The 486,376-nt window shown below is 39.4% G+C and overlaps 1 protein-coding gene, 3 long non-coding RNA genes and 3 pseudogenes across 24 annotated transcripts, besides 18 other annotated features; 4 read left to right on the forward strand and 3 right to left on the reverse strand.

Annotated features, from left to right (window-relative positions):
* Nucleotides 3,739-26,830, reverse strand: FSIP2LP (fibrous sheath interacting protein 2 like, pseudogene; annotated as a pseudogene).
* Nucleotides 51,936-54,443, forward strand: DENND10P1 (DENND10 pseudogene 1; annotated as a pseudogene). The gene has a single exon (NR_027141.2). The product of NR_027141.2 is annotated as a DENND10 pseudogene 1 (transcript).
* Nucleotides 74,038-74,647: an enhancer, noted in NCBI's record as "NANOG-H3K27ac-H3K4me1 hESC enhancer chrX:129651017-129651626 (GRCh37/hg19 assembly coordinates)". NCBI's record gives its function as "activates a minimal SCP1, AML or CMV promoter by ChIP-STARR-seq in primed H9 embryonic stem cells {active_cell/tissue: H9 hESC(primed)}" and the evidence as "EXISTENCE:reporter gene assay evidence [ECO:0000049][PMID:30033119]".
* Nucleotides 84,299-87,097, reverse strand: LOC105373336 (uncharacterized). Its single transcript, XR_938584.2, has 3 exons — nucleotides 86,983-87,097; nucleotides 85,144-85,259; nucleotides 84,299-84,888 (listed from the first exon to the last, which is right to left on the reverse strand). It is a non-coding gene; the product is annotated as an uncharacterized LOC105373336 (long non-coding RNA).
* Nucleotides 109,550-109,599: an enhancer, noted in NCBI's record as "active region_29942". NCBI's record gives its function as "activates an Ori minimal core promoter by ATAC-STARR-seq in GM12878 lymphoblastoid cells {active_cell/tissue: GM12878}" and the evidence as "EXISTENCE:reporter gene assay evidence [ECO:0000049][PMID:35858748]".
* Nucleotides 129,701-130,301: an enhancer, noted in NCBI's record as "H3K4me1 hESC enhancer chrX:129706680-129707280 (GRCh37/hg19 assembly coordinates)". NCBI's record gives its function as "activates a minimal SCP1, AML or CMV promoter by ChIP-STARR-seq in naive and primed H9 embryonic stem cells {active_cell/tissue: H9 hESC(naive and primed)}" and the evidence as "EXISTENCE:reporter gene assay evidence [ECO:0000049][PMID:30033119]".
* Nucleotides 130,302-130,902: an enhancer, noted in NCBI's record as "H3K4me1 hESC enhancer chrX:129707281-129707881 (GRCh37/hg19 assembly coordinates)". NCBI's record gives its function as "activates a minimal SCP1, AML or CMV promoter by ChIP-STARR-seq in primed H9 embryonic stem cells {active_cell/tissue: H9 hESC(primed)}" and the evidence as "EXISTENCE:reporter gene assay evidence [ECO:0000049][PMID:30033119]".
* Nucleotides 151,496-151,640: an enhancer, noted in NCBI's record as "145 bp enhancer 234 fragment used in the MPRA reporter construct; PK_construct_4149". NCBI's record gives its function as "activates an SV40 promoter by MPRA in K562 cells {active_cell/tissue: K562}" and the evidence as "EXISTENCE:reporter gene assay evidence [ECO:0000049][PMID:23512712]".
* Nucleotides 151,560-151,577: a transcriptional cis regulatory region, noted in NCBI's record as "GATA motif; enhancer activity is reduced when this motif is scrambled". NCBI's record gives its function as "necessary for full MPRA enhancer 234 activity {active_cell/tissue: K562}" and the evidence as "EXISTENCE:site-directed mutagenesis evidence [ECO:0005528][PMID:23512712]".
* Nucleotides 159,017-159,106: an enhancer, noted in NCBI's record as "active region_29943". NCBI's record gives its function as "activates an Ori minimal core promoter by ATAC-STARR-seq in GM12878 lymphoblastoid cells {active_cell/tissue: GM12878}" and the evidence as "EXISTENCE:reporter gene assay evidence [ECO:0000049][PMID:35858748]".
* Nucleotides 179,320-460,204, reverse strand: ENOX2 (ecto-NOX disulfide-thiol exchanger 2). 20 transcript variants are annotated; one of them, NM_001382516.1, is made up of 18 exons: nucleotides 460,044-460,204; nucleotides 458,679-458,726; nucleotides 443,078-443,205; nucleotides 366,166-366,256; nucleotides 340,542-340,685; nucleotides 266,238-266,326; nucleotides 260,115-260,249; nucleotides 245,858-246,013; nucleotides 236,537-236,743; nucleotides 226,960-227,193; nucleotides 224,525-224,737; nucleotides 222,638-222,744; nucleotides 213,576-213,690; nucleotides 194,224-194,405; nucleotides 191,979-192,086; nucleotides 188,463-188,571; nucleotides 184,953-185,038; nucleotides 179,320-182,440 (listed from the first exon to the last, which is right to left on the reverse strand). In NM_001382516.1, the coding sequence occupies exons 6-18, from the start codon at nucleotides 266,284-266,286 to the stop codon at nucleotides 182,309-182,311; spliced, it is 1,833 nt and encodes a 610-aa protein (NP_001369445.1). In that variant the 5' UTR covers nucleotides 266,287-266,326; nucleotides 340,542-340,685; nucleotides 366,166-366,256; nucleotides 443,078-443,205; nucleotides 458,679-458,726; nucleotides 460,044-460,204; the 3' UTR covers nucleotides 179,320-182,308. The 20 variants fall into 20 exon arrangements, with proteins under 20 accessions (NP_001369445.1, XP_047297724.1, XP_047297723.1 ...); XM_047441768.1 differs by lacking the exons at nucleotides 366,166-366,256; nucleotides 443,078-443,205 and adding an exon at nucleotides 341,367-341,425 and having other exon boundaries at nucleotides 194,224-194,399; XM_047441767.1 differs by lacking the exons at nucleotides 366,166-366,256; nucleotides 443,078-443,205 and adding an exon at nucleotides 341,367-341,425.
* Nucleotides 202,596-203,521, forward strand: SPRING1P2 (SPRING1 pseudogene 2; annotated as a pseudogene).
* Nucleotides 270,048-270,549: an enhancer, noted in NCBI's record as "NANOG hESC enhancer chrX:129847027-129847528 (GRCh37/hg19 assembly coordinates)". NCBI's record gives its function as "activates a minimal SCP1, AML or CMV promoter by ChIP-STARR-seq in naive H9 embryonic stem cells {active_cell/tissue: H9 hESC(naive)}" and the evidence as "EXISTENCE:reporter gene assay evidence [ECO:0000049][PMID:30033119]".
* Nucleotides 271,170-271,464: a silencer, noted in NCBI's record as "tiled region #3134; HepG2 Repressive DNase matched - State 8:EnhW". NCBI's record gives its function as "represses a minimal TATA promoter and a strong SV40 promoter by Sharpr-MPRA in HepG2 cells {active_cell/tissue: HepG2}" and the evidence as "EXISTENCE:reporter gene assay evidence [ECO:0000049][PMID:27701403]".
* Nucleotides 276,032-276,533: an enhancer, noted in NCBI's record as "H3K4me1 hESC enhancer chrX:129853011-129853512 (GRCh37/hg19 assembly coordinates)". NCBI's record gives its function as "activates a minimal SCP1, AML or CMV promoter by ChIP-STARR-seq in naive H9 embryonic stem cells {active_cell/tissue: H9 hESC(naive)}" and the evidence as "EXISTENCE:reporter gene assay evidence [ECO:0000049][PMID:30033119]".
* Nucleotides 295,443-296,197: an enhancer, noted in NCBI's record as "OCT4-NANOG hESC enhancer chrX:129872422-129873176 (GRCh37/hg19 assembly coordinates)". NCBI's record gives its function as "activates a minimal SCP1, AML or CMV promoter by ChIP-STARR-seq in naive and primed H9 embryonic stem cells {active_cell/tissue: H9 hESC(naive and primed)}" and the evidence as "EXISTENCE:reporter gene assay evidence [ECO:0000049][PMID:30033119]".
* Nucleotides 333,315-333,364: an enhancer, noted in NCBI's record as "active region_29944". NCBI's record gives its function as "activates an Ori minimal core promoter by ATAC-STARR-seq in GM12878 lymphoblastoid cells {active_cell/tissue: GM12878}" and the evidence as "EXISTENCE:reporter gene assay evidence [ECO:0000049][PMID:35858748]".
* Nucleotides 359,631-363,393, forward strand: ENOX2-AS1 (ENOX2 antisense RNA 1). The gene is made up of 3 exons (NR_135655.1): nucleotides 359,631-359,884; nucleotides 360,264-360,335; nucleotides 362,792-363,393. It is a non-coding gene; the product is annotated as an ENOX2 antisense RNA 1 (long non-coding RNA).
* LOC124905217 (uncharacterized) lies at nucleotides 384,873-393,218 on the forward strand. Its single transcript, XR_007068334.1, has 2 exons — nucleotides 384,873-385,104; nucleotides 392,845-393,218. It is a non-coding gene; the product is annotated as an uncharacterized LOC124905217 (long non-coding RNA).
* Nucleotides 405,880-405,989: an enhancer, noted in NCBI's record as "active region_29945". NCBI's record gives its function as "activates an Ori minimal core promoter by ATAC-STARR-seq in GM12878 lymphoblastoid cells {active_cell/tissue: GM12878}" and the evidence as "EXISTENCE:reporter gene assay evidence [ECO:0000049][PMID:35858748]".
* Nucleotides 459,570-460,089: an enhancer, noted in NCBI's record as "H3K27ac hESC enhancer chrX:130036549-130037068 (GRCh37/hg19 assembly coordinates)". NCBI's record gives its function as "activates a minimal SCP1, AML or CMV promoter by ChIP-STARR-seq in primed H9 embryonic stem cells {active_cell/tissue: H9 hESC(primed)}" and the evidence as "EXISTENCE:reporter gene assay evidence [ECO:0000049][PMID:30033119]".
* Nucleotides 459,570-460,609: a biological region, named in NCBI's record as "H3K27ac hESC enhancers GRCh37_chrX:130036549-130037068 and GRCh37_chrX:130037069-130037588".
* Nucleotides 459,950-460,219: an enhancer, noted in NCBI's record as "active region_29946". NCBI's record gives its function as "activates an Ori minimal core promoter by ATAC-STARR-seq in GM12878 lymphoblastoid cells {active_cell/tissue: GM12878}" and the evidence as "EXISTENCE:reporter gene assay evidence [ECO:0000049][PMID:35858748]".
* Nucleotides 460,090-460,609: an enhancer, noted in NCBI's record as "H3K27ac hESC enhancer chrX:130037069-130037588 (GRCh37/hg19 assembly coordinates)". NCBI's record gives its function as "activates a minimal SCP1, AML or CMV promoter by ChIP-STARR-seq in primed H9 embryonic stem cells {active_cell/tissue: H9 hESC(primed)}" and the evidence as "EXISTENCE:reporter gene assay evidence [ECO:0000049][PMID:30033119]".
* Nucleotides 460,230-460,419: an enhancer, noted in NCBI's record as "active region_29947". NCBI's record gives its function as "activates an Ori minimal core promoter by ATAC-STARR-seq in GM12878 lymphoblastoid cells {active_cell/tissue: GM12878}" and the evidence as "EXISTENCE:reporter gene assay evidence [ECO:0000049][PMID:35858748]".

Here is a 486,376-nt window from a genome sequence, read left to right on the forward strand (position 1 = left end):
AAATGTCACTTTCCATTTTGCAATGTTAAAGACAGCTCAAGGAGAAGACAGTTATAAGTAAATAAATGTCTTTTCCCATTTCTGTAGCCTTTGATGATGCCACAGAGCCTTTACATTAATTTGAGTTACCAATCCTAGATCTCAACATCTCATTATAACACTGTAAACCAGATTTTTAGATAAATGTTGCCCTAAAGGAATGCCTTTTGTGAAAAAGAAAATAAAAGAGGAACTTCTGTAAGAAATGGAAACAATCAATTTTGATTATGTGTCTGGTGGAGGGGAACAATGGTTCAAAAAATAAAAAATCATTCTATATGGCTTTGGAATTTGTCACTGTATGGGCCTTTAATATTCATGTATTTAGGCTGGGTGCGGTGGGTCATGCCTGTAATCCCAGCATTTTGGGAGGCCGAGGTGGGCGGATCATGAGGTCAAGAGATCGAGACCATCCTGGCCAACATGGTGAAACTCCATCTCTACTAAAAATACAAAAATTAGCTGGGCGTGGTGGCACACACCTGTAGTCCCAGCTACTTGGGAGACTGAGGCAGGAGAATCGCTTGAACCCAAGAGGCGGAGGCTGCAGTGAGCTGAGATCATGCCACTGCACTCCAGCCTGGCGACAGAGCGAGACTCCGTCAAAATAATAATAATAATAATAACAATAATAAATTTTCTGTGTTGGGATGTTTTGGTATCTTAAAATAGCAAATGAGGCCCTGCAAGTGGATTTCCTGACTGAGGAGTAGTCCAGGAGTTGTCTGGGTTTCCTAAACTCATTTATTGTTCTTTCTACAATTCCCAGCCCTATGCTGGGGATGGATGGCCTTGCTATCCAGATCGCTGCACAGTCTGTCTTGGCTGGGCTGCCTATGTCTAGCTTTCCTTAAGACAGCTTTTGCTCCCATTTAGAGTGGCAGGGATAGTTGTTTTGGATTAAATATCAACTTCCAATGTTCTCTGGGCTATAAAGAGATGGTTAAAGTGCTGATAAAGGATGAAAGTGAAGAGAACAGGCAACCAAGAATAAGAACTGTGACAGATATGTCTGCAAATGATTAAGCATTGACTTGGGGGTAATGTTTTACAGTTTAGTCACACAGGTCATGTGCCCAAGGAACTACTCATATATAAATGAAGACTACCATGTAAATGCTAATCTAATTTTGAAAACCCAGAGAGAAAAGGACATTTTTGAGCTGGAAAGGATCTTCATCTGGTCCAAGAAACTAAAGATCAAGGAGATTACATTAATGTCCCAGCCCATTACAATCTCAGTATTCGGGACTAAAAATTAGTACCCATCAATGTATTTACTGGCTCTGAGACTTAGTTAAATCGGCTGGAAAATAATGCTAAGGAAAACATGCTCCTAGGCAGTTTTTAAGCCACAAGCTATATCCCTAGTGTGAAAGCTCACCATCAGTGCAAGAGACTCATTTATACCAAGGGGCTTTGGTATTAAATGAGAACGTGGGGCTGGATCACTATAGCTCCATCTCTGGACAAACTCCTACATAGTAAAAGTGAAATAGGAAGAGTGATATCTAAAGAGCTTGCAGTCTAATGTTTGTTGATAAATGTTGCTAAGTAAAAACAATACTACTGTGGAGTCTTAAGTTTGAGGATATAAATGACCAGTAGAGCTGGTTGAGCTGATGCTCTAACTGACCCTTGTGCACCTATATAGCACAATGATAATGCATATCCATAAAAAAAGAACTATGGGAATTGTAAAAGATTGCATTTCTTCTGAGTTGATAAATGAGGACTATAATTCCAGTCACTCTGGTTTGCTGTCAAGGGTATTTCCCTGTTCTCTTTCTTCAAGAAATGGCAGTTCACTCTGACTGGCTAATAAAAGCTAGCTTGACACATTTACACTGAGCCACAGGGCTGATGGGGTAAGTGCCAGGAAAGCAGAGGATTGTATTGGATGAATCAAGAGCATCCAATTCTACTGAGCTGAGCAGGAGCAAATTGACCATATTTGACAAATGCATTCAGTAGACCTACCTGAGGAAGAAAGTCACAGGAGGACAGCAAGGTCTCACTAGCCACTCGCTTCTTTTCAACACTGCCTTATGCATTTACTTCTAACAGTTTCACATTCAGTCATCCTGTCTTATCCAATAAGTTTGTCCTTCTTCCTCCTTTCTGCAGCAGAGGAGTCTAAGTGACTCCTCCCACTTATTGATGCTCTTCTCAGTGCTTCTATGCTGTGTCCAGTTCTAGCTAAACACTCCATCTGCATTTTCTCAGTAGGCTGAGTTTTTATAGAAATAACTCCTAGGTGTTCTGCAGCAATGTCTGGATCAATATTGATTGGTAGTTTCCTACAGTAAAGAATCATTTTAATTGGGTGTTTCTCTTCAGTTAAATCCTAATCTAACTTTTTTTTTTTTTCTGTAGCTCAGGCTGTATTTTAACAGCATGCTCCCACACCTTTTCTTTCTTTCTTTCTTTCTTTTTCTTTCTTTCTTTCTTCCTTCCTTCCATCCTTCCTTCCTTCCTTCCTTCCTTCCTTTCTTTCTTTCTTTTTTGAGATGGAGTCTCGCTCTGTCTCCCAGGCTGGAGTGCAGTGGCGCAATCTCGGCTCACTGCAAGCTCCACCTCCCGGGTTCACGCCATTCTCCTGCCTCAGCCTCCCGAGTAGCTGGGACTACAGGCACCCGCCACCACGCCTGGCTAATTTTTTGAATTTTTAGTAGAGACGGGGTTTCACCATGTTAGCCAGGATGGTCTCGATCTCCTGACCTCATGATCCACCCACCGCGGCCTCCCAAAGTGCTGGGATTACAGGCGTGAGCCACCGCACCCGACCCTCACACACCTTTTCAACACTTCGACCAATGTCCATATCACCAAAGAGATCAGTACATGAATCTTTTGAGTGAATTGCTTCTACTGGACAATTTAAAACTTTACTAATAATCAAAGAAGACACCTTATAAGGGAAGAAGTTGTTTGTACGTTTAATATTATAATAAAGTTGTTCCTGTGTTCCAAATTGTTGTAGTACATGATTATAAGCAGAATCAATAACCTGAGAAATAATTTCTGTACTTTCTGGACTTGAAAAACCATTCTTCAGGATTAGCAGCTATAACACTAATGTTTTCTCTGGAAATTTCAGATGTCATGGATTTTCTTAATTGAGATGCGATTTTATTTAACTCAGGCTTTGATAAGTTTTAGCATCTTTGCTTGAGGCCCTTGGCAACTTAATTAGTCTAGCCAAGAACAAGGCCAATATTTTATCGAAAATCATGGCATTAAACACAGCATCTTTTCTGGGTGAAGTCTTTTTCTTTGACTTAAGGACATCAATAATCTTAACCATGTTTTCCAGAATTTTGACAGTTTCCATAACTAATTCTGAATTTGATGCTTCTTCCTCCACTTGAGGGTAAAATTGAGTTTCCTTTACCATTCAAAATTGAGAATTTTTTTTTTTGAGACCAGAGTCTTGCTCTGTCACCCAGGCTGGAGTGCAGTGGCACTATCTTGGCTCACTGCAACCTCTACCACCTGGGTTCAAGTGATTCTCTTGCCTCGGTCTCCTGGGTAGCTGGGACTACAGGCGTGTGCCACCATGCACACCTAATTTTTGTATCTGTAGTAGAGATGGGGTTTCATCATATTGGCCAGGCTGGTTTTGAACTCCTGGCCTCAAGCAATCCACCCACCTTGGCCTCCCAAAGTGCTGGGATTACAGGTGTGAGCCACCGCACCCAGCAAGGACATTGTTCTTACGCATTAAATCTTTCTACACTGAAATATTACCCAGAGTGCTTTAAAACACTGTTATAAGCAGAATAACTACTTTTTCAATAGTTGCACTGTCTGCTAAAGACAGGGTGAGTGACTCTTTGCCCTGTGGTACGACTTTAATCTGACTTTTAGACATATATTTTTGAAGTAAATGTACGATTTTTAAGGTTAGTTTTTGCATTTCAGCATTTAGAGACTTGTTTTGTTTTTTATCAATTTTGGAAACATAGATAAAAGCGTTGGTAAAAAAAGTATAGCAATATCTTCTATTATGTTAAAAGGCAGTTTGTAAGCACGTGATGGCTGACTATGGGGGACCCCCGTGGTTTAGACATGTTTAAGCATATTTTCAACAACACTGTCAACTTCTGTACACTTATATGAAGTTAGCTCTCCAGAAAAATAGGTCAGCAGCTGATTGCCAGCCACTTCCTGTACAACTAAACTGATTTCTGAAAGTATTCTGCAGCCACTGGTGACAAAATTTTTTATGCTTTCATGAAATCCAAATTGTCGCTGATTATTTTAAATAGTCTGAACCACTAAATGAATAATTTCATCATCATTAGGATGTAAGGATTGTACATCCTGTATAATCAATCATATATTCATCTTTGGAGACCACTGTCATAATTGAATTTACTTCATTTGAAGGTAATCCAGTTCTGTATACAAATTATCTTCAGATATTTCTGTTGCAGTGTTGGCTACTGTCGAGAATTTTATTATTATTATTATTATTATACTGTAAGTTTTAGGGTACATGTGCACAAGGTGCAGGTTTGTTACATATGTATACATGTGCCGTGTTGGTGTGCTGCACCCATTAACTCGTCATTTAGCATTAGGTATATCTCCTAATGCTATCCCTCCCCCATCCCCCCACCCCACAACAGTCCCCAGAGTGTGATGTTCCCCTTCCTGTGTCCATGTATTCTCATTGTTCAATTCCCACCTATGAGTGAGAACATGCAGTATTTGGTTTTTTGTCCTTGTGATAGTTTGCTGAGAATGATGGTTTCCAGCTTCATCCATGTCCCTACAAAGGACATGAACTCACCATTTTTAATGGCTGCATAGTATTCCATGGTGTATATGTGCCACATTTTCTTAATCCAGTCTATCATTGTTGGACATTTGGGTTGGTTCCAAGTCTTTGCTATTGTGAATAGTGCTGCAATAAACATACGTGTGCATGTGTCTTTATAGCAGCGTGATTTATAATCCTTTGGGTATATACCCAGTAATGGGATGGCTGGGTCAAATGGTATTTCTAGTTCTAGATCCCTGAGGCATCGCCACACTGACTTCCACAATGGTTGAACTAGTTTACAGTCCCACCAACAGTGTAAAAGTGTTCCTATTTCTCCACATCCTCTCCAGCACCTGTTGTTTCCTGACTTTTTAATGATCGCCATTCTAACTGGCGTGAGATGGTATCTCATTGTGGTTTTGATTTGCATTTCTCTGATGGCCAGTGATAATGAGCACTTTTTCATGTGTTTTTTCATTGTGTAACTGTCTTCTTTTGAGAAGTGTCTGTTCATATCCTTCACCCACTTTTTGATGGGGTTGTTTTTTTCTTGTAAATTTGTTTGAGTTCATTGTAGATTCTGGATATTAGCCCTTTGTCAGAGGAGTAAGTTGCAAAAATTTTCTCCCATTCTGTAGGTTGCCTGTTCACTCCGATGGTGGTTTCTTTTGCTGTGCAGAAGCTCTTTAGTTAAATTAGATCCCATTTGTCAATTTTGGCTTTTGTTGCCATTGCTTTTGGTGTTTTAGACATGAAGTCCTTGCCCATGCCTATGTCCTGAATGGTAATGCCTAGGTTTTCTTCTAGGGTTTTTATGGTTTTAGGTCTAACATGTAAGTGTTTAATCCATCATGAATTAATTTTTGTATAAGGTGTAAGGGAGGGATCCAGTTTCAGCTTTCTACATATGGCTAGCCAGTTTTCCCAGCACCACTTATTAAATAGGGAATCCTTTCCCTATTGCTTGTTTTTCTCAGGTTTGTCAAAGATCAGATAGTTGTAGATATGCAGCATTATTTCTGAGGGCTCTATTGTGTTCCATTGGTTTATATGTCTGTTTTGGTACCAGTACCATGCTGTTTTGGTTACTGCAGCCTTGTAATATAGTTTGGAGTCAGGTAGTGTGATGCTGCCAGCTTTGTTCTTTTGGCTTAGGATTGACTTGGCAATGCAGGCTCTTTTTTGGTTCCATATGAACTTTAAAGTAGTTTTTTCCAATTCTGTGAAGAAAGTCATTGGTAGCTTGATGGGGATGGCATTGAATCTATAAATTACCTTGGGCAGTATGGCCATTTTCACGATATTGATTCTTCCTACCCATGAGCATGGAATGTTCTTCCATTTGTTTGTATCCTCTTTTATTTCATTGAGCAGTGGTTTGTAGTTCTCCTTGAAGAGGTCCTTCACATCCCTTGTGAGTTGGATTCTTAGGTATTTTATTCTCTTTGAAGCAATTGTGAATGGGAATTCACTCATGATTTGGCTCTCTGTTTGTCTGTTATTGGTGTATAAGAATGCTTGTGATTTTTGCACATTGATTTTGTATCCTGAAACTTTGCTGAAGTTGCTCATCAGCTTAAGGAGATTTTGGGCTGAGACGATGGGTTTTTCTAGATATACAATCATGTCATCTGCAAACAGGGACAATTTGACTTCCTCTTTTCCTAATTGAATGCCCTTTATTTCCTTCTCCTGCGTAATTGCCCTGGCCAGAACTTCCAACACTATGTTGAATAGGAGTGGTGAGAGAGGGCATCCCTGTCTGTGCCAGTTTTCAAAGGGAATGCTTCCAGTTTTTGTCCATTCGGAATAATGTTGGCTGTGGGTTTGTCATAGATAGCTCTTATTATTTTGAGATACGTCCCATCAATACCTAATTTATTGAGAGTTTTTAGCATGAAGGGTTGTTGAATTTTGTCAAAGGCCTTTTCTGCATCTATTGAGATAATCATGTGGTTTTTGTCTTTGGTCCTGTTTATATGCTGGATTACATTTATTGATTTTCGTATGTTGAACCAGCCTTGCATCCCAGGGATGAAGCCCACTTGATCATGGTGGGTAAGCTTTTTGATGTGTTGCTGGATTCGGTTTGCCAGTATTTTATTGAGGATTTTTGCATCAATGTTCATCAAGGATATTGGTCTAAAATTCTCTTTTTTGGTTGTGTCTCTGCCCGGCTTTGGTATCAGAATGATGCTGGCCTCATAAAATGAGTTAGGGAGGATTCCCTCTTTTTCTATTGATTGGAATAGTTTCAGAAGGAATGGTACCAGCTCCTCCTTGTACCTCTGGTAGAATTTGGCTGTGAATCCATCTGGTCTTGGACTTTTTTTGGTTGGTAAGCTATTAATTATTGCCTCAATTTCAGATCCTGTTATTGGTCTATTCAGAGATTCAACTTCTTCCTGGTTTAGTCTTGGGAGAGTGTATGTGTCGAGGAATTTATCCATTTCTTCTAGATTTTCTAGTTTATTTGCATAGAGGTGTTTGTAGTATTCTCTGATGGTAGTTTGTATTTCTGTGGGATAGGTGGTGATATCGCCTTTGTCGTTTTTTATTACATCTATTTGATTCTTCTCTCGTTTCTTCTTTATTAGTCTTGTTAGTGGTCTATCAATTTTGCTGATCTTTTCAAAAAACCAGCTCCTGGATTCATTGATTTTTTGAAGGGTTTTTTGTGTCTCTATTTCCTTCAGTTCTGCTCTGATCTTAGTTATTTCTTGCCTTCTGCTAGCTTTTGAATGTGTTTGCTCTTGCTTTTCTAGTTCTTTTAATTGTGATGTTAGGGTGTCAATTTTAGGTCTTTCCTGCTTTCTCTTGTGGGCATTTAGTGCTATAAATTTCCCTCTACACACTGCTTTGAATGTGTCCCAGAGATTCTGGTATGTTGTGTCTTTGTTCTCATTGATTTCAAAGAACATCTTCATTTCTGCCTTCATTTCGTTATGAACCCAGTAGTCATTCAGGAGCAGGTTGTTCAGTTTCCATGTAGTTGAGCAGTTTTGAGTGAGTTTCTTAATCCTGAGTTCTAGTTTGATTGCACTGTGGTCTGAGAGACACTTTGTTATAATTTCTATTCTTTTACATTTGCTGAGGAGTGTTTTACTTCCAACTATGTGGTCAGTTTTGGAATAGGTGTGGTGTGGTGCTGAAAAGAATGTATATTCTGTTGATTTGGGGTGGAGAGTTCTGTAGATGTCTGTTAGGTCTGCTTGGTGCAGAGCTGAGTTCAATTCCTGGATATCCTTGTTAACTTTCTGTCTCATTGATCTGTCTAATGTTGACAGTGAGGTGTTAAAGTCTCCCATTATTAATGTGTGGGAGTCTAAGTCTCTTTGTAGGTTACTAAGGACTTGCTTTATGAATCTGGGTGCTCCTGTATTGGGTGCATATATATTTAGGATAGTTAGTTCTTCTTGTTGAATTGATCCCTTTACCATTATGTAATGGCCTTCTTTGTCTCTTTTGATCTTTGTTGGTTTAAAGTCTGTTTTATCCGAGACTAGGATTGCAACCCCTGCCTTTTTTTGTTTTCCATTTGCTTGGTAGATCTTCTTCCATCCCTTTATTTTGAGCCTATGTGTGTCTCTGCATGTGAGATGGGTTTCCTGAATACAGCACACTGATGGGTCTTGACTCTTTATCCAATTTGCCAGTCTGTGCCTTTTAATTGGAGCATTTAGCCCATTTACATTTAAGGTTAGTATTGTTATGTGTGAATTTGATCCTGTCATTATGATGTTAGCTGGTTATTTTGCTCGTTAGTTGATGCAGTTTCTTCCTAGCCTTGATGGTCTTTACAATTTGGCATGTTTTTGCAGTGGCTGGTACCGGTTGTTCCTTTCCATGTTTAGTGCTTCCTTCAGGAGCTCTTTTAGGGCAGGCCTGGTGGTGACAAAATCTCTCAGCATTTGCTTCTCTGTAAAGTATTTTATTTCTCCTTCACTTATGAAGCTTAGTTTTGCTGGATATGAAATTCTGGGTTGAAAATTCTTTTCTTTAAGAATGTTGAATATTGGCCCCCACTCTCTTCTGACTTGTAGAGTTTCTGCCAAGAGATCCGCTGTTAGTCTGATGAGCTTCCCTTTGTGGGTAACCCGACCTTTCTCTCTGGCTGCCCTTAACATTTTTTCCTTCATTTCAACTTTGGTGAATCTGACAATTATGTGTCTTGGAGTTGCTCTTCTCGAGGAGTATGTTTGTGGTGTTCTCTGTATTTCCTGAATCTGAATGTTGGCCTGCCTTGGTAGATTGGGGAAGTTCTCCTGGATAATATCCTGCAGAGTGTTTTCCAACTTGGTTCCATTCTCCCCGTCACTTTCAGGTACACCAATCAGACGTAGATTTGGTCTTTTCACATAGTCCCATATTTCTTGGAGGGTTTGTTCATTTCTTTTTATTCTTTTTTCTCTAAACTTCTCTTCACGCTTCATTTCATTCGTTTCGTCTTCCATCGCTGATACCCTTTCTTCCAGTTGATCACATCGGTTACTGAGGCTTGTGCATTCGTCATGTAGTTCTTGTGCCTTGGTTTTCAGCTCCATCAGGTCCTTTAAGGACTTCTCTGCATTGGTTATTCTAGTTATCCATTCATCTAATTTTTTTTCAAAGTTTTTAACTTCTTTGCCATTGGTTTGATCTTCCTCCTTTAGCTCGGAGTAGTTTGATCTTCTGAAGACTTCCTCTCTCAGCTCGTCAAAGTCATTCTCCATCCAGCTTTGTTCCGTTGCTGGTGAGAAGCTGTGTTCCTTTGGAGGAGGAGAGGCGCTCTGATTTTTAGAGTTTCTGGTTTTTCTGCTGTTTTTCCCCCATCTTTGTGGTTTTATTTACCTTTGGTCTTTGATGATGGTGACGTACAGATGGGGTTTTGGTGTGGGTGTCCTTTCTGTTTGTTAGTTTTCTTTCTAACAGTCAGGACCCTCAGCTGCAGGTCTGTTGGAGTTTACTGGAGGTCCACTCGAGACCCTGTTTGCCTGGGTATCAGCAGCAGTGGCTGCAGAACAGCGGATATTGGTGAACTGCAAATTCTGCTGCCTGATTGTTCCTCTGGAAGTTTTGTCTCAGAGGAGTACCTGGTCGTGTGAGGTGTCAGTCTGCCCCTACTGGGGGGTGCCTCCCAGTTAGGCTACTCGGGAGTCAGGGACCCACTTGAGGAGGCAGTCTGCCCATTCTCAGATCTCAAGCTGCGTGCTGGGAGAACCACTACTCTCTTCAAAGCTGTCAGACAGGGACATTTAAGACTGCAGAGGTTATTGCTGTCTTTTGTTTGTCTGTGCCCTGCCCCCAGAGGTGGAGCCTACAGAGGCAGGCAGGCCTCCTTGAGCTGTGGTGGGCTCCACCCAGTTCGAGCTTCCCTACCACTTTGTTTGCCTACTCAAGCCTGAGCAATGGTGGGCACCCCTCCCCCAGCCTCGCTGCCACCTTGCAGCTTGATCTCAGACTGCTGTGCTACCAATGAGCGAGGCTCCGTGGACGTAGGACCCTCTGAGCCATGTGCGGGATATAATCTCCTGGTGTGCCATTTGTTAAGCCCGTTGGAAGAGCACAGTATTAGGGTGGGAGTGACCTGATTTTCCAGGTGCCGTCTGTCACCCCTTTCTTTGAGTAGGAAAGGGAATTCCCTGACCCCTTGTGTTTCCCGGGTGAGGCGATGCCTCGCCCTGCTTTGGCTCACGCACGGTGCACTGCACCCACTGTCCTGCACCCACTTTCCGGCACTCCCCAGTGAGATGAACCTGGTACCTCAGTTGGAAATGCAGAAATCACCCGTCTTCTGTGTCGCTCATGCTGGGAGCTGTAGACTGGAGCTGTTCCTATTCGGCCATCTTGGCTCCACCCACCGAGAAAATTTTTGATAGAAGAGAAGAAATTATACTCTAAAAATTCACAAGGCAGCATTGTAGTATATGGCCATGATGCCTGACATTTTTTGCAGGCTGTTTGGGGCACCTTTTCGACCTTTTAAATGAACTCCCAAGATTCTAGAGGCAAACATACTGAAGCTGGAACCTCACCACAAAGTAACAAGGTTAGCTGATGCTGAAAAACTTCTCCTATTACTGCATTAACTAGCCTTGTGCTAAATTTTCACTGTTACTGTTATGTCCTTACAAATGGAGTCTTGCCATCTATATTCCTGCAAAATATTGCATACAGATGAGCAAAAAATCATATTGATCAACATTTTATCAATTGATTGTGTGTTAGCCATTAAAAGTACCTCATCTGAAGGAGGTGTTTTAGTTGCAGGTGGCATTCTATGCATGGATGGTATTTTGTCTATAATTATCATTTTTTATCTTGGATGGTGCTTTATCCACAGATAGTTCTTTCTGCCTGAGAGGTACTTTATGAACTGATGTAACTTTATCTGCAGGTGGGAAGGGCTGATTTCCCTGATCTGGGTTTAACACTTTAATTTGAGCATCTGAAAACTCCTTTAACACGGAATCAATCGGTTTCATAGCTGCCTCATAGATCTCATCTTGATTTATGTCACTGGTTACATTTCAACATGCATCATCTGTGTCTGGTGAGGAAGAAAAATCAATTTGTTAATTATTTCAGAGATAACTTCTTCTAAGAAATTGGCTGACAAAATCCCAGGGTTATTTTCTGGTGGGTTTTGAGAACTGTCTGGTTTACTAGGTTTACTTTTAATCTCTTTATCTTTACTTTTCTCATTCTCTTCCTCAGTTGCAGGAACATTTTGGTTAGCTCAATTTGTTGAAGCAGGCTGCGCAGAATCCTTACCATCCACCTGAGTTACATCTGCTGCATTATCTTCTAGGGTCTTTGGGATTTTGAATCACCTATTTGTCCTTAAAAAGAAGATATTTCTAAATATTGCTGTAAATGCTTTCAGTGACATTTTGGACATGTTCAGAATGTGAGATTTGTTTATCATCTGTAACTCTTTAAGCTGGAGAATCTCTCTTCTTCTCTTGGATCTATTTTTCACCTTGATTTTCAGAGATGGTAGTTTAAGAGGTATGTTCCCTTTTTCTAATGAACTTTCTCTTTTTTATCACTCTTCCTTTTTATCATCTATTTTAATATCTAGTTCCAGTCCAACGTTCTTGTGTTTTGTGTCATTGGTACTCGGTGAAAAATGCTGGTATACCTTCTCATCTAGACCTTTTTCTAGCTGAATTGTCTTTCTTCTTGATTTCATCCTTTGTAAGTGCTATATTCAAATCTGGAAAAGTTGTTGAAATAACTTTTGATACATTTCCACTATCTTCTCTAATTGAACTTCCCCCTTTCTTTTCCTCCTCTTTCTTTTTATCCACCACACCTCCAGCTAACCCTAATGCTAGGGTACTTTGCCGTTCATAATGCTAGTTATATCGGTACATATTGGCTCATGAATGGTGCCTTTTTTCATTGATGTCTCCTTCTTTTTGAAACCTTCCTTTTAATTAAATACTCATCTACCTATTTCCAAAGTGTCCTTTTTGTTTTTCAGGCCTGATGTAGATGACTGAACAAATTGGATTCCTGATATGGTTTGGATATGTGTCCCTGCCCAAATTTCATATCGAATTGTAATCCCCAGTGTTGGAGATGGGGCCCGGTGGGAGGTGATTGGATCATAGGGGCGGAGTTCTCATGATTGGTTTAGCACCATCCCTTTGGTGCTCTTCTCGTGATAGAGTTCTTGTGAGATCTGGTTGTTTAAAAGTGTGTAGCACCCCCCTCCCCCTGCCCCCTTTGCTCCTGCTCCTGCCATATAAGATGCCTGCTCCTGCTTTGCCTTCCGCCTGAAGGAATGAATAAAAGCTCCCTGAGGCCTCCCCAGAAGCATATGCTGGCACAATGCTGCCTGCACGGCCTGCAGAACCATGGGCCAATTAAATCTCTTTTCTTTATAAATTACCCAGTCTCACATACTTCTTTATAACAGTGTGAGAATGAACTAATACAGTTCCCCTTTAAACTTCCATTTATCTTTTTAAAGGTTTTAAATGGCAGGTGTTGAATTCTTTGGATAATGTTATCCACATCTAGAAATGAAAAGAAGGTGGAAGACCAGTCTCCTGAAAAAAGCAGTTGAATTTTGAAAGCAGAGATCACCTTTTTGGCTAAAGTAGCAATAAACTCTATAACAATGTTACTTCTGTCATTTCCCCCAATATTGTTAGATCCATATATTTCTACGACTTCATCATACACGGAATCAGATACTTTATCAACTGTCTGTTTATCCATTGGTGGAAAAGAAAACATTTCTTCAGCATTTATTAGAATTTTAATTTCACTTTTCCTAAATTATCCCAATCGGGTCATTTGTAAAATTTATAGCATTTCCATGAGGTTTTATTCCAATATTTCTTTGTCCTTAGGATTTTCAGCAATACTTTGGAGAGTATAAAACTTGCAAACAAGGTCAATTATAACGTCGTCCAGAAATGTAGCAGAATACACAGAAGACTGTGGTAGGGACAGTGCTTTTTCATTAGCAGGATTCAAGAATTCAATGACATGGTCATTTTCAGGTGAGTCACTGGAAGATGCTTCTTCATCACATAAAAATGTCTGCACATGGTGATCTATAATTTCCTTCATAATAAAACCAGCTATTCTCCCAAGGAACGAGCCTTCCTTTTTGCATGTATTGTTCTGTGCTTCAGCTTGGAATTTAATTTTTTTCATAATATTGTTAAGTATGGAATCAACGAAGTTCTCAATTGCCCCCAGTTGCATGCTTTCTGTGTGCTCCTCTGCAGGGACAAATCTAATCTCACGTTCAGAAATTTCTAATTTCACCAGTCAGTTCTGAAACTGCATCAACAAACTCATAATTTGGCAGCACCTCTCCCTCTTTTAGTCCAGTTTCAGTCTCAGATAAAGGGAATATACATGCTGGAAGCACATAAATCATGTCTTCTAAAAGAGAATGAAGCAAAACAGAGATGCATGAAGGCAAGAGATGGCTATCATCATTGATGATGTTGAGTACATTTCTGATGATAGTCTCATCTTGGAGAGTGGAGTAAGAAGACATTAATAATTTTCCTGAAACTAATGACTCTACCTGATAATCATAAATTTCTTCTTATAGCAAACAATATATTTTTCATCCAAAACCAATGACATCATTTTGTATAGCCCTATATATATGAATCTGAGACATAATCATTTAATATTTTTCAAAAATTAGGTTGATGACTTTTTTGGACTATTTCTTTATATTCTTCTGAAAAATACAGATTTTTGTCCTACTTATCTGCAAGTAAAATTCGTGATGTGGTGAACTCCAGCATAGTTGATTTTACTAATGTTGTAACAATATCAGTAATGTTGGCTTTTGCTTTATGTGGATTTTGGCCACATAAAGATATTATGTGAGAATACATAAAAGATTTTGCATAAAAGCCCAGAAATTACTTCCTCCAAAAAGATAGCTGAATTCACGATGAAGGACAATTCTCTTTGTTTAGGATCTCTTGCTCTTTGATTATGAGTTTGATCAACAGTATGAAGAAAAAGTTTTATCTCCAGATAAAAATGACTGAATATGATGGTTAAATATTTCTTTTATTATATAACTTGCTATTTTTGTAATAGGTATATTACTTATGCCAGATAAAAATGACTGAATATGATGGTTAAATATTTCTTTTATTATATAACTTGTTATTTTTGTAACAGGTATATTATGTGTTTTTACCTTTTGTAAGAGACTCGTATAGATTTGAATGAGAAATATCACTATAAATGGCATCAACCATAGCCTGAACATCATTTTCTGAAATCACATTTTGTTTTTCATTTCCATATTTAATAATGCATATTGCATGTTTAGAAATTATTGACATGATTTCATCAATCAATCTCATGACTTACTGAAGTCTCATCATGAAAGTTCTGGGTCTTCTGTACTGAAGTCCAATAAACTTATCTGAGATAAAACTTGAGTGACTATTTTTTCTGAACGTGTCATGATAATACGGTGGTATATATTGTACACGTCTATCTTCAGAGTATTTATTTACTAATATCATAATGAATTCTCTTTACCAAATCATCAGCATTGAGTTTTGAATATGATTTTTTTTTAAGACAGGGTCTTCTGTCGCCCTGGCTGGAGTGCAATGGTGCCTTCTCGACTCACCACAGCCTCTGCCTCCTGGACTCAAGCAATCCTCCCACCTCAGCCTCCCAGACTAGCTGGGACCACAGATGTGCACCGCCATGTCTGGCTAATTTTTGTATTTGTAGTAGAGACAGGTTTTTCGCCATGTTGCCGAGGCTGATCTCGAACTCCTGGCCTCAAGCAATCCACCCGCCTTGGCCTCCCAAAGTGCTAGGATCGCAGGCGTGAGCCACGGCACCCAGCCTTGAATATTATTTAAAAGGCAGCTTTGGTATGACATCTGGATGAATTTGGAAATCAGAAACTTCAGCCAGGATAATTTTAGCTACCCTCTCAGCCAATGTCTTTGTGTCATTGAGAAAATCTTTATCAGGTAGTTGTTCCTGTTCATATCCTTGTAAAACTTTGTTATTTACCACATCAGAAATTTTGACAATTACATATCTACTGGGGGAAAACACAATTGTCCCTTAGTATTTTCTAGGATGCTAACTTGGACTTTTGAAAATTCTTCTGTTGTCAAATATATTATTACTTCAGCTGTCTCCAAAAGTTCTTTTTTCTGAATCTCTTACTGATTTTGTTTGTGCAATGCTTAACACTCTATGGAATATTTTGCTTAAAACTCCAGAGATCATGTCTTCCAAGAAGTCTGAGAAGTAAACACCAGTAGAAAAACTGTGGCCTTCTTGCATCATCAAAATATGTATATTATGAAGGAAGTAACAAATTTCCATATACAAATGGATAAAGATGTTGACAGATATTTCTAATGATAAAATCTGCCATTCTGTCAATAGAAACATTGTTACTGCTTGTGATAGCACGTTCAGCTGCTTCCTGAGACCCAGAGTTTTGCAAAATATTTCTAAATACTGAATTAACGAGATGCTGAGCATCATCCTCTGAATAAACAGAGTTGGTTTTTCTTCATCTTTTGAAACTCTAATTCCATGTTGGAAACTTTTCATCTTAATATCACTAATTAGTTTTGGAGAGATTTCATTGAAATTTATTCCTGATCTGGAGTTTCACTGCATGGAAGCAAGCTAGATGCAGAAGAAAATATTCTGGATAACAGTACTTTGATTGTGTCTTCTAAAAATGTGTATGGCAATAAGGTGTTATACAGAGATAAATGCTGCCTTGACTTCGTAGATTTACTAATGGCACTAAAGATATTCTTAATAATATTTTCTGTTGTTAAAGTGGCATAGGAAGCTGACAAATCCCCAGAAAACAGTTGATGAAAAAGATAAACACAAATAGCTGCCACAATTAAATTGGTAATATCTTCTGCAAAAAATATCACTGTCTTTTTGGTAATATCTTCTGCAAAAATATCACTGTATTTTTGGTAACATCTTCTGCAAAAATATCACTGTCTTTGAGTTCTTTACTATCAACCTCAAGGGCCAGCCCATGCTGTTTCAGAACATTCTTATAAGCTGTATTGACAAGTTCACCCACAGTGTCTGTATCTACAGTGGGAAAGGATTGCTCTTGGTAATCACAAGGGATGCAAATTTTAGCTTTGTTGAAATTGTTATTTATTGAATTTACTATTTTTGGATCATTTTATCCAGTTCATGCTCAGTGTTATAGCTCAGGTTGAAGACCTTTGATAAAAGCCTTACAACAATTTTTCCTACAAATGTATGAGGGTAAAAACCTATAGCCAGTGGTGATGGGGTTTTCTGGGGTCTGTGTGACTCTGTGACTTCACTGAGAACCTCCTTAACCATATTGGATATTTCATCCAATGGAGTCTTTGGACAAGGTAAGCCCTCGCCACACAAAAAGGATTGAATGATTTTCAATAATCTTGACTAATAAGACTGGCTGTCCAGTCAATCATAATTTGGCTTTGGCCTGCTGTAACTTTTCTGTATTGACACAAGAGAGTCAGACATCTGAAAAATATTATCATAAACAGATTCCACTATATTTTGGAGGTCTTTTTCTATACATAGATACTAACGACCATATTTAGTGAGCCAAATCTTATGCTTTGAAAATGGCTAACATAACTTTACTTATTATACAGGTGGATTTCTCATTAAAATCTGAAGTCATTAAATAGTTCCTTCCCAAGCATGAAGTCTTGCTGTATAGAGAAAGAGTGGAGATAATAGCCTCCTGATGACATCTTCTAAAAATGAGTGTGATAACATGGTAATGTAGCATGTTGAATGTTGAACTTGGTAAATAAGTTATTTCAGGTTATTCTGAAGTTTCTGCAGTATATTTTCAGCTTTGAGAGAGTAATATGAATTAGGCATGAGCCTTTCTTCAAAACACAATGGGAGTTGCTAGTCTCAAATCTCTATCAGTATGCCATTAGTTATCTGCTCTGCTACTGGGGTGATAGTGTGTGCCAGATGATTACCACAAGTCACTTGCAATTTATATTCCCGTAAAGCATCGTTATAAACTGAGTCAACAATCTTACGAGCACTTTTTTTTTTTTGAGAACAAGTCTTACTCTGTCACCCTGGCTAGAGTGCAGTGAGTGGCACGATCTCAGCTCACTGCAACCTCCACCTCCCAAGTTCAAACGATTCTCCTGCCTCAGCCTCCCGAGTAGCTGGGACTATAGGCACACACCACCATGCTCAGCCAATTTTTGTATTTTTAGTAGAGATGGGGTTTCACCATGTTGGCCAGGCTGTAGACTAGTTGGAAACATATCCTTTCTTCAACACCCTATAAAACAGTGACTTGAGCATTATTAAACTCATTTACCATGGGGTAAACACCTAATATACTCACCTCATTGAACTGGGCCTCAGTGATATTTATATTTTTTTTTGCCCAAAATGAGGTATAGAGATTAAGAAAAATGCCTACAATTATTTCCTCCAAAAATGTGGCAGAGTAAACTCCTGGGTTCATGCCTTCTAGATGTTGCATGCTATGAATGGCTGCTATATTTATTGCTTTTCTCCTGGTCTTCAAAGAGGAGGTAGACAAGAGGGTTTTCTTGGAAGTTGCTTACCAAATAGGCTTCTATTTGGAACAGATAGCTCAGATACTATCCAGTGCCCCCTTCAAAGGCTTGCTGTCATAACTCATGAAACTTATAGAGCCTTTTCCTTATCTTGATTATTTTAATTCTGGCCTTTTTGCTTTTAGGAAATTAGAAAGTCTCCTTCTTTTCCTATATGCAAAGAATGCAAAGGATGGACATCTTAGAGGTTGCTGTACGTGGTGTGATTGTTTTTCCATTAAGGATTTTACAAAACTATGGGAATAAAACTAATCATATATTCTTGATCGATTCCCTCCAGATTTTCCAAAAGTTCTTGTATTAGGTCATTTTTGCATTGCTGTAAAGAAATACCTGAGGCTGAGTAATTTACAAATAAAAGAGCTTTAGTTGGCTCATGGTTCGGCAGACAGTACAAGAATGGTGTCAGCATCTGCTTCTGGGGAGGGCCTCAGAATGCTTACAATCATGATGGAAGGCAAAGGGGGAAAAGGCACTTACACGGGGAGAGCATGAACAAGAGAGAAGGGGAGGTGCCATACACTTTTAACAGATCTTGTGAGAACTCCTTCACTAACCTGAGGACAATTCTAAGCTATTCATGAGTGATCCTCCCCCATGATCTAAACACCTCCCACCAGGCCCCACCTCCAAAATTGGTTCATTGTTTTCCTGTAATAACCAAATCCTTCTTCCTCTGTATTTTGAAGTACGTTGAACAGTTGACATTCTGCTGACATTTCATCAGAAAGAGGGTTATTTGTAAGAGAGTTGTTTGTTGCGCATTCTCATAAAAGCATTCTAATAAGTTTCTTGCACACAAATTTCAGATGAAAAACTGATTTGGGGGAAAGCCCTAGATTATTTCTAGGTATGCAATGACTTTTCTGATTACTTGGAGATGGGAATATTTTCATTGCTATTTTACCAGAATCCATATCCCAATTTGGCCATTCATCTGGCAAAACCAAATCTAAAACAATATTTACATTTTTATTGACTACTTTAGATTCACAGTTTTTAGGCTACCAACCAGAGTGCCTAAATTACATGCTAGAGAATTTAGTTTATTTTTCTGCATGAGTTTATCAATTTGGGCAGTAGGAGCTGATTTCCAGTCTCTGGAGCCTGCTTGTCTTTTCATAGTTTTGCTTTTGTTGCAATTGGCCAAATTAGGGCTTCTAGGCAAAGAAAATGATTTGTTTCTTCCATTGCCATAAGGCTGATGATTTATTCCTATTTCTTTGTACAGAACATGGATGACTCCTATTAAGAGTTCCCGAAAGAGATCATCAAAGTCACAGTCACAGCCACTCTTGGGCAGTAAATATATTTTGTTTTTACAGAAACCATTTGTTGGGTAATGTCTGCTTTTAAAATGTCACTATTAAACAGGATTCAAATAATGATTTCAGAAATGCTTAAAGCAAGTTCTCTGATAGAAATTGACTGACTCTCCAACACTTTGTAATAAACTAAAATAACCTTGTTAAAAGCTGAATCTTGACTTTCCAGTGCTTTTTGTTTTGACCCACTGTCTTCGGTGCAATCAGACATTCTGGAAATTATATAGGAAATAAACAATTCAGTGAGATGTTCATAGAATCAGATAAGGGAAAAATTGATGTTTATGCTTTGTAGAGGCTGTTTTGATTCATATTTTTTCCTTAACAGTGTGGAAACAATAGATACTTTTTCATTATGAGGACCTTAAAACAGAAAACATTGCTATTTTTTAACATGCATTCAGGAAAAATGTTGATCATTCAAAATACTGACAACATTTTGTATATGAATTTCACCTTGGGTGCACCTCACTCAAGAAATAGGAAAACCTAGTTGAGAAAGGAACTGGGTTTTCTTCATGTCTCTATTTCCTATCTATGGAATCCCACTTCAGCAAGGAAGTTAAGAAGGTAGCCCAGCAGAACTCAAATCTCTAAGTGCCGGTTTCTTCCCTGAATAGCTATGTTGCTTTAAGAAGCTGGAAATCCTAGGGCAGAGAAATAATTTCTAGTTTTAGTGTTGCAGTGCCCTAGTACGATTCTAGTGATCTCTAAAGGCCTCATATAATTCTTGAAAAAATTTTCACCTATTCAGATAATTATACTATTTAGTATATATTAAATTGAACTGAATGAAATTGCTGATGTTCAACAGTTTTTGACATACAAAATGGCTATTTCTTATGGTTCACTCCAATACATGTATGTAAGCATTCATAGAAAGGGAGTGCAAATAGAGTCTTTGTAAGCATGGACTTAAAGTATAACCACATCAAACCAATCTGGTTCAACTTTTATGTATAAAAATGTGAGTTGTTTTTCAGTTATCATGGACCCCCCCACCCCCGGTTGAAGGTCACATAACCTGAGCGTGCCCAGATGAACCACCTGTGCAACCACAGGGGGAACTGAAGTACTTGGACAGAAGAGTGGGGACAGAATTAGAAGTGAACACCACATGGCAGGATCCAGGATCCAACCAGATTGAGCTATGGCATCACCCCATGGCAGGATCCAGTCAGATCACACCTCCCAGCTCCAACACATTGCAAGATCCGATCATATCAGCTTCAACACATTGCAAGATCCGATCATATCGCACCTCATTACCCTATGCTTATAACCCCTCCATCCCCACCCTCAGCCCCCAGCTTGGGGAGACAGATTTGCGCATTTCTTACTACCTCCTTGCCAGTCGACTCAGAATAAAGCTGCTTTTTATTTTTTTCTTAAAAGCCAGGGCCAATGTATTGACCTCTATGTATATTGGGCAACAAGCCCATTTATTACTAGGTAACAAAAGTATTATAGCTAAAAAGAATTTGTCAGACACCAGAACATGAGCAGAACAAGAAATTTAATGCCACTGTTCTTATAAACTGTCAATAATAAAGCTAACAACTTAACTATATACTTCAAAAAGAAATTGAATCATTACTTTGCCATCAATTACCTATACATGAGGTCTGACTATGATGTAAGAAGTCTTGTAAAGAACCTAAAAAACCCTCTTGTAACTTCTTTTTTGAAATTGCCTTTAGAGCAGTTGTATGTACCACACAAGGAAACTGATCTCATCATTTCATATTCACACCTCATACCCAACCTAAATCTTCTGCTTTAAACTATGCCTATTTAGGGCATGTTGGCTCACGCCTGTAATCCTAGCACTTTGGAAGGCCGAGGCAGGTGGATCACCTGAGGTCAGGAGTTTGAGACCAGCCTGACCAATATGGTGAAAACCTGGCTCTACTAAAAATACAAAAATTAGCTAGGAATGGTGGCGGGTGCCTGTAATCCCAGCTACTTGGGAGGCTGAGGCAGGAGAATTGCTTGAACCTGGGAGGCAGAGGTTGCAGTGAGCCGAGATGACACCACTGCACTCCAGCCTGGGCGACAGAGCAAGACTCTGTCTCAAATGTATATATATACCTATTTAATCTTATCTGTGGAAAAGGAAAACTGAACAACATCTCTCCAAATAAAAATTATGTAAATGCAACACATTTTATTCTTTAGGATGCTGACCAGTTGAAACACACAAAACTATTATAGATAAACAGCCACTCCAAATACAAGGCTGTTTTCAGAGAAGCAGAAAATACAGCTTCTTGAGGGGAGGGTAAAAACAAAATTCTTAAAATTATCATTGATTTTTCTTCTAAAGTTTTGCCAACTTTTTATAAATCATCTTTCACTTACCTCTGGTTTCAAAGTTCTTGAAATTTGTGACCGTAGATGTAGTAACATATCTTGCTACTAGATGGATTTTATTTGGTTCCAGTTCCTGTTCCATAAAAGCAACGACTTGAACCTCTTCAAAAGTTGCAATTTTTTTTTCTAACCTCGGGTACCTGTTTTTCCACTTTTTCAATAAAGTGAAATCTCCACTTGCTTCAAGTTTGGGTTTTCTTTTTTTCTGGCTTTATAGGTGATTATTTTTCCAAATATTTTAAGCATGTTTTTTGTTCTTCAGACATCACAGACAAAACCTTTTCCTTTGATACCAAAAAAGTCTTCCTTGTCTCCATACTTTCATTAATGGGTGTGGCTGAACCTGGAAGACCATAACTCAGCAACATAGTATTGATGATATTTTCTGCAGCTAAACATATTTTGAGTGGACGAATGTTTGTCTGTATTTGGTTTGAGTGAAGCACTCTTTGATTTTCACCTCCTTCCATTTCTCTGAAGGACATGGTGTGCTCTAATGCTGATTGTGCAGAGACACCGGATATCTGAGATAGTTTTTGCAAAAGACTGACTTTAGGGAGATGGCTGTTTCTTCTTATAGCTGGATCAAAATGCATGATGTCTTAGACATCACTTCTACAATATGATGGTTTAAGCTCTAATTCAAGCCTTTCCATTGCACCAGTGGTTTTAGTTGTATCTCTTGCAGAATATCTGACATATGAAGGTAGATTTGAGGAAGCCCTGTCTTTTCTTTTCATATCTTCCTCTGAATAAAACACCAAGCCAGTGATTTGTAGAGGATCATCCTTGCTGATAACTCCTTTTAACTTTGAAGTGGGCATTTCTATTTTGTTTGTGAATTCAGCCCAATTAACAGTGTAAGCGTTTTCATTTCCTTGAGGCAGATTTTCCTTTGGATAGTTTTTGATCAATGACTCATAGAAACGAGTACACTGCTCTATAAAAGTTCTGATGATCTGATTTGTTACAGTGTTTTTTTCAAATGCACTAATTGAAGATGGTTACACTTGGCATTTTCCTTTGTCTATCTTGTTCTTAATTATACCAATCATGTAATAGCAGTATTAGTAAGCAATTCTGAATGGAATGAATGAAACTATTGAAGGGCATCCTGTATGTTTTCCTGGGAAATTACGGTATTTGATTTAGATTCATCAGGAAACTTATGCAGTGGTTGTAATTTGGGGAATATTTTTTCATTGATGATTTTTGTTGGACAGCAAAAAGTTTTCAATAGGCATTTTCACAATTTCAGAGAAAGCATCTGTAGTAACATGCTTAAATTGTACGTCTGCAAATGACTCTAAGGTGTTTAGAACTCCCTGGAAGATCTTTTCAGTGATTTGGTGGCTGGAGTGCAAAAAAAAATGTCTTTTAATGTTGTTTTATAGATTGATACATTGGTGATGTTGTTTGTTCTTACCAGAGCTTGTCTTTTGCTTGAGTTTCTTCACTATCTGTTATGAACAGCAAAGTCAAGAAGCATAACTCTAATTTTTCAAACAACATTTCAACAATTTCTTGGCCAACTATGCCAATCTGTGTTTAGAAATCCTCAGCTCTAGTAGAAGCTCTTTTAAAATTATGGTGGGTCGGGCATGGTGGCTCATGCCTGTAATCCTAACACTCTGGGAGGCCAAGGTGGAAAGATCACTTGAGCCCAGGAGTTTCAGACCAGCCTGGACAACACAGTGAGACTCTATCTCTAAAACAAATTTTTAAAAATAAAATAAAATAAGATAAAATAAAATAAAATAAAATAAAATAAAATAAAATAAAATTATGGTATCTGTTTTTACAAGCCTCAAGAGGTAACAAAGTTAAAAGTGAAAGACTGCTCTAATTTTTTTGCTTTTAATAAAATTTCATTCAAAACAGTCTCAGCTACCATCAATAGCTTACATTTTTCACTTCCCTTGTCACTTGATTCTGTTTACCATTTATCAAATATTTGTTGAAAAGTATCTTCTTTAGGAAAAATTTTCTCCAGCTGCAAAGAGACATCCTCCAAAGAAAAACGTGCTTCTGGATTTGCAAGATAGGTTGCACTTAATTTCTTCTGTGAAAGTTTGAGGTTATCTGGATGTGAGCCATTTATTGTGTGAGTCAAATTGTTCTTGCTTACATTTAATCCTTGCAAAACTATATCAACTTCACTTTGCTGTCACAAGTTGATCAGAAGGTAAAGCTTTTACATTTACTATTGTTCTACTTTGTGTCACCATTCGAAATTCATTCACAGTTGTTTCCAGAATATTACGTACTCCATCATTGGCATACATTTTTAGTTCCACAGGGGGAAGTTTTGTTTTCACTAAGGGGTTTTTGGCATCCTCTGTTGACAGCAGGTATTGCAGCCCAATGGCTGTCTAGGACCAGCTGCCTTTTGGAGTCTTCTCTTCAGGACCTACCTTGGTTTTGCTTTTGGCCTTAACACTACTAGGCCCTAGCTGTGTTTTTCTCCCCCCAAATTAGAGCAAATAAATAGCTTTTGATTTTGTTTCAATTTTTAAAATCTAAAACCTGGTCTAGGGCTACCCTTAGGACCAGCTTTAGAATGCATGGCCTCAGAGATCACATTTCATCAGACTGACCTTTAGGGAATGAACTCACTTCTAGATTCAGCAAAGCAAAATTTGTGATCTTTTGGAGAACACTTTGAACCAATTCCCCCACTTGTAATGGAGAAAATTGCAATAATGTGGTTTCCAATGAAGTGATACTTCTAATGCCTGTGAAAGAATAAGTTGGCAGCATCATATGTTCAGGGGGAAGACTTTTTTTCCTGCTTATTTAAATCCCCTAAAGCATGACAAATTCATTGGTAATTCATCACTGCCAGATGCTTCTAATTCTCTCCTGGTCTCATTATTTTCATATAAGGATGTCACAACTATCGAGTACATTTTTCCAAAATTACTTTTGATTGTGTCACTTGCGACACTGCTTATATACAACTGCAAGAAGTGTGGGTGTGTGTGTGTGTGCTGTAGTTTTAATGTTAGAATCAGATGTTTTAATTTTAGAATCAGATGTCAAGTGGGAGGGTTCATTAAAAGGAAGCCAATAGTCTATGTGTTCCATTACCCTTTGATACACCTTCTTTAAAATTTCCTTAACTGCACTTAAGAAAGCAGGTGGTTATTTTTTTTTTCCTGTCTAGATTATCCATTTCTAAGTATTTCCTCTAAAACCCTTCTCAGGTTTTCTCTTCTGATATAATTTGGTTTTGATATGGGTATTTTGATAAGAAAGTTCAGTATTGTCTTCTTTCTTTGACCCAGTAATATTTCATTTTGTACAACCAGTTGTGTGAAGAGACTAGGGTTCTGTTTTGAGTAAAAAGTACTTTCCTTTAAAGATATTTTATCATTCAGACTCTTCAAGATATTGTTTACAGTTTCACTTGCAATGATGTTTTCTTGGAATGAAGTGTTGTTTGATATAAATACATCTTTTGGATTTCTAGTTTCTACGTCATTTTAATAAGCATCAAGACAGTCCTTGCAATGACGTCAGCATATTCCTTAAGACTAGCTTGTAATATATGAGTTGTGGGCCCATGTTTTTCTCTGTAATTATGGATTAAATGTGTAATCCGGGGCCTCTTGACAGAATGTTTTTACCTGTAGATATTTTCAGGCTATTCAAATCTGATGACATTTGGTTTGATTCAAGAAATACGCTGTCATCTTGTTTACAATTTGTTTACAATTTCTGGGCTAACAAATAATTTTTCCCTAGTCTTAAAATCAAGAGTAAGTAGCAAATCTATTCTTTCTGTGGCAAAAGATTTTAACCTATTCAAAACAGCTTTAGTAATAAAGTTAGTTAGCACTTTCTGCACATGGGTCAGGAGCAGATTGTCTGGTGTCTTGTTTCTTAAGCATAGTTGTCTGATTATCATCAGAGTAAGCTGATTTCAGCTGTATATCTGTTCCTTTTCTCAGAAATAGAAAGCTCTCCCTTTTCTTATCATTTATTGAGTTCATAACAGGAGGTTGTTGACACTCTGCTTTGGGAAATGCATCAGACAACATCACGGACGATCTTGCAGAAATAGAATCATTTGCATTTATGCCAAGCATGACAGCAGAACTAAGATTTTGAGGAATGATGTTTACCATATGATTGGAAATCATAGCAACGCATGACTTAGGAACTAAAAGTGTTGAAATAGACACATTTGCATACTCAGGAATCATTCCAGAATTTGTTCCTAAGCATGTTATATTTAAGACTAAATGCAGCAAGTGGGAAATTATTCTTGTCCAGTGTTTTCTCACAAATGTCACTTCAGATACCCACAATGGTATCTAGTATTTGGAACTGGGGTTTTGTTTTTTCCTTTCTTAAGACAGGGTCTTGCTCTGTCACCCAGGCTGGAGTGCAGTGGCATGATCACAGCTATCTGCAGCCTTGAACTCCTGGGCTCAAGTTGAACTCCTGCTTCAACTTCCTCAGTAACTAGGACTACAGGCTTACATCATCATGCCTGTCTAATTTAAAAAACTTTTTGTAGAGATGGGGTCTTGCTATGTTGCTCAGGCCAGTCTTGAACTCCTGACCTCAAGCAATCCTCCTGCCTCAGCCTCCCAAATTGTTGGGATTATAGGCATAAGCCACTGTTCCTGGCCTGATGTTTTTTTCGATAATCACTTTGAAAAGCGTTTCCACAACATCTTTTAGCCAACCTAGATCAATTTCTCTGTCAGATATGTTTTTTTCATACTTGCCTTTAGCAAATACAACATCTAACACTGTAAATCTGACTTGTAATACTTTCTGACACCACAACATTATGGGTTAAGAATTTACAATTTTTCATTCTATACAATGCAAATATAAAAAAGTTGTTCATATATAAAAATTAATTTTTGTATACTGACCTTGTATTCTGCAACCTTGTTAAACTCATGTATTAATTCCAATAGCTTTTTGTAGATTTCTTAATATTTTCTTCACACATAATCACATTATTGCAAATAAAAACATGCTTTTTTCTTTCTTTCCAAAAAAAAGAAGGAACTTTTTATTTCTTTATCTAACTTAAGTTTGATTCATTGTAAAATCTGTCTAGCCACTTGTGTCACATATATATTTAATTTAGAGACAGTCAATTGACATATTGAGGCGGACTTTCCTGACTTATTATGATCCACTGAACAACAGAAAAATTGATCGCCAGAATACGAATCTTTGGTTGATAACCATGATTGACTTAAAGCAGTTGTATACTGTTGTAAAGGTAAAGTCATTGGAACTGTGACATTGATATGAGGAAAAAGGAGACATTTTACTTTGGAAGCAGTAAACATTTCAAAATGTGCTAATATTGACTGTATAATATCTTCAACTAGATTTCCTTTGGTTAGTTTATCACTATTGAATCTGGCCTGAAGCATACGTGGATTTCTGTCCAGCAGGGTGGAATAAACAGAGGCTTTTCCTCCACTGGTGTATTCAGGAAAAGAGATATTTGCTGGAATGGTGATAGTGTTACACTTATTTTCATTTGCATTATGTCTGTCACAGCAGTGGAATACGGTTTTTGAAATATGGTTCTAACAACATTATTTGCAACAATGATTACATCTGCTTCAAGCACTAAAGAATCCATTGTTTTATTCCAGGGATTGAACAGATGTCTGAGCAACTGGCTCACTTCCAGCATGCGGAATGTCATATAAATGGGACTGGAGGAGAGGAAGAACATTTAACTGATCAATAAAATCATTCTTAAGATTTCCATTCAAAATATTTCTTATAATGGACACAATTGGGGACTTTTTGGCTCTTTGAGTTCTACTTTAATTTTTTTCAGTGTTCTTTTCAATTCCTCTTGCTCAAGAGACTCTGATTTAGTTTCTTCTTTTGGAGGTCTTTTCTCTCCAGCACTTTCTTTCTCTGTATCTGCAGAATCTTCTAGATATGACTCTGGTCCAGCTCCTCCAGGAAGAAAATTTCTGTAGGCTGGCCTTTATCTGTAATTTTCAATGTCTCTGTTTTCTGCTTCAGTTTCATTAAACGTATGTGGAGGCATTCCATCCCAAATTAAAATGACTAGCTTCTTAAGCATTTGTTTCTCTTGTAGTGGGTCGTGTACACATTTCCAAATCTGGCAAGCTCACATTTAATTTGGTTTGAATAGCCTTCAAAATTGCACTTGATACCTTCTTTGTATGAATGTGTAAAGTGGACTGCAATAGTTCTTGATGTGCGTTAGCTCAAATGTTGGAACTTTCACTTTCCCCGTCTGTCTTGTTGCTCTTTTTATTTCCATTGATTATAGTACCCACAGTTATAAAATTTCTTTTGGCAAGCCCTTCCAATTTAGCAAAAACCATTTCAATGATATATGAAGTCACAACTTTTCATTTATTTGGATACTTTTATTTTGTGCTCCCTCTTTCCCTGTTTCAGGGGCAGTAGTTTTCCCCTTATTGGTAGTTGTCTCTTGACTGCCTTGCTGGATCCCCCTGGACACCATGCTGGAGATTATATCAGAGCATCTGCTCATTTCCTCAATAAGTGAAGCAAATGATAAGCTGTCAGGGTCAATATACTCCAAGATAGCTTTAAATTCTGAACTTGTGAAACTGCTATCCACCTCAGCACTACACAATCGTGTAATGATATATTCTAGAATTGTATGAGAAATGAGCTGAATATCAGGCTGCAATGCAGTGATTGTTCTTAAATTCTCATCGATCCACTCTCTGGTTCACTATCAGATGGGGAGAATGTGAATGATCTTCTACGAGCTCCGATTACATGTCATATAAAGTATCTCCAGTTCTATCTAATACTTGTAATTTGGCACATTTGTGAACTTCCTTTTGCCTAGGAGGGCACTGAAAATGAGAAAATGTTTGTTGATCAATGTCAACAATTCCATATGAAAATATAGGCCTCAGCTTCTGTGAAGGGAGTGGAACATTGCTTTTATCTGTCTTTCCACTTAACACTTCACAAATACAATTTACTAATGAACTTTCAATAATGTCATTGTTTAGCTTTGTGACAACAGCCTAATTCCTTTCCGGTTTTATCAAAAACTACTGTATCTATATACTTCTTGGGAGGACCCTTCTCCCTAAGATTTAGATTCTTCTCATTGTATTTCAGTTCCTTCTTGATAGCATCCAGACAATTTTTCCCACTTTAGTTGTGTATACACTAAGTTGAGATTTAAACAAAGATTCCTTGCCAGGTGCAGGCTTCAAACTAGCAGCATGGCTTTCTGGTTTGAAGCATTTTTGCAATTTTGAACAAATACGTGACTTTGGCATCTTAAAAATTTTATGAGTGTTTTCTTTTTCTTATAAATTTGTTTAAGACCCTTGTAGACTCTGGATATTAGACCTTTGCCAGATGCATAGTTTGCAAAAAATTTATCCCATTCTACAGGTTGTCTGTTTACTCGGTTGATAGTTTCTTTTGCTGTGCAAGAAGCTCTTTAGTTTAATTAGATTCCATTTGTCCATTTTTGCTTTTGTTGCAAAAAAAACTGACTTGTAATACTTTCCGACACCACAACCCTATAAAAAAGTGGACAAAGGATATGAACACTTTTCAAAAGAAGACATACATGTGGCCAATAATCATATGAAGAAAGCTCAGTATCACTGATCATTAGAGAAATGCAAATCAAACCCACGAGGAGATACTATCTCACATCAGTCAGAATGGCTATTATGAAGTCAAAAAATAACAGATGCTGGTGAGGTTGTGGAGAAAAAGGAATGCTTATACACTGTTGGTGGGAGTGTCGACTAGTTCAACCATTATGGAAGATAGTGTGGCGATTCCTCAAAGACCTAAAGACAGAAATACCACTTGACCAAGCAATCCCATTACTAGGTATACACCCGAAGGAATATACATTTTATTTCTGTCATTTTATTATATTTTATTTTATGTCATTTTATTATAAAGACATATGCACACATATGTTCACTGAAGCACTGTTCACAAGAGCAAAGACACGGAATCAACCTAAATGCCCATCAGTGATAGACTGGTTAAAGAAAATGTAGTACATATACACCATGGAATATTATGCAGCCATAAAAAGGAATACTATCATGTCCTTTGCAAGGACATGGTTGGAGCTGGAGGCCATTATCCTTAGCAAACTAACACAGGAACAGAAAACCAAATACCACATATTCTCACTGATAAGTGGGAGCTAAATGATGAGAACACATGGGCACAAAGAGGGGAACAGACACGGGCCTGCATGAGGGTGGAGGGAGGAGGGAGAGGATCAGGAAAAATAACTAATGAATACTAGGCTTAATACTTGGATGATGAAATAATCTGTACAACAAACCCCCATGACACAAGTTTACATATGTAACAAGCCTGCACATGTACCCCTGAACTTAATATAAAAGTTAAAAAATAAAAATGGAATTACATTTTCAAAAATTCTATGAGTAATTTTATCATTAATATGAACTAAAGGCTCACTTTCTTCAGACTAACCAGGGATGTTTTTTAGGGTCTATACTAAGCACAGCTAAAAATTTCATCTTGTTTTTACTCTCTAATCATATTTCTAATAGCTCTTTATTTGGTACACCAGTATTATCTAGAGAAGTTTGGTGTACTAATGGAGAAAATGAAATGTTTGGTGGTGTTAATGATGTGACTAGAAGCCATGTGTAATATTTTTAATACACCATCTGCTATTCCTGAGCTACTGCATGGATTTCTGATGCAGAGAACATCTGGTTCATACATTCTTAATGTGACAGACCTCATGGTTTTTCTAAGGTAAGAAGTAAAGCTTCTTGACCATTTTTATTGACTGAATGGCCATGGGACACAGAAGATATGTCTTTGAGCACTTCTGCTAAAATAGTTGTAATTATGTTTTTGGATGCATTTTGTATTTGATGTTTTGCATCATGGCTAAAAACCCAAATGTCTTTGTTCAAATAGGACTTGTCCATGAAAAGGTTTTTAGTTATTAAAAGCTGGGAGGTCAGTCTTTAACCCCCAATCACAAAATGCTACTTTGTCTTGACAAGCAGGCTTTGTAGTTGAGTTGGCGTTTCTTTTGCATTTAAGACCAGTATTTCCCCTTGTTGACCAGTGATCAGGAACCTGTTCTTGTAATTTTGCTTTTTCATCCTTGATAGGTGAAATCAGTAGATTTTCCACAACTTTGTTTATTCTTCATTATTGTCTTTGGAATAAAAGACCATGCCAGGGACATTAACAAGTTGATGGTCCCCTAGATACGTTGCTCGTATTCAGGGGACCATGAACTACTCTAGTGCCAGAGAGTCTGTTCTCTTTTTCAGTGCCAAAAAGACTGCTCGTTCTGGAGCATCTACTCTCTTGGACATTGTTTTCATTGGTTTCTGATGTAAGTGAGTCAAGATATTGACAAGCAGCTGAAACATGATCACTGTTTCTTTAGTTGCAGTAAGGCTTTGATTATTAACTCTGATTTACATATAACCTAGTATAGTGTCGATTGCTTCCTCTGTATAATGAACCAGAGAGAACTGGGACAAAATATTTGACACTAAATTTTGTATTTCTTCTTTGGCAATCAAATTGGCTGTATCAGGTTCAGTGCTAGATTTTCTTTTGCTGGCTCTTTGAAGGAACGTACCTGTTGGATCTTTCATATGTTGCTGATAAGCAGGTTCCCATGTGAATTCAAGATGAGCAAGTTCATTTTGCTTAGAAAATGCAAGAGTCATCAGCTTTTTTACAATCATGTAAACCATATCCTCTGCAATATCACTCATGTTCTCCAAAGTATATGTCAGTGAAGCTTTTAAAGGATTTTCTTTTGGGGAAATGAAATGTTCTCCTCTAGCTGATTTAAAGTGTACTGACACATTTTATTGTGAAAATACCTCAATACATTTTTTTCTGTGAACTTCAGACCAGCTTCTCAAGTATGTTTTCCACAATGTCAGCAGCCGCTGAAGAGATATCAACATTGCAGAGCAAGTCTTCTTTGTCAGTTTGGTCAACCCAAACTTCAGCTGTAACAGAGGAAAGAGTGGGTTTGGCCTGAGTTAAATCAGACAACACTTCTAGAAAAATGCCATCTAAAGTCAACTCAGTTTTCTCTTTTAGGTAACACTTAAAGTTAACAAAAGCATTCTTTAACTCCTGCATCTCATTTATGGCTTTTGCTTTTCCACCAGAAATCAGTGGGTTTTTTTTTTTTTTTTTTTTTTTAGACGGAGTTTTTTGCTCTTGCCGCCCAGGCTGGAGTGCAATGGCGTGATCTCGACTCACTGCAACCTCCGCCTCCCAGGTTCAAGCGATTCTCCTGCCTCAGCCTCCCGAGTAGCTGGGATTACAGGCGCCTGCCACCACGCCCGGCTAATTTTTGTATTTTAGTAGAAACGGGGTTTCACCACGTTGGCCAGGCTGGTCTCGAACTCCTGACCTCAGGTTATCCACCCGCCTCGGCCTCCCAAAGTGCTGGGATTACAGGTGTGAGCCACTGCGCCTGGTGAAGTCAGTGGGCATTTTAAGCCATCCGTTTTAGTGGTAGCATCCCTAGATTTCTTTGTGCCTGTTTCCATCGATGTGATAAGGTGACTATCGAATTTACAGATTTTGAGCCGGAGGTATTTATAGATCTTATTATGTTTAATTTCAGAGGTTATAGGTTGTCCTTTCCTGTGATGAATTTTTTCCACAACTGTTGTTTCTTTGTGGGCAGAAGGTGGCATTAAAAGTGTGACTGGTCGCCCCATTGACCTGTCAGGTGTCTTTATATAGGACACTGAAATGTCTTAATTGTTTCAATATAAACATTTCACTGCATGTGATACAACAACCTGAACTATCTGAAAAGAGAGTGGAGTCAGCAGACATTGGGTATGTACTATTTTACAACATTTCTTCATATTTTGTGATTGCTGGGTATAATATACTGGTCACTGCTGCCACAATTCATGTCATTGTATTATGAATTATACTTTTCAGTTCTTCAGAAGTTACCTGGAAAGGAGGTGAGCAGGGATACAAAGAAAACCAAATGTAAATTTACTCTATTCTAGGGATGGGGGCTGGCCTTTAATTCCATATATCAAATTACAGTTAGTCATGGTATATAGAAAGGGATCTCTTTAGAACATCAGATTAATTTCAAATTGGTTTATTCTCTAAGTCTGTGATCTATTTTTTGAATATGATTCTCTTTGATTCAAAGGCACTTGAAAGTTTTATTTTTAGCATTTACTACTGGGGATCAATGACTTTCTGGAAGAAAAAAAAATAGCCAAGTGAGTGTCTAGGCTCATACAAAACCAGTGCTTTGGCAAGAAGTAAAAATTGTGTTTATGATCCAGGAAATATTTATTAAAAATATGAACTAGATTACTTCTAACAAACTGTATTAGGCTATTTTTGCATTGCTATAAAGAAATACCTGAAGCTGGGTAATTTACAAAGAAAAGTGGTTTAATTGGCTCACAGTTCTGCAGGCTGTACAAGCATGGCACCAACATCTGCTCAGCTTCTGGTGAGGCTTCAAGAAGTTTACTATCATGGTGGAAGGTGAAGGGGGAAGCTGGCATATCACATGGTGAGAACGGGAGCAAAAGAGGGAGTGGGGGAGGTCCAAAACTTTTAAACAACCAGATCTTGCATGAACTAACTGAGCAAGAACTCACTCATCACAAAGGGATGCTACTAAACCATTCATGAGAAATCCACCCCCATGATCCAGTCACTTCCCACCAGGCCCCACCTCCAACATCAGGAATCATGTTTCACCATGAGATTTGGAAGGGACAAACATCCATAAACATCCAAACCATATCACAATCTATTTCATGAAGCAAATTTGTAGTCAAAATATTTAGGTGCTTTTGTGGAGATAGCATCCTTCTGCTTAGGCATCTGTTTAGGTAGGATATGAGGGCAAAAAATAAGGTCCCCTAGTGGCAGATGTCAGCCCGTGACTCTGCTGTCTTCCTCCTTCAAATGACTGTTTATATATGCAAGCAACTACAGCTAATTGTTGGGAATTAATTGATGGGTGACAATTAGCACTAATGATTTAGGGAGGATCAACAGCTTTGGGTCCAATAAAATATTATCAGTCTAAACTTTCTTGGATAGAAAGGCAGAAGACAGATCATGAAGACAAAAAACACATTAATTTAGGTAGAAAAAGAAGGGCTGAGTTGGAATTGGGACTCAAAGAGCCAGGAAGGCTAAGCAGCAGAGGGAAGTTGGGGTCCATTTTTTTCTGAGCTGAAATATAAACTCGGTGACCAAACTTGATGACCATTTCCTCAGTGATTAATTGTACTGTCACAGCTTATACTGGCCCAGGGGTAGATGCAAAGTGCATCTGTAGAACTCTGTGTTCTCTGAAAGGGCAGTATGTGCGAATTGACCCCCAAATGCCAAGGAGCTGAGAAACCAAAGAAAGAGGCAGAAAAATCCAGTTTGTCGATTTGGGGTGATTTATTAAGGGAACTTACAGACAGAATCGTGGTCTTGAGTGGTCACAAGACAAGTAGATCTCCACACCACAATCCCCCAGACCCAGGGCTTATATCTTGGAAAAAAAGCATACGTTCTCTGGAATGAATGTGTAAGTGGTATGAGCATCCCAGCCAATGATTTCTGCAACAAGAGTTGTTTTGGAGGAAACCTACAATGAATAGGTGTTCCTACATAAAGGGTAATATATCAACTAGACATTTTGGGGGCGTTCTTGGACTCTTGGGGTTAGTCAGAAGTTACACAGCAGGTTAGCATTTAAAATAAAGTCACTCCAAAAATAAGCAAGGGGGAAAGGATTCCCTATTTAATAAATGGTGCTGGGAAAACTGTCTAGCCATATGTAGAAAGCTGAAACTGGATCCCTTCCTTACACCTTATACAAAAATTAATTCAAGATGGATTAAAGACTTAAACGTTAGACCTAAAACCATAAAAACCCTAGAAGAAAACCTAGGCATTACCATTCAGGACATAGGCATGGGCAAGGACTTCATGTCTAAAACACCAAAAGCAATGGCAACAAAAGACAAAATTGACAAATGGGATCTAATTAAACTAAAGAGCTTCTGTACAGCAAAAGAAACTACCATCGGGGTGAACAGGCAACCTACAAAATGGGAGAAAATTTTTGCAACCTACTCATCTGACAAAGGGCTAATATCCAGAATCTACAATGAACTCAAACAAATTTACAAGAAAAAAACAAACAACCCCATCAAAAAGTGGGCAAAGGACATGAACAGGCATTTCTCAAAAGAAGACATTTATGCAGCCAAAAAACACATGAAAAAATGCTCATCATCACTGGCCATCAGAGAAATGCAAATCAAAACCACAATGAGTTACCATCTCACACCAGTTAGAATGGCAATCACTAAAAAGTCAGGAAACAACAGGTGCTGGAGAGGATGTGGAGAAATAGGAACGCTTTTACACTGTTGGTGGGACTGTAAACTAGTTCAACCATTGTGGAAGTCAGTGTGGCAATTCCTCAGGGATCTAGAACTAGAAATACCATTTGACCCAGCCATCCCATTACTGGGTATATACCCAAAGGACTATAAATCATGCTGCTATAAAGACACATGCACACGTATATTTATTGCGGCATTATTCACAATAGCAAAGACTTGGAACCAACCCAAATGTCCAACAACGATAGACTGGATTAAGAAAATGTGGCACATATACACCATGGAATACTATGCAGCCATAAAAAATGATGAGTTCATGTCCTTTGTAGGGACATGGATGAAATTGGAAATCATCATTCTCAGTAAACTATCACAAGGACAAAAAACCAAACACCGCATATTCTCACTCATAGGTGGGAATTGAACAATGAGATCACGTGGACACAGGAAGGGGAACATCACACTCTGGGGACTGTTGTGGGGTGAGGGGAGGGGGGAGGGATAGCACTGGGAGATATACCTAATGCTAGATGACAAGTTAGTGGGTGCAGTGCACCAGCGTGGCACATGTATACATATGTAACTAACCTGCACAATGTGCACATGTACCCTAAAACTTAAAGTATAATAATAAAAGAAAAAAAAAAGGAAAATGTGGCACATATACGCCATGGAATACTATGCAGCCATAAAAAAGGATGAGTTCATGTCCTTTGCAGGGACATGGATGAAGCTGCACACCATCATTCTCAGCAAACTAACACAGGAACAGAAAACCAAACACCGCATGTTCTCACTTGTTAAGTGGGAGTTGAACAATGAGAGCACATGGACACAGGGAGAGGAACATCACACGCTGGGGCCTGCTGGGGGTTGGGGGTGCTAAGGGAGGGATAGCATTAAGAGAAATACCTAATGTAGGTGATGGGTTGGTGAGTGCAGCAAACCACCACGGCACATGTATACCCATGTAACAAACCTGCACGTCCTGCACATGTATCCCAGAACTTAAAGTATAATAATAATAAAAAAGGAAATATAAAAAAGAAAAAGAATTGTCATCAATCTTGAAAAATAAAACAAAATAAAATAAAGTCACTCTGTCCACACACTCTCTACTGGTTTATGTCCTTTTACTCATTGCAGATATATTTTGGTAATATAAAAATCCCTTTGCGTATCATAAAATAGTATGTTTTTAAGTTGTTACTCTCAAAACAGCCAGAACAAGAGTCTTTACCTTCCACAGGAACTGTACTTCTCAAGGCTGTAGATACAAGTCAGTGGCAGCAAAGGCTGGATGCCTAGCATTTGAGCACTAGGAGAATGATAGGATCCCTATAATGTGGTTGTTGCCTCCCCCACAATTATCTCCAAAGTTAGCTCTGAGATTGTTCAGGTTTAGGCCAACATTCAAAGAAAATTTATCACCTTGCTGCGTGTAACATACTCTCTTTTGACCCATTAGAGGGTTGAGGGCCAACCCAGGGAAGACTTATTTTATTCCACTCTAATTCCCAAATGCCTTAATTCATATTTTGTTGCATGACATAAAATTTACCATTTTACCATTTTAAAGCATACTTCAGCAGCATTATGTACGTTGACAATGTCATGCTACCATTGCTACTGTCTAGTTCTTTCACAGCCTTTTTTTTTTTTTAACCACAGATAAGAAAGCGGCAATAAGTTTGAAAAACATACTTTGGGATGACAGCATATGGTTGAAAACACTTGTTTTACATAAATATGTCCTAAATCAAACACCTCTAAGAATAACATGTAAACATTAACGGGGAAGATACTTACCTTCTGTGTCTAAATTGGCCTAAATCCAATCCATTCCAATAGATATGAGCTGATAATTTCAATATGTATTATTTCCTTATGACCACAGATCATGTACAACAGACCTACATTCTTATGCTTAGGATAGCATTCCTAATCTTAATACATAAAATAGGGACATTCTTAAAGTTTTTAATGAAGTGAAATGTGAGAAATAGAATAGGATTTTTCAGCTTACTTTCACTATACCACTAGACCAAGAAATATCTTTTTGGTGCCAATTTTGTGCTTGTTGCACAGTCTATGAATTGAACAGACATATGTGTGAGTATGCCACTTCCCTGAACCTCTCTTTGTTCATGTTTGATCCATCCAGCCCCAGAGTTGTGGTTCATCAAATTCACCTTCTTATTTTTGCTTGGTCCACGTTACAGCTCTCAGGTGGCCAGGTCATTTCTTTTGGTGGTGTGGCCAACTTAATAGTCTTCTTACTCCCAGGAAAATAAAGAGACACATCCAAGGCACCCTGGCTCACCCACCTCAGGGGCAGGACGCTCAGCCCTGAGCCAGGTCTGCTGTGGTCTGCAAAGGGATTTCCCTTAATGACTTCCCATTATGGAGTAGGTTTGTGATATTCAATGCTTTTCCTGTTCTGTCTGGACCTCCTAAGGCTCCCCAAACTACCCCTCTGAGCCCCCTTGCCCAAAGGGCCAATACTCTTTTTAACAATAACTTTGGACCCCTGTAAAACCTGAGATTAACTGAGATTGAAAGTCATGGAAGAGAAACAGGCAAAGAGGGAGACTGACTAATGTCAACAGATGATGGCTGGCTTTCTGATTCACAGATTTTTTTTCTCTTATAACATATTTGAAAAAAAACTTAATATATTGTTTTCAATGAATACTTTTTCCTGACAGGGATTTTGATGAACAGATTTCTATGGACATGTTGCTCTACATGGAGACCTGCTTTAGTATCATTATCCAGAAATATTCATTAAAATCTACTTATGAGGTGGGGAGTGGTGGCTCACGCCTGTAATCCCAAAACTTTGGGAGGCCGAGGTGGCTGGATCGCTTGAGGCCAGGCATTTGAGACCAGCCTGGCCAACATGATGAAACCCTGTCTCTAATAAAAATACAAAAAATTAGCCAGGTGTGATGGCTTGCGCCTATAGTCCCAGCTACTTGGGAGGCTGAGGGAAAAGAATCGCTTGAACCCGGAAGGCAGAGGTTGCAGTGAGCCGAGATCACACCACTGCACTCCAGCCCGGGTGACAGAGTGAAACGCCATCTCAAAAAAAAAAAAAAAAAAAAACCGCTTATGGTACTAGATGGCATACAAACATGTTAGAAAGTGTTAGAGTAGGAAGAGATTAATAACATGCAGACTAATGAACAAATATTGAGCAAACATATATATATATATATATATATATATATATTAAATAATTCATTCAACAAATCAATGCCATTGAGTGTTACTATGTGCCAGACACTGTATGGTCATTCCAATATAACATAGGAAGTCCTATAATAAAGGGGTATATATAATGCTTCAGGAGCAGTGACAGAGGGTGTCTACACAGATTGTGAGGAAGGTTCTCTGGAAGAGGTGACACGAACTGAATGAATCTTAAAGGATAACACGTTTTAAAGAGGGACACTCAAGTTGTAGCCAAATGAAATAGTAAGGGCAAAGACCCTGAGGTGTAAATAACATGATATGTTTAGGGAATTGAATGTCGTTCAGTATCTCTGGAGCACAGAATACATGTAGAATGGTCTAGAGATTAGGCAGGTGAGGTAGGCAGTGGACCCAGATTTTAAGATGTATTTTGTGCCTCACTGGGAGTCCCTGGAGGATTTGAAACAAAGCAGTGACAGCAAGGAATAAGGACCTAGTACGATATGTTAATAACTATTTTACAAGTAGGTTTTGAAGAATGCCAACAAATAATAATTTTCTTTTTCTGTCTGAAAATCTATCTGCAGCTCAGAGAATTGTTTCTTCTCATGATTCATCAAATAAGTCAGTGTCTAATTTGGATTAGAACATAGAATAGAATATTGTGATACCTAGAAAAGGGCTATATCTAATTTGGTATTTAATATGATCAGAAAATCACAATTTTAATTCATCATTATTGAATAATCATCTGTAGATTCTTTCCCACTGTGGGTCAGAGAGAGGAGACTAGGAGTTTTGAGGAGGTAGGTAGAAAGTGAATGATCAGAAACCTCTGATCAAGCAGGGCAAGCAGAAAAGACTCGCCCAGCCACTCCACTCTTCTTACAACCCCATGCTCTTCCCAGCTCACTACAAAATAAATGTGGCTAAGTCTAAGTTGGATCAAGAGTGTAATATTAGAATCTGGGAGAATGTTCCAAAAATTATTAGCCCTAAATTATAAAATCAATCTCTCTTGACTTTTCAGACATCAAAACTGCCATCAAAATCACTGTCAAGAAAAATTATGTATGATGAAATTCACTGAAAAAGTAACATATTAAGTTCTTTTCTAATGTTAAAAGAGAAAAATCTGTGACATTAGTCAGTCTCCCTCTTTGCCTGTTTCTCTTCCTTCACTTTCAATCTCAGTTAACTTTGGGTTTAACAGGGGTCCAAAGTTACTGTTAAAAGAGAGTATTGGCCCTTTGGGCAAGGTGACCCAGAAGGGTTGGTTGGGGAGACTTAGGAGGTCTAGCCAAAACAGGACAAGCATTGAATACCACAATAAGAATGCTCTGAATAATGGAAAGTAGTATTACAAATTAGAGCCAGTTCAAAATCAAGGTGAATTGGTATTTATTTTTCTCCCAATAAATATAAAGTGTATTGTGAGTAACCAATAAATTCCAATGATCTGTTTTAAAAGCTTTACTTAAATTCTATATAACTTTTTGAGTTTCTTTGTGTACGTTTTTACGTGTGTTTGGTTTTGAAAAGGAAGGAGCTGGAATTAGTAGTATGCAAGCCTGAGAAATCAAGTGTGAAGATAATACTGTTGTGGTGGTTTTAGAGTATGTCCACAAATTCTTGGATACTTCTCCCTGCAAGGGTGGAGGTTAATTCTCTTCCTCTTGAGTGTGGGCTGTACCTAGTGACTTGCTTCTAATGAATAGCATATGGTGGAAACAGTTGTGTGTAACTTCAGAGATAAGATCATAAGATCTACTGTGACTTCAACCCCTCTCTCTTGGAACACTTGCTCTGGGAGAAGCCAGCTGCCATAATCATGCGGCTACTCCAGAAGCCCTATAGAGTGGCCCATATGGTGTGGAACTAAGACCTCTTGCTAACAGCCAGCAAGGAATTGAGACCTTCTGCCAATAGCCCTGTGAGTGAGCGAGCTTGGAAGTGAATCCTCTAGTCCCAGTCAAGCCTTCAGGTAACTGCAGGAGGCCAGGATGATACCTTGACTGCAACCTCCTAAGACACCCCAGGTCAGAACCATCTAGCTAAGCTGCTCCTATATTCCGGACCAAGAAGCTGTGAGGTCATTTTTTTTTTAAACTGCCAAGTTTTAGGGTAATTTGTTACTCAGTAATAAATATCTAATGGAACTTCTGAAAAAAACATACCTCCATGGTTTTTAGCAATTGGAGAATTAAATATCCTGAAGAACCTAAATGTGTAATACCTACTAGAAATACAATGGGAATATAATACAAATACAATTATGGTGGAGAATGTCAATGCACCTCGTTGATGGCTGGACACATCTAGTAGACAGTAAGAAAAGATAGTCTAGTAGACAGATCAGTAAAGACAGGTTAATTGAATAGTATAATCCATAAATATAACTTAATATTCATTTAGACTTTTATATACTTTAAATAGAGAATATACATTTTTTGTATGTCCGTGAAACACTTTCAAATATCAATCACATATTTAGCCACCAAGAAAACATTAACAACTTCGGTATGCTAGAGATTTCCAGGCTACATTCTCTGAAACTAATAAAAATAATGTGATGCAAAATAATAATTTCTCGGTAATAAAGAAACATACTATGGACAACTCTCAGATCAAAAAAGAAATTAAAAGGGGAAAGTATAATCTACCTGAAAAATTACACCTTATATTAAGATCTATGGGAAATAACAAAAGCTGTTTCCATGGGTATTGATATAAAGTGTTCTTTTCATTGTTTCTCTCATGAGTCTCAGACCAGTTTCTCCAACTGCCTGTTTGGCTATTCCACTTAGATGTCCTATTGGATGCCCACAGGCACCTTAAACTCATACTAATATTCAAAGCTGAACTAAATATTTTTCTTCCAAAAGTGTTCCCCTTGCTGTATTGCCTATCTACTGAATGGCACCACTCTTCACTATCCACTTAGTTGCCCAGTCTAGGAATCTGGGTGTTGTCTTCAACTCCTTCATTGCCTATATTCAATTGGACACCAAACCTCAGCCATTCGACCTCCTTAGTTTAAGTCAGATCTGGGCCCAGTTCTCTATCCTCATTGCCAATGCCTTTGTTCAGGAGTCATTTCTCACTTTGACTATTGTAATACCCTTTTTAATTGTAGTAAGAAGCGTGGTATTACGGTTAGGATTGGTTGAGTGAGACCGACATGGGTTAAAACTCTGGCTTTGCCACATGCTGTGTGACTTTGGGCAAGACAATTTACCACCCTGAGACTTCGTTTGCTTATATATAGAATGATAGATAAAAATAGTAGTGACTTCACTAAATTATTGGGAGAGTTAAGTGAGAGAATATAAAGGGTTTACATGGTATCTGGTACACAGTAAGTGTTCAATAAATGCTGTTATTATTATTATTGTTTCTTTCCTCCAATTTCTTTACTTCTAATTCCATTTTACCTCTTCTGAAAAGGCAAATTCTGACCATATTATTTCCCATGCTGCTTTTTTTGTTTGTTTGTTTTGACTGAGTCTTGCTCTATCACCCAGGCTGGAGTGCAGTGGCGCAATCTTGGCTCACTGCAACCTCCGCCTCCTGGGTTCAAGCGATTCTCGTGCCTCAGCTTCCCAAGTAGCTGGGATTACAGGCGCCTACCACCGTGCCCCACTAAATTTTGTATTTTTATAGAGACGGGGTTTCACCATGTTAGCCAGGCTGGTCTCGAACTCCTGATCCACTTGCTTCAGCCTCCCAAAGTGCTGAGATTACAAGCGTGAGCCACCACGCCCGGCCTGCTGATATTTTCCAGTACTTGCTCTTGATTAACAGGATAAAAGGTAAATGCTTGTCATGGCCTACCAGAATTTTAATGACCAGTCCTTATCTACCAGTCAAGCTTCATCTTCTGCAATTCTCTAACTTGAACTTTTAGGTAAAACAATTCTAAAACAATTTGTATTTCCACAAACACATGCTTTAATGTCTATATCTTGGTAAATATATTCCCTTTTCCTGGAAGGTTCTCTCTACCACCTTCCATTTGTTTGCCTAGAAAATTCTTTTTCATCCTTCATGTCTCAGCTCAATTGTGGCTTCTTCTGTAAAAGCTTCCTTGTGCTTCCACTAGATTTTGTACATATCTCCAGTATGCACTTATCATATTGGGTTGTAATTATTGACATGACTGTTCCCCACTAAACTGTAAAATTCCAGGGTAGGGACCATGGCTTTTCTGCTTTGTATGTTAAATAATTGGCACAGTGCCTGTCATGTAGCAGATGCTCAACAAACGTTAGTTGAGTGAATGAATTAAGGGGTTGCCAGATGTGCTTAATAATTGTTGCTAATATTTACCTGGTTCATAGCTGAAGCTTGGTTTCTTGGGCCTTTTTACACTTAAATCAGCATGTCTCACCTATATATACCATAAGAAAAATAAAAACAATAAAACAAAAGTTCCCCAAGGAGTTTTTAAATAATGTGAACACTGGGTATTTTTCACATTTAAAATATAAAACTTTAAGAAAGTGATTTAAGAACTTATTTCAAAAGCTCATTTATAATAAATATCCATGTTTTATTTGGTTTATATGACATATGCTATTTGTAGAACTGAATTTGTAGAACTCAAAGGTTCATAGAATTCATTGGTATTCTAAAATTAACTAACTGTGGAATCACCCTGATAAGCATGGAAGGTAATCAACTGAACAGCTAAAAAGAATATGTGTGGCTTTTAAACAAAGCTAAGTATAGGAGAGACATTTTTAGAGAACTGGAAGGCAGACAGCAGGTTAAAATGTGACTCTTTGGCTTGGCCAAGAACTCTGCTTGCTTTGGTGATTGTACAGGTAGATAAATGCAACAAAGTCGACTTTATTTTTTTCCACATCTGAGAGCTGGACACAAGCCACCAGAAGTACATTTCCTAACACTGATAGGATGGGTGAAACAAGTTGGAAAATAGTATTGTATTCTATTGTAATAAAGGTGTTTATGCTGTTTCTCAAAATAATGAGAGATATTTGTGACCATTTGATGTACTTATTTTGCCCAACATATTTCAAAGTCTCCTTTAAAAACTGGTGGTCTAAATTTGTTTATTGATATTTTTTGGTAAAAATATGTAATATTAGGCTTGCCATCCATGTTAAAATAAGGGGACACTTTTTCCTGGCTCTGTATTGAGACCAGTGAAAAAATTAACTCCTGATTTGCAACTACTAAACTATCTCAAAGTAGTTAAGTTTCTTCCTTTAGATACTGAACATACTGATTATCCATGTTGACTTAGTAGCACAATGCCTTGCACATAGCAGATATTTCATAAATATTTGTTTATACAGAGAAGCATATTATGGCAGACATGCTACCTTTTAGCCATTACACATAAGCAAGTCTGTCACTTAGTATGCAATTAACACAGGATATGCCAATGACATTTTCTACTTTAGTTATCTAAAACTCTTTTGGGAAGACTTCAGTAAATTACCTGCTTGATGACGTCTCTCTCAAACCATGTTACCTTTTTAGAACAGCAAAATCAGTTAATACAGTGCTAACAGAGCCAACAATGTGGATTTGATTCCTATAATAATCAGTTGGTATCCCACAGAGACAATCTATGCTGTGACAAGGGGCTGCGCCATGAATATCTGCTGCTAACTTTACAGCATTAGATGACTAAGGACTGGTAACCAAGGGGACAGAATGAGACAATATGGCTGTCTCTGCACAACCCATCAGCACTAGAAGACAAGTGATTCACAAAAACCCAATTTGATGCTTCATCTTCAGAGCACTAGTATGTATCTTGAAGTTCAAGTAGCTCACCAGTTAGCCTATAACCTAAGGGCTATTAAGTGGGAACACTCAAGTTGCTTCAGGTAATTACTATTAAGAATGAAGGCAAATATAACATTCAAATTTGAGATTTGTCTAACAAATCTCAGGCCCACCATCTTTCTTTTTCTAACTGACAAATTGTTACTGGTATTCCCTACATTTACAGCTTGGTGACATTAACATAACTGATAGCCACCAGTGTCAGTAGACTAAAGTAGCACAGGGCTATTACTGGGGTTTGCATTTCAATTTTTGTAAAACCTTACTTTAGGATGGTTAATTTCAGGGAATAAGGCTGTTCTAAATTGACATTTAATGAACGAAGTTGTTGTACACCAATCTTGATCATAATTTCATACTTCATTTGTTCTATCTACATCTGGTACAAAAGAAATGTTACTTGCCTCTTGTCTCAGAATATCTGGTAAAGATTGTCTGGGGACATTTGTTGTTTTAGCAGAAACAACTGAAGCATGAAGTGAGGCACTTTTTATTCCTGGGGAAAAGAAGAGGTACTATTAAATTGAGAAAATGATATAGTTCTCCTTCCTGGGCTGCCATAATGTCTGGAATTACCATAGTCAAGGATACATTTATTCCGGTTAAGGCAGTAGCTCCAAGGATAAGATGACTTGATGAGGTTTTTAAATTTCCCCTGCCTACAAACTTCTAGTGGCTTGCCACTTACCTCAGGGACAAGTCTGAACTCCCTAACTTCTTGCTGTAACTTCCTTTGCTAGCTTTATCTCCCTCCCAATGAGAATGAAATATTTTGTACTTTATTCAGTAGCCAACAGCTACCACTGAGGACTTTTGAGTAGAGGGATTATATGCCCCAAACTGTATTTTGGAAAGGTTACATTCACAGCAAAATGTAGAGCAGGTTAAAAGGAAGAAAAAGAACATATAATGGAGTACTATTCAGTCATAAAAAGAATGAGATTCAGTCATTTGCAGTAACATGGATGGGACTGAGGGTCATTATGTTAAGTGAAATAAGCCAGGTACAGAAAGACAAACATCACATGTTCTCACATATTTGTGGGATATAAAAATCAAAACAATTTAACTCATGGACATAGAGAGTAGAAGGATGGGTGACCATTTACAAGAGGCTGGGAAGGGTAGTGGGGGTGGCTAGAGCGGAGGTGGGGATGTTTAATGGGTACAAAAAATAGAATGAATAAATAGGCCTAGTATTTGACAGCACAAATGGGTGATTATAGTCAATAATAACTTAATTGTACATTTTAAAATAACTTAGAGTGTAATTGGATTGTTTGTAACTCAAGTATAAATGCCTGAGAGGATGGATACCCCATTGTCCATGATGTGCTTATTTCACATTGCATGCCTGTATCACAACATCTAATGTACCCCATAAATATATATGCCAACTATGTACCCACAAAAATTAAAAAACAAAAAATAAAATGAAAAGGAAAAGGAAACATTTTACTGAAAAAAAGGAATAAGAAGACATTGGAGGCAAATTATGGTAATCATTAAGGGCAGGGATAACATGAATGGAAAGGAAAGGTAAATTACACAGAATGTGGCAACTTTAAGATGTAGAATATGAGCAATGGGAAAAAGCGAAAGATGAGCCAAGTTTTGTGCCTGGATAAAAAAGGAGGAAGTAAGAACAGGTTTTGGGGTGACTGGAAGATGATGAATTTTGTTTTGTGCATATTAGATTTAAAGTGCTCAATGACTACCCAGATGGTGATGTCCTAGTGTGCCTGGTGGCCGTGGGTATGTGTAGAATATGCATGGGAATCTTCTGTAGGGACTAGCAGAGACTTAGCTAACCTCTAGTTCAGCCTTGCGGAGATGGGAAGCAGGATGTATTTTCATGTCTGAGGAGAAGGATGGCAGTAGAAGGTAGGGACCTTTTTGGGGAGAATTTTCTGCACTGGGACTCCCAAATCATACTATGTTATGAACTTACTCTGCCTATCAGTAAGGGCAGCCATTGCAGGAACTCTAACTTCTCCACACTTTGCAAATCCCAAATGACCTATTCAGCTAAAAAACACCCCAGTATGTAAGATAATAACATTCATAATCATGAATATTTTTAAAATCTTCCTTTACTAAAAATAAGCACAGATTTTATAATCAGGAAAATAACCAGCTGTATGACAAAACTATTTAATTGAAAAACTACAGAAAAATTATGAATATTATTTATTTTCTTACCTCCTTCATTTGAAGGACATGACAGTTTAGTCATTTCTTTATCTTTCTATATGGCTTAGTATTCCAGAGAAAAGCATTAATTAGTAATTAAGCTTCTATTATTATTTTTTCACCCTGCATGTGGTATCTGATAATTAAGCTTCTAAAAGAGACTTTTGCCTACTCTACAGGCATCAAATTAATATAATATCTTCCCCTCATCCCCTACCTCTCTCCCAAGCACTGGTCTCAATGCTAATACATATTATCAACCACTTGCTGGACATCTCTCACAGACACCTAAACTTAACTAGCTCATTATGTACCCATGGACTCACATCTTTCCAAATTCACTTCCCTTCCTGCAGTTCATATTTTAGTTAAAGATGTGGTGATTCACCCAGTGCTCCATTCTAAAAGTTCAGATTTGCCCCGTTTATTTCAGTAAGGCCACTCCAATTCAATCTAATGCTTATTGGGTGCACTGCTTAGACCTGAAAAAATATATTTAATTCCTGACCTCAAGAAGCTTATCATCCAGTAAAACAGTCAGACAAATATGATACAGTAGAATGAGTTCTGAGACAGAGGTAAGCCTAAGCACCATGGAAGCACAGAGAAAAGACACCCTACTTTGTGAAAAACCTATATACAAAAACTGAATAATATAATAATAATAATAATAATAATCATCATCATCATCATCCTCATCATTGATATGGTTTGGCTGTGTCCCCACTCAAATCTCACCTTGGATTGTAATAATCCCCACGTGTCAAGGTGGAGATAATTGAATCATTGGGGCAGTTTTCCCCATACTGTTCTTGTGGTAGTGAATAAGTCTCTTGAGATCTGATGGTTTTATAAATGGGAGTTCCCCTGCACAAGCTCTCTTGCCTGCCGCCATGTGAGACACGCCTTTGTTTCTCCTTTGCCTTCTGCCATGATTGTCAGACCTCTGCAGCCACGTGGAACTGTGAGTCCATTAAACCTCTTTCCTTTATAAATTACCCAGTCTCAGGTATGTCTTTATTAGCAGTGTGAGATCAGACTAATACAATCATCATCAATCTCCCTCTCAGACTCCACACATCTATTAAGTCACCAACTCCAGACATAGTCTAACTCCAAAATATCTTGAATCTATATCTTCCCTTTCACCCTCATGCTGCTGCCTGTTTGGGCCCTTATCATTTTTATCTGAACTATCCCAGTTCAGATAAACTGGGATAGTTCCAAACTATCTTGTCTCCAAACTATCTTGTCTCTAATCTCTTTTCTCTACCATCTATCTCAAACACTGCAACTGGATTATCTTTTTAGAAATTCAAATAATTCTTATGTCATATGCCTACTCAGAAACCTTCAATGGTTCCCTGCTACTGAGAGGATATAGTCATACTTCAGCAAGGTGTACAAGGCTCTGACTTCAACTCACCTTTTCAGTCTCATCTCCTGCACTTCTCTGGCTATGCTGGCTCACACCTCCATGCTTTCAATGTACGCTTTTCACTTGTATCTGCAACATTGGCTCACTATATCCTCACAACTACTCACCTGGAAAATTCCCACTCACATTTCAGGACCTAATTTAATTAAATCCTCCTTTAATAAAGCCTTCTTCAACCTCTCTAGGCAGGACTAGGCTTTAAATCTTCTACACTTTCACTACATTTTGCATCAATCAAAACTCCCATTTTATTATAAGAACTTTTGTTTATGTAAGTCTGACCCTTAGAAGGTGATTATGTCTTTTCCATCTGTATATTCTGTGTCACCCACTTTTTCCTTTTTCCTTCTTTCTCACTTAGTACAGGACCTAGCTCACAGTAGGTTCTCAACAAATGTTAACTTTCATCATCATCATCATCATCACCATAATCATCATCATCATCATCAAATGTTTAAGTTACTTTCTGCTAAATTGCGTGGTACATTTAGCATGAAGCTTACTCAGCACCTTCTTTACCAGGGAGAGGGGTGTGACCTGTGTCTTAACACAATGATCTCTAGCTAGTCAGCACCAAGCCAGTGAATGGGATATCCTATAGAAATAAGTTAACTAGACAAACTAATGATCAATACAAACATTTGAAACACAATTTCTTCTTTTTGTTCTGTCGTGTTACTCTATACATTCCATCAAGGATGTAATTGCTTCTTCACTTTTTGATAGCAATCTTGGTACCATTTTGAGAATGATGAACTGGCCCTAAAAGTAAGTAAAAGGGAAATCATATCATTTTTAAACAACTTTGTTAAATTATGATTGAAGTACAAAACTGTACATGTTTAAAATGTACAATTTGTTCAGTTTTGACATATATATATACATACATACCCATGAAACAATCACTACAATCAAGATAGTGAACATACTGATCACCCACAAAAGTTTCCTTTGCCCTCTTATAGTTCATCCCCCTCTGTACTGTCCCGCAGGCAATCACCAATCTTGCTGTCACTATAAATTAGTTCGCACTTTCTAGAAGTTTGTATGAAGGGAATCAAACAAGATGTACTATTTTTTGTCTGTACTGTTTTCTTTCATTTAACATAATTATTTTGTGATTCATTAATATTGTTGCCTGTATGAGTAATTCATTCCTTTTTATTACTGCATAGTATTCCCTGGTATATATGTATCACAGTTTACCCATTTACCCATTGAAGGGCATTTAGGTTGTTTCCAGTTTTCAGCTATGATGAATAATGCTGCTATGAACATTGGTGTTTGATTCTTTATGTGGATGTATAATTTCACTTCTATTGGGCACATACCTAGGAGTGTAATGACTGAATTGTGTGGTAGATGCAAGTGTAACTTCATTTGCCCAACTATTTTCCACAGTGGTTGTGCCATGTTTACATCCCCATCAGCTGTGTAAGAGAGTTCTAGGTCCTCTTGGTCTTTGCAAATGCTTGGTATGAACAAGTATATTCTAGCCATTTTACTGAATGTGTAGTGGTATCTCACAGTAGTTTAATTTGTAGTTCCCTGATGAGTAATAATGTTGAACAGCTTTTCATGTGTTTATTTGCCATCTATACGTTTTCTTCAGTGAAATGCCTGTTTGCCCCTTTTTATGAGATTGTCCTGCCTTTTGCCAACTTTATAACATTGTTGCAAAAATATTATATGTATTTTATATTCTACATCTTTTTACAATGAGAATGTATTCTAGATGTAGGTCAGGAGGCCCATATTTTTCCTGTGCTTACCTTTGGGGCCTGACAGATGTGAAATAACCATTGTGCAACAGGGCTATTATTTCAAAAATTTTATATCATTTCTAATTCTTGACTCCTTCGGTACTCTTTATCCTAGTCTTCCATAGGCATCTACTGGTTTGGTAGTGGAGGTAGGGGAGGTAGAGTAGAGAAGTCTACTCAATAATTTGTAACAGGAGGAATTCCATGATACACACCAAGGTAATATTCAGCACCTCTCATCCCAAAATAGGATGACACAACAAGACAGTTCCCTTGTAAGCCATGATTGTCTCAAGAATTTCCCTAAATTTTTTCCCTGTTTTGTGTAGCAACAACCTGGAATGCTTAGCTACTAGAGATAGCCTTGCCACCATTAAAGGTTATCTGGGGTCAGGAAGAAGGGGTATATGACCTAGGAGAAAGGTACCAAAGAAAGATCACTCCTTTAGAAGCTCAGAGATAGTAAGAAGATGGAAGAGTAGTGTCAGAGAGAGGCTGGAGAGCAAAGAAATCAGATGTGGCTTCACATTTGCCTTATTCTGGGCCTTGGTTGCTTTAGATAATTGAAGTTAACATGGAGAGCAAACAAGGGGAACTATAGCTCCACTCTCCATTTAAGACTCTAGGAAGATAGATCTTAGGTTCCCCCAGTCCTTGCTTCCACCTTTTCCTCACCTGGGCCATGGCCCAGCAACTTGGCAGTATAGTGCAGTCAGGCCCAGCAAGGTTCTCTCTGAGGTTTTGGTTTCTTAAGCCACTCTTGGTTCCCATGTGGTATAGTCATGGTCCAGAAGGGGCTGAAAGTCTAGCTGGGGAGCTGGCCAGGGGGAGTCACTATGGTGGAAGTGAGAGGACTCTACCCTGAGTGTTATAGAGAAGCCAACCAGAATTGGGGTGGGGGATAGACAAGAAAGCCAGAGGGCTCTACTAAGCCCAGGGAGACCAGAGCATGAGTCAGTACACTAGTGGCAGACTTAAATTTTGAATGCCAGTAGGCTAAGCGCTATCTGAGTGGAGACAGAAACATCTGTTTGGAGACCCAAGGAGGCAGAGGACATTTCGTCTAAGCACCCTGACTTTGTTCTGCCTTTATGAGGTCATGGAGGCCAGTGCTTCTCAAACTTGAACATGCATACCCACACTGGGATCTTGTTAAAATGCAGATTCTGATTCCGTAGGGCTGGGGTGAGGCCTGATAATCTGCATTTCTAATAAGCACCTAGATGATGCCCATGTGGCTGACGCTTAGAGGAGTAAGAACATAAGTCAAACCTCTTACCTCAGGCACATGGACGCCATCTTTGGAAAAGAAGCAGTAAGATGGGGAAGCTTCCTGAAAGTCTGAGCCATTTTGGGGGCTCCACAAAGGCAGAATCTAAAGGAGTATGTTAGGAAAATCAATGACTGAGCTAGAAAGCAAAACAAAGGAAGACACTTCAATTCAACAAATAGTGCCAGCCCTACATGTGTTCAGGAAGCCTACTAAAGAAGCGGGTTGAAACATTAAATGACAGCTACTACTCAGGTGGGGTTTTCTAAAAGGAAGAGGGGAACAAGAGTGGGCAATACTGGGGGCACACTCCACTGCTGCAGAAAAATATGTGGCAGAATAAAATATTTCTGCTGCCAGTGAAGTGACATAAATTACTTTTGGGCCCGAAAGGTCCCAAGTCAAAGGAAGGGCAGGGTTTTGAGCAAGACCCATGTCTTGGTCCTCACTAGGTCCCTAGTGCTGTGGTTCCATTCAGCAATCTGCAAGGATAGTTCTCCAGGTGGAACAAGTGAGATGCAGGTAAAAAACTTCCGTAGGAGGTGGAACTGCTGAGAAAGGGGTGGCAGCAGCAGTAGCAGCAGCTAGTGATGCACAGGCTGAAAAAAATACCTCAGAATCTTGTTGGGAATGGGGAAGTACAGAGGAGAGATCAGAAGCAGGGGCTGTGGAAAACTCAGGGCTCTGATCATGCTTGGAGAGTTGTCAACTGCAAAATGTGGGCTGCCCTGCTCATGGGAGTGTGGAGGCAGTGACACCAACTGAGTAGTTAGGGCATCTAATGCAGATGGCAATAGAAGCTGTAGCACTGTTGGTGAGAATTACTCAAAATCCATCATTTGATAGACGAGAATAGAGGATTTATCTGCATGATAAGCAGGTCATTACCAAATCCAGTCTTTCCACAAATTACTCATTTCTAATGATAACATTTCAATTAAATTTTTGTCCTTGGTGTGGTTTCTGACCCATGGGAGTGTCACTCATTTTCTTTCTCTTTGAGGGAGTTGCTTAAAGAAACATAATGAAACATTTATTTTTAATAGTGGGGATGACAAAAGTATCCCAGATAGATTCTATTCATCCTTCCATGCCCAATAAGAGGAGAGCCATATGCCGATCTACATATGGGGTTGTGGCGGAGGAAATGGGAGATGACAGGCAGTGGTTCTCGATGGGAGGTAATTTTGTCCTCCAGGGGACATTTGAAAATGTCTGGAGACATTTTTGATTGTCACAAATGATGGGTGTTGTGTTTCTGGCATGGGTAGAGGGATGCTACTAAACATCCTACCGTGCACAGGATGGCCCTCCACAATGGATTCTGTGGCCCCAAATGTTAATAGTGCCAAAGTTGAGAGACCCTGGGGTAGAGACGTGTGATGGGAAGGAAAGAAAATTACCTTTAGAGCTGCGCGCCGCGGCGGCGGAAGATGGCTGCGGCCGAGTTGGCGGACACTCAGCTGATGCTTGGAGTCGGGCTGATCGAAAAGGACACAAATGGAGAAGTTCTGTGGGTGTGGTGTTATCCTTCCACGACAGCCACATTAAGGAACCTGCTGCTGAGAAAATGCTGCCTTACAGATGAAAACAAACTTCTCCATCCCTTTGTCTTTGGTCAGTACAGAAGAACATGGTTTTATATCACAATAATTGAAGTTCCAGATTCTTCCATTTTGAAAAAGGTGACTCATTTTTCTATTGTCCTGACCGCCAAAGATTTTAACCCAGAGAAGTATGCTGCCTTCACTAGGATATTGTGTAGAATGTACCTGAAACATGGGAGCCCAGTTAAAATGATGGAGAGTTATATTGCAGTTCTCACAAAGGGGATATGCCAGAGTGAAGAAAACGGCTCTTTCCTTAGTAAGGATTTTGATGCCCGAAAGGCCTACCCGGCTGGCTCCATCAAAGACATTGTATCTCAGTTTGGAATGGAAACTGTTATCTTACACACAGCACTGATGCTAAAGAAAAGAATTGTGGTGTATCACCCCAAGATAGAAGCGGTCCAGGAGTTCACCAGGACTCTGCCTGCCCTGGTGTGGCACCGACAGGACTGGACCATCCTTCACTCTTACGTGCACCTCAACGCCGATGAGCTGGAAGCCCTGCAGATGTGCACAGGTTACGTCGCTGGATTTGTAGACTTGGAGGTGAGCAACAGACCAGACCTCTATGATGTGTTTGTGAATCTGGCAGAGAGTGAGATTACCATTGCTCCCCTTGCAAAAGAGGCCATGGCAATGGGCAAACTGCACAAAGAAATGGGTCAGCTAATTGTTCAGTCTGCAGAAGATCCAGAGAAATCAGAGAGCCAGGTTATACAGGATATTGCTCTAAAAACAAGAGAAATCTTTACCAACCTAGCACCGTTTTCAGAAGTTTCGGCTGATGGAGAAAAGAGAGTCCTTAATTTGGAGGCGCTAAAGCAAAAACGATTTCCACCAGCAACAGAAAACTTCCTTTATCATCTAGCAGCAGCCGAACAAATGCTGAAAATCTGACTGTGTGACAGAACGTATCACTGATGACTGATAGAAAGCCCTCTTTCACTCTGATTACCCACTCACTACATGAAGTCCTGAAAATAACAGAGAAACTGTTATATCTTTTTAATGATTTATTTGCAAGTATTGAGATTTGACCTGAAAAACAATGAAACACATGAACACACTTCCGATTTTCTCCTCGCTGATTAGCTTCCTGCCTGCTGTCAGTGCTGGACGAAGTGCTATAACTACTTTATGTAACATTACAGAACAGCTAGAGGTCCTGGGGTAAGAGGAAAAAAGCACATCACGACAAATGTGAAAGCCTTCATTATTACACGTTCCAGTTTGTCTCGCTGTGTAGGCATAAGCTAATGGTTTATTTTCAGAAAGCTGCCTGAAACGTTGCTTTGTATTCTTCTAGGAAGAACTTTAATTTCTCCTGAGGAACTCTACTTTCTGAGCCAAACTGCTAATTTTCTGCGGAACTGTCTAGAAGATCATTCAAGAGACCCTGCAGTTGCACTTTCTCGTAAAAGTTAAAAAAAAAAAAAAAAAAAAGGTTTTTCCCGGCCTTTGAACATTTTGCCTATGAGAGTTTTGCATATATTTTATACTTGAGTAGACAACTTTAATAATCCATATTTATACTATCGCAGAAGTAAGCATTTGGCAAACGTTCAGCCATTAGCACTCATTTAACCCTGTTAGCAATATTCTTTTGAAAAAAGTGCCAGTCCTTATGTGATAAACTAAGAAGCCCATTGAATATAAAAGTGTGTAGGACTGAAACAGTGACCTTATATTATTGCTAAGGGAATATGAGATTAACTTCCTACAGGGGCCAAAACCAGAGAAAGGCTTCCAGCAACTTCAGTGAAAGTAGTTTGGCCACATGTCAAGCCAATTGTTTGTATTATTTATGTACCTTTTTCATAACTGGAATTGCCAAATAAGCATGGAGGTCTAAATGATGTACTTGTTAGTGTATTCATTCATATTGATTGTAAAGGATTATTTTTCACTCAGTACTGATGTCCTTGGAAATCTTACCTGGAAACATGTTTGCAAAAAACATTATTGGATCTTTCATCTTTTTCTTGGTATTACATATTTGTTCAATAAAAATTAAACACCCTCCCTTTTTTTTGAGTGAGGGCAGGGAGTACCTGAAATAAGACAATGTTTACTAAGGCAAATAATTGAAAATTAAATCTGCACTTTATGGAAATGAGAAATATTAACATCTTTTTTCTCATTTTTTTGTATTACTGTATTAGCTAATGATCAAAGTTGTTAAAATTATAAATTTATGATGCAGAAATAAAATTGAAATATTTTGATATTCAAAAAAAAAAAAAAGAAAATTACCTTTATACTATCTTGTCTAATTAAAGCTACTTTGGCTCTAACTAGCCAGAATTGTCTTCTGGGAGAAGGGAACAACTACTTTCTGTTCCATGAGAACACGGCCTGCCTCTGTGTGGGAGGCAGACCAGCATAATAACTGTGCTGGAGATCCTCCAAGCTAGCGGCAATGACAATTCTTGGTTGTTCCTCACAGCTTGACAGAGGCAACCATATAACCATATACATAGACCTCATCTGGGAAAAAGGTGATTACAGCTCCTGTTTTTAACCATTTAGATTGACAAAAGGATTCCTAACTGCATGTGTGCTAATTGGGTTTTCATTAGAGTTTTAAGATGTGTGTCCCTTGTGTCTGCATGGTAGAAGATGACAGCCTTGTTATAGTGGATATGAGTCAGTTGCATATGTGAAATTGATATCCTCACTCTTCTGTCACCTCTATAATATAGTGAACTTAAATTCACTTATATTTTCTTTTTCAAAAAGGGTTTGAGGTGGTCCCGGTATAAGATGCCTACCTGATACTTTCTTTCTGCTAGAAGTGGGTGTTAACAGTTGAAGGTTAAGAGCCGTATGGCTGCTTACATGATCTTTTATGGAGGAGGCGGAACATTATAGCCTCATTATTTCACTGAACTGAACTACAAGCTTGTCTTATTGACTCCTCTTTTATAAAATTTTAATTCCTTCTTCCCTATCATATTGTCTATTCTTATCAGCACCTTCAGCATCTTTTTTTTTTTTTTTGAGACAGAGTCTCGTCTGTCACACAGGCTGGAGTGAGTGCAGTTGCACAATCTTGGCTCACTGCAGCCTCTGCCTCCAGGGCTCAAGCAATTCTTCTGTCTCAGCCTCCTGAATAGCTGGTACTACAGGCACATCACTGTGCCCGGCTAATTTTTATATATTTCTTTTGTAAAGATGGGGTTTCACCATGTGTCCCAGGCTGGTCTCGAACTCCTGACCTCAAGTGATCTGCCTGGCCCAGCATCTGAAAGTGCTGGGATTACAGGCATGAGCCACTGCGACAGCCAACCAGCACCTCTTTTTAAAACATTCTCTTACACATATCCTTCCTCATTTAATTTTTTAAAATTTTCTGCTCTTTTTCTCTTTCTCTATCCTTTTCCCTCCCTCTTTCTTCCTTCTTCCCTCTTTCTTTTGCTTTATTTTTCCATCTTTTGCTCTATATTTTCTTTATTGATTCCTCCTTTCAGAACTTATTTTTTCTTTCTTTTCTTTCTCTCTTGTTTTCATTATTTCTTGCAGTGGCGTTTCTTATGGACTCTTCTTTGTTAAACATCTTTCTCTCTCTCTCTCTTCCACTCTTTCCTTCTCTCTCTTTCTCTTTAATGCACTATCATTTTTGTAATTTTTTTTACTCTCCCCTTTTCACCATCCCCTCTCAAATTTATTTTATCATTGACTTCTCCTTTCAAAACTTTTCCTTTTCTCTTTTGTGTAAATTCTTCCTACAGGCTTCTTGCATTTAAGATTTTTCTTTTGTATTCTATTTCTATCTTTCTTTCCTTTTCTTTTTCTTTTTCTCTTTTTTAATGCACTTTGTTTTTACTGGCCCCTTTCTGCTTGTGAAACTTTCTCTTATTTTTTTCTTCTTGATTTTACTTTCTTATTAACTAGTTCTTTTTAAACATTTCTTTATTTCTTACTCTTTCCTCCCTTCATTCTTTCCTTCATTCCTTCCCTTATTCCCTTTGTTTTTCTTGCTCCCTTTTATTTATTTCTATTTCTCCTCCGTTCCTGTCTGCATGCATGCCCACCTTTCTTCCTTCCCTCCTCCCTTCCTTCTGCCTTCTTTCCTCCCTTTTGCCTTTATTCCTTCCTCCCTTCCTACCCTCTCCTACATTCCCTCTTTCTTTCACTCCAGTTACTGAGTCCTTTAAAAATGTTTTTCATTTCCTCTCTTTCTCTTCTTATCTCTTTATTTTTTAAGTACCAATTTTTTTTTAAGACAGCGTCTCCCTCTGTTGCCCAGGCTGGTGTGCAGTGGCACGATCTTGCTCACTGCAACCTCCACCTCCTGGGTTTAAGCGACTCTCCTGCCTCAGCCTCCCGAGTAGCTGGGACTACAGGTGCGTGCCACCATGCCCAGCTAATTTTTTTTTTTTTTTTTTTGTATTTTTAGTAGAGACTGCGTTTTACCATGTTAGCCAGGATGGTCTGGATCTCCTCACCTCGTGATCCGCCTGCCTCGGCCTCCCAAAGTGCTGGGATTACAGGCATGAGCCACTGTGCCCGGCCTAAGTACCGACTTTTTAATGGAGTTCTTTTTAAAATCAGTTTGTTCGTATTCTCCCTCTCTGCCCGTCTTACAACTTTTTCCCTCCCTTCCTATCTAGCTGTCATCCATCTGTCTATCTTATTTTATTGTCACATTTTAACTGACTTCTTCCTTATAGATTGGTCTTTCCCTGCTGTCCACAGTTGTACTTTTCTTACTAGCTTCTCTTTTTCAAACCTCTCCGTGTCTCTCACTTCTTCTCTTTTTTAAAATTTTATGTAGTCTTTCCTACAGATTCATTAATGTAAACTTATTTTTCTTTCCACTCCTTCCTCCCTTTTTATCTTGCCCCTTCCTTCTTTCTTTTCTTCCTTCTTTTATTACATTTTTCTGCCTTTTCTCATTCCATTTAAGTCCCTCTCCATTTCTCTATTCTTACTCTGCCTACATTCCTTCATTTCAGCTTTCCTCCCTCTTTCCCTCCCTCCCCTGCTTCCTTCCTTCCTTCCATTCGTTTACTGGTTCCTGTTTTTAAACATTTTTCTTTTCATCTATATCTTGTTCTAATCCTCTCTCTTCGTATCTTTTTTTTTTTTTTTTTTTTTGAAACGGAGTTTTGCTCTTGTTGCCCAGGCTGGAGTGCAGTGGCGTGATCTCTATCTCGGCACACTGCAACCTCTGCTTCCCAGGTTCAAGTGGTTCTCCTGCCTCAGCTTCCCAAGTAGCTGGGATTACAGGCACGTGCCACCATGCCTGGCTAATTTTTGTATTTTCAGTAGAAACAGGGTTTCACCATGTTGGCCAGGCTGGTCTCGAACTTCTGACCTCAGGTGATCCACCCACCTCAGCCTCCCAAAGTGCTGGGATTACGGTCATGAATCTTTGTATCTTTTTATACAGTCTTTTATATTGACTTACACCTTTAAAGTTCTATCTGTCTATCTACCTATCTGCTTACCTAGGTACTCACCTAGTTAGCTATCAATCATTATTTTACTATTTTTTAAAAAGTGACTTCTACCTTTTACATCTACTCCCCTTCAACACAATTGTACTTGATTTCTTATTGGCTTCTCCCTCTTACTCTCATATTCCTTCTCTTAACTCTTTTCCCTATTGACTCATCATTTACACTCTTCTTTCTTTCTTACTTTCCATCCTCCTTCCTTCTTTCTTTTTGTTCCACTTTTACACTTTTACTACTACCTCCTCTTTTATATATTTATTTTGAGACAGGGTCTTTCTCTGTCACCCAGGCTGGAGTGCAGTGGCGTGATCACAGCTCACTGCAGCCTCGACCTCTTGGGCTCAAGCGATCCTCCACCTCAGCCTCCCGAGTAGCTGGGACTACAGACATGTGCCACTTCGCCCAGATAACTTTTTTTTTATGTTTTGTAAAGACAGGGTCTCACTATGCTGCCCAGGCTGGTCTTGAACTCCTGGGCTCAAGTGATCCTCCTGCCTCGGCCTCCCAAAGTAGGATTACAGGCGTGAGCCACTGCATCTGGCCTGTACCTCCTCTTTTTAAACATATTTCTTTTCTTCCCTCTCTCTTTTGGGCTACTCTCTCATTTTGTCAGTTTAATATGGTCTTTTCTTTTACTGGCTTTTGCCTTTTAAGATCTGATCTGTCTATCTGTTTATCTATCTATTTATCTATTCCCCTAATCTGTCTATCTTCCTGCCTTATGCCTGCTATCCTTCCTGTCTACCTGTCGCCCATTAATCTATCTTTATTTTATGCTTTCAACTGACTTCTTTTTAGATCTCTCTCCTGTCATCCAATTCCTCCCTTTCTTCTTTCCTCCTTTCTTCCTTCCTATACTTTTAAACTTTCTGTCTTTTCTTGTTCCATTTCTTTCACGAATTCATCTCTGTATTTCGTTCTCTGCCTGCATGCCTACATGATATCCCTTCCTTCCTTCTTTCCATTTCTCTATCCAAACTCCCACTCTCCTGTCTTCCTTCATTCATTTTCCCTTCATCCTTCGTTCTTTTTCCTCCCTTCTTCCATCTGTCTTCTCCCTCTCATTCCTTCTTCTCATTCCTCTTTTATTCTCAACTGGTTCCTCTTTTAAAACTTTTTTACTTTCTCCCTCCTCGCTTTCTTTCTAATTCTATCTTTTTCATACATTCTTTTTTACTGGCTGCTGCTTTTTAAGTTCTGTCTATCTATCTATCTATCATCTGTCTATCTATTCAACCATGTATTTACTTATGTATCATCCTACCTACATATCTATCTATTTAGCTATTATATTTCTGTCTTTATGTTGATTTTCCTATCTCCACCTTTAAAATCTGTTCCTTACCACACAATTGTATATGATTTCCTTATTGGCTTCTCCCTTTCACTCCCATATTTTCTTTATTCCTTTAACTCTTTTCCCTGCTGACTCATCATTTATAAACTTCCTTCCTTCCTTCCTTCCCTCCCTCCCTCCTTCCTTCGGTCCTCCTTTTGTTTCTCCATCCATACTCCCTGACATTTCTCCCTCCTATCTTCACTCATTTCTCCCTCCTCCTTCTCACTTTTTTCTTCCTTCCCTCCCTTTTACTTTCTTTCTTCTATCATTCCTTCCTTCCTCCCACTGTTCTTTTATGCTCTTTCGATTGGCTCCTCTTTTTAAACAGTCTCCCCTTTCTTTCACTCTCATTCTATCCTTTTTATACATTCTTTTTACTCGCTTCTGCTTTTTATGTTTCATCTCTCTCTCTCTCTCTCATCCATCTACCTACCTGCCAGCCCATCAACCTACATATTATAGCTATCAATCATCTACTTTCTTTCTTTACATTTGTGTTTTATTTTCCTGTCTCCAAATTTAAAATTTGCTTCCCCCAAAGAATTGTACTTGGTTTTCTTATTGGCTCCTCTGTCTCATTCTTACATTCTTTCTTCCTTTAACTGTGTTTGCTGCTAACTCATCTTCTATAAATGTCCTATTTTTCCATTTATTTTTTAGGATCAGGGTCTTTCTCTGTCACCCAAGCTGGACTGCAGTGGCACTATCATAGCTCACCGCAGCCCCAAACTTCTGGGTTCAAGTGATCCTCTCGCCTCAGCATCCCAAAACACCGGGATAATGTTTTTTTTTTTTTTTTTTTAATATATATTTTTTAGAGACAGGGTCTTGCTATGTTGCCCAGACTGGTCTTGAACTCCTGGCCTCAAGCGATCCTCCTGCTTCCACCCTTCATAAACTTTTTTCCTTGTTCTTAAGCTTGTTCTTTTCTTCCTTCCTCTCTCCCTCCCCCTCCCTCTTTCTCTCTTTTGCTCTCTATTTTATTCTTAGTATATCTTTTTTATCTTTTATTTCTTAATTCCTTTTTATTTTGTGACAATATGGTTCTCTACCTAGATCTACTTTATTCTTTATATATTTTTTGTATTATGTTTTCTTTCTTGTCTCCTTTAATAAATTATTTCATTCTTTTTCTCTCTTGCTTTCATTATTTACTGTTGTGGCATTTCTTACTGATCCTTGTTTGTTAAATGTCTTTCTTCCCTCCTTTCTCTCTCTATCATTTTTGTAGTCTTTTCTTACTTGCTCTTCTTTTTTACATCTCTTAAATTTATTTTATTATTGGCCTTTCCTTTTAAAACTTTTCTTTTTCTGTTTCTTTTTTGTGTAAAGTCTTCTTACAGGTTACTTGTTTTTAAACTTTTCTTGTTCTCTGTCTTTATTTCTGTCTCTCTTTCTTTTCCTTTCTCTTTTCATTTTTATTTATTTATTTATTTATTTATTTATTTATTTTGAGACGGAGTCTCGCACTGTGGCCCACGCTGGAGTGCAGTGGCGTGATCTCGGCTCACTGCAAGCTCCGCCTCCCAGGTTCATGCCATTCTCCTGCCTCAGCCTCCCGAGTAGCTGGGACTACAGGCGCCCGCCACCACGCCCCGCTAATGTTTTTTTGTATTTTCAGTAGAGACGGAGTTTCATCGTGTTGGCCAGGATGGTCTCGATCTCCTGACCTCGTGATCCGCCTGCCTCGGCCTCCCAAAGTGCTGGGATTACAGGCGTGAGCCACCGCGCCCGGCCGCTTTCTCTTTTTATCTTTTTTTTTTTTTTGTATAGTTTATTCTTATTGGCTGCTTCCTACTTGTGTAATGCTCTCCCTTTCTTTCTGTTTCTCCCTCCTTCCTTCCTTCCTTCTTTTTTCTTTCTTCTTTTTCTTTCATTCTCATATTCTTTATTTTAAAAAATTCTTTAAAAACATCTCTTTGCTTCTTCATTTTTACCCCTTTCTACATTCATTTTTCCCTTCTTTATTTCTTATTTCCTTTCTCTGTGTTTTTGTCTTGCTCCCTTTCTTTATTTCTTTTTGTTTCTCCTCTGCTTGCCTTTGTTCTTTTGCCTTCTTCCCTTCTTTATGCCATTATTCCTTCCTCTCTTCCTGTCCTCTCCTATATTCCCTCTTTCTTTCACTCTCTATTTACTGGCTCCTTTCAAAAACATTTTTCATTTCCTCTTTTCCTTTCTAACTTTCTATCTTTTATGCACTGACTTTTTTTTATTACTGGGTTCTCCTTTAGAAAATCTCCCGCTGTCCCGTCCCTCCCTCCCTCCCTTCCTTCCTTCCTTCCTTCCCTTCCTTCCTTCCCTTCCTTCCTTCCCTTCTTCCCTCCCTTCCTTCCTTCACTTCCTTCCTTCCCTTCTTCCCTCCCTTCCTTCCTTCCTTCCCTTCCTTCCTTCCCTTTCTTCCCTTCTTCCCTCCCTTCCTTCCTTCCCTTCCTTCCTTCCCTTCTTCCCTCCCTTCCTTCCTTCCTTCCCTTCCTTCCTTCCCTTCCTTCTCTTCTTCCCTCCCTTCCTTCCTTCCTTCCCTTCCTTCCTTACCTTCTTCCCTCCCTCCTTCCCTTCCTGCCTTCCTTCCTTCTTTCCCTTCTTCCTTCCCTTCCTTCCCTTCCTTCCTTACCTTCTTCCCTCCCTCCTTCCCTTCCTGCCTTCCTTCCTTCTTTCCCTTCTTCCTTCCCTTCCTTCCCTTCCTTCCTTACCTTCTTCCCTCCCTCCTTCCCTTCCTGCCTTCCTTCCTTCCTTCCCTTCTTCCTTCCTTTCCTTCCTTCTTTACTTCCTTCCATCTTCCTTTGTCTTTATACCTCCCCCTTCCTATCTAGTTGTCATCCATCTATCTATCTTATTTTACTGTAATATTTTAACTGACTTCTTTCTTAAAGATTTGTCTTTCCTTGCTATCCACAATTCTATGTAATCTTATAGCTCCTTCTTTTCAAGCCCCTCTGCCTCTCATTCTTTTTTTTTAAGTTTTGCTCTTTCCTACAGACTCATGACTTACAACTTCTCTTTCTTTCCATCCCCTCCTTCTTTTCTGTCTTGCCCCCTCCCTTCCTTCTTTTCTTCCTTTCTTGATCACCTTTTCCTATGTCTTTTCTCACTGTATTTCACGCTTTCTCTGTCTTTGTCTATTCTTACCCTACCTGCATGTCTTCCTTTCTTTTTTTCTTTTTCTTTTTTGATATAGAGTCTCACTCTGTCGCCCAGGCTGGAGTGAACTGGTGCGATCTCAGCTCATTGCAACCCTCCGCCTCCCAGGTTCAAGTGATTTTCTTGTCACGACCTCTCGAGTAGCTGGGATTATAGGCATGCACCACCACGCCTGGCTAATTTTTGTATATTTGGTAGAGACGGGGTTTTGCCATGTTGACCAGGCTGGTCTCGAACTCCTGACCTTAAGTGCTGGGATGACAGGTGTGAGCCACTGGGCCCAACACATGTCTTTCTTTCTTCCTTCCTCCCTATTGCCCTTCATCCTTCTTTTCTAACCTACCTACTTCCTTTCTTTCTTCTTTGCTTTCTCCCTTTCTCACTGCCTCCCTCCCTCCCTGTTTCCTCCTTCCACTATTTCTTTTTTAACTATTCCTGTTTTTAAACATTTTTCTTTCCATCTCTCTTTTGTTCTAACCCTCTCTCTTTATATCTATTCCATACAGATTTTTTGTTTTGTTTTGTTTTTTGTTTTTTTTTTTCAAGACCGAGTCTTGTTCTGTCACTCAGGCTGGAGTGCAGTGGTGCGATCTTGGCTCACTGCAAACTCCGCCTCCTGGGTTCAAGTGATTCTCCTGCCTCAGCCTCCCAAGTAGCTGGGATTACATGCGCCCACCACCACGCCCAGATAATTTTTGTATTTTTAGTAGAGACGGGGTTTCACCATGTTGGCCAGGCTGGTCTCGAACTCCTGACCTCAAGTGATCTGCCCGCCTCGGCCTCCCAAAGTGCTGGGATTACAGGCGTGAGCCACCATGCCTGGCCTCATACAGTCTCTTATATTGGCACATGCCTTTTAAAGTCAAAGTGAAAGTTTGGAACAGAGACAGTTAAAGAAATTGAGTGAGAAAAGACAGAAAATTTATAGAGGCAGGCACGAAAGAAGGAGGAAAAAAGGGAAAAACTGGAGGGAGCAAGCAGGAGATGTTAAAAGAAGAAGCTAGACCAGGCACGCTGGCTCACGCCTGTAATCCTAGCACTGTCTAGGATTGTGTCTATCTGTCTTTCTGTTTATCTACTTACTAAAGTCCTTACCTAGCTATCTATCCATCTTTATTTTACTGTTTTTTAAAAAGTGACTTCTACTTTTTAAATCTCCTCCCTTTCACACAGTTGTACTTGATTTTCTTATTGGCTCCTCCCTTTCACTCCATATTTGGTTTCTCCTCTTTAACTCCTTTCCCTATTGACTCACCATTTGTAAATTTCTTTTCTTCTTTCTTATTTTTATTCTATCTTCCTTTCTTCCTCCCTTCTTTCCTCCCTCCCTTCAAGTCTCAATTTACACTTTTTCTAGTGCCTCCTCTTTTAAAACCTATTTATTTCCTTCCCTCTCCTTTTTTTTGTGGGGGGGGGTGCTACTGTCTCTTTTTATTAATTTCATATGTTTTTTTTTTGTTTTGCTGGCTTCCACCATTAAGACCAAATCTATCTATCTATCTATCTATCTATCTATCTATCTATCTATCTATCTATGTATCTATCTATCATCTCTCTATCTATCTATCTGGTCCATCTGCCTACCTGTTTTCCTGCCTTATGTCTGCCATCCTTTGTATCTGTCTTTCTTTATTTCAGTCTACTTTCAACTAGCTGCTGCTGCTTTTTTTTTTTTTAGACAGGGTCTCACTGTGTTGCCCAGGCTGGAGTGCGGTGGTGCAAACAAAGTGCTAAGATTACAGGCGTGAGCCAGTGTGCCTGGCCTAGCCTCTTCTTTTAACATCTCTTGCTTGCTGCCTCCAGTTCTTCCCTTCTTTTTCCTCCTTCTTTCATGCCTGCCTCTATAACTTTTCTGACTTTTCTCACTCAATTTCTTTAACTTTCTCTTTTCCAAACTTTCTCTTTTTGTTTTCTGCCCCCATGCCTAACTGCCTTCTTTCCTTTCTCCATACTTCTCTCCCTTTCTCCCTTTCTCCTGCCCCATTCATCCTTACTTCCTGCTCACTTGCCTGCCCGCCTTCCTTCCTTCCTTCCATCCTTCTTTTGTTGCCCCATCCATACTGTTTTCTCTCCCCTCACTCTTTCTTTCTCATTTTTTCATACCTTCTTTTTTAAACTAGTTTCTGCCTTCTCTCTGTCTCTCACTCACACATCTATCTACTTACTTGCCAACCTACGTACTGTCTAGCTATCTATTCAGCTATCAATCTTCTATTTTTCTGTCTCTATTTTTCTGTGTTTTTTTTTTGGACTCCACCTTTCATCATCTGTTTGCCATTGCAAAATTGTACTTGGTTAATTTCTTATGGGCTCCCCTCTCTCACTCTAATATTCCCTTTCTTTTAAAAAAAATCTGTTTTCCCTACTGACTCATCGGTTATAAATGTCTTCCCTCCTTCCTAAGTTCCTCTCTTCCCCTTTCTCCCTTTCTCTCTCACTTTACTTCACTCTTTCCATCTTTTTGCACTAATTTTTGTATTGGCTCATTTCAGAACTTATTTCATTCTCTTTCTGTCTTGCATTTATTATTTTTTGCAGTGGCATTTCTTATTGACTCTTCCTTGTTAAACATCTAAGTTTTTCTCTCTTCATCGCTTTCTTTCCTTCTCTTTTTCATATTCTTTCTTAATTGCTCCCCCCACTGTTTTTTACATATTTATCTCTATAGCTCTCTTGAATATCTTTTATTGTTGGCACCTTCTTTTACATTTTTCCTTTTTCTCCTTCTCTTCTTTGTAAAGTCTTCTTATAGGTTTCTCATTTTAAAACTCTTCTCTCTTTTTTGTTCTGTCAATATCTGTCTCTCTTTCCTTTTCTACTTCTTTATATCTTTTTTTCTTATATTTTTTGGTATACTTTATTCTTCTGGCTCCTTTTGTAACAATAGAGGGAGGCTTAGCATGACTGACTCCATTTTTGCATCTGACTCCCTGTGGTAATTTCCTTTAGGTTAAAAGCTTCTGCTCAGCTCTGCATGTATGCCTGCTAATTGTAGGAGGAATTTAGCTTATAGTTCTATGTCACGGCATGTTAGAAGATAGTACAACAGGCCAGGTGCAGTGGCTCACGCCTGTAATCCCAGCACTTTGGGAGGCCAAGGAGGGCCTGTGCCAGGCCTCACTCTCTCTTTACTTTGCTTGCCTGCATGCCTGCCTGCCTTACTTCCTTCCTCCCTTCCTCCAATAGGTCTTTTTTTTATTTGTTTTTATAGGCTTCTTTTAAAACTGTTTTCTCTACTTCTCCATCTCTTTCTCTCTCCTTCCTTTTTTTTGTCCTGTCTTTTTTACTGGATTTTCTTTTTTAATGTCATCTTACTTGCCTACTCTCTCTTTGTCTCTTTATCTCTGTCTCTCTCTCTTCCCAACCTTCTTTACTTATTCCATGGTTTCTTTCTATATTTTCTTGTACTGCCTTTTTTTTTATTGGCTCTTCCTTTTAAAAGTCTGTTCATATTTTCTATCTATACATCTATCATTTAACATTACTGTCTTCTTTTTAAGTCTCTCTTTTTCCTTACTGAGCTATTCTTATTGATTTACCCCTTTAATCTTCCATTTTCTTTGTGCTTTCTCTCCTTTTCTATTTCCCCTCTTTTTATTTCACTTTTTCTTATTCATTTTTTTTGTTTTAGTTCTATATATTTTCTTGTACTGGCTTTCTTACTGCTTCCTTCTTATTTTATTTTTCTCCGATTTTCTTCTTCCTCCCATATCCTTTTCTTTTATTCAGTCTGTCTTCATCATACTGCCTCTTCTTACTGCTTTCTCCTTTTGAAAGTGTATTCTGGCCGGACGCAGTGGCCCATGCCTGTAATCCCAGCACTTTGGGAGGCCGAGGTGGGCAGATCACCTGAGCTCAGGAGTTTGAGACCACCCTGGCCAACATGGTGAAACCCCTTCTCTACTAAAAACACACAACAAATTAGCTGGGCGTGGTTGCATGTGCCTGTAGTCCCAGCTACTTGGGAGGCTGAGGCAGGAGAATCGCTTGAACCCAGGAAGTGGAGGTTGCAGTGAGCTGAGATTGCACCACTGCACTCCAGCCTGGGTAACAGAGTGAGACTCCATCTAAAAAAAACCAAAAAAGTGTATTCTACCTACCTATCTTTGTTTTCTTTTACTGACTTCTAATTTTTAAAAATGACTTTTCATTTTTAATCTGTCACCCCCTGCCAAATGTACTTGATTTTCTAACTGGCTTTTCTTCAAATTTTTCTCTCACTTTCACGTTCTATCGTTTTCATTTTATTTTTTCCTACTGACTTATCTTTTAAAACTTCTTTCTGTTCTATCTCCTGCTCTCCCCCATTCCTCTCTACCTCACCTCCCCCTTTCTTGTTCCTGTGCCTTTTTTTCTGTATGTCTTTTTCTTGCTCCCTTTCTTTCATTTTCTTCCTCCTCCCCCACCCTCTTTCAGTCTCTCATTTGTTTCTTTCTCTTTGTTCTCCCTCCATTCCTTCATCCAGAGTGTGTGCTTGTGTTTTCCTACTGGCTGCTTCTGTTCCATTTTCTTTCTTTTTCTCTCTATTCTCTTTCTCTCCCTCTCTCCATTTCATTCTTTGTTTCTGCACTGTCTTCTCTTACCACTTCCTCCTTTTCAACCTTTTTGTTCTTACTTTTTCTCTGTTTCTTGCTTTGTGTATTTTTAAATGTCTTTTCCTTTATATTCCTTTACAACCTTTTTCTCTTTGTCTCACTAACTCTCTCTCTCTCTCTCTCTCTCTCGAGAGAGAGAGAGAGAGAGAGGAGAAAAAGAGAGAGGAGAAAAATAAGACAAAAAAGAGAGGAGAAAAGGAAGACAAAAACCCTCTTGCCAGCATCCTTTTCAATCCTTGCCAGAAAAACATCCTTGCCAGAAAAACTCATGTACAGAGGGTTTCTCTCTCTATCTCTCTGCATACAGACACGTGTGTGTGTATGTGTGTGTGTGTGTGTGCATGTACACTCTACACCTGGAGATGTAACTAAGAAGTGCCTTACATAGTACCTGGCTCTAGGAACATGAACTCTTAGGACTTACCTTTGCAAGGGCCTTGTGACCTCACTGTATAAGCAGAGGGGGTTTTTATAAAGACAACAATATTTAATATACAGGGATGCATCTTCTATGTAGCCACTTTTTAATTGTCTCTCTCTCTCACCTTCTGTTTCATCTTGTCGTTTGTTTTCAAATGCACTTTCCTCTGGTCTTCATCTTACAGGTCATTTTTAAAACATTGTTTGTAAAAATAGGTAATTGTTTTTCTCTAGAAGTGCTTGTTTCTAAAATATTTTTAAAAATAGGCTGAATGTGGCGGCTCATGCCTATTATTCCACGACTTTGGGAGGCCTAGGCAGGAGGATCACTCAAGCCCAGGAGTTCAAGACTAGCCTGGGCAACATAATGAGAAACCATCTCTACCAAAAACAACAACAAAAAAATATCTAGGTATGGTGGTGTGCACTTGTAGTCCCAGCTACTTGGGAAGCCGAGGTGGGAGGATCACTTGAGCCCAGGAGGTTGAGGCTACAGTGAGCTATGATTGTGCCACTGTACTCCAGTTTGGGTGACAGAGTGAGAGCCCGTCTCTAGAAAAAAATACAATAAAATAAGTAATACATAAATATATATTTAATATATTTTAAAAGTTTAGTATCAACTTGCCACTGGCAAAGCAAAATAGAGATTTCAAATGTGATGGTATATTTGAAGTGAACCCTCAATTCCTATCTTGACATTTCTAAAGTCACAATGAGTACAAAGCTAGAAAGATAGGGGTAAATATCCTTTTGTGGTCTAGCATGAAGAAGAATATATTTTAATAACTAAATCCAATTTCACTTACTGGCCACTTTCTGGAGACAAGTCTCATTTCAGGCCAGCCCTTGAAGTATAGGTTCAGGCCAGAATGGGTCTATCAGTAGCCTTCTTCATGAGTTTAGGCCATTTCAGACAATTCACATTTAAAAATAGCAAAAATGGCCAAAGCATTTCCTCAAACAGCCCAAGTCATTGGTAAAAGCCCACTCTACTACCTTCCAGCCAGTTTGTCCTCAGGTTTTCTGGTGTCATTCTTCAGCTCTTGCTTCTCTATTTACGACTTAATTTTTGTCAGACACAACAGGACTTTTTTGCCTTCCATTCATAAGGAACACAATGTTACAGTAGTCAGCATGGATTCTCTTTCATAATAATTATTTTTAGTATCTACTACCAATAAGGAAATTTGAGCAAATCAATGGCCTAATAGAAATCAGGTCAATCATAATGAAAATCTTGCATTGGCTTTAAATGGGCTTATTTTACTGTGTTTTATTGGGAAAGTGTTGGTAGATGCAATGGAATGGCAGTAGGAAAACTTATTTTGTTATTAGACACTTAATTCAAACCTAAGCTGGCTCCAAAAGTGGATTGGAAAGGATGCTGGCAAAAGGATTTTGTCTTCTGGACTCGGGGTGTATGGTGTGTGATCTCATGTTCTTACATGTATTTTGACAGGGAAACCAGACAGATAGTAGCCTTGTGTGAATTTGGGGCAGTGAGAATACAGGCATGATTTTTTTCACTAGAGCTAAATTCTAAAACTTTAAAGAGCAGATGAGATGTAACTATACTGTAAGGGATACATAATTTGTGGTATCAGTCTCATTATTTTAAGTAAAAGCTTGGGCCAGGCGCAGTGGCTCTTGCCTGTAATCCCAGTACTTTGGGAGGCTGAGGTGGGTGGATTACCTGAGGTCGGGAGTTTGAGACCAGACTGACCAACATGGAGAAACCCCATCTCTACTAAAAATACAAAATTAGCCGGGCATGGTAGCACATGCCTGTAATCCCAGCTACTAGGGAGGCTGAGGCAGGAGAATTGCTTGAACCTGGGAGGTGGAGGTTGCGGTGAGCCGAGATCATGCCATTGCACTCCAGCCCAGGCAACAAGAGCAAAACTCTGTCTCAAAAAAAAAAGCTTGTATATTATCACAGTGATAAAATATTAAGAGGACTTATTTTTTAGACCTGAAATAACTTCAGGTAATATGATAAGACTGCTAAAAATGTTTATAAATAAAACAGGCAGACAGTTTTTCCCTTAATATTTAAAATCCAGTGTTACTCACCTCTTCAATTTGTCTACAGAGATCAAGATTTCTTCTTATGTGGTCCTGTATTGGGGGAACCTGCCCCCAATATTTCAACATAGGTTCTTTCTATTTTCCATAAGTGTTGGCCGGCTGAGAAATAAAGAGAAAGAGTACAAAGAGAGGAATTTTACAGCTGGGCTGCCAGGGGTGACATCACATATTGGTAGGACTGTGATGCCCACCTGAGCCTCAAACCAGCAAGTCTTTTATTAAGGGCTTCAAAAGGGGAGCGGGTATAAGAATAGGGGGTAGATCACATGCTTCAAAGGGCAAAAAGGAGAACTACTGATAAGGGTCCAACAAAGATAACAAGGCAAAAGGCAAAAGGCAAAAGCGGAACTACTGATAAGGGTCTATGTTCACCGGTGCACATATTGTCTTGATAAACATCTTAAACAACAGAAAACAGGGATGGAGAGCAGAGAACTTGTCTGACCACAAATTTACCAGGGCAGAGTTTTTCCCCACCCTAATAAGCCTGAGGGTACTGCAGGAGACCAGGGTGTATCTCAGTCCTTATCTCAACTGCATAAGACAGACCCTCCCAGAGCAGCCGTTTATAGACCTCCCCCCAGGAATGCATTCCTTTCCCAGGGTATTAATATTAATATTCCTTGCTAGGAAAAGAATTTAGCGATATCTCTCCTACTTGCATGTCTGTTTATAGGCTCTCTGCAAGAAGAAAAATATGGCTCTTTTTGCCCAACCCCACAGGCAGTCAGACCTTATGGTTGTCTTCCCTTTTTCCCTAATTCTGTTCTTTTTCAAGGTGCACTGATTTCATATTGTTCAAACACAGATTTTACAATCAATTTGTACAGTTAACACAATTATCACAGTGGTCCTGAGGTGATGTACATTCTCAATTTATGAAGAGAACAGGATTAAAGATTAAAGTAAAGACAGGCATAAGAAATTATAAAAGTATTATTTGGGAACTGATAAATGTCCATGAAATGTTCACAATTCATGTTCCTCTGCCACGGCTCCAGCTGGTCCCTCTGTTCGGGGTCCCTGACTTCCCGCAACAGTCTTCATATCGTCTTTTTTTTTCTTTCATCTTGAGTACACTCTGCTTTCCTGCTGTGTCCAATTTCATATAATCATATATCAATATCTACATAAAAGTGCAAATATTGGCTGGGCACTGTGTCCCATGCCTGTAATCCTAGCATTTTTGGAGGCTGAGGTTGGGGGATCACTTGAGCCGAGGAGTTTGGGACCAGCCTGGGCAACATGGTGAGACCTGTCTCTACTAAAAATACCAAAAATTAGCCAGGTATGGTGGCATGTGACTATAGTCCCAGCTACTGGGAAGTTGAGGCTGGAGGATCACCTGAGCTCGGGAAGTTGATGCTGCAGTGAACTGAGAGCATCCCACTGCACTCCAGCCTGGGTGATTGGAGTGAAACCCTGTCCCAAAAAAAGGAAAAGAAAAAATAAGTGCACAATAAGTGAAGGTAAACTGGGTGTTACCCTTACAATGGCATTGCCTGCTTTGATATTCCCAAATTACCTGCTTCATTGTTTTTTTATTTCTTGAGCTACAGAAAATTTAAAGTTATTCAAGCCTGATCCACTAACTCATCATGCTGCACTCATTTTTACCTTTGTTGTAGAATTTTACCTTTGTTGTCTTTGTTGTAGAATTGTCTATTATTATGGCTAGGACAATGGCAAATGTGATACAGAGTGATTGAAAACATTTTACATAGAAATTATTCATAACTCAGTAGTTTGGGGAACATGAGTTTCTAAAGATGATTGGAATTAACTGAAGGACTGACTTTAAAAAAACCCAGCAGATTTGAATTTCCTTGAAAAAATAAGTGGAGGTCTTATATATGAGGTCTATAGACTATCAGCCTGGGATTCTGGTGGATCAGTTTGTATTCTGGCATATTGTGATGAATCTATGGAATATAAGAACCAGGGGATGGAGAACTGGCCCTTACCCCGATAAAGGAGAAAGAGAAAGAATTATAACTCATCCTTTCATTTCCCGAGGCATGGGCTTGACTTCTGAGTGGTATCATTGAATATGTGTGGGTAGTAGCTGAATGAACATACATAGTTGGTTGGGGAATGACACCTGTTTACATTAGCATCAAATAAAGTTATAGCAACTTTCCTGTTTTGACCTTGCAGTAATTTCCTTAAACTTAAGTTTGAAACATATGCTAAAGGCACCTTCTCTCTCCCTCTGCTATTGTAGACTGGGTTTCACAAGATCAGGGATTTGTATTTTGGATTTCTTCTTCAAACATCAGTTTTGCTTATCTCTTGGGTTTCTAGTGGCTCCAACTTCTTAGGTAGAAACTCTCCTCCCTATTCTTGGTACCAAGGTTCCCAATTTCTGTACTTCTTGGTCTGGCTTCCTTTCTCTGCATGTTGAAAACTACAGGGAGCCAGGCATGGTGGCCAACGCCTGTAATCCCAGCACTTTGGGAGGCCAAGGTGGGCGGGTCAGTTGAGGTCAGGAGTTCAGGATCAGCTTGGCTAACATGGCAAAACCCTGTCTCTACTAAAAATACAAAAATTAGGTGGGTGTGGTGGCATGTGACTGTAATCCCAGCTACTCAGGAGGCTGAGGCAGGAGAATCGCGTGAAACTGGGAGGCAGAGGTTGCAGTGAGCTGAGATCAAACCACTGCACTCCAACCTGGGTGACAGAGTGAGACTCTGTCTAAAAAACAAACAAACAAACAAAACAAACAAACAAAACACACACAAAAAAAAACTGTAGGGAGGTTAGGGAGGTTAAACAGTGTCTAGTACTTTTGTTCGTCCTATTTTTAATTATTTCTAGTATTGATACAACTTTTTGGGATCCACAATGTCCACAAGAATTAGGCATTAGCTTTCATTATACCTATGTTTTATGAAAAACTATTGGTCCAGACCTGTTTGTGTACCTTCCTGTAATAGCCATTCTTGAAATTGGGCAGTAGCCTAACTGTCACAGGCTCTCTTTGTTTTACATAATTTATTTACCTTTTCAATCATTTTCTGAAACATAAAAAGGAGTAAAGCCTTTATATTTGCCAGACATAAACCTGTCCTTTGATCTGTCTTATGTTTCAGGCTTAGTAAACATCCTATGCTTTGCAAATGGCTAATTCTGTTAGCCTACATTTAAGTCTAGTGTGGCTCCATTTCAGACAGGTGAATTTTTTTTCTCTAGAAATGAAAGACAAATGTCTCATTTTATCTTTTACAGATCTTTTATAGAGGTCTTAGCCTTTTGATTTGTTACCTTAATAAATACTTCTAGGTCAAAATATTATAAGAACATATTCTGCGTAGGACCAAACCTTACATAAAACTTTTCTTACAGGCCCCAAATAAACAAATTTAAGTATTTAACTTACTTGTTCTCTTATACAGTTTCTTTCAAAGTCTAATTTTAAACTAGTCACATACTGCCTGTATTTACTCAACTCCTTCAAGGGACATATAACCTACAAAAACAAAAACCAACAATATAAATACAAGGTTGTAACAATGATAACACTTTACAGAGGAGAGGGTGAAAAGAATATTCATTTTAATAAAAATTTGGGATAAGGTCTAATAACAACATATTTTGGTGACAATTTTGAAGTCAGCATCTTTATACAATTGCTGTCTCACCAAGAAATTTCTATCCAAACATTGTTTTATTAGTATGGTTCATATCATAATCAGGAATTTACTATTCCCAATCAAATTGTTATTAAAACACGTATATAATAATGATGCTTAACTCCCCAAAGAATTTATTCTATCAATCTGTATTTTGCTAGTTTCTCATTTTATCTCCAGTTTTCTCAAAGTGTATGAGAAATATTCTTTGACAGGTAGACGGTGATATTACCACTTTTGGAGCCAGAGGAAAAGCACTACAATACAACTGGGTGAAAATAAATAAATAAATAAATAAATAAATAAATAAATAAATAAGTGTGTGTGTATCTTTGCATACTCAAATCATTGGTAATATCTGTTGCTATTAAAATGGAAATAAAGGTCAAGTAGGAATGAGTTTTATTTAGACAAAACAGCTACCTGATTTCCCTTGGCCCCAGTACTGAGTTATTCATTGAGTCTTTTATTGGGAGTCCTCTACTGCTCAATTGAAAGTTGACACAGGCTCCCAGTGAGGTAAAGGGAAGCACCTAGGTCTTGGCTGGTTAACAGGAGGTATGCTTCAATGCACTTTATTATTGCTAGTGATGTAGCCACCCTTCTTTAATGGCCTCAGAATATCTTTTCACTGATAGTTTGTTTTTAAATGTGCATCATGTAGACTTTTATAAACCTGGTTTCCTAAATTTGGCAGTAAGGATCAGTCAGGTTAAAATCCTAAGAAGGTTAAAAAAGCCACAAACAAGTAGATTCAAAAGCATTACAAATGTAAAAATAAACGAAGCCACACTTTTAAACATCAATTTATTTAAATGATTAGGCTGTTCACTGAAAATAAAACTTGCAAGCAGAATGGGAAGTGAGAGAATACAGACAATGGGCTGATTTGGGTAAACCTAACTGCTTTCTCTCTCTCTCCTCTCCCAGGCCTGTCTTTAGGCTGGAAGTGTCCTGTGGAATCCCTATCTGTGAACCCTATATTCAGTCTTCCTGTAGCCTCAACCTCAGTCCAATTCCTGAACACAGAGGTTGGGATTGACTGTTGTGAAGGAGAGGAGGAGAGTGCATGTCAAGTTTCAGTAGCTGGATGGACGAAGGCACGGAAGTAGGAATCAGCAGGGTATGTGTGGGTAGGCAGAAAAGACCCCAACCTGTCAGTGAAGACTCTTGGGTTGGAGATAAGGTTGGATGGGGCGGCTGAGGCATATCATGGGGCTTTCTGTCATTAAAATGAGGTTTAAGAATTTAAACACTTCAACTCATTTAACTTGGTATGTAAAACTGAAGTTAACACAAAGCAAAATCATAGCAAAATGTTTCCCATTTAACAGCAAACTGAAAAGGGTAAAGAAAATCACTTAAGGGAGGAGCCAAGATGGCCGAATAGGAACAGCTCCGGTCTACAGCTCCCAGCGTGAGCGACGCAGAAGACGGGTGATTTCTGCATTTCCATCTGAGGTACCGGGTTCATCTCACTAGGGAGTGCCAGACAGTGGGCGCAGGCCAGTGTGTGTGCGCACCATGCGCGAGCCGAAGCAGGGCGAGGCATTGCCTCAGCTGGGAAGCGCAAGGGGTCAGGGAGTTCACTTTCCAAGTCAAAGAAAGGGGTGACGGACGCACCTGGAAAATCGGGTCACTCCCACCCGAATATTGCGCTTTTCAGACCGGCTTAAGAAACGGCGCACCACGAGACTATATCCCACACCTGGCTCAGAGGGTCCTACGCCCACGGAACCTCGCTGATTGCTAGCACAGCAGTCTGAGATCAAACTGCAAGGCGGCAAGGAGGCTGGGGGAGGGGCGCCCGCCATTGCCCAGGCTTGCTTAGGTAAACAAAGCAGCCGGGAAGCTCGAACTGGGTGGAGCCCACCACAGCTCAAGGAGGCCTGCCTGCCTCTGTAGGCTCCACCTCTGGGGGCAGGGCACAGACAAACAAAAAGACAGCAGTAACCTCTGCAGACTTAAGTGTCCCTGTCTGACAGCTTTGAAGAGAGCAGTGGTTCTCCCAGCACGCAGCTGGAGATCTGAGAACGGGCAGACTGCCTCCTCAAGTGGGTCCCTGACCCCTGACCCCCGAGCAGCCTAACTGGGAGGCACCCCCCAGCAGGGGCACACTGACACCTCACACGGCAGGGTATTCCAACAGACCTGCAGCTGAGGGTCCTGTCTGTTAGAAGGAAAACTAACAACCAGAAAGGACATCTACACCGAAAACCCATCTGTACATCACCATCATCAAAGACCAAAAGTAGATAAAACCACAAAGATGGGGAAAAAACAGAACAGAAAAACTGGAAACTCTAAAACGCAGAGCGCCTCTCCTCCTCCAAAGGAACGCAGTTCCTCACCAGCAACAGAACAAAGCTGGATGGAGAATGATTTTGATGAGCTGAGAGAAGAAGGCTTCAGACGATCAAATTACTCTGAGCTACGGGAGGACATTCAAACCAAAGGCAAAGAAGTTGAAAACTTTGAAAAAAATTTAGAAGAATGTATAACTAGAATAACCAATACAGAGAAGTGCTTAAAGGAGCTGATGGAGCTGAAAACCAAGGCTCGAGAACTACGTGAAGAATGCAGAAGCCTCAGGAGCCAATGCGATCAACTGGAAGAAAGGGTATCAGCAATGGAAGATGAAATGAATGAAATGAAGCGAGAAGGGAAGTTTAGAGAAAAAAGAATAAAAAGAAATGAGCAAAGCCTCCAAGAAATATGGGACTATGTGAAAAGACCAAATCTACGTCTGATTGGTGTACCTGAAAGTGATGTGGAGAATGGAACCAAGTTGGAAAACACTCTGCAGGATATTATCCAGGAGAACTTCCCCAATCTAGCAAGGCAGGCCAACGTTCAGATTCAGGAAATACAGAGAACGCCACAAAGATACTCCTCGAGAAGAGCAACTCCAAGACACATAATTGTCAGATTCACCAAAGTTGAAATGAAGGAAAAAATGTTAAGGGCAGCCAGAGAGAAAGGTCGGGTTACCCTCAAAGGAAAGCCCATCAGACTAACAGCGGATCTCTCGGCAGAAACCCTACAAGCCAGAAGAGAGTGGGGGCCAATATTCAACATTCTTAAAGAAAAGAATTTTCAACCCAGAATTTCCTATCCAGCCAAACTAAGCTTCATAAGTGAAGGAGAAATAAAATACTTTATAGACAAGCAAATGCTGAGAGATTTTGTCACCACCAGGCCTGCCCTAAAAGAGCTCCTGAAGGAAGCACTAAACATGGAAAGGAACAACCGGTACCAGCCGCTGCAAAATCATGCCAAAATGTAAAGACCATCGAGACTAGGAAGAAACTGCATCAACTAATGAGCAAAATCACCAGCTAACATCATAATGACAGGATCAAATTCACACATAACAATATTAACTTTAAATATAAATGGACTAAATTCTGCAATTAAAAGACACAGACTGGCAAGTTGGATAAAGAGTCAAGACCCATCAGTGTGCTGTATTCAGGAAACCCATCTCACGTGCAGAGACACACATAGGCTCAAAATAAAAGGATGGAGGAAGATCTACCAAGCCAATGGAAAACAAAAAAAGGCAGGGGTTGCAATCCTAGTCTCTGATAAAACAGACTTTAAACCAACAAAGATCAAAAGAGACAAAGAAGGCCATTACATAATGGTAAAGGGATCAATTCAACAAGAGGAGCTAACTATCCTAAATATTTATGCACCCAATACAGGAGCACCCAGATTCATAAAGCAAGTCCTGAGTGACCTACAAAGAGACTTAGACTCCCACACATTAATAATGGGAGACTTTAACACCCCACTGTCAACATTAGACAGATCAATGAGACAGAAAGTCAACAAGGATACCCAGGAATTGAACTCAGCTCTGCACCAAGCAGACCTAATAGACATCTACAGAACTCTCCACCCCAAATCAACAGAATATACATTTTTTTCAGCACCACACCACACCTATTCCAAAATTGACCACATAGTTGGAAGTAAAGCTCTCCTCAGCAAATGTAAAAGAACAGAAATTATAACAAACTATCTCTCAGACCACAGTGCAATCAAACTAGAACTCAGGATTAAGAATCTCACTCAAAGCCGCTCAACTACATGGAAACTGAACAACCTGCTCCTGAATGACTACTGGGTACATAACGAAATGAAGGCAGAAATAAAGATGTTCTTTGAAACCAACGAGAACAAAGACACCACATACCAGAATCTCTGGGACACATTCAAAGCAGTGTGTAGAGGGAAATTTATAGCACTAAATGCCTACAAGAGAAAGCAGGAAAGATCCAAAATTGACACCCTAACATCACAATTAAAAGAACTAGAAAAGCAAGAGCAAACACATTCAAAAGCTAGCAGAAGGCAAGAAATAACTAAAATCAGAGCAGAACTGAAGGAAATAGAGACACAAAAAACCCTTCAAAAAATCAATGAATCCAGGAGCTGGTTTTTTGAAAGGATCAACAAAATTGATAGACCGCTAGCAAGACTAATAAAGAAAAAAAGAGAGAAGAATCAAATAGACACAATAAAAAATGATAAAGGGGATATCACCACCGATCCCACAGAAATACAAACTACCATCAGAGAATACTACAAACACCTCTACGCAAATAAACTAGAAAATCTAGAAGAAATGGATACATTCCTCGACACATACACTCTCCCAAGACTAAACCAGGAAGAAGTTGAATCTCTGAATAGACCAATAACAGGCTCTGAAATTGTGGCAATAATCAATAGTTTACCAACCAAAAAGAGTCCAGGACCAGATGGATTCACAGCCGAATTCTACCAGAGGTACAAGGAGGAACTGGTACCATTCCTTCTGAAACTATTCCAATCAATAGAAAAAGAGGGAATCCTCCCTAACTCATTTTATGAGGCCAGCATCATTCTGATACCAAAGCCGGGCAGAGACACAACCAAAAAAGAGAATTTTAGACCAATATCCTTGATGAACATTGATGCAAAAATCCTCAATAAAATACTGGCAAACCGAATCCAGCAGCACATCAAAAAGCTTATCCACCATGATCAAGTGGGCTTCATCCCTGGGATGCAAGGCTGGTTCAATATACGCAAATCAATAAATGTAATCCAGCATATAAACAGAGCCAAAGACAAAAACTACATGATTATCTCAATAGATGCAGAAAAAGCCTTTGACAAAATTCAACAACCCTTCATGCTAAAAACTCTCAATAAATAAGGTATTGATGGGACGTATTTCAAAATAATAAGAGCTATCTATGACAAACCCACAGCCAATATCATACTGAATGGGAAAAAACTGGAAGCATTCCCTTTGAAAACTGGCACAAGACAGGGATGCCCTCTCTCACCGCTCCTATTCAACATAGTGTTGGAAGTTCTGGCCAGGGCAATCAGGCAGGAGAAGGAAATAAAGGGTATTCAATTAGGAAAAGAGGAAGTCAAATTGTCCCTGTTTGCAGACGACATGATTGTTTATCTAGAAAACCCCATCATCTCAGCCCAAAATCTCCTTAAGCTGATAAGCAACTTCAGCAAAGTCTCAGGATACAAAATCAATGTACAAAAATCACAAGCATTCTCATACACCAACAACAGACAAACAGAGAGCCAAATCATGAGTGAACTCCCATTCACAATTGCTTCAAAGAGAATAAAATACCTAGGAATCCAACTTACAAGGGATGTGAAGGACCTCTTCAAGGAGAACTATAAACCACTGCTCAAGGAAATAAAAGAGGACACAAACAAATGGAAGAACATTCCATGCTCATGGGTAGGAAGAATCAATATCGTGAAAATGGCCATACTGCCCAAGGTAATTTACAGATTCAATGCCATCCCCATCAAGCTACCAATGACTTTCTTCACAGAATTGGAAAAAACTACTTTAAAGTTCATATGGAACCAAAAAAGAGCCCTCATCGCCAAGTCAATCCTAAGCCAAAAGAACAAAGCTGGAGGCATCACACTACCTGACTTCAAACTATACTACAAGGCTACAGTAACCAAAACAGCATGGTACTGGTACCAAAACAGAGATATAGATCAATGGAACAGAACAGAGCCCTCAGAAATAATGCCACATATCTACAACTATCTGATCTTTGACAAACCTGAGAAAAACAAGCAATGGGGAAAGGATTCCCTATTTAATAAATGGTGCTGGGAAAACTGGCTAGCCATATGTAGAAAGCTGAAACTGGATCCCTTCTTTACACCTTATACAAAAATCAATTCAAGATGGATTCAAGATTTAAACGTTAGACCTAAAACCATAAAAACCCTAGAAGAAAACCTAGGCATTACCATCCAGGACAAAGGCGTGGGCAAGGACTTCATGTCCAAAACACCAAAAGCAATGGCAACAAAAGCCAAAATTGACAAATGGGATCTAATTAAACTAAAGAGCTTCTGCACAGCAAAAGAAACTACCAGCAGAGTGAACAGGCAACCTACAACATGGGAGAAAATTTTCGCAACCTACTCATCTGACAAAGGGCTAATATCCAGAATCTACAATGAACTCAAACAAATTTACAAGAAAAAAACAAACAACCCCATCAAAAAGTGGGCGAAGGACATGAACAGACACTTCTCAAAAGAAGACATTTATGCTGCCAAAAAACACATGAAGAAATGCTCATCATCACTGGCCATCAGAGAAATGCAAATCAAAACCACTATGAGATATCATCTCACACCAGTTAGAATGGCAATCATTAAAAAGTCAGGAAACAACAGGTGCTGGAGAGGATGTGGAGAAATAGGAACACTTTTACACTGTTGGTGGGACTGTAAACTAGTTCAACCATTGTGGAAGTCAGTGTGGCGATTCCTCAGGGATCTAGAACTAGAAATACCATTTGACCCAGCCATCCCATTACTGGGTATATACCCAAAGGACTATAAATCATGCTGCTATAAAGACACATGCACACGTATGTTTATTGCGGCACTATTCACAATAGCAAAGACTTGGAACCAACCCAAATGTCCAACAATGATAGACTGGATTAAGAAAATGTGGCACATATACACCATGGAATACTATGCAGCCATAAAAAATGATGAGTTCATGTCCTTTGTAGGGACATGGATGAAATTGGAAACCATCATTCTCAGTAAACTATCGCAAGAACAAAAAACCAAACACCGCATATTCTCACTCATAGGTGGGAATTGAACAATGAGATCACTTGGACACAGGAAGGGGAATATCACACTCTGGGGACTGTGGTGGGGTCGGGGGAGGGGGGAGGGATAGCATTGGGAGATATACCTAATGCTAGATGACGAGTTAGTGGGTGCAGCGCACCAGCATGGCACATGTATACATATGTAACTAACCTGCACAATGTGCACATGTACCCTAAAACTTAGAGTATAATTAAAAAAAAAAAAAAAAAAAAGAAAATCACTTAAGCACTATTAAAACTTCGTTTACCTTCTCACTTAGAACTGTAGTATAGAATACATTATCGCTTCCTGGGATAACAGGCAGCTTGACCCCAAGACACAGATCCAAAAGATGATATGCTCTGACCTCTGGAATGGGGTTTTCCTGCGAGCTCTGTCAGATGCAATTGGAAGTTTGTATTTTCTTCTGTATATTGGTGCAAAAGTAATTGAAAGTAATGGCAAAACCGCAATTACTTTTGCACCAACCTAATAGAAATTATTCATTTAGTTTAGACCAAACGTATTATTACTTCCTATTAAATAGGCTAATACCTCCAAATAAACCAAAGAACCATGCATTCGGGGTTGAAGGAACCCGCCAGGCCGGCTGACAACTTGGATGTCCTCGTTTTTCTGGGTTACCAGTTCTACCTCTCGACCCCTGCCAGTGGTGGCCAGTGGCCGCCAAAGCCACCGGCTGCCCAGAGCTAAGGGGCTGAAAGCTGAGCAGTCAAGAACCCGCCTCGTTCCCTCCCACTCGCGGAGATCTCCCTACTCGGTCTGTCCGCCTTCCGGAGACCCTCATTTGGGGCCACGAGTAGGAAGACGGACCGGCCTCCACTCACGGTGCGGCACTGCTTCTTGCCTGCATTCAGGCTGCTGGCGGCCGCCTTAGTGGCGGCGGCTTCGGCAGCCTTATAGCAGTTGCCGAGGTACAGCTCCAGAGCCAGCCTTCAGTCCCCAGGGGGCCAGACGCTGGGGTAGCAGGCGGTCCTCGTTTCTCCTCATTCACACCCTTCACGCTTTAGGTCCTGATCAGGTGTGGGCTGCCAAGATCGTGGTGGCCAGAGTAGAACGTCCTCTAGGCCACGCCCCTCACAATGCTGCCTTCTAGGCTGGAGAGCTGACGTCCTCAAGGGGCGTCACCCTCGGAGGTGGGGTGGGCAGCGGGTGAGTGGGGAGTGGTGACCGCTAAGCCTCACCAGACGCACAGGCACACGAGACTTCAGCCCCTTAGAGTCGAAATTTAATATCTCTTTGAAACCAATACCCCTCATTTAAACTAAACCAAAATATATCAAGCTTTGTCCATGGTAGCTGTGATCGTACTGATTTCTGTTCAACAAACTTCGATGAGTAATTGTGTAGTTTTTATTAGGGCCATAGGACTGACTTTTACATCTATCTCCTTTATAGACACTGTGACCCTCCTTCCCCTAGGCATACCACCCCCAGTCCCATGTAGAACACTTGGTTTCTTCAAGGGCTCAATACATTTCTCCTTGTCTTTCTCTTCTCTGTCTTGGGCTCATTATCTCTCTCGCCCTCCTCTTCCTCTTTCTCTCTTTCTTCTACTTATTTGTTTCTACCTTCTCATTCAGTCAGCCAACATTTATTGAGTGCCCACTCTATGCCAGACTCTGCTGGTTCCTGACAGTGAGTACACTGATAAAACAGTGAGTAAAACATAGTGTCTGCTGCCAAGAAGCTCAGTAGAATGAAAATATATGAAGGACTGAGACTGTACCTAGTTCATGCTCTGTCTCCACGTTATCTATCATCTATCTATCTATCTATCTATCTATCTATCTATCTATCTATCTATCTATGTATCTATCTATCTATCATCTATCTATCTATGACACATTATAGTTAAACTTCTGAAAACTAATGACAAAGACAAAAATTCTTGAAAGCAGTCAGAGATAAAAGAAACATTATTTACAGGAGAACACCAATTTGAATGTGAATTTGAAACGATGGAGGCCCGAAGGAAGAGGTGCAGCATTTTTTAAGTGCTTTAGCATTTTCTTTTAAGAAACAAATTGTCAACTGTGAATTCTATACCTAATGAAAATATCTTTCATCAATGAAGAAGAAATAGAGACATTCTGAGATGAAGGAAAACTAAAAATGTGTTGCTAACAAACCTATCTTAAGGAATGGCTAAAAGAAGTTATCTACGCAGAAAGGAAATGATAACAGAAGTAGGCTTAGAACTTCAGAAGGGAAAAAAAACCCATAAGAATGGATAAAAATAGGGATAAATATAATAGACTATTCTATTTTTCTTGAGTTTCTTAAATCATATTTGATGGTTGAAGCAAAAAGTATAAGAGCATCTGATGTGGTGGTGAATACATGTAAAGGAAATATTTAAGACAATTATATTTTATTTTTCCCTTTCAAATTGTATTTTAGGTTTGGGGGCATATGTGTAGGTTTGTTACATGTGCAAATTGTGCATTGATGGGGTTTGGTGTGCAAATAATTTTGTTACCCAGGTAGAGAGCATAGTACATGATAGGTAGTTTTTTGACCCTAACCTTCCTCTCATTCTCCACCCTCAAGTAGGCCTCAGTATCTATTTTTTCCCTCTTCTAAAACAATTACATTTTAGAAGTGGGAAGTGCAAAGGGACATAAATGGAAATAAGGCTTCTACACTTTATTCAAAGTGGTAAAATATTAATACCAGTAGGTTGTGGTAAACTATATATATATTTTGTAATTCCTAGAGCAACTATTAAGAAAACTATACGAAGTGATATATTCAAAACATTATAAATAAATCAAGATAAACTTCTAACAATGTTCAAGTAGCCCACAGGAAGGCAAGAAAAGGGAAATAGAGGAATGAGAAACAGGGGAAATAACAGAAAACAAATAAAATGGCAGATTTAAGCTCTAACATACCAGTAATTACTTCTCTAAGCGTAAATGGTCTAAACTCAGTAATGAAAACAGATTGGCAGAACCAATTAAAAAATACATGATCCAACTACATGCTATCTACAAATACTATACACTGCAAATACAATGATACATGTAAGTAGGCTGAAAATAAAAGGATGGGAAAAGATACTCAAAGCACATTTGCATTTGCAAAAGTAGGAGTGGCCATAATAATATCAGATAAAGTAGACTTTAATTGCTAGAGACAAAGAGAAACATTACTTAATGAAACAAAGATCGGCTGGGTGCGGTGGCTCATGCCTGTAATCCCAGCACTTTGGGAGGCTGAGGCGGGCGAATCACAAGGTCAGGAGATCGATATCATCCTGGCTAACATGGTGAAACTCCGTCTCTACTAAAAAATACAAAAAATTAGCCGGGCCTGGTGGTGGGCACCTGTAGTCCCAGCTACTCAGGAGGCTGAGGCAGGAGAATGGCGTGAACCTGGGAGGCGGAGCTTGCAGTGAGCCGAGATCGCGCCACTGCACTCCAGCCTGGGTGACCCAGCAAGACTCCGTCTCAAAAAAAAAAAAAAAAAAGAAAGAAAGAAAGAAAGAAAGAAAGATCAAACCACCAATCCACCAGGAAATCAATGGACATGCACCAAATAATAGAGACTCAAAATACATGAAGCAAAAAAACAATAGAGATAACAAAAGAAATAGACAAAGTCACAATTATAATGTGGGACTTCCTAAATGCCTATCAACAGGAGACTGGACAAATAAAGTTTATGCTTCGCTCATGCCCATATAGCAGTTTAAGTTGAAAGACTTGGAGCTACGTATATTAACAACATGTATTTCAAATCATAATCTTGAGCAAAACCTACCAAGAGTTGATATAACTGTGGAATGACCTAACTTATTTGAATCATGTTAATGGATAATTATTTATGTAGTAGTAGCATAAAATCCTGCATGAAAAAGAGGAAAATAAATACAGTATAGTAGTATCTCTAGGGAGAAAGGGAGGCAAATGAAATTATGAAGGGATATGAAGGACGCTTTCACTTCATCTTTCATATTGTATTTCTTAAAACCAAGTCTGGCTCTTCTTTTATCTCTTCCTGTTTCCTGTTCTTTTCTTTCCCTTCTCATTACTTCTAGAACAATTCAAGAGGTGGGTTGGAGCAAGATAGGTGTCCAAATAGAGGTGTAGCTCTAGATGTTGGTGCTTAACTGGGGTAAGGAGGGGAACCACAGATGAAGGCAGCCTGAAGTGGAGGCAGAGCCTGAAGAAAGTGAAAAAGTTGTTCCTTGTGGGGGTTGGTTTGGTGTAAAGAATCAGAAGCCAGGAGGAGAAAGGAAGCCATCCATGTTTAAGGGGAGCTAAGTGAGGGATGTCAGAGCCCAAGCAGATCAATGAAGGTGTTTACATCAAAGATGGTCTGGCATGGGATTCAGAGCATGAGTAGAGTGAGGGGGCTATCAATGTATGGGACAGCATAGGATGTCAGAGTCTGTGCTAGTTACCCAGGGCTGCCATGACAAAGTACCGCAAACTGGGTAGCTTAAAACAACAGAAATGTACTGTCTCACTGTCTTGGAGGCTAGATGTCTTAAACAAGAGTGGGCAGAACCTTGCTTTTTCTCTGAAACCTGTAGGGGAGTCCTTCTTTGCCTCTTCGTAGTTTCTGGTGGTTTGCCAGCAATCTTTGGTATTCCTTGGCTTGCAATTGCATAACCCCAATCTCTGCCTTCATTGTCAGATGGAATTCTTCTGGTGTGTCTTGGTCTTCTCCTGGCTGCCGGCTTAAAAAGACACAAGTTATATTGAATCAGGGACCCATCTTGGTCCAGTATGACCTCATTTTAACTTAACTAATTACATTTGCAATGACCTTATTTTTAAATGAGATGACATTCTGAGATACTGGGGGTGCGAACTTCAACATTTCCTTTTCTGGAGGGCACAGCTCAACACATCACAATCTGTTCTTTGCCCCGCCTCCCCAAATTAATGTTCTTCCCACCTGCAAAATACATTCACCCCATTTTAATACTCACAAAAGTCTTAACGCATTCCAGCATCAACGTTATGTTCAAAATCTCATCTAATTCAGGGATGGGTAAAGTTTGGGCCATGGTCCATCCTGAGGTAAAATTCCCCTCCAGCTGTAAATCTGTAAAACCCAGAAAACAAGTTATCTGCTTTCAAAATACAATGGTGGGACAGGCATAGGATAAACATTTCCATTCCAAAATGGAGACTGGGCTAGGCATGGTGGCTCATGCCTGTAAACCCAGCACTTTGGGAGGCTGAGGCAGGTGGATCAAGTGGAACTCCTGAGGTCTGGTGTTCGAGACCAGCCTGGCCAACATGGTGAAACCCCGTCACTACTAAAAATACAAAAATTAGGCACGCATGGTGGCGGGCGCTTGTAGTCCCAGCTACTCAGGAGGCTGAGACAGGAGAATCACTTGAACCTGGGAGGCAGAGGTTGCAGTGAGCTAAGATCACGTCACTGCACTCCATCCTGGGCAACAGAGTGAGACTCGATCTCGGAAAAAAAAAAAGAGACTGGACGGTAAAAAGGTCTAAGGCAGTTTGCAACACAGCAGGTAAAATTCCATTAGGTTTTAAGGCTTCAGAATAATTTTCTGTGGCTTTGTCCAATGGACTCACCTCTTCATCCTTAGGTGGCTGCCCCAATGTCTGTAAAGAAGAGGCTACCTTGCCCCTGGTTCCTCATCCTTATATGGCAATCCTGTCCCCTGAACCCTGGGTAGAGGTCCCGCCCACTCAGGCCTTGGCAGTCACCTGGTTCTCTGGAACCCAGGAGATGTCTCTGCCCTCTGGAAATGAGGAGGCAAACTGACGCTCTCATCCCAGAGCAGTGGTCCCACCCTTTGAAGAAAGAGGGGGATGCTACCCTATGGAACTCAGGGGCCCACCTTACCATCTATAACCAAAGATTCCGCTTATCCCATTGGTCCTGGCTGGTGACCCTGACCCCTCAAACCTGGGCAGGAGCCCCATCTTCTGCAAACATAGAAGATAGCCTTATCCTCTGGAAATGAGAAGGCAGCCTGGTCCACAGGGTCCTGGTTGGTGGCCCTGTCCCCTCATTCCTGAGTGGTGGTGACTCAGGCCCCTGGGTCTGAGGCAGTGGCTCCACACTCTGGAACCCTGGAGGTGGCTCTGCCCCTCAGAATTGGATAGCAGCCCCGCCCTCTCAGCCCTGGGCAGTGGCCCTGCTGGGCAGGAACCCTGGAGGTAGCTCCACTTCCTGGATCCTGGGCAGTGGACCTGCCATCTGTAAACCCAGAGATGGCTCTGTACCTTCAGCCTTGGAAGGCAGCCCTGCCGTCTCAGCCCTGGGCAGTAGCCCCGCACTCAGGAACCTTGCAGGTGGCTCCACCCCCTCAGCCTTGGATGGCAGCCCCACCCTCTGGAGTCTTAAAGGTGGCTCTGCCCTTTCAGCCCTTGGCAGTGGCCTAATTCTCAGGATCCTTGGAGGTGGTTCTGCCCATCAGCCCTGGGAAATAGCTCCGCTCCATCAGTCTTGGATGGAAACCCGGCTCTCTCAGCTATGGGCAGCAGCCCGACCAGCTGGAATCCTGGGGATGACCTCACTCCCTCAGCCTTGGATGGCAGCCCCACCCCTTCAGCCCAGGGCAATAGCCCTGCCCCCAAGAATTCTGGAGGTGGTTCTGCCCCCTCAGGCATAGGAAGTGGCTCTGTCCCCTGGAGCCTTGGAGGTGGCTCTGCCCTCTCTGCCTTGGATGGAAACCCGCCCTCTCAGGCCTGGCAGTGGCCTCACCCCCTCAGCCCTGGATGGCAGCACCACCGTCTCAGCCCTGGGCAGTGGCCTCGCCTATTGGAATCATAGAGGTGGCTCCTACCCCTCAGGACTGTGCCGCGGCTCTATCCTCTGGTACTCTGGTAGTGACCTCACCCCCTCAGGCTTGGATGGCAGCCCCATCCTCTCAGTTTTCAGCAGGGGCCATGGACTCTAGAATCCTGGTGGTGACTCCACTCCCTCAGCTTTGGATGGCAGCACCAATCCCTCAGCCCTGGGCAGTGGGCCCACCGTCTGGAACCCTGATGACAATATCAGTTCCGCAGCCATGGGTGGCAGCCCCACCCTCTCAGAACTAGGCAGTGGTCCCGCCATCTGGAACCATGGTGATGACCCCACCCCCTCAGCCGTGGGTGGCAACACAGCCCCCTCAGCCCTGGGAAGTGGTCCCACCTTCTGGAATCTTGGTGATGACCCAACCCCCTCAGCCTTGGGTGGGAGCACCGCCCTCTCAGCCCTGGGCAGTGTCCCACAGTCTGGAACCCTGGTGATGACCCCACCCCCTCAGCCTTGGGTGGCAGCACCACCCCCACAGCCTTGGGAAGTGGTCCCACCATCTGGAAACCTGGTGATGACCACACCCCCTCAGCCTTGGGTGGCAGCACCACCCCCACAGCCTGGGAAGTGGTCCCACCATCTGGAAACGTGGTGATGACCACACCCACTCAGCCTTGGGTGGCAGCAGTGCCCCCTCAGCAGTGGGCAGTGGTCCCGCTATCTGGAACCCTGTTGATGACCCCACTCCCTCAGCCTTGGGTGGCAGAACCGCCCCCTCAGCCCTGGCCAGTGGGACCACCCTCTGGAATCCTGTTGATGACCCCACCCCCTCAGCCTTGGGTGGCAGCACAGCCCCCTCAGCCCTGGACAGTGGTCCCACCATCTGGAATCCTGGTGATAAACCCACCTCCTCAGCCATGGGGGGCAAAACCGCCCCCTCAGCCCTGGCCAATGTTCCCACTATCTGGAACCCTTTTGATGACCCTATCCCCTCAGCCTTGGGTGGCAGCACCACCCCCTCAGCCCTGGGCAGTGGTCCCACCCTCTGGAACCCTGGTGATGACCACACCCCCTCAGCCTTGGGTGACAGCACCACCCCTTTAGCCCTAGGCAGTGGACCCGTGCTCTGGAACCCTACTGGTGACCTCCCCTCAGCCTTGGGTGGCAGTTCTGCCTTTGCAGCCTTGGGCAGTGGCCCTGTGCTCTAGAACTCTAGTGATGACCTCACCCCCTCAACCTTGGATGGCAACACTGCCCTGGGCAGTGGGCCTACCATCTGGAACCCTGCTGGTGACCTCACCCCTTCAGCCTTGGATGGCAGCACTGCCCTTTCAGCCCTGGGCAGTGGGCCCACCATCTGGAGCCCTGGTGGTGATCTCATTGCAGCAGCTGTGGGTGGCCACATCACCCTCTCAGCCTTGGGCAGTGGCCCTGTGCTCTAGAATCCTGGTGATGACCTTGCCCCCTCAGCCTTGGATGGCAGCCCTGCACTCTCAGCCCTGGTTAGTGCCTCCACCCTTGGCAACCCTGGAGGTGACCCTATTCCCTTACCCTTGGATGGCAGTCCCACCCTCTCAGCCCTGCCAGCAAACTTACTCTCTAGAACCCTACTGGTGATTCTCTCTTTCAGCCTTGGATGGCAACACCCCCCACCCCCGCTTCTCAGCCCTGGGCAGCAGCACCACCTCTGGAATCTTGGTAGTGTCTCCACCCACTGGAACCCTGCCATTATCCCGACACCCTCAGGACTAGGCAGTGGTCCTGGGATCCCTGGTGGTAGACCTGTCCCCTTTGGCCCTGGGGAGAGGTCCCACCCCCTCAGGCCTGGGCAGTGGCCCTGTTCTCTAGAATATAGCAGGTCCAAATGGCTCAGTTATCTGCATGTATCGCTTTCCCAGTCATTCTTCCTTCATTTTGTCCTTTTCAGTTTCTTTTAGTCCAGGCTGGTTGTGTTTCTGAGGTATAAAATTCTAAAAAAATTTTGTTGGCTTCCCCTGCAATTCATGGAGGTCCAAGCCAACAGAAAAGAGGGTACTTTATAGATCTTTACTGTATAACTGCATCTCAATTCCTGGCTTCTGCTAGATGGTTGATTGGATCCATAAGTCACAATTATGGATATCTGTAAGTCATAATATCTTTATCAATGGTTGTTCTGCCATACTTTTAGTCTTCTCTCCAGAACACAGCTTGTTTCTTTCTTTCTTTATTTAGAGATGGTGTCTTGCTCTGTCACCCAGGCTGGAGTGTGGTGGCATTATCATGGCTTCCTGCAGCCTTGACCTCCCTGGACTTAGATAATCCTCCTACCTCAGCCTCCTGAGTAGCTGGGACTACAGGCACACACCACCATACCTGGCTAGTTTTTGTATTTTCTTGTAGAGATAGGGTTTTGCCATGTTACTCAGGCTGGTCTTAAACTCCTGCACTCAAGTGATCTGCCCACTTTGGCCTCCCAAAGTACTAGGATTACAGGTGTGAGCCACCATGCCCAGCCAGAACACAGGTTATTTACTTTTTTGCAATATGGTTAGGTTGAGAATATTACAAATCTTCAAGTTCTGGTTCCTTTATGCTTAACAATTTGCTCCTTAATTTATCTATTTCCTTTCTCATCTTACTCTAAGAATCAAGGCAGAAACAGGATGCATGTTACACACTTTCCTTGGAAATTTCCTTCTTTAAATAAACAAGCTCATCTCTTACAAGTTCTACTTCCTTCCCAACAGTAGAAGACAATTCAGCCGAATCCTTTGACATTTTATAATGAAGATCACCTTTCTTCCAATGCCCAATACCAGGAAGCTCACCAAAAGTACCTTTAACATTTACATTTCAAGCAATGTTCACTTTAAGGCAATCTAGGCTGCTTCTGTAATGAGCCTCAAAATGTTTCCAGCCTCTGCCCATTACCCAATTACAAAGCTAGTTTCATAATTGTAGGTATTTGTTACAGCAAGGATCCCATTTCCCAATACCAAAATCTCTATTAGTTTTCTAGGGCTGCCAAAATAAACTACCACAAACTGGGTGCTTAAAACAATAGAAATTTATTGTCTCACAGTTCTGGAGGGTAGAAATCTAAAATCAAGGTGTTGATAGTGTGGAGTCCTAACTAGGGAAAAAATAGTTGGGATGGTGGGACTGAGAGAAAAAAAAAGAAAAGTTATGTCTGCCTTTTTTTTCTTTTTGTTTCTTTTTTCTTTTTTTTTTTTTTGAGATGGAGTCTTGTTCTCTTGTCCAGGCTGGCATGATCTCGACTCACTGCAACCTCTGCCTTCCGGGTTCAAGCAATTCTCCTGTCTCAACCTCCCAAGTAGCTGTGACTACAGGTGCATGTCACCACGCCCAGCTGATTTTTGTATTTTAGTAGAGATGGGATTTCACCATATTGATCAGGCTGGTCTCGAACTCCTCACCTCAGGTTATCCACTTGCCTCGGCCTCCCAAAGTACTGGGATTACAGACATGAGCCACCGCACCCAGGCTATGTCCGCCTTTCTTCATAGTCCAGGACACACAGCCCGCTTGCACAAATAACTCACAATCTTCCTGTGTCCAGCTATTACCAGACCCCCAGGTAACAGAAAAATGCAAGTTAGTTTCCAGTACTGATAACCTTGGCATTATCAGTACTGCACAAAGCCCTCATCAGGACACAGCACAAGTATCATACTATAAAATCCCCAGCAAGCCTTTGTCTATGGCAGTCAGCTCCTCTCTTGCTAACTTGCCCATTGCAGTCTTGCATTGTGTTTTTGTACTTTAGTAAGTCATCTTTTCTTTACTTACAACTATCTTGGTTAATTCTTATCTGCATGCCACCGGCCCCAGATAGTCGCTGCTCACCTGCAACATTTTGGTGGCCTGTACAGGAACTCCTCTCTCTGTGCAGGAGCTTTCTCTCTCCTTACAGGGAACCCTCTCCCCTCTCAATTTTTCTTTCCCAACTCGGGACCCTTGGTGGACAGCATCTAAGCGTGGAGACAACTGTAGGTCTCTGGCTGGGGCTACACTCCAGCGGGACTGAAAGGTGTCTGTGTGGGAAGCATCTGAGCGCCATGCTCATTTGGGTGAGTGAGGGACCTGAGTTAGTTTTCTCTGTTCAGTGTCGCAGCAGCCAGCTTCTAGTATCCCTCTGGCAATTGATGGTAACTGGCTAGGGCCACTCTCCAGTGTTGCCTGAAGGCCAGAGAGTGAACAGGGCTGGCTGCCTTGCCTGGAAGGAAGACTGTCTCTCTTACCTTTTTTAGTCTAAAGTCCCTAATTCCTGTGTGTGACTTAGCTGACAGCAGAAGTTCATTCAGAGTGAATTCACACATGTTTTGGGTGACTCAGACCATGTTTCTTACTCTGAATTCTCTGGTGGAGTCAGCCAGCCATCCTGTTCTGAACGTTGCTCAACCAGGTGATCTCCGCCTCAGAGAGGCGAGTCTCCCTTACCTGCCCCTCTCCTGGGCCAGCACCAAATGGAGTTCTTCCTTTACCCTTTTTCCTCGTACCTGGGCTGCTCACCCAGCGTAAGTGAGTACCTGGACTGGCCATCCAGTGTAAGACCCCCGAGTGGCTGAGAGGTCTTTTGTAATAGCTGGGACGCCCCTTTAGAAAGTGCACCTGAGTCCCTCAGCAGACATGAGTGGGACCTTTTTTTTATCTTGGCGGGATGCCCCAAGAGAAAGCGTGGTTCAATTAGCCCCAAATGGCTCATTTTCCAGTCCCACTATGGGACAAACTCCGTCAATTCCTTCAGACTCACCTCTAGGCTGCATTCTAAAACATTGGGATAAATTTCACCCTCAAACTCTCAAAAAGAAACATCTAATTTTTTCGTGTGATACAGCATGGCCCCTATGCAAGAAATTCTCAAATTAGCCTCCTCAGTATTTTATAACCAAGAACAGCAGAAGGACAGGTCTAAGGAGAGAGAAAAATGCAGGGACAAAAAGGCTGCTTTACAAGCCCCAGCCCCCTCCAGGTTGTCCTAAGGACACTCCTCCAGATAACTGCCATCAGTGCAGAAGGCCAGGCCACTAAAAGGCAAAGTGCCCCAATGGGATAAATGGGAAAACCCCTGCATGGCTTGTCCCCTCTGCCACAAACTCGGCCAGTAGAAACAGGACTGCCCTGAGAACCAAAGCCTCCCCTGCCCCCCAGGACAGTATCCCAACCCCTGATGGCTTTAAGCTGAAGGGGCTCTCTGCTCCAGCTGAAAATAGCTCAACTTAACTGGTGACTTGCAGAGGTGGGAGGAATTTGTCCTACACTGTGTAAATCTGGGGTGCTAAGGCTCTCCTTGATGGGAAATAAACAAGGGTGGGAGGGGTGCTGGCCTCACACCATACAGTGGCTGGAAGGCTCACAAGTCCTTCTGTAAAGATTAACCTTTCTCTTTCCATTCCTTTCATTTTTTCTCTTTTTCTGTTCAATCCAAATGTCCAGCCTCAAAAGGAAAAGGCAGTTTCTAACATCCTAACCCTTGATTTTGTTATTCTCTTAAAAACCCCAGCTGATTACATATTATGGCCCATTTTTGTGCACATTTTAAATTGATGGGCAAATTACAAGAAAAATTCAGAGCTCAAATGGTTAACCTGTACTAAGAGTTAAGTCAAGTCTTCTAAAGCTATCTGTCTTCCTCTCTTTTTTTCTGCCTGCTTTAAATCTGCCATTACTAAGCTGCTGGTGCTAAGACTCATTATTTATGGTCTAACTGGAATGTAAACACTGGAAACTCATTTAAAGTTAAAAGAAAAAGGGTAAAACAAGTTTTATTAAACCAAACAACCTAGAATTTTTAACCTCCCTTAAAGTTGATAGAAATAAGTCCAGCACCTCTCTTACACCTTATTCTTAAAGCTGACTCTTTATTCTATTCTACTGCAAGCTCTCAGTAGTGATCCAACTGCCTCTCTTGAGCAGCTTCGCCCTCTTGATATTAATACTTTTATAAGGAAGGTAGCATATGATTGCTATTTGGAGGGGGATCTCCAAGACTACTGCCCAGATGAAATTTCTTTATATTTGTCCTGGTAATGTTATTTACCCACACACCATAACATCAATATCCTAAGGTAGTAGGTATTTTTTTTAACATTTTGTTTTCTTATACTCTTTACAGCCCTTCTTCTTTCCTGTCTCCCTGAGTTTCCCACATATTGTTATTTTCCTTAAATGTGGCTCTGTTTTTATTCTGTCATGGCTAACTATTGTCTCAATGGCTTCACCCAGGCACCCACTCTAGCCAGTAATATATCAAGTTGCCAACATAACACAGTACTGACTACTGAATATGCCCACGCAGGCAGGCACTTGAGAATGGTATTACACTCCTAGCAGTCCCACTATCTATAGATAACACACAAGCCCAATGATCTGGATTTGACCACACTATTTACATGCACATCAAAAACACAGGTTTAGGAGGGGGACCTAGGCCAACCAATCCCTCGTGACAATCATCCACTGCAACTGAACGGATTGGGAAGGCACCAGAGAATGGCCTGTAAGGCTCGCCTCTGCGTTAAAAACTCCAAGTAGTCTGGCCCTTTCCTAGGGGCTTTAACACAAGCCCAGTGAAATTCCACCCTCAACTATAGTCAAACACACCAGGAATGGGAGCCATACGATGCCTGTGATGAGTTCACTGTGTGCCCCCACAGATTTTCTCTATGGTGGGGAAAAGACAAAGTTAAGGCCAGCAACCTTTATAGTGATTCCTTTATGCCTATAAAGAGTTCAGCTAACAGGATGGAATATATAGGAATAGGGGTCAAAACTGGACAACTTCTTAACCTCACCAACATATCTACATCTTTTCCTCGATTTTCCCTTATCCCATTTATATTTACAAATCTTATCTCTCAGGCTCCACATCCACATAACACAACAGGTCAAACATTTCCCCCCTTATGCATGAATGACTACTTTTTGGGTCATTGTCCATCCACGTTTGATCCCTGGGGACCATGGGATCCCTGGATTTATGCAAATTATACTGGAATCCAAACTAACCACACCTGTGCCTGGTTACGAGCTCCCTCCTCAGGAGTTTAACAGAAACTGGGTTCTTCTTTTCATGTGGACCCAACCTGTTTCTAGCCTTGCTTATTCAGTGGAAAGGCACGTGCACTATAGTTGCAGCCATACCTGGATTGCATATAAATATATATGTAATTTATATAAATATATTTGTGTGTATGTGTATATATATATACATATATATATAACTCCTCAGACTTCATAACCTCTAGCCAAGTTCCAAATTTAGGATCCTTCCGAAATCAGGCCCTACAAAGGCCATTCGAAAAAAACAGAAACGTGACTTAATCAACCTCCCATCATCTGGCATCCTCACCACTGAGAATCCGTGGCAGGCAGGAATGGTCTAGGACATTCTGTAGCCTGTGCAATCTTTTGGTTTGCAGGTATACCCATGCTTAAGTGTAGCATTCATAATCTCACCATCCTAGTCCGACAATCTTGAGAAGCTACAGTAACAGCCATTGAGGGCCAACAACGGGCCCTAGATTCATTGGCAGGGGTTGTCTTGCAGGATCAAGGTGCTTTGGATGTGCTTACCACTGAGGCAGGAGGCACTTGCACACTGTTAAATGAAACTTGTTGCTTTACATCAATACCTCAGGTAAAGTAGAAGAAAGTTTGGAAAAGATAAAAGAAAACATCAGGACAACAGAGGGCCTTCAAAAAGGAGTTCCTCAAGATTCCTCTTTTGCACAACTGTTTTAGAGATCCTACGGTTGGGTTGGGCCACGGGTTACCCCACTTCCCCTGCCTATAATAATGCTCATATTAGTTTGTTTATTTACAGCATGTATCGTTAATGTTATATATCTCATTTTGTGTCTTCTAGAATATAAAAATTTCAAACCAAAATGTTACTGCATCAAGGATGTCAGCCACTAAGAGAACTCTACAACACTCCTTTGGACACAGCAGGACAAAATTTTAGGCTGCAAATGCTGTTCAGCCGTGGTCCCACAGCCACCCTGCCCAATTTAATTCCCAACTCAGGGACTCAGGTCCTCATAACCTCCTGACAGACTAACAATCCTAGGTAGGGCCAACTCTATGCCCCTGGTCAGCAATAAGCAGTTGGAAGATGAGACCTTCACCCACACACCAAAGATTTGTCATTGTTGCTCTGTCACAGGGGGAATGTGGAATCCTGTTTAGGGAAAAAAAGTCAGGATGGCAGCACCAAGAGGAAGCAAAAAGAAAAAGCAGATAAGCTATATGTCTGCCTTTCTTCATACTCCAAGAGACACGGCCCTCCTGAGCAAATAACTCACAATCTTCCTGTGTCCAGCTATCACCAGACCCTCAGCTAATAGAAAAGTGCAGATTGGCTCACTGCAACCTTGGGGTTTTCAGTACTGCACAAAGCCCTCTTCAGCACACAGCACAAGCACCATGCTATAAAATCCCCAGCAAGCCTTCATCTCCTGGTAGTCAGCTCCTCTCTTGCTAACTTGCCCATTCATTGCACTCTTGCTATGTGTCTTCATCCTTTAATAAATCTGCTTTTCTTTACCTACAACCGTCTAGGTAAATTCTTCTTACCTGCGTACCACTGGCCCCAAATAGTCACTGCTCACCATGGCAAGTAGGGCCATGCTTCTTCTGAAACCTATGAGGGAGTCCTTCCTTGCCCGTTTCTAGCTTCTGGGGGTTTGTCAGCAATCCTTGGTATTCTTTGGCTTTCAACTGCGTAACTTCAATCTCTGCCTTAGTCATTGTGTGGAATTATTTTTACATGGCCCTGTGTGTCTCTGTTTTCATGTGGCCATCTTCTTATAAGGACACCATTTGAAACTGTGATATCTTCTGAGGTACTTGGGGTTAGGATTTCAACATATGTTTTTAGAAGACCCAGAACAAAGCCTAAACAAAGTGAGGAGGGTCTCCTTGTACGTGGGCAGCCCAGGATGAGAAATCAGAGCTGCAGCGGGGTTGGGAGAGGGCATCCACACATGTGGGTGGCGTGGTGCAGGTGTGTTATATCCTGGGCAATGTGAGCAAGGCATCTATGTAGGGGAAAGCCTGGGTAGGGGGGTCTGAGCCCAAGCAGGATGAGGAGAGCATCTGTGAAAAGTGCTCTGGGTTTTTGAGCCTGAACAGGGTGAGCAAGGTTGTGGTCTACATGGGGATGGGAAGTGGGGAGCCCCTATGGCTTATCAGAGCCTTAGTGGGGGTGAGGAAGGCATCCACGCAGGAAGGACAACCTAGCTTGGGGTGCTGGAGTCCACCTAATGGGAGGAGGGTGACTATGTGTGCGGATAGCCTGGTATGGGTTATTAGAGCTATCATAGGACGTTGTTGAAACAACTGGTAGAACTTAAGTGAAATCTGAAAACTCTGATGGATGAATTGTGGTTATGTAGGAAAATGTCCTAGCGCCCGTTAAATACTAAAGTATTTGAGGACTATGGGACATCAAATTGGCAACTAGAAAAAAAACTCTTTGAATTGTACCTGTAACTTTTCTGTAAGTTTTAAAATACAAAATTATTAAAAACTCTGAAGCAAATATGGCAAAATGGTATAATTCCAGAGGCCTGGGTTGTATGTCCACAGGTGCTTATTATGCTATCACTTCCAGTTTTCTATCTGATTGCAACATTACAAAATAAAAATACTTCAAAATTAAAGGTTACGCATGTTTATTATTAAAAAAAAAAGGTAAATCACTCATGAGTTTATTGCCCAAAGACACTATTAACGCTGGATATATTTTCTTTATGTCGAAAAAAGATAATTCTCAAGGTAAACAGATTTTGATGGTATAAGATTTTGAAGGGGGGATAATTTTCTTAAAGCTAAAATTAGATAGATCATTTTCCTTTTTTCACTTTTAGAGGAAATGTTAAAAATGCTCACGTTAGTCTTCTCGCCGCAGGCGCCTGTTCACGTGTAAGGCATTGCTGAAATCACTAGAGGGCGCGCTCCTGTCAAAGCCCATACAAAGTTCTGAGAATGCTGTAACATGTTTTGAAACCTTAAAATAAATTCAGCTGGGTGCGGCGGCTCACGCCTGTACTCAATCCCAGCATTTTGGGAGGCTGAGGCAGGAGGATCGCTTGAGCCCAGGAGTTCGAGATCAGCCAAGGCAACATAGCGAGACCCTGTCTCTATAAAAAATAAAAGAAATGAGCCAGGCTTGGTGGTACATGCCTGTGGTCCCAGCTGAGAGGCTGCAGTGAACTGTTATCATGCCACTGCACTCCAGTCTAGGTGACAGAGCGAGACCTTGTCTCAAAAAAAACTTCAAAAAAGCTTTCATCCATCTTTTAAAATATCAGCATTTTATCCAGGTCTTTTTTTTTTTAAATCTATCTTACATCGGCTTACTTTTAAAATCAGAAGATGTGGACTCTATTGTCTACATCATGACTGTTAAAATATTGGATTTTTCATTTATACCTAATTTTAAATTTTTGCCCTATGTAGTAGCATGAATCCTCTTGATGTTCCGTAGGTTCTTCCTACAATTTTCTCACACTTCTGCGAGGCAGAATTGTCACAATTACCCTGCCAGTGGTCCTGTCCTAGATATATCACCCTTTCTTTGGAGTTGTGAGACCTGTTTTTATTTTTATAAATTAGAAATAATCTGCTTCTTTCTAAGTTTGATGGTTTTCTTTTCTTCTTCTTCTTCTTTTTTTGACAGAGTCTCCCTCAGTCACCCAGGCTAGAGTGTAGTGGCATGGTCTCGGCTCACTGCCTCCTCCTCCCGAGTTCAAGCGATTCTCCCGCCTCAGCCTCCTGAGTAGCTGGCATTACAGGCACCCACCACCACGCCCAGCTAATTTTTGTATTTTTAGTAGACACAGGGTTTCACCATGTTGGCCAGGCTGGTCTTGAACTCCTGACCTCAGTGATCCGCCCACCTCGACCTTCCAAATTGCTGGGATTGTAGGCATAAGCCACTGTGCCCAGCCAAGTTTGATGGTTTTCTAAAAAAAAAAAAAAAAAGGTAATGGATAGTTTCCTTGCTTGAAAGCAAAATCAGTCCTCATATTGGGGTGTAGCGGGGGGAGTGTCAGGAGCTGGGTTTGTGTGAGAAGGTGTTTGGTGGTGGTAGTACTTGTTGGGGAACTTTGGCCATGAAGCAAGCCCATTGCCAGACCCAAGATTGTGCCACTGCCCTGTTGTTATGATGACTACATCGTTGGGATACAGAGAGTGTCAGAGGTGAAAGACACCTGAAAGAAAAATGTCATGTTCTATCTGTGTTTGGTGAAATCCTAGGGTTCCACAAATGTTTCATCTGAATTTCCCTAAGAAGTTCTTGAGCCCAAACTTGTACTACAGGAAAATGTGTCCATTCAAATGCCAGGCTAGTTTATTTTTTTAGTAGGCCTCAAAATACTTTTGGTGTTTTGGTACTCAGTTTTAAACTTCTTTTAAATTTTATCGATTAATAATAATAATAGCTGATACCTATTGAGTGCTAACTATGTGGCAAGCACCTTGCATGCTCCATCTGATTTAATAGTGTGGTTCACAACGTTATTTTCCCATTTTATAGATGAGGGAACTGAGGCCCAGAAATCGTAAGTGATTTGATCACTTAATTTAGACCTATTGGACTCCAAGTCTTGTTTGCTTAGCCATTAAACACTTTGGCCTTCTCATATAGATAGTTCACAACACTGTGCTTCCCCCAACCCCTCAATTCGGACCTGTGGGCTTCTTTGTATGTGAAGTTGCATAATCAAGTAAGCTGGTCACCCTCAAAGCTAGGCAAGCCTCAGAGACTTTGCACTTGTCACAACAGAGAACACAGTGCAAAGACCTGATGGAAGCATGTCTGGAGGAGCAGAAAAGTAGGCCAATGTCACTGAAGTAGAGTGAGTGAGGGGGAGAGTAATAGAAGAATGGACTGGATTAGGAACAGAGGACCAGCTTTTATAGGGACTTACAGGTCTTTGTAAGGCTTTTACTCGGAATGAAATGTGGAGCCATTGCAGGGTTTTGAACAGATGAGAGACATGAGCTGACTTAGAGGTTTAACAGGATCATTCCAGCTGCTGTGTTGAAACTAGACAGTGGGTGGTCAAGGGTAGAAACAAGGAAACAAGTTGGGAGGTATATTATTTTCCCTTAGGAAACCCTAACAAAGTACCACAAACTAGGTGGCTTAAAATAACAGAAGCTGATTGTCTCAAAAATCTGGAAGCTAGAAATCTGAAACCAAGGTGTCATTGGGGCCATGGTTTCTCTGCGACTGCGTGGAATCCCTCTTTGCCTCTTCCTAGCTTCTGTCAGTGGCCATTGATCCTTGCCATTCCTTGGCTTTCGGCTGCAGCACTCCAATCTCTGCTTCTGTCATTGTATGGCTTTTTCCATGTGTGTCTCTGCCTTCACATGGCCATCTCCCTTCTGTGTCTCCCTCCTCTTCTTATAAGGACACCAGTCATATTGGATTAAGGGCCCACCCTACTCCAGTATGGCCTCATCTTAACTTATCTAATTACATCTGCAATGACACTATTTCCAAATAAGATTACATTCTAAGGTACTGGAGGTTAGCATCACGACATATATTTTTGGCGGGGACAGACTGTAACCCATAGCAGGAAGCTATTTCAGTAATCTGGGCAAGAGATAAGGGGAGCTTGAACCAGGATGGCAGCAATAGTGGTAGTGAGAAGTGATCTGGTAATGAATATATGTGGAAGGTAGACCCAAAAGCCTTTGCTGATGAAATGGGAGTTGGCCCAAGAGAAAGAGAAGCAAAGATGACTCCAAGGTGTTTCAGCTTGAGGAACTGAAAGGATGAAGTTAGCAACAAGTGTGATGGTAAATGCAGAAAGACAGCAGATTTAGGAGAAAATCATGGTTTGGTTTTGGACAAATTAAATTTGAGATGCCTGTTAGTCATTCAAGAGGCAATGTTCAGTAGGAAGTTAGTTATATGAGCCTGGAATTCAAGAAGGAGTTCAGAGCTAGAGACTCAAATTTGGGAGTGGTTTCTAAGGAGAATGAGAGCCCACTTGTGATTTTAGGCATAAAGCTTAACACGAAGCTTACTCCAGCCAGGATCAGTTACTGGGATGCAGATGTAGACAAGACGAAAAGTTGGACTTAACCTTTGTTCCAGTTTTTCTAGGTAGGTGTGATGATGGGAGAGGGAATTGGGGAGCTGAGGATGGATGCCAAGGAGTGATGATAATAACGGACCGTAGAATCTAAGTGAAATAAACATGTAAGTGAAGATATGAGGGGGTGATAGAGGGTAAAAAGATGATTAACAGTGGGAGGGTTGTTAGAGTGGAGATATTAGAGGGAATTAGGAAGAGAGAGAAAAGAGTGGGGTGATTAAAATTGAGATTTTTTTCAGCAGAACATTGACTAAAAAGAAATTTTTTAAAAATAAAATTGAGATGTTGAAGGTCCTGCAGTAGTTTATGACGAGATCTAGGAAATAAGCCTGGATGTGGGTGACCAAGGATGGAAAGAGAGAACAAGATCTTTGGAGTGGAGGAGGTCAAGCAGCTGAGAGACCAGAGTGCTATATGGATTATTCACAATGTAGACAATGAATGTAGGTCTGCACAGACACATGCATGTATGTATGCAGACTCCACATAGATATTGAAATCACCAAGAAAGATGACAGGGGCAGTTGTGAAAAGACAGTGAACCACAAGCTCAAATCATCAATGAATAAGGGAGAGTGAACAGGAAGAGGGGAGATGATAACAACAAGGAGGTGTAGCAGGTAACACACTCTGAAACTTAGTCTTACAGCAAAGTGATTGAAAGAAGCTGGGGCAGGCAGTTTGGGGAAGGTCTACACACAGGAAGTGGTAAGGGGGAGCAAAGAGGACACCTGTTCCACCTCTGGGTCCAGTGGTACATAAAGTATGAGAAAAAAAATAGTCACCACTTGAGAGCGCTGTACAGGAAGCAATGTCTTCAGAGGGGAGCCGAGTTTTTGATAAACCCAAAAGTTCAAGGAAAATTTTGGAGAAGCTGAGAATGTAGGGAATTTTGCAGAGAGAAAGGTCAAAGGGTTTGGGAGGGTTGGGAAGGGGTGGTCGATTGAGTGAGATGAGGAGGTGCAGGAATTCATTTCCATGTGAGTGATCATGGATGATCTAGATGGTTTGAACTTTTGTGATGACTGAAGTAAATAGGCATTTAGAGCACGATGAAACCTGATGATCTCTTGGCTGGGGAACAGATGGTTAGTTTTAAATGTAGCCTCTCCTTGGGACTGGTGTGTCCTGTAGTGCAGTGTGGTCTATAATGGGAATGATGGGGTGAGGTGGAGTTGTGGTCTCACTCTCACTAGGAGCAGGTGGAACACTGGGCTCCCTTTTTTTTTTTTTTTTTACTTTTTGTGGAGAATGGGGTCTCGCTATATTGCCCAGGCAGGTCTCAAACTCCTGGACTCAAGCTATCTTCCCACCTCTGCCTCTCTAAGAGCTGGGATTATAGGTGTGAGCCACCGCGCCTGGCCCTTTGATGTTCTTAAGAGAGGCGTCAAGTCCAGAGGAGGCTTGATCTTACCAGGAGAGATTGTAACTCTCAGGGTCTCTCTTTTAATCCTATTGGGTCACTGTAATACTTCTCTTATTTCTTTTATTTTCATAGTCTGCTCATTACTTTAACATAGTACAATGATGTTTGTTTTTGTAAAACTGATACATGATCACTATGAAATATTCAAGTAATGGAGAAAACTATAATGAAACTTAAAAAATCCTCCCCAAATACCCTCATTAACACTTGGTTAACATCATCTCAGACTTCTCTATGGATTTTTACACTTGTAACTATTTTACATGGTCTTGTGTTTCCTTTAAATAATATGAGTTATTGTTGTAAACAGTTTGAGTACTATAGATTTATTCTAATCCTCTCACTTTACAAATGAGGACATTGAGTTCTAGAGAAAGGAAAGTACCTGTCCAAAGACACTCATCCCGTCAGTTAGGCCCAGGTCTCTTTTTTGTTTTTTTTTTTCTTTTTCTTGAGTTGGAGTCTCGCTCTGTCGCCCAGGCTGGAGTGCAGTGGCATAATCTTTGGCTCACTGCAACCTCCACCTCCCGGGTTCAAGCAATTCTCCTGCCTCAGCCTTTTGAGTAGCTGGGATTACAGGCACCCGGCACCACACCCGGCTTATTTTTGTATTTTTGGTAGAGACGGGGTTTCACCATGTTGGCCAGGCTGGCCTTTTGGCCAGGCTGGTCTCAAACTCCTGATCTCGTGATCTGCCTGCTCAGGCTCCCAAAGTGCTGGGATTACAGGCGAGAGCCATGCTCCCAGCCAGGCCCAGGTCTCTTTACTTTCCAGTTCAGTGGGTCTCTTTAAGCCGTGCTCCTCTCTTCTTCTCTTACCTTCTACATAGCATGGTCCCTGATATTTCAACTCATAGATTTCTGCATTCAGAGATCTCACTTTGCCTTTGGTTTTGAACACTTATTCATCTAGTCATTCAACAAACCTTTATTGGACATCTGCTATATGCCAGGCAAAAATGTTAGGCACTAGAGGTGTGGTGATGAGCAAAACAGACATGATCTCTCACCTCATGAAGCTTACATTCTACAGAATGCACAGAAAGTTTGTGCTTTACTTCCTAACTTTATCCATTCAGGCCAAGGCGCATATAACTATGCACTTGTTTATAACCCCAAGTCATTCGATGGTGATGGGAAAAGAAAAGAAAAATCGTTAGACTTAAAGTCATATCACTAGCACATGGGAGTACCAAATGAATACTTGATAGTCATAGATACTAACAAAATCCATGAGGTCTAGAATACTTTTCTGTAACTATAGTTTCAAGCATTAATTTAAAAGTTTAATTTAAAAATGCCATAGTGTTACGTATAACAAAAATGCCCAAAACACAACATTTAAAATTTTAAAATATATATGATCTATAAGGATGCAAAAGTCCTTCTCTCTAATTGTACCTTCCAGAGGTAGCACTTCTAAACCCTCTGATGTGTGTCCTCATCAACTTTTCTCTATGCTTACATAGATTTTATTTTTTAATAATAACAGGATTGCGTAATTGTTGCCAAATTCAAACAATGCAGACAGACTTACACTGTATTAAAAGTGAAAATTTCTCATATACTCACCCCCAATCTCAGTCCTCATGGGTGACTATTAACATATTGATGCATATTTGATGTGAATATTTTCAAATCTTTTTCTATGTATTTACATAGAAACACATGCATGAACACACACACATACACACACACACACACACACACAAGCAAACAGGGCTGTTTACATTTTTTGTTTTAAGGCAGCAGTAGTCAGAAATTTAAAGTTCAGAAGTCGAGGGCACATTCCTGTGTTTTTCATTTTCGACAAGTAGAACAATGCAGCCATATGCCGGTCCCTCTCTGGAGTTAGTACCCAATGCTTGGAATGTGAGCAGATGCTGAAGGCTATTAATGAAGTCCTTGAAGGGAGGCCCATTCATGTATGTTGTAGACACAAGGCCAAAGTTGAATGTGGTGGCCAACTGAGCAGCTGGTAAGGGACTAGGAAAGCGAGGAATGCACCAATGCTGGTTGCGAGTTGATGGACCATGGGAACCACATCATCTGGAGGAGTGTCCTGCCATTGCTGTCATTTAGGAAATGGAAGCAACACTTGGAGTCCTGAAGGCTTTTAACCTCAGTTGTTACATTAGTGTGTTGCAAATGTGATAGAGAAAAAAAATCTGGGAAAAATGATCTGATATGGTCTAAATGAAACTAGTTTTTATCATGCCTAAAATTGGAAAACTCCAAGACTTTCTTTTTTTCTTTTTGATTTCTTGGATACAAAGAACAAGACACAGTAATGTGTGTTTGATTAATGCCAACTCCCTGAACTCCTTAATGTCAACTAGCTACTCTTCATTACCAAACACCACATGTGCTCTTCTTTCAGTTTAGGCATACCAGCGCAGCTGCAGAAGACACAGTGGTGATCTCTATCACACCAACAATCAGATATTTGTCATAATAGCCTCCTAATCATATCGCATATGAAGCCTCAATGAAGTCTTTATAACCAGACATGAAATAATTAACCTTTTCTAATTTAAAAGACCTAATAGGGAATGGTCTCTGTGACAGGTGTAAAATTCCATTCCTTCTAGAAAATTACTCACCTAGCAGATGCTCCTTCTGACTGAAAGAGAAATTTCATTGCAAAAAGAATGTTCACCTTTTATTATGAATATTGCACAATGCATTAAGACAATGGCTTTCCATGTAGCAGTGCATAACCTTGATCTTCTGACCACTAATGTTCATTGTATAATACAGATAACAAATATTCACCTGTCTCCATTCTTCATCAGTGAATTGCAAGGACACTTGGATTCTAATGCTGAGGGTCCCTGGAAGTCTGAGAATGCATCATAGTCTTAGGCTTTTTCAAAAGTGTAAATAGGTTAGTGTGCTAAAGACTTGCATTGAAAATAGAGATTGCTCAGAAAAAAAAGAATTGTATTTCCACTGCCAAAGAGAAGAATCAAGATCAAGAGGAAGAAACTATTTTTATACCACAGTGCAAAGATAAGAAACCTTCAACCTATTATTTGGATGTGGCCCTGGGCTTAACTTGGTACAACTTGAAGCAATTTTCTGAAGTATGTACCCTTCTCCCCCTACACTGAGCCAGATACATATACAGACAATTTTGTTGAGTCCAACATGAATGTGGTGCGAACTCAACAGAGATCTCTGGGTGTTAAAAGGCAGGCCCCATGCCCCGAGATGGCCTTTGAGAGGGAGAGATGCTTTGCACAGAGTCCTAATTTTCCCAGGGAGAAGTTGGGTGGGTGATATCAACGACAGCAGTGATAGAGACTGCATCACCCTTGGGCTGAGTGTGGTTAAGTTTGGGAAGAAGTCAGAGAAAGTGTGGGGTTGCTGACCTTGGGTGTGCCCAGCTTTCTGAGTGCTAACTGGGAGGTGGCATGAAGATGGCAAAGCTGGAAGTGGAGAAGGAGCAAAGGCTTCTGCCAACAGTGTCTGATGTATGGTGAGGCGGACCATGCTGGTTGTGCTTTGTATTTCTTTTCTCTTTCTTCTGTGTTTCTCTCCTCCTTCCTCTGGCTTGATTTTATTCTCTCTCCTTCTTTTTCCTGGGGTATGAGTGACAAGGATGGACTTTTGAGAGGCTCTGAACTTGAAATTTCAGCAAAGAGAAGGACCTGTGGTTTGTGTAAGCATCTCTCTGTTGTCCAGATACAGAACCCCCAAAACATCGAGAGTGGCTTCTCTTCCTCTTTTCTCTGCCTCCCATCCAATCCAAGATCTCTCAATATGCACTATTTGTGTTATCTTCTTTGAAAGGTCCCTCTTTCTCTGAGTCTTCTCTTTCCCTTAGTTCCTTTCTCCATTATTTAGACAAAAATGAGAGTAAACTATTCTTTATTCACTTTCGTTTGTTGAACAGAGTTTTGCCTTTTATTTTAAAAGCAGTTGAGCAGGATTTTTATATTTCTTGCCCATAAAACCTAAACCTTGTTAACATTTTTCAAGTTAGTTTTAGTCCACTTAGGGATAGTTGCTCTCAAGAGATAAAAGATTACCCATACCTATCCCTTTTGTGGGCTTTGTATTTCACAGATCTATTGAAAAATACCATTTATAATAAAAGCTAGCAATTATTGAGCTTACTCTGTGGTAGGAACTTAATCTGCATGATCTTATGTAATAGTGGTAGCCGCCCCACGGGGCTGTGTGATGACTGAGTGAGCCCATGTATATAAAGTGCTTAGTGCAGTGCCTGACAGATAGCAAGCTGTCAATAAGTGTGCTATTAATACTGTTATTAGTACTACTACGATGAAGTTACTGGAATAAGCCACAGCCAGTGGCCTTGGAAAAACAAAGTTAAGGGTCTAATCAACCAAGACTCACTAGACAGAGCAAAGTAGCTGGTAATAGGATAGTAAATGTTCCTGGGATATGGCAGAGGAACAATGGTCTGGAAGCAACAGAAGGAGTAAGGAATAGGCTGATAACTGTCCCCACTGCCATCTCCGGGGATAAGGTGAAGCTACTTTAGGAGATGGTCTCCCTTTTTTTTTTCCATTATGAGAGGTTATTTTTAATTCTATTAAATTCCAATGTTTATTCAGAAAACCTGGTAGAGATTGAATTGCTATATGTACTTTCTTAGTTTTCTTCTTCATATCATATTTTGACCATTTATCTTCTACACCTGGCTGACCTGCATGTTCCTTGTAGTGTAACTTCTACTTGGTGTTTGTGCTTTGCTTTGTTTTCAAATTTAAATTGTGAGATACATTTTCTAAGAAATAGCCCTGATATTGAAATGGCTTCTGTGGAATAGGTTTGACAGATGTAAGTCTTTGATTCTTTGGCTTTGGTTTTTGTGCCTGTTACAGTTTTACACACATTCATTCAGAGGAAGACATTACCATCAATGTGTTGTTTCTTTTTTCAAATTCCAGTATGTTTTCAAAGACCCGTATTTCACTAAGCAGTGTACTTGTTGAAACTGATGTGAGTGACTTTATGTTTCCACACGTGATAGAGCATCAGATACTGGAGTTTGCCAGGGGTAGAATGGTTGGATTCAGGAATGTTTAGCTGACTCATTGCAGGAAGTTACCCTGTAATCCCAGCTACTCGGGAGGCTGAGATGAGAGAATCACTTGAGCACAGGAGGTTACAGTGAGCTATGATCACGCCACTCCACTCCAGCCTGGATGACAGAGCGAGACCTGCTAATGAAAGAATTATGTTCCAAAAGCCAGCTAAGCATTTTCTTTAAATGAGAAGAGTCTGTGTTTCATGGCAGCTTGAAAGAGGGGGAAACATGAAGAGGAAATAAATGAAGACTATCTCGGTTTATTAAGGACACTGCAAAGGATTCTGATGAACACCAGGTGGAGAGGATGCACAGGGCAACGCTGTGGGGAGGGGCGTGGGATGGTCTCTAGCAAGATTGGCTATAGTAGCGAATTAAGAGCACATCTAGATTTGGATTTCAGTGCTAGCTGTGCCATTCATAAGCTGTATGACCTTGGATAAATCGCTTAACTATTCAGAGTTCTAGTTTCCTCACCTGTAAAACGGGAGTGCTAATATTAATGGAACCTAGCTCAGATGGTTGTGTGGTAGCATATGTGAGATAATAATATGCATGAAGTAAGCTTAGCATGCCTTCTACCTAATAAATGAATGCTGCTGCTATTGTCATTATCATTCCAATCACCCTGCAGAGAGGGTATGTTTGTCTTCATTTTACAGTTGAGAAAACTGGGGCTACAGGAATCAATAACTTTTCCAAGGTATAGTTAATAGGCACAAGGCTAGAATTTGACCAGAGATGTCTCTGCCCCAAAGCCTGTGATCTTTCTACTGCTCTGTGATGCCTCTGGAAACAGTGTTCTTATTCCAGAAATGAGAAGCACAAGGTCAGCTCTCACTTAAAATAGTAACAAAAACAAATCCTAATATGTTCCTTAGCCTGTGAGGTACACTGGCTGCTCATTTCACTTGCTTTCAACTACAGGGAAAAAGAGCTGTTTGTCACCTGTGGTTTGATGGAGCTATTTTTTTTTTCTCCTCTAAAGCTAGCTTCCCCTTTTCACTAAATTAGTGTCATTTCCATGAAACAAAGGTGTTTCCGATGTTTCAGCCTTTTCATTTCTCTCTAAGCATCCACTTCTTGAAGGTTTTTATTTTCAGGTAGATTTACTGCTGCCCCAAACACAAGGACCTCAAGTCTAAGCATTTTCTGGAGCCTTGATATCTTTGGGAGAATTGTTACTGCTGAGCTCCGATTGTACAGGAAATTTTGGACATCAAATTTTCAGGAGACCTGTATGCTTCTCTCATCCCCTACATGATACCACACTCACAACCTTGGCTTCAATTTTTTGGCATGTGGCTTTGCTGGTTCTGGCATCTGATACTCTCTGTAGCTTCAGTGTTGCTTCTTTTTTTGAAATAGCATGCTCTTTTAGGTGTTGCTCTCGCATACCTTGTTTAGTACTGGTGGCATATGGTGTTCCTACAGTCTTACCATTCTTACCCAACAGAGGAGTCAAAAGGGGAACATTTATCTGGCTGAGCTTGGGGAGAGCAAGGACTCAGTAGGTTTAATGTCTCAGGAAAATGACTGGAATCATGAGTAGAAATCATTATAAATTGCACAGTCTGAATTTATTTGACAGAAAATTATTGAATGTTCATGATGAAGAAAGCATTGTGCTAAATACTCCAGGAATACAAAGACATGGCATCTGTCCTTCCAGAGCATATGAGTTAATAAAGGGCAAAAACAGTATTCAAAGTATTTGTGGAGTTTGAAGTTCCATGAGGAGATTATACCCTCCTCCCAAAACCAAAAATTCTGTAGGGATCCACTGTCTATAGGACCAGGGAAAGCTTCACAAAGGAAGTAATATCTGATCTGTCTCTGGCATGAAATAGGTGCCCAAGAAATATTCATTGAATTGGGTTTAGACCTGTGAAATATGAGAAAGGGCCTTGTAAGTGGAGGGAATGGTGTGAGCAATACTGCAGAAGCGAGAATTGTCAGAATGTATACTGGGAACAGAAAGTATTTTAGGCCAGATTAAAAAGTATATATCAGGGAGGGATTGGGGAGGGTGGTGGCAGTGAGGCCCAGATGGAGGATCATGACCTGGAAAGCCAGGATAAGGAGTTTGTCCTTAGTTTAGCCGACATTAGGGAGCCACTGAAGATTTTTGATGGTAAGAATGATAAATTTATTTCCTAAGATAGCTCTGATGGCAGAACAGGTGGCCAATGCTTTTTTAAACAAACAAACAAACAAACAAACAGTAGTTGAGGAGAGGTCAGGAGAGGGAACATGAAGAAAAAAGTCACACTAGTTGGTGATCAGGATGCATTGAAGACCACCCTAAAGAATCCATTTGGTAGAAGGGTGGAGTTAGAGGCCAGATTTCAAAGATTTAAAGGAATGAGTGTGGTAGTGGAGGGAAGGAAAGCAAGCTTCAGCAACTTGAGAACCCAGAGGCCTGAAGGAAAAGCTTGTGGAGTCTAGAGCATCACTGAAGTCAGAGAGGAAGGGGCCTGCAGAGGGAGGCACTAGAAATGAGGGAGGGACTGGCCAATTCATATAAAGAGATGACAGAGGAGGAGGCTGAGAGGGGAATTAGTGGAAGGGTTTTTCTTAGAAAGGAGGATTTTTTTTTTTTCAGAGATAGGACTGAAGGAAGAGAGACTAAAGGAAATGTATTAAGGAAGAGAATGAGCCACGAGAAAAGGAAAGAGTAGCAAAATCTTATTTGGGTCTACATATAGAGCCTTGCTGTCTTGGCAGAATGCTCAATGCTCAGAACACCCTTCTGAAAGCTTGCCCGCCATCCGGGCTTCCTCCACAAGATTCAAGGTCTCATTGATTCTCTTCAGCTTCAGTCAGAGACAATCTGACAGCTGCAGTTGGCTCAGCCCTTCTTGCAGCAAGCTGACACCATTTCTGGTGGGCTTCAAAGGCAGTATAAATGGTTCTCCCTTAAGAGCAGGTTACACTCGGCACCTAGGCAGCCTCATTACACAACTAATTAAACCTCTATCACTTGAAAGGAATCAATGGCAGTTCAAGATCTGCTTGAGTAGACTTTGCATTTCCGTGTTCACACATAGCAGTCCTACAGTCAAGGAGTTCCCAACCACTGCAAGGGGAAGATGTAAACAAGACCTTAGAAATAGATTGTTTCATTTCCTATAAGGGGGTGTCCCAGAAGATCTTACTCATTAGACAGTAGGCAAGACCCCTTTAACCTTTTGAAATAGAAGGGAGTTTCGGGCAGCTCTTTAAACGGTGGGAAGCTCAAGCTTTCTGCTCTGGTGCATCCATCTGGACAAAGGCATGTCAACTTCTCAGAGTCTGTCCTTCCTGGCAGTTCCAAAGGGAGGTCCCCGGGTGTTGAGTGCAGTAAGCTAGAGCCTGGGTTTTCCCCTACAGAAAGGCTCCAGCCCTGTTGTAAATACAACTTTCAGAAACTAATTTAACTGGTTCCACTTAAATGAACTGGGAAATGACCCAATAGAAGGGGACAGAGGGACTTGTGCCAGTTCTACCATCGCAACAGGAGCAGCCACACCAGACCTTTTACTTTCAGCAGGAGAATGTTGACTTTCTGAATGCAACACACTTTTCCATCTACTTACTGTGTTATTTAAATAAATTGCTTTGCTCTTGAGGGACCTTATACTCTTTGGCTCAGTGAGAAGCTGGTAGATTGGAGTCAGAAGGGGCTGTCAATGTGGAATCTAATAGAGTTTCAGTGTGGGAATATTAGGGGTCAGAAGCAACCTTACATTAGTTATCACATCTTGTCATTAGATGACATGGATATTATTATAAAGAGGAAATCTACAGGGAGCGTGGAGATGAAAGCCATAAATTGGCTAGAAGAAGTAGGAGATTTCAATGTGAAAGCAAGTGCTTCAAGATGTGGACTGCCTGTGGACTGCCAAACTGCCCTATGGACTGCCCAGGCTCCCTGCTCTACTCTCATCTCATATCACTTTTTACTCCTTGAAATACTGTCAAGTTTGGATTATTCACTGTCCTCAGATGACAAGGGTTCAGCGCCAACAGACTAATTTTCACGCCGGCCTAAACAGACTTAATTAGGGAAGCTGTTCTGTGGCCAAAAATCACCCAGTGCATTCCAAAGCCAGATCTAACAGGCTTGTGGATTTTCAATTGTTTGTCATCATCTGTACTACTGCTTTCCTTCTTTCATGTAGGACAAGGCACACAGGAACTTACTGTTATCCTGGCTTTGCCACTGACCAGCTGTGTGACCTTGGCTAACTAACTTAACTTCTCTGAACCTCAGTGCCTCTTATGTAAGCCGGAGATAATAATGGTACTGACCGGGCATGGTGGCTCACGCCTGTGATCCCAGCACTTTGGGAGGCTGAGGCGGGTAGATCACCTGAGGTCAGGAGCTCGAGACAAGCCTGGCTAACATGGAGAAACCCCATCTCTACTAAAAATACAAAAATTGGCCAGGCATGGTGGATTAGAAGTCCCAGCTTTCGGGAGGCTGTGGCAGAAGAATCGCTTGAACCCAGGAGGTAGAGGTTGCAGTGAGCCGAGATCGTGCCATTGCACTCCAGGCTGGGTGACAAAAACGAGACTCCGTCTCAAAAAAAAAAAAAAAAAAAAAGTACTTACCACTGAGGACTGTTGTGCATGTTCAATGAAGTAATGCCTTTGGGAGTGGTTAGCACAATGCCTAGCACACAGAAAGCACTAAGTGATTATAGTTGTCTAACGATAACAATAACAGCTGCTGAAGGCAAACATGTGCCCGGTGTGGTGGCTTGCACCTGTATTCCCATCTACTTGAGAGCCTGAGGCAGAGGATCCCTTGAGGCCAGTGGTTCAAGACCAACCTGGCACCATAGTGATACCAGTGTGGGCAATATAGCGGTACCTCATCTCTACAAAATTTTTAAAAAATAATAAAAAATAATAAAGCAAATATGTAATGAATTGGATGTGTGTGTTTTTGAGGGGTGATTCGTTTCATTTGCCCTGATTAAGGGTGCTTTGAAAAGAAAAGAATAAATGTGAGGACAGAGGAGTAAGTAAAGACATATATATCCCACATGTCTATTTTCTTTGCACCTGAGGGTTTCATAATTGAGATTTTAAACTAAGTTAGAGTGAGAAGTGTAAAATAATCTACCCTCGCTGAAGTCCTCAAAACTTAAGACTGTAAAGAACTTCTGTGTTTAGTCACTCATAACTTACAACATCACTATTACTATTGGTAAAAATATATATTTTTCAATATAGAAAGTGCTGGTACCCAGGGGCCTCTACTGGGTGTTAGCTAAGGTATGCAGCATCTCACTTCTCTTTGATCCATTACTTTTTTAATGGGCACATTAGAAAAATTGGCACCTGGGTAACCTGAAAAATGCAGTCTTTGGGGCCCCTATCCTCAGGAGATTCAAGCTCAGGAGGATTAGAATGCAGTCCAGGAATCATGGGCACCATGGATGATTGAGACACCAAGGGTCCAAGAGTCAGACTTGGAAAACTGTGGGTTAGTGGGAGCCAGCCTCGCCCTACCCCCATGCACCCCTGGCCATCCCATGCTGCCCAAATCATTCTGTGGTCTGAGATCCCCTCATATCCTTTAGTTGGCATGGCTTTAGAGCATCAGTACACCTCGACTCATCTCCTGCAGAATAGCAAGGAGTCCTTAAGCAAGGTTTTCCCTCTCCTCCTGACATGAGCCCCCTTAGCACCCTGCATCATTACCGTAATTGCTTCCCAACTTCTGATTAGATAAAAACATGATGGCAGCAATCATGTTTCATCTTTAACTTGTAATTGGATGCAATATGATGATTATGGATCCTGATCAAAGGGCATTTCCATGGGATAATAAGTCCTCACAACAGCAATCTCCTTGGGATGTTTTTGCTTTTGCCTTATGGCTGCATGTCCTGTCCCCATTTCCCTTCCCCCAAAAGGAGAGCATGACTTCAGCATCTGCTGATGATTTTGCCTCAATTTTTCTCATCACACACACACACACGCAATCTCATTTGGTGCATCTGTTGTTAATTAGCTGTCTCTCATGGCTAGTCCTTGGGCTCGCTCCTTCCTCCAACAATCCCTCTAAACCTCAAGATCACGTAAAATGAAATGGAAAAAAAAAAGATCTGTGAATCATTTCTGTAGAAGACTAATTTTTATCTTCCTCCACCAGTATGTAGCATCTCTTTTCCTTCCTTTTGTCCTTCCAATGGTCTCTTTTCTGCATTAACAGAATCAGGTCTATAGGTCTCTCCCTCCTTCTCCCCCCTCTCCCTTTTTCTTTCCTTCTCTCCCTCTCCTTCCCTTAACATCTCTAAATGTAAACTTGTTAGCAAGGTAGAGTGTAAAGAGCCCAGGCTCAGAAGTCGGGTAGTACCAGCTGCCATTTACTGGCTGTGTGAACCTGGGCAAATTATCTTAACTCTCTGAGCCTAAGGCTTTTTGTCTGTGAGATGGGAATCACTGTGCATATGGTATTTTTGTACTTTGCAGTACGTTGTTTGGAGGAATAAATTATACATATCGAAGTGTTAGGCTCAGAGTGAGCACTTGATAAATGCTGGTTATTGTTTTAATACATACCTACTATATAGGTTGTTTGTTTTGTTTTGTTTTAGTGTGTTTTAACGAGATAATGTCTGTAAATAGCTTAGAACAGAGCCTAGGTAGTTGCACAACAATTAACTGCTCCCTTACCATTTGCTTTTTTTGTTTTTTTTTTTTGAAAAAATGGGATCCAGAATGGGAAGAAGAACAAACACCATTGGATTCAAAACCCAATATTTAAGGACTCCTCATAAGCAGGCCATTATGCATTAATGTAGTCACATTGTCAAATGTCTCCATGTCTCCAGTGCACCTGACCTTATCAGTGCAATGACAACACTGTGTGTACCACTCTAGAGCTTGGTGATTGTTGACACAAAAGTTACTTTTGGAAATCATTATCTACCCTACACTTCTTTCTTTTCTTATCCTTGCCTCTATTTACCTTGTATAACCCTCCTGGTGGCATTCAAGACTGGAGAAGATGCTAAGCCAAGTGGTATATCCCTATGCCATCCACCATGTACTTTATTGAATTTGATTTTTGGCTTAATTTTCTGTAATTGAAAAAATCATGGAATATCAGAGTTTAGAGGACATTTAGAGACCGTAAGTTCAAGCCACTCATTTTACAGTTTAGGGAACTGAGACTCAAGATGTCAACTAATTTGTTTAGCACCAGGTAGGGGATTGATGACATAGCTAGGGCTAGAGGCCAAGTCCCTGACATCTACTCAAGTGCTTATCCCTCTGCAGCACACTATTTAGTAGATTCTTTTATTTATTGAGCTGTAAGTTACAAACAGTTCTGTTCCTTTTATCTATTGCAAAAGCTCCCATTTTATTTATTTTTATTTTTTCTGACTCTGCCACTGTTACAGGTTGAACTGTGTCCCTCAAAAATGGTATGTTGAAGTCCTAACCCCCAGTACCTCAAATGTGACCTTATTTGGAAATAGGGTCATTACAGAGGTAATCAGGTTAAAATGAGATCATTATAGTGAAGCTTCATCCAGTATGACTGATGACTTATAAAAAGGGGAAATTTGGATCTAGAGACAGACACAGAAGGAAGATGATGCAAAGACACACAGGGAGAAGACAGTCATGTGACTGGAGTGATTTATCTATAAGCCAAGGAATGCAAAGTAATGCCAAGGATTGCCATCAAATACCAGAAGCTAGAAGAGACAAGAAAGATTCCCCCCAAACCTTCCCCCAAGAACCACTGGCCCCGCAGACACCTTGATCTTGGACTTCCAGCTTCCAGAACTGTGAGACAATACATTTCTTTTGTTTTAAGCCACCTGGTTTGTGGCACTTTGTTACAGTAACCCTAGGAAACTAATATACCACCATGGATAGTTTTGTTATCCCCAAGAGGTACATATTAAGGCCAGAGAGAGAAATTTGTCAAGAGAACATGTATCCAGCACACAAGAATTGTTTGCCTTAAATTATATTATGTTTGTACTTGGGAACCAAGTCAAATGTCGGTGGTATCAGTGTTAATTGTTGTCTATGCCATCTGTACTGGTCAGGGTTCTCCAGAGTAATAGAACCAACAGGAATATATATATATATATATATATATATATATATATATATATATATACACACACACATATATACATATATATATACACATATATACATATATATACATATATATACACACACATATATATGTACATATATATACATATATACATATATATACATATATATACATATATATATACATATATATAATATCATATATTATATTCGTATTAGGCCATATGAAATATGACCTAAACTCACTGAGCCTCATATATATATATATATATATATATATATATGATTTTTTTTTTGCCAAGCATCAAAGCCAAGAAATTCATACTAACGACTACCTTCTTCTCCATCCTGGCACTGGTACAGTCACTAAGAACTGTCAATACACATGCAGTGTTAATCTACGCTGGTAATACTCAGACCAGATTTCATGATAGATGCTTGACAGATTTCATGATAGATTTCTCTCTCTCTCTCTCTCTGTGTGTATATATATATATATATATATATATATATATATATATATGCACATATTCCTATATATATTCCTATATATATATATTCCTATATATATGTACATATCATGGAGGCTGATAAGTCTCACAGTTTGCTGTCTGCAAGATGGAGGCCCAGTAAAGCTGGTAGTGTAATTCAGTCCAAATCTGAAAGCCTGAGAACCAGGGGAGCTGATGGCTGAGGGCAGGAGAAGATGAATGTCCCAGCTCAAGGACATGAAGAGTGAGTTCACCGTTCCTTTACTTTTTTGGTTCTATTTGGGCCCTCAGCGAATTGGATGATGCCCTCTTGCATTGGTGAGGGTGGTCTTTATGAAGATCAAATGCTCATCTCTTCCAAAAACATCATCACAGACACACCCAGAAATACTGTTTTATCAGCCATCTTGGTATCCCTTAGCCCAGTCAAGTTGACACATAAAATTAACCATACACCTTCTACTGAAACTGTAAGATCATTTTATTGTCGTTTCGTTGCTTGTGCTTATTCTGAGACTTGGAAAATTTTTGAGGAACATGCTTTGGTTTATGGCTGCATAGGGTAGATGTGCTGGCCAGTGGTGTTCTTCTAGGCATAGTTATAGTTTTTGAGGACTGTTATAAGTCCCCTACTTGTGTGGCGCTCTCCAGGTATGCCTTTGTTCCCTCATATTTCTTTCAAGCTTATGCATCTGGGCCTGGCTAACATAAGGTCCTTTATATTAATATTGTTGCCTTGCTGATACAGCTGTCACTGTAATCTCACAGGACAGTGATAGGATCCAGGGCTGATTTTTTTTTTTTTTTTGCCAGCATCAGAGCCAAGAAATCATACTAACAACAACCCTCTTCTCCACCCTGGCACTGGTACGGTTACTAAGAATTGTCATTACACATGCAGTGTAATCTACACTGGTAATACTAAGAGCAGATTTCATGATAGATGCTTGGGAAGTTTCATAAACAGGGATCATTGTTTTTAATCCTCTTGATGGTGTTTTCCCAGAGCTGTGTTTGGAATGCTACTGAAAGTTAGATGGCTAACAGCATGCTATGAAGACTGCATTGAGATCAAGGAGAAGAAACAAGGGTTAGTTATCTGGCTATGACTGAAGCAATCAACGGTGAATATTGGTGGAACTTTACGAACGGACATTGCTAATGGGCACCGTGGTGCTGAATGAATACAACATGAGCTTTGGCAACACCCAGATGTAGGTTTGAATGTGTGACTTTAGAAATGTGACCTAAATTCACTGAGCCTCAGATTTTAAACCTATGAAAAATTCCAAACATTTTAAAGTTAAAAAAGAATAAGATAGCAAGCATAAATGCACTCACTATGAAGTTTCAAGGTATATTGCAAGATGTATTACAAATACAGCCGTAGCCTCATGTGTATCCTTCTCCAAGCACATTGCTCTCTCTGCCCCTACCCTGCCACTCTCCCCAGTCCCACCACATATACTCAAACAATTAATGATGAAAACTCAAAAAGACCCAGACACATAGAAACTAAATTACTTCTGAAATGGCAAGGGTTGGTAGAGACTCTCCTTGCAAGGTTAATTAATATATCTGACAAAGAAACAGCAAAAGGGCTTGTTTAGGGAAGTCATGGATGGTATTTCTACTTTTAAAATATAAATTAGAATTTTCTAGGAAAATATTAGATTTCTAGTAGGCTACATAGTTTTCTGAACAAGACCAGGTTAGTTCATCACTGTAATGAGGGCTCAGTACAGATTGGCTGTATGTGGGTGTGATGGTTAATTTTACATATCAGCTTGGCTGAGTCATGGTGCTCAGATATTTGGTTAAATATCATTCTGAATATTTCTGTGAAGGTGTTTTTTGTTTTTTGTTTGTTTTTTTGAGAAGGAATCTTGCTCTGTAGTGCCCAGGCTGGAGTGCAGTGGTGCAATCTTGGCTCACTGTAACCTCTGCCTCCTGGGTTCAAGTGATTCTCCCACCTCAGTCTCCCGAGTAGCTGGGATTACAGGTGCCCACCACCACGGCCGGCTAATTTTTTGAATTTTTAGTAGAGACAGGGTTTCACCATACTGGCCAGGCTGGTCTCGAACTCCGGACCTCAACCGCCTCGGCCTCCCCAGGTGCTGGGATTATAGGCATGAGCCACCACGCCCAGCCCTGTGAAGGTGTTTTTGGGTGACACTAAGATTTAAATCAGTAGACTTTGAGTAAAGCAGATTATCCTCCTTTATGTGGGTGCGCCTCATCCAATTAGTTGAAGGCCTTAAAGGAACAAAGACTGATCATCCCTGAACAACAAAGAATTCTATCTCCAGACTGCCTTTGGACTTGAAATGCAACATCAACTCTTCCTTGGGTCTCTAGCCTGCTGGCCTGCCTTGAAGATTCTGAACTTACCAATCCTCCATAATCACATGTGAGCCAATTCCTTGCAATCTCTCTCTCTCTCTCTCTCCCCCCGCCCCCCCCGTCTCTCGCTCTCTCTCTCTCTCTCCCCGCCCCCCACCCCTCTCTCCCTTTCTTTCTCTGTGTGTATATTTGTATACACATCCTGTTGGTTCTGTTTTGGAATGCTGACTAATACAGTGGTTAATCTTTTGCTTTCCAAAGGGGGAAATGGTGAATACTCTCTGCTCATTTTATTGGTGCCTATGCTTCCAATATATTTGTACAGCTGTACATGCTTTACACCTTATGTTACTCCGCAGTGCAAAAGCTCTCCATGGCTGCCTCTGTCCACCAGGCTAAGTAAAAATGCCTTGGTCTGGCATTCCAAGCTGTCCACAGTTTTTCTGTCCTCTCTGTCCTTATACTCTTATGCTCTGAATAAATTGTATGAAACACCTCTGCATGTGACTTTTCTTAAACTGGAACAGTATTCCCTCTGCTTTCTACATTTCCTAAGCCCAACTGCACACAAATCCTACTGTGTTTTGGGTCATTTTCTAGAAGCTGAAAATTTGTGGGGAACAAGACAGATATGGTCCCTTTTCTCATAGATTTTACACACTGGTGAGAAAGACAAAGAACAAACAAATAAATAAGCAAATATAATAATTCCAGACAATGATTAGGATTATGAAGAAACTGAAATACAGTAATACATAGAGTGGCAGAGAGTGCTACCCTAGATTAGTGTCCAGAGGTGCCTTCACTGTGGGGGTGGTATTGGAGCAGCTGTGGCCTCTGCCCTCATAGATCTCACAACCTAATTGAGGACACAGAAACATATACAGAAGCTGTAATGTGGGAGCTTGAGTGTTATCATATGTGATTACAGAGAAGAGCTACTTAACATGGGCTGGGGTGGGACAGAGAAGGCATCCTGGAGGAAGTGACATTTAGGCTGGGATCTAAAGCATAATTAGGAGTTAGGTAAAAAAATAGTGGGGGAGGGGAAGACATTTCAGGCAGAAGGAGTAGTTTGTATAATGAATAACCAGAGATGAGGAAGAGCCTGGCCTTTGGGAAAACTACAAAGAGTTCTGCAGGTTGAAACTTAGACATGAGCATAGGAAGGTGAATGATGAAGCTGGAGAATTAGGCGGGGCCAGATTATCAAAGGCTTTGTAGGTCCTGCTACTACAGTTTCAGGTGCTGAGACAGGTTTTATTATTATTATTATTATTGTTTTCTTTCTGTGTGTAAGCAAGCTGAGGCCTGTGGAGGGTAAATAATCTGCACATGGTTTCATAGCTAGTAAGCAGCAGAGCTGGGATTCAAACCCAGGTTTGTTTGATTCTACTATACCACGTCACCTTGTAAGAATTCAATTTGATTATAATTATTCAATTCTTCATACAGAACCTTGAGTAGTCTGGTTTGGCTGGAACATATGGCATATACATATATATTTTCTAGGAAAATATTAGATTTCTAGTAGGCTACGTAGCTTTCTGAACAAGACCAGGTTAGTTCATCATTATAATGAGTGCTCAGTACACATTGGCTGTATGTGGGTGTGATGGTTAATTTTACATATCAGCTTGGCTGAGTCATGGTGCTCAGATATTTGGTTAAATATCATTTAACAGGAATGGGACAGGAAACTGAAAATGTTCAGTGAGGCCAGATTATTGGGGGGAGGGGTAGTTAAATGCATGTCTGAGAAATCTACACTTAAGTATCTTGATTTTACAGATAAGAAAACTAATGCTCAAAGAAACTAAGAAAGTTGCCCATGGTTGCAAATTTAGTAAGTGGTGGAACTGGAATTCAACTGAGGTTTAACTGGTGCCAGAGTCCAAGACTGTGCCAAATCCTCAAAACTGTCTTTCTACCTTACCTTCGACCGCTTCCTCTCCACTGACTCTATCTACTCAGGCATCCAAAAAAACTCCACATATATTGAGCACGTACTGCATGCCACAAACTGTACAAATTGTTCTGCATTCAATAGCTCATTATAAAATGCATTTGCTCTCATTTTATACATGAAGAAACTATGTCTCAGGTAAATTAACTTGTCTAAGGTTGCACTGCAAATACATCATGTGAATGTTTATATAATGGTAATAGTTGAAGCTCCAGTAGTAGATGTGGTCACTGAGGAAGATAATGAGGGGTAGGGTAAGAAAGAGGAGAGGAGAGCAAAAGGAAAATGAGACGGAAGTTGTCTTGGTCAGCCAGGGCTGCCATAACCAAATACCATAGACTATGGGGCTTAAACAACATGAATTTGTTTTTCACAGTTCTGGAGGCTGGGAAGTCCAAGATCAAGGTGCTAGTCAATTGCTCCCTAGTGAGGGTGCTCTGTCTGGATTGCAGACAGCCACCTTCTTGCTGTGTCCTCATATGAAAGAGAGAAAGCGAACTCTGATCTCTCTTCTTCTTCTTAGAAGGACGTTAATTCCATCATGAGGGCTCCATCCTCATGATCTTATCGAAAGCTAATTACCTCCCAAAGGTCTCACCTCCTAGTACCATCACATTGGGAGTTAGGGCTTCAACATATGAATTTGGGAGATGGTGGTGGAGGACACAGTTCAGTCTATAGCAGAAAGGAAGGGAAGGGAAGGGAAGGAAAGGGAAGCGGGTGGGGGGAGGGGACTAACTGAGAACAGAACTTGGGAGAATGCCCACGTAAGGAGAGAGAACGAGGCAAAGGGGCCAGTGGAGACAGAAAGAATGATCAGAGGAGTGCAATGCCCTGGAGGATGTGACAGGGAAGAAGCTTCCAGGGTGAAGGGGCAGCACCAAGTGTGTTCATTGCCACTGAGTCACTGCTGTAGACAGGGTCACATGGAAGTGCCTAGATGTTGGATTTGGTTACCTGGGACGTTTTAGAGTAGTTGCAACTGGCAGAATGGTGAGGGCTGAGGACAGACAGTAGAGGACTAAAGCTGAGAGAACAGAGCACAGGTGGATGCAACGGTTTCGTAGAGACTGGACAGAGAGGACAGGGGAGATCTCTGTTTGGTTGAAGAAAACTAATTTGGGATGGGGGATACTAAGTAATTCTGAATGATTGACAGGAAGGGGGTAGTACAGAAGAGACTGAGGGCTCCAGGAAGCCAGTGAGTAGAAGTGGTGAATAATTAATGGAGTGAGCAGCTGGGGAGCTGAGAGGAGGCAGGGCTGAAAGCAGAGTCAGAGAGTCTGGCTTTGGGCAGAAGGATGTGTGTAGTGCAATGGACACAATGCAGGATTCAGTGAATTACAGACTTGGTTCTTGGTTCTACTACTTACTATGACCTTGTTCAAGCCACTTAATCTCTGTCAGCTTCATTCTCCATACCTGGCAAATGGGGGTAATGAGAGGAGCTATATCTTAGGGTAGTTATGAGAATCCACTGAGCTAGTGGACAGGAACGCACCCAGCACAGGGCATGGCATCTAGTGGGTGCTTGATAAAGGGACAATAAATAAAAATGCAGAGATATTGGGAGGCGTGAGACTGAGTTAACACATATGAACTGGGCTCATAGTTCAACAGGCAGCCTAGATTGCCTGGATTGGGTCCCATAGTGCTCTGGTCTTTCTTCTTTTTTAAATAAGGACTCAAATCCCATCATGGTGGTACCATCCTTCTCACCTCATCTAAACCTAATTACCTCCAAAAGGCTGCACCTCCTAGTACCATCACATTAAAGGTTAGGTCTTCAACATATGAATTTTGGTTGGGGGCACAATTCAGTCTACAGTGGAAGATGTGTTAGTGCTGCTCACCACTTTTTTTTTTTTTTGACAGAGTCTTGCTCTGTCGCCCAGGCTGAAGTGCAGTGGTACAAACACGGCTTACTGCTGTTTCAATCTCCTGGGCTGAAGTGAATCCTCCCACCTTAGCCTGCTGAGTAGCCGGGATTATAGACATGTGCCACCATTCTCAGTTAATTTTTTAAAAAGTTTTTTAGAGACAGGGTCTTTCTATGTTGCCCAGGCTGGTCTCAAACTCCTGGGCTCAAGCAATCTTCCCACCTCGACCTCCTAAGGTGCTAGGATTACAGGTGTGAGCCACTGTGCCCAGTCTCACCAATATTGATGATCCCTTTCCTCCTGGGCTCAGAATAGGACTAAACTTTTCTCCTTTCTTGAAGTTAGATGTGGCCACGTGACTTTCCTTGGCAAATAAAGTATGAAAAATGCTTCTAGGTGGAAACGTTATTGGTTGTGAACTCTCCAGTGCTCTTTTCCTCTGACTTATCAAATAGGGAGAACTTACTGATAATGGAGGTGCAATGCAGAGCCACCAAGTGGAGAAGGACAGTTGCCCTTGACAGTCAACTAGACCTGCAGTGGACTGTGTGGGAAAGAGACAAGCTCCTTCTCTTTTAACCCACTGAGATCTTGAAATTGTTTGTTATTGCAACATAACCTGGCCTATCTTGATTTATATGCCCCCAAAAGTGAAAGCAAAGTGTCCCCTAATTCAATACTTGGTAATGTCTTTGAGGATACGTATGAAAAGTGAACATAAAGTTAATGTGACTGGTTTTTAACAACTTGCCAGAATTTATAATCTCTCAAATTAATGTTCTTGTCTTCAAAGTAGTCACTGTGGGATTATATAATAATTTAAATGATGTACAAAACAGTTATGAAATTCCTTTTACAACCCAACCTCAAAATTGATTAACTTAGTCATTTGCTATATGCCTGGCACTGGGGATACAGAGATGAAAAGCTGTGTTCTCTCCCCTTCAAGAGCTCACAGTGTTGTAGCAGGAAATATGTAAGTGATCTAAAGTGTCTTAATGTATGGTAGGGCCATAGGTGAGGAAAGAGGTCAGTTCTACCACAGAGATTCACAAAAGGCTCTATAGAGAAGGAGTGACTAAGCGTTCACTAGTCAGATAGATTGGGGTGGAGGGGACAGATAGATTGGGGTAGAGGGACCAACAGGAGCAAAAGCGTGGAGGGTTGAAGTAGTCTGGCCCATTTGGATAGGTGCAAATGCTTCTGTGTGTCTCCAGCCTAGTATAAGAAGGGGCCGCTGGAAGACATGAAGATAGAGAAGCAGGGAGGGGTAGATCATGGAGGGCCTGCTATGCCACACTGAGGAGTTTGTAGTTTAATCTATAAGAGAGGGAGAACAAATGATGGGTTTTAAGCAAGGGAGCCACATGACTTTTTTTTCTTTTGGATGGGAATAGAAAAATACATTTACTATTGCAACAGGAAAATATTGCTATGTACAGTCTCACTACCTTCTAAGAACGGTGAATTCCAATCACTAGTTAGTCCATTATTGATGGGTTGAGTGTGATTGATGCAAATTTGGAGCTGCCTGAATAGAATCAACTGCTCTGCATAAAAGAGGGAGGGGGAGATAAATTAGTTCATGGCTGGGGAAAGGAAAGCAGAAAAGGAAAGGGAGAGAGAGTGACAGAGAAACTCAAGACAAAGGTGTCTAATGGAGATTTTGTATCAATGCGGTTGCTGTTTGGTTTTCTATATAAACCCTCATTTCTCTACAGAATTGCCAGCTAAATCTGCCCTGCTTACCTGTGCTTTGTGGAGAGGATTTGCTATTTAGGGATCCAGCTAAGTGCTGATTGTTACTTCAAGGTTAGCGTGGGGCAAAATAAACAGAAGTCACACCTGGAGACAATCAACATCTAGGCTATATAGTCTAGACTCTGGCTTGCCCTTGTGACTTGTTTTGGCCAATGAGACAACAGCAAACTTGATGCCGGCAGAGGCCTGGAAAAGCACTTTCTTGCTTGCTTGCACCTGTCTACTTTCCCCCTTGCTCCTCTGCCTTCACCATAAGAGCATGCATGGACTAGACTTTTGAATAATGAGAAACATGTGGCCCAGTGACCCCAGTTGCTTCAGCTGACAGCCAACTGCCAGGTGTGTGAAGTGAGCTCAGCTGAGACCAGAACTATCCAGCCAGGCCCAACCAAGATCAGAAGAACTGCTCAGCTGATCTGGAGGCTCATGATAACAAATGAGTGGTTATTGATTTTTTGCCACTGAGTTTCGGGGTGATTTGTCACACAGGATTGTTGTAACACTGGGTAGTTGATACACATGTCATAAAAGTAACCCACACATGCCTCTGCCATAGTCAGAATAGTGAGGAATCAGGAAGCTGCCACTTCAACCGTTGGCTCCAAATTCCAGTTTCTAGATTCATAGGAGTTGAAAGCAGAACACAGGCCGTCCATTGTGCTAGCAAAGATTGTAGCATAGGCAGTGTGGTCCTGGGGCCAGCGGTTCAAAACCTTCTTCTGCAGAAGAAAAAAAAGAGAGAGAGAGAGGCACCGGTGTTTGTTTAGCTGGAAATCAGTGATGGCTTTCAAATACCTCAACGTGTCTTACTCTTCTGAAAATGTTACCTTGACTCCTGTGGTTTTTAAGTACGAGTCTCTTTGCTTCCTTAATGGTCTCTATACTGCTTTCATGTTTTGTCCTATTTTTGCATTATGTTTAAGCTTAACACACCTTCCATGTTATGTGGAGGTAGATCTGAATCCCAAATCAGAGTATCATGAAAATACTGAATTGTAAAGCTGAAAGAGACCTTTGCACATCACTAGGAGTAAGGACATCAGTACAGCCCACTCGTAGAGGTGGGACTTTGTCCTTAGGTCCTCCCAAACATTCTCTCATGCTTAACTTTCCAATGTTTTTTGTGTGTGGGGGTGTGAGGTGAGGAAAGGTTTGGGAAGCTACCTAAAGCACCATGCTCTAGTGTCAGATTCAGATTCTAGGGATCCAGTTCTCAAACACCACATCTAGGTGTGATATGGTTTGGATTTGTGTCCCTGCTCAAATCTCATGTCGAATTTTAAGCTCCAATATTGGAAAAGGGGCCTGGTGGGAGGTGATTGGCTCATGCAGTAGGTTTCCCCCTTGGTGTTCTCATGATAGTAACTGAGTTCTCATGAGATCTTGTTGTTTAAAAGTGTGTAGCACCTCCCACTTTGCTCTCTTCCTCCTGCCCCAGCCACATAAGATATGCCTGCTTCCCTTTCGCCTTCTGCCATGATTGAAAGTTTCTTGAGAAATCCCCGGTCATGCTACCTCTACAGCTGTGGAACAGTGAGCAAATTAAAACTCTTTTTTTTTTTATCATATATAACCCAGTCTCAGGTATTTCTTTTTTTTTTAATTATTATTATACTTTAAGTTTTAGGGTACATGTGCACAATGTGCAGGTTAGTTACATATGTCTACATGTGCCATGCTGGTGTGCTGCACCCACTAACTCATCATCTAGCATTAGGTATATCGCCTAATGCTATCCCTCCCCCCTCCCCCCACCCCACAGCAGTCCCCAGAGTGTGATGTTCCCCTTCCTGTGTCCATGTGTTCTCATTGTTCAATTCCCACCTATGAGTGAGAATATGCGGTGTTTGGTTTTTTGTTCTTGCAATAGTTTACTGAGAATGATGGTTTCCAATTTCATCCATGTCCCTACAAAGGACATGAACTCATCATTTTTTATGGCTGCATAGTATTCTATGGTGTATATGTGCCACATTTTCTTAATCCAGTCTATCGTTGTTGGACATTTGGGTTGGTTCCAAGTCTTTGCTATTGTGAATAGTGCCACAATAAACATACATGTGCATGTGTCTTTATAGCAGCATGATTTATAGTCCTTTGGGTATATACCCAGTAATGGGATGGCTGGGTCAAATGGTATTTCTAGTTCTAGATCCCTGAGGAATCGCCACACTGACTTCCACAAGGGTTTAACTAGTTTACAGTCCCACCAACAGTGTAAAAGTGTTCCTATTTTTCCACATCCTCTCCAGCACCTGTTGTTTCCTGACTTTTTAATGATTGCCATTCTAACTGGTGTGAGATGGTATCTCATTGTGGTTTTGATTTGCATTTCTCTGATGGTCAGTGATGATGAGCTTTTTTTCATGTGTTTTTTGGCTGCATAAATGTCTTCTTTTGAGAAGTGTCTGTTCATGTCCTTCACCCACTTTTTGATGGGGTTGTTTGTTTTTTTCTTGTAAATTTGTTTGAGTTCATTGTAGATTCTGGATATTAGCCCTTTGTCAGATGAGTAGGTTGTGAAAATTTTCTCCCATTTTGTAGGTTGCCTGCTCACTCTGATGGTGGTTTCTTTTGCTGTGCAGAAGCTCTTTAGTTAAATTAGATCCCATTTGTCAATTTTGGCTTTTGTTGCCATTGCTTTTGGTGTTTTAGACATGAAGTCCTTGCCCATGCCTATGTCCTCAATGGTAATGCCTAGGTTTTCTTCTAGGGTTTTTATGGTTTTAGGTCTAACGTTTAAGTCTTTAATCCATCTTGAATTAATTTTTGTATAAGGTGTAAGGAAGGGATCCAGTTTCAGCTTTCTACATATGGCTAGTCAGTTTTCCCAGCACCATTTCTTAAATAGGGAATCCTTTCCCTATTGCTTGTTTTTCTCAGGTTTGTCAAAGATCAGATAGTTGTAGATATGCGGCGTTATTTCTGAGGGCTCTGTTCTGTTCCATTGATCTATATCTCTGTTTTGGTACCAGTACCATGCTGTTTTGGTTACTGCAGCCTTGTAGTATAGTTTGAAGTCAGGTAGTGTGATGCCTCTGGCTTTGTTCTTTTGGCCTAGGATTGACTTGGTGATGCAGGCTCTTTTTTGGTTCCATATGAACTTTAAAGTAGTTTTTTCCAATTCTGTGAAGAAAGTCATTGGTAGCTTGATGGGGATGGCATTGAATCTGTAAATTACCTTGGGCAGTATGGCCATTTTCACGATATTGATTCTTCCTACCCATGAGCATGGAATATTCTTCCATTTGTTTGTATCCTCTTTTATTTCCTTGAGCAGTGGTTTGTAGTTCTCCTTGAAGAGGTCCTTCACATCCCTTGTAAGTTGGATTCCTAGGTATTTTATTCTCTTTGAAGCAATTGTGAATGGGAATTCACTCATGATTTGGCTCTCTGTTTGTCTGTTATTGGTGTATAAGAATGCTTGTGGTTTTTGTACATTGATTTTGTATCCTGAGACTTTGCTGAAGTTGCTTATCAGCTTAAGGAGATTTTGGGCTGAGACAATGGGGTTTTCTAGATATACAATCATGTCATCTGCAAACAGGGACAATTTGACTTCCTCTTTTCCTAATTGAATACCCTTTATTTCCTTCTCCTGCCTAATTGCCCTGGCCAGAACTTCCAACACTATGTTGAATAGGAGTAGTGAGAGAGGGCATCCCTGTCTTGTGCCAGTTTGCAAAGGGAATGCTTCCAGTTTTTGCCCATTCAGTATGATATTGGCTGTGGGTTTGTCAAAGATAGCTCTTATTATTTTGGAATATGTCCCATCAATACCTAATTTATTGAGAGTTTTTAGCATGAAGCGTTGTTGAATTTTGTCAAAGGCCTTTTCTGCATCTATTGAGATAATCATGTGGTTTTTGTCTTTGGTTCTGTTTATATGCTGGATTACATTTATTGATTTGCATATATTGAACCAGCCTTGCATCCCAGGGATGAAGCCCACTTGATCATGGTGGATAAGCTTTTTGATGTGCTGCTGGATTCGGTTTGCCAGTATTTTATTGAGGATTTTTGCATCAATGTTCATCAAGGATATTGGTCTAAAATTCTCTTTTTTGGTTGTGTCTCTGCCAGGCTTTGGTATCAGGATGATGCTGGCCTCATAAAATGAGTTAGGGAGGATTCCCTCTTTTTCTATTGATTGGAATAGTTTCAGAAGGAATGGTGCCAGTTCCTCCTTGTACCTCTGGTAGAATTCGGCTGTGAATCCATCTGGTCTTGGACTCTTTTTGGTTGGTAAGCTATTGATTATTGCCACAATTTCAGATCCTGTTATTGGTCTATTCAGAGATTCAACTTCTTCCTGGTTTAGTCTTGGGAGAGTGTAAGTGTCGAGGAATTTATCCATTTCTTCTAGATTTTCTAGTTTATTTGCGTAGAGGTGTTTGTAGTATTCTCTGATGGTAGTTTGTATTTCTGTGGGATCAGTGGTGATATCCCCTTTATCATTTTTTATTGCATCTATTTGATTCTTCTCTCTTTTTTTCTTTATTAGTCTTGCTAGCAGTCTATCAATTTTGTTGATCCTTTCAAAAAACCAGTTCCTGGATTCATTGATTTTTTTGAAGGGTTTTCTGTGTCTCTATTTCCTTCAGTTCTGCTCTGATTTTAGTTATTTCTTGCCTTCTGCTAGCTTTTGAATGTGTTTGCTCTTGCTTTTCTAGTTCTTTTAATTGTGATGTTAGGGTGTCCATTTTGGATCTTTCCTGCTTTCTCTTGTGGGTATTTAGTGCTATAAAATTCCCTCTACACACTGCTTTGAATGCGTCCCAGAGATTCTGGTATGTTGTGTCTTTGTTCTCATTGGTTTCAAAGAACATCTTTATTTCTGCCTTCGTTTCATTATGTACCCAGTAGTCATTCAGGAGCAGGTTGTTCAGTTTCCATATAGTTGAGGGGTTTTGAGTGAGATTCTTAATCCTGAGTTCTAGTTTGATTGCACTGTGGTCTGAGAGATAGTTTGTTATAATTTCTGTTCTTTTACATTTGCTGAGGAGAGCTTTACTTCCCAGTATGTGGTCAATTTTGGAATAGGTGTGGTGTGGTGCTGAAAAAAATGTATATTCTGTTGATTTGGGGTGGAGAGTTCTGTAGATGTCTATTAGGTCCGCTAGGTGCAGAGCTGAGTTCAATTCCTGGATATCCTTGTTAACTTTCTGTCTCATTGATCTGTCTAATGTTGACAGTGGGGTGTTAAAGTCTCCCATTATTAATGTGTGGGAGTCTAAGTCTCTTTGTAGGTCACTCAGGACTTGCTTTATGAATCTGGGTGCTCCTGTATTGGGTGCATATATATTTAGGATAGTTAGCTCTTCTTGTTGAATTTATCCCTTTACCATTATGTAATGGCCTTCTTTGTCTCTTTTGATCTTTGTTGGTTTAAAGTCTGTTTTATCTGAGACTAGGATTGCAACCCCTGCCTTTTTTTGTTTTCCATTGGCTTGGTAGATCTTCCTCCATCCTTTTATTTTGAGCCTATGTGTGTCTCTGCACGTGAGATGGGTTTCCTGAATACAGCACACTGAAGGGTCTTGACTCTTTATCCAATTTGCCAGTCTGTGTCTTTTAATTGGAGCTTTTAGTCCATTTACATTTAAAGTTAATATTGTTATGTGTGAATTTGATCCTGTCATTGTGTTAGCTGGTTATTTTGCACGTTAGTTGATGCAGTTTCTTCCTAGTCTCGATGGTCTTTACATTTTGGCATGATTTTGCAGCGGCTGGTACCGGTTGTTCCTTTCCATGTTTAGTGCTTCCTTCAGGAGCTCTTTTAGGGCAGGCCTGGTGGTGACAAAATCTCTCAGCATTTGCTTGTCTGTAAAGTATTTTATTTCTCCTTCACTTATGAAGCTTAGTTTGGCTGGATATGAAATTCTGGGTTGAAAATTCTTTTCTTTAAGAATGTTGAATATTGGCCCCCACTCTCTTCTGGCTTGTAGAGTTTCTGCCAAGAGATCCGCTGTTAGTCTGATGGGCTTCCCTTTGAGGGTGATCCAACCTTTCTCTCTGGCTGCCCTTAACATTTTTTCCTTCATTTCAACTTTGGTGAATCTGACAATTATGTGTCTTGGAGTTGCTCTTCTCAAGGAGGATCTTTGTGGCGTTCTCTGTATTTCCTGAATCTGAATGTTGGCCTGCCTTGCTAGATTGGGGAAGTTCTCCTGGATAATATCCTGCAGAGTGTTTTCCAACTTGGTTCCATTCTCCACATCACTTTCAGGTACACCAATCAGACGTAGATTTGGTCTTTTCACATAGTCCCATATTTCTTGGAGGCTTTGCTCGTTTCTTTTTATTCTTTTTTCTCTAAACTTCCCTTCTCGCTTCATTTCATTCATTTCATCTTCCATCGCTGATACCCTTTCTTCCAGTTGATCGCATTGGCTCCTGAGGCTTCTGCATTCTTCACGTAGTTCTCGAGGCTTGGTTTTCAGCTCCATCAGCTCCTTTAAGCACTTCTCTGTCTTGGTTAATCTAGTTATACATTCTTCTAAATGTTTTTCAAAGTTTTCAACTTCTTTGCCTTTGGTTTGAGTGTCCTCCCATAGCTTGGAGTAATTTGATCGTCTGAAGCCTTCTTCTCTCAGCTCGTTAAAGTCATTCTCCGTCCAGCTTTGTTCCGTTGCTGGTGAGGAACTGCATTCCTTTGGAGGAGGAGAGGTGCCCTGCTTTTTAGAGTTTCCAGTTTTTCTGCTCTGTTTTTTCCCCATCTTTGTGGTTTTATCTACTTTTGGTCTTTGATGATGGTGATGTACAGATGGGTTTTTGGTGTGGATGTCCTTTCTGTTTGTTAGTTTTCCTTCTAACAGACAGGACCCTCAGCTGCAGGTCTGTTGGAGTACCCGGCCATGTGAGGTGTCAGTCTGCCCCTGCTGGAGGGTGCCTCCCAGTTAGGCTGCTCAGGGATCAGGGGTCAGGGACCCACTTGAGGAGGCAATCTGCCTGTTCTCAGATCTCCAGCTGTGTTCTGGGAGAACCTCTGCTCTCTTCAAAGCTGTCAGACAGGGACATTTAAGTCTGCAGAGGTTACTGCTGTCTTTTTGTTTGTCTGTGCCCTGCCCCCAGAGGTGGAGCCTACAGAGGCAGGGAGGCCTCCTTGAGCTGTGGTGGGCTCCACCCAGTTCGAACTTCCTGGCTACTTTGTTTACCTAAGCGAGCCTGGGCAATGGCGGGCGCCCCTCCCCCAGCCTCGCTGCCGCCTTGCAGTTTGATCTCAGACTGCTGTGCTAGCAATCAGTGAGACTCCGTGGGCGTAGGACCCTCCGAGCCAGGTGCGGGACATAATCTCCTGGTGTGCCGTTTTTTAAGCCCCTCGGAAAAGCGCAATATTCGGGTGGGAGTGACCCGATTTTCCAGGTGCCGTCTGTCACCCCTTTCTTTGACTAGGAAAGGGAACTCCCTGACCCCTTGCGTTTCCGGAGTGAGGCAATGCCTCGCCCTGCTTCGGCTCGTGCATGGTGCGCGCACCCACTGACCTGCGCCCACTGTCTGGCACTCCCTAGTGAGATGAACCCGGTACCTCAGATGGAAATGCAGAAATCACCCATCTTCTGCGTCGCTCACACTGGGAGCTGTAGACCGGAGCTGTTCCTATTCAGCCATCTTGGCTCCTCCCTCCCAGGTATTTCTTTATAGCAGTGTGAGAACGGACTAATACAAGGTGAATGCTTGGAGCAACCAATCCCAAATGTCCAAATTCAATATCAGTTCAGTTCCTCTAGTTATGACTAGTGTATCTCCTTAAACTTCACAAAAGATATTTGTTTTCTTACCTTTTGTATTTTACAGAATTTATTCAGGGTTCCTTTCTTGTACTCTACTTAAGTATGGACAAAACGTTCTTGAAATTTCAGGCAGAATGGTAATTTACATAAGAATGTCCTGATTTGTAGGAAATGCATGCTAAAGTATTTAGAGGTAAACTCATGATTCCTGCAATTTACTTTTAAAAAGTTCAGCAAAAATAAAATATATACATCTATTATTTATCTATGTAAGGCAAATATGGAAAAATGTTAACAATTGTTGATCTAAGTAGAGGGTATGTGGGTTTGCATTGTATAATTCTTCGAACTTTCTTGCTTAAAAAATTAAAAAAAATATCCTATAAAGAAACTTCTGGCCTAGATGGCCCCACCAGAGTTTTACCACGCAGTCAAATAACCTAATTATATATGCAGAGTAACTAATGTTTCAAGTAATTTTTGAACACAACACTCTGACTATAGATATTTAGTGAGATAAATTCTAAGGACAAGGAACCAGAAAGACATCTTAACTTTCCTCATTGTTTATTGTTAATAGTATTTTATTTTGAAATCATTTTATGCATATCATAGGATAAAGCAAATAACTATATTAATGTTTTTAGGAACCGATATTTTCACTATAAGAGAAAATAGTTAGAAATATGTTATGTTGATGGGAGATACCTAGAGGTTCTTGAGATTCTGTTTGTTTCCAGGTGAGCATGTAAGAATCACTGGCCTTGATACTGCAGGCTGAGAACTCTGGCAGCAACTTCCATGACTTTTGCTCACCAAGCTCTTCCAACAGATATGTAGGTCTCTGTTTCCTTGTATTAAAACCTTTCATACTTGGAATACATAGAGTGGCTCCTGTTTTCCTGACCAAACTCTGATTAATAGAGAAGGCCTATTTTAGTTGTGGTTCATCCCTACCCTAACTTAGAGCCCTTTAGAGGCTCGACTTCATGTGGATTGGGTTTGCTGTAGGACTCCTTACCTTGAGTGGGACCTGGGCCTTGACTTCTCTGCACCTTGCCCCTTGAGGCCGTAGAACTGATGCTTAAAGTATTCAGTACCAGCAAATATTCACAGAGTAAAAGTAGTTCCTCAGTCCATTTGGGCTGCTATAACAAAGTGCCATAGACTGGGTGGATTAAACAACAGAAATTTCTTTCTCACAGTCCTGGAGCTTGGAAGTCTGCGATCAGGGTGCCAGCACGATCATTTCTGGTGAGTGCCCTCTGCCAAGTTGAATACTATTGACTTCTCCTTGTATCCTCATATGGCAGAGAGCAGAGAGAGCTCTCTAGGATCCCTTTTATAGGGCACCACTCCCATTCATGAGGGCTCTACCCTCATGACCTAATTGCCTCCTAAATGCCCCACCTCCTAATGCCATCACATTCAGGGTTAGGATTTCAACATATGAATTTTGGGGTGAGGGACATACACATTCACTTCATAACAAGTGGCTTTGGTGTACTGATATTCAGCTTACTTCTCTGGGAAATTTGACCTGGCAGTTCCCACATTATCTTTTTTTTTTTTTTTTTTGAGGCAGAGTCTCCCTCTGTCAACCAGGCTGGAGTGCAGTGGCACGATCTCGGCTCACAGCAACCTCTGCCTCCCAGGTTCAAGAGATTCTCCCGTCTCTTTTAATCATGTAAATATTTTAAAGGGAGGGAATGTTTCTGTGTTTTATGGAGCATTTTTTGTTATTTTTGGCAGGAGGGTTCATCCGAATAACCTAGCCTGTCACTAAAGGAAATGGAAGCCCTCAGAAGCTCTTGAAGCTTAATCCAAGGAGGTTCTACAGGGCTATGCTAATGAAAAGAATTTTGTGCACCCTGGCAAATCAGTGGAAGGGATCTATTACATTTAAGGCAACAGGCGTTTTCAGAGCCTCTCCATTTAAAGCATTTATGCAGCTCTCTCATTCATGATATTATCCTTCCTCATAATAATGGCTTTAAAAATTCAGTACAATAAGGTTTCAATTCTTTGCACTTACAAATTTAACTCATTCATAGACCCCCCGAAACCCATCAGTGGGTCCTAGGTTAAGAAGTTGTCACTTAGAAAAATATCTAGGCCACTCAACTCTGGAAACCAGTAAGCCCACAGAAACGGAGCTGAAAGAAATGGGCAGATGTGTTTTATACACCTGTTGGCCACTAGGAACGCTGCAGCCCAGCAAGCCGAAATGCTCCTGTTCATACAGTTTCAGATTGAGCTAAGTTGCCTTCTTCCCGCTGCATCTACACTTGAGAAACACAAAGTATATTGATGTGGCACTAGCCTAAAATAACTGTTTCCTGTTGAATTTACTTTCTTGGATCTTAAAGATGAGAAGAACAGAGTGTGAAATTGAGCTTGTTCACATGAACAGTTCCTGGAGTTCCAAGCTGATTGGAAGTTAATTCTTCAGCCAGAGAACTCTCTCTTCGCATCTTTCCTATCCCTTTTGACAAGAAAGCAAGTGGAAATTCACAAATCTTATTGTCAGAATGAAGACTCCCCCTTTAAGTTTTTTCTCCTGCATCTTGAATCTCCATGGATTATAATCTTAAGAAAACAGGGGCTCCAAATACAACTTGGGTATTCTTCCCTCTAATATTGTAACAGAAGGAGTTCAGGAGAGAATGCAAGGAAGTTTTATTGATGTGATCTCACATGAGTATTTTCAAAGGATGATTTGGGCGAGGGTCCAAAAACTGAGATGAGATGATCCTTCTAGGTTGAAGGGATACTATTTTTCAAGTCACTTTTTAATGTAAATTCCATCGCTTACTCTTTTTGCATGACACGTTCATTGTAGAAGAGTTAGAAAATACTGCCAAGTAAAAAGAAATAAGACGTGGTTAATAGCAACCAGCATTTATTGAGCACTTACCATGGGCCAGACACTGTATTACATCTCATTTAATTCTCAAACCAGTCTGATGACTTTAGTACTCATTATGTCCATTTCACAGGTGTAGAGAATGGGGTCCAAGGTCCCACAGTTAAGAGGTGGTGGAGTTGAGATGTGAATATAGGCAGTCTGAGTCTGGAGCCCAGTCGCTTACCACTGTGCTTTTATATTTTTATTCCAAGTGCTGTTACTTAGAGAAGCAACTGATTACAGAGGAATCAGAGTCAAGGATCTGAATTTCAGGTTTGGCTTAGACATTAATTAGCTGTTAGAACCTAGGCACCTTGTTTAATCTCTTCCTGTGACACTTTCAAAGGCTCTCAGTTGCCATTAGCATAAAATCAAAGTTTCTTAGTCTGGCATTCAAAATCCCTATTCAGTTCTGGTTTGTCTACTGTTCCTGAATATCAAATCCACTTGAACTTTGCTTGCTTTTACTCTACTAATGCTTTAGGGTTGATTTGTTATATCCTGAGTTACCCCTAAGCAAGCCATCCCCTCCACCCATGTCTTAGCCCTGATTAAGCTTATTCATTATTCATGAAAAAAACATTGAGTGCCTACCACATTCCAGGTAGTGTGCTAGACACTAGGACCATAACAATAAATAAGGTGGTCAACATCCCAGGTCTCAAGCATGTTACAGGTTAGAGAAAGGAAGGAAGGCTAAATGAAATAAACAAAACAAAACAATTAGGACTGCAAGTTATGATTAAGTGCCATGAAGGAAAAAATAAGACAGGAACCTACTTTAGATGGGATGATCTGGAAAGGTCTTTCAGAAGAGGTGACATTTAAACAGAGCTATAAAGAATGAGAAAGAGCCAGCATTGTTACAATTGGGAGAAGAGCATGTGAAAGAAGAAACAGCAAATGCAAAGCCCTGAGGGAAACACAAGCTTGGTTTTTTATTACGGACCAAACAGAAGGCCAGTGTGGCTATAGAGCAGAGTGAGCAAGCACCAGAGTGAAAAAAAAGTGAGGCTAAAGAGTTAGGCAGGACTAGTTCATGCAAGGCATCATAGGCCAAGGCAAGCAGTTCTTGGTTTTGTTTATTAATAAAATTAAAAGCCATCGAAAGCTTTCAAACAGAGGAATAGTATAATCTGCTTTGCTTTTTGAAACAACAATTCCTTCAGTTCACATGTAGAAGGTGGTTTTGGGAGAGTTGGAGTGGTGGCGTAAGAAGACATCTTACCAAAACTGACTTAAGAAGGAACAAAAAACCCTGCATTTTCTTACAAGCATTAAATATACTGAATTTGCTATTAAAAACCTTCCTGCAAAGAAAAACTCCAAGTCCAGATGGCTTCACCAGTGCGTTCTACCAAATATTCAAGAGTGATAGCCAGGTATGGTGGTGCACACCTGTAATCCCAGCTACTCTGGCAGTTGAGGCACGAGAATAGCTTGAACCCAGGAGGCAGAGGTGGCAGTGAGCCGAGATCATGCCACTGCACTTTAGCCCGGGTGACAGAGCAATACTCTGTCTCAAAAAAAAAAAAAAAAAAAAAAGAAAAGAAAAAAAAGAAAGAAAAAAAGAATGAAATAATTCCAAACTTATACAAATTTATCCAGAGAATAAGAAAAGGGGACATTTCTAGCTAATTTTATGAAGCTAACCTTGATAAAATCTGAAAAAGAAACTATGAAAAAAATTATAGGCCAATTTCATTCATGAACATTAATGCAAAAATCCTAAACAAAATATTAGCAAATTGAAACTAGCAATGTTTAAAAATATAATAACCAAATTGGGTTCATATTAAGAATGCAAAGTTGCTTTAACACACACACACAAAATAAATGGATGTAATTCTGCCACCTTAACAAATTCAAGGAGAAAAATCTGATGTAATCTCAATAGATGGAAGATGATAATTGTCCCTTAAGTCAATCTATAATTTTAATATAATTAAGACTTATTATAAAACTGTAGTAATTAAGACAGGGTAGTATTTTCATAGGAAGAGACAAATAATCCAATGTAATAGAATACAGCACAGAGAGATACATACTGTACATGCTTTGACACTTCATATACAACTGAAATGGCATGAGAAGCATGCATTTTTGATTAATAATGCAGTAAAAACTGAGTATAGGACAAAAATGAAAATTGACCCCTACAACACACCATATATAAAAATCAACTTTAGGAAGATAAAGGACCAAAATGTGAAAAAGCAAAACTTTTAGAACATGGGAGGCTACCTTTGTATCCTCAGGATAAAGAAGAGTTTATAAAAGAAGGAAAAAGTAGCAGAACCAAAGGAAAACATTGATACATTCAACTGCATTAAAATTAAGTACTTCTGTTTATCAAGATACATCACAAAAGAGTGAAAGGACTGGCCACAAGGGGAGAGAAAATTTTGCAGCATCTATGAGCCAATAAATGACTCATATCCAGAATATACAAATAACTTCTGAAAATCAACAAGAAAAAGACAGACAACCTAACAGAAAAATTAGCAAAAGACTTAAATAGACAGTTGATAAAAGGGGAAATTCAAACAGCCAGTAAACATGAAAAGGTACTCAACTTGATTGGAAAATGCAAATGAAAACCGTAATGAGAAACCATTACACACCCATTTGATAGGCAAAAATTGAAGCCTTTCAGGAGTGGAAGTTCAGGGTGTGGCTGATTAAGGAGTTAGGCAAATCCACTCCCTAAAAAGCAAATATAAAGCTAGGCTAAATCATACAAGCGACCATTTTGGCACTTTAGAAACTAACCTAAGGTGTACATGAATCTGAGAAGAACTTATGCTTGAAAAACTGCTTGACTTTGGGTAAGAACATTGAAAATCTGTGGCCTAGGGATGCTCCTATCTCATATCAGTTCCAGTGTGGAGGAGGTTCTGTCAGATCTTGAGTTGGCAGCTTTTCTGCCAAGGTCAAGGGGCAGGACCCATTCTATTTTGAGAAAAGGGCAGTGCCCATGCTTAGCATCACTGTCAATGGAACTGATTTCTAGGAGGCTGGCCAGTGGGAGAAGGCCAGTGGATTGGTCCTATTAGTCTGAGGTCGTGGTTGTAGTTGGGGTAAATGTATTTCTTGTTTTAAAATTTAAATTGTAATCTTAGATTCAGGGGGCACATGTGCAGGTTTGTTACATGAGTATATTGCATGTAATGATCCAATCGCCCAAGTAGTGAACATAGTACCTAATAGGTAGTTTTCCAACCATTACCTCATTCCCTACCTCCCCACTTTTGGAATCCCCAGTATTTACTGTTCCCATCTTTGTGTCTGTGTGTGTGTGGCCAATGTTTAGCTCCCACTTATAAGTGAGAACATGTGGTATTTGGTTTTCTGTTTCTATGTTAATTCGCTTAGGATAGTGGCCTCCAGCTGCATCCATGTTGCTGCAAAGGATATGATTTTTTTCTTTTTGTTGCTGTGTAGTATTCCATGGTGTATATATACCACATTATCTTTATCCAATCCACCATTGATGGGCACCTGGGTTGAGTCCATATCTTTGCTATTGAGAATAGGGGGCAAACATATTTATAGCTGAGCCCGCTCACTTGCACAGCAGAGATCTCAGGAGGCCCCAAGCTAGTCACCCACTATTGACCAACCTTGAGGCTTATAGGCAAAAGTGCCTGGCATAAAGTAAAACCAGAGACAGATCTGAAAACAGTCTGACTTTGAATGCCATCTTCTATCAAGGCACCGATCCACAGGTGATACTGGCATGAGGTGTTTGAGCACCTCTGATTACCAAGCTAAACAAATATAGAGACAACCACTAGGAAGCCAGGCTTAAAAATAAAACAAAAAATAAAAACAAGAGTATCGAAACATAACTGAGCAGAGGCATCAGTGGCCACATACTTGCACCATGCAAGGGTAAAAGATTTAGCCTAAGCAAATTACCAACCAAAGAAATAAATAAATAAGCAAAACAACAATAGAAACCTTTAGGAAAAAACTATCAGAATACAGAGTGGCTACAACATTGATCAAAAATGGCCAATTGTCAAGAAGAAAACATTACAAGACATGAAAATAAATAGGAAAATGTGACCCATACCCAGGAAAATATACATCAGTGGAAACTATATCTGAGTGTCCCTAATGGTTGGATTTAGGAGACAAAGAATTCAAAGCATCTGTTATAAATATGTATAACGAACTAAAAGAAGACATGTTGAAATAATTAAATGCAAGTATGACATCAATGAATCAACAAACAGTCTCAATATGGAGTTAGAAATGATTTTTTAAAGGTAATTCTGAAGCTGAAATGTATAATAACAGAAGTGAAAAGTTCACTACAGGCGCTTGAGCAGATTCTGGATGGCAGAAGAAACAATCAGTGGAGTTGAAGATAAATAATTTTTTTTTGTTTTTTTTGAGATGGAGTTTTGCTCTTGTCCCCCAGGCTGGAATGCAATGGTGCAATCTTGGCTCACCGCAAACTCTGCCTCCTGGGTTCAAGCAATTCTCCTGCCTCAGCCTCCTGAGTAGCTGGGATTACAGGCGTGCACCACCATGCCCGGCTAATTGTGTATTTTTAGTAGAGACGGGGTTTCTCCATGTTAGTCAGACTAGTCTCAAACTCCCGATCTCAGGTGATCCACCCGCCTTGGCCTCCCAAATTGCTGGGATTACAGGCATGAGCCACCATGCCGGCCGAAGATAAGTAATTTCAATAGAAATTATGCAATACAAACAAGAGAGAAATAAAGACAGAAGAAAAAAAAAACAGAGCCTCAGAGACCTATGGTATAACATTAAGCCTATAAATAATATACATTATGATGGGTGTAGAGAGAGACAGGGGCAGGAAAACAGAAGAAAGGGAAAGAGGCAAAAAAAAAAGCCTTGAAGAAATAATGTCCAAAAACTTCCCAGAGAGTTGATGGAAAATATCAGTCTATAAATCTAAGAACCTCAACAAACCCCAAGTGGGATAAATACAAAGAAATCCATACCTAGTCACATCACAGTCAAACTGTTCAAAAATGAAGAAAAAACCGTGAAGGCAACAAGAGAAAAAAAAAATCTTGTTATGTACAGGGGAGCATAAATACAATTATCAACTTTCTCATCAGAAGTAATAGAGGCCAGGAGTCAAGGGGATGATATGTTCAAAGTGTTGAAGGGAAAAAGCTGTCCAATAAGAATTTTATTTCTTATAAAAGTATCCTTTGAAAATGAAGGTGAAATAAAGACATTTCCAGATAAACAAAGACTAAGATAATTTGTTGTTAGCAGACCTGGCTTATAAGCAATCCTTAAGGACTTAAGGAAGTTCTTCAGGTTGAAAGGAAGTGACAATAGCAGACAATTTGACTCCATAGGGAGAAATAAAGTATGGCACAAATGGTAAATATGTAGGGTATTATGAAAGATTCTATAAATATATATCTTTTTTCATTTCTCCTCTTTTTTTAAGCAACATAAAATTGTATGAAGTAACAATTATAATATTGCATTGGCGGGCTTCAAATATACAGAGATGTAATATATATTACAAAGAAATAAATAAATAAAGCAAGAAAGAATAAATGAGACTATTTATTTTCATGTCTTGTAATTTTTTCTTCCTGACTACTGGCCATTTTCGATCAATTTTGTAGCCACTCTGTATTCTGATAGTTTTCTCCTAAAGGTTTCTGTTGTTGTTTTGCTTATTTATTTATTTCTTTGGTTGGTAATTTGCTTAGGCTAAATCTTTTACCCTTGCATGGTGCAAGTATGTGGACACTGATGCCTCTGCTCAGTTATGTTTCAATACTCTTGTTTTTATTTTTAAGCCTGGCTTCCTAGTGGTTGTCTCTATATTTGTATAGCTTGGTGGTTGGAGGTGCTCAAATACCTCATTGCCGGTATCATCTGTGGATCCGTGCCTTGATAGAAGATGGCATTCAAAGTCAGACTGTTTTCAGATCTACCTCTGGTTTTACTTCATGCTTTTGCCTATAGACCTCAGGGTTGGCCAATAGTGGGTGACTAGCTTGGGGCCTCCTGAGATCTCTGCTGTGCAAGTGAGGAGGCTCAGCTATAAATACATTTGCCCCCTATTGTCAATAGCAAAGATATGGAATCAACCCAGGTGCCTATCAATGGTGGACTGGATAAAGAAAATGTGGTACATAGATATCATGTGAATAGTCTAAATAACCTAAACAAAAAATAGAGATTGTCAGATTGGATTAAAAAAATAAATAAGATCCAGCTGCTTACAAGAGACACACTTTAGATTCAAAGACACAACAGGTCAAAAGCAAAATAATGGTAAAAGATATACCATGAAAACAGTAACTATAAGAGAGCCGGAGTGGGTATATTAAAATTAGACAATCTAGAGTTTAAGAGAAGAAATAATATTCTAGGAAAAAGATAAACATTTCATAAGGATAAAAGAGTCAATACGTAAGGAAGATTTAATAGTTATAAATGTATATGCACCTAAAAACAGAAACTCAGGATAAATAGACAATTTGACAATTGTAGTTGGAGATTTTAATACTCTCAATCATTGATATAACAGTTAAACAGAAAATTAACAATGACATAGAAGACTTGAACAATGGCATATCAACCAACGAATATTTATATAATATTACACCCAACAGTTACAGAATAAATATTCTTTTCAAGTACACATGGAACATTGTCCATGATAAAACATATGTTAGGCCATAAAACAAGTCTTAGTACATTACTGAAATCATACAAAGTATCTTCTGTGATTACAACATAATTAAATGAGAAATCAACAAAAGAAAGAAATCTTGGAAATCTCCGAATATTTGAAAATTGAACAACATACTTCTAAGTCACCCACTGGTAAAAGAAGAAATCACAATAAAAATTGGAAAATATTTTGAGTGGAACGGAAATGAAGACATAATATACCAAAACTTATGGGATGCAGCTAAAGCAGTGCTTTGTAGGAAAATTATGACTTTAAATTACTATACTAGAAAATGTTATAAAAGAGTCAAATCAATAATCTGAATTTATACAATGAGAATCTAGAAAAAGAGTAGCAAACTAAATCCAAGGCAAGCAGAAGGAAATAATGATTAGAGTGGAAATCAAGGAAAGGGAAAACAGAAAAATAATAGAGAAAAATCAATAAAACCAAAAGTTGATCTTTGAAAAGACCAACAAAATCGACAAATCTTTAGCTAAACTAACAAAATAAAAGAGAAAAGACAGAACTTACCAAAGTCAGGAACGAAAGAGAGCACCACTATTGACTCTACAGAAATTGAAAGGACTATAAGAGGGTATGTTAGTTTCCTAAGACTACTATAACGTATTATTAAAGACTGCGTGGCTTCAAACAACAGAAATGTATTCTCTCACAGTTCTGGAGGCTAGGAAGTCAAAAATCAAAGTGTTGGCAAAGCCACACTCTTTCCAAAAACTCTAGGAGAGAATCTTTCCTTGCCTTTTCCAGCTCCTGGGGGTTGCTAGCAAGCCTGGGCATTCCTTGGCTTATGGCAGCATAACTGCAACCTCTGTCTTCACGTGGCCTTCTCCACTGTGTGTGTCTCCTCTGTGTCATCACGTGGACTTCTTAGGACAACAGTCACTGGATTTAGAATGACCTCATCTTAACTAATTATATCTGCAAACATGCTATTTCCAAATAAGATCACATTCTGAGATTATGGGTAGACACAGATATTTGGGGGACAGTATTCAGTCTAGTACAGGGAATATTATAAACAACATGATGTCAACAAGTTAGACAACTTAGATGAACTGAACAAATTTCTAGAAAGACAAATTAATGAAACAGATTCAGGAAGAAATAAAAAATGTGAATAGACCTGTAAGAAGTAGGCTGGGAGCAGTGGTTCATGCCTGTAATCCCAGCACTTTGGGAGGCCAAGGTGGGCGGATCACTTGAGGTTAGGAGTTCGAGACCAGCCTGGCCAACATGGCGAAACCCCATCTCTACTAAAAATACAAAAATTAGCCGGGTGTGGTGGTGGGCACCTGTAATCCCAGCTACTCTGAAGACTGAGGCAGGAGAATCTCTTGAACCCGGGAGGTGGAGGTTGCTGTGAGCCGAGATCATACCACTGCACTCAGCCTGGGCAAGAGTGAGACTCTGTCTCAAAACAAAACAAACCTATAACAAGAAAATGAAATGTTAGGTAGGTGCAAAAGAAATTGCAGTTTTTGCCATCACTTTAAATGGCAAAACCACAATTACTTTTGCACCAACCTAATAGTAATTTAAAAATTCCAAAGGGAAAAATTCATGTCTAAATGGCTCCACTGGTGAGTTTTATCTAATATTTAAAGAGGAAATAATACCACTTATTCACAAACACTTTCAGAAATAAAGGAAAAGGGGTCACTTCCCACCTTATTCTATGAGGCCAGTATCACCTGATACCAATGTCTGAAAAAGGTATCTCAATGAAAGAAAACTACAAACCAATATCCCTCATGAAAACAGATGCAAATATCCTTAACAAAATATTAGTGTGGAAGGCAGAACTCTAACATGATCCTCCAAGATTCCTGGCCCTTGGTGTACATACATATTTTATCAGTTATTTAATAAAGCACTAATCTAGGCATTGTTGTGAAGGGATTTTGCAGATGTAATGAAGGTTCTAAATCAGTTGACTGAAAAGGAATTTATTCAGGTTGGCCTGGCTAAATAACACGAGCCCTTCAAAAGCAAAGAGATTCCTCTGGCTGGTCTCAGAAGGGCAAGTCAGAGATTCGAAGCATGACAAGGATTTGACATGCTGTTGCTGCTTAAAAAAGCAGAGAGCAGGGAATACCAGCAGTCTCTAGGAGCTGAGAGCAACCCCCAAAAGTTAGCCAGCAAGGAAATTAGTACCTCGGTCCTACAATAATAGGGCACTCAATTCTTCCAATAAAAACTTGGAAGCAGATATTTTCCCAGAGCCTGCAGGTGAGACTCAGTCTGGCTGGCACTTTGATTTCAGCCTTGTGATATCCTTAGCAGAGATCCCAGTCATGACATGCTTGACTTCTGACTTACAGAACTGTGAGCTAATAAATGGGTGTTGTTTTAGGCTGCTGACTTTGTGGTAATTTGTTACTCAGCACTAGAAAACTAATACAATTAGCAAACCAAATTCAGCAACATATAAAAATGATTGTGCACCATGACACAAATGAGATTTATTCTAGTGATGTTAGATTGGTTTAACATCTGAAAATCAATTAGTGTAATATACTATATTAATAGAATAAAAGACAAAAAACCCCACAATCATCTCAAGATAGGCAGAAAAAGAATTTGATGAAAGCTAGTGCCCATTCATGATGCAACAAACCAGGAATAGAAGGGAACTTTCTTAACCTGATGAAGAGTGTTTACCAAAAATATCCACAGTTAATGGTGAAAACAATGCTTTCCCCTAAGTTCAGAAGTGAACTGCAATGGCAAATCTCATACATTGCCAATGAGAATGTAAATTGGTACAGATACATAAGAAATAGTTCATCACTATCTGATAGAAGATAGAAGATTCTTATGACCCAGCAGTTCAACTACTAGGTGTGTCTCCTAGAATATCTTTTATATATGTTCATAGCTACATTGTCATAGCCCCAAACTGGAAAAATGCAAATGTCCATCAAGAGTAGAATGAATAAATCAATTATGATATCTTTGTACAATAAAATCCAATATAGCAATGGAAGTGAACACTAAATTTACACCTACCAACATAGATGAATCTCACAAATACATTGTGTAAAATAAGTAAGTAACCAAAGAATATATAATTCCATTTCTGGAACTTTAGGCCTAACTAAACTATATTGCTTAAGGATGTCTACATAGATAGTAAAGTTACAAGGAAAAGCAAGGGATTTATTCTACAAAATTTAGGGTAGTGATTACTTCTAGGAAGAGAGAAATAATGTGATGAAGGGGTAACATAACATGAAGGTGCTTTTAAAGGACTGGTAGTGCTTATCTGGGTTAATGGATGTTCACTTTGTAATCATTCTTTAAATTGTGCATATGTTTTATATAATTTTCTACATGTATGATATATATCCCTATTAAAAGTTTAAAAAATAATAGAAAAAAGATGTAATTAGGTGGTAGAATGAAAGGAACTAGTAATGATTGTTGTAGGGTGTTAGGAAAAGAGAAGAATCTGGGATAGTTTCCAGGCTCTTGGAGTAAGGTTGTGACAGTGGAGATGGAGAGAAGTGGCTGGACTGAATTATATTTAGTAGACAAAAATGGCAGGATTTGATGATGGATTTGATGTGAAAAGTTAATCCATGGGGAGGAATCAAGGATAATATCTAGGTTTCTGATCTGGATAGTAAAATTGGTGGAGGTTATTCAGTGAAGTAAGGAACAGTGTAAGAAGAAGAGATTAGGTGGGGAAGCCTGTGAGACATCCAAAAAGCAATGCAACATAGGCTTTTGCTTACATAAGCCTACAGAACTCAGTGGAGAGGTCAAAATTACTTTTTACCAACATTGGCAAATATAGCTAACATTTATTGAATGCCTATCATGTACCAGGCATTTCACACACAGCATCTCTTTAAGCTTTTTGACAACTCTGTGAGGCCAGTACTATTATTATCTCTCCTTTATCAAGGAGCCTTAGAGAGGTTAAGTAATTTTTCTGAAGTCACATGATTGGAAAGAGTAGAGCTGGGATTAGAACCTCAAGAATCTGACTCTTGAGCCCATGGTCTTTTGAAACCCTGGGCCAAAGAAATTCAGTCACAGAATGCTGATTAAAGCATATAGGACTAATGACACATGGCTTTTGTGGCACCCAGTGCATGGGTCTGCGTTAGTATGGAAATGTTCCTCTGTAGTTAGTTCAGGGCTTTGATACCAGCCAATCCCATTAGGTTTCTCATCTTTTATCTTCTTTGGCATCTCCCCAAATGCTAACCTCTCTGGTCATTCTATCTTAAGCCTCATCTCTGGTCATTCTTAGACCACCGTGCGCTCCCTTCACACCAACTCAACCCTGAATTCGCTCACCTACTTTCTTCTCTACCAACTATTTCCATGGTGCCTTCTGAGGCCCTTAGACTGGATCCTGGCTCTCTCCCAAGTTAAGGACTTGCTGTGATCCTCTGAGTACTTGCTGCCCATTCTTCTATGACCCTGAACTACAGGATGAGAGTAAGGTCAGAATTATACTTGATTTCAAGTGCCATTTCCAAATGACCTTTCCTCTTTAAGGCACATGCCGTTTAAATACACTACCTTCTATTCTTTCTTACTGCTATCATTTTGTAACCTCACTTTTATTTGGTGAAGAATTTGTCACCGAGATCGTGATCTTCATATCCATCCAAGTGCCATCATTTTGGATGATCCATCCAACTTCCTGGTCTTTCCCTTCTCTACTCATCTTTAACTCCACCTCCACTCCACCTCAGTCATTCCCCACAAGACCACACTTCAGAATTTGTCATATTCCATCCCTGATATCTAATCCTCTGAGACTCCTCTATCCACAGTTTTTTACTTTCTAAAGCCTCTCACTCTTATGTCCATACATATCCATTTCCTGATCTAATAGAAACCACTTAGTTTTTCTCCTAATTTACTTTGTTTTCCTCTGTAGTACAGACCTCATGGTTCATCACATCAGCCCTTGAATCTTGCTTTTATTCTTACACCTGCCTGCTCACCATGTGAAATCCAACTCCAAACCAATTCAGACATCCAACTCTTTTGTTCCTCTTCCTGGGCTGCTGAGCACTGCTGGAAAAAAAATCACACAATTGTTCAGATTTGGGTCAGTGCAAATTCATAGTTTCTAACCTTAGTGGGACCCTTGGTACTTCGTGCTAAGTGGCTGCCCAGCTGTCCTACTCTTCATCGTTTGTCAGCATTTTTCCCCTTCTCTTCAGGGGCTATTTTCAAACCTTCCAGTCTTCTCGAGCCCTTTACTCCACCACTTTCCTCCTTAATTTCAGAATATAACCTTGATTCTTACTACACATGATAAATAGAAGCCACCAAATGGGAACTTCCTCAATTCCTTGCTACTAAACCTAGTAATCTATTTACATCTACACATATTGAACTTGTTTCCCTCCTATTGTCAGAGACGAGTCCCTCCGACTTTGCTTTGGATCCCATCAGAGCCATTGCTTTACCCTCCCCACCAGTATTTTAGGGAACTTACCCAATATATTATCATTTCTAACTCCTATGCATTAAATCATCTCCCCTCCATTGAACGCTTGTTTAACAAGTTCAGAGATATCCCATCTTAAACAACAAACAACCAAAACCAAAATGAAATAAAACTTACTTAACCCTGAATATCTCTCTTTACTTTTCATCCCAGCTTCTCCAGAGGAAGACCTACATTCACCATATTCACTTTCTCACCTCCCACTTTCTCTTTAATTCATCATCACTAGCCTTCTGCTCTCCCCACCCCCACTCCTCATCACTTTTCTGAGTTCAAGTCAAGGGTTCCAATGAGTACCTTTTTGTCAAGCTCAGTGGACTCTCTGCATTCCCACCTGACTCAATCTCTTTTGGCAATTAATGACTACCATTCCTTTTTTGAAATTATCTTTACATTTCATTTCAATGGTGGCATTCTTTCTTGTTTTTCTTCCTATCTCTCTGATTATTCCTCAGTATCCTTTGCAAGTTTTTTTTCAGCCCACTCCTTAAACACTATTCTCCCTAGGATTTCTCTTATTTTTTATACTCTCAACTTTAAGTTCATTTAAACCATTGACTTCAATTACCACCCTGTAGCTGAAGGTACCCAAATCCACGTCTGCAGCCCCAGCCTTTCTGATGAGCTCTAGACCTGCATATTCAACTAACTAGTAGACATCTCTCCCCAAACATAACATGTCCAAAACCATAGTCGTAATTTCAAGCCACCACCCCAACATTCTCCTTCTGTTTTTCCTGTCTCCATGGATGACATTTTATTATATCTTCAAGTTGCTCAACCCAGAAATCAAAGTCTCATTCTATTGTTTTCTCTTTCATTCACTACCCACATTTAAATGTTTAACCAAATTCAGTAGATTCTGCCTGCTTGTCACATCTCATATTCATCTGACCTTTCCCTTCCTACTGTCACTGCCTTAGTTCAGTTCTTGTTCTCTCTCCCCTGAAATAGCCTCTGCCCTGGCCTCCCTACTTCCATTTGCATCCCTCAAATCCATCACACCTATAGTAGACAGATAACCTGATTGTATCCGTTCCCTGCTCACAACCATTTAGGATAAAGTCTGAACAATTTAGTATGATCTGAAAGAACTTCCACAATCTGGTGCCTAATTCATTTATTCATTTCTTGCTTCTCTAGAACCTTATCCTCTAGCAATGTGAAGTTACTGGAAGTTTCTTGAACACACCATGCTCTCTCAATCCTCCATACCTTTGTGCACACATTCCTTCTGCCTGAATTTCCTGCCTTCTGCCCACACAGAGTCCACTCAGATGTCACCTTCCCTTTGTTGCCTTCCTAGAGTCCCCCAAGCTGTCACAGGCACACCTTCCCTTTTGCATCCATTGCTTGTTTTATGGACCTCCATTACAGCAGTTAGCATATTTTCCCCCAATTGTTTTTTGTTTTTGTTTTTGTTTTCACATCAGAGGTCAACAAACTTGTGGCTTTCAGGCCACGTCCTGCCTTCAGGAGTTTTGTTTGGCTTGGATAGTGGAGTTTATTATGTGAAGGATATAAGGACTAAGCTCATGTTTCCTTCTGGTAACAGTCATTTAGAGCTAAGTAGCAGTCGCCTCCTTTTGACTGCACTTGCACTCCCCAGGTCATCTTAGCCCTGCCTCTCATTTCAACTTATTTGCCTCACAAGTTTGGATCCTTCGAGTACTTTGGTTTCTTGCTCCTTGTTTACAGGTACATCTTAAACCTGCTGTTTTGGGATCACTGACTACTGTGATCTGCATGAAAGTGGGGAACATGATTTGTTTCCTGTTGTATTTATCCTGGTTCTCAGAATCACCTGCTACGCAGTAGACAGTGTTTGTTTGATGAATGAATGTTCTCTCTATCTGGAACACTGTGTTAGTTTGGATTATTGATTCTAATACTCCACTCATCCCTGTGTCTTTCCCTTTGCCATGAGACTCTGCAGTTTTTTGTTTTGTTTTGTTTTTGGAGACAGAGTCTCACTCTGTCCCCCAGGCTGGAGTGCAGTGGTGCAATCTTGGCTCACTACAACCTCCACCTACTGGGTTCAAGCAACTCTCATGCCTCAGCCTCCTGAGTTGCTTGCTCCCGAGAAGCAAGAAATGAAGGCACACACCACCTCACCCGGCTAGTTTTTTGTATTGTTTAAGTAGAGATGAGGTTACAACATGTGGGCCAGGCTGGTCTCAAACTCCTGGCCTCAAGTGATCTGCTTGCCTCAGCCTCCCAAAGTGCTAGGATTACAGGCATGAGCCACCGCACCTGGCCAGACTCTGCAGTTTTTTTCTACCCTTTGACTTCAGACTTCACCATTTGACTTGCTTTGGCCAATAGGACATTCATAGATATGACGTAAGCAATGACTTATGTGATCAGGCTAGTGCTTCTGCCATTGCATGAAAAGAACCTACTCTGGGTAGCCCATGGGTCCAAGGAGGATGAGAGAAATGTGGAAAAGACCTGTCTCCATAGCCACCATTTGGAGCCAAACCCAGATGAGGTCAGCTGATCTCTGGGTGACACTCAGACATATGAGAAGTAAGTGTTTGTTGTTTTAAGCCACAAATTATAGGATGGTTTGTTAAGCAGCAATAACTAACTGACACATATGCCCAATCTTCACTTCCCAAGCTTTCAAAATACGGCCCATCCTCAGTTCATTTCAATAACTGCCGCCTAATATTCAGTTATGTCATTGTCCTCCAAATTTTTATAGCACATTATTATTATTGTTATTTTTAATTTTACTTTAAGTTCTGGGATACATGTTTAGAATGTGCAGGTTTGTTACATAGGCATACATGTGCCATGGTGGTTTGCTGCAACTATCAACCTGTCATCTAGGTTTTAAGCCCCACATGCATTACGTATTTGTCCTAATGCTTTCCCTCCCCTTGCCCCCACCCCGACAGGCCCTAGTGTGTGATGTTCCCCTCCCTGTGTCCCTGTTTTCTCATTGTTCAACTCCCACTTATGAATGAGAACATGCAGTGTTTGATTTTCTGTTCCTGTATAGCACATTATTTTTAAAAAGCAGAGTTCTTATGATATAATTCACACACCACACAATTCACCCATTTAAAGTATACAATTCAGTGGCTTTTAGTATATTCTCAGAGATGTGCATCCATCACCGTGATTGATTATTGACCATTTTCACACCTTCCTCCACTCATTAAAAACCTCACATCTCTTAGCCATCACTCCCAAACCCCACTCCATCCCTAGCAATAGACATCCACAAATTTGTCATTGTGGGTTTGCCTATTGTGGACATTCCATATGAATGGAATCATGCAGTATGTGGCCTTTTGCATCTGGCTTCTTTCACAAGATCTGTTCATGTTGTCCATGTATCAGTACTTCACTTCTTTTTATTGCCAAATAATATTCTGTTATGGATATGCCACATTTTATTTATCTATTCATCAGTTTATGGACATCTGGGTTGTTTTCACTTCTTTGTTATTATGAATAATGCTGATATAAGCATTTATGTACAAGTTGTTTGCATGAATAATACTTCAGTTCTATTGGGTATATATCAAGGGGTGGAATTGCTAAGTCATATGATAACTCTGTTTCGCTTTGTGAGGAACTGCTATACTCTTTCCCACAGTGGTTGCACCATTTTACATTCTCACCAACAGTGTATGGGGGTTCCAGTGTCTCCACATTCTTGCTAACACTTGTTATTATCTAGCCATCCTACTGAGTGTAAATGGTGTCTCCTTGTTTTGATTTGCATTTCCCTAATGACTAATGTTGCTGAGTATCTTTTCATTGGCTTATAGGCCATTATTCATTTCTTCTTTGTAGAAATGTCTATTCAAATCCTTTGCACATTTTTAAATTGTGTTATTCGTTTTTATTTTTGTGGTTTTTTTTTTTTAGACTGAGTAACATTTTCTTCATCACTCATGTGGCATTTAATAGTTACTGTCTGGTGTTGATAGTATTTTTTTTTCATGTGTGGACAACTTATTTTCCCATCTAGACAGGGAACTCTTTGAGCACAGGGACTGTCTCATATCTATTGTTTTCCTTACTGCAGCTGGTGATAAAAATATCACCACTCCCCAGAGCTACCACTTATTGAACCCTTGATATATTCTAGGTACAGTGCCAAACACCTTACATATATTATCTTCTCATTTGATAATCATAGCAATTCTGTGAGGTTGTTATAATCTCCATTCTACAGATTAGGCAATTGAGTCAGGCAGAGGTTGAGACATCTGCTCAAGGTCACATAGCAAGTGGCATAGAGGGGACTCAAAAGCAGGTAAGTCCGACTCCTAACTTGCTTTTTTTGTTTTATTTATTTTTGTTTTTGTTTTTGTTTTTTTTGAGACAGAGTCTCGCTCTGTTGCCCAGGCCGGAGTGCAGTGGCGCCATCTCGGCTCACTGCAAGCTCCGCCTCCTGGGTTCACGCCATTCTGTTGCCTCAGCTTCCCCAGTAGCTGGGACTACAGGCGCCCGCCACCACACCTGGCCAATTTTTTTGTATTTTTAGTAGAGACAGGGTTTCACTGTGTTACTCAGGATGGTCTTGATCTCCTGACCTCGTGATCCGCCCTTCTCGGCCTCCCAAAGTGCTGGGATTACAGGTGTGAGCCACCACGCCCGGCCCTAAACTTGATCTTTTAACCACTAAAGCCATTGCTTCATTATGTACTGTATGCTAGTATGATGTGTGTCTCCTATGCATATAGTGGGCTCACAATAAGTACTTTTGATTAATTAGCCTGTAAAATGCAGATAATAAATTCTACCTTTATCTCATAAAGTAAGTCCCACAAAAGTGCTTGGAAAATACCCAATGTTCAATAAATATGACACATTTTTTGGAATATTTGTTTATGGATTGTGCAAATGACTGAAAATGTATGGTGGTAATGCTGACATTCACAAGTTGACTGTCGCATAATGCTATCATCAAGTGTCATAATGGAAAAGTTCCAGCCTTTCCTAAGGACTACATTTTCTCTGAGACACTAAAATCTGGAGTTGAAGAATTCTCCAGAGGCTAACCTCCATGTAGACCTTTCATGCCACCTTGCTGAAAAGATATTCGTCTACAATTCTCAGCGGCTTTCTTCCCCACTCCTGAAGCTTCTATCGACAACATCCCTCTCATCTCTTTCTCTCCCTTTCTGTGGATGCAGCTCGGCCTACCCGACATCTAACCATGCTAATAGCCTCTCAGTTGCTATGGGGGTTCTTTGGAATAAGTCAAGCTGTTGGAAGCTTTGTCTGGGCAAAGTGTGTAGCTGACATCTAAAGGAACTATTCCCTGAGGTCGGGCACTCATCCCAACAGAAAAGGAAGAGCTGCCAAACCTGGAGGCAGTGCGCAGTGTCGTGTTTTCAAAGCTTGCTGAATTTCGAATAGCAAATCTGACCATGCATACAAAGAAAGGTGATTTAATATTCTGACTACTTCTTCCCTCCCCTAATACCATCTGCAGCAGAGACACAGTAGCCCTCCTCCTTTTTATTAAAACCAAGACTATTGTCTCACTAAAGTAAAAGATCCTCATGTCTGGTCCCAGAATTCTGTGTGTTCCCTACCCAAGGCAAGAATGGACCCAAGGTGCAGACCACTTAGCAAGCACGTTTATATTCAGGGAAGTGTGCAGAGACAGAAGAAGGCTGCAAGTGAATCTGCTAGGGGTAGATAAGAGCTGCAGGTCACCAGCACCACATGTGACCTGCTTGTGATATAAGCCACGTGCTTTATGCTGTAATTCTTGTTTTACAAGGCAATAAAGCAGGGGATGCGGGGCGGGGGTGGGGGGACAAAAAGTGCTTTTCAGTGAGAGTGTATTTTGGTCACGTCGTCCGCCCTTTTCTTTTCTCTTCATAAATCCGGCATGACTGGTTTAGTCAATTGGAAGTTTTGTGTATTGTTTGGCTTATGTATGCACAGTGCCTAGGCTCTGTCTCATTATGCTGATGTTAGCACAAATTACTGCATGTGAGGCTCCGTCACCTAGAGAGGGACACAGGAAAGGCAACATGTCACAGAAAAAAGAAAATTAAGTTAGGTGTTTACCCTTGCTCTCCACCTCACTAAAATAGTATAAACTTTGATGACTGATTGTCTTAACATCACATTTAGTGTTTTTAAAAGATGTTTTCTGTGTTTAACAGCACAGTCTCTTGAGTCAGAAAATTTTAAGTTCATATCCCAGCTTTGCCACTTGCTAGCTGTTTGGCCTTGGGTGATTATTTAGCCTCTCTAGGCTCTGCTTTCCTTATCTGTAAAATGGTAGTTTGATTCCTAAAACGATGCTATTAACTGCTAACCATATTGCTTCATTATGCCCTATGCAAGAGGATACTGGAGTTTTTGGTTAAGATTAAATCAGATACTGCATGAAAAACATTTGATACAGTGCTTGGCACATAGTATTTTGTAAATGCTTTCATTGCTTTTTCTGGGGTTACCAATACCTGGAGAAAGTATATGGACTGTGCCGAATAAGAGTAGGCGAAGGCATTCTGAATGGAGGGAGAAATTTGGGGAGAGGTGGGGAGCAGTGTAGTCTCATGGTAAATACCATGAACATTGACAGCTTCACCTATTACCAGCTCTGTGACCTTGGGCTAGTCACAACCTCAGTATTGAGCCTCAGTTTCCTCATAAGTAAAATGGAGCTAATAATAACACGGTTGTCATGAGGATTAAATGACATATAAAACACTGAGCACGGGCTGGGCACAGTGGCTCGCGCCTGTAATCCTAGCACTCTGGAAGGCCAAGGTGAGTAGATCACCTGAGGTCAGGAGTTTGAGAACAGGCTGGCCAACATGGTGAAACCCCGTCTCTACTAAAAATACAAAAAATTAGCTGGGTGTGGTGACGGGTGCTTGTAATCCCAGCTACTCGGGAGGCTGAGGCAGGAGAATCACTTGAACCTGGGAGGCAGAGGTTGCAGTGAGCTGAGATCATGCCATTGCACTCCAGCCTGGGCAACAAGAGTGAAACTCTGTCTTGAAAAAATAATAAATAAATAAATTAATTAATTAATTAATAAAACACTGAGCACAGTGTTTGACAGAGGAAATGCTTAATAAATATGAACTGCTGTTATTTAAAATTATTTTTCCCTTTGTAGTTTGACACCCCAAGTTAGGAGCACAACAGCTAGGTGGATGCCAAGATATTGAGTTGTAGAGCATGCATAAGGCCGCTGCCGAGTTCAAAGAGCCTGGAGAGGAAGAGGCCAAACTGTAAGATTCATCTGCCCCAAGCTCATCAGGGCCCACATTCAGCATGTTGTCTAGGACATCAAAATAACTTTTGATGGGTCCTGGACCCATGACCCATGCATGCCATTTTGGACAGCATTTCGCAGGTCTGAGCCTATTTATAAACACTGTTTATTCATGAATTTTAGCCACTTGGAAAGCCTCCTGAATCACATGGGACCAAACCCAAGGCCTTTGTAGCAAGGGGCAGAAACTTAGCCATTTTTCTTGATCTACCAAGCCAGACTTTTTGCAAAGAGTTTTGAATATTTTGGAGAATCCGATGAAGGCCAGGGCCTCTTTCCCAAAAGAATGCACATAAGCCCTAACCCCCTACTTCCCTACACAATTTAGTACACAGTTTTGGAGTTTTGGAGAGTTCAAAGTCTTCATAAAGTCTGCTATGGATCCCATAGGGGTTCATGGACCTCAGGATAAGAATCCCTGGATTAGTGGAGGAGGACCTTTTTAAAAATTATAATTATGGGATTTTGGCCATACAGCCCATCACTCCTGGCTTCAGGGCAGATGAACAGTAAATTCATAGACTGAAATATTTCAATTTAAGTATGGTTTGCTTTTTTCTTTTCCAGAAAGAAATACATGAGGATTCACCAAAGAAGTTTGGTTTCAAGAGTCAAAATAAAAAGGCTAGTTTACACAAAGTGGGTTGTGGGATGCTTGTCTAAATTCTTTGATTTGGTCTTATCTGTGGCATCCTGGCATGAAACTGCCCAAGGGAGACTTAATCAAATCCTGGGAGATTGGCTTATAGAAATATATGTTTTTAATACTTACCTGATATACAGGGATGAAAATTCTAGTTAACAATCCCTCTCTAAACATACACACCTTCTTCTTCACTAAAGAAAATAAAAGTCCTAATATGAAGTGTTGCAGATGTTCTGACAGCTCTAGTATTTTGGCACATAAATGGATCTGTGAAAAGCATATTTCTTTTTTGTTATTAAATCAGAATTTCAATGTGTCCTACTTGCTACTGCTGAATGGTGCATTTGCCATACAGATGTTGATGCATAATCAATGAACTTTTTTAAAATGCCAGTGTTCCCCATAGCAGAATCATCATTCATTGAGTAGGGAGGGAGGCAGAGCTGAGCCAAGAGAAACTGATTCTTTCTTGAAGAATCATGCTGATTCTCTGGGGTCCACTGTACACTGGTCTTCAGAGTTTGAGAAAACTTGTGTCAGGGGTCCCCTATATAAAAGATCAACAGAACATGGACCATAACTAAAAGATGTTTTACTGGTCTCATGTTTTGCTAGCCTCTGTGTGTTTCGTCACATGATCAGCTTGTAAAGTCCTTAAAATGAACTAATAAAACATTTAAGTGTAGGTAGTTATGTAGAGCCCCCAAAAGGAGGGAAGCTGAGGAGGTTATGGCCCCTTCCATAACCACAATTATGGGAGAGGAGAGGAGATAGCAACTATGGAGAGGAGATGAGACAAAGCTGAGGTTTTGTAGCCTACAGCAAAGAAAGGAGCATGGAGAATGGCCTGGAATTGAGAAGGGACCCTTATAGTCTTTCATTCAGCCTGGAGATAAACATCATACATGAAATTGTCCAAGAGAGAAGGAACCCACCAGAATTCTGTGTGGATTTTCTTCTCAGATCCCAAATACTCCCAAAGGCTGCAAATAGAAACAAAGGTGATTTGATAGATGAGACAGCTTAAAAATTTTCTGACTACAAAACACCCATTGCTGGATAGAATATTTCATTTTCAAATGCATAGTTGAGTATACAATTAAGAAAGAGAAATTCCCAAAAGTCAGAGTCCCCCCAAAAGACTGAGAGCTGAGTGGAAAGCACATGGGTTAAATGTGAGGCTTTTCTGGCATGGGAGAATGTTAGTTTCAGTAATCCAAGGGCCTGAGTTTTATAGAAGTTTATGTAAGTATAGGAGATTAATCCATTGACTTACATGAGATGATGTAGATGCTGGCATGGATGCAGTGAACAGAGAACACTTCTACACTGCTGGTGGGAATGTAAGCTAGTACAGCCGTTATAGAAAACAGTGTGGAGATTCCTTAAAGAACTAAAAGTAGAACTACCATTTGATCCAGTGGTCCTACTACTGGGTATCTACCCAGAGGAAAAGAAGTCATTATTCAAAAAAGATACTTGCATATGCATGTTTATAGCAGCACAATTCACAATTGCAAAATCGTGCAACCAACCCAAATGCCCACCAAAATGGGTGCATCAAAATCTCACAAATCACCACTAGAGAACTTACTCATGTAACCAAATACCACCCGCACCCCAATAATTTATGGGAAAAAATAACAAACTAAAACAAAAACAGAATTGAGGCCCCCGCATTAAACTAGAGCCCTCAAAAGGATATACCCTTGTAGCTCCTTGGAGAAATGGCCGAGTACAGGTCTGGGGCAAGGGAATAAATATTGTGTTAATATTTATTCCCTCTTTGGAATATTTTATTGTGTTAAGAAGAGATTATGTGCACAAAGACTAGGGGAATATAGCAAAAGAACATAAGAACTGACTCAAATGGGCTCCCATTGGTCAATCTGAGGCCAAGTTTAGCATTATTTACAAAGAGGAAAAGATATTGTTACAATGCAGAGGTCTGGAGGACTACCTTAACCAAGTGGTCAAATTATCATCATCGACAATGGAACAAACATATATGTGTCTTTAGATGTGAAATAATGGGAAAAACACAAAGACTTCAAACCCGCTAATATAAATATGTTCAAAGAACAAAAGTAAATCATGTTTAAAGAAGTAAGGTACAACGGCAATTTCTCATCAAAGAGATCTGGGGCTGTTGGGAGTGCGATCCCAGGAGTGCTCTTCTTAGCTGTCTGTTTCCTGGATTCTCTCTGTCAATCTTGTGACTGATCTGCCTTCTTGCTCACTGCTACATTTGACCCCTGAACAACACAAGTTTGAATTGCACAAGTCTACTTATACACAGAATTTTTTCAACAAGTATATTGGAAAGTTTTTGGAGATTGGTGACAATTTGGAAAACTTGTAGATGAACTGCATAGCCTAGAAATATTGAGAAAATTAAGACAAAGTTAGGTATGTAATGAATATACAAAAGATATGTAAATATGGTTTATGTGTCAATCGACTATTTTTGTTTTCAGGAAGACTTCCAGTCAACAATAGGCTACTAGTAGTTAAGGTTTTGGGGAGTCAAAAGTTGTAGATGTATTTTTGACTGTGCAGGAGTTGGTGCCTATAATCCCTGCATGGTTCAAGGGTCAGCTGTATTAGTCTCATGAAGCTACCAGCATTTTTTTTTTTTTTTTGAGACGGAGTCTCGCTCTGTCACCCAGGCTGGAGTGCAGTGGTGTGATTTCAGCTCACCGCAACCTCCGCCTCCTGGGTTCAAGCAATTCTCCTGTCTCAGCCTCCCGGGTAGCTGGGACTATAGGTGCGCACCACCACACTAGGATAATTTTTGTATTTTTAGTAGAGGTTTCACTATGTTGGCCAGGCTGGTCTCGAAAACCTGACCTCAGGTGATTTGCCCGCCTCAGCCTCCCAAAGTGCTTCTGCCAGCCTTTCTTAATTGCTTGCCACCAAGATCTCCTTTTTTTTTCCTTTGGCACTATTTCTGGTTTCTTTTTTTCCTTTTTAGTTGACACATAATACTTGTACATATTTATAAGATACAGAGTGATATTTTGATACATGTATATAACGTATAACTGTAACCACCCAATGGGTTCACTTTGCCAGCTGCCTAGACAGAGCCAATTTATCAAGACAGGGGAATTGTAATGGAGGGAGAGTAATTCACGCAGAGCTGGCTGTGCAGAAGATGGGAGTTTTATTATTACTCAAATTAGTCTCCCTGAGCATTTGGGGATCAGAGTTTTTAAACATAATTTGGCGGGTAGAGGCTTGGGAAGTGGGGAGTGCTGATTGGTCAGGTTGGAGATGGAATCATAGGGGGGTAAAGTGAGTTTTTCTTGCTGTTTTCTGTTCCTGGGTGGGATGGCAGACCTGGTTGAGCCAGAATACGGGTCTAGGTGGTGTTAGCTGTTCCATCCAGTGCAAGGTCTGCAAAATATCTCAAGCACTGATCCTAGGTTTTACAATAGTGATATTATCCTCAGGAGCAATTTGGGGAGGTTCAGACTCTTGGAGCCAGAGGCTGCATGATCCCTAAACTGTAATTTCTAATCTTGTAGCTAATTTGTTAGTCCTGTAAAGGCAGACTGTTCCCCAGGAAAGAAGGGGGTCTTTTCAGGAAAGAGCTGTTATCAATTTTGTTTCAGAGTGAAATTATGTACTGAATTCCTTCCCAAAGTTGGTTCGGAATGAACAAGGACAACTTAAAGGCTAGAAGCAAGATGCAGTCAGTTAGGTCTGATTTCCTTCACTGTCATAATTTCCTCAGTTATAATTTTGCAAAGCCAGTTTTATGATGATCAAATCAGGGTAATTTTCACATCTGTCACCTCAAACATTTATCTTTTCTTTGCTGTGAACATTGAAAATCCATTGTTTTTGGCAAGGCCTTAGGCATGATCTTCCCATGTTCTCTTTTAAATAAAGTCCATCATTTCAGGCAGAGCTGTGGAGCTCTCCATCCTTATGGCCTGACTCTCCTCCTGGGCAGTACTTCTGCACCACTGTATTGGAGCTGAGGTCAGGGGCAGTGGATTGCTTCTTCTGGAGTGGCACTCCTGCTTTACCAGTGGGCACTGGGGATGGTGGTAGACCCTGGTTTTCTCAGCTTGCCTATCCCATATTAGAACCTCTATCCTCTGAATGAGCTGGGGTGGAGCCAATTGGGTACCACTCCTCTAGGCCTATCATCCCTCAGGGAGAGCCCTTGCACTACCAGTGGGAGCTGAATGGGGAAAGGGAAGTTCCTGTCCTCTCAGACTTGCTTACCAGGGATAGAACTTTTGTAATATAGGGCTGGGGAAGATGAGGGACACCAGCAGCCTGCTCCTCTCAGGTTAAAACTGTAGCCCTGGACTAGTTGTGGGGAAGGGGAACACCTGTCTTCACATCTACATGTGCCAGAGTTGAGATTTCATCGCACAGATCTTGTTGGGTGGAGCGTGGGAGCAGGTAGTAGCTCAAATACCACAAACTCTCACTGTACTGGTTAAGATTTAGTAGATTTTCTTGGATAAATGTTTCTTCATTTGCTGTATGTTCTTGGGGCAATTTCCAGAAATTCTACATGGTTTATAAAAATAATTTTCAGCACTTAAATTGTTGTTTTACTGCAGAAACACTTCGTTGAACTCCTCACACCACCATTCCAGAAGTCCTGCCTGTCCATGGGCCATTTCTTATATATAAGGAAGAATGATTCAGTGGATACAACCAAGAACTCAGAGGGTGGAGCCAAGAGCTAAGAAGAATCATTCCCAGAGATCAGGACTGGGCCGTGATGAAAGAACTAGTGATGGATTTCAGAATTGCTATGGAATGCTATGTGTTTCCTTGTTCCCCTCCTTTGTGAACTGAAGTGTCTACTGTGATTATTAAGTTTCTAACTCACCATTGTATGTTGGGTATGTGGGGGCATATAATTTGTTTCTTTATTTCATAGGTCCTGAGATCTAGAGGCTCTGTACTCAAGGAGCTTCACTTGAGGAGCCTCATCTCCACCTAGACCTGATTTAGCTGATGAAATCCTGGTCCTCAGATCTAATCCTGATGTTAAAATAGGCTGAGACTTCTGGGGGCCTTGGGGGAAGGTGAATGTCTTTTGCATGTGTGAGAAATGTAAATAATTTATGGCTAGAGAGGAGAGTGTGGTAGACTTAAAATGGCTGCAAATTCCTTGTGGCTCCTCCCATTGAATCTGGACTGGCTTTAGTCACTGCTTGACTAACAGAATACAGTATATGTGATGTTGTAGAATTTTAGTCACAAGATCACAAAAAACCTTGATCTTCTGCCAGGGACTTTTTGAATGCACCTGCCATGCTGTGAGGAAGTCCAGGTAACCACATGGAGAACCACACAGAGACAGAATTTGAGATCCCCAGCTGGCAGCCCTAGTGGAGCTCCTAGCTGACACCCAACACCAATTTGCCAGTAATGAAGATAATTCATTCTGGAAGTGGATACTCAGTTCCAGTGGAGGCATCGGGTGACGCTGTGTAGCGCAGAAATGAGCCATCCCCACCCAAATTGCAGACTTATGAGTAAAAATAAATTACTGTTTTGAGCTACTGTTTTAGAGTGGTTTGTTATGCAGCATAAATAACCATAACGTTCCTTAACCTAGCAACTCCACATCTATATGTCTACCTTAAATAAACTCTTGTGAATAAAAAATATGAATGAGGATGTTTATGTGGCACTTTATATAAAAGTAACGAAGTTGTAACAATGTGCTATCCCTCAGTTGGGGAATGGATAAATAGACTGTGGCTTATTCATACAGTAGTTAAAATAAATGAGCTAGCTCCATCTGTATCAATATATATAATCTAAAAATATTGTTAAATGATAGCAATTTGTAAGGTACATGCAGTAGATTCCATTTACATACATTCAAAAATATACAAAATGATGTATGCATTATTTATGGCCATACATTTTTATGGTAAATGTATAAAACCAAAGAGCTGATTAATAAACATCAAATTCAGGAACATGGTTCTCTCTGGGGAGGAGAGAAGGAGGGAGAAAGGATAAAAGTGGGGCTTTGGCTGTAGTAGTAATGTTTCACCTCTTTTGTTCTTTCTTTTTATAGAGCTCTGTAAGACAAAGTGTTTACATCTGTTTTATCTTAGTGGTAGGCACAAAGGTGTCTGCTATATTATTTTCTGTAATTTGTATGCTTAGATTAGTCATATTTTAAATTTTTTAAAATTCTTAAAATATTTTAAAAATTTTTAAATATTTTAAAATATTTTAAAAATTTTTAAATATTTTAAAATTTTTAATTTTAATTTTTGCACTCATTAATCACTACAATATACAGCGTGTCGTCAAATAACATCCCTTCTTTATAACACTGATGAAAAAATCTAATTCTGGCTGGGGCCACTGTGTGTGTGGAGTTTGCATGTTCTCCCAGAGTCTGTGTGGGTTTTCTCCATGTCCTCCTGTCTCCTCCCACAGCCCAAAGCTGTGCACGTTAGGTTCATTGGTGTGTCTGTATGATCCCAGTGTGAATGAGTGTGGCTGTGTGTGTGTATGCCCTGTGATGGGTTGGCATCCTGTCCAGGGCTGGTTCCTACCTGGCGTCCTGAGCTGCTGGGAGAGGCTCCAGTCACCACAACCCTGAACTGGAATAAACCGGTAAATAATTCTCTTACTTATTAATATTTCTTAAATGTATGTATAGCTCACATTTATTTCCATGTTTACTATTAGATGTGTTTTGGGTCTTTATTTAGAAGTTTGGTGATTTTTTTGACCACAAATATGCCATAACTCTTGTTTATATCAATTAACTTGTAGGAAACCATTGAGGACTTTGAGTTCTTACTGTACTACCTCAATTTTTTTGGTCATAATCAACAGTAAATATTTTATTTTATTTTATTTTATTTTATTTTATTATTTTATTTTTGAGATGGAGTCTCACTCTGTCACCCAGGCTGGAGTGCAGTGGCATGATCTCAGCTCACTGCAACCTCTGCCTCCCAGGTTCAAGAGATTCTCCTGCCTCAGCTTCCCAAGTAGCTGGGATTACAGGCACACACCACTATGCCTGGCTAATTTTTGTATTTTTAGTAGAGATGAGGTTTCACCCTGTTGGCCAGCTGGTCTCGAACTCCTGATCTCAGGTGATCCATCCACCTCAGCCTCCCAAAGTGCTGGGATTACAGGTGTGAGCCACCACACCTGGCCAACAGTAAAGATTTTAAAATCAACGTTACTAAAATATTATTTTAGTAACGTTATTTTTTTGTCTAGGTTAGCTTTTTGTCTGGCTTCTTTTGTTCAGCATTAAGCTTTTGGAATTCATATATGCTAATAAGTATATCAGTAGTATGTCCCTTTGTATTGCTGAATAGTATTTCATCGTATGGATACAACTCGATTTTTAAATTTACCTCCTGTTGGACATACAGGTTGTTTCCTGTTTTGGCCATTATAAATAAAGCTACTATGAACATTCATGTACAAGTCTTTTTGTGGACATAGGTTTCCATTTCTTTTGAGTAAATAGCCAGGAGTGGAATTTCTGAGACATATGGTAAGTGTATGTTTAACTTTGCCAGATGCTACCAAACTGTTTTCCAAAGTGCTTATACTATTTTACATTTCAGCAGCAATGTATGAGAGTTTGAGTTGATCTGCATGCTCACCAACACATGGTATTATCACTCTTTTTAATGGTAGCCATTCGAGTGAGTGAGTAGTGGTATCTCACTGTGGTATAATTTGCATTTTGCTAGTGACTCATAATATTGAGAATCTTTTCACATGTCTATTGGTCATTCCTATGTGTTATTTTATGAAATGTTTGTTTAAATTATTATCCATTTAAAAATATTAAGTAGTTTGCCTTCTTATTATTGAGTTGCAAGAGTTCTTTATGTGTTCTGGATAGAAGTCCTGTGTCAGGTATTTGGGTTGTGAATATCATTTTGAATTAATTTTTGCGTATGGAGTGAGGTAAGGGTGGAGGTTCATTTTATGTGACATGGATAGTCAATTGTTCCAGCACTTAGCTGGACTGTGCCTGGAATCTGCTCTATTTTGGGCTTCCTATTATGTGAAATAAATGTTATTAATTTATGCCAAGAATATCTGCATATATTAATTCCTATGACCACCTCCCAGTTTTTCATCTAACATTTCTGCTCAGAGCAACAGGAGAAGGCATAGGGGAATTACCTAAGTGTGTAAGGCTCTGCAACTACACACACACACACACACACACACACACACACACATACACACACACACGGGGAGTGAGGGAGAGAGAAAGACACACACACCCCGCACAGAGATTGATTTTCTCATTCTTGTTTAGCCAAGTGCAATGACATACGTCATCATCATAGTTCACAGCAACCAGTGACAAAATTAGTTTAAATCAAAAATTAAATCCCAAACACATCTTTCTCACTTCCTTTAGCTCTGGCTCATTTTACCCTGCTGACTCTAGTTCCTTTTCTAATTCTGTAATGTAAGCCTTTATTGTCTCCTGCTGGGTGCACCATAACCACCTTCCTGGCCTTTCCTCTCCTAAATCAATCCTGCCAGACTACTTTTTTTTTTCCAGTGCTGTTTTCCCTAAATTGTTCCTAAGCTCAGACCTCCACAATGTCTTGTTCTGTAACCTCATCAGGTTCAGACTATTCTGCCTGGCTCTCAAGACCCCACTGCTTCTATCTTCCCAATAGGCTGGCATCCTCACTTTTCCATAGACAGCCTGTATTCATTCCTGCCCCTGTGCTTTTCGTTCATGCCATTCTCCTCTACAAAGCCTTCTGTGAACTCTGTAGCCTCATCACCTTTTTAAATTGTGAATTCCTGCTGCATAATCCAGTCAGCCTCTGTCTTTTCTTATATTCACTCTTATTGAATGTGTACATCTTGTCTCCCCAACCGGGATAGTGGCTATGTGAGTGTAAGGATTCTACCTCATATTCTTCTCTCCCCTGCAATGCTGAGCACATAAATGCTTTTCTGGATTATTTTAGTGTTGTTTTTTTTTTTTTTCACTCGCTGATTAGAGTGAATGTCAATTTGAAGTAAAAAGAAATAACACTTTTTACTTTTAGAGTTCCCTTTCCATCTCTGCGGTTGGCTTTGGTAGCTTTGTGCTCCTGGAAGGAGGAAAGATTTCTATGGGAGGAACACTATGGCAACTCCACCCCCAACTTCTTGATTATCTCCACAGGTTTGGAGGCGGATGGGAGGCCAATATTCTCTAATTCCAGGCCAGAAGTGAATGAGGAAGCAAGAGACAGATGGCTGGAGAGGAGTATTCTCTTTCTTAGACATCAGGAAAAGCCAAGCAACTGACCCCTGATTTAACCGTTGTTTGCCCCAGCAAAGACGAGGGCCACTCTCTCCAAAGGAGATGCAGGCACTGCTGTTTCCTAGCTTTAACCAAGGGAAGGGAGAAACTTAATTGGGAAAATATTTTTAGAAATGAGTATTTTAAAATTGCACATAGGAAATACGCAAGGAGAAAAGTATGCAAGAAAATGCACTCTTACTTTCCATTTTCTATCCCATTGCCAATAAAAGAGGCCCTCCCTGCACTCTCACCTTGCACTTGAGCCATGAAGGACAAGATTCTGCAGGTGGCCCCCAGTACCTCCCTATAGAGCTGGGGAGAGAGTGGTGTTAATTCCTCACACGTGGCCCCATGCACATACATACACACACAATCAGTCTCCTTGGCTTTGTCTTTCCTTATCCTTTTTCAAAAAAAATTCCAGTCTGATATCATCAGTGATTTGATGTGTTCTGTCCATGTCTCAGAAGGACTGACCCTTGGGTTTCATCCTTGCTGGCGAGGAATTTTAGCTGTTCAATAGCGTAACAGCTGTGCCTGGGGACCATGAATCACTCATGATTTTCAGTAATCTTTATAACAAACTTCCAATGGCGTTAAATTCAGTTTTTACATGTATGAAGTCTCACTCTGTGAAGAAAAAAAAGGCTGTAAATACAATGCTTTCAAATGAAAGTAGTGATTAGTAATTGACTGTCATCAACTTTGTTTTGCTCTATGGATTACTTCAGCTAGAATTTCTGGTGCTGCAGAAAACTAGTTGAGAAAATAACAACCCTTTATGAGCGATTTCAGGTTTTCTTACCATTTTGCAATCTTCTGCTTTAATTTGTTTTCCATTAGTACATGCTCAAGTGTAGCTTAAAGAAAGAGCACTAAGCTGGAAGTGGGAGACTGAAAGTGTTCCAGCTCTGCCATCGTCTCACTCTGTGACTATGGGCAGGTCATTTTCCTTCTCTGCCTCAGTTTCCTGATCTGTAAAAGGAGGGGATTAAACAGGATAGCCTTGAAGGGTCCCTCCAGCTTTGACGTTTTGCCATTGCAATCAAATATGCCATTTTGATGGATTTTTTTTAAAACAAAAGATGGAATTTGTAACACTGGCATTAGCTGTTTTTTGTTCTTCTTCTTTCTTTTCTCTCAATAATAAGCCTTAGAGGTGGGATTTCAAAATTAGAATTTCCTACAAGCTGCAGCCATAATGATAGAACCATCACAGGAGTACTATTAGAGTTAATATTCTTATCTGTATATATCTAGAGAAGCAAATAACGTTTGAAAATCTTTTCGCTGTTTCTCTCTGGGTTCTTTATTCAAAGGTGTTTATGTAACTAATGTGTCTTAGTGGTAAGAAAAGTGGAAATGCCATGAGTGAAAGAAAATAAAGCCCCCTCATTTTATCTTTGTCCCAGTCTGTCTTTGTGATTGTTTCTCGGCTAACCACCTGTGTTTTACTGCTCAGGGAGCTCAGCATATATCGCTGGCACTCATTCACTGCTAATAGCAGCTGCTAATAGCCTTCCATCTCCTGTCAGGGCTGTCACAGTTGATTTTTTTTTTTTTAACATATCTATGAGTTCCATCAGGTTTAACAGCTGAAAATCCAGCTCATTAAGAAGCGCCCTAAGTATTTCAGAGTGAGCTAGTTTTCCAGCGCCAGGCTTGAGTACAGAATCTGGTGAAAGGGAGTCTAGATATGGATCAAATAAGAACCCGGAGCTTTATGCCCAGAAATTTGGGAGGAGAAAGGGAGTTAAACAGTAAATAGGATACCTTAAGGGATGGGATGTGTGTTTAGTTTGTCAAAAATACCTGATGACCTCATGTACTCCTTCAAAGTCCACGCAGGTACTTTAATATACTGCCATGTGTATAAAAGCAGCTCCAGAACGGTGAGAGGTTTGTTAACATTCATCTCTTCATTCATTTTTGCAGGTAACACTCTGGGCTCTGTTGCTCTTTATGCAGATCGGACAAAGAAAACTCTTAAAATGGTTTCCTGCTATATTTGCCTGCTCTGTTTCAGTCTCTTCTGCAATTCCCTACTCACCTCTCCAAGTTTGTTAATATTGTGGTGCCCCAAGGCTTAGTCCTTGAACTTCATTTCTTCTCTAGCTACACCTATGCCTTTTGTGATTTCATCTAGTATTATGTATTCAAATATCATCGATATGCTAACAACTCTCAAACCTATGTCTCCAGCATGGACCTCTCCTCTAAACTCCAGGATTATATATTTAACTGCCTACTTGCCATTTGCACTTGAATTGGTAGTCGATGTCTCAAACTTAACATGTTAAGAAACTGAAGTATTTCTCAAATCTGTTCATCTTATAGTGTTCCCCATCTCAGGTAGTGGATCCCCCTCCTTCCAATTGCTCAGGCTGAGAACTTTGAAGTTGTTCTTAACTACTCTGTCTCTCTTACACCTCACAACCAATCCATCAGGAAATTCTGTTGGCTCCATGTTAAAAATATATCCTGCATTTGACAACTATTGTCCTCTACTGCTATCGCCCCAAAGCCACGATCATCTCTCCCTTGGATTATTGCAATATCCTCCTCACTGGTGTTCTTGTTTCCTCCTCTGCCCCCTGTAACACTGTATTCTCTTTTTTTCTTTATTTTATTTTTTTATTATTATTTTTGAGACGGAGTCTCACTCTGTCGCCCAGGCTGGAGTGCAATGGCATGATCTCAGCTCACTGCAACTTCTGCCTCCTGCATTCAAGCGATTCTCCTGCCTTAGCCTCCCAAGTATCTGGGACTACAGGGGCCTGCCACCATGCCTGGCTAATTTTTTGTATATTTAGTAGAGATGGGGTTTCGCCATGTTGGACAAGCTGGTCTCAAACTCCTGGCCTCAAACCATCCATCTGCCTCGGCCTCCCAAAGTGCTGGGATTACAGGCATGAGCCACCATGCCCAGCCAACACTGTATTCTCAATGCAGCTTTCACAGTAATGGAATTATTTTAATGGGTAGGCATGTTACTTCTCTGCTCAGAGCCCCACCCCCTGCCCCACAAGTCTCATTTAACTTTGAGTATAAGCCAAAGGTCTTCAGGGTCCATAAGGCCTGATATAATCTGCTTCCTCCCTTCAGTTAACTCTCTGATTTTAGTTTTTAATAATGTCCCCCTCACTCTGCTCCAGCAACCCTGGCCTCCTTTATGTTCCTCAGACACACCAGGCACATTCTTGTCTCAGAGCCTCTGTGTTTGCTCTTCCCAGTGCAGGAATGCCCTTCCCCTGTTACCACGGCTCATTCTCTCATCTTCTTTAGGTCTAGTCCCTGCCTTAGAGTTTACATAGCAATTATCACAATCTACATATATATTAATTCTATGTTAGTATATATAATTATAATTGGTATATATAATTACATATTAGTATATATACTACATAAAATATATAATTATATATACTAATTATAATTATAATATATAAATATATAATTCATATTACTATATAATTATAATTAGTATATATAATTATATATTTTATGTAGTATATATACTAATATGTAATTATATATAATTATAATATATACTAATATATAATTCATATTATTATGTAATATGAATTATATATTAGTATATATTACATATCCTATGTATAATATATAACTATATATTAGTATATTATATATACTATATGTAATGTATAATTATATATTAGTATTATATATACTATATATACTATATAATATATATTAGTATTATATATTACTAATATATATAATATATTACTAATATACATAATTGTATGTTAGTATTATATGTACTATATACTATATAATTATATATAATTTATATAATTAATATATGTTATATATGATATATTTTAATGTATACTATATATGACTTAATATGTTATATATAATATATAATTAATAGATGTTATCTATATATTGCTGTAGTTTGAATGTATGCATCTTTCCAAAATGTGTATGTTGGAAACTAAGACCCAGTGTGATATTATTAAGAGGTGGGAACTTTCAGAGGTGATTACGTCATGAAGGTTCCACATTCATGAATGGAACTAGCTAGGCTAGGCACTTTTGCCCTTCTGCCTTCTGCTTTGTGAGGACACAGCATTTGTCTTCTCTAGAGGATGCAGCAACGACGTGCCATCTTGGAAGTGGAGACCAGACCCTTACCAGATAACAAAACTGCCAGAGCCTTGATCTTGGACTTCTAGCTTCCAGGACTGTGAGAAGTAAATTTCGGTTTTTTGTAGATTACTGGTGTCAGGTATTTTGTTATAGCAGCAAGAATGGACTAAGATATATATACATATACACATATATATACTTGTACATATAAGCATGTGTGTGTGTGTTTATTTATTGTCTTCCTTCACTAGAATGCTTAGTCCATATGACAAGTAGTAGAAAAGTTATTTGTGTGTGTTTTGTTCACTGCTGTATTCCCAGCGGCCAGAGCCAAGGTAGGCACATAGTAGGTGCTCAATTTGTTGAGTGAGTAAATGAATGAAGGCATTATCCAAGACTGGGTGACCATTGTTTGAGACCCAGGCCTCAATGAGACAATATGAAGAGGAAAGGTCATTGGGACTTGTCGTAATGTAGAATTATTACTTGTAGAAATGTATGGTCTCTAGGTGGCCCACCCCACCTAAAGACCATACATTTCCAAGTATCTGCTTGGATCGAATAATGGAATTACAACACTCATGTTTTTGGTAGTCAACTTATAATAAATATAAAAAATATATAAAACTTGTAATAATGGAGGAGCTTGAAGTATAAGCACTCAGTATGAACCTGGTTGGGTGGGTTTATACTAAGCAGGTTTGGAGAGATGAGTTACTGTGACAGTTAATTTTATGTATCAACTTGACTGGGTCACGTGGTGCCTAGACATTTGGTTAAACATTATTTCTGAGTGTGTCTGTGAGGGTGTTTCTGGATGAGATTAGCATTTAAATTAAATTAGTAGACTGAGTAAAGCAGATGGCCCTCCCCAGTGTGAGCGAGCATCATTCAATCCATTGAGGGCCTGAATGGAACAAAAAGGTGGAGGAGAATGCATTATATTAGCTCTCTGTCTCTGCCTGACTGCTTGAGATGGGATACTGGTCTTCTTTTGCCCTCAGACCAGAACTTACACCACTGGTTCTCTTGGTTCTCAGACCTTCAGACTTGGACTGGAACTATACCACAGGCTTTCCTAGGTCTCCATCTAATCAACTGCAGATCATGAGACTTCTCAACCTCCATAATCATGTGAACAAATTCCTTATTTTTAAAACATGTGTATCATCTCCTATTGATTCTGCTTCTCTGGAGAACTCTAATACACTTTATATTTATTCTTATAATGGATGTGTAGTCCCCCATACTCCCCACCTTCATCAATACTCTTTCATAACCAATGGAAGAAGTTATGGAAGAAATTACCAAGTGTGGGAGGCTAGGCCTGCAATTCTTGGTAGTTTTAAAAAAAATTATACATTTTCACTCCTGTTTACCTGAGAATAATGACACAGCAAACAGTGGCAAACAGCTTAAATTTATATTATCTAATATTTCTTCTTTCTTTCAGCTCTGCTGCACTGTCTATTGGTAATCACATTCTTATCTTTGAAATGTTCTCTTACCCTTTTCTTTTTGGACACTAAGTTGTACTGGATAAATATAACTATGTTATACTTCTGAGACCCCTTTTCCATTTACTTTTTTTTTTTTTTTGTAGACTGTCTCTCAAATCTCTCTTTTCCTCCTTAGTCCTATTTCCATTACTCTGGTCCAAGCCCTGATCATCTTATGCCTGGCAAACTTTAATAGCCTTCTGTTTGACTCCCTGGCTTCCAGCTGTTTTTCTCCATGCTGCTTCTTGGCATTCTAATTATCCGGCATTTTGGCAGATGTCTTAGTCTGTTCGGGCTGCTATAATGAAATACCACTGACCGGGCATCTTATAAACAACAGAAATTTATTTCTCACAGGTCTGGAGGCTGGGAAGTCCAAAATCAAGGTGCTGGCAGATTTGGTGTCTGGCGGGGCTCAATTTCTGGTTCATAGATGGTGTCTTCTAGCTGTTGTCCTCACATCAAGAGGGAGCAAGTCAGCTCTCTTGGGCCATTCCTCCTAGATAGCACCTTTTAGCTGTGTCCTTACATGGTAAATGAGGCTAACTAGCTCTTTGTGTTCTTTTTTATAAGGCACTAATCCCAATCGTGAGGGCTTTGATCTCATGATTTAATCTCCCAAAGGCCTCACCTTATAATACCATCACCTTGGGGGTTAGAGTTTCAACATATGCATTTTCAAGGGGACACAAGGATTCAGACCATAGCAGCAAGACTGTGGTTTTAGAATTTGGGGGCTTAAGCAAGCATCAGATACTGCATACGATGGGAGATTGGGAAAGGAGGAAAGAATGCTCATCAGCCTTCAGACTCAACTAGTCTAGAGATCACTACCAGCCCTCAGGTGTGCAGTCTTGTTGAAATATTCTGGGCAGAGGAAGGGGTGGGTGTCTTATACCCAGATTGTGACTTACCTAGGGCTGGGACCAGAAAAAACAAGTACACCAGCATGCAGGCCTCATGGAGACTCCCTATAATTAGAAGGGTCATTGTTTCTAATGCCTGGGCTACAATTTTTATCAAGGTTCTGGACAAGAGAGAAGCCTCTGCTTATTAGCAGAATCTTCATGGAGAATCCTTATACTTTCCCTGTGCTTGCCTTTCTTTGTTGGTGGCATGAGGAGGGATATAGAGAGAGGAGGGTGTGGCAATTATTGTTCTAGTTGACTGGCACTTTCCTTCTCAATTTTCTACCTCTCCTCCCCTACCCCTGCCCAGCCACTTTGGTTTCTCTTGGGCACTGCTCTGCGTCCTAGTCCACTTACATAGTTTTCCCAGGAGCGTCCATTTTGTTACACGACACTAGCCTCATGGCTACCTGGTCTGGACACTTGAATCAAGTTGGTCAATGAGTTCCTTCCTCAGAGTTTCTGTATTTGAGGTCAGAGTATACTTCAGTTCTCTCTCTGTGTGTAGTTGGCTTTGTTAAAATGTGAAGCTCTGGAGTTGTTGGTGATGGCAGCAAGAAGAAAGAATGAAGTTATAATTCAGATAGCAATAGTGACAAGAGACATGCAGAGGCCTGGCTCATTCTGTGGCACCAGTGTAGTTGTTTCTGAGGCCCAGGGAGATTCCTGGCTTTTGATTCCCTAAAGCAGTAATGATGATACTTCATGTTGACATCATGCTTCAAGCACTTTAAATAACTTATTTAAGTCTCATAATAATCCTGTGAGGAAGATAGTATTATCATTTCCATTTTACACATGAAAAAACTGAGGCAGAGGGAGGCTGAGTAGCTTGCTCAAGGTCACAGAGTCAGGACTTGTACCCTTGTAGTTAGATTTCATTCTCTTCACATTATACCTCCAATCTTTGTAGCAATTATCTAAATCACCCTTGCCTAAGCCAGTTCAAGGACCCTGCTACCACCATCCCTAGGCAAGAGACAGGGTCCTAATAGATGGAATTACTTTTTGTATGCCCAACTTTAGAAGTTTAATTCTCTCTGGCTCTTTCTCCTTTGTTGCCTCCTTTCTTCTCCTTTTCACTTGCCCCTTCCTTTCTTCTTTTCTTCATTTCTTCTCCCGAGCTCACGCTCTCCCTTTTTGAAATTTGTCAATCATTCTCCCTATTTTCTTGATTATTCTTAACAACATGCAATGGTATTGTCATTTTCCATATTAAAAACTGCTCTCTTGACTCCATTTCCCCCTTCAGTTTCAGCCCCATTTCTATGCTCCTCTGTACAACCAAATTCTTTAAAAGGGTTATGCATATTCAGCTTGCAATTCTTCTGCTTTTATACTCTCCTAAACTTACTTGTCAGGCGTGTGCCCTCCACCACTCTACTGAAACTGCAAGTTTACAAGTGACCTCCACATTGCTAAATCCAGAGGTCATTTCTCACTTCTTACATTAATTGCCTTTTCAGCAGCATTTGACACCTTCACTCCATCCTTGTTCACTTCCTCACTTGGCTTCTAGGATGCTACACTCTCATGGTCCTTTTCAGTGTCACTTGTTGGTTTTTCTTATATCCCTGGCCTTTTAATCTTGGCGTTCTCCTGGCCTCAGTCCTTGGACCTTGGTCATCTCCTTGGTAATCTCATTTAGTTTCACGACTTTAAATACCGTCTGAAAGCTGATGATTTCCAACTGTATATTTGCAACTTGGACCTCTTTTCTAACCTTCAGATTCCTTTATTCAACTGCCTACTTGGCATTTCCACCTGAAAGAGATTCAGCATCTCAAACTTAACATCTCCAAATCTGATCTTCCTTCTCAAATCTGCTCCTTCTGTAGTCTTCCCCATCTTGGTAAGTTCCACTGGTTTGTGCCAAGAAGCTTCATTCTTCATTCCACTCTTTCTCTTACAGCCTGTATTCAATTCATTCACATGTTCAAAATACATCTAAAATCATACCATTTCTCATAACTTCCAATGCTACCACCGTGGTCCAAAGTCACTTTTATTTCTTTTCTTTTCTTTTTTCTTTTTCTTTTCTTTCTTTTTTTTTTTGAGAAGGAGTCTCGCTCTGTCGCCCAGGCTGGAGTGCGGTGGCGGGATCTCGGCTCACTGCAAGCTCCGCCTCCCGGGTTCGCGCCATTCTCCTGCCTCAGCCTCCCGAGTAGCTGGGACTACAGGCGCCCGCCAACACGCCCGGCTAATTTTTTGGATTTTTTAGTAGAGACGGGGTTTCACCGTGTTAGCCAGGATGGTCTCGATCTCCTGACCTTGTGATCCGCCCACCTCGGCCTCCCAAAGTGCTGGGATTACAGGCGTGAGCCACTGCGCCCGGCCACCTTTATTTCTTAACTAGATTATTGCAATGGCCTCCAACGGGTCTCCCTATTTCCTCCCTTACCGTTTACAGTTTACTTTCCACTCAGCATCCAGAGTGATCCTTTGAAAATGCTAGATATATCATGTCTCTTCTCTGCTCAAAACCCTACGATGGCCCCAGTTTTCACGCAGAATAAACCCTAGAGTCCTTACAGTGGCCTATATGGTCCTATTGGATCTGGGCTCCTGTTACCTTTCTGAATTCATCTTCTCCTATGTTACCGTTTTCCCCCCTATACTCCAAGTGTACTGTACTCCTTGCTGTTTTTGAATACATTAGGTAAGTTCCTGCTTCAAGACCTTAGCATTTGCATTTCCCTCTGCCTAGAACACTTCCCTTCCGGATATATATGTAATCCATTCTCTTACCTTTAAAAAATCTTTGCCCAAATGATGTTTCCTCAGGTGTTCAAATATCACCCTATTTAAAATTCAATATGGCCCACCAATATTCTCTATCCTCTTTCCCATTTTTATCTTTTTCCTTAGCACTTAGTACCTTCTCATATATTATATAATTTATTTACTTTGTTTATTGTTAGTCTACTTGTGCTATGGATTGAATTGTGCCCCCTCCCATTTATATGTTGAAGCCCTAACCCCCAAAGTGATGGTATTTGGAGATGGGGCCTTTGAAAGGTAAATAGGGGGAGATGAGGTCATAAGGATGGGCCCTCATGATGGGATTAGTGCTCTTATAAGAAGAGATATTAGAGAGCTTTCTCTTTCTCTCCCCCAACTTCTCTCTTTCTCTTCAATGTAAGACTGTAAAAAAGTGGCCATCTGCAAACCAGGAAGAGAGCCCTCACCAGGAAACCAAATCAGTCAGCAATTTGATCTTGGACTCTTCAGCCTCCAGAACTGAGAAATAAACTTCTGTTGTTTGAGCTACCTAGTCTATGGCATTTTGTTATGGCTGCCCAAGCTGATGGAAACAGCCCCCTACCCCATCCCTAGAGCATAAGCTCAAGGACAAGAAGCTTTGTCTGATTGCTTACTGTTGTATCATCAATGCCTAGAATAGTTGTCTAGCATGTAGTGGGTGCTCCGTAAATATTTGCTAAGTAAATGCATGGATGAATGAATCAGATATGGTCCTTGCAGAGAGGATGACATGTACATGAGCACACTATGAGGTGGACAGTGGTTAAGTCACATGATGAAGGTACAGATAAAGGGTTCTGAGGGCTCGAAGAAACGGAGAGGTCATTCAGAGATGGAGAGGGAGTGAGGGGAATCCAGGAGGGCTTGATGGAGAAGGTAGCATTTGAGTTAGACCTTGAAGGAAGGGTAGGTTTTAGACTTGTGAATGTATGGGGAGGCACAGGGAGTTCAGTCTGGCTGAAGTAGTGTATTTGAAGAGTAGTAGAAGTGGAAAATACAATTAGAATGAAGTCTGGAGCAAAATCGTAAAAGGCCCTGAATGCCAGGGTAAGGAGATTTGTCTTTAGGTGTGGTATGAAGTGGAGCGGATATGAAGGTTATAGAATTGTCAGTAAAACTTTGAGTCATCAATCAATGATAGTTTCTGATTTAACTTTTGGTTCTTTACTCAATTAATTGTCTCTTACCTAACTCCAAGTTCTTTAGGAGCTTGATGATATGGTTCCTAACCATAATAGACAAGAAGCAAACAAGAAGAAAGAGGAGAGATTGGATATGAAAACAGATATACTTCCAGGGAGAAAGGGAAAATAGCTCGATGGCTTCTTGGCTTGAAGGATGAAGATGGAACCCTCAACTTCAGGCTTAATACCTCTGTGACTGTGCAATCTAATAACTAAAGTTATCAGTGGCAGCATGGATCCATAATGCAGAGGAGAAGTCAGGACAGGTCTGGAACCTTTTAACAACATGGGAAAGGATGTAAAGTATCTCAGAAATGTTTACAATTTTTTTTAATTTAAAATGATTTTTAAAAGATTGGTACTGGAAGGGGAACGTTTCAACTATCTGGTAAGCTCACTTATATTAAATACTATAAACAAGGCATGATTGTAATACTGGTTTTACCAAGTGCTGCATGCACTGCTCTGTGTGTGTGTGTGTGTGTGTGTGTGTGTGTGTGTGTGTGTCTGTGTGTGTGTGTGTGTGAGAGAGAGAGAGAGAGAGAGAGAGAGAAAGACAGAGAGAAGGCTGTATTAAGTGAAAAACACTGAATTCAGCATTCCAGGTTTTTCTCTCCTGAACTGGTTCAAATGGGTAGAATATGTTTCATTAGTGTATTAAAACTCATCCACACCCTTGATTCTTTGAGTTCCTCTTCATACTCCTCAAGAATAATGTCTCAGATTCATCTGTACATCCCCTATTGTCTGGCAGAATGTCTTAAGACAGATTAAGCACTTGAACCACATATGAATTGAAATATTGAATTTCACATCTTGAGGCCCAGCCACATGAAACAGACTGTTTTACTGGTGTGGGCACAAAACTTACTTTCTTAAAAGGGGATAAGATGATGCTTTATGTTTTTCTTTCTTTCTTTCTTTCTTTCTTTCTTTCTTTCTTTCTTTCTTTCTTTCTTTCTTTCTTTCTTTCTTTCTTTCTTTCTTCTTTCTTTTTTTAACTCTGCTTGGAATTTCTTGCCTTTTTATGATACCAACCACCCATTGGGCAGATGTCTTCAGGGACGTCAACAACGCCTAGTTCCTTTCCTGTGCTAGAACTGATGGTTTGGAGCCTAACATCTCGTAAGCAGTGTTTGGCTCATTTTTTCCTAAATGCAGTACTTTATACTTGCTCATATTGAAGCTCATCTGTCACTCCTTCACATGGAAATGCAAACTTGAAGGCATATCCTGTCATTTATGCATTGACTTAGAATTTCAAAATGTGCAAAGAATTAGTATGCCAATCATTTATAAATCTTATTGTTTAAAATATATTTTATTATAATAAGTGATTCTATAGAGCTTACCATGTGATGGGCATTATTCTAAGTAATTTATAAATATTAACGCTTTTAATGAAGTTACTCCTGGTACCACTTTGGGAACTCTCACTTTACCTTTCATCAGTCTTCCTGCTATTGGTGCTTCTTTACATAGAGACTTCAGGTAGAATTTAGTGTGTGAATTTGGATGGAAAAGTTAAATTCATATTTTTACTAACCTCTAACTGAAAATTGGCATTTTCTTTCCTTATAAATGTAGGCTACAATCTACAGAGATGTTAGCAGTACCTGTGCCTTTTTCATCAGCATCACAGATATTATCATATCACATGATATTGCGGATTTCTTGAGCTGTTTATGCTCATCACTACTTCGGAACTGAAGTGGTTATTAGGCTTGTTGCTGTTTCATATTGCTATTTCAGGTGTTAAAGGAGCATATATGTTACTATATCACAAACATGTTTTAAAAATATTTTGAGAAGTATACTATTTCAATATCCAGATGGTCCCCAACTTACAATGGTTTGACTTACATTTTTCAACTTTATAATGGTGTGAATGCAATGTATGTTCAGTAAAAATTGTATTTTGAGTACTCATACAGGTTTCTGTTTGGTGCTGTTTTTCTGTTTCAGTACAGAAACAGATTCCATTTTTCACTTTTCAGTATGGTATTCAACACATTACATGAGATATTCGACACTTTATTATAAAATAGGCTTTGTGTTAATTTTTTGCCCAAATGTAGGCTAAAGTGTTCTGAGCATGTTTAAGGTAGGCTAGGCTAAGCTATGATGTTTGGCAGGTTAGGTGTATTAAATGCATTTTTGACTTATGACATTTTCAACTTACGATAGTTTTATTGGGATGTAACCACATAGTAAGTCAAGGAGCATTTGTAGTTGGTTTCCTTTGTATTTTATTTTATTCATTTAAAAAATGTTATTCTGATAAGGAGTTCATGTGCTTCACCAGACTTACAAAGGGGTTCATGGCACCAAAAAATATTCAGAACCCCTACTTTATATTCCCTCAGCTATAACAGGCAGAGGCTGGAGCTGAAGTGGGGTAGAGATAGGGAGAACTCAGGAATCTTACATTCTCATCCCAGCTCCATCATCCACTTAGCTGTGCGACCTAGGGTATAGCTCTTCATCTTTTGAGACTTGTTTTCCTTAGCTGCAATAATGGTGAGGAAGTCATCTGCCCCTGCTAGTTCACAATGTGTTGTGAAGATCAAATGACATAATGCTTGTGCACGGAGTTGCTTTGAAAACAGCTTAAAGCATCATATAAGGTATTTATTGAGGAATAGTAACAAGTTAAGGTTTCAGAGGTCCGATGCCACAGAGGACTATTCATATTCAAACAGACTTGGAGTGAATGCAGTTCGGTAGAACACCCTTTAATGTGTCTTGTATACCATTTCCACCCAAGATCTGATGTCATCTCCATAGGGCTCTATAGCCTTGAATGTGCATACCTGTTTGTATAATCAATTCTTTTCTTTCCTTCTGTTGCCCCAATAATTAATTGCTTTAGTATGCCTTTGAGGTCATCCTCCCAGATAGAAAACTTAAGCAAGCTTAGAACTTCAAAGCTTACTGTCAAACTGAAAAACTGGGTTGATGTTATGAATCTTGGGAAATGGTAGAGGAGATAGGACCTCCTTGGCCTTCTTGTTAATGGGATGTGGTCTATCTTGTAATGGGAGTGGGTAGAATTGGAAGGATACTTAGACTGTATCAGAAGACAGTAGAAGGAAGTTTCCCCACTGTGTTTGGCTTGGGCCAAGCACTACCTAACTCTAATGGAGCATTGTTCAGTAAAATCTCCTGAATTTCTCTGAGCCAGCAGGTCTCCTTCTTTTAAGTTATTGTGTGGCCCATTACTATGAAGGTAGCTCTGGTTTCATTAAAGCATTGTTGATATGACTATTGGTTGGATAATGATTATAGCTATTTATTGAGCACTTACTTTGCCAGGCATAGTACTGGGCACTTTACATTGATCAACACCTCATAAATGAAACTTCAAGGGAAATATACGATTTTCACTTTAAAGATTTAAAAAAGGCTCAGAGAAGTGACAGTGTTATAAAGTGACTTGGGGCACCATGACTGTGTCATTTAGCAGGCTCCCCTACCAGAATATAAGCTCTTGGGGGAAGGGGACATGTTGTGTTCACCTTTGAATTTCCAGGACTAAGACTTGCACATATCAGGTGCTCTATAATGGCACATGAATGAACAATATGGGGTTTATAATAATATTACCAATTAGGTTGATATGAAGATTAAATAAAATATTGGAGCAGTGGAAAGTTTTAAGCTTGTGATTGGAGAGACCAAGATTCAAATTTCATTTCTGCCTCTTAAAAACTTAAGCAAGTGGCCGGGCACGGTGGCTCACGCCTGTAATCCCAGCACTTTGGGAGGCCGAGGTAGGCGGATCACGAGGTCAGGAGATCGAGACCATCCTGGCTAACATGGTGAAACCCTGTCTCTACTAAAAATACAAAAAAAAAAAAAAAATTAGCTGGGCATGGTGGTGGGTGCCTGTAGTCTCAGCTACTCAGGAGACTGAGGCTGGAGAATGGCGTGAACCCAGGAGGCGGAGCTTGCAGTGAGCTGAGATCACGCCACTGCACTACAGCCGGGGTGACAGCAAGACTCCGTCTCAAAAAAAAAAAAAAAATTAAGCAAGTTACTTCACATCTCCAAGTCTCAGCTGAAATGGAGGCTAATACATTTACTTTTCGCATTGTAGTAAACATTAAATATATATATGTGTGTATATACATATACGTGTGTGTATATATATGTATATACATGCATGCATATATCCTGGTAAGTAGGAATCACTAAATAATGTTAGCTTTTATCATTATTAGTGCATATGAATGTAGTTTATTTTTATTTTTTATTTTTTTGAGACAGAGTCTCACTCTGTCACCCAGGCTGGAGTGCAGTGGCATGATCTTGGCTGACTGCAACCTCCGCCTTCCAAGTTCATGCGATTCTCCTGCCTCAGCCTCCCGTGTAGCCAGGATTACAGGTGTGCACCACCATGCCCGGCTACTTTTTATATTTTTTTAGTAGAGACAGGGTTTCACCATGTTGGCCAGGCTGGTCTCTAACTCTTGTCCTCAGGAGATCTGCCCACCTTGGCCTCCCAAAGTGCTGGGATTACAGGCGTGAACCACTGCGCCCAGCCTGAATGTAGTTTAAAATGCTACACAAATACTAATGTAACAAACCTTTACTAAACACCTACAGCGTACCAGGTTCTGGGGATATGGCAGTAAACAAGAAAAACGAGAACCATACTCTCATGCAACTTATACTCTGGAGGTAGGGTGGGGGCATAGATAGTAATAGCTCAGGTGTCAAGAGCACGAGGTCATTACCACCTTATCCACACAATTCATGGGTAGTCAGCACTGAATATTTTCACAATTAGCTTTTATGGCTTTGGCTAAAGGGTGAAAGACTTAAGTTCAGTGTGTCGCAGCTACCCTTCTAGCTTTTTGAAGGCAGGGGACAGCCATACTCCTTTTGTGTCCCATTGTGCCTGATAGTGTTTGGGACAGAGTAAATGTTTAGAATATGTATAAACAGCTGAATTTCGTCTCTTGAAGTCCAGCAACATGATGTGGTCCCACAATTCTATGTATGAATACAAAAACTTTTTTTTTTTTTTTTTTTTGCAGACAGACTCTCACTCACTCTGTCGCCCAGATTGGAGTGTAGTGGAGTGATCTCGGCTTACTGCAACCTCTGCCTCAAGCGATTCTCCTGCCTCAGCCTCCCAAGTAGCTTGGATTACAGGTGCCTGCCACCACGCCTGACTAATTTTTGTATTTTTAGTAGAGACGGGGCGGGGGGGGCGGGTCTCACTATGTTGGCCAGGCTGGTCTCGAACTCCTGACCTCAAGTGATCTGCCTGCCTCGGCCTCCCAAAGCGCTGGGATCACAGGCGTGAACCACTGCTCCTGGCCCACAGAAACATTTTTTAAAATGTGAGTAAGGTCATGAACTTTGGTTGAATCACAATCATACCTCTTATTGAGAACTCACTATGGGCCAAGCACTGGTTGAGCAATTTGCAGACGCTATCTTGTTCACTCTTTCCTGCCATTCTGTGAGGTAGGTACTATTTCTTCTTAATTTTGCCTGTAAGGAAATTGAAGCTCTTGTTGTGTCCATGTGACTCGCCTGAAGACACACAGACAGAGACTTTGGGCATCATGACTACCTAATAGGTGCTCAGCAGATGGTAGCAACTGTGGTAGAAAATGAAGCCATATCTACATGATGTACCATCTAAGACAGCTGAGAATCCCAAGGGCTCACACAGTTCTACTGGGCGAGTTAAAACTTCTCACACATTTATGCTATCTTTTCAAATAATACAGTTTATTCTGCCTTATATGAAAAGCATACATTTTGGGGCCAAAATTAAAAAAAAACTCTATATAACTTGAATGCAGATGTGTCTTTAATTTTCTATGAAAAATAACCTTCATTTGCATTGAAGACATTTAACAAGCAACTTGGTAATAATAAAGTCAGAATTAGAGATGTCACAGGACTAGGGAAGGAGATAAAAAAATCATTTGTAAAACAAAAGAAACCTTCCATTCATTATTATATTGAAGAAACGCTAACTACTGTATCTCATAAACATAACAAAACAGCAATATTTCAAAATTCTGGAGGAACAACAGAACCATAAATAGCACTGAGACTTTGTAGGAAAAAGCAGCTTCATTAATAGATTTCTATGATGGATGAAAAGGTTTGTGAGAGATGGTATGTGCCACAATTTGATTGTGTAATATAATGTATATTCATATGTATATATCTATGCTTATCTATATATAGATATATATGAGAGAGATCTATTTATTTTAAGGAATTGGCTCTTGCAATTATGGGGGCTGGCAAGTTAGAGATTTGTAGGGCAGGCCGGCAGGCTGGAAGTTCTGGCAGGAGTTGGATGTTGCAGTTTTGAGTCCAAAGGCAGTCTCGAAGCAGAATTCCCTCCTCAGGGGACTTCAGTCTTTTCTCTTAAGGCCTTCAGCTGATCAGATGAGGTCCACCCACATTATAATGGGTAATCTGTTTTACTCAAAGTCTACTGGCTTAAATGTTAATCACATTTAAAATATACCTTCACAGCAATATCTAGACTGGTGTTTGACCAAGCAACTGGGCACTATAGCCTAGCCAAGTTGCCACACAAAATTAACCATAAAAACTAGTATATTCAAGCAAACTGGGAGGAGTATACCTATACTAAACTGGCAGGAGTAACAGAAACAGACAATCTGCAATGTAAGTTGATTAAGTGAAGGAGAGTAAGGTATTTAGGTGTGGCAGCTGTTGCTTTAAAAATTTTTTTTAATGTATTAATATCATGGTAAGGAGTTTGATTTTTTTTCTTTTATTTTTTAAGTAAGTTCCGGGGTACATGTGCAGGATGTGCAGGTTTGTTACATAGGTGAACGTGTGCCATGGTGGTTTTGCTGCACCTCAACCCATCACCTAGGTATTAAACCCCGCATGCATTAGCTCTTTTTCCTACTGCTCTCCCCTAAAAATTAATTTAGTTTATTTAAACAAGAAATAACTGTAAATGGAAAGTTTCCCTTGATTTCATAGATATTATTAAAATTAGGTATTCCAAGAGCCCGAGACTGATGAATCAAAGCCTTCCGTAGCATTGATGAGAGATGCATCAGTGAGCAAGCTAGTGTAAAATTAACCTGAGCTTCCTGCTGGTGCCACAGCAGGGTGCTTCAGGGGGAAGCCAGTTTTCAGCACGAATGGGCTGCTGTGGAACCCTGTTTCCAGTTGTCAAGACAGACTTGGCATCTTTTTCCAACATTCTAGTAACCCAAAGGAAGGAACTGAGATAACTACTAATGGATTACTTAGAGCGTAAGTCATTAAAAACAGGACACAAAACTGAGGTATAAAAAGGAATATTTATCTTTTAAAAATACAACTTTGAACACTACTGGCATCTCATTTACAAAGTATTTTTGTGAAATACTCTCCATTGGCTTTGCTTGCTCAGTACATTCTTTTATCTTCAATTGAGACTCAAGGGAGGGTATGCTTGCATTATTATAAATACCACAACCACCACCACACACAATAAAGACCATCTCTGCCTCAGGACATTCGCCCCAAACCTCCATCCTCTCTGTTTACTTTCCACCAAGCAGAAGTTTCTGAATGGTCCACTCACATGCTGCCATTGCGATTTGCCGATGGGCACTACCAAGGTGTCTCTGGCAATTCGCACTCCAGGTGGAGCTGACCTATTTGTAGAAAGCCTCACAAACCCTAGCTCATTATTTATTCATTGATTCATTACTATTAATACTTATATCAAGTCTTTGCAAACATTCAGCATGAAGTAAACATAGTATTTACAGCAGTACTCGGTTTGCAATTCAACACACTGACAACAGAAGCAAAGGGACCAACAGACTGTAAGAAGGCCAGAGGGGAAAGAATATTAATATAAATCCCTTCTGCCACTGTGTGCGTGCGTGTGTGTGTTTGTGCGTGTGTGCCCACACATGAGCATATTTTAATTCACAGAAAACTGAACATGCCCTCCTTTAAAAGCAGACTATTTACAAGTGATTCTGAATAGCATGAACACATGCCAGTCATACTGGATACTTGCTTTCTGTAAACACATCTAGATGTACTTTTTACAATTCTGAAACAGATCTTTAATGTGATATGTTAGAGAAAATAACTTTGGAACATTTGTCAACTTTTGGTTCATAGTAATTTTGCAAAAAGCCACAAACCATGCTTTGTCGTTTAAAAGGTGAACCTGGTCAGGCACCTTCTAGAAGACACTGATGTGTTATTTATTTACTGGTCTACTGGGGATTGGAAAGACAATGGCAGTTACACAGAGGACTTAGTGCTGCTCTCATGCCTTTCACCAGTAACAACATTAATGTAAAGAGAAGTTTAGAAACACAAATCACATACAAATCATCAAAACATTTCAGTTAACAGTGTTTAAAAAAATACCAAGGTCTACAACAGTAGTACAGACACTGAAAACACTCCAAATACTGTTTAGCATCAGGACTTTTGCAATATTTAAAGACAACCAATTGACAGAAAGGGGAGGAAGTTACAGCACTTGTGGTTTGAGGCAATTTCTCTTTAGGGCCTGTAGTTCGAGGTGCTGTCCTAGGATCCTTATTTTAACTCAAAAGATTTTCCAGGAATGAACTGACAAATTCAAAGGAACTTCCACTTGAAAACCATTAAAAATATAAATCACTTTCTATGCTTGTCCAACACATATTTATCTTCAGGATCCCAAGTTGTTAGGCAAAGAGATTTAGGTCAGCTTCAAGCCCTCGAAGCCACAGAATTTCCATCTCTTTTCCAGGCTGGCTCCAACTCCAGTCATTTCCTGCTTGAAGGTATGCTGGAGTCTACCCATGAGACACTCCACATCGCTGGTGCAGATCTGTGGGACAGAGAGAACATCTCCATTCAAAACCAGTTCTATTTTCCTAATCTTCTTTCCCAGTGTTGCCTACTTTAGAATGCTGATGTGTCTGTGTGTGTGCTGCAGGGGCGTTTAACCTCCTCCTGCTCCTTGCGCATTTGTGTGTGTTGGCAGAGTGGCTTCCAGCCAGCAGCGTTCCTCTGCTGTGACCATCAGACAGGGTCTGCTGAGTTGCTATTGGAAAGAGCTGGGGTCAGTCATGTGGAAACGCCTGGGTTTGTAAGAAGCTGAATGATGGCTGCTCAGTTCTAGTGATGCTGCGTGCAGGTCCACTGAAGCTGCTGAGCCTTTTGGGAGGGGAGGAAGGTAGAAATGGCTGCCACCAGAGCAGAATCCCTCACAAATGCGTTAGTTCATAATGGAGAAGTAACAGGAAGGGGGAAATCGCTGTGTTCATACTTCTCTGCATCCCCATCTCTCTCTCTCTCTCTCTTTCACACACACACACACACACACACACACCCCTCAATACGAAAACAAAAACAAATCTGTGGACTCCTTTAGGACTTGTTTTAGGTGGTCATCTTCACATTAGTAGAGTTAGTAAGTTACCCTCCTCACTATGAGCCTTGGCACCAGGGCTTGGGTAAAGAGCACCAGGGGATCCTGAAAGACACCCAGAGTTGGTGTCACAGTGAATATCCCTGGAGCTGGAGGGAGCCCCGATTCTGTTGGTATCACCTCAGGCTCTCTTTGGGAGACCCTGGCACTACTCCGGCAGGAAGTTGCTAAGGCGGAGCTAGGCCTAGGCTAGGAGGGCAGTTATGCCTTCTTCCCAGTGCTGGCAGTAGACTGTATCCAGTCAAGTGAATGAAGCACATTCCAGGGTATCATATAGAGTTGAATCCCCATTTCAGAAAACATAGATAATGTGTATAGATATATACATTTAATATAGGTACAGCACACTTGCAGGAAAGGGTCTGAAATATGTGCCCAACTGTTAACAGTGGTTATCCTTGAGCAGTGGGATTGTGCGTGGTAACTTGCACTTTACTAGATTTCTACACTGCTTACATTTTTAAGATAATGTGCATGTATTATTTTTGTAAATTAAAAAATAAGCAGATGGTTTTTACTGACACATAGTTCAATTTAATACCATTGCAATGGACTACTTGGTCCTAGTATTCACATTCCATCCTCCCCTTCACTGCCAAATGGGCTATTTAATTGCAGAATAGCATCACTTCCCAGAGGGAAATGAGGGGGCAGTGCTAGCTAGAATGAAAGCAAATGCCATTGAAGAGGATGTATCACCACAGCTGGGATGTGGTTAGAACAATAAGATTCCCAAGTGGGCCACTGTCTTTGTTAAGAGAACATATGCTTAAATGACTTAACATTTTGGACAGCACCTATATTCAATGGCACTTCTCAAAAGGCCCAGATCCTATGAAATAGGCAGTACAATTTATGGGCACATTTCACTGAATGCTGCTTCTGAAAAAAAAAATGTATCCTGAGCTGATTCATTCTGAGGAGTCAAGAGTCCCCTCCTGCATCTTAGAGGCATCCTTGATTTCCTAGGGAATTAGCACTTACCCCTGCTCCAGATGCCCTAGGAGTTCCCCCAAAGGATAGCATCCAGAGAAGGAAATGGACCATGAGATCATCTGTGAGCAAATATTCAGTCTGTGTTACAGAGGCTCTCAGCTCATTGCTCCATCTTTTTTTTTTGGCACCTGCCTCCCTTGTTTTGTAATAGATAATAGCAGGGGTGATGGTGGGAGAGGTGGATGGAATAAGACTTCCCATTTTGAAAATGAACATTGGATAATGGCTAAAAACCAGGGACAAAAGTTTGATGGGGCCGGGTACGGTGGCTCATGCCTGTAATCCCAGCACTTTGGGAGGCCGAGGCAGGCGGCTTGCTTGAGTCCAGGAGTTCAAGGCCAGCCTGGGCAACACGGCAAAACCCTGTTTCTATAAAAAATACAAAAATTAGCCAGGCATGGTGGCATGCATCTGTAGTCCCAGCTACTCAGGAGGCTGAGGTGGGAGGATTACTTGAGCCCAGGAGGTTGAGGCTACAGTGAGCTGTGATCTCACAAATGCACTCCAGCCTGGGCAACAGAGTGAGACCCTGTCTCAAAAAAAAAAGTTTGGTGGGTAAGAAAGCTGATATGGGTTGGTTTGCAGCTTACAGGTAAATTAAGAGAGGAAAAGTCTTCTAAGATATATGTTGGAAAAAGGATGGTCAACTTATTCAAGTTTGCCTGAGACTGCCCTGGTTTTAACATCGAAAATCTCAAGTCCCAGGAAACACTTCAGTCTCCAGCAAACCAGGACACATGGGTCATCCCACTTGCAAAGGGGAAGCTCTGCACTGAATCACAGTGAGAGAGCAGGTGAGGGAAACTTCCTGAAAGCAGTAACTAATGACCTATTTATGCTTGAGGAGAGTCAGGTCACCTGTTAACAAAAAATCCCACATCCCCTTGCATCCCCATTTTAGGCCCCCATATACCTTATTATCAAGACGGTGCAAGTAGGAACAGATGTATTCAATGCTTGCTCCAAATGGGTGAACATGAAGGAATGTGGAGATAATCCCTACAGAGACAAGAGCATGGAGGTTATACTTGAGCCTTGTATTTCTCGAGGTTCCACATGACAGTGAATAGCAAGAGCTGACTCATATGTACAACAGAAATATACTGGACACTATTCTAAGTTTACACGTATTTTACTCATTTAATCTTTATAATAATCCCATGAGGTGTGTATTGTCATCCCCAGTTCACAGCTGAGGACACAGATGCACTAAAAGTGTAAGCAACTTGTCCAAGGTCACACAGCTGGTAAGTGGCAGGGCTGGTATTTGAACCCAGACAGTCACATACTGCCTCTTACTGTGCTATATCACATGTAGAAAAGCTGGCATTTGAGGAGTCACTTTCATTACTTGTGATGGCTAAACACTGTCTGAATTCAAGGATTTTACAATGAATTTACACTGTGCTGGGCTTTTGCAGTTCCTTCACAGTCTTTAAATTAGACTTTAGCCTCTTAGGTGTTAATAATGCCTTGCTGTTGTGGTAAAAGTAAAAATCATGTACTTTCCTGATTAACCTTGTGCCTCTCACAAGAAAGTCTGCTGATTGTATTTGGGTATTATTTTGTGAACAGCTCTGTAAAGAAAAGTCAAACATTTCATTCACGGCTAACTCAAGTGGTCACTAGCATTCCATGCTTAGAGCCTTGAATCTCTTTGTGTAACAGAATTCTTATAGCAGTTTACAGCCTCCAGGAATGCCCCTGATTTCCACTTAGCCTAACTCTGGGGTGGCTGGCAGCTTCACATGCTGCCTTCATTGTTCTGGCCATTAGGTTAATTGTTTAATACTTCTTTCTCTGGGAACAGGTGGAAAATAAATTTTTCAAAAGTATAATATTTCTTTCTTTCAATTTTTTTTTTTTTGCGTTCACCTCCTTTCATAAGATCTTAAGTGCATCAAATAGACCCAGAATTGAGTTTGTTGAAAATTGTCAGGAAATAAAAGCAAAATTTGATTTGGTTTCTAAACTACAACTTGTCTGTCCCTTTAAGAGGCTGACAAAGACTAGCACAGGTTTAAATTGTAGTTTGAAGTTCAATCAAAGGGGTAAGTTGGGGAAGGGTTCCAGAAGGAACTGAGGGCAGGGCTCAAAATCTGTTCCAAAGGGATGCTATTACTTAGAACATTACTTTATTCTTAAACGACTAGATAAATTGAATTTCTAAACACTGATTCTGGCTGAGAAACTTAAATTCTGAAGAAGACATTCCATGTTTGAAGAAATTCTAGACGTCTTGGCCAAGAAAGGCTGTCAAATGCCAAGAAATAACTCCAGAGGTTTAAAAACATTAAGCGATTTTGTGGGTTCACACCCAAAAAGCTGATTGAAAAAATAGATTTTCCTTTCTCTCTGCCAGCCCAAGACTACCTTCTTGAAAAAACAAAACAAGAAAGACTTATTTTAAGAATCTTTTTTTCTAGGACTATCCATTCACAGAGGCTTCCTTGTATCCCCAGCATTTCTCTGACAGGTCTCCCTGTTGCCATGCCAATTTGTTAAGAACTTGGAGTTGGAAGACGTTAATAAGTTGTAATAAGTTGTCACTTTTCTTGAAGATTCAATGGCAGGTCCCCCTGTGCATCTTTATTAACATATCAAAGTGTTAAATCTGAGGATAATATCCATTACCAAAGGAGGCAGAGATATCTTAAAAATATGCAGAAGCCAGTCAGTGTGGAGGGCTTTTGAGACTAGAGTGGGGCTACTGTATAGCTCAGCTTCCTAGATGGCAGCTGGGATTATCTGCTGTGGCCTAAGACCAGTCACTCTTAAATGATTAGCCCCTCTTAAATATTTTAGAGCCTCAATCTGCCACTGTTCTCCAAATGGAATATAAAGTTAGCCAGCATTTGTGAATGGTGCTGTGAAGTGTAATATGTTTTCTACTTACTGAGGGCTTACTATGGGCCAGGCACTATGCTAAGTGATTTAGGTGAGTTATCGTATTAAATACTCACAACTGCCCTTTCGGGTCGGTAATATCATTATGCCCATTTTGCAGATGGAGGAACTGAAGCTCAGAGAAGAAATGGTGGGGTCAAGATGGGAAGCCAGGTCTGTCTGATTCTTTAACCATTTGTGCCATCTTGCCTCTCTGAATGAATTTTTACAGACAGCAATGCTAGCATGGACCTCATCAAAGCCCACTAGTGTCCAAAACACCAGTTTCCTGAGTCATCTGTCACTGTGATATAATAAAAAAATTAACATGTGGTCTTTGTCCGTGGTCCCCGGGGCGCACAGCTCCTAAAACCTTTGGAATTTCTGGAGTGATAAGAGTTAAGATGAGTGGTAGCTGGGGGCCCCTTATAACTTTAGAATTGGGGCTGGCCATCAGAAAGACTTAGGCATGATTAGAGGGAGGAGAGAGTGGCTGGAGATTGAGCTAATCACCAATAGCCAGTGATTTCATCAGTCATGCCTATATAATGAAGCCTCCATAAGAACTTTGAAATGATGGGGTTCAGAGAGGTTTCTGGTTGGCAAATACATCAAGATGCGCACCCAAAAATGTATAGAAACTCTGCATACCCCTTCCCAGTACCTTGCTCTATACACCTCTTCCATTGTATCCTTTATGCTAAATCAGTAAGAGTAAGTAAGGCACTTTCCTGAGTTCTGTGAGCCATTCTAGCAAATTATCAAACCTGGGGTGGGTATTGTGGAAACCCCTGACTTTGTAGCCAAATCAGACAGAAGTAGAGGAAACTTGGATACTGTATATTTGAGACTGGCATCTATACAGAGGGCAGTCTTCCAGGACTGAGCCCTTAAACTCATGGAGTCTAATGTTAAACTCTAACTTTGGGTAGTGAGTGTGAGAACAGAATTCAACTGTAGGACACCCACTTGGTATTGAAGAGTTGGAGATGTGGTGTTGGAAAAGACACCACGTATCTGGTGTCTGGAGGTTAAAACAAACAAACAAACAAACAAACAAACAAACAATCCCTTGTCATTTGGTGTCAGAAGTGTTGTAAAAATAGCTTAGCCAGTAACCTGGAAAAACTTGAGAGGCCTATAGTTGCTCCAGAGGCTCTCTGGAAAAGCTCTCTGCCAAATACGGTCTGCGCTAGCCCCCTGAGTGGACATGAGAGGGCTTATCTATCCTTGCACAGATATTTAAAAAAAATCTACAGTGTGTTTCTCCAGCTGACCCCTCTTAGCTTAGTGCTTGTACTGACATGCTTGACTGCTTGACATGGCAGTGGCTACAAGGAGTGTGAGGGAGGCTGGCAGCTGCTGTTAAATTTGGAAATTTGTACTTGTTCTTAACCTATCATCTTCAGAACTCTGAGTTCTTGCGCTGCCATGCTTCATAAATGCTTGGCATGTGCTTATTAATCTTAGGTAAAGCCCTCCTCTCCTCCATTGTACCCAGGCATTGTACGTGGCATGTGTGCATTAGCTTCCTTACCCACTAGCAGTGCTTCACGTTCAGATTTGATAGGACTGCTGTTCATGGTCTTCTCAAGAGGGTATTCGCTATCCTGGTTTGAGGCACACAGCCTAGAAGCACAGCTTTCCTGTGGACACAACATGCTTCTAGGTCAGTTCACTTTATTTGGCAATAGAGTTGGTTTCAATTAACTACACAACAGGTAACTTAACACAGGACCATAAAAACAATACCATTCAATTTGGATTACTGAATGGGAGAGAAAATAGCATAAATTACAAAAGCATCACAGATATTCCAAAGTTTATTTATAGGGCTCCAAAACACAGAAACATTTAAACATTTACCTTCACCAGTTTTTTTTTTTTTTTTTCTGCCTTCATCTTGACTTTATACAAGCAATCTGGGCAACTAGACCCAACATTTATGGTATACTAACAAGATGCTAGGCACTGTTAGGTAAGTATTATCTCCATTCTACAGATGAGGAAAGTGAGGCTCAGGTAAATTGGCTAAGATCACACTGCAAGGAAGTGGAGCCAGGATTTCATCCCACTGTTAAAAGGACCATTGTTTTTTTAAAAAAGTTTAAGGTCCACACTCTGTTAATGGTAAGTCCCATCTCAATGGACAATCTACGTTGGCTACACTGCCAATCCACTGATAGTGAATCAACTGTTGGTTTTTGAACTAAAAATTAGAGCTTATATTCCACTGACAGTTAATCAACTGTTGGTTTTTGAAATAAAAATTAGAGCTTTCATTTACTAGTCTTTCTCTCTCTCTGATGAGGACATTATCAGTTAGAATATTCCTGACTTTACAGCAAGAAATGACCATGACAAAAAATAGCATTAGTAATGGCCTTCTTTGTTGTGGAAAGTTCTTCTCTTTCAGAATGTAGCAGGAAGGGGCGGGGGGGGGGGGTGGTCCTAAGAGAAACTCAGGTGAAATCCATGACCAGCAGTCAAACTGAAAAATACCTCCAGACCTTTCATGGCTCTTTCTTTCTCTCTTTGGGTACGGAGAATATCTTTTCTGTTATTATAAATGTGAAGGCAAAGCTTTCAGAAGAAGGAATAAAAGAAATCACTGCTTCTTTTACTGCTGAAAAGAAAATGCTGCTGAAATGCTCCTTGGGGGGCAGATCATGGCTGACTCAGATGCATTTTCACTTCTTCTCTTTCCACAAACCCTTAGAAGGGACAGGATTCCTTCTGTTTTCTTCAAAGATGTCTTCAAAGCTTCCAGGATGCTGTCTCTGAATGAAATGAATGGTCTATGCTGCAAGACATGTTGTTGTGTGAATTTACAGGCTTCCTGGCTGTAGTCAGAGGGGAACCCTTTCTTGATGACCTACTCAATCTTTGGCCTTTAGAATCCAATCCAGGCAGTAACCATTATGCCAAGTTTGATTTAAACTACTAGCTCACTTCTAAGCCATGGGCTTCACATCTGCTTCTGACCCCCTTAAAACATTAAATGATACGGTAAGCCGTTTCTTAAGTGTGAGAGTTTAACAGATTGGGGTTGATTTAAGATGTGAAAATATTCTGGGAAGTTTTAGCCATCTTGAATAGAACTGCAGCCTTCCTTAAACCTGACTTCAATTTTATTATAGCTGGCATTTAAAAAATTAGAAGGTACATTGAAAGGATGCTTATCACCTTGAATTTTACTAGCAGATTTAAAGAGCTTAGTTCTTTCCGCACTAAGACAGACATAAGTCACACTGTTATACTGCAAAACACTGACAATAACTCACCCTGTAGCTTACTGTCAAGAAACCCAAACAAAAGCAAATAAAAAAAGAGATCCCTCCTCACCAAAACTTATTGCTTTCCTTTCAACCTGAAATTATTTTTGCAGTCTAATGTGATGGTACTTTGCTTCCTAACCTAATTGTGTCAGGTTGAAATATTTGGTCACAAATCAGCTTCCCAGAGAAGATCAGTTTATAATGAACTGTCATGAATTTCTCTAAAAGAAGCTTTGCTTAAAATAACAAGAAAAAAACATATTTTGACTCACTGTTTTTTGGATTATCAGTTGGATCTTTTCCCCTGTCCTCATCAGCCAACACTTCATGGTCTATTCAGTTTCCAAATGGGAAACACTTGCCCTTAGGCACAATATGGCAAGTTTCTTCTATGCCATTTGACCTCTTACTTCTTTAAATGAAATACTTTACAAAGCAGAAAGCTACTTACACAAAAAAATGTCCTTAGGTCAAATTGTGATGTCAATCCTGAAGAGTAATTCTAAGCATAATGTCATGAGCATAACCCCATGTCTGTCTACAGTCTTCTGGATACATAATCCATTTTATGCAGGAAGCAAAACAGAGCTATGTGGCAGCTCTGGGACACTTTAGAAGCCCCGATGGCATGAGGAAAGTCCTGATAAGTAAAGCAGCTTTGGCTCTTTTCAATTAAATGCTTGATAAATGAATTTCTCTGGGATTATGCTTGTTTCTTTAATAGTGCCCACAAAACTGGAAAGTGAGTTGGTTTTATGAAGTGGAAGAATTAAAAGCACGTTGCAAATGGCCTCTAGAAGAAAACACTTTCAATCATTTGTTTCAACTACACCAAGGTTGCCAGTTCTTAATGACACTCTAGGGGAAGGCACTGTGCTGGTAAACACACTCAGGGCCTGTATGCACTGCATCTTCCTGAGCTGAGAACAGAAGATAAAGAGAATATGCTCTTGAGGAACTGTATCACTGTTGATTTCTGACCCTCGGTCCAAGCTCCTAATCTTCTCTTCCTTTAGAGAATTAAAACAAGGAAGTTTTGGTGAATGGGCTTCCCTTTTCAGAGGATAACATCAGCTGAGTATTGATGCATCAAGGAAATTGGAGAGGTTGACTTTACACACCTTGAATAGAATGGGCACCTGATTCATGGTTGTGATACATGATTCTATCCAGATATTAGACTCTCTGGTCCTCATTGGTGGTTCTTATTGCTGAGAGCTCTCAATTGATAAAGTCCCATCTTGGCTTCTAGCTTTAGAATACTGTGTCTCATTTTTTTTCCCCAAGGTTTCTCTCTTCTTGGTATTGGCTATTCCTCTCATCTGCAGCTGCTCATTATTACACTAAATTGACTAGCTGCAAAGAAATGCCAATGTGCTAGCTGCACTTGTGTTTCTTCCTTTAATGAAATGCTCAATTAAAGGTGCTTTGTGTCACATGAGTTTTCTATGTTGCTATTTGCTTGACAAGATGAAGCAGGGAAGAGGTGTGCACTCTGGTCGTCTCCAAGAGAGAAGACTGAGGAGTTTTAGGGATGAACCGACTTCTTATTCATTGAAAGGTGTACACTCCAGAACCCTTAGAAATGCCAAGGACTCACACCTAAAAGCAAAGCCCTTAGTATAAGAATTACCCCCGAGAGGGGCTTTTAATTCCCAATCGGCCAAAAATGTTTGGCCCCATTGATTTCTAGGGCATAACTTCCAGGGCATTTTCACTGTCACTGAAAAGTAGGTAAAGGGGCAAGGAAAAAGGTTCACTTAGGGTGCATGTACCTTTTCTTTAAGATTTTCCAACATTTTTTCCACCTGTAACTTGTCATCTTTGAGTTTTTCAAGTTCAGCTTCTTTCTTTTTGTATTCCTCTTGGACTTTGAGTAGATGCTACAAGAAAAGACCAAAGACAATCAATTTATGAATTACGGAGCCACACTTCATTTAAAATCTCTGGCTGAAATCAGATATCAGGTGGGCCTGCCTCACTTTCCTCCAGCACACACGACCATTTTTCCATAAAGAGATTGGGCAAATCAAGATATTTTCACTTTACGTTATTTTGTCTGCCTCTTACGAAATTCCTTTGAACTTGTTAATATTTTAGAAAGGTCCTGAGAAACTAATTGATCCAGTCACTTAACTTCTTCCCTATTCTGGCCAGGGGTCAGAGTAGGATGCAGTTAATACTGTGTGGGCAATGTTTTGATTGCTGCATATAAGTAAATGTAATGTTGTAAAGCATTCTTGCAAATAGCCATTTGCCAAGCCAAGTTCAATTTCTGTGAGGATAGTAGTAAATAATCCAAATTTTACATGTTAGTTTCCATATAAGTAGGCAGGAAGCTATATTTAGCATTATTAATAATTTCAACAAATAATATTTATTGAGTGCCTAATATGTACTAAGCATTGTGCTAAAGGTGTTACATGCACGGTCTCATTTAAACCTCACAATGACCCTATGTTACTATTATCCCTAAGGCTAGGAGAGGTTAAGTGGCTTCCCTAACGCCATTCAGATAGTCAGTGGCAGAGCTGGGATTTAAAACCAGGTTGGGTCAACCCCAGAGTTCATGTCCTTACATGCCTTATTATACTATACGTCTTTTGAGATAAGATGTGAGAAATTTTATCATTGTTTACAAGGCATTTTTTTCAATACAAAATAATCAAAATGAGTGAAATTATTTTTTAAGACGTAGAGACCTAATTCTCACTGAGGTCTTTGAAGTGATGAAATGAAATAAAATTTCATGATTTTCGAATTGCATTTAAGTAGCAGAACTATCCTTATGTGAAATGGTTTGAAAATCAAAGAGGGGAAAAACAGCAACAACAAAAATGTTTCCAAAGTCTTGCTTTTCAGAGGCTTGCAAAAGACCACTGGAAGGGTTAAAAAGCATGATACAATGTACATTGTCAAAGTTCTTTGAAGTGTAGGTGAGGAGGTGCATTTTTTCATAGAAAGATCTCTGATATAATTTACATGTTCTAATTAAACTCCATGGTGACGGTAAAAGGAAGGTGAGCATTACTTCACACATTTTGTTAACAGAAAAGGTGAAATATTAATGTCATATTACTTGTCGTATAGGAAGACAATAGTGGCAGAAAGAATAACATAGGGTTCCTAGTGCCAGAATAGACTGCTGTTCATGATTTGTAATTTCCAACCAGCAATTAGCTTTGCCCTAGACAATTTCAAGGCATACAGTTAAAAACTATTGCACAATTTAAGATGTAAGGACAATGGCTGGTAGTCTAGCATGACAGAAGACAATAGTGGCCTTACTCAGAGGCACTACTCCTTTACTATAGTGAAAGCAGCTGTTGATATCTTTTAAACTGTAGGATCACTGTGGTGATGGTTACGTAAAACTCCTAGATGTTGAACATCTGCTACACTATGTTGTCTGTGAATGCAATCGCAGTTGGGTGCATTTATTTACTTTGCTTTTTACACTTTGAATTATGCACAGGTAAACTCATTCACATAAGTGACTGTTAATACAAAACAAAATAAAAACAAGTTGGTATTATGTGCTCAAAGCATTGACACTTAAAAACCTATAATGTACCTATTTCTACTGAAATCAAGGGTCGATTCCTGCCATTCCTTTTAAAAGGCTGTATTTCTTGGTATTCTATCAACTAGATACTTGTTCATCAGCTCTTTTTCATATCTAAATAATTGAGGTTCTTTGTAAAGACCCTGAGGCCCTGTCTAGATCCCTAAGTACCTTCTGAAGCATAAAGAAAAGATTAGATTATGTTCAGTGTAGTCTAATGTTAAATATTTTTCACTGAATGCTCATTCTTTGAAAGTTGGCAATCCATTGCTATCTCTGTATTAATTGGAATATTTAATTAAACACAACAATAACTCCTTCCTCAGCCATGCCAGATAATATTACATCAAGAAGAATAATAGGTTTGATATTCAATTTGATTGCAGGGGACCCTTTTATAGGTGAGAAGCTGATGCTATTCTACCCAGAAGCTCAGAAAACCAAAATGCCTTTACCTGTTGCATTCCTTGCAGGGCTTGTTGCAGGAGTTTCAGCTGCTGTTCTTTGTTAGGGTCATCTTCTCTGTGGACTTTGCCTTGTTCTTGCTTGAGCAGTTCTACTTCATTCCGGTAGGCATCGAGCTGCCAACGGAGGCTGTCATTTTCTTCCTTCAGAGCTTCTGCCTGTGATACTAAGGCTAACAATCAATATAAAATATGAAACCATATATCCAGATTCATTTGTGATTCATCTGGATATCACAAAAAGGTTGGTTCTTCCTCTTGATGAAGAACTTCAGGTTTGAGTTGGCCATCTCAGCAAGAGATAGATACAAAAGCACACAGGCCTGTTTTTATAAATGAACTAGGATTCCAACACACAAAAGTTTACATCATGTTCCTCATTCTCCACCTCAAATATAACTAAGATATTTCGAGGTAGCATCAATTTTTTTTATTTGAAATGTAGGAAATAACAGCCCTATAATAATAATATAGGACCAATTCCCTTGAACTGACAACTGCCTACACAATCATGTTGCTGACAGATGTTTTTAAGGAATGCAGCATTGAGAAACTTAACCTCGGAATTTCCTGCTGCTCTGTAGCTTTGTATAAAGAGTCAGATTCTAACTTCAGTTACACTCATTTTATTTTTACTGAAAATGTAAGGGGGAATAATGAAGAATCAAAAGTAGTGCCAGAGGTTAGCAGGCTGGAAAGCAAATGCTGAGGGACATGGTTATGGGAGGCACACAAATATGGGGGCCCGGAAAAAGAAATACAAGGCACAGATGGAGTTGTGTTAGTGAATATGCAATCGCATTTCAAGATTTCTTTCTTTCCTTCCTTCCTTTTTTTTTTTTCTTTTTTTTGACAGAGTTTCACTCTGTCGCCTAGGCTGGAGTGCAGTGGTAGGATCTTGGCTCACTGCAACCTCCGCCTCCTGGGTTCAAGCAATTCTCCCGCCTCAGCCTCCTGAGTAGCCGGGACTACAGGCGGCCACACCATGCCCGGCTAATTTTTGTATTTTCAGTAGAGGCGGGGTTTTGCCATATTGGCCAGGCTGGTCTCGAACTCCTGACCTTGTGATCCGCCTGCCTCAGCCTCCCAAAATGCTGAGATTACAGGCGTGAGCCACCACGCCTGGCCCAAGATTTCTTAATATGCACGTTTTCATGTACTTCTTTTAAAATAACTGTTAAACAACAATTTGAAACACACACACACACACACACACACACACACACACACACACGAATATAGCATTGACTCGTCTCACAGAGGAAAAGTAAATGTAAAAACTAAGACATAAGATTTCCAGTTTCCAGTCTGGCATGTAAGGACCTTTAGAAGCTGCCACTCTGTCTTAATAACAAGTAAAAAGCTGAACAATGTGAAAAATCAACAACTCTTTTTATATTTGTTAGAGAAGTGAGGTTACAGGGCAAACAGCTGCCCCCAAAACAAAACTGGAGATACAGACAGGTGAATACAGAGAATCACAATTTACTGGACCAAAGACCCATGAGCAGAAACTTCCATGGGACCCAGTCCTTGGGTAGGAAAACCTGAGGTGTAATTAACAAATTGCTGGAGGCTCAGTGTGGACAAGTCTGTGAAATTAGCTGGGCGTGGTGTTGTGTGCCTGTAATCCCAGCTACTCAGGAGGCTGAGGCAGGAGAATCGCTTGAACCTGGGAGGTGGAGGTTGCAGTGAGCTGAGATCACGCCACTACACTCCAGCCTGAGTGACAGAGTGAGACTCAGTCTTGGAAAAAACAAACAAACAAACAAACAAAACTCCAGGAAGACCCAGTCATTGGAGAGCTCCCACACATTTGTAAGTTTTAGCTCCAGGAGATATACCAGTTCCTTACAGTGAATATCAGAGAAAAATCTCCTCATGTTTCTGGCAGGGGAAGGGGAAAAGGAACAATTTTGAAATTGCAGACCATCCTGGTCTTCTTCACAAGGCCTGCCCTCGGGAAAATCTATTTTACCAGAGCCTCACCTGCTGGGGTTTTAGAAGAACCTAACAGACCTGGGGGAAGATAAATGTCCAACTCCAGCCCCCTCAGCCATCCTGTCCCACCAAAGGTGTGTGTGTGTGTGGGTGGGGGGTGATGGTGGTGGGAGTGGGATAAAACTGAGAAGCACTGGTGAAGTTCACAGTTCAGAGACACAGGTTCACCAAAAGACTGAGACCTAATCATAGAACTAGAGAATGCTTTCCCTTCCTCTACACCTTACCACAATATTACTAAAGGGCTACTTATGAGAATTTCTTTCACCTAGTACATCATGTCCAGATTTTAATGAAAAATTACAAGGCATACTAAACAGTAGAAAACACAGTTTTAAGAGATACAGCAAACACCAGAACCAGACTCAGATATGGAAGAGATGTTGGAATTATCAGACTGGGATTTTTTTTTAAAAAACTATGATTAATATGCAATGGTCTTTAAAGAAAAAATTAGACAACATACAAGAACAGATGGATAATAAGAGCATAAAGAAGAAATTCAAAGAAAGAATAAAATTAAATATTAGAGATCAAAAACACTAATAGAAATGAAGAATGCCTTTGATGGGGAAATTATTAGACTGGACATAACTAAGGAAATAATCCCTGAGCTTGAGGATATGACAATAGAAACTTCCAAAACTGAAAACCTGTCTTAGTCCGTTTTAACTGCTATAACCAAATACCACAAACTGGGTAGCTTATGAACAACAGTAATTTATTTCTCACAATTCTGGAAGCTCAGAGGTCCAAGATCAAGGTGCCAGTATCTTCAGTGTCTAGTGAGGGCCTATTTCCTAGTTCATAGATGGTAACTTCTACCTGTGTCCTCACATTAGGAAGGGACAAGCGGCTCTTTGGGGTCTCTTTTTATAAGTGTACTAATCCCATTCATGAAGGCTCTGCCCTTATGACCTAATCACCCCCAAGGGCCTCACCCCCTAATAGCACATTGCTGATTAAGTTTCAACATGAATTTTGGAGGATACATACATTCAGACCATAGCAAAAACAAAAAGAAAAAAACAACAGATGCTGGCGAGGTTGTGGAGAAAAAGGAACGCTTTTACACTGTTGGTGGGAGTGTAAATTACTTCAACAACTGTGGAAGACAGTGTGGTGAATCCTCAAAGACCTAGATCCAGCAATCCCATTACTGGGTATATACCCAAAGGAATATAAATCATTGTATTATAAAGACACATGCATGAGTATGTTCACTGCAGCACTATTCACAATAGCAAAGACATGGAATCAACCCAAATGCCCCTCAATGATAGACTGGATAAAGAAAATGTGGTACATATACACCACAGAATACTATGCAGCTATTTAAAGGAATGAGGACATGTCCTTTGCAGGGACATGGATGGAGCTGGAAGTCATTATCCTTAGCAAACTAACACAGGAACAGAAAACCAAATACTACATGTTCTCACTTATAAGTGGGAGCTGAATGATGAGAACACATGGACACATGGGAGGGAACAACACACGCTGGGGCTTGTTGGAGGGTAGGGACTGGGAGGAGGGAGAGCATCAGGAAAAACAGCTAATGCACACTGGGCTTACTACCTAGGTGATGGGGTGATCTGTGCAGCAAACCACAATGGCACGCATTTAGCTATGTGACAAACCTGCAGATCCTGCACATATACCCCTGAACTTTAAATAAAAGTTGAAAATAAAAAAAATACTGAAAAAAGTACATAACAGAATATCCAAGAACTGTAGGACCACTACAAAAGTTGGAAACATGTGTAATGGGAATACCTGGAAGGAGAAGAAAGAAAGAAACAGAAGCAATATTTGAAGCAATAATGACTGAGAATTTCTCCGAAATTAATGTCAGACACCAAACCATAGATCCAGGAAGTTCAGAGAACACGAGACAGGATAAATGCCAAAAACCCCTTCAGCCTACGCATATCATATTCAAACTTAAGAAAATCAAAGAAAAAATCTTGAAAGAAACCACAAGGGAAACAAACACCTTACCTATAGAGGAGCACAAATAAACATTATATCCGACTTCTTTTCAGAAATTGTGCAAATAAAAAGTGGAATAAAATATTTACGGAGTTAAGAGAAAAAAAATCAACAACCTAGAATTCTGCACCCTGTGAAATCTGGATCTACATAAAGAAAGGAAGAGCATCAAAGAATGAAAAAGTGAATGTAAAATAAAAACTTTTGGCTGGGCGCAGTGGCTCATGCCTGTAATCCCAGCACTTTGGGAGGCTGAGGTGGGCAGATCATGAGGTCAGGAGTTCGAGACCAGCCTGGCCAACATGGTGAAACCCCGTCTCTACTAAAAATACAAAAATTAGCTGGGCGTTGTGGCAGGTGCCTGTAATCCCAGCTACTCAGGAGGCTGAGGCAGGATAATCGTTTGAATCTGGGAGGTGGAGGTTGCAGTGAGCTGAGATTGTGCCATTGCACTCCATCCTGGGCAACAAGAGTGAAACTCCATCTCCAAAAAAAAAAAAAAAAAAAAAAAGAGAGAATTATGCTAAATCTACTCTTCCTGTGCTTTAGAAACGGAACAACAAAGTCTGGGTGACAGCACATCTGTTTACAGTATGGTTTACCAAATATCTTAGGCCCACTGTTGAGACCTACTACTCAGAAAAGAATATTCCTTTCAAAATATTACTGCTGTTGACAATGCACCTAGTCACCCAAGAATATTGATGGAGAAGTACAAGGAGACAAATGTTGTCTTCACACCTATTAACACAACATCCATACCGTAGCCTGTGGATCAAGAAGTCATTCTGACTTTCAAGTCTTATTATTTTAAAAAATCATTTCATAAGGCTATAGTTGCCATAGATAGTGGTTCCTCTGATGGATCTGTGTAAAGTAGATTGGAAACCTTCTGGAAAGGATTCATGATGCCATTAAGAATGTTCATGATTCTGGGGAGGAGGTCAAAGTATCAACATTAACAGGAGTTTGGGAGTTGACTTCAATTCTCACTGATGAATTTCAGGAGTTCAAGACTTCAGTGGAGGAAGTAATGGCAGATGTGGAGGGAATAGCAAGACATCTAGAATTAGAAGTGGAGCCTAAAGATATGGATTGAATTGCTGGAGCCTCCTGATAAAAGTTTAATGAACAAGGAGTTGCTTCCTATGGATGAGCAAAGAAAATGGTTTCTTGAGATGGAATCTATTCCTGATGAAGATGCTGTGAACATTGTTGAAATGACAAAAAAGGATTTAGAATATTTCATAAATTCAGTTGATAAAGCAGTTATGGGGTTTGAGAGGACTGACTTCGATTTTGAAAAAAGTTCTACTGTGGGTAAAATGCTATCAAACAGCATTACATACTACAGATAAATCTTTAATGAAAAGAAGAGTCAATTGATATAGTATACATTATTGTCTTACTTGAAGAAATTGCCACAGTCACATCAACCTTCAGCAACCTCCAACCTGATCAGTCAGAAGCCATCCACATAAAGGCAAAATTCTCCCCCAGCAAAAAAGATTACAACTTGCTGAAGGCTCAGATGATAGTTAACACATTTTTTTTAGCAATACAGTCTTTTAAAATTAAGGTATGTAAATTGTTTTTTAGGCATTTGCTTAAAAGACTACAGTATAATGTAGACTTAACTTTTATATGAACTGGGAAACCAAATAATTCATATAGAGTGCTTTATTGCAATATTAGCTTTATTGCAGCGGTCTGAAATGGAACCTGTAATATCTGTGAGGTGAGGTGAGGTATTCCTGTATGCATTTATGTATGCTTATGGACAAGTTAAATAAATGACAGCAATGATACAAGAAATGGAAGGGGAGAATCAGGAGCATTTTGCTATTATAAGATACTTGCAGTACCCATGAAATGGTATAGTGTTATTTGAAAGTGGGGTTGAATTAATTGTAAATGTATATAATCTAGGGAAACCATTAAAAAATGTGAAAAAAAGTATAAATGATATGATAAAGGAGAAAAATGTGGAATAATATAATATGTTCAATTAAAAATACAAAAGGCAGAACAATGGAGAAGACAAAAGAAACAAAAAACAAGGGTAACCAAAAGAAAACAGCAACAAACATGGTAGATATTTATCCAACTATATCAATAATCAGTTAAAAAATTATTGATCTAAGTATGCCAATTAAAAGACAGATGTCAGTGTGGATTAAAAAATAAGACCCAACCATAGGTTGCCTACAAGAAATCTGCTTTAAATATAAGGGTGCATATAGATAAAAAGGAAAAAGATGGAGAAAGATATACCATTTTAACACTAATTAAAAGAAAGTGGAAGTGGCTATATTAATTTCAGACAGAGCTGATTTCAGAGCAATGAAATTTATCAGGGAGTAAGAGGAGCATTGCATACTATTGAAGGGGTTAATACTCCAAGAAGACATACCAATACTGTTTGTGAGCCTAATAACAGAGCATTAGAATACACAAGTGAATAACTGATACGACTGCAAGGAGAAATACATGAATCTACTATTACAGTTGGAGAGTTTAGCTCCCTTCTATCAGAAATGGACAGATCCAGCAAACAGAAATCAGTAATGACACAGTTGAACTCAACACCACCATCAAACCACTGTATATAATTACCATGTATAGACTATTTCATCTAATAAAAGCAGATTACACATTCTTCTCAAGCTCACATGGAAGTTTAACCAAGAGAGACCACATTATGGGCCATAAAGCACACCTTAAAAAGTAAAAGAAGAGAAATTTTACAATGTATGTTCTCAGATCACAGTGGAACTAAATTAGAAATCAGTAACAGAAAGATAGCTGGAAATTCCCCAAATACATGGAACTTGAATAGTATACTTATAAGTAACACATAGATTAAAAAAGAAATCTCAAGAAAAATTTACAAGTATTTTAAAATAAATGAAAATGAAAATACAAATTATTAAAATTTGTGAAATGCAGTGAAAGCAGTACTTACGTGGGCAATTTATAGCATTTAATCCATCTATTAGACATAAAGAAAGTTCTAACACTAATAATCTAAGCTTTTACCTTAGGAAACTAAAACAAGAAGAACAAATTAAACAAATCCAAAGTAAGCAGACATTTTGTCAGTTTCTTACAAAACTAAACATACTCTTACCATACCATCCAGCAATCATGCTCCTTAGCATTTATCCAAATGAACTAAAAACTTGTGTCCACACAAAAATCTGCACATGGATGTTTACAGCAGCTTTATTCATAATTGCTAAAAGTTGGAAGCAATCAAGATGTCCTTCAGTAAGTGAATGGATAAATAAACTATGGTACATCCAGACAATGGAATATTATTCAGTGCTAAAAAGAAATGAGCCATCAAGCCATGAAAAGACATGAAAGAAAATTAAATGCATATTACTAAGTGAAAAAAGCCAATCTGAAAAGGCTACATACTATAGGATTACAACTATATAATATTCTGGAAAAGACAAAACTTTTTACTGGAGATAGTAAAAAGATTAGTCATTGCCAGTGATTAGTGAGGAGGAAGGGATGAAAAGGTGGACCACAGAGGATTTTAGGGCAGTGAAACTATTCTGTATGATATTACAGTGATGGATACATACCATTTTAAATTTTTCAAAACCCAAAGAACATGCAAGACCAAGAATGAACCCTAATGTAAACTATAAACTTTAGGTAATGATGATATGTTAATGTAGGTTCATCAATAGTAACAAATTATAATCAATTGTAACAAAATGTACCATTTTGGTGAAGGATGTTGATAGTGGGGGATACTGTGCTTTTATAGGGACAGAGATTATACGGAAACTCTCAACTTTCCGTACAATTTTGCTGTGAATGTAAACTGCTCTAAAAAAGAAACTTATTAATTTAAAAAATGAAGGAAACTTAGGTTATATGTAATTATTTATGGTTTAGGTCACATTTTTCAAGTTCAAAAATCATAAAGCCTATTTCAAAATATTTAATCAGAAGATTTCATTCACTCAACAAACATTCATTTAGTACCTTTAGAATGAAAGGTAGAATGAAGTGGAAAGCAAAAAATTGTGTAAGGGTAGACATAAATTAGATAAAAAGGCAAGGCTTTTATTTTGAGCCGTCTCCTCAACCTTATTTTTAATGAGAACCAAATAATTATGGTGGGTTTTCCATAGGTATTAAAGAGGTCAATAACACTAGTTTCAATGTAGTCCAGGAAATACAATTTAGAAAATCAAGTTTCAGGCTTATGACTATGGTTTAAAAAATATGATCCCACTAGTTTCTATTGTTTACATGCCAAATTAATGGAAACATTTGTAGTTTATACCTTTTTTGATTACTAACAGAACACAAAACCCAGAAAAAGAGACATTTTTAAAATGGATCAAAGCAGACTGGGCCGCAGGCCATGGGGCCCGCGCCCGCCTGGAGGGATGGGGCTGCCCAGCACCTAAGGGCTGGGCCTGCTGCGTTTCATGCCCCAGCAGCCGCGCCCCACATCCACGCTGGGATGGTGAACCTAGCAGCCATGGTGTGGCGCCGGCTTCTGCGGAAGAGGTGGGTTCTCGTCCTGGTCTTTGGGCTGTCGCTTGTCTACTTCCTCAGCACCACCTCCAGGCAGGAGGAGAGGGCAGTGAGAGAGAGGAATCCCCTGCAGGTTCAAGACCATGATCAGCCCATCCCGTGGAAAGTGTAGTTTAACTTGGGCAATAGCAGTCGTCCCAGCAATCAGTGCCACAACTCCATTCAAGGGAAACACCTCATCACGGATGAACTCAGCTACGTTTGTGAGAGGAAGGATTTGCTGGTGAATGGCTGCTGTAACGTCAACGTCCCTAGCACAAAGCAGTACTGCTGCGATGGCTGCTGGCCAAATGGCTGCTGAGTACTGTGTCTCCTGCTGCCTGCAGCCCAGCAAGCAACTTCTCCTGGAGCACTTCCTCAATCAAGCAGCTGTGGCATTCCAGAACCTCTCCATGGCAGTCAAAGATCACTTGGAATTGTGCCTGGTCAAATGCAGGACCTCATCCCAGAGACTGCAGCATGAGAACACCTACTGGGACCCCATAGCAAAGTACTCCTACTGAGAAAGCCTGCCAGAGCTCTTCCCTGCATGACAGGCCAGTGGACTTACTCCAGCCTGGGTGAGGAGGCCCCACTGAAGAACTCCCCTCCTGGGGCCCAGCTTCAGCACTCAGGCCAGGCCGTGGGAAGAAGACAAAGGCAGCGTTAGGAAACCTTGGCTTTGACCACTTCTTGTGTTGTCATCTTTGGCTTCATTCACGACCTGGGCTTACCAGATAGAACTCTTCTGTAAAGCAGCTTGGACCCTCCAGCTGGTCCCATTTGGGAAAGATGAAACCGCAGGCCAGGCTCATGGCAGTGTTGGCGTTCTTGCATGACTCCACCCTGAGACCTGCACAGGGACCTGTGACTTGTGTTCGTTGGGGACTGGTGTCACTTCTAGGTTTGATCCAGGGCTTTTCACTGTAAAATTATTTATTGGATTCCTTTGGAGTAGTGGGAAAATTATAATGTTTTATGTAGGAAAATGCCTTGCCCTTCTAGTTGAATATGTTCAAGGAAATTATTTTTGTTGTTGTTCTGTGTTTTCAAGTTTCACGAGTTAAGTCATCCCTTCACCCAGATAAAATGTTTTGTCTTTTAGGACATGGATGTTCTCTCTAGGCAGTTATTTTTGTTTGTATTTCGACAGTATCAAGCGTAGGCCCTGAACATAACCTGTTAGCCATATCCTGATGTCTAAAATTATCTAAAAACTCAGACACTCTTCCATTCTAATCTAACTGCAAGATTTCTAGCAGTGGGCACTGTGTGTCCTCCCTCAGTTTCTTTTCTAGTGACAGTTGAATGTGCTCATATACCCTATGGAGAGCACTGTTTTAGTAGAAATCTAACTTCTCATCCTGGAGAAATTTTCTTTTGCCACTTAAAATTAACTGTGGGCTGCTAAGCCAGGGTACAATGGGAGCCTCAGGAAGATCAGAGGCAACTTCTTCTGTTCTGTCAATAGAAACCCAATGTTGAGGCAATTCCTAAACAGAGATGTACCTAACAGCTTGCTGTATGTGTTCATTCTTTATTGCTTTCAGCTTTGGGGGCGCAATAGGTATAAATGTTTAGTTTCCCTATTATTTGCAAGGAAGAAGAAGAAACCCAACTTATTAGAGTGCTGCAAGAGAAGAGTCTTACTCCTACCCTGAGTGGGAGATGAGAATGGTCATTATGGCTTAGAGAATGCTGCATGTGTAGGTTGCTGGTGTGCCCTGAATCCACGTGCATAAAGCACTCCCCATTTTTCTACTGTAATGCAGATTCTCTGATTCAAGGTCTAGCATATTTGATCCTAAGATCAAGACATCATTCCCTTTGAATAGTACTGCTCTTTGATTTCAGTAGTCACATTAACACAACTCTCCTATATTCCTTCACTAACCTCAGGATTGAGCAAGGTCTTTTTTATTTATTTTTTTTTGTTGAAATTATTGACCTGGGAGCAGGGTGCTAGTTCTATGGTCAGAATTCAATATTTTTTTTTTCAGTGGAGCTTTTTCTTTGGGCATATTTGTCTTCCAATACATTTCTGCAATATTTCCTTAACTTCCTACTACTACCTCTTATACTCATCTCCCAAAATAATTTGCCTCCCTTAAATAAGTTTTCTTAGATGGTAAGTTGTCAGGCAATTTTAAAAATATTAGATCTCAAGAAATCTATTCCATTTGCATTAAACATTTCAGATTCTGTGTGTTTGCAGCAGGACTAAATCAAACTCTGACGTGAAAAAATAAAAATAAAAAAATGGATCAAATTTACAATCTGTATATTAAATGTATAAGAAAGTTAAAAGGCAATTTGACAAAGATATGAATTTTCTTGATTACCTATAGGGAAGAACTTTGGGTAGGAGAAAGTAAAAGAAAAGTGATAGAAATTAAACTGGCTGGGTGCAGTGGCTCACACCTGTAATCCCAGCACTTTGGGAGGCCTGAGGTTGGGAGTTTGAGACCAGCCTGACCAACATAGAGAAACCTGTCTCTACTAAAAATACAAAATTAGCCGGGTATGGTGGTGCATGCCTGTAATCCCAGCTACTCGGGAGGCTGAGGCAGGAGAATCCCTTGAACCCAGGAGGCAGAGGTTGTGGTGAGCTGAGATGGCACCATTGCACTCCAGCCTGGGCAACAAGAGCGAAACTCCGTCTCCAAAAAAAAAAAGAAGGAATTAAACAATTAAAATTATTAGCTATAAATGGTGAAAGAAGGTTTTATCTAAAGGAATTTCAAAGAGAAGACTCATCCTCTACATAATGAATGGAAAGAACTTGTGCATTACCAAGATGAAATATTGCTGTGGTTTGGTTATGATTTATTTTTCTTCAGCAAAATGCATATTGAAATTTTATCCCTAATGTGGTGGTGTTGGGCCTAGTGGGAGGTGTTTGGGTCATAAGGGTGGATCCCTCATGAATAGATTAATGCCCTCCCTGGGAAGGGGGGTGCATTCTCACTCTATTAGTTGTTAAAAAGAGCCTGGCCGGGCTTGGTGGCTCATGCTTGTGATCCCAGCACTTTGGGAGGCCGAGGCTGGTGGGTCACGAGGTCAGGAGATTGAGACCATTCTGGCCAACATGAAACCCCGTCTCTACTAAAAATACAAAAATTAGCTGGGTGTGGTGGCATGTGCCTGTAATCCCAGCTACTCGGGAGGCTGAGGCAGGAGAATCACTTGAACCAGGGAGTCAGAGGTTGCAGTGAGCCAAGATCGCGCCACAGCACACCAGCCTGGTGACAGTGGGAGACTCCATATCAAAAAAAAAAAAAAAAAAAAAAAAAAAAAAAAAAGCCTGACACCTCCCCTCTCCTCTTGCTTCCTCTCTCACCATATGATCTCTGCCTACACTGGCTCCCCTTCACCTTCTGCCATGAGTGGAAGCAGCTTGAGGCTCTTACCAGATGCAAATACTCAATCTTGAATTTTCCAGCCTTCGGAATTGTAAGTCAAATAAACCTTTTTTCTTTATAAATTACTTAGTCTTAGGTATTCCTTTATAGCAACATAAAATGGACTAAGACAAGTATATACAAAAAAAAAAAAAATCCACATTAGCGTGAAAACATTCTGTACTCCTAAAAGGAAGCTGCCTTTAGAGAGGTGCTGGGTTTAATTCAACTCCTTGAACATGGGGGTTTTCCTAAAACTAGTATGTACTGATGTAGGCTGCTGTGGTCAGATGGTCTATCCAAAGCAGAAAGTGGCAACGTAATATGAAGGGTTCTGGTTAGAAGTATCTTCTACTAGTGTTGTTGAGGTGTTCTTAGCATCCACATTTGTTTTCTGCGGATGGCCATGCAATGATCCTGATACAGCAGTTTTAAAACTTGCATTTTAGTTTTAAAGACTTATAAAAAGATCTTTGGCATGACATATTCATTTTATGATTGGTTTTATTATTAATTTTAATTCTTGTTGTTATGCAGATTTTGTGTCTCTTGGATTCCAAGCACTCCAAATAATATCTATCCTTGCCATCTCTTCCAGTGGCTGGGATACTTTTCATCAGACAAGCACTAACAACCACAACATCAAAAGAAGATACTATGAGTGAAGATGATTTTTATATACAAAACTCTATAGAAAAAGGCATATTAACTATCTGCCAAACAGAGGAAGAAATATTTGGTTTGCTTGCAGGGTGAGTACCAAGGACAGCATCTTGAGCTGGAGTTTGGCTGAATAGTACACAGGTTACTCTGTAAATCAAGTGACTCCTACAGATTAACAATTATTAATTTCTGTTTTGGTTTGCATGTTTGTCCTCTGGCAGTCCACATGGCTCAATACAAAATAGTGATATTTCATTTTCCTCCTTTTATTTCTTCTTGTACTGCAGGCCAGTAATTATGCTCATGTTCTACATGTCACACGGAGATACATGGAAGAGAAAAGGGCAGAGATCTAGGAGAATGATTAGAGGCGTATTCTCCAGTTTAAATGTAAAAATATTTTCCCTCTGAGAAAATGAGGAGGAGAGACTGTTTTTGTCCTGGGGGAAAGGGCATGCTGATGAGCAGTGATGGATACCTGCAGCAAAGTGGGAGCAGATAATAATCTTCTCAGTTTGGACCTGTCACCAAGTGAAAGAATGTGATCACCTGTAATGCTACTGAGGGGACCTTACCTACAAAATATATTTCCCACTCTCTGAAATGAGGGGTTTTTGTCATTTTAATGAGGACACCAAGTCTTTCCTTTCACAGACTTAATATTAATTGGGCCCATTTCTGAAGCTGAAGTTCTTTGTACATTGCCAGAACATTGAAAAGTTCAATATTACCTTTTAATAATATGTTTGAGTAGGTGAATCCATCAGTCCTGATACTAAAGAGCATAGTACAGTGAATGTATTCATATCCTGCCATCATTAGTTCTTGGCTTCTCCTTTTTGGCTATTTCCTATGTGGGGAAAATGTTTCTCTTTATGACAATTGTTCCTCAGATCTGAAGGCTGCCAGTTCATCATGGCAATATGAAAGTATGAAGGCAGCTGTGAACTCCTCTTTTTAGCGGAGCCACTAACAGCAAAATCCCAGACATGTTTCTGTACAACAAAAGATCAAAAATGATTTTGTGCCATTAAAAAATTAGTGCCTGAGTCTCTTCAATGGTACAAAGAAAACAAGAAAAAAAAATTAGTAGAAGTAAATTCAGGGAGTCAGCCACCCTTTTAAAGCTTAATTACAGGAGATGCTAAAAATGTTACAAAATTATGGAAGGAAGAATGGGTAACATTTCTCTCAAGGCTAATAAGAAAGTTTGAGCTGAGGTGATTCACAAAGGGAAAAAGCTAAAAAGAACAAAGAGTGGGAAGAAAGAGCAGGAAATGATATGAATAAGACCTATTGGGGTGGCTGCAGGTCAGCTCAGGCAAAAAATCTCAAGTGGGTTTCCTGACCTCACAATGCCTTGCTTTCCCTTGCCTCTACAGGTTATTGTCACCATTCCAACCAGGCTTCTGTCAGCATGGATGCACCTGGAACCTCATTGTTACCCCTCTTACATCTCTAAATTCCCATCTCAAACACAGAATCCTCATCTACCATTTTCCTCACTGCCTCTCATCACCCCAAGACTGCTCTCTTTCCTTGCTGGGATCTTTAATCTCACGGAGTGGCCAAGTTCACTAAGCTAGTTCATTAGCTGCTTTCTGGCTGAATAGATCCCAGTGCAACCTCCTCAGTGCCTTGTATTGCTTCAGCTTCCTGAAAACCTCTGGCCAGGCTTACCATGCCAATCCCCAACTCACAGTCACTTGACTCCACTCTCTCTTATCCTGGGCCACAGAGAACTCTTATAGGAAGTTGCAGAGCTAGGCAGCTACATCAATACACACTCATGTTGGCCCTTGCTGATGGGTCTCTCACCTCTCACTGATTTCTTCCTTCCATACTGCCCATAGCATTTATTCCAAATCGGTTCCCTTCTCCTCGTGGTCTCATTTCCAAATCATTTTTGTGATGAATAAACAATCTCTTAGTATATGGAGAAGCCTGGGCTACCTATATTCTTTCAGCTTCCCCTCTCTTGTCTCAGAGAAAGAGGGCTCTCTCCTCTCTAAAGTAAACGCTACTTGAATATGGATCCCTTCCCTTTCTTCTTTCAAAGATTCCACTTCCATAGTATTCTTTTATTTTCTAGCATCTTCAATCTCATACTCTCCATTGCCTCCTTCCTTTTTATTGAACAACAACAACAACAACAAAAACCCTTAACTTTATCGATTCTAGTTGCCATTTATAATATCCATATTTCCTTTTGCTTAGTACCCAACTTCTTGATCTATGGTCTTTGTTTACTTTATTTTACTAATGTCATGTATTCTGGCCCCTACCTCTATCACTCTACTAAAATAGCTCTTGCCCAGCATTGTTTCTCTCAATTCCGATTTTCTTTGTAACATCTGTTAATGTCAATGACTACTTACTTCTATAAAAACTTTTCTTGGTTTCCACAACCCAATTCGTTTCTAGTTTTCTTCCAGCCTCTCAGAACTGCTTTTTTCTAACTCCTCTGCAAACTCCTCTTTCTTTCCTTCTCCCTTATTGTGGATAGTCCCCCAAATTCTGTATCCAACCTTTTGCTCTTCTTTCACTTGTCTTTCATATTCATTTAATAATTTTCTCAGGGCTTCAGCCGATACCTCTACACTACCATCTACTATTCCTTCTAGTTTCTTCAACTCTAATTTGAATACAAACCCCTTCTGCCCATTTCTCAATGATCTACTATCTGCAGTTCATCTCATCATATTCCGCAAATCAGTCCCATCCATCAGTCCATTTCTGTCAGTTCTACTGTTATGGTTTGAATTGTGTCCTCTCAAAAAAGATATGTTGAAGCTCTCAGAATCTGGCTTATTTGGAAACAGGTTCTTTACGAGGTAGTCAAATTACAATGAGGTCATTATGATGGGTCCTAACTTGATATGATTGGTATCCTTATTGACAGAGGAAATTTGGACATAGAAACAGGCATGCACACAGGGAGAACACCATGTAAACATGAAGACAGAGATTGGGATGATGCATCTACCAGACAAGGAACATCAAAGATTGCTGGAAAATGACCAGAAACTAGGAGACAGGAATGCAATAGATTCTCCCTCACAAGGAACTAACCCTACTGAAATCTTGATCTCAGACTTCTAGCTTCCAGAACTGTGAGACAATACATTTCCGTCATTTAAGCCACCCACTTTGTGGTACTTTGTTATGACATCTCTAGTGAACCAATACAATCAACAGGTCTCCAGTCTCTCAGACTAGAAAACACAGACTCATTCCTGGCTTTTTCCTTTTCTTAATCATCTGTATCCAATCTGGCACTAAAGACTTAGGTATATTCCTCGAAAATGACTCCTAGCATCTTTAATCTCATTCAATCCATTGCCTCCTTTTCTTCTACCATTTTTGTCTCAGTTCCTCTTGCCTTCACTCCGGTCCCACCCTTCAGCATTTTACATCTCACTTCCTGTAAAAGTATCTGGTTAGACTCTCTTAATTGAAGATTATCTTTTAAAATGTATAATTCATGTTGCTTTCATCATATTAGCGCCACAGACAAGATGTGCTTATAGTGGCATATTGCTTACTATGCGAAATCTAAGGTTGGCATACATAGCCCTCCATAATTTGGACCCATCTACTCTACTCAGTCTTTTGTCCCCTATATACATCATGCTTATTTCCCACTTTGAGCCCCGACCCTTTTACTCCCTCCCTTCCCCCCACCATCAAGATGCTTTCTTATCTTCCTATCATCTAAATCTGTTCATCTTTCAAGGCCCTGATCAATTTTTCACTGACTGTGACAACTCTGGCCCACACCTGATATCTCTTGCCCTGCTGCATTCTAATCAGTACCTTCCATGTTAGCAGCAAGTGGTATTTCTAAAATTTTGTGTGGATTTACACATATTTATATCTCTATCTCCATCAGCTTATAGGACATAGTGCTTGTTAATTAATTGGCCAAACTCTTGAAGTGGAAATAATGGAAAATAAGAGGTGGGGAAGGAAGAAGGAGATTAGATTAATATTAAGGGAACAGAAAACTTTGGCCAGAACAATGAAGGAGAATTAGTCTAAGTCCATGTTTTCCAAATGTGCTTCCTGGACCACCAGCATCGAAATCATTTAGGATGGCTGATAAAATGCAGATTCCTCAGCCCTATTACAGACCTATTGGATCAGATTCTGCAGCTTAGACATCTGAATTTGTAAAGGTAACCCAAATGATTCTTCAGTATACCAAGTCTGAGAACCACTAGTCTAAGTAAACAGAGCAGAAGATGGGTGCTGAAAGGGAAGAGCTTTTCTTATGTTTACTGGGTACAGTACTTTCCATCATGGCTAACAAGATAATGAAATAATTTTACACTATCATGATTTGCTTTGATGTGATTGTCCCTCTTCAATAGATTGCTTTGTGTACATCAGTCCTTTCTTCCATGGCAAGAGTATTTAAAGTACTGCATCACAAATATGGGCTGGCTAATATAGAGTCTCTCAAATAACAGAAATTTTGTGGCACTCCAAGGAAAGATAACTGAGACTTCTAGGCTGGTTTTACTTTCTTCAGGAAGTAAAATCTAACCAGAAACATACCATAGGTTCCTACAATTCAAGTTTGGTAGCATGGACAGAGGGAAAAAAAAAAAACAACAACAACAACTCTGAGATCTCGTTGCTTAAGCTTTTAATTGGAACCAAATGATAGCTAAAACATGTAGCCACTTTAGATAAAAACTGAAGACCTTTTCACTGGCTCACAATGAGCGGGATTTCTGCAGTTGAGTACTACAGAAGTGAGATAACAGAATTAGATACAATCGAGGGGAAGAAAAATGCACAGAAGTCCTTGAATTAAAATGAATTGAAACCTTCTGGGAGAAAAGCTATTTGGTAAGCTCCATTAAGTCTATTGTAGATAGCTTTATTTGCCAAAGCAGCATCCTGGCATGTGGAACAGGAAAGAAAATAGCTATAAGATGATCTGTCAGGGAGTTTCCAGTCTCTAAACGAATAAGATTCTGTGCAGTAGCCAATACAGCTTTTAACTCAAAAGAGACACAGAAGCAAAATGCAATTATATAACTCTAGTAAGTGCATTCAATCTGAGTCTCCCATATACCCCTCTCCTCCTCCAATAACTCCACAAACTCAGCAATTTATCAAGTGGATGCTTAAACTTATGGCAGCATTTATTTCATGGTAACACTGACTAAATACTGTGTACAATACTGTAGATACTGAGGTGTAAACAATCATACAAGTGAAAGATTAATCAGCTATAAAACATCCTAGCTAAGCACTTAAATAATTTGAATAGTTCAATTCTTATTCAACTCTGTGTTTATTTTGGCTATAAGTTTACAGTATTTATTTGCAGTAATTAGTTGACTATCCTGAAAATGCTAGCTAACCACTGATTACAAAGGGTTTATTCAATATAGATAGCAGTTTGTATGTTTAGGGTTCAAACATATGGCAAAAATAGAAAAAATTCAGATGTAATAGCTAATAAATATCTTTTTCAAAGTCTGACTTGATGTTTTTCTTTCCTTCAGAGTTTCTGTTCATGGAGTGAAAATTCTAAGACCACTCAAGTGGCTATAGAGCTGCTGACTTCACTATACAAGCACTGGAACCAGGAAATTCAGATTTGAATTACAATCTCTCTCTCTCTGTCTCTTTTACACACACACACGCACACACACGTACACACACACAGCAGGAACAGTATACAACTATATCTCCAATCTCTAGTATAGTGCTTAGCATGTAATAGTTATTAAATAAATGAACTCATTTAACCATCACAAAATCCCTGTTAGATGTTTTTTTGTTTGTTTGTTTTGAGGCAGAGTTTTGGTCTTGTTGCCCAGGCTGGAGTGCAATGGTGCGACCTCTGCTCACTGCAATGTCTGCCTCCCAGGTTCAAGGGATTCTTCTGCCTCAGCCTCCCGAGTAGCTGGGATAACAGGCATGCACTACCACACCCAGCTAATTTTTTGTATTTTTAGTAGCGATGGGGTTTCGCCATTTTGGTCAGGCTGGTCTCGAACTCCTGACCTCAGGTGATCCCCACCCACCTCGGCCTCCCAAAGTGCTGAGATTACAGGCGTGAGCCACAGCGCCTGGCTGTTAAATGGTTTTTATAATGTACTCCTTACAAGTGTGGAAGCTGAGGCTCAGTGGGGAAGAAGTCCCTCCTAGGTCAAGAAGGACAGAGTTCGGACTAGAACTCAGGTGTTTCAACTTTAGGTCCAGTGGCTTTTCCACTGTACCTTCCTGTAATCTGACTCCTAAGATTGTCTGGAATGGTTTGCCTAAAAAGAGTAGTCTTCTGGATATTTTATTATCTGCAATGGTAATTCTCCCATCCAAGATAGTTTATTATGAAATTGAAGAGGAGGGTATTATCTGTTGTTCAAAAAGTTTGCCCTATGGGTCCCACTAAGGACCTGTAACACGGCCTCTGTCTCAGAGTGAGGTTCTGACTATACTAGGTTACAGCTGCTTAAATGCCCAGCGCTTTTTGGAAAAGAAAGTCCACTTTTAATTAGGCACTTCAATGCAAGGTATGGATAAGTGAAAACCACAGAAAATCCTGTAGCCACAGAGCTGATAATCAGCCAGTATGTACACATATGGCCTTGCCACTTATTTCTAGCTGGTATCCAGGCTGATAGGTTGATGGCCATACCTTACTGGGTATTAAAAGTTTGAAAATATCATGTCTGCAAGTACATGTTTATTAAATAAAGAAAACAGAATTATCTTTACCTGATTCCTCAGTTTCTTTTGTTTCTGTCATTTCTTCTATTTCATCATCAGACATTTCCATTTCTTCTTCTCGCCTGATTCCCATTAATTCATCATTATGAATGTTGCGAATTTCCTAAGGTTAAAAAGTATGCTTTTTAGGTGGGAATTCCTTGAAAATGTTGAGGAAATGAATGGAGTTAAGGATAAGATAAAGCAGCATTTTTTTTTGACATATTAGGAAAAAAATCCTCCAAATACTCTTAAGGCAAAGAGGCATGTTGAAAGTAAAACAGTCTCAGACAAAGCAGACTTGGTTATACTCTGTCTTGCATTAGGCTTTCTTTCCAGACCCAGAGCTCCAGGAGTCTATGATTCTTATATTCCTATCATATTAGACAGTATTTTTGGCCATGAAAGACATTTTACCTCTTACATGGATTTGTGGACTTTCCCTTAAGGGTTCTGCCATTTTCACCTCCCCACGTTGGACCCTTTAATTTTGCTGCTTGCCATTCTCTTCTCTGTCTTTTTATAGTTTTACTCAACATAACTCTTAATTGAGTTTTTGTAGTTTTAGAAGTTACAGCAAAGATGAGCTTTCAGGAGTAATATTCTACCAGACCAACCTTCCCATGGATAATAACTATAATCTTTGGACAAAACACAAAACAAAACCCATTAACTACTTGATGACATTGGAGAGTGAACAAAAGCAGACATATTCTGAAGAGAAGCTGACACTTGGAAGAAAGGAATAGCATAGGGTGAGTCTCTCAGTTTTTAAAGGGCAATTTAGTCTGAGGTAGACCAGAGTTAGCACCTCATAAGATGGCTAAATTTCTAATAGAAAGCCCATAGTCTTTATGGCCTAAAGAACTCAAGGAGAGTTCACGGCAGTTACAGCCACTGGAAAGTAAGAAGGGAATCCCAGAAAGGAGACAATAGAGGCAGGGGGAAAGAACTTTAAATTCTGTATATAAGATCTGCTCAAATGTCTGCATGAGACCCAAGCCAAGAAAGCACAAGGAAGATTCCCAACAGCACAGCTAAGGCTAAAATAACTGAAATGACAACTGAGCTGGCCATCCAAGAGATAGAATTCCCAGCTTGAATCCAACTAAGTAAATTGACCGTTACGACAAACGAAAACAAAGTCAACATTCTTTGAAAGAACATAGCATAATCCAGAGTCTTCACAACATAATATCTGTAATATCTAGGATAAAGCCCAAAATTACTTGACATAGAAAAACTAGGAAGATATGGCCCATTTCCGAAAGAAAGGACAATTAACAGAGACCAACACTGAAATCACCTAGATGTGGTAATTTAACAGACAAGAAACTAAAGCAGCTATTAATATAACTGTGCTCATGATGTAAAGAAAATATGTTTATAATGAATGAAAAGATAGAAAATCTCAGCAGAGGAATAGAAACATTTAAAAGGAGCCAAGAGTTCTTTTGTCTGAAAATAAAAAGAACCAAGGATTCTTTTGCCTGGAAATAAAAAGAACCAAGCATTCTTTAAAAAAAATCTCTATTCCTCTGCTGAGATTTCCTATCTTTTCATTCATTATGAGCATATTTCTTTTACATCACTGAGAATCGTTATAATAGCTGCTTTATAATCTCGTCTGATAACTACCATATCTGGGTGATTCTACAGCTAGAAAATGATACCTGAAATAAAAATAACCAGACGAGCCTAAAAGTAGAATAGAGATGACAGAATAATGAGAGAACTTAAAGAGAGAGAAAAACAAATGTATCCAATCTGAAGAACACAGAGAAAGATAAATATTTTTAAAAAACAGAGCCTTGGGACCTTGTGAGATTACAAAGATCTAAGATACATGTAAATAAAATTGCAGAAAAAGAGGAGAAAGAAAATAATTTTAAAAGATTTGAAGAAATAAGGGTTGGCAATTTCTGAAATTTGATGAAAGACATTAATCTACATATTCAAAGAGCTCAGTGAACCCCAAGCAGGATATGTGTGAAAAAAGTACATCATATTAAAACAGCAGAAAGCTAAAGATAAACTCTGGAAAGCAGCCAGAGAAAAGCAATACATTATACAGAGGGGAACAACAATTTGAATACTTTGACTTCCTTCAGAAACAATTTAAGGCCAGAAGTCAGTGAAATAATATATTTAAAGTTCATGAAGAAATACAAATATCCATTTATTCAGAATTCTGTATTCAGAGGCAAATTCTCTCAAGAATAAAGCTGAGGTATATTTTCAGACAAAATTAAATGCAAGAATTCATCACCAATAGACTTGCGCTATAGAAATATGCTATAGAAAATGCTGAAGAAAGTTCTTCAGGCTGAAGGGAAGTGCTAATGGATATAAACACAGACCTTCAGGAAGGCATGAAGAACACTGAAAATGATTAAGATCCCATGATAAAAGTCACTTTAAAAAGGTAAGCACAACAACTGTGCATTTTGAAGCAGCTTGCAATCATTTAGAGGCCAATTAATGCCTGTCAGAGGCTTGTCAGCACTGAACTGAGAATTCCTTGCTTGGATTAGCCTGTACTGGGCTGTACACAGGAAATATCCGAAGTTGTCTGTGAAAATTGCCTCCATTTAGGGGAATTATATGTGTTTCAAATGGATTTTTAAATAATTAATGGTGTAGTCATTATCACAACCAACATCCTCCTTTTTATTCATTTTATCAGGAAAAATAATGATTTCTATCTCAAGTTAAGTTTTCACTAAAAATAAATAAAAGACTCTTTTTTTAAAAAGTGAGCTATTTAGTATCATCACTGATAGTTAAGAATAGAAAAAGAAGATGCTAACATAGACTCTCCCATGTGCTTCAGGGGCATTACTTAAAATAGAAAAAAATAATGACTTGCTTGAGAAAAATGAACTTTAAAGGGCTGTGTCAAGAGAGACTTGCTATGTCTTATTCAAACTTATTACACAGAGAACAATAAAGGAATTTCTCATTTCTGAGAATTCATTCTATCTCAGGAGTCTGATTTTCAGTTATCATCAAAGAGCTGTTACCGGAAAGGTGATTATAATGAAGTTTGACATTGGCAAATTCGAATATTGTACAACTTACCGCATTAGGAAAAGTCATGGCTTTCTAGTTGCCTAACAAAAATGTAGACTATTGGAGAGTATAAGCAGAGACCAACTCTCAATTCACAAACATGTCACATAACCCTGAGAAAGTTATTGTGTTTCTCAGAAGAGTAAAATATGTTCCTTCTAGGGAAATGTCCCAGGGCAGGAATATCTGAGAGCTAAGACATGTCCTCTAGCTTTTCAGCATCCACAAAACATCTTTCTTCTTCCAGCTGGGCAAAAAAGTGTAATCTCTTCTTAGAAACATAAAAAGTTAAAAAAATATGTGATACAGCTTATCTAGTCTTTCACATCTTCAAAAATCCCTGGAAATATAACAGACCTATGAACAAATTTTACCTAAATGTTTCAAAGTACTTCAGGAATAAGAATCACCAGTTGCTTTAACTGATAATAAAGTAAGGGTAAGAAAAACTAAGGGGTATGTTTCCCTAAGTGGTTCAGTCAGGCAGGCAAACTGGCAGAGCTCAGAGCCCCCTACCCACTAGACAATCCTTTCTAGCTACAAAGAAACTCAGGCTCATATTATTATTCTTCTATAAATACCCAATACTATATCACACGAATGAGATAAAAGGTAAAGAGAGCAGCAGAGGTTATGGAGTACTATACTAAAGTAAGCTTATGGGGAACATTTAGTAAGTGACAGTACTCCTAAAAATAAGGAGTGAGGTTTTAATTCTTTGAAAATCTTTCCCTTAAAGCACTTGATGTCTGAGCTACTTGTCTTCTGTATTCTCCGGTTGGATCAGAAAAGCTCTACTTTGGGAAGGAAACCCTAACAAATACCTTCAGAGTGAAGGGCTGAAAGGTGACATGAACCCCAGGAAGGCATTCTACCTAGTTTGGACATAGGTGCAGGCAGGGGAAAAACTCTGAGCCACTGAAGAGCAGACAGCAAAGGAAATAGCTGTCTCCCAGATTTGCCCCATTTTCCATCCTGGCATTTTGAATCCAGTGCTGAAACCAAAAGAATGGTGATGGCATGTGGAAACATTTTTCAGCAATTTGCATTTGTAAATCTCTACCTGAAATTGACTGGGTCACATCACTGGTAGACTACAACAAAAAAGGTAAGATATCCCTCCTAAAGTTTTTATACCATTCTCCTGCCCACAGTAGATCTGTGATATTTTTCATTTCAACAATGAACTGTTAGTGATTTCTGGAAACACATTATAATGACTGAGTCTGATCTAATGATAACTTTTTCTGAAGCTTAGAAATTCACACACTACTCTATAATGGGGAACAATGTACTTTCATATAGAATAAAACTGAAATCGGAGACAGGAAAATACATGAAAAGAACCACTTCTGTGCCAGCTGACATTTTTGATTTATCATAAAGTAAGCAAATCATAAATTGTTACACATTAATTATCTAACTATAGTTTCACAAAAATGTATGTGGATTTAAATTAATCTTATTCATGTTTTATGATAGGAACATGATTACCAGACAAATCAGTTTCTTAATAAATGTGTAACAAAATTCTACTTAGCCAGAGTTTCTTTTTTTTTTTTTTTAACAGGGTCTTGCTCTGTTGCCCAGGCTGGAGTGCAGTGGTGTGATCATGGCTCACTACAGCCTTGACCTACTGGGCTCAAGCTATCTTCCCACCTCAGCCTCCCAAGTAGCTGGGAACACAGGTGTGGGCCACCACACCTGGCTAATTTTTGTATTTTTGGTAGAGATGGGGTTTTACCATGTTGCCCAAGCTGGTCTCGAACTCCTGAACTCAAGCAATCTGCCTGTGTCAGCCTCCCAAAGTACTGAGATTACAGGCATGAGCCACCATGCCCAGCCTAAGACTTTCAACATTAAGAGGAAAATTGGTGGAGAAGAGATCAGACAAGGGAATGGAAAGCAGAGGATAGGGAGATAGCTTCTACACTTATGTAGAAATTTGATTCTGAGATATCATTTAATATAATGAAGCAAAGTACAAACTCAGGTTCTTAATTAATGTCTATTATATGATACATAGTGGAAATACAAATTAGGTTTATCCAAATTGTGTTAGTATGTTTTTTGATGGCTGAAGGCCAACAGCCGGTGTTAGTGCAGATAGGTCCTAAACCAAGGGTATGCAGATTATTTGAATATCTATCTGCAAACAGTTCTTCAGAGTTTGGAATGGTAGGCCTGTAATTCTATAAAGAAAGTTATTTTAGCAATCACAGTATTTCATTTTACAAGAATACTAGTAATCACCAAGTCCCTTTTCCTCTAGCCCCATGGTGTAAAACCGCATCTGAGGGAGGATATAAGAGGATATCTCCTAGGGCTTATTGTTATGGCTCTAGTTTTTACACATTATCAAAGCTTTAGCTTTGAATCTAGGCCAGCTAGAGAGAAACACATAGGTTTTAAGTGATTCTGTAGAAAAAGAGTTCCCACAACACACAGAACTGCCAGTAAAGTCACTATAGACACCAACTTTTAGTAAGGGGAGGGACTTCATTCAGCCTTCTCCTAATACCGTTTTCAGTTGTATTAGCAGGGACCTCACACACATATAAATCAGGAACGTAAAGCAATGAAAAAGACTCATTAGCAAACTAGTTTGCTTGACATATGCTACCAAAGTCAGTGTCTAAGCTCCCCAAAGGCGGAAACTTTTTCTTCATACTCCACATCCTTTCTCTCAGCAGAGTAAGACCGTGTTGGCTGCTGGTAGAAGGATGACAATGAGACAAGGAACAGGCACTTTGTGACATGAGGAGGTCATTGGTTGACTTGTTCTCAGATGCAACTGGTAAAAAGGTTGAACGTCAGAAACTCACTTTGATGAAACCCTTGGCTTATGAGTTCTATGTAGCTTGGATGCCTAGGTCAAAAATAAGGCAGCCTAGTTGATTAAGTTTTTGAGATGTTCTGATTTTCAAGGGGTGCTAAGAGGCAGCCACAATTTAAGAGGATGGTTTATTTATTTCTCACAGGATACCTCCTTTCAGTCCTCACAGTTGCCTGCTATCAAGTAAAAGTTTGCAGAGGTAAAAAAAAACAAGGACAAAAATAAAAACAAAAACAATGACTTAAAGAGGCACCAATATAAAGTGAAAGAGATCTTTTAGGTTTAGGGAATGCAATACCAGAGAAAGGTTATGAGCTATGTCCCACTTTCAGCTGGTGTAGTACTGAACAAGATTTGAGATATTCAAGGTGGACCTTAATTTAATTCAATCAAACAAGCGGGAAGGATTTTTTGGGGTTTCTACAGTCTACAAGGCACAGCATGAAACATGTAGCTCCTGGAAAGTCATGCTGGTCATGTACTTTATCATCACCACTCTGCCAAGGAAGTTTTGTTACAATATTGGGCAATAGGGTGCAAATATCTCAGTTCTCTATAGGTCCTAAGGAGTGTCCAGCTCACTGGTACAGCTATCTCTACTGTGAGTCTAATTAAACTCAAGTATATATCCGCTAGATAAGTAGGCTTGAAATATTAATGGCAAAAACTGCAATTACTTTTGTATCAACCTAATAACTACACAGACCCTTGATGAATATGATTGATGGATAATATTTTATGGCCACATAGTTTGCAAAAGTGTTGTGACGGCCAGGCATGGTGGCTCACGCCTATAATCCTAGCACTTTGGGAGGCCGAGGTGGGCGGATTGCCTGAGCTCGGGAGTTCAAGACCAGCCTGGGCAACATGGTGAAAACCCATCTCTACTAAAATACAAAAAATTAGCCAGGCATGGCGGCGTGTGCCTGTAGTCCCAGCTACTTGGGAGGCTGAGGCAGGAGAATCACTTGAACCCAGGAGGCGGAAGTTGCAATGAGCTGAGATCGCGCCACTGCACTCCAGCCTGGGCGACAGAGCAAGACTCCGTCTCCAAAAAAAAAAAAAAAAAAAAAGTATTGTGACCTAGGCAAATCAGCATTCCAACCAGAGGCTCCCTTCCTCCTGCAAAAAGGCAATGTACTGTCACGGCTTTCCTTAAAGGGTGGGGCCATTCAGTCAACTTCTTCTAACCCAAAGAGGAGTTAGAAGTGTACGTGTATCAAAGGGAAGGTAGAAACTTAATGCCTATTCTGCTTTTCTACAATCATAAGACCTACTGAGCATTTTTCTCTCGACTTTTATTCTTCTGAACTGAAGACTGGATATTTTAAATTTAGCGTGTGAAACTCCCCTCCTCCTCTTGATCACTTTCATTACCCTTCTAACTCCCTGAGGGCAAAGATCATTTCATTCTATGTTGCCTATCATAGTGCTTGAGATGGAGAAAGTGATCAGTAAACATCTGAATCACAAAGTTGAATTTTGTTTGTTGAAGGTGAACAACATGAGGCAGCCCTAGGATTCTAAAACCATTTTGTGCTACAGTAAGATAATAGTTTCCTTTTCTCCCCTAATTCTTTAAAAAACAAGTAAAGATGCTATTGGCTATTTGTGACTCTACCAACCCATTGGATGGCTGTCTTCAGGGATTTCTTTCTAGTGACTCCCAGATCCCTTTGCCGTGCCAGAATTGATGGCTCAGATACTATCAGTTTATAAACAGGATTTGGCTTATTTTCTCCTAAATGCTTTTCATGGTTTTCAAATTGTTCTCACACAAACATATCTCATGTATTCTCGTGAAGGACAGAGAGAAATTACTATCCTTATTTTATAGGTTAAGAAACAAAGATCCACAAAGGTTAAATAACTAGCTCGAGACCACAAAGCATTTTGTACCAGAGCTCACAGTGAGGAGAATAATTTCTAGTCCATTTGCTAGCTTTGTAATTTTGTGTAAATCACTTAACATTTTTACGTTTCAGTTTTCCTGCAGGTAAAATATGAAATCTATACCTACTCACTATCACTTATGAAGCTGTTAATAAAAACTGAAGTAATACTATTTCTATTTTTCAAACTTTTTACACATTTCCTAACTCATCTCATCCTATAAGACTGGTTTCATTATTGTCTCGAATTTACAGGTGAAGAAATAGAGGCTGAGAAAGGCTGAATAACTTGCTCAGTCACACAGCACTAACATGTCAGAGCTGAGATTTGAATTCATGTCTGGCTCTGAGTTCAATACTTTTTTCACTTCACCATGTCTACTGTGAGGCTCACACAGGTGAGATAACCAATGTGAAAGCACTTTATAAATGTAAATATCTTGTAAATGCTATTTAAAAGTTAAGGAATATGACAATTTACATGGATAGATATAATGGGACTGCTACCAGGCTGGCAAAGAGGACCAGAAATGTAGTTGAAAAGTTGCTGCATATATAAATTGAAAATATTGGGACTTGGTAAGGAAGTTGCCCATAGGAATAGGAGGACTTGAGGCATATGTAACAGGATTTTCAATGGCAGATCAGTGAAATCTCCCATCTCAGTTTTTAATCTTTGATGCAGAAGAGCAATCTAATCACATCACATTTATTCTAGTGTTATGCTAAAAATGTCACTTGAGTATAAGCAGAGAGGTGTGTGCCAACCTTAACCTAAGATCAGAGTCCTGTTACCTTTAAAGCTTCCACCTATAAAGATGACTAAATGAATTTGATAAAAGAAGCTCAGAAATTTCAAAGATCCAGTATAACACCAGGCGGCTTCCGTCCTTCACTGTCAAGACACTCTAAAAAATGTAAGACAGCCCTAATATTACTAACACTAGAAGCGCAGGTCAGTAATTATTGTTGTACCCAAGACTAGCTCGCTAAGAGAAGTAAACTTATAATTATCCCAGCTACATTTTCACTACTAAGGTTTCCATCCAGCAGAATGCATTCACCACAGCACAAGCACATTTATTACCCTTTTGACAGCAGGTGGTCTGGACACAGTGACAGGCTATAGAACATATCTTAGTGTTTCATTAGGGCCTTATTGTGACCATGGGAGCTTGGCACTATTTAATTCTGGCTAAACTCCAGATCAATAACTTGTTAACGAAAGAAACTGTCCCCCCAAGGGGCTACCAGAATAAAAAGTTACCAACCTCAGCTTGTTTGCACCACACGCTGATGTTCTTCCGCTGGGCTTTTGTGAAGTGGTCCCATGCCTTCTGCTTGGAGGCGGAATGGTACACAGCCACTATCTGCTCAACTGCAGCATCAAATCAGCAGTTGGATCAGGCCAGGGTATCATCCAGGGATGGAAAAAGAGAGGAGAAAAGAAATGAAATAAAAGAGAAGCATCAGGCTTGTTGTATCTTGTTGTTATGACACTATACTAAGCTGTGGTTGTGCTTGGAAAAGGCTACATGTGTTGGGGTACTTTGATTTTAAAGGAGACGCAAAGGAAAAGACATCAACATACAGAAAGACAAAAGGGAACACCAGAGGTTTGGGGTAAAATGGTAACAACTAGAGTTTTAATACAGGCATTGTGAATTCATGGAGGCAGGAGAGGAAGAGTCATAGCAAATGCACTTTTATTTAGTACTTGTCTTTAGTTTAGTACTAGTGACTCCACACAGCATGGAAGAAAATGGCAAACTGTACCAGAAACTCTCTACCCCTGGCTCCTTTCATAGCCCTCTGACACACACTTGGATGCCTTGCTTCAACAGAATTCATGCTTTTACTATTCTGAGGTATGTTTAACAAGAAGCATCAAATCAAAACCTAAGATGGATTGAATCTTTTTTAAGTCTACCAAGATAGACTCGTTGACTGGAAAAATATAAGTTTTAGGGAAGGATGCTGTGTAAGTGCGGTCCTAGAGAGTATTTTTCAAGGTCTCTTAAAATGTCAAACAGGGAAATGTGTGCAGATGTTCTGGGGCTTTATCCTAATCACAGTTCAAGAGAGGGGAAGCTTAGACATGACTCCTTTGGGAAAAGAAAAGCAGGACAAGAGCCCCTGTCTGGTTGGGTGTTCACAGTAAGAAAATCCAGAGGTATTATTTTTTTTTTCTTTACATCCCTGTTTGCACCCTGTCTTCTAATGACTTAAGGATTTATAGTCCCATGATGCGTGCTGCTTTCTCTTTTTAAAAATTTATCCTAAAGTCCTGAAGACATGTGCTTTTGCCTCCTGGATTTTATGCCCATATATACTTTCAAAATACAAGTGGCAAATGGAACAACTCCCCCTTAATCACAATTATGTATGAGTCAAGTACAGGGAAGTCAAGTTTGGAAAGAGTGGACCATAATTGTTTAAAAGCAAAATCATAAAATTATACCCTTATTCTTAAGGTGAATATACTTTCTTACTGAAAAAATAAGAGTGTATAATTTTATAATGTGGTAAACAAAAAATTACTTGATAATTTATCTGATCTGGCTCATTTCAGAGACCTTAGATAGGTTTGGAGCGGAATTTCTTTTTAAAAATGGCCATTTTGGTAGCTTCTCACCTTGTCCCAGTGTCTATGACATCCAGCAAAGGTAGCAGAAGAAAGTAAACTAAATAAAAAATGTAGAAGTAGCAAATTTGATTTTTATCCAATCACCTTGGGAAATATAATTACATTGATCATTGAAATGGAGTTTCTTGAAGGCATATTACATGATGATAATTATACAAATCTGAAGAAAAGCAGCTTTAAAATGCTGATGCTACATCGTAACTTTAGCAATAAAATACCCAGCCCTCTATTGAGGCCCAGGGCTGTAGAAGTATAGGATGTGGCCTAAGGATCAGTGTTTCTAAGGAGTTGAAGTAGATATACCAGAGAAAATGAAGCTAGCAGGTGCGCACATGTCTCCTGTGAAATTGGAGCTTGGGCATTTGACAATATAAGGAGAGCACAAGGCAGTGAAAAAGGGAGCCTTGAGCCTTAACACAGGATGGCTCTGGAGGCCTGAGCTCCCATAGAGAGCAAGTGACTAAGTGAAGTGACTTATTCTCATTCCAGCAGAACTCTAAGTTCCACTCACATTGAATGAGAATTCCAGAAAGGGCCTGCTTGAACTTCTCCTTTGCTTCTTCCATATCTTTCTCATGGGCAGCTTTCTCGTTCACCAGGCGGCGGACATGGCTGTTGGCCGACTGGATCATGGAGTAGAAGTTATTGGCGCTACGACGGTTGACCTCTCCTCGCTCTATCCAGGTAAGCAAGGTCTGTACAGCTTCTGAGAATTTGGAATCATCTGAAAAAAATATATTTTTATAACCAACAAAGGTAACCAAATTTTGATCTATTTTCCCAACATGCTGGCAAAGAGGGCATCATGATTTTTGGCAGTGATGGGTAAATGAATTGCTGAGGATGAGGAGCCACACATACACACATGTGCACACACAGGCAGTAGGCAGGCAGACAAACAGGAAGAATGGAAGGATCAATGTAGTCAGACTGGTTGTGGTCTGTGATGAATTTTCAGAAAGAGAAATGTTTCCTTGAAAAAAGTTTTCTGTACTGATATATAGGTTTCATGTATTGCAAATTTCTTACCCTCTCTGATTGTGTGTGTGTGTGTGTGTGAGAGAGAGAGAGAGAGAGAGAGAAGGGGGAAAGGGGGCAGAGGGGAGACAGAGAGACAGAAAAAACCATGAATTAGTGAGGGAACTTCAGAATTCTACAGTCCTGTGTTTTAATGAGGAAAAGCAAACTTGAATCCTGAGTTTAACTTGAATTTAACAGTAACTTTACCTTGGATCCATGGAATTACAGTGTTGGGAGGAGCCTCAGGGAAGAGTTAATTAAGTAGGTCATTCTTTAGATACAAACATGCACATCTTCGACCTTTTATAGTATCACTCCTGTGTTCAATCCACAGCCCCAGGCCTTCCACTCAGTCCCACTCACAATCTATTTTGATGCAATTTATTTTATTTCTATATTTCTCCACATCCTTTTTTCTCTTGCATGAAGAACCTCCATGTAGATTTCTGCAGCTAGTTAGGAGTTATTCTGTGATTAGTTAAGATAGTAGCACAGCTCTTCCAAAGCTTCTGGTTCAGCTCCCCAAGATAGCCACTTATGCCTTCTGTTCTTAAAGGCTCCAGAGAGGGAGAGTACATTTGGATCTATTGAAGCCCAATTCAAGGGCTTCACATCCTTCTCTGGCTAGAAACCCTTATGTTAAATGGAAATTTCCTTCACTGCAGTTTGAACTTCTTGCCTCTTGCCCCTTTTTCAGTGCAGACATATAACAAGCAGTCAGCCTCCCCTTTATAGCAGCTTTTCACTTTATTACTTAGATATAGACTTTATGTTGATGCTCAGTTTTTGCTTCTCTTGAAGGTCACACACCCATTAAATTCATTTTTTTAAACTTAAACTGATTTGTTTGGTGTTGTGTGACTAGGCAAGTCTTGGACCTGGCGTCTTACCAATGCTTTCAGCCTTTCCAGTTTTTCAAAATGTACCATTATTTCTGTGCCTCTATTCTGGACTCTAGGTTTTCTGCTTTTCCCTTAAAGAAAGTCAAAACCAATTTCTTACATGTGTGAATCCCTTAGGCTATGTGGTACAAACATGTCTGGTGAAGGAGACCTATTTGGAAAGTAGGGTTAGCAGTATCTTGATGAGTTGAGAACACAAGAAGCAGGGAAAATTCATACCATTAGAGCTGGATTGGTGTTACCAATAAGATCAATGGGACACCAGCATTCATCCAATAAAATCATCTATACTCAGAAAATGAGAAAGACTGGATTTGAGCTACTAAGACAGGAGACCAGGCAGAGCAATTAATGTTAAATTAACAAAATGGCTGAGAGTCAAACAAGGGGAACAAGAATCAAAACTAATGGGAAAGCAGTCTGATTAAGCAATGTCTACACGTTTCCACAGTCACTGTTTTAAATAAACTGGCCTTTTAAAGTGATTTAAAAGTCTTTATGTTTTAGTTGGTGGTGGCTAAGTCTTTGAGTCATCTAAGAAGAATGTACAGCATGACTACTTTCTGGACCTCCATTTTCTCATCTTTAAAACAAGAATTTTACCAGAGTTTTTCAGGATCACATCAAATCCTATCATCCTGATTCACTCATTTGACTTGGAATTATAACCTAACTTGTATCCACTATAAAAGAGGGCGCTTACAGGTCCCAAGTCATAGATCATGCCTAAAAGTCTCTGACGTGGAAAGTGAGGAAAACTTGTTTATTTCTAGTCACCTGATGTCTGAAGAGAAAAATGCCATCCCTTGAGACAATGAAGGAGCAGACACAGGTAGTAGGGATAAATTTCCTGGTTCTTGAGTTACTAGGTACACCTCTCTATCTGCAAGGCTCCAACACAAGAAATGCTTAGAATCCATTAGTAGGAAACTCAAAGTGTAACTGTCAACAATGCAATTATATTTATGACACTTCTCTAAAGAAAAGAGTTCTTTTAATCATGAAGCTTGAGTGCCTTTGATACCTTTTAATTTTTCAGCAACAATGCTGCATTCATGATCTGAATAGTGGACCACTGGGGGTGGAGATGGTGGACGCAATCTTTCTTCTTCCATTCTTCTACGATGGCGCTCCTCTCTGGCTAGCATACGCTGTTTACACTCCCACTCATACAGGTCATCTCGAGCCTGTGCGAAATCAACGTGGAGTCTGCCTGTGTCCTTCTTGTCAGTACTAGAGCCCAGGCGAATGCGGTAACCTAAGTCCACAGGAGGGTGAAAGGGAGAGGAGAGAGGGAGAGAAGGAGAGAAGTAGAGGGAGAGAGAGACAGAGACAGAGAGAGAGAGAGACATGAAAGACTATACATACTTTTCCAAGTTCAGTGTTTCAGATGTCACTGCAGCAGTTCCAAGTGACCACACAACTCCAAATTCTCTCCCCATGCTTAGCAAGTAAATCATCAAAAGATTTAGATTATCTCTGATAATAGCTCACATTCTATGGGTTGGGTTAGTCTTGTTCTTAAGAGTTCCATTCCTCCATCTAATACCTTACCTCTGGCTGAGGTTGGCTCCGTGGGTAATAGTATCAAGCATGATCGTTATATGGCACCAAGGGCTGGGAAGAATGGAAAAGGTGGCCTCAAACGAACTTGTCTTTAAATAAATTCAAGAGTGTCCATTATACTATCACAAAGATTTTGGTAAAACTTAAATGCATTAACTTGGTATTTTAATCCCTAAAATTGCTTCCTAGAAGCATTTGTCAACTGTGAGCCATTTTTTTTCTAAAAAAAAAAAAAGATGGGGAGTGATGTGTGACCCAGGTGACATATAATTTGGGATCCTTAAAAAAAAAGATGTAGTGTGATTATAATATAGTAGTATAGGACTGGGATTCAGAAAACCTGATTCAACTCCATACCTCCTCTTTCTGTGCCAGCTATACTTACCCAAGTCATGTATCTTAAAAAAAGTGGGGAAAAAACTAAGTACTTTTTCAGTTTCAAGAGCTCAGCTAGATACTTCCATAGGAATTTATCTCATTTCATTATCAGCACAAGCTTGCAGGGTAGAAGGGTAGAACATTATACCAAACAGAAAACTGAGCATCAAAAGAGGTTAGGGAGGTTAAGTGGCTTGCCCTGGGTCAGACAATTAGCAAACAGTAGAGCTGGCTCTTGAATCCAGGACATTAGACTCTGTGCTTTCCTTTATTCTAACCTGCCTCTCAAGAATAATACCCAACATAGACTTTTGCTTCTGGCTAAGATAGAGTAACGGGTTAGATTTGTCCTCCTACCTTAAACAACTAAAAATATGGATAAAATATATGAAATAATGCTTTTTAAAGAACTGTACATAAGACAATGAAGACAGGGATCACTGAGAGACAAGAACCAAATGAAGTGATCCCTATGATTGCCCCAGTTTATTTCCTAATAAGAAAGTTTCCTAATAAGAGAGTTTTTGGGCCTCAGCACAGGGAAGGGAACTCAGACAGGGCACGATGGTGTTCCCAAGTTAAGGAGACTGAACTGGGAGTCTAGGAAGACTATGGAAATAGAGTTCATAAGGCAGAGTACCAGAAAGAAGAAAGCTGCACAGAGAAAGAGCTTCAGAGATATGCAGAGGGTCCTCCACTATTATTTAGCTGAGTACTAATGTCTATATGTGTGGGAAACTACCTGAGCATTAGAGGTAACAATCCCTGAAAAGCTCCCACAGGGTTGGGAATAGCTCCTTTTCCTACCAGCCAGAGCAGAAAAACTCACACTTCTGGTACTGGGTGATCAGAAGGGTTCTGCCTTAATAGTGGAGAAAAATTAGCCCTAAACTCCTCTGGTCTTGCTGAACAAAGCTTAAGAAGCAAGACCTAAAAGGACCAAAATTTTCCCAAGTTACTTAACTGCATTTAGAACAAAACTCAAGACTATTTATAGAAATAAAAATATGCCACCAAATAAGGTAAACTTTAATAAAAAAATTACTTGGAATGCAACGATGCAGGAAAATATGACCCATAATAAAGATTTTAAAAATCAGCCAATCCAAACAGACCCAGAAGTGATGCAGATAATTTAATTAGTAGATAAGGATACAAAAACAATGATGAAAATTTGATTTCACATGCTCAAGAAGCTAGAGAAAAGACTGGTCATACTAAGGAGAAACATGAAAGATATAAAAAGAGCCACAATCAAACATCTACAGGCTTAAGCTACAATGTCTAAGTTGAAAAAAACATCAACAGACAGGACTGATGGCAAATTAGATGCTGCATAAGAAAAAAATTAATGAAACTGGGGGCTCCCAGCACCTGAGCCTTCTGCCTGCACCCACCTGAGAATTCTAATGGTGACTGGGGACCAGCCTGCCCTCCCTATCGCAGCCACCACCTGAACCCTGGGGGCCTGAGAATAAGCCTGCTGGCCCGGTCCTGGTGGAGTCCCTCCAGGGCCCCCGCACACCATCCAGTGGGCCACTTAGGGGCCTGGGAATTGAAGGACTGCTTAGCTCAGTCCATCACTGCTGGCGCCTGACCACTTGGCCTGAGGCCTGAGGTTGGGCCCAAGCAGCCGGCACCCCCACAGTTGCCTCCCACTCTCACATGCTGAAAGGCAGAGTCCCTCCCCGTCTTTACACAGAGCTGTGTAAAAGAATAGGTGAGCCACAAAGCTGTCTGTACTGGGCTGAGGGAAGAGCTTCCTCCCCAAAGTCACTCCTTTCAGCTACATGGTAGCCTGGAGATAGATGGACAGTGTGTAAACTGAGTCAGGAGCCCCAGGAGAGGGTTGTGACAGAGAAACATTGTGATCCTGCCTGTCTAAGAAGTGGAGCTGATGTGGCCCCCTCATCCCCTGAAGAGACCTCGGCACATTTCTCCAAGAGTTCCCCTAGCCACTCCTGTCAGGGGTGCTGCCTGTGCTCATCATTGGGTTATTCGTGGGTGAGCTTGTTTGTCCAGCTCCACCCAGCTTTGTCCTCCATCCACTCTCCCTGGGCTGAATAGGGAACCTGGAATTTCACAGACCAGCCCATCATCTGAAAGAACAGAGAGCACCTCACAGTAAGAAAACATCCAGTACATACCGATCTGCTTCTGCCACAGGTGGCTCTTACCTGTAGGCGCCACCTACTCACCAGGAGGTTAAACTGCACAGCACAATAGGACACCTGCTGACAGAAGTGCACAGGGCTAAAGAAGCAAAGCCAAAGGACCCTACCCAACATACGCTACAGTCACATCTTCGGAGTTGGGGGACGTCCCATCCAAATGAAATTAGATTCAAAAATAAGAAGTGACAGCTTCCCCACGTGAAAAGGAACCAGTGTAAGAACTCGGGGTGTTGCAACACCCCGAAAAGATCACACTAGCTGTCTAGCAATGGATCCTAATGAAAATGAAAATTCTGAAACGACAAAGAATTCAAAATATGGATTGTAAGGAAGCTCAATGAGATCCAAGAGAAAGTTGAAAACTAACACAAAGCAACGAGAAAAACAATGCAGGATATGAAAGAAGAGATAGAGATCTTGAAAAAAAAAAACAGAACTTAGGGAAATTAAAAATTCACTGAAGGAGTTAGAAAATACAGTCGGAAGCTTTAATAACAGGCTATACCAAGCAGAAGAAAGAATTTCAGAGCTTGAACACTGGTCTTTTGAACTGACCCTGTCAGACAAAAATAATAAAAAAGGAATTTAAAACAATGAATAAAGCCTTTGAGAAATTTGGGATTCTGTAAAGCAACCACACCTATGAGTAATAGGCATTCCTGAGTGAGAAGAATAAAAGTAAAAACTTTGAAAAACATATTTGAGGGAATAATCCAGGAAAATTTGCCTGGTCTTGCAAGGGATGTAGACACCCAGGTACAAGAAGCTCAGAGAACACCTGGAAGATATTTTGCAAGAAGAATATCATCAGGGCATATAGGCATCAGATTATCCAATGTGAAGGAAAAAATTCTGAAAGCAGCAAAAGAGAAGCATTTCTTTTCTCCTGTCTCACTGGATTATATGAAGATTGGGCTTTTGGATGTGTGAATTTAGTAATACTTTAAAATGTAAATGCAGGCTATTATCCTAAGTGAAATAACTCAGAAACAGAAAATCAAATACCATGTGTTCTCACTTATAAGTGGGAGCTAAACAATGGGTACACATAAAGATAGATAATAGACACTGGGGACTCCAAAAGTGAAGAGTGTGGGAGGGGAATGAGGGTTGAAAATTAACTATTGGATATAATAATCACTATTTGGGTGATGGGTATACTAGAAGCCCAAAGCTCACTATTACACAATATACTCATGTAACAAACTTGCACAGGTGCCCCCGCATCTATAATGAAAAAAATGAATGAAATTGAAGACCTAGCAATAGAAACTATCTGTAATAAAATACAGAAAGAAAAAAGACTGAAAAAAAAAAAAAGAACAGAATAGCAGTGAGCTGCGAGACAACTTCAAGGGGCCTAATATATGCCTAATTGGAGCACCAAAAGACAGGGGAAGAGAACAGAAAAAAATTAAATAAGGGGAGAAAATTTTTCACATTTGATCCAAACTCACAGATCCAAAAAGTTCAATGAACCCCAAGCACGAGAAACAAGAAGAAAATTACATCAAAGCATATCATAATTGAATTGCTCAAAACCAGCAATAAATATCTTTTTTTATTATTATTATCATACTTTAAGTTTTAGGGTACATGTGCACATTGTGCAGGTTAGTCACATATGTATACATGTGCCATGCTGGTGCGCTGCACCCACTAACTCGTCATCTAGCATTAGGTATATCTCCTAATGCTATCCCTCCCCCCTCCCCCAACCCCACAACAGTCCCCAGAGTGTGATGTTCCCCTTCCCGTGTCCATGTGTTCTCATTGTTCAATTCCCACCTATGAGTGAGAACATGCGGTGTTTGGTTTTTTGTCCTTGTGATAGTTTACTGAGAATGATGATTTCCAATTTCATCCATGTCCCTACAAAGGACATGAACTCATCATTTTTTATGGCTGCATAGTATTCCATGGTGTATATGTGCCACATTTTCTTAATCCAGTCTATCATTGTTGGACATTTGGGTTGGTTCCAAGTCTTTGCTATTGTGAATAGTGCCGCAATAAACATACGTGTGCATATGTCTTTATAGCAGCATGATTTATAGTCCTTTGGGTATATACCCAGTAATGGGATGGCTGGGTCAAATGGTATTTCTAGTTCTAGATCCCTAAGGAATCACCACACTGACTTCCACATGGTTGAACTAGTTTACAGTCCCACCAACAGTGTAAAAGTGTTCCTATTTCTCCACATCCTCTCCAGCACCTGTTGTTTCCTGACTTTTTAATGATTGCCATTCTAACTGGTGTGAGATGGTATCTCATTGTGGTTTTGATTTAAATATCTCAAAAGCATCCATGGACAAAAGACACATTATGTACAGAGAAACACAGATAAAGATAACATCACATTTCTTGTTGGATACAATGCAAGCAAGAAAATGGTGGAACAACATCTGAGAGAGGACAAACATCTTTCAAAAAGAAAGGTGAAACACTTTTTCAAATCAACGTTGAAAGAATTCATCAGGAACAGACCTGCTCTACAAAAAATGTTAAAGGAAATTCAAGCATAGGGAAAATGACACCAAGTGGAAATATGGATCTATAGAAAGGAAGGAAGAGCATACACAATGTGTGATTCCATTTATGTAAAGTTCTAGAAAATGACACTAATCTGATAGAGAACAGATAAATGGTTGCCTGAAGGGAGAGTGGTGAGGGGTAGAAGGACAGGATTGCAAAAGGGGTGTAAAGGAAGCTTTTGGGGATAACAGACATATTCATTATTTTCATTGTTGGTGATGGTTTCATACCTGAATACATATATAGAATATTATATAATTGTATTTTTGAAATATGTTAAGATCATTGTATGTCAATTATTATACCTCACTAAAATTAAATTATTATAGCTAATTAAAGCTGTTACAAAGAATAATATTACCCAGTAATGCCAAAACTGTCATACATTCTTTTTAGAAAAAGGAAGAATGAATACATTTCATAAGCAAGCCTTTCTAGGGCTCTTTACAGTTTATAATACACTTGCACATCCATTCATCTTATTTGATCATCTGAGCCATCAGAAAAATGGGGCTACCAATGATTACCTTGCCTATTCTCCCAGAACTGTGGAGAGGATCAAATGAGAGGATGAGATGAAAGCTCTACATAAACCTCATTAAAGATGCTACAATGCTATGGGGTGGGTGCACTGTGCACAGTGCCAGCTCCCAAAGGTGCTCCAATTCCATCAGAAAAAAAATGAAGATCTCCACATTTTCTAGCCCCCTTTTGTAAGGGATTTTTTTTTTGTTTCTTTTAACTGCTTTCTTTTACAAAATGAGATAACAGCCACCCCATTCAGGAGATTGCTAGCACTTGGGCACTTTCAGGGGGACAGATTCAAATTTAAAGGGCAAAATTTAGTTGTTTTCATATCACTGATGGAAATCCCCTTTCTTTTGGCAGCCCTAAGAATGTTTCTAGGAGGTGGCTGTTAACAGAGAGCTGATTTTGGTGATGTTTAGATGGATGCTTCCTGAACAGTATATTGTCTTTTAAGTACACCTACGCAGGGTTTTTTGAGACCTTTATGTTCTTATTAAAATAGTCTCGTGGAATGCTCTGTTATTATTAAGTGCTGCCGAATTTTTGGTAATTAGATTCTATAGCACTTACCAAATGTAAAAAGAGTATTCTCCATCTACACCTCCTCCTTTCCTTACCCATGTTACCAGCCTACTTTTTCAAACCTTTGTTACCTTTTCCCTGGCCTATTACAACAGGCTTCTAACTGACCTCCTCTCCTCTTTTCACATCTCTCCTCTAATACAGTTTTATATAGAGCTGTCAAATTAATCTTGCGGAAATAATTATCTTCCTTGTTCAAAAATTTCTTCAATTCCCTATTACCTGAGGAGTAAAGACCCAACTGTTAAGCCTTTTGGAGTGTGCTAATAACTGATATTTTGCCTCCTCCTCTCATGTCTACTTAGTAAACAAACCACTACTCACTGTTTCCTGAATGTTTGCCAAAGCTTACCACCTTTGTACTTTTGCTCATGCTGTTTTCATGCCCCATTGTCCACAAGCAAATGTTTTCCCTTTGTCAAAGACTTGGTCCAAAAGCTACCTTTCTTGATGCCCCCAGTTAGGAGTCAGAAATATTCTCGTTCTCCCTCTCCTACCTTCCTCCCTCACTTCCTCCTCCATGGCACTTATAACTTTTAATCTCTTATTAGCAGTGTGTGTATCATATCAGTGTATTGAGTAATGCCTGGCACTAAATACATTTTTCTTTAATAAATAAGTGTATGACTACATACTAACCCTAAATTCATTAAGGGGAAGAACTAGGTTTTACTCATTTTCTACTCTGCATAGCATCTAGCACAAGAGTTTACAGAAAAAAGATGTTCAATAAGTACCTGTTATACCAATGAAGATGCTGTCATCATGAAATGTCTAGCACTTAGACTCAATTCTTCCAAACCATTACTGTTAGGCAAAGAAGTAGTTCAATGTGGCAGTATTAAGAGCTGGGGCCTTTAAGAGGTGATTGGGTCATGAAGTCTCTGTCCTCATAAATGGATTAATCCATTCACAGATTAATGGATTAATGGGTTGTCATGAGAGTAGGACTAGTGGCTTTATAAGAGGAAGAAAGACCTGAGCTAACTCTCTGCAGAGAGCAAGAAGGCCCTTACCAGATGTGCCCCCTAGACCTTAGACTTCCAGCCTCCATAACTATAAAAAATAAATTCCTTTTCTTTATAAATTACCCAGTTTTGCCAGGCATGATGGCTCACACCTGTAATCCCAGCACTTTGGGAAGCCGAGGTGGGTGGATCACCTGAGGTCAGGAGTTCGAGACCAGCCTGGCCAACAAGGTGAAATCCCATCTCTACTAAAAATACAAAAATTAGCCGGGCGTGGTGGCAGGCGCCTGTAATCCCACCTACTCGGGAGGCTGAGGCAGGAGAATTGCTTGAACCCAGGAGGCGGAGGTTGCGGTGAGCCAAAATCACATCATTGCACTCCAGCCTGGGCGACAAGAGCAAGACTCCATCTTAAAAAAAAAAAAAAATTACCCAGTTTCAGATATTCTGTTATAAGCAACAGAAAATGGACCAAGACACACCCTAAATCTGAATTTTTACTATAAACAGGAGATTTTATGCAAAGTAGTTCTTACTATCTCCACTCCAACCACTGTACTATACAGGCCACCATCACTTCTGGGTTAGACTAATATTACAGCTGGTTAACTTAGTTCCCAGTCACCACTCCTGCTCATACCTCTCAGCCCATCTTCTGCTCAGAAGTAACATTTGTAAAATGTAAATCAGATCATGTCACTGAATTCCTTAAAATCCTCCAGTGGCTTCCAGAATAAAACTCATTGTCATAGTTGCCTGCCTTTCAGATTTCATTTCCCTCCACTCCCTCTCTCATTTTCTATGCTCCAGTCATACTAACTTTCTATCCTCTGCTTGAACATACCAAGTCCATTTTCATCTCACGGACTTTGGCTTGGTGTTCCTTATTTTGGAACGCTCTTCCCCAAGATGTTTACATGGCAATCTCTCTTCACATTATTCAAGTCTCAGTTCAAATGTCAGAGAAGACTTCCTTTCCTAACAACTCTGGGTACCTTAACCTTTTTTATCTTCCTCGGAGCACTTAGTACTGAAAGTAACTTATTTATTTGTTTTCATATATATTATATTTTGCCATTTCCAGAATGTAAAATCCTTGATGACAGGAAGTCTATCTGCCTCACCCTTTGCTGCATCCCCAGCAACCTAGCATTCTGCCTAGCAGTCAATAAATATTTGACAAATAACTGACTTCCATAACTATTTATGAGTATCTACTTTTGTGCCAGGTTATGTGCTAGATGCTGGGGATTCAATGTTAAATAAGACACAGTCCCTGCCCTTAAGGATTTCACGTTCTGGTGGGGGAGATGGATGTGGAAAGAGACAGTTCTAGCATGGTACAGTAGGTGTCATGTTGGGAGGAAGCACCAGGTGCTGTGAAAGCCCTGAGGAAGGAGTGCCTAAAGCAGTGCTGGGCAGAGTGGGGAGACAGGTCAGAGATAGCTTTCCAGAGGAGGGTGTGCTTGAGCTGGAGCTTTAGGGGGTGTGTGTGGTGGGCAGGGTGACTCTAGTCAGAGGAAAAGGCATAAAACACCATGGCACATTCTGGGAATTCGAGTTCACTTAGTGTGGTTGGGACATGGTGTGTGAGGGAAGGAAGGACTGGGAGATGACTCTAAGAAGGACAGCCCACAGTCAAGGCCTTTAGATGCCACATGTGAGGAGTCTGGATTTATCCCATAGACAACTGGGAGCTACTGAAGAGCTTTAAAGGAAGAAGTTGAATGGGAACATTCAGTTTCCACCTCTGAAGGCAAGAGCAGGTAATACTAAGCCCAAACTTATCTGCTATAGACACAAATAGTTCTATCTTTAATATCTGCGTTGTGCCTGGTGGGCACAATCCTCACATCTAAACACCTACCAGACAGATACAGGGCTTTGTCCACCATGTACTCCTCAGCAAAGCGAATGTGGCAGAAGTTCTTCTTGCTCTTGCGAATGGCAATGATCTCTCCACACTGCTCGAAAACTTCCACAATGATTTGCTCTGTCCCATTTTCAGGCAGACCACCCACAAATACTGTTTTGCATCCTGGTGGTCTTTCTCGGGTTGCAGGAGGTGGGAGATCTAAGTTGTAAGGGCAAAAACATTTGAAATTAAAATGTTTGCTTGGGACAGACCTCTTCGAAATCTAACATTTCCCTGCTATCCCTGTCAAACTTTTGTCTAAGAGTGTCAGAAGGATGTGGCCTCTGAGGTGTTCATCTCTGCTCCACAGAAAACTGACTGAGTGAACCTGAAAATCATTTTATTCAATCGTTTGCTGACCATGATATCTGGAGCATAAAGACCCAGGCCTATTTGTCTGTCCCATCCAGAGTCCTTTAGTTTTGTTCGTTACTTTTGTTGTGACAATCCAGCTATGCCAAATTTTTAGTCATTTTTATTAAGAAATTAGTGGGAGAAAATCCCACTCAGTTTAAACTGTTATTTTCAAGAGTTCTCAGAACCAGGGTTCCTGAGGAAGGATTTGTTTAATTCAGATTGTAGTTACTACATTCTCTCTGTTAATGCTTTTTGAAGGAACAGATTCAGGATTAATTTGACAATGATGGGGTACCTACTTACAACAATGCCTACAGCTGTCAGAATGATTTGGTTTCACAAAATCAGTCAGAGTACAAACCATCCCTTTTATGTTGTTTTTTTCAATATCAGTGAGCCTTTCCTCAAATTCCTTGCTGGAGAGGTGAGGTCCAGAGTCTGTCTTGCAGCATTTACAGGGAAATATGAAAGACAGCAGAGAAAATAAGCTCGTCTGGGAAATCATTAACTAAAGTGAGATAAATTTGGCCATAGAGAATCATTAAAAACCTACTTAATGAGATGATTCTCCCTCTGCTTCAAAAAAATATGCACTCATCTTAAACATAAAGCCTGTTCTATCTGCCAGCTCTTTGTTGCTATTTATATGTATCAAAGCAATTTCCAAGCAAACTCCTACAGTTTGTAGCCCAACAAAACAAAGCATGATGGTCATGGGTTTTCTAGTGTTGGTTTTGTATCCGCAAGGATTTATTTTGTGTAATCCATTCTTTTCCATTCAGCTCTTAACAACAATTCTCCTAGCTCAAGATTTGGAGAGCTCAACAACCAGTGATTATAGCTCACATGCAAAAATAAATGAGTCATGTTCATAGATTAGGCCAAGGCCCCCAACCTGACTCTTATCCAAGTTGGCAAGCAGTTGATTTGGGAGCCTCCTTGGGTATCAGGATCTCTAGCTTCCTCACTTTGCTACTACTCTCTGTCTTGTTGGTGTGGCTAAGAATAATCAGTTACTCATAATACTCTCTTTCCCTGTATTTGGTCAAAAAAAGGGGTAAAGGGATTCAGGGAACTTACAAACTTTCTGTTAATTTTTACAAGTCTGTAATTTCAAGACCTCACTGTACTGGTTTTTTGTTCCATATGAAAGGATTAGAGGGAAAGGGAAAATAACCTAGTGAGCAGGAATCTGAAATGTCTTAGTCACAAGCACTGAAGAGGTTGTAGTTTGGGCCAAAATAGAGAAGATGAGGTCTAGAATTGTTTGAGACTTATGCTTTTGAGTTTTTAAGAACTGGAAGGGATTCTAGCCATCACACTTCCAGTGATTCTTAACTCTGGTGGCACATTTGAATCAATTTGGAAGTTAAACAAATAATGCCTGGGTCCCACCCCAGTGGGTCTGATTTATTTAATTAGTCTGGGGTGCAGCCTGTGCATTCGTTTTTTTTTGTTTTTGTTGCTTTTTAAGCTTCTCAGGCAGTTGTAATGTGTAGTTAAGGTTGAAAACTATTGACTTAGTCTAAATCTCTGATATTACAGAGGAAAAAGCTTAGTGAGGTTAAATGTCTCATTCCAGGTCACCACATTAGAGAGAAGGAACATGAACTTGGAGCAGGTAAACCTAAATGTAAATCTTAACTTCATAACTGACTGTATAACCTTGGGAAAATTATATAACCCCTGAAAACTTCTTCCTTCATCTTTAAAACAGGGATGCTGTTCCCACCTTACAAGGGTTATTGTAGGATAACCGATAATATACTGTCTATATTGCATGTGGCTCAATGCCTAGCACTTGGCCGGTTCCCAATAAATAGCAGTCATTGTAGCGTTATTATTATTTACTATTATAGAACCCAGGTTTCTTAATTCCCAATCTGGGACTTTCTAAAGTCCTACCAGAAGTCTGGAGTAGAGTGGTAGCTAAGACCTGAACTTCTAAACTTCCAGATCTTAGTGTCACACAGATCTTTAGACAAGGCTGGGTTTGAGAAGGAACCACTCATATGGATAGAGAAATCTACAGCTATGAAGATACATATGGCTTTGACCATGGAACACAACCCCCCCCCCCACCGACTATATAAGGTAAAGAATTTCCAAGAGTATCCATATAGTTAGAACCATGTTTTAAAATTAGAGACTTTAGAATACAATCCTGTTTCAGAATCAAAAAGGCTTCCTAAGTTTACTATTTAGGAGAATTAGGTGGCAAAGAATCCTTTTGTGAAGTTAGTAATCACTTTTATACCATTTGAGTTTCCTTTAGTCTACCTTTAGGTCCACTGAGAGACTCTAAAAAGCATGTGGTTACTGTGGCAGTTACATGTAACACTGAAAAGGCAAAGGCTCCATCCCCTGGCTACATTTGTGGGATTTAAAAATTCTTTGGGGGGCTGAGGTGGGCGGATCACGAGGTCAGGAGATGGAGACCATCTTGGCTAACACGGTGAAACCCCGTCTCTACTAAAAATACAAAAAATTAGCTGGGCATGGTGGCACGTGCCTGTAATCCCAGCTAATTGGGAGGCTGAGGCAGAAGAATGGCCTGAACCTGGGAGGCGGAGCTTGCAGTGAGCTAAGATCTTGCCACTGCACTCCAGCCTGGGTGACAGAGCGAGACTCCGTCTCAAAAAAAAAAAAAAAAAAAAAAAAAAAAAAAAAAATTCTGTGATGAAGTCATCACCCTATTTAGGTGCTGTGATTCTTCTGTGGTGACTGTTTTCTAAGTAAAAGGGCATAAAAGCCACTAAGAGTAATGTCAAGAATGCTGAGGATTTATTTATTTTCCTTGGGTAAATGTAGAAAGCCTCTTTAATAGCATTTGCTGAGATTTAGGGGTATGCCACCAAGCAGGGCAATGGGCTATACTATCTTCCTTAATGGATAGTACCCATTCCTTAATTAACAGCTCAAAGCACTTTGTCGTCTGGGCCTGATTTTCTAATCCCACTGAAATACAGTGATCAGGGCACAGCAATGATAACCCATAGGAGAGCAAATTCAAAGCCCACCTATTAATCAGGTAATGTGCTAAGCTCTATAGCACCCCAATCACCACTCAGGATGGAGACAAAGAAAAGTTCCATGTACAAAGATTCAAGATAACTGGGAATAAAAAGAACTCTAATCTCTGGTAATGGAAAAGGAGGAGCTTTTAGCAATTCTAATTATACCCAAGCATCTACTCTGGGGAGCTATGTTGGGGCAATCTGAGTCATTGCTGATCTTTGAGAAGTGAGGCAGGAAGCAGTATAGAGAACCGATAAGCCACTTGAATCTTGCTTTTCAAAGGAGCATCACAGATCACTCAGCTGGTTTGCCAGGATTTATATACTGCAAAGTCTTTAAGTCGATTTTATTAGACAGCTCAAGATTGAAGGTCCCCTGGACAATCAGCAGGGGTTAAATGTATCTTAATGTAATCCCAACTGATTGGAAAAATTAGAAGGCTGGGGAATTTTAATTAATGCTCAATTTCTCTAACTCTCTTTATAGCATTCAGCCCTGAGAGTCTTCCCATTTTGATATGGTAAAATGAAAACATTGTTCTTGCTCTTTTTCTGGCTCCTGGGTATTTTCCCATGTTCCTGGAGACGGATAGCAGATGATATTCCATTACTTATTCCCTGTTCACTGTTATTTCCCAGTAGACTCAAAATGTAACCTCTCCATAGAAGGTCTAATCGCTGAAGTGAAAAATCTTGGCAAAATCAAATTTTCTGGAGAGAATCGTATTACCCTTTTTTTTCACCACTAAGAACTGCTAATTGGGAATTCAGTAAATCTCTGATAGACACTCTGTGAAAAAAAAAAAAAAGTGTGTTCCAGGGCACTTATTTTTTTCTTGTTATATCTCAGTTTCCTGGAAATCAGAGAATGTTGCTTCTGCAACAATGGGGTACTCACTCACCATTTATCTTTAGGAGACTGGTACTTGGTCTGCTCCAGTCTAGTTTGATCCATTGACTTTTTAGACCAGGTCTGATTTTGCCTAGTCTACAACAGAGAAGTTAAGATCCTTATCAGAGATCTTATGGCTATTTAGTGGTGGAGAGCTGGGATATGAAACCAGGCTGGCCTGTGTCACTTCTGAGCTTGAAAACTTACCCATTATGCTATAGTGCCTGCTCCAGAGAAGGTACAAAGCTCTACATGCTACCTGCCAACCAGCCCTTGCTTTTCCTAATGCATTTTAAAGGGCTTTTGCCTATGTAAATAATTATTGTGGTAGCTACATTTTTAATGTAGAGAATCATAACTTTAGAGCTGGATGAAGCATTAGAGGTATCTAGGCTAATCTAACACAATATTTTTGCTTTACACACAAGGAGGTTGAGACCAAGGAGGTTATATGACTATCCCCAGATCCCACAGCTAGTTAGTGACAGACTTGGGAATAGAACACAGTTGTCTTGATTTATAAACTGGTAGTCTGTCCTCTATACTATAATACCATTTTTTGTACATTTGATGTAGACACACCCAGAATAGTCTAGTAGGCAGTTGGCTACATGTATCTGAAGCTTAGAAGAGATATAGACTAAAAATATAGATTTGGAAGTCATTAGCATGTAGTAGTAATTACCTCATACTCTCTTGCTTTGCTTTCTAGACCTCTGACCCCTCCTTCTGTCATCATCCATCCAATCCTCCCTCCCACCATCATTCAACAAATATTTATTGAACACCTACTATATGTAAGACACTTTTCTAAGTGCTGGTGATACATCAGGAGACAAAAAAGACAAAAATTCTGCCTTCGTGGGGTTTATATTCTACAAATTATATAGTTGGTTAAAAGGTAATAACTCCAGTATGGGCAACATGGCAAAATCCTGTCTTTAAAAACAATACAAAAATTAGTTGGGCATGATGGGGCATGCCTGCAGTCCCAGCTACTCGAGAGGCTGAGGCAGGAGGATCACTTGAGCCTAGGAGGTGGAGGCTGCAGTGAGCCAAGATCACACCACTGCACTCTGGCCTGGGCAACAGAGGGAGACCCTGTCTCAAAAAAAAGAAACATGTTTTATAAAAAATAGAGAAGGTAAATAGGATTGGGACTGTGGCAGAGAGATAATTTTTAAATAGGTTATCAGGGTCACTGAGAAAGTGACATTTGAGCAAAGACTTGAAAGAAGTGAGAGAGTTAGCCACGCAGATATTTAGAGGGGAAGTGTTCTAGCTAGGTGGAAGAGCTAGCGCAAAGGCCCTATGATGGGAGAGTGGCTGGTGTGTTCATGGAACAGCATGAAGGTCAGTGTGACCGGAACAGAGGAAGAGATGGGGAGGAGAGTAGGAGATGAAGTCAAAGAGACAATGGAGGGGAGGAACAGATCATATCTGACCTTCTAGGCAATTAAAAGGACTTTAGTCTCTATTGTGAGTGAAATGGGGAGCCATTCAAGGGTTCTGAGTAGAGGAATTACATGATCAGACTTAGGTTTTAAAAGGATCACTCTGTCTGTTCTGTTCAGAATAGACTGTAGGGGGCAAGGGTGAAGAAGGAAGACTAATTAGAAGGCTATTACAATAATTTAGAAAATGAATCATGGCAGATACAAACTAAATCATAGCAGTGGTTATTGTGAATATGGAAGGATTACAGACATATGTTGTTAGGTAGACTGACATAATTTTCTCACAGATTAAACGCACTGTGTGAGGGAAAGAAATCCATTAGATTTGGCATTCACTATTTAAGTGAAAATGCCTTAGAGTGATTCACTACAGTTTTAGTTCCGATACCTTCCATGTGGAAGTGAACCAGAAAGGGGTATGCTTGAAGTTGGGCTGGAGGAGAGTGTGAGGAGTATGAGGTCAGGAAGTAGTTGAACCTGACTAAATGGCAGGTATGTGGCAAGTAGAAGTGATGGATTGAAGACAGTCATATGAAGCAGACAAGTAAAAGGTTTTTGAGGTCAGGAGTTGGACTATGAATCTGTGGGCAGTGGGAGCCACAGGACAATTTTATGGTTCTATATATGTGACAAGCACTTGGATGAAATGTCAGGTGGGACACAGGGGAGGGAATGGATGGCAAAGATACTTTCTAATAAAGCAACAAGAATTAGAAGCAGACCGTATGAGTCCCTGAATCACAGGACCTTATTGCTGAGAGGAATTTCAGAGGCCATTGAGTGTAAGAGAATATACCAGAGGCAGGCAGGAGTAAGGAGTGGGGTTTATAATTGATATGGTTCGGCCCTGTGTTCCTGCCCAATTCTCATGTAGAATTGTAATACCCCATGTTAGAGGTGGGGCCTGATGGGAGGTGATTGGATCAGGGGGTGGATTTCTCATGAATGATTTAGCACCATCCTTTTGGTGCTGCTCTTGTGATAGTGAGTGAGTTACCGTGAGATATGGTTGTTTAAAAGTCAGGAGCACCTCATCCCCACTCTCTTGTTCCTGCTCCTGCCACACGAGACACCTCGCTCCATCTTTGCCTTCTGCCATGATTGGAAGCTTCCTGAGGCCTCCCCAGAAGCAGAAGCCACTATGCTTCCTGTACAGCCTGCAGAACCATAAGCCAATTCAACCTCTTTTCTTTAAAAATGACCCAGCCTCAGGTGTTTCTTTATAGCAATGTGAGAACAGACTAATACAATAATCAAGGCCTGATCAGGCAGGGTTGGTGGGCTGAGATGATAAAGGGTTCAGTCACACCAAATCCCTGTTCTTCCTTTCCTACCCTGCTCTTCCCATCTCACCTTCACAAAGCAATGTCTTGGGGCCACCAACAACAATGTCACTTTTGCCATGCTTTCAGCAGAGAACTAAGAGAAGCACTTCTATTAGTGTTTTCTCCACCCAAGTAATCCAAGCCCACTTTGAACAAAACTCAAGTTCTAAAAAGCAAACAGAACACCAGTTTACTTTAAGCTGTGTCAAGAGTTTTATGTTTGAATTCAATTCCAAGGCCAGGTTCCTTCCCAGAAGCCACCAATTTACTGGTGCTAGTTGCCCCGTAAGCATTCTCAATACAAGGATGAAGAACTAAAAGACGGAGCCATGGGGGAGATATGCTGCCCTCTCACTCTGTGAGAGGTTCTTCCAACTCAGAACTGTAGAGGCATGGCTGCAGGTGGGGAAATATAAAAATGTATTTGAGAGATGTCAGTCCGTTTCTTTTACTAGAGGCTATCAAAAGTTAGAGCCTTCTTAAGCTATATATTTCTAGATTCATTTGAAGACTGCTCAACAATATGGTCTATGTGTCATAAACAAGGCATCTGTACTTTAGAAATTTAGAAACTGAACATCCTGTAAAGTAAACTACTGCAACCAACCTGGACATTACAGGTTGTGAGCCATCCTGTTAGCTTAGATATATTTGAGACAATGAAAGCCTGCTGCAGGCTGATTATGCGATAAATGAATGATTAATCAGCAGGATTCTACCCTTTCATAAGCAGGAGGTTTTAACACTGGCAGTGCCTAAGTTCATGGCTTTTTGTGTAGAAAAGGTACTATCAGGAATACAACTTTCTCTAATCTGAAAGCAACATGCTGAAAGGTAAAAAAGGCCATTGCCCACTTGTAGGGACAGTGGAACTAAGAGTAAGAGACAGATAAAATGGTGCTGCTCATTCACTTAGGCACTAAACACAAATCCAGGAATGGCCATTTGAGCTGGCAAGTAAGGCCTGCAAGGGCCATCTTATTCTCCATTCCCTAATTCTCCTTGTGACATACTAGCTCTTCTCTCAATACAGTCCTCTGAGATGCTGGCCTCCTAGATTTCTTATTGGTCTGGAAGGATGTATCTTGTTGACAACCACGTTCAAAAACCAGAAGAAAGCATAAAGATCTGTTTTTTTTTTCTAGCAAAAGAGGCCAAGATGATCTATCCAACCAACCTGATTGATTATAAAATCCTCTCAGTTATGAGCAGACCATACTAAGTAAAATCTGGGTCCCTGCCAGGGCTTGGGCCATGATTAACTGATTCCTATTAAAGGTAGGAGATGAAATATTTGTCTGAAGTCACATGTCAAAGATTCATATTTATCCTGATAAGGCAAGGTCATTTGATCTATGCCCTAAACCACTGAATGTATCTCTTAACAAACAGCTCTAATCTTTGTACTGCAGTGGTGGTTCCCTTGGTATGCCACCCAGTATGACTAGAACTATGGAAAAATCATTAATGAGGCTTGGGGCACATGCAGAATCAGCTTCTAATCACTGAATGTATATAAAACCCCAAGTGCATCTGGAAAAAAAGTTTTAGTCAATTATTATTAGTGGGACATTTTAAGTAAAATAGGGCCACCCTATCTTTACACATGTTTTAAAGTGAATCTAAGGAGAAGCCTCCTCATTACTGACAAAATGGATCTCTAGATTACTTCCACATGAACTGCATTGACTGGTGGCTATGAGTAGTGTGACTTAGTCTCAATATTCCTCTTTGCCCTTCCAATATGTTGAGCCATGCCTCACTGTATATTACAACCCATCGGTTGAATAGCAGTGGTTCGAGTGATGTATGAATAGTTGCTAGCAGTGGAAGATTCTTAGCACCAAATGTATATTCTCATGTGCTTCAGACCACACTCTGTCTCTGCCACCATCAGCACATGCGGCAGTTACGAAAAGAAAAGACTGCAGATGATGGTGTTGAGCAATCTGTATGCTTCCTTCTTTACTAACACACTTGAATTCCTTACCAGATGGCATTAGAAACATGTATCATTTGTACTGCAACCTGCACACAAAAGTCTACTGTTGTGTGCATAAAATTCAACCCTGCCTAGCAAGAGAAAATTTTCCTGTCTTCTGTTCTCTAGGTGAAGCTTTCGTACAAACATCTATGAAGCCCTTGGGTATTCTTTTGAGAAAGAAGAAAGCTTTCTTGTACACTAAAATATTGTGTCTTGTGTGGAGAAAAAAGCAGAATATTACTTGGATTTGGAGGGAAGAGCGTGCAGCTTTTACAGTGTATGATCTCTTTTACTACTGGCATATCTGGAGGAATTGGTGGAGGTACTATTCCCAAACCAGGCATCATTGGAGTTATTGGTGGAATTCCAGTCATCATTCCAAGAGCAGGATCAAAGTCTAAAAAAGGAGAAGAGAGAACAATAAATGACACCAGGCAAAGTTAAGTGGAGATAGAATGTTACTTTGTAAGCTTCAAATCAAAGGCCTTTCTAAGACAGAGGCAAAATATTTAACAAGCATGGTACTTAGTATTCCCAGGTCTTAAATATTATCTTATAGTTGTGCATTTTCCTTTCAGGATGGGGCTGTTTGGTTTGACCAGGGCTTATTTAAGTCTCTGCATCTCATTGTGGCATCCAAGGTCTTTCATAGGATGGCCATGCCTTGTCTATTGATCTTGCCTCTCCTAGTTTCCAACACACACTCTCTGCTCCATTCCGAGAAGGCTTTTTACTGTCCCTTGTACATGTTTTCTTTGTACGGTACAGCATGATATTAAGAGCACAGAGTTTTGGGGATCAAGCAGACCTGGGTTTTAGGTCTACCATTTGCTTAGCAGGATGAACTTCCATTTCCTCATCTGCAAAATAGGGTTAATATCACCTACGCTACAGGAAGCTGTGAGGAGTAAACAAAATGATGAATCTAATATGCTGAGCATAGGTTTGATAAATAACTATTCTCTGTGCCTTTGTTCATGTTTTTCTTTCTGCCTGGAATTATTTGGGCCTCCGCAAATTCTCCCCATGCTTCAAGGCCTGGCTTAAGTGTCACCTTCCTTGAAGAGGCTTTTCCAGATAATTCTGGTTCATTCTTGACTTTGCCTCTAAAAGCTATAGGTTCTATACCTGTTACCACTGATTTTTTTTTTATTTTGCATTATTCTTTGTTTAATTCAGGGATGCCTCTAGCATGTGTGGGGGCACCCAAACAAGTATTTTTTGTGGGGCCTATCTACGTACATGGTTTGTTTCACTGCGAATCAGTACTGGCAGCATTTTCGTGGCACAATCTCACGCGATACCATGAAAGAAATACCACACCAGCCAGCTGGAGTGGTTTCCTTGCCAGGCCACTCTCCTGGAACCAAGACTTTGGGGAGGATTCCATGAGTCCTGAAGCTTCTTGGGGCATCTAGTTCACTGCACATACAGGTTAGAGGATTGGATAGTATCGCAAAGGGGAGAAATGGGGACTCAGGTACACATGTGTCCTGTTTAAGATTGGGGCTTCTCAGATGATAATGCCAGTCACAGTCAGTCCCAGACACTGGAGGGGAACTTAGAAAATTTCAAGAAAGGTACTTCTTACAACCAGAATACAAGGAGGAGCTGCTCTGGACCCAGGACAGCTGCCCTGATGATACTGCCTGCCTGGCCAGTGCTTGGCTCTGGAAGGGGACTTAGAAATTATCCAGGTAGGCATTCCAAAGCACAGGGGTCCCTGAGGAGGAGCCCCACTTGCCTGGATCTAAGGCTGGTATTGATTTCATTGTTTAAATCTTGCCTCTAGGTCAAAATGGAATTTCTGTGAGAGAAGGGAGTGCACTTTACTTCTTTGTTTCTCTGCCTCCCACTTCTGCCTTCGCTATAGAACCTGCAGACTGCAAAGAAAGAAAGTGGACTGCAAAGAAAGAAAGTACTGCAGCCTGAGGGGTTCTGGTAATGCAGAGGCAGTTGCAGCAGCAGTAGCAGGACTTACTCCCAAAGACTTCACCATGTTCACCACACAGGCCAGAAGAGCAATGCCTGTACACATGTCCTTAAAGTGGCCCTGAAGTCCCCTGGGTGGCTCTTTGTCTCTAAGATGCTGGATGAGGTCAACCTAAATGGCAGGAAAAACCCAGGATTCCCACAGAAGCAGAACCTCAGGTCTGACAGGCACAATAAGAGGGAGATCTGGAGCTGGGCAGGCAGATGGCACATGGACATCCCCTGTTACAAAGGCAGCCCAAGCAAGCTAGGGCACTACCCAGCCTCTCACATGCCTTTTTATCCTGTGATGTCAAGACCCTGAAAATGTTTGGGAAGAAAAAAATTCTCCCAAGAGGAAGTTTTATTTTTATGAAAATATTTACTTTTAGCCCTCAAATGTCATCTCACTCAACTTGCATGTACACACACACACACACACACATACACACACGTACTCTCCCCTTCCCTCCCTCCCACCCATGGCTCTCATATCTATACTCTACTCTCCTCCATATAGTAGTTATGTGATGTTGAAGAAAGTTTCTTAATATCTGTGTGCCTCCATTTCCTTTTTGGTAAAAGTGGGGGGTTAATATCTGTATGCCTCTATTTCCTTTTTGGTAAAAGTGGGGGTAAATAATGGCATTTAGCTCAAAGGACGAAAGCACAGAACAGATATGAAGACCTCTGGCGTGAGAGATAGTACTGATAGGTAAGTTTCCTTCCTTCCATTTAAAATGTGAAAACTCACACTGATAAATTCACTAATTGAGGCATTCATTCACACATTCACAAACATCTGTGATAGGCTTCCTATATGTCAGGCTCTATGCAAGTGTTGGGGGTGGTGTCTAGGTTTCCCGTTTGATCTTAGAGAACTTAAGGCTTCCGATACCCTGTCTTCCTATGCTGTAAAATAAGAGCACTATGGTTAAGAATGCCATTTATGTCTTCGGAAAATTTGATTTCTCATGCAGAAGATTTTGGAGAAATTATTAACATTATCTTACCCATTTACAAACTGTTATTTTTCGTTAGGAAAAGATCAGATTAGATTGTGTGCCAACAAAACAATCCCATCTATTTTTCCTCTTCTACTGAAATGTTTGTCTTCCTTCTATTGTTCTGCCTGCCTCCTTGTTATTCGTATAGCTCTGTCACTCACAACTCTACCTTACCACAGATTACAGAAACATCAGCTCATTAAACAAGTTCTGCCACTTTGGCTGAGAAGGAAATGTCTGTCTCCATTTACTGTCTACTAATAAATGGAGACAAACAAAAAACAAATATACAGGATAAATATAACTCCTGACTGATGTACTTACCACTCTGCTGTTTCGTATAATTACATTAATATTTTATAAATTCATTTAAAAGCAAACGTATTCATTGCATATGGCTAAAGCCAGAGTAGATAAACTCCCCCTCTTCCTTTTGTTCAATATGCCAGGAGTTCCATAGGCTACACTGCCCATAAGGGCTTCCTAGAGGGCAGGTTGTACATGACATTTCAAAGGCTTCTATCACGTTGATTATTTCTTTTGTTTATCTTTAACCATTAAGCACCAAAGTGAATGTGGATTTCCAATGTCAACCAAGAAAACCATTTGAAGTCATGGGCTTTATACATATATTGCAGAACCTGAAAAATCAAAGAATTCCAGCAATTTAAAACACACTGGGAATAGAACACCAGAGGAATTATCTCCCTTTTCCAGGCCCCTGGCCTGGCTTGTGGAGTACTACCAAGTATGTACCATTGCCACTTATATTAGGAATTCAAAGTTTCAAAGATTTGAAATCATATAAAAGAGTTATGGAAAAGGCCAAGATACTCCTCCAAAGTCCTTTTCGCAATAAATATCCTGTTCTATTTTGCTTTTATCGTCTCTTCTAACACCATTTCCCCACTGCCTTCTTGACTCTTGGCATGGCCATTGCTGAAAGAGCCATGACATGTTGATTTGTATTATCTCTCTCTGTTTTTTTTTTTTTTTTTTGAGACGGAGTCCCGCTCTGTTGCCCAGGCTGGAGTGGAGTGGTGCGATCTCAGCTCATTGCAACCTCCGCCTCCCGGGTTCAAGCAATTCTCCTGCCTCAGCCTCCCTAGTAGCTGGGATTACAGGCATGCGCTACCATACCCGGCTATTTTTTTTTTTTTTTGTATTTTTACTAGAGAAGCGGTTTCACCATGTTGGTCAGGCTGGTCTCAAACTTCTGACCTCAAGTGATCCACTTGCCTTGGCCTCCCAAAGTGTGGGGATTACAGCATGAGCCACCAGGCCCAGCCCGTATTCCCTCTTCTGATTCATGTACTTCCCAAAGTCCCAGCCCACTGGAAATTCTGCAAATGCTGTCTGTTAGCTGGGGCCAGCTTGCTCCTCAGACTTGCAACTCTACCATGTGATTTCAAGTAATGTTTCCATGTAGCTTTGAGCCTTCCTGATACCTAGCAACTTGCACTTACTCAACCTTGGCAGAGTGATTATTGTCCATTCTCTGTACACATCTGAGCCAAGGAATTACAATGGAGGCAAATGTCATTTCTGTGCAGCTACCCAGTTATCCCTATATCTATTCATTCAATATTTTGATGACAGGTCCTATGTCAGGTGTTGGGGCTGCAGAAATGAATAAGACAAAAATCCTTGGCCTTATACTCTAGTTTGGAAACAACCACGCAAACAGTTACAATGCTGTACCATCAGTGAACCACCATAACTGTTTATTAAGTGCTTAAAATGTTTTAGGTTCAGTGCTAAGCATTTTATATAATCACATTCTAATAGACCTGTGAGCTTGGATATTGTTATCCTTCATTTTATGGATAAAGAAGTTGAGGTTCAAGGGGGGTTTAGTTACGTGCTCAAGTTTATACAGCCAGTAAGAGGCAGACCTAGAATTCAAATCCAACTTGGTCTAATTCTAATGCCCTTAACCACTACACTGCCTCTCAATGTAGTATGACAATGGTTTCAATGAATTAATATGATTGCAGATATAAAGTGAAGCAAATATGTTGGAAAAAATAAGGCATATGAGCAACAAAATGTTTACATACAATTCTTCTTCCCCCAATATGGTGGATTAAAGTTGGATATAAATTCTTTGATTCTCCTTCCATCAAGGTAAGGGTCTATGCCCCTATCCCTTTGAATCTGGATGGGCTCTAGAACTGCTTTAACCAACAGAATATGGCAGAAGGGATACTGTGCCCTTTTTCAGGCCCAGGCATTAAGAGAGATGCAATTTCTACCTTTTGTCTCTAGAAATGTGTGATACAGGAGCTTTTCATCCTCATGGAAGGCTGACTACCCTGCTAGAGAGACCATGTGGAGAGAGACTTAGAGCAAATGACAGAAGATGGATCCAGCTGAGCCCAGTCTTGTATCTGTCCTTACCAAGGTGCCATGCATATGAGTGAAGTCTTGAAATCAGCCTGCCACAACTGAGGTATCCCAGTTGATATCATATAGAACAGAAAAATTGCCCATCTCAGTCCTACCCAAATTCCTCAACCAGAAAAATCTTAAAATATAATAAAATGATTGTGTTTTAAGTCACTAACTTCTAAGGTAGTTTGTTATATAGCAATAGATAAGGAGAATATCCAGCATGGCTGCAGTGGAATGTGATTGGTTAATAGAGTTAACAATTTTCAAGGAATGAAAATAGAAAGTACACTAAACAGCCAAACTAGACTGACCATGATTTTTCTCAGATTTTTGAAAAGGCGCTTTGGGATCCTGCAGGGCACAGAGCCACTGTCTTGGGCAACTGATGCCACTACACTGTTGCTATATGGAAGGACCATTGTTCAGTTGGAACAATGTCAGATGACTGACGTTCTACTAGGTGTACTAAGATAACAGTTGTCTACCAAACCGTAGAAACCTCAGAGGTGTTCTACATCTGATGTCTGACAAAGACATCACACGTGCCTATTTTATGGTTCAGTCCTAATAGTTTTTGGCAGGCCCGTTCATGCTGGCTTTTCTTTTCTTTTTTTTTTTTTTTTTTTGAGATGGAGTCTCGCTCTTATCATCCAAGCTGGAGGGCAATGGCATGATCTCAGCTCACTGCAACCTCTGCCTCCCGGGTTCAAGCGATTCTCCTGCCTCAGCCTCCCTAGTAGCTGGGATTACAAGCACGCGCCAATATGCCCAGCTAATTTTTGTATTTTTAGTAGAGATGGGGTTTTACCATGTTGGCCAGGCTGGTCTCGAACTCCTGATCTCAGGCTATCTTCTTGCTGTAAAATGCCAACTTTTACCTTTGTGGTAGGGGAGAGGAATACTAGCCACTCATTAATTGGCTACTTATGAATTTCCAGGTTTTATACACTGCATCTGACTTAATCTTCACAACAATCCTAAGGGATGGGAAATAATATTCCCTATTTTACAGATGAGGAAACTGAAGCTGAAAGAGATAACACAGTAAGGATACACAGTAAGTAGCTCTTACTAAACGTGCTCCTAACCATTAGTCTACACTGCTTCCCACAAAGTCCACAGTTTCATAGAGAAAGACAGATGCCCTTTGTCAGATCAGTATCTACCTACTCAACCTTGTACGTGGCCTTCAAACCTTCCTATCCAGGAGGCTATCCTGGGGTTGCTTATCTCTAAACCCAGAAGTTCCTATTGAGATATTTCACACATGCATTGTCACAGTGTTTTGGGGCCTCTTTTTAAAATTCATTGTTGCAATTTTGTGCCACAAAAGAAGTTGAAATTGTGGCCATGTATCAATTGGAGGCAGGCAAAGGTAGGAAGTGACACACATTGACTATCTTGCTTACAATTTTCAGAACTGGACCCTGGTTCTTACTGGAAGCCCCTTTACACTCTCAGAAAGGCTTTGCCTGCACTTAACGACTTATCCCCATCCAAGCTCCCCTGGCCCAATAAAAGCATTTCCAATCTTTTAGGTGTTCCAGAGACCCCTGAGCCCCAGGAGGTAGTTTTTACTCACAGTAAAACCACTGAAATGCAACCACAGATTATTCCAAAATAACTATTTCAAATAGGATCTAATTATATATGCATAATTAAGCTATTTTATAGAAAGTTATGATTTCAATTGAGCTACATATTTCTGAGACATTATTGTTATTTCTTTACAGTTCCTACAAAATTCATTGGAAAATTAAGAATTATGCCTGTGTACTGGGAAATTTTAACCCATTACAGTCCTGCCTCCTTTCTACATAGTTTCTTTAAAAGACTTTTTAGGCAGTCTTTGTCAGATTAATATCTACCTACTCAACCTTATATCTCTCTTCTAATCTGAAGAGAGAACACAGATTTCCAAGGACAGCCTGGCTGAGCTGTAAGATGATTCTGGACTTCTCACCAGCCCTCTTGGAGGCACAAGTTCCCAAATTTTTTTACAATGACTCTCAAATTCTACCTACATCTGTCCCGTTTCCCCAAAAGATCATCTAAACACTTGTTTCAGCTCAGCTGGAAAGGTGAGACAGGGCCTGGCTCATGTACAACAGCAAACAATCTGGCAAACTGGGATTGGTGGGTTATGTGGCACAATTTCAGTTCACAAAGGTCCTCCCAAACATATCTCAACTTTGATCCCAAATTTCCACCAGTGGAGCTTTATTCCTTTAGTGCAAAGTTTTGCAAAATCTCCCTCTGTAGCCCATCTTCCCTCAACTCCTTTTTATTCATTTACACTGTGTTCTTGCCTTTTTAGAACATTTGACAGGTCCAGAGTCATGCCCTCCAAAGGTATTCACCTTTGGAGGGGCATTAGTGAGGACATTTCCCACTACATCTGTGGTTCCCAGATTTCTGGATTTTGGAAATGAATAAAATTATACCCATATTTAAGGTCACCAGCCTCTTAATTTGACAAGAAAATAAGTGGGGAAAAAATAAAAAGAAACTAAAAGAAGATTTTAAAATAAAAAATATAGGAAGTCTATCACCTCAGAATAAAGGGCAGTCCTTTCAATTGAGCAAATTTAGCTTCATGACAAATTTACTGCATTTTTAGTTTTTACATTTTGCCATAAACGGGTCCTGGCCTACACACCAGTGTTTGGGCTTTTGAGATCACTCAACCATTTCACTTAGTGTGCTCCCCTATATATGAAACTTCCTGTGAAAAATTTCTTTCAGAACTAGAATGTCACACACACACACACATTATTAAGGGCCATTAAAAGCTTCACTTCCCCTGAGGACTGGTATATTTTTTCTTCATGGAAAATGCAAATTATATAACTGATCAGGTTTCCCTTTTTTGTTTTGGCTGCTTTGTCACAGGGGCAGCTCAACTTCAGAAATCAGGTGGGAATCCTATGACCTACACACCTGAATTTTAATTAACTTCCCTACCTGGTCTTTGTCTTCTATTCTCATTTATATTTTCCCAGATGCTGATTTATTTTATTTTTTTATAAATTATTGTATTTTTTCATATACTGTAATCTTTCTTATAAGCTGCCTCAAAGTCTTTGCTGAATGAGGTGATGTAACTCAATAGTTAACCACTGTCTCCATACTGTATACCCTTGCATACCTTCCAATCATTGATGCACTGTTTCCTCTGCCTACACTGTTCTTAGTTCTTTCATCCTCCTGACATACTCCTATATATACCTGGACACCTAGCTCAAACATTACCTCTTTTGTGAACCTTCTCTGACCACTGCCATCTACCTAGCATTTCCCCTCACCACACCTGGGCTAAAACAATACTTATGTACAAGTTTCTATTATGACACTTGCAACATGATAGTGTAGTGGTATTTACTTTGTTGCTTCTGCCACTGCAACTTGAGCTTGAAGGCAAGGATTGTGCCATGCCCATATTGGAATCCCCTATATCTAGCTCAATAGATTTTCAATGAATGGATGGATAAATAACAGAACAAATGAACAAAATGAAAGGAAGGCCTTTGAGCTGTTGTCAGTGAACAGCCAGCTCATATTCGAGAACATGTTGGATTAGGGAGAGAATGGGAAAGTTCTAAAAGTATTGGAGTCACTATGAGGGTAGGAAACTTTGTCTTTCTTGTTCATTGCTCTGTCCGCGGGGCTTCTCACAGTACCTTCATACCGGCAGGCTTCAGTGAATATTTCTTGTATGAATGAATGAATAAGCAAATAGTTTGACTCAGTTCTTTCTCCTAATAGTTTCCATGGGGAGTCTTTTCCTTTTCTTTTTAAATGATTTTTCCTATCACTGTGCATTTACTTATTCCAGCTAGTTAACGTCATGAAATTCTTATCTCAAAGATCCTCTAGCCCTTGAGCTTCATGTACTCTTCCAAAGGCTTTAAATAGTTTAAAATGTTTCCAAGAGAAAACAGCTCCACAGCATTTACCTACACAGACTGTGATGTCGAGCGCCTCACTATCTGTATTTCTTGGTGTCTTCCTTGGGAGATAGGACCTCGTTCTTTGTGGGGACCTCAATACACAGTCTCTATTATGTTGACCAGCTCCTGTTTGTCCTTCTGTGGCCCAGTTAATCTTGTTGTTGCCAGTAATCAAGTCAAAATCATGATGTGCTTGTTCCCAAATAAAAATATGACAATACATAGATCATATAAACTCATACATTTTTGTTGAAGTAAAGTACTTCTGTAATATCAAGATAAATAACTACAACATTTTTAACCTTTTCAGCTATACAATACAGAACTCATGCATATTCATAAAAGTAGGGTCCCAATTATGTCCAAACCAAATGATGACGCCTCGGTCTTTTTTTTTTTAAAGGATGACCTGACACAACAGCTAACTGCCAGCTGTTGTGTTAGTACAGGAGCGTGGTGGCATGGAGGAGACTTAAATGAGTATCTCCAGGTGTAGATATGTTCCATGGTGAATCTTGAGAGTACCATCAGTAGGTAGAATTCAGGTTTGTTTTGAAGAGACATTAATTTTATCTGGTATATATAATGTTTACGTATTATTGGCTCTTGGTAAAATATATACCATGATGATGAACAGTGCTCTCCTTTCTCAGGATTGCAACTTTTTTGCCACTAAAAGCATACTCTATTTGTGGCAGATATTAAAAATAATACAAACCGAAGTCCAGGCCTTCCTGAGGAGCTTGCAGAACAGTGGTCTGTCATGTATCATACAAACTCCTTCTTTCTTTCTGTTCCCATCAGAGTTGGTCTGTTGGATCCAGTGAGAACTGCCTCCTTAAGAATGAGCAGGGCTTTGCTCTGGAAATAAGGTCCATGAGTCCATATTTTCCAATATCTTTCATTATGGAGCAGACACAGTCAATACAGTGGGGACATCATAATGAGGGACTCTTCTCTTTTTGGACTTCACAGGCTCCACACTTGGCTGCTAAGGATATTTTAATTGAGGGGAAAATAAAGGAAGCAGCAGGTAGTATTCAGCAAGTATCCCTTAATGGGTCCATCCTTGGATTCATCTGGAATGACTGGGGCAGAACAATGTTCTTTAACCAGAGGGCCTGACTCTATTGGGTTCCACTAACATTAGTCTTATTTGACCAGCTTCTCAAAGCAAATACTCTTGCAGGAAAGACAGCTGCCAGCCAGAGGGGACCTCCTGATCTGCCATCATTATGGATTAACTTTATTGAACCACAGCTGTACAAAACACCATGTTAGTTGAAAGGGAACTCCACACCAAACCTCAGAGATAGCCTGTTTCTACTCCCTACTCAATGAATATAATAATTATGCCAGACATTGCCTTCATGACAAGTGTGTGTCCAAGAGACTCAGCATCCATGACAGTATAGATTAGAGGTCTCTGGGGGAAGTGAAGGAAGCTTACATTATTGTTAGTTTTTCATCAATGTCAAAAGACTTTTCTATTGTCACAGACAGGCCAGATGAGACAGGACAAAGAAAAGTCTTCTGGCTCAGTAGGAAACCTCCTGAGAAGCATAAAAGTAGCTGAATTACTGAGCCTTTGATGGGTGACTTCAGGCAACAGCTCCATGAGGCTTATTTGCTGCCTTTTCCATTTTAAGAAATCTTGAGGCATGGGGTGCTGATCAGGGAGATGTTTTAACCCATTGTAAAGATGGCAGGCACTCTGTTCTCCAGACCTTGGCAAGAAGAAAGGTAGGGAGCATTGGAGTGTCGTGCCAACCTTCCATTTCTGTGAAAATCTCCACCAGATTTATAAGGAACAGGCATCAGCACTGTCAGACATATACTGTTCTCTTCACCTGTTGCTGTCCAGTATTTCACCAGGCAAAAATTTCACGCTTGCATTTGCTGTCCTTCACTATTGTTAAAGGTAAAGATGAGTCATAATTCAACTTTTTGTGAGCCACATCGCACATGTGAACTTGAAACACTAATAACAATAGCTGAGTTAATTGAGGAATTACTGTGAGCCAGGCATCATTCTAAGGCTTTACATGTATTAACACATGAATCCTCATAACAACCCTACAACATAGGTGCCGTTATTATCTGCATTTTACAGATGAAGAAACTGAGGCATAGAGAAGTGAAGTAACTTGTCAACGGTCACACAACTAGTTAATGACAGAGATTTGAACATAGGCATTCTGGATCTAGAACCCAAGTTCAAATGTCAATGGTAAACTGCCTTCCTAAAATAATACAGAGATGAGAAAAAACCAGTTCACACATAACTTAAGTGATTTTATACATAGCTTTACAAAGTATATCTCAGCCTGATGTTATTGCCCCATGCACTTTAAGACAAGAAGGGAACTATTTAACTAATACCAGCATTTCCATGACCAGGTTTCTAAAGAGTCAATTAACTTTCCCTGGAGCATGGTGGCAGCAGAATCACTGAATTACATACAGGTCAAAGAGAAACCATTTCTTTACAGTCGTTAAGAAAACAAGATGTGGAGAAGGGGGCCAATGGTAGAAATTAAAAATACTCTTGAGGTTTCAAACGTCTGGTTGAAGCTGGATGTGCAGAACGCTCATTAGCATATTAGCATTGACAGTGGCTCCATAGCATCCAAATACTTTCAATTTAAGTGGGAGCTTAGCAGCAATTTGAAGAATGTATGTTAGTACTTCCTCTACATCAAAGAGCATATAGTACTGCTAAGAGTAGTAATAATGATGACAGTTTATCTTTATTGGGTGCTTATTATATGGTAAGCAGTGTGCTAAGTATATTATTTAATGTCCACAGTAATCCTGTGAGCTAGGACACTATCATTATCTCCATTTTACAGATGAGAAAACTGAGGAACAGAGAGGTCAAGTAACTTGCTTAAGGGTAACACAGTAAGTGGCAGAGCAAGGACTCAAACCCATGTAATCCCCTGACTTCAAGGCTTGTGTTGTTAAGCACTAAGCAAGATACTGTTATGAGGATTCAAGCCCTCCACCACACTGTTTAGAAAACTTACCCCAATCTTCTAGCCTTATTATTGACCCCAGCTCAAGCTTTGGGTCTGTAATGATTGCTTGGTGGCATTTTTGTTCTCAATGCTAGGCCTTTCTTTTCCATGTTATAGATGGATGGCTAAGTATTGAATATTACTTTGTGAGCATAGATTTATGCTTATATACGATAACTTACAAATCATATGATATCAGTTAACATTTAGTCCCCTGGAACACAGCGCAGATGTGGCCTCAATATTTTTCCTGGGACTTTTACACATATGGTCCAGACTGTCATAAACTGGAAATATTTAAGTCAAATTAGATTGTCTAGTCATCTTAGACTATAAGTGTTGTGACTCAGGGACACTCCACAATATATATTTCAGTTTAAAACAATATAAAACAATATATATTTCATATAAATATATAAAACAATATATATTTCAGTTTAAATTCTATTATAATCAAATAATAAAGAGGTACTAAATAAAAAACTCGTTACTTCCTTAGAAATGTCTATGAGAAATACATTAGTAATGATTTTTGAAGTATTTTAATAGCTGCCATTTTTGAGTACCTTCTATGTACCAGACATTGTGCTAAGTATGATTTAATTGTCATAACAATCCTAGGAGTTAGGTACTATTAGTCTGACTTTGTAGATGAGGACACTGGGTCTCAGAAGATACACAACTGCTCGAGATCCAATAGTGAAAGAAACAGGCTTGGAAGCCAAGCAGACTGAATCCAGAACCTGACCTCTTAACCACTCTGCAATACTGGCTCCTACAGTAACATTCACTGATCCCAGATTGGCCCTACCAGTCATTCAAAACTTAAGGAGATCCATGGTCCAATCACGGTAGCTCTCAAAGGATGTTTGGTTGTTCATTTCAATTGTTGTTGTTCTAATGGAGAAGAATACAGTCCAGTGAACTACAACCTATGGTATGAATTATAGTAGTTTGGCAGAGTTCTTTGCACCTGCCATATATAGAATTTAGACTCCTTTTTTTTCTCCACCCATTTCTTATTCACATACCTTTTTTTCTTCATGTTTGGTTGCTTTTATGCTTGTTTCTTGGCTTTTGATGTAATAACATTTCTTAATTCATTATTAGTATTGCTGTCTAGTGGACCTCACCCTCATTATAACTTATAAGGATTTAAAACCTAGGCTGGAATTGTGAAATAATATTTTTGGGGGTGTAGCTAACTATATAAATAAATGGCAAGACAAAATGGCATTACTCTAAATCTGTTTCTCAAATTTAGTGTGCCTGCGAAGCACCTGGGGACCTTGCGAAAATGCAGCTTCTGATTCAGTAGGTCTGTGCTGGGGCCTGAGATTCTGGGATTCTAAGTGGTTCCCAGGTTATGCAGGGCACACTTTGAGTAGCAAGGTTCTAGATTGGCCTGGTCCTGTTGTGCTTTTAAGTAAAGTCACAATTAATTGAATCTGGGGAGATTAATGTTTAGGCTGTTTAAAAAGCTGCCTCAGGCTCCCTGAGATGGCAATTCTCAAATGTCTTCAAAAATTTATTGTAATAATTAATTAGCTCTCACTGTCCAGGAAGCTTTTTTGTGTCTAAACAAAACCCTCCAGGTGCTGTGATGTTCTGCTTCTCATTTTATCTTCAGCGGAGATGGAGTTAGTCCACCATGTCAATTCTATTATGGGTTACTTTGTTTATGTATATATGTATGTGTGTGTGTATTTACACACAGTTCTTCAATGTTAAAAAGAGTCTTTGGGCTGTCCTCCACCGTCTCCTTTCCTCTCCTCTAGGAATCTTAAGATCTTGGAGATATCTAAGTCAGTTCTCTTCCTGTCTCCATGTTTATTTGCCTCCTCTATGAAATCTATAAAATTACACACGCTTTGTAATTCCTTGCCAAAATCCTGTTGCCTTGTATTTCAAAGAGCTGTTTAAAGCTTCAATGACCCTAGCCTGCATTGGATATACACCCAGCATGTCCAAAGTGCAAAACGGAGTATACTAGTAACTACTGGCCACCCAGACTATAAAGCTCATATTACAAAAATGCACACTCTAGGCAGAATCTGGTAAATGTCAACTTCAAAATAAGTTGTGTCATACTGCTATATTTATAACCACATGGTCAATAAAAATAAGCACTTGCGAGGTGATTAAAAATAACATACCAGGTAAAATTGGTTGTCCGGCAATTCCCAGCGGTGCCATTCCAAGATTATTCATTGCTGTGGCCCATGCAGTTGGATCAGACATAGGTAGTGTCATTGCAGTGGAATCCACGTTCAGAGTTCTACTGTTATCGGCTGAAAAGAAATGACAAGCAAAATAATTTGTTGTGTTAAGGTTCTAGCAACTAGTTTACTTATAAACATAAATTCTGGCAAACTGTTTATAGAAATGGCTGGAGAAATGGACAAGTGGTGGATAAGGCCTCAATGCCAGCTTTCTTATAAGGGTTAAAACAACACAGCTTGAACTGGCAGGAAGTCATGGAATTTGAAAGTAATTTACCAGATGGCATTTTAGTATAAGTGTTTCCTTCCTTCTCTCCCTTTCTTCCTTCTCTCTCTCTCTCTCTCTCTCTCTTTTTTCAAGCATACACAACAGAGGAGCTTGGAATGATTAAGAAGTTTTCTATTCTTCTCACAGTCTACTAGCATATGATTACTTCAGCAGCTTCCATCCAAACTACTTATGCATGTAAAGCAAGAAAAAACATCCTAGGGCTTCTGTAGTTGGCAATAAAAGATGAAAATTATACTCCTGATGTAATTTCATATCTTTGAAGCAGTACTATTGAATAGAGCTGGACACACAATCAGCAGACATCAAATTAGCTGAATGACAATTTTGGGGGTTAGGGGAACAATGAGAAAAAGCAGACTAGAGACACAGTCCCTGCCCTCAAAGGTTGTACAATAAAATTGAAGAGACTGATGATGATGGTGATAATTATTACCATTATCACTGTTATCACCACCTCCACCCACTACTACCTCTGTTGAACACTTACTGTATGCCAGGTAAATCACTTGGCATGCATCATTCTCATTTAACTTTCAGAACAGCCCTATGAGGTAGGGACTATTTATATCTCCATTTAATAGAAGTTTTAGAGACATTTAAGAGAAGTTTCGAAAGGTCAAATATATTGTCCAAGGTCATACAGAATGTATAATTTTTAGCCACTATGCTTTACTATCTCCAGTTAAACAACTAGGAAACAATGAAAGACTCAAATGGTATAGATCAGAAATGTTACTGTAGTTTATGGTATGCAGAGCTACTGTGGCCTGAGTAAGCAGGAAATACTTCATGGAGAAAATAGGACTTGAAAGAATGGACCAGATTTATATAGAGCATGTCATGAGTGATGAGCAGTTATTAGATAGGTAAAGTAGAGGGGCCAGACATCCCAGGAGCAGGAATGATATAAGCAAAAACATTGAAACGGGTTTTATAAGCACGTACATGTACACAGTGTTGGGAGAGATATAGTCATGAGTCATCTGAGCACAAACAGACTTTCGTTTTGGGAAATTTTCCTCTGACTACTGATAGCCATAGAAAAATCTTTCTATGGCTTTTTTCCTACCTCCCAGTACACACTTCTGCCAATTACAACCCATGAAGGCAACTCTGTTCTAATAGTAGCTTGCTAAAGTCCAAGGCAACATCAGGGCTGACTCTTGCCAGGGTTATGTATACATGTGCTATTTTGGTCACTGATTGGTCAGAACAAGCAAATGTAAATGTCTAAAAACATTATTTCTGAAATATTAGTTTTTGTCATTTTTCTGTGCTGCCTTTGCCTCTTCCCCCTTAATCCCTCCTTCACACACACACAGTGATTGATGGCACTAAGTGTTCATTAATTACAGTCAGAAGTCACATTTCAGAGTGATTACTCCTACAGAGTGATTTCTCCATCTGTAGGAACTTTAGTAGTTATATCCAGCTTTCAGTGTTCTCTCACAAAGGCATATCCAAAGGCTAGAAATAGCCTCCTTGCAAATATTATCAAGAAAACAAATATGGGATGCTGAATATCCTTTGGGTTGAGAGTTTACATAGTGATAATTAGTCTACTTGGACTTCCAAGCCCCCAGCTAGGGGAGGTAAGTTTTTAGAGAATGTTACAGCTGAAAGATACCTTTAGAGATTATTGAGTCTACACTCTGATTTTCTCTGGTTGCTGGAGAATCAGTCCCAGAAGAAACTGGTAGGTTTAGAAGGACTGGGACCCAATGCCAAAAATAATTTCTTACAACAGTTTGGCTACTCATTGGTTCTGCAGTCATGAGAAATATTAAAACAAACAAACAAACAAACAGGAACACTTCTCAGTAAAGGATTTTGAGGTCAAAGAATGAGAATTTATAATATATTAACCTAGCCAAACTCTGGACTAATTAGGGGCGGGATAAGTGTTTGGGGGAAGACAATGATCTCAATTACAATTTTGAAGGAAAACACAGTATTGTTATTTTCAAAATGTATAGTAATTCACAATGCTTGTTAACATGTTAGTAAGTAGAGTTCCTGGTATGCTTGTTTACAGGAACAGATAAGGAACATGTGTGATTAACAACATTATTTCATCTCAATGAAAGTGGTTCTTAAATTCTTAGGAAGTTTTGCTTTAAATGTCCTTCTTATCTCCCTTCCCTCCCCTAACACCCATCTCCACCTGTCAAAATCCCACTCATTTTTGAAGGGTCACCTCAAATGCTACCTTGTTTATGAAACTGAAATGGCCAGGTGGGAAGGGCTCCCTGGCAGAGCCTCCCACTGACCTGCACCCTGGGGTGGAGCCTTGGAAGTTCATGTGTTTGCAGTGGGAAGGAGCCTGGCCCCTCCTCTTCCTGGGTGGAACCTGGGATTCAATCTATGAGGCGGGAAGCACACCAGCAGGACTCTGGCCTTGCAGAGGGTCCCCGTTTCCCTTTTTTACCCCTTTTTCTCCAATACATTCCATTTTTCTCACCCTTCAAAGTGTCTGCAAGCCTAATCTCTCATGGCCGTGTGACAAGAACCTGGTTCTTTGCTGAACTAAGGAAAAAGTCCTATAACAAAACCACCTCATTGGAATTAATTACTTCTTCTGATGTGTTCTCATAACATTTTATCTAGAATTTGATTTTCACATGTTTGCTCATTCTCTCACTCATTCCTTGCAAACTAAACTTTTTTGAGTCTTACTATATGCCATGCTGTTTTGCTAGTAACTACGAACACAGAGATGAACAAAACTCATTTACTGCTCTGGAAGAATTCAAAAACAATAAACAATCCAATGTAAATTATTATAATAAGTACTGTAATTAAACCATGAGTGGAGTGCTCTGGGAACACAGAGGAGTAATTAAAGCTGCTGCAATGGGTTTGGGTATACGTGTTTCTGGTTGTGGGGTGGAGGAGGAATGCCAGGGAAGCCTTCATTGGGAAAGAATCATTTGAAGTAAGTCTTTAAGGAGGGATAGGATTTTCTTCCAGGTAGTGAATGGAAGATTGGGGTAAGAAGAGCATTCTAAAAAGCAAGAAGCACCAAGCATTTACCACCGACTGCCTTGGATTATTGTTATTGTGTACATGTCTCCCTTCTGCTGGCCTGCATGCCTCTTTTAGGTCAGGTACTGGGTTTGAGGCATTTTCTTTCCTTATTTCTTAGTTTAGTGTCTAGTATAAAGTAGGTATTCAAGAAATATTTAAATTAATAAAGAAAATTAATTTACATTGATTTTGGGCACAATAAGCAGTCTATACAATGACACCCATTGATTATTTGTATACCTTTTCAGAATGACAAATTGTCTTAAAGAGGTGGCATTATTGCTAAGCCAATTCTTTCTCTAGGACAGCTGAATACTTGTAGAAATTTGCTTAGTTACAACCAGGGATATATGCCCAACTAATAACTCAGTTTGATCTCATTAGCTATGATCTTTTTCCCATATCGGCATAATCATACATAAAAGCTTGCAAAATTTTGCTTTCAAAGGAAAATCCCAGATGATCACCTCTGGCAGTAATCTGGATTCAAGGTCCACGGTAACAAAACATGTTGTGCTAAGTATCTGTTTAGAATTATCACTTAATGGTGGAAAAGTTAAGTTCTGGCCTGATCCACTTTCTAGACTAGAAATGGACATCTAGTAATTTTCCCCTGAATCCTACAATCACTGGCAGCAGCCAAGAATATTCAGAAGGCGAATGCTACTGGTTGTCAAGTGGTCTTTAAAATACCTACCCCAAGTCTGAAGAACATGTCTTGCCATGCTGGTTCTCCTATTCTGCTGTGTGACAAGTTCTCAAGAGGTCAGAGATTGTAGAGTGGCTGTGAGTAAGTGCCTTCTAGGTAATTTGGTTGAAGATATGGCACTTTGGAATAAGCTCCATTAGCACCAAAAGAATACAAGATTTGGAAGTGATCATCTACTTGAACTTGGTATCATTTTATAACTATCAAATCTCTGCCATCTGTTTATTTTTGTATTGTTGATGCATCACTAATTAACTTGTCAATCACTGTCAAAGTTATTTGATTTTGAAGACTACACACACACACACACACACACACACACACACACAGACACACACACAATTTCCTCTGAAACAAGGACAACAGTATGTTGGTGCTGTCTCTTCAACTATATTCTTTCATTAAGACAAAAACTCTCCTTCTCTGATGATTTACTCTCCTACAATTCTCTTTCTTATGTCCGAGTGGATATCCACTGGTTTTTATGCTCACTGTAATTTTGTTACACATTATTATGCAAAGTTGAGGAGACAGTTTTGTCAACAAACATCTATTGAAAGCCTGTTAACCACAGGAAGCAATCCTGTCTAATCATCAAGAGCATTGGTCTGGGAGTCAGATGGCTCTGGACTAGAGTCTAACTCTACTACTTAGCAACTGTAATGTGCTCATTCACTTTCTTTCTTCTCTTCTTGCCTGCCTGCCTTCCAGTCTTCCTTTCATATTTACCATACATTCACTGAACATTATCTATGTGTCAGGCAGTATTGCAGATGTTGAGGATATTAGGGTGAGTCAAAGAGACCTCATCCTTGCTCTTGTAGAACTTATACTCTAATGCAATAGACAGATATTAAAATACAAATAATTATGCACTGTAATAAGTGTTATGAGCAAATAACTGGGTTTGACGAAAAAATGGGAAGCTACTAAATTAGGAAAATGAAAGCATCTACCTTATAGGTTTGTTGAAGATTAGATAATGTGGGTAAAGAATTTAGCATGTCTTCTGGCTCATATTGAGCGCTCAATAAATGGCCATAATAACATGGTAATAGTTATGGTAAACGATGAGGAAGTGGTCCCAGCCCTCGGGGGGTTCAAAGTCTACTGAGAGAACCAAGCATACACATGAATTACTAGAATACACTGTATGAATAATGAAACTGAGGCACAGAGAGTTTAAGTGATCAGCTCAACATCACACAGCTAGTAGGTAGTAGAGCAAGAATATAAGCCCAGTCAGCTCTGATGCCAATGCTCACAATGTAACTCATCACACTAAACTCTCTTCCAAAGAGTACATTTATTCTGTGTTCTCTTAGCTCACTGAAGACATTGCTATCATAGCCCTTACTACATTATATTTTTCTGATCTTTTTCCATGTCTGTCTCTCCCCAGAAATTGCTTATTCCTCCTTGTTATTTCTAGTGCCTAGACACAGTGTCTGACATAGAAAAGATGTTTAACAAGCTATTTTAAACAAATACATGAGGAAATATATGAGTATACAAAAGAGTCCTCCACAGATATTCTTTCCAGAAGCAGGTGTCAAGCTATTCAGAACAGGATACTACTCTATTATTGTATTAAGATAAAATCTCTTTTGGAGGGTTTCTTTTGAGGGCTGAGTGTTAAACAAAAATTTTAAATGGAAAAAGAAAGGAAGATAAAATGATGACAATTTGAAGTATTATAATCCTTACATGCTGATAATACAAAAAATTCCCAATTACAGACATACAAACTTCAAGGAAGATAAATCTGGGGATGAGAAGATAGCATCACTGAGAAATTCTTCACTTATGAGAAGGAACTAAAATTTCTTAGAGAATTTAAGGTAATTAAATTTACTAAAATGAAAGTCCATGTAGCAGCCATATTTGTTAATTCCTTGAGGCCAGGCGACACAAACCTCATTTACTTCTGCACCCTTTACTGTGACTAGCTCAAAGTAGGTGCCAATAAGTGTGTTTTTAAATAAGAGAACTCTACAAGAACTCAGCAACTGTACAAAGTGGGGCTTACCTGCATAGCCTATTTCGTAGACCCACAGCCATCTAAAATCTCTTTGCATTGTGTGGTCCTCAACTGTGAACTTAGCTCTGTCATCATTTCTGCAGAAAGAAGATAGTAGTCTCAGCTGGGCGTGGTAGCTCATGCTTGTAAATCCCAGCACTTTGGGAGGCGGAGGTGGGTGGATCATTTGAGGTCAGGAGTTCAAGACCAGCCAGGTCAACATGGTAAAACCCAACGTCTACTAAAAATATAAAAATTAGCTAGGCGTGGTGGTGTATGCCTGTAGTCCCAGCTACTTGGGAGGCTGAGGCACGAGAATCACTTGAACCCAGGGATGGAAGTTGCAGTGAGCCGAGATCACACCACTACATTCCAGCCTGGGCAACAGAGTGAGACTCTGTCTCAAAAAAAAAAAAAAAAAAGAAAAGAAAAGAAAAAGAAAAAAGAAAAAGAAACAGATAGTGGTCTAAAGGTGGGTGGGACATGGGACATCAGGCCTCTAGAATATACTAGGACTCAGAAAAATGATGAATAATAGTTTTTTTTTTAATACTTTAAGTTCTGGGATACATGTGCGAATGTGCAGGTTTGTTACATAGGTATACACGTGCCATGGTAGTTTGCTGCACCCATCAAGCCATCATCTACATTAGGTATTTCTCCTAATGCTATCCCTCTCCTAGCCCCCCACCCCCTGACAGGCCCTGGTGTGTGATGTTCCCCTCCCTGTGTCCATGTGTTCTCATTGTTCAACTCCCACTTATGAGTGAGAACATATGGTATTTGGTTTTCTTAATAGTTTTAAAGATAGCAATTATAATAAGACTAATAAGAGTCAACAGTTATATAATGCTTACTATGCACCTCACACTGTTCTAGGCACTTTATGTATATTAATTTAAAATTCACAACAATCCTATGAAGTAGGTCCTTTCATTATCCCCATTTTACTGATGAGGTAATAGGAACAGAGAAGTTAAGCAAGCTATCCATAGTTATATAGCTAGCTTGCAGTAGAGCCGAGATTCAAACCCAGGCAGTCTGGCTTCAAAATTCATGCTCTTGACCACTATGCCCTACTAAACTAGGGGGTTCATCAAGTTATAGAATATTTGAGCTGAGGGCTCTAGAGCTCATCATTATACAGATGGGTACTCTCAATGTCCTCTATTGCAGTGCCAAGTTTGCCCCACAGGGGACATTTGGCAGTATCTGGAGACATTTTTGATTGTCATACCTGGCAGCAGGTAGTTGCTACTGACATCTAGTAGAGGCCAGGGGTTCTGCTAAACATCCTACAATGTACAGGACATCCCCCTTCAAGAACCAATTATCTGGCCTAAAATGTCAATAGTGCTGAGGTTGAGAAATCCTGCTCTACTGTAACAATTTTTGTGTGTTCTTACTGGAGAACGCCTTATACCCCTGGTTTCTTCCATAATCCTTTCCCATCTATCACATGTATAGGCAACTCCAACTTCTGTAGTTTATGCCGTACCCTACTCTCTTATGCTATCGTGCAACTAAGACTAATCTGATCAAACCCTCCTCTCTGACCCCATCTCAAGAATCTATTAACGCTTTCAGCATGGTTACTTCTATGCTTCACATCAAAGAAATGATCCTTGTTGTGGGAAGTCCAGGTACCATGGAATGCTCATGGGTTGCTGTTTGAGAATAGTCCTGGAAATAGCAGTAGGCACACCATGACAAAGGAAAGAGAAAGGAAGTTTAGAAAATGCTTGAACAAAACGTGGAAGAAAACTTCATTTCTGGCATATCACATAGGACCTCGCATATAGTAGGCATTCGAGAAGTATTTGTTGTGAAAAGATGACACAGGGGCAGGGTTGGGTGTCCTACCAAGGAATAACATTGTGTTTTCTGTTCTCTGTCTAAGGGAAAGGAAACAGTAGAACAAATCACATTTGGGGTCTGCATTAAGCCTGGGGCTCAAGGCTTTATCTTTTGCGTAGTATTTATTGCTTATGAAGCAATATATTGTGGCAGTGCAGGTGTTATTTTGAATCTCTCTTCATATTCCTTGAAAATTAACAATCTATCATTGTTTGTGAACAATGCACTGAAGCCTGAGGCACAGGCCACAGTCCCTCCTATTGCAGACTTCAAGTGATGCCACAGCTTGCATCACGGTGATGCAGGTGAGAGAACTGACAGGGGCTTTTGTAGGCTTTTGTAATACAAGGCTCCCAGATGGCTTGAGAGAGATGATGCTATTAGACAAGCAGGATGGATCAAAGAGTCACTCAAGGGAATCAAGATGTCATACATTCTCTTCCTTGAGAAAGGAAAAGGAGATAAGGGAAGGGAAGGCAAAGGGAGGCAAGGGAAGGGTCTTTATGCTGGCCTATATATATAGTAGGTAGTCATTTTCACATGAGTTGTGAGTGTGGCAGGGTGGGAGTTGGAAGAGAATAGCTTGATCTTCAAGGTATACAGATGAGAATCTCAGCATAGCGGGTGCTTTCACAAACTAAACCTCATCCTGGAAGATTTATTGTTTTAGTCTATAAGCTAGAGGGTCCTGAAGACAGCCACCTCTGTATTGGAGCAGTTATCAAGATGTTCAATATTTAAGTTAGATCAATTTAAAGCCACAGAGCCAGGCCAGCCCTCCAGATGGCAATTGTAGTGAGGGTGGGGTGAGGGCGTGGTATAGTGAGGAAGAAGAAGGCCACAGAATTTGGTATGTGCCTCTCCAAGGAAGTGATAGCACATACCCTACATTTATGAAGGCAACAAGGTATAATAGAAGGAATACAGGACTTGGAGCCAGATAGATCTAAAATCCAACCTTGGCTGTACTCCTGACTAGCTGAATGACTTTAGGCAAGTTCCACAAACTTTTTAACCTGTTTATTCACTTGCAGCTGGGGATAATGATACCTATCTTTCATATAAAAGATAATGATAATGATGTTGATTCCTAATATTGGTTAAATGCTTATTATGTGCTAAACATTGTTTTAAAGCTTTGCATGTATTATTACAGTAAGTAGCTAGCCAGGCATGAGTGGGGCAGGAGAGGGCTCCCCCAGCCCCACCAGGAATGTCAGGCGACTATCAGGTAGTTGTCACACTGACTCTCTAAAATAGTAATTGATCATAGCCAGCGCCAGGAAAAAGTAGTTTCCCAATAAATAAAAACACCTGAAACTGGTGATTGGCAGCATCCCAATAAGATCTCTGGTATTGGGCAAGTGGGCTCAGGCATGTGCATTAAGAGACAAAATGGCACAGTTGAACTGATATATGACCTTCCAGGGGCATTCCACTGGAACAGGGAAGAACGCTTCAGATGAGCATGTGTACAACTCTAGTAAACACACTGAGCATGCTCACCTCCCAAGTGCTAGCAGGCCCCCACACATGCAGGCAGCTTACCCTAATGGAAGAATCAAGGGAAACGGGATGCAAGATGCTGGAAGTATGCCAGCATATAAAACCCTAGGTCCAAAGTCAAACAGGGCACTTGACCTCCAAGATATCCACTTAGACCTCTTCCAAGTGTACTTTACCCTCTTTTCATTCCTGCTCTAAAGCTTTTTAATAAACTTTCACTACTACTAAAACTTGCCTTGGTCTCTCCTTCTTCCTTATGCCCCTCAGTCGAATTCTTTCTTCTGAGGAGGCAAGAACTGAGGTTGCTGCAGACCTGTATGGATTTGCCACAGGTAACTCAGATACTTCCACCACTAACAGTATTATACAATATAATTCTTACAAAAACTCTATGAGACAAGTGATATTTATCATTATACTCATTTTATAGACAAGGAGTATGAAACACAAAGAAGTTAACAAGTGGCTTAAGGCCACAGATACAGTTAATGTTGGAATTGGAATTCAAATTCAGGAAGTATGGCTCCAGAGACAACACGTTTAACCACTGGGCTATATACCATCACTAAGAATGCTGAGCCCAATATCTGACACAGAGCAAGTACCTGATCATGACTTTAACCCTACTTCCTTTATCTTTCCCTTCCCTTTTTCTGGCAAGGAAGAAATCATTCAGATGCCCTGTGGGGATCTTTGAGCTGCGGCCAAGGGCTTCTTTTGTAATTTCAGGGTGGGCTGGCATGGGCTGAGGTATCTCAGGGATAGTACTTTTCAGTTCCAGGTTATTAGGCAAATTGAGTCAGAAGAATAGGTTAAGGTTGGACCCAGGGGTTCTGGTTGGACCCAGGGTTCTGGAATACCATCAGGCTCCACTGTGGGAACCTTAGAGGGCTGCCTCAGCTACTAAGAGCAGTGGCTGACTCCCCTTGAGAGGCTCTTTTGGGGTTTTTCTGGACTACAGTCTGTAATTGCCAACCCTCTGGCTTCATGGACTTCTCAGATACCTGTGAACTAATGTTACCTTGGTCTAGAGTGAATGGCTGACTATGGTCCTCTAATCTAGGATTACATCATCACATTTATTCCATATTTTCTTACCTAATATTTAGGTAAAGAACACCAAAAAGCATAGATGGGCCTAAAAAAAAAATGCTACCTGTCTCAGCTCCTTTAATATCTGCACTAATTGCCTGTTAAGTCATATAATTCTTTTCCTGGTTTTGAAATAAACACATAAATATTACTGTCAGGACCCCAAATGTTGTAGTTACTGGTGTTCAACTAGAAATCTTAATATTTAAACTAATCAACTAACTGCATTTCAGGTACTGAGCACGCTCTTTAAGTTAATGGCATAGCTGCTGGTGGGGGAGGGGGTGGAGAAAGAAAAAAACAGAAGCATAAACTTTGTTAAGTTCCCAAAGCTCTGTGGTCTGTGCTTTCCCAAGGTAAGTTGAGTAAAAGGTGACTTGGCAACACTGCTACCATGCTCTTGGAAGTCTGGCAAGATCTCTTGGAGGAAAAAAAACCCCACATCAGTCCTGGGGCTAATCCACAAGCCGTTTTGCTGCAGTCCTTGTTGCTGAAAATCTTTCCAATATGTTTCAGTCCACTTCCTTGCCATAGAAAATAGAGTATGACAAGGATAAATATAGCATGAACAAGATCTGGAGTTTGGAAGGCTAGTTTGAACTCTGGCCCTACCGTTTACTCACCATGTAGCAATCACTTACACCTGTGTTTGTCAAAGTACGTTCCAACCATGTGCATCAGAATCACCTTGGGTGCTTGCTAAATAGGCCAATTTCCAGGGTTCACTGCTAAAGTTTTCACCTGGGTGGCACTGGGGACTCTGCCTGTTGAACAAGTACCCTAGGTAACTCTTACACCCACTACAAATTTGAGAAACACAGAGCTTCAGTTTTCTTATTTATAAATAAGAATGATGCCACCCTTTCACAGGGTGGTGGTGAAAACAACATAGGTAATCAATATGTGCTAGTTGTACCTGAATCTTTGGTGAAGTTATTGCAAGACTACGAGATACATTCTGAATATTAATTTAACAAACTTGTGAAAGCCATATATTATGTGATGGTACCCAGGTGAAAACTACATGTTTTCCTGTCCTTTGAGGGGCTCATAGACTAGTGAGAGTGGCAGATATGAAAACAAAAACTACTGTACGGTTTGAAAATGGCTAAACAGAGATATGAAGAAGGGGGAGACAGTTCCCCTGCTAGGACGGTGCTAAGGAGAGAAGGTGGTGGAGGAGGGAGGGGAGCACTGAGGAAGTGATGTGAAGCTGGAGGTAGTGACTTTAAACTGAGTTTTGAAAACTAAGCCAATTATCATGGTACTACAAATATCTTAAAAGGTACAGAACAAGGCTGTATTTGTACTAAGTCTAAAACCTAGAATGCAAGTTGTTCTTGTTTGGGGAAATGGGAGTGAGTGGAGAATATTTTCCATATCAATTTCCTTATCATTTCTCTCTCCTAAAAGTAGAATGTGGAACAACTGGAGTCATTTTGTATTCCCAGTAGGTTGACTCTGAGAGGATGGGTGTTGGGCTATATTGTTGACTTGCTGTGTAAGTCATTAACTACATGGCCATGGTCTAAGTTGGTGGGGGTAGGGGGTGGGACCCTGGCCATGATGACTATAAATAAGTCAGGTGGTAAATCCTGCTAATAATGGGACCTTTGGCTGAAGTACTAGCTGCCTCAGCAGGGCCATCCTCAGATATTAAGGGCAATGCTATATATACACATACAACCGCATGAGGCAGTGACTAATGGCTCTGCCTTGGGCCAGCAGCTCTGGCCCCTTTCGTGCTTCTTTACCTCTGCAAAGCAGCCAAACTGGAGTTTTCAAACTCCACTCCAATTTGACAAATAATCAAAAGACAATAGACTTTATTATACATACCTTCACATTATCTTCACTACCCTTCATGTTTCAAAATGACTGTTTTTTTTTTTTTGAAAACCACAACACATTCCCATCAACCACTAGCATGCATTTGGCCAGACCAGGCATGATAAACTCTCAAGCCTTAATGCTGAACGATGCTGAATGAAGAGAAAAACAAGTAGGGTTATAACAGTGGTTAAGATCATAATCTTTGGATTAGATCTGAGTTCTAGTCCTGGCCCAACATTTATTACCTGTGTGATGTTAGGCAAGTGATTTCATGTCTCTGTGCTTCATTTTCTACATCTGAGAAATGGGATAATAATAGTACCCATCTTATAGAGCTATAGTGAAGATTAAAGGAGAAAATATACAAAACAGATCTATTGTGGTGCCTAACTTAGTAAATGCTTGTAGAATACTAGTAATTATTATCAATATACTAACAATGGTGGGCATTACCTCTGATATCTTATGGAAAACAGGGGCCACTGGGGGTAAGGAAAGAGGGGAGTGTTACAATTTCTTCAGGTGAAAAGAACATGAAAATACCAGTACAGGAACCAGCCATTAATAATATTAGATTGGTGCAAAAGTAATTATGGTTTTGTGATTAAAAGTCATGGCAAAAATGGCAATTACTTTTGCACCAACCTAATAGGAGAGAATGTATTTACAACAAAAAAAGGACAAGATGGTTTATCTTTAACAAGTTCTTTACCAAGAACACTGCCAGAAAAAAACAGTGGGATTAATTTGTATTCTTCTCATCTGATTAATGCATTTTCTGAAAGTGCTACTGCTAATAAAATCCTAAAAAGATGTTCCAGTGTTACCCTCCACCACTGTACATACCCCCAACCTATCAGACCTGCTGCCAAAACCTATTTGCTTTTTTCCTCTAAAACCATGGATGACATTTGTATCTGTGCTCTCTCTCCTGATCCCCCCATCTGTGGTGGAGGAAAGCCAGAATTACTTAGTGTTGTAGCTCAATTATCCATGACAAGATTGGAAAGCAAGGGGGTAGGCAGGAGAAGAACCTGCTCTTCACAGACAGCTTTCTAACAAGACAAAGGCAGATTATGGCCACGGCTGTGACCTCCATGACAGCTGGGCACAGGACACCCGCTGTATCGGCATACTCCAGGAACAATACACATGCAAGTAAATTTGGTTGGCAGTTTGTGATTCTGGGACAGTATTAATAATAGTGCCTTTCCTGAAATCTATCCTGTATATGATATATTTTGCCACGTTTAATTCAATAGCTCTTCTGAATATTTTAATACAGCAACAGTAGTCCAAATAGCAAACACATGTGAGTTATTAACTTTCTTTTATCCATTTCTGCTGTAACTTAAATTTTCTTCCTGAGTGAATCTCCAGGCCACTAGTGACATCACCTTTAATCTATTTGTGTGGTGTGTGTGTGTGTTTATTGGCATTAACATGGAGGAGACATAAGCTGTTAAAAAATAAAAGGCGTCTAGGCTAGTGATGATCTCCAGAGTAAACCTTACAGGGATTGGCAGAGCAAATTTGATTTGAAAATGATTACAAAGGGTGAATTCCCTGTAAATAATGAATTGGAAAGAAAATCAGGCTGGGAGTATTTGCTTATCCACTTATTTCCACATGGAAGAAAAGCTGTAATTCCTGACAGCCTGTGCTTACAGTGTGACTAGATTGGCCAGAGAGAAACCAACGGGTGATAAAAATAAGTACACAACCCCACCAGTTCATTGCATTCTCTGTCAGTTCCAACACCAAGGAAAACCATAAAGATAATAAGTCTTTGGATAACAGCCCATAAATCCATGGTTACAGTTCAAGCACTTAACTTCAAATTCCCAAGTGACCATGCCACTGTTCTTATCTGTTAAAGAAGCTAGAAGTTCACTGTCAGAAAGGAGGTGAGGTGATGGGCAAGGCAGCTGAAATACTCAAAGACCCCAGCAAAATTCTGGGAAAGCATGCCCTCCTTGCAAATCACCACTTCTTGAGAAACTAACTCATATGTCACTGGGAGACACTGTCAGAGCCAACTGGCTAGGTTTCTACCAAAGTGCACCTAGTTTTCAAGAGTGGCTATCTTCCTTGAAAATGTAAAGCTAATTTCTGTATATCAAATCCTATTTTTTTCCACTGACTCACAGTGTCTTTTTCTAATTTTTAAAATTACATATTGAGTAGGTACACAGGAAAATTTATAAGATACAAGCGTAAAGTATAAACAACAACAATGCAATGAAATTTGTATGCCCAACATGCAGTTTAAGAAAAAGAATATCACTATTACCTTTAAAGTCCACCATGTACCCCTCCCTAATCGCTTCCATCTCCCCTGAAAGATAACCACCGTTTTCAATTTTGTGTTAATAATTCCTTGCTTATCTTTATAATTCTACTACATATGTTGATACCGTCTCTTCAAAAATGTTTTATCTTAATTTCTAAAGGATTCTTTAATTGCCAAGAGCTTTCTGTGCTGTTTTCTTTCATACTCCTGCCCCACCGTTTCCCTCTCCCTCCCCTCCCTCTCTTCCTCCTTCTCTCTCTCTTTCTCTATCTACCTTCCTTTCTGTGTCTCCCTCACCACCCCTCCTCCACTCAGCTAGAGGAGTAGTTAGTGATCTAGGAACAAACATGAATGCCAAAGATATCAGTTAGCAGTGAATCCGTATGTAAAGGCAGTAATTATTTTGTAACATGGTGACTTTCCTTTTGTTCTTTAAATGAATCCCTGCATGGGCCCTAATTCGTTTACCCAGAAGTTCAGAGGTGATTAGGGAATATGGAGGTGGCAGCAGGCTACAGAGCAGGGTGACGGAGCTGTGAGTATTGCCTAGCATGGGTACCTCAGGGGTCTGGAGCCAGAAGACCATGCTATTTGCTGGCTATGTAACTTAGGCGAGTCACTTAATATTTCTGGGCCTGGGTTCCTTCATCACAAAAAATGTAGAAAACAGTAATACTGATCTTACAGGGTTGATGAGATAAACAAGGGATATTAATTGGAAAAGTATTTTGAAAGCTATAAAATACTATATAAAGGTGAGTAAACGATGTTGCTGTTCTGCTGCTGTTGATGACATCAGTTCTATTAAAGTCAAGGTAAACAACTAAATGGTTATGAATTTTCTAAGTTTGGAGCTAATCCACAGATTTATCCTTGCCAGCTGCCTGGTAAAGCCAGCATATCACAGATAAAATTAAACCTTCTTTTCCGATGCTTTATTACTGGTCCATGTGGAAGCTTCCCCCCGCATCCCCCGACTTCAAACATCTTCCCCAAATCCCACTGTACCTGCCCAATCTGCATGTGAGGGAGTTGTGTTTGCTCTGGTCTACGTCAGTGCCGGAGCCCAGGGCAGAAAGTAGTCACACATTATAGGAATGCAACATTTTCTCTTCCTAATCATTTCTCATAGGACAGTGCAGGTTGGTAACTCAAATCGAAATGTATGCAAGATGTGCTCATCACCTGATCAGTTTGCGCCTGAGGAACCTTCTGAAGGTCCTGACTTTTGCCTGTGTGCTATTAACATAACCATTTGCATGTCATTTCCATTCTGTTTTTTAAAGGGTCTCTCCTTGAAGATCTATGAGAATGAGAGTAAGCAGTGGACAGCCACGTTTCCATTCTGCAAACGATATAACCAAATCTGTAAATGCGCAAAAATACACACAAGAGACGCTCCATAAAGCTGCTGGCAATTATTTTGGTGAACAGACGCAAGTTGTGCACAATTCCCCACAGCTGCCTCAGGTGTTGAAGGAAGAGATTCAAACAACAGAGGGGGAAATATTGATCATCTTTTTGAATATAGAGTTAGGCTACCTGCTTAGGTGCCCAGGAGGGGGTGTGAGAGAAAGAATGCTGGTAATGTTCCCACACGTTTCCCAGCTTGAGGCTGGACAGCCACATGCCCATCTGCTGCTAAGAAAAAAAAAAAAAAAAAAACCAGACAGGGCTTAAACACATACGAAAGGCTGTTTGACCTTTCAGGTTGTAAGGCTCTTGCCCTCCGCCTAACAGCTGACGCCTGGAACAAGCAGGCAAACCCCACATGGCCTCTGAAGGGGCTAGCATGGGGGCTCCAGCTGAGGGGCGGCTGCAGCTATGGCAACACATGCCTGGGAATGAGTTAACACCAGCCAAAGGGGTTAATGGAAGAGGCAAGAGCTTTTATACAAATGCATTAGGGAAAGAAATGCAATACAGTGGGAATGAGGTCCATTAATAAAGCTGAGTGATAAAATCCACGACCATTCTCAAATTGGACTTGGCAACTTAAACTCCTTTTCCAAATTAGGGTCCTGTGTTCTAGCTGCTCATGGGGATACTAAGCTTCTATCTTTAAAAAGAATAAAAACAATACTATAATATGCAGTTAAAAGGAGAAAATAGGATAGGCAAAAGGGTAAAAATTAGACTTGCAAACAAAGGAAGGAAGAGAAACAAAAGAGATGTGTACAACTATGTTCTGAATATGTTCAAACAGCTTGTTATTACTAACAATCACCACCTGACAATAAATTACCCCTCTACATGTGGATTAAAAGCTGCATTATTATGATGCATTAGAATCAATCTGAGTACTAACGATAATGGGTGGCTTGGTGGCTAAACATGGCCCCCAATTACTGCCAAGTGCCCTCTCCCTTTGTGGCTACAAAACAACTGTCATCAATATTCTCTCATAGAGAGTGTTTTCTTATCAGTATTACATCCTCAAACATCCTTGGAAAGCAGGTCGATATTGATGGGCTTTTCTGAGGAAAACAGGGAGGCATGGAGAGGTTAAGTGAAAATCAGCAGAGGCAGCCCTCCTGGCCCATCAAAGAATTTGGGTTATAAAGGGAGCTAAGGTAAGGAAGCAAAGGCCTTCAGCCTGCTCTTTCCATGATGGCAGCACCTATGGAATGCAATGGGTCAGGGTTTTTACTCACCCTCTCGGCTGTAGTGAAAAGCATATAATCCTTAAGCCACTGCATTTAGAAAATCTGATTGTAGCTTGCAGCACAGACCCACAGAAGACATGTTTACTTCTGGCAGAGTCCAATACAAGCTTAGAGTAAAAGCTTACTTCTGAGAAGAAAAAAAGAGTACATCTCAGTTCAGAAACAGTATAATCCACCAGGGGTAATATTTTCTAGTTACAAATGAACTAACAGATACTGACTGAGCCCCTGTTGTGCTATTTGTTAATGGCTGAGAGGGACACAGGAGAAGCAGAGGACTCTGAGAAGACTGAAGCTCTTTCCTCAGAGAGCTTAGCATCTACTTGTGGTTGGGTGTAGACAAATTCACACACAAAATAAAGACCAAACAAGCCTCTACAGAAGTCCCAAGTATAGAGCGACAAGTCTGGTTTGGCATACTGGTTAGAGGAAAAGATGGGATGTCGGCACATTCCCGCATGAATGTTACCAGTAAGACTTACACTGCCAAGCATATTAGACATTTCCATCAGCAGTAAATGCACTCACAACAGGGGTGACCAAGGGAGATGAACAGGAGGAAACTGAGGTAAATCAGAAGGACAGATGTCGTTAAAGGGAACCAGGAGGGAGGTGTCTGCCATTATCTGAATACGATCGTGTCATTTTTGAACCAAACTCCACCGACAGGGCCTGCTTCCCTGGGTACAGTGCTTTTCAGGCAAGTACTCTTGGTTGGCATGTCCCTATATACATCTAAGAACTAGAGGGCAACTGATTTAAGATTGAGTGCTCTAGTGAGCACACAGAAGGCAGATAATCTGTGTTGTGGGCTGAAGAGAGCGAGTCACATATTTTAGCTATTAAGACATACAAAGTGGTCAAGCTGTCATTCTGTTTCAGAAATTAAGGCATTTGACTTGTGTGCCTGTCCAGATGGAGTGTTATTCCACTCATAGTATATCTGCAGGGAGGGCTTGAACTTTCCTTCAAAAAGCATTTTGGATCATTTTAGCATCTTTGCTAGGGTTCACAGTGTCCCAGATGATGCCTTCTTGAGACAACTTCACTTCCCATTCTCCTCTGCTCCACAGCCACAGGTTACAGACCTCACTTTGCCTTGTCTTGCAAACATTACTGGCTATAGGAGACTCGGGCAGAGGGTGTGGATGGCTTTAGAGAACTCTACCACTGCACACACACACTGTCCTGGACACAGTGGGGCAGCACTGTTACTGTCACAGGTGAAACTGATCTTTGTAATGAGCAACAGCCTACAGAGCTTCTGGTGACGTACTTGTAAATTTCCCATTGTGAATAATAAAATTCAGAATTGCAAGCTGATTGCATTTCTTTCTATAGGACCTATTCTCTGGAACAGAAAATTGGCAATTGCTATCTCTTTTTCAGACATTTGAAAAAGACAACAATTATGCCTAAAGGAACTATCATGCTATAAGAAGTCTGTTTGTGATCCCAGCCCCTATAGATTCAAGGAATTTTAACCCTAATAATAATCTAGATGCGACTTTATAGTGTAAGAGTCCATCTTTGGATTTTTCCAGGAGTATAAATGGCACATTATTACATGACTGTTACTTGTAGAACTTGAACTGATAAGTATATCAGACACATACATCAGGAGCGCATGAACTCACAACAGGGTTGGTCAAAGGGGGTGAGCTGGAACGAGAGAGCCTGTGGTAAATTAGGAAGACAGATGAAGGTTAAAGGGAACCAGGATGGAGGTGTCTGCCATTATCTGAATATGAATATGTCTTTTTTCAGCCAAACTTCGGTGATAGGCCTTGCTTCCCCAGGGGCAGCATTTCTCAGAGAAGCAAGCTTAGAAGTCATTTGGGAAGAAATATTTCTTTATTCTGACATGAGCAGCTTGGTAGAAAAGATGAGCAGACATTTGCTTTGGGAGCAAGAGGTGCTAAGCTTAATGCCCATCATCTCCTAGAAATGGTGATGTATTGTATATACACATGGAATGTCTGCAGCTGCTTGCTATTTCCTGGAGGTCAGAGTACGCAACCTTTTATCTCTAAATATCTGGTTTTCAATCTGGCTGTATCTTGAAATCTGTCTTGAATACAGCTCAGAAAGGAAGGTTTTGGTTAAGCATGTAGTTACTAACCTTCAAGCACAACAGAATGCCAGGAGAGCAGCCTGACCTTTGCAGTAAAATTAATTTGATGCTTACAATCTAACCTAGAGTCCATAGCCTTTATTCATATGACAGAGTCACAGGACAATTTAGCGGGGATTATTAAATTCCACCTAAGCTCATCAGAGGAGAGAATTGAGGTTGATGCATATCTGGAATTACCAGTGAATTCGCCAAACCACGTGGGGAAAGGAAAGGCAGATAGACTTCTAGGAATAAAGATAAGGGGCTACACTTGGTATGTAGTAGGTACTCAATGAGAACTGATTCAGTGAATGAGGCAAAAGAGTAAGCTGAATCTGCTGTCTGACAACTAGAGAGACCCTTCCTTACACCCACAGGTGCAACTTCAATCCCTATGAGCTTCCCATACAGCGAAGTCACTTGGCAAGTGCCAGAGATCCCAAGGTGAGGATGGAGGGTGAGTGGGTTGGGTATGGTACAAGACATGCCATCCTTCTGCATTACCCTTCCCATTCCAGTTGGTGGTAGGAAGTCTGGGGCAGGACATTGTTATTCAGAAACAAAGAAAGCTAATGGATACCAATGAATCAGGAGGGATGCATTTTACTCGAAGTGGCTAAGAGAACCTCAACAGAAGAACTTTGTTGGGTTTCCAGAAAGCCTTTGCGACAGTACTACCAACTACAGCACTACCCAGGGGGAATCAGTGTTCCAGTCACTGCACTTAAACAAGCATGTTATACACAAAAGCCTAAGACTGTTTGCAGTGGGAAATCCTGGTTGGTTTTATTTAGGCAATATAGTAATGTAGCTTTCTGAATCTGATGTTCTTTATTTGAACATTCATTATGATGATTCATCTCTGCTTTTCTTTCTTTACCAATGATATTTGCATTCTACTAGGAAATATAATTCATAAAGGATGATAAAGGAATCAAAATTATCCAATTTATTTCCATCAAAGGAGCAGAAGGAATCCAGCAATGATCTGTTCTGCATCATTCTGTTTTCAGTACGTTTTTCTTTAAGTCAGGGTTTGTAGCATTAAATATTACTCTTCATTGCAGAATCAGTACTAATTTAACATCACAAGGATAATCTGGTTTTGTCTAAGGGACCCCTCCCCATTTTGTTTCCCAGGAACTGAACATTTTCCACTCCGGATGTTCTCTTGTACCATAGAAAGTATTCTGACTCTGTACCTCTCTAAGAGATACGTAGCACTAATGTGACTCTCTAAATGCCTATTAGCATTTTACCTTGTATTAATAGCTAACCGGGCACCCTTGCTATTTTCCCTGCTGAGATGTATCAATAAAAACTTTGATGGCAGGGATGACGCCTAATATACTGTCAAATTACCCGTCCCCCCGCAGGATATGGCATAGTGAATGTACAAATAGCCAACATAACTCTATCAGTTTTTGTCTTCTTCAATCTGCTGACAGTATTGTAACACCTGACAATAATTGCAGTTCACACTATTTGTTGGTATTTTTTAAAGTGGAAAGGCTTTCCTTAACTTTTATAAAAATTGTCCTCAAGTTAATCTTGCTAATGTCTTCCATACTAATTTTTTTCTTTTGCCAACTGAACTCAGCCTATATGAGAGCAATAAAATCTACTAGGGATCCTCTGGTGAGCTGGTTGATTCTGCCTATAAAAATGGCCTTAAGTCATAGAGATAATATCGGGGAATCAGGAATGATGTTCAAAATATTCAAACACCAGCATGGCATGGGCAACCAAACAGAACTGTATGCAAAACCTTAGTACTGGAGCAGAGCCTGGGAGACCCTCTTGCTGTGCCATGTGGGCATGTATGTCGGAGCGATGCTGTGAATCTCCAGCCACTATTTTCACTGTGGATTCCACAGGCATCAATCCTACCCATGGAGCCTGTGCTTTGCAAGGAAATCTCACAAGGGAAAGGACTTTGCTTTGTTAGAGAGCTCTTTATATTGCAGTTGAAGAGAGGTAAAGGAGTTGTTTCTGGGGTATTTCCTTGGAACTTGCAAATAAAGACTTGTGGTGGGTTCTGCCTCCAAGCTATTGGAAGAGACTGACTAGACAGTTACAGGCTTCTCCATTTTCATGCCTACTTCTGCCTCCTGCTAAGTTGCATCAGTTTCAAACACAAAGGTTAAGATGTGTTACCTGGGTTAAGATGTCTTAGCCAGGGGTCAATCCATGACTATTACACTGTGGGGAAGTCTAGGTGATACTAGAGGGATCAGGGTGGCCTGGGTGACAGGTGATCACTTAGAGGGCTCCTGACAGTGCTTATTTACCAACTGGTACAGAAGTTTTTCAGTATCTTTAAACTGGTATGACTGTCCAGTGCATATTGGCTGACTATCAGCCTGAAGAGACCTACTTTTCACCAGAACAGGCAGCAAAAGTAAGCAGATCCTCCTACCCATAGCTGCAGTCTCCTTAAAAAATCTGCCTCAGGGTTCAAGGAAATCTTTGTGATCCAAGTTATCTCTTATACTAACCCGAATGCAAAAACCTTTCCTATAGAAATATTAACATACTCCCCTTATTCTGTCTTCCCAGGGATATGAACTTCTAATCACTTTTTAATCTGTTAAACATGTTTTTTTTCTTTAAAGAAACTATTATTTAAAATTGCTTCCCAGTCATTTTTGAGCCTAAAAACAGGTCCCACTATCTATTGCTTTTCCAGTCCTTGCAATAATTGAGTCGAGCATGGATAGCTGAGAAGTAGAATGAGCAGCTCTCCTTGCTGTCTTCTGCTTGAGTGAAGAAAGCAAAAAATTTTGTAAAATGGCAGAGGCAGGATAACATGGAGCTCTCCCTTCAAACCATTAGAAGCAACAGAAATAAAAGTGCCATGTTTTTGTGCCCTTTAACAATCATTTTTTTATTCTAGTCCCATATCCGGGTCCCTGGGTGACAGACCTACCCCACCTCAACATGCATGGGCTGGCTGCATGTAGTTATCTTGTTCTCTTTCCACACCTGCACATGTCTATTCAATGGGGCTGTGTTACAATCAATAGCAAATACTTATCTGCTGGGAGACTGACTGAGTTCCAAGACCTTGGTTCACGTAAGGCTGTCTTTGCCATCTAGTGTTAAGTTTTGTTTGCAGGATTACTAGTGAAATTTCTCAGGAAGCTGGATAGGACATATGGGAAACTGCCAAGGTGAGTAATTCCTGCATCTCTAGAGGTGATAGCTACAGCAACAGTAGCTTATTGTGAGTAGACACCAGTTGCAAAGCTCCTTAGGCACAGGCTGGGTAAAGGGGTGAACTGGAATAATAATTTCTGTCTAGATGGAATGTCTAAGCAACAACATTGAGCATGAAGTGTTCATCATACCCTAGTGCTGGGAAGTCAAATCCTAGATTCTTGCTTAGTGATAACATCATTTGACAAAGTAGGAATTCACACAAATATATGTTTAAAAGAAAAGACCAGGAACATCGTATATACCTTACTGTCTGGAGTATCTCTCAGGTTGGACGCTAGACAAACAAAAGAACTTGGAATACACATGAACAAACAGTTTCAGATGGCATGTTACATAGTAGCTCAGAGGCAGAACCCACAAGTCTTTATTTGCGAGTTCCAAGGAAACATCCCAGGAACAACTCCTTTACCTCTCTTCAAGTGCAATATAAAGAGCTCTCCAACAAAGCAAAGCCCTTTCCCTTATGAGATTTCCTTGTAAAGCAGAGGCTCCATGGGTAGGATTGATGACAATGGAATCCACAGTGAAAGTAATGGCTGGGGATACACAGTATCACCCTGATATGCATGCCCAGTGGAAGAGACTGACCAGACAGTTACAGGCTTCTTCAATTTTCACGCATACTGCTGCTTCCTGCTAAGTTGCATCAGTTTCAAATACAAAGGTTAAGATGTCTTACCTGGGGATTTCACTTATGCAATAGATGAGCCAAACATATATACGAGTACAAATGGCTGCTTGTGAAGTACCTGAAGTTTTTCCGATAAAGGAGGAATTTGGATGTGTTACTTGGCCTGCACTCTGCCAGGGGCATATCGTGCTGACATTAGAAAAACATGCTCTTTTCAACAAGATTTAGTCTCACTTCCCTTTGCCTCCTGGTCTCTTGCTAATGACTGGAAGTAGAATGAGAGTTCGATTTTACGATGATTTAGAGGTCTGTGAGTTGGCTTTCTCCCTTTGGTATGTGACCAACTTCAAAGAAGCAATTGTGTAACTACTAAGGAAATTAGTTCTCTTCCAAGGGATAGAGATCTTTTGTCATAAGTGAGAATGAGTAACTAAGCTCTCTGACTCTTTCTCAAGAGGGCCCCTGGGCTGAAGAGGGCCTGGCTCGTGGTCTAGGTTTGCTCACTGGAGCAGCAGGCAGTCAGATGGTCAAAAAATATTGCTTGTATTCCTTTTGTAGGCAGAAGCACTGGAGTAGGGAGGTGAGGCTGGGTGAAGGGAAGACAACAGGAATAAGACAGTAAGTAAATGAACAGATGTAAAGTATATAGCACAATGCCTAATGGGCATACCTCTTTATATAGCTTCCACTTTTTGAACACCTCCTCTGTGTTAACTACTAAAATAAGCACTATGCATTTAATCCTCACAACAACATTATGAGACAGGTATTACTAATATTCTTATTTTATGGGGGAGCAAACCGAGCCACAGAAGTTTAAGTAAATTGCTCAGAGGCTTCAGAAATAGTAAAAGATGGGGTCAAGATTTGAAGTCAGATTTCTTTCTTTTGGCCCTAGGTATCAGGCTTTGTGTTTGATATATTACTAACGCCAAATCCTCATACCATTCTTGAGTTGTGGGTGTGATTATCTCCAATTACAGTTGAAGAGATGAAGGTTCAACGTGATTAAGCAACTTGTCCAAGATCATACAGGCAGTAAGTGGTAGAATGAGAATTCTAATCCAAGCCTGACCCCAAAGCCCATGCTCTTAACCACAAAACTCTGTGACCTCTTTTGCAATCTGACATATTTTAGACAGTCTTCAAATGTTTGTCCCCATCTCAAATGGTACAGTGAAGGTAGATGGAAGACAAAGAGTTGAAGGTAACTTAGACTCGGTAGTCAGAGCAGGAAAGGTTGCAGAGTTGAGCTGGAATCACATCTTCTGTTTTCTCTTGGGGCTGGTGTTGAGCAGGATGTAGTTAGAGGTGATAAAAGACAATGAGGCAAGAAGCAACTGATTTCTATCCCCTCATCTCCAAATTATAAGAGGAAGAGAGATCACTCAGAATACGAGCTAGGGCTAGGCAATAACACTATTAGAGAGTTACTATTACCTGAGGACTATTACCTGAGCTATGTAGGTGTGCTAGTTATCAATCTAATACCTCTTAGCTCCAAATTCACCCTTGTTGCCTGCTCTGTGAAAATGGTTCTGGGCCCTTTATATATTTTTCCTTTGCCAGCTGGCACAATGTTAAGCTTTGTCAGTAGAGGGCGTTAGGGAGACATTTCAGGAGGAAGGGGCTTTTCTTTGTGGGTCCTGTGTGCTGGTGTGCTAGGTGTGCTCACTTGGCAGGTTCCTGTAGTTCAGGCTTTCAGCTTCCCCAGGGCCCAGTTCCCACAGCACACACAGCTCCCCAAGCACCAGGTTCCTGCAGCATGTGCAATTTTTCAAGCATGCAGCTCTGGTAGTATAATCAGCAGTGCCCAGCAGCTTCTCCCAGTACCCATCCCTCAGGATGTTTCATGGTGGGGTGCCTATTGTGAGATACCTCTCTGTGACCAGCTTTCCCTGACACTATAGAGGGTGGATTTCCCAGAAGTTCCACAGGGCAGAATTCCAGCAAGTTCTGCTGATGTAGTACCACAGCAATTTCTCTGCTATTTAATGAGTCATGACTGTGCCCTTGTCCTGCAAGATATGGATCTCAGCCCTGGGGAAAAGGTTCTCTCCTGGGTGCCCTAGTTCAGCTCTAGGTGTAGGGGCTGCTCCTTATATTTGTTAGTCCTATATTCTTTGTAGTTGTTTTTACTTCTTACTGGCCAATCCCCTGTTATAGTTAATATTTATATTAAAATTTTTCTGTTCAAATTACTGTGTGATTTCTCTCTCCTGATGTTTTCCAGACATATAGGGTTAATTCCTCTTCCTGCATCTCAACATTCTGTAAGGTGATGACTAGGGCAAAGGGATACTTCTAGGGATACCTACATTCGTAGGTAGGGAGGATGGACTTTTCCTAGAGACAAGGTCCAAAGAGAAAAGAGCATTTTCTTTTTCAGGAGGTAAAAGATGACTTCTCTGTCTTGCTTTTTAATATACAAAAATGAGTTAGAACACGTGTGGCCTTTCACTTGCTCAATTTTTTTCAATGAGGAGGAAAGAACCTGTTAGATAGGAAAGGAAACTGAAGTCTGTGGACTGCGTGGATTGTGAGACTCAAAGGACTCATGATCATTCAGAGTTTAAACAGTGCTTAAAGCTCTATAGCCCAGGTATTCCAAGGGGGAAGTGACTACTTGTGATGATAGCCTTCAAATGACTACCATCTTTAATATAATGACCAATATTGTACTCAATACCTCTATGACTACCCATACAACCCTTACTCAAAGCTCAAGGTTATATCCCCTCCTCTGCAAGAGATCAAATGTTTTCTTTGCTTAAAATTTTGCTTTTCCATGGACATATGTATAGAAATTTTCAGACATCATAAAATTCATGAATTCTGGAAAAAGCTTCTGAATCCTCAGGGTAGAAGTTTGGGGTTTAGAGTTTGCACATCAGGATGTTTTCCAAATATCACTAAGAGAAATGATTTTCACAAGTGCAGAATACCATCATAATTTTTATATTACTCATGGATTTATGCAGCTGAGTTCCTTTTGAATTTGAGTAAAATATTTTCCAAAACACTTGTTGTTAATTAACTACTACCTTTCTACCGTGACTATTTTTTTTGCTTCCTGCCTCCAACCAGCTCAAAGTATAATACTGTCTCTCCAAAGCTCAATGACTAAGAAATGGAAGGCAAGTAGTTAAATAGGAGATAATATGGAAACGTAAATTTCAAGGTCTGATCATCAACTAAAATGCTCCCTATCATAATACAAATTCATCTTTGTGATATTTATGAAGCATTGGCTCACAACAAATTCAGAAATACTAAAAGCGTCACAGCTAATCAGATGGCCTGCTCAATCACTAGAAAGTTTCTAACATACACTTCCCATGTGCTAGAACCCTCATAGCAATAACAACAGCATTGGAGGCCATAGCAGCTTTCGATAAAGAATGTTTAGCCAAAGTGGCCTGGAATACCTATGGTCTTTGAGAGGCTTCCACGTGGTCCTCCAGATCATCCAAGGTATTGTGTGTTCATGTGTGGGTGAAGGTCCCAATCAACACAGGTGAAAGAGAGAAGTCTGAGCCACAGGGTACGATTCTCCTGCTAGAAAACCAGTCAATTAAAGTTTCAGAAAATCGGTCCAACTATAGTCTCTGTTTCCCTTCCTGTGTTTGCTCCTCCAAATTTTGGTTCTGGCCCAAGTTCTTAGATGCCTTCACTAGCCTTCCCTTTGTCACTCTGTCCTCCACATATACGCACATGTATATACACAGAGGGATCATATAACCAAGAATAGAATGGGAAAAGGAGCATTGTTTCAGAGCAGTCTGATGTTTTATACTGCAGTAGCTGGTGGGGACAGGTGGAAGTGACATGTAGAAATTTGTTGCTCCAGTTAGAACTTCCTAAAGAATAAGAAGACCATTGATATTAACCAGGAGTTGCTGTGAACCAATGCAGACCTGCCTTCATGTTCAGAACAGAAACCAGTCCTATGTTGCTGCCATTATAATGATTGTAGATTAGAGCACTAGTTTTTACCCAGGGTGGTTGGATGGTCTGGCACATAAAGAACTGGTACTGACAGGAGGAGAAGCCTAGTGTTTAAGATGGGCCTGTAAATCAAAAAGCATCTGAGACAAGTCTCAATCAATTTAGAAAGATCCTTTGCCAAGGTTAAGGATGCACCTGTGACACAGCTTCAGGAGGTCCTGATGGCATGTGCTGAAGGTGGTCAGGGAACAGCTTGCTTTTATACATTTTAGGGAGACATAATACATCAATCAATACATGCAAGATTGACATTGGTTTGATCTGGAAGGGCAGGACAACTCGAAGTGGTGGGGGGCAGAGGGTGGGATGGGGGGAATGGGGGGCTTCCAGGTCACAGGTAGATTTAAATATATTCTGATTGGCAATTGGTTGAAAAAGTTATCAATAGAAAGGAATGTCTGGGTTATGATAAGGAGTTGTGGAGACCTAGGTTAGAGAGAATAGACTGTAACTGTTTCTTATCAGACTTAAGGTCTGTGTTGATGTTAATGCTGGAGGGGTATAATGAGGCATGTCCAACCCCTACTACTGTCATGGCCTGAACCTGTATTTCAGGTTAAATTTTAGGGTGCCCTGGCTGAGGAGGGATACATTCAGATGGTTGAAGGGGGCACTGGAATTTTATTTTTGGTTTACAGGCCTAAGGATCAAGACCTGGGTTTGATTATCAGATTCCCCCTATCAATGAGCAAGGTACTTAATCTCTCTGAATTAGTTTTCTCATGTGCCAAATGGTAATAATAGTATGTGCATTATAGAATGTTTTAAGGACTAAGTAAAATAAGGTGCATAAAGTTTACGGTACATAGCAAAAACTCCATATGTGTTAGCTATTATTATTTCTATAGTTTTATTTATAAAAGGCATAAAGCCATAACATCTTCTGTTGCCTTATTCTCTTTTGCTAGTTTTGGAGATGTGGATAGAGGAGGTGTTGCCAGGGGTAACAAAAGATGGGAGCCATACAAATAGTCTCAATTGATTTTTGACAAAGGTGCAAAACCAATTCAATAGTTTTTAACAAAATATTACTGGAGCAACTGGACATCCACAGTTGGGAAAAGGAGGAGGAGAAACTTGATCTAAGTCATACTCAAAATGAAACACAGTATCCCTGAAGAATACAGATGCAAAAAATTTCAACAAATTTAACAAATACTAATGAACCAAATTCAACGGAATTCTATTAAAAAGATCACACATCATGATCAAATGGGATTTATCCCTAGGATACAAGGATGGTTCAACATACAAAAAATAATTAATATGACATTGAGAGAATAAGAATAAAAATCACATGATTGTCTTAATGGGTGCAGAAAAAGTATCTGATAAAATTCAACACCCTTTTTTGATAAAAACTCTCAACAAACTGGAAATAGAAGGAAAGGACCTCAGCATAATAAAGGTCATATGTGACAAGCCCACAACTATATCACACTCAATAGTGAAAAACTGAAAGCTTTTCCTCCTAAGATCAGGAAGAAGGTAAAGAGGCCCACTTTCACCACTTCTATTCAACATACTACTGGAAATACTAGCCAGAGCAATTAGGCAAGAAAACGAAATAAGCATCCAAATAGGAAAGCAAAAGGTAAATTATCCCTGTTTCCACAGGACATGATTTTATATATAGAAAATCCCAAAGACTCCATTAAGAAAATGGTTAGAACTAATAAACAAATATAGTAAAATTGCAGGAAACGAAATCAATATAGAAAAATCAGTTGCATTTCTATACACTAACACTGAACTATCTGAAAGAGAAATTATGAAAACAATTCCTATTAATAATAGCACGAAGGAGAATAAAATACTTAGTAATAAACCTAAATAAAGAGGTAAAAGACTTGCATAATGAAAACTACAAAACATTGACAAAAGTAATTAAAGAAGACACAAACAAATGAAAAGACATTCCATGTTCATGGATTGAAGACTTAATATTGTTAAGATGTTCATACTACCCAAAGAGATCTACAGATTCAATGCAAGCCCTATCAAAACCCCAGTGACATTTTATTTTCACAGAAATAGGAAGAACAATTTTGCAATTCATAGGGAAATCCATAAGATCACAAATAGCCAAATCAATATTGAGAAAGAAGAAAGCTGGAAGCATCACATTTCCTGATTTAAAAACTATTACAAAGTCGAAGTAATCAAAACAGTATGGTACTGGCTTAAAGATAGATATGTAGACCAATGGCACAGAATGGAGATCCCAGAAATAAATCCATTCACACACACACACACACACACACACACACGTACAGTTAATTGATCTTCAACAAGAGCACCAAAAATACGCAACAGGGAAAGTACAGTCTCTTTAACAAACAGTGCTGGAAGAACTGGATATCCACATGCAAAAGAGTACAATTGGACACTTATTTTACACCATACACAAAAATCAACTAAAAATGAATTAGACTTAAATGTAGGACCTGAAATGTAAAACTCCTAGATGAAAACAGGGGGAAAGCTTCTTGACATTCGACTAGGCAATGATTTCATGTATATGACACCAAAGCACGTGTAACAAAACAAATATAAACAAGTGGGTCTACATCAAACTAAAAAGTTTCTGTACAGCAAAGGAAAAACTCAACAGACTGAAAAGTCAACCTATGGAATAGGATAAAATATTTATAAATCATATATCTGACAAAGGGTTAATCTCTAAAATATATAAGGAACTCCTACAACTCAATAACAAAGAAACTTAACAGCCTAATTTTAAAAACAAGTTAAGGACTTGAACAGACATTTCTCCAAAGAAGACACACAAATGGCCAATAGCTATGTGAAAAAAATGCTCAACATCACTAATCATTAGGGAAATGCAAATCAAAACCATAATGAGAGATCAATATATACCTGTTAGAATGGCTTTTTTTTTTTTTTAAAGTGACAACACCAAATGCTGGCTAGGATTCTGGAAAAGTTTGGCTGTTTCTTAAAGAAATATGTAACTACCAAATGACCCCACAATTACACTCCTGAACATTTATCCCAGAGAAATGAAGACTTAAGTTCACACAAAAACTTGTACATAAATGTATATAACTTTATTTATAATAGCAAAAAACTGGGAGAATCCCGATGCTCTCAACAGGTGAATGGTAAAACTGTGGCAAGCCCTACAATGGAATACTCAATCAACTATGGATACACACGATTATTCAAATGAATTTCAAGGGAATTATGCTGAGTGAAAAAAGCCAATCCAGAAAGATTACATATTGTATGATTCCATTTATATAACATTCTCAAAATGTCAAAATTATAGAAATGGAGTACACATTAGTAGTTGGTGGAAGGCAGGAGGGAGGTGGGCAATATGAGAAACGGAATTGTTCTGCGTCTTCACTATATCCATGTCAATATCCTGGATGTGATATTATACTACAGTTTTGTAAAACGTTACTGGGTAAAGGATATATGGGACCTCTCCGAATTATTTCTTACAACTGCATGTGAATCTTCAGTTATCTCAAAATTTCAAAAATTTAATTTTTAAAAAAGGAAAAGAAAAAAGATGTGGATAGACAGAAGGAGCAGACTGAAAATAGTCTCTGCCATTTGCAATACAGTTCAGATAGGTGTCCCAGATTATAGCAGGATTTCTAGCTTGGCAGGCGAATCCACTGTACTGCAGAGATCCCTCTGGTGCAGGAAAGCAAGGCAGAGTTTTCCTGCAGAGCCAGCACTTGCTCCTCTCACCGGGATATTAGTTATTGCTCTTACAAATTTGGAAGCTGAGAGGTGTGTCACAATTAATGAAGGTTAGGAGGCTCTGGGTTAGAGTCAGAACTACTAAAGTTCCTGAAAGTCCTCCAAGCAGCTCTGTTGCTGAGATCTAGGCTGCTGGTGCAGAAGCCTCCTCGGAAGTAATTTAAGCAGAGTGGATCTCAGGGGTAATAGGAGTATTCTTTTGCTTGGCCTCTGAAGGAGACGAGGGCAGGCCATATGACAGCTCTCTGTATGGAGACAGCACGGAAAAGTAAAAGAGAGGGCTGCGAGTTGTAGAGGAGAAAAAACTGAGAAATCATAAGCTTGACAAGGGAGAAAGCAGAAATTTCTCTGCCTCCATGTGTCTGGGTAATTGGGCATCAATTTACCTATCACGATGCCATGCAGTACTACAGGCAACTTGGAAGAAAAGTGTTGGGTAAAGAACAACTGAGTGTTGACATCTCATTTTTAAAGGCAAACTGTTCACACACAAATGATTGCACAGAATATTAAAGACCAGCCTTCTTTTCCATCTGGATGATGGATCTATAAGGAGAATGCATTCATACCACTGGCAGAGTATTTTCAAATAGATACAATCATCTTTCTTGCTGCTCTCTTCTCTTCTGTGATATCATTAAACATTTGATTAACACTGACTTTCAGGCCTTCCCAAACACTGGCTCCCTGTTTACCAAAACCACTGAAAAATGCCCAGGCTGACCACTGGCAATCAATAGAGTTCCTTGGGGTTAGGTGAACATCCAATGTGTCTGAATTGAGACATTCAAAGGTGAATTGACAATCCTACTTATGTGAATGCCTGCTGCAGCTTTTGGGAACTGGCTGTCTCACAGGAGCAGTGCAGGGACATCACCACCTCTGTGCTCATTTTCCATCTTCCCTAATGCTCCAGAGGCATGGAGGAGAATCTTGGGTTTCCAAGTACATTTTGTGTTCAGCCCATTTCCACAGGGCATAGCACCTTCCTGCTGTTTCCACCTTCTCTTCTGGCTGCCAGCTCTATTATCTCCATCAGAAATTTGATCCTGTTAGAAGTGCTGTGGGGTATTTTTGTCTATTTTTTAAATAGAGCCTTCCAGTTTCCTTTGGGCCATTATGTTCTCCTAAAGCAGTGCTTTGTCTTCAGTCATTAATATTTAATGTGACTAGAAGCTTTCACAAAAACCTATTGAGATGCACATGCTTTAGGTGGCAAAGCTGTTATTTAATGATGTTGGCTGGGTATACTAATTCAACCTACCCATGAGGGAAGGTGACCTCCTGGTCCCTCTGGTTCTGTGTCTATATTAATAAAATGGAAACCTCTTGCCATTTATGAAAATATCTGTTCACCATAGAAGAGAGGAGGACTATAAGATTTTTTTCTGACATAATAAAAGTAACTGATTTCTAAAAAATTGGAAAAGAATATTAAAAAATACAAGTATGAAAAGTTGTACATACAATAAATGTTTATTATGGCATTGCTATAAGAAGAAAATAAATTATGAATAACCCAACTGTCCAATAACAGAGGATTGGTTAAATACATTAGATGACATATTTATATAATGGAAATCTTTGTAGCCAGTAGGAATGATGATGTAATCTATCTTTACTGACATTGAAAGATGCCAAGATACATTAATAGGTGAAAAAAATCAGGCTACAGAATAGTATGTACAATATGATTCAATTGTTTTTATTAAAAAAATAGATACACTGGCAAAAAAGCCAGAAAATGTATGCGATGAAATGCTGATAGAGGTTCTCTCTGGGTGTTGTGATTGTGAATGATTTTTCACATCTTTCTTCACATTTTTCTTCTAAATTTTTAAGCAGTAGGCACAGTAAAATTATTTTGCTAAAAAATACTACGGGATGGCCAGGTGCAGTGTCTCATGCCTGTAATCCCAACACTTTGGGAGGCCGAGGTGGGCAGATCACCTGAGGTCAGGAGTTTGAGACCAGCCTGGCCAACATAGTGAAACACCGTCTCTACTAAAAATACAAAAATTAGCCAGGCATGGTGACGGGCGCCTGTAATCCCAGCTACTCAGGAGGCTGAGGCAGGAGAGTCGCTTGGGGAGGGGGAGGTTGCAGGGAGCCAAGATTGTGCCACCACACTCCAGCCTGGGTGACAGAGTGAGACTCCATCTCAAAAAAAAAAAATGCTATGGGATTGTGGCTATACAACTTATAAATTACTTTTACTTGAAATTGTAATCCAAATGACCTTCATATTTCCATTCAAACATCTGTTTTTAATTTAGAGAAGAGGATGGCAAACTTTTATGTAACGGGCTATACTAAGTAAGTATTTTAGGCTTTACAGCCCATGTAGTCACTTGTAACTACTCTGCCTTCCCCTTTGCAGTGCTAAAGCAGCCACAGACAATATGACAATTGGTGTAGCTATGTTCTAATAAAATTTTATTTACAAAAACAGGTAGTGGGCTGAATTTTGCCTATAGGTGGTATTTACTGACCCATGCTCTAGGGGGCTAAATAAAGGAGGCCGAAGTCTCAGAATTAAGCTAGTTTTCTCTGTTCTCTTGGGTCAATGTGGGTAATATTAGTTGCTGCTCTCCAGAGTCAAGACCAAAATGGCTTGGAGACATCACTGGAGCGTCTCATTTTTGCTACTTGAGATGATAATTTTCACTCTCTATATTGGGGCCATGCTTTACATAGGGCCACCTTATCCACCAAAGTGAATCCTAGCTCTGCCAAAGATAAAGCTGTTGTGAGAGAAGCCCCCAAGTGACTCAGAAGGGTTGAAGAATTTACAACCAAACTACTGAGTGACCTTAGTTAGAACCAGAAATTTCAAAAGAATCAGTGCTTCCTGTAGCCCATCCGTACTAACATACTCCATAAACCAGTTTTCTGAAGAAGCGAATTATTATAGTGTATCTACAGAAAAGCTTTTAAGGAGTCTTAAAATGTCCAACAACAGCTTAATTTAGGAGTCTGAAAAAGACATACGTAGCTGAGGCAAAATATAATGGGGAAAAAGAAGGATGACTTAGCCAAAGATGGTATGGCACTCCTAGTCACAAAGAGCACCACGATACCCAGAATAGCAGTGGAACAAGGTTAACTATGTGAATTTAGTTCATTCTCTTGTCTTTGCCTTAAGTTACAATCAATGGTGCAGTTTCTTAAAGCAGTTTACTTGACATATATAATCTATAAAGAGTATTTTCCACCTTTTCTCTTCAAAGAAGAGTTACTTATTGCATGCGCGTGCGCACGCACACACACACACACACACACACAACTTACTTCTGAAATGCTTCCAAAATACATAGCTTCCAGATCACCCCAATCCTGCCATCTAGAATATTATTAAATCACATTTAATGTTCTGGCCACTCAAAGATAGTCATCTAAGAAGAGAATGTATTAGGTCCAGGATCCACGGAACCAGAGCCAACTACTTGGGATTTGGGGCTACAGCAGAGCCAGATGTCCCAAATTTCTAACCTGGGAATTTCTGACATACAGCACCCAAAATTTACTGATAGAATCTCAGGACTTGCAGGCAGCCCAGGACACCTGAGGAACAGTCCACAACAAGCCATTCAGAGGAGTAGGGAGTGGGTAAGGCAGTCTAAGGGGGACAAAAGAAAGGGAAGTGGGACAAGATCATCAAGAGAACCAAGAAAGTTCAAAGGATAATGTTTCAAAGGTTCACAAGGGGCTGGAGGATGGAGTCAAGATGCTAGGTGCTATGTGATCTAAGGGCAAAAGAGAGGACCAGAGAAGGAGCACAGACATGCTGTTAGTACTGGGGCTTCTATTTGATAGAGGCAGATTAAGTGATTTGTTCAAGGCCCCCATCAGTTACCTTGAAATGTAAATTCACTCTTTCAGTTTCTACTCTGATGTTATATCCCACCATGCCATCCAGCTGTTCACAAAGCTGGTGTCTTTTCCTGAAGATTTAAACAACTTAGAAATATTGTGTAGTGTGTAGGTGTGAAATAGTTGCTTGACTCCTCTGCGGAGGTGGCAGAAATTTTAAGGTATGGAAACTTACTGTGCTAAAACCTGTAAGTGCCATATTCTGAATTAATAGGGCTGGATCTTTCCAGCTGTTCCTGGCTAGTGGATTAGGCAGCGTTTCCATTTTAGAGAAACAACACTGAAATCACTATAGCTACTTAAAAAATCTCAAATGTATAACTTAAATGAACTGATGTAGAGGAAAGCACAGTGGACAAGAAATATGGAGACTTGGGAAACTTGGCTTCTAGTGTCAGCTCCATCACTAGATATTCTGTGTTATTTTGACTAAGTCACTTCCTCTCTCTGGATGCTAGTTTCCTCACCTGTGATATGAGAGGGTTGGACTTGATAATCTCTAAGGGATCTTTCACTTGTAACATTTGATGATTCTGTAATTCCTGGTGTGTTTTCTCTCCTGACATTTATTCACAAGGGTCATTCTGCCCTCCACACAATTTAAGTTTTTGGCAAATCACAGATGGTCTAAAATAAAATCTCCCCCTTGAAGAGGGGAAAAGAACAGGATGTTTCTGCTGAAATAGCTCATGTCAGGTATGACCTTTCTAATTCAGAGCAGCTCTCTAGTGGTTCATTAACTCACCCCATGGGCAGCACAGCAAGCAAGTACTATCACAAAAGGCCCCAACTGTGCAGCCAAAGAGAGCTGCTCTATTACCTGCTGAAAACAAAGTGGTTTCCTCTTTGTGTCCACATCGGTCAATTTTTAGATCAGGAACATATGCTTCTATCACTGAAGGAATCCTGGCCAACTAATAGAAACCATGTGCCAAGTCTAACACCTGCTTTGAAGACTAAGCTGGAGTCCCTTCTACAGGGAAGTGATGGAATTACTTCGAAATACAGATGGTCCCTGACTTAAGATGGTTCGACTAAAATTTGTTTGACTTTACGATATTGTGAAAGTGATATGCTCAGTGGAAACCATACTTTGAATTTTGAATTTTAATCTTTTCCCGGGCTAGTGATATTGGGTACATTAGTCTCCTGTGACGGTGGGCAGTGGCAGTGAGCTGCAGCTCCCAGTGAGCCACACGATCACGAGGGTAAACAACCAATACTGTATAGGGTACTGTGTTGCCAGATGATTTTGCTTAACTGTGGACTAATATAAGAGTTCTGAGCATGTTTAAGGTAGGCTAGGCTAAGCTATGATATTCGGTGGGTTACATGTATTAAATCTATTTTGACTTACGGTATTTTCAATTTACGATGTGTTTATCGGGCAGTAACCCCATCTTTAAGTTGAGGAACATCTGTAATTGATAAGAGTGGTTCTCTTTTCTAGACAATTAAAAATGGTTAGAAGGTTTAATAGTAATTATAATAGCCCATTTTTGTATAGTGCTTTATATTTTACAACACATGCTGATAAATGTATTTTCTCATTTACATTTTCTTAACAACCCACCGAGGTGAGGAGAATAGGTATTACTATCGCCATCTACCTGATAAGGAAAATAGGGCTCAGAGAAGTTAATGTTTGTCCCAGGTCATAGTAGGTGGCAGCATTGAGAATGGAACTCACACCTTGACTTTGACTTGTCCAGCTAACTCACCAATATATTTCTCCAATTGTCCTGTTATACTTGTGAGAAGTTGTCAGGAATATAGGTTAAAGAACAGATCTTAGTACAGGGTCTAGATGCTACAAAGTAATTTTATGCTTATTTGAAGACTTCTGACATAGGTTTAATTTGTCGGAATGGGATCGGTGGCTAGGAGGGCTCTGAGAAAATACATATAACACAATGAATTCAATTGATCATTATATATCTAGAGTCAAGGCAAATATTTACTGAAAATCTACACAAGTGACCCTATGCAAGTGTTATGAGAACATATTTAAAATATAAAACATGGTTCCTGACCTCACAAAGATTCATAAGTGGCTGGGCGTGGTGGCTCACGCGTGTAATCCCAGCTTTGGGAGGCCGAGGTGGGTGGATCGCCTGAGGCCAGGAGTTTGAAACCAGCCTGGCCAACATGGCATAACCCTGTCTCTATTAAAAATATAAAAAACAGCTGGGCAAGGTGACGCACACCTGTAATCCCAGCTACTCGGGAGGCTGAGGCACAAGAATCACTTGAACCTGGGAGGCGGAGGTTGCTGTGAGCCAAGATATTCTGCCACTGCACTCTAGCCTGGGCACCTGAGTGAGACTCTGTCTCAAAAAAAAAAAAAAATTCACATGCCCTAAATAGTGTATAATGAAGGGTTAAATATGGTAGTCACAACAATAAGTGCTATGGTGGCATGGGAAAGAGAGAAGTCAGTGAGGGAAACATTCATGGAAGAAATGGAATTAAGCATTTAAAGGATGGATAGAATTTAACTGGCGGAGGGGAGGAAGAGGATGATTCTAGACTAAAGAGTGAGTAAAGGGTATGGGAAGAGAACAGCATGAGCTAAACCAAAGGGGCAGGCATACATGAGGTTGCATATCTGTGAGGATACTGATTTGAGTAGAGAGCAGTGGGAGAATGTCAAGTAGAGCCATGATTCACTCTAAGTGCTCAAAGGGCTGTCTGCCTTTCATAACATTCTGTTCACTTATGAATAAAATGCCATTGAAGGAAGACATAACAATGGTTAAGAGCTTGGCCTTTGGAGTCAGACAGACCTGGGTTTGGGTCTCAGGATTACCACTTACTTGCTGTATTATCTTGGGTTAATTAATTAACCTCTTGGGGCTTAGTTTCCTCTTCTGTAAAATGGGCCTGCAATGAAGAGCCTATGATAAAATCCCACCAAGTACTGAGCAAAGTGCTGGCACATGAAAGCACTCATTAAATAGGAAATGTAATAAAGGTGAGCCAATGAATGAAACTTCATTTTTATACATTTGTTAAGTTTTTTCATATGGAAAAACTAAAAAAAAATTTGATCCAACCACTTGCTTTAATTTTTTATTCAAATTCTGATTCAGAAAACCATGATGGCCATAGCTGTGGGATGGAATAGGAGATGATGTTGAACAAGTAAGTTATGGTTTGATGCTGCAGGACCGTCATGGTTAGTCTGAGGAGACTGCCCTGTGGGGAATATATATATGCCTTCTGACTAAGGAGAAGGAACCACGGGAATCAGCTCAAGGGCAGTTAGCAAACTGCTGGCAAAAGTGGCCCAAGGCTGAAAACTGCTCATCCTTATCTCCATCCACTTGACCCTCTGAGCTCCTTTCATTTTCTCCCTCTAAGAAGCATTTCTTAAAGGTATGGTATGCTGGACACACTTCCCTGCCCTCATATACTTTCTGATGGATGGGAAATTAGCATTTTGTTCTGGGTATAATCGCTTTCTAATAAGCAAAGGGTCAGATACACGGAGGAGTAGTCTAAGAAACTTCAGGGAAGGAAAACCCTGGCTTGAGAGAAGTAGAAGGAAATATCAGATGCCAATAACAATAAACAACATAATCCCAGGAAAGAGCAACTGTTACCTGAGCCTGGAAGGTCATGAATGTGGCGCATGCTTTCAAAATAGGAGCCCAGGGACATCGCTGTAATTACCAACCAAAGAGCCTCCCCTTAGTACCAGAAAAACAGATGGATACACTAATTAAAGGGGGAGAGACGGAGAACAATGCAATCTTTGAATGTGAGGGACTGAAGAGAGTCAACCTAGCTCTGTTTCCGATAAAGAAAACTGCCCTGTTAACTCTGGGTAGCTCTAACCAGCCACAGAAACCTATGCCAAATCAAGTGTTTTCAAATAGCATTCAAATATAATTTTCCTTTGTCCAGGGTGGACTGCAGTCTTGCTTTTGAAATAAATGAAGCCTGGGAAGCCACTCTCTATGGCCACATGTACCATTTTTCTTATGTTTAATTCCCCTTTCTTTTTCAGAGGAAGGGGAAACTCAGATTCTAAAAACGACAGCTTGCTGAGCTTGCTGGCTGTCACTGTTTAAAGAATGGCTTATTAAACAGATGATGTACAAGCACTTAAAAAAGTAAGTGCTGACCAGAAAGCCAGTGTAAGAACATGTCTGGTTTGGTACAGATAATTTCCTTTTTTTTTTTTTTTTTTTTTTTTTTTTTGTGAAAGGGCTGCTAGAATGACATCTTTACAGTGAATCTTTCACAACTGCCTTATAAAAAAGATGGAGAAATGTAGATCAGACCAGATAATAACTTAGCTGGATTCCTAACTGGTTGAAGAATTGTACTCAAAGAGTGGTGATGAATGGATTGACAACAATTTGAAGGGAGGTCTCTAATAGTTGCTACAGGGCTCTCTACTTGACCATGTCATGCTCAATATTTTAATGTATGATTTCTGGATAAAGGCATAACAAACTTGCTTGCTATAACTGTAGATAAGACAAAGTTGGAGAGTATTCTTAACTTACTTGGTGATATAATTGGGCTTCCAAAAAAATGGTACCACCCTTTATTGAGTGTATTTAAGGCACTACTGTATATAAACTGTCCCATTGAAATCTTAAAGCCAAATAAACTAGGGTTTAGAGAGGTTTCAAATAGCTTATCCAAAGCTACACAGCTAGTAAGTAGCATTGCCAGGACTTAAACCCAAGTCTGTCTGTTGTCAAAGCCCACACTCTTTCCAATACACTACACTGCTAGCCACTGCTGTACACTGTCTTGACAAACTAGACCAGAATATGCTTTCTCCTGAAAACAAGACAGAACTGAGCAGAGGCTGGAGGCTCTGGGAAACAAGAAAGAATCAAACCACATGGATTCAAGAGAGCTGACTGTAGCTTTCCTGAAGGATTAGAGTAGTGCTAGGGTGACGGTGAAAACCAGCACTTATACTAATAAACTGCTGAGAATATTTGGAGCTAGAAGACAGTGAATATTGCTACTTCCTGGCATTGTTATTATGTCCAGCTTTATTTTTATGAGGGAAAGTGGCTGGAATGATGGGCCCAAAACTACGAAAGCGGAACATAATATAAGAAAAAAAGGTGGGTGACCATAGAAGAATAGAATGGGGGAAATATGACTTCACTATAGTTCATACTAGAAAGAGCTAGGAGATTTAGTCTGCAACTTTAACATGAGCCAACAACATGAAATGCCTTTCAGAAAAGTAGATATACCTCAGGCTGTATTATTAGAAGCACTAAGTGGATTCCAGAGCCTGAGAAGTAATAGACACATTGTCTTCTGCTCTGGCCACCATTCTGTTGTGATGGGCAAATAACAACATTTAACATCACTAGAGGCTTGAAGTAACTGGGGTGAAGTGTTTGGAAACTATTTCCTATGAGGGATTTTTTTTTTTTTTTTGAGAAAGAGTCTCACTCTGTCACCCAGGCAGGGGTACAGTGATGCAATCTTGGCTCATTGCAATCTCTGCATCCTGGGTTCAAGTAATTCTCATGCCTCAGCCTCCCAAGTAACTGGGATTACAGGCATCTGCCACCACACCTGGCTAATTTTTTTTTTTTGGTATTTTTAGTAGAGATGGGATTTCACCATGTTGGCCAGGCTGGTCTTGAACTCCTGACCTCAAGTGATCTGCCTGCCTCGGCCTCCCAAAGTGCTGGGATTACAGGTGTGAGCCACCATGCCCGACCCCTGTGAGGGAAATTTTGAAGTAAATGGAATATTTAGCTTAGAGAGGAGAAAACTTGTGGAAACTGTATTTGAAGGACCATCATGTGGATGAAAAGATTAGACTTGGTCTGATGTGTTTTATATTACAAAGCTAGGACCCAGAAGGCAGCTTATGGTTCAATATAAGAAAGAAATTCCTAACAATAAGAGTGGTCCAACATCGAGTGATAAGGATAATAGGTTATATTTAATGAGTGTTTCCTAAATGCCTAGCACTATGGTCCATTGTTGACATATCATTTCATGGAATCCCCATAAGAACTCTGGAAGGGCCATGGACAGGGGAATGGCTACACTGTAAAGCAGGGATCTTAATGTCACATGGAATATTCAAATACAGGCTAGATTAATAGCTGTCAGGAATGTGTCATATGCAATTGTGTATTGGGATGCTGGTGGTGGTAGGAGAGTTGAATTAGATGGCTCTATGAGTTCCCTGTCTGATATAAGACTCAGTAAATATTCTACTTTATCTGTTTTCAACTTTATAACATTAAATATTACGAGCTGATGGTCCAAAGATAGCATTTTGAACTCTTCGTAAGATTGCTGCTATGTGTCTCTGTTTATACACTCACACACACAGAGAGAGACACATTTATTTATTTTTAAATCATATATATGCCAGGGTTTGAAAAAAGATAAGGATATCATTTAGATATGTGGAAGTTTTGAACAATTTGAAATCCTAACAATTTTTAATTTATTAATTAAACCAATGCAACAACATGAGAAAATAGCATATGCTGCATTTATGATAGGCAGGAATTGAAATATACATCATTTTGTTAAAAATATACAATGAGAAAAATGTAGAAAATGTAAATTTCAAAAAGCTTTCATTTGAATGACTGGATTACAGGATGATTCTCTGGCTCTCTGTGGAGTATAAACATAAGAATTTACAGAGCTGTAACTTCAACTTTCTGTCCATCACTGTGCTAGAATAGGGGTTCCCAACCCCTAGGCTGCAGACTGGTACCGGTCCGTGGCCTGTTAGGAACTGGGCCACACAGCAGGAGGTGAGCAGCAGGTGAGTGAGCATTACAGCCTGAGCTCCGTCTCCTGTCAGAGCAGCAACAACATTAGATTCTCATAGCAGTGCGAACCCTATTGTGAATTGTGCATGTGAAGGATCTAGGGTGTGTGTTCCTTATGAGAATCTAAATAATGCCTGATGATCTGAGGTGGAACAGTTTCATCCCGAGACCATACCCCCCGACTCAGTCTGTGGAAAAATTGTCTTCCACGAAACCGGTCCCTGGTGCCAAAAAGGTTGCGGACGGCTGTGCTAGAAGATTGAAGAGTATTACCACATTTAATCTTTGCAATGACCTTATAAGTTTGGTATGAAGATATTATTTCCATTTTACAGTTGAGAAAACAGAGTCTTAAGATAGAAAAGTTAAACAGCAGTGCCAAGATTCAAACACAGGTATTTCTGCTTCATACTGTCTACTGTGCTAAATCAGTACCCTCCTCTTTTCTTTCCTCTGTTAACGGAAAACATTTTGAAAATATGCTAAAGTATAGCACAAATGATAATGGTTATTATTAATAAACAACTACAATGTCCAATATCCGGATTCATATGATGCTTGTCTTGAAAAAAAAATTTACTTTGTAACAGAAAGCTTGGTCTCTTTAGCACAGATAGGGACACATTTGGAGGATCCTGGTTTGTTCTATAGGCTTGACTTTAGGATCAGAACAATGTGTTTGAAGAGCTATTGGAGAATAAAAAGGCACAGTAAAAAGTGCTCCTCTTCTTTCCACAATCTAGATTCTAAAGTGCTGAGAGCTGAGAAACCAAACAGTACATGTGATACCACCTACTGCTTATTCACTACATGCAGAACCCTGCAATGGCTATTTATGAAGACCCAGAGAAAGAAGACCAACTTCTTTCCATGGGAGAGCTCTCAATGGAAGAGTGCCCTTAATGAAGGTTGTAAAGCAATGCAGTGAATTTCCTGACCAGTCTAAGAACTACTGCTGTATAGATAGTCGTCTTTTTGATGAAGCTTCATGTTCACCCTCCCTTCCCTACTAGTATAAACCATTAAAGTTTAGAAAAAGTCCTGCATTCAACTGATTCTTAAGAATTTAAATAAGGAGAGACAAAAGATGGCACTGAAGTACTAAATACTGCCAGAAAATATTTGGTTGGCTAGCTCCAACTTTAGGCCCTTGGTCGGAATCTATCATTTGTTCTCTGCAGCCTGTGATGAACTATAACCTCTGAATCAAAGAGAGCATACGTTCTCACTTCCAAGAAGCCATCTATGCTGTAAAGAAAAATTGCTACTGTGACAATTCAAGCAACTGGTGAGAAAGGTGAGTGCATTTCCCAGCATACACATTTCTTTTAAGCTTCCCGTTAATGAGCAGCAATGGACTTCCCAGAAGACACTGTACTCACCATTTTTCCCATCCAGACAGGACACTCCAGGAACAATTACAAAATCATGAACTTCAGTCACGTCTGCTGTCTGACATAGCTTCATTTCCCTAGTGGACTAATGTGTACCTGCTTCACTGCCAACACAAGAGTCCTCATAAACTCATAGCTTCATCTTTCCTTATTTTGGGACCTTGCTTTTGGCCTTCTCTTATACTTTAGTTAAGATGCCCTCCTTGTTTTAGCTATTGAGGATAGTAAGATAACAGCTGCAAATTAGTTCTTGGTGTCTATCAGAAGTCAGATTTCTTCTGCCTTAATTAGTACTGCTTTTTAAATATCACTGCTATGATTTCCAACCTGATATGTACCTAGGGTCCCCATTTTCCTCCAACAAGAATTTCCCACTGCCAAAACTCCCTACCACAAAGGAAAGCAGAACAAACAATCAAGCTAGTCTCTAACCACAAATCAATCCCATTTCCAACTAGCTGATGAAAAATGTGAGAGTGACACTAGGGTCTAATCAAGGGAGGATGGGAAGATGATTACATTTTTGTCTGTTATCCTAAGCCCCAAACCAAGCTGGGTGGCTGTGTCTGTGTGTCTGTCTGGCACAGCCAGAACCAGGGCTCCCATGAGGACCTTCTCTCTCCATCATAACAGGACAGCTATGTGCAAGTCAGAGATGAGTAAACGTTTGGAGGCCAGTTAAGAGGCTATTAGAGTATAACATGGGTTGCTGACAGTGAAAATATAAAAGGAGAATTATCTGTGCTTATCTCCTACTCTTAAATATTAACTGGGATATGAAGGAGACTGGTGTCATGGAGTTTTCCTAAGTTGTTTGATGGTGCAAGCTGCTTTTAGGTTTGGGTGGAAGTGTGATTTGAGGCATTTCCCTTGGCCAGGGAGGCAGGGGAGTCAAGCTATGAAAAATATTTGTGAATCATGGTTTAAACAAGTACTCTAAATGAAGCCCTTAAACGTCACATGAGATCTTACATTGTACTCTCCTAAAAGACAGAACACAAGTCTACTAAGTTTTTGTTTTTTTTTTCAACTCACTTAAGACAGCAATTAGCACTTAGCAGAAAGTCTGAATTCCCCCAAACCTATTTATATGAGAAATGGCCTTTTAAATGAAAAGTCTGAATAATAAAAAAAATGGAATCAGTTACTCAGCATAAGACCCTTTCAACACCAAGGGTTTCCACTTATTTTCAGAATTTAATTCTCTTGTTCAACTTTGTAATAATCCATACAGATAAAAGAACCCCAAGTACCTCCTGGTTTCAGCAGAATATTGATCACTACCTCTCTGAATTTGCTTTGGAGTTTCACCCCTTGGTTGACTCCCAGTACTATATACAGATGACCTGTTTTAAGACACAAAGCAGCTCTGAGCTGTGGGCTTCATGCCCCTGAAGCAGGGTTTTCAAAGAGCTTCTCTGCTGAGCAAGCTCTTTCCACAGTGCAATTAGGCTCAGCCAGAGGACAAACAGTTCCTCATCCTATGTGTCTTCCATTAATAAAGATTTGCAGCAATGTGTACCAGACTTGGAGCATTACTCAGATCTACCAAGTCCCCAGTTTGGGGAAGTGGCTCTGATTGATTTTGGAGTCTCTGGTGTCTTTGGACAGATGTATTCATTCAACATGTGGAGGCCTGCGGGCAATTCAGATTTTAGCTGAGGCTGTAGCCACCATTAAAACAGGACTGCAGATAATAGCAAAGATTACAAGCAAATGTAGAGTTACATAGTTAGAGGAAAATACTCATTAGGCTCTTGTTTTCCCCAAAGTTGTGAAAATTCAGAATAAAAACAACAAAGGGCACAGAAGGTTGGTGTGGCAAAGTCAGAGTACATATTAAGTACACTGCAACACATTCAGTACATCCTGATTTTCAAAGAGAACTGAACCAGGAATCAAGAAGCCATAACTCTGTCATGTCACTTCATTTTGAGTTAATAAGAGCTAACATATTAAGCACCTATTTATTATGTGCTAGATACTGTGGGAAGTATATTACTCCTTACTTACATTGTCTCATTTATTTCTTCACAACCACTGTAGGAGTCTTATTACCTTCCCCACTACACAGAAAGCAAAGAGAAGTGAAACACTTCCTGAAGTAATACAGGTTACACAGAGCTTAGGTCAGTTTGATGCTTAAGCCTGTGTTCTTAACCTCTTTCTATCACTGCCTGTCTTCTACATTAAGCTCCCTACTTAGTAGTCTACTCTTTTTACTAAATTATATTGACTCCCCTCTTTAATTTCTTCACTTACTAGACTATTACAAAGTTGAACAAGAGAATTAAATTCTGAAAATAAGTTGAAACCCTTGGTATTGAAAGAGCCTTAAGCTAAATAATTGATTCCATTGGGGGACATTTGGATGGGATGATCCTAGAACCACCTTAATTCTAAAAATACAGTAATTTCATAAAGAGTGAGGAAAAAAGCTATTTTTTCTAGGTGATTGTGGATATAGTTCCAGTAGACACATTCCAACTTGGATCTTAAACCCTAGGCTGAGTGACTTTTTCTCCTGCGAATGTTAGTTGCTTGATGCCCTGGAGTACTGAACTTCCTATTCACCTCTCTATGATGGTGGAATGACCTCTATGAAGCAGGCTGGGGAATTTTCTAAGAAACCAGGTCACTGCTGCTGTCTTAGCAAAGCACAAACAGTGTAGACCTATTCTCATTCTCTAGTTCCCATGGTTCTAGGAGGTAGGCTGAGCCTGGTCCTCAGCATTTAATTCACTTTGCATAGCTTTCTTCTTCAGGGCAGGAGCTGGGCTAAGATCATCTTAGAGTCTGGCACAACAAAAAGGCCACCTATGGAGTCTACTTTCTTATTTATTTGCATATTTTCATACAGTTGGGGCAGCAAATATTAGATGCCCATCATAATTAAGAAAAAGCCCAAAGTCCCTTGAAGACATTTAAAGTGAAATGCCTACAGGAAGAAGAGAGGTTTCCTCTAGATTTTTTATTTTAAAAAATGAAAATAATGTTAAACTTCTTGGCACTGCGGCTGAATATTAAGTAGAAACATCTTAGGGAAACTTGCCTGAGAGCTATATGAATTCTAAACTATGAAAACAAGACACTCAGTAGAAAACTGTAAAGGAGAAAAGCGGTCAGTTTGCTTTATCAAAGAAACAAAGCATTTTCCTCCAGGGAGAAAGGAAGCATGATGGGAAATCTGCAAACAATGGACTTCTGGAAGGTTTCATGTGTTTGCTTAAAAACCAAAATAACAACAACCCAAACTCCACAGTACTGACAGGGGACAAGTGTTCTACCTAATAGCACATGGGCCATGGGATATTTCCAAAAAGCAATGATGTTCAGACTCAGTCCCCTTGCGAGCATGATTTGAATAATTTTTGCCAGACACCACCTTCCCCCAAGTCTCTACCATGATCTAGGGACAATGCTAAAATTTCTCCCTGTTGTCACTCATCTAAGGCTCAAAAGGAAGAGCATTTGTAGTAGTGATGGTGGGGCCTTTGACGGTAAGAGTGAGAGGGCACCTCTCCATTTATTTTGCAATTTGTCTCTCTGCTTGCATTTTTGTCTATGTCATAGCACATCTGTTTTTCTGTCTATTTTTCTTTCTGTTTCTCTGTCCGTCTCTCAGTCCATCCATCAATTCCTCTCTGCCTGTGTCTCCTTGTCTGTTTTGACACTCTCTCTGTCTTCCTGCTTCTTGTCACTGTATGGTTCTCTCTCTCAGGTTCTGTCTCTTTGTTGCTCTTTGTCTGTTGCTCAGTCAGTGTCTTTCTTTCTTCTCTCTCTCTGTTGCTCCCTTCCTCCCTCTGCCTGTCTGCATCTCACTCTGTCTGTCTATCTGTCTCTGACCAACGGCTTCTGACAATCTATTTACTTTTCTCTCATTGTTTAAATATCCCTGTTTAAGTGTCCCTGTCTAGTTTTCAGTCTGTCTGTCTTTTGGTTGGTCTGCCTGGTGCTCTATGTCTGCCTTCCTGTCTCTGTCAGTATCTCTGCCTCTCTGTGCCTCTTTGTTCATTTCTTTGTCTCAGTATCTCTGTTAATACTTTGTCTCTTTTGTCTTTCTGTCAGTCTCTGTATGTGTCTCTTTTTGTTTCTCTGTCTCTGTGTTACCCATCTGTCTGTCTGTACTCTGGTTATCTGTCCAATCTGTCTGCCTGTTTCTCCACCAGCCTGTCTGTCCACTTGTTTCTCTGGGTGTCTGCATGTATTTATCTCAGTCTTTACTTCTATCTCTTTGTCTAGCTGACTATCTTTCTCTATAATTTTTTTCTCTCACCCTCTTCCTCTCTCTCGGGCTGTCAGCCTTGCTGTGATCCTCTCAGTTTCTCTGTTTCTTGTCTTTTGGCCTATAACACATGGTATCTGTCCAACTCTTTCAGTCTCCCATCTCGGTCAGTCTCTTTGTCTTGGTTTGTCTGTTGCTCTCTCTTCCCAAGTCTGTCTTTCTGTCTCACAGCCTACGTTTTTCTCTTGTCAATCTGTCTTCCCATTCTTCTCTGTTGGTTTTCATTTCTCTTTCCCTCTGTATCTGTCTTTCTCTGCCTGTCTGCTGCTCTGTGCTTCTTGCCACATTAGTCCCTCTCTCTGTATCTACCTGTTCTGTCTCTTTGTCTCCCTGTCTTTTGACTCTATTCGTACCTCTCTGTTTCTATCCATATCTCTCTCATTCTATAATAAGTGTCCCTCTCTCTGCCTGCCTACCTGTCTGGGTATCTGTCTGTCTGTGTTTATTCTTTCCTTTAGTAGTTTGGCTGGCTGGCTCACTGTCTCTCAGGCTGTTTTCCTCTCTCTCTTTCTGTCACAATGTCACCATTTTAAAGTGAACAATTCAGTGGAATTAAGTACATTCACACTGTGCATGCAAGCACTACTTTTATCTAGTCCCTGTCCCCAAATATTCTCATCACTCCAAAAGAAAAGCCTGTACTCATTAAACAGTTGTCCTCCCTTCCTCCCTTCCCCTAGCCACCGGCAACCACCAATCTACTTTCTGTCTCCATGGATTTACCTATTATAGACATTTCAGAGAAAAGGAATCATACAACATGTGACATTATGTGTCCAGCTTCTTTCTCTCAGAATAATGTTTTCTAGGTTTATCTCCCTTGTAGCATGTATAATTATTTCATTACTTTTTATGGTTGAATAATATTCTACCGTATGGATATATCACTATTTGTTTATTCATTCATCCATTGATGGACATTAGGTTTGTTTCCACCTTTTTGGCTATCATGAATATAGCTGCTATGAACATATGCAGCTATATATGCATGCATACATGCTTGTCTGAGTACCTGTTTTCTATCCTTTTGGATATACCCAGCAGTGAAATTGCTGGTTCATATGGTAATTCTATGTTTTACTTTTTGAGGAACCACCAAAGTGTTTTCTAAGTGGCTGAACCATTTTATACTCCTACCAGAAATTTAGAAGGGTGCCAATTTCTCCACATTCTTGAAAACAGTTGATATTTTCTGTCTTTTAGATTCTAGCCATCTTAATGGATACAAAGTGGTATTTAATTATGGTTTTGATTTGCATTTCCCTAATGACTAGTAATGTTGAACATCTTTTCATGTGCTTATTGGCCATTTGCATATATCTTCTTTGGAGAAATGTCTATTTGAGTCCTTAGCCTATGTTTTGATTGAGTTGTTTGTCTTTTTGTTGTTGAGTTGTAAGAGTCCTTTATATGTCCTGGATACTATACCCTTACCAGATATATGGTTTGCAAATATTTTCTCCCAGTATGTTTTCTCTCATTTTCTCTATGTCTTTCTGATAGATTGAATCTATTACACTGCCTCTTTCTGACTACTTCTCTGTTGGTGTCTTTGTATCAATATGTCCCGGACATGACTCTATAAGGCTCTACCTGTTCCTTCTTTCTTCATCTCCCTCCTTAACCTTTCTTTTTTAGTCTGTCTCTTTCCTTCCTTCCCTCCCTCCCCATCTGTTTCCTCTATTTCCCTGCATGTGACTCCCTCTTTTTCTCACTATTTCTCCCTGCCCTCATTCATCTCTCAGTTTGTCTCTCTGTCCATTTAGTTGGCTCTCTATCTCTCTACTTTCTGTCTTGCTCTCTGTGTCTTTCTGATTCTCCCTTTATTGGTTAGTCTATCAGTTGCTTTGTTTATCACCCTATCTCTCTCCCCCAGACTCTCTTGGGTCTCTCTCTCTCTCCATCTGCATCTCTCTCTGTATTGCCTTTTCTCCTATGCCTCATGGCCCTCCCTTTCTGTCTCTCTAAGTGTCTTGTCTCAGTGTGTCTCTCAATCACTGTCTCAGTGTCTCTCTCCGGTTCTACCTGATTCTCCTGACACTTTTTCTGTGTCTACCTATCTCTCTGCAACAGTTTCTTTTTGCCTCTTTCTGTTTCTCTCTCTCCTTGCCTATTTCTCTCGTCTTCCTGTTTTTCTGCCTGTCTGTCTCTTAGTCTATCAGGCTTTCTTTCCATTTGTCTATCTCCTCATCTCTTTCTTTCTCTTTCCTTTGCCTCTCCCATATAGCTCCATCTGGCCAACTCTCTCTGTCTGAGTGACTTTCACTGACTCTCTTTCTCTCGCTATCTCACTGTCTTTTCTATCTTGCTGTCTCTTGTGGTCTCTGCTTCTCTCTATGATGATCTGTCTCTGGCTCTGTATGTATCTCCCTCACTTCTTTCTCTGTCCCTTGCTCCTTCTGTGTGTTCTCTCTGCTTTGTCTCTGTCTCTGTCTTCCTGTATCACATTCTAACTCTTCATCTCTCTGCAATACCCGCAACACCCCACTTCTCTGTCTATCTCTCAGGGTTTGTCTGTCCATGTGAGTGTTATTTGCTTCTTTTCTCTTTCTGCCAATTTTACTCTCTCTCTTTTCTTCTTGACTTTCTTTCTCACTCAGTTTCTCTCTCCTTCTGTCTCTCTTTAGTTCTTTAGCTTTCTCTGCTTCTGGGTCTTTCTCTCTCTACCCTGTTTTCTCTCTCTCTTTGTGACCTCCCCATTCTATCTCTTCTGTTTCAGTGTGTCCCCATATCTCTCTCCTTGTTCCTCACTGCTGTCTCTGTTCCTCCTTTTCTCCATCTTTTTCTGTTTGCCAGTCTGCCTTCCTTTCCACCTGTCTGCTTCTCTTTGTCTGTCCATCTCTCTTTGTATGCTTCCATCTCTCTATATTAACCAGTTGATCTCTATACCTTTATCTATCCATGTTTGCCTCTGCCTTTCTGTTTTTCCATCTGACTGGCTCTGTCTCTCCTTCTTGGTCTATCCTTCCCTGTCTGTCTATCCCTGCCTTTATCCACCTCTGTCCATTCCTATCTTTATATTCGCCTGTCTATCTCCCTCTGGCCATTTGTCTGTCTGTCTCTGCTCTTCTTTGAAAGCATGTGGTATTTATCTTTCCATGCCTGACTTTTATTTCCAGGCTGATCCATTTTGCTGCCAAAGACATGATTCCATTCTTTTTTATGGCTGAATAGTATTCCATTGTGTATATATGCCACATTTTCTTTATCCATTCATCTATTGATACACGGTTAGTTTGGTTCTATATCTTAGCTATTGTGAATAGTGTTGCAATGAACATGGTGGTGCAGGCAACTCTTTGATATACTGATTTCTTTTTCCTTGGATAAATACCCAGTAGAAGGACTGCTGGATCATATGGAAAGGGGTGGGGAGCATGGGGAGAGGTTGGTTAATGAATATGAAATTATAGCTAGATAGGAGGAATGAGTTCTGGTGTTCTTCAGCAATGTAGGATGAATATGGTTAAATATACTTATTATGTATTTTCAAAAAGCTAGAAAAGAACATTTTTGAATATTATTAACACAAATAATAAATGTTTGAGGTGATGAGTATGCTAATTACTCTGCTTAGATCATTACACATTGCATACATGGCTCAAAATATCAATCTGCATCCTATAAATATGTACAATTATTATGTGTCAACTAAAAATAAAAGGAAAAATATGGAAAAAGACAAAAAAGAAGCTGAAGTATAAAATTTCTTTCCAACCTGTGCCAGTTGAACACATGAATCTCAGAGAATGGACTTATAGTCTTTGGCTTGCGAAAAATGCATGGATTGTACTGACTTACGAAAAATAAGTCTAACATGTCTACCTAGTACTTGAAAAACACAAGTATACACCAACTTTGGTATCTTTCAAACACTGTCACTTAGTTGTCCACTAGTGAAAAACACAACAAAAATCTATGTGCTCAGCAAAGACATAGAATCAACCCAGGTACCTATCAATGGTGGATTGGATAAAGAAAATGTGGTACATATACACTGTGGAATACTATGCAGCCATAAAAAAGAACAAAATAATATATTTTGCAGCAACATGGATGCAGCTGGAGGCCATTATCCTAAGACAATTAATGCAGAAATAGAAAACCAAATACTGCATTTTCTCACTTATAAGTGAGAGCTAAACATTGGGTACACATGGACACAAAGATGAGAACAATCAACACGGGGGATTACAAAAGGGGGAGGGGAGAGAGGAAGGGAAGCAAGGGTTGAAAAACTACCTGTTGGGTACCATGTTCATTACTTGGGTAACAGGATCATTAGAGGCCCAAACCTCTGCATCATGCAGAATACTCATGTAACAAACCTGTACCTGTACCCTTGAATCTAACATTTTAAAAAACTACATGCTCAGAGCATGTCTTGTAAACCTTTCATTTGGCTTATATTTTAAGTAAGCTTCCAGAACTCAAGAAATTTGAGAAACTAGGAGTTAAGGGACAGACTGCATCACATAAAATATAGAGTCTGAACAGATTGTTTTTGAAAATTACATCACCACTGAAACATACAGTGATCCAGAATTCTGCAGACTAAATTACATCAGCACAATCACTTGATTTTAGTCTAACAATCTAGTTTGGTAATCCTATGATGTAAGCCCTAATAATAAGGAAATCATTGAGGCATTATGGAACAATGTCATTAAACCTCTCTGTGTCTCAGTTTCCTCATCTATAAAATGAGGCTAATGACAGTAAATGACCTTATAAGGTTGTTATCAGAAGTAAAGGGGATAATCCATGTATAGTTCTTAGAACAGTGCCTGGTGCAGTAGGAGCTCAAAAGAAAATGTTAGCTGTTATTTTTTCTATTGTTGTTGTTGCAATTCTTATCACTGTTATTATCATATAAACATCTAAATAGCACTGGAATCAGGAGAGCTATGTGACTTTGGTAAAGTCTGCTCTCTGGGAAGTTTCCTTAACTAAAAAATGAAGATGTACCTCTAAAATTTTTATGGTTCTATGGTCCTAGGATTCCATGTGTTTCTGAGTACTAAGCACATGGGGTCACATGTTTTTTTAATTTTTAATTTTCATGGGTACATAGTAGGTATATTTATTTATAGGGTACATGAGACATTTGGATATAGGGATGCAATGCATAATAATCACATCATGAAAAATGGGGTATCCATCCCCTCAGGCACTTATCCTCTGTGTTACAAGCAACCAAACCACACCCTTTTAGTAATTTTTAAATGTACAATTAAATTATTTTGACTATAGTCACCCTGTTGTACTATCAAATACTAGGTCTTATTCATTCTTTCTATTTTTTTGTACCCATTAATCCTCCCCTCCACCCCACCACCACTACCCTTCCCAGCCTCTGGTAACCATCCGTCTACTCACTATCTTCATGAGCATGAGTTCAATTGTTTTGATTTTTACATCATGGGGTCACATTTTTTTATCAGGCTCCATGATGTAATTTTTATCCTCAAAAGTTGTCAGACCTATGTTACAAAGGAACAAAAAAGCCACAAGGAAAATCTGTTTTTCAAACATTTCTAAAGCTAACCTGACATCTGCAAACCTCTGCTTTCTCACTGACTTATTTAGCTCTTACGGGATCCCACAACAAAAAGCATAAATTCAGGAATGACATCCATTCTTTCTCCAATGATGCCCATATCAGACAGTTGGCGTAGGTAACATTTCCACAGATGTGGACTTCACCCTTGAGAGCTAGAGTGCCATATTTTTAAAAGAGGATATTGTACTTTGCTTCAAATTGCTGCCTGCGGATGTTGTACCCTTCCTGGGAAGGCTATTTATGGCTATTGTATGTTTTTTGTGAAGACTGTCTAGGATGTCATAGCTTTCCTGGAAATAGTCTTTGCATGTTATATCTTGCCTCAGAATGGACGTTGCTTCTTTCTTGGAAATGCTGCTCATGGATGTTATCGTCCCTGGGATGCTGTCTGTGGTTGCTGTAACTGGCCTCTGAATACTACCTGTGGATAGTGTACTTGACTTTTGATATTCACTGTGGCTAATTTATCTTCTGACCCGAGGGGCCCTCCACTGAAGCTGCTTCTCCAGTGCAGTTTCTGAGGGAGAACTAAGAATATGTTTCTGGTACTTGTGGGTTTGTAACTTGATTCATTAACATTTTCTCCAGACTGAATGGATCTCATGCCCTAAACTGTGTTCAATAAATATAATCTCTTGCCATACTCTGCCCGTTTTCTGGATGGATAAGCTGCAGGTGGGAAGCTATTGGGAAAGAGGAAGAATACTAATTGGTAAATTGACTTTGGGTCTTGGACAACAGCTTGTAGTACAAAAACTCTAACTTATTAGCTAAACTAGGCAATTGGCAATAGTTGCCTCTGAAAAAGATGAAAACTGGAAGCACAAAGCATATTCATTCAGGCAATAATGTACCCTGTACTGTGGTAAATGAATCTTCACCTTTGTAAGCACAGTGCTACATAATTGTTCAGAATATTTCCTGTGACTAAAGCATAAAATTTTCATACGTCCCATAAGAATTCTCAAATCTTAATTACTCACTCTTCTATTTTCTTCATCTTCAATATTTTCCTTAGGATGAGGATGTCAAATTCCCTGTGGGAATGTGGCAACATATATTTATCACTAAAACCTATCTTGTCTCTGCTCCCCTAATCCTGCCAGCATTAGCATACCTGTGCTCATTCATACACATGCTCGTTCCCTTACAAATTCATGTCTCCCACTCCCATAGACATGCACAATGCATTTTGTCCAAGCTGTACTGGTGAAAGAATAAGGTCATGTAGCTAAGGAATATTGATCTTGAGGGGCAGATTCATAGAATTTACACAATGTAGCTCCAAGAAAGATCCTGATTAGTTCCTGCACCTTCACATTCTCTGCAAAAAGGCATGACAGGCAGCAGAAAATAACCTTTTGTGGTTAAAATCTTTGTGCTTTAAGATGACCAGGGAGGAAAGAGGTATGATGGGGAAGAGGTCATCAATTCAAAAATGGCCCTTCCCAGTTCTTATGTTTCAATTCTTTTACCACTGCTTTTCAGAATGGGGATTTAGCTGTACTTAAGTGTCCTGTCCCTTAGGTGGTCATTCACTTGTCTTAATATTTTCTTTTTAATTATACTTTTAATTAGAAATAATTATAGATTCATCTGCAGGCATAAAAAATAATACAGAGAGATACTACGCATTCTTTTTTTTTTTGTAAGACAGGGTCTCACTCGGTTGCCCAAGCTGGATTGCAGTGGCACAATCACAGCTCACTGCAGCCTCGACCTCCCAGGCTTAAGCAGTCTTCTTAGCTCAGCCTCTCCTGTAGGTGGGACCACAGGCACACACCACCACCCCTGGCTAATTTTTATTTTGTTTACTTTCTGTAGACATGAGGTCTTGCTATGTTGCCCAAGCTGGTCTCAAACTCCTGGTTTCCTTGTCTATAAAATGAGGCTTATGACAATAAATGACTTTATACAGTTGTTATGAGAAGTAAAGCAGTCCTCTTGTCTTGGCCTCCCAAAGTGCTGGGATTATAGGCAAGGCATGAGTCACCTGCTCAGCCAATACTATACATTCTTTACCCATTTTCTCCCAATGGTAGCATCTTGCAAAATTACAGTTCAATATTACAACCAAGATATTGACATTGGTGTGGTCAAGACACAGAACATTTCCATCACCACAAGGATCTCTCATGTTGCCCAACTTTTATAGTCATAACTACTTCTCTCTCCCACATACTATCTTCTTAACCCCTGACAACCACCAGTCTGTTCTCCATTTCTATAATTTTGTCATTTCAAGAATGTTATATAAATGGAATCATACAGCATGTAACCTTTCAGGCTTGGCTTTTCACTCAGCATAATTCTCTGGAAATTCATCGATGTTGTTGCATGTGTTGACACTTTGATCTTCATTATACTTAATTAGTATTTCAAGGTACAAATATACCACAATTTAACTACTCACCCATTGAAGGACATCTGGGTTGTTCGTACTTTTTGGCTATTATAAATAAAAAGCTATAAACATTCATGTATGAAGTCTTCATTTCTTTGGGATCAATGTGCAAGAGTTCTTAGGCATTTTAAGAAACAGCCAAACTTTCTCCCCATGGCTATACCATTTTACATTCCCATCAGAAATGTATGAGTGATCTAGTTTCTCTGAATCCTGGCCAGAATTTGGTGCTGTCATTATTTTTTGTTTTAGCCATTCTGAAAGGTGATATCTCATTGTGACTTTAATTTTCATTTCCTTAATGGTTCATGATATTGACCATCTTTTAAAACACTTATTTGCCGCCTGCATATACTTTACATGAAATGTCTGTTCATGTCTTTTTTCAATTTTCTAATTGAATTATTTATTTTTTTTACCGTTGAATTTGAGAGTTCTTTATATATCCTAGATACTAATTCTTTGTTGGATATGTGGTTTACAAATGTTTTCTCCCATTCTGTTTATCCTCCTAACACGGTCTTTCCCAGAATAAAAATGTAATTTTGATAAAGTCTAATTTATCAATTTTTTTCTTTTATGGACTGTGTTTTTGGTGTCAAGTTTAAGAATTATTTGTCTAACCTTAGGTCCTGAAAATTTTCTTCTATTTTTTTCTCTAAAAGTTTTATAATTTTATATTTTAAATGTAAGTCCATGATCCATTTTGAGTATATTTTTACAGGAGTAAGGTTTAGATTGAGGTTCATTAATTTTACCCATGGATGTCCAATTTCTCCAGTATCACTGAAAAGGTCAGATGCCCTCCACTGAATTGTTTTTGCACATTTGAAAAATTAATTTTGGGAGGCCGAGGCGGTTGGACCAGCTGAGGTCAGGAGTTTGAGACCAGCCTGGCCAACATGGTGAAACCCCGACTCTACTAAAAATACAAAAATTAGCCAGGTGTAGTGGCGTGTGCCTGCAATCCCAGCTACCCAGGAGGCTGGGGCAGGAGAATTGCTGGAACCAGCAATGAGCCCAGATAGCGACACTGCACTCCAGCCTGGGTGACAGAGCGAGACTATGTACCAAAAAAAAAAAAAAAAAAAAAAAAAAAGTCAGTTGGGTGCATTTATGTGGGTAGTTTTCTCTGTTCTCTATTCTGTTCCATTGATCTGTATCTGTCCACAAGCACCACACAGTCTTGATTACTGTAGCTATATAGCAAAATTTAATATTGTGTAGACTGATTCTTCCCACTTTATTTTTATTTTTTTTTTGAGATTGATTTAGCTCTTATAGGACTTGTGCCTTTCTACATAAATGTTAGGATAATCTTGCCTTTATTTCAGAAATACCTTGCTAAAATTTTGATAGAGATTGCATTGAATCTAAAGATTGATGTCATGAGTACCGACATATTTACTATATTGTGATTTCTACATGAACATAATGTGTTACTCCATTCATTTAGGTTTTATTTGATTTCTTTCATTAGTGTTTTGTGATTTTCAGTATACAGCTCCTGTACACATTTCAGTAAATTTATATTTAATTATTTCATTTTATTTGGATTACTTCAAATGGTATTGTCTTTTGAATTTCAGTGTCCGTGTGTTCATTTCTAATATAGATAAATACAATTGATTTTTGTATGCTTATCATGTATCCTGCAACCTTAATGGACTCACTTATTAGTTCTAGGAGCTTTTTTGTTTCTTTATTCCTTTTGTAGATTTCTTGGGATTTTCTATGCAGGTGATGTCATCTGCAAATAAGGACATTTTCACTTTTCTGATCTGTAAGCCTTTTATTTCATCTTCCCTCATTTTTCTGATCTGTAAGCCTTTTATTTCTTCTTCCCACCTTATTTCATTGGCTAAAACTAACAACATTATGTTGAATAAGAGTGTATATCCTTGCCTTGTTTCTGATCTTAGGGGAAAAGCAATTCAGTTTTTCACAGGTACATACAATGTTAGCTGTAGGTGCTTTGTGAATTCTCTATCAAATTGAGGAAGTGGCTGGACACGGTGAGGAAGTGGCTCCCAGCACTTTAGGAGGCTGAGGCAGGTGGATCACGAGGTCAGGAGTTCGAGACCATCCTGGCCAATATGGTGAAACCTTGTCTCTACTAAAAATACAAAAATTAGCCAGGCGTGGTGGTGGGTGCCTGTAGTCCCAGCTACTCGGGAGCCTGAGGTGGAAGAATAGCTTGAACCTGGGAGGTGGAGGTTGCAGTGAGCTGAGATCATGCCACTGCACTCCAGCCTGGGTGACAGAGCAAGACTCCATCTCAAAAAAAAAAAAAAAAAAAAAAAAAAAAAAAAAAAAGAGGAAGTTAGCCTCCACTCCTATTTCTGAGAGGTTTTTTTTTTTTTTAAATCATGGATGATGTTTAAGTTTTTCAAATTCTTTTTCTGCATTGTTTGACAAAATTATGTGATTTTTAATCTGTAGCCTGTGAATATGGTAGATTACATTGATTGATTTTCAAATACTGAACCACCCTTGTAGCCCTGGAATAAACCCTACTTTGCCATGCTGTGTAATTCTTTCAATATATTCCTGAATTTGGCTTACTAATAGTTTGTTAAGGATTTTTACGTCTGTATTCATGAAGAATACTGGTCTGCACTTTTCACTTTGGGCTGCTTTTATCTCATTTTTAGTATTTGTGTAATATTAGTCTCATAGAATCAATTGGAACTTGTTCTCTCCTCTTCTATTTCCTGGAAGAGATTTTATAGAATTTGTGGTAATTCTTCTTTATAAGTTTGGTAGTATTCTCCAGTGAAACCATCTCGCCCCAGAGATTTGATTTTGGGAGATTTTAAATGATGAATTCAACTTTCTTAATAGTTATATGGCTATTCAAATTATCCATTTAAACTTGGATGAATTGTGGTAGTTTATATTTCTCGAGGAAGTGGTTCATTTCATGTATGTTGTCAAATTTATGTAGGTAGAATTGTTCATAGTAGTCCCTTAGTATCTGTGTTAAGTCATTCTTGTATTGCTATAAATAAATAGCTCAGACTGGTAATTTATAAAGGAAAGAAGTTTAATTGACTCATCGTACTGCAAACTTTACAGAAAGCATGGTGCTGGCATCTGCTTTGCCTCTGGGGAGGCCTTAGTGAGCTTTTACTCATGGACAAAGGCAAAATGGGGGACAGGCATGTCACATGGTGAAAGCAGGTACAAGCAAAGGGCTGGGGCAGGGGGAGGTGCCACACACTTTAAAATGGTCAGATCTCCTAAGAACTCACCATCATGAGGACAGCACTAAGTCATTCATGAGGGTTCTGCCCCCATGACCCAATCACCTCCCACCAGGCCCCACCTCCAACACTGGGGATTACATTTCAACACAAGATTTGAGTGGGGACAAATATACAAACTATATCATTATTGATAGTTTGTACTGATAGCCTCTGTTTCATTTCTCATATTGGTACTGTACGTCTTTTTTTCTCTGTCAGTCTTGCTAAAGGACTGTCAATTTTATTGATATTTTTCAAAGATTCAGTTACTTGTTTCTTTGTTTTCTGTTTTCAATTTCATTGATTTCTCTTCTTATCTTTAGTATTTCTTCCTCCGTCTTGATTTTAGTTTATTTTGTTCTTATTTCTCTAAACTTTTAAGGTGGGAACTTAGATTAATTCATTTGAGACTTTGCTTCTTTTCTAATGTATATATTTGCAACTATAAATTTCCTCCTCAGCACTACTTTAGCTGCTTCCCATAAATTTTGATATGTTGTATTTTCATTTTCATTCAGTTCAATGTGTTTTTAAAATTTTTATACTTGGTTGGGCTCACTCCTGTAATCTCAGCACTTTGGGAGGCCAAGGTGGGAGGATCACTTGAGGCCAGGACTTTGAGACCAGCCTGGGTAGGTAACATAGCAAGACCCTGTCACTACAAAAAAAAATTTAAAAATTAGCTGAGTATGGTGGTGCATGCCCATAGTCCCAGCTACTGGGGAGGGTGAAGTGGGAGGATTCCCTGAGCCCAGGAGGTCGAGGCTGCAATGAGTTGTGATCATGCCACTGTACTCCACCCTGGGTGAGAGAGCAAGATGCTGTCTCATAAAAATTGCTTGAGACTTTTGCTTTGACCCATGGTTTATCTAGCAGTGTGTTGTTTAGTTTTCAAGTCTTTGGAGATTTTCCTATTACTTTTCTGTTACTGAATTCTCGTTTTATTCCATTGTGGTTGGAGGGCATGCTCTATATGATTCAAATTTTTAATAATTTTTTGAGGTTTGTTTAATGACCCACGATGTAGTCTATCTTGGTATGCATTGTGTGTTTAAAAAGAATGTGTATTTTGCTCTTGTTGGATCCTATTCTTTGATTATTTTGCTGAGTCCTGATACCCTTGTGGATTTTCCATCTAGTTGTTATATCAATTATTGAGAGAGGGATGTTGAAGTACTTAACTATAGTTATGGATTTGTCTAATCCTCCTTTCAGTTATATCGGTTTTTGTTTCACACATTTTGCAGTACTTTGGTCCATATGCATTTAGAATTGCTATGTGTTCTTGGTGAATTGATACTTTTATCACTATATAATCTTCCTCTTTATCCCTAGAACTTTTCTTTGCAATGTAGTCTACTTTATCTTATATTAAAATAGTCACTCTTGCTTTCTTTTGATTGTTTTCCCATAGTTTTGCTTATTGTGTTCTTTCTTCCTTCCTGATGTTTCGAGGTTTCAGGCAGGGGAGGGGGGTGTTATTGCCTCATTATTGCCAAATGGATGTAGAAGTCCAGGTTCCCTACTCACCTTCCAGTGATATCTGAGGGAGGTAGTCTCCTTGTTACTGATGGGCAGGGGTGGGAGTTCCAGCTCCCCAGTAGTCTCCAATGACACTTTGCAGGAGTGGTTTTTTATTTCTGGGTGATAAATACAGTCGTGAATCTCCTGGAGGTCTCCTCTGATACCACTTTAGTGGGTAGGAGCACCTTCATAACTGTTAACTGTCAGAGACAAACAGAAGTCCAGGCTCCCCAGATGGCCTTTCCTGTTACAGTGGGATAGGAGTGGGTTGGATCATTGTGGCCAGTGGGGATGAAAGTTCCAGCTTCAGCCTGGGCATGGCAGCTCACACCTGTAATCCTAGCACTTTGGGAGGCCGAGGCAGGAGGATCACTTGAGCTCAGGAGTTTGAGACCAACCTGGACAACATAGTGAGACCTCATCTCTATAAAAATAAAATTTTAAAAAAAGTTCCAGCTTGGTACTTTGCCTTCTCTGATATGATCTTGGTGGAGACCCCTGGCAGAAGTGTTGATGTGCCTCATTAAAGCTTCATGAAGGTAGAAATCTATGCTCCCTACTTGGTTGGGAGTGGGTAGGAGTAGGACCACAATTTGTGTGTGTGTCTGGTGTCTGGCTAGAGTAGAGAGCTTAGCTATTGTCTACAAGTTTTCCTTGTTACTAGGCTTCCTAGTCCTTTGGCTAAAGAGCGTACGCTTTTGTTGGGGCTTTTATTTTGTCTGTACCCATTGGTGTTTCTGAGTTACCAGTTTTTTTCAACTCCAAGTACGAGATATATGAGGCAAAACCAAAATCTCCGAGTATGAGATATGAGGCAAAAACAAAATCCAAAAAACTTGAGGAATGTCACGCCTCAAGTTCTGATGTCCCTAGACAATCTGCCTTCTCTGCAGCTTTCAGCCTTCTTAGGATTTTTTAAATATATAATATCCAGGGTTTTTAGTTGTACTTAGTGGGAGGAATAGGAAAAAGCACATCTAATCCATCCTTCTGGAAGTGGAAGTTTCCCGATTTGTCTTAAATTTTAAGATGCTCATGGTTAAAGGGACATATATAACCTAATTTCTTCATATGATTTCATCTTCTGCTAGTCTTTTACATTTTTTCCCATTACACATTGAACCCCCAACCACAAAAGAACACTGAGATCCGATAACCACCTCCAAGTCATTTTTTCTCCATTGAGACAGTAAAACTTGTTTCCTAAAAAGGTATAGTACAGTTTTTTTTTTTTTTTGATGGTGGGAAAAGAAGAGTGTGTGTAGCAAAGAATGAAGAAAAGGTACTAGGTAAGGTCCAATCAATCAATCCATCAATCAATCATAGCTAACAGACTTGCAGATCCAGGCTAAGAGCACAATTTTTTCTCTAACAACTGATTCATCATACACCTTAGTTTTCTAGCACATTGCCCTAATTCAGTACCATCTGCCACTATTAGATTAATATACAATTATGATTTTGAGTACCAAAGTCATAATATGCAGAGCTTAAAGCTTTTGTTGTTGGTAACATCCTAAAAGTACATCTATAGAGTAATTTCATAATTAACAAAAAAGTACAATTTAATGAAAGATGTTTAGTGGATTTATAAAAGGTTGAAATTTCAGTAACTATTAAATTTTAAACTAGTTTGCTTAGTCATTTGGGGTGATCTCATGCAAATTAATATTTCTCAGAATTATTAATTATCAGACACAATAGGAAGATAATGATTGCTTGACAGAAAGAAAAATGAGGAGTAGGAGGAATAAGTAATGCTAGCAATGACAACTGTCATTTACCCAGCCTTATTTTATATTAAAAGCATTGGGCTACATACTTTATGAATTTGTATTTATTTTAGGGTCTCAGGTACATTAAATTGGACCAGTCATGACACTTGGTTCATGACACACTCTCAGCAGTGGTCCGCTAGTTATTTAGCCAGTTATTTTAAGTAATGTAATAAGCACCTGTAAACCTACAACCCAAAATAAAAGCTAAGATCTTGATAATAATCTACATCTAAATATAAGAGTTATTCATCCCCATCCTACCTCCCTCCCTCCTCCTAGCCAAGGTAACCATCTCCTAAATCCTGTGTTCATTATCCACTTGCTTTTCTTTTTATATAGTTTTATTATACCTATATGTAATCTCAAAATTATATGTTTTAATTTTATATTTAACTTCATAAAAATATAACATGCTCTATGTAATCTTTTAGGCCTTCCTTTTTCACCTAATTTTATATTGCTAAGATTAATCCATATTTTGTGTGTGGTTGTAGTTCATTTGTTCTGAATGCTGTATAATATGCCACTGCATGACTATACCACATTTTATTAATCTATTAATAATGCTGATGAGAATTTAGGTTGTTTCTAGATTTTTGTATTGTGAATTGTGCTGCTTTAAATATGCTTGCATGTGTCTCCTGTTATCCATGAATGAATCAAAGATTCTCTTGAGTATTTACCTAGGAGTACAATTTTGGGGTCACAGGGTATATGTATGTTCAACTTTCAGAGAAAATGCCAAAATTGCTTGCAGCAATTTGTATATATTCCTACAAATAACACATAAGAAATCATGTGCTTCTACATTTCTGGGCTTTTTATTATTCTCAAGAATTTCATATGTCTAACACTTTCCTTTCTTAGCATGGGTTCCTCATCTGAACCACAGAACATAGACAATTATTTGAGTGTCTATCTATATTCTCAATTCTCTAAAAGATAGTATATATCTAGTATTATTCTAATTACATAAGAAAGAAATCAATTATTTATATGCAATAGATGTCTTAAGGCATTAGTACTTTGTTCTTTCCAGGAACCCCAATTTAGAAGGACTGCTTGGTATTGTCACTTTTTATTTTTTGTCAACCAACTGGGTATAAAAGATATCTTATGTGATTTGATTTGCATTTTCCTGATTCATAATGATGTTTTATCTCTGAACAAGCTAACTGGCCAAATGTGTGTGTACAATTTTCTGAAATGTCTGTTCATGTCCTTTGTCCATTTTTTCTATGGGACTGCTTATGTTTTCTTAATAATTTTTCCAACTTCTTTATGTATTCTTGATATTATTTCTTTGCCAGTTGTATTTTAAGAATATTTTCTCTCAGTTTGTAACTTGTCTTTTCTCATTCTCTAACATGTATTTTGATGAAAAAAGTTTTAAATTTTAATACAGTTAAATGTACCAATCTTTTATTTTATAGTCGATTCTTTTTGTGCCTTAACACATCTTTCACTATTTCAAGGTTAGGAAGATATTCTATGATATTTTCTATTAAAAGTTTTGGAATTCTGTTTTGAAATGTATACTCTTGTAATTGATCTTGTATATATGGTGGGAGGCAGGTTTTATTTTCATTTTTCTTCATATGGATAACCATTTTTCCAGCTCCATTTGTTAGTCTCCAAATTTCCCACTGATCTGACATGCTACCTCTGTCACACATCAGACCTCCATATGCACATGGGTCTATTTCTGGGTTATTATATTCTGAAGAATTTTACATTCATTATTTCATGTAGTCTTCACAATAAGTAATTTGACATTATTTCATGTAATCTGCAAAATCACCTTATGAGGTAGGTGCTATTTTCTCCATTTTACAGATTTAGAAAATGAAAGCTTAGAGACACTAATTACTGGTAAGATCACAAACTAATCTATGGATGTCAGCTCTAAGCCGAAGTTTCCAGAGCCCAAGCTTTCAAGCCATAATCAATACTGGCTCTTACTCTACTACTTCATAAGAATGTTGCAAAAGTCAGTAAATATCACAGGCAGTAAACTATATGTTTAGCTCTGTATTAGTTACTGGGTGGGGTGAGGTAGGGTCAAGGATACTGTTGTGAAGGAAAGACAAAATTGTAGCCTTTGTTCATTTTGTGTACCCTTAACTTGCTTTATTATTATTGCTTTTTGAGGTAATTAAGTACCAGAACTTATATATCTATTTGTTTATTATCTGCCCCACTCACTAGAATGCTACACGAGAGCAGGAACATATATTGTTTTATTTACTGCTGTATACCTATCAACTAAAACAGTACCTGGCACAGAGTAGGCATATGATAAGTATTTGTGGAATGAATGAATGTATGAATGAATAAACATGATAATGCTTCTGTCACTGGAATATGGACAATCTCACGGAAAATATTTTGAGTTCAAAAAAATCCTATGAAAGTAGGAAAAATTTACTCATTCACTCAATACATGTACTGGGTACCTACTATGCATGTAGCACTGTGATGAGTACTGATAGAAGAGATACAAAGATGAGTAAGACATGAACCTTGACTTCATGAACTTACAAGCTAGTAGAATCTACGTGTGCATATAAATTCCTATAATACACAAGAAATAGTAAGTGCTATAAGAGAAAAATGCTAATTTGAACACAGGAGAATTTAATTCAGACTAGAAGATCTGGGTAGCCTTAATGGTAGAAGTCGCCATGTTGGAGCTTGGTCTTGACAATGTTTTTCCTTCAAATAAGATGAAAACTGTGGAAGTGCACTGCATACTTATTTAGCCAAAAGTTACTACTTACAGATATCTTTGCATAAAGTAACCCACACAGTGGTAAAACATTTTCATTTGGGGGAGCATATTGGATTTTGCCTGGTTAAGAGGAGGAGGATATTTCAGGTAGAGGGAATGGATTGAAAGCATAGGGCATGTTTTAGCAAGGAGTTGAATGTTGCTGTAACTGGGCTCAAGGGAGACAGGGTGGCTGGCATTTGAAGTCAAGGGTTCAGGCTATTTGACACTTTTAAGAGACTAAGTGACAGTGGAGGAGGCAGGCAGGTCATAACAGGCAGTTATTTTCTTTTCTCTTCTTTCTCCCTTGTTATGTTACTTCCTTTCTCTTTTCTTTTTCCCATAGCAGAATGCAATGAAAAAGAAGACAGGATAGGGAGTCTGAAGACACAAAATCAAGGCATAGTTCTGATACTGAACTGCTGTATGTTTGGAAACTTAATTCAATTAAAGCTGGGGGCAGGGAGCAGTTTTCTAAAACTACACAAATGCCCTTCTCCCTGTAAATGTTTTTTGTTAGCTGCTCCAAAAGGAATACCTCCTTCTAGCTGCTATCACCCTCTCACAAGGATCACTGCTATAGTGTCAGATAAATACACCCTTAGGCATGTTGGTTGAGAATCACTGAACAAAATGATCTCTAAGTGTCCCCTCTTTCCAACCACCCCAGCCTGCTGTCCACCACCTTGCCACATTATCTGATTCTTTTCTTATTCCCAACTAAGCTTTCAGTCTAACAGTAGACTTGTATATGGGGATTGCTTGGTCTTTCTGGAGGTGCACAGGGCTACAAATTCTTGTCCTGGAGGAAAACTAACCATGAGTGGCCACAGAAAACTGAAAGACTTGAGCACCTGCTCCACAGGCAGGGAAGGGGATAAAATTACTGGGCTGCCACTAACTTGCAAAAATAACTCGGGGGCTATCCTGGATGCAAAAGCAGCCTGATCCTTTCAAAGAACAATTGTGAGAAATGATGTGTGTTGTGGGGAGGGCAGAGAACAGAGTGACAGAATTCTAAATTATAGAGCTATCCTTCAAGGCCTAATTCTTTAGAACTTTCTCAGATATAGTTTGGATGGGAGTGACAGGGTAGGGTAGAGAGGGGAAGAAGATGATCGGTCTAAGATTCATAGTCTTTTTTTTAAGCTGACTTACTCTTAAGAAAGTTTTAAATTGCACACAAAGGAAAATGCACCCTCCGCATGACGCTCTATGAAGCCTAATTATTGGAGCAAATGTTTACTGAATTAATTTTAGAAATACAATACCAATGCTGCCTGTTTCATAATCTAGGGGAAGTATTTTCTTCTCAAGCCATGTTCAGCCTGCAACAGGAAGCCAATTATCACCCCAGAACATTTCTCAGTGAAAAATATGTCATTCCTTCTTAGGACAATTAAGGCTTAAGCAGGCTTAAGCCCCCATCTCACAGTGTTTTCTTATTTTTACCATCTAAATACCTATCAATCCAAACCAAGATCAATTCCATTTACATAACCTAAAGATGTCACTAACATTTGGACAAGGGAAATTTTGGAAAAGGACAAGATATCTTTTTTGCTTACTTGAATGCCCACATTGGCTTTTCCTGAAATCAGAGGATAATAATGGGGCTGCTGAGGGAAAAATGCAGGAAATAGGCAGTGGTACTGATTAAATGAGAGTAAATTCAGTTTTATTACTTTCATGTAAACTCAGTAATTCTAACTAAGAACTAACAAATGTAGTCCCTTTAGAATTCCTAGGAAAGTGTTTTTCATCAGTGGAAGGAAATAATTTCTAGTTACCAGATGTACGCACTCTGAAGACTGGAGCTAGGTCTTACTCAAGTCTCGGTTTCTGCTAGAAATTAGCATATTCATCTACCCTTCCATCCAACATCACCTGACACACAGTAGGCATCCAATACATGTTTGCCGAGTAAACATATTGGCATATTATGTTTGCAATTGTCTGCTCTTGAGAATGCTTCCAAATGGCTTGCATAAATAGGCTAAATATTGTCCTGAGAGCATTTTTAAAAATGCGATTAGCAAACTTTTTATTTCTTAGAGATGACAAATTTTTACAGTCCTAAATAATATGGATAGAAATTTAAGATGTTTTCCATGTGCCAAAAGAAGAAGACGTTCCATTTCCCTTTATAGACATGAGACAGAACTCTTCCAGAGCTCATTCTGTGTAATCAAACACTTTCAAGTGGCAACCAAACATTCCAACGTGCCTAAGCTATCTGAATGTCATAGCAAAAGACAGCTGGTGATACGATGTTAGAATGACCAGAATTTATACCATATTCACATTCCCTTTAGCACATACCAGATTCCACAGCTCTAAGACAGGTGTGTTCTGCTACCCTATTTTTCCCTCAAAGAGCACCTGGAGCCTGTCTAGAAAACAGACCAAGAGCTTTACTGCCAACCACTGTAGGTGGGATGACTAGATTTTCTAATTATAGAATTAGGAAAACGTAATTTGACATACGCACTTGTACTTTTGGGGGCAATGGGATAGAACATGTGACACTGGGGCTGCTCTGAAAACTCCAGAAAGTGTGGATTTCCATGCTTAAAGGAATGACTAGAGAATCTACAAAAGGGAAGTAACTTTATAAAACAGACAATGTGAAAGAACACAGCACAAACAGTGTTAAAATACATGAGAAAACATTTATAACACATTTAACAGAGAAAGCATTAATTTACATGACATAAAAAGAACCCTTACAAGTCCATAATTTAAAAAAAAAGAAAAATGGGCAAAGGATATCACAAATGATTGATAAAAGAAACACAAAGGACTAGTAAACATTTGAAAAATATGCTCAAATTCAGTATTCATCACAAAAATGCAAATAAAGCAGTAAGGAGCTATCATTCCTGACCTGTCAAATTGGCAAAAATTTATAGGATTAATGATATCATGCACTGGCAAGAAGACAGGAAATGACTCAAATACCAGGGTTGAGATTCTGACTTGGTGAAGCCTTTGCAGAAGCCATTGTGGTAGTATTCGTCATCAAAATGTACAAGGCCCTTAACCCTTCAACCCAGCAAACTTACTTCTTGGAGTCTATTCTAGAGTAATACTTGTTCACGTGTACAAAGCAGCACGATCATGGCTGTTCATTGCAGCACTGTTTGTGGTGGCAGCCAAAAGACAGGAATAATTTAAGTATCCATCAACAGGAGGATCTCAATAGTAAATTTCCCAACCTCTGATATGGCCCAGCAGGCACTTATTAAAAAGAGGGAGAGAAAGTAAGGGTAGAGATTATCTTTGTGGGGAAGTGACTGGAAAAGGGCACAGGAGTCTTCTGAGGTGCCAGAAATCTCTGTGCCATCTTTCAGGTGCTTGTTATACGAGTATGCTGTTTGTGAAAGTTCATTGGTGTACATATATAATTTGTGTACCTTTATGTGCTTCAATAATAACATCTTAAAATAATAAAACAAAGATTTGGGAGATCCCATGTGTTAGTGGAAAGAGGATTATACTAGGAAGGAGTTCTGAGTCCCAGCTCCTTTTGGCCTCAACTAGCTTGGGACCTTGGACAAGTCACTTAGGCTGAATCACAGTTGAGATGACTCACCTGTAAAAGTGGGCATAATTATACCCTGCATAGATAAGTGGGCCAGATGATTTTAATATAGTTTTTTTCGTTTCTAGGCTCCACAACTCTTCAAGCCCTATTAGTTCCGAATGATAAACCACCAGTAAGTTTTTTGGATCTATCTCCTCTTCTCCATCCCTATTTCCACAACACTGACTCAGGTCCATATATCACTTCCCTGGGCTATTTCAAAAGTCTTCAACCTGGTCTCCCCAGTTCTAGTTTTGCCTTTTTATAATCCATGATAACCTTCTGGTTAGAGTATCTTCTGAAAGTCTAGCTCAGATCAAATCACTTCCTTCTTCAGAAATCTTAGAAAGCAGTGGGGCATAATGCAAAGTGCACAGGTCTCACTGTCATTTAAAAACCTGCGTTTGAAGAGCCTACTGGCTGTCTCATCTTGTGCAATCCAGTGAGCCTCTGAACCTCACTTACCTCATATGCAAGATGAGAGTACTAATAGGACCTTCTTCACAGGGTTATGGTGAAAAGACTTTCACTTACTAGTGTGCCAAGTCCTAAGTTACAGTAAACATCAGTTAGGGGCCCAGAAGGAAGGCAGAGTAAAGTTCCTTAGCTACCACTTCTTCACTTGCTCCAATCAAGGCAGAAAATACTTCTGGGCAGTCTGAGCTGCAAGACAAAGCTTTCTACTCGACTGACTGGCTGTTTGACAGGAGGGCAAAAAGTGAAAGGCATCTCCCGCTTTGTAGGCAATGCCACTGAGAGTGTGGTGCTTTGTAGCAAAGGATGACAGTCTTAACTGATGGCAAGCTGCAGCCTGGAAGATCTGTAGTCCTCTCTGCACACCTAATGTGGTAATAACTGCTTAACAGAGACCTCACACAAAATCAAGAGAAGCTGAAAGCTTGTGGTTGCCTTGCTAATGTAATTTAGGATGCATTAGTCAATGTTTCTCAGGCTGTTCATCCTAGATCAGGGTAATTATGGAGGGGAATAAAAAAGGCCAGATTAGAAAACAGCTTGCCAGCAGAACCACTGTATTTGTATGAGGTGATATGTGAATCAGCATCTGAAAACGGTATGTAGTTATGACTTGTTGCCTGCTCAGACTTTATGTCAAGCTCTGAAGCAAATTCAGCACTTAGTGTTCATCTCAGAGAAAAAGCCTGGTCACTGTGGTTTGTCACACAAGCCTCTTGCCAGATAAAAAGGCCACTCATGCTGGGAATGCCTCTCACATTACAAGATTTACACAATCTCCAGGAACTAATCTTGGGCAAAGATGGGATGTTTTCAACTTGATCTCTTATCTTTCCAATAAACTACACCAAGCATCTTCTACGTTTTACCTCCTCCCCACGAAGCTTCCTTGACCGACCAGAAGAAAGCAGATGGCTTCTTTAGCTGCACCCTAATTTCACATAAAATTTCATGAAAATGCCTCCACTCTTCATCCCAATTGTGCACTTGCACTCAATCTTCTACCTGGCATAGTGCCTAGTACGTAAAAGACACTCAGTAAATATTTGCTCTTATTTACTGAGTGTTCACTACGACCTGTCACTCTTTCATAGCATTCAGCATAATTGCAAATAATTGTTAGCGTAGTTATTTGCTTAATGACTGTCTTCTTTACTAGACTGTTAGCATCTCAAGGCCAGAATTGGATTCTGTCTCATTCACAGCTTATTGTGGTAACTTAAAGCCTACCACTATGCCTCACACTTATTAAGACTAAATAAATATTCACTGAATAAAAGAAAACCAGGCACTAAGCACTATTTATTCGTTTTCTCACTGAATCCTAAAACAACCCTGTGCACTTGGTATTATTACCTCTATTTTGTAGGTAAAGAAACTAGGCTTCAAGAGCTGCAATAACTTGCCTAAAGTCAGGGCCAGGATTCTGAACACGTGCTCTTAACAACTGTTACTCTGCCTCCCTCTTTCAAATCTGCTTATACTATTTATTAGTTGTCGCCTGGAAAAATTTCCTATGTTTTCCAAGCCTCAGGTTTTTAAAAAATCTGTAAAGAAGTGGGGAATGGTGTCTATCTTACAGATTTCTTGGGAAGTTTGCTTGAGTTTATACATGTAAAGCACTTGGTCATAGCGGTTGGCATACAATCAATATTTAATAAAAGCTACTGCTGCTGTTATAGTTTCTATTGAATCAAATATGCAGAAGAATGTGGCTGGAGATAGGGAATGCCACCTGCTGAAACCTGCCCCCTCTCCCAAAATTAGTACACTCTGTTTCTGCAGTTGAGTATCTCTCTAATGGTTTTGTGTACCACTCTCATCACCTCACCATATTCTACAAAACAGCTTGAACACTAAAGATGCTTTTGCTTAAAATTCAAATGCAGAATAAGCAAAATATTTTAAAATTAATTATATTACACAAGCAATTGCTCAATGTGAAATACTACAATCTACATGACTTAAATTGAATAGCTCACATTATGGAGGATATGGAAGATTGGAAAAAAATCAAGACTGTCCCCTTAGCACACAAAAAGAGGGAATTTCATCATTATGGATTTTTATTTCTGTAGATAATCAATGGACATCAGGAAATAGAGCAGAGAAAGCAGAGAAAGAGAAAATTGCAAATTAGGTGGTCTCTTCTTTCTGTGTTGAGATACCTAGAGAGGTCAACATTTACACAACCACTTTACCATCTTTTGGTCTACTCTGTTACTGTCACTTCTGTCATTTCAGTTCCTAATAGAGGACTCTGGACACACTGTGTCACAGAATACTACAAATGTCCAGCATTCTGAATCACAGTGGCCTAGGTACATGTATAATAGTCCTTTGATACAGTATAATTAGCTGCACTGCTTCTCAAGTGTGGCTGCATATTGGAATCCTCTGGGGTGCTCTGAAATAGCATAGACACCTGGCCCCATTTTCATTTTGATTTAATTGATTCCAGACACTGATTTTGGAGCTATATTGCCTGGGTTTGAATCTCACCTCCTCTACTTACTATTGGGACACATTACTATTTGGACAAATTAGTATCTGTGTTTGTTTCCTTATCTGTAAAGTGAGGATAATAACTGTGCTTACCTGATAGGGTTGCTGTGAAAATCAAATAATATATTTGAAATACATAGTGTCAGGCACACAGTAGGTGTTCCATAGGTATTAGCTATTAGTAGTAGTAGTAAAACGGTATTTTAATTGTTATACTTTGGTGTTGTGGAAGAGAAGGGAAAGCTTGTAGAGTTTGCAACCACATGTGACAATGCTGAAATGGCAGCAGAAGTATTCTGTGTTTCAAATTTATAAAAATGAAATCTCTTCATTGTAAGGTACTACTTCAACAATAGAGGATATGAGTTTGATTCCATTTGGAATGTCTCAATTTTGTACATGAAGAAGTAAAATATAAATGTAACACATGTGTACTAGAACAACCCTATTTACCTATACCACACAATGGACTGTCATTGCCAGTTTCCCCTGGTATAAAAAAATCCTAAGGAAAAGACTTTGAAAAATCAAAATCATGCTAATCTTAAACAGTGATATTGGGGATTGTAGGGGTTTGGTTCTTGTCCCCACTTGTTGCCATTCTGTGGCGAAGAAGAAATTTCCATTGTGTTTGTGGAGGGGGACACAGAGTACCATAAAAACTTCTCTGGGCTTTCACCCCTGCTTGTTCTTTGGCACAGGAGCAAGATTGACTTATCTGATTATCATGCCTGTAATCCCAGCACTTTGGGAGGACAAGGCGCGTGGATGGCTTGAGCTAGGAGTTCCAGACCAGGCTGGGCAACCTGGCGAAACCCCGTCTCTACAAAAAATACAAAAATTAGCCAGGCATAGAGGCATGGCCTGTAGTCCCAGCTACTTGGGGTGCTGGGGCAGGAGGGTTGCTTGAGACCTGGAGTTCAAGGCTGCAGTGACCTGAGACAGCACCACTGCACTCCAGCCTGGGTGACAGAGGGAGACCCTGTCTCAAAAAAAAAAATACTAATATTATAAAAAAATAAAAATAAGTACTTATTCATGGCCTATCCTGTGCATTCTGGCTCTCAGGTCTAAATGCCCTCCAACTCTTTTATGAGTGAGTAGAGCCTAGTCAGGGCACAGGCACCATCTTCTAGAGGTAGACCTACAGGCCCATTTTGCTCTTCATTTCTAGCTTCCACTGAAGTGTGACACAGGCCATCACTCTCAAGGGCGCTGGGACGGTAAATGGTCTGCTCTGAAGGCTCACTCATCTCCACAGGTGAGTATCAAGGAATACATTTGAAGCTAGAGGTGGTAGGAAGTCTCATTAGGCCTTAGACACAAGCCATGTTCTTCAACATAATTTTATCTATAATAAAGTCGATGCCATATTTTGTTCCTCCTGAGGTGTTTTGTGTTTTTTTTTTCTCAGTTTGATTCAGAACTGGAAAAAGAAAACCAGTGTGGTTATTTCATGCTCTTACACCATAACAAGCAGAGCAGTAACCATAAAAGTATTATCTGACTGCTTTTAAGTTGCTTTCCCCATTAAACAAATTTGGAAACTGAGGCTTAGAAATGGCTTCTGTGGTCCACCTAAGGCCAAAAGTCTAATAATAAGTGTCAAATTCAGTACTAAAAGCACAGACTTCAGTATAGTTTTCACTACATGTCTGAGTGTGCTCCTTTCCCTTATTAAGGCTAGCGAGGACCTTACAGGTCCCAAGGACAAAAATGACATTTGCTTTCTGCACTTTACTAAGCTAGGAGGAGATGAAAACAACCTCTCAAAATGCAAGAATCCTCTTACTCTGAAATTCAGTTTTACTCACCTAAAACTGATTTTTTTTCCAGACAAATCTTTGCCCAATAATCACGAAATTGAAAGAGATTCTCTAGACGAAGTTATACAACAAAGTTTAAATCACTGATATAGTTTAGGTATTTGTTCCTGCCCAAATCTCATGCTGAATTATAATCCCCAATGTTGGAGGTGGGGCCTGGTGAGAGGTGTTTTGGTCATGGGGGAAGATCCCTCATGGCTTGATGCTGTCCTTGTGATAGTGAGTTCTTATGAAATCTGGTTGTTGTAAAGTGTGGCGTCTCCCCCTCCACTCTCTCTCTTGCTCCTGCTTTCGCCATGTGACATGCCTGCTTCCCCTTTGAGTTCTGCCATGAGTAAAAGCTTCCTAAGGCCTCCCCAGAAGCTGAGCAGATGCCAGTACCATGCTTCCTATAAAGTCTGCCGAACCGTGAGACAATTAAACCTCTTTTCTTTATAAATTACCCAGTCTCAGGTATTTCTTTATAGCAATGAAAGAATGGCCTAACACAACCACAGACAAAACATAAGTATAAAATGTTTTCCTGCTTGAATGGAGTGGCCTTAAGGGTAGGCTGGGATGGAGGACACAAACTGTCCCTTACCAAGTAATCAGGTGTCACAAAAAGATTCTTCTGTAATTTGCTGAGTTGCCCGAGTTCTGCTCTAAGAAAGCAATTCCTTCATAGGTATTTCCCAGTCTCAAACTCTTTTCTGTCTTGAGAACAAAGTGCCTTCCCCTGTGCAGCAGCCAAAACAGATACGGGGCCTCCCATACCACCAGGTGAGCTTGTGACAAATCACGTAGTACTATTAGCATGAGAGAAGTTAGCATTTCCAGGTTACAGATACACTTTCACAGTAAAAATGAATCAATTACATGCCACAGTCCTAGCCAATTTGAAATGATTATATGGGTCTGGTAATAACTAGTTCTCATTCTGCCATGAATTAACCATGTGACCTTAGATAAATCCCTTCTCTGGGTCTCAGTTTCTTCATTTATAAAAATGATGGAGTTTGGCCAGGCATGATGGCTCATGCCTGTAATCTCAGCACTTTGGGAGGCTGAGGCGGGTGGATCTTTTGAGCCCAGGAGTTCGAGACCAGCCTGGGCAACGTGGAGAAACCCTGTCTCTATTAAAAATACCAAAATTATCCAGGTGTGGTGGTGCACATTTGTAGTTCCAGCTACTCGGGGGGAGCTGAGGCAAGAGAATCACCTGAGGCTTGGGAGGTGAGCTGTGATAGAGCCACTGCACTCCAGCCTGGGTGACAGAGTGAGACTCTCTCTCTCTCAAAAAAAAAAAAAAAATGCTGGAGTTAGTTGAGGTTGTCTCCAACTCTAAAACACTAGACTTAAACATCTACCACTAGCCTCTATATTACCAACGTATCAGGCTACTTACACTTCATGTCTGCTGAGAGAATTCCTAATGACTTAAGTACAATGAAGTCACAAAATCATTCCAAAGCTATTTCAATGATTCGGGCAACTTAAGAGAGATGTATTTCCATTTTTCTATCCTGCCTCTTTTGTGCCACCCTGTCTGCCCTCCCCTGGACAGTCCTTGAAAATGAAAACTTCACACTGGATTTCTTCTATCAGACCTGAGAAAGAAAGTAGGCTTACTTTTTTGATCCTCCAGTTTTCAAGATAATGGTTTTATTTCTTGAAGCTGTAATCAGATGAAAATGTCCAAAGGACTAAAGAAACTGAGTAGGGCTATTAGTCTACCCTTTTTCTTATTTTAATTCTATCTGAGGGAACAATAGGCTCTTCTTGCCTTTGGCAAGATAATAATTCAGCTGACATGCTAGAAATACCACACACCAAGATATAAAATGGTGGCATTTTCTCTCTTTAAAAACAATCAACGCTTTCATCTGTGGACTTCAAAGTACACATGAAATAAAAAGTCTCAGTCCTGTGAGTCTGAGGTAAATCAAAAGGCTATAAGTGTCATAGAAAAGTTTCCTGGTTCGTAGCCCTCCTTTCAGGTAAGAAAGGAAACAAAAGTACTCTCAAGCAGATGAGTGTTCATCTCCTTTTTATATTTCTCTTCCAAGTGAGCCTGAACAAGTTTTCTGATAACCCATTCTGATAATAGTTCTTCTTTATGGCTGACCAAATTTCTTCTTGCTGCTCTACAGGCCCACTTTCTCCTATTAATCTAGCCTTGTAGTGCTGTAATTGTTCACTGTCTTTATATTGTCAAGTATCATTTTGATTTCCAGAATTTCTAAAGGAAAGCTGAGAATGGAGTTGGGAGGTCTATGATCAAGACTGGATACTCTCTGGAGGTCCTTATTTAATTATAACACTCCTGGTGATGCTAGTCTACCTTAGATAAAGTTATTTCTCTTCTCTAGTGATTAGCACCTCATGTGTAAAACGCAATGAGTATGAGAATACATTAAGAGAAAGAAACAATCACCATACCAATACAAATTATTATTGATTTTGAAGGGTCTTTCTGGAGATCTTGAACTTTTGTGATTAAATAATTATTGCAAATGAAAACTGGCTGAAGATCCCTCTTTTCACACTGAGTCATTCGTTATTCACATGAACTTCGGCAATACTACTTTTGACGCATTTAAGGACAAATCTATCTTTCAACCCAGGCTTATAGAGAAAAGACAATGGAAATAGGACTCTGCCCACACCTGGATGCTCACTTTGGTATTGTAATTATTCCTGGGTAGTTTCCCACTCTTCCAGAGAGCTGACACCTTCTTTGAATATTATTGTACCATGATGTTGCTTAAAACAATGCATTCGATTTTAGTCATCATCCAGTTGGCCTTGTTGACTCATGGTTTTTTCCACTTTAGTGGAAGTATTTCATGAAAGAGTTGGTATTTCTGCTTCTACAAATCCAGATGGCTCTCAAACCAGGAGGCAGTTGGCAACTTTGAGAAACGAACTTGGCATTGTGATTTTACATGGGTTTAACAATCTTCTACTCTTTTGCTATAGAGTACCATCTGAATAAATGGATTTGCTGCCATCTTAGACAATTTGTACAGCTACAGCATCACCAAGGAAACATTTCCATGGGGAAAAGGTAAAATTTAAGAGGAAACACACTCTGAAGAATTCTGAGCTCATCTTATAAAAGCTACAAAGCAACCAGATCCACAAAGAAAGATTATGTGGTCAAATATGGCAGTAATGTCTAATCCTGATTACTGGTCTACTTCATAGTTGAGGCAGGACATTTAAACTCTACCTATCAGTTTCCCTTGGGCACTTAAGAAATCTCAGCTGTAATAAGGCAAGGATTCCATTAGGGCCAGGTATTTTTTTTTTTCACAAGCACCCAGATTTGATTTGTGCCTGTTCTAAGGATGTAATCTCACAAATGTCTGAGTAGCCTTTAGGGACAAGTGAAGCTGTCAGTTGGTCAAATTCAGATACAAAGGCAGAGTTTCGTGCAAAGCTCTATCCTGAAAATAACAAGAAAATAATAGGGAATATAAAGGCATAGAGAAAGCAATTATTCAATCAAATATGTGATCAAGCAACAAATATTTCTGGAGCATCTATTTTGTGTAAGACACCATATCTCTGCTAAGAGAGTTGGGGCCCTTCCAACAGGGGAGTTATAACTGAGTTGAAAAGCTAAGGCATATATATATATACACAAACTCATAAGCAATAGTTCAAGGTGGTCCACAATCAGTGTCAAGTGATTGATATGAATTTAATGACCGATATATTTCAGAGGTACAAGAGAACATTTCTAATTAAGATGATCCAGAAGGCTTCTTATAGAGGGTAGGACTTGTACTAGGCACTGACAGTTGGATAAGACTTTGACAAGTGAAAGAAGAAGGGGAGCATGCTGGGAAAGGGAAATGAATGGTATGAGCACGGTGGTGAGGTAGGTAAGCACAGTGTCTTCAGAGAAAAGTAGTGGATCGGTGTGGCTGAAATAGAAGACTTGTTTTGGGGAGTAGCAGAAAAAAAAGAAAGCTGAAAAGAGGAACCATGAGATCTGAGTTTGAAGGGATCCTCAAGATTATCATATCCAAGGCCTGCTCCTCTTATTCTTACCTATTTATTTCCACATAAACACAGCTTTCCCTAGTCTGCACCAATGTTTTACATACATTTTAGTGGTGGTTCTAGATTCCTAATAACTTTAGACACAGTAACTTCAGCATAGTAGTTAGAAATAGACTTTGGAGTTAGAGGCCTGGGTAAACCACTTGCTAGACATTCAACTTTGGGTAAGTTTATCCTTTATTTCTTCATCTAGAAATGTGGGTAATAGTATACTTACAGTCGAGGGATGAAGAAAATGAGAAAGAAGGCTTGAAGGAGACAGTAAAGGAAGAATCTGCAAAGTGTATTACCAAGGAAAGCAAAAGTAGAGAAAATACAAAGAAGGGGGCATTGTTAATAGCATCAAATGAAACAAAGAGTTCAAGGTGGTTGCGACCTGCCAAAAGGCCACTGACTTTGACAATCTGAAGGTCACAGGTGACCTTTAAGAAATCAGTTTTAGTACAAAAGGAAAGAGGCAGTTTGTAGAAAATGGAAGAGGTAGGAGGGTTGGGAAAGGGAGGAAAAAAGATTGTGTAGTGTGGAACTGGATCTGCAAGCAAATATCCCTCCCTCGTTTGCAGGGAAGGAGAGGGAGAGAGATGGCTTTGACTCAGTGGAGTTACAGGGCCGAGTGATGCAATGACTGGACATGCAGCTTGGAAATGAAATGGTCGGTAGCTCCTTTGGGAACTTCCAACTCTAGCTTTCCTCCTTGCCACAGTGCAGGGAATGATGACAAAGGAAGAGGGAAGTTGCTACTCATGAAATATCTTCCCTCTTCCTTTTGTCTAGTACTGCAGAGGAACAAAATAATATTATAAAGCTGTCTGCCTATTTACAATATCACAAGATTGCTGCTGAACAATTATAAAATTGTTCAAGTATAAATTATACAATTATAAAAGACTCCTTGTATAGTAAAATCTCATTAATTTGGACTACACTAATTTGGAATTTGTGGTAATTTAACCTGGGTTGGAGTTACCTTTGTCCTACTAACAAAGAAAAGGTTCTCTAAGCAAATATTGAACAAGATTTCAAGGGAGCTAATTTAGCCTGCCAGGGGCTTATTTCACTTATTTTAAAGAACATACTGTTTTTTAAGAACTTCAGCATATTCATTATTTGAATGCAAATTGTTCTGCTAATTATAGATTAGCATAATCTACTGTTAAAATCCTATATGTGCAAGTTACTTTGCTCTCACTGAATGTGCTCATTAGAAATAAAACTGCAATTCTTTAAAGTTAATTCACAATTCAGATTAATACATACTTCCTTTCCCCACCCTCATGAGTTAACTGCAGTTCAGGAGGTATTACCCTAAACTCACACATCACTTAACATCACTTAACATGAATACAATGGAAAAACTAGTAGGTGATCATAAAAGTCTCAGAGCCAGAAGAGATGTCTTAAAGTTGATGCCCTAAATTCTGTGCACTCTATCCGTGGCAGGTTCCACTTAGAGCTGATTTAACTTTTACTTATACTAATCTGGCACATCAGCTTGGAGAGATGGCTGGGTTTTGTTGTTGTTGTTGTTGTTGTTGTTCTTAATTCAGTAGAAGGAGAAAAACGGCTGCTACATGAAGGGACGATGAGAGGAATAAAAAGTGACTGTAGGCAGCAGAAAGGAGACAGGACATGTGTAAAATGTGGCTATAATAACTAAAAGACCACCGCAGCGTAGAACAATTTAGTGTAGAGGTAAAAAACCTATACTTTTTAGTAAACCCTTAAAAATTTAAAAGTATTAGAGTGCCGTACAATAACTAATGACTGGAATTACGCCCCTAAATGATCAAGCAAAGTTTAAATTATATTGAATACATGTCTTTAAAAGACAGATGAGTTTATACACATACACACATATGGTTTATACTCATAATGCTTAACCTAAAAATGTGAAACACGTTGATGATTTAAAACATGAAATTTATAATATCATATAATAATGCTAATAAAATAGTAACGTTTATTAAGTGATTACTGTATGCAGACACCATGCTAAGCACTTTACCTACATCATTTCAACTAACTGTCATAACAAATCCTAAGACATAGGCTTTAGTATCACTTTTACTTTACAGCTGAAGAAAGTGACTCTCAGAGAGGTTAAGCAAATAACTCCAGGCCACAGAAAGAGATAAAACCAGGATTAGAACTCAGGCCAGTTCCTTGGCTATACACCATGCCTTTCCATGCTCCAGAAAACAGAGCTCTCTAAGAATCACTCATTTCTTGAGGGTTCCATGTAACTAATGTTTTACTGTATTTTCATTTTCCAAACTCATATTTAACAAATATCTTGATTTATAAGCAGAGATCTATGATCTAAGAGTCAGATATGATACATTTGTAAACATGTTCCATTTCACAAGCTGAAAGTAAAAAGTAATAATAAAAAACAAAACAAAGAAAAAATGATGAACATGTCTGTTATGCCCATCCCCGAATCTCAGATCAGTTTCTATATACTACAGATTCTACTTCCAAATGAATAACCATGCAACAAAGACATAAAATTGTAAAATATCAAATGATCAGTTAAGATGTGGCTCTCCTATGGTTTTCTCACTCCTTTTGGAAAAAAAAAAAAAGAAACATTAAGATGAGAATAGGCCAATGGGACATGAGGGATTGGGGTAGGAGAAATTGCAAGGGAGGCTAAAAGCTCCATTGGGCTGTTATAGAGGGTTTAGAAGAATCTGTTTGCCAACTGTTCTAAGAGAATTATAAGGGCATAAAACATATGTAGGCATAGTGGGTATTGAGGGGAACAGGGGTAGAGGTGGGGAGATGCAAATATATGCAGCTATCTGTATTAGAAGTAAAAGTGAGGATGGCCTGCCACATGTACATACAAAGACAAATGCACAGTGAAACCATTCACTCATGCAATTCCTTCTACCTAAATCGATGCTCTTTACTCATCTCTTGTCTCAAGCCTACCCATTCTTCAAGGATCAGCTAAAAATGGCACTTCTGCCATGAAGTGTTCTATAATCCCTAAGGCAGAATTAAACTCTTCCTCATTTGTGCTCTCATCGGTTTTTCACCCTTTACACACTTGCCACAGCACTGATGATACTCTATCTAATTATCACAGTTATTCGTGTATGTGCTTTTCCCTCCTTCAATCCCATAATGAGTTCCATGAGGACAGGGGACTCTTTCTCATTTATTTAGTTCCTACAAGCTCTAGCATAGTATGTGACCTGCCACATACTAGGCTCTGGGAAAATGTTGACTCTGGTACTGGCTTAAGACAGTGCATTATCACCTAGCTTACCTGAAGGAGTATTTGTTCTCTTTCTTTTCTTGCTTGATTCCCCTCCATTCTCAATGAGGCCTTCTGTGACCAGAGGGCCACTGGCACTACCAAACTGCAGGGGCTCGTTGTTGTTAGCAGGGTCAAAGGGCAGCTGGTTCAATCCTAAAGAAGAAAAAGAAAGCCAAAGTCCAGACTCCATTAAGGACTGGGATTGTCTCCAGATTTTATTATATGAGCCACTAGTGGAAAACCTTTTAAATCTTAAAAGCCTAGGAGAAACAGGTGAATTCCTTAAAGACAGTTGCCTTCTGTAATTTTTACAGATCTTTTCGGTAAGTACAAAATTAAAATATAAGACTGTGGCTCTGTCATTTGTAAGATCCCTCCTGTTTCTGCGGCAACTTAACATTTTTAGTCATAAGCTAGCAACTGATAGGTCCCTCATTAAATGTGGCTATGGTTGGACCCACTGTTCCTTGTAAAAAGTTTGGCTTTGCATTCCTTGGATTATCTCCTGACATTTTACCATTCTTTCATTACAAGGTATGTTGATCTCATGCAGATATAATCATCAGACTATCCTGTGTCAAAGTCACTTCCAATAGTAATATAGGGGTCTCTAAAATCAGAAAACCATAACTCCATGGCAAATGAGAAAAGGAAACAAATATATAGAAATTGCAAGGGGGTTATTTAGTAGCTGGAGCAATGGGGAATTATGACCTAGATTTCGGTAATGTTAATCTCATTCTCTTCAAATAATATTAGAAGCATGGTCACTTTACTCGTCACTGCTGCACCATATAAAATGGCAAAAGGTATTTTCTACTCTCCAAGTCTTACATGGTTCAATCAGGGGCAAGCAGAGACAGAGACAGTTCTTACTCCTCTGGCAGCAGCACCTGGAATTTCAAGTGTTTCAATTAAACTTCATGAAATGTGAAATCAAAAGCTTTTTTAAAGCCCAAAGTTAAGACATCTCCTGTAAGCCTTTTCTCCACTGGTTCTCTAATCCTATCAAAGGGGGGGAAATCAGGTTGGCCTGATATAGCTCACTCTTTTTTTTTTTTTTTTTTTGAGATGGTCCCTTGCTCTGTTGCCCAGGTTGGAGTGCAGCAGCATGATCTTGGCTCACTGCAACCCCCACCTCCCGGGTTCAAGCGATCCTCCTGCCTCAGCCCCCCTAGTAGCTGGGATTATAGGCATGCACCACCATGCCTGGCTAATTTTTGTATTTTTAGTAGAGATGAGGTTTTGCCATGTTGGCCAGGCTGGTCTCAAACTCCTTACCTCAGGTGATCCACCAGCCTCGGCCTCCCAAAGTGCTGGGATTACAAGCTTGAGCCACGGTGCGCAGCCCATAGCTCATTCTTTAACTCCCAAATTTTCTATGGCCCATAGCTGTACAATTCTTGAGGTAATGTTGTAAATTGTCAGTTAAAAAAAAAAAAACCTTGAAATCCAGTCAGCTAAAGGTCAATCAAGTTTCAATAAAATGAATGCTAAGATTCTAATGGGCTGGCATGGTGGCTTACACCTGTAATCTCAGCACTTTGGGAGGCCGAGGCAGGCAGATCACCTGAGGTCAGGAGTTCGAGACCAGCCTGACCAACATGGAGAAACCCCGTCTGTACTAAAAATACAAAATAAGCCGGGCGTGGTGGCACATGCCTGTAATCCCAGCTACTTGGGAGGCTGAGGCAGGAGAATCGCTTGCACCCGGTAGGCAGAGGTTGCAGTGAGCCGAGATCGTGCCATTGCACTCCAGCCTGGGCAACAAGAGTGAAACTCCATCTCAAAAAAAAAAAAAAAAAGAAATGACATTAAATTATTATTTATAATAAAGAGTATCCTCTTGCTAATGTTTTCAGCCCACATAACAAGTACTGTTTTTCAGCAATCAGATTCCACTTGGATCACCTCCATTAAATGTCTTCTGGAACTTGTCAAACATTCTTCCTTACATCATGTGAGTAACTAAGTGAAAGAGTAAAACTTGCTTCTGGATCTTAAGCGAACTGTTCACTGCATCATATACATGTTCTACTAAATCCCTACCATGACTAGAACTAAAGAAACAAACATCAATTGCTATGTACTAAAAAAAAATTGAGATCATGACCAAGACTATTTAAAAAGAAGACTAGATGTTTATTCCATTTACAAATGAAGATTGTTCTCGTACCTGATTAGTCCCAGAGTCAAATATGATTAATATACTAGTCCAAAACTTTTCTTGGAATTTCTTTCTGAAATATACTGATCAAAACAAGTTCCATGGAAGACAGAATGGCATAGTGGAAAGATCCCGACAGACCGGGATTCAAATCCTGGTTATCCTTTACTAGCTGATACCTTTTGGCAAGTCATGTGGTCTCTCTTAGTCTTGGTTTCATAATGTGTAAAAGAGAGTGATAACACACCTAAGGCTGTGGCAAAGATAAACACATACATATTTATGAGAATTACATTATTCTAAGTAAATTAAAACAAACTTTCCCCCTATAAACTTGAAAGCTCTCCTAAAAAGGAAACTTCCCTCTCTCCCTCCCTCCCACAATTATATTCTTGGTGCCTAGCACCATACCTTGAGCGCCCAAATGAATTAATCCTTAATTGGATGGGGGTAGATGACTCATTCTTTTAACCCATGTAATGAAAGACCTGACAGCTGATAATCAAGAATTAATGCCACAGCTTAAAAGTTCTGATGCTGATTATATCAACATTACTTAAAATAATTAGATTCTAAGTGCATCTCCATCATTTGAGTACTATACTACAGAATGGTAAAATGCTGATGAAAAGGAATGTTCAGGGATTAGGAGGTTCTGATTAATGACGGTGAAACAGAAAAACTTTTTTTTTTTCTTTTATTATTATTATTATTATACTTTAAGTTTTAGGGTACATGTGCACATTGTGCAGGTTAGTTACATATGTATACATGTGCCATGCTGGTGCGCTGCACCCACTAACGTGTCATCTAGCATTAGGTATATCTCCCAATGCTATCCCTCCCCCCTCCCCCCACCCCACCACAGTCCCCAGAGTGTGATGTTCCCCTTCCTGTGTTCATGTGATCTCATTGTTCAATTCCCACCTATGAGTGAGAATATGCGGTGTTTGGTTTTTTGTTCTTGAGATAGTTTACTGAGAATGATGGTTTCCAATTTCATCCATGTCCCTACAAAGGACATGAACTCATCATTTTTTATGGCTGCATAGTATTCCATGGTGTATATGTGCCACATTTTCTTAATCCAGTCTATCATTGTTGGACATTTGGGTTGGTTCCAAGTCTTTGCTATTGTGAATAGTGCCGCAATAAACATACGTGTGCATGTGTCTTTATAGCAGCAAGATTTATAGTCCTTTGGGTATATACCCAGTAATGGGATGGCTGGGTCAAATGGTATTTCTAGTTCTAGATCCCTGAGGAATCGCCACACTGACTTCCACAATGGTTGAACTAGTTTACAGTCCCACCAACAGTGTAAAAGTGTTCCTATTTCTCCACATCCTCTCCAGCACCTGTTGTTTCCTGACTTTTTAATGATTGCCATTCTAACTGGTGTGAGATGATATCTCATAGTGGTTTTGATTTGCATTTCTCTGATGGCCAGTGATGATGAGCATTTTTTCATGTGAAACAGAAAAACTTTTTATTTTTGTTTTGCATTTGATAATTTTACAGAATAACATATTAGTCCATTTCCCTGACTTATTAAGTAGATGACTGAGGATTTTCCGGAGGTTTGGAGCCACAATTTGCAAAAGGACATTAATAAGAGTACCTAACTCACAAGACTGCTAAAAATATTAAATGAGATTATATATGTAGAACATTCAGCATAACATCTGGCACATAGTAGATGTTCAATAAGTATTAACTACTACTATTATAACATTGAATTTCCATTTTTAATTTCTAGTTACTGATGTGCAATGTGAGGAGATTGTTCTGAATCTGCCCTGATCCAAGGATGTACCCTGCTTTCCTCATTGAACCTTTTCATTCCTGTTTGTACCTTTTTCTAAAAGTTGAAGGAATCCAGGGGAAAAAAAAATCTAATGAGTTAAAGGTGTTCAGTTATAGACATTTTATTATAATTATGCTTGCCCTTTCTTTAGGCCCATATGGTAACCTTAGGGATATAGTTATTTTATTAATTACATGGATGTACAGATTTTTGGCACCAAATTAAGACTGAGATTTCAAGTACTTTCTGTGTATCCACCTCATATATGATCCAGATATGTGAAAATCATGACAATTCAGTACAACATTTCAGGCCTAATTTTTTTTATAGAGAAAGATCTCATATGGAGGGGGGACATCTCACTCAGTAAGCTGACTCGCTGAACACAAACCCATATTTTATATCATCCAATACCCAATACAGTCTCCAAAGATTTGTAGTTCAAGAGGAAGGATGAAAGAGACAGCAAAATCCTATGACACCAGTGCTTCCTAGCTACTTTTACTGTTTTGTTTCATTCCTTCCATAAGACAGGACCAAACAAACCAATAAATCAGTAAATCAATAGGTATTTAAAGGGTGTTTTTTGTGTCATGTATATGTGACCCAGGTCAAATGCTATTTTAAGTAAACTAGTCCCATTAAAATGATTAAATACTAAAAAAGAAAACCACCACTTTAATTCCAAGAATTCTTATTGCTGAAATTTCAATTATGACATAAATATAAAAATATTGGCAATTACCATATTGTAATCCTCACCCAAACTACAGAATTTATCTTTAAATCTCTTATGGAAGCAATTTCTACCATTTTTTCTAGACATGATGAAACTGAAAAATATTAGATTTGGAAGAAAGTTTTGAGGTTATCTAGTTTATTCTTCTATTTCTATAGAAATTTTATCTATAGAATTCCTGACAGGCCTAAATCCAGGGGCACTGCTTCGCCTGGGACTCATTCCTTGCTGGGCTCCCAGGCATTCAGCTTGCTTTTAAAAACTACCACCTACTCTATTTTGGGAGTTCCTTTTATTTCCCTAAAACAGCTTCTTGCTTATCTTACCTAAAATGAAGACATAGGATGTATAACTTTTAAAAGTTTCTACTGATAATCACTGTAAGAAAAACAAATGACAGAGTAACAGATAACTAACAAAGTCAGAAATTGTCCAAAGTCTTACGCATTCCTCACAGTCCTTGCCCTTTTATTCCTAAGAATAAATTTAATAAAACCTCATACTTCGTTCATTTGTTTCCCTCACATCTCATCTCCTCCCTCCAGCCCACAAAATTTACAGTTTGTCCAAAGGGAAGTACAAATTATTAAAATAAAGACAAATAGATAATAAACACTGGTGTTACAGATTTCTACTATTTCTGTATCTCATGTTCACAATAAACAAATCCATGTGGTAACGTAATCTCATCTAAAACCAAGTTGACTGGTGTAGACAGCTGACCAGCTGTTATTTCATGTCATGTTGAAATGCAGATTATCTGACTCCATAACACGTATGAGGCTGCTTTAGAAAGTATGTATATTGGGAAAGGGTGGGGGTGGGGTTCCTTGTAGAATGACATTTCTCATCTAATGGAACTAGGGGGTTAAACATCTCAGAATGAAGTGTGATGCTCAGTGAATACTCCAATCTGCAGGTCAAGGAGTTCACAAGCAATGTTATGTCTGCCATACAGATGCAAATGATTCGTGGGCTTTGAGGAAAGCACTAAAGAATTTTCATGATTCTTGTGTGAGAAGATCAATAATCTCTTTGTGCCCAGCTGCTTTAACAGTTACTGTCACAATTCACTTTACATAGCTGTCCACTATCAGGTCAAATTAGGACCAACCTTCATGATGCAATCTAACACTTTTAATGATTGCCCCAGGTTGTAATACCAAAATGTGACCCTGTGAGTGAATGCCACTTTTTATCTGCAGCTGTGGCTCAGAGACTGTATAACCCTAGCGAAAAGAAACACAATGCCACCCTGGATTAGTTAGCTTTAAAAGAAAATGGCTAAAATCTTGAGAAATCTGATAAATTCAAATTAAGGCAACAATCTCAACACATAAATTAATGTTGAAAAAATATCAGTACTTGGCAATAAGAACAGTCTAGCTAATTTGTCTGTAAAACAAGTTTCTATAACCTAATTCTTATTTTCCAAATGACTTCAATTTAAAATCAGATATGAGATTCCATGTTGGGAGATGAGGGTCTCCAAATTTGTTTTCAATTCAAAACTTTTGGAAAAATAAGGGATTAAGATAATGGCCAGGCCCTTAATGTTCTGGCAGGTGCTGTTGAAGGATTTATCCATCTCTGGAGGGCCCTCCTCACTTTCATTCACCCCTCCTGCTTCCTCATTCTAGGCCTCAAAACCATATTTGTAGCTCTCACTACCCAACCATTCCACCTGCTACTTCTGAGGGAATATTTACAATGTCCAAAAGAGTTGGACCGCAATATTACTCTTCAGCCACAGGGCTTAGCAGCCAAGACAATTGAACATTTCTCAGTGCCAGGTCTTAACTGATGTCAAACAAATGAAACCTACTTTGTCAATTTCATGAGTTCAATATTCTAACTGGTTTAGCTGAAGCAAGGGTAATTGTATGAGTTACAAATAATGGGTAAGTAAAGGTAATGAAGAAGAAGTGAGAAAGAAAACGGAAAAGTCCTTTTCGGAAGCACTAAGGGGCTTGCTTGAATGGTGGTAGACAAACTTTCAGAGCCTAATTTATCTTTAAGTCACCATTTTCAAGGTGGGATACAGGTCATAGACCAATTTTCATTGGCAGTGATCCTTCAGCAACTTTTAATGACTCCCCAAACTACTTGGTCAAGTCACTAAAGTCTCTCATAAAAAGGCCGCATCCATTTCAGGCCTTGTCTCCCACTATGCCCCAGCTTATGCTCTACCCTAATACTTCTCAAACTTTTTAATGTGGACATGTGTTCCCTGAGGATCTTGTAAAAATGCAGATTCTAATTTAGTAAATCTGAGTTGTGGTCTGCTTTTATAAGTTCCCAGATGATGCTAATCCTGCTGGTGTGGGAATCACATTTTGAGTCAAAAGGGCTGGCACTCCAGCAAAATGGAACTACAGCATTCACTGAATCCATCCAGTACTTTCCTACCTCCACACCTTTGGCTCACACTGCTCCTCCACCTGCTTCTTAATTTTCAATGTTCAAAATATCATCCTTCCTTTAGGGCTTATCTCAGATGCTATTTCCTTCATGGTGTCTTTCCTTATTCACCTCTACCCAAACCAATACATACACAGCAACAGAGAGAGGGGAACTACCCATCAGGGAAACTACTATTCATTGGTTGTTTAGGATGTGCTTGTTTACAAACATTATCCCTTTATTTTATTTTCTAATTATTATTCTTATTTTACAACAAGGAATGAGAAACTTACAGAGTTGAAGTAAATTTCCCAAGGTCACACAAGGAATTCAGGCTTTTTGTTTTTCCTTTTTGTGGTGAGCAGGGTCTCACTATGTTGCCCAGGCAGGTAACTCCTGGGCTCAAGCTATCCTTCTGCCTCTGTCTCCCTAAGTGCTGGGATTACAGGCATGAGTCGCCGTACCTGGCCTCAGGATTTTTTTATTATAAAATACTATTCTGGCTGTCCTTGAATGTTAGCCTATACTTTTCCTGAGCCTTTTAGAGCATGCCTTGTGTTACAGTTCTTTGGGTATTCTGTCTTAGCCTACCTTCCCTTCTGCCTTACCCCACTCCCACTTAGTGGTAAACTCCTTGAGGACAGACTTTATGCCTCAGTCATTTTTTAGTCTCTCCTCCCCCAAGACGTGGCGCAGTGCCTTGTATTATATTGTAAGCACTCCAGAAATGAGTATTGAACTGAACTCAGCTACAATTTGGGATACAGCATGGATAGTATCTGACTTACAATGGTTCAACTTACGATTTTTCAACTTTATGATGTAAAAGTGATAGACATTCAGTAGAAACCATACTTCTCTTACCACGCTGGGCAGCAGTGGTCAGCTGCGGCTCTCAGTGAGTCACAAATTTTTGACTTATGATATTTTCAATTTTCAACGCGCTTATCAGATTGTAACTACATCATAAGTCAAGGTGTATCTGTAGTTGTGTTTCCCATCCCAGGCACCAGCTGACCTGCTGCTGGAGTTGTCATGAAAGGAAGAAGGAAGTAAGGTTTATGGGTTCCTTCAGCATTCCTGGTATCTTCTGCATCTTAGGATTCCTGAAGCCTGGGGAGTGATGGTAGACAATCACACACTCCACTCCTAATGTATCTGCATAATTTCATTCTCTCTTTCTGAAGGGCAAAACAGTCCTTCCATTGACCAAGACCGTTACCTGAGAGAATACTATAAAAGAGATCCCATATATGGATCTTCTGTTAATCGTTCTATGTACATCAGGTTACATGTCCCATTTACAAACTACAGTTAAGAAAAGGCAGTCTCTATCCAGTCTACCATTGATGGGCATTTAGGTTCATTCCATGTCTTTGATATGTGGTACATATACACCATGGAATACTATGCAGCCATAAAAAAGAATGAGATCATCTCCTTTGCAGGAACATGGATGGAGGTAGAGGCCATTATCCTTAGCAAACTCACACAGGAACAGAAAACCAAATACTGTATGTTCTCACTTATAAGTGGAAGCTAAATGATGAGAACACATGGACACACAGAGGGGAACAACAGATACTGGAGCTTACTTGAGGGTGGAGGGTGGAAGGAGGGAGAGGATCAAGACAAATAACTAAAGGGTACTATGCTTAATACCTGGGTAATGAAATAATCTGTACAACAAAATCCCATGACATGAGTTTACCCCTATAACAAACCTGCACATGTACCGCTAAACTTAAAAGTTTTTAAAAAAGAAAAGGCAATCTCTGGAGATGTGCTATGCAATACAGTAGCCACTAGCCATATGTAGCTCTTTAAATTAATTAAAATGGAATAAAATGAAAAGTTCAGGCCGGGCACAGTGGCTCACGCCTGTAATCCCAGCACTTTGGGAGGCCGAGGTGGGTGGATCACGAGGTCGGGAGTTCGAGACCAGCCTGACCAACATGGTGAAACCCCGTCTCTACTAAAAATACAAAAATCAGCTGGGCATGGTGGCACGCGCCTGTAATCCCAGCTACTCAGGAGGCTGAGGCAGGAGAATCACTTGAACCCGGGTGGCGGAGGTTGCAGTGGGCTGAGATCACACCACTGCACTCTAGCCTGGGCTGACAGAGCAAGGCTCCATCTAAAAAAACAAAAAACAAAAAACAAAACCAGAAAGAAAGAAAAAAAGTGAAAAGTTCAGTTGCTCAGTTGCACTAATCACATTTCAAGTGCTCAATAGTTACATGTAGCTAGTGGCTGCTGTTTTGGACAGCATATTTATATAACATTTCAATCATCCCAGAAACTTCTGCTGGACAGTGCTGCTCTAGAGTCAGATCTGCATTCAAAGCCACATCTGCAACTTACTAGGTGTGCCACTTACTAAGTGTGCCACTTACAAGGTGTATAAAACAGGTCACTTGATCTCTCTCAGACTGTTTCTGCATTGTAAAATGGGGATGATAATGCCCCCCTTACAGCAAAGTGAGGAAAATTAAATAAGAGATTGTATGTTTAAGGTGTAGCACATGTTGGACACTAAACAAATGTCAATGCCCTTCTAACCCAATGGGGGGTTTATATAAATTTGTCTCAAAAATGGAATAAGAACATTTGAGTAGTGTGGCTCCTTCGGCCTCCAGGCTACAGTCTATTTACAGCTTGGAAGATGTTAGCTTTGCATTCCTCTTCTAACCTACTTTTTCTTAATAACACAAAGCCATTAAAGTAAATCATGAATAAATAATGCGGGAGTAGTCAGTGATTGCTCTTTGCTTGGATTCTGTTTAGGAGACCATATTCATCACTACCTTGAACTGTCCAACATGAAAGAATCACATTTTCCCCTAACAATGGAAATGTCTCCTCCCAAATCTTTCAGGAATGCTCTGTTCCATCTGGGTGCTGTACTATCAGAACACTGCTAGCAGTGATACTACAGCTGGACTAGAGAGAGTATCATTTCTCTCTAAATCCATATTTTCGTACACTCATAATGTTCTCTGTGTTTTTTCTGTGGGGCTGACATCTCCCAGGCCTGGTAAAGGGTGAATTATTCGAGAAAAGTCTGAACTAAATCTGTTAAGGTGTTTGTGTTCCGTGAGCAGAAAAGCAAAATACATATTTCCAACTTCAAGAAGAAGAACACTTCAGGACTTTTTTCCCTTGTCCAATTTAAGGCTTGGGAAACACAGCAAAATCACATTCCTCATTGAAAACAAAGTTCAAAAAAATGTTGATTTGATAGAACAGTTCAAAGTGACAGATGGTAGATGGGTGATCTATCATTTTCCTTAGAATAAAGTCTGTCTGGCAGTCTTCAGAGGAACTGAGAAGAGAAAGCCTTATTTTGTTGTAGTTTAGCCCTGGGAACAGTTACAGCAGCTACCCTTTCTCTCCACATCTTTTGGGGTAGGGGATTGGAAAGATGGTGATTCATCAGTGTCTGCTTTGAGCTGGCTCTAGGCCATGCTGTAATTCCTGTTGACCAATTTTCCACCTGAGTGACAGGAAAAGGGCAGGTTCCTAGCACACTGACCATTAGGTTATCTGTTGAGTACTTCCCTGAGAATGTGCCCAGAGGTACTCTATTATGGTTGTCTCTGTCTAAATAAAATAAATAATTGCAGATTTCAGAGCCTGAGGACAGAGAGTTGTTCTAGTATTGAAATTGGAGTCTATCTTGTCAGATCTGTAATGAGGTCTTCCCTTCAGGCTGATTGATTTCATAAAACTGAGGCAATTATCAAAAGCAAGCACAGTTCTCCCTGCAGAAACCACTTCACTGGTTTTGAAAACTAGCTTGTCAGCCAGATCTGGTCAGGAGCCTAGGCTGAGCCAGCTCTTTAAGTAGGAACAGTTACTACACACAGAGAACACCAATTTCTGCTAATAGATTATTAAGATGCCAGTAAATAAGTTGTAAACAAGGTTCAGCAAAATAATTTCACATGCTGTGAGTGAATGAAAATTGAAGTTGCTGTCAAATAAATCTGCATTTCAGTGTAAGATGTTTTGAAGGAGAAAGTGAGAGCTGGTCTTTTGGTCTTTGGAGAGTTAATTTTATCAGTTAATGCTAGAAGGATACTGGTATCCTTTAAGACTGATGCACCGCATGAATAACATTTGTATCTTTGCTTTGCCCAAAATGTACACACCAATTTCACCAGATTTCCTTTCTTTGTTTATTCAGCCTTCATTAACTATTTATCCAATCACTATGCTACAATTTTAATTATCTTCTAATTAACCAATGATGAGTTTGTGGTTTAGCATTCCCTAAAGATAGAACCACATAAATATGGTCAATCTTCATTTACATATTCAAAATTTTTATCCTCCCTCCTGGCTCCCACCCTATTAATTTTGCTATACTGCGTCACTAATGTTCTGGAATTATGCTTTCTGCATTCCTAATCTTTTAGCCCCATTTGGGCTAGTTTTTCAAGAATGTATGAGAAATAACCCTCGCTGTTGGCTATGAAATTAAACACACAGGAGAAAACAGAGCTTCCTGTAATATGCTAATGCATCCTTAAAGATCCATACTTTTCCTATAACAATTTCTCCTAGGAGTATCAATACAAGGTGTTGACAACTGATTAACTCCTTTAGAGAAGTCCCTGCCTAAGCTGAAGTCAAACCTACCACTAGGAAAACCAGAATCTGCTCCTTGAGAAGACAGCATGACTGTAAAGTAAAAAGCCTGCAAAAAAATCACTAATCTGTGTCTGAAACAACTCCTACCATTGCTGTTGTATAAAAAAAAAGTAGGATCTTAATTTTGCTACAGTCTGGATTTTAATTGAGGTATTCAATACATATGGGAATAAACAAACCAATAAATTAATATTGACTGATAGTCTCTCTCTTTATTTGTCCAATTCATTCAAACAATTCTGGGTGCCTTGACAGTATGTAAGGCTTGAGAATTTTAGGATTTAATATGATAGTTTTTTTTCCTCAAGAAGACAACAAAAGAAAGAAAGGCAGATACATACAAAGAAAATCTGGCCCAAATTACTGTACCAGCTTCATCTCTTGCCAATTCCCCTAAGTACCCTTTGCTTCATTCATGCCAAAATTCTCAAAATTCCTCAAACATGCTAAGCCCTGTCATGTCTATGTGCTTCTGCACATACCATCTCCTCTGCTTGACATATAACTTTTCCTTTTTCCACCTGGAGAACTTTTATTCATCCTTCAAAACTCGGCTCAAATGTCACCTCTTCAGTGAAGTTTTACCTAACCCCCAAAAGCTCTCTCCACAGGAGTACACAGAGCCTTATCAGACGACTTATTGTAGGATCTTAGAGTTCATTCTAATATGTGTGTGTGTGTGTATGTGTGTGTTCTGGGTGGGGGGCTGTCACCATCTGATTTGTGCCTTAGAAAGACCACTCCTATGGCATGATGAAGGATGCACTGAAGGTGAGAAGACACCAGAGGCAGAGAGACCAGTTAGAAGAAAACCATAATGATACAATGGAGAGATGACAGTCGCATGAACTCAGACAGTGGCAGTGGGATGAAAAAAAATGAATGGATTTCAGAGATATTCAGGAAATATAATCATCTGGATTTCATGTATAATTGGATCTGGGAGTTGAGGAGAAGAGAGGAGTCTGAGATGACTCCATGAAAAAATTCTTAAGCCACAGTCCTGAAAATCCTGCAACATTTGTGGGTTTCAGTATGAGAAAAAGCACAGTCCAATAGAAGCATATCCATAAATCCATGCTCAAAAATAAAACTGCTTCCAATCTCTATTTACCATGGCATAAAGGCTGCCAGGAAACAGCAGTAAATGGCTTACACTTGACCTTTACTAGGTATTCTTAACAAAGCTTGTCAAAAGATATTAATTCATTCAGAAAAAAAGTATAATTGTCTAAGAGGCAGAATAACATAGTATTGGGATAAAGATGGGGAAAAGCATTTTCATAATAGGTCTCAGACTTGGTTTATTTTGTCTATAGCATTCACTGACAAAAGACAAAAGTATTTTTGAAGGTCAGAAACACTTAATAGATTCCTTTGCTTTCTCCTTTCATCCTTCTCCCTTCCCTCCTCCCAAACAACTCCTTAAAATTTTATTAGAAAATCTTAACATTTTAATAACAGTATTCTTTTTGTTATTATAGTCTGTTGGATTAAGTTAACAATTCTCCCTTTAACAATACTCAAAGAAAGCCTGGAAAAATTAATGCTATGTTGTTTTTCTCCCTGCCAAAGAATATAGCAATGTAATTGTCTCCTGGAGAAGAAGCACTCTAATCATCTTTAACTTTAAAGTAAATTCATTTCAGGAAGATGCTCTGTGACAAACAATTGACAGAGCAAATCAGGGCTCCTAGAAGATTGCAAAGTGATGGATTGAGTTGAAGAGAGTGCCACAGCTGAATTCATGAACATTTTCAACTTAAGAGTGTCTCTGCAACAAAACAGCACTGTATGAGAGTTAAAATCATGTTACATTACATTGTGGGAGGTAGGACTTAAACACTGCACAGATTCTTAACACCTAAGAGTTCTAGGCACTCCAGAGGCAGGAAAAGTATAAGCCAATTTCTCTGATTAAAAAATAGAGAAACCATTGTACCAGGCAAAGTCAGACTGTAAAAGCATAGTAACTTTCCAAAAAATGCCTTAAAGAAGTTGAGATCAGAAAAGACCAAAACACTCTCTCAATCCAATTGATGTCACTAGGATCTTGGAATGGGTCTCAATGCCAAGGTATTACTCTTATTTGGAAGATCATTTCCACTTTCATTCCCTTCCTAATTGAATCTGTCTCCATCTTCCATTGTGTTTGTTCCATTATTATTTTTTAGACCCTCCCGCCCCGCCCTGACATTAGGCTTGGGGAAACTTATCCTTTGGAGAAGATTTGGATTAGTAAATTTACAGGCTTGACAAATTTACAGGCTCAGAATTTCCTGGAAATTGGCCACTTGCCTGAGATGATGGGGGAAGGAGAAAATGGAAGAGCAGGTGAACTAAGGCTCTTGAAAACTTGACCGAGCAGCTTGGCCTCCTGAGCAGATGCAATGATGACCATATAGCAGCAGTGCAGAAAAGCAATTCTACTTAAAGGTCCTTTCTTTGGGCTTTTAAAAGGCAATTGTTTTCTTTGGCACACATGTGACCCAAATCTGGTTTTCTCCAAAGTAAACAGAGGCAAAAAAAGGGCTCCCATGTTCTGTGTGTGTGTGTTGTTGTTGTTGTTTTTTAATCAGCCTACTTGCTTGCCCCAACCCAGGGCCCAACATAATATATTTGTCAGGAGTGGCCCTGGAGGAGATCAAGACTTTAAGGCAGTGTGTCTTATCCCTGGCTACATATTAAATTCAACTGGAGCACTGAGAAAAAAAAAGACAAAAACAAAACAAACAGAAAACAATGCCTGGACTCTACCACCAGAAATTCTCATTAAATTGGTCAGGGTGGAACCTAAGCATCTAGTTTTTAAAAGCCACCAGGTGGCCAGGCATGGTGGCTCACGCCTGTGATACCAGCACTTTGGGAAGCCACAGCAAGATGATCCCTTGAGTCCAGGACTTCCAGACTGGCCTGGGCAACATAGCAAGACGTCCATCTCTACAAAAAGTAAAAAACAAACAAACAAAAATTTAAAAAGCTACCAGGTGATTCTAATGTGCAGCCAGAATTGAGAAACACAGTTCTAAATAGTTTTCTAATTTAAAGCCAGAAAATGAGTATTCGCTGTCCAAAGTTTATTTTTATTTTTTAAAGTTCAAACCAGGTAACACTTAGAAGGTAAGTTAATTAACTCTGTACCTACAATCTGTAGGGAAAGGTATTGGTTGTGTGGTATAAGTACGTTAGACTTAAACTTGTCCAATTTATGATACTTTTATGAAAAATGAGATTCTCTTTTGGAAAGAAAGATTAGAAGGGTTACTGGAAAAACAAAAAGAACTGAAATATTGGAAACAAATTTAGACAAAGTATAATTACAGGATTAAGTTCCTTACCTTAGTTCTAGAAGAACCAGATAAAATACTTCAGAAATATTGTGTCTGTTTTCTTATTAATTTCCAGGAGAAAGGTTCCAAACTGCCCTTGGGGACTGGCTTTGAATCTCATAACCCTTGGGACTCCAGGCCACTCACCCCTGTCCTCAAGTAATCATTCATTTATACCAATATGTGTACAATGTCATGAAGAATACCGGAAAGCACTGCAACTATAACACCATTGGATAAAAATCACACTGAATGTGGTTTGCCGATGTCACCTGTCACCTCAGTAATTCCATTGAACTTTAGAAAGGATCTGGTAAAATATAAAAAATGCAAAGGCACAGTTAAGTGCTGTGATGGTTAATATTGAGTGTCAACTTGAATAGATTGAAGGATACAAAGTATTGTTCCTGGGTGTGTCTGTAAGGGCGATGCCAAAGGAGATTAACATTTGAGTTAGTGGACTGGGAGAGGCAGACCCACCCTTGATCTTGGTGGGTGCCATCTAATCAGCTGCTAGTGCACCTAGAATTAAGCAGGCAAAAGAACATGGAAGGACTAGACTGGCTGAGTCTTCTGGTCTTTATCTTTCTCCTGTACTGGATGCTTCCTGTCCTTGAACATCAGACTCCAAGTTCTTCAGCTTTTAAACTCTTGGACTTATATCAGTGGTTTGCCAGGAGCTCTCAGGCCTTTGGCCACAGACTGAAGGCTGCACTGTTGACTTCCCTAACTTTTGAGGTTTTGGGACTCAGAGTGGCTTCCCTGCTCCTCAGCTTGCAGACGGCCCATTGTGGGACTTCACCTTGTAATCATGTGAGTCCATACTCCTTAATAAACTCCCCTTTATATATACATCTACCCTATTAGTTCTGTCCCTTTAGAGAACCCTGACTAATACAAGTGTAGTGGAAGAACAGGCCATAAAGATGCAGGCTGTGGTCTCTGCTCTTCCATCAACTCATAGGGTAACCTTGGGTGAGTAATTCTTTGTCAGTTTCCTCAGCTGAAAAATGAGTTGAAACATGTGATCTGCCAGCTCTGAATTTAAGATAAAGAAAGAAAAGCTTAGATGGAAGACATCCATAAAAGCATGAAATAAAACTCAGTAATTAATAGGGGCAGAAAAGGAGAGCAGGGAGAACAGGGAGAGCCCTGGAAGGATGCTTTCCTAGTACCACCTACACAAAACTTATTTAGCAGGCAGTAAATGATTTAATAGTAGTACAGTTAAGGCACCCCCCCAAAAAATTAAAGTACTTCTGATGCTGCTCAAAAAAAAAGCCTTTTTAAGAATTTTGCTAATTATAAACCAGAACATGTAAGGAAGCACAGAACAGTTTTTTTTTAATGATGTTTAAATACCAATATATCTTCTAAGTAACTTGCCATCAATTAATATTATTTACGGAACAAGCATTATGAAACTCAGAAGAAGAGTCTAACGCTGAAATGCTAAAAGTATGCCCAGTATGGTAGGAATAAATTACCCTAATTGACCAAAGCTACGCTCACATGTGAGACATTTCAAAACACACTGACATAATGACAAAAATTCCTGTCTCTCTCTGCCAATGTTATAGGAATTGTTATTAAAGCCAAGCATGGTAGTTGTGTACACATAAAAGCAAGCAAAAATTATAATCTAGAGGTTTTTAAATTTAATCTTTTTTATTTATTAGTATTGTTATACAGCAATGAGTAGTCAAAAAAAAAAAAAAAACTAATCAGCGTGCATTATGCAACAATCAGAGAAAATACTCCTAATCCTCTGTCATTCTTTTTCCTTGGCCCCTGGGTACTCATTAAAGGTTAATTTATTTAAATCTCTTCAACATTCATTTCAATCTACTTTAATAAACTAATGAATCTTTGGAACTTTGCCTAATCAGCTTATGTTTTCTATTTTAATACATCTACAAAATGTCTTTTTTTTTAAGCTCCTTCTTAATAATTGTCTTCCCTTTTGGAGATAGAATTGTGCTTCAGTGACAACCTGATTTGTACATTTGGTGACACATTTACAACCTCATCCAGCACACAGGGAATAGCTGTGGCTTGCTTATTGTTCTTAAACATAGTTACATTTTAGAGGATAGTGAATTGATTTGTGTTTAGTAGGATAATAATCCTCCAAATTGAAATGGTCATTTTACAATTTAGTAAGAGTGACAATTACAGTAAAGCAAAGCTTCTAATAACTTTGGTGCTTGTCAAATGCTATGAGGGTCTATCAATGAAACAACTCCATTCTGGTTATTGTAAACCAGAGCAATGTATAGTATATACCATTTGGATTGGCAAATATAAGTGAAGTCTGGAGATGTCTTCAAATGAATAGTACAATCAAAATGGCGTATAAAATGGTTCCTTACAATCTATCCAATCACTATGTTCAACACATTTTGTTTAATGGCAACTTTGAGGAATCTTTCACATAACTATCTTTAAGTTGAATATTCTTACGGTGGTGGCCAATGGTCAGGGACTGCACGCCACCCTCTACACCAGAATGCCAGAAACCAAAGTCTTGGCGTGCTAGCACATTATTTCTAACTACTGCCTTAACAATATCTGACATCATCCTAGAATAACACGGCTTAGCAAGTGCTTCCACAATATCCTTATGGTGGGGGAAGGGGGAAGGTATTAATGTTGTTGGCTTGTAAATAAGGAAATTGCAGCTCAGAGAAGCTTCTGTATTTCCAAAAGGTTATAATGTCAATATGTGGAGGAGCTGGAATCCAGATTTTTGGGCTACAAATCTTTCCTCCTGTACCATGTTGCCTGCAGAGTTGTGTTCGGATAAATGTTTTTACTGATCCATGGCTCACCACTGATTAAAGAAAAAGTGTAAATGTTACCTTTAAGATGTCCTGATGAGGAACAAATAAAATTAATTAAAAATATATTATGACAAATTATTCAATATAACATAACTTCATAATACCGTAATTCATTTGGAGCATAACTTTACACAAAAGAGATGAAATTCTTAATTTTCAGTTTTATTTTCTATACAAATTAATAAAAATAATAAACTTATTCCTCACCCATGATCTGAATTTCGGGTAAATTTCTAATGGAAGTAGATACATTGTCAAATGTTTTCAAGTTATCACCTCCGATTTTCCAAATAGAAACTCCAAGAATTACCTTTCAGATTTCATTGTTCATTCATTACACATCTCTCTACCCATTCATTCATTCATTCATCCAATCATCCAAATGACATTTACGGAATGTCTACTTTGAGGCAAGCAAAAAGTCAAAGGTAGACTCTACCTGAAGCTCTTGCTGCTGCTTTACTTCCCTAGACTATGAACTCCTTGAAGACAGGGGATCCTGTTATTCTACACAGAATATAATCAGTTCTATTTGCAGAAAATCACTTAAATACTTTTTTGACAGTGAGATTTCTGGCTCCCCCTGCCGCCCACATGCCCCTCCAGACATATGGGAGTTAGAGGAAGAAATAGCAGAGTCTGCTTATCAAGTCTGACCTTTGGATAATGACTATAGTTCTCCCATCTGAGCTTGCTGCTGTTCTGCCTTGTGGTCAACAAAATGATTTGGCTCAAAATGGCAATTCATCTGTTGCTGCTTCCCAGATATCCTCTAGCAAGCCACATTATTTTTTTTAAAATGGTTGCTTCTGCCCTTCGGCATAGAGGTGAACTGTATCACCAAATATATTGTCTTGCTTGATACAGTGAGAAGCTGGGGTTTACAGAAAAGATGCAGATAAACATGAAGCAGCCGCGAAAGAAGAAACATTCGTTTAGTGCTATGACTAAACAAATGCTTGACTTTATTATTTTAACAACAATAATTTATATTCAGAGACTGCTATTATCCTTTCAACTTTGCTTCACATCCACCTCACAGCTACTTTGTGAGGTGACCAGAGAAGGCATTATTACAAAGTTAAAATACGGAATTCTAAAGCTCAGAGACGCTAAAGTGACTTGTTTAAAGTTCCACAGCAAGCCAGTGGCAGAGTTTGGTCTCCCAACTAACACTCCAGGGATCAGGCTTCTCTATTAGGGGTCCTAGTCAACAGGAGAGTTGCATTTTTAATAATTACTAGGAGCCATGAAGAACTAATCCATTGTTTCAGTTTGTACTATTGCCTAGTTAATTATTTAGAAATGATTTATTAAAAACAAGAAGTGAGGAAACCATCATGCTAAGCAGGCAATTCTGGACAAGAGACTTCTTTCAAGCAAACTGAACATTGATTAAGCTCAAAAAGTTAGTATTTAAATAAACAAAGGCAATGGTAAAAATATTTTGTCTGTATTAGAATTCCTTGTAGTTATGCAAGGATGAAGCCCGTTATGCCATGATACATTTTTTATTCACAAATAATGAAGGCATGAATGAGTATTACTTATGGAACATTTCTGCAGTTTCTAGACTCCTTCTAAAATGTAAGAATATGGGCTTTATGCATATTTGGTGCAAAATATTTGTTGGATCATGTAATATTTTTAAAAGTGAATAATTTATAAAATCATAGAGGGTCTTCTGATTTTTATTATCATTTAATATTTAATTCTACAAAACAGAATTAAATACTTTGTTTTGAAAATAGTTTATTAAACACAGTTGCATTTCTTCATCTTTCTAGGCCTCATCTTCAAGATTATGTGGGATTTTATTAACTGATTTTTCTAAGCCTCTGGCTTCTTTCTTCCTCACTGTAAGTAAACCACAGGCTATATTACACACATATATTTTGTTAAAATACATGTTACTTCCATTGCTTCCTGGACCACCACAAAAGAGAGCCCTTAGTGATCCAAGTCAATTCACCCATATTTAAAACCTTTTACATTTCAAAAACATGTATTATAACATGATTAGATCTGTACTTTACAAATAAGCCAGAAAGTGACATATGTGGCTTAATTACCAACCCCAAATAATTAGTGTTGGAGCAAGAAAATGAATTAAATGGAACACAGCCCAGTCATCCTAGCAAAAGGGATTACAGATAGGAGCTGGAATAACTTTGGGAGAAGCCAAACATATATAAGAAGGTTAATGAATTAAAAAGTTGTTATAGGTAATTCAAAAGAAAAAGAAAAATGCTGACTACTACCAAAAAATTCCACAGCATATTACTGAAACTGCCACATCAAATACTTTAACATACCCCTCCCTAGGGACGGATAGAAGTTTGCTTGGTATAGTGTATTTTCTAGCATAACATTGTGATAAAAGGATCTGAAAATAAAAAGAAATGAATTGTATTTTTTTCCAAAAGCTATACAATGAATTCACCTTTTCACAGAGGATAGAGATCATGAAGAAAAGTGAAATTCATATGGACCCCAAACCTCTCATTTTGGCCCATAGTTTCTGCCTCCTTCCCCATCAGAATCTCCACCAGAGCACTAACAGGTAGCAAAATTGGCTGATAGAAGCATCATTCTCCTATTCCTTCCCTGCCCACCCTCTGGTAAAAGAATTAATGAGCAGTAAAATTACCAAAAGTGAGGCAGCAGAATGGAGAATAAAGAATACCAAGGGTATGGATAACCTACAAACCAGATAATGAGCTCCTGAATAATCAAGACTTGACTTAAACCTCAAACCTCTAACCTTCTGGCTTAGACCCATCATTCTATACTTATATTTAGTGTCTTAAACACAGAACTGCCACAGAATTGCAGTTTGTCTCTAAGTCCTTGTTTATAGGAAATGGGGGGCAAGAAGTGATGTCTAAACTTTGGCACTTTGAACACTGTTAGTAGCCTCTCTTGACACTCCATTATTTCCCTCGTCTTGGGCACCCAAAGATGTTATTAACCTTTGTAGGAGTCCTGAACATTATAAGAGGTAGTTGACAATTGCACTAGTATCTCTTCTTCCCTCTCAATGCAGATACCAGCCTTCAGCTGTTCCATCACATTCACCTAAAAGGCTTCTCTTTGGTTTTTCTTTAAAACTTTCTTCCTTCTCTTCCTTCCCATTACTTAATGTAGTGGGGCCACTGCACAAAAATACTCTTTGTCCCCTACCACTAAAAAGGTGATCCTACTTTTAGAATTCACGTCAATTTTTCACAAGCTTCCTGTTATAACTATTTTATCCAGATCCAGATACATTTCTCAACTCAATTTTCTGAATCCTGGTATCTTCCTTGGTGCATAAGCCATTAATATCTCAATTCGCAGAGATCTCACACTTCCTGGTAAAACTTTGCCCATTCCACTTAACTATGGTCTGAATGCTTGTGTTCCCTGTTACCCAAAATTCATAGGTTGAAACCTAATCCCCAAGGGTGATGTTAGTAAGACATGGGGTGTTTGAGGGGTGATTAGGTTGACATCCCACATGAATGGGATTAGTGTCCTTATGAAAGGGGCCTGAGGGAGTTTGTCCCTTCCACCATATGAGGACACATACAAGGTACCATACATGAGGCAGAAAGCCCTCACCAGATGCCAGATCTGCTGGCACTTTCATCTTGGACTTCTCAGCTTCTAAACTGTATGCAATAAATTTCTGTTTATAAACTACTCAGTATTTTGTTATAGCAGCCCGAACAGACTAAAACACCATCACAGTGATGGTTTCAAGGCAGCTTTTGGACTTCAAAACTGCTTTTCCATATTTTCAGAAATGTTCTTTCAACAAATAATGCCAAGAATAAAGGAAAAAGGGTTACCAAGTCCGGAAGAACATTTAAGCTGAATGTCGTGGAACGGCAGGGAATAACAGTCCAGGATTCTTAAATTAGAGAAATAAATTCCTAGGGAAAATGTCTGAGACAGTATCAGTAACAAAGTATTCCTTGTGACCATGCCACACTGGCTGCCCATTCTACGCTCTGCCTGTGTTCCTTTTTGTTTTAAAAATTGCTTTCGAGCCATGTGTAAGTACAGTTTCTTTTTCCTAAGCTAATGGCATCTTGTCTGCTCAACACTCACCCTCACCCCTGGCACAATCATGGGTACACATGCACATTTACACACCACCATATGTCATATCCATAGACACTCAATACATGCTGGGACACATTTTACAATGGTCCTCTCGCTACCTTGCCCTGGTATCAACTCGATCTCTTTCTATCACTTATTCTCACTTCATTAGAGGCATGGAACTGAGGCAGACATAGTGAATGGAGTTACTGTCTCCTTTATTTAGGAAAAAATGTCAATGTCAGAAGCAAAGTTTGACTCTGTGATGGCAATGATTGTTCCTGCTCGCAGCTGAAGAGGATGAGAGGAAACCCAGATTGGAAGTATTTATTCCCAAGGCTTTACTATAAGGAAACAAGTAATTTTATCAGAAACAAGTAATCCATAATTTGCTGTACCTCAACTGCAGTGGTATGCTCAACTAGTAGAGTTCACATAGAAATACTTGGATCTGTTTGCAGGAGATTGCTTCTACCAGACTGGGCAAGGTGTGGTCTCAGAGTGCATTATCATTTAAACAAAGGATGCTATGAATCACAGATGACAGAACCAGAAAAACGCTTGCTCTAGTGTACAAAGTTTGGCTGATACTTAACCTTTGCTAGGGGAAAAGGAAAAAATTGCAGGCTGCTACACCGGCAGCCTAGAACACCTTTTTAACTACATTCAAGCCTTTTACTGTTACAGAACATTATTACTGTTAATACTGCCATGTGTGACTGAGAATTTGTACCACTGACTTACTGAAAAAGCATCTTCTACTTAACAAATTCAAATAAATTTAATTCTATGTACTAGCAGAAGTAATTAAAAGCAAATGAATAAGGACTGCATAACTGCATAAATATTTCCATAAATTCTTGCACAAAAGAAGGATAATGAGTGGACAATAGAATGCTAAAATATTAACAATGCATCATAAGAATTTAAAAAAAAATTTTTTTCCAAATCAGCAAGATGTACTAAAATGTAACTTTTATCATTATTAGAGCTTAAGTTCTCCTTCTAGAATTACCACTGACTCACTAAGGGCTTTGTGCTAATCATTCAATCAGATTTCACATTCATGATATTTATTCTGAAACAGCCTAATGGGGCTCAAGGACTAAAATAACCTCATTAATTAGATTCCCTCACATGGAGTCCAAGATGAAAACTATCAACACCAAATAGCACTCTACAGTTACAAAGATGTTTCATATCATTTCATATTTACAAAGGTATTTCATATCATTTCATGTTTAATTTTTATAACTCTGGGGGTTAAAGTAGGTATTATTATTACTTTCTTAAAAAATGAGAAAACTGAGGTTTAAAAAGGTTAATTGGCCTGATAGAGTTCATTAAGTGTTAAACTGGTCTCAGGACTCCAATTTTAGTGTTCTAGCACATAGTACAGTGCCTAACACATATGGGTATTCAATTAGCATTTGTTGAATTGAGTGAATGAATATAGCATGCTACTTCTCCTAACTACACTTGACCTAATTTTACTCATTTGCAAACAGCCCTATAGTTGCATTCCAAAGTAGTTGATAAGGTCATTTACTTTCCAATAAGGAAGCAAAATGCCACTGTGAAAATAAATTTAGCCATCTATTTTGGTGACATAAGGCCCATGAGCTGAAAGAATAAGATATTCAATGTCCAGCTGTTATAAAGTTTGGAAAAAAGTTGGTAAAAATATTCGTATGGTTGCTTTAAAATGATGAACTGATTATCACTATTATTTTGTTGGGGAGGGACCTTTCAGTAAGGTTGCATGGAAAAGCAGATTAAAATTGGGAAAGGCATTTGAGTTCCCAACATGAAAATCAACAATGCCTCTTGTTATGCCTTTCATTCACAGACAGAGAAAAAGAAGTTTCAGAGTTGGCAGGGACCTTGGCAGTCACCTAGTCTAACTGCTGTCTCTTCCTCCCCTCCACTGCTGCCATTTTACTAGAAGTCACAGCTAATTAATGGCAGATCCAGCACTAGACCCCAGTCTTCTTACTGGCAGGACTCCTCATGGAAGCAGTTGGGGACTTATATTCTCTCTATAGGTGCCATCTAAAATTATTCATTTTAGTCTAAAGTCCTTCCTTAACCAAGGTGAGTACCATATAGCCCTGCTTGAAAATATAGGATTCCCTTACAGTACAGCTTAAGTGGCAATAGGTTGTGTTATGGTTAAATGCTTCTCTGGCCTTTTCAAACAACCAGAATAGTAGACTAAGAAGGGCTCTGGAGTCAAACTGTCTAGCATGACAATCCTGCCCTGCCACTTACTGACTGTGCAGCTTTGGAAGAAAATTAACTCCTCGAACATTGATTTCTTTGTCCGTAAATGAGGATATTATCTACTTCACAGAGCTTTGTGGAACTTATATGAAACAATTCAAGCAAAGCATAGTCAACAGATAACCTGATACATAGCAAAAATACTCAGTAAAAATGAGTTGACTTTTACTCATTCTTCCTTACTTGTAGTTGCCCTAGATACCTGAGCTTAAACTGATCAAATAAACCTTGGATGACTTTCCTTTTATTCAATTAACATTTATTGAGCAATTACTACATGCTAGGTTCTTGAAATACAGCAGTGAACAAAACAGACAAAAATCCAGGCCTTCATGGAGCTCACATTCTAGTAGCAGACACAGAAAATAAACAAAATAAATAGGTAAAATATATAGTATGTTGGTGATTAAGTGCTTTGTCCAAATACAGGAAGTACATTAGGTATGTTAGCAAAAGCTGTGACCTCATTTTCTAGGAAACATTTGGTGTCTCTTACCTTCCTCACCTGTTTTTTTTTAGAGCTAAGACAACAAAAACTAAGACTTCTTTACATAGCCCCTTCTAATCTTGGGATATAAAGGTAAATGGCATAAAATATGGATAGGTGAGTTGTGTATGTGAATGGGTTAGAAGGTATTACTGGTAATTGAATTATTCAGAAAGCAAGTTCCAATATTTAGCCATAAAACTGGAATTAAAAATGTGTACAAAAATACCACCAATTAGGTTAAAAGGAGGGCATATGCAGCGTTGGAAAGAAATTTCAAAATCTGTAACATCTGTAAAGCTGGCAGAGATTGTTACTGATTGTAGCAGGAAGGGGTAGATCCCAAACTCTGGCAAACGTGATTTGGGTGGGATAGCAAATAGCCTAGCAAGACTAAAAAATCGTTTTGAGAATAACCCTATATCATAAGGACCTCTCCTTAATTTATGTTCTCCAAGCACTTTCAGTCTCTATCATCTTATTGAGCTATGAAATGTATAGATGTTCATTTCGTATATTGTCTCTCACTTCACAGAACTAGAGAGACTAAACTACTAATTTTATATCTTTCTTAGTATATCATAGAATGCACATTTATGGTAGGCTACTAATTGACCTTGTATGTGATATAAAGACCAATACATTTTTAGTTATTTTTAATTACAAAGTCTGGTCAATATTTTCTTCAAGATCCTCTGGCCTGGAAGTGAGTTTCTGTTATGTTCCTATTGAGCAACAAGAAATAGTGACAAAGGTGACAAATGCAACAAATGACAATGTTCATGAGAGTTTTATTAAGTTTATTAACAGAGACATACTGCTTTACTTACCTGAAGATATCAGAAAATTACAATTTGTTTCATCTTTGTTGGTAGCTGCACTAGCTGTTCCATTACAGAGGAGGAGTTGATTTATGTGCAGCTGTTGAAAACACAATGAACCAGTCACCACAATTTTAACAAGTGTTAATGCTGGCATATCCACTTCAGATAGCATTTATAACACTGTCATGAAGAAAGTTTACAGTATACTACCTAAAGTAATGATGCTAGTTCCACATTTGCCAAATTTGGTGTCACTACTATAGTACTGGATTCTACTGGGATGACAATAAAAATTCACTCTTTCATGGTCCTTTAAACAAGGCCAAAGCATATGTCCAAGATCGATGTTTTTTTATTCTCCCCAAAGTAAGCTTTATAACACTTGGACTGGGAAAAAACAAAGTTTGTTTTATTATCCACAATTAAGTCCCTCCTTAGATTTGTCTCCCTCTTCTCATTCTTTATGTATTAAAATTGTGAGTAGAACAATTTAGTCATAGTTACAATTAGGAAAGGGGTACATTTTTACTACAAGTTAAAGTTAAGTCTTCACCCCCAAGAAAGTTACAAAATGTGTGTCGTGTGTGTGTGTGTGTATGTGTGCATGTGCGTGTGTGTATCTGCAGAAAAGAGGTAGACAAGGAGCAATAATACAATGTGATACATACTTAAAAAGCACCAAAAAATGGAGCGAGATGATTGAAAGTGGAAAGACCTGAGCTAAATGGTGGACTAGAGCTTCTTGCACTCCTCTCCCCACAGAAACATCAATTTGAACAACTACCTACACACAAAAATACCTACCCAAGAGTGAAGGAAACCAGGTGAGAGATGACAGCACTTTGGTGGAGCTCAGAAATAAGAAATGATACACGGAAGAGTGTAAGACAGACAGTTTTATACTACCCACGTCAATCCCTCTCCCAACCCCATGCAGCACAGTATGGAAAGATACCCTCTGCTTGGTAGAAGAGGAGGGAAGTGAGCACCAGACGTTACCTTGGACCCCAACACCAGGCTGCCTCAGTAAATCCCACTGCTGGGCAGGCTCCCATGGACCCAGACTTTAGGCTGGTACTCACAGACTGAACCTCTAAGCCCACCATGGCATCAGGATAGCTCCCACAGACTCAATATCCAGCCACGACATGTAGACTCAGTCTCCAGGTCCACCGCAGGGCTAGGCCAGCCTCAGTAGCCCCAGACTTCAGACTGCCCCCAGCACCAGGCTGGCCATGATGGCCCTAGGCTTCAGGCCCACCATAGCACCAGGTCAGCCCCCACAGTCCTATTCATCAGGCCAACACTCCTGGATATAGCCTCTAGGACTGCCCAGTGCCAGGCCAGCTCCTGAAGCCTCAGACTCCAGGCCTATTCCAGGCTTCAGACTAACCCACAGCTAAGTAGGCCCATGTAGTCTTAGGTTTCATGCCTGCCCCAATGTCAGGTCAGCACCCTGACCTCAGGCACTAGGCTAGACCCCATGAACATAGGTTTCAGGCCTGCCCAGTGCCAGGCCAAGTCCCTGTGGGCCCACCATCCAGGCCTGTCCCTGTGGCCCACTGCTTCTTCAGCAAACCCATGGTCCAGGCCTGCCCCAACAGACGAAGGGTCCAGGCCTATCCCAGTAGACCCAAGCACTGGGCCAGCCCTGACAGACCCAGGCGTCAGGCCAGCCCCACAGTCCCACGTTGCAAACCATCTCCACTAGCTCCAGGAACCAGGCTGGCCCCTGCACACCTAAGCTCTATGACTGCCCCAGCATCAGACTAGCCTCAGGTTCAAGGCTAGTCTCTGTTACCCAAGGCTTCAGCGGCCTTAGGGACCAGGCCTGCTTCAGAAAACCCAGGGTACTGCCCACCCCAGTAGACCCTGGTTCCAGGACAGCCCCCAATGGACCAAGGCTCTAGAATCACCCCTGCAGACTCAGGCTCTAGGCCAGTCCCTGTGAATTCAGGCTATCTGCCTACATGAGTGGTCGCAGGTACTAGGCTCACCACAGTGCCAGACCAGCCCTCAAGGACTCAGGCTTCAGGCTCATCCCAGTGGACCCAGATGCCAGGCCCATCCCAGCATCTGGCTAGCCCCTGCAGACTCAGGTGCAAGGCCCAGCCCAGCACCAAGCCAGCCCCTGGGACTCAGGCTTTAGGCCAGCCTCCAAGGATACAGTTTCCAGTCCTACCCTAATGGACTTAGGCTCCAGGTTTATTCAAGTAGACTCAATCAACAGATACGCCACAGTGAATCCAGACTCCAGGCTCAACCCCAACCAGCCAGGCACTAGGTCCATCCACCTGCTGACCCAGGCACCAGGCCAGCCTGCTCAAAGACTCCAAGAGCAAGCCTGCCTGTGGATCACACCAAATGGTCTTCCCAGAATCTCTAAATGGACTGACTAGTGAAGGGCTTTTGGAGACGAAGCCAGTTTACAAAACTAGAATAAGCCCATACTTTTTTAAATGTGCAGATACCAATCCAAAAATATCAATAATGATCAAGGAAATACAATCCCACCAAAAGAACAAAATAAAGCTCCAGTAGCCAACTCTAAAGATATAAAGATTTATAATATGTCTGACAAATAAGTCAAATTGTTTTAAGAAAGCTTAGCAAACTTACAAAACATACAGAGAAACAATTCATTGAAATAAAAAAACAATAAATGACCAAAATGAGAAACTAAAACATTTAACAGAGATTGAAATTATTAAACAAACAAACAAACAAACAAATTCTGGAGCTGAAAAATACAATGAATTAAATGAAAAATGCAATACAGAGAGTCAACAGCAGGCTTGATCAGGCAGGAGAATGTGTGAACTTGAAGGCAGGTTATTTGAAAATATACAGTAAGAGGAAAAAAAAGAATGAAAATAAAGGATGCGAGCTCACAGGATTTATGGGGTAGCATCAATAGAGCAAACATTAGTTATAGAAATTAAAGTAGAAGAGAAAGATGACAAAGGGGTATAAAGCTTATTGCTTAAATAAAATAGTAGAAAACTTTCCAAATCTGGGAAAAGATATAAATAACCAGGTAAAAGAAGATCAAAAGTCTCAAATCAGATTCAATCCAAAAAAGACTATACTCAGACATATAATCAAACTGTCAAAAAGCCAAGACAAACAGGGCATCCTGAAAGCAATAAGAGAAAAGAGGCAAATCACATATAAGGGAAATTCAGTAAGGCTAGCAGTGGATTTCTCAGCAGAAACGTTACAGGCCAGGAGAGAGCAGCATAATATATTTAAAGAGTTAAAGAAAAAAGAAACCTAGCAACTAAGAATAAACTTTACACAGCAAAGCTGTCCTTCAAAAATGAGATTCAAAGCATACCACTAAAGGAAATCACTTCATCACAAAAGAAGATGGCAAGAGAGGAAGAAAGGAATAACGGATCTGCAAAACAACCAGAAGACAATGAACAAAATGGCAGTAGTTAATTCTTACTTATCAATAATTACCATGAATGTAAATGAAAGAAATGAACAAGAAACAAATAAATGGAAAGATATCCCATGTTTGTGGATTAAAATAATTAACATTCTTAAAATGTTCATATTACCAAGGCAATCTACAGAGTAAATGCAATCCCTATCAAAATTTCACAGACATTTTTTACAAAAATCGAAAAATCAATCCTGAAATTTGTGCGGAACCACAAAAGACCCCAAATAAAGCATCCTGAGCAAAAAGAACAAAGTTAGGGGCAGCACACTACCTGACTTCAAAATGTACTACAAAGCTATAGTAACTAAAAGAGCATAGGTTGAGTATCCCTAATCTGAAATTCTGAAATCTAAAACACTCCAAAATCCAAAATTTTTTGAGCAGTGACATGACGCTAAAAGAAAATGCTCATTGGAGTATTTCAGATTTCAGATTTTTGAATTACGAACGCTTAACCAGTAGGTATAATGCAAATATTCCAAAATCTGAAAAATCCCCAAATCTGAAACACTTCTGGTCCCAAGCATTTTAGATAAGGGATACTCAACCTACACTGGCATAACAACAGATACATATACCAATGGAACAAAATAGAGAGCTTAGAAATAAATCCATTCCTTTAAAGTCAATTGATTTTCAACAAACGTGCCAAGAACACGCAAGGAGAAAGGACAGTCTCTTCAATAAATGGTGCTGGGAAAACCGTATATGCACATTCAGAAGAATGACATTAAACCTTATCTTACACATATACAAAAATCAATGCAATATGGATTAGGGACTTGAATGTAAGACCTAAAGCTATAACATCACTATAAGAAAATGAAGAAAGGGGGTGGCTGGAAAGATGGCTGAATAGGAACAGCTCTGGTCTGCAGCTCCCAGCAAGATCAATGCAGAAGGTGGGTGATTTCTTCATTTCCAACTGAGGTATCTGGCTCATCTCACTGGGACTGGTTAGACAGTGGGCACAGCCCAAGAAAGGTGGGCTGAAGCAGGGTGGGGCATCACCTCACGCGGGAAGCTCAAGGGGTCAGGGAACCCCCTCCCCTAGCCAAGGGAAGCCATGAGGGACTGTGCCATAAAACGGTGAATTCCGACCCAGATACTATGCTTTTCCCACGGTCTTCACAACCCGCAGACAAAAAGATTCCCTCAGGTGCCTATACCACCAGGGCCCAGGATTTCAAGCATAAAAGTGGGCGGCCGTTTGGGCAGACACCGAACTAGCTGCAGTTTTGTTTTCATACCCCAGTGGCGCCTGGAACGCCAGCAAGACAGAACCGTTTGCTCCCCTGGAAAGGAGGTTGAAGCTAGGGAGCCAAGTGGTCTAGCTCAGTGGATCCCACCCCCATGGAGCCAAGCTAAGATCCACTGGCTTGAAATTCTCGCTGCTAGCACAGCAGTCTGAAGTTGACCTTGGATGCTCGAGCTTGGTGGGGAGAGGGACATCTGCAATTACTGAGACTTGAGTAGGTGGTTTCCCCCTCACACTGTAAACAAAGCCACCAGGAGGTTCGAAGGGGGTGGAGCCCATGGCAGCTCAGCAAAGCCACTGTAGCCAGGCTGCCTCTCTAGCTTCCTCCTCTCTGGGAAAGGCATCTCTGAAAGAAAGGCAGCAGCCCCAGTCAGGGGATTATAGATAAAACTCCCATCTCCCCGGGACAGAGCACCTGCAGGAAGGGGCAGCTATGGGCGCAGCTTCAGCAGACTTAAATGTTCCTGCCTGCTGGCTCTGAAGACAGCAGCAGATCTCCCAGCACAGCTCTCGAGCTCTGCTAAGAGACAGACTGCCTCCTCAAGTGGGTCCCTGACCTCCTTGCCTCCTGACTGGGAGATACCTCCCAGCAGTGGTCGACAGACACTTCATACAGGAGAGCTCCGGCTGGCATCTGGTGGGTGACCCTCTGGGGTGAAGCTTCAAAAGGAAAAAAGAGGCAGCAATCTTTGCTGTTCTGTAGCCTCTGCTGGTGATACTCAGGCAAAAAGGGTCTCGAGTGGACCTCCAGCAAACTCCAGCAGACCTGCAGCAGAGGTTCCTGACTGTTAGAAGGAAAACTAACAAACAGAAAGGAATAGCATCAACATCAACAAAAAGGACCTCCACACAGAAACCCCATCTGATGGTCACCAACATCAAAGATCAAAGGTAGATAAATCCACGAAGATGAGGAAAAACCAGTGCAAAAAGTCTGAAAATTCCAAAAACCAGAACGCCTCTTTTCCTTCAAAGGATCACAACTCCTTGCCAGCAGAGAACAAAACTGGACAGGGAATGAGTTTGATGAATTGACAGAAGTAGGCTTCAGAAGGTGGGTAATAACAAACTCCTCCGAGCTAAAGGAGCATGTTCTAACCCAATGCAAGGAAGCTAAGAACCTTGAAAAAAAGGTTTGAGGAATTGCTAACTAGAATAACCAGTTTAGAGAAGAACATAAATGACCTGATGGAGCTGAAAAACACAGCACGAGAACTTCGTGAAGCATACACAAGTATCAATAGCCGAGTCGATCAAGAGGAAGAAAGGACATCAGAGATCAAAGATCAACTTAATGAAATAAAGCATGAAGACAGATTAGAGAAAAAAGAATGAAAAGGAATGAATAAAGCTTCCAAGAAATATGGGACTATGTGAAAAAGACCAAACCTATGTTTGATTGGTGTACCTGAAAGTGACAGGAACAATGGAACCAAGTTGCAAAACACTCTTCAGGATATTATCCAGGAGAACTTCTCCAACCTAGCAAGACAGGCCAACACTTAAATTCAGGAAATACAGAGAACACCACAAAGATACTCCTCGAGAAGAGCAACCCTAAGACATATAATCATCAGATTCACCAAGGCTGAAATGAAGGAAAAAATGTTAAGGGTAGCCAGAGAGAAACGTCAGGTTACCCAAAAAGGGAAGCCCATCAGACTAACAGCAGATCTCTGCAGAAGCTCTATAAGCCAGAAGAGAGTGAGGGGCAATATTCAACATTTTTAAACAAAAGAATTTTCATCCCAGAATTTCATATCCATCGAAACTAAGCTTCATAAGTGAAGGAGAAATAAAATCCTTTAAAGACAAGCAAATACTGAGAGGTTTGGTCACCACCAGGCCTGCCTTACAAGAGCTCCTGAAGGAAGCACTAAATATGCAAAGGAAAAACAGGTACCAGCCACTGCAAAAACATACCTAATCGTAAAGACCATCAACACTATGAAGACACTGCATCAACTAATGGGCAAAATAACCAGCTAGCATCATCATGACAGGATCAAATTCACACATAACAATATTAACCTTAAATATAAATGGGCTAAATGTCCCAATTAGCAAATTGGGACTGGCAAATTGGATAGAGTCAAGACCCATCGGTGTGCTGTAATCAGGAGACCCATCTCATGTGCAAAGACACACACAGGCTCAAAATAAAGGGATGGAGGAATATTTACCAAGCAAATGGAAAGCAAAACAAAAACAAACAAACAAACAAAAAAAGCAGGGGTTGCAATCCTATTCTCTGATAAAACAGACTTTAAACCAACAAAGACCAAAAAAGACAACGAAGAGCATTACAGTATGGTAAAGGGATCAATGCAACAAGAAGAGCTAACTATCCTAAATATATATGCACCCAATTCAGGAGCACCCAGATTCATAAAGCAAGTTCTTAGATACCTACAAAGAGACTTAGACTCCCACACAATAATAGTGGGAGATTTTAACACCCCACTGTCAATATTAGAGAGATCAATGAGACAGAAAATTAATAAGGATATCCAGGACTTGAACTCAGCTCTGGACCAAGCAGCCCTATTAGACATCTACAGAACTCTCCAGCCCAAATCAACAGAATATACATTCTTCTCAGCACCACATCATACTTATTCTAAAACTGACCACATAATTGGAAGTAAAACACTCCTCAGCAAATGCAAAAGAACAGAAATCATAACAGTCTCTCAGACAACAATGCAATCAAATTAGAACTCAGGATAAAGAAACTCACACAAAACCGCACATTTACATGGAAACTGAACAACCTGCTCCTGAAAGACTACTGGGTAAATAACGAAATTAAGGCAGAAATAAATACGTTCTTTGACACCAGTGAGAACAAAGACACAATGTACTAGAATCTCTGGGACACAGCTAAAGCAGTGTTTAGAGAGAAATTTAGACACTAAATACCCACAGGAGAAAGTGGGAAAGATGTAGAATCGAAACCCTAACATCACAATTAAAAGAACTAAAGCAGCAAGAGCAAACAAATTCAAAAGCTAGCAGAAGACAAGAAATAACTAAGATCAGAGCAGAACTGAAGGAGATAGAGACACAAAAAAACCCTTCAAAAAGAAAATCAATGAATCCAGGAGCTGATTTTTTGAAAAGATTAACAAAATAGATAGACTACTATCCAGGCTAATAAAGAAGAAAGGAGAAAAGAATCAAACAGACACAATAAAACTGATAAAGCGGAGATCACCACTGATCCCACAGAAATACAAACTACCATCAGAGAATAGTATAAACACCTCTACGTAAATAAATTGGAAAATCTGGAACAAATGGATAAATTGCTGAACACATAAACTCTCCCAAGACTAAACCAGGAAGAAGTCAAATCCCTGAATAGACCAATAACAAGTTCTGAAATTGAGGCAGTAATTAATAGCCTACCAACCAAAAAAAGCCCAGAACCAGATGGATTCACAGCCAAATTCTACCAAAGGTACAAAGAGGAGCTGGTACCATTCCTTCTGTAACTATTCCAAACAACAGAAAGAAAGGGACTCCTCCCTAACTCATTTTATGAGGCCAGTATCATCCTGATACCAAAACCTGGCAGAGACACAACAAAAAAAGAAAATTTCAGGCCAATATCCCTGATGAACATTGATGCAAAAATCCTCAATAAAATACTGACCAACCGAATCCAGCAGCACATCAAAAAGCTTACCTACCACGATCAAGTTGGCTTCATCCTTGGGATGCAAGGCTGATTCAATACACGCAAATCAATAAATGTAATCCATCACATAAACGGAACCAATGACAAAAACCACGATTATCTCAATAGATGCAGAAAAGGTCTTCCATGAAATTCAACACCACTTCATGCCAAAAATTATCAATAAACTAGGTATTGATGGAACATATTTCAAAATAGTAAGAGCTATTTATGACAAAACCACAGCCAATATCATACTGAATGGGCAGAAGCTGGAAGCATTCCCTTTGAAAACTGGCACAAGACAAGGATGCCCTCTCTCACCACTTCTATTCAACATAGTATTGGAAGTTCTGGCCAGGGCAATCAGGCAAGAGAAAGAAATAAAGGGTATTCAAATAGGAAGACAGGAAGTCAAATTGTCTCTGTTTGCAGATGACATGATTGTATATTTAGAAAACCCCATCGTCTCAGCCCAAAATCTCCTTAAGCTGATAAGCAACTTCCGCAAGGTCTCAGGATACAAAATTAATGTGCAAAAATCACAAGCATTCCTATACACCAATTATAGACAGCCAAATCATGAGTGAACTCCCATTCACAATTGCTACAAAGAGAATAAAATACCTAGGAATACAACTTACAAGGGACTCTTCAAGGAGAACTACAAACCACTGCTCAAGCAAATAAGAGAGGACATAAAGAAATGGAAAAACATCCCGTGCTCATGGATAGGAGGAATCAATATCATGAAAATGGCCACACTGCCCAAAGTAATTTACAGATTTAATATTATCCCCATCAAGCTACCATTGACTTTCTGCATGGAATTAGAAAAAACTACTTAAAATTTCATATGGAACAAAAAAGAGCCCATATAGCCAAGACAATCCTAAGCAAAAAGAACAAAGCTGGAGGCATCACGCTACCTGACTTCAAACTATACTACAAGGCTACGGTAACCAAAACAGCATGGTACTGGTACCAAAACAGATATACAGACCAATGGAACAGAACAGAGACCTCAGAAATAATGCCACATATCTACAACCATCTGATTGTTGACAAACCTGACAAAAACAAGCAATGGGGAAAGGATTCCCTATTTAATAAATGGTATTGGAAAAACTGGCTAGCCATATGCAGAAAACCGAAACTGGACTCCTTCCTTACACCTAATACAAAAATTAACTCAAGATGGATTAAAGACTTAAACGTAAGACCTAAAACCATAAAAACCCTAGAAGAAAACCTAGGCAATACCATTCATGACTAAAACACTAAAAACAATGGCAACAAAAGCCAAAATTGACAAATGAGATCTGATTAAACTAAAGAGCTTCTGCATAGCAAAAGAAACTACCATCAGAGTGAACAGGCAACCTACAGAATGGGAGAAAAATTTTGCAATCTATCCATCTGACAAAGGGCTAATATCCAGAATCTACAAGGAACTTAAACAAATTTACAAGAATGAAAACAAACAACTCCATCAAAAAGTGGGCAAAGGATATGAACAGGCACTTCTCAAAAGAAGACATTTATGTGGCCAACAAACATATGAAAAAAAGCTCATCATCACCAGTCATTAGAGAAATGCAAATCAAAACCACAATGAGATACCATTTCACACCAGTTAGAATGGCGATCATTAAAAAGTCAGGAAACGAAAGATGCTGGGGAGGATGTGGAGAAACAGGAACGCTTTCACACTGCTGGTGAGTATGTAAATTAGTTCACCTATTGTGGAAGACAGTGTGGCAATTCCTCGAGGACCCAGGACCAGAAATACCATTTGACCCGGCAATCTCATTACTGGGTATATACCCAAAGGATTATAAATCATTCTAATATAAAACACACGCACACGTATGTTTATTGCAGCACTATTGACAATAGCAAAGACTTGGAACCAATCCAAATGCCCATCAATGATAGACTGGATAAAGAAAATGTGGCAAATAAATATCATGGAATACTATGCAGCCATAAAAAAGGATGAGTTCATGTCTTTTGCAGGGACATGGATGAAGCTGGAAAGCATCCTTCTCCGCAAACTAACACAGGAACAGAAAACCAAACACTGCATGTTCTCACTCATAAGTGGGAGTTGAACAATGAGAACACATGGACACAGGGAGGGGAACATCACACACTGGGGCCTGTCAGCGGGTGGGAGGGTAGAGGAGGAGAAATACCTAATGCAGATGACAGGTTGATGGGTGCAGCAAACCACCATGGCACGTGTATACCTATATAACAAACCTGCATGTTCTGCACATGTATCCCAGAACTTAAAGTATAATTAAAAAAGAAAAACAAAACAAAGAAAAAAGGCACCATGACATTGGTCTGGGCAATGATTTTAGGGATAGGACCCCAAAAGCACACAACAAAAACAAAAATAGACAAATAGGATACACATCAATCTAAAAAGCTTCTGCATAGCAAAGGAAACAATAGACTGAAGGGACAACCTACAGAATGGGAGAAAACATTCGCAAACCATTTATCTGATAAGGAATTACTATCCAAAATATGTAAGGAATTCAATTCAATAGCAGGAAAATAACCCGATTTTAAAAATGGACAAAGGACCTGAATAGACATTTCTCAAAAGAAGACATTCTGATAGCCAACAGGTATGTGAAAAGATGCTCAATGTTACTAATTATCAGGGAAATGCAGATAAAACCACAATGAGTTATCACCCCACACCTGACAGAATGGCTATTATCAAAAAGATGAAAGATAACATGTGTTAGTGAGAATCTGGAGAAAAGGGAGTGCTTGCACATTGTTGGTGGTAATATAAATTAGTATAGCCATTATGGAAAAGAGTATGGAGGTTCCTCATAAAATTAAAAATAGAACTACCATATGACCTAGCAATCCCACTTTTAGGTGTCCATCCAAAGGAAATAAATTCAGTATGTCCAAACAGGTATCTACACTTCCATGTTCATTGCAGCACTATTCATTATAGCCAAGATGTGGAATCAACCTAAGTTTCCATCAACAGATGAATAAAGAAAATAAGGAAAATATATACAAAAGAATTCTATTCAGCATTTAAAAGGAAAGAAATCTTGTCATTTGCCAACGACATGGATGAAAGTGGAGAACATTACGTTAAGTGAAATAAGCCAGGCACAGAAAGACAAATACCACATGATCTCACTTATATGTGGAATCTACAAAAATTAAACTCACAGAAGCAGAGTAGAATGGTGGTTACCAGGAAGTGGTTGGGGGATGAGGAGTTGAGGATATTATGGTCAAAGGGTGCAAAATTTCAGTTAGAAAGGAGGACTAAATTCAAGAGATCTATTGTAAAACATGGTGACTACAGTTAATAATAATGTATTCTTGAAAATCACTAAGAGAGTACATTTTAAGTGTTCTCACCACAAAATATGTTAAGTATGTGATGTAACACATATGTTAATTAGCTCAATTTAGTTATTCCACAATTTATGCATATTTCAAAACATCATGTCATTAAATATATACAACTTTTATTTGTTAATTAAAAATAAAATTTTTTTTAAAAAAGAAAAGAAATGACTAATTCTCTGGGGAGGGGTGACCTCTTCAGTAAGTTATGTTTGAGCTCATTCTTAAAGAATAACTGGGTATATACCCAAATGACTATAAATCATGCTGCTATAAAGACACATGCACACGTATGTTTACTGCGGCATTATTCACAATAGCAAAGACTTGGAACCAACCCAAATGTCCAACAATGATAGACTGGATTAAGAAAATGTGGCACATATACACCATGGAATACTATGCAGCCATAAAAAATGATGAGTTCATGTCCTTTGTAGGGACATGGATGAAATTGGAAACCATCATTCTCAGTAAACTATCGCAAGAACAAAAAACCAAACACCGCATATTCTCACTCATAGGTGGGAATTGAACAATGAGATCACAAGGACACAGGAAGGGGAATATCACACTCTGGGGACGGTGGTGGGGTCGGGGGAGGGGGGAGGGATAGCAGTGGGAGATATACCTAATGCTAGATGACGAGTTAGTGGGTGCAGCACACCAGCATGGCACATGTATACATATGTAACTAACCTGCACAATGTGCACATGTACCCTAAAACTTAAAGTATAATAAAAAAAAAAATTAAAAAAAAAATAAATAAATAAAAATAAATAAATAAATTAAAAAAAAAAAAAAAAAAAAAAAAAAAGAATAAGTAGGGCAGGCCAGGCGCAGTGGCTACTGCAGGTAATCCCAGCACTTTGGGAGGCCGAGGCAGGTGGATCACTTAAGTCCAGGGGTTTGAGGCCAGCCTGGGCAAAATGGCAAAACCCCGTTTCTACAAAAAACAAAAAAAATTAGACAGGCTTAGTGGCAAGCATCTGTAGTCCCAGCTACTCAGGCAGCTGAGGCAGGAGGAATTGCTTGAGCTCAGGAGGCAGAGGTTGCAGTGAGCCGAGATCGCACCACTGCACTCCAGCCTGGGTGACAGAGTGAGACTCCGTCTCAAAAAAAAAAAAAAAAAAAAAAAAGAGAGAGAATAAGTAGAACACAGAGGAGAGGAAGTGAAACGAGAGCAGAGCATTTCAGGCCAGACGGACTGCTGGAGCAAAGGCACAAAGTGCACAGAATGCAAAAGTAAATTCAAGGAAAAGTTAATGTTCCTGTAAGGCTTGAATGTACAGATGGTCCTTGACATATGATGGTTTGACTTATGATTTTTCAACTTCACAATAGTGCGAAAGCAACATCGTTCAATAGAAATACTACTTCAAATTTTGAATTTTGATATTTTCCGAGGCTAGCAATATGTGGTACAATACTTTCTTGACATGCCAGGCAGCAGCAAAAAGCCATTCTGTTTTTCACTTTCAATACAGTGTTCAATAAATTGCATAAGATATTCAATAATTTGTAGGGACATGGATGAAGCTGGAAACCATCATTCTCAGCAAACTATCCCAAGGACAAAAAACCAAACACCGCATGTTCTCACTCCTAGGTGGGAACTGAACAATGAGAACACATGGACACAGGAAGGGGAACATCACACACTGGGGACTGTTGTGGGGTAGGGGGAGGGGGAAGGGATAGCATTAGGAGATATACCTAATGCTAAATGATGAGTTAATGGGTGCAGCACACCAACATGGCACATGTATACATATGTAACAAACCTGCACGTTGTGCACATGTACCCTAAAACTTAAAGTATAATAATAATAAAAAAAGAAAAAAAAAGATATTCAATACTTTATTATAAAATGGGTTTTGTGTTAGGTGATTTTGCCCAACTGTAGGCTAATATAAGTGTTCTGAGCACATTTAAAGTAGTAGGCTAGACTAAGCTGTGATGTTTGCTAGATTAGGTATATTAAATGCATTTTTAACTTACAATATTTTCAACTTATAATGTGTTTATTGGGATGTAACCCCATTGTAAGTCAAGGAGCATCTGTAATGTAAAAGGGTGCTGACGGGTAGAGTGACCATGCCTATCCTTTTATTTTACTATGAGACTTGGATGCTAACTGTCTTCTTTCATAGTTTAATCAGCATCACCTGGAAGTCTAACAGAAGAACACCCACACTAAACTCCTCTAACAAAACCAGGCTACTGGCAGATATATAGAGGGGCAGAAAATCTGCAAAATAAAAGATAATCAGGAAAAATAAATGGGACAATGAAAAGTATAGAAATGATTTTTAAAGGATGCTCACCTCAAACACACCTGAGAGAGTGTTGGTGAGTGGCAGCAGACCTTAGGGGATAGGATGGCTGTTTCTGATAAGGATTCGAGCCGAGAATACCAGAAGCACAGTCTTATATGAAAAAAATCTAAAAAAATCTTCTAGTAGTGGCTTTCACTGCAAAATCAGAGCTTTCACATGGAGGCAGCATGCAAAAGACAGCCATTTGCCAATAGAGATCAAAAGTCATGATACAGATCATCTTTAAATGCAAAGGGCAATAATTTATAAGTCAGATGCTGCTGATGTATGCATTTGACCAAGAGTCACATATTTGCCAGCCCACATCCACATATTAGACCTTCTGTTCTTTATTAAAATAATATATTTTTCTGACTTTTTGGAACACAGGTCACCAACTTTGGTGTTACAGAATGGTCTTGGAGCTTCCTCTCCAAATATACTTCACTATCCTCACTCCCTCTTCCCTCTCTGATCTTTTACAACTTATCTTTCTTCTTCATTATTTTTTCTTCTCTTAGCTTATGTCTTCCGAGAGCATCTATGGGAATTATCTGGGGCACTACCAATGACACTCAAGGGTTGAAAGAGACTACAGATGTGTACGAAAAGCCCTCCAAGAGATATTAGTAGAATTCCTTAAAAAATCTGCATGATCTGGAATTGGAAAAATTCTTAATGAACATTTGAAATCATTAGAATACATTTAACTCATTATTTCTCATGCCATAAAACTATTAGAGCTGGAGTGGCCTTAGAGACTATAAAACAATTTCTTCACTTTATATTTGGGAAAAATGAGAAGAGAGGTGAAATTATTTATCCAAGGCAAATAGCTGTTGATAAAGGAACTGACAGATTTCTTAGGAAATGGCTTTTTTCCAGGTTGAAAGAAATATACCGAATTATTTACCTAGCTTCCTTTTTATTGCAGAAAAAAACACAAATAACATGATATCTACCCTCTTAACAAAATTTTAAATGTACAATAGAGTATTGCTAACTACCTGTACATTGTTGTACAGCAGATGTCTAGATCTTTTTCATCTTCCATAACTTTAGTTAGTTTTCTTCAAGGGTCTACTGAAGTTACATTTTTAGTGATAGCAACTCTCGTACATTTGCAGGTAACTTCCAAAGCTTATTTTATGTGAAGTCATATCAATATAATCTGGTGTCTTACTTCAAGTTGCTTCATTTTAATTTAATGAGAAGTATTCCAGGTTGTGTGAGAATGATACTCTCTTTTACACAGTTTTATATTTAAAGAATAGGACCTTGATATATTTTATTCCAGTAAAATTAAAAGGGCTTGTTCAGCAAAGGCAGTAAGTAAAGTTAAAAGACAAGCTGCAGGCTGGGAAAGGATATTTACAAAGCATGAGGGATTAGTATCCTTCAAATCAATAACAAAAAGACTAACAACCAAATAGAATAACGAGCAAATGATATGAATAGGCAATTCTCAGAAAAGGAAACCCACATGGCCAATAAACACATGGAAAGCTAATAAACCTCACTAATAAATGGGAAAATGCACATTAAAACACAGTGAGACATTATTTCATACCTATGAAATTGATGAAATATTTAAGACTGACAATACTGAGGGCTGGAGATGTGGAACCCCCATGAACTATCTGTGGAAGTATAAAGTGGTACAACAACTTTGGAGAACAATTTGGCAATATCTAGTAAAGTTGAAGATGCATACCTTCCGCAACCCAGCAACACCACTTTAAGGTGAAAAATATCTCACACACATGCACAAAATGACATGAAAAAATGATGTGTATAGGAATGCTTTTCGTAATAGTAAAAAATGAGAAGCAATCTGAGACATCCATCAACAAGGAAATTGACAAATACATTAAGAAATAGTCATTCATAAAATGAAATATTCTACAGCTGTTAAAATGAATGGATATGTATAGTAATATAGATAAATCTCAAAAATATAGAGTGAAAAAAGCAAGTTACTTTATGATACATACAGTATTATACAAATTTTACAAACATTTAAACTATGCCAAATACTGTTCCTAAATTCATACATGTGTACAAACACATGGCTGGTAAAGGGCCACACCAACTTCGGGGGGGTACTTCCTCTGGGTATGAAGGGAGGGAAATTTCATTAGGGAAGGGCACAAAGTAAACTTCAACTGGTATATGGTATATCTGTATTCTTAAGTGGCTGGAAACAAATACAGAAAATATTAATGTTTGGTAAATCTGTATGGTGAGTATAACTGTACGGTAGTTCTCCCTTAACTGCAGTTTTGCTTTCCACAGTTTCAGTTATCTGTGGTCAAGCACAGTCTGGAAATATTAAATGGAAAATTCCAGAAATAAACAATTCCTAAGTTTTAAATTGTACACCATTCTGAGTAGCACAATTGAATCTCACTCATTCTACTCCATTTCATCTGAGGCATGGATGATTTACGGCCTCATTCAGAGTAGCCATGCTGTATACACTACCTACCCATTAGTCACTTAGTAGACCTCTCAGTTATCATGTCAATAGATTACAAGAGGAAGAAGGCTGAGTACAATGCATAAGATATTATGAGAGAGAGAAAAAGAGAGAGAGGGAGGAAGAGGAGGACCATATTAATATAACTTATTACAGTATATTGTTATAGTTGTTCTATTTTATTATTGGTTATTGTTGTTAATCTCTTACTGTACCTAATTTATATATTAAGCTTTATCATAGGTAGGTATAGGAAAAAATATAGCATTATATAAGGTTCAGTACCATCCATGGTTTTAGGTTTCCACTGGGAATCTGGGAACATATTCCCTGCAGAAAAAAAGGACTACTGTATACCATGTTTTCTCTATATTTAAAATTTTTCATAATACGATGTTTTATGAAAGAATAGAGAAGTGTGTTTTCTTTACAACTATCAATAGTCACATTCAAAAACTAAAGTTAACCATGTGGTAGACATTATGTCAACTCTGAACCCTGCTTTGTCAGCCATCAACTTACACAGTCCAAACAGACAGAGTTGGGCTTTGGTGCCCTTTTTGTAAATAAATAAATAAAAGTCCCACAAAGAGATAAGCATATGTAATTACACATTATAGTCGTTCACCATATGTATTGTCAAGTGCATACCAGGATCACATTTAAAACCATTCATTTTCTGTGCCTCAGAAGTGCTAGCATCTGCAGACATTAGATCCATATTCAAGCCAGTGAGATGAGTTACCATGGCCCTCTGTTAATTATACACAACATTCTCTACTTTCCTTGTGAAGAGTGCTGTGCTTGGCTTGGGTCCAGACATCAATTTGTGGGGTAAAGTGTTTTTAGGTTTAAGAAAAAACAAGGCAGTGGTTTGTTGCTTTGTAAATGGTGTAGGAAAATTTTTAAAAGTGAACAAGAGATAATTCAAACATATACAACTGAAAGCTTGTTAGTAGCTAGAGCTCAGTGAAGGAAGAAAATCCTAGAAAGTCTGGGAAGGAAATGACTTCAACTAATTTTAGAAAGTGATTTATATGGTCTTAAAATGGTTTAAAAATAAATGGTCATTATTCAAATCACATAGACCAGTGGTTTCTGAGTCTATGTTAATATCAGGAAATTATACTCACTTATTGGGGCTTGGATAGATAAAACAGCCTGTGTGTTGATGGACACAACTCTACTAAATAGAGTAACTAACCCAGCCAAAATGCAGAAACTTGTTAAAAGCATCTAAATTCATGGTCAGTGCAAATACACAATTATCTGCAGTCGGGATAACCAAAATAAACAACACTCAGAACCATAAGAAGGTTCTAAAAAACATTCAAGATTGAGAACTTGACTTTTATGAGTTAGAAAAGTAATCAACGAGCAAAAGCAGTTCATGCTAGGCCAGGGTTTCATCCATTCAGTGTATTCAGGGACAAAGCCAACAATTCACAAGGTCTGAAAAGCCATGCAGTTTCTCCAAGTTTAGGCAGAGGCACAGCTACCTGTAAATGGGTTGATATCTAAGTGTAGATAGATATACACACCAAATTACTGCACAACTTTGCAGTGATTCTGCCCCCTCTGACTGGAATGCTCTTCCCCACTTCTCTTTGCTAGGTTGCAATTACTCATTCTCTAAAAGCCTCAGCATGAACATTACTTCTGTGGGAAGCATTTCTACCTTTTCTACCCTCTACATCTAAGGTTCTGCTAGGTACTCTACTATGCTCTGACAATCCCCCATTACAGTACTTAAACTTTTTAAAGAGTCTGTTGTCTTCCTTATTTGGCCATAAGCTCATGAGCCAAGAGTCATTCCTGTCTTGATTATTATATTTTTCCCCCAGCATATTACAGTATCTGGCATATAGTAGAACTTAATAAATATCTGTTGACTATATTAATGAATAAATAAATAGATACATAGCCAGATAAAAGTATATTAATGTCCATCCAATTCTACACAGTTCAAAGTAACCATTTTTTAAAAGCCAATGAGGAAAAAAAGTATGTTTGAAAACATGAGGATTTATGTGTGCATGTCTCTTTAAGTTTGATGATGATGGTGAAGTGTGCATGTGTTTATGGGTAAGGGAGGGGCTTTCTAAATACACAAATACTGGTATACATAAATAATTCCTGAAGAGTCATAATTCCTCGGATTTATGTATTTATGCTCAAACTGTTTCCATCCATGTTTCATTTATTCTTACAACCTCCAAGCAAAAGAGATAAGGACAGATATTATCATTGTCATTTTTCCGAAGAGGAAATGGATTGAGAAGTGATGTGAACCTGCTCAACTGCAAATGGTATCCCAATATCCGAGTTGATGCTCCAGCCACTAGAACGGTGTAACCTGGTAAGATCACAATTATTACCACAATCTTTTTAGAGCAAGAAAAATAGATATGAGCAAATATCTGAGGCAGAAAGCAAGCCCATAATTCATACTAACTAATCTGCTTTGTGGTCTCTAGTAAAGGTAATTTAGCTTCTGGGTTCAAATTACTTAACTAGCACATACAAGGGGAAATTAGGGGTACAATACAAGTTTACTTTCCGTTTTCAGTTGATAAAACTTTGCATTAATATTAGTCAGTCAGCTTAACAGAAGAAATTAACAGGCTAATAAGATGAAATACATTTAACAAGAAAGACTAAGATTTTAGCTAGGATAATTAAATCTAATATTTTTCTTAAATGAAATTGATAGGAAAACAAAAACTTCTGGTCTAATTTATGTTTGTAATTAATACCATACGGAAAGTAACATTGGGATTAAAACATCTATATTCATTGAGCTCTTTTTTAGCCCTATATGATCCATTTTGATTGTTACACAAAATCATTTAAATGAGGGGCTCTCCCCCATATTTCCTTTCTGTAAAATAAAATAATAATCAATACAACTCAGTAGGAAGTTTTCAAATCCAGGAAGCAAAATAGGTGCTGCTCCCAAAGGAGTTCTGAGGGTCAGTTATAAATGAAATTATATTACATTTTTCAGCCTCATATGATGCCTTTTCATCAAGGAGCTCAAAGATTTCCCAGGAATGGCCAACGTCCTGGGATCAGTAGAATTAAGCCGTGAATGGCGTCTTTGTCTAGAAGTGAAAGGCAATGGTGACCTTCCTAGACTGAGAACTGAGTAGATCAGCCTTATGATTGTCTCTGGTTCTATTAACCCACTATCACTGGCATGGCATTCAACTCAAAAGGAAGATTTCACTGTTAAAAGTAATCTATGTGTTTTTAGTGTTTATTGTAACATATAACAAATGTGCACTTCTTTATTTAGCCCTTCTAGCCTCACCCCATCTTCAATGTACTGGCTGATCCTGCTCCTACTTTCAGATCTTTCTCTCTGATGGGCTACTTGTTGCTCTTCGGTGCTCCATGAGAATAAGAAGCAATAAGAACAAAAGTCACCTATTCCTCAATAGCTGGCATAAGAAGTCATATATTAGGGCAGGATACTATAACAGCAATAACTGCTGTTATTAAATGCCCATTACATGCCAAGCCCTATATGGTCAGGTATTTTACATGCACTATCTCATTTAATTTTATCCACAAACTATCAGATAAATATTACTGCTTACTTATTTTGTAGAAGGGGAATTTGAATATCAACTGGCTAATTTATTTACCCTAGGTCTCACAGCTAAGTAAATGGCAGACTCAGGATTCAAACCAAGGTTCGTCTGGTTCCAAAATACATTTTCTATGCCACACTATCACCCTGAAGCAAAATGAGGTGCTCTAAATAGGGTGTTAGGGGTATGCATGCCTGTAAGCATAAGGAATTCCAAACTTTCAGACATTTTCTGGCCCAAGAAATGATACAGAACTTTGGGTAACAATAATGGCTAACATTTTTTGAGGGTACAGTACATGCCAGAAACTGTTCTAGGAGCTTTACACACATTGACTCATTCAATCCTTACAATAACCCTCTTAAGGTATATGCTACTATGACGCCCATGGCAATGATGAAGCAACTCTGGCATTAAAAGGTGAAATGACTTACTCAAGATTGCACAGCTTAGAACTGGTGGAGCTAGAATTCAAATTTCAGCAGTCTGGCTTCAGAGTCTACATATTTAACAAAAACATTTTATTAATGAGAAATTGGTTGAGATCAAGAATTGTCACAAGAGGAAAAAGAAAATAATCACAGAGTTTTAGAGTTAAGAAGAACCTTAAAGATTATTTAGTCCAATCTTCTTATGTTCCTAATGAGAAAAGAGAGGCAGAGCAATATTAAGCAACTTGCCTAAGGTCACATGGCTTGTAATTAGCTGAGCTTGCATCACAGCCCAGGCCTTCTGACCCCTAGTCATGTGCTCATTCTATTATATCATATTATATTCTCCCTGATGCACTCATGTAACAAAATGTGAGTTGAATTCAATTAAATTGCCTTTCTGGACCTGCACCTGAGCTACTAAACTTGAATGGGGAAAAATGCACATAGCTGAGCAAATGGGCTTCACGTTCATTTAAAGCATTCATGATCACAAGCCTCAACTGAGCACTCATCTCTGCTCAACAATGCTACTTCTGTATTAAACTTGCTTTCCCACTCTTTAAAGTGACAATATCTTCATTGTTATCTTCAATCCTCCTATATTTTCCCCCACTCCACTCCACTTCCTGCCATTAACTAATGATATGCCTCATACTTCATGGAGAAGAAAAAGGTATCAGAAGAAGTAGCTCTTTCATCTTCCTACCACCAAATCTGCAAACCTGTCTATGTCTCTATCTATATTCTGTGTTGTTAAAATGGAACAAGTGTCGCTAAATCCCATCCTTTCTTGCTGCTTAGACTGCAGATGTTCCTCTTTCTTCTTCTGCATCATCATTTCTGTCTTTCTACTGGAAGTTGGCCTTGGCTCCTACTCTTTCAACATTCCATATATTCCAACCATCGGTTAAATCTTATCTTTTGATTATAATTCTAAAATACATCTTGAATCTGTACATTTTTCATCACCATTGCTAACATCATCCAAGTCACCATGTTCTCTTATCTAGGCTCCTGCAGTAAGTAAATAGCCTCCTAACTGGCTGTGTCATGCTTCCACTCTTGCCCATCTTTAACTCATTCTCTGCTGAGCAGCTATCTCTAGTACATTTTCTGTTGCTATACCAGAATAACACAAACTGGGTAATTTATAAAGAAAAGAAGTTTATTTGGCCTATGGTTCTGAAGGCTGGGAAGACCAATATTAAGGGGCTACATCTGGCAAGGGCCTTCATGCTACATCATAACACGGCTGAAGGGCAGAAGGGCAAGCAAGCACACAAAACAGAGGGAATGGGGGCCAAACTTCTATCTTTTTATCAGAAGTCCACTCCTGCAATAACTAATCCAGTCCTGTGGCACTAACTCATTCATGAGGACAGAGCCCTCATGACCTAATCATCTCTTACGGGTACCATTTCCCAATACTGTTAACATTGGCAATGACCTAATCATCTCTTACAGGTCCCATCTCCCAATACTGTTAACATTGGCAATTAAATTTTAACATGAGTTTTGGAGGAGACATTCAAACCACGGTTGCAGTCAAAGTAGTCTTTTAAAAAGTGTAAAACAATTCATTATCACTCCTGTGCTTAAAATCTTTCTATGGATTCTCACTGCTCTTAGAATAAAAATCCAAACTTGTTTGGACCTATAAGCCCAGTATGATGTTTACCTCTCCCAACTTCATCTCATGCTACATTCCCTCTCATTCAACTATACTGGCCTTCCCTGTGTTCCCGCAATACAACCACTCATCTCTTGCCTCAGAGACCTGTGCTTGCTGTTCCTCAGGCTCTTTGCATGACAGGTACTTCCTCAATTATCAGGTCTCAGCCTAAAATTCACTTTCTCATAGAAACCTTTTTTCCATGATATCAAAGTAGGTCCTCTCATATTTTTACTCATCCATAGCTATCTTAGCACTTCCTATAGTTGATAAGTATTTTATGCATATATTTATGTATTTCCATGTTTATTTGTCTGTTGTAAAGCTCAATGAGGGCAGCGACCTTTGTATATATTTTTTCACTGTTGTTTTTACAATATCTAGCAGAGTATCTAGTACCAAAAAGGTGCTCAATAAATTTTTGCTGAACTAAAAAGTTAATTCCTGGATTGCTCTGAATAATATCTGGGACAATGCTATTTAATAAGGATACTCTAAGTAGGGGAAAATAATTCTTACTTCTTTAGGAAAAGAATCTGGTTGCTTTCATGATCCCAAACCTTTTGCCAACCTTTAATCAGCAGGTTCTAATCTTTTTGTGGTGATCTCTGTCTGAATTAAAAAAAAAAATCTACAAAATTAAACCAGATGAGGGACAGGACCCTGAAGGTGACAGCCGTTTAATGCTCTCTTTGTCAAATATGCTCCGTCTCACTATACATGCTTGGACAGAAAGAGAGACACATTTTACTTGGTTATTTTTTTCCTCAAGCCATTTATTCCTCTGCTAAGTAGTTTATCGATTCTTCAACATCAATTTAGAGCTGGAGCTTACAGCACTCCCATCAGAAATCTTACAGTGCTCAAAATAAATGACTTGCCCAAAGAATACCATGTCAGTTGTTAAAGAAGTAACTCTGGAAACAAATACACCTAAAGGCAGATACTAAATATAGATATTCCCTTACACACACACACACACACACATACACACACACACACACACACACACACACACCCCACTTGGGAACTGACTTTTCTAAGAACAAAAAGCAAAAATAAAACAGAAAAAAATCTATAACATATGAAAAGTTCAGTAGTATGGCAGTCTAATACAAAAAATGTTAAAATTCACTATAGCCTACCACCTCCCACTGATGTTCCATAATGGTTATTTTAGACAGGAAGCACAAGGTTGCCAAATGTTCTTGTTCTAAATTTCCTGTACTAGTTTCACATCCTACACATCTAGCCCTAGTATTAAAAATACTGTCCATGATATTTTACTTCCTGGCTTTGAGAGCAGGGGTCTCCTAGGCCTGTCTATAAACCTTTAGGGACTCAAATTCCAACTTTCATCCTGTAGAAAGCATATCTGCCTTCACACACCACCCCCTTTTAGCAAAATGTTGGTTATGCTCAAATGCTTTGGGATTAGGTGTGAGGAAATCTTGAATTACATACCTAAATATAACTCCCTAACTGGTGGGCCAGATAAACATAAGAAAGACACATATGTTTTAATAACGTCATCTGAAGTATAAGTATTCATGTATAATCACACACACACACACACACACACACACACACACACACACACACAAACAGCACTGAATTTTCTTTTCACCCTAGAATGAAAGCAGGTACTAAACTTTCTTGAGTCTTAGCATTGCACATTTAAAATAACTGCTTTACATGTTGATTTGGAGTTGCAACTCATCTGAGATACGGAGGGGATTTTCCAAAGTGCACTGGAATCTGGGCACACATGAAATTGCAATTACTTTCCATTCCTTTTCTTCAATTTCCCCATAATTGCTCTTCCTGATATATCTCTATCTTCTTTGGGGGACTATGGAAAGGGGACCAACAAAACAGGTAGTCTTTCAAACTGTGAGACCAGACAGGGTCGTTTCATTCAATAAATATTTATTGAGTACTTGCTAGGTGCCAGGCACTGTTCTAGGAGCTGGCATGACGAGCCCACACAGAGGTTACACAGGTTCAAATTAGCTTAAGAGAGTAACAAGGGGGGAAGAATTTCTGATGTGTGAGGCTGTTTTTTTGAATCAAGCAATGGAACAGCAACTGCCATAGGCTGTCAGTAGCAGGTGAAATGTCAAATAGGGAGTCTTGTCTTTGGGGATGCCTGACTTTAGCTTCCCTTCTAATGCCAGCATAGTACATCTAAGGATTCAGGGAAAGGATATCCGAAAAATGAAGGCGATTTTGCTGCCAACTAAGATGAATGGAACACTTTCTAAAGGCAGCCCTCAAACCATTCTTGCCCTGAGCCAGGTTTCCACTGTTACTTTGATTTACATCTTGGGTTTAAGGTCCTTCTTTACCTTTTACTCCTCATCACTCCAAAGCAGCAATTAGAGGCAGTTCAGGGAAACAAATTAACTTTATTTTATAGGAGGAAACCTCATAGTAAACTTCTATCATTCACTAATTCAACAAATGTTCACTGAGCACCTACTATGGCCAGAAATTGCTCTTGGTGCTGGAGATATATATATTAGTATCAGTAAACAAACAGACAATAAGCCCTCATCTCATGGAGCTTACATTTTAAATGGGGGTTGCTAAGTTACAGGCAATTTTGTAATAACCACATTACTTAGTACTAGTTTAAGTGATAAAACAATCCCTTCTTGTTCCTCCATTCTCTAACTTCCACTATAGAGCCCAACCTTTCAGCCCATGTCTTCTTGTTGCTTTTGAAGTTTCTATACTACTCCTAGACATAACCTTTATATTCTCTTTCAACTGACTCTGCCTCCTCTCAGGTACTCAGGCACATCCCCTTTAGTTGGGATTAGCCCTAATGAATGGCACTCTCCTTACAATGGAACTCCATCTCTTTCAGATCCTGTTGACAGCAATTTGACTGAAATCCCCAGGGCACTGGGCTCCGGTTTCTGGTCTTGGGCATTTACAAATTCTTGTTTTTCTTAACTGCTCTTTAACCTTTACTTCCTGCTTACTTTGTTCCTCTTTTTTTTCCCCTGATAAACATTTTTCAACCATGTTGAGAAAGGAGGATAGCTGGGAATATAACAAAGCAGGATCCAATTTAAAGAAATCTATTTGTCTTTTTTTTTTTTAATCTCGATTGTCAAAGATGATTTGAAAAAGAAAGCTTCTGGGACCAGGTACCGTGTCTTCATAAAACTCTGATCTCATATATACATTGTTGCTTCCTGCAGAATTTCTGCAAGCTGTTCTTTAAAATAATTATGCTGTGTGTTTCTGGGTTCTTATGGGATTTTAACATTTTGAAACTGCAGGGGCAAACAGGAAAATCTTCAAATGTGATTACTTGGTAGTCAAATAAAATGTTATAAGAAATTTCTCCATTTTTCACACCCTCCAATTTTTCCACCCCATCTGAAATAGAAAACAAGTTGAAAATACATCAGTCCAAAGGGTAATTTTATGAAAAAGATAAGCACCTAGGAACAGAGGCTTATAATGAAAGTGTCTCCTCCACCATAGAGAAACACTAATATAATTCAATATAGTTTATAAAACCATCCCTGCCAATCAAAATATAGAAAAGACAATTTCCTGTTTGTGGAAATAGATGTGATACTAAACAGAACCAAATCAGGCTGCAATTAACTTAGAAAAAAAACAGATACACTAGACTCAGTCTAGCTAGAAGAATGTTGCATTACAACACATTTGCATGCTAGCTTAATAAAATTAAGATTTCCAAGGGAATTCTCATCCTGGGGAGGGGAGGCGGTGGGGGGTGGAACTGAATGAGCTATATAGAAAAAAGTTAAATAGTAAAAATAGCTATCATTCACAGAGAGTTTACTATGCACAAGGCAGTTTACAAAGTACTTTACATGCATTTTCTTATTTCATTCTCATAATTTTAACAGGTGAGTGAGTACTCTTATTGTCTCAGTTTTACAGATGAGGCAACTGAGGCTCAGAGATTAAGTTAGATGTATACATTCACACCAGTATTAAGGGGTAGAATTCAGATCTATGTCTGCTCTTAACTGCTAGGTTATGTTGCCACCAATAGAATACATAACATACATATCTGTCTATTTAATATTTATTTACATGTAATATGTATGTATATTATGATAGGTAAATTCTACACGAATTAGCTAGGCAGAAAGCAGCATAACATATTAGAAAAAAACACTTGATTAGGAGTCCCGAGGCCTGGGTTTGTACTCTAGGCTCTGACACTAACTAGTTTGTATGGCTTCAGGTGAGTAATTTAACACCTCTGTGCCTCAGTTTCCCCATCTATAAAACAAGAATATCAAGCAGAAGCTTCCATAACATCCCCTTTAGCTCTACCATTCTATTACTCTACTGAAATAAGTTATGTCACATAAATTACCATGAATGTTTTGCCTTTGCAGATAACTTACACCGAAAGCAACTCAAGGAATAAATTCTGCTAAAAAGCACACCCTTGACACAGCAGATCTGCTAGAAAGAGGGAGATGATTTCAAAAGGAGAAACTTCCTGTGATAGCAAATGGAGCTGCCAGCGTAGTCTTTGAACTCTCCTTCACCATCAGCCAACGAAAGACTTCAGTTATTCTTCACTAAAAATGACAGTCTGCAAGTATTTTGGACCTCCAGGTCGAGGCTAAGTTGGCAAGAACTAAATGGAGAGAAAACCATTTTACAGGGTCACTGCTAAATCCAGAATCACGGGATTTCTGAAGAAACTGTATATGGGTGACTAAATCAAAGGCTTCTGTTAGGTCAATAAAAATGTTTCTAATAATAAAAGTCTCAGACTTTGTTTCTGAAATATCACTGGTGCTTTAAGTTGAATTGAGAGAAAGGCTAGATATGAAACATAACTAGACCACTGTTAGAGAATTCCCTTCTCTAGGGACTGAGCATCTGGGAAAAATGTCACGTAACCTTAGCAAGACACATGGAATCACAATCAATGTAGGCAGACTCTGATTTTTGATCCTTTGTACAATGCACAATACCAAATTGATCAGTGAGTCTCCAGAAAAAAAAAAATGAGCACATTCAAAGACTCGACTGGCCTTCTACAGGGGGTTTTCAGCAGTCTGAGGAGCAACTGATTGAAGAGTCTTAAGCTTTTATGTTTGTATTTCTCCAGAGCAGTTCTTGGCTAGCTTCTCTCTGCTCTGCTGCCTTCCCAGGTGACTAACAGCTGTTATCTCTGACCCAGGAAGTAGTGATAAGCTACGTTCCTAGCTGCCTTTCCAAAGCTCTCAAGAGTGGGTAAAAGAGGTTACTGATAGTGTCTTCTCACTTTTACTACTGACAGTGATGGAATTCCTAGAGAGCTAATTTTTCTCATGAAATATTTTATTTTATAAAGGTAGCCAAAGAAAGGCAAAGAAAGGCTGGGGGAGAGGAAGAGAGTAAGCTATTTAGCTTTATCTGTGGGTTATTTTCCTCATGGCATAGTACTTTGTGTTTTTAAATTCAATGAAACCTTTTATCCTCTAGGTGAGCATTTTATATGAACCCACAGATGGCTTTTTTAGTTGGCCAATATTAGAAATACAAAGGTGTCTGAATGAATAGATAACTGACATTATCACAGGGTTGGAAAGGGAAGAAGCATATGGCAGGTTGATACTAGGAATTATTAAGATAAAATTGAAAGTGTTGGAATTTGAAAGTGGGTACTAAATTCATTTGGATTACAAATTATTACAATGAGAAACCAGAACCTTACAGACTAATCAATTTTCATTAATGGATTTCTTTTGACCTTGTCCAGTGGTTTCTAAATTGGTTCTTGCAACAGACCCTTGGAATGGCTTCTCTCCATTTGGTGGCCCAGTGCATTAACTTATACTTCTCCTGTGCCAACAGCTCATCTACAGTAACAGAAGTGAAGCCTTTCTACTATGAGCTCTGAGTACCCAACTAAGTCCACAAATGGACTAGAAAGGTCATAGCTGCTCACTAACCAGTAGACATGTCAAATCAGATTTGTATAATTTTAGAGTTGAAATGGTCCTTTGAGGTTATCTTACTTTTAACCTTGATCCCAGTAAAAGAATCTCATTCACAGCATGCCTAACAGTGGCATCTAGACATACTTAAACATGTTCAGGACTGGAAAAGTCCTTGCTTCATAAGAACACCCATTCCACCGCCAGACAGTTTGAATAGAAAGGTTTTCCCCTATATGCTAGGCGAAAATCTGAATTCCTATGGCTACCTGGGTTCATATCCAGGTTCCCTCATTTATATGATCTTGGGTAGATCACTTAATCTCTGTGTTTCAGTTTCTTTATATGTAAAAATGGAGATAACAATAGTACCTACCTCATAGGATTGCAATTAAACAAGTTAACACAAATCAAGTACTTAGCACAGTCCCTGGTACAAAATAAGTGCTCAGTAAATATCAGCTCTTGATCTTACTGCTAATATTACTGCTACATTTACAACTGCTACTATCACTACTAAGGATACCCTCTGGAGTGACACATATCAATCTTCAATCCTCTTGTTCATATCAGCTCTTCAAATATTTGAAGACTCCTATCCAAAGCATGAGCTTCAAAGGTATGCATCTCTCTGCTTTATATTAACTCTGTATTAGGCAAGTTATCTGATACCTTCAAATCAGACACTTTGAAAGCAGATAACACCTACTATCCTGGCATGATGGCTCATGCCTGTAACCCCAGCACTTTGGGAGGCTGAAGTGGGCGGATCACTTGAGGTAAGGAGTTATGAGACCAGCCTGGCCAACATGGTAAAACCCCGTCTCTGCTAAAAATACAAACATTAGCCGGGCATAGTGGTGCATGCCTGTAATCCCAGCTACTTGGGAGGCTGAGGCAGGAGAATCGCTTGATCCAAGGAGACAGAGGTTGCAGTGAGCCGAGATCGCGCCACTGCATTCCGGCCTGGGGGACAAGAGCGAAACTCTGTCTCAAAAAACAAACAAAAAAGAAACCAACAACAACAAAAAAGAAGATAACTCCTACTGTACAGGGTGGCTGTGAGAATAAGAAGAGATAATATACGCAAAGTGCCTGGCACAAAAGAGGTACTTAAAAATATGTCAGTTCCCTTCCCCTTCTCCATTCCTAAGTTTTTTCTTTTCTAGACACTAAAAGCCCAATATCTAACCTTTCTTTACATGGTAGTGTTTTCCAGCCCCTGGCCATCTTTGTTTCATTCTAGTCTGTCAAGTATCTTTCTTAAGAAGTAGTTCCCAGAATGATAGAAAGCATGATTTTAGGTATGGCCCAAGTATGCCATGCAGAGTAGACTGTTCCTTAATCTCGAGAAGATAAAGCTCAACTCAAGGCACATGTGGTCAAGGTAGGGGTCACATATAGTCTCTTATCACTATGATATTTTTTGTTCATTGATTTCCTTTTTTCCTGGCCCATAGGCTAATGAGTGATAAATTCCATCAGAAATTCAAGTTACTTACTGAATCAGAGGAGTTGCACTGGCCTGCTCCTGTAGCTCTTTCCTAGGACTCTGCTTTCTTAGCAGTTGGGATACATACACAATGCAGTGAATCTAATTCCTGCCACACACACTAAGGGGCATTGCCGCCAAAGTGTCTCTTGCAATCCATTTTATGTGGTTGCTTTCCAAGGCAACTTACTGAATTAAAAAGATAATAAATTTAATCTTGTTGGTTACTACTGATTAAGCATCTCAAGTCATGTAAAGAGGTAGAGTTCATGCTTTGGAAGTGTAATATTGGAGTTCAGTTTTCACCTTTCTGATTTTCTGGAGGCAGTAAAGAATACTGAGAAGATCACTAATTGAGTCAAGGAACTTGAGATCAAGCCCTATCTATGCCACTAACCTACCTAGTGTTTGAACATGGATCAGTCATTTAACCTATTTGGATCACGGTTTCCTCATTCATAAAATGAGGGTGTTGGACTACTTAAGTTTTAATATCTCTTCTGGGTCCAATAATGTATAGTTCTATTCTGTAGCCTTATGGTTAAGGTATTATATCTTCCCACACCATACTTAATTGCTTTTTAAATCAGGTTATTGCTGAGGAATAGCCCGGGAAAAATGGGAGTTTTAAACAACTTTTATAATTTTAATAGAGAACTGAAATAGTTGAATATTTCTCTTCCTAACCTCTTGCTTAAATAATTTTAAAACAGTTAATTAAATTATGCTTTACAAAGATTATCATTATATATCCAAGCTGAAGGGGAAAGTTCAACATTTACAATTGAGTTACAACAGAGGGCTGTATTGAGCAAGACCATTTATAATGTATTAACTATAAGAAATGGAACCTGAACTTTAGTAGACAACCATACTCCTCACAGCTCAAGACCTAGTAATATGTTGTAAAAAAGTCTGAGAACTATATTGCCCATGACTTTGGATCAGCAATCATACAATAAATATGTTTAAAATTTTTGTTATTAATTTAAATCTTAATGTAGTCATCAAAACTACTGTCAGGTAATGCCTTTTTGCCTCTAGTGCATGTAAAACTATCGGTTTATGAGAGAATTTCAATGTATGGGCTGACATCTTGGATAGGCTCTACTCTTTTTTACAATCCTCTCAGAAAACAGTCTATATTTCATCCTACCTCTGTCTCTCCATTTCTATAAAATGGAGGAATTTTTCTCTCAAAATCACAGTAAGCATTAAATAAGGTGAAATGTATTTTAAATGCCCTATAAATTAAAAATATCCTGGTCATCTTATTATCTTGTAACTATTTAACTTATGTTTTAAGTAGCACAGATTTATAGAGAGCATATCACCAATGAAGTATTACTGTGCAAGTGAATTTTAGATGAAGTACAGATACATTTTTTAAGAAAAATATACAGATTATTTACATTTGAGCTATAACACCATTATGCCTTATGTTCAAATTATTAGAAAATTATAGGCCAAAAATACTGTTGAAATTAAAATGCATTCTATATACTCTATGGTTAAACAACTCACAACCAATTAAATCAACGTGAAGAAACCAATAATAATTATTAAAAGCTAGAGTAGGAGCAACAAAAAGCAACAACCAACTCAATGCACACTTATAATACAAGATTTTCTCTCTTTTAAAAAATAAATAAATAAATAAATAAATAAATAAATAAATAAATAAAACAGTCTATTAAAACCCTTGGCCGGGCATGGTGGCTCATTCCTGTAATCCCAGCACTTTGAGAGGGCAAGGCATGTGGATTCCTTGAGTCTAGGGGTTCAAGACCAGCCTGAGCAATATGGTGAAAACTTGTCTCTAAAAAAAATACAAAAATTAGTCAGGCTTGGCAGTGCATGCCTGTAGTCTCAGCTACTTGGAAAGCTGAGGTAGAAGGATTGCTTGAGCCCAGGAAGTTGAGGCTGTGGTGAGCTGTAATCACACCACTGCACTCTAGCCTGGGTGACAGTGCAAGACCCCATCTCAAAAAACAAACAAACAACTTCTTACTTTGCTCAATGAGACCTACAGATACACAGCCCAACTGAAATCTTAAGAATCAACACTGGTTATTCTTATTAATAAAAACTGTTCTATAAGACAGTGATAGAATCTGTTTCGTTTTGGCTTCTAATTGGAGAAACACCATACTGAGTCATGGGCCATGTTCTGGATTCTGACAGTGGCATCACTGGATTGTTTTAGAGGAGAACACGGTCCTTTTCCTCTATGAATATGCTCTTGAATGTTAAGAATATTTAGTAAAACACACAAACACACACACACATTTGCAGGGTGGGAGTTACTGTATTATTTTGCAGAGTGTATTGTATTTGCTATCATCTACTTCTCTAATGGACTAAAAAGGTAGCAAATATGAAAATAAGAAAACCACAAAGAAGCCCCATTTTTCTACATTCTGGCATTCTTCAGTTAGATTCAGCAGTGGCTAAAAGATAACACAGTGGAGGAGGGGGAAACCTTGGATTACCACAGCATCATTTATACTGATATTTCCAAAGGTCATAAGAATTTAGGACCAGGCTCGCTTCCCACCCTTAGTTCACTCCAACATGGCCATTGCTTCCATGATGACATGATTTCCCAATAATCCTTTACAGGGCTAGAGAGGAATAAACAGCAGAATTTCCAAAGGCCTATGTTATTACTTTGCTTTCCCCAGGTGGGATCCTTGTTGCTGTCCCTCAACTGTGACTGAGAGCCACTACACAGCAGATGGTTAAGAAAAGAGGACTAAAGTTTAAATTAACAACCATCACCAACCAACATTAAGCCTCCCTTTGAAACAACAGGAACTGTGAAATCTGAGTCTACATTTCTGTTGAAGGGCAACAAAGCAGGGCCTTCTATGGGAGACAGCATTTACTGTCTTTTTAACATAAATACATCAAGCTAGAATACATCAAGAAGAAGATAATAGTGCATCACTAATTCAGTAATTGTCACAGGACTCTTTCCTTCTCCTCAATTAAACAGTTAACAGGGAGCTGGGATTCACACAAAAAAAGAAATTCGCTCCTCCTCCCCTCTTTTCCAATTTGATTTATGCATAGCCCCTGGAGACACAAATTAATGTCTTCATAGACCAAAAGCCCCAGCTGTTTTGAAAAATCTATGACAAAGCTTAACTAAGGTTCACACATGCAAACATAAAGCCCCCATAATTACTAAGTTGGGTATTACAAAGCTGGCTCCTCAACCAAGGGTCTAAAGCCAGCCGTAATGCCGTGCTCACCCCAGCCAGGCTGGCCTTAATACACCTATAGTGCTAATTTAGTACTGCCTGAGGCATTGTGGATTCTGGGTAGATAGACACTTTAAGCAAAGCTGAGGAAAAGATATAGAACTATAGGGACTTAAAACCACAATTCATCATTTATTAATATCAGACAGAAGCACTGAAAATATGCAAGACTTCATTTCTTATGTAGCTGATTCCTTTGGCTTATTTATTCTTTTTATGATAAGAAATCAGAAAATGAGATGATTAATTCAAAGAAAATACCAAAAGAAACTCTTAATGCCCTATCCATCCTTAAACGAACCAAAGGCACCCCACTCAGCTACTCTACCCCCTTGGAAGAATGTGGCCTGCATTTGCTCTTCCACTTCCTCTCCTCTCATCCACTCCTTAATCAATGCATTCTGAATTCTGTCCACAGTATTTTACAACAACCCTTTCAAAGGTCACTGAGACTCTTTGTTGCTAAAGCCAATGATCACTTTTCAGTCCTTATCTTATTCGTTCTCTCTGCAGCACTAAACTCTGCTAATTATTCCTACTTTCTTGAAACTCTCTCTTCCCTTGCCTTCTGTGATACCCCCTAACTCTTGGGTTTATCTTTCTCAGTTTTTTTTCATGAACTTCTCCTTTACCCATTTCTTAAGTGCCAGTGTTTTCTAGCATTCCATCTTTATGCCTCATTTATTCTTTCTCTAAAATCAGGGACTCTTAATCTGTACATCATGAGAGTTCATGGATACACCTCAAGAGGTCTGTGGACCTTCCTAAAATTGTATGCAGAATAGCAGAATAGTGTACGTAAATTTTATGGGGGAGAGGGTCTATAGTTTTCAGATTTCTAAAGGAGTTTTAGGCAAAGTCAAGTCTAAGGGCAACTAATCCTCAGATTAGCTCTAGGTGGCCCCGCAACTTCAAATCATATCACTATATATGCTGATAACTTTCAAATCTATATTTCTAATCCAGATTTTTCTCAGTGTGGGCATCCCATAAATACGTTTACTCAACAATCCTGATCTTCCTCTCGTGTTCTCCAAGTCAGTAAATGGCTCACACCCCACCTAGCTGCCCAAGCCAGAAACCTGGGAGTTATCCATATTCTTCCCTCTCTCCCATTCTCCATATCCAGTAACCGAGCCCTACGGACTCTACCTCCTATCTCACATGTGAACCTTCTCTCAATAACAAACATAATAATCTCAGTCCAGGAAGATTATTGCAATAACTGCCTCACATGTCTTCCTGCCTCCAACCAACTCTCTAGTTGCAGACAGAGTAATCCTTCCAAAAGACAAATATGATCATGTCACTCACTGACCTAAAAACTTTCCGGTGACTTCTTTATTGTTCATAGACTGCAGAACTTCAAACTTCCTGGCATGGTAAATAAGGTCCTTTACGACTTGGTTCCTGCATATCTCTACAGTCTCGTCCATACTCTATTGCTCAACAACCCCTTTAACCTCACCCCCACCCTGGCCCAATCCTTGACTACTTTATAATCTCTAGTCATACAAAACTATTTTTCAGTTCTAGCCTCAGGGATTTCATACACTTTAACATCACATCAGCCTGGAATACTTGTACCACCTTGGCCTGGGCAACTTCTGCCAGAAAGCTATCTCTAGCCACCTAAAAGAGAGTTAGGGGGTACCTCATATATGCTCCGATAGCATCCTACATGTGTAATCACATATCCTTCTGTATGTGATTCTCTATTTCTCTGCTTCTCTATTTCCCACTAGAGTTTGATGAATAAACTATAAGTTCCTTGAGGTCAGGGACCATTTGGTGTCCGTGGCACTTAGCACAGTGTCTGGTACATCATAGTTGGTTAATAAATATATGTTGATAAACTGAATGAATTAATGGGAAGAAAAAATTTTCAGAATTTTGACCCAGTACTGTTAATCCCCACAATCTTTGCCTTCAGCCTGGCATAGGAAACAAAACAGTGGACTCCAGAGAGGTCAGCTGCCTTAGACATTAACTCTATGAGCCTCACTTTCCACACTGTACAACTAAGAAAAAGTTCTGTATAATCTCTTATGGCTTGGCAATTCTGTAATTTGCTGCTTCCTTAACATATCTATTTCTCATCTCCCAAACCTCACTTAGTCCCTCCACCCGCTTCCCTACTCCCCCCTTGCCTGTCATCCAGATGGCACTGTGATGATCTGGTTGAGGCATTTGGAGACTGGTTGGGTAAAGGCCACTATATTTTGTGCATGTATCGTGTTCATGAGAGAGAGAAAGGGAAAGAGAAAGAGAAGGAGGAAGGGAGGGAAGAAAGAGAGATTGAGGCAATCATCTTTCCCTTCCCATTTCTATCCTTCGTAAAGAATACAGTTGGTCTTAGAGGTCCAATTTCAAAATGTTCATGATGTTAAATCGTTACACGATAAAAAATTCCTAAAATTGTTTAAGATCACTCAGAACAGAAAAAAAAGTAAGATAAAAGTTAAGGATAACCAAGTAGACACAAATTATCTTGAAAAAGCTGAATCGCAGTAACTTGACACAGTTTTTTGGAATAAGGCTTACTAAACATTGAAAAGGAAGGGAGATATGTTATTTGAAAGGAAATACAGCCTGAACTTCCCTGGTCAAGAGAGGTGGAGGAATCGTGGCTCCAGAAGCATCTGAAGTTACTGCAAAGCTATGGAAACATGTAACAATAATAACCAGCACTAAGAATATAATAATGCAAGGACCAATTGTCTGCTGGTCCCTGGGGGAGGAACCAGATGGCATAAAAGACCAATTCTCATCTCTTAATTTCTTTGATTGATAAGAAGGATACGCTTCCATTTAGTTCTCATAAACAGTGACCCCTTTTCTCCTCTGTGGACAAAGTTGATGCACTATCACTTTTGCTTCCAGATATTAAACTCATATTTAATGATATGTGTGCTTGGTAATGCATATGTCCAAAAACTTTCACTGACAAAAATGGCCCTGCATGCATCTATTTGTCTTTCAGTTGCTGCACACAAATGCAGCAGGGAAGTGGGGAATTTAAATGCACAGCAGGCAGCCAATGTATTTTTCCATAAACTAGTCTACATATCATGGTAAGAGTAGAAGCAAAGAAAGCCTCAGATGCATTCTTTCCCATAAAGAGGCAAATGAAGCCAAAGGACAGGGTAGTAAGAAAGAAAATCAAAGGCTAAAATGAGATTACTAGTACATACCCTTTTAAAAACAAATCAGAAGAACCATTATCCTTGCCAACATTGAAGATGGGTTAAGCTCTTTCAGTGCAAAGAAGAGTGTATTCTTCCTATTGTAAACAAATCCAATAGTTTTGTTTGTTTGTTTGTTGGTTTGTTTTTCGAGACAGAGTTTCACTCCTGTTGCCCAGGCTGGAGTGCAATGGCGTGATCTTGGCTCACCGCAACCTCTGCCTCCTGGGCTCAAGCAATTCTCCTGCCTCAGCCTCCTGAGTAGCTGGGATTACAGGCATGTGCCACCACACCCGGCTAATTTTGTATTTTTAGTAGAGACAGGGTTTCTCCATGTTGGTCAGGCTGGTCTCGAACTCCCGACCTTAGGCAATCTGCCCACCTTGGCCTCCCAAAGTGCTGGGATTACAGGCATGAGCCACTGCACCTGGCCAACCAATACTATTTTTAACATGGTTAGATAGATGTCATTTCACTTCAGAAGTGGTTATGCTTCGGTAATGGATAGAGTTAGTATATCATGTAAAAGGTTAAGAAGCAAAACAAGAATATTTAAAATAAGTAGTAATGTACAGAAAAAAAGAAAACTTTCACAACGTGCATTGTGCTTGCTGGTCTTGAATATCATAAAACTTTGATAGAAAAACACATATATTTGTAGGGCTCCTATACAAATTCCTGCTATATCTCACTTATAAATACACAAATATATCATTATATTTTCATATAGTATAACATATGATAGCCAGGCAGAGATCAGGGGTCAGGAAAGCTCACCTGAGTCACTAGACTAATGAAGTAGGAAGAAACCACAAGAGACTACGGAAGATCAGGTTGAGAAATCAGGGTCTAACAAAGGGGTCAGTCTTTGAAATTAAAAACTTTATATGGGAATACAGACTATAGGTGTGCCCTACTTTAAGAAAATCCACTGTTTCCTTATCCAATCCACAAACCAGAAAAGCAAGAGTGCTTATGTGTATTACAGAAGCACTCCATGTGGCAATTTTTTTTTTTTTTTTTGAGACGAAGTTTCCTTCTTGTTGCCCAGGCTGGAGTGCAATGGCATGATCTCGGCTCACCGCAACCTCTGCCTCCCGGATTCAAGCGATTCTCCTGCCTCTGCCTCCTGAGTAGCTGGGATTACAGGCATGTGCCACCACGCCCGCCTAATTTTGTATTTTTAGTAGAGACGGGGTTTTTCCATGTTGATCAGGCTGGTCTCGAACTCCTGACCTCAGGTGATCTGCTCGCATCAGCCTCCCAAAGTGCTGGGATTACAGGCATGAGCCACTGCGCCCAGCCGGCAATCTTTTACAATGCTAAGCTAACATTGTACATGCAAGTAAGATTTGTTTCTACAAATATGGAATTTATATGTTCAGTTTATCAGAAGCACATTTTCGGTACAAAGTGAGGTATCCATGTACCATCAACCTTCATGTGGACTTGCTTTTGATTTTTCTTTTATAAATCTGAATTTTAGCATACTGTCTCCTTAAAAGTTAGAATGCCTGTACTGTGGGAAATAGGCAGAGAGAAAAAATCCATACTTCATAAGCAGAAAGCTGAAACTATGTCCAACCAGTCCCTATTGAGGAAGTAGAGTTTTTCCCACAAAAGTGAATGGGGAAACATTCTTGAAACATCTTAAAGCCCTAAGGCCAAATTCAGGAGGCTGTAATAAATGAGAAGTAGGAAGTCCCCAGAAATCTCCTGAAAAGGTTGAATTGTATTATTTATATTTGTAACGAAATGTGTTTTCACGTTTGTGTTAAAGATGAATCTCTGGGGTGAGTTCAGCCTGAGGTAAGCATTGAGGTCTAGTTTAATGGAGGATGAAGTGTTTTTTTTTTTTACACTATATTTAAGCATTGGTCAGATATACTTAAGACCTATGAATAAATAAATATAAATAGGATTGCTTTAAGGAACTCCTGAGACTGTCTGTGGTTGTCTATTCATATTAATATATAAGCATAATTTCTAGTTGTGCTACTAGTGGCATCCATCTGTACATTATATTTCTAGAAAAATGTTACAAGTTTGTAAAAATATATTATTCTACTGCATAGAGCACCTAGTTATTAATTTCACTTGTGATTGATGTTGCCTTGAATCCAATTATAAAAAACAATTAAGCTGCTATATTAGCAGAGTGGTATCTATTAGGTGACCTCTAAGGAAAAAAGGCCAGATGACAAAGGATCCATAGAAAAATCAGGACTAAAACCTAGACAGTTGTCTATTCTTCTGCCTAACCCAGACACATATCATAAAGAAGAATCTATGTACATCAACAGTATAAAACTTTCACTCAGTAACAGAACAAATTTAAACCAGCTGTTGTGAAACTAATATCTGCACTCCTACGGTGAATGATTAAAGTCAATAAATGTTTGTTGACTGACCATGATACAAACTATTGTTGTACATTATATAATGTTCAATGATTCTATTGTGTTAAAGATAAAAGTCACTCTAAGTATGTAAATCCTAGTTCCAGTATTATTCTAGGCTAGGAGATCAGCTTTCAGTCTAATAACTTCAGACAAGTTTTAGTTACAGTCTCATGACCACAAATTATCTAATAACCCCAGTTTCAAAGCTCTCTAAAAATAGCCTGGTCATCTACTATCTGGAAAATGATGAAACTGGTCTTGGTTTCTCCAAACCTCTAGGGTTTTTTTGTTGTTGTTTTTGTTTTTGTTTTTGTTTTGAGATGGAGTCTCGCTCTGTCGCCCAGGCTGGAGTGCAGTGGCGCGATCTCGGCTCACTGCACAAACCCCTAGGTTTTAAAAATAACTGTACAATAAATATGATTACATATAGTTAGAAGATCTTATGCATATAAAGAGCCATCGTTCAATTTATCAATGTCATTAAATAAAGATGAACACCTGAAAAGATTGAATTACAGATTCTCAGTACATAATGCCAAAATCTACACCACAATAAATACACTACTCAAGAAAAAGTCATCTATGAGGGAAAAAAAAAGCAGAGAGTAAAAGAAAACTGTGCAAGTACCCTTAAATCAAATATTGTAAATCTAGCATGAACTTTTAAAAAGTGGAGGTCCTATTTTTTTACCAAATGGAGAATGGATTTCTACCTTTGAGTTCTAAACTCTCTTTGTAATACTTTTCTCTATTAATAAGGTGCTAATAAGACAGAAGTAAAATCAACCCAAAGCAAAAATAAACCAGAAAAACAAACAAAATCTAATTCTATCTGGCCACAAAGCCAATTTTCTCCCTCCCATTGCACTGGCAACAGCAGTAGCAGCAGTGGCTGATGGCAGCAGACCCTTCCTAAAGCAATCTTATATTTGCACCAGAGAGAACATTCTGGCCAAATTGGTCCTAGAAGATGTGTCTGCAAGATGTAAAAAACTGCAATCCCAGTGAACCAAGATTGTGCCACTGTACTCCAGCCTGGGCGACAGAGTGAGACTGTCAAAAACAAAACAAAGCAAAACAAAACAAACAAAAAAAAACCAAAAAAAAACTGCAATCCTAAATGATCTCTCCTTGAGGAAAGATGAAAATCTTTGTCAGTAATATTAGGTAACCTGGGCTGGAGAAGATGTCCAACTGCAAAACAGTGAGTAGGCAACAGGTGAGGAAAAGGAAAAGGAAACCAACTAAGCCCAAAGAAACCATAGCAAGAAGCTGAAAGCACTAGTTAAAATGAAACTCGCATCTGTAGAGAAGCAGTGAGAAGGATAAATCAACTAATGGCTCAATTATACTTTTAAAGCCATCAGTCAAACAAACAAAAAACCCAACTGAACTTTTAAAACCATTTTTAGTACAACTTATATTTCACAGTTATTTATTTTCTTAATCTTAACAATAAACAACTGTTGTTACATAATTAAAGATACAAGGTAAAGGGATTTAAGTGGCAGCTTAAGCTAGCTAGTTAAGTTAGTTAAGCTGTAAGTTAGAACTACCTATATATGTTCCAGTTTTCACACTCAGTCCATCCCAAGGACTGTAGTCAGAGACTAAAGACAAGAAAGATGTTTGAAGGGATGGTGGGGTGGAGGGGAGACTATGAGAATAGAATAAAAGGATTAGAGTGCTTTAATCTGGAAAGATAAACAATCAATCAAGAATAACCACCACCATACAACCATCACCATTAAGCACCTACTGTGTGACAGTCACTTTGCTAAGTGCCGAGATATTGAATTATGTCCAAGAAGAGAAGAAGTGTTGTCAAAGTGGATTTTAACATTCTTTCTTTCAGTTATGCTCTCTGTGTCAAGCATTGGGCTGGTCATGGAACAGTTGTGAAGCAGGAAACAGCAGAATGTCGTGGAAAGAACCCCAGATTGGAAATTAGAAGATTTAGGTTTTAGTTCTAAGAGCATTATTAACTATATGTATGACCTTGAACAAATCACTCAACCTTTTTAGGCCTATCTTATGATAGAGATGTTGGACCTGTCAGCGGATTCCAACTTTTTTTTAGCAGCCAACCCTTTATTCAAAAGACAACTTACAGGAATATCCTACACATAAAAGAGCTGAAAGTAGAAATCTTATGCTTGAAGCACAGGGAAGGTCATAACAGGCTCATAAGCCTTCTCCTGGGCCTCTCCTTCTCCCTGAACCAGTCTTACATGCATCTATACAGATGCCTTCATGGATCCTGTGAACACAGTTTGAAAATCTATGGGCTAAATCATCTTTAACAATTCCCTCTAGATCTAATATCCTATGACTGTGAAATTTTCCTCACCTACATCTTCAATAGCCTTTATTCAATTCAGTCCAACATGTTGAATATCTAGAATCATAGAAAGCACATGACAGGATTTCTACCATAGAAGAGCTCACCATCTTTTTGGGGAAAACAAAATAAATAAAATGGGAATGCACTTGAGGGGAAGGGGGGCTTTAAGCAGCAGGACACCATCAAGGGCCCATTGGAATAGAAAGTCCACTTCTGTATCTTTTTTATGAGTGTATCATCAGTGCCTGGGGCAACAGACATTCAAATAAACATTGAATAAATAAATAATGAATTTATGGATGGATGGGTGAAGTTATTATTAATCATGTTCACTGAAATTCAGCAAAAAGGTATAAAGTACTTTCCATATTTTATAGAATTTTTTTCTTATATGTACAGGGTTATAAGAAAAGCCATCAAATTTCTCCATTATTCATTCTATTATTTACTACCCACAATTACAAATGGTGATATTAGAATAAAAACAAAGCAAAAAAGTACACCCATTAAGTTAGCATCCTCCTTGAATCAGCAGAACAAATAAAGGCAAAATTCTACTCAACCATATGAAATAAAATTTTGTGGGAGCAAATCATCAGACTGAATTTTGCTTTGCCAGGAAATTTTTCTTTCAACGAACACGTTTTATATGTTTACATTCACATGCTGCAAGTAAGGAAGTCTCCAAAGTAGGTAAATCAAGTTAAAAACAAAGGCTATTTTCTCTGCCCCCTATTCCACTACTAGTGGGAAGAGAGCAGGGAGATCAAGAAGGCAGCAGCTGCTTTCCTTTTTCCCCCCAAACTTAAATTCCATCCAATAAGATATGTTTTGTCTTTTTGCACTCAAAGTCAGCCAGCAGGCACTTAAGTGAAATTAAGAACAACTGCACCAATGGCAGATAATTTGATGGAGAGCTTATTGGAGACAGCTCATTTGAGTAAAAGCTTTGCCTGTTCAAGAAACAATATAATTTCTGAAGGAAATCTTTCTGGAAAGGGCCAGGTGGCTCTGTAATTTTATGGCTCAGGTGATATCAGTTATCCAGGACAAGTGTTGTACATGACTAATATTCTCAAACCAGAATTGTATTTCCCCAGAAAGCTATTACATTTAAAAAGACATTAAGGTGAACTTAAATTCCATTTTTGTTTTAGCCTAGCCCTAATTTTTATTATGATATACTATATACTATTCCTTTTTTGAATATGCCTTATAAATGGATATATATTTTTTGGGTTCAAGTGATTCTCCTGCCTCAGCCTCCCAAGTAGCTGGGACTACAGGCAGATGTCACCATGCCTGGCTAATTTTTGTATTTTTTGTAGAGATGAGGTTTCACCACGTTGCCCAGGCTGGGATAAATGGATGTATTTTTTTTTTCTTTTTTTTCCTTTTTTTTTTATTATACTTTAAGTAAATGGATGTATTTTTATAAAACAGCTTTCTTTTTTCAATCTATGGTGCCTGATACCTGAGTTGCTTAGAGAGATATCGAACTAATAGATGAAATGAGAAACATCTTATCCCTTTCTAGTCTTCCTCCAAGATACAATGACATCTTAGGGAAAAGGTAGCATCCTTTTCTCTGTTCTAACAAATGTAGACAGCCCAGTCAATGTGTGGCTCCACAGATAGCTACAACAAAAGTCATACTGAGGAGGATAATACGGCAGGGTTCTGACCACACAGTATGACATCACTGCTTTCTTCTATTCATTTTAGCTATTCCCCTGTAAAATCTGGATTCAATTCAATGTCTTCAGTTTCATTTGGAAGATCTACATTTGGAATCGATCCAGTTAGTCCAGGGGCCACATGAATTTTAATGCACCTGGGGCAGCTGGCCAAACTGTCATTTGCTTCTATCATCTAAGCAAAATGTGGAAATTTCTAGTCAAGACTTTTCCAATTTTCAATTTACCACCTTCTCATCAGAGGGCTACAACTGCTGTTTTCAGAAAGACCTTGCCCCTATCCTAGGACAAGAAATATGACTTAGATGAGAAAAAAAAGAAGAAGCAAAGAAAGAAAACAGAAGTTATTTTCTTCCTTTCACACATTTTGGCCTAAGTTTGGTGTATATATCTAATCTAATGTTATTGTCTAGTAGCATATGAGTTGGTTAAAATTCTTTACACTAAGTACCCAGAATTTTCTATTCTTTCTTCTCTCTTCCACCCAAATCTCTTGTGACGTATTTATTCATTCAATTGGCCAAAATATTTATTTAGAGCCTACTATATGCCAATGACTTTTCTAGGCAATGGGAATACAAAAGTGAACAAAACACAGCCCATGCACTTATAGAGCTCTGACACTTTCCAAGGAGAGAGACAGTGAACAAATCCATAGATACAAAATAGAGAATCATTAGTCATATGAAAAATAAAATATCACATAGTGATAAGTGATATAAAGAAAATAAAGCAGGGCAAACATATCCAGAATGGTCATAAAGGCCATTCTGAAGAGGTGAAATTTGAGCATGGCTTTAAATGAAATGAAGACTTGTCTTGATTTTTCTTTGTATTCAAAGGAAACCCAGGAAGAGGTCACTAAAATTACTGTGTCCTGAGTTGGAAGTAAAAACAGTCATGGAGTTGAGACATTTGAAAAATACCATCAAGATATTCAAGGATGTCATAATCAAGCTGAAGATCATCTACTAACGTCAACTAAATGATTGAAGGGATGAAAAATGGCTGAGAAGGGACATAATTGAAATATACCATTTCAATGACCATTATGAACATTATGTACGGGAGATCATAATAGGACAACTCCCTATTTAAAGTGGTGAATTACAACAAAAAAAATATATCTGAGTCTCTAGTTTCAAGACAAGACAGCATAGTTGCACATCTCTCTATTTCTCCCATTAAGTACAGCTAAAAACTTGGACATTATATATAAGACAAACATAAGAACATTTTCAAAGGTGGAGAAAAAAAGTAGACTTACTAGGGACTTTGAGACCCAGGGAATGACAAAGTGGTGAATTCCCTGGGTATTTTTTTTTTACTATATATATCCCAGACCAGGTATTGGTAAAACCAGCAACCTAGAAATGCCAATGGGCAGAGGGAAAAAAAAAGCCTCAAGAAAGCCAGCTTTTGGCCGGGCGCGGTGGCTCACGCCTGTAATCCCAGCACTTTGGGAGGCCGAGGCGGGCGGATCACGAGGTCAGGAGATGAGACCAAGGTGAAACCCCGTCTCTACTAAAAATACAAAAAGTTAGCCGGGCGTAGTGGCGGGCGCCTGTAGTCCCAGCTACTCGGGAGGCTGAGGCAGGAGAATGGCGTGAACCCGGGAGGCAGAGGTTGCAGTGAGCCGAGATCGCGCCACTGCACTCCAGCCTGGGTGACAGAGCGAGACTCCGTCTCAAAAAAAAAAAAAAAAAAAAAAAGAAAGAAAGCCAGCTTTCTCTAGTCAAAGGACCAAGAAGGGGGAGTACAGCAAGACAGAAAACTTAAACAATAGCCAAACAACACAAGAAACTGCACCCCTAACCTCATCCCTATGAGCAAGCACTGAGTGAGGAAACCGGACTTCCACCTTCTCCAGGATCTAATGAGGTGTCCCAACCAACCTACGGGGGTGGTGTATCAAAGAAGGCCAAGTAGAGAGCTGGGTTTTTTTAAATCCCCAATCAGCAATGTCATAGGAATCAAGTGCTCCTCTCTATCAACCAGGGTGATGTCAGCAAAGGCCTAAAGGGGAGCTTCAACTTCCACTTCCAACAAGCAGTAATGAAGTTCCCCCACCCCCATTTCCTAGAGTTTCAATGGAGGCTGAGTGGAGAGTCTGTATTTCTACTTCCACATGGCAGTAATAAGGTAATGACCACTTCCCCTGCCAGCATGATGTCAGAAGAAACCAAGTAAAACAGAAGATTTAAATAAGATCCAGAGTCTTATAATACCCAAAATGTCAAGAATTAAATAAAAATCACTTATATCAAAAACCAGGGAAATATCAATTTAACAGAGGACACAAACACCAAGATGACACAGACGTTGAAATTATCTGACAAGTATTTTAGGCCAGCTGTTACAAAAATGCTTTAATGAGCAACTATGAACATACTTAAATTTAAAAATAGAAAGTTTCAGTAAAAATAAAAGATGTAAAGAAAAACCAAATGAAAAAATTAACACTAAAAATACAATAAACAAAAATTTAAAAATCCTGGATGGACTCAATAGTAGAATACAGACAGATGACAGAGGAAAGAATCAGTGGACTTGAAGATAGAACAATAGAAATTACCTAATATGAACAATAAAGAGAAAATAGAGTGAAAAATAGTAAACAGAGCCTCAAGGACGTGTAGCACAATAACAACAGATCTAACGTTTGTATGACTGAATTCTCAGAACAAGAGGAGAAGAATGGGTATTCAAAGAAATAATGGGTAAAAAGTTCAGAAATTTTACCAAAGACATAAACCTACAGAATCCAAAAGCTGAACTAACCCCAAATAGGACACACACACACAAATCTGCACCAATGCAAATAATTAAACTACTGAAAACTAAAGACAGTGAAAAAATATTGAGAGCAGCAAGAGAGAAACAACACATTTACCTATAAGAAAAAAAAAATTAGAATGATAGCAGATATATAAGAATAATCATACATCATGTCCAATTGAGGCTTATTACAGGGATGCAAGGCTGGATCAATATTCAAAAAATCAATCAATGGAATTCACCACATTAGCAGAATAAAGAAAAATTGCATTATATTAATTGATACAGAAAGGCATTTAAAAATTCAGCAGTGATTCACAATAAAATGTCTCGGAAAACTTATGAATAGAGGGGGAACTTCCTCAACTTGGTTAAAAGCATCTACAAAAAAAATCTATAGCTAACATCTTGGTGAAAGACTGAATACTCTTTCCTATTATTGGTAATAAGGCAAAGACATATCCTGTCACCATTCTTATTCAATACAGTACTGGGAGTTCTAGCCAGTGCACTAAGACAAGAAAAGGAAACAAAAGGCATACAAATTGGAAAGGAAGAAATAAAGTTCACTCTATTTGCAGGTGACATGAGGGTCTATGTAAAAAATCTCCTAGAACTAATTTGGAATTCAGCAAGGTGAGAGGCTATAATTAATACCAACTACAAAAATCAATTATATTTCTATATATTAGCAATGAATATGTGGACACCGAAATTAAAAATAACATACCATTTACAATTGTTCAAAAAAGAGAAATATGTAGGTATAAATCTTAGGTACTTAAGTATAAATCTTCGGTATAAATACTTAGGTATAAATCTAACGAAATGTGTACATAATTTATATGTTGAAAACTACAATAACGATGAAAAATAAAAGAAGACATCAATAAACGGAGACACATACTGCACTCAAGGATTGGAAGACAGAACATAGGAAAGATGGCAGTTCTCCCTCAAAATGACGTATTGGTTAAATGCAATATCCATCAAAATCCCAGCAAGATTTTTTTTCAGATAGAGACAAGCTTATTCTAAAATGTATATGCTAGACAAGCTTATTCTGAAATGTATGTGCCTAATCAAAGAAAGAAAAATCTTTGGGATCTAGGGCTTGCTCTAGACATGACACCAAAGTACAATCCATAAAAGAAAAAAAACAATACATTATTATTCATCAAAGTTTTAAACTTTTGCTCTGTCAGAGACTATTAAGTAGATGAAAAGACAAGCCACAGATTGGCAAAAATATATTTGTAAAGCACATATCTGACCAAAAAACTCATATACCTAGATTATATAAAAAGCTCTCAGAACTGAACAGTAAAAATATAACCAATTAGAAAGAAAGGTCAAAGGACATAAAGAGATATTTCATAAGGATGATATACAGATGGCACATAAACAGATGAAAAGATACTCAACATCACTAGCCCTCAGGGAAATGCAAATTAAGATCACAATGAGATATCACGCTCACCTATCACAGTACTAAAGTAAAAACAGTGACACCACCATATCCTGCCAAGAATGCTGAGAAACTATCATTTATATTACTGGTGGGAATGTAAAATGTCTCAGCTACTCTAGAAGTAGTTTGTCAGTATCATTTAAAAAAGTACAGAATGCCTTATCCACCATGATGGTATTACACGTAGCACCATTTTTGATCAAGAAAGTCATTTCACAGCAAATGAAGAATGGTAATGAGCCTTTGCTCGTGGAATTCACTAGTCTTGCCATGTTTCCCATCATGCTGAAGAAGCGGGTTTACTACAATGGTGGAATGGCTTTTTGAAGATTGAGCTACAGTACCAGGTAGGTGACAATGTCTTCCAGAGGTAATGTCTTTCAGGATGCTCTAAAATAATGTCCAACATATGGTGTTATTTCTCCAACAGCCAGGATTCATGGATTCTGTAATAAGTATTAGAGGTAAAAATGGGAGTGGCTTGATTCACTATTACTCCTAGTGATTCACAAGCAAATTTTGTGCTTTCTGTCACTATGACCTTAGGCTCTACTGGTCCAAAAGGAACTAAGTTCTTTTGGAACTTAGTGGTTCCAACGTTGAATATATAATTTCAACGTCTATATATATTCTTATATATCTTTTGGAACAAACTAAGGAACTCTTATTTCCAAAAGGAACTAAGGTTACAGTCCCTGGAACATTCTTCATGATAGACTCTATTCAAGTCCATAAAACAAGTCACAGTAAATTTGAAACTATTTAAATCATATAGAACATCTTCTTTGGCACAATGGAATTAAATAATAAGTCAATAACAAAGAAGTATCTAAAAAATATAAATAATATTTGGGTCAAAGAAGAAACCCCACAGGATATGTAAAAGTACTCAGCTGAATTAACATGACAACAGGCTATATCTAAATTTGTGAGATGGGGCAAAGCAGTGCGTAGAGTGGAATATATAGCAATAAGGGCTTATATGTTCATAGCAGACTTATTCATAATACAGAGAAAAATTGGAAAAAGCACAAATGTGTATTAACTGGTAAATGGATAAGCCAACTGTAGTTAATTCATATAATGGCACATTACTCAAAAATAAAAATGAACATACTACTGATAACGCTCAACAACATGGGTTAATCTAAAAAATAAAAATGCTAAGGGAAAAAAGTCAGAGACCAGAAAGCATAGAGTGTATGATCCCATGTATTTGAAACTTAGTAACAGACAACTAATTTATAGTGATAGAAGTCAAAAGAGTGGTTGCCTATGCAGACTGGAGATTGACTGGAAACAGTCATATAGAGAAACTTTCTGGTGAGATGAAAATAGTTTATGTTTTCATTATGGTGTTAACTACAAAGGTGTATGCATTTGTTTAAAGTCATCTCTAAAGTAGTCAAACTCACAGAAGCAGAGGATGGAATGCCAAGGGTTCTAAGGGCTGTGAGGAAAGTGAAACGGAGAAGTATTAGTCAAAGGGTATAAAGTTTCATTTATACAAGTCCTAGAGATCTACTGTACAACATAGCACCTACAGTTAACAATACTCATTGTATGCTTTAAATATTCCTAAGAGGGTAGATCTTATGTTAAGCTCTTATCCCCACATACACACAAATAATAAATAAGAGAACAGGAGGAAATTTTGGAGGTAATGGACAGACTTATGACATAGATAGAGGATGGTTTCATGGTGCATATAATTATCTCCAAACTCATCAAGTTATATATATTAATTATGTATAGTTTTATGTATGTCAAAAATATTAAGTAAAAAAGAATGCTGAATTCAATAAAAGTATTCCTTTAAACAGCAAAATGTAATTAGAAAACTCTTTTGTCTCAAATATAGAATTTTTTTAATTACAAATGAACAAATTTAAAAATATGTTAGATAAAATCACTGACAATAGATCCATAGGGACTACTGAAAGAAATTAGAATGTTTTTCCTCCCAGAAATACTACTACGCATTTGAGGTTGGTATTAGTGGGACATATGATGATTTCCTAATAAAGTCTTCTCAGAAACAGAATGCTGGATTGGCTAGATGACAGGTATACCTAATCATGGGCTTTTTCCTTTTTTTTTTTTTTTTTTTAGACGGAGTCTTGCTCTGTCGCCCAGGCTGGAGTGCAATGGCGCAATTTCGGCTCACTGCAACCTCTGCCTCCCCGGGTTCAAGCGATTCTCCTGCCTCAGCCTCCCAAGTAGCTGAGATTACAGATGCATGCCAGCACACCTGGCTAATTTTTGTATTTTCTGTAGAGATGGGGATTCGCCATGCTTTGGCCAGGCTGGTTTTGAACTCCTGACCTCAGGTGATCCGCCCGCCTCCGCCTCCCAAAGTGCTGAGATTACAGATGTGAGCCACAGCGCCCGGCCAATCATGGGCATTTTTACATTTCTACCTATGAAATAAAGCACACCGGGAAAAAAAGTCAAGCTTTATTCTTTTAGATTATGATAAATGTGCATTAAATACCTTTTTAAAGGTCCAGGATGACACTATCTTCTTTCTCCCCAAAGATACAAGCAAACATGAGTCTTCCCATAAGAACTTATTTTACATGGTATTGGTATCCTAGAGAGGTAAATGCAGTAACCTAACAAATTCAACTTGTGAGTATTGGCTGTATTACAGTAACTCAGATGTATATTGATTACACTGAGAGATACAATATTTGAGTGCTATCAAACCCACACCATATTGTTATTCTGCATGCTTCTCCTGCATCTGAGATGCAAATCAGTTATTCTGTCCCATAACTAGTTATATTAGAATTTTAAATTGAAGAATTGGAAACAATTCAAAGTTGTAGAGAAAAATTTATAACCCTCTAAACTGAAACTGACATACCCAGAGCAAGGAGAAAAAGTGACCCCTCATTTATTCATTCATTCATTCATTAAACACTTATTTACTGCCTACTATGTGTCAGACCCTATGTTAGGTGCCAAACATTTAAAGATGGGCAAGATACGATCACTGTCCTTTAAGAAATAACAGCCTGGCTGGGCACGGTGGCTCACGCCTGTAATCCCAGCACGTTGGGAGGCCAAGGTGGATCATGAGGTCAGCAGTTTGAGACCAGCCTGACCAACATGGTGAAACCCAGTTCTCTACTAAAAATACAAAAATTAGCCAGGTATGGTGGTGTGCACCTGTAATCCAAGCTACTCAGGAGGCTGACACAGGAGAATTGCTTGAATTGCTTGAACCCGGGAGGCGGAGGTTGCAGCAAGCTGAGATCGTGCCATTGCACTCCAGCCTGGGTGATAGAGCAAGACTCTGTCTCAAAAACAAAAACAAAACAAAACAAAACAAAAAAACAAAAAAAATCCTAAATGGGATAAACAGATAAACATAAAATGATTTTTAAAAATGTTTAAGGCAAAAATAAAAATATGCATAAGGCAAACTGAAGTCCAGAGGAAAAATCAAGGAAGACTTCCTGAATGAGATAGTACCTGAATTGAGTCTTGCAGAGTAAGTAGGAGTTCACCTGGTGATGAGAAATGTAGAGGGTATACTTCAGGCACAATGGACTACACAAGCAAAGGCAAAGCCATGGAAGACAAAAGCAGCAGAGTGTGTATAAACTATAAATAGATTAAGTGTTTTGAGCAAGGGAGTGACAGAATCCAACTTGTGTTTGAAACATAAATGTCTGACAGGGTGGGGGATGCATTAGAGGAAATAAGGGAGGCAAGAAGACAATTAAGACACCATTGCAGTTTAGACAAGTAATGATGTGGTGCTTAACTAGGGATAAGGCAATGGCAATAGAGAGGACAGAAGAGACTGTGGTCAGTGGTCAATTTACTTAATTTTAAGATACCACATTCTTTTGATTTTCCTCCTACTCCTGCTCACTGGCCATTCTTTCTCAGTTTTCTTTGCCGGTTCCTTGTCTTCTCCGAAACTATTTTTTTTTTTTTTGATGGAGTCTCGCTCTGTCACCCAGGCTGGAGTGCAGTGGCACGATCTCGGCTCACTGCAACCTCTGCCTCCTGGGATCAAGCGATTCTGTTGTGTCAGCCTCCTGAGTAGCTGGGATTACAGGGGCAAGCCACCACACCTGGCCTAATTTTTGTATTTTTAGTAGAGACTGGGTTTCGCCATGTTGGCCAGGCTGCTCTCGAACTCCTGACCTCAGGTGATCCACCCGCCTTGGCCTCCCAAAATGCTGAGATTACAGGCATGAGCCACTGTGCCCAGCTTCTCTCCAACTTTTTAACATTGGATTAATCCAGGGCTCAGTTCTTAGATCTCTTCTCTGTCTTCACTCCCACGGATTTCTTTGGATTTAAAATACTATGTATGTGCTGAACACTCCTAAATGCATAGCTCTAGTTCAGACCTGTCCTCTGTGCTCCAGGTTTGTTTTCTCACCTAACTGCTTGACATTTCCACTTCGATGTCTAGTAAGCATCTCAAACCATCAAGTCTAAAACTGAACTCTTACATGCCAAGCTTACTCTACCTACAGTCCTTCCCATCTCAGTAAATGTAACCTCCTTCCTCAGAAGGAAAAAACTTGGGTTCATCCTTGACTTCCCCCTTTCACACACCATATCCAATCTATTAGCATATCCTGTTTGTTGTACCCTCATAATGTATCTGAATCTAACCACTCCTTTCCATTGAACAGTTTCCACCCTGCTTCCATCTACCACCATCTCTTGCTTAGATTACTGAAGCAACTTCCTATCTGGTCTCCCTGCTTCCACCTTGCTCATACACCTGTAATCTCTTTTTAAGATAGCCACAGCTTCTGCACAGAGAAGGAAACAAAATGAAAAGGCAACCTACAGAATGGAAGAAAATATTTACAAGCCATCTATTTGATAAAAGGTTATTATCACAAATAAATAAGGAACTCCTACAATGCAATAGCAAAAAATAATAATAATAAGTGAGCAAAGTACCTAAACAGACATCTATAAAAATGACCAGGAGGTATGTGAAAAGGTACCCAACATCACTCATCATCAGAGAAATGCAAATCAAAACCACAATGAGGTATCACCTCACACCTGCTTGGGTGACCATTTATCAAAACAACAACAATAAAAACAAAAGATAAATGTAGGCAAGGATGTGGAAAAAATGCAACTCTTGTACACTGTTAGTGAAAATGTATATTGAAACACAATACGGAGGTTTCTTAAAAAATTAAAAATATAACTACCATATGATCCAGCAATCTCACTTCTGGGTATAAATCCAAAGGATCTGAAATCATTATCTTGAAGAGATATCTACACTCCCATGTTCACTGCAGCATAATTCTTAATAGCCAAGCAATCTAAATGTCCATTTATAGATGAATGGGTAAAGAAAAGGTGGTGTACATACACACACACACACAACCAACCACACCCTAGAACAATTATCTAGTCTTAAAAAGAAGGGAATCCCGGCATTTGCAGCAACATGGATGAACCTGGAGAATGTCAAGCTAAGTGACATAATGAAATAAGCCAGACACAGAAGGAAAAATACTACATGATAGCACTATATGATGAATATAAAGTAGTCAAACTCATAGAAGCAGAAAGTAGAATACCAGGGTTTCCAGGGCCTGGGAGGAGAGTGAAATGGGAAGGTATTAGTCAAAGGGTACAAAGTTTTGGTCGCACCAGATGAGTAAGGCCTACATCTATTGTACAGCATAGTGCCTATAAGTTAACAATACTGTATGGTGTATTTTAAAAATTGCTAAGGGGGTAGATCTTATGTTAAGTGTTCTTGTCATATACACAAATAATAATAAATAAGAGGGTGGGAGGACAGTTTTGGAGGTGATTGATAGGTTAATGACATAGATTAAGGTGATGGTTTTGTGGTGTATACTTATCTCCAAACTTATCAAGTTGTACACATGAAATACATATAGCTTTTTTATGTCAATCATATACCAGTAAAGTGGTTTATACCAATAAAGTGGTTTAAACAACAAAAAAGACAGTAGCCAGCATAATCCTTTTAAAAACCACATTATATCACTCTTCTGCTCAAAACCCTCCAAGGACTCCTCATTTTACTCAAAGTAAAGCCAAGGTATTTACAAGGTAAATTACAATGGCAATTACAAGGTATTTACTTAGGAGCCTACAAGATCTGCTCCCTCCCTCTGTTATACTCTTGTGAATTAATCTCCTAGTACTCCCCTTGTTCATTCACTCTGCTCTAGTCACACTAGCTCCTTAAACCCTAGTTCCTTGAACAATCCAGACACTCTCTCGTCTGAAGGTCTTTGTGCTGGTTCTTTTTCTCTGCTTGAATGCTCTTCCCCCAGATAGCCGCTTTCCTCCAAATTCCTCCAAATAATTGCTTAAATGTCCCTTCTCAATGAGGTTACACTGAGCATCCCATTTAAAATTGCAACCTTTTTTCCCACCAATGCTTTCAATTCTCCTAAACCTGCCCTATTTCTTCCATATCACTAATTGCCTATATATGTATACATACATACATACATAATCACTTATCACCTTCCAGCTATATAAAATCACTTAAGACTCTGAGTATGTGTGTGAGAGGGGTGGGTGTATGTGGGTGGGTGTGTAACATTTGCCTATCTCCCCCTTTTAGAACCTAAGCAATAGGAAAGGGATGTTTTTTGTTCTCAGATGTATTTCTAGCACCTAAAACTTACTTAGCACATAGTAGGCACTCAATAAGTATTTGATAAATAAATGAATGAGTATGAAACAGAATCTGTGGTGGATGAGAAAATAGGGAGCAGCCACCTTAGTTTAACCTTAAGAAGAATAAGAGAATTTGAGAACAAAAGCCTATTTGAAAGGAATAACTGAGGGGCACAGGGAAGGCTAATCACAGCTTCCTTCTTACTCTGACCAATTCCTGAGCTACAGAGAATACAAAAGTGGTTTATGTCTGTAAAGCAATTATCTACATTTCCTGGTAGGACACAAAAGACTGAATAAGGTATACCTCCTATTGCAAGGTACACAGCACTACCCTCTCCCATTACCTCTAAGCCAAGATACCATGAAAACTCACCCACACCACAAACACAAACACATTTGGTTTGCCTCTTATAAAGCTTAGGCTAAAATGAAGTTTAGGGATGATCTACAGGTTTTAATTATGCATGTTTTCTCATTCTCCTTAACAAAAATAAGATTTATACCTCCAATGTCTAATCTAAACATGGACTCAGAATGTTAAAGCTAGGTGGGACCTCAGACATAAGCTAATCCAAACTCTTCCTTTTTCACTTATTAGTTTCCTTTTTGAGCACACAGATGTCTGTCTTTCCAAATGAGAAATGACTATTTCAGAAGTGTATCCCTTTTGAAATGTACATACACACATAAACTCCTTCTAAATATTATACATATCTTCTCCTTCCTCAGTTTCAAATAGGCATCTTGTGTTGTTATGATGAATAAAACACTTTTCTCTCTTGCCTTAATCCTTTCTTACTCTCTGTAGACAAGACAGGGTTATATCTTTTATTTTGAGTAAATGAGATATGGTTTATGAATCTAAATGAATACCTATAATTTTTGGATTTAGATAGAACAACCTAGACCTCATGAAATTAATTTAGTTAAAAATTGAATTTAAAGATCTGCTGCAAGACAGCATTGTTCCCCTTCCTACTAAATTACCATTCTACAAAAATGCGGATTCTTATAATTTCAGTTACTAAACTAAAATGTAATAGAAGTAAAGGTAAGAGGAAATATGAACTATGAGGTAATCTATAATACCTGTTTTTAAAATTCAATTTCTTACCAGTTTAGTCTACTTTTTTCTATTTCTGTCTTCAAATATGCACTAAAACCCATATATAGGGGCTACATTTAACTGTAGTTAGTATCTTATTTCACATTAACTTACATAAATTGAATAAAAGTATTGAAATTTAAGTGGAGTTGTTAATGTCAAACATTTTCTTCTGTCTTTCTGGGTGGGTTTGTAGTTGTAAGAGTCACTTGAAGATTAATTATCTCTTCATGTAAACCTCTTTTTCTCATTTGGCTTTTCGGTTTCTTCTCAGACTGTGTTTTAGTAAATATGTGTCTTTAAAAATCATATAGGTGTGAGTGTATATATATTTATATATAATTATAATCATAAATGTGATTACATATATGTAGTTTAATATATATGGGATATCATTTTTGAGATTAGATTATAAAATGACTCTGGCTTCTGTCTTGGGCAGTCTTTCCTGAATCACCCTCTCTGGGGTAGCCACTGACATTTCATGGGTTAGCCCTATGGAGAAGCCCGTGTGGCAAGGGTCTGAGGTCTGCCAAGAACCACCCGAGCTTGAAAGTGGATCCTCTCCCCAGTTCAGTCAAGCCTTCGGATTCAACCACAGGCTCAGTTGCAGCTTAACTGCAAGCTCACGAGAGACCTTAAGGCAGAGGAATTCAGCTAAACCATTTCCAGATTCCTGACACACAAAAACTGTAAGATAATGCTTGCTGCTTTAATGTGCTAAGTTTGAGGGTAATTTGTTACAGGGCAGTTGATAACTAATACAAAGTCCAAGCTCAAAACATAGTCATTGCTATGTAAGTAGTTTATGAGGGAATCCATACTGTTTCCTCCAGTAAAATCACCTATTTTCCTCTTGTATCCATTATGGCTACTCATGCCAAAACTGAAATAAACAAATCTACTTTAACAACTAAATTGGACATAATCTTTTGGCTGGGCATGGTAGCTCACACTTGTAATCCCAGCACTTTGGGAGGCCAAGGTGGGTGGATCACTTGAGGCCAGGAGTTTGAGACCAGCCTGGCCAACATGTGAAACCCCATTTCTACTAAAATACAAAAGAAATCCAGGCATGGTGGTGTGTGCCTATAATCCCAGCTACTTGGGAGACTGAGGCACGAGAATTGCTTGAACACGGGAGGCAGAGGTTGCAATGAGCCGAGATCATGCCACTGCACTCCAGCCTGGGTGACAAAGCAAGACTCTGCCTTGAAAAACAACAACAAAAATTGGACACAGATTTTTTTTTTTTTTTTTTTGAAATTAACGAATACACTGGTCTTCTGAAAAAACTTGCAACTAAAATTTATGAGCCAATACCAAAATAAGTTTAAACAAAAATCAGATTTCTTAATGACTGTGATTATAACTATTTAAATTCTAAAGTAGTTATTCATTTTGAGGCCAATACTGTTTGCACCATACATCCGCAGCAAAAGAATATATCCGATTCAGATGAAGAGCACAAACTAAAGACTAGAAGGTAAGGCTACCAGCAGGGTCTTGGTCTGTAGAATTATGCAAACAGACATATCATCTGCCTCCCTCTGGCTGCCTCATATGTGAATCAGCAAGGCTAAACGATCTACCTCCATCTTCACTGTGCATTTCAACAACACTGTGCTGGCTTCCAATAATACTGCCTGATAAGCAAATAGAGAGAATCAATATGTTTACAGAGGTTTGTATCTGAAGATGTTGCTCATTAGTTATTTTTCTTCAATATGCTTATATTTAAAAGTTTTGCACAAAACTTTCAGCATCACTAGCTAATTATACTCATTTATTGATTCACTACCATGTGCCAAGTACAATTCTACACACTTAGGAAACATCATTGAGTAAAATATACAGAGATCATTTAAGAGAGCTTTCACAGAGCTTACGTTATACATTAAATCTTCTATTCTCTGTGGAATTTGACATGGCTGATTTATATCTTCTTCTTGAAACTATGTCTTCCATTGGCTTCTGCAATCTGATAGGATTCTGTTCTAATAGTCTCCAATTGTTTTTTCAGCCTTCTTCAGGGGCTCCTCCTATCATATCCTAATAGCCGTAGATCCTAAGATTTGGCTCCTGGGCTCCTGCTTTATATAATTCATTTCCTCAAAAAACTCATTCATTTCCTGAAATCCAATGATCACCTTTCTATATGTGGCCTCTCGATTTTATATTTCTCATTCAAACCCCTATATAGTGATTCCCTATGCATACATATTTCTATTATGCAATCTCACACTTTCAACAAACAAGTTAATAACCTAGTCATCATCAACTACTTAAAATGGGTTTCCCTGTTCTTTCATTTTCTAACAATGGCATCACCATTCTCTCAGTCATCTAGTCTCAATATCAATCCTCTTTTCCTAATCAATCAAGTCCTATTCATTATACCATTAAAATATCTCTCATATCCATTACTTGCATTCCATTCCAGCAACTAGTTCCTCACCACTTCATATACAGATAACATTGTCCTGATTGATTTCTAGTCTTTCTATTTCCAACCTCTCATTCACACTACTTCTAGGTTAATTTCCATCACTTTCATCATGTCATCATCCTGAATCAGGAACATTTAATAGTTTCCCATTGCCAATAAAATCTAAATCCCTAATCTTGACTTTTAAAGCTCTCCATAATCTGGCTTTAATTTATTTATCCAGCTAATCTCTTGCTATTCACCAGTGCAAACTATTTACTCCAGCTGGGATGATTTCCTTACTGTTTCTAAAGCACATGATGCTTATGTTGGCCACTAGAACTCTGCTCATGCTGGTCATCATGCTTGGAAAGCTTGGCAAGCATCCTGTTCACTTTTTTGTTCTACAAAATCCTATGTATGCTCAAGTCTCTCGTTCCGACAAATCCCTTACAACTTTTGTCCACATTCTATGTTTTTAGAAACTTGGTTATCATCTACTGTCTATGTCACTCAATTTGGATCTTAGTCATATTTTTCCATATTTTGCTTTTTCATTGTCTCAGCTTTCTTATATTTAATAGAATTCTAGGCTACTTAACAGTAAGACAAGTTTCTTCACTTGTTAACCCCATTTTTTTTTTAGTAGTCTACCACAGCAGTTCTGAAACTCTTTGCTTTGGAACCCCTTTATAATTTTGAAAAATATGGAGGACCCCAAAGAGCCTTTGGTTTTTGTAGGTTATATTTATTAATATTTACTATATTATAAATTATAACTATGACTTGTAAAAGTAATTATTCATGTAAATATAACAACAATAAATCAAACACATGTCAACAGAAATAACATGTTTACAAAAATAACTATTTTCTAAAACAAATTAAAATCAATGAGAATAATGGCATTGTTTTATAATTTTGCAAATACTTTTTATGGAAGACAGCATATTAGAAGGCAGGTGGATTCTAATGTTTACTTCTGCATTCAATTCTTTGTGATATGTTTTTGGTTAAAATATATGAAGAAAATCTAGGCTCAGGTAAATATATAGTTGGAAAATGGAAGAACATTTGAATAGTCTTTTCAGATAATTGTAGATATTATTCTTTAATACTACATCAAAATTTAACAGTGGCAGTTAGTGGCAGTTTCTTTAGTGAAATGGGAAATCTGAATCTATATTAATGAACTTTTGGGGCTTTGTTATATTAAAACCACTGGTCAGTCTTGTACTTTAAATGGATTTTTCCCCAGGCATGATTTTACAACATTATTCATTGATCATTTGACAAATATTGGTTCACTGAGTTATGCAAATCTTCCAATGTTACACATTTCATTACACAATATTCTCAAATTAGTTAACATCATGACTGGCCTCATCATAGAAGTCTATTAGCATTGGTAAACTCTCAAGCTCATGGTGGCAGATACGTGTTCCAAAATTCTAATTCTAAATTTTAACATTGGCAAGAAATACCAGTTGTTTTCCTTAAAGTCACAGGCTCACTTTATTTTTGAGAAAATTACTGCCAAATACCCAGTGACACAGAATAGCCATAGTTTGTCAGTTGTTCCTTCAAGTAAAATTGGAATCCTATGTAAAAAGCTGCTAGTTCAGTTTGCAACTCAACCATACAAATGCTTTACCTTAAGACTTGCATAGGAGGATGCAAGGTTTATTGAAGGATGAATACCATTGTCCTTCAGTATGCATCAGAAGTGCTTTATGTGTTCTTCCCATTTGATACATAGAACATTTAAAAATGTACATAAAGGTCAAAATGTAATAAACTAATAATAGTTACTGACTTATAAAAGACATTACTGAGAATGGCTTTTTTTCTTAACTGTGAGTGTGCAGCAGTAAAGAATACAATTACTTGGAAGAGTCTGGCAATTCCTCAGATGACTAAACATAGAGTTACATATGATCCAGCATTTCCACTCCTAGGTATATTCTTAAGAGAAATAAAAACATATGCCCACACAAATTTCATAGAATTATTCATAATAGCCAAAAGATGAGAAATTCCCAATATATATCAATCAATAAATGAATAAACAAAATGTGGTATATCTAAACAAAATAAAGAATATAATTACTAACAAATACAATTTGGTGCCACTCTCTTAATTTCCGCCAAGGTACCAGTGGTTTTACCCACAGTTGCTTTTGCTCCATCAGTGAAAATGTCAACATGGTGAAAAAGACAAATAACATATTAGAATTAAATTGTTTTGACCGCTCAGACTCCCTGGAAGAATCTTGGGCTCGGAGCCCCCGGTGTTCATGGACCACACTTAGAATCACTGGTCTACACTATGCCTGAAACTCTTTCTTCTTTTACCATTATCTTTGGTCACTTCACTGGTTTCTTATTGGGCTCAGACCATTTCTCTTTGCATTGTAAATATACTATACGAGTGATATAATCCACATAAATGGTTTCAGCTACCACCTATAAACTAATAATGCTCCCAAATCTATATCTCTAATGCAGACTTATTTCCTGACCCACAGATCTTTATTTCTTACTGATATCCTAGATACCTCCAAATTAATACACCCACAATGTAATTCATCTTTTCTCCCAAATTTACTCCTGACTTTCTCATCTAGGGTATTGATACCTCTATTCATCCAGTCACTGGACCTAGAAATTTAGGGATCAACCTGAACTTCTTCCTCTTCCTACTCATAAAATGGTCAGCCCAGGCAACATCAATATGTGATATAATACAATAGGGTATTGCAGAGCCTAAGTCTAATTGGAGAATGTATGTTCCATGTAAGAGCATTCAGATTCAAATACTGTGTGGGCCAAACAAAACACATTTATTAGTTGCCAGTCTGTGACATCTAGTAACTAAAATATCTGTTTAATTTGTACCTTGCTTTTCATTTTTAGTGCCACTCTCCTAATTTAGATCCTCCATCATCCTGCTTGGACTACTGCAAATAGCCTTATAACTGATCTTTCTGCCTCCATTTTTCACAAATCCTTTCCCCTTTCCAACACATCCAGATTTATCTTTCACGAGGCAAACAAAGTAGTCTTTCTAAAATGCAAATCTGGTCACACATTTGAAACGCCAGCTTAAAATTCCAAAATAGTTCCTAATCACCTATTTAAAAATCCACATTCCTTAGCACAGTGTAAGCGTATAATCTGCACCTCCCAACTTATTACATCAACTTGGTTTTTCTCCACTTTCCTATCCACACACCAAACTCCAGCTACCAAACTCATGAGTGGAGGCCAGACTTCTTAATCATTCTCATGTGTCAGGCACTGTTCTAAATTACATATACCAACTCATTTAATCTTCACAACCATATATGGTAGGTGTCATTTCTAAGTCCATTTTACAGATGAGGAAACTCAGACACAAAGCCACATTGATCATTGGGAGGTCATTGACAGTTTTTCCTGATTCAGGATTCTGTGTCTTTGCAAATGCTATTCCCTCTGACTGAAATTCTTTTTGTTCTCTTTTCTAACAAACTTCCACCATCCTTCAAGACTCAGATCAAATATCATTCTTGAGCTACCTTCTCTTGCTACCTCCTTCCCCAGGTAAAGAAAGGTAGGTATTCCTTCCCACATTTAGAGCACAAAGTACATATTAAAACTTAACAGAAATAGGCACCTGCCTAAAATTTAGCACAGCATAACAGTGGCTTACCAGTAGTATGCAGGCCTTGCTGTAAGCAATATGCTGTATCAAGAACTACAAATTCTACTTTTTATGAAAGAGAGAGAGGAAGAAGGTGATGGTGAGTCTGTTCTTGCTCTCCCTTCCTATCCCCACTCACCTCAAATCACCATCACATCCCTTTGGCAGATAGTCCTTTAGAGATGATCCAAGTAAAAGCCATCACTTCCACATGTTGGAAGTGATGGGGTCTTATCTGGGGTCTTAAAATCTATGAGGCTTAAACCCACTTCATAATCCCTCAATAAGGTGATGCCTGTTTGGATAATTGGAACTGTCAAAATCAATAAGAAAAGTTTAAAAACAGTCATGACAAGCCACTCTGAAATGAAGAAACAACTGTAAGTCACTGATTACTATGATTTTTACAAAGAAAGCTATATCATCTTTCGTAAATTGAGCATTAAGGTATAAAAGCTCCTTATTCTCTAACACATTTAGAGTTTGAATACATGTAATCCGGCATCTTCTGCTAGGCAGGGATTTAATGAACATTTTGTGGGAACATCTGTTTGTTATTTATCTTTGTCTCATTTTACACATCAGCAAATCCCATTCTACCACCAGGACAGAATAAAAATCACCATTTCATTACACAGTGTTCATAATTTTAAACGTCAACTGGGGGGAAGAGAGGCAATTGTCGACACTGTATTCTACCTGATGTTACAAGGAGAAAGTACAAAGGTGAGGAAGTGCAGAGGGGAAATGATTAAATATATAAATCCCTTTAACACACACCTTGCCAATTGCTACTTGTTTTACTGTTCCAGCAACTGCTGAGAATTAAAAGCCACTCTATCTTTCTAGAAGGACATTCTTATTTTGCCCTCTTAAGTCTATGTCAACCTTTTTCTGTGTGTTTTAAGAGAGAAACAACTATTGGGCTTGCCAGGTATAGATCTTTGAATATTTGGGAAACAAGTGAGAGGGAGGGAGAGAGGGAGGGAGGGAGGGAGAGAGAGGGAGAGGGAGGGAGACGGAGAGAGAGAGACAGAGAGAGAGAGAGAGAGCTTCTATATTTTCTTCAATGTTACTATTCCATTGCATGAAGTCATCAAATAGCATTTCTATATGCTTCCACTAGTCGTTATGAGAAAGAGCCAGTATCAAGGCCATCAGGAATGACCACCAGTACCATGAGCTAAGGCTAGTGCAAAGAAGGGAAAGAATACTGCCAATTTAGTCCAAGTGACTAAAGCCATTACTGTATAACATATGCATCATAGTATCTACTTGTAAATTTTGCATGTTTTAAGTTAGATAGTAATATTGAGTGAAATCTTAATTGTAACAGTAATTAAAGGTGATTTTTCCCTAAATCCAAATATATTGTTCTATATGCCATGGAGAATACTAAACAAAGGAATAAGAAAGTCACAGTCCTTGCCTTAAAGAACTTGCAATCATTTCCTCCCAACAGTCATTTGTAGTACATATAAATCACTAGTCTTCTATAAGGGGGAACAAGTTTGGCACATACAAACTCACTAAAGAACAGGAGAATATATAACGCCCAATCAAACATTAGATTGGGTAGTACAGACAATAAATACTGCTGTAGTTCAAAGAAGGGGAAAATCAATGTAGGCTAGCAAAAGAAGAGGAGGCTTTCTGTGATGTACAGGATTTGAGTCAGGTGAGTTGAATACGATTTACAAAGGTGAAGGGCGAGGACAAACAATCAAATTAACTAATATTATGTGCCTTTATCCTATCCCAACACTAGAGTTCTTTCCCACAAAAGCATTTTGAAAGTCCCTCCCCATAATACCATCAAACAGGTAAAGAAAGAGATAAGGAGATGCACACATCTCCCTTACACCTTCTTTTCTAAGCCACCGAGGAACAGAAACCTCAGTTAGGAATCGATGCAGATATTTGATTCAAGTAATTGATGCTAAAATATGGTTAAGGGTTAACCTCACCATGAGACATTATATCTTAAAAGAGGAGGTCATGAATCAATACAGAATCTCTAATTAGTTTAATTATGTGGAAAAAGTATTTTTAAAGCTGGGCAAACCTCTTAGAAACTTTTTCTTCTATTTGTCCATTTTAGACAATGGTGTTCCTTCCCCACCCACTCTGCTAGAGCTTACAATATGCAGGATCACTGGGGGTAGCAAATGCCTTTCCTTTTATGTGCAAGAACTACTTTACCTCATTGGGCTCCTCAGTTTTTGGACATAGCAAATTGCTAATACTAGAAACCATCTGACAAGTTGTTCTAAGTAAGTTTCTATTTTCTTCAGCATTAGTTTTGTTCTGTTTTATTTTGTAAGGCAAAAGCACGTATTAAGCTATAGGAACTTATTTAAGGTTGCTTAAAAAATTCTCATGGATGAAACAGTAGTCATTTTTATTTATCTCAGTGATTTTCAGCTAGGCTGGTATAGCACTCACTGAAGATCATATCAGAATCTTCGAGAAGTCTTTTTCAAACTATGTCTCCCTATGTCTAATATTGCATGTTTCCGCATGGTGGCATATCTCTTCTCTACTTGATTTCAGCATCAGCCTATGTTTAATACTTACAAAGTATTACTTACCTTCATTCCTAACCTACCTCTGCATGGCAGATCATCATGCTAATGGAAGCAATGAAGGAAGGAAAGAAAAAGAAGGAAGCAAGAAAGACAATCCTAAGCAAAAAGAACAAAGCTAGAAGCATCACGCTACCTGATGTCAAACTATACTACAAGGCTACAGTAACCAAAACAGCATGGTACTGGTACCAAAACAGAGATATAGACCAATGGAACAGAACAGAGGCTGCAAAAATAATACCACACATCTACAACCATCTGATCTTTGACAAACCTGACAAAAACAAGAAATGGGGAAAGGATTCCCTATTTAATAAACGGTGTTGGGAAAACTGGCTAGCCATATGCAGAAAACTGAAACTGGACCCCTTCCTTACACCTTACACAAAAATTAACTCAGGATGGATTAAAGACTTAAATGTAAGACCTAAAACCATAAAAACCCTAAAAGAAAACCTAGGCAATACCATTCAGGACATAGGCATGGGCAAAGACTTCATGAATAAAACACCAAAAGCAATGGCAACAAAAGCCAAAATTGACAAATGGGATCTAATAAAACTAAAGAGCTTTTGCACAACAAAAGAAACTATCATCAGAGTGAACAAGCAACCTACAGAATGGGAGAAAATTTTTGCAATCTATCCATCTGACAAAGGGCTAATATCCAGAATCTACAAGGAACTTAAACAAATTTACAGGAAAAAAAACAACCCCATCAAAAAGTGGGTGAAGGATACAAACAGACACTTCTCAAAAGAAGACATTTATGCAGCCAACAAACATATGAAATAAAGCTCAATATCACTGGTCATTAGAGAAAGCCAAATGAAAACCACAATGAGATACCATCTCACACCAGTTAGAATGGTGATCATTAAAAAGTCAGGAAACAACAAACGCTGGAGAGGATGTGGAGAAATAGGAACACTTTTACACTGCTGGTGGGAGTGTAAATTAGTTCAACCATTGTGGAAGACAGTGTGGTGATTCCTCAAGGATCTAGAACTAGAAATACCATTTGACCCAGCAATCCCATTACTGGGTATATACCCAAAGGATTATAAATCATTCTACAATAAAGACACATGCACACATATGTTAATTGTGGCACCGTTCACAATACCAAAGACTTGGAACCAACACAAATGCCCACAAATGATAGACTGGATAAAGAAAATGTGGCACATATACACCATGGAATACTATGCAGTCATAAAAAAGGATGAGTTCATGTCTTTTGCAGGGACATGGATGAAGCTGGAAACCATCCTTCTCAGCAAACTAACACAAGAACAGAAAACCAAACACGACATGTTCTCACTCATAAGTGAGAGTGGAACAATGAGAACACATGGACACAGGGAGGGGAACATCACACACGGGGGCCTGTCAGGGGGTGGGGGACTAGGGGAGGAATAGCATTAGGAGAAATACCTAATGTAGATGATGGATTGATGGGTGCAGCAAACCACCATGGCACGTGTATACCTATGTAACAAGCCTGCACGTTCTGCACATGTATCCCAGAACTTAAAGTATAACAAACAAAAAAAAAGAAGAAAAGCGAGGAGAAATTTTTAAAAGCTAGAGGCACATACAGTACCAGCTTTCTACTTGACTAAGCTTTCAAATCCTGATTGAATGCTCTTCATTCTTAAGGACTAGCTTTCTATTCTCCATACTCTAACTAAGAAGTGTGCCAGGCTGTGTTTGTCATGTCCTAGAAAACCACTTGGTAAATACTTTGTTCCATCTGTAATTGAAAAACACATGACCTGACACTTTTGACACCATCTAGGGGATAGAGTGTGAGGGAATTAGAAAGGTTCTGCGGATCAATTGACTCCTTGGTAGTAAAGAGTGGGAAGAAAGGGCAAAAGCCAATAAGCCATCATCACAGGGTTGGCAGCACAGGTAATCACAACAGTGGAGGGGAATGGGTCAACTATGGAAATCATGTGGAACTATAGCTTAATAACCAAGAAGAAGCAAATGCAGAAACTAGTGCGAAGCAAGGGAATGAGATACAGAAGAAGGAAAGCAATGAAATAAAAGATAATACCCTTTTCAGGTGGAAAGGCCAAATTCATCTGTAACTCCAAAATCTCAATAAGCTCATCTAAAAGGATGAAATGCCACAAAGCCTATTTGTAACATTCTATTCCATTATCAAAAGGCATCTTGCTAGGATCCAAAAGAAAAAACAAAAAACACAACAACACATATACACACATACTTGTGCACCTATGCATATGCACATATCTGCATGCAAGGATTAAAACAGAAACATGTAGAGACATACACACAGCCACTCCCCGCCCACACAGACACTAACACCAACACATGCATGCCCCCCCCGACACACACAAACATAGGCATGTGTGCTCACTCCAGGATGGGTCTGAGTAAAAAGAAACCATCTCTGACCTAGCTAATTTTCTTCTTCAACTTGTTGTTCTTGGCTTCTTCACTCAGGAATAATCCCAATCAAATGCAAGAAGTGTGTGAGTCACTAAACAGGGCACTTAATTTTGGTTGTCTTATATTACATATTTATACCATGGAGATTCTGGCTACTTTTTAAAAAGTAGTTTTAAAAGGTATAGGTTTGGTTCTGAAGTGGTGTTACTGGTGAGAAAGGGTATAGGAAAACTATGTACAGAGTCACCTCTCATGGGATCTTATTCTAAGTGAGGTGTGTGCCTTTTAAAAATCAGTCACTCTCTATAAATTCAGAGTAATTGTTTTTGAAATCTAAGCTGGCTTTTTTTTTTTTTGCACAAATTGACACACTGATTCCAAAATTCATGTACAAATACAAGAAACCCAGAAAAACCAAAACAATCTTAAAGAAGAGCAAAGTTGGAGGACTCTCATTTCCTGAGATCAAAAGAGTGTGGTACTGACATAAGGGCAGGCATATAGACAAAACAGTGTGGTAACAATGTAAGGGCAGGCATATAGACAAAAGGAATAAAATTGAGTGTTCAGAAATAAACACTTATATTTACCTTCAATTAATTTTTGACAAGAGTGTCAAGACCACGCAACAGAGAAAAGTGGTTTTTCAAACAAATGATGCTGGGACATTTGGATATCCAGGTGAATACTATAGTTGGATCCCTGCCTCACATCATATACAACAATGAACTAAAATCGGATCATAGGCCTATATGTAAGAGCTAAACTTTGAAATTCTTAGAAAACATGAAAGTGAATCTTCATGACTTTGAAGTTAAGCAGTGGTTTATTATATATGATACCAAAACAGAAGCAACAAAAGAAAAAAAGATAACTGTGCTTTATCAAAATTAGAAATATTTTCAGACAAATGATATAATCATAAAAGTGAAAAGAAGGCCTACAGAATGGTAGAAAGTATTTTCAAAACCACAATAAGACACCACTTCACACCTATTAGTATAAAATAAAAAGAAAGGCAGACAATAATAAGTGTTGACAAGATTGTGGACAAACTGGAATGCTTATTTATTGCTGGTAGGACCGTAAAATTGTGCAGCCACTTTGGAAAACATTTTTGCCACCTCCTCAAAAGGTTAAACATAGAGTTACCACATGACCCAGGTATATACGCCTAGGTATATATATACCAAAGAGTAATGAACACATATGTCCACATGAAAACTTATACATTAATGCTCATAGCAGCATTACTGACAATAGCCAAAAATGGAAATAACCCAAATGATGACTAGATAAACAAAATGTGCTATGTCCATACAGTGGAACATTACCCAACCATAAAATGGAGTGAAATACTGATTAGTGATATAACACAGATTAACCTTGAAATCATTATGCTAAGTGAAAGAAGCCAGATGAAAAAGGCCACATATTTCATGATTCCATTCATATGGAATGTCCAGAATAGGCAAATCTATAGAGGGAGTAGATTAGTAGTTGCCTAGCACTGGGAGTTGGAGGAAGGGAGTATAGGAAATTGGGAGTTAAAGGCTAAGGAGATCTGGGTTTACTTATTTTGGGGGTAACAAAAATGTTCTAAAATTAGATTTTTGGTGAGGGTTGCACAACCCTGTGAATATACTAAAGATCACTAAATTATACACTTAAAATGAGTAAACTGTATGATATGTAAGCCATACATCAATAAAGCTGTTAATAAAAACAGTCACTCGGAGCACATGATGATTGTTTTCCAGCATTTGAAGGGCTACCAGTTGCTTGGCATAGCAGCAAGGGGAAGTAGAATCAGGGTCACCACACTACATAACTCCTCAATTTATTCTGTAGGTTGTGTGGATGGTACTATGTCTAAGAGTAGGAGCTGAATAGAGGCTGAAAAGAGATTTTGGCTTATTTATGCAAACATTCAATAACTTGAGCTATTCAAAAATCAGATTTCCTACCGTATACTAGAGACTGTTAAATTATTGGGAGTATCTAAGCATAAACTGGATTGACCACTTGAGGATGGAGTAGATATAGGGAATAGATTATGTATGAAAGGGAGTGAGGGAAAATGACTTGATAACCTTTAAGGTTTCTTACAACCATAAAATTCTTTTAAAATGCTTATATTACAAAATCCTTCTGAACTTTTATCTATAAACCTCCCTTTTCTCTTTCTTAATAATTTTCTCATTAGCTGGAAATAAATGAGTACTTACATATTCCCACTAGAGTCATAAGTCCCAATAGTCGTATTATTATACGAAATAATAAAACTTGATGCTGTGGTTTAAGCCATTTCTAATATTTATATGCTGTTTCTGGCTCAATCATTTAGCAAAGGGCACATCTACTGGATTGCTCTTTCCTTAGTCTGCAGGTTTAAGGGTAGCATTTCGTAAATGTTAGTAAGAACAACATCCTACATTGTACTTAACACTGATAATAGTTAATGAATACAAATCATTCCGTACTCTTTTATCTCCTTCCTCCCTCTTCTGTCCTTTCCCCAGATATGGAATAGGCAGGCTGTTGATTTTTACAAGTTGCTTCCAAAGCTCCTGAATGAACTATTTGTCTGAGCGTTTTAAATATTTTGGCTTAAGTCCATGAATGCCATAAGAAACTGGCACTCCATTTTGCAATGCTTTTCTCTCTGTCAATAACTTTAACTTGGGATCATAAAGGGAAAGCATTTGGCAGGTGGTCCATTATGATCTAGATTTAAAACCTCATGGGGAGTCGTCTACTCCATTTTACACTTTACTGGGAATGATTCCGATACTGAAAAGAGAGAAGTACAGATACTATGAGAAAAGCTGTTTATCCATCACCTGTTTCACAACAGCAAGGGGCAGTTTACTATCCTGGGAGGGGCAGCTTATCAATAGTGCCCTGAGGATCAGAAATGGCTAAAGAGCTTCAAATACTTCCCTCACTGGATTGGTCAAGTACAGGCAACACAATACAGTAGGTGCTAGCTAAGTAGTGCTGGCTGACTTATCCTGGCTCACTGACATGTCAAAAATCTCCAATGGAAAACATCTGCAATGAAATTGTACTCATTGTCCAGCTAGTACACCAGAGCCTTACTATAAATCCCAACCTCAGTGTTCATGCCTTGGAACTGTGTTCTAATGTTCTAACATAGCCCTTCTGTTACTTCCAGTAATAAATCCATGTGGAGATGGTCCAAGAAGGGCATTGCCTTAGATCATATTCCATGTTAGAGTGAGGTTCTTCTCTACAGCTTATGCTTCATCTGGCCTTAATGTGAGGCCAGCCAAAGAAATGTTCTGGAGAGTTTGCTTCGGGGTGGGGTTTCCTTTTATTTTAACTAGCTGTTAATATTTGACAAAACAATTATGTCCTTCTCACTTCAATTCCTTCAAACCATTTCTTCTCAGACCATTTCTTTCCCTTCTTGTTAAATGCCTCACAAAGCCCATGGGTAGGGCACTCAGGGAATACTAGTTGAGATGGGGAGAGACACTACTGGAATTCCAGGCTCATCCCTCCAGTGGTCATATTTCTGCCTGTGCTTATTCCTTTTTCCGTGAGACTATGCTCTTTATTGCTCACTCCATTCAAAAGAGCCGTGAGTGCCAATATTCACGAACTACTCAAGCTGTCTTTATCATATTTACTTTGTGTCCTACCTTCATAAACCACTCTCCCTAGATTCCTTAAGCATTTCAATTGCTCTTTTCCATTTCAAGCATCTCAGTTCCAGAGAATGGAAACTTGGGCATAGTCTTACTACCAATTAAAAAGGGATTCTCACTACTATGCTCTAAGTTATTTGTCCATATCCATGTCAGTTACTCAAAACCATATTGGCTTTTAAAATGATGTATCACATTGCACACTCTTAATATAGTTTACTATCCCCTGTCACTTGTAGATGTATAAAAGCATGAATCAAAATTACTTTTGATGTTTTATATTTATTTGTTTGATATTTATAACCAAGACGAAATGTAAAATGCCACCCATAAAACCTTTCCAGAATAGTCTGATTTACTTGCAGCTTATTGTCATTTTTATTAAATATGGATTGTCACAATTATTTTACGTTCCTCATATTCCTTACCACAAATTGAGGTGAATGCAGATTGTACAACTTCCAATGAATAAGCTGGGCAAATTTCCATGACTCAGCAGAGTGTGTAAGGCTTGTGGTTCTTTGCAATTCCTGTTCCACCTCCAAACCCCACGGTCAAGGTTTGGGAAAATGCCAACCATGTTTGGCAGCAAGAGTCAGCAGTCTCTTAGACTGCTGGGCAAGCGAGTGGCAATAAGTAGAGTGTATAAAGAATCTAAAGAAGGCTTTCTTTACAACCCCTTAGTCAGAAGCCCTCTTAAAACACATCCCAATTCCTGTTCAATACACAGCTAGCACAGGAAGTGTTTTCTTTACATTCTCCCATTTTACGCAGATCTGGGATTTTTATGAGGGAACATCCTAGTACTGATAATCTCTCTTCTCTCTTCCCTTCTCCCTTTCTCTCCCTCCCTCCATCCCTCCCTCCCTCCCATCTTATCTCTTCAACACCCATACCCACAGAGAAACAGAGTAAGAGAATAGGTAACCATTCACAATTATGTGTATAAGTAAAAAGCAACAGGAATGCAGGCTTTCTAAGAGCAGTGTTTCTGGAGACAGAGCTCTAGACAAGTTAGTGGTATATATAGTCTCGGCTAAGAAGAACAACTTCTTTATCATTTATTGAGAGTACTAACAAGGATTAAATAAAATAATTTATGTAAATATCTTAGCATAGTCCTATAGCATACCTTTAAAACATATTTCCCTTCTTCTCTACTCTGGTTTAAATTAGGAAGGATCCTGATCAGAGTGAACTTTTTTTACTGAAAGCAGAAATGACTGGTTTCCTAAACAAAGTAAAAATGTCACTGAAAATTGTAGATGTAGTCTGGGGGAAGGGAGAGGCAAGAAGTTAAAATTTTCCTTTAGATCCAAATGGGTTTTCTCTTTACACATTTCTCAAAACTGTAGCTGCGATACTGTCTCTTTAGTCCTCAAAACAAAAGAACCTATATGCAGAGTGCTCCAGGGTGGCCCTGAGAGGCACTTTGAAACACCCGTTTTGAACTCCTCTAGGCAGTTCAGTGAGGTTGGATACAACAATGAATTCTGGGAGTGAGTTTGAATGGTACAAAAAAGCTGGGGAGGATGCCTGCTGTCCATTAAAAACAGAAAACAGAGCCAAAGAAAGTGAAGAATGGAAAGAGAAAGAAGGGAATTTCAGGATGTGCTAAAAATTTTAGCAATTGAAAAGTATACAAAGAACTGGGATCTAGGCAACAGAGGGCAGGTCCAGCAGGCATAGTTACTTACCATATAGTTTCCATAGATAACAATAGTCAAGGACATTACTCTATCCATGTATTTTTTTTTCCCAGTACTTTAGAAATTTGACACTGGGTTCTTTTTAAAGCCACCAAGTACAACTAATATACTTGATGAACTCCACACAATAACAAAACATAAAAGGACCTACATTTATATCTCTTTATGTACAGACTACATTCCATTTCTGATCAACTTCTTCCAAAGTATTAATGCTATTTTAAATAACAAAATAGTCCTGAAAGGAATATACTACTGGTTCAAAAAAGATTTACTCGCGGAAGAAATGGAAGCTGAAAAGTTGTGAGTCATGAGTGGCTAAGGGGTTGAACAATCCAAAAGAAAATAGTGAAAGGGACTATGAGAGCTAAAATGTATAAAAGTGTCTATGACATAAACATTGAAGGTAGGAGCTCTTCTGATTAACTCAACTTTCTTATCCCTAGCTCAGAAATCAAGACTTAACAGCCAACCCTCAACAGCAAGCCAATATGAGAAAAACAGTACTGATGAGAAATGCAGAGTGCAGCTCGCATTTAAATTTAGTTGAGATCATAATTTGTCAAATCCCTTCTGAGGATAACTCACTTTAGGCCGTTTTTAAAATTTAAATTATCCATAAAAAGAAATGCTTGTCCTATATGTAAAAGGAAACAACATTCCAGTTTGATTTCCTGTTGATACAATTATCACTGTGGCCATCTAGACCTGTAAGAGAATTACTCCTTCTGGATAGCCAAACCTTCTTGAGCTGCACTGACGGTACTACATCCAGTAGCCACATGTGATTATTTAAATATCCATTTAATTAAACTTAATAAAACAAAAAAATTCAGTTCCTCAGTTGAAGTAGCCACATTTCAATGCTCAATAGCCACATGTGGCTAGTGGATACTGTGTTAGATAGATAGTAAAGATACAGAATACTTCATCATCTAACACAGTTCCATCAGGCAGCACTGGGTTAGATATCAGGAAACTAAGACTTTCAGTGTTCGAACAAAATATTCAAACCATTTTCAGGATAGTTTTTCCACAGTGTAATTAATATGAATATCCATAGAGAATACAGATCAGAATTTAGCATTTTTGCCTTTGAACAGTGGTTCTCAAAAGTCATTCATACAGGAGAATTATCTGGGGAGTTTGCTAAATGCAGATCACTCAGAGTGATTCAGTAGGTCTGGGATGGGGATTCAGAAATCTACATTTTACACATGTCTTAGGTAACGCTGTCACAGGTAATTCCTAAACCACATTTTGAGAAACACTGTGATTATGCATCAAAAATTCCAATTATCACTTTACATATACCGATTTCTTTTCTTGAATGGTATTAAATATGTGTACATAGGCAAGCCCTTATCGCTATACAAAAGTGCAAAATGTTCCACAAAGGCAAAAGACAGCTTTCAAAGTATAGTAGCTCTGAGCGAGGATGAGTATAGAAAAAAAAAATTAAGAAGGTACTTGCACTAGGAAAAAAAAACTTTTGAACAGAATATTCCAGAATACCTATGCAAAGCAGAAGCAATTTAGCCATCCAGCTTCAGAAACTCATGCTTCGGAACAGCTCGGAACCTTTAGCTAGCAGAAGAGGAGAAAAACCTCTGGTGGTGCAGCTGCTGAAGGTCTGAATACTGCATGTGAGTGCTAACTGTGTGCAAGACACCAGGTTATGTGCTAAGAGACAAGTAAAATATGGTCATGACTTCAAGAACTCAGTCTATTGGGGGAAGACAGACCAAAAATAAATATTAAATACAGTAGCAGGTATAATTTGAGTGGAACCTTAAATATTGAGCAGCTCTACGATCGCTGGAGATAAGGAAGGATGGCAATTGAAATGTAGAGAACAGTATGGAAAGGCACAGGAGCTTGAAAATTTGGGGTGTACTTATGACCCAGAAGTGGTCTAGAGTGGCAGGTAAATAAGATATAGAGAGCGTTGTGTAGTGGGAGATAAGAGTGTAAGGGAATTCTGAGTGCCTGGGACAAGGCTATGGATGGCCCTGAATGTCTATTTGGAAAAAAAAAAAAAAAAGCAAAATCCTTTAGAGGATTTTTAAGGAGAGGAGTGATAGGATAAGATCTGCATTTAGGAAGAACATTCTAACAGTTAGGCATAAAATGGAGTCGGGAGAGAGTAGACACAGAGAAGATGTGTGATGTTTGGCCATTTGGCTGCATGGAAGAAAAATTACACTTTGGCTGTCAATGTTTCTTGTTGCAAAAAGCTGAGAATGGAGAGAAGCAACAGATTATGAAAGAGACCTTAAAAGCAAAGCTGAAAATCTGAAGAAAGAACATGAGTAGTAGCAATGTTTAGAAATTCCTGGGGATGCAATGTTCCCCTTCACTTTGTCAGTAAAGACTACCAACGATGGGGGTTGGAAAGAAAGTAAAAATTTTTAATAGTCTGGTCAGCAGACAGCTCTACACTGTCTAGGTCTTTTGAAGTCATGAACAATGGGATATCTGCTCCGGGTAGCACACAGGTGGGCAAACAGTTTCTTTAATAAAGAACCCCTAAAGACATACAGCATACTCCACAGTGGTTAAGAGCATTGGCTCTGAAGACAAACTTGCCATCCAATATTGATTCTTGCTACTTAGTAATTGTGTGACGTGGTAGGCTGGATACTTAAACTCTGTATCTGTTTTTCTAACCTGAAAATGGAAATACTACTGTCTACCTTATGGCATTGCTGTGAGCGTTGATGAGTTCATACATATAAGGTATTTATAACATGATCTGGCACAGAGCAAGCTTTCAATAAATGTTAGTTTGTTTTTTGTTTTGTTTTGTTTTGTTTTTTTCTGAGATAGAGTTTTGCTCTTGTTGCCCAGGATGGAGTGCAATGGCATGGTCTCAGCTCACTGTAACCTCTGCCTCCCGAGTTCAAGCGATTCTCCTGCTGCAGGCTCCCACGTAGCTGAGATTACAGGAACCCACCACCATGCCCGGCTAATTTTTATATTTTTAGTAGAGACAGGGTTTTGCCACGTTGGCCACGCTGGACTCGAACTCCTGACCTCAAGTGATCCACCCCCCTCGGCCTCCCAAAGTGCTGGGATTACAGGCGTGAGCCACTGTGCCTGGCCAAATGTTAGCTATTCTTATTATTGTGTTTATATATGGCTGGGGAGACACACACTCAACTGTACTATGCTCAATAATGTCAATCAGTATAGTTTAGCAGCCCCATTTGCAGTATACTATCCTACATAAATAGCATGCCTTAATTATTGTATTATTCATAATAAGCATATTAAGTCCTTTTTGGAAAAAGGCAAATATGAATAAATTTTCGAATTTGTTAATATTCTTGGTGATCCCCTTAAATAAGCTAGTGCAAGCTGGCTCCAGCACACCACGGACTGGTGTATACTAACCTTTATATTCCCGTCCATGAGACCTGCCCTTCACTCCTCTAAAACACGCTCATAGGTGTACCAAAGAGGAAAATCCATCAGACGACTCAACTTCAGCTCCCTGAACAACCAGAACCTACAAATCTCCCTCTTGAATTTTTCTTGGCCTCAAACAAGACAAGGAAAAAGTAACTATTTTGTAGATGAAAGACTTTTTCTTTAGCCAATAAGAAAATGTCAATTTCTTTAAAAGCCCCAATAAATTCTTTTTCATTTATATTCAGAGTGCCTATTCCTAGAAAAAGGAACACAGTGAGGGATGTTAGCCAGAGCTTCCAACTACGTAGGACATTTGCCACCTGAAACCAAGTTTAATATGGAACTTCCAATTTCATGCCTAGTTTGCCCAGTTCTCCTTCCTCTAATCCTGATCTGTTCCCCGAAGTTCCCACCTGTATTTTTTAAGTGTCAAATTCATTTAAGTCTAAAGAATGATAAAAGGGCTTCATATCATCCTCCTTTCTTTTTTGCCAGAAGGAAATAATATGAGGACAGATTTACTTTAAGACATGTTAAAATATAAAGATACCATCTTAGATAAGGGTAAATTCCAATTACATGGTATCTGAGATAATATATTCATTACCATCTTAAAGTCTCATAAACAGATTATAACAATACTTGCTCTATCTCTGGCCCATTTTCTTATCAACATTCTCAAATGTTCATTGTCAAATGCTGAAGAAGAGTTGTCTATGGCGTGAACATCGAGTCATTAATCTAGTACACGGGACAGTCTCTAATAAATTCAGATATAAAAATGGCCCCTTCAAGAATGTTTACTGAAGGGGTCCTAAAGAAAGTTTTACCAGAGAGCTTGTATGAGCCATTCAAGTAGTTGGGTTCATTTGATGAATTGATAATGTGGCTTTAAATAGTATTCCTTTCTTCAGTGGGACAAAAAGCATTTTTTCCCTTAAAACTAATTAATTTAAAATTGAGAAACCATTTGGAAATTTTAAAAGATAAGAATGCTGATCTATGAGAGAGAGAGAGAGAGAGAGAAAGAGAGACACAGAGACAGAGACAGACAGAAAGAAAGAAAAGTGTGAACCTGAATTAGCTGTATATTTTTTCTGCTGATCTGGACAAAATACTCAAATTTCAAAAACATATAGCACTTCACATTCATAGCCAGTATATCTTAAAATACATATACTTTCATGGAAACAATCTTATAAGTTCATCCAGTACAACAGTACAAACAAACTAGCTTTTTAGAAGAGAAAATACTCCATACTAACCTTTTGGAATAGACAACATTTTGCTTCCCCAAAATTTCACAAAGCTCTACTTTCATTCATATTGATGTACACATTAATCAAAACACTAGTGTTTCTTACACATCTGTAAAATTAATCTTGAAATCACACACATATTCAAATAAATGCTAGACTAAAAATAGTTTTGAAAACATCTCTAGCGTCCTATCCAAGAATACATTTTTCAGTAAATGACCAAATTTATCCTCCTTCTCTAGTAGCATAAGTCACATTTACCTGGCACCCATCAACCGAGAGGCAGCCTGATATCAGGGAGGAAAAAGCACAGATTCTTTAATCAGATAATGTAACCTGTAAGTTTAGGCTGCACTTAGATGGAGACCTCAGGCCAGTTACTCATCCTGAGTCTCAGTTTTCTTACCTATAAAATGGAGATCATATCACTGACCTCACACTTACTGAGAATGAACTAAGAAAGTATATATTAAATCACTGTCTAAATGTTTTATACCACATCCACTATCATTCAGTAACCAACAACTACACTAATATTGTAATTTTTAATAGAGTAAAACCATTAAGGAATTAAACATGTATTCACTATTAGCATACAAATAAAATACAGTCATAAAAGCCACCTAGTTAGATTTGAAATTATTCATTAGGTCACTGTGGAATTGAGAGCTGGCAAGGAGATAATGTCGTTTTTAAAATGTAAACATTTTTATTAGCAGAGAGAAGTTCTTCCCAGATATAGTAATTCCAGTAGCATAACAAAGTCCAGCATTTTTCATTGCCAGAAACTTAAACCAGTAACACTGGTCCATGAGAAATCTCTATTTATTCAACAAAGCAATATTTTCCATGTAAATCTATTTAATTTTATAGTGGAGAAAATAAGACAATCTCTGGTTTTAACCGTAAGAAAAAAGCCTCAACAACTTCTCACATTAAAATGTACACAGAAGGCTCTTCTAGAGTCAAGCATGCATTGGAATACAGAGAAAACATCCAGCAAGCACAACTTTCCAACACTTAGCAGAACCAACCAACCAATACTCAAAGAAGAAACTGAAGCTATAAATTCAAATAAATGGGCTGCAGGGAGACTACACAAACCTGCTGTTGCTTTAATTGCAGACAATTCAATTCAGCAGCTGTTGGTCCAGGCACTAAGGTTCACTGTATGCTCTTCAACGTAACCTTGAAATATTGTCACTCACTCACTTCTCCACATCATCTGCATGCTGTCCAATTAATGAGGAGCGAAATCAACTGTCAAACCACGCATCAAAATAGAACATGATCTTTTAGCTGTTAAGCGTAGGAGCATAATATTTTAAGAATAATAAAGCAACAATGGAGATGAAAGTCCTTGACAACAAATGATATTCAAACTTATCAAAACAACGTGGTTGTAGGAACTAAGCTTCTGTTCTGTGAAGCAAGAAAGTGAAACTTTCTCAGGGTTTTTCATTTGCAAGGGACCTTTCTGTCTAACTGCTGTGTAAGAAGCCTTTCAAAAAACATTCGCCCATACCTGATCAGAATCTTCTTCATTATTATGGACCATTATGTTTCTGAAAGCTTAAGAGAATACTTAAGAAACACTTTTGATCCAAGGATATTTTACAATACAGATGGTTTGGGGCTCGTATTTGTAGCTTTGCTGTTTCCAGCACTTTTTTTTTTCTGTCAGGAGAATAAACAAACAACAATAATATATAATGTTCATCAACCTGAGTTCAGTAATGAAAAATAACTAAATTTACCAAACAGATGTGTCCTGGAATGCTTCCTGTTTGAAGTTTCCCTACTCTTAGGTATATCCCAAATCTATACAACCAATTAACAAATACAGGAGTTAATAAACTCTAGAGAAACATAACACACTAAGTGTTTAAAAATTGCTTTTTGCTTCCAAAGCACTGTCTTCTGTGCAAACACTCTAAGCTATATCACATACTACCAGTTGCAGACATAAGACTTGAGAAATTCAATACAAGAATACAGCAGAGAAGCGTGCACAATTAAGGGATCGGGACTACCAGTTTAACAGAAAACGCAGATTTTATACAGCAATCTGCTACAAACATTATAGCTGGGGGCAGGCATGTTTTATGCAGCTATTTTGTTTAGCTCATTAGAACCCTATTTGTCCTTCAGTACAGTTGAACTGAAGGAAAAATAAAAGAAAGAAATGCACTTTGAAACAAAGGGGAAATTCAGATAAAACAAAACATACTATACCTGTATATTGTACCAGGAACATTGTGACACTCTTCAGGGAACTGTTTCACGTTGTATCCTATCGTGAGTTATTCTCTCCTTACCCTCTTCTCTCCACAAGAAGAAAAGCCAAAGCACCCCAAACCCCCACTATACCCTATCCCTAACCCACCCACCCCATTGAGGAAAAAGAAAAATAGCTATAATTCAGCTTAGATCTGACGCTTCTGTTTAGCTCAGCTCCAGCCGAGCAACTGAGCTTCAGCAACGGAGCATAGGGAGGAGGATTCTGATGCCAGTAGCACTTCCATCCACTTCACTTACACAAAAGCAGGCAGTGGAAAATCCAGGAGCCTTGAAGACAAGGGCTGGAACTGGCTTTTATGAATTGCTATTACTGCATGTGTCACCATCCATCTCCAATGACGGACACTTATAGGCTGAATTGGGAGTGGAGGGGGTGGGGTGGAGGAGGTTGGAGAGCAGGTGGAGAAGCAATTAGCAGTATGTTCATTGGAGAATTCGTTCGGGATTTCATACATCAGTGCCTAAAGAAACAGCATGCAGTTGACAAATCAGAACTTTACGATTTGCATGCCTTGGAAGAAATCTTAGCTCACAGCTCCAAACAAAATAATGTTTGCCCACTCTTACAGGGCACAGAAAGTCACCCCTTTGCTTTTTCTTTCCTCTGGCTACCCTTATTCCTGAGAAATCAACATTCAGAATGAATATTTGCTAATTTTCCCTAAAGAATTGTATTTTTAAAAGGCTGGAAGCAAAGGAAGTATAAAGAAATTAAATTCTATTGAACATGACATCTCTTAACACAAAGGCAAGAAGCTAATTATTTTAAGGCAATTCTTCATCCCTAGTCCCATTCCCCAAGCGCAGCTTTCACACCTATAATCAGTGGATCACACAACTTTTGTCCATATATTTAACACTGAAAAACAAATCTATGTCTACCTAAAAATAGTTCAGTTAAAATGAAGGTGAAAAGCCAAGAGCTATGTGCAGGACCCACTTCATTAGGTGACTTGAGAAAGCACTTTACATGTAAGTGCTTCAGTTTTACTCATCCACTAAACTAAAGCTCATTTTTAGACGGATTTTAAAATTAATCACGAGTAGGAACAAAAAGGAGATAGTGTCTTTGGGAGGAAACATGATACAACCGAAGGAGCACTGGGGCTGGGTATCAGGAAACCTGGGTTCAGCTTCCAGTTCTACAACTTTCTAACTATGTGACTCTGGCCAAGTCACTTAACTTCTTTGAGCCTAAGTTCCCTTTATTTGTTAACTGGAGATAATAGTACCTATCCTGACTGTCTCACAGGATTGCTGTGAACAGCTAATGAGATAATAGGTATGAAAACCCTTTTGTAAATTGTAAAGGGTTATACAATTGTATGGGATTATTACTACCATGCCCTAAACAAATCTTGCCTTAATGATTGAAGTGAGGCACCTCTATCACATAAGGCAAATAAAAAGAAAGAACTAATATAATTTCATGAAACACTGCTCAATTCTTACAATTTTTAAATTAGACGGAATCGCTGTTTGCTCTTAAAATTCTATAGCAGGGAACGTTTTTGAGAAAATTTTAAAATAATACATCAAAAGTTTATTAAAGAGACTGGAGCCCTCTAAATTCTCTCTTTCCTTTCTGGAAAGTCAGTCCATTTTTCTTCATATGGTCTAGCATTATGTCCCATCTGGAATGCAAACTACTAGATAATGAGCATCTCCTTTTGTTCAAGCTTTCTATTTGCCTGTTACATCCTCATTGCCCAGTGTGTTGGGGGAGGATTCAAGGTGATTAACTAAATCTAAATCCACAAGGTAAAAATCCAAAGTTATGCTTTATGAGGCTCCAAGCTGCCTTGATCCTATGTATACAGTGACCAGCTGGCTTCAGCTGGGACACAATTTTAGCACATGAAGTCCTGGGGTGGCCACACCTGGGGCACTAAATGATCCAGGCAATGTTTGGGGATCTTTGGTTCAGCCAAATCCCACATGTCCTGATTTCCATCTGTATGGTGGTTCCCAAGTGTGTTTGTCCACATGAACCAAATCTGAAGCAGCCAAAAGAAAGGTGGGGGATAGAGCAGGGATATCAGATGTCAGCTCCTCTTGGTCCCATCCAGTGCTATCTGTGCCCTCAAACAAGTGCCCATCCTACTTCTTGTAAGAAGAAAGAAAACTTTTTCTAATTGCCCCTTTGAACGTCATTGCTACTACTGAAGATGCCAGTAAAATATATATCCAAAATCTATGTTAAGCCAATTGGGAAAAGGATAATATTAATCACATAACAGGTAATTGGTAGCTAAGAGCAAGTGAGCTGCTGAAAGGGGGAAGGGGAGAAAAAGACAAGAGAGGAGGAGGGAAACAGAGGGGAGGGGTGGAGAAAAGAGAAAATGAATCTAAAGTGAGAGCTTTCTAATCAGAAACATACTTGCTGAAATCATCCAAAGTCTCACCTACTATAATAAAAAGTGCTTGTCTTTTGAGGTATTGGGAGTGGCCCCCTAACCATCAAAGCTGCAAACCTAGCCTTCCAACTGCTTAGGGAAACAGTCAAGAGCCTGAAAAGGTACTGACAGCCCTAGCACCAGATCTCACTTTCCTCTGCCATTCAGAAAGTGAGTCAGGTGGGATACAATTCTCCAGAGGCCTCATCCCTGCTACCGTCCACCACAGCCTCACTGGCAGCATGGCTGCCCACTAAGGAAGGTGTCAGTCCAATTTCAGGTTCAGCAAAGGAGGCTTGCCTGTGACTTTTAAAACCACATTGGTAAGAAAGGAACAAAGGCTGTATTTCAGAATAGGACTGTTCTCCCTTTGGGCATTGCAACTAAACTCCTTCACAAATTTAAGCTTGAAATTCATATTCCCCAAGTTCCTCAGAAGGGCCATTCAAAGTAAAGGGAAAGGACAGGAAAGATGATTTTTTTTTTGTTAGCTTCTTTCTGACAGTCAAAAAATGAGGAATATGACTGACAGAGTGTCCCAAAAGGCAATGAGGTGGGAGGCAGTAGTTTCAACCCAGGTTAGCAAGAAGGGCAATGAAAGCATCCTTATAAAAACAAACACGCATACCAAAAACCATTGCACTGTTTCCATTATCCCGATTTCAAGCTCCAGAATGTAAGCACTAATGGTTCCCTAAACCACCCAAGCTCCTCCTCGGCAGCCGTCACCAAGCCTGACTGATTTTTTTCAAATGAATTTCCATCACTAGCCACCCCAGATTCTGAGTATTTTTGTCAAAAACAAAAGTCCTAGTGGAAGATTTCAAAGAACTAAGAACTTGAACCAAACCATGAACTTAAACGGGAAGACACAGAACTAATTTGCTAAATTCCAAACAAAACAGAAATTGTAACAGTTTGAAAGCAACAAAAACTAGCAAGCTGATTTGAACCAGAACAAAGTTTCATGTTTTCTGAATCAATCAAACTTGCACCAAACCCTGAGAGTCTAATCAGCTCAAGCTCCTGCAAAGAACACACAGCAAGGTTTGGTTTCACCTGTCTGAAAGCTGACAAGGGAACCACAGAATGAACACTGGATAAGGAGTCAGAAGAACTGACGTCTCCTGATTTTCTTCACTGTTTGATCTTGGTCAAGTCACTTCTACTCTCTTAGCCTCAGCTTGCTTGCCATGAAATGGCCAGGCTGGGATTGCCAATATCCCAATATCCCAGTTTTAATAGTCTATGCCAACTGTGGAATTTAGTCTAGTGATGAAACAGATAAAGTCACAATTTAGCCTTAATCTGCAGGAGGCAGAGAGATGGACCACCCCAACTCTTTTAAGGATTCATGTTTCTAGCTTATTTTGAAATATACTTGGCCGGGCATGGTGGCTCACACCAATAATCCTAGTACTTTGGGAGGCCCAGGTGGGAGGATCACTTAACCTCAGGAGTTCAAGACCAGCCTGGGCAAGAGAGTGAGATCCCACCTCTTAAATAAATAAATAAATAAAATTTTAAAAAGTTTTTTTTTTAAAAGAAATACACTTCATTTAAGAGTTGGTAACTGTCCTTGTTCAGCCTCAGAAATAACCTAATATACTTTTTCAGAATGTCTCTCCTCAAAAAAATGTTTCAGGAATAGTTTGTTTTCCTCAAGTGAAAGTTACAGATGAGTTGTTTGGTCCAATAAAAGGAAAAGGAAAGAAATGACAGTGATCTAGTATAGGCTGAGCCCCTATTACATGTCAGACATGGCAAATTTTACATAATTTTCTTAACCAATCTTCACAATACAACACTATATGGTTTTTTTTTTTTTTTTTTTTTTTTTTTTGAGAAAGGATCTTGCTCTGTCACGCAGGCTGGAGTGCAGTGACACAATCATAGTTCACTGTAACCTTGAACTCCTCGGCTCAAGTAATCCTCCTATAGCAGACACTTTTATCCTCACTTTATAGGCAAGGAAACTAAGGCTTACTGATGCTAAGTGACTTGCTTACAGTACTTGACTGGTACTGGGATTCGAACTCAGGCAATTTGAATCCATTACTATAACAATATCTTAAGAATTAAAGGAATAGTTCTTAATTCACTGATTCAATTGGACTTGCTTAGTGAATAAATTACATGCTGATTCAAAACAGTGAAAGTAAATTTACTTGCATTTATACTGGGTTGACATTTTTTTAAATTTCATTTTACAGTTTGGTATAACGGTTAGGAATACTGGGCTCTGGAGTCAGGCAGACCTGAATTTCTTGAATTCTGTCTTATGGACAATACAGTTAACCATGCTTTGTCTCAAGTTTTCTTATCTGAAAAATGGGGAGGAAGTAGTCCCTACCTTGTCAGGCTGTTGGAAAGTGTCAGTGATCTGATAGCATCTCGCATAGTACTTGACACAAAATGACAACTCAGTAAAGACCGATGAAAGCTATCCTTGTATTCACAGCAATACAAGAAAGAAAAGGTTATAAAGGAAAACGACACTGGGATTCACTGAATTTAAGTGCTCTTTGGTTATAGCACAGATATAGTTTGGAAGGTTTTCAGTGGTCTCCGTACATTCTCCAAAACTAACTTGCATCTTATGGTAAATCAGCATATTCATGAAGCAACATGAATACATTAATTGGGGTTTCCTAAAGAGTAGCAAGGAAACTTGTCATGTGCTCTGCTTAGCAGCAGTTGTCCCTAGTTTCCTGGAACCCATCCTTTTAAAGAAAAAGCTCGGAAGTAGCAGACAGTACTGCTGGAAGTACCAGGCAGGTGGAGACATCCTGCTTTCCCCCAATTCTTCAAGCCCTGGCTTCTTTCCTATTCACCTGTGGCCCTCTTCTCAGATTCCCTTCTGTCCTTCCCCAGTTTATTCTGGTTTTATCATGATTCTTCCTCTGGCACTAGCTCTGTTTCTGCTCATCAGCATCAAGTGCTGTCTATGGAATGTGTGCCTTGCACGACACTAGGTGAAATAGAAAGTCATCCAAGAGTTAATGAAAAAGACATGTGATCCATGGCCAAACAGATCTAAGATACACAGACTAGAGTTTTGGCAACACAGTAAATGCAGGTATAATGCAGGATGACTTGGTTGATTTCAGAGCACAAAAGAGTTTGTTCATCTAGTTAATGATATGCATAAAAAAATTTTTTAAAACTGTACTAATGTCTGCCACTTAATCTGAAATGCAGAAAAGAATGGATAGATTAATAGGTGATAAAGCAAATACAACAAAATGTTCATTGTAGAATCTAAATGGTGAGTATCTGGGTGTTCAATGTGCAATTCTTTTAACTTTTCTCTGTATTTGAATATTTTCACAATAAAAGGTTGACGAAAAGGAGAGGGGGAAAGGGGTATGGCTTATTCAACCACAAGTGTTTCAGAACAAAATAATTATAATTATATAGAAAAGTATAAAGCAAATAGGGCAAAATAATAACAATTGGTGAATCTGAGCAAATGGTATATAAGAATTCTTATATGATGCTTGCAATTTTTCTATATTTAAAAGTACTTCAAACTAGAAAGTTAAAAGATAATTTGTTGAGCACCAACCTCTTTTACCTAGTGTCTCAGTTGCCATTTTCAGTAGTGAGGGCATTGGGTTAATAGTAGAGATATTGGAAACAATGGTGGAAGGGTGGGGAAAAATAACAGTCACAGATATATATTGGGGGCCTACTATATGCAAGACACTGTGCTAGGCACTTTGGGGAATTCAAAGAAGTAAAAAATACAGCCCCTGAGAGGGCTCCCACTGTAAGTAATGGAATGCCAAAGCAGTGTCTGAAAGGGTAACTGGCTGGAGCAGAGTTCTGTAAGACAGAAGTACAAAGATTAGAAAGGTAGGTTGGAGCCAGATTGCAGACAGTACTAAAGGTCAGGCTGAAGAGTTTGGACTTCATCCTATGGATAATGGGAAGCCATTTACAGTATCTGAGTCAGGGAAAGAACATGATCTAAAACTGACTGGCTAGATGGTACAATTTGTTTGGGCACAGGTACCTTCAACATGCATTTGTTTTATATTCATGTACATCTGGTACGTCTATCCACTTCCCATATCTGGATGTGACGTTTAAGGATTTCCAACATGCTGGTTGCTGCTTATTTTTCAAATAGCCACTTCCTGACATCTCTTCAGCCTTTCCTTTTTCCTCCCCCAAATCCCAAGGGCAGCTGACCAGCACGTGCCTCAGCCCTGCTGACTCAGCAAGCAATAAATACGCCTCATAGAATGCTTTTGAAATGAAGCTGCTGTGCTTCAAAACTGATTTCTTTCCTTCATGATAATCAAACCTCAATTACTGCTGGAATCACTGATTTGAGTTGGAAAGAATGAATATTCATCTGAGTAACATGTGAAGGAGTGCAGGAAGTTATGTCCTGTGTGCAGAAGGAAACAATTGTTCAAAGTGATCTCTGTATATGGAAAGAAACCCTAGCAGAGATGGCATTGCTGAATAGTAGCAAGTGATTAGGGTAAAACCTCTCAAAGACTGCCAAATTAGAAAGTGGACTTTATAATCCTTTGGATATACACCCAGTAATGGGATTGCTTGGGTCAAATGGTATTTCTGGTTCTAGATCCTTGACCATGGCACATGTATACCTATGTAACAAACCTGCACGTTCTGCACAGTATCCTAGAACTTAAAGTAAAATTTAAAAAAAAAAGAAAAAAAAAAAAGAAAATTTCCTGATGTCTATGATGGTATTGTAGCTATATATGGAATATCCTTTTTTTTTTTTTTGGTAGAAGATTCAAATAAAATATTCAGAAATGATGAAGCATCATATTAAAATTTTATTCTCAAATGGTTATTTTAATATTCTTTATACCATTCTTTCAACTTTTTTCTAAATTGAAAGTATTTCAAAATAAAAATAATAAAAAAAAAGAAAGTGGACTTCATCTGTCTTCAGCTTTTCCCCCCATGAAGTCCAACCTCCAGTGCAATCATGTTACTCCTCCCATTTAAAACCCTGTGTTCACTCATCCCTACATATAGGACAATGGCCATACTTCTTAGCAAGCTGACTTACTTCACCCAACCAGCCACAGGATACCTTTCCAGACTCTTATCCTGTCCCCCTTTCCCATGCTTTCAGTGGTTCACACACAATATCTTACCTTTTTCTGAACTATGCAGTTTTACACATTTGACTGCCTTGCATGTGTTGATGGTCCCTCTGCCTGGAATCCTTGCCCATCACCTCTTTGTCCACATAGAGACTAGGCAATGCCCCTCATCCTTTATGATTCAGCACAGTTAGACTCTGATCTCTAAGTTGTCCACCCCCAGCTGTAATTCCCTCCTCCATATTCCCAGAACACCTTCTCTCTCTTTTGGGTGCTTTTCACATCAAAATACGATCACTGGTTTGAGTGTCTATCTCCCCTATTAGACTGTGAGCTCCTTAAGGGCAGGGATTACATCACATCAAATTCATTATTATAGTCCTGGTGTTTAGCATAGGGTCTGGTCCTGTATATATGCTCAAATGTCTATTGAATGAATGAGTTTGAACATCAAGTACTCCTTGAAGTCAAACTCAGCATCTCTTGAAAGGTGAAAATTAGAATGGTATGTGACCAGAGTAATCCTAGTGAAGTATGTTTGAGGACCTGACTGAAGAAAAGCTGATAGGAGGACACCTTATGGGGGCTTATTGTGGGGCAGTTTCTATCCCAGGAAACTCTTATTAGCAGTTGTTGCTGGCTAAAAATGAAGAGCAGCTGGAGCAGATGACAAGGGCCCTTACTGGGGATTTCTCCATCCTTATCTTTCATAGTTCACCACTAAAGCAATGTTGTTCTCTGAAGTAACATTTTCCATAGTGTCTCAATTCTCCTGAATGATTGCCATATTCATTTGTGCTCTGCCTACCGAGGCATTTGGACCAGCTTTGTTAAAGTGTGGTCACTGAAAGCTCTTTGATTCTTCTACTCACCTATCGTTATTATGCTAAAGAACAACATTTTGTGAGTAAGAGACCACTGAAAAACAGAGCACCAGAAAGGGGAGGGAAGCAGAGCTAATAAAAATTATCTTTTTTCTCCTCCTAGATTGCCAATGTATTTCACCATGTTTCCATCCTACAGTGTTTTATACTATGTATCAGTAAAGGCAAAAAAAGGAAAATTAAGACTTCAGCAAAACTTTACACTTTGTAGGCAAGAAAAAAAGGAAGCAACACTGAGGGATAGAACATAAATCTTTAGACATATGATCAGTAGCCATTTCTGAAAAGTACACATTTGGGCTGTTTTAAACAAATAGCAAAAAGCAATTAGGTCTTTCTGACTAAACTGAGGTGTATGCTGATTTCTTTTTTTAAACTAAGTCTGTTTTGATCTTCAAAAATGTCAGACTGGTAAACACTTTACTTTTTTGCACATATAAATCTAAGAGCCAAGCCTAGCTTGAGGAAGATTTAAGAGACATAAAATTTGTCTGAGGTGTCTGCCAAATCTCTACAGCAGAGACAGAAACCCTGGAAAAGCTGACACAATCATAACTCTCACATCACCAGCAGGCTTGTGCAGGGCTGGGAAGCACAGAAAGTCACTGTTCCTTCTCTCATACTGTTTGTAAACAGAGAAGCAGATCATTTGCTTATCAGCTATCTGGTAGCTCATTTTTGCCTAGCTATCCCACTGAGAAAAAAAAAACAAAAAAACACACATCCCCACGGGTACATATCCCAGTTTTCAGCTGGGTGAATTTTCATTTATAAGATGGGCCCGCTTGTTAAAATTTTCTCTTTTATTTGCTCTTGAATTCTCTTACTCTTGTGTGCTTGCTTGCTCTCTCTCTCCCTTGTTCTTTCTCTTTTTATACAGAAGGCATTAAAAGGGGTATTTATGAGTATCTAGTGCAGTGCCTAACGGAGTGCTTTCACATAGTAAGCCTACAATAATTCATCGAATGAAGTGAAACCCTATCTGTAATTTCTACATTCAAATTATTTGATCATGTAGCAGGAAAACTATAGATTTTTTTTCCTGGAGTATTTAAAAGTAACAATTCCTTATAAAGAAATATTTTACTCAGATGACTCATGCTTAGGACTTCCATCCCTTAGAAATCATCCATTTTTGCACAATGGGTATTATCTGTAAGGAAAATGAAGGGAAGACTACACTTCAGGATCCTGAATGACCACTGATACGTTATTGTAGAGAAAATCAGATATCCTATATACACTCGACTGTATGTCGTATGGTAATCCACTACATATGTCTAAAATCACTTAACAATGCAAGAATATAGTGCACACATGGGCTGCGTTCTGTAAGTAGGATTAACTATTGAATTCAACCAAGGTCTTCCCTGGGGACAGATTGCTGGAAAATACATCTACATGACATTTAAAAAAATAAATTAACCAATGACATCGGCTCCCATGAGACACATTGTTTCTTGTACATTCAATTCTATCACGGTTTTCTGTAGCTCTCTGTTGACATACCCATCCCAAATGACACAGAATTTCAAAAAATAAAGAAAAACAGAGCAACTGGAGCTATTCCATCTCTCCTGTGTGAAGTGTTATGTACACAAAGGAAAGATTTCCGTACATGAGCACAATGTGAACCACGACAGGGTGAGATCATGTCAGTTGGCTGTTCTTGTTATGCTGTGGTCACATATAACTTGCCCAAGGGAGTGTACAAAGCCTGTTTTCTTCCTGACAAGGACCAGCAGGGATTGCTGGAAAATAAAGAAAACAGAGTTATGGCAGGAGGTTTTAAATTTTCTCTTTAAAAAATGCCCTTTATTATGATAACTTTTCTTCTCGCTTTGATGTATTTAGTTTTCCTCATCTGTAAAATAGGAATAACTATTTTATGTGTTTAATATTTTTGCTCTGAGAATTAAATACCAGTAGATTGCCTGGCATAAAATAGCTAATCCATACAGTCCACATCAACATTGGCTAACATTAATTAAATACCTATTATGTGCCTGCCACTGGCCAAAGACCCCCCAAAAAAGTAAATCACAGAAGGAAAACCTAATACTAGAGGAGCAAGCAGGGAGCTGATTTTCAAAGCTTTTATCAGGCAGTCTAAGAAGTCTGGATATTACTCTGAAGACAATGGACAGCCTTTGAACTATTTTATATAGAGACCAGATGGTTTTAGATTTGTGATTTACAAAAATCATTCTGTCAGCATTGGTAAAGAGTAGACTAGAAGGGAAGCAGGCTGGAAGCAGCAGTAATCCAGGCTAGAAGTGATGCATGTGTGTTGGGGGGTGGAAGGTATGCCCCAAAGTAAGACAATGGTGGACACCGGGAAAACATTTTAAAATAACTTTTTTTTTTTTTGAGACAGAGTCTCACTCTGTCTCCCAGGCTGGAGTGTAGTGGTGCAATCTTGGCTCACTGCAACCTCCGCCTCCTGGGTTGAAGCAATTCTCCTGCCTCAGCCTCCCGAGTAGCTGGGATTACAGGCGCATGCCATCACGCCCGGCTAATTTTTGTATTTTTAGTAGAGACGGGGTTTCCCCATGGTGGCCAGCCTGGTCTCAAACTCCTGACCTCAGGTGATCCGCCTGCCTTGGCCTCCCAAAGTGCTGGGATTACAGGTGTTAAGCCACTGTGCCTGGTCAAAATAACTTTTTAAAAATTAACAAATATACTGTAGATTAGAAAATAAAAATACGCAAAAGGTTAAAAGTAGAAGTCATATGCAATCTTACTACTTGCAGCAAACCCCTATTAATATTTTTTTGTGTGTTTACCATTACAGGATTTTTCCTATGTATGCCTACACAGATGTGTGTGTGCGTGTGCGTGTGTGTGTGCGTGTGTGTGTGTGTATTATGTATATGTTTTTAAACTGGGATCTGTCACTCTGTACTGAGAGTTCTATGATGTGAATTTTCTCTTAATATATCAAAAACAATTTTCCACATCATTAAATATTGTTTGGTAAAATCAACTTACAAGGCTACTTAGTAATCCATTCTATAAATGTACCACAATTGATTTCATTCAAATCCCTAGTATTGTACATTTAAGATGTTCTTTTTTTTCTTTTTTTTTTTTTTGTTGTTTTTGCTATTAGTATAAACAACTCTGGGATAGATGTCCTGAGTATTAAATTTTTGGAAACATCATGATTGTTTCCTCAGCATAGAGCTCTAGAAGTTGAAGTGGTAGGTTAAAAGCTGTATTCTATTAAGGTTTCTGATACATATTGACGAATTGCTCTCCAGAAGAGCTGTATCAAATTATAGTCCCAGCAGCAGAGTCTATGAGTAGGAGATGAACTTGAGAGTGATGTCAAGGACGGAGTGTACTGGACTTGGGTGGGTAGAAGGAAGGATGTTTCCTGGCAAAGTATCAGGGCAGGAGGAAGATGAACTCTGTCAAGAGCAGCAAAGTAATGGGCAGGGCTAAGGAATAGGTGCCTGGATAGGTAAATGATAGGAAAGAAAAAGGTAAGATAACCAGGGGAGAGTGAAGAAAAGAGGGAAAAAGTAGGTCTTTCATGAAATTATGGGCACTTTAATTTACTCCTTTCTTCAGCAAAAGTAGCAAATGTAGCAAACAGCTAGTCTTTTCATAGCATTTGGCACTCTGTGCTACCAAGGTCCCCAGTTATATTCATGCAAATCTGTTTATCAATTCTTTTCACCCAATAACCATTTATTAGGTGACTACCATGTGTCAAGTGCTCTTCTGGATGCTATGGGTATGGAGATGAATGAAACCTGGTCCCTGCCCTCAAGGAGTTCACAGTCTAGTGGGGAACACAGAGACATCCACAGACCGACACCCTACAGTGTGGTACAGGCTAGGACGGAGGTAACTAAGTGCAGGGTCCTGTGGAAGCCCGAGGCCTAACATTGCCTTGTGCGTGCATTCATGTATGTTGGGCAAGGGCTGTCGGGAAGGCTTCACAGAGGTGTTGACATATGAGCTGAGTCTTAAAGGCTGAGGAATTTCTTGCATGCCTAAGGGTCACAGATCATGGTCATATTCCTAATCAGTGCCTTGAATATTTGTGCTACTGCTCTCAAGGACACTGAGTAAGGTGGGAAGGATGTTTGTGTGTAATCCAAATCCACTCGAGTGGTAACTATAGCTTCCATTGTAATCTTAATGAACATAGAAACATAGCATGTTTTGGCAATATTATTGCTCACCATACAATATAAAGGACAAGAGGCAAGGGGGGCATGCAGACTTTTAAAACAATTCTGGTAACACTGACAAAATAATATTAACATCCACCAAGTCCTAATAATTTTACCTCCTAAATGTTTCTCAAATCTCTTCGCTCCGCTCACGTCACTACTCTTGGGTCTTTATTGTCTCTCTGTGGAACAGAGTAGCAGCCTCATCATATCCACCTCCACTGTATCCTTCCCACTGTCATTTTCCTTACAGTAAAAATCTGATCGTGGTGCTCTTCTAAAACATGTTAATGGTTTCTTATGGCCTACAAGCAGCACTTCCCAAATTTCAGTCTGAGTATTACTTAGTGATTTTTACCATATTCACACACAATGTGTACTATTACTACTTAATATTTGTCTTTAAATGAACTGAAAACTGGTTCACTTTCTATTTTTATGAAGTAAAATCCAAAGTAATCTTAGATGTGATGGCTTAGTTCAGTTTTATGTTTTTTAAGACATATTTGAACATGTAACTAGTAAAATTAAAATGTTTGTGGGAGCACAGTGTAACTACCACTGGCAGATGCCCTACGTTTTGAGAACCACTGACCTATGGGGGCACATTCCAACTTAGGATTGCAATCAAGGTTCTTTGCAAATCAGCCCCAACCTCTTTCCAGACTCTTCTCCTACCCATTACAGTTTCCTTTTACTCAACTATCTGCACTCCAACCATGCTGAATTCTTCCACATTGAATGAACATGCCCTACTCTTATACAGCCACACATCTTTCACAGACTGACTCCTCTATCTGAAATGCCTCCCCTCCACTCCTTCCCTGCCTGGGGCAAACTCACTATCCTTCAAGACCTATCTCATGTCACCTCCTCATGGAAGCCTTCTCCCCGAGTCTCCCTTACAGTGAGTCACACCTTCCTTTATCCCTCCATAGCATTTTGTACCTGTCTCTGTTATACTACACACTACAGTATCTCAGAACTGTGGGCATCCAGCTCCCCAGCTAGACCCCAGGAAGAGTTCACACCTTGTACTTCATTGTTTCTCCAACACTTCACGTGGGCAGAGGTCATGAAAGAGATCTAGTGTCCCAGGTAACTTCTTAAAATGCTAAAATAAAATACATCCAAAGTGCTATCAAGGTCCAAATAGCTTAGAGGTATGATATGTGTTATAAAGAGAATCATCTAATTCAGAAATAGCCGTACTGACTATGGTTTTGGCAGACACAATTAGCTACAGTTGCAATGACAGTTAATTTGGTTTTGGCAGCTACTTTACAGCAAATACATTCTGACATAGAAATTTTAAGTGAATCATTTGGGTTTTGGCCAGGATGATGAACTATACCTATCTCTCCTTACCACAACTGGAAAGTCAAGAACAAGAAAGAACATTGGGAGCAGCAAACCATGTTGAACAGAGCATGGGCTTTGGAGTCAGAAATCTGTACACCCAAACCTCAACTCAACTTATAATCTATGTGACTTTAAGTAGATTGTTTAACTTCTGTGCATTTTAGTGTTTTCTTCTAGAAAAAGAAACAGGAATAATAGTACCTACTTCATAACACTCAAGATAATGCAACAAAGTATTTATGATGATGACTAGGACATTATGTGGGTTCAATAAATAGCAGTCATTATTGTCACCCAATGAGATGACTACAGTTCAGATAATGTGATGCACGGGGACAGCAAATGCATTTCTTAAGAAAATATATCGATGTCTCTAGGCTTTAAAGTTGACAGCTATAGACTGTAGCTAAGAATAGCTACAAACAAAACATCTGCAAGACAAGCTTCTTCTTGGATTTAAACTCACACCTGGAACATACCATCACACTTCTTTGTGTTCTCCAAGAATTGATCTCAAATCAGGTTCCCTAGGATGAAAAGAAAAATCATCCAATCTTAATTTTTGCCTTCAATTTTATTTGATACAGAATAATATCCAAACTATGTGTATGTTTCAAAGTATCATGTTATTATGACCCCAAGCTTCTCCACCCTATTTATTTCCCAGTATATTTGTGCTGATATCTTTTATTCCAATCAGGCAAGCCCACCTGTCTCACAGTGCTCCCTCTTCTGTTTACCCTTCTCAAAGTCCAATCTCAGTAGCAGGAAGCATTTTCTCCCTCCTCTTTGACAACTTCAAATCCCCTGTACTCTGCTGGAGCCCAGATTAAAATTCACCTCCTTCACAAAGCCTGAAAGCCGGATGAGGGCTTCAGCACTTCCCGGGTTAGGCTTGAACTTCCATAGATGAACTCACCACCCCCATCAGTATGCTCTTCCACTGACCCCTCTTAGCGTTTTTTGCACACGTTTGTAATAATACAATGATTAATATGGTCTGTTTCACACGGTCTACTTTATTCTGTAGAATAAAGGTGTGCCCCCTAAATGTTTGTCAACATTAGTGCTATCAGTCTTTGCTGGAAACCCCTAAAGCGCTGGATTTTTATAACCAGTCTAACTTGCCTTTTACTCTCACCAGAACCCTGCACTGAACCTTAAACACACATTTCTCAAAAGCAAGATTCCTTCCCTCTTTTGCTTCCCATCCCTTCTAGAAATTGAGGGGAAACTCTCCCCACTTCAAAGACCTGGTGGGGGAAGTGGCAGGTGGCTGAGGGGCCAGTAAAGAGATGGCGATCAATTAAGGAGGCAAAAAGAGAAAGTTTGAAAAAAAAAAGTCACGCCCTGAGCGTGGCAAGGAATTCCCATGCCCCAAAGAAAATGGGGAGTGTAGCGCAGGGAGGGTTATGTGCCCAAACCTGAAATACAAATTGAGGGAAAAGAGGAAAGAGATCACCCAATTCCTGCGGTAAGAATTAGAGTCCAGTCACCGCCTAGGCAAAACCCTGGACGCAAACCCCAACTTCGGACCTCTGAGGAGGCACAGAGCCAGGGGGAGGGGGGCGGCGTCGTGGGAAAAAAAAAAAGGGGCGGGCGAGTTGGACCAAAAAAAAAAAAAAAAAAGAGCAAAGACAGCGCGCTCCCGGGCTCAAGAGAACTGGCGCCTAGAGCTCAAAAGCCCACCCCCGACTCCCAGTCCCGATACCCCCTCCCCTGCAGAGGTGGAGCTGGGTGGAGTTAGGCGCTGAGGACCGCGGCCCCGGAAGCACCCTCCTCCCTAGGCCCCCTCAGTCCCACAGTCCCCAGCCACGGCCACCGGGGCTTTCTGCCTCTCTGACCTCCAGCTCCCCGGCTACCGAAGCGCTAGTCCTTATACAGCCGCGGAAAATCGGGCCGGCGCGGCAGTTCCTGGGCTCGTAGTGCCCTCGCGGCGCCCCACGCCGCGCCACTCTCTTCCGAAATGCCCGCCTCGCGCTTCCAGGCCTAGACCCGGCACTCTGGCCCAAGGCTGGACTCTCACACACAGGGTGCCCACTGCGGCGTCTCCTATTGGCTACTGGTCACCGGGGAAGCCGGAGGCCCGAGCCCATGGCTTCATGGGAAATGTAGTTTGAGGTCGCTGGAGGCTGTTCTTCCTGGGGGTAACTCGTGTTGACATTGGCAGACAGACACAAGTGAGGACCGAGAATTATGGGAGATGGAGTTGCGGGACACTTATTTCTCTATACGCACAATTCTTCCCCTCCCCTTCCGATTGTCCCCAGCGTTCAGACGGGGAAGGGTATTCTGGGTATTGTAGTTTGGGTGCACTGTCTAGAGAATCTCTCTTGGGGTTATGGGTTTGTGCTTGTGGGGACAGACGAAGGCTCTAGATTTATTTTCATGTCGGTTAAGCTCTTAGCATTTTGCGGGAAGCACTTTCTATCGTGATTTGAAATTGTTATTGAGTTTTAAGTGTTTTTCAAAAGATGATGTTTATTCTTTGGTAAGCTTAGAATTTTAATTGAGAGTTATAGTCCTTTAAAATTGTTAAAGTGTGTTCCTTGTGAACCACCTGCATTAAAATCACTTGAAAGGTATGGAAGAATGTATATATTTTTTTCTAATTGGAAATTATAGTTCCCCCTGGAAACAGTGTCATAAATAGGCATAGAAATGTGATCTACACCAGCCCAGAAGAAGCCTATTTAATCCATAATGAAGCTATGTTGTTGCCATGAAAAACAGTGGCCACATAAACTGCTATAAATAACAATTTAGAACAGATAGACAATACAACTTAAGTACAAACGAGTAACTATATGTGTCTTTAAGAAACTTAACCTTTTGAGTAAAAATATGTTACAAGAGCTGGATAAAGACATAGGTGGGGAATGCCAAGCACTTCCAAGTGACTTAAAGGTTGAGGAAAATGGTTGTTTATTAGGGCTAATTTCACTCCCAACTTTTGACCTTTTTTTTTCTCTGTTAGAGATGAATCCTTGTAGCCTTGTTACAGTTGAATTACTACAACTTCTTGATGAGGACAACTTTTCGACTCACGAGTAAAATGAAGGGAAAGACAGGGGAATTGCATTTTGCTGAGGTAATTGCCCAATATTTTAAAAAGATAAGTGAAGGAGGAAGACGATTTAATAAATTCAACCATTTATTCAGCATAGTGCTTTGTGCAAAGCTCTGGGCTAGGCACTGTTGCCACAGAATTGGAAAAATAGTCCCTACCCTCAAGTAGCTCAAAATCCAGGTGAGGGGAGTTGTAGTAGAGGAGAATCTGGGGGGAGGAATAGATGAGTATACAATGTGCAAAATGCTGTAAAGAAGTCTACATAGGGTTCTATAGGAACATAGAGGAGGAAGAACTTGTTCTACTTCTGGAGAACTGGTTGAAGAACCAGTAAAATATTTGTCAGATTTGGGGCAGGGAGGTCAACCATATTCTATACAAAGCATATGCAAAGGCATAAAGGCATGAAAGAGTGCAGAGAACAATAGCAAAAGTTCCATATTGCAGAGACTAGATCAGGCAGCAACAAGGGGTCATATCAATTAGTTCATAATTTAACTTGAAAGTGGGAGAGAACCATCAGAGGAATTTTTGTGCTTATATAGTGTTTATTTTTTAAAGCATATACACATAGAACATACTGGGAACACATAGCTAGGGTATTATGGGGAATCATTCTGGAGGGTGGTAATTGAATTGCTATATTATGTTTTAATACTTTTTATACTTTTAAATTCCTCCAGGAAAATAATTTGCTTTTTTAAAAAAAGAAAAATCGGCTGGGTGCCGGGGCTCATGCCTGTAACCCTAGCACTTTGGGACACCAAGTTGGGAGGATTGCTTGAGCCCAGGAGTTCGAGACCAGCTTGGGCAACATAATGAGACCTTGTCTCTACAAAAAATCAAGAAAATTAGCCAGGCATAGTGGCGCATGCCTGTAGTCCCAGCTACTCAGGAAGCTGAAGCAGGAGGATCCCTTGAGCTTGGAAAGTTAGGGCTGCAGTCAGCCGATATTGTACCACTACACTCGAGTGTAGTGGGTGATAGAGCAAGACTCTGTCTCAAAAAAAATTAAAAAATTAAAAAAAGAAAGAAAAAAGAGAAAAAGAAAAATCACCTCATTTCAGCCATAAAAAGGAGTGAAACAAGGCATTTTCAGTATTATGGCCACCAGAAAAACATTGTGTGAATCAAATGCAGAATTTCTTTTCTCAGCTTTGTCTCCTTTCTTTTTATCTTTTTTTCCATGACTCTTTACTTTGATTTGATCATTGATTTCAAAGTATTTGCAGAGCACCTACTATGTTCCATACACTATGACAGGTTTTGGGTTTTAATGGTGAGTTAAAACATGGGTTCCTGTTCATCAAAGTATTTCTAGCAGGAAATGGAATAATCAGATGGAGTTGGTAGATGTGGAAAGTGAGAGACGGGGAGGAGTCCATTACGACTCCCAAGTTCTGACTTGGAAGACTAAGTGTATGGTAGTACCATTCACTGAGATATTGAACCTAGAAAGAATAGCAAGTTTTGTGAAGAATAGGAGGAAATCAGTTTTGAACATTTAAAATTTGAAGAGTCTGTGGAACTTTTGGTTGGAGATGCCTGATAGGCTGCTGAGAAATGCCGGTCGGAAGCTTGGGAGAGAGGTCTTGCTTGGAACTAAACATTTGGGAGACATTAGTATAATATAGAGGGCAATTAAATAAGTGAAAAATTGTTTAAACTTTACTTAGAGAGTATTTTTTTTTTTGAGACGGTTTCTTACCCTGTTGCCTAGGCTGGAGTGCAGTGGCACAATCTCGGCTCACTGCAACCTCTGCCTCCTGGGTTCAAGTGATTCTCCTGCCTCAGCCTCCCGAGTAGCTGGGATTACAGGTGCCTGCCACCACAGCTGGCTATTTTTTTTTTTATTTTTAGTAGAGATGGGGCTTCACTGTGTTGCCCAGGCTGGTCTCGAACTCCTGACGTCAAGTGATCCACCCGCCTCAGCCTCCCAAAGTGCTGGGATTACAGGCGTGAGCCACTGTGCCCAGCCAATTTAGAGAGTATTTAGAATAATAGTTTTTAAAAAGACAAAGATTATGGAATCCTGGAAAATAATGATATTCAAGTAGCAAGTAGAAGAAGAGATGCCTTCCAAGGAAGCTGAGAGGGAATGCCCAAACAGATGAACCAAGAGAAAACAAAGTAGAATTACTGGCATATATTACAGAGAGGTCAAGTAGCAGGACAGAATAGTAAGAAGAAATTACTCCTTCATCAATATAACAAGTTTTTATTGAGTACCTATAATGTGCCAGACATTATTCTAGATGCTGGGAATAGAGAAGTGGAAAACACATACAACATCCCTTCCCTTTGGAGGCTATATTCTGTTAGGAAGAAGCCATCAACAAACAAGATAAATAATTAAAATACATAGCTGTGATAAGTAATATTTCTTACTGTGTATGTCACAGCTGTGTATGGCTATTTCTGTATGGTGATATAAATACACACACACACACATATATATATCTCCAATAAGCCATATGGAAATTTTATATATAATATATAAAACATATCTATATCTCCAATAAGCCATACAGAAATTTTATATATAATATATATTATATATAAGCACAAATGTATACATATATTTGTATGTGTATATACAAACGTGATACTCTTTGGTCTGTTGTTATATAATAAGATGAATTTGTGAAATACTGGCCCAGGGTCAAACAGTCTGGCTGGATTCAGAGAACAATTAGGAAGTCAAGGTTAGAGCTGTATCCAGAGCCAGTGTAGAGCCCAGGTCAAGGCCAGGGTTCATGTGTATAATGTGGAATGTATTTAGCTTCAATCTTTTCTCAGGTTAAGATTTAGTAAGTCTGTAGCTGTTTTTACAGGCCATTGTGGATTCAGGATCAGAAGACCATCAAACCAAGCTTAGGGTTAAGCCTGATAGCAATATTAGGCCCCAGATTTAGAGCCATGGTTCAGTCTGTGTCACAGATTAAAGTGCATTTCTGACCACTCTGGACTAACAGCAGCCTCAGGGTGTTAAAGCTCACTCTGAGGCTGCTGTAAGTCTAGAGTGGCCTGGTTTATGAAGTCAAGGTGCAAGATTTGGGTTCAAATTTTGGCCAGAATTAGGATTTAGTCTGTGTGTAGGAAGAGGCCTCATTCTAAAATTAGAGTTAGGGCTCAGTCTGTGGACCAGACTTAGACCACACCCAAGGTTAGGGCTCAGCTCAATGTTTGACTTTAGTTTTTGATCAATGTTGGAATCACTTTCATTTCTAGACTTGAAAGTCAATAAAGGCCAGGACCATGGCTCTGCCTGGGATTAGTCTTCATGCTGATGATGTTGCCTAGGAAAAAATGAAGTAAGAATATGAACAGGATTTATGTTCAGTCTTTCTTCAGGTTAAGTTTCAATTCGTATTCATGGTTAGAGTTTATTCTGGGTCCAATAATTAAGTCTCAGTCCGTGGCCAATGGTAAGGCACAGTCAATGTCTAATATTCAGTCTGTTGCCATGTTAGGACATTACCTGTCATGTGCCCTAGAGCCTTGTCTCAAACCAGAGTTAGCATTTCATATATGGACAAAATTATGATACAGTTTGTGGCCAGGATTTCAATGATGAATATGAACAGGATTTGGGATGCATATTTGGCTAGAGTAAGTTCAAGGTGTGGTTTCTGACTTTAGCCAGTGTCAGGATTCTGTCTTTGTCCATAGCTCATATCAACAATGTTCTATGGAGCTAACTCACAGTGGCCTGTGTTGGCCCTCATTCTGTGGCCAGAGCAGGGCTCAGTCGGTGACCTGTATTAGCCATTTCAATTTGACCACTATCAGAGTTGAGTCTGGAGGGAGTAATTCCACTATGACTTTATGTAGCATTTGTGTTCACTGAGTATTGGTGGTAGTGCTATCTGATTAAACTTGTACCAGAGTTTGGGAGTTACCAATAACCAAGGTAAGGCTTACTATGAAGAAGGTTTTAAGGCTAAGAGTGTAAACAGGTTTTTTGGATTAGCTGTTGATGTTATTTGTCAGTCAGTGGATAGAGTTGAGATGAGAACAAACAACACATAAAATCCAGATTGAAAGCTTTAGAGGCTCAGGCTGTAATCAGGGTTTTGGGATCAGGATGTTGCCAGGGTTTGAGTTCAGAGTGTTCATTGCCTGTTGTCAGTCTGGCACTTAGACTCTGGCTTAGTGTAGCAGGCATTTCGGTATCAGTAGTAGAGTTCAGTCTTTGCTAATTGTTAGTGACCATAATGTGCCCAGTGCCATGGGTACATCTATTCACAATTGAGGACTAAGTTTGTGACCAGACTGATTGCTCAACCTCCAGCTAGTGCTAGGACTCAGTTTGTGGCCACTAATACAGTGAACTTTGTTTATGGGTTTAAGACTTGATATGTGACAAAGGTGAGTACTTAGTCTCAGCCTGTTGTTAGATCTGATAATATGAGCAGGATTTTGATTTAGTCTTGTAGGGTCAGGAATCATTTCTCTAACCAGGCTTAGGGCTTGGCCTTTAGGTCTCAGACTGTGGTGGGACTTACAGTCTTCATCCCAGCTCAGTATTCAGAATGTGGCCAGGAAGAGGGCTCAGATCTTAGCCATGGTGAGTTCCGTCTGTGCTCAGGGTTAGAATTAAATCTGTTGCAGGGTTTTAGGCCAAGAAAATGAAAAGTATTTGTTTTGTCTTTGTCTAGTTTGTCCTTCATTCATCTTCAAGGTTTGGGTTCAGTCTCTGCCCAGTGCTGGTGAGCAGCTTAATTTCTGGTATTAGGAATCAGTCGGTAGCCAGGGTTAAAGTTAAAGTTGTGGTTGAAATTGGGATCCAGTCTCGGGTGAACATTTAGCCAGAGATAGGGTTCAGTCTATCTCAAAAATTCAGGATCAGTCATTAGCCATTTGGAGAAATCAGATTTATTTTCAGGTTGAAAGCTCATGTCAGAGGTTAGGCTTATGGGCTCAGTCTGTGATGAGAGTTAGGAATTCAGTCTATGGCTAGAGTTAGAGATGCAGTCTGTAACCAGTTAGAAGCTGTAAGGTTTAGGGGTCAAATCAGTGGCCAGTGATAGGGCTCAGTCTGTCCCAGGATCAGTAGATTATTTCCTGATCAGATTTATGAACCCAGTCTCTGTCCAGGTTTAGAACTTGGGCTTTGAACATGGTTAAGACTCAGTTTGTGGCCATGTTCAGGGTTCTGTCTATAGTCAGGATTAGGACATATGCTGTGGTCAAAATATTCTCAAGTTTTGTGGAAGATTTGGTTTCACTTCTTGGCCATGATTAAGGCACAGAGTTGGGACAAGTTTAGAGTCTGGTCTCTGTACATGTTTTCGTCTCTGTATGAGGCCAAGTTTAGTAGTCATTCTGTTGCCAATGTTGGGGTCATTTTCTGGTTAGTGCTAAGTCTGGGAAATTGTAGCTGGGTTGGTTTCCAAGATCAGATCTCAGGCTGTGACCAAGTTAGAGCCTCAGTCTGTAGTCAGGGCTAGAGCTCAGTTAGTATCTATGCTGAGCACTCATTTTGTGGTCAGTTCAGGATGTTAAGTATATCCCAGAGTTAGGTCATGCAGTCTGTAGCCTAGTTTAGAGACTCAGCCTGGGGACAGACTTAGGGGCTATATCTGATGTTATTTTTGATCCCTGTATCGTGAATTAAGGACTTATACAGTAGCCATAGTTATGGTTCAATAGGGGATCAGGGTTAGAGATTCAGGTTGGGACCAGTCTTAAGTACTTACTCTTGGGCCAGATGTAGACAGTCAGTATGTAACTAGGCCTAGGGACTTGATTTAATCAGGATTAAGACCTTGGAGTGTGGCCAGAAAGTGGCTCAGTTTGTGGATAGAATTAGGGTCTTCATTTGTGGCCAGGGTTAAAGGCTTGGTGTGAAATTGGAGTTAAGCCTCCAAGTTCAGAGTTAGGAGTTTAGGCTATGTCTTGGGTTAGGTGTTTGGCTGGTGGTCAGGGTTAAACACAGGATCTGCATTCAGTGTTGGCAGCTTGCTCTGTGACCAAGCTTAAGAGACTGTTTGCTCAGCCTGTGGTGATAGTGATTGGTAATTATACATCAATAAAGTTGTCATAAAAGGTTAAAAAAGTGGATTCATACAAGTGAAATGGTAGGAATGATGCAGGGAAGAAACCATAAAGAGAGGCCGTTTACTGAATCAGGACCAGCAATGTCCTTGGTGTCTCAGAATTTTTGCTTAAGAAGGACAGGGCAAGCACATGAGATTGAGAAGAAAGGAAAGAACTGGTGACCAGGGAGCTGGTAACCCTGGGAAGTAGATATGTGCTTCTTGAAGGACAGACATTTTTATAAATTGTGGAATTAATGCAAGTTGGAAAACCTTGCAAAAAATGGAAAGTCCCATTTGGTTTTTTGTTTGTTTGTTTTGTTTTGTTTGTTTTTTGGGGATTTTTTTGAGACGGAGTTTCGTTCTTGTTGCCCAGGCTGGTGTGCAATGGCGCGGTCTTGGCTCACTGCAACGTCTGCCTCCTGAGTTCAAGTGATTCTCCTGCCTCAGCCTCCCAAGTAACTGGGATTACAGGCACCCACCCCCACGCCCAGCTAATTTTTTTGTATTTTCAGCAGAGACGGGCTTCACCATGTTGGCCAGGCTGGTCTCAAACTTCTGACCTCAGGTGTTCCACCCGCCTTGGCCTCCCAAAGTGTTGGGATTACAGGCATGAACCACCACACCCGGCCAGAAAGTCCCATTTGTTAAGCTCTTACATCATGTTCTTTTTGCCAGTATTGGTTTTCCTGAGCACCCTTTCTAAACCATTCCTCATCTTGCCCCAGGCTACACTGATCTCCATTATATCTCACTCACTATATGTTCAATAAATATCTATGGAATGCATGTTTGTTTTTACTTACATTCTCCCATGGAGGCTCATGACAGTCCAATATGATAAGTGTTGTTATCCTCATTATACAGATTTTAAAAAGCTGTTAAGCTAATTAAGAGATTCAAAAGAGCCACACAGCTAGTAAATGCAGAGCCAGGTTTCAAATCCAGTTTTATCTGACCCCAGTCTACTGTGCTTTTTGCATATGCCACCTGGCCCATATAACATATGTGAGATTTACATCTCACCTTGACCCCTTGACTTTGTCAACTTTGTCTTAATTCTTACAGCAACTCTAATTTTTCATCTGGAAAATTGGGATGAGAATAATATTAATACCCATTTCTTTTCTTTTTCTTTTCTTTTTTTTTTTCAGAGATAGCGTCTCACTCTGTCGCCCAGGCTGGAATGCAGTGGCGCAGTCTTGGCTCACTGCAACCTCCGCCTCCTGGGTTCTAGCAATTCTCCTGCCTCAGCCTCTCAAGTAGCTGGAACTACAGGTGCATGCCACCATGCCTGGCTAATTTTTTTTTTTATTGTAGTAGAGACAGGGTTTCACCACATTGCCCAGTCTGGTCTCGAACTCCTGAGCTCAGGCGATCCTCCTGCCTCGGCCTCCCAAAGTGCTAGGATTATAGGTGTGAGCCACTGCGCCCGGCCAATAGTACCCATTTCATAAGATTGTTATGACAATTAAATGAGCCAATACATTGAAAGAACTTGGATTCATCAGGTTCATATTATGATGATGCCCTTTTTGGAGTTGAAAAAACATGTTCAGAGAGTTTATTTTCTCAATATCACACAGCTAGTAGGTAGCAGAGTGAAGAGTAGAATCCAGATGGGTCCAACTCTCAGTTGAAGGCTTTTGCTGGTTTCTCAGGCTGCTTCTGAATACCTCAGCCTCCAGGAATGGCTTTTGATGGACATTTTGGGCTTCGGTGCAGAGTGACACAGGGAAGGATTTAGTGGGAAGAATATGTTAGTTTTCCACTGTGTCATTCCCTACAGTGATTTGAACCTGTGAGGAACTGAGAGAGTGTACAGAAGGGGGCATATCATCATCTCTGTGAGGGTACATGTAGCTTCTAGGGCACCCTCTCCATGAGAATCACTGAGTGTAAAATGTAAGTTCGTGATAGTGTGTTGTGTGTGTGAAGAGTATGGGGGCAGCAAAAAGGTGGATGACCACTGAGGTAGGCCTCCATGCTTTTCTCTATGCCCAAATATCAGCCTTGCCAACAGTATTTCCAAGGGACTGTACAGCCAACTTTCCATTATTTCTACCGTCTGCTCTTGGCTTGGCTTGGCTTATCTACATTGTATCTGGCATCTACGTCTTTCCCCAGGGAGTCTATATGCTGTGGACAAGAGGGATTGATTATGTTCCTGCCTTCAGTATGGCTAAACAAGCTCCTGCTGGGCCTGTGGGACACTATTAAGCAGACCAACGTTGTCATAAATGGAAACTCCAGCAGGATAAGAGAGAGAGAAAGGGGCACAAAGAATATCTGAATGACCAAAAATATCCCAAACCTGATGGAATATGTGAATCTACATATCTGAGAACTCAACAAAATCCAAATAGACAAACTCAAAGAGACCTATTTTCTGATGCTATGGTTGACGCACATTCTTTGGCTATAGTATAGCACCTATTCTCTAGTTAAAATCTTGTGCATAATCTCAGTACATGGAAAGAGCAAATCAGAGTGCTCTATTCCAGTCCTTTACTTCCTGATGCGACTCATGGTCAAAACTTGACCCTGGTATATGCAAAGCTCAAATCCCAAGATCATGTTTTCTGCATCTATAGTAGATACAACTTTGCTTTACGTGATCCATAACCTTCCACTCAAAGTGATAGGCACTTTTGGGACTTCGGGCTGGAAGACGGGTATAATCTCTGGCTGGAGAAAAGTGAAGACTGGGCCACCAATTCACAACCAAGGAGGCTTCATCAGGATCTCATTAGTGGGTCTCAACTATTTTTCTTTGCTTTCATTCTTGAGCTACCAGACCATGGGCCATGACCCATTATCTATAAATCCAATAATCTCAAAAACCGAAAGTTTTCATAAGTTTACCACCAAAACTCATTAGGTAGCAAAATGTGACCTGAATCAACATAAGGCTACTTACAGTCTTCAACCTATTTCTATGAATATTCATTTTGATATAGAAATACTAATGTGTTTGTAACACCTACCAGGGGTATTATAGACCATGTATATATACCATATTACCTTTCTAAAATCTCTCAAATAATGAATTTCAGAAAACATCGGCCCCTAAGTGTTTTGTATGAGGAATTTTGGATATGTATTTCCTCTCCTTGCTGTCTCATTCTAATGTCACGTTCCTCACTTTATCCCATACCTGGCAACATCTGCCAAGGCCAGGGAATGGGAACACTGAATGCTTTTGCAGTAAAACTTCATATCATAAAATAAATAATGATGAGTTGAATTAGTATGACAGAGGAGGAAGTGCTAAGAAAAATATCTTCATGTTTTTCCTCCATCGTAGGTTCAGATCCAAAAACATATTCTCCCATACCATATTGACAAACTCTCCAAGGTTCTCCACCTAAAGACCCATTTGTAATCCAGCTGAAAACAGACAGGGGTTGGATGCTAACCTCAAAACCTGATTACTGCTGCTGCTGCTACTACTACTACTACTACTACTACTACTACTACTATTACTTGTACTACTATACTAACATTGAGTACAACTTGCCAACTTCTTGTTCTAGAGCTTAGAATCCAAGCTCTTTCAATATATTGGCTCGTGTAATCGTCATAACAATCTTATGAAATGGATACTATTATAATTACCATCGAAATTTTACAAATGAAAAAAACGGAAGCAAGAGAGATGAAGTCATGTATTCAAATCCATACAGCTAAGAATTAGCCAGGCAAGGATTTTGATGTACCTCGTACTTCCTTTGCATCTTCACTTTATTTTGAAATTGACTTATGGCATAACCTAATGGACTTATAGACAGGGGGAGAAGTATGATGGGCTATGGGTCTGGGGAGCCAATCACCCATCCTCACCTGCCAGGATCCAATGAGGCTAAGGTGTTTTCATACACATTTTTTTCTATGGAGTCTGGAATGTGGAATTCATTATGCAAATTTCTTGATGTGATGATTTGGCTGGAAAAGCAGGTACTATGGAAAAGTTCCCCCACTTATCTCTAAGGACTACTCTGATGTAAAATATTATGTGTTGATGAGTATGTTTTTTATTTGCATGCATGGGCATACATTTACATGCATGATTCTGTGTCAGTCAGCATGTATGTGTTAAGTATAGTACATTGGTTCTCAAGCTTTAGTCTAATCTCAGATACCTGGGTAAAATCACAAATACTCCTGGGTCCTATGCTCAGAGATTCTGATTCAGTTCAGTTGGGGTGGGACACAACAGCTTGTTACTTGCACCTGAAGTGATTCTAATACAGGTGGTCTGTGCAGACTACATTTTAAGAACAATGGGATCATGCTTTAGAGTAGGCTCTGGAGCCAGGCTGCTAGTGAGTGGTTTAATTTTAGGTTTAAGCAAGTCAACTGGGCTCTGTTAATATCAGTTTACTCATTTTTGAAAATGAATAATAATATACCTACTTCATGAGGTTGCTGTGAGGATTAAATGACATACACTTATTTAAAGGGTATCTCATTTGATGTGCCTAACCCATCATAAGTGATCAGTGAATAGTAGCTACACTATTCACATAGACCACAAGGATAATGGCAAACATAATGGTGCTCCCCATTCCTACCCCCGTCCCAGAATTATGCAGTGCAGATGCCCTGAGGGCATGCTAGGGAATAGTGAAGTGGTGTGAAGAGGCCAACTCCTGAGGGGCTGCAAGGACCAGGAATTTTGGTTGTAACCCACAGCCTCACTCCTTGAAAAGGATTTAAAGAACATAGAAAGCAAAATGGTGAAAGGGTTTGCAGATGGTAGGTTTGGGAGTGCTCAGCCCACTTCAGGTCTTTAGGGCAACTGGTCCTGCACCACTGTGTTCACAATCTGGCCCCCAGCTGGCATTTAGGACTGGAAGAACAATGGACCCTGTATTCAGGGAAAACTTGAGGCGGAGTGCTGCTCATTGGTCTTCTACCATTAAGATGCTATATAAAGAGAAATACTAATCAAGTAGAAATCATGGTGCCTGACCTCAAGGAGCCTAGAGTCTTTGGAAGAAACAAACATGCCAGCATTGTTACTTTAAGCAATTCCCATCCACTCTCTGGGTTGAAGCTTTGTCTGTAAAATGATGGTTTGTACTTAAAACTTTGAACATGTTACATTTCTCATCCTTCTAGAAATAAACAAGCATTAAGTCACAGAAAGGAGTGCATGATGATGACACAGTGTGGTAGAGTGAGGCAATATCACTCCAGCCAGCTTGCAAAGCTGCTGTAGAGTGCAATGGCTAGAGCTACTGCCAGGAAGGAAGAGGGGTAATGGGATTGGGTCAAAGGCCTTAGCTCTCTTGTTGGTGCCAAAAATTGCTCACTTTGATACCTACCTTGAGCCAGATATACAACAGATATGCCACATGTTGGCTCTTGCTGATACTCCTCTAGCCCCCTTGCTGCTCACTGATTTTAGCTGAAAGTGGGGATTAATTGACAAGGACATCTTGGAGGAGGATGTCACAGATCCTGTAGTGTGCCAGAATGAATTCAGGATTAAGTAGGAAACTGGAGACTGAAGTGACTGAGAGCCAGGACAGGGTTAGCCTCCTAAAACACCCTGTCTGGAGGGCTTCACTGTGGCTAAGGGCTGCTAATATGAGAAGTGTATACTACAGCTATAAAATTAAAGATAGCACTTACTACATGCTAGGTGCTGTTCCAAGCGCTTTACAAGGAATAACTCTTTTTTGCCTTATTATAACCTTATTATGATAGCAATTATTATTATTTTCTTTTAAAGTTGTGGAAACTGAAGCGTATTAAGCACTCTCCAGCCACCAATTTTTCTCAGAGGTTTTTGTTTTGTTTGTTTGTTTGTTTGAGACAGAGTCTCACTCTGTTGCCCAGGCTGGTGTGCAGTGGCGCGATCTCAGCTCACTGTAACCTCTGCCTCCAGGGTTCAAGCAATTCTCCTGCCTCACCCTCTCGCGTAGCTGGGATTACAGGCGCCTGCCACGAGATGCCTATTTTTAGTAGAGACGAGGTTTCACCACGTTGGCCAGGCTGGTCTCGAACTCCTGACCTCAGGTGATCCACCTGTCTTGGCCTCCCAAAATGCTGGGATTACAGACGTGAGCCACTGCACCTGGCCAGAGTTTTTTTTTTTTTTTTCTTGTCTTCATTCTTTCCCTGTACCCTGAAACTCACCTTGATCTGCCTTGCCTGGGAATAACATTTTATTCCAATAATGTTCTATATATAATGTTCTATATAATTCTGGAGTCAAGGTACCTTGGAAATCTAGCCAACCATAGCTAACTAATCTTTCTTTCTGCCCCTATCAGCCTCATAGACATGTCCTCAGTGGGACATCTTCCAGGAAGTACCAAGGAGTGGCTTTGGGGAAATAGGGAGAGATGGTTAGAAGAGCAACTCTTCCCGAGCAAAAAGAATTAAGAGGACTTATACAGCCTTTTGAAAGTGTGGCAATGGGATACTTTGTCTTAGAGAAGAGCTTCCTGGCCCAAGTGCTGGAAAGGAAGGATGAGGGAAGGTGGAAACACACGGATGAAAGTATGGGCAGGGCTGTAACCTTAGTCAATGGGCTAGGATGGCCCATGCACGGTGGTTTGGGGTAGACCTTAAATAAAAAATAAAAACTCTTCTCCCATAACAAAGTCTTGTTTGGTTGTCCAGGAAGCCCCCCACAGAATTCAAACGCCTCTGGGAAGTTTGGTGCAGAGCTTATGGGCTTTTCGCATTCTCTGGTGCCACCTGGTGGACAACAAGAGGTAATGAGATGGGATCTAGGAAATTGGGCAGTTCAGTTTGGAAGGGAGGAGAGGGGAAGTGAAGCTGGACCAGATGATTAGTGCTGTAGTGGGCAGGCACTGAGGGGACCCAGTGCACCCACAGGAAAATTGGGTTCCTGGTGAGGCTGATGGAGTCAAAGAGTGTAGACCGTTAGAGATAATATATGTAAAGACCCTGATCTACAGGCCAACTGTAACAGCATCAAAAGGTAGTGTTTACTACTTACCACATGCCAGACTGTGTTATTAACTTTTTCATGAATTTTTTAAAATTTAATTCTTCCAGCCACACTTTGTAGCATCCCCATTTTGCAGATAAGTTAAAGTGAGGCTCAGCGTTAGTGGCAGAGACAATGTTCAAGGTTTTAATCATTATGCCATAAATTGTAGTTGTTGCCAATATTGTGATATGATGTGAAATTAGAGATATGAAGGAGGATCCTTAAGTACTTCAAATCTGAGTCAAGTAGGCTTTGATGCCAGTGGGAGAAAAGGGAAGGAGAAGTGTCATATACACCACCATCTCTACCTTATCCACCTTCAAATATGGGGAAACAAAACAAAAGCAATCTAGAATTCACCTACCCACTGTCTCAGCCAGTAAGCACATTTTAGGCACCTATTCTATCCAGAGCTTTGTGGGACAAAATGGCATTTGCCCCCAGGAGTCCTGATATGCCAGCATTACTCGTTTCTCCCCACCCCTATCTCCAGGTCTTCTAAAGTCCTCAGGTGGGGAGCATGTTGGTGAGTCTTTCAGAAAACACTGTCCCATAGGGAATAAAAGACAAAAAATAAATTCCATCTATATGTTGATTGAGGAATTAGGAAATGTCTTGGTTTAAAAAAAATAGGAGAAGCAAAAGAAATCAGAAAACATTGAGCACCTGCTATATGTTAGCTAGGCCCTATGCTGAGTGCTTGACAACAGAATTTTATCTAATCCTTCCAACTTCTGTGAGGCAGGTCTCTAAATATTGCCGTTTGAAAGTGAGGATAACTGAGGATCAGGGAGGTTAGGCAACCTCTCTATAGTCACACAGCTAATCAGTAGGGGAACTCTGTATGGCCGCAAAACCTATGCTGTTTTAGAATGAAGGGAGGAGGGTATTTATTTTTCCTTTTTATTGTGGAAAAGTTCAATCAAATGAAAAATAGAAGTAATAGTATAATGAAGTCCCTTTTACCCATTACCTAGTTTCAATTACAGTTAGCACATACTCAATCTTATTTCATCTGTTCTCCCATTCACCCCCTCCCACAAAACTGGATTATTATAAGTAAATTCCACACATCATTTTATTTTATCCACAACATTTTCAGGCTGCATCTCTAAAAGATATGGACTTTTAACAAAACATGACTAAAATACTGTTATCACAGCTGTAAAATTAATACTAATTCTTTCATATGATCAAATATATATTTTGTGTTTAAATTCCTCCTATCATCTCATGTCTTTTCTCATTATATTAGTCCATTTTCACACTGCTGATAAAGACATACCCAAGACTGGGAAATTTACAAAAGAAAAAGGTTTAATTGGACTTACATTTCCACGTGGCTGGGGAAGCCTCACAATCATGGAGGAAGGCAAGAAGGAGCAAGTCATGTCTCATATGGATAGCAACAGGCAAAGAGAGAGAGAGCTTGTACAGGGGAACTCCTCTTTTTAAAACCATCAGATCTCATGAGACTTACTATCACGAGAACAGCACAGGAAAGACTTGCTCCCATGATTCAATTACCTCCCAGTGGGTCCTTCCCACAACATATGGAAATTCAAGATGAGATTTGGGTGGGGACAGAGCCAAACCATGTCATTCCACCCCTTGCCCCTTCCAAATCTCACATCCTCACATTTTAAAATCAATCATGCCTTCCCAACAGTCCCCCAAAGTCTTAACTCATTTCAGCATTAACTCAAAAGTCCACAGTCCAAAGTCTCATCTGAGACAAGGCAAGTCCCTTCTGCCATGAGCCTGTAAAATCAAAAGCAGGTTAGTTACTTCCTAGATACAGTGGGGGTACAGACATTAGGTAAATACAACCATTCCAAATGGGAGAAATTGGCCAAAACAAAGGGGCTACAGGTGCCATGCAAGTCCAAAATCCAACAGGGCAGTCAAATCTTAAAGCTCCAAAATGATCTCCTTTGACTCCATGTCTCACGTCCAGTTCACGCTGATGCAAGAGGTGGGTTCCCATGGTCTTGGGCAACTCTGCCTCTGTGGCTTTGCAGGGTACAGCCTCCCTCCCGGCTGCTTTGATGGACTGGCATTGAGTGTCTGCAGCTTTTCCAGGCTCACGGTGCAAGCTGTCAGTGGATCTACCATTCCCGGGTCTGGAGGATGATGGCCCTCTTCTTACAGCTCCACTAGACAGTGCCCCAGTAGGGACTCTGTGTGCAGACTCCAACGCCACATTTCCCTTCTGCACTGCTCTAGCAGAGGTTCTCCATGAGAGCCCTGCCCCTGCAACAAATTTCTGCCTGGACATCCAAGCATTTCCATACATCTTCTGAAATCTAGGTGGAGGTTCCCAAACCTCTGTTCTTGACTTCTGTGCACTGGCAGGCTCAACACCCATGGAAGCTGCCAAGGTTGAAGCTTGCACCCTCTAAAGCCACGGCCTGAGCTCTACATTGGCCCCTTTCAGCCATGGCTGGAGTGGCTGGGATGCAAGGCACCAAGTCCCTAGGCTGCACACAGTACAGAACCCTGGGCCTGGCCCACAAAACCACTTTTTCCTCCTCAGCTTCAGGCCTGTGATGGGAGGGGCTGCCATGAAGACCTCTGTCATGCCCTGGAGGCATTTTCCCCCTTGTCTTGGGGATTTGCATTAGTTATGCAAATTTATGCAGCTGGCTTGAATTTCTCAGAAAATGGGATTTTCTTTTCTATCTCATTGTCAGGCTGCAAATTTTCCAAACTTTTATGCTCTACTTCCCTTATAAAACTGAATGTTTTTAACAGCATCCAAGTCACATCTTGAATGCTTTGCTGCTTGGAAATTTATTTCACTAGATACCCTGAATCATCTCTCTCAAGTTCAAAGTTGCACAAATCTCTAGGGCAGGGGCAAAATGCTGCCAGTCTCTTTGCTAAAATGTAGCAAGAATTACCTTTGCTTCAGTTCCAAACAAGTTCCTCATCTCCATCTGAGACCACCTGAGCCTGGACCTTATTGTTCATATCACTATCAGCATTTTTGTCAAAGCCATTCAACAAGCCTCTAGGAGGTTCCAAACTTTATCACATTTTCATGTCTTCTTCTGAGCCCTCCAAACTGTTCCAGCTTCTGCCTATTACCCAGTTTCAAAGTTGCTTCCACATTTTTGGGTATCTTTTCAGTAGCACCCCACTCTACTGGTACAATTTACTGTATTAGTCCTTTTTCATGCTGCCAATAAAGACATACCCGAGGCTGGGCATTTTACAAAAGAAAGAGGATTAATTGGACTTACAGTTCCATGTGGCTGGGGAAGCCTCACAATCATGGAGGAAGGCAAGGAGGAGAAAGTCACGTCTTACATGGATGGCAGCAGGCAAAGAGAGAGAGCTTTGGCAGGAGAACTCCTCTTTTTAAAACCATCAGATCTTGTGAGACTTATTCAGCATCATGAGAACAGCATGGGAAAGACTTGCCCCCATGATTCAATTACCTTTCACTGGGTCCCTCCCACAACACATGGAAATTCAAGATGAGATTTGGGTGGAAACACAGCCAAACCATATCACTCATATTTCTGATTCTTTCTTGTTATTGAGATGTAACATATATGGTAAAATGTACCAATCTCATGTACACCTTGACAAATTTTTATCGGATGTATGTCTGTATAACTAAAGTATATTCCAAAGTGGCTGCACCAAATTTATTCTCTTGCCAGCAATGTATCAAAAGTTAAGTTACTTCACATCCACAGCAACAGTATGGTCAGTACTTTAAATTTTAGCCATTCTGATTGGTGGGGGAGAAGGGTAGGTTAGCTGTACCTCTTTGTAGCCTTATATTTATCCAGTGAATAATGATGGGTGCATCATTTGGATGTCCATTTTGTATGCCTGTTATTTTAAAACTTTGTCAATCTATTCTTACTGATATATAAAAGTTTATTATATATGTTCTGAATATGTATCAGCATATATACAGATCTTCTTCCAGTCTGTGTCTGGCCCTTTTCCTCTTTATTTTTATCTTGTCTTTTGATTAAAAGATATTCTTAGCTTTAATGAAGCTCAATTTATCGCTTTTTTTGGCTATTTTTTTCTGTCCATTTAAGAAAGTTTTGCTTCCCTGAATATAATGAAAATATTCTTCTACTTTTCTTCTAGAATTAATTAATGTTTGTGTATGATGTGAGTTAGAGGTCAAGGTTAATTATTCCTTATGAGTATTCACTTTACCCAGAATTATCTTTTCACCACTGAGTAGTAGTGATGATTCTGTCATGAAGCAAGTTACTGTATGTGTAGATTTGTTTCCTAGCTGTCTGTTTTATTCCACTTGCCTGTTTATGGTTTTATCAATACCACACTGCTTAATTACTATAGCTTTATAATAATTATTGCTATCTAGTAGTATAAGTACTTAAGCTTGATAGTGTTGGAGGATAGTGTTAGGATAGTGTTGGAGGTGGTGGTTCTTCCTTTGCTTCTCCTTCTCTCGATACCTCCCCTTCCTTCCTCTTCCTCCTTTTTCTCTTCCTCCTTAATTTTCTTGGCTATTCTAAGTTTGTTGATTTTTCATACATGATTTTACATTGCCTTATCAATTTTTTGAAAGCTGCTGAGATTTTGAATAGTATTTTCATGAGTGCATACATCAAATTTGGAAGAATTGACATCTTTAATGATATTAAGTCTTCCTTCCATGAACCTGGCATATTAAATTTATTTAGGTCTTCTTCAGTTTCCTTGGCAGTATTTTGTAGTTTTCACTGTACAGATCTTATAAAAAATTTTGTAAAATTTATCCCTAATTGTTTTCTCTGTTTACATGCTGTTGTAAATAGAATTATCTTCTTAACATCATTTTTCATTTTTTTCATTGCTACTATACAGAAATATAATTGATATTTGTATATTGCCCTATTGTCCAGTGACCTTGCTAAATTCACCTATTAGTTCTAGTAGCTTTTTGGTAGGTTCCTTGAAATTTTCTGTGAGCATAATCATGTTGTTTGCAAATAAACAGTTTTAATTTATTCCTTTTGAATCTGTATTCCTTTTATCTCTTCTTCTTGCCTTATGGTGCTGACTAGGACTCCCAGTACAATGTTGAATAAAAGTGGTGGGAGTGGACATCATTGCCTTGTTGCTGATATTAGGGGGGAAGTATTCGATCTTTCACCATTGACTATGATGCTAGTTTTAGGTTTCATGTAATGTCCTTGATATAGTTTGGCTGTGTCCCCACCAAAACTCATCTTGAATTGCAGTTCCCATAATCTCCATGTGTCATGGGAGGGACCGGTTGGGAGGTAATTGAATCATTGGGGCAGCTTCCCTCTTGCTATTCTCATGACAGTGAGTAAGTTCTCGTGAGATCTGATCGTTTTATAAGGGGCTTCCCCCTTCGCTAGGCTCTCATTCTTCTCTCTCCTGCTGCTTTGTGAAGAAGGACATGTCTGCTTCCTCTTCCACCGTGATTGTAAGTTTTCTGAGGCCTCCCCAGCCCTGAGGAATTGTGAGTCAATTAAACCTCTTTCCTTTGTAAATTACCCAGTCTCAGGTTTGTTCTTATAGCAGCATGAGAACGGACTAATACAGTCCTCAATCAGGTTGAAGAAGTTGTATTCTATTCCTAATTGCTGAGATATGAATGCTGAATTTTATCAAGTGTGTTTTCTGCAAATGCTGAGATCATCATATAGATGTTCTCCTTTATTCCATTAATATGGCAAATTGCATTGATTTTCAAATGTTAAAGAATCTTTTATTAATGGGACAAACCCTACTTTGTCATAATATGTTATACTTTATATATATTGTTACTAAAGTACTAAATTCTGACTTTAAAAATTTTTTCAATTGTACATAAACTAACTTACTTACTTTCTCTCTCTCTCTCTCTCTCTCTCTCTCTCTCTCTCTTTTGAGACAGGGTCTTGCTCTGTCACCCATGCTGGAGTGCAGTGGTGTGATCATGGCTCACTGTGCAGCCTCAACCTCCACAGGTTCAGGTAATCCTCCCACCTCAACACCCCGAGTAGCTGGGACTATAGGCATATGCCACCATGCCTGGCTAATTTTTGTATTTTTTGTAGAGGTGGGGTTTCACCATGTTGCCCATGCTGTCTTGAACTCCTGAGCTCAAGTGATCCGCCTGCCTCAGCCTCCCAAAGTGCTGTGAATATGGGTGTGAGCCTTTAGTAAAAAGACAAAGACTTTCAAATTAGATTTTAAAAACACAACTCTGTGCTCCTTAAAAGAGACCCTTTGCCTAAAGCATGCAGGAAAGTCAAATATAAAATAGTGGAAAAAGGTGTCTGGCCTGTACATAAGCTTTCTATTGCAATGTTTTCTGTCCTTGTTATCATTTCCTTTCTTATATTTTCTTTAGGTTAATTTGTTTTACTAGCTTTTTGAGCAGGAAGATTAGATCGTTGATGTTCAACTTTTTTCATTTTAGTTCATGCATTTAAAACTTTAATCTTCCTACTGAAAACTGATCTAGCTGAATCTTACACTTTGATAGTTTATGTCAAAATAGATTATTCAATTCAAAATATTTTCAGCTTTCCACTGTATTTTTTTGACCTATCAATTATTTATAAGGTATTGCTTCATTTTCAAACAATTGAAGGTTTGGGGATATTTATTTAATATTGGTTTCTAGTTAATTTTCATTTTGGTTACAGAGCCTCTCCTATATTACTTCAGTCTTAACAATTTGTTGAAACTTGCTTCATCACTCAACATATGGTCTTTTTTGGGAAATGTTCTGTGAGCTCTCGAATATAGTGTGTTTTCTGCTATTTTTGCAAATGGTATTCTATGTATGTCGATTAGGTCGACTTCATCTGTTGTGTTGTTTATATCTTTATATAAGTACTGACTTTCTGCATTTTCTGATTTACTTTGAGAAATGTGTTAATTTTTCATACTACAGTTGTAGATTTGTCTATTTCTGCTTTGTTACATGAACTTATGTGTTATGTATTTAAAAATGTGAAATTTGGGGGGAGGGGGGAGGGATAGCATTGGGAGATATACCTAATGCTAGATGACGAGTTAGTGGGTGCAGCGCACCAGCATGGCACATGTATACATATGTAACTAACCTGCACAATGTGCACATGTACCCTAAAACTTAAAGTATAATAAAAAAAATGTGAAATTGTGTGCACAAACATTTATGATTTTTACATCTCCCTGTTGAGGTTGTATTATGCCCCTACGAACTAGTGATTTTTGTATCTTCCATTTAATTCTTTCTTAATCTTTGAATTCTGTTGTTGAATTCCTTTGCCATTATGAAATATCCTTCTTTCCGTAAGTATACTTTGAGTCATAATAATATAGCTATATCAACTTTCTTCTAGTTATTGCTTACATGGTGTGTATCTTTTCCCGCTCTTTTATATTTGACTTTCTTCCATGCTTTAGGCAAAGTGTCTCTTTTAAAGAGCACAGAGTTGTGTTTTTAAAATCTAACTTGAAAATCTTTGTCTTTTTACTAAATTGCTTATTCCATTTGCATTTCTAAATGTGTTGACTATAACTTATATATAATAAAGTGCACAAGTCTTAAGTGTGCAGCTTCATGAATGTTTATACATGTAAACACCTCGTAACCATGGCCGGACCAAGATATAGAATATTTTCAGCATCTAGCAGGCTCATTTTGCCCCTTCCCAGTTATCCTCATAGAAGACTACTATTCTGACTTCTATCATCATAAATTAGTTTTGTCAATTTTTAGTGTAATACTCACGGAATGACACAGTATGTACTCTTTAGTTCTACTTCTTTCATTCAATATATTTCAGTTAGATTCATCAATGTTGTTGCGTGTGCTAGTAGTCTATTTTTAATTTTTGTGTAGTATTCCATTATATGAATTTAACATTTATTCCATCTACTGTTAATGGAATTTTTGTTGTTTTCAGTTTGAGACTATTATGAATAAAATCAATGGGAACACTCTGTACATATCATTTTTAAATACATGTACTCATTTATCTTGGAAAATATATCTAGATATATAGCAAAATATATCTATTATTGCATCATAGGGCAGGCATATGGGTTATTTAAGTATTCTGTCAAATGTTTTTCCAACATAGTTAAAATTTTACTCACACCAGCAATGTATAAAAGTTCCAGGTGCACCACTTCCATGTTGACACTTACTATTGTCAGTATTTTTAATTTAAGTCATTCTTATGGTCATGTAGTTGTAACTCATTGGTGGACTTAAATTTACCTAATAATCATTGATGTTGAGCACTTTTTCAAATGCCCTATTGGCCATTTGGATATCTTTTTTTTTGAGAAATGCCTTTCAAGTATTTAGCTCATTGTTAAAAAAAATCAAGTTTATTGAATTATAAGTTACATAAAATAAAATGCACTAAGTTAAAGTGTACAGTTTGATGAATTTTGACAAATTTATTCACCTATGTAACCAACACAATTAAAATATAGGACATTTCCATCACTACCTCACCCCAAATTCCCTTGTGCCCCTGTGCAGTCAGTTCTTTCACCCCTAACTCCAGACAATCATTGATCTGTTTTTTTGTTATACTTTTCTTGTTCCAGAATTGCATATAAATGAAATTATATAGTTTGCACCCCTTTGTTTCTTACTTCTTTCACTCAGCAGAGTGTTTTTGAGATTTATCCATTTTGTTGCATGTTCCAGTAGTACATTCCTTTTAATTGCTGAATAGCATTCCATTGCATGGATATACAGAACATTGTGTATTCATTCACCTGTTGATAAACATTTGGGTTGTTTACAGTAAAAAACTGTTATGAATAAAGGTGCTATGACATTTGTGTACAAGTATTTGTGTATATATGTATGCTTCCATTTATATATATTTATATATATGCTTCCATATATATATATAAATGGAATATTTATATGGAAAATGGAAAATATATATGAAAAATATATATAAGGGAAGCATATATATATATATACACACAAATACTTGTGTGTAAATGTCATAGCACCTTTATTCATATCAGTAAAAAACTAGAAACAACCAAAATGTTTATCAACAGGTGAATGAATAAACAATGTATAAATATATATATATGCTTACATATACATATATACACACACATATATATATGTACACATATATATATACACACATATATACATATGCTTCCATTTCTTTTGGATAAATATGTTGGAGTTTAATTGCTGAGTTATATCATAAGTATATGTTTAACTTTGTAAAATGTTCTCAAACTTTTTTCCAAAGTGGTTATACGACTTAACATTCCCTTTATTGATGAGATTACTTGTGTTTTCATATCCTTGTCACCAGCAGTCTTTTTTTTTTTTTTTTTTTTTTTTGGAGACGGAGTCTTGCTCTGTTGCCCAGGCTGGAGTGCAGTGGCGTGATCTCAGCTCACTGCAACCCCTGCCTCCCAGGTTCAAGCAATTCTCCTGCCTCAGCCTCCCGAGTAGCTGGGACTACAGGCACACACTGCCATGCCCAGCTAATTTTTTCTATTTTAGTAGAGATGGGGTTTCACCATTGTTGCCCATGCTGGTCTCGAACTCCTGAGCTCAGGCAATCCACCTGCCTTGGCCTTCCAAAGTGCTAGGATTACAGGCGTGAGCCACCGCGCCTGGCCAACTAGCAGTCTTTTAATTTTTCTGAGCATTGAGCATTTTTTCATATGTTTATTTACCATCCAAATTATCCTTTTGTGATGTCTGTTAAAATATTTTGCCTATTTTATTGTTATAAGAGATCTTTATGTATTTTGTGTACAATTCCTTTATCAGATATTTGACTTTTATATACTTGCTCCTAATCTGTGATTTGCCATTTAACTTTCTTTTTTCATTTCATTTCATTTTATTTTTAACTGACAAATAGTAATTGTACATATTCATGTGGTACATAGTCATGTTTTGATAAATATAGTATATCATGATCAGTTTAGGGTAATTAGCATATCTATCATCTTCAACATTTATCATTTCTTTGTGTTGGGAACATTCAATATCTTTCTTTTAGCTATTTGAAACTATATAATAGTTTGAAACTATATAATATGCTGTTGTTAACTGCAGTCATCCTATAGCAGTATAGAACACTAAAACTTATTCTTTCTATCTAGCTATAATTTTGTATTCCTTAACAATCTCTCCCCATCTCTCCATTTCCCCCTACCCTTCTCAGCTTCTAGTACCCTCTGTTCTACTTTTTACTTCTATGAGATCAATTTTTTTTTAGCTTCCCCATATGAGTAAGAACCGGCAGTGTTGACCTTTGCGTTCCTGGCTTATTTCACTTAACATAATGTTCTCCAGTTCCATCCATGCTGCTGTGAATGACAGAATTCTTTTCAATGGCTGAATATTCTATTGCATATATATATATATATACACACACCACATTTTCTTTATCCATTCATCTGTCGTTAGACACCTAGGTTGATTCCATACCTTGGCTATTATGAATAGTGTTATAATAAACACAGGAGTGCAGATATTTTCTTGAATATACTGATTTATTTTCTTTTGGATAAATTCCCAGTAGTGAGATTGCTGGATCATATGGTAATTCTATTTGTACTTTTTTGAGGAACCTCTATAATATTCTTCATAGTGGCTGTACTAGTTTACATTCCCACGAACAGTATATAAGAGTTCCCTTTCCTCTACTTTCTCACCAGCATTTGTTATTTTTTTGTCTCTTTGATGATAGCCATCCTAACTGGTATGAGATGATACCTCATTGTGGTTACGATTTGCATTTCTATGATGATTAGTGATGTTGAGGATTTTTTCATATATTTGTTGGCCCAATGTTTTTAGCTTCTTTCAAAGAGAAAATAATTTTGTGAAAGTCCAATTTATTGTACTAGGAACAACTACATATGTAATGCTTTTAGTACATATCTGTAAATATCTGACATAAATTATAACCTTATATCCTAAAACCACTCATCCTGATAGAGTCTATTTTCTTCATTTTACTAAAGGGAAAACAAGGTTCAGAAGTATTAAGTGACTTGTTAGCAATGTAAGAATGGCTTGATTTTTTTAAAAAAAAGTATTAAGTGACTTGCTTGAGGCTGCACCCAGAGGTACCAGAGTTGGTATTCAAACCCCATCCATCCAAATGGCCCCAGAACCAGAACTTCTTGCACTACATGACACTGCCCTCTACTATCTGCATCCTCTGACCACCTCTTTACAACAGATGAGACAAAAGGGTGGAGCATTATGTTGCTCAACCTCAGCTGGAAACATGTATTTTGGACAACTCAATATTTTCACCCTACACATATTAGATAAAGTAGACTTCAAAGCAAAAAACAAATACCAAAGGGAGACATATAGTGATAAAATAGCTAATACACCAAGACGACAAAGCAATCCTAAATGTGCCTGCATGAAACAACAAAGCTGCAAAATACATGAAGCAAAAACTGATAGAACTGAAAGGAGAAGCAGACAAATCCACAATTATAGTTGGAGATTTCAGCATCCCTGTCTCAATAACTGTAGAACAGTTAGACAGAAAATCCATAAGGATATAGAATAGCTCAGCAGCACCATAGCCTGTTAGTTGAATCTAATTGGCATTTATAGGACATCCCATCCAAAAGCAGAATACACATTCTTTTCAAGTGTTCATGGAACATACACCAAGATAGACAATATTCTGTGCCATAAGACAAACCTCAACAAAATTTTAAAGTTGAAATCATTACAGACCATGTCTTACAACTATAATGAAAAAAAAAAAACGTAGAAATTAGTAGCAATAACATGAAACTCTCTAAACTCTAGGAAAGTAAACAACACACTTAAATCATCCATGAGCCAAAGGGAAAGTTGCAAACAACATTTTATAAAAATACAAAATACAAAAAATACATTGAATTGATCTAAAATGAAAATACACCATATGAAAATGTGTGGAGCACAGCTAAAACAGGTCTGAGAGTGAAATATATAGCACTAAATGCATGCATTAGAAAAGAGGAAATATTGCAAATCTATAATCTAAATTCTCACCTCAAATAATAAAGGAGAGCAAAATGTACCTAAAGCAAGTGGAATAAAGGAAATAATAAAGACAAGAACAGAAACCAGTGATATTG

This window comes from Homo sapiens, chromosome X (assembly GCF_000001405.40).
Source record: "Homo sapiens chromosome X, GRCh38.p14 Primary Assembly".
NCBI classification, from domain to species: Eukaryota; Metazoa; Chordata; class Mammalia; order Primates; family Hominidae; genus Homo; species Homo sapiens.

Excerpts from the sequence above, each read along its gene's own strand:
- ENOX2 (NM_001382518.1), bottom strand. Across the intron at positions 224,738-226,959 it reads TGTTGCTGAAAAATTAAAAG|ATGATTCCAAATTCTCAGAA; the intron begins GTATCAAAGGCA and ends TATTTTTTTCAG. Across the intron at positions 192,087-194,223 it reads CCCTGCAAGGAATGCAACAG|CATCTACTCAAAGTCCAAGA; the intron begins GTAAAGGCATTT and ends CTTTTCTTGTAG.